Source organism: Cynocephalus volans, chromosome 16 (genome assembly GCF_027409185.1).
Source record: "Cynocephalus volans isolate mCynVol1 chromosome 16, mCynVol1.pri, whole genome shotgun sequence".
Classification (NCBI taxonomy): domain Eukaryota; kingdom Metazoa; phylum Chordata; class Mammalia; order Dermoptera; family Cynocephalidae; genus Cynocephalus; species Cynocephalus volans.
In genome coordinates this window covers 50,468,981-51,045,696 of record NC_084475.1, presented here as the reverse complement: position 1 = coordinate 51,045,696, position 576,716 = coordinate 50,468,981, and the positions used below count along the sequence as shown (strand labels likewise).

The following is a 576,716-nucleotide window of genomic DNA, read 5'->3' as shown; positions in this document are numbered from 1 at the left end:
GCTATGCCAGATGTATGCAGACTCAGAATAGAACCTCACATGCGTAAAAAATATACTTTGCTTGATTTTTGAGGCTTGATATAAATAAATTGATGTTGCAAAATGCTTTATTTTTTTTATGTAGTTTTTTACCTTTGATGTATTTGCGAACATCCACCAGAGGGTTGCCTTTAGCAATATGTTGCACAAGGTTGGATTCTAATAGCAATGACTCCAAAGAAAAGGAATACTCACATTTTATCTTACAAATATTTATGCAATACATGCTATTTTTCTTTTTATTTATTTGCCGATTACTTGCAACCATGTATCTGATGAAGTTATACTACCTGTGCTGTATAATGATCAAATCATGTTCATAAAGTTTTTTTTGTTTGTTTTCTTGTTTGTTTTAAAGAAAATTCTGTAGTATTTATTGTGAAGATGAGAAAAGTGGATTACAAAGATGATGTTACTGAGCTTCTCAAAAAGCTGGCAGGGTGTAAGACCATAGAGACCTTTAAGCATAAGAACAAAACAGACTGTTCAAAATAGATTGTTTAATAGGCAACATCATCATCATTATAATTAACATTTGTGTAGGTTTTCATGCCTTACAAGGCACTTTCATATCTCATTTGAGCTATACAACAATGACTTCAAATAGGGACATAGGTATTACATCTCTATTTTTATCAATTGGGAAACTTTAACCATGATAGCTTGACTAGGGTTCTACAGAAATTCATCAGCCCAAGAGTTAAACACAGATAATTTAACTCCACATTTAATTTTCATTTTATTATTTAAATGATGAATATAATTCATAAGAAATTATACATTTCTGGAATTAATCCATTCTTCTGATTTTTAGTCAAACCTTTTCTTTAATTTTCTATAGCTTTCTTGGGGGTATAATTCACACACCACACAATCCAACCATTATAAGTGTACAGTTCCATGTTTTTTTGTATCTATTACCACCATCAAGTTTTAGAACCTTCCCATCACCCTATAAGTTCTTGTTTTCAGTCAGTTGCCATTCTCACCCTCATCCCAGCCAACCACAGATCTGATTTCTGTGTCTATAGGTTTGCCTTTTTCTGGAAAGTTTATGTACAGTAAATTGAATTATACAATATGCGGTCTGCATCTGGCTTCTTTCACTTCTCAGGTTTCTCAGGTTCGTTCATGTTTTAGGGTGTATCAAGAGTTTGTTCCTCTTTATTGCTGGATAGTATTCCATTCCATGAATATACCACATATCGTTTCCCTTCTCACCAGTTGATGGACATTTGGATTGTCTCCAGTTTGGTCTATTAGAGTAATGCAGCTATGAACATGTGCATACACAGTTTTTTATATGGACATATGTTTTCATTCCTTTTGGGTCAACACCTAGGAGTAGAATTTCTGGATCATCTGGAAAGTCTGTTTAACTTTTTACAGAACTACCAAAATGTTCTCTGAAGTTCCACATTCTCCACATGCTCACCAACACTTGCTATTGTCAGTGATTTTGATTATAGCCATTCTAGTGGGGCTACAGTTGTATCTCATGGTAGTTTTAATTCACACTTATCAAATGACTAATCAAGTGAGCATCTTTTTAAAATTAGTCATTCAAGTATATCCTTTGCTGAAATGTCTATTTAACTCTTTGAGTCATTTTTAGTTGAGTTTTGTTTTTTTTATTATTGAGGTTTATGACTTTTATATATGTTCTGGATATAAATCCTTTATCAGAAATATAATTTGCAAATGTTTTCTCCCAGTCTGGGGCTCATTTTCCATTTTCTTAATGGCAGCTTTTGAAGAGAAAAAGTTTTAAATTTTGATAAAGTTCAGCTTAGTGAGTTTTTATTTTATATATCATGCTTTTAGTACCATATGTAAGAAATCTTCACCTAATCCATGGTCACAAAGATTTTCTCCTATATTTCCTTTTAGGAGTATTATATTTTAGCTCTTACATTTGGGTTTATGATCCATTTTGAGTTAATTTTTGTGTAAGTGTCACAGTGCTCTCTCTCTCTCTCTCTCTCTCTCTCTCTTTCTGCATATAGATACCCAATTCTCCTAATGCATTTACTAAAAGGACCATCTTTTTCCAACTAATTGCCCTGGCACCTTTGTCAAAAATCAAGCAATCATAAATGTGAGGGTATATTTCTGGAGTCTCACTTCTGTTCCAATTGTCTATATATCCCTTCTCAGGATAATACCACATTCTTTATAGTAAATTCTTAAGTCAACAATGAAATCCTTCAACTTTGTTGTTCTCTTTAAAAGATGTTTCAGCTATTATAGGTCCTTTGCATTCACATAAATTTTAATATTTCTACAAAAAAATGTCTGCTGGGATTTAGACTGAGATTGTGTTGAATCTACAGATCAATTTGGGGGAGAATTGTCAACTTAACAATATTGTTTTTCAGTCCACAAATTTGGAATGCCTCTCCATTTATTGACACGTTCTTTAGTACCTTTCAGCAATGTTTTGTAGTTTTCTATGGATAAAGTTTGCACTTCTTTTGTTCAATTTATTCCTAAGTGTTTTATTCTTTTTATGCTATTATGAACAGATTTTTTTTAACTTAATTTCATCTTTGAATTGTTCATTGCTAATGTATAGAAATAAAGTTGATTTTTGTACATTGATTTTGTATCATATGATCTTGCTAAATTCATCTTATAAATTTAGTAGATTTTTTGGTAGATTTTCTTGGGTATTCTACATGCCAGATCATGTGGTGATCTGTAAATAAATGCAGTTTTACTTGTACCTTTCCAATCTTTTTGTCTTTAGTATATCTCTTTCTCCCTTTCTCTGTCTCTCTTTTTCTCCCCCACTACCACCACTGTATTACATTGTCTAGAATCTCCAGAATAATGTTCAATAAGAGCAGACATCTTTGATTCCAATTATAGAGGAAAAGTATTCAGTTTTCATCATTAACTATTTTGCCAGCTGTAGAATTTTTGTAGTTGCTTGGCTTCCAGTTTATGAAATCCTTCTTTGCCTAGTTTGCTGAAAATTTTTATCTGGGTGTCTAATTTGTCAAAATTTTTTATTATATTTGCGGTTTTTAAAATGATCATATGGTATTGTTCCGTTTTCTTTTAATAAGGCCTATTATATTAATTAAACCTGTAAAATTAAACCAACTTTGTATGCCTGGGTTGAATTCCACTTGGTCAAGCTGTATAATCCATTTTTTAAGTGGGTGGATTTAGGTTGCTAATAGCTTGTCAAAAATTTTTCTGTCTTCGTTTGCTAGTGATATTGGCTTATAATTTTATTTTTTTGTGTGTGAGGTCTTTGGTTTTGATATCATGAAAATACCAGTGTCATAGAATAAGTTGGAGATTGTATCCCTTCCTCTATTTTCTACAAGTAAATGTAAGAATAATGAGCTGATAGAAATCACTAGTGAAACAATCTTCTCCTGGGCTTCTCTTTGTTAGAAGGTTTGAATTTTCTTTTTGTAGGTCTATTCAGGTTTTCTCTTTCTTCTTGAGTCACATTTGATAATGTGTATCTTTCTTGAAGTTTGTATTTTTCATCTTTCTTGAAGTTGTGTGATTTGTTTTCAAAATGTTTCTAATTATATATTTTATGTTATGTGTAATTATACATAATTATTATGCATTATATATAAATTACGGTTTCTGTAATTGTCCCATTATAAGACTTTTAACTTTTGTAGGATCAGTCTTACAGCCCTTCCTTCAATCTTGATTTCAGTAATTATCTTCTGATTTGGATTGAATTGCATCCCCCAAGTTTTATGTATTAGAAGTTTGATCCCTACTATGATTGCTAACAGGATAGGAAGTCCTCTTATGGTAATTGAAAGGTGGGGCCTTGAAGAGGTATTTAGATTGTGAGGACCATCTCATAGTGAATGGATTAATAATGGTGGTCATTGTCATGGTTCTGATGGCTTTAAAAGGAGAGCACAGGAGAGTCTCTCCCTCTTTCTGCTCTGCCATTCTGCCATGTGAAAATCCTGTGTCACCGTTACCACCAACAAGGCCTTTTCCAGATGTGTTCCCTGGACTTTGGATTTCTCAGTCTCCCAAACTGTAAGCAATAAATTTTTGTTTTCTTGCAAATTACTCAGTTTCAAGTATTTTGTTATAAGCAATGAAAATGGGTAAATACATCTTCTCTCTTCTCTCTCTCTTTCCTTTTCTTTTCTTTTATTTTTTATTAACATAGTTGGAAGTTTATCAGTTTTCTTTATGTTTCCAAAGAAAGAACTTTGGTTTCATTAATTTTCTTTATTGTTTTTCCATTTTCTCTTTTATTGATTTCCAGTCTGATCTTTATTGTTTCCTTCCTTATGCTTGTTTTTGGTTATAATTTATTCTGCTTTTTCTAGTTTCTTCAGATAGAAGCTTAGATTATTAATTTAAGACCTTTCTCTTTTTCTAATATAGGTGTTTATAGTTATACATCATCCTTCAAATACTATTTTAGCTGCCTCCTATAAGTTTTGGTATGTTGTATTTTTATTCTCATTCAGTTCAAAATATTTTCTAATTTTTAAAAAATTTCTTCTTTGCCCCATGGGTTATTTTAAAATGTGTTGTTTCATTTCTATGTATTTGGGTATCTTCCAAATTTCTTTTTTGTTGTTGTTGATTTCTACTTTAATTCCCTTATGATCAAAAAACATACTTTGAATGATTTTGGTTCTTTTAAATCAAATGCCTTTAATTCTTCCTGTAGATTTTGGCCTTGCCTTGGTGTCATTTCCTTTCAGCTTGTTAGAATTGCTCTAGTGTTTCTTGTAATGCAAGTCTGCTAACAACAATCATCTTAGTCTTTATCTTGGAATGCCTTTATCTTCATTTTTTTAAAGTTAGTTTGGCTGAACATTGAATTCTTGTTAGACAATTTTTTAGCAGTTTGAATGCATCATTCCATTGCCTTCTAGTCCCCATTGTTTCTGATGAGAAGTCAGCCATTAACTATACTGTTGCTTCCCTGTGTATGATGGGTCATTTTTCTCTTCCTGCTTTCAAGATTTTCTCTTTATTTTTGGATTTCAACTTTGTGACTATGTTGTTTCTAGGGGGGGCTCTCTTTTTGTTTGTCCTACCTGTAGCTACTTGAGTTTCTTGGTATCTGTTGATGGTTTTTATTAAAATCAGAAAGTTTTCAATTATTATGTCTTCAAGTTTTTTTCTGCTCCTTTCATTCTCTATTTCCCTTCTGGGACTCATATTATACATACAGGCACACTTGATATTATCTCACAAGTCTCTGAAGCTGTTTATATCTCTCTTGATCTTTTCATTCTCTGTTCTTCAGATCAAAATTTTTCTGCTGTTCAGTCTTTAGTATTGGTATTTAATATTCCTTTTTCATCTCAAATTTTCTATTAAATCTATGAAGGAAATATTATTATCTTTGTTATTGTACCTTTCAACATAAAAAAATCATCTGGTTCTTTTTAATAGTTTCTTTATCTACTATATTTCCCATTTTTTGATTCAACGTTATATTTCCCTTTTATTCTTTAAACATGGTTTTATTTTTTTAACATATTTAAAATTACTGCTTTGAAGCCTTTGACTGCTAAATCCAGTGCCTAGTCCCACTCAGAGAGCATTTCTATTGACAATTTTTTATTTATTTTCTTTTTGTCTTTTTTGTTTGTTTTTTTGTTGTTGTTTTGGGGGGTTTTTTTGTGGTTTTATTGTTGTTGTTTGGCATATCCCAAATTTTTGTTTTACAACTTGTGATTTTAGATAAAATATTGTGGAAAATCTGGATTCTGATTTTTTTCTGAGAGCTATCCTTGTTTTTGTTTGTTTGTTTGATTTGTTTATAAGTAATTTTCCTGGATTTAATTTGCAGAATCTGCCTCTATTGTAGTCTGCAGCTGCTGGCATCTCTGCTCTGTTATTTTATCTTTTTTTGTTTCTTTTGTTTGTTTGTTTGTTTGTTTTTAGTCTAGCTTCCCAAGGGTTGCCACTGTGTCTGTTTAGCTTACAAGTGGCCCAATGACTGGCTTAAGTTTTTGCTCAAACATTTCCAGACAGTAAGGCTTCCACACCTAAATGATGAATACATATGTGGCTTGAAGAGCACATGCAAAGTTCTGGCAGTTTTCAATTCTGTCCTAACTTTTACTTTCCATGAGGCTTTTCTAGGTCTTCCCTACATATACACAACCTTCCAAGTAACCAGGGATGTATGGAGAGTGTGTACCCTCTCAGGTCTCTCCTGTCTCTTTTACTGACAATGCCATTAGACTTCGGTTTTGCTAGTCAAGTGAAGCTGCTGGTTTTAACAGACAACCCCAACATAATAGAATTCATAAGCTGGGGAAGGTAGGAGGGAGGTGGGACACATAAGAGTAACCATAGGTATTAATGCCACAGACTTGCATTATTCTTACCTGAAGTTCAGAATTTTTCATGAATAATTACTTTCAATTGGTTATTTTTTACATTTTTGTCTAGTTTTATAGTTGTTGCTTGCAAAGAGGATTTGTTAACCCCTATAGATTTCTGTGCCTAAGAGTCCTATTTTATTTTAAAGAAGATAGTTTATATTATCTAGCCAGGATAAAGTATTGATTAATTTTTAAATGTTTCTTACAATGTACTATGTTTAATAGGGTAAAAACAATATAATAATGATAAAAATTAATAACAATCCCTAACATTTATTTGTCATTTTTATTCTGTCAGTGTGCCAAAGCATTAGCTTATTTACTTTTTTGTTCACCTTTTGAATTAGACCATTTATTCCCATTTACAGATGAGGAAACTGAGGTATAGCAAGACAGTAATTTTCCCAAAGTTACAGTGCTGGAAAATGGTAGCTCTGGAATCTGTCTGCACTGCATTCTGTTCTTAATTCACTCAAATTAATTGTAAAAGAATTGTGAGATAACTTTGCTCCACTAAGTGCCAAAAAAAAAGAATGCTTAGTTCCTTACTATTCAAACCTTAAATTTCTATAAGCTGTAATTATAAAGAAAAAATATAACATGTTTGTATTAATGGCATTTTAAAAGATGAAAATCATCATCTGTTCAGGAAAATTTCCAAACTCAGGCAGTAGGTCTTTAAAAATATTGAATTCATCATGTTCTTGTTGCATCCATTGCATTCAGGAAATGCTTGCCATGTGTCTGAGCTTTGGATGTTACGATTTATCTACACATATAAAAATGAAATGTAAACCTAAACTATGAACACTTAAGACTGAACTTGGAAAACTTATACTTTGCCATTCCAAATGAAACTGAGCTAGAGTAATATTTATTTTTTCATTTGATAATGTGTGGTATAAGTTAGCAACACAGACTTGATTTGTTTTTTTAGGGTCATTGTGAATAAAGCCATTGGGTTGGGCAATATCCTGTGTCAAGACAAATTATCCCGAGCTAGCCCGGGAAGAAGAGTGGGCTTTCTTTATTCTCTGATGTGTGTTCATAGTCACCCATATTTTTTGCACATTCAAAGGAAATGCAGTGCATCTGGAGGGCCATAATGTACACAGAAAGAATAGTACTTCCAATGGCAACCAAAGAGAGCCCATGGGAGGAAGGCCAAGGCAAAGGCCAAGTTTATACATACCTATGAAAATAGGAACAGAAATGCAAACCGTGGCCAAATTAAAATTACCACAGAATTCTTCCCTTAGGAACTGCTTGATTTGTTTTAATCATAAACATTGTATTGGTTTGCATGTTACATTAAGTTCTTTAACTTCATCTTGACTTTGGGACACCCAATCAGAGAAAATGACTGGTAAGGATGACCTTTAAGGCAGACAGTGTTCAATTTCATTCCTGTATACTCATAATTCTGATCATTTATGTCATTTAAATCTTGAAGAGTTTTTCCTCTACTCTGGCCTTATTTTCTTACAATCTTGCCAAGTTTCAAGTTTGTATCTTCAGCCAATTTTAGTGTGTATGCAAACCAAAAATGTCTAAACATGCTCATTTCAGTGGAAAAATGTGTGCATGTCTGTGTTTATATATCAGAAAAAAATTTAGTTGAATTGATTTTTTACCTCAATTTTATGAAACATGCACCATGAGTGTGCAATCAAATGTGGTAATTTGCCTACAAGTGCATTTATTCCTTTAGAAAAATGTCACAAGATCACAGTAAAACATGAATATATTTTTACAAATATTTAACATGACCAACTAAATGTAATGTGTGACCTTTGATTGAATCCAAGATTGAGTATAAACAGTCATCAAATTCCTTATTTAAAATTCAAATATGGATTATATACTACATAATAGCATCATATCAATGTTAAATTTCCTGAGTTTCATAACATTATTGTGGGTATGCAAAAAAAATGTCCTAATTCTTTGAAAATACATGGTGGATTGTTTAAGGGTAAAGTGATGATGATTGCAACTAACTCACAAATGATTCAGAAAAAAAAGAAAGAGTGATAAAGCACATGTTCCAAAATACTCACAATTGGTGAAGGGAATATGAATGTTCATTGTAGTTTTCTTATAACTTTTCTGTTGGTTTGAAATGCTCAAAACAAAAAAGTTGGAGAAAAAGTAAATAATCGAACCATGATATATTTCACACATAAATAAACAAGCTTAGGCTTGTCGGTTTAAAAATTTACCAATATAAACTGCCTTTAATTAGTTTTTATAAACCAGAGTGTTATAGTCCATCTCTGTTGCTTATAACAGAATACCTGAAACTGAATAATTTATAAAGAAACAATATTTATTGCTTACAGTTTCAGAGGCTGGGAAGTCCAAAGTCCAGGGAACTTATCTGACATGACCCTTGGTGGTGGTGGCTTTACAATGATGCAAGATGTCATATGGTGAATGGCTTGTCAAGAGAGAGACTAACCTTTTCACTCCCTCTCCTTATAAAGCCATCAGAACCATGCCCATGACCACCATTAAACCATCAATGGATTAATCCATTCACTAGGGCATGGTACACACAATCTCATCATCTCTTCAACGCCCACCTTTCAATTACCATAATAGGATTTCCCACCTCTTAACAATGTCATAGTGGGGGTTAAGTTACTAACACAAGAAACTTTGGTGGATATAATTCAATCCATAGCACAGAAGAATATGAATATATAAATAATTGGGACATAAAACAAGATTTATATGAAACATTATTACCATGAACTTTACCCAATTCACTTGTGAAATATTGCTTTACAGAGTAGTCTTTTAAACAGTAATCAAATTACCCAGAATTTTTTTTAAGTTAGAGAATCATAAAAGTTTCAGCTAATTTTACTCATAAGGAAACTAAGTCCAAAAGCAGACAATTATTTACTATAATTTATTGATATGCAGCATTGAATTTTTTGCTTGTTTTATTTTAAAGAGGTTTACAAAATATTCTGCAATGTTTGGGGATACTTAATGTCAGAATTGTTACACTCCAGCACTCATCTTTGCTGTTGTGAGAGTTATTTTTCAAACCTGATTTAAAGCTTTTGAAAAGTAATTAATAGAGTACAAATGTATACTTCCTCCATGAGGATGTATAATTTGCAGAAATAAACATTAGCATGACTGATAATACTTTATAGAAAGGATAATAATGCTAATGGACGACTAAAAGTTGGCTAAATACTTTTTGTAGTAATAATGGACCTTTTCCTTAGACATGTTCCTGATGTTACTCTTCAAGTCAGTTGTCCACTATAATAGAATGTGACTATGTTTAGAAATCAGACTCCTAAACCACTTACTAACTATATGAACTTAGGCAAGTTCTGTAACATCTGAATTCCTAAACATGGTGAGACATTTCATTATTTGATGTTTTACTATTCAAGACAATTAGAACAAAATCAAATTTTTATCCTTATTGTTAATTCACTTTTCTCTTTCTTCCCAAAAAACATGTGAAGACTCACTAAACAACAATAAAATAAATAAATAAAATAAAATATCTACTCCTTCATTACTACTTCCTGAAAAATCTTTATAGAAATGAAATCTTCATAGAAATGTAAAAACATTAATAGAAATTATACTTGCTTTCAAACAGTAATTTTCAAGATTTAAATTTTAAAGACTTCAAGCGGCATTTTGAAGACTAAAATGGATTTCTAAACCACCATATGTTATGGGTTATATAGACAGATTCACCCAGCTAAGCTTTGTTTCTCCTTCTTCCTGGAAGCTTATGATAGATGGAAATATGTCTCAAACTTTAAAGTGCATACAAATCACCAGATATCTTATTAAAAATGCAGATTCTGGTTCAGTAAATCTGGGGTGGATCATGAGATGCTGTATTTCTCATTTCTCACAATTTCCCAGGTCATAGTGATGTTGTTAGTATATCAACTACACTTTGAATAGCAAGGATTTCTAGCATAAAACAGTGTCACTAATACCCACATATCTGAAAACTCAGGTAGAAGGCTACATGAGTTTAATATTAATAAATAATGTATCAGTAATTGTGCCCATGCTCTTGACTACAATTTTAGAGACGATTTTCCAAATCTTTTACATGTGTTTGAAAATCAGCAATGTGACTATTTTCGGTAGAGAGCACAGAAGAACTATTCAGTCAGATGAAGGGGAGCAGGGAGATCTATCTAGCAAGAGAATATGCTGATCTGAAACAATGAATAATATGAAACAATTACAAAGGAGTGTCAACTAATTTACAGTAGTCCCCCCTTATCCACGGTTTTGCTTCCTGCAGTTTCTAGTTATCTGTAATCAACTGTGGTCTGAAAATATTAAATGAAAAATTGTAGAAATAAACAATTCACAATTTTTAAATTGTCCACTGTTCTGAGCAGTATGATGAAATCTCACACCATCCCGCTCTGTCCCGCCTGGGACATGAATCATCTCTTTGACTAACATATGCATGTTGTGTATGCTACATGCCTGTTAGTCACTTACTAGCCATCTTGATTATTAGATGGGCAGTTCACAAGAAAAAGGGTGAGCACCGTACAATAAGATATTCTGAGAGAGAAAGAAAGACAACACTTATATAACTTTTATTACAGTACATTGTCGTAATTATTCTATTTTATTATTAGTTCTTGTTAATCTCTTGCTGTGCCTACTTTACAAATTAAACTTTATCATAGGTATGTATTCATACGTATAGGAAAAACCATAGTATATATAAGGGCACAGTACTACCTGTAGTTTCAGGATCCACTGGGGGTCTTGGGACATACCCTCCACAGATTAGGAGGGATTATTGTATTTTCTCATTTGAGATGTGTTAGTGTGGCTTGTGAATTAGGAGTGGTCACAGAAATAAGAGAAAGAGCTAACTGCTGGGATCAGGAGACCTATGTTCTGGCCTCAACTCCACTACTGTTTTACTGCTGGGAGCTTAGCTTTACTTAAGCTTCATAAAGCATTTTGTACTGGTTTTTCATCTGTAAGCTGGCCATAAGACGTGATGCCCTACTTATTGTATGCACCTGTTGTGAGGCAATAGATGCAAAGGAAATGTGCAAAATTAATAGTGCTCTGCAATTGTATCGTTGTTTTTACTATTATCATTAACATCTATGAAGAGTGTCCTTTTCACTGGTATCATTGAGGAAGAAGGATTTTGCCATCAACTTGTTTCTCTCTCTTCTGGGCTCTAGTTCTTATCTATCAGAGACAATCAGCTGGAGTGGAGAGAACAGAAATGTTGGCTTTGTGTCATGGTAAACACTTCTTCCTCATTGTGGGATACGTGCAGAGCTATTGATTTCCAGTGAAGCCACCAAGCTCTCTGAAAACCTGTGTTTGGCTTTTCCTCTTCCTGTTCCTTGTGTCCTTTGCTCCTTCTCAGTAGCTACTGTAATTCCCTTATTGCATGACTCCTGATGTTCTTTTCTTCCTTTTTTCTTTATTACCCTTTCCAATTTGATAAAGGCTGCTGATATCAACACTATTAATCATCACTTACTTGTACTTATGTCAGCAGGACATTTATTATTTTCGAAAAATAAAAATCAGAATTGGAAGAAAGTCTATAAAGCTGTCAATTTCAGCTTTCATAGCCAAAAATAAAAGTTACAACAATATGGCTACTGAAGAGCATTGCTGAAATCTTATGCTAAACCCAGCATTTGCTTTACAACTGTGGCCCTACTCAATGATGAATTCTTCGGGACTATTTCCCTCCATATTTATTAGCACTCTGTGCTAATTTGAATTATTTTCTACAAACAGGATTGTCTTTTCCTGGTATTTTGAAGACTCTACAGAAAGGCCATATAACACTCATATTATGCTATTGGTACCACAGCACCATTGCCATCTCCAACTTATCTACACATGTCAACATAATCACAACTGAAAATTAGTGAAGCACCACCATTCGGGGTCAAACAAGGACCTGACCTGAGGTCCCTGATTATTCTAAAATTAATAATAGCAGCAAAGGAAATAATCAACAGAGTGAAAAGACAACCTACAGAATGGGAGAAAATATTTGCAAACTATATAACCAACAAGGGATTAATATCCAGAATATACAAGGGACTCAAACAACTTAACAGTAAAAAAAACAAACAAAAAAACCCCAAATAACTCAATTTTTAAAATGGGCAAAGGAGGTAAACAGGCATTTCTCAAAGGAAGACATATAAATGGCCAAGAGGTACCTGAAAAAATGTTCAACATTATTAGGCATCAGGGAAATGCAAATCAAAACCATACTGAGATTATCACCTCACCCCATTTAGATTGAACATTATCAAAAAGAGAAGAACAAATGCTGGTAAGGATGTGAAGAAAGAGGAACCTTTCTACACTGTTGGTGGGACTGTAAATTAGTGCAGCCATTATGGAAAATAGTATGGAGTTTTCTCAGACAACTACAGACAGAACTACTACATGATCCAGCAATCCCACTATTGGGTATATACCCAGAGGAATGGAAATTATCATGTTGAAAGGACACCTGCACTCCCATGTTTATCACAGCTGCATTTGCAATACCAAGTTATGGAACCAACCTAAATGTCCATTGATGGAAACTGGATAAGGAAAATGTGGTATGTATACACAATGGAATACCACTCAGCCATAAAAAAGAATGAAATTTTGCCATTCACAGCAGCATGGACGAGCTTGGAGAAAATAACGTTAAGTGAAACAAGCCAAGCACAGAAAGAGAAATACCACATGTCTTCATTCATAATTGGGAGCTAAGAAAGAAAGGAAGAAACAAACAAACAACCACCATGATAATAGGTTGAACTTTTAGAAGGAGAGAACAGAACTATGGTTACTAAGGATGGGAAAGGGTGAGGGAAAGGTGAGCTAGCAAGAATTGGCTAATGGGCACAAAAAATCATTATTTTGTAATGATGAATTTGCTAATTGTCCTGATTTATCATCATATGTTGCAAACAAGTATTGATAGTTTGCTCTGTATCCCACACATATGTATAATCAATTGTTTCAATAATAAATTAATTAATTAATAAACAAGAATACAACCCTCAGTATAAACATTTTAGACCAGTCTCTTAGTTTATAATGTAAAATTTGGGCTGAGTTTAAGATTGTGCTTTGTATTAATTATACTGTTTTCAGATGGGCAATTAAGAATCTTGAAACTTCTAAGAAAATTCAAAATTTGTTGTTGTTGTTGTTGTCATGTTCTTTAATTGCCAATATCTTTATTCTTGCACACAAATATTTTAATCATAGGGTAAACTGTTTCCACCTTTAAGAATGCATTTTGATGCATTAAAAGAGATATTTCTTTATTACCTTCTTATGATGCTTTTTTTCACTATAATAATACCCTTGAACATAACTTTTTTCTAAGATGACATTCTTGACAAATTACTTCTGTGTTAATAGTAATGTCATCTAAGTCCACTTACTTCATTGAAAACAGCCAACAATTGTTGAATAGAATAGTCCATCACCCTGTTTAGTAATATTGTTTTGATACACATCTACATTCACAAAAGATCTTAGTAAAACTTTACAGAAAGAAATAAAAGGCATTCAAAAAGAAAGATGTGTTCAAGCATGTTCAGAATAATTTGGATTTGTTTTTCACAAACATTCATGTTTCCGAATCTTTTGTTTGTCCGCATTCTCAAAACTTTAACACATACTTGTTGCTCTTTAAATGTCTAGATTTTAACAAGATGAACTTCTCTCATTTTACTCTATAAGGCACCAAGCTGACTGCCAAGCATTCACCCACAGGACACCTAAAACATGCACATACTAGCATCTGGGTGAGATTGAGCAATCTCCATTGCGACACATTGCAAGTGTAAGTGAATGGAGAAATGTTCACTTTTGTGGGTTTCAAGCATCTACTCCAGTCTAAACACAGGCTGTTTCCTTTAAAACCACCCTCAACAACCTTCTCACAACTGCTTCTTGCCATGAAACAGCCATCACTTGCAGGATGAGGGGAGCAAAAATGGAAACAATCTGTGTTGCAGAGACTTTCCAAGCAAAATTCTGCTTTGAGACCTTAATGCCACCATCAAAGTATTACATGCATTTGCCATCTGTCCACACACAGAGGTGGGGGACATGCTAATCTTTATTGGAGCAACAACAACAACAACAACAACAACAAAAATGTGGAACCCAGTCCCATCCATTGACTTGTGCAACTGTTTGAATTAATGTTTAAGAGCACAGTCGATTTTTAAATTACACAAACAGAAAGTCCATTATGTTCAACTTGCTTTCATTGAAGAGGGCATGTTACCCTTACTTTTAAAATGATCTAAGTTAAAGGAGAAACACTGCTCAATGGACTCAGGTTCAAAATGGTAATTACAATGCTCCTGGATTAGACCTCTTTGGAGCATGTACCAGATGACTTTCTAAGCCCCGCTCAGTGCATAAATAATCTTTCCATCTTACCTTGTTTTCCATTAGCTCTGTAGCTCTCTTGAGAGAAAAAAAATGATTTGACACAGAAATTTATGAAGGGAGAGATTTGATAGGTGGACCACTGACACAAATAATCCAAAACAATGAATTTTCATGAAGTTACTTTTATTAAAACCCTCTGTTTATATTACATTATTGCCAATTTGCCTTTCTAGTTATATTTTGCTTTTTGCAGTGAGTTGACTGGAACATGCAAGTAATCTTTTCATATATAAAAACAAACGTGTCTTGTTAAATTGTAAAATTCAGCACTTTATTTCCCCTACTTAAAATGACCTTTCACAGATGACTTGTCTGATATGTATGGTTTTCCATATTCTGTCTCATCATACCAGTGTTAGCAATAATTGAACAATATGTCACCAGTGAGAAAAAAAAAAAAACTAAGCTGTTTTCTGAGGACTGAAAAAAATGCATTGAGATCTTATTCTTGCCCAATTCTTGGAGAGTAGATATTCAATTAGTTTAAAAGATTTGATGTAGAAAATATAAATCTCACGCAACCTCTGTTTTTTGTTTGTTTTTGAATGCCATCTTGTATGTATACAATGTAATGCAACACTTTTATTAACTCTCTCATTATTTATTGTTTTGTATTTATTTAACCCAATTCACATATATAGGAAATCTGGATTGCTATCTTCATTTTATGAATAATTGTCAAGAAAAGAACCAAAGAACAGCCAGGCTACCCAGGTCTGCACTTAGGTTTCCTTTACTGACCTCTCCCTCACATCCTGACTTTCCCACCTCTTTGTTTCCAAGTGCAGGAGAGTTCTAGGGCTCTCAGATGGCCATCTTAATAGTAAAAACAAGCTCATTTTCTCTCAGGAGTTTATAATGCAACTGAGAAACAATACATCCTTATATAAAAGACCACGTGTAAAAAATTGATCATGCAGTATAAATCATGCATAAGAGGAATGAGAACTAACACTGACAGTGGATAAGGAGGAAAACTTCCTGTAAAGAGTGGATCTAGCACAGGGAAGTGAGAGATGGAAGTGGATTGATGGGGAAGAGTGAAAGAAGGCTACTGATGGCCATGGTTCAGCCAATGAATCAGAGACAGCGTGTCACAAATGTTGATTGCAAACCCTTAAGTTAAGTAGCATTTTACAGTTTACAAAGTACTTGTGCCTATATTACCTCATTTGCTTTTCATCAGGGTTCCATGATATAGGCAGAAGGGCTGTTGCCAATCCTCACATTGTAAATAAAGGATTTGAAGGCCAGAGAAGCTTGGGGCCAAGCCCGAACTTCACACAGTAAGAAAGTAATGGAATTAAATATTTGGTCATCCAGCTCAGCACTCTTTCCCGCAGTGTGCACGCCCACCCTCTCAGGTTGCAAGCCTCTCTACCCGATTCCCAGAGGAATCTCTTTCCTTCTGTCCAGGTCCTTTTCATCAGGGCCCCCTAAAGGCATTGTTCAGGTAGATATTGAGTCCTAGTTTCACCTTGAGGAATGTATCACTAAGAAATTCTCTTCTGTGTTGTTTTACTGGTACAGAGGAGCTCATGACCAAGGCCCCCATTGGGGATATCAGAAATATCTAGGGCCAGGTCAAAAATCTTCTGTATGTTCTGTGTGTCTGCTATAGAGCAAACATCATTAGTATATGGAAGCTCCCCCGAGCTTTGCTTCAGAAGTACTTTCTGATCAGCCAGAACATTTGTCTTCCTCTCTAAATCCCAGCTCAGCTTGTCATACCTTCCAGAACATTCTAAGAAAAAAAAATCCCTGTTTTGTAAACTTCTCTAATGCTGATTGTCTTTTCACTCATTTACCTTTTAGTTAATCTGCATGCACCTAAGATGAGTGCCCCATCTTGTGCTTCTTTTATATTTCCCTCAGCAGGGAACCCACTGGCATTTAATAAATATTCCTTGATTGGTGGATTTTGGCCTCTGTTTCTACCTCAACAAAATAAAATAGTATGGTTATACTGTGAAAGTTTTGTAATAAAAATGATCATCAGCAAATATGGTTTATCCTGATGCATTTGACAGGATTTTAGACATATCAAAGGTTCTCCTATTAAAAATGTTCCTTTTAATTTGTTTTTATCTGTGTAGAAAATGGTGTTTAATTCACTTCGGTTAACTACATAAATTGGACCTAACCTACAATTCTGTTTCAACCATAGGTATCTTTTTCTTTTTACCAATTTGTTTGGAATTATTAATTTTGTATCCATTTTTTTCGGATCCAAAAAAAGAACCTGAATCTATAATATCAAATCTAAAGAACTAAAGGAGATGCTTTATGTGCCTGAGGGAAGCTTGAGACTATACAAGTTAATTGCCCCTTCTATAATCTATCTGGGAGTTACATATACGCAGGAAAATCGAATCATGAAATTAAGACTAAGACTATTCAAGTCACACATTCTGTGGGATAATATTATCATAGGATCATCTACACCTCTTCATTAATGGGTATCTCACATCATGGACACGAGGGATGACAATTAGCTTTGTATCTCTTGAATATTCTTTATAAATAAAATAATAACAATAATAAAAATAAAAGAAACAGTTTTATATCTTCTTCCCCAGCAGTTGTTCATGATGATAACTAGTTCCAAAATTTTTACTAAAGTTAGATATTATATTGTGATTCTTTATAATGAAATTTCATTCATCATTGAGCCAGTATTAAATTTCTAGTGTTCCATGTGCTATTTTAAGCTTGGATAAAATTTGTGCAGTCTATATTAGTTTCAGCAAATGAACAAACCATGAGTCTGCACTGTTCTCCTATATTATTTTCAGTGTAATGTTATTAGAAGCTATTGTGCTTGGAGACAATGGCAATCATGTCCCACAACCAATTCTGAAGGCAATCGGAAATTGAGAAAGTAGTTTAATAAACAGATGCTTCCTTTGCCTTTTTTAAAGAAAATCTTATTTATTTGAGCAGGCTTTCTCCATATAATGCAATCTGCATGTTTAAAAGGCAATCATTTCCCCCTGGTTATTCACTTAAATGAAATCATGACCGCTCATAGAAGTGTCCCCTTGCCCCACCCCACATCAACACTCTGACGTGTGGAATTGGACTGAAAAGAGACAGGGAATGAGATTCCACAAGTGCTTAGGATTTAGAAGAGTATTTGAAGTTTTAAATAGCTCTTGATTTTTTAGAATTTTTACAAGAGCAAACTACAGGGGGCAGCAAATATTAACAGGCTCTTAGGATTGTGCTGAGCTTGGAATTAACAAGTGCTGGGCTGCTCAACCTCTCTCTGATAAGACATGCCCAACTTTAATGTGAAACATATAATTTTCTCATTGTTTTAGTTTCAAGACATATAAGAGTTAAATCTAGAAGGCTTTTGCCACCCGTCTTTATACAATAAGCTAAAATCCAGAGGAGTCTCTCACATTTCAGCAGCGTTCATTGTCATCTTCAAATTCTACTATCAAGTGATGTACCAAAGTGACATGCACTAAAAAACCTGGAGTCGCTTGAGCACACAAGTGAGTGTAGCAGCACAGGAACTGCAAACATCTAGGGTAAATAGTGGGCTGCAAAGGGCATTTTATGCTCCTTCTGCTTATTTACTTAGAGTGAGTTGAATACTGTTGGACTTTCTGAATTATCTCCCACACTGTTTGAAGTTTCCATTATCTGAGAGACAGTTTCCAAATACTTGATGTATTTAAAATCAAACTCACTATCACTGAATTCCCAAATAAAACTCACAGTCTGTTTTCCAAAAGGGGAGAGAAAGTGGGAACATATTGCCCATTAATAGTGTTGAACTTGACTTATGTGTTTATTTTGACAACCAAAAAGAAGGAGAATGCCAGACCCTCTTCAAAGGGTTTTGCTCTTATCCTGGTGCATCTTATAAAATAGTATCTCACAGAGGCTTGGTGTGGCCTGTTCTCCCTTTTTTGGGAAAGTCTGAAAAGCAGAAAAGGAAACATTGTCGTTCTTTCACCTACCTCAAATTCTTATGTTTTAAAATATCAAGAGCTGCTAGGAGTGTTGCAAGTTCTCCAATTGGTGACATAGAGTAATGGCACCGCACAAGACTTAGAGGCAGAAGTTGGATGAGTTTCCTAAATAAAAAATGAAAATATAAAGTTGTGACAACATATATGCAAGAAGACGGCACTGAACTGGAGTGAGAAGTGAAGAGACTGGATTCCTATTTCAGTTTGCCACAGCAGATCTCTTGCGCTCTCTGGCCTCAGATTCCTTGTTGTCTCTGTTGATGGGTGCCATCTCCTCTTTATAATTCTTATTAAATTGGTGCCTGTGTGCCTTGTTTTGAATGTCCCCCAAAACTTAATCCCCTCTGTAGCTGTTGATGGTGGGTTTTGGTAATTGAAAGGTGGGGCCTTGAAGAAGTGATTAAGTTGATGGTTTAATGGTGGTCATGGGCGTGGTTCTGAGGACTTTAAAAGGAGAGCACAGGAGGGGCTCTCTCTCCACTTACAATTTTCTGCCACTTGAGACCCCTGCATTGCTATAAAGCCACCACCAAGGAAGGCCTTCACCAGATATGTTCCCTAGACTTTGGACTTCCCAGCCTCAGAAACTATAAATGATAAATTTCATTTTCTGTATAAAATTCTCAGTTCCAGGTGTTTTGTTATAAGCAATAGAAATGAACTACTACAGAAAACTGGTACCAGAGAAATGGTGTGTTGCTTATTACAAATATTTGAAAATGTGGAAGTGGCTTTGCAAGTGAGTAATGAGGAGAGGCTAGAAAAAGCCTAGATGCTGGTGGGAGTTTAGAAGACAAGAAAGCCAGGGAAAGTTTGGAACTTCTTAAAGACCGGTTAAATGGTGGTAACCAGAATGCTTATGGAAATATGGACAGTAAAGTCTGTACTGAGGAAGTCTCAGATAGAAATGAGATTTTTTTTTTTTTTTTTTGGAAAATGAAGTAAAGATCACCCTTGCTATGAACTGGCAAGGAACTTGGCTGCATTCTGTTCATGCCCAAAAGTTTATGGAATGTGGAACTTCAAGGTGCTGACCCAGGGTATTCGGCAGAAAAAATTTCTAAGGAGCAAAACAGGAAGCTGCATGGCTACTTGTATCAGCCTATGATGAGTTATGGCAGCAGAGAGCATGACATAAACCCAGAACATATAATTAAAAGGAAAGCAGATCATAAAGATTTGAAAAACTTGCAGCCTGGCCATGTGGTAGAGAAGCAGAAAGCATTTTCAGGAGAAGAATTCAATGGTTCAGCTCAGTGAACATTTGCTGATGAGGTGAGTACAAAAGAAAGGGATTAGCAAGAAAAGGGAATAAAGAACTTGAAAGCATTTCAGAGATCTTGGAGGCTGTGGCTCCCATTACAGGCCCAGAGGCCTAGAGAGACAGAATGGTCTTAGGGAACAGGCCTGAGGTGCCCTTTACAGGCTTGCTGCCCAGGGCCACTCCAGATGCTGCTCTCCACACCAGCACCCTAGCTGCTCCAGCCATAGCTAAATTGGCCCCAGGTGAGGCTGGACCCGCAGCTTTGGAAAATACAAGCCAGAAGTTTTGGCAGCATCCATGTGTTAGGTCTGCAGGCTTGCAGAATGCCACAGGTGTGCAGGCTTGGGAGCTTCCACCCTGATTTCCATGGATGTATGGAAAAGTGTGGGGATCCAGGAAGATATCTGTCAGAGGCAGAATCACTGCAGACACCTTTTGCTACAGCAATGTCAAGAGGAAACATGGGATCAGAGTTGCAGCAGAGAAACCCCACCAAGTCCATGACTAGTGGAGCCATGGGAGCAGAACTGCCTTGGAGACTCCAGACCTGTGGTGCTACCAGAGTGCAACGCTAGCCTGGGAGAGCTGAAGTGTGGCCTGAGACCAGGAAAGCCCTAGGATCAGAGCTGCTTGAGGACTTCAGGACCCGACTGCCACACCAGCTTGCAAAGAACATTGAACACGGAGTCAAGGTACATCATTCATCAGCTCTGAGATGTAATGACTGACCTGCTGGGTTTCAGACTTGCTTAGGACCTGTTACCTCATTCTTTTGGCTGTTTCTTCCTTTTTGAATGGAATATGTACCCTATGTTTGTCTCACCATTTTATCTTGGAAGTAGACTATTTGTTTTGATTTCACAGATGGGACTTTGGACTTTTGAATTGAAACAAGTTAACTTTGGGATGGAATGAATGAATGTATACTTCTCACAGTATATACCTGTGAGAAGGATATGAACTTTGGGGGCCAGGGGCAGAATGATAAGGATTAATTTGCGTCCCCCAAGTTTTATGTATTAGAAGCTTAATCCCCACTGTAACTGTTGAGGGTGGGAAATCCTATCCCAATAATTGAAAGGTGGGACCTTGAAGAGTGATTGATTTGATGGATTAATGGTGGTTGTGGGCATGGTTCTGAGGGCTTTAAAAGGAGAACGTAGGAGGAGCTCTCTCACTGTAGTTGGCCCCTGCTATTTCACTAAAATGGACATCAGGATTATCAATGACATCTTAGTTTCCATGATTCACTTTATTATCTTCATTTTATCTCATTTCTATGAACCTCATGCCTATATTCCCACCTTTCCATCATTATTGAATACTCTGTGTCCTTTTATTTGTCTGTGTCTTTGCATGTTCACTACCTGGTGAGATGTCCCCTTCTCTCAATCTCTGAACTAGTGGTTATTTTTTCTGAGCTTCCATAGAAACTTGCCATCTCATATATATATTTCAACCTTGTAATCACAATTATCTATGATATCCATAATTAGAGGGATTCGGAAGATTTGCATTTCTGCATCCCCAGTGCTTAATACAGATTCCTAGAAAATACCTGTGGTATGAATACATAAATTGGGCAAGTATTTCTCCTGGGTCCCTTTCAGTTCTAACATACTGATACAGAGTTGGTGACCAGAATCCGGGGGCTCTGCATTGGTCTGAATAAAACTCCTATCGCAAGCTGAGAAACAGCAGCCTAGGTGAAGGAGGTGGTCATGTGACACCTGCCCCAAGCGCTTAGGGCTGGAGCCAGCAGAGCATCAGATGAAGCCCAAAGAGGAATCCCATTCCTTCTTTCCATTCCTCAAATTCCAAACACTGAGAAAAGAAAAGTGAGGAGAGGAAAAAGATCACATGATTGATTAAGAGGAAGAGAGCAAGAGCTTAGAAGGGATCTTAAGAAGGTGAAGGTAATCACAAGGGTTTCTAGTCCACTCAGAAGAACAGGGACGAAATTAAATCTACAAGAGACATAGACTTTGATTTAGATCACCAAAATCTGTCCAACTCCATGACTACTGGGTCCCAAGTTAGTTTTAAACTGTCCCAGAATGACTTGACTTTGCTTCAAGCAGTTCCTAGACCTCTCTGGCCATTACTAACAAATGCTTTCAGGGACTCACTCATGGCAAAAGACACCATCAACACATCACATGGCCCAATCTTACCATGTAAGGTGTATGAGTATATTCTGCCTCCATAACTATGTGTGGGTAGCAGGGGGCAGAATTCAGGCCATCGTGTGTCTCCCCTAGTAAGAAGAAATTGCGGTTTTCTAAAAGCATCTGTTGGTAATTTTGTGTTAAATTGTATGCTGCCAACTCGTGCATATAACAAATGGCTCTTTTATGTATTTGTGTATTTAAAAGATCACTCTTTTCCATGCATACTAAAGAATGCTTACCTTTAAAAAAAAAACATTAAATTGATTCAAAACATAGATGTTCTGAGAGAGGTATACAGCACCCCATCTGTTCAAATAGAAGGGCTAATTAATTTCCCAATGACCTTGATCCTTATTCTTAAAGTAATGCAATTCACTTCAAAAAAACCCCCATGATTTATTTACATTTTAAAACGATAAAGTTCACCTCATCACTAATCCTAAAAGGCTGTTGAACCTGGTCTATAACTGAAAAGGCCGCTTTTGCCCATCTCCTCATTGAGACAGGCAGCCATTGAATGTGACCTGTTCATTTCCTCATTTTAGCCTGCTTTCCCAATGAAATAATAAGTGAAAATGGGCAATTAAAATAGTAACTTGTTTCCTAGAGCCCAGTGCTTCTGGAAAATGGCTGCACTGTATAAACAGTAGATAGAGTATCTACTTGGCTATAGTGGTATGGAAGACAAGACTTGCTTAAAGGAAAGGGAAGTAAAATTTAAGCACAAAATAAGAAGGAAGATTGTTCTAGGAATAGAGGTATTTAAGGACATCCGAGAATAGCTACCTAATACATACATTAAAATAAAGAGTTTCTTATACAAAGGCCCAAGCTACCTCCTGTTTATCATATACATACTTTTTTTTAACCACACTGTCACACTGATTTGGCCCTGATCCAAGAGATAAAGTCTAGCTAGAGAATTTGTGGGTCTTCAGGTGGAGATGACAGGAAGCACTATGAACTTATGAAAGTTAACAAATCACTACCAGAGGTCAGGAACTACTTAGACATGTGTACATCCAAATAGGAAGAGGAAATGGAAAAAAGTAGTGCCTCCTGCTCCCCAGCATATTAAGCCTGGAAAAGGAACAACTTCCTGATCTATCCTCCTGTATTTTTCATTCTCAATCTATTTCATCTGAAATGCTATGCAAGTCTTTTCTTGTAGCACTTGGTAAAGGGTGTAAATACCACCTTAGATATTTACATATTTCTGATAAGAATATTCTCTAAAGCATTTCAATCATACATCCAATTCAAATATGGGCACTGAATTAGGCTGGTTGACCTCGGTGTGTGATTTTCTCATTCGTTCATTTATTTATTAATTCAAGACATACCTATTATATTGCCTGCTATGTGCCAGGGACCTAGTTAGGAGCTGGGGATCCAAGATGAACATGACGAATGCCTTATGCCATGTGATAGCTCTCTCTCCTGTCATTCTCTCTCATTCTCTTTCTCACTCTCTCTCTACCATCTCTCTATTTCTGGTGTTATTGAATATTATCATCATCCAAATGCCCAAGTCAGTATCTGGGAAGACATCCTAAACTAAAGCTTTCTCCTCCTCTTTATTCCACTATAATACATTCCTTGGTCCGCACCCTTTTGGGTTTCCACCTGGAAAACTGCAATAGCAAGAACACAGGTATAATAAGAGATGGGCAACAAATCTACTTATTTAATATCTTAAACATCAACTAAACTAAATGTTTTACATTTAATATTACAGTTCATCATCACAATAACCTCATGAAGAAGGGATATTATTGCCTCCATTATAAAGAGAAGAAAACTATGGTTCTGGGAGGTTACATAAGCTGCCTGGGCCTTTCAAGTTAGTAAATGAAATGGCCTTACTTTGAAGGTAAGGCAGTTTGATGTCAAAACCTGTGTTTTCTCCATTCTGTCACATGCTTTGCATCTGACATAGTGCTCCCTGATTGTGTTTCTTGCTCATGCAGGTTCCCAGTAGAAACCTCTTCACACACACCATTAACTCATCCCTCTGAGGTTATATTTTATGTTTAAGGTGAGGCATCACAGTTAGAAGCAGCCATTAAAAAAAATTTAAAAAATTTTTTTAAAACACCTCAAGGTGAAGCACTTAATATTACAAGAATGGATTGTTAGGTTGTAGTCTGGTACAGTTGGAAACCCTTTAACAAAAGCTCCTTTTATAAATATTGGTTTGATATGGGTGAGAAAACATTTTTCATCTTTTTGTTTTCTTTGTCTAAAATCTCTTCCAAACTAGAACAGTATTATTTTATTTTACCTTTTTAGTTAAGGCAGTGCCCCAAAAGTATATCTACCTTGAATTTAATGGTAAGAAAACAGTTAGATGACTATATGTGAGGTATATTACAACTGTTCACACTATATGACTCAGTTATATAATAAATGTGAAAGCACTTTGTAAACTCTAAATGGCCATGTAAACAAAAGGTATTGTTGTTACAGTCTTTCATGTAGTATTTGATGACACTCCTTTTAAAGAAAGCAAAGACAACCTAACCAATACCACTTGATTATTCTATTACATAATGAGTAATATAATATTTTTCTTTTTAATTTTTACACTGAAAAATGCAACTATTTAATTCAAAATCTCCAACTTTGTGGGTATGTATAATACTTTTCTGAATATCCTCCATGTTAAATGCACCAGATACTAATTTTCCAAGAACTGAGATATCCCTTCCGGTAAGTTCCATTGAGGAAAGATAAGACTTGAGATCAAAGGGCTGAGAGGTTTGCATACACTGTTAAAATTAGAGGTGGGATCATCATGGAAGGTGGATACTTTTGTGTGTTTTGAAGTTTTAAATGGTGGTTGCAAAAGTGAATGTGGTATCAACCACCAAAAAGATTTGAAAAGGTAGTTCTGTGTTCTGCAAGTGTAGATTTTATAACTGCTTCTTTTGAAGTAAAAATCTCATTTCTTTGTTACTAGAATAGGTTTTGAAGAAACAAAGCTTCAAGAGCTTCAGATGGGCAATAAAAAATGTTGTAATCGCCTACAGGAGAAATGTGATTTATAAGGCCATGTATTTTTTATGACACATCGATGTTTGCAACAGACCAGGCCAGTAAGTAAGAAGTTAAGATTTAAAAGGAAAGAGCAACGACATAACTTTCCTTTACAGGTATCATTTGGCTTAAAACAACCTTTGCTCACCTAGTGACTGAATCATTTTGGATATGTGCAAGTGGGGTTTGTGTAACAACTGCGCTCTTCTGTCTGTGTGCAGGAGCCAGCACCTCTCTGCCAAGATAGTTTTTAATGAAACAGGAATAATATGACCTGTGCATGTCTGTGCTTGACAGTTGTCTTAAAGCAGTCTTGAGAGGCTTCAGCAAAGCTTCATCTCTACCATGAGATGCTTTAAGGAGAGGCCACCGAATATCATATTTAACAGCACAGGTTACAGAGATAGACAAACTTGAGTTCAAAAGCCACTTCTGCCAAATGCCAGATTGTTATTTGACCTTAGGTAAAACCCTTACTTAACATTTCTGCATCTCAATTAACTCACGTGTACAATGGGGATAATAGAGCCACTTCAGAGGATTGTTTTGTGGATTTGGATTGCGCAATATTATACACTTTAAATGCTTAGTCCAGGGTCCAGTGCATGGTAAGATATTAATTAAGGCTTGATATTATTTTTGGTCACTTACAAAATATTTATTGAATAACTACTATAAACAAGACAAAATACAAATGTAGATCATGTGTGTATATCTTCAAGTAATTCAGTACACCCCCGTCACTGCCTCTACGTTATATTAAAATGTATAATTAGAGTTTTTAAGCAGTTTCTAACCACTAGCACATTAACAAACAACAAATACTACTGCATGGTGCAGAGTTTGTTTACTTGGCAAAATGCAGATAATGCAGCTGCTTCACACAACAGTCAAACAGGGGAGTGTGCTAATTGCAGAGTAAATTGAGCCGAGGCACTATATTTAGTTAGAATGTGACATTATTTTAAAACTTGAATTATTTCAATCATGCATTTTAAATAAGCCTGTTTTGTTATTTAAGAAAATCTGGGGAATCAATAAATGCCCCCCACTCTTTCTGACTGCATTTAATCAACTAGAATTTAAAATAAAAAGGGTTATAAAATAAATTAGTTCAAAAACCCATAACATCTACATCATGACATGGCTATCTGGGTCAATATATGTGTCCTGGAACCTAATAACCATATGCTATGAAATATAATTGATATAACAGTGTAGGCCAATAAGGTGAGTTTTCATTCTGTCCACAGACATTAGCATTAGGAAAGTGTTCCCTATGGCAATTCCATAGCTAGTGAAATACCCTTATGCATATCTTTCCATGTGCAGTTATGCCTGTGTCTATGACACTGAACATCTGTATGAAAAACAGAAAGTTTAATCAGCTCTCCAGATGTCCCCAAATATCAACATATTTGGCTTATGGACAAAACAGCTGGGCTTAAGTTTTTCATTTCATTTTCTTCCAGATGTTAGTCTCTTGTAGACACAACCTCTTTCTGGGTTCTTTCCTACCAATCACCTTTGGGATCATATCCAAAATACTGAAAAACAGAAAGGCTTACCATACAAATATGTGTCTCCTTTGTTGAAGGATGCTGTTAGTCAGTGATCTGCCAGGTCTTATATGGATGTCAGCTTTTAAGGCAATGGCAATGAAAAATTTAATGGAAGAGAAAGCATGGAAGTTATATAGTTCAAAAATCAAAATCTTCTCCATGTTTGTGGTTATAAAAACTGTATGATCTGATATTGATTAAGTATAAGTTTTTTAAAGATTGAAGCAGTATGGCATAATGGAAAGACATACGTGTTGGCATCAGAAAATCTTAGGCATGAGTTCCAATTCTGTCCTTTACTTGTAACATTGTGATCCTTAGTTTTCTCTAAGGTGACCAACCATCCCAGTTTGCCTGGGACTCTCCCAGTCTTAGCACTAAAAGTGCTGTGCCCTGGTAAACCACTCAGTCCCAAGCAAATAGATCATTGGTCACTCTAATCTTCATTCATAATATGAGGGTAATAATAACTTCCTCACTGAATTGGACTGCAGAATAGTGAATAAATAAAGCATCTAGCACAGCTAAGAATAGGGTCCCCAAATGGGAACTATTATCATCATTATAAATCTCATCCACATTTCCTATTCTGTTTCCTCTCAGAACACAGGCTCGTCTGTTTCCATTTTATTCAATACAATCAACACTTCACTTGCGCTATGATAGTTACTCTAATTGATTCCATCTCATTCTCAAAAGCACTTAAATTTCTACACTGTATTCTCCATTTCTGATTCAATGGTCATGAGCTTTGCATCATTCTCGCTGAAATCCAAGAGATAACTTTTTGTTTCCTACCATGCAGACCTGGTATGCCATTATAGTTCAGATGCGTAGTGCAGAACCTCCAGTGCCCACAGTGAGCCCGACACACATCAGGCCCTCAACAGATACTTGTGAAATAAAAGAATGGTTTATGAACAAAAAATAGAAAAATACAGATGAGCTATGGCAAACCAGTAGAATGAACATGAAGTCATGGCCCTTCGCTTTGTTAAGAACTCATTTTTTTCTATCATGGATTTCACTTTACTTACTGCAGAAACACTGCTTACTATCTTTTGGAGGTCTCAGAGGAAAAATATTCAGTACGCCTAGACTAGTCTGCTTCCTCCACATTGCTCTGTCGCTCTCAAGCCTCTGGTTGCTCTCCTGTAGTGATGAAACATTCACCAACCATGTCCAGCCTCATCACTCGGTCTAGCTCCAAACTTAAAGAACATCCTCTTGAATCATTCAGATTCCTTTCTTCACCTTCTACCCTTTGGCTTACTCATTTTCCTGTGCCTTTCATTTCAACCAAGTCATACCTCTGCTTCCAGCCCTCCCAATGCCTGCAGTCTCAGCCTCCAGATATAAACAGCAACAGGCAGTCAAGCAATATCCTTTCCTTTCTTTGCCTTGCAACTCAGGATCTACCTTCTCCAGGAAATTTTTCCTAATGGGTCCCACCCAGTATCTAACCTACCATGACAGTCTCAGTACAGCCATCTTAGAGTGCTGGCTGCCAGAATCAGGCAGAGGTGGGTTTTGAATAACAACACTGCCATTTCCCATGACATGACATCAAGTGAGTGTTTTCACTTCTCTGAGCCTTGATTACTCATTTGACAAAACGGGGATAAGAATTGTACTTGTAATAAAATGGGGATAAAAATTATGAGAATTAAATGAGGTAACATCTATAAACCTTATTCATGACAATTCACTCACTCCCATTCATTCTATTATTTATTTATTTATTAAGAATATTCATGAGATGCAAAGCTAATTTTCCCCCCTCCTGTACTCCTATCATTTCAAAGATTGCCTACTTGCCTTTCTTAAAATCCTATTCTATTGTGAGAATTCTTGAACATTATCCCCAAGTACTTTGTCCTGACTTTGGTAGTCTCTTAACATCCATTACTGGACTGATTCTAGAAGCTATAAAACTCCACTATGTTAGAAGACCTGGGCTGGATATGGAGTTAGGACAAAAGCATTTAGGTGGTGCAAGTTATTTTAAAAATGAAAATGCGAGACTTATATAAGAGGAAGTTCTCAATGTGGACTTTTAAGAACCACAGGGGAGAAAGAGAAAAGCTTACACTCCTGACCTTTCACCTTAGCATTTTTCTTCCTTCCACTTTCAAGCAGTGAATAATCAACATGTCGAAGATCATCTAGATCTAAATCCAATTAAGTATGACCTTAGGGATAGTTCCTCTTAGCTCCCAGCAGGTGCATGCTTGGAAGAAATCGTCATCTGTGTGCCCTTTGTTCAATTTTTACATTACCCAAGTTTATGGTCCTAACTGATTAAGCTTTAGCAACATTGAATATCTAAAGAGAACAGCTGCTGGTTTAAGCATGTAGGCATTTGTGCTGGAAAAGATTTTAAGAAAGAAATCACCTCTCCCTATTTACTTAGCATGGAACAAGTCTGAGGGTAGAACATTTTCTGTAGCTTTCATCTAAATCCTTAGGCTAGTTTCTGACCCATGGGTAACATTTCTTAACCACTATGGCCCTTGGTATCATCATTTGTGCGTGCTCTGCATGACTGTTGTGAGAATTATAATTAACGTATATAATTCATGTGGCACAAAACCTGACACATAGCAGATGCTCAATTAGTGATATTCATTATTAATGTAATTGGTATTATTAAGGCATCGGCCAGGAATTTCAAACATCAGATCAGGGTTTACTGTGGGAAAAACTGTGTGTGTGTGTGTGTGTGTGTGTGTGTGTGTGTGTAAATGTACATGCAAGTGTTTGGGTATGTGTGTACATGATTGCAATCAGTTCTCACATGCATCTTCCATTAATAGTGCCTGTTATTTTAGGTTAACTTCAGAACTCATGCTGAAAATATCTTAATCACAACACTTTGCAATGGTTCTGTTGGGCAGAGGAGGAGAAAAGTGCTGCAAAGGTTAGCACCTATGAAAATTCTGGTACTCTGCCAGGTGCTTTTCATCTATTTTCTCATCTATTTCTATCAACTTCCCTGCAAATTATTATCATTTCCATTATACAGAGGAAACAGACACAGCCATAACTAAGAGCACAGATTCAAACCAGGTCTTAATAACTCTAAATCATTTTCTACTTTTTGGGGGATCAGAAGACCTGCCTTCTGATCTCAGCTTTTCCTCGAAAAATTTGGGATCTTGAACAAATTAGCTCACCACTCTGACCCACAGTTTTCTAATCTATAAAAGAAGGGGATTGGCTTGGACCATTTTTAAGATCTCTTGCAGAATTATAAGTTTATGATGAGATACTGTAAAATAAATCTAAGTATAAATCTAATGAAAGAGGAATAAAATGAAAGGGCCACCTCTCTATTTTTAGTCAGTGAGTCAACAGAAGTACTTCGAGTGTTCATCCTTCTTGATACTATAAAGGGAAGAAGGAAAAAATAGAAGACCCTGTTGATTCTTGCCCTAACGTACTTTTTTCGGACTGCTTTTCTTTGCACTCTGGTTGACCTCTGAGGCATGCTCCTCAGGGCTGTCCTCTTCCCCCCTTATTTTTCTACCTACCTATTTAATAATAGGCAGCCCAGTCCCATCTAGCAGGATATAACTTGGGTCATGGATGGTGTCTGCCTTCTCCTTCCTTCTTCCTCTGAGTAAGATGACAGGAAGGAGTCCAGTAAGAAACCAGGAGAATGTCCAGAAAGGTAACTGAGGCTTCTCTCCATGAGAGGAGTGACCAAACAACCACAGAGAAAACTATGGCTGGATGAATCTTTAAATCTCTGTGAATTTATTCCTTTTCTCTGCTATTCTTTCCATTCTCTGGTCAATTCTATTTGTCCTGAAAATCCAGGTTCTAGAAGATTTTTTAAACGCTGTCCCCAACAGCTCCACCTCTCACTCTTTCCATTATGCTATGATCCCATGCTTTTAGAAAAGCACACACATTGGATTGTGGTTAGTTGTCTGTATGCCTGTCCATTATATAAATTTACACCACGGTAAATATATCAAAACATAGTGATGTATAGTATCTTTCATTGTCTTGTACTGAAAGAACTGTATATCTACATCATATTCATTTGCAGAAACCTTGCAGAAGAAAAGTATTCTTGTGTTTAAGAGGAAAAATGTGCTTACTTTTAATAAAGCCTGATATATCTGGCCTAACCAAATAGGTATATTTGGAGTCAGTTCTTTATCAATACAAAAGTATTCATGGAGAACTGCTTTTAAGACCAAACTACCCTATTGAATTTTAATATGAATTTATAAGGATTTGATTAATATACAACTTTTCTAAATAATTTTTCTCACTAGCTGCTCAGCTCCATGAGAATAGGAAATATATTAGATTTCTTTTCCATTCCATTCCCAGTGCCTGGCATACAGTAGGTGTTTAATAAGTATGATTAAATGAATGAGTAAATGAGAGAAAGAATGAAGAATTACAACTATTATTAAAATAAGGGAGCACAGTGTGTTGCCAGTCCTGCTGCCTGTCAGAAATGGTCTTAGGCTAATAAAATAAAATGCATTAAAGTATCTTAGTTCTGTTTATTTTGTGCTTGGATAAACGTGCTATTGTAGGCATGGATAATCACTTCCTGTTGGTGCTCTAGGATGAGGAACAGCAGGCATCAGTTGACAGAGAAATAATGTGCAGCATACCTGGACTATGTGTTACTTGCTTGATTGCTCGTCTTTGCAGTAATAACATTACTCCTAATACGCACCCTTAGATTAAACAGTAATAGTTAGCTCTGAGCAGTTAGAATTTGGCTCAATAAAAATAATGTCATTAAAATCAGTGAGGAGGAGTTGATTGTCTGCTGTGCTCCATCACCATCTTCATGAAAGGGCAGAGGCAGAAGCAGGTGGCTGGCGATTTCCTCAGATAACACCAAATGCGCATGAGCCAGACCAAGAATTGAAGCCTCGCTCAGAAAAGCCAACTTGAGAGAGGATCTAAAATCCCTTATCTCTCAGACAGTTGCCATTAATATGCTGTTTATTCAGTGATTATAAATGTGGCTACCATCCCAGCTTATATTGAATATCACTGGGTAAATTACTGGCAGGACATACTGTGGGGTTTCTCAGGGCTGCAACTGAGAAAAATTACTGTCTTAGTTCTCTGACAGTCGGACTGCTTTTCACCCAGGAATCCCCCCTGCCATTATTTGGAAGGCTACATTTCAGACCCCTCAGCAAACACAGGCTGTATTTTCTCTATAAGCAGTGTTACCAGTAGAGGGTTGAAAATGCTGGCATTGAAAACTCTGACATAAGTAGTGAGACCAAAGAGGCTCACTGTCAATAGGTTGTGATTTGTCAGTCCTTTGTGATGTGGAAGTATCACTCTTCTCTCGATACACATTCTACTGTGTCTAGAAACACGAGAAGGGTGTTCAGAGCAGTCTCAGAAAAATTGATGACTGGAAACTTGGCTTCCACATTTGGTCCAACCTCTCTCCGTCTGTATTTTTATGCATAAAGTTGAAGCAAAGTCTAATGATCTTTAATGCTGGAAGGTTTTCATGCCAAATTAAAAGCAGTTAGCAGGAACTCCAAATATTCCTCCCCAATAATAATTTAGAATATTTTAATAAGTTTATAATTCACAATTGGGATAGAGAGGGAGACATTAATCATAAAGGGACATCCAAAACTAAGGAGTAATCAGAGCTGACTGCCGCTGACCAGTAAGCTCCATAATAATGGAACCAGTGAACTGATGGTGTCTGTTTTTGTGCATCATGTCCACAGTGTTTATTAGAGTGCCTAGCACACTCAGTAGACATTTGAGCAAATGCATGAAAGAAGGAATGAATGAAGGAATGAAGGAATGATTGCAGAGCCAAGCCTACTCATCACCACTCCACCTCCCTCTGCCCCAATGCCCGGTACTTTTATTTTCTGTGAATCAGAATAACAGGAACATCCAGGACAGCTTTGAAGGGGATTCCCCATCAGTGCTAATCATCCATCTCATGGCTACCAGATCTTATTTATCTGAACTCATAATGGGTCCAAGAAAGAACAATACATGCCTGCAGACACTTGGGGATCCAAGCCTGTCTCTGGAATACAGAAAAGTGCACTGTTTTAAGGAAATCTCAATGCACATAACTTAGGCCTCCTATTCCATCCTTGCCCAGGGTAAAATAAGGGTTCCACACTTCCAACAGAGTAAAAGTTCACATTACTGATCAGGAGAGCCTGGTGAACACAGAAATACATCCAACAGTAGCCTGGGGGAGGTGTAGCATTGCCATCTACCCAGCGTCATCAAGGGGATAGCTGTGGCTATTCTTTGTTGTGCTATGAACTCTAAAGGAGATCATAAGGTGCACAGAATTAAATTAGTAGAGCTTTTCTTTATCCTCTTAAGCATACACAACCTCTCCTTATTTACCTTTCTTCTCCCATCGTTGTTGTCCACCATCCCCCACCTTGGTTCTAAAACTGGCCCTGTGGCTTTGAATTTGTTTGGATGGTTACAGAGACAGCTGAGAATACCATAGGTACAGCAGTCATTTAATTTTCCTCCAAGTATTCTGTGCCTGGAATGAAGATTGCACAGAAGGACATGGTGTGGACCGGTTCCACTGCTTTCCAGTCTCCAGCAAATGATCCAGCTACTGGGAACACTAAGACACAATGTTTCATAAAGTTCTTTCACATGACTTCCTGAGGAATCAGGAATATCTGGCAATGTAAGCTAACTATTATCTTCAAGTATGATTATTATATGCCACTTCCAATGACTGTAAAGCACTTCATCTTCAAAGTCAATTGTGTGAACCGTACACTGCTGGGTATCATCACAGCTCCCCTTAAGACTATGAGTGTCAACAGCCAAGGAGAAATTCTATCCTCTTTCTTTGCATGCCATTTCAGGCACATAACAAACAGCACTTTCATAAGGTTCTGTCCATAGACAACTTTATTTCCATCCAGCATCCTTCATAGCCTTCATGTTTAAGAAAGGGAGAATTGGATGATCTGAGAAGAGTTGGAGCCACTTGCCTGCAGTGTTTAAATGTGAAAGGTGCAAAGGACAAAACAATGATGACCCCTGGAAACTTTGTCTATTGGCCTGTGTCATTTGTGAATGTAAAATGTCACTGAGGGTTATCACTCTTAGAACATGTTGTTGAAAAATATGTCAAGTTTAACTGCCATCTGAAAGTTCTTTTGCATTTTTTCCTGATAAACTTCTATCATTTTGTGAATAGATGCAAATGTGAATTTTTATAATTTGACCTATTGTCAGGAAAGAAGAACCACCAAATGACCAAAATAAAAAAAATCTGCTCATTAAAATATGTAAATCTATTTAACCTAATAAACCAATTTATTGTTGCTCTGAAATCCTTTACAATTGGAGAAATAAACAACCATAGTAAAAGTTCCCTGGATGTCAGTGTCTCACAAATTCTAAAAACAGCTAAAAATGAGATGTTTACCTATTCAGGTAGATTAAGTGATGCTCTAATGAACTGAATTTGACATAGAAGTTACCCTGAGTTATTTATGTTTGACTTCTTGGAACAAGGCCCAGATTATGTTTCTTCTTCTAATTTGGCTAATACAAATTATTTAAAATGTGAAATAGGTGGGTAAAGGAAAGGGACAAGGACATATTTAAAACACCATCACTTTAGCCCCATATCAGGCCATGATCTTGAACTTCGTAATTCTTAAAGCTGTTTGCAAACATACTGCATTTTTTTATTCAAATATTAAAAATTAGCTCTTGTTTGTAAAAGGTACCAGGTCATTTGTAAAGTTTTACTGCAGTTCTAAAGAACACCAAATGTGCTGAGTTATGTTTGCAAGTAAATTTCCCAGATTTAAATGGTCAGAGTGTATTAACTTAGAATTATAAACCCATGAATTCTTCCTGATTAGGTTTCTGCCAGGAGCAAATAATGAAAGATTTAACCAGGAATTGGCAAAACTCCAAATTCTTCTGAGGATATTGTAGTAAAGTGATTATTCTGTAATGTTATAGTGCATGAGCATTACAAAGGAGGTTTATAGGCACAAGGAGTTTTCAGGACTCATAACATTTTTCCCACAGAAAACCAGATTTCTGGTCTACTTCCAAAGTTTAAAGGCAAAGGTAAACTGGTGTTTGGTAGATTAGGGGCTATCAGCTCATTTAGCTTGATGACTATTCTCCAACATGCACCTCAAGTATAGTATTAATAAAACCAGTCTGAATGAATGTTTTTTCAGCCATGTCTTATGAGTTGTTTAAATAACAACAAAACACACACTCACACAGACTCTCTTGGTTTAGGTTAAATTAACCTGGTAGAGAACATTAGAGCAAGAGTGGTAGAAACTCAAGATCAGACCAGTTCTGTGCTGTATTCTCTTGATTATATGCTCACTTGTTAAAGTATTGAACATAAGAAATGTACCAGTTAGGATACTGTGAGCTCCAAGTGAAAGAAAATGCAACAAAAATGTTGCACAATAAGAAGAGTTACTATCTCAGAAGAAATCCTGGCATAGGCCTTCAGGAGTGGTTAATTTGGTAGCTCAACGTCATAAAGAATCTGTGATTGTTCATCTTTCCACGTGTCTCACACCAACTGTCAGAAGTGGGTCTATTTTTTCTCTTTTTATGAGGAAAGTGGGGCTCAGAGAGGTTAGGGCACATGCACAAAGTCACTCAGGTAAGTGGCTGAGCCAGGGTTTCAGCCCACACTCACTCTGGGCCTAAAGCTTGTTCCCCTATCTAAAATCGTGAAATACATTGTAGATACTAAGCATTATCCAAGGAAATAAGGTAGTGCTTATTTTGAAACATAATAATATACATGAGTACCACATAAGTAGATCTGCTCCTATCATCACTGTCAACTCCCTGTCTCTGCTATATTCTTCTGTGAATACACATTGAGATGCTCACTTTATGCTTGAAATAGGGCTGTCACTGCCAAACAGCTTAGAGATGATACAAACTGAGGCATGAAGAAATCAGATAAAGAGTTCCTAAAGTCATTCTTCCAGTCTTGAGTTAAGTGTATTGTGACTATACTAGAACTTCCACAGAGCTTTCTCATCAACACTAGAAAGAGCCAGACAAATAAGCAATCATGTTCTTTATCGTAGTTAACTTTAATGCATTAGTGATTGGCAGTTTATTGTTTCATTTAATCATCCCCCAAACCTTAAAAGGGGATTATTTTTTTATCTCCATTTCACAAATGAGTGACTATCTTCAATGTGTTCATGTGTGGTTGTATAGGTTGAAGACTGTACAATTGTATGTCATGGCCCTAAATATTCCACTTCTACCCCATACCATCCTTACTCCACTGGAGAGAATCCCTTCACCATCTACTGGAAAAATGTTCTTCATTTTTTCCATTTTAAAAGTTTCATTAGAATTACCAATCTAGGTCAGAACAAATACCTTGACATTGTCTCCTAAACATTTATCAAACATTTCCTAGGAGCCAAGCTCTTCATGGCAGTTCAAGTACATGATTTTATGCAGTCTGGACAATAACCCCGTGAAATAAATATCAGTATCTCTGTTTTACAGATAAAGAAACGAGGACTCTGGGGGTGTTAAGAACTCACCCCATGACACACAGCTATTAATAGAGTTAGGGATTATGTCCTCTCAACTCCAGTGCAATTTCCACTGTGATAAATTGGAGGAGAGATAAGAGTCATTAGGAAAACAAGGTAACCAAAGGCTTGAGTGGCTAGAATTATGGAGAGGATTGGGATCAGGGTGGTGAGTGTGAGATGCTCAAGGAAGGTGTAGAGTGGAGAGCAGGGACAATAGCAGGAAGGCCACTTGCAGACCTTTCCCAGCCATTTGTTTTTTTCAGACTCAGATTCTGCAGCTAAGCCACTTTCCTATTTATCCCAGCTTCATTTGGTGATACTCAAATTGGGAAATTGCAGAAACAAGTCTGATTAATTGTCATCACACCTTATGAACATCTGCAAGGAGCAAAGAATTTCCTGCTCTATCTTGGTTTGAAAAGAAAGAAATAACATCTGAGTTTACAGTTGAAGATTTTGTATTTGGCAGGATCATCATGTAAGTCATGGGCAAGTCACTAAGCCATGGGCCACTGATTTCATCAGACATTAAATGTGGGTGATAAAATGGAAATATTCTTACTGGTTTTTATTGTTATCCATTCACATATAGGGAGAGTGTTGAAATGCCCAAGGGAAACAAGTATTATATTGTCTTATTAAAATTTTACCCTAAGTTTAAAAGTTATGTATTAAGAGTACCCAAAATCTAGATAAGATGTAGCTTTGTCTCTCACAGCCTGGAAGGACATTAAGATTCTGCTCAATATAATAAAGGTCCAGTGTTATGTTTCAATGACTTGGTGCATGCACAGAATCTAGAAGAAGGTGCACAAGTGTGTTTTACTATTCACGTGGGATGCCCTGTCAGTTTATCTGGAGTCTATTTATCATGGATGGTCTCCTGAAGACTATTTTGTGTCTTCCCTCTCTCTCTTATTTCTTGTCATTCAGATTTCAGATTTCTCTGCAGGATTATAGAGCCATGTGCTTGACACCAGCAAGATCTAGTCTCCTGATCCTTCTATTCTTTGGAATCAACCACCTGTATAATAATAATTTTTAAAAACCCACCTCTTTTTCTATTGATTGAAGCTCACAGTATAATATGCAGGCCTCATTAAGATGAAATAGATGAGAATAAAGAGGAAAGAAGAAATTAAAGAGACAGAGAAAGCCATTCATTCACCACTCATTCACCTGTCAACATATATTTATAGTTGACCCGATATGTGCCAGGCACTATCCTAGCGACTAAGGATATACAGGAAATTGAACTTGTTCAATCTCTTCCCTCAGAGCTTATATTCTGATGGGGGGGGGAAATATAATAAACAAATAATAAAAACAACCATGTATAACATGACAGCTGGCAATAACCACTCAGAAGCAAAACTAAGCAGAGCGATAGGATGGAGAGGATGATGGAGGTGGTGACATTTTATACCAGGGGGTCACGGAGAGTGGCTATGTATTATAAAGACTTCTTCCAATATCTGTTGCCTGCCTTTGAAGAGCTGGGTACTGCGCAAGATATAAAAGAAATAAAACATGGTCCTTGCCCTCCAGGATCCAACAGCTCGGTGGAGAATCTCACCACCTGCTCCATTAGGCAGACAGATTAGAAGTCTCAGGGCATATTGCTGCAGTAACATTGTACACAGTGACCAATTTGAACAGATTGTAAGTATCCCAAAACTCACAGTGGTTTCCATAAAATAATTCTCACTTCAAGTAAACATTTTCAGTTGGTGAGTAACTCTATTTTCCATTGACAGCACTCATATTTGAGGGCTTCCTTAATGCAACGATGACTTGTTTTTCTAATTGGTTGCCAAGGATTGTTTGGGTCCTTATTGAAATGTACTTGCTTAACTCCTCCAAAGCGACTTGGCTGGTTTCATTGTTGTTGTACTGGCAAATGCTGCCTCCTGTACTGAAAAATTTGTTCCTTCTGAAAAATTTGGACAGTCCCTGGATGGTTTTCATTGTAATTAAAGATAAAAAAGAAAAAATTATAGACTTTTTAAAAAAGTAAGTGATAACAGAACTTTGTATCAACAAGACTTACATAAATGTAGGTCACATCCTGAATGGTGTGCCACTTTATCCTTTCTATCATGCTTTGTGCAGATACCTGGCTCAAAATGTCCTTATTCATTGAGAAGACAGAGAAAAGTATAATTATGGTCAAACTAGTAGCTTGTATAAACAAGCTGTTTTCTTTATTGTGTTTTTAATACAAGCTCCATATCCTCAGCTTTCCAAAGGTTGTAATAATATAACATTGTTAACAAGAAAACTCAATCATGTGAGAGAACAACACTGAGCAGAGAAGTCTTTGTCTTCCTGAAGACAGAGCCTTTTTGATAGGGGATGGGAGATCATATCACACACAGTTGTTCCAGCGTAAAAGAGACAGACTTGCTCTGCTAGCACAGACGAAGATAATCCGCTCACTCTACAGGATCCACGTTGGAACCTTCTTCCTCGTCACCATCAAATTCCTCACCCTTGGCCATAGTTAGGAACGCGAAGCACAGACTGGCTACAGACAAATATCCTCATTTCCTTACTGCTCCGAACAGTGGATTTGGGCAGTTCTTTCTATCCTGTGTTGGAGAAATTTCACACCACATTTCAAATTATGTTTAGCTATTTGTTTTTTAACTGTATCAAAATCAATTTGTAATAAATTCTGTCTTTTCCCTACACGTTGGAGCTCTTCCCATTGGTAAAGTTTTCATGGGTATCATGGCTTTTTATATAGCAGCTCCCACTGCTATGATCGTGTCAGCTTTAGGGATAAATGACAGGCAGGAATTTTGTTATCAAAGTTCCTTCCAAAGGCCATGAAAAGTCAATCACTGGATAAGATCAAAAAGTTGGTTCTAAATATAAACTCTTTCTCAGCACTTGCAAATAATAAATTCTGCCAAAGTCTATCTCTACCCTAAAATTCCCCTAGCAACTCCACTCCTTCCTAAATATTCTGTCTTCTAAGGGTGTCACTCAAGGTGAAATTTACTCCATTGAATGTTAAGTAGCTGACTCTGTGGCTTATGTGTGTGCCCACATTTCTTTGGTGACAAGAGGCTAACATAAAAACTTCCGTTTTTCAGCTCTGTGAACATTGATTCAGAGAATATACTGCAAGTAAGTAGCTTTTCAGGGTGGCCTTCCCAAATAAGAAGGATGTTCCTGTTGTCGGTGGGTTTGGCTTAGCTTATGCAGTTTATTTGTTTGGGTTGTATGTTTTGAACATATGCCCAGGGGTTTTAAAAAGAGTGATGGGAACATTTGTATAAATGAAACTGAAAGCAAGGGAACAGACATTGCCAACACTTTAATTATGAAGCTAGCAACATGTATACTTATTTGAGAGTTTAAATGGTATAAAACAAAACAGAGGGAAAGAAGGGGGAACCTGGTGGTCTCAAACAGGATGACTGCCTTTTTTTCTTAGCAGGCAGGAAGTGAAAGACATGAAGCCCTTGTGTGCTTTTGGATGCCCAAAGATATGGCCAATTGCGTTGCGTCCTTTTCCCAATATCCTTTTGACTTTGAGGCACTATCAGCACAGCAGGTAAAGTGCTGAGGCACCCAGAGGGGTCATTTATGTCATGCTATCTGTGTGTTTCCACTCTTCCTCCTCCTGCCATGTTTCCTTCGAAGCCAAAAGGGCCAGCACATCGCGCGTGCGTGCGTGCGTGCGTGCGTGCGTGTGTGCGTGCGTGCGCGCGCGTCTGTGTCTTATAACCCTTACTGCTTTCTATTGGCGGAGGGGAAAAACAGCAAACTCTTTGGAACCTCTTTTCTTTTGAAAGACAAATTTCCCAGAAACTGTAACCAGAGTAGCTGGAGGGTTGTTACACATGGGGCCATTAGTAAGGTTGGGGTGGTGAACCAAAAGAATTTGGAAAGTTTAAGAACTGGGAAGATTGGGGTGGTTGACACACACTTTCTTTTCCTTTAATTTTTGAGGGTTTTTTTTGTTTCCTCTTGAATCTTCAATTCCAGTCAAGTGTCCTTCATTGCAGACAAGATCAAAATCCTTTTCTCTCCAGTCTCTGCCTAGATTAGGAGTAATTATAAGGTGAAAACAACATTGTCTCATTTCTTGAAATGTGTATTTTCATTCTAAAGAAGGTTTTTTTTAGAAGGGTTTATTGGACTTTGTGTGTTTGTGAGTTCTTCATGTTATATATGAGATAATATTTCCAAGGTAGCTATTATGCTGTTTTAATATAATTTAAGGAGTGGGGGGGGGGTAGCTAGTTAAGAGCATAACTTTTACTTTTAAGGCTTTTTTTTAAGCGGATGGAAAAAGACCCACACCAACACAAATAGCTCATGGCCAATTCTCTCCCTAAGTGTAACAGCTAGAACTAGTGGGTTCCCACATAGAATGCGGAAGCCCACTGAAATGTCCCAGCAGGTTGCTGGGTTTGCACTACAATGTCCGGTAAATTTCATGTAATTACAGCTGCTTGCTGAAGGAAGCCTGTGGTCTCTGCAGGCTGTTAGGACCTTAGTTATGACCAGAAGGGTAGTGGGTAGGATTCAAACCTCCCACCAGTGCCAGCGGCTAAGAGGTTGCTTCAGAGCAGGGACAACTGCTGGAACAAGTCAGCTCTGCAGAGCAGGATTTTAAAAAACTTCTACATTTAGGTAGAATAGTGTCACCTGTGATTTTTTTTTTTTTCATTTTAAAAAGCAGGTAAGAAAGAAAAAGGCAAATCCTAGAAAAAGGCAGCAAGCCTCTGAGGAAATGCCAGAATCTGCTCAGTTATACTGGGTTATTTTTCTAGGAATGATAAAACAAATCAATGAATTATCACGAGGGTTTTTAGAATTACTTTAAGAGCTTACCAAAAGCTCAGACTCCCAAGAACTAGTTCAGAGTCTGGGTCATGTGTAAAATGAATGTTTTACCATGAACAAAGTTTTCAGGAGCATTAGAAGAAACAGGTCTCTTAAAGTTCTCTGTGAACTATAAAGTTCACATAAATGTTAATATTTAACTAATGTAGTGTTCACAGCATTCCTCTTATTTGTTAGGCACTGTGCTGGGAACTCTTGGAGAAATGTCTGTTCTGGTTGCCTATTGATAGTTTTCTATTATTAGCATTCACCAAGAATACTTCCTTCTCATGAAAATAAATTCCTTAAGTCAAAAATTGTTAGCAAAATCTTTCCCTCTCAGAAGGAGTAGTTTTGTTGTTTCTGATTTCACTCTGAAAATAAAGCACAGGGACAAAGACAAATTGCAATTTTCTTCCAAGAAGGGGGTTTCAGTCTTTTCAATTTTTTTTTCTTTCTTTCTTGTTTTGATCATAGATTTATTTGGGGATGGGGTGGCTGGAATTTAGGCTAGTCTGATGGCATGGTTTTCTCTTTTAATTGGACTGCAGAGAATGAAAATTGTTAGGGGATGTTTGTATTGTATTTGATAAAAGGGTTTTCCTTAATATGTGTGCCTTGCTCACAGTCCACATTCTTAAAATGTCTTGATAGTACATAGTTCACATACCTCACACACAGTGGAGGTCTGAATGAATGAGCACTGGGATGAATGGGCATACGTGAAAACTCAGTAATAACAAATACTAAAAACACCAAAGAAGTATATGAAATCTTGGCAGCATTTCATTTGTAGTTACTACTTCAAATGGAATTCAGTAAAATAATTATTTCTTTTTCACTTATAAAACAGGAGTATTTCCAAAAAGAATCCTAGAGCTGGGAAAAAAATAATAATAAAAAAGACTTTAGAGATTATCTAGTCTAGTAATTTTCAATTTGCATTTCCAAGAGCTATAAAGCAAGGTTGCTCCAACTTTGGCTAAACAGTTCAATCCTTTGGGAAGCTTTAAAAAAAAATAGATGCTAGAGCCCCAGAATCCAATTCAGCTAGTATGAGTGGGCACTGGGCATATATTTTAAAAGTTTGTACAGATTCTAACGTGCAGTCAGGGGTGTGAACCACCATTCTAGGTGTTCAACAGTCCGAACATTTGGACTTGTGATCTGATAAATATAAGTATGCTCCCTAGAGACAATATGATAGAATATACTAAACTGGGAAAATTGGAATGTGCTTGTGCTCTTTAGAGTTTCCATTAATTTCAACAAAAACACTAGACTCCAAAAAAATTCAGTTATACAGGGTTCTATTATGTTTTCTTAGGACAGAACATTCTGCAGGTATACAGGGATACACAGAAGATTGAGACCCAGTCTTTCCCATAAAGATTTTACAGTCTTGCAATCTGGAAACATATTGAGCAGAGGGGTTGGCCTGTGGCAGAGGCACAGGGAGGGAGAGAGAAAAATAATTATAATCATAACTTTTTAATAAAAGGCAAGTGTGTTTTGAATGGCACAGGTAGGATTGAATCACAGACCAAATATTATAGCTTTCAGCATTTGCTCTAGTTTCTCATCTCTTTTCCACCCAGCAAAGAACTGACAAAATTGAGCACAGCCAATTTTTTTGTGGGCCGTAGGGATAAGAAGAAAAAATAAGACAGAAGTCTTGTTCCTTCTTATCTCCACTTGATACAAGGTAGGATACTTAGAGCCTGGGATTCACCAGGTAGGAAGTCTCTCTGATGGAGGATAGAAAGTAAAAAGCATGGGTGCCAAGTGTCCTTTTCAAAACTGCTTCTAGATGTCTGTCCCCTGGTGTCTTTGCCAAGGGGGAAGGCAGAGAAGAACATCTGCCTGACTTGATTTACTATTGTGCTTCTCAAGGTCAAAGACTGCTAATAATCCCTGGTTGGTTTATTCCCTTGCATGGATAATGAACAAAGTTGAGTTAAAAGAAAGAAAGGAAGAAAGAAAGAAATGTCACGTTTCCATGTCTGTTACTCTTCATATTGGTCTTAACTCAGAATCTTTGGAATTTCTTTGTTGTCTTTCCAAACACAGTCACCTGGAGCAAGAACTTTCAAGGTGTGATTAAACAAAAAGGCCTTTTCAGGATGGGATTAGACATAAGTATGCATAAATTCCCACTATCTCTATCCGGTGCATGCTTATAACATTTTACCATTCCTATTAATGTGTTCATACCAATAAATCTAGCCATGGTCTTGTGGTGGTGGTGGATCCTTTCTGTGATCTTTTACCCAATTTTGGTAGAATGTTTATTTAGCACAAGAGAGATTAAAAGCTAGCTGATAAGATGATCGTGAAGGGATGGGTGGGTATTCAATGTGTAGGTGATCACAGCAGAACTTTCTGGCTGAGTGAGAAAATTGTAGTTTTATTCAGACAGTGCTGAAGTTTAGAATATTGGTAGTAAAGAGGTAGGAATGAAAAATGGGCTCAGGCAGCATTCCATTTGTGGTGAGTCTTGAGTGCTGGTAGAACATTTGCACTTAGTTATGAAATATGTACTTAATCATGAATCACTGAGTTTTTCTGAGCATGGGAATTACATAATCAAACTTGTGTTTTATTAAAGTTAATTGGGCAGCACAGTGGGGAATGGATTGGGGCCAATCAGGAAAAGATTGGGAGCAGAAGAATACACAAAAGATTATTATTGTAAATCCTGAGAGCAGTAGAGACATTCGCATTGAAAGGATGGGCATTTGGTGGTAAGTAAAAGAGACCAGACGTGATTTTAAAGAACTGAACACAAATAAATAATCAAGAAAGATGCTTCTACATTTATAAAATAAGTGCTGACTTGAATAGACTATTTAAGTAATCATACATATCGGAACGAATAGTTTTTGGTTTGCCTTTTAAAATTTTTCCTGGACTTGCTTAGTGTTACTAGTAATTTTGGAGATGTGGCCAATGAGTTGAAAATCAGGATGGTGTGCATTGATACGTGATCATATAAGAAATAATGTTTAAAGACAAATGAATGCTCTGTCCACCTACTAGAGTATGCCTAGTTAAAATAAAAACTGTACCAGTGAGAAGTATAAAGGATTTTTTTTTATTCACACAGAACTGATCAATTATTTTGACATCTTGTAAGAAAACACAAACCTTTGTAAATGCTGTCATCAAGAATTCCGTGGAATTACGAATCCATCCACTCCTGTTCAGCTTCTATTATTATTCTTTGTGACATTTTAGTGTGTGTTGTGACTGGTGAGGCTTAATTCTGACCAAACTCTAGCTCACTGTATCTTTCAGTGCAGGCCCTGTAAGAAGTAATTTTAAGGTGACATCCACCCAGCCATCGTGGTAGCTAAGCCCGTTATCATACATTGATTCATTCAGCAGACATTTTTTGAAATCTGCCTATAGTTCAGATTTTGTGCTTGTTGATGGTGATAGAAAGAATGTGTGGAGCTTAGAGTTTAATAGGTTGCAAATATGCACAATAAAAATACAGAGAGAGAGAAAACAAGAAGAAAAAGCATGAGAGCCCAGAGGCAGGGCAAATTCATTCTGTTTGGTGGACTGCAGGAAGCTTCATACAGAAAGTGACATTTCATATAAAATGGGTAATTGACAACCAATTAATTTCCTGTCTCCGTTCTTCTCTTCCTTTATTCCTCAAATATTTTTAAGTACCTATATAGTGCTTAAATCATTATACTAGGAGCATTTGGTTTCAATCAGACATGAATCCTGCTCTCAAACAGTTGAAAGAACATTACACTCAGTGTGTACACCAGGTAGAAATTAAGTGGCATAACTGAAGTATGGGACAATAATAGACGTATAATGAAAAGGTAGAGAAAGGATTTGAAAAGTGGCTGAAACACAGTCGTCTTGATGTCTTTGCTGTATTCACTGTTTGAAAACTGCTCCTGAATGCATTAGGAAACAACCACAGCTACACATGGGGACCTGCTGCATATGGGAAGTGAGGTGAGACCCGAGAACGCTGAGATCCGGTCCAGGATGCAAGGACCAGTTTGTCACTGGCCATTTATAATTCCCAGACTGCATAGAGATACACACTCCATTACATGGAAATCAACTTGTGGTATTTTGCTTCTGAGTGAGTTTCTGAAAATCATTTTCTGAAACCCTGTGAGAAAGACCCTTTAGAAATAATTTCACGGCCCTGTACCAGTGCTTTCTTGCTAAAAACATGAAACCTGAACTTGATTGGTGGACAAGGAAGTCTTATTAGCTTTGAAAAACTGCTGTGCTTCAGGTTTTACTCTCATTTTTTTTCTCTCTCTTTCTAACCATTGAATCTTGAAGCACATTCTTTCATTAAGGAGATTCAGCACCCTCTACAGTAGTTGATTGCAAGTCATTAACAGCCCGCAGCATGTCCTAGTCTTGAAAGATAAGAGCCAGGCTTTTGCAAATGAAATTTTAAACAAATGCTGCTTTCCTTTTCTATCATTCTCTTAAGCAGTACAAACTTTAGTTGGCCATGGAACCAATAATAAAATTGGAGTTTAAAATTTAACTTATTTTCAGGTTACATCCCAAGACTTTGTCATTCTACAGATACTAAAACAAAGATTTTCCTTCTTTCAAAGAATCTTGTTACCTGTCCCAAGAACTATCTGTGATTCATTTCCATTGTGTGCCCTATTCCTGTAATACTCACCAACACGGACCCTGCTCCAACAGTTTTTGGTCTGTGTAGATTTTTTTTTTCTCTTATCAGTGATTAAGTACTAGCTTTCTGGTGACTTCTTAATATTTTCCCTGTATTTTTAAATATTCCTTCATTTCAAAGTTCACTATGGTAAGATACAAACACGAAATGGAACATTAGCACTGTACCCGCAGTTATTTTCCTATCCATTCAGCTTTGTTTTTACTACTAAAAACATCATTGAAAAATGTATTAAAAATCATAAAAGTTTAAAACTTAAAAATAAACACTAGGGAATTGTTTTCCTCAGTTAAAACATTAGTATTTATAAGTAAAGGTGACAAAAATGTGGTTATACCTTACATAACGAGCAATGTACCCATTTATGATAGCGATGGTTGTATTTTAAAAACATGCTGCAAATACATAAAGATAGGTGGCTTCTGAATATTTAACAATTTTATTGTTAGGAAACACTGAAATTCACTGCTTAATACATGCATTAATGGGGCTTTGTGACAAATCACCTGTTAAATTTTAGCTGACAGCTTGTCATATATTAATTATAAATAATTGTAATATATGGCTATCATAATGCATGCAACAACAAAAAAAAATAGGAAAGGTAATTAGAGTGTATTCTTGTTTTCCCCCTTCACTTCTTGCTCACACACACAAAAATGACCCAATGTTTCACTTGGGTTGGGATAGTGCCAGTGGTTAATGGAATGCACCACTCTACTAAAGAATTTAATGGGAATATCCATTTGTCATAGTCGCATGCTGTAATCTACAGTAGCAGAGCCAATGGAAAATAGCATCGTACCATAACGTCCTCTACACACTGCAGGTGAGGGTGAAATGCAGCAGCCGAACTGAGCAGTCAGGGGAGAGGGTCTGGCTTTTCTAGACCTTTCTTTAGAGATAGATATGAATTTCTTTTCTTAAAGAGGACAGTGCTGCCTGACAGCAACAAGAGATGCTGCCCTGGAGAAAAAGAAAGTGGATTTCTTTCAGAGGAAGAAAAGCCTGAATGTTTGCAGAGCATGTCTCAAAATCTCTAACCACCTCCTTGTTTACTGGAAGCCCACCTGTTTGTAAAAAGACTTTGGGTAGTAGAATCAGAAAGACCAGGGCTAGACACTTAATTCAATCATCTCCTAGTTCTGTGTCTGAGGTTTTAAATTTGAAGAATAAGAGTAACACCACCTAAACGTGCAATGTTACTGGTAGAATCCATAGGACTCGATGGATCAAAAAATTTAGCATGGCACCTGAGTTACTGTCTTCCTTTCTTCACAGTTTAGATAGAATTACAGTGTGGTCTGATTACTTTATATGTGTGTATCTTACAGTCCTAAATGAATTAAAATATTTTTTAGTTTAGGGACCGTCATATTTCTTTTCTGTTTCTCATATGCTAGTTCTGTGTTTGAGAAAAGCAAGCTACTGAGAGATGCTGTGTGATTTAAATTTGAAAAACACGCAAATATTTTAACACTTGTAGAAGTGAATTTTTGTTATTTGAGAATTAAAACCATTCATTAGTATTTCATTTCTGCATTTGGCAGCAAATGAAGTACGTTAGACACAACCTAGCACCTGTAGGAAAAAGTCTCAGATATTATTTCAGTTCCATATGAAACTGTCTTCAGAACACGTCACTTGAATCTATGCTGTGTTTCTCCATTCTAGCTGGATTTAAAAACTGCTGTACTCTTCACAAAGAACATATGATTAGCAACAATTTATTCCATATCTCAGATAATAATTTATCACCAGTTTAGAAGTAAAAACAGAATTTGAAGTTAAGTGGATCCAAGTTCAAAATTCTAGCTTGGCTACAAGTTAGCTATGTCAGCTTGGCCAAATTACTTATCCTCTCTGATCCTGCTTCCTCACTTATACCATGTGGCTAATAATACTTAACCAGCAAGGCCGCTGTTTAAGATAGGAGATGAGGCAGTGACTTTCAAACTTTTTCTTTTAATCACTAGCCACATGATTAAAACATAAGTTTTACAAAACAATACTTAGTACATATAATGTACTCTGCCTTCTTTTCTTTTATTTAAAAAATTGTGTATGACCCACTAGATGCATGACCCATGAAAGGTCATGATGTGCCTTTTGAAAATCAGTGGGGTATGATAACAAGCTTTTATGATGCTTAGTACATAATCCAAGTGTAACTATTGATTACTATTATTGAAATCATGATTATTTTTAGTCTTCTTTTAGGATGTTTTATGATCAATGAGAATAAAATCTTTCAAGTACTTCTAGGAAATAACTCCCTTGGATGGGGTCCAAAACAGACTCATCCTCATTGTATACTGAATTATGCACTAGAGGGGGTTGTGCTATAGCAAAGCTCCTGTGTGTAATTCATCACAGAATGTTAGAGCTGGAAGGGATCTAAAAAAATGTCTAGTATTATTGCTTCATTTTTCTTCATGTATTCATACTTTTAAAATATTCTATATTTACTGCTCATTGATAAGTTTGAAAACTGGCTTCGTTGATCCAGAACTTAAAGGCAGTGAAGAATAGTTGGTGGAATGGAAGACACTGGGTTCTTATCCTGCTTCTGCCACAAATAGCTGGGTGGCCTTAGACTCTCAGGGACTCAGCTTCCTTACCTGTTAAAATGAAGTGATTTCATCAGATGATTAGCTCACCTATGATGTTCTTTGACTTAAACCGCTAAATGGTAAACCAGCCCAGAGGCTGTGTTAGATGCCCCAGTATTAGGGTGCAGTTCTGCTATAAATCTGCTCTGAATGTCTTACCGCACATGTGGCATGCAGTTCTGCTCCTACTACCACTCTGATGTGCACAGCAAGTTTGGCTCTATTTGCTCTGTCTCTTCTTCCTCAGCAGCATCACCCTGATCACCCTGAATAATTCTTAGTCTCTTGACATAATAATAGCTCAGACTCTCCAGTTGCCTCATCTCATCCCTGCTTGTTTCTCTATGATGTTTGGCTGCAGTAGGGACAGGGGCATCTAAGACCTCATGGTGTCTGAAAAGTTGGGCTTATGTCACTTATAATGTCCTCTCTCTCCTCTGATTTCTGGGTCCCTTTTCTACCAGCTCATTGCTCACCTTGGTAACAGTCATCACTGAGTTCTCTAGTTAGTCCTAACTTGCTACTGGTAAGGTAGGATATTTCCTCGACTATGCTCCCAGATAGCAGTAAGATTTCCCAGCTGGGTTATTCTTAAATGATGTCAGTTCGGCAGAGAGAGGAATGTGTGTCTCTTCACCAAAGATAACAACAGAGGAATATTAGCATTTTGAAAACTTTTGTTTACTCCTCCAACATCCAAATTTGGATGAGGAAAGTGGAATGACCAGTTTATGAGGGAGGATGTGGAAGTGAAAAAGCCAAGTTGGAGTGTATATCTTGGGCGAAAATCGCGTATGGGGTGGCTCAGATTTTTGGATCCATCCTTAGGGCACAGGGTGCAAGTGTCCATCATACCTGCTCCACCTTTTAGCTCCCTGTGTCATCAGAAATATTGAAGGGTGAACCTGGCTTCAGGGCTTGCACAGAATTAATTTCTTTCTGATTTTCACTATGAGGCTAACCATAAAAAAAAAAAAAAAAAAAAAAAGAAAAGAAAAGAAGAAGAAAGAAAAAGAAAAAATAAAAGAAAAGAACAAGAGAGGATCATGATGCCAGGAGGTGCCTCCCCTATCCTCAAATTGCTGGAAAGCTTAACTTCATTTAGGAAAATTTCTTTCAAAAATATGTAACTTCTTTCTGGAGCACACATGGGGCAGAGGATTACTGACCAATCTTTGAGAGCCTTTCAGAAGCACAGCATGCTGGTGGTGGAAACGAAAGGGCGGCTTGAGACCACAGTCAGGATGCTGATCATTAGGTTGAATCTAAGGGGGTCCGCTTACCTTTGTTCCTTTGAAAACAGCCTGGAGTTTGTAGGAGTAAGTATTGTGTGTGTGAGTGTGTGTGTGTGTGTGTGTGCGTGTGCGTGTGCGTGTGCGTGTGTGTGTGTGTGTGCTGGTCTGTTCACAGCCTGAGCAATGGAGGTGGCTGGAGGCCCTGGCTTTACTTTAGTTAACCTATCTGACCAAGTTTCTAATAAATTCTGATAAGCCAATTGCCAGTGGTGGCTTCCAGCTGCTGACTTTATCCACATGCTGGAGATCCTGAGTAGTGAAGAAGGCTATAACTCATCTCTTAGCTAACAGTCCACACACAGCGCAACTTATCCACCGTTGGGTTTTGTTGATGAAGAATGCTTAGCCCAGCAACTGGGTGCCTGTCTAGGGAAAGGGTTTTATGGTGTCCTTCAGAGAAGCGGGGGAGCACTGCCTTCCAACCTCAAAAAAGCAAGTAGCACGAAAGCAAAACAAGAGTTCTTACATCAGGATTTTGATTCAGTACTTCCCTTCCTTCCTCTCTGCTTCCAAAGTGGATCCTACAAGCACCCCCGAATGAAGCTGCCAAGGTGAACTGGAGCAGACACAAACTGTGTCTCATCAACGCGCGCTCCTTATATTATCATCAGTGCTTTGAAGAGGGCGCGACCAGCATTTTTCCCCCAGTGCGCCAGGAGCAGAGCAGGAAGCGCTCGGGTGTGCATCTCTTAGGAGACGAGTGAATCTGTTCGAGAGGGTCTTTTCTGGCCTGGTGGATGGATGCTGGGGAGTGACGTCACCCCGCCCCCTCCCCTGTGAGAGTGTGTGTGTGTGTGCGCGCGCGTGCGTGTGCGTGTATGTGTGTGTGTGTGGCGCCTCCTTCGCCCGGCTCTCCTGCCTGCCCCTCCTTCGTCCTGCCCTCTCTGGCCCTCTCAGTGGGTCAGTGGTCCACATGCCGGGATTGGCCAGCGGGCACAGCGGACCTGGCTCTGCCCGGGCGCACCTACTCCCACTCACGCGCAGGCACCGCGCGCGCACAATCCCCCAGCGCCGGGGCACAGCGATTCCGTGGGATCCCCAGCGCGTTACGAGGATTTTAGAAATCACCCAGACAGGGGAACAAAGAGAGAAGCCCTTCCAGTTACTTTCTCAGCTTTCTCATTTCCCCACCGAGCCACCCCGCCTGCAACCCGAACCGCACGGTTCACGCCAGGTCCAAGGACCGGGCTGGCTGGACGGCCCATCCCGCCTCCTGGCCCCTGACTGCGCTCGGGCCCTTTCCCCGGCGTCGCCGCGCCCCCTCCCCTCCGCCGCCTCCCCTCATCCCCCGCTGGCCTCAGTTTCTGGTTACCTCGCGTGCGCTTCACTTTTGGGGGGCAGAAGAGAGGAAGGGGAGGGAGGCGCTCAGGGGGGCAGCCGAGTTGCTATTTGTGGCCAAAGAATCCGCTTTAAAAGCAGCAGCAGCAGCAGCAGGAAGGAGGAAACAGAGAGGCGGAGGGAGGAGAGGAGAAGCGGCCCCGGACCCCCCAGTCGCGAGCGGCGGAGCGTCGAGGAGCGGGAGGAGGAGGAGGGAGAGGAGCCACCCGGCGGCGGCGGCGGCAGCGACCGGAGAAGCGGGAGCGGGGCGAGCGGGAGGAGCGGGAGGAGGAGAAACCGACGCGGAAGCCGCGGGCTCAGAAGGGCCGGGAGGACGGCCCGGGAAGAGAAGGAGGAGGCGGAGGCGGAGGAGCAGGGGGTAGGGGTGGAGGGAGGGCGGGGGGACGCGCTCCCTCGGATGCTGGATCTCGGGGTTTGGGACTCACTCGCTGACTCTCCTCCACTTCCTCGCTCTGGACTGGGCTGGCCGCACGAGAGCCGGGCGGCGGCGGCGACCAGGGGGGCTCCCGCGGCGGTGGCCGCTGCTCCGCGGGATTAGATTGGCCGCCCGGAGGTGGCGGCGCGGGCAGGCGCAGGCTGCGCGGCCGTGGCGGGGCGCGAAGGCGCTGGAGCAAAGTGCTGGTGGCGGCGCGGGAGGCGGTGGCGGCGGCTGCCCGGAGCCAACATGACCAGGTAAGTCCCCCGAACTGAGCCGGTCCGCCCCCCTGTGTCCTTCCTCATCGCTGCCCAGGGATCGCCTGGCGCCCGGCTCAGACTGCCGGTGCTGCTCCGGCCGGAGCGACAGGCTCCCGCGTCCCGGAGCCCAGCGCCCGGGCACCAGAGCGCGCACAGTTTGCTTTTCTCCTGAACCTCCGCGGGCAGGGGTCCTCCCCTGCATGGTTCACTTCTCGCCTGAAACCTCAGACCCGGGAGAGAGGCGATTCTAGAGAATGGGGGTGTCCGGGGATGTGTGTGCGACCCCGCTCTCTCCTCCTAGGGTGGGCATGGTATTGGGGCAAATGGTGGAGCGATGGGGCCATCCGACCTTTCCTAGGGACTCTGCCACTGTGTATATATATTTAATATTTTAAAGGTGGGGATTACTGGTTTAGGGAGGGCTGGTTATGGTGAGGGGAGGATTCCTTTTTCTTCCTTTCCCCTGAACTAGTGGGGAGAAGGAGAAATAGCAGGAATCAAAGTCTACGCGGCTGCCATAGAGGAGGGGGATTGTTTTGGAGACCTTTCCGAGGCAGAACCAAAGCTCGTAGTTCTGCTGCAGGAATCTGGTGTACTCACACACACACTCACTCCGTAGGGAAGGGGACGCGTAATTTAGAATGAAGAGTCAAAGTGGTCGGAAACAATTTGAAAAGAAAGCCATGAACAAACCAAAGATTCTTTGCTTTCTCATAGATTTATTGCAGCTTTTATATAGGCGTGTAGAAAACTTGCATTGCTTCTCTGCGACGTTGATTTTCGTTTAAAAGCACCAAGTGAAGTCAGCTTTCCTACACTTGAAAAAAGAATATTAAACACCAAGTGTGAACTTGGCTTGCATTAACTGAGTGTTGCAGGATTCCGAATAGTAGTTCCATTCTCCAAAACCGGGACTATCTCATTCCACTTGTATTGTTTCCAGATTGCCTCCCGGTACATACTACTTGCCAGAGTCCTCTGTTTTCTAAAATTTAGAGTGATCACCCAGCCTAATCTATAGTTTGGACCGTAAGTACCTAGCGAGATTCCTGGGGGATCGCTTTCCCTGTATTTCCCCTTAAAGTTTTTTCCCCCCTTTTTACTTACCCAGAGACACAGTGCCAGTGACTTAGAGCAAAGCTTACACATTTTGAGCCTCTCAGAGTATAGTAACTGCTTGTGACTTGAGAGAGATTTCCTGTTGCACTTACAGAGCTACAAATGTGGACTTTACCCTTTGGTGTATTCTTTCTAGCCATCCTGTAGCACACCTCTGGGGAGTTAGTTCAACCGTAGATACTTTTAACCATTTTGACTATTCTTTCTCTGTTTCAAAGTACACACACCACTCAAATTGAGTAAAACCAGGGTGATGTGCTAAGACTTGAAACATTCTAATTTAAAGGGATCTTTAGATGATACCAATTTAAAGATTACTCTGCGTAGGTAATATAATGATATCCAGGAAAATGCTTAGTAGATATTATACCTATTTTGAAAACATATTCTGTTATATGCCGCAAATAGATATCATAGCAAAAAGAGAGCACATTTTCAATGCTTCATGTCTGAATTCTTGAAACAGACATCCTAAGTAGACAATACAATTTTTCCCTGCTTCCCACCTCCCATAATTATGTACTTTACTTTGCTTTTCAATGGAACTAGCAATTCCGTGACAGATTTCTTAAATTCACCCTCATGCTATCAGCTATTATTGTACTTTCTAAGTGTGAAATTGACAAGCTGGTCAGTTTCATGAATTCAGCTGTCAGATTGTGTCCAGTTAAAAATTGCTAAAAGCTGTAAATGTGCCTGCCTGGAATTTTCTTTTGTGAAAGAAAGACAGCAAGGGGATGGGGGATTAAGGTGTATTGTTAATTGTAGGTCTTTTAAAATAGGTGCACTCCAATGTGAATTTTATCACTGGATGTTGTTGGGAAATACATTTAGATTTCTACCACTGTAAAGTGGCGTTCAGTTTTTATCTATATCTTATTTTAAATAGTGAGCATTTTACACAGAAATAATCTATTCTTTAAACCCTCAGTAATAATGGTATAAGAAGAATGCGATTCAAAAAGAAGTGTCTCCCTCAAATATAGTCTAATATAGTTGAGTAATATATTACTTTTGTAATGACATATGAAGAAGTGGATGAATAAAACATTTTATTGTGGAGGTTATATAATACAAATTCTTCTTGGGCCAGTGCAGTTGTACAGCTATTAAAGTAATGAAATGCAGCAATCTATTTTAATGTATATGCGTTATAGTAGATAACCATAGATGTAAAACTGCTTAAAGTATTAAATACAATGATTTGATTTGCCCTTTAAGATCGACACTCATTTAAAACCAGAATATCTCAAAGTCGAGTACTAAGAATTGGAATCCCCTCATCTGCTGCTATTTGCTAAGCCACTAGGGGCCTGTATAACTGTTCTTATATCCAGGAGATACCCTGGTATGGCGTATGCAAACCCTTCCTAGAGAGATATTGAAAAAAAATTCAAGTAGGCAGTCCCCAAGTTTTTTTTTTTTTTTCTTTTTTAATACATTAATTCTTGCTCTCATGTTAGTCACAATGATTGAAGGATATTTCAAAAACATTTTTTAGGGCTTCTATAACACTGTGGTCTTATAAGAACAAATTTTCATATAGAGTGTTAAACAAAAAAAAGAGGAGATATTTGTGCAAATTTGTATGTGATCCCAATTTCTGTGTATGGCAAGGATAAACAAGAAGGAATATTAGTAACTTTTCTTTATTGGACTGATAAGGAGGTTATTTGCATAATGTAGGGTTAAAAGATAAATGAAGCAGAATTACTTGAAGGGAAGTGTAGTCATAGATTGATGGTGTGATTAATCTAGCTTTATAAGTGCTGCCCAAGTTTGTATGGAAGGAGAATCTGAGGCTGCAAGTACAGTTTAGTCAGCACTTGAGGGACCTGTACTGAAGATGCACTATACATTTTTAAGTGTCAGTTTCACAAATTTAAAATCGACCAGCCATGGCAATCTTGATAGACATTAGGCAATAAGGTCAAGTATGCTAACACTGTTCTTTTGTTGATTTTCAGTTTTTCAAACGGACAAGGGTGACTATTTGTAGAAGAGCATACCATAAGTATTTGCATATTGAATTTCTTTCAGACTGAACTTGATTTATCAAGCCATCGAATGATTCTATTTTTAAAAGGATTCTATGGTTAAACAAGAATTCATTAGCACAATTACATAGGGAAAGTGCCATTTCAGAAAAGATGGATTTCTCAAGGTGATTTTGTTTTAAAACTACCCTTCTCTAGTTTCAGTGAGTATTTGTGGATAGTCTGACAGTTGAAGTATATGCTCTAATTTATGATCCTGAGATACTTTTATGCACATGTCTTTTAACTCTATACATATAACCTTTGATTATTTTTAATTCCCAAAAGTTTCTGGGAATCTCAAAAATGAACTTTACCTCTGATGTAGTGTACTCAACTTAGTGGCCACAAAATATGCTTTTATGATTTGTATGACAAGCCTAGATATATGAAGTGCTAAGTATAAAGATATGATTATCCAGCTATCCTGAGTAGTCAAAAAATGCTTTATCTTTTTCTTATTTTCTTAAAAGGACATTAATTTTTGGTTGAAAAGGTTAGTGTCAGTAAATGAGTTATATTTGAAGTTAGGCTTACTTTGAATCTCTTATTGCCAGTTATTTACCTTTTCTTTGTTTAATCTTTGTGTCGCTTAGTTTCTTTGAAAAAAATCTTTTAGGAAATCTACTTACTTGTGATGGCACAAAGGCAACATGCAGCCTCAAGCGTACTAAGTGTTTAAAAACATTACATTTTATATCGTCAGTGATTTGCCAAGAAAGAGCAGAGAGAAGAGTAGTTCTTTCTGTGAACTACAAGACTGAGAATTCCTGTATAACACATCAGCTGAAGAAATCTGATAATGTAGAAGAAGATTGCTTAGAAGGGATTTGTCAGTAAATTTCATTCCAACAAAACATCCTTGTTTAAGCTTCTGTAATTTCATATCACAGTGACATTTCTATCAAATGATAGGTTCGTTTGAGGATATATTTTCTATATGGATAATCTCATTTGCCTCTAATCAGTAGTTGGTAACACTTGTGAAAATGTCATGCTTGGCTTGCGTTTGTTTCGACAATTCTCTCCCTTTTCTTAAAAAATAAAAATGCATTTCAGCTCTCCACAATTAAGTCCTTAAGAAAGATGGCTAAAAGAATATATGACTTGTGCTTACTGATTGTTCATTGCATGAAATTATAGCCTCACATGTAAAAGTTCAGCATTTTCTTTGCGTCATAAGTCTCAGGAAGGTCAAAGAGCAAATGCTTATACGTTACAGCAGTCTTTGACTTAATGTAACCTAAATAATAATGTCATGACATGGTGCTAGAGTGTAGCTTCATGAAGCACAATTCTTACAAGACGTATTTCACAAAATTACACGTAAGGCCTGTGTCCCTTGTTTCTCCTTTAATGAATTACCTATTTGCTTTTGATGTAACCAACAGTCGGTTTGAATTTTCTTCTCTTCACATTTTATATATAAATTATTTCTAAGACTTGGACATTAAGATAATTTAAGTATTATGTCCATGTCACACTCTTCAAAGCAGCTCATAGGAGGAATAAATGGACTAAAACAATCCCTGCAGTGTCCCATCCCCCCTAAATAATTAATTCAGTATCTTTCTGTTTATCATTTTCTGTTTGAGGCTGCTGTATTTGATAGGACCATATCAATACTAGTCAGTTGATCTATAGCTTTTTTGAAAATTACGAAAAAAATAAAGAGCAAAATTGAGCTTTTTCATGGTTTCTTAACCTCTGCTGTTCCCCTAATCAAATCCCTATATATCACAGATCAGTAAATTAAATGAAGAGGATGACAATTTGGAAAGCTAATACAGCTTATTCTGTCTGTAAGCTAGCAGGTCATGTGTACCAGTAAACAAATGGTATGAAGACAACTTAGATGTTTTTTGCTCCCAACCTGCAGCAGGCAAGTCTTCCTTTCCTTTGCAAATGGCTGCTTTTAGGCAGCAGCCCCCTTTTTGGCTCCTTAAGCATTTACAACAGAATATAAGAGCCAAAGCAGCCATCCAAGCTGCCTAGGCTTTCTCTCGGTTCTTTGAATTCACTGACCAGAAACTCTACTTAACTTTGGCTTTTCTTTGACATTCAGATAACAATGTCAGGAACCTTGTGACCTTTACCACATCGCTATTTACAGGATTTAACTGTTGTAACTCTGTCAGTTTCATGAGATTGATTAAATTTATAAATTCTTAATTGTCTTTTTTCTTTAAACAGCCCTTGAGCTATGTCCTTTAACGTAGCAGTAGCTATCTAAATTGAGATTTGTGAATTGCATTTAGAAAACAGCATTTCTCAGTACCGCTTTGGGATTTAGAAAAATTGTACTTTCGAGTATATAAAATGATCATTTGTAATCACTGGGTCAGGAATAACAAGAAACTTCCTTTTTTAAGCTTCAGTAGATGGATTTGGTTTATTAACTAAAAGATTAGTACTGATTGTATAAATGAGTGAAAATCAGTTATTGTTTAATCTTATTTAAACGTGTAGGTATATAATGTATGTAAAGAAAATGCTAAAGATTTGCAAGATCTCAACCAACTTTCTTTTTATGCTACAGTGAATAGAACATACATTTTCTGTAAGAAGAACTGATTTTCTGCTTCAGTCCTATTAGTGGGATTTTGGAGGAACTGATTTAACATTTCAGAGTCTCAGTTTCACCATCTGTAAAATGGAGAGAATAGCCATACATATGATGAAGATACAATTAGGTAATAAGAAATTTGTCTTATTTTGTATTTTAAGTAAAATTTCTCTAGTGTAAGAATCATGTAATAATCATAGTATATTTAACAGTAATAGTTTCTATGATAGAGTTCTGCTATCTTCATCTATCTGTTATAAGTTATTGTCACCTGACTTAAAACTTAAGATATGCTGGATATGAGTATTTTGTGTACATTTACTTTATTGGCCCTCTGTTGTGTACATGCTATAATTACTACAGATGCTAGAACTATCTTTTCTTGCCCAGCAAATATATTGAAGTCTGCACATATCAGCATACCATTGTACACTATCTTGGAAAGCTTTTAGAGCAAAAGTTAGAAATGATTTTACCTAAAATGTACAAGGAGCATTTCCCTTAAAAGTAAAAAAATGTAATCATAGATTTTTGAGTATATTTGATCTGTAGCTGAAGTTTGGGGAGAGAGATGTATAGAAAAGCAGTTAATTAAAATATTGAACAAAAAGAAGTGCCTTTTTTATTTTCTTCTTTAATGGCAGTACATCGTAGAAAGCTGTTTAGTCCTTTGCCTAGTGCAGCTGTCTTTCCGTGAAAGATCAGGTTTCAAAAGCAATGATGGATGGTGGGTGCCTGTAGCCAGTTGTGGGGTTTGCTACGAGGTCAAATGTATTGATGGAGGATAGGAATTTACTGCCTTCTGTCTCTCCCTAAGATCCACCAGTACAATTTCATAGGAAGAAATTTGAATAGACACATCAAATGCTAATCCAGTGCCCCATTATAGGTCAAAAAGACATTTGTTTTCAGTATTCAAAATGAATTTTTTCTCCATCCCCTTCCTAATGTCCCACACCAACTAAAGGGACATATTGATTGTGCATTAGTGGTTTCTTACTGCACAAATAGACCCTGGCCTCTCTACAAAAACGTATTTCAGCCACTGGTAGTAGTAACTTAATTGAAGTATTATTAAAGGATTTTAAGAGAAAAACAAATTGTAGCTGCTAATTCAGACTTCTGTGGTTGAAATAGCTCAGTGTGATTCTTTAGTTGCATAGTTTTATATATGGATCTATCAGGATTATTTGGCTAGCTGGGAATTGTAGTAATCTGTTGGAATTATGTTAAATATTTTGACTTCACTCATTGGCCATGTAATTATTATTACTTCTTTACTTGGGAGAAAAAAAAAGAGAAAATTGTAATATTACCCTAGAGGAATAAAATATTGGAAGCATCTTTCATTAGAAACATCCCATGAATGGAAGTTTTTCTTTCTAAGTTCCTTCTTCGACCCCTACTTTCTTCATCAACACTGAATTTCTTCTTCATTTGATGTTTTGGCCTCTGCCTCCATCTCCATTCTAAACTCTTCCTCATTTTATCTATAGCCCTTACCAGAACTCCTGTAATATTCCTGTCTGCTTCTCAAAGAAACAATAATTTCTGCGTAGATGATACTCAGAGTAAATTTTCTAGCTGTCTCTGTGGAGTTTCAGACCTGAATTTCTACCTGCTTGTTAGATAATTGAGAAAGAGAAGGCTGTCCTGTGTCTCCAACTTTGTATTTTGTAAACCCAAAATATTGTTTTCCATTCATATTTGTATCTGTTGTCCTTTTCTACATACCTCATCATCTGATTTATCCATTGACTATAACCTTGGTATTGTGTCTTTCTCCTTTATGCCTTTCATTCCTGTCTCCATCCAATTTTGAGATTCTAGTCCTGTAATCTCTTTCAATCATACTGTTTCATTAACATTTCTACCTTTACCATGTGTTTAGATGCTCGGGACTCTATACATAACTTCCTATGTGGTCTTTGTGTTTTTCCATTGCTCCTCTTAAATTCTTTCTAAAAACTTTTGCTTTTTGATGCAAACGATCTCAAGTCTACATAATCAAGTGCTAAATACTCAGCACACAGAGCCCTCTGCAGTATAACCCTAACTTGCCTGTCCAGCCTCCTCTGTCATGTTAGCCCCCAGATGCTCTGCACCCCTGCAATATCAGGTTCCCTACCATCATGGAGGAGTCTTTGCTTTTGGGCACCTCTTTGGTTCTACCTATAAAGTTCCTGAAATCCCCTTTTTCTTGTCACCAGTGTCCTAACGTGTATCCATTGAAATCCTCCTAGCTATTCTCTCACTTTCCAATGCTCAGCTCAACTGTTATGTCCTTTTCTTCATATCAATTTGAACTGAAGAGATTTGGGTTGAATTTAATTGAAATCATGAGAGTGAACAATAATATTATTCATTAGAAACCTATAATGATGCTCAGGACCCTGAGAGAGGTAAAAATCAAATTCCTTATGGGGAAAAATTCCATCCGTTTTCTTGAAATTACAGGTACAGTAGTAGTGGTCAATGTGTAATCGTCATAACAGTGATAGTTGCTAAAATTACTGGGCACTTGCTATGTGCTCAGCATGTTACTTTCAGTGTTATGTTTAATCTCTAAAATAACACTCTTTGTAAAGTCATGTGCTTTTATTATCACCATTTTACAGAGAAGGAAGCTGATCCATAGAGAGGTGAAGTAATTTGCCCAAGTTTGCATAGATATAGTAGAGGTGGGACAGCAGTACTGGCATCAAACTTTTATCCACTCCACTCATAACCCCCTCATTCTTGTGTATGACATGATTAAAACACACACACACACACACACACACACACACACACACACAACAATTATCTCCATATACTGGGCAAGTACACTCAATGGCATAGTGCTTTCTGGACCCAAATTTTGGAGAAATCTTAAGCATAATGTAAGTTGTCCCTCTACCATTTCTGGAGAATTTCTGCTGTTCCTTTCTCTTCTTGGGACTGGAAGAATTGAAAAAACAAAGCAGTTTGGACTAGGTGACCTTTTTTTTGCAGTTGCCTTCCACTTCTAAAATTTTATGCTTTTATGCCAGTGACACAACTGCCTGAGCTCTGGGGTCAGTCCTGAAGTAGAAGTGGTTAAATGAAATATCTCCACCAAAAATAGTTTTTAAAATCACAAAGGCTGGCATTTTCATAGCTGCACAATAGGTAAGGAATCAAAAGCATTTTTATAAAAAGAAATATAAATCCAGCAGGGATATCTGAAGAGCAGCCGCCCATCAAAGAAATGGAATTATGCCAAGTGACTGATATATACACATTCTATTTATTGGCAGACTGCCCTACACAATTTTATCTGGGTAACTTTTGTCAATTATAATATCTTCTAAAATACTCTGTTTTCACTGCCCACCTGTTAATTTCATTATCAATAACAGATGGATGATTTGATTGATTTTCCCCATTTAACCTATTTTATAAAAGTTTAGCTCTTTTTCTTTTTTTGTAAGGCCTCAGAGGACTATTTCTGATTAATTATGGTTTTATAAATAATAAAATACAGGATGTTACATTTGTTTGATGATTTGGAAAATTATTTTTTCCCTGACAACAAGGCACTCTGAAGTTTTAAATCAGACATGGTACATAAAATAAAGTTACATGGAAAATGCTTTGGTCTTTTATGGCTTTTATAATATCTTAGCAATTAAGTCTTCTTTGTCTAGGTTTCCAGAATGCTTCTCACATGCATACACTGGCCTATTTAGCCATATGTTTTTCTACCAGTTAATCTACAAAACAACCTTCTAGAATCATGGAGCAGGATGGACTACCTTCTTTAGATAATATGTAGTGAGGGTTCTTCCATAATTAAGTTATTAATAATTGCTTTTTGAGGATATTGCTTATAAATTAAAAATGACAAATTCAGTAAATGCTGTTGTGCATATTCAGTTACTGCTTTTAGAATGATTGCCTAACAAGTTTATTATAATCTGATTGTTAGTATTTTCTATATTTTCCAGATTCAACCTGAATTTGATTTATTTTTACCTCCCCAAAAGATTTTAGGAAATACATAACTTAAATTTTGATTTTTAAATTTATCATTTGAAATTTGTTTTCTCTTAAATAATCTCTTGTTATTCCAAGAATAGCAAAATAAATATTAACTTCCTTTCAACCAAATTATTCGCTACCCTTTCCTATGTTAGCTATCATCTGTTGGCAAGGCCACCATCATCTTTTGCCTGGATTGCAATGTCTCCGTGTTTAGTTTTGACCTCACTCTAGTTGCTTCGCTGCTCTGCAGCCAACATGTTCTTTGAGATACATGTTTAAGAAAGTGTGGCAGTTTGCAAATCTGATGGAGTCATTCCCCCTCTCAAATATACCAGTGGCTCGCCGTTCTCCTTGGTATAAAGCTTGAAATATTCCTTAGCAAAATGCACCTGTCCCTTGATGTCCTTCTCCTGCCTTGACTCCTGCCACCTTGCCATTCTCATACTCATTTTCTCCTTCTCGCCTCCAAGCACTCCCAATAGACAAACATTTGCACCATACTGAAGTATTTGCCATTATGCAGATGTACCACTTTGACTCTTCCTACTGTAGTTTTAAGCATGCTATCTCCTTTCATGTGGAATATCCACCTCTGCTCCCCACCTCCTACCATTTTTGCCTGGCTTTTCTCTTTCTTTAGGTCTTCATTTAGCTGATAATTCTTCCAGAAAACCTCCTTTTCCTCCCAATTCTGAATATCCTTTCTCTGTGTACTAAGAGAGCACTGAATAAATTCTATATATAGCATTTATCACAATGCACTGCAATTGCTTATTTATGGTCTGTTTCATTACGAGTGCCTCGAAGACAAGGTCCCTCTGTCTTGTTCCCAGTTGTATCTCTGGCAACTAGCATATGGCTGGCTCAGCGCGGTAGTGAAATTGGGATATGTTGTTGAGTATTCCATGAACAAATCAGCATGCCCAGAAAAATCAGAGGTGAGTAAGTTCATGGCTCAAGTTTTATAACCCGTATGTGTAGCCTCTACAATTTATGGTGATATTGTCAGTTGCTCTTCAGTAACTAATTTTATGTATTTCTTTGAGCTAAGTTCCATGTACCTAGTTCCTTACCAAACCAAGACAAAGCCAAATCTGAGTAGACTGTGTATATCTATTCATATGCCACTAGACAAGACAAATCTGCCTTTACATCTGGCTGTGGTAGGAATTCCCAGATGCACTTAATTCTGACACATGGTCATTATTGAACCAAAAGCCATTGCCTGGCATGATTATAGCTCTTATTTGTTTTCATTTTAAGGGGCCTCATCCAGGCTGCCAAATGTACAACAGGTGCCTTAGTTTTATACTTGCCAATCTGTTGTTATTCAAATGACCGCCCTAACAGAGACTAATGGTATCTAATAAAATTGATCTCAGTTTTGGCAAGACAGGCTCACAAGAGCAAGCGCGGTAGGAACTGCAGTGTGGAAATATGCTGTTGGTAAATGTGCCTGGTGAAGCATACATTTTTTTGGATGGTGACATATGTCTCACACATAGGCCCCTTGTGTTGAGCCGTGGACATTTGCTGAAGCCCGGTGTTACTTGAACACTAAGATTTGTAGCATCTAATGTAATTTTTGATGGACTTGCTGGGTGGCATGGGGACAGGAATAGCTATGCCAACTTATCAATGAATGGCTGTGCCATGCCTGTAAGGCACAGCCAGGCAGTCTGTTCATGCCAAACAGCTGGCATGTAAGATGGCTTGTATTTCCTGTTGTTAGAAATTAGCCTCCCTGATTTCAGAAGGCTGTGTAAAGACTTCAATATTACCAGAGATAGCCAGGAGAGGAGTGTGGCAGTTTGCAAATAGGAGTTAATGTTTCGTTATTATAGTCCAATGGTGTGTACATATAGGAAACTGGGCTAAGGAAAGCTTTGCCACCAAAGAAAATAACCTCTTGACAACTGGCCATGCAAACTTTTCAAAAGTATAAGGGATGGCAAATGTTAGAAGCAAGTCTCACAGGGACACAGAAATGCATTTTTTTTTTCCTGCAAGGATTTTAGAGACCTCATTTTATTCACTCACCTGCTCTCCCATTTATGCATTTTTTTAAGCACTATATATTAAACTCTGTTAAATGCAAGATACTGTAGGAATGTAAGGATGAGCAATGCACTGCCAAGTACAATTTGCACTGACAAATTTCAGTGATCTAGATTTTTAAGATTTTGGAAAATTTGTGCTGGCACAATGTCTGTTGCCAATTGGAGCACTTTGTATTGTCATGAGGAAAAAAGCTGCTCAAATTCCACCACGATAGTAAAGCTTGCAGGTTTCCCTAAATAATAGTACTCTCTCTAGAAAAAGAGAGGGTAGTTAGATCCTTAGCTGCTTAGCCATACCTCACTTTGCACCACAGTTAATTGAGCTCATGTAATTTCCTGTGACCTATCATGTAAAATAGTTCTTAGGTTAGGATTTGGCTATTATTAGACCATCTTTTTGTATTATTTATACCCATCCTATTTGAAAAAGGATTTGCCACAGCTATTAAATCATATGCTTCATTATCCTTAATAAATCACCTTGGTAGAGCAGACAATGGATTATTGTACAGATGGTTAGTTTCGATGAGAAATTTTAAAAAATATGCATCATTGTGGTCTCATTTTGTGTGATATTTTATTTTAAGGCATTTTTTAAATGATAAAACCCTTGAAGGAATATATCAAACTACTCAGTGACTATTGTTTATATTTTTAAAAAGTATGCTAGGTAGAAATAATATGTGTGATTAACCATTTTTAACAAATGTATTAAAAGGCGTCTTACCTTTTATGATTGTGTTAATCTTTCAAAATAGTCTTTTCATTATACGGAAGAAAAGACACACAATGATGTAGGAGGACTTTGCCACTAGCATTGAGAAAATACTGAAGTCAGCAAATAGATAAAAGCTTTCATCCACAAGCCTATATGAACATGGTATTACTTATAGTATAGGTTAAGGGGAACTAAATGATCTTTTAGATATTTTAAGCATAAAACTTTTCTTTCCTTTTGGAATATTTAGGTACCAGAGTGACTAATACCATGTTTCTATACCTCTAAATGAGAACTAAATACATTTCTGACTGTAAAATGGGTCACGTGGGCCTCTTTGTCCCACATGAAATGGTGATGACCATCTCTGAGGTAGTGAATGGGAAATTTTCCAAAGGTGCTGGAAAGGACAATTGATTAAACCTCACGTTATTTTGCTGAAGAAACTAAGGCCCCAGGACTTGTAGAGGCTTCACAGCCCCAGCTGACCCCTCAACCTTGGTCTTTGGAATCCAAGACCAGTCCTTTCCGTAACTTCAGAAGTGGGGTCCTGGCCAATGCATTGCTGGTTCTGAGAGGTGGGGGACGTTTCTATAGCAGACAGTAGCTGCCTTGATGTGGAATATAGTGCCTTTTCTCATCAAGACTCAAGGGAAAGGGCCGAGCCCGTGGCGCACTTGGTAGAGTGCTGCGCTGGCAGCGCGGTGACGCTCCCGCCGCGGGTTCGGATCCTATATAGGACTGACCAGTGCACTCACTGGCTGAGTGCCGGTCACGAAAAAACGACCAAAAAAAAAAAAAAAAAAAAAAAAGACTCAAGGGAAAGAACAGGAAATAAATCATCTTTCCTCTAATTTTCCAACTTAAGAGACCAAGTCTCCTTATTACTTAATAGAATGAAATATAATTAAAAACTCAGCTGTGCTAGCTACATATCAAGTGTTCAATAACCACAGTAGCTGGTAGCCATCATGTAGAACAGTGCTGAAATAGAGCATTTCCATCATGGCATGACGTTGTATTGGACAGCAGTGGTTACCTGATGGTTCTGAAACATCATTTGATCTTTTCAAGGTTACAGATGTAATAAAATAAAGGTGCACCATTTACATGCTTAGCAGACCCATTGATCTTAGTAGGAAAGAATGTACCTGTCAGATGTAAGTGGAAGATACAGTGTTTCAGAACTACAGTCTCAAGGAAAGAACAAACTGATCACTGTCTGGTCCACCACATCTCTTCTCTCAGATTTCCTAGGGAATCTTCTCCGTTGCTCTCCAAGTGATCTTTTTCTGTCTTCAGCCATTTTCACTGCATAGCTATATGGGAGGATAAAAGCATGGTCATATAGTTGGAAGAGAGGGCTCAGTAGAGTGACTGTATAATTTAACATCCAAACAGGATGCTGTGAGTGTTAATGGGGACACTTTTAATGAGACAACAGGTGTAGACTGTGTAGACCAGGTAGGTCTGATATCTTAAAGCTCCCTATGCAGAGCAGAGCAAAAGTGACTTTGCTAGGGTGGCTGGACTGGGCAGGAGGATGTGAGATGTGAAAGATATCCTGGGGGTGCAGAAGCACCAAGCCTGTCTTTGGCCTCTTTCCTACTGCCCTTATGCTTTATTATTGTGCTCTTGAATTTAGTCAGAGATCAAGCCAATCTGATGTCATATGTAATTAATGCTGACAAGCGCATATCAGAACAACCTGTTAGAAGTCATTGAAAGAAATCTGGGGGCAGATGAGTGACTTCCAGACTCCACCCCTGACAATCTGTGGGAATGAGACGCAAAGTAATAGAGACAGTACTGAGCCCGATACTGTAACCCCCCCCACCTCTCCACAACCTCCCTGCTGCTCCCCCTGACAAGAGTTAAAGGCTCAGTTTAAGGTTTCTATAGAGCTGTAATAGATCAGCGAGGGAAAGAAGGAGGGATATGAGGCAACTGACTTAATTACAACTCCTGGAACCGTAGCCTCCTGTTCTCCTACTCGGTTTCTCTTTTGGTTCATCTCTCTTTTTGTCACAGAACCTGAGAGAATTGTTCCCAAATGCCTTTCTCTATCCCCTCCCACAGGGAGCACCACAGGTTCTAGTATTTTTAGTTGCAGGATTTGCATTTTGCAGGTAGATTTTTTTTTACATTGTGACTATTGTTATATCAAGAAGTTATTTTATTTTAAATATGTTTTAGAAAGTATGAAACAATAGTTGGGTGTAGGTTTTTATTTTTAATCAGCTTTGACACTCTCTTTGTAGGTATGTAACTCCAATTTTTTAATCAAAATTAGTAAAAACAGGTTTCTGAGCGGTAAGGGTTTTTAAAGGTTGTTGTCTAGGAACACAATTTGTGTATTAAGCAATGCTTGTAGCTCTAAAAAAGGACACAAAGGTCTCTGTCGGGGTAGGGATTGTATTTACCCAATGCTGAGGGCATTTTCATGCATAATAATCTCATGTTTGCTCAGAGCCATGGACTGTGTCCCCCTGCCTTACCATTTCTTAGTTAAAAAGAAAAAAAAAAGCTTGTTTCTATTTCCGTTATAACAGATTTATTTATTGCCTTACCAAAGAGGATTCATAGCAAAGATGGGAGTGCTTATGCTTGGTGACATTTTCAGCACCTGTAACAAAGTGGAAAAGTGGAAGGTCTACTTTGAACCAATTAATCCACTGGGGCCTGGGGACCCTCACCTCTTGCAAACTCTCATATTTTGTCTTGGCTTTTTACTGTGATTATAAATAATGTCTCTATCAGTAATCGAGGTGAAAATCGGGTTCCTTCTTGTAATTACAGATCTAAATCTTGATGGTCAGAGAAATGTTGTGATAGGGCAGGAGCTGTATCAAACAGCCTCACATTTTTACCCCAGAATGATTTAATAGTCTATCTCCTCATCCCCTCCACCCTGAAGCCATGGCTTATGGTGCTCTGTGTCATAATGCAGAACTTGAAATTGTCATCATAGGAAGAATGCTGGGAACTCTCAGTCATGGAGACACGTGATTCATATGTGACACTGAGCTGTGTTGATGGAAGTGTCTGGTGCTCGTTGTTGCATGCACTATAGAAGATGCAATATCAGATCCATTACAGTACTGCAGCTAATTGATGGAATCTTTTCCAAAGGATGGCTAAGTCCATTAAGAAGACAATCAATTATTTCAGTTAATTGTCTGAAAAAAAATTAAGACTGTGCATGATTTTTTTAAAAATAAAATGTGTTTTATATGTTAGTATTTTAACCTTATGTAACTACAGGCCCATTGAATTAAACACTGAGTCCCAGTGGTAGTTCACATTCTGAGTAATGGCCAGAAAGACACAGAAATATGGAACATCTCATATGGTTGTGTCCAACAAGAGGCAGAGGAGAACAAGATTTCTTGGGTTGCAGTGGGTTGATTTGAAAGAAAACGTGAAGCAAAAGTAGTTTTTCTAATGTACTGCTTGAATACAGTGGTAATGCTGTAACTCTTTTCACTTTTCTATACCCTTTTATTCATCTATTTTAAAGTCACAAAAGTAGTATAACCTTGTTATAGAAAATTTAGAAACAACAACAAAAAAAATGTTTTTCGTAATCCTTTCATATGAAAACAACCCACTGTTCTGACTTGAGTAAATTTTCTGGTCTGTTATGCTATATGGTAAATTAGCCATCTAGTACTTTGTCAGTTAACATTTTAGCAGAAATGTATTTTTCCTACCTTGTCTCATCATGACTGTCATCTTTAATGGTGGCCCAATATTTCATTGACTAGATGCATCTATTTCAGTATTGTCAGATGTTGTCCGACCCCCTCACCCCCATTTCTTCCACTATTACAAATAAGAAACTTTGAGGAATATTTTAAGGAGATAGCTTTTTCTATATTTTGAGTGATTTCTCTTAGGATTGATATATGGAAGTAGCATCACTCCAGTTTCTTTTCCTCTTGGTCAGTTTGAAAATCACCTTCTAAGTTTTGTTGATTTAATAGGCAAAATGCTGCCTCATTATTGTTTTAATATACATTTCTCTAATTACTAGAGTGATAATTTCTCCCTTGTGTTTGTTTGTAGGTAAATTATTCCTGTTATATAAATTGTCTCTATATTTCCTTTGCTTAAGGGTTTTTACTCATTAGTTCATGTTCTTTATACATTAGGCATATTAACTCTTTGTCATATGTGTAGCAAATGTATCGCAAATCTGTTTATTGATCTTACTTTAGAAATTTTTATTTAAAATTTTATATGGTCCAAACTGTTGACTATCTTTTTCAATATCATTATTCCTTTTACAGTTAGAATTAGAAGGTCTTTTCCTTTCCTAAGATTTTCATCTTTATTTTCTGGTGTTTTGTTCCTCTCATTACTATTTTATACCTATTCTTCATTCAAGAGGTTCTCAAATTTGTTTAGGTGGTGTAGTTCTTGAAAGTGTTAAATAAACTTGAAATATCATCATACTTAATTCCATGATACAAAACAAATACTGTTTTGCCAGAAGAAAGTCTTACTAAAGCATATTATCAATTCGCAACCAAGAGTTATATGCACATAGATTTAAAAAAAAAAAGCTCTCAAACTAAATAACCTCTTATTTAATCAATAAGTTTGTTTTTTTCTGTTTATTAGAAAATGGTTTCTTTTTATAAATTAGAAAATAGTGTGAAGTTGAGTAAAATTCATACTTTAAGTTAATTTTGAGTTGAATTTGAAAAGGATGTTATTAGTTGATTTTAGAATTAAAATACTTCCAAGCAACTGAATGTTTTAGAGGAGAGAAATGTAGTTTGAAAATCTCACCTTCAAAACCTTCACATTATTTGTAAGCGATCTGTGTAGCATAAGGCAAGGTTCTGAATAGATTGTTTTTTTTTCAAAATTGCCAATTACTTATCCCCAAACAATGCACTGAACAGTCATCTCTACCCCAAATTATTTTCAATGCTCCTTAAAAAGAAATCTTATTTGAAATAATTCCAATGTTGTTTGAAGGAATGGACTTTGATTATATATTTGATACATAATCAGTTGTTCAGTAGATGTCCTAACATTAAAAACCCTTTTATGTTTAGCCAGGAAAAAACAATCCAAGAGGAGTATTGTTTTTAATGATTAACCAATAACTCTGGTCTTTTAGAGATGTGTCAAGGGCTGTCTTTCTTTGTGAAATAGAGCATATCATGTAGTTTGCTTTGTCAGTGTTCTATTAAACTATCAAAACATTCAAGTTTTACATTTTGAGCAGTATTTATGCTTGAATTAATTCACAAGTTTCAAGGTCACTAACTTTGGTTATATTATATTCTTATTTACCAATTTAGACATCTATTAATTTATATAAGAGAGCATGTAGCAACACATAAAACTCAAAAATCTAAGAAGTGAAAAATGGCATTTGGATAATGTTGCTTTGAAATTTATTCATACAGTAATTAAATATTTAGTAAGTTCCTGCTGTGTGGCAGACATGGATCTATGCACTGGAGTTGCAGCAGGCAACAAAAAAGAGAAAGGTATTTTCTTAGGGAGTTTACATTCTAGTGGGGCAATAGTCAATAAGCAGATGTATAATAATATGTAAAGTAAATCAATAGTGATAAATACCATGAAATGGGTGGGGTGGAATTGCTGTTACTTTAAGTAGTATGGCCAAGGTCGTACTCTGAGAATGTGACTCTGAGGAAAGAGAGGTCTGCAGAGACCAGTGAATGCAATGTCCAGAGGCAGGAGTGTGCTGGAAGTGCATTCTTCAACTCTTTTGAAAAGCAAATTTTCTTCTTAACTTTATTCCTGGAGGATACCATTGTAGGCAAATCCCCTTCTCTGTGCCCACATGCCTCAAAGACAGGGCCAGATTCATCTCTGTCCTCTGATCTCATCTTGGCTACAGCTGGTGTCCACAAGCCCAGCTGATGTCTAACCTGGCAGAAGGGCCAGGTTCATAGATTTCCTCTCCCCATCCTGCGCCCTGGCTCTGCTCTGCTGACTCTCTGATTCTGATGCTATGGGGCCACTTGAATATATGCCAGATCACTCAACCCCGGGTCCTTGCATGATGTGGGTGTGGGGGTGTCTGCTCCATTCTTTCCACGTGGTTGGATTCCTCATGCCTAACTCTTTAGGAGAAAGTGTTGACCCTCCTGTGTGTTATTTTTTCTGAATAACCCTATGTAAATTCAAAAGTTACTCACTAAGCTGCCTACATAAAGCTCTTCTGTATTCACTTTCTTTTCTGCCCTAATTTTATTTAGAAAAAAAAATCTGAGAAATGGGGAGTTTCTATGTCTCGCCCAAAAGCCATAGAGGGAAAACCCAATGTGATATTTGTTAGAAATCCTTGACCTTGCATGACCTAGCTAACTGCCTTAGGTCTTTGGATGGAGCAAGATTTAAATTTCTATTGTGTAAACTCTTTGATCCTCAGTTTCTTTATCTGTAAAATAGGAGTAATAGGAGCACCCACCTACCTCATAGCATTACTGTGAACAGTAGATGAGATAATGCATTTAAAGAGTAGTGTGCCTTGATGAGTTTATTTTGCTAACATAATCATGATTTTTATTTTTTTTTATTTTTTATTTTTTTAAATTTTATTTTGTCGATATACATTGTGGCTGATTATTGCTCCCTATCACCAAAATCTCCCTCCCTTCTCCCTCCCCCCCTCCCCCCCAACAATGTCCTTTCTGTTTGCTTGTCGTATCAACTTCAAGAAGTTGTGGTTGTTATATCTTCTTCCCCCCCCCCCTGGTTTGTGTGTGTGTGTGTGAATTTATATATTAATTTTTAGCTCCCACCAATAAGTGAGAACATGTGGTATTTCTCTTTCTGTGCCTGACTTGTTTCACTTAATATAATTCTCTCAAGGTCCATCCATGTTGTTGCAAATGGCAGTATTTCATTCGTTTTTATAGCTGAGTAGTATTCCATTGTGTAGATGTACCCCATTTTCCGTATCCACTCATCCGATGATGGGCATTTGGGCTGGTTCCAGCTCTTGGCTATTGTAAAGAGTGCTGCGATAAACATTGGGAAACAGGTATACCTTCGACTTGATGATTTCCATTCCTCTGGGTATATTCCCAACAGTGGGATAGCTGGGTCGTATGGTAGATCTATCTGCAATTGTTTGAGGAACCTCCATACCATTTTCCATAGAGGCTGCACCATTTTGCAGTCCCACCAACAATGTATGAGAGTTCCTTTTTCTCCGCAGCCTTGCCAGCATTTATCGTTCATAGTCTTTTGGATTTTAGCCATCCTAACTGGGGTTAGATGGTATCTCAATGTGGTTTTGAATTGCATTTCCCGGATGCTGAGTGATGTTGAGCATTTTTTCATATGTCTGTTGGCCATTTGTATATCTTCCTTAGAGAAATGCCTATTTAGCTCTTTTGCCCATTTTTTAATTGGGTTGCTTGTTTTCTTCTTGTAAAGTTGTTTGAGTTCCTTATATATTCTGGATATTAATCTTTTGTCAGATATATATTTTGCAAATATTTTCTCCCACTCTGTTGGTTGTCTTTTAACTCTTTTAATTGTTTCTTTTGCTGTGCAGAAGCTTTTTAGTTTGATATAATCCCATTTGTTTATTTTTCCTTTGGTTGCCCGTGCTTTTGGGGTCGCATTCATGAAGTCTGTGCCCAGTCCTATTTCCTGAAGTGTTTCTCCTATGTTTTCTTTAAGAAGTTTTATTGTTTCAGGGTGTATATTTAAATCCTTAATCCATTTGGAGTTGATTTTAGTATACGGTGAGAGGTATGGATCTAGTTTCATTCTCCTGCATATGGATATCCAGTTATCCCAGCACCATTTGCTGAAGAGGCAGTCCCTTGGCCACTGAATAGGCTTGGTGCCTTTGTCAAAGATCAGCTGACAGTAAGTGTGTGGGTTGATTTCTGGATTCTCTATTCTATTCCATTGGTCAGTGTGTCTGTTTTTATGCCAGTACCATACTGTTTTGGTTATTATAGCTTTGTAGTATAGCTTAAAGTCAGGTAGTGTTATGCCTCCAGCTTTATTTTTTTTGCTCAGCATTGCTTTGGCTATGCGTGGTCTTTTATTGTTCCATATAAATGTCTGGATAGTTTTTTCCATTTCTGAGAAAAATGTCTTTGGAATTTTGATGGGGATTGCATTGAATTTGTATATCACTTTGGGTAGTATGGACATTTTCACTATGTTGATTCTTCCAATCAAAGAGCATGGGATATCTTTCCATCTTCTTGTATCCTCTCTAATTTCTCTCAGCAGTGGTTTGTAGTTCTCATTATAGAGATTTTTCACATCCTTGGTTAACTCAATTCCTAAGTATTTTATATTTTTGGTGGCTATTGTAAATGGGCAGCCTTTCTTGATTTCTCGTTCTGCATGTTCACTATTGGAGAAAAGAAATGCTACTGATTTTTGTGTGTTGATTTTGTATCCTGCTACTATGCTGAAATCATTTATCAATTCCAGCAGTCTTTTTGTAGAGGTTTTAGGCTGTTCGATATATAGGATCATGTCATCTGCAAACAGGGACAGTTTGACTTCATCTTTTCCAATCTGAATGCCCTTTATTTCCTTCTCTTCTCTGATTGCTCTGGCTAGTACTTCCAACACTATGTTGAATAGGAGTGGTGAGAGTGGGCATCCTTGTCTAGTTCCTGTTCTTAAAGGAAAAGCTTTCAGCTTTTCCCCATTCAGGATGATATTGGCTGTGGGTTTGGCATATAGGGCTTTAATTATGTTGAGATACTTTCCCTCTATACCTAACTTATAGAGGGTCTTTGTCATGAATGAGTGCTGAACTTTATCAAATGCTTTTTCAGCATCTATAGAGATGATCATATGGTCCTTGTGTTTGAGTTTATTAATATGGTGTATCACATTTATTGATTTGCGTATGTTGAACCAACCTTGCATCCCTGGGATGAATCCCACTTGATCGTGATGAATAATTTTACGTATGTGTTGCTGTATTCTGTTTGCTAGTATTTTAGTGAGGATTTTTGCATCTATATTCATCAAGGATGTTGGCCTGTAGTTACTACTATAATCATGATTTTTAAAAAACTGTGTTCATAAATGAGATTGTTCTATAGTTTTATTTTTTGTGCAGCTTTGTGATTAGTTACTGTAGACATAAAGTGAGTTGAGTAGCTTCTCAGTTTTCTCTGAAATAGTTTGTGTAAAGTAGGAATTATCTGTTTATTAAAGGTCTTATAAAACTTGCCTCCAAAAAAATGAAATAAAATAAAGAGTAGTGTGCCTGACACATGAGACAGTCAATGTGTAAAGTAATTCTTATTGGTATTGCTATTGTTGCTATTACCTTTTTCATAATTCCTCCCCTTTATATGAGTTTTAGAAATTAAATGTATGAACAGAGTAGCTATTAGTAACATTCTTTGTGCTGCAAATAAAAAAAGGCAACTTACAAAGGAGGGTTGATGTTTGACAAAAACGTCTTGTATAAGTACTAAATTTTTAATACAATTTTATCTATAAAAACAAACCCTATCACTTGAATCACTAAATTTTCACATTTTCCGTGATATATGTAAATGTTCAATATATAACCATTTAGTTTCTAATACTTTTAAAGAAATTTATTTAAAAAAAATTACCTAAGAAAGTTTTCTTGTTTGTTGTATTTTTTTTTATTATTGTGGAAAAAGACGCATAGGCATGCTTTTCACCTAGAGCTATTAGCTGTCAATTCAACTTTTGTGCATGATTCTACTGTAATAAAGTTATTAATGTCAATGTAAATAAAAATAGGTGAATATCAAGTAAAAAGATTTATTATAAATCTACCAGGATTCTTTTTGGGAGTGAGAGCGAAAAAGACCAGACATTGTTGTGCTTTCTGAATAGTTTGTGTAATTATATGAGAAATTATAAAAATCTAGAATTCTACAAAATGTTAGCCTGTTAGATGAATTTTTTAAAATCTAAGGTAAATCCTTAAAATGTCTTTAGTCTTTAGTATACTTATCTATAAATTGGTTAATGTTTATAAATGGTACAGAACATAGTGACATTTTTCTTTAAGAAAAGATAGAAAGCAAGCAAGCAGCCCTGGGGTAGAGTTGTTTTACAAAGCGTGAATTCTAACACACTTGTTAAATCATGTGTGTGTGTGTGTATTGATATTGAATTAGTTTTATTCAACTTTATATTATGAATGGTGCCTGTTACTAACATGGCATAATCCATTGAATACAGCTTCATTTTTCTCAATATGAAAAGTGGGGAAATTATGTTACATCCTGAGTATTTGTTATGAAATCCAGAGGATAATGAGAATGTTTATGTAACGCATACTAAAGTGATAAATGTATAAAAATAAATCATTAAATGTTACCTTTTACGATACATATCGTCATTTACTGAACTCAGTTCTTTCTCCATCCTTTTGCCTGTCACTTTTTGTATAGACCATCAAAAATACACATGCTTAGACAGCCTGAAGAATTTTCGAAGGTTGCATGCTCAAATCAATGCTAATAACCTCTTGGGAACTAAAGGGTAGTGGTATACTATCCAATAAGCTCAGTTCTTTAGCAAAGTCTTCCTGTAAGTCAGAAGAGAAAAGCTGTAAACTTCCCGTCTTAACCTCTAAACCCCATTTTTTTCTTTTTTTTTTTTTTTTTTTTTTTTTTTATTAAATTTTATTTTGTCGATATACATTGTAGCTGATTAATGCTCCCCATCACCAAAACCTCCCTCCCTTCTCCCTCCCGCCCTCCCCCCCAACCATGTCCTTTCTGTTTGTTTGTTGTATCAACTTCAAATAATTGTGGTTGTTATATCTTCTTCCCCCCCCCCCCGGTTTGTGTGTGTATGTGTGTATGTGTGTGTGTGAATTTATATATTAATTTTTAGCTCCCACCAATAAGTGAGAACATGTGGTATTTCTCTTTCTGTGCCTGACTTGTTTCACTTAATATAATTCTCTCGAGGTCCATCCATGTTGTTGCAAATGGCAGTATTTCATTCGTTTTTATAGCTGAGTAGTATTCCATTGTGTAGATGTACCACATTTTCCGTATCCACTCATCTGATGATGGGCATTTGGGCTGGTTCCAACTCTTGGCTATTGTAAAGAGTGCTGCGATGAACATTGGGGAACAGGTATACCTTCGACTTGATGATTTCCATTCCTCTGGGTATATTCCCAACAGTGGGATGGCTGGGTCGTATGGTAGATCTATTTGCAATTGTTTAAGGAACCTCCATACCATTTTCCATAGAGGCTGCACCATTTTGCAGTCCCACCAACAATGTATGAGAGTTCCTTTTTCTCCGCAGCCTCGCCAGCATTTATCGTTCATAGTCTTTTGGATTTTAGCCATCCTAACTGGGGTTAGATGGTATCTCAATGTGGTTTTGATTTGCATTTCCCGGATGCTGAGTGATGTTGAGCATTTTTTCATATGTCTGTTGGCCATTTGGATATCTTCCTTAGAGAAATGCCTACTTAGCTCTTTTGCCCATTTTTTAATTGGGTTGCTTGTTTTCTTCTTGTAAAGTTGTTTGAGTTCCTTATATATTCTGGATATTAATCCTTTGTCAGATGTATATTTTGCAAATATTTTCTCCCACTCTGTTGGTTGTCTTTTAACTCTTTTAATTGTTTCTTGAGCAATCAGAGAAGAGAAGGAAATAAAGGGCATCCAGATTGGAAAAGATAAACCCCATTTTTTTCTTTCTCACTGTAAGCCGTGTTGCTGTAGCCTCTAAATAAACTGGATGTTTGTTACTCAGATTTGTGGGGCCCATAGAGAAGATATCAAGTCAATTGTATTACTGATTTTTTTTTTTTCAAATGAAAAACAAGAATGGGAAAGAAAACGTCTTTTACATTATGCAACACCCCAGATAATGAATAGTGGATATTAAATTTATGAGAGTACTAACATTAAGTGAGAGGTTGTATTTCTTTTCATTTAAGGTATTATTTTCTGTTCTTTGGGGGTATGCACAGTTACCCAGATGCAATCTGAAGAAAACAAAGAGACAGTGAGAGAGCGAGCTCCAATTTAGAGAAATATTGAATATCCAGCCTCCTTCAGAAATGATTAATTTTACAGTTGAAAGATTTCATATTTAAAGTAACCCTCCTTGTGAAGTCTTGTGATCCTGCAGTGTGACCATAAACTTAGTCAAAATCACTTTGTTAACAAAACACACGTAGTGGGTGCAAACACTGGTTGATTTTCCCTTTCTCATAACTTGAGGTATATTGTGGCCTTGTTCAGTCAGGCATTTCTGAAATGTTGTGTGGCTGTTTTGGTAATCACCATAATTGATTTGTCTCTTCCTTGTAATTCTTTGGCTATTTTCCCCATAATTTTCACATTGTGGAGTGTTATTTGACAAAAAACACGATGGCCTTAGCTGCCATTGGCCTTATGTCATATGGCATCTTTTTGTTGTTCTGCTTTAATGACTACAAAAATACACTGTTACCCACTGTCAGATTTCACTTATATTATTTTTCTGAAAACAATTGTCTATTAAGGTAAATTAAAGGCAGACTAGGAACTTTAGTGATTACTGGATCAATGCACACCATTTTACATAATATTTTCATGGCAGGATCCTTAAATATATTTAGGTAGTGCCTTAGCAGTCATCAGACATATGTATAGATTTTATATATATATATATTTTTTCTTTAAATCACCAGCTACTGTTTGCATTCAGTGTACATTACAGCTCTCTAAAGATTGCAAACACTTTTCGTTATTATCTTTTATCTGTCATGCTGTTTGAATGATTTTACTGGACACTACTAAAGTAAGAAATGGATACAAGTAAATTACAACATGTATTCATTTCCACTGTCAAAAAAGCACTAAAGGAAAAATAGAACATGGCCTTTGTAAAACATTGTGATTTGGAAAGCAATTTTTGCCAAATTAGTATATGTAAATGGTCTTTGCTGTGTGAAACTTTCACTGAGGTTTTGCAGTGTTTACAACACAGTTGACTCATAAAAGTAATACAGTGCTGAAATGAATAGCAAGACATTTTCAAAATGATAAAATTCATTCTAACTGGCTGAAAGAGACCTATGTTGTTTGAGTTCTTTTTTAATATTTGGAGATGATGTGTCTGATTCAGAAAGACTTTACATTTTAAAGGATTAGTGCATTTGTAGGAAAGTCTAGCAAGCTTTAATTTTGCTTACCTTGTCATTTCTCTTCTTACCTAAAATGACCAGCTTTTCTGAATTAGATTGGGGTTTTCTTTTTAATTGTACATGTACTGTATGAGTATAATCTCTGGTACTGTCTCTAAGTGTACTTACATAACATAGTCCTAATGCAATTTCATGATGGTGTAATGGAAGCAAGCCAAGTGCACTTTGCTACAGAGTAAGTGAAATTGTTTTAATTTTTTAAACAACTCAGCATTCAACATTTTCTGATATTCTCCTAAGATTCAATAGGTAGACCCAACCAAGATAGTGATCAGAAATAAGAATGTCTGAAATGAGTGCGGGAAGCAATTCATATCAATTTTGGAGGGGAGTTACTTACAGAAACCATTCCCCACCCCTGCTTTTCACTCTCAGCCATCAGAAAAATGAAACCAAAACCACTTTTTTTTTTTTTTTTTTTGAGTGATTAGTGGCCTCAGACCTCTGAGCTTACCTGGGTTGTGACATGTTCACTGAGTTTTCAGGCAGGTTCTGGGGACTTCTTTTCCTTCCTTTCTTCTCTCTACCCCTCTCTCTTTCCCTCTTTCTTTCTTTCTCCTGTTCCCTGCCTTCTTTCTTTCTTACCTTTTGGAAAATAATCTGGTGTTCTATGGATCCCTGTGATATGATTCCTGCAAGAGCTATGGTAAGAGAATGAAGTTTGGCAGGGAAAGAAGCCAGTGGATTTAGTCAGACCAACCACATGCATCCACCAGCCTGGTCCAGTTGTGCATTCAGGTGTCTCCCAAAAATGCTGCTTCCCTCAGGGGAGATCGTGTAGGTTGAGCCTCTGTACTTTGGTTTTAAGATGTCCTTCTCCTTGTGCTTTGCTGGGAACATGCTGGGTGAACATGAAGGGCTGGTTAATACAATTGGGAATGCTATCGACTTTGTAATGGAACCGTTTTCTTCTTTGTGTAGCGGGCAGTGCAGTACACAACACACACACATTTCTGAAATGGCAAATGGATGTGAACTATGTACACAAAACAGGCCAAATGTGTGTAAGAGTATATTTCTTTCCAAGACCTAATTTAAAAGAGTAAGAAAAATTGTTTTGGAATAGTTCTTGCCTTGTTTGCAGGAGGTGAGTAGAGGATATGCTTAAGTGCTATCTATAAATTGATATTGATTGGAGCGGTCTTTCAAGATGTAAGAAAGTCCACTTTTCCCCACCCACCGAACCCATAGTCGACTTATATGTGGGCTAATGAGTATTCATTTCCTTAGTTAGACAGAATCTCTAGTAAAATGATTATCAATGTGAAAAGGAATCATCAGGTCATTGAAATACAGTGACAATGTTTTATTCACAATTTAATGTTATTTTGTCTTCCTATGCAACTATCACATTTTCTGTGGAATTGCAAAATTGAACCTCAGATAGCACAGGTTTTATGTAGAAGACTTGGATAATTATCAAGTTAAAGTCAGTTTAATCCAATCTAAACATGTCTTATCTATGCCCTAGGTTTGTTGTAAGGATTAATTAAAATAACACATCCAAAGTGCTTAGTCTATGCTTAGCACATAGTAATGTGTTCAATATACGTTACTTTTATTATTATTATTATTTGCAGACATAGCTTCTAAGACTGATTTTGATCAAGCCCCAGGAACCTTGGAAAAACAATTATACTCCCTGAGCCTCAGTTTTTTTGTATCTGCAAAGTGTGGGAATTGGATCCTATGATAGCAAATGTCCCTCACTTCTTTATTTGGCCACAGAGTTCTTAACTGTACTTGAGACACCCTGTCATATGTCAGGCATGTGACCACTTTAGTCCACTTTCTACTTTTCTTTCTTGTTTAATCCTTGTTTCATAATATCAAGATTTTCTTTTTTTGTGTGGATTTCCTTGAAAGGAGGCTCTTCCATAATCTCTATAAAATTCTCCTTTTATCATTTCATCCTTTGATGTTTTCTCCTTGGGTACTATAGTTCAAAATAATCTCTATAAATTTACACTAAACAAAATTATTGAAAGGGAATAAAACATAGTTTGAGCTCTGGAACCAAAGTACCTGTCTTAGATCATTTGTGCTGCTATAACAAAATCCCTGAAACTGGGTAATTTACAACAAACAGAAATTTATTGGCTCATGGTTCTGGAGGCTGAGAAATCCAAGATCAAGACAGCGGCGTCTGGTAAAGGCCTTCTTGCTGCATCATCACAAGGCAGAAGGTGGCAGGGTGAGAGCATAAGAAAGAGAATCAACTCTTGAGAGCCCTTTTAATAGTGACATCAACCTATCAATGAGGTCAGAGCCCTCAGAACTTGAACACCTCCTAGCAGGTCCCACCTCCCAACACTTGCATTGGAGATTATTTCCAACTCATGAATTCCGGGGACACATTCAAACCATAGCAGTACATAAGTCCACACCTCAGCTGTCCCCTTGTAAGCTGTGAAACCTTGGGCAGTTATTAAATCTGTTTTTGCCTCATTTTCTCATCTATAAAAAGAGGATGATAATAGTACCTATTCCATAGAAATGTTTAGAAAATTAAGAGTTAGTTTATGTAAGGTAATTAGAACAATGCCTGATTCAAACACAGTAAGGACTCAAATTCAAACTCTTGTATTTAATTTTTAAATTTTGTTACTAGTATTACCCATTAAATATTTTCTGAAAGGTCAATGTTCTCATCTACATTATAATAACTTTTTACAGAATTACACAGTTTATGAGGAGATTTCATACAAGTAACATCATTGAACCTTTCTAGTAATTTTCTGAAGCATTATAGTTATTTCCATTTTACAGATTATAAAGGTGAAAGTCAGGAGACCTGGTGAAGGTGATGACTAGTTAGTGGCAGACTGAGATTTTTGTCCCTGATCAGGTGACACTATGGTTGTTTCATTTCTCAATACTGTCAAAATATGTTAAAAATTAATATATTTCTAGAGGAAGATGTATTAAGAGTAGTGCTCACTATTTTCCTAGTAATTGAGCTCCCATGACGTAGCTGATGCTCTGTCAAATTCTGGGCACCTGCCCATAAGCAAGTCAGCCCCATTCTTAGTGCTAACAATGGGGAAAGTACAGTTCACCAAGAAAATACAAACCAGTGTGATGCGTGCTATGATAAAGGTTCCTACAGAATTATAATAACCTTCAAAAAATGTCCTTCTGGCCATTTTTTTTAACCAAAAATGGAAAGCTACTCAGCAATAAAAAAGGAATGAGTTACTGATACATGCGCAAAATGATTGAATCTCAAAAACTATATTGTATGAAAGAAGACAGACACAAAAGTGTGCATATGGTATGATTCCCTTTATGAGAAGTTTAAAACAAGTATAGCTATTCTATTGTGACAAAAATCATGACAGTGGTTACCTTGGCATAGGATGCAAGGGTGCAGGAGGTGAGTAGAGGAGAGGGTGACTGGGGAAGGAAATGTTGTGTATCTTGAGAATGATGTGGATTACACAGGCAAATACATTTGTGAAAATTCATCCAACTACAATTAAGTTATACTTCAAATTAAAAAATATGAAAAAATAATTTACATAAACAATTAAGAAAACTTTAGTGGTAGTTATTCAATTTGGTAAGCTCTCAACAGTAAATGTAAAGTGGATGCACATGATATATGGTATTGCTGATAGAGTATGGTAGGTATTTACAAGAATATCTGTTTCCTTTGCAAGTACTATATTTTATGGAACACCCTTGCCCACATATGCTGGGAAGATGAAAACACCCTTGAGTTATTTGAAAATTATAACAAACCTGCCATGGCTCAAGTTGTCTGAGTTTACTTAGTGGGTAATACTCCACAAATTTTATGTGGCATATTTAATTCTATTCTGTTGCAAGGGTTAAAGCTTTACAATAAATCCAGACCAAACATGGCCTTCATGGTTTTGTTGTTGTTGTTGTTGTTGTTGTTTTTAAAGATGTATAGACAATAAAAATCTCAATTACCTTCTCACTTTTGATAACTAGTTCTGCAACTGCCCAAAACCTGATATCGATTCTGCAGCAACTCTGTTTATTCCACAGCAATTTGGGTATCTGACTATTTTAGAATACTACTAACAAACATACTGTCTTAATCTACTCGGGCTGCTGTAACAAAATGCCATAGACTGGGTGATTTAAACAACAAACATTATTTTTCACAGTTCTGGAGGCTGGAAGTTCAAGATTAAGGTGCTGGCCAATTTGGTTGCTGGTGAGGACTTTCTTCCTGGTTTGCAGACAGACACCTTCTTGCTGTGTCCTCACATGGCAGAGAGAGAGATAATATCTCTCTTAAGTCTCTTCTTATATGGGCACTAATCCCATTCATGAGGGCTCCAACCTCATGGCCTAATTACCTCCCAATAGCCCATTTCTAAATGCCATCACACTGGGGAAATGAGCTTTAACATATGAATTTAAGTGGTCACAAACATTCAGTCCATAGCAAATACTCATTTTTAAACATGGGTCTTTAATTATCATCAGTTTCAAAGCAATAAACCTTTTAAAGACAGAAATGATTCTTTTTCCATCAGGCCTGTGTGCTTCATAATTATTGCACCAAACTCTTTGTCTGTGCATTGTGTAACCAATAGACCTTCATGGGATTTACTTCCCATTTTAAAAATGGACATACTGTCAAAATAGATCAAACGGTGCCCAACACATTATTGAATATATTATTATCTTATTATTTTGGGGATGATGATAAGTGCTAATTAAAAGTGCTTCAGGATATTGTATTAATAATTATGAAAGTATAGATATTTCAAGGAAGATGTTCTTCCACATAATTTCAGGCTTATTATTTTAAATGGATCCTATTCAAGTTCATTTAGCTATGGCTTAATTGGATTTAGATCCATGTTTTGTTTAATTCAGAAGTTTTAATAACCTCTAGTGAACAAGAATAAATCTTTGAGAGATGAGATATGATAAATATCCTATAGGTTAAAGGCATGCTCCGCTTTGAAATGTAAATGATGAGCTGATTTACATTATAGAGTCTGGGGGAAACTAGGAATTTGATTACTTTTTGTGGCAGAAAACTAAATTCCTTGAATTCCAAATAGATGGATGGGTTGAGTCACTTATTCACCGTAGATTTCTGGGTTTTGGGGACTGAACTTTTAATTGGAAATTGTCCTTACCCTAAGTGAACTTAGTCAATTTGAAGAGAAAGATAGGAGAACAGATTTTTATAGCAATTTTATTTTAGTTTGATAATTTTTTAATAGAAGCACAGTCAACCTACAGAAGAGGAAGTAATTGACTCTACCCTGAATGTGTTTGTGGTGGGGGGGGGGGGGAGCAGAGAGTAGAAGATACCAGAGTTTGATCCAAAGGATGAACAGAAATCTGCCAGTTTAAATAGGGGAAGAAAGGGTATTCCAAGCAGAAAGAGCAGTGTATGACAAGGTTGCATACCCATTAAAAAGTATGGTAAGAACAAGAGTATGGGTTTGGAGAGTTGGAAGAGGTAGTCAGGGACCAGATCATGTAAGGGTTTGAATTCTAGTATTTGCAGAATGTCTTCTATATGCCAGACACCCTGGTGTTCACTGGACTTTTACTGGTGACCCAAAGAGACAGCACACTTGCTGTTGGGGAGCAGACCAAGAGATTCAAACAATAGATGAATATATGGTTACAAATTCGTTGAGGGCTATGATGGAAAACAAAAAAGGTATCATCTGCCTTCCTAGAATCCTGGTTTTGTAAATCTTTCTGCAGAAGCAACATGTGAGTTGAGACCCGAAGGATGACGAGTAATCAGCTGGATATAGGTAGTGGGTATGAGCACGCACGAAGGACAAGAGGGAGGACATAGCTGTTTGATGAACTGAAAGGAGGCCAGCAGGGCTGATGTGAACTAGGAGAGTCAAAAGTGATTAAGACTGGAGAGAGCTGGCCAAGAGGTCTTGATTAGGAGACTGTGGGAGGTGCTGTAGACAGAGGAGTGATACATTGGATTTTGTTTTTTAAACATTTCTCTGGCTGCTGTATAATCTCTTCTGATTGGGAAGTAACCTGAGTAGAAATAGGAAGGCTGTTTAGGAAGCTATTGTAGGTAGTTTGGATGAGAGATGGTGGTGGCAGTGGAGACAGGATTTCTGATCTATTGGATTGGGGGCCGGTGGAGGAGGTGGATGAGGATCAGGAAGAAAATGAGGGTAGATATAGGCTTTTGTCTTGAAATGGTGTCATTTACTGAGATGGGGAAGGCTAGCAAATGAGCATGCTGGGGATTGGGGACATCAGCCAGGTCCCTATGAAACTTTCAAGGAGAGCTTGATTCTGCTGCTCAAAGGCATGTTGAGATAAAAGTTTGAGAATCTTTGGAACATAGATGGCAATTAAAGCTACGTGGGAAAGGGTGAAATCACTCGGGGATATTGAGAAGGAGGAGTCAGTGGGACACTGAGCATTTAGAGGTCAGGCGAAGGAGATGAAACTGCTAAGGAGCCTGAAAAAGAGCAATCCAAGTGGAAGGAAGAAAAACAGATAGTACGGAAGGGTAGAACACCAAGAGAGGGCGACTTTAAGAGGAGGCTGGAGGTGTGGGTTAAGTTGAGTGAGATGGAAACACAGCATTAACTGTGAAACATCTCACTAGTGTGTCTGTGCCTTCTTCAGCTGTAGATGGAAAAGCACTGAAGGCTTCATGCAGAGGACTGACCCGACCAGAAGTGTAGTTTAGAAAGATACCAATGTGGGCTGTGTGAACACTGGGTTTAGTTTGGGGGAGTGAAAATCTGTTAATCCTTTCTGCTTTCTAGCCTGTTAAGTTGCCTTAGCTTAAAGTAAGTGACTGCAGCACATGGAGTGGTTTGGGGGATGAGAGGTTTTGGAGTTTTGTGGAATTGGATTTGAGATCTGTTACATTGTCAGCTGCAGGACGTTGGGCAAATTGCATTACCTGTATCAGCTTTAGTTTCCTTATGTGTAATTTGGGGATTAAAAAAATAATAGCCTTCACAGAGGTGTGTGAGGGTTAATGCACAGTACAAATAGGTCCTCAATACTATTACTGCTTATTATGGATACTGTATTTGTAAGCGTGTGTGTGGCTTTCATAATGACTTTATCTCAGTAAGTCATGGTGCTTGCCCCTTCCCCTGTGTTAGTATTTTAACATTAGCCATCAACATCCATGCCCCTAACCTTCCAACCAAGGGATAAATGCAACAATTCTACTCTCTCTGGAAGAACTTCTAGACTGTAGTAAGTACCTGGCTGTGCACAATGTAAAGTGTACTTTCTCTGTCACAATGCATATATATATCAGTTTGCACTTTAACATTTTGTGCCCAGTTCTTATAGCCTTTTATTTCTTGATCTATGTTTATTTTTATAGCAGTTAGGGTACTAGAGCCCTTGCTAAGGCTGCATGACCAGGGCACAGATAAATGTTTCGGGGGTAAAAGTTAAAGAGAACAGATGTCCTCAATCACTGGGGGGAACCATCCATGACTCAACTTGGTACAGAATAAGAAACAGGAGAGGGGTGTAGCCCCTTGTGCATTTACAGAATAACGGAAGCTGGAAAATGCTTACTAAGCAAAACAAGAACAAAACACAAACAACGAAAAATGTGTTTTCTACTTTTACAGTAACTATAGTGGTAACAAATCTTGTAGCTGCCTTTGATCACAGTATATTTAAGACTTTTGCCTTGTTTTAGAGTTAGCTTTCTTAGGATATTAAAGGAAATATAACATATGTTTGAGGATAATACACATTAATACAATAATTTATCACTTATTAATGATTTGTCAATAATAGTGAGCCATTATCTTGCAAAAGGAATCTATTTTATTCTAGGCCTAATAAGTATTAATTAATCCATTCCATTCTAGGCCTAATTAGTATTCTCTAATACTCTTTAGATATATCCCAAAGTACTGATTATTGAATATCTGGCACATCCATAAGGATGGCAAGAGCTATTCTGTGAGTGACTTTCCCACCACCCTGCCCAAGCCAATTGAGAAAGAAACTTTCAAGGGAGCACCTGTACAGATTCACATGTTTCCTTAAGTTTAAGGAAACTACCAGATTGATGTCCTTTTGCCTAGTTAGAAAGTCTAAAAGGGTTAAGAGCCAGGCCAGTTAGCCGTTCAACACAAAGTGAGGGAAAGAAGAGGTAACAATTGTGACTGGACTCCAATCCCAGGGTTTGCTGGGACAAGGGATTTGTAAATGTTTCTTGGGGACAAGATATGGGCCGCCTGTGTGAGGAAGCTGAGGCCCTCCTGGGCCCTGTCCAAAGAGCTACCAAGAGAAAGGGATAAACCTCACCAGAAGTGACCTCCAATTCCTAGGGGCTGTGGAGGAGTAAGTGATGGGTGTGGGAGATTACAGCACCCGCGTGCAGTACAGCAGGTGACATGGGCCCAGGAATGAGTGCCCTCTGAAGGAACTGTGAACTTACCACCTGAGAGGGAGCGACTGTGTGTGTTATCTGCAAACATGGGCCAGATTCAGAGAGCATGTGATCATCTACCAACTGCAGCACGTAAATATTTTCTTACTCCCCTTCTTTCCTCCTTCTCAGCACTTCAGTCTGGTGGTTCAGAAAACATAGCTATCAGTTGGAGGATTGGAGGAGGTACAAAAGGAAGAGAAGGGGTGGACACATGCTTTTACACTTGTTGGGTACTGGTCTGTAGCCAACCTAGGCTGGGACAGAGAAGCAGCTATAACCTGAAAATTTTAAGAGTGACTAATATATTGAACTGGCACTCTAATTTTTGAGTTGGGTCTGTGTTTAGTGACTTAAAGTACCCAGAAGACATCATATTATCCAAGAGTTAGAAAAGTAGTTGGACTGCTTGAGTTTCATGTAGGGAGTAGAAAAAAAGCTTTCTCCATTAAAACATTTTAATAGGACAGTGGAAGGTAACAGAAGTATTCTGTGACTTTACTCCTTGAGTCTTGCCTGGACCCAGAGGCATATGAGGGTACTATAAAAAAATTGTGGAAAAATAGAATTAAATGATAACATAAATCTTTCCATGAACTTTTTGAAGTACCCTCATATATACATACACAAACACACGTGTGTGTGGTGGGTAGTGTGTATATATATTTTAACTTCAAGGAAGCACTCACTGAGAAATCGATTTCTTTATTTTAATCCTAACATTTTTTTCCCCTGACATTTTATAATTTGCTAATTTATATGATCATATTCTGTTGCAGTTATAAGTGTATTCTGTTTAGCACCTCTCTCTTTAAATAAAAAGCTGGATTGAGGGCAGGGAGTCTGTCTAACTCATCTTAGATGCTGAGGTTTAAAAGATAGGTTATGGAGCTAGACTGCCTAAAACAGAGTCTGAGCTCTACTTACTAGCTGAGTGATCTTTGGTTAAATTACTTGCTTGATTTGTGACTCAGTTTTCACATCTGTGCAGTGGGCATAATAATTGCACCTGCATTATAGGTGATTGTTAAATATGCATGTATATAAAAATAGATAAAATGTATATAGAAAGCATTAGCAAATATTAAGTTTTATGTTCTCATTAAATATTTTTGATTTATGTCTTTTTCTCTGTTCTTACACAGAGAAAAAGAGAATGAAATTTCACAATGTCTGAAATGTTACCTCAAAAGCAATGTTTTCTGCTGTGAATTGACCACTTTAAGAATCTCAAAGCAAGGGCACTCCACTCAATTGGCACAGGAAGTCATACTTTTATGATAAGCTGCCTTCCAGAGCATATCATTGTGTGGGCAAGGAGAACAAGACACAGAAGAGCCCAAGTGTGATATTTCATCTCATTTTGTGCTCTATGATTGTATGTCAGTTGAAAGAATTATCTGTTAATTCCAGCTATCAAGAGCTTCACAATGCTGTGTCACAAAGGAATTTGGCTTTAGCTAAGAATCTATCAGATAATTTTACTGAAATTGCTTAAAATGTAATGTGGCAGGCAAATATGTGTCCCAGGTTTCCCTGAGAGCTTTTATATTAGAGAAGTATATTAATATAAAATGAACAAATTAATAAAACCAAAATTTATAAGATATGTTGTATTGGAAGAGCTATTCTATATTTTGTGTATTCCATTTATTCAAAGACAAATGAGTGATAAACTTTGATAAATAGTAACTGTTTCCATTTAGCAATGGAATGCTCAGAATTAGGAAAGAAAGTGCTTGGGGTTTTATTTATCATTAAAGCTAGTGATTTCCTTTAATCCTAACAAGGTAAAGGATATGCTCCTGTGTCTTCACTTTGAAAGTTCAATTCTTGCTAAACTATCACTTCCTAGTAATTTGTGCCTTATTCTAGTAAGGTGATATTTTGTATTTAACTCAACAGTCAAACATTGCAACTAGTAGGCTATGTTTTTTCTGGTTAGTTATAGGAAACTCTATTATGATATCAGAGGAACCCTTCAGGAGTAATTGTTTAAATCTGTTGTGAGAGCAAACAGTTATGTATTTAGAATGGCAGTGTCTATATTGCTATAAATAAAAGGCCAAATGTATCCCTGACAGGCAATATTGTAATTACGAAAGCCAAATTAACAATTTGTCTGAAATTTTATAAATGTCATAAATTTTATATTAGCAACAATTGAATATCATATGTGTAGGACTTCGTGATCTTATAGGAAGCACACTTAAGTATTTGGTCTGTTCTTAGGGCTAATGAATATAATGCCAATTCAGCGGATTTGATTTTGAATCCCAGCAACTTGGCTTATTGACTGTGAAGCTTTTGGAAGATACTTAACCTCTCTGAGCCTCAGTTTTTTAATCTGTAAAATGAGAACATTCACATCTTGGAATTATTGTGAGAGTTGAAGACATTTATATATATAATAATAATATGTTAACAATGAAGAAAAATGCTCTTAGGACAATACCTGGCCTATACCTTTACTAAATAGTTGATCATATAATTATTATTATAAAAGGCAGCATTATAAATAAATGAGTTATTAAAACTAAGCTTCATTTTCCCCCTTATTATTTCTCTATCTACTCAAATTGTAGAGAGAATCAAATAAGATAAGATAGAGAATATACATTGCAAATTTTCCAGAGACCACACAAATATAAAGTGCTTTCATTATTTAGTATCAAATGTGTAATTTTATGTTTAAAATAAAGACAATTAAAGTGACATTTTCCAAAGTTTTAGGATTGACTTTTACTTTATTGATATCAAAGACCTAGAAATTAAAATGGATAATCTTGATTTATACAGTCTTTCAGATTTTCTTGTTATTCGGTGTTACAATATAACTAAAGCTAAAATACCCTGAGAATATTCCTACTAAACTGTGAGAAATAACTAAGCTCAGATAGCAACTAATTTTACTTTTATTTGGTTCAAACTTATCTTGGTTATTATTTCTAAACTGGTCATAGTTGTCAAGTGTTTTGGAGCAAAATCTGGTTATCAGAAATCTTGAAATTCTATCCCTGAGTACAGGAAGAAGACAACACCTATGTAAAATATAAGATGGATATTAGGGCAGAGGCTAGACCCTCTAACTGTACACTCTCATAATCAGTTTGCTTGTTAGGTATCTTAAAAATTCCATCATTCTATGAAAATAATACAGGGTGCATTTTCTATAAATCTAAAATGTACAATTTTTAGGCCTGAGGATGTAGAACTTCTTTTAGCATTTCTGAATAAAATTCAAGGTAGAAATACGAAAGATTTAATCAACCAAATGGAGTATCGTTTTCTTATAAAATCCACTGGCTCTGGAGCTGAGTGTCAAATTATTGCAGTTGATTAAGGCTCTTGCATATAGTTTTTGTTATGCTTTCAAGATGTGAATTTAACTAATATGAAGAATGTTCTATAGAAATGGAGTTACCCTTGTGTGAAACCATGTCACTGACATAAAATGGCCTTCAGATTTAAGGCTGTACTTGATATTACAGCTTCATCAAGCCATTCTGAAGAAAAATACCCTTTAATAAAATGAATCTATATTACTTCCCTACCTATTCGCTTACATTAAAAATGCTGGGTGGTAAATTCTAGGATTTTTTTTTTTTTTCATGTAAGTTACACTTATAAAACAAAAGTATCTGAAGCAGAGGTTTGCAAAGAAGTGATAATAAAAGATTCTGCAAGATGCAAGATTTCGCTTGTGTTCCTGAGAAGGTGGGAAAAGAATCCATTTTGGAAAGGGTATTTTACTGCTAGGTAAATTGCTTTTCTTTTTCTCTTATTCCTGAAGAAGAGCCTTCAAGAGGCTTTTGTTTATGTAAAAAGACTGAACATGACTAATTTAAGATGTTGACATGGAAAGAGTACATGTTTCTCTAATTTTTAAAAGGATCTGTGCCTTTCTCCTATCTCTAATAGAGTAACAAATGTAGTGTTAATTTAGTTGAGTTGTACTTTCTATATGAGTTTGCTAACAGAACTTGACATAAAAGCCTTTGTGAAGAAGCTTGATTGGTTTGGTTACCATAGCAACATGGTCAAATGGAAGAATGATTTCCTTTAGGAACGTTTCCTAAACACTGTTTTGTACCCTATAACGATATTGCTAGCTTGCCATCTCTTGTGAGGAGGTGAAAAGAGATCACTTTCAGGGTCAACTTTGTGTCTTCTGTTTATAGATTATCCTCAGCAATCAAAAGACTGCTTGGCTTGTCTTATCCTTTCCAGTTGAACCAGTTCTGTTCCTCAGTATCCTGTGATAATAGGAGCCTCACGCAGACCTTTATATCTTGAAATACACAAAGAAAAAACTGGATCTAGACCAATGATCATGTTCTGTTAAGTGCATTTCTGAAAGCTAATGTCTGTTATGGATTTTTAATTCCCTGCTTATCTTTGTTTGAAATTCTGCAATTTATCAATAATTTGTCCTGTGAGTGATGTTACTGTTTTGAGGAGACAACAGGGTTTAACCAGCAAATAGATCAGCAGGGACTTCATTTAAAATCCTCAGTGGTGGTTTGGTATTCTGGAATTACTGTAAACCCTAAGGCTTACATTTGAGATTTCCTTTGTTATGGGGTAAATGTCTGCTCCATTAGCACAGCAATTGTGTACAAAAATGTATCGAATCAGTCAAGTACCACCATAGGGTGTTTTCCAGTGGTTAAAAGAGGCTAATGGTTATTTCACTTGTACATTCAACAGTAACAGCAGTAAGGCCTATTATAACTGTTTTTCTAATCAGCCACGTGTTTGCAATTTTTCATTTTCACCCCTTGATCTGGGTCCTTGGAATCAGATACTCCAAAATAGACTTAATGTTTCTAACTAAGGAATTGTATCTGCACTGTTGGTGTCAGTAATACAGTGACTTAATATTTGCCTAGGAATAATTTTGCACAGGGGGTGAGGTAAAAAAGCATAACCTTATATTGATGGGAATATTTTAAAGCTTGTGACATATAATTCTAACTCTTTGATCACATGATTGGTAACTAAATTCATATACAATAATATAACACAATTATAATAGAGTTATTGTTTTATTTTGATGAGTAAATGTTAGAGTTCCAATTTTTGTAAATACTTTGGGATGCTCATTTTTAATTTCTAAACCAATCACAGTTATCTGAAATGACCCTGCCAGTTAAACAAGCTATTGGGAAAGATTGGATCACATCTTGGGTCACAGTCACCTCAAATATATATTATTGTGTGTTTTGGATTTTGTGGAGTATCTTGGAAAATATGCGTTCCAGTAGCACGTCATTCTCCGTGATAAAGGTAAGCCAGTTTAAGTTTATGACAGGAGAAGCAGCAGAGGCACCATTTGAAGACAGAGAAACAGATTAAATCAGATATGGGGTTTTCAAATGAGTGGTCCCCCTCTATCTCTTCTTTCCACATTGCTTTCTCACTGCCTCTTCCCTCAATAAAAAACAAATCAAAAATTGAAAGAAAAGCCAAATTCTATAAAGTAATGTCACCTTTAAATGTGAAAAATGACAATTCTTGCCGACTGCCAGAATTGGAGCCACATGGAAGCTGAGACCGATTTGGCCATAGTGGAATTTGTTGAATAAGAAGAGGCAGTTTCAGACAGAATTTAGACATTTTGTCCTAAGTTACTGTCTACTGAAATGAACACTCCCCAGAAAGCTACACAGAAGCACATATAAACAGAATTTTAGATTCAGTCATGGAAGTACCCTTCTCTTATTAAGGTTAAGAACTTCTTTTCTACCTAGTTTTTATTGTTTTTGTAGACTTTGCTTATCTCTTACTAGCTGTATAATATATGCTATGGACAGACGGATGGATGGATGGATGGATGGATGGACACCACTCCTCCAGTGAGGAGTTTCTCTTCTTAATCATCTGTCATTCACATTTACTTAGACCACTGCATGATCTGCGTCACAGTTAGTTTTGTGCCCTCTGAACCTGTGCCCTCATCTTATCTCTGCCCTTGGGTGACTGTCTTCTGTTTTCACTGACAGAGTCAATACACTTGAATTGCTTTGTGTCATCTAGGGTTTTCTCCCCAGGTCTTTCTTCTTTTTTAATTTCTTTGCTGCCTTTGGCACTGCTGACCTCACTCTTTGCGGGACGTTTCTATTGGCCTCAGCTTCAGGTCCTCAGCCTCCCCTGGTTCCCTGAACTTTCCTTCTTTGGATTCTCCCCTCTCTTTCCACCCTCCCCTCATTGCTGCATTTCCAGCAGTTCTTCTTGCAGACATTCTTGCTGAGTCTTGGCCCTCTGGCCTCACTCATTCTGTAGAGTGGTTCTCTACCTACCTGCGTATGAAATTACCACATATGCAGAAGATGCCCTGCTCTACATTTTTAACCTTGACTTTCTGGCTATGTGGAGGGTATTAACTACTGAGTTTCAGGACCATCCCCCTAGGCTTTTTTTTTTATATTCGCATAAAGCCTACTTTGCACAAGTGTAATTTGTTTTCAGTTCTAAATCAATAAACATTTATGGAGCATCCATTATGTGTCAGGTGCTGTGCTCTGGGGATACCAAGGTGCATAATCCTTCCCATGCCCTTTCAGAGATGAACAATTTAGAAGGGAGACAAATAATTAAATCTGATTACATTCCAGTGTTCTGTGACAGAGGAAGGCCGAGAGAAATATGGAAGCACCTAAGAGAAGTAACTAACTCAGACTAGGAGAGGGGGGAAAAAGGGGACCAAGGCTTCCCAGAAAACATTGTCATTTCCTTTTAAATTCCTTCTTCAGTGAGCTAATTATTTATGTGGTGTTAGAAACCAGAACTGTATTGTTTGACAAAGTATCTCTGGAACTCAGCATAGCATCTTTTGTATATGTACCAAATGAATAAATGCAGCCCTTTAAGTGAGAAGAGCAGGCCTCTCAGGCCAAGGAAGAAGAGACAGGGAAAATTCTGGGAGAAGGAAGAGCATTCATTGTTCTTGCGCCCCAAAATGCATTCTGTGTGTGGCTTCTTTTTCAAACGTTCCAGGTCATTTTGATTTCTAATACTCTAGTCCTTCACGGCTGGTGACTCCCTCTGGCCTCTCCCCCTCCCTTCCCTCAAACCATCCTCCTAGTCTGGTCTCGTATGCAGACTTAATGATGGTGATAATTATTCTACTCTCCAGGCCATTAATGAAAAATGTCCATGAGCCCTCTGGCCAGAACTGACCATGTTGGAGCCCCATTTGTAATGCTTCCTCTAAGCTGACACTTTTCCATCGACAGCTCCTCACCAGGCTTGACCTTTCTGCCTTTTCATAGCTATGCAGTGTGGATCCTATTTCCTCAGTTTATTGATGATTATGTCATGAGGAACAGAATCAAAAACTTTGCGAAAATCCTAATATAAATTGTCTCCTGCTTCTTCCCCTTGATCTACTGGGCTCGTCACCCCATCAGAGGAGATTAGATTATTTTGACAGGACTGGGTCTGCACCAAGCTGTTAGTTGTTACTCCAGACTGTTTTCTTCAAGATGGAGGCAACTACATTTTTTAAAACAATGTTTCTGACGTAATTTTAAGATTACTTTCTTTAGAATATGTTCGTAAATTGTGTTAGCCTTTAAGCCTGCCACGAGTCTGTGATGATTGTCACCTTGCGGTGGCATTGGCTAGTTCCTTTAGTAAGATGGTTTAAAAGGCAGCATGGACGAAAGATTGGAAGATTTGAATGAAGTCACTTTATTAAACTTTTATCCACTGTTCTCTACCCTCTGCCTCTCTAGGTTGATTATTCTTAAGTAGTTGCACATGTATCTTTCTGAATCTATTAGGTAGTTCATCATCAACAGAAATTATTTCCTCCTACAAGAGTAAAAAAAAGGGGGGGGGACTGACAGATATAGGTTTACCAAAGTGGGGGGCAAACCCTGATTTTTCAAAGCCATTACATGGAAATTTTACCCAACTATTCTTAGTTCCATAAATGATATTTTTACCTAAGAACGACTGACTTTGTTTACTGTAAGAACCCTTTCATACAGATTCTTTTGCATTAAAAAAAATGTATATAAATATGTGTGTAGATACATATGAATCAATATCTGTAACTATCTGTCATCTATCTATCTGTCTGTCATTGCCAGAAATAAGGCAGCAGCTCTGGAACACAGGACACCTTTCTTCACTTTTTTATAGAATGGAAGTCTGTTGGGGGCGTTGTCATTCTGCATTTGACTTTCTCTAACGAGTAGCTTAGTTTTTCTGTTTTGTTTGCAATGTATGTAAAATAAGAACATGCATCCTGCTCTGCTATTTATGCTGAGGTACCCACCCAAATGGTGTAGGGAGAGCCTTCGTTTTTATGGGATGTTCTAAAATTCCTGTGCCTCTGTTGATCTCCCTGTAACTTTCCTGTACAGATCCGTCACTCATGCTTCAGGTCCCAGCCAGAGCAGATGTCTTTCAAATGGGAAATGCTCTGAGAGACTTAGAGAAAGGGACAAATAGTAAGATAGAATTTTTATGGGAAAGAAGATGAAATTCTAGGTCACATGTAAAGAAAATTTATTTTCAGTTGTAGCAGATGACGAAATTGAATTACAACTATTTTGTTTTTCTGGGGGCAAAGATAATTTTCCAAACTTTTTGATTAATATGAAAATGTACATATGTTGAGAACATAATTTTATTTTATTTTTTTATTTTTTTTATTTTTTGAACATAATTTTAATAGTTCAAGCAATATAGCCTTTTCAAAAAACAAAATTCATCTTTATCAGTGATTAACATCTTTGAGTCATAAGGCTCTTTGGGGCAGGAATTGAGAAATCATTGTTTTGTTCCTTAGTGACCTTAGGACTGTTTCCCCTGGTTGGGTTTGGATTATAATTGTAGCTAACTGAACTCTGTTAAAAATTATATTATATTCACTTATTCAGTTCCACAAACACTTATGGGTCAGTAGATTGTCATTGAACACCTACCTTAAACCAGGTACTGGTGGTAATAAACAGGTTACAGAGTCTCTCCTCATGGTTCTCACAGCACAGGGGCTTGATAGCCATGACTGTAAGTGCTGTAGTTCATTGATGTAAATGCTGACATCCAGGTGGTGGGGTGTTGAGTTTCACTGTCAGTGACTGGCTCCGGGAGGCTTCCTGACAGGAAGGCTTTCCTCAAGATGAAAAGCAAGTACAGTTCCTGAGCCAGATCAGGACTGTGCTCATTCATTGTTTGACTTGTGCTCTGTTTACAATTTTATTAGCTGCTGTAAGGGTTGCTTTTTGTGCCCTAAATCACAGGCTGTCAGTCATCTTTGATTTCAAAGTTGTGATTCCTTGGATGCTGGCTGTATCCCACTTCAGGACAATTGTCACCTTTCCTTTCAGGGCTCTCTCCCAAATTGCGGAGGCCCACTCAGCACTTAGGCAGGTTCAGTTTGGAAGTGTAGGGGAATTACTGCCCCTAGAAATTACCCATGGCCAATAAGGGATGGAGCTGGGGGACAAATATCCCTGCTTTCCTTCATCCACAGAGAATATTCTGGGAGGCTCTAGGATCTCGCTAACAGCCCTTGGTTGGTTTTTATTCCATCCTTGCCTTGCTTTTCTTTATCTAGCTTCTTGGAATCACTTCTGAAATAAACTACCTGTAAGTCCTTGTTTCAAACTCTGCTTTCAAGGAACCAAAATTAAAACAGTTGCCAATATTTAAAAGTTAGAGGATGACAAACAAAAATTCAGATCTCTCACTCTTCTCGAAATGCCAGAGACGTGGAAATCCTGAAAGCGTGTTCCCTTACAGGAACAGTCAACTGATGATGAAGAGTAGCTGCTGCTTAAAATGAGATAATCTGAGTTTTTCAGGACACCCTAATCCCCATCCAGTCTGAATCCCTCTTTAAAATACCTGCCTAGGTTCTGGAAGCTGGGAGCTTGAGATCCAGGATAATACTTGAATTAAGTCTTTTGGAGGTAAGGAAGACTTTGTCAAGCAGGAGGGAGAAGGCCCTACATAACATCATGTCAGAGCTAAGGAGATGGGTATGTTATTTACGTCTTGGCAGGATTTTGTGTGCATGCAATAGTCTACCTTTTTCTTTTCAAAGTCCATCATACTATGGCAAAAGATGTAGTCATTCGATAGAGTTATGCAATTCTGGCCTTCCATCAATTACAAAAAACATGACTATCAACAATGATTAATTGGATCATTATACAAATAACCCTACAGTAATAAACACCCATTGTGTGACAGTGAGGCATATGTTCGTCATATCCATTAGGGGAGCACTTGGGGCCTAGAGGACTGATGAATTGGCACACATTGTCTTACTACACAGCTGTCATAGCAGCTCTGATAGCAGGTGATAGTTCTGGAAGAGCATGTCAAATTGGTGCTTATCTCTTATGACATCTGTTGATGGAAGCTCCCTTTTAGGTTTGATCCAGACAATGACCTTGATATTCCTAGTGAAGAGTAAAAGCTCCCAATTATTGTTTTAAGAAGGAGAGAGTTGTAGCTTGTGCCTCACACCCGTCATATCAAATTATCAGGCTGAAACTGATAATACAGCGAACATTGGCTCTTGACAGCAGTGTTATATCTGTTGGATTTGTGTTCACAATAAACCTTCCACCAGCTATCTTATAGAAATCCATTGAGATAATGTGTAATTACCACCCCAGAGTTTCAGGTAGATGCACAGAGCTCTGGTTGCAGAGGGTAACGTCTGTTTCAGAATGAGATCCTTGAGGACTAAATCTTAAAATCTAAGAAGTAAAAAAAAAAGGCAGTGGTTGAGCTGAGTTTTACAAATTTTAGGGAGGTATAAATGGAAGGAAGACTGAGCTTTCAGAGAGAAGGTTGTTGTCAGATTACTAGCTCCATTTTTTAGGGCTATAAGACTGTGAAGAAGTCATTAAACCTTTGGAAACTCCAGTTTTTCTACCTGTAGAATGGAGATGCTAATATCTACCTTGGCTAACTTACACTCTTATGTCAGGGAATTATAAGGAACTTGGAAGCATTTTTTGGTTGGTAAAGAACTGTATAAACATACAATGGTGGGGGTTTTTTTAGTAATTTGAATATACAGATAGTTTGAAAAATTTAATGTGTGAAGTTTAAACTACCAGTATTTAAAAATTTTATTTTATACAGACAGATGGAGTATAGGATGCTGGAATGGGCACTAACTAGAGTCAGGAGATCTGGTTTTAAGTCCAAATGATGTTAACAGCTCCCTTGGTGACCTTGGACATAACAGTTTTGGTGCTCATTAGTCTCATTAGACTTGGTCTTTTTCCTTCCATTCTTTTGTTCTGTGGCTAGTGGCTACCTTTACTCTGCTTGGGCACTTCTGTTCCATCTCACAGTGTTACTTCATCTCTTTGTGATCAGGAAGTGCAAACATTCTGTTAATGCTAAAGTCAGTGAAAGCATCTGGGCAATTCTTTGAAAATGCATATTCCAAGGCTTTGCATCCAGAGAATATGAATCAGTACACTCAGTCTGTATCCCAGGAATCTGAATTTTAATCAGCCTCCCAGGAGGAGGTCTTTTGAAAAACATTGGTCTAGAACATACATACATTTCATGTTTTATTAATATTCAGTAATAATTTACAAAGTCAAAAAGACATTTTTTGATTGTTTGCTATTTTGTATTAACTCTACTTGTTTACTTCCATCACTGAGTTGGCTTTACATAAATACGGTGGGCCGGCTGGTTACTGAAGATTATTGTCTCTGGAGTTCACTGTGGTGTACTGTGGGTTTCTACACTTAGTTATATTCTTTATGGTTTTCTCCATGAGAGCAAAATAAAAAACAAAAGCAACATATGATTTTAAAATTCTACTGACATATAAATTTTATATTTGGTGTTTCATTACAGTCATTTTAGAGTCAGCAAATGTGGAATTGGCTTAGTGCTTTTCCAAAAGTGCTGGGAGAAAAGAGACTTGGTGATGCATAGTCTGCACAGAGTAGGATTACAGCGAGGGAAGCGAGTGGGTGCAGGATGGTGGTTGCTTTTGGTTAGCTTGAACACTATTCCCCTTTAATTAAAGAAACCCCTTTTTCAATTGTATGGTGGCATCCTTTACTTGACCCTTTTGCACTTCCAAATCCTAAATCAGTTAGAGATGCAGATGGAGTGTTGGTGAGGAAAAAAACTCAAAACCAGATGATACTGTTGGGCTTAAAATGGTATCCGGGTTGAAGAGCAGGGAAAAATCAACTGGGGACTTTCACCACCTCATGCAGAATGCATATGATTTCCATTTTGTAGAGCAAACGTGTTCCCAAGCAGTGTTTGAAATTTAGGTTTCTAATTTATGCGGGACTTTATATACAAGAGTGAATACACCAGAGTGAACTAATGTATTCCGTAGAACACACATTCTATTTAGATCCATGTTGCCTCATCTCCCCACAGCATTCCTGCCCACTTCCATCGTATATTTTATTCAGGGAGGCACACTTCTAAGGTGAAATAGAAGGACTGTGGTTACAAAATGAAATTCAGCAAAGGAGTAGACCATGCTTGTTGGAATTGTTAGTAGGATCCAGTTCTGAAGGACCCTGAAAGACATTTTGTGCTTTATTTCATAAGCTTATTTAAAAGGGGGGTGATTAAGACATGAGGTGAGCTCTGACCAAATCCACATTTAAAAAAGCAAAATTAAAAAAGAAGAAAAGCTATTCTGAGTTCATTAACCATTCGCAAATAAAATTACCCATACAGAAACCTAGTGAAACTTTCTAAATAATAGTTCAATTCTCTCCTAATGTGTAGTTGCTTTGTTTGTTTGATTATAGTGATTATAGTGTTCATTAGCACTGACTGGGTAGGTACAGTGGTTCATATCTTCAAATAAGCTAAGTCTGCGAAAGCTCACAGCTTCTATTTTCATCTTTTTAAAACCTTCCTTCCTCCTACTTCTTTCAGTGTCAGCAGCTATTCTTCTAACATAAATATTTTTGTCACTGTAATTGTGATGGAACAAAGGGAATTCATGGGTGCTCCTGCATTTTAGTTGTCCTAGTTATTCTTGTGACAGAATTAGGTTTTTATTTCTATCGACTAAGTTATATCAGTTAAAATATATTTCTGGTACCATTATAGTAGCTCTCAGTATAGCAGCCAAAAGGAGGGAGTATGTTTGAGTTCTTAATTTGGGCAAAGTGTTTTTTATGTTTTTAATGGTAATCCAAATATCTCTTCTACCAAAACCCTTTTAATCAGATGGAATGCATGTAAAAATCTGAATAGAATCTCAGTTTGTTAGTTACAGTAGAGTGATCATGTCATCTCTTAAGCCAGCCAAGATGTCAAATTAAAATATTGGATTGCCTTAAACATGTACAATTTTATTTCAGGAAGACTTTGCCAATACTTGCTTGATATTTGCAGGTGATCTCAGAGCATGCATTCTTTAAGCTACATGACTCATAGAAGTTAATGTAAAAGGGGATACGTGGTTTTGAGTGGTGCAGGTATTATTTAAATCTCTAAAAGTGCTCTGATAAGAGGTAGGTTTGAATCTGTTCATTACACATGAATATAGATTCTGTGTTTTTTAAAAAATATCACATGATTGTAGTTTGAATTTTGAAAGCAATTTACTGGTGATGTCAGCATTTTATACATCTTTGAAAATGAAAGTGTGATATTTATGTGCACATTAAGATGGGCCAGTTAGCTCCTACAATGTCAGAAAAAGTATGTGCTGTAAATTATAGCATTGACATCTAAAAAAATTTTCTAATCTGTCTCTGTCTATTCATTTTTCAATTTTTTTATACCACAATTGAGGTTTATAGGCATTTTCCAAAATCCACAAGCCATAGGCTTTCTTACCGTGGTTATTGTATAAAGATGACTAGCATAAGATTTTCATTTCTGATATTGGGATTGAATTACTGGATGTTCATGTTGCCTTCAAGGATTTGTAGTTTTTGGAGAGAGATCACCTGGCCTGAACTTTCAAGTGGGGAAAACATAAATTCTCCCTGCAGCTCTAACTTGCTTTGTGAACTAGCTTTAACTATTCTTTCTGAACTTTAGTTTCCCTACTATAATTTGGATCATACCAACCTCATAGAATTGTTATGGAATAATGGGGCTAGGTCCTGAAGGAAGATGACCTTGGTTAGTTTCTCTTTCATTCTTATTTTTCCAGATAGTATCTGTGAGTTACAGGTTCTGATCCCATGATTTTCATCAGATCAACCCAGGCCTCATGAAATGAAAAGAAGTTCAGTGGAAATTCTACCAACAGGGTGATATAGTGCCTTCTGAGCATCCCCTTCTTTTCCCTCTCTTGCAGCAGAATCAGAAAACAAATTTCTTATTGAGTATAGTCATCAGGATTCCCTTTCAAATTCAGAAGGCCCAGGATGTTACAAGATCTGGGAGGTATTAAAACATTTTATTAGCCAATGCAACCTGTTGTATGGGCTTACCTATCTATCTGTCTTCTCTACCAGATGCTGAGCTTCTGTGGCCAAGGATCATGTCTTATTTCTCCAGTGCACTGAAAGGTGGCCATTCGTGGAGGTGTATGAAATTAGAAAGAAGTAGGGGTTATAGAGGATTCTGATTTAGAGAAAATTCATGCCATACTGTGTTTCTCCAGTCAGCATAGTTGGTTTTAAAGTGCCTGTAGTTTTGTATTAAGAGAAATGATAGATTTTAAACTAAGGGGAAAAATCTAATAAACATTTAAAGAACAAACAGTTTTGGTATATGTTTTTGAATATTTTTTATCAATAAATAGTTTTTTTGATGGGGCTTCTTGGCGGTAGGCTTTTTCTCCCCTTTCTGCCCCCAAAATTGTTGTTATGAATAGGACTACCAAAAATGATTTCATAATTTTTATCATATAAATACAAATGTAAAGAACTCAAAGGTTAAAGATGATGCTGTAGGAAATAATTGCTAACAGGATCTGAAAAAAAGTAGATTAGTGAGGAGAATGTCAAAGAGCTTCTGACTGAATTTGGTTTTCTTATTGGCAAAACTAATTCCATTTGATTGTAAAAATCATTATAAGCTGTTTATTCCGTCAGGTAATTAAATTATAGGATAAGCCTGATAACTGTGGTATATATTATTGTTCATGTTATCTAAGGTTTGCATTTGTTCAGATCAGAGACAAAAAGGGAAATTTTTTCATACTTCACTTTGGAAGTGTATGTACCCTTTCATAAATAAAAATAATAAAAATAATAGCTAACATTGGCTGGAAGTCAACTATATGTCAGTTGCTTTACATGCATTTTCTTGTTTAATCCTTTCAACTACCCTAGGAGGTAAGTATAATTATTAACTCCATTTTAAGGATGAGGAAACTAAGGCTCATAGAAGTTAAATAATTTCCCCAAGGCCATATAACTGCTAAATGTCAGCTCTGAGTTGCCAGGGTCTTTTTTTTTGGCTGGATTATCTGAGGAATTGAACCCTTGAGCTTGCTGTTATAAGGCCAGTGCTCTAACCAACAGAGCTAACCATCCAGCCCCTGTCTTTTATGAATAAAAGCAAATGGCCTTAGGATCCATGAACTCACCTGGAAGGAAGGAACTAGAATTTGCAACTGGAAATAATCACCACTTTTGAGAATATCCAGTTTTCAGGCAAATCCAGATTTCCCTTGGACACCCAAACCCTTTGCACTTGCTCAATTTATCTTAGCATCTTCTTTCACTTTCTTTTGTGTTTCCTTTTTTTTTTTTTTGCCTTTGGGGCAGGGAGTGTCTGTCATTAAGGAGGAGGTTTTGAATGTTCTTCTATTTGAGGGTTTTGGGGCTCCTGTAGATAGTTCATGAAGTTAATCATTCATCGAATAAGAATTAGGGAAACCACCTCAGGACCCTGTGTCTGAAGTAGACATTTCCATACTTTCTGCTATACTCAGACTTGGACCTACAAGCCCTTCACCAGTTCACCTCAATGGGCTTGTCTCTAACAGGGTGCATGGGAATGTTGGCTCAAATAATTTCTGCATTTCTTTCTACAGTAAGGCTCCATGAATTTGTGAGTATGGGTGGTTGGCAGGACCAGGGATAAGAGAAGGAATAAGTAATAAGGAAGCAATTTAACTGTTGATGTAATCTGGCTCCAGTTAGGGGATGGACTAAAAGTTTCAAATTGGTGGTAATAAATAATATCTTGGGATTTTCATAACCTTTTCCCTTATCTCATTTGAGAGGTAAAGTAAGGGGGAATTATCTCAGTTCAGATTTCCTCCCCATCTCCTCCTTTCTCCTTCCCTCCTGATTCCTACCCTTTCTTTCTTTTTGAATGTTTTTCAATGTCTATAGTGTGCAAAGAGCTGTGGTGATAGGACTCAGGAGAGGTCAAGCAGCATGAGACAGAGTGGAAGAGGGAGGCAAGGCTAGGAGCCAGGCGTAGTTGGTGACCCTGCCTTGACATCATCAAAATGAATACAACATGCTTAGAATGCCTTGAATTTTCCTTAGACGTCAGTGAAATAAATATCCAAGTGCCATTTTTACTTCTCACAAGAGGATGCCAAAATGATCAGTATAAACAAAGGGATGTTTATTAAGTATAGCAAGATTTGAGAACTAGTAATTACATGTGAGTCAATAATACCTTCCAGTGCATATTTATTCCCGGATTTATCCTTATATTTGTGACCCTTTAGAAAGTTAGTACCTAAAACTACAATCATCATGATCTTGTGACCCCACCAAGAGAGAAATTGGTAAGGGAGCAAATATGTTTTGGAAAGCTAGGTATTATGCTTTACACATATGTTTCTTCCTTGCAAAAATAAGCCTATTTATAATTACTTCTACTTTACAGATGAGGAAACTAAGGCTCAGATAAATAAGTATTTGTGTCATGATCCCACAGCATGATATTCAAATCCAGGATTGCTTAACCTAGAATTCCCAGCTCATACATTTATAATATCTTTCCTACAGGTTTTACTATTATCATTTTCTAACAAATATCTTTTGACCATTTCAGAGAAAGAATTGAATGACTTATATGGTATACTCATGTAACAAGAATCAATTTAAAAACATATATACATATCTTTTTTTAAAAAGTGAGCCAAAAAATATTTAAAGTCATTAAAATTTGGACATTGAGCAGTCTTTAGAAATTCATAATTCATATGTACTTACGTACATATATGTGGAAAGAGGGAAAGGATGAAGTGATGATTACTATTCCATTACAAATATAATGGAAGCACCATCTTGTGCTTGTATGCTTTGTTTTTGTAAACCCATCGAAATGAATGTTTATTTACCATTCTCATTAAAAAATTATGGTGAAGGGCTGGCCCCGTGGCGCACTCGGGTGAGTGCGGCACTTGGGAGTGCAGCGGCGCTCCCGCCGCGGGTTCGGATCCTACATAGGAATGGCCGGTGCACTCACTGGCTGAGCGCAGTGCGGACGACACCAAGCCAAGGGTTGCAATCCCCTTACCGGTCACAAAGGGACAAAAAAAAAAAAAAAAAATGGTGAAGTACTATATTTTAAATTTTCAACAGATTCCTATTGGTATTTGCTTGAGAAAAGTAGGGCTTCTTTGCTAGTTTGAAAACAAAATTTTTTTGCGGGGGGGGGGTGTCTGGGAAAATCTGCCCTGAATCTACTGGGGTCACATACCAAGTTGGAAAAAAAAAAAAGTGTGTATATGTGTATGTGTACGGGGGAATACACGGAGAGAAGCGAGAACAAACATTAAAAGTGTAATTAAGGAAGGAGATTTCTGTGTGGAGGTCTGGTAGAGTAAATAAGAGTGATGGATATTCATTATAAAGTGCGTCTAAACATAAAAGAATAAAGGTTAAATGTTAATTGAAGCTGGCTGCATCTGCTATACCATCTTTATTGCGGAGGCCAGAAGCTGGGAGGGCAGCTGGAGTTTTCAGTTGGTTGCTAAGTCTTTGAGCTTGATAAACTGTTGAATTTCATTTCTGGGAAGAGATATATGCAAGTTTCATCTTTGCTAACATTAAAGATATTAAGAGTTTGCAAGATAACACTTCCTTCCTCTGCCCAACTGTCTCACTGCCAAATGCCTTCCTTTTCTTTTCCTTTTTATAGGACCGACATATTTAGTGCTATGTCTTTCAAACTGGACAGTTCCTGGTCTCTCCCAGGAGGGAAACTTTAAAGCACTTCAAGGGTCACCCTGAGGCAGTTCTCTTTAATGAATTCTGAGATGGCACCTAGGATTCTTTCTCATACCAAACACAACAAAACTGAAACACACTCTAACATGACCTATACTATGGTTCCTTGAGGAAGACTTTAAGGGTGATGACCCCATGAAGTGATTGCTCCCAGACTACTGGCTATAATAATAGGTGCAAATATATAAATGCATTCATTTTAAAACAAAAAAAAATTTGAGAGTCACGTTTCTTACAGATAACTATATGTATTCTGACATGTAGATTATAAGAATATTTTACTGTAATACCATAGGACTGTAATTAGTATTACATAAAGCAATGCATGTAAAATTAGTATAATATTGGTATATGTTGAATGATTATATGACATATGTATCAATGAGATTTATGTTTAATGCATTATTATTTCATTGGATCTTTTTATTAATCCTCATAATAACCCTGTAATGAAAACAGGATTGGGTTTATTCACCCGAGTTTAAAATTGATACTGAGGCCCTGAGTCTTTATGTGATTTCTCCAACGCACTTAAATTGCAGAAATGAGACTAAAATCTAGGTGCTCTGACCCATGGCTCATTGTAAATTTATATCAATGAGAAGTTGGTGACTAAAATAACTATATTTATTTATGTTACTGAAGCACTAGTAGGAGCCAGTATTGCAAATTAAATATACTTAACTACCTGTAAACTTGAAGAAGGCACAGCTTTCTTGTATTAACTGCTGAATTGCAGCCCCCGTGAGCGACACTTAACATAGAGTACTTGCTTAATAAACATTTGTAAGATGAATGGATGAGTAAAAAAGTCAAAGCTTTTAGATGATTTGCTAGCCAGCTTTAGAATGCAACAGGAAGCTATTCTTTATTAAAGATGATTCAGAATGATTTTGGTAGATTTAAACATCTTCCATTTATAACCTGTTTCCTGTTAGTAAATATCAGAACTTCTCTGCTGATTTATTATGCTTAGACTAGCAAACCCAGAATTGTTTGGTTTTTAAATTCTCTAAACAATTCCCTTTTGAAAGTGGTGTTACCTGCATTCTTGGCACAGGAATGGTAGGATGGCACTTTGGTATGATTTAAACTTATAAACTTTTTGAAAGTGATTATTTTGATATTTCTTAAAGAATTTTTGCTGAATTGGATTTAATGATCTTAGGATTCACCCTATATCATCAGATGTTCAGTTATTTTATTTAAAGGTTTAGTGTGCTAATACTTTATTGGGAAAAGAAATACTAAAGAAGAAAAAGGGAAATTTGACAGATTGATAAATACTTAGATACTTAAAATGCTCTAATTATTATATAATGCAGTCAAAAAGGAGAGAATTTAATTCTGTAAAGTATAAAGAGTGGAATTCCATGGATGTCCAGCATAAGATACTGTATTTTATATAACTTTGGTTTGAGAGTTCTGGGCCAAGTTGCCATTCCTTCTTGAAAGAAAGATTCTCTTAAATTTATTTTCTGAGTCTGCACTGTTTTAGACCCTAAAGTGAATGAATGCAAATATGGGAAGACATATTCTCCACTCTCAAGGACCTTACAGTCTAACTGCTCAAGAGCCAGAGACAAATACGATATCTTTAATGCAAAGCACAGTGGGACAAATGGCTCAGCTTTTGCTCCCTGTGAGATCAGCAAGAGGGAAATTACGTTTACAAGTAGTTGACGGATAAGATCGAACTTCCCAAATCTGATGGTGTTTGAGATAGTTCCACTGAGTCTCTGCTGGATAGTGGGAGATTTGACAAGCAACATAGAATCCCACGGAGAGGGTTCCCAAGGGCAAGGTGCCCTTCATGATGTGTGATGGTGCGGAAAGGACTTTGCCAAATGCATCGCATTAGCTTAGGGACCCTTTTTGCACATCATCAAGATTCCTTTTTGGCTTATGAGACCTGTGTTGGCACAGAATAAACACATCAAAATTAAGCAATCTGTTTATTTGATAGCTTTGGAAAATGACTTGATGATGAAAGAGTTTGAAATTCATGACTGAAGGAGGTTTCAGAATTATTATACATTACAGCTAAAGTTGGCAGAGCTAGGAGTAAATCTCTTGGCCATAACACAATCATATTAGGATTTACCTTTATTTGTAGCTTAAATTTATTTCATAACATGATCAAATCTTGTGTGCTCTAAGTCCCTTCAATATGGATTAATATTGGGCCGAGCCCATGGTGCACTCAGGAGAGTGTGGTGCTGGGAGCGCAGCGACGCTCCCGCCGCGGGTTCGGATCCTATATAGCAATGGCTGGTGTGCTCACTGGCTGAGTGCCGGTCACGAAAAAGACAAAAAAAAAAAAAAATATATATATATATATATATATATATATATATATATATATATATATACATATATGGATTAATATTAAGGAATAACATGTTGTGGCAATTTTACAGTAGCTAGGAGATAACAGAAATATTTTACTTGGGTTATTCAATTTCATTGCCTAGAATAAAGCAAAATTTTTAACATGTAAACAGTTTGGAACATAATGTGAACTGAATTTCATATTTAATTATTCAGAAAGCTGTTTTCGTGATGTTCTAGTTTACCAGTAGAAATATCTGCTATTCTTAATTTTCTAGGAAATAAATTATGGCCATTTGTTATTTTTGGCTATTTCAGTTCTGGATTAATGAAATTTGAGTTTCTCAATTATAACCTCAGAGCTTCTGTTTTTAATCTTCTACATAAATCTAGAACATGAGTAAAGTAGGAATTGCACTTTTTAAAAAAGCCTTGAGTTATCAGGCACATGATGATTTGATGTGATGTTATGGTTTTTACATTAAATTAATTCAATCCAAATCAAGAAGCCATAGATATATCTACAGAGCTTTTGAAAAATTAAATAGTGGGAGGAGGGAGACAGTTAAAATTCCATATTTCTGTTTCATAGTTGCAAGTACTCTCATGACTAATAAACATTTCAGGTTGTGCAATATTCACTTATTCTAAGCTATTGATAAATGACGATTATCGTAATTTACTGGGACCATTTTCATATTTGAGTGTCAACTTGCTAAGGAACATTTTATGTTAATATTAAAGGTTAAATGTTCCATTGGTCTCCACTAGTCCCTATTATAGAGTACCGTTTAGTTTTATATACTTCAATTCCCCCCTTTCAGGAAATTAAAAATATTACATTCCAATATTATTCAAATTTACTTATTTCTTGGCATTAAGAATTAATGCAGTTTATCCCTATTTAGCCCCTCACTGTTATGTTCAGAAACCATCTATTGACCTATAACATTTTCTACTATGGCTACTAACACTGTGCACAGATTATTTTAAAAGGCTTACTTTGATTTGTTTTTATCACAAACCTCAAGCTGATTTGCTTGTTATCATATTTCGTTACAGGGCACTTAATTTCTTCAGTATGTTTTTTTATCAAGCTTAAAGGACCTTTGTTTCCTCACGTAACTATATGTGATAAAAAGTGCCTTTTGATTTTTTTTTTTAACATGCAACTTTCTGGATTCTTTCCGTACATTTTGTCTGTGCATATTTTCAAAATAAGAGTGCATTAAGAAGATATAACCCTATCCTTTAGATCTTACACGTAATGTAGTGAACAGTAGCAAAGATTGCTGTACATAACTTTGAATTTGGGATTTCATTTATTTTCCCTTCAGGAATGGGTTCTGGAACAATTGTCTAACCCTAAAATTTTGGACTGCCCTAAAATGACCATAGAATTTATTTTTGTGTGAATTCTGCTTTAAATACTACTGGGATAATAATAAACAATATATTGATTGATACTATTCAATTTCCACAACCTGAACGTTCCTGTTTATCAGTCCATTGACTGATTTTATCAGTCCAGTGAAAAAGTACTGGTGGTGTTATGTAGTGTGTGAAGTTAATTCTTCATCATACTTCATCTGTTGTAATTCCTAAGTAGGCTATTTTATTTTATCATAAGAATAAATGCAGTTGTTGGTAATTGTAATGTTTTCCTATTTTGGCTATGCCCAAGAAATTCTAATGAACTCTTTAAATGAAGACTTTTGAAAATGTTAAAGCTTCCATCCTTCAGGCTAAGTGATGTTATGAATTCAACAGACTTAAGTATGTGCTAAGAAGATAAGCAACTTTGTTTTAAGGTTGGTCCAGAAAAATTGGCTTATTTATATATACAACAATGAAATGGCTCAGGATTTTGGGGAAGTGACATATGAACTTATGATTATGCTCCCCCCCACACACAAAAAGAAATCATCAAATAGTCCAAATGCCTTGAATAAATGGCCAATGATCGACAGTATACATATATACACACATATATACATACATACATATATACATATATACATACATACATATATACATATATACATGTACATATATATACATACATACATACATACATACATATATATGTGTATTGGCCATTTATTCAAGGCATTTGGACTATTTGATGATGTCTTTTTGTGTGTGGGGGGGAGCATAATCATAAGTTCATATGTCACTTCCCCAAAATCCTGAGCCATTTCATTGTTGTTGCCTATTGTCTAAAATAATTTATTACTTCATTTGCTCTTTCTTGTTAAGTCTCTATGAGGCAAGTCAGTGAAGTTAAAATATCTTTAACCAGAAAGCAACTCTATAACTTATTTCTCATTTTAGGGGGAAGTTATATTGCTGGCCCAAACTTTGGCTTCTGTCAAGTAATCTATAATATGTAAATGTTACTAGAGAGGTTACTGTAATTATTTGGAATTCTTTCCGAGTGGTTTGATACAGATGACTGGTGATTTTCTACACATCTTACCTAACAGAGTGTATGGAACCTAGTGGGCAGTAGTATGTGAAATGGGCTTAAGTATTATTTTATTTCCATACTCTCTGGTTCCTCAATTACATCCCCTTTCCCCCTTAAGTTAAACATATTGCATTTCCATCTGCTATATACTATAGATGATTCACATTTATTTTTGCAGGGATATTTTTCAAATGAGTTTAGGGAACAGATGTTTTTGCATTCATACTTGCCTTCCTTTTCCTGATGCCTTTCCACAAATAAAGGGGGAAAAAATGCATAGCTGCTGTCCTTGGCGAATTTTGCATATCTCTTTGATTCAGGCTGTTGCACTGTAATGCATGATAATGTGACAACTGCAGTCAAGAAAGACATTGCCTTAGTTTCCTAGAACTCGATATCAATATCGCAGCTGTGCTGCAGGGATTTGAAGTACTTCTTCAGCTCTTGGTAATTCCCCCTAGTATCCTTGGGCAAAAAGCAAATCCAGCCAGACCTGTCTTTCTGATAGTCCTCTGTTTCAAGACTGAGTTTAAACAAGTTATAGGTTTACAAATGAACTCAAAAATGCAAACCTAGACATACACATAGCGTATTTATAGCACACTTTTAGTATAAATTTTTTATGTCCTAAGATCCTAATAAAACACCTGCATTACTTTAAATTACATGCACAAATGTCATCAATCTTAACATATCTGTCTTCATAAAATATGATGCCTAACAGGATATTATTAATATTTGGCAAACCTCTGCGAACAAAATTGTGTTCTGAATGCAGGTATATCTTGGTAAATTAGAAAGAGTACTGGACTCAGAGTGAAAGTAGATATTGTCCTGGTTATCTATTGCTGTATAACAAATTACCCCAAACCTAATAGCTTAAAACAGTACATACATATTATCTCACTGTTACTGAGGGTCTGGAATCTGGGAGCAGCTTAGCTGGGTGGTGCTGGCTCAAGGTCTCTAACGAAGCTGCAGTCCAGATGTTAGGTGGGGCTGTAGTCATCTGAAGGTTAGAATGGGGCTGGAAGATCTGCTTCCATGATGGCTACCTCACATTTGTATTGTCAATAGTTCTTAGTTTCTTGTTGGCTCCAGTAACCCCTAATTCCTCTTCACTTGGGCTTTTTACCTGGTAGCTGGTTTCTTCCAAAGTAAGTGATCAGAGAAAAATAGAGAGAGACAGTGCCCAAGATGGAAGTTGCGGGATCTTTCATAACCTAATCGTGAAACTTACATAGTATCATTGAACTGCATGTGATTGGAGCAACCCTGTTACAATAAGGAGGAGACTACACAAAATACTGGAGGTCTTTAAAAAGTTCATGGAAGAATTAATGTTATCTTTTAATTCCATTTTCCGTGAACTTTTTGAAGTACCCTTGCATGTGCATACCAGACGGCGGGGATAACCTATTTGCCACTAAATTACTACGTGATCCTACATAAATCACCAGCTTCTTGAGCTTGAATTTTCTCATTGGTGGTAGTAACATTGCACCACTTCTCCTACTGATCACCCAAAATGTGAAGATCTTATGAGATGATGGATGTGCAAGCATTTTGTTTTAATACGATATTAAATAGCATCTACATGTGATGGTTGGTTAAGGAACTAGATTTCTTTTTAGGTATAATGAAGGGAAAGAAAAAAAGAGGGGGGGAGAGGAATAGAGAGAAATGGAGAGAAAGGAGGAAAAAGAGGGTTGAGAAAGGAAAGCATTGTAGGAATATAAGGATGCTATAATAAACACGATCTGCTTCTGTACGATGCTTGCTGTTAGCTTGGTGTAACCAGTGCCATTTTAGGATGCCCCGCCATTTTAAGCAGACTTGGAAAGTCCCCACAGGGTTCACTCAGAGTTCACCCTGTTCCAGGAAGGGAGTATGCTTACCCGATTCCAGGAACAGCATGACCAGTTCCTTATCTGTAACTACCCAGGGTGGGGGGAGGGGAGGAGTAGACCATTGGTCAATACCTCAGTCCTTCCTTTGCCCGCCAAAAGCTAAAAGCCCAGTGGTTTTAAAAATTGCTTAAAGTGGCCAATAAATGGTGTACAACCCATCCTGTTACCAAAGTCTGCCTACCAAACTGTATAAAAGATGCTTGAGTTAAGAGGTCGGGGCCGTTTCTGTCCTGAAGATGGAGCGACCCCAGCATGCTGGAAATAAAAAACCTCTTGCTTGATTGCAGCGATCTCTGTCTCCTGTCTTTGCGAGATGAGCCTTCCCAACAAGTAAGATTCGTGCTTTCGGGCCAGTCTTACAGGATCTCCTCTATTAGCAGGGGCCAGAGGGCCTTACCTTGCTTTTGCTCCTCCTTTTTATCAATATTTAACTCTAATTACTCACAAAATGGGTGCTTATGTCCTGAAAATAAATAATCTTTTCTTTTCCTTCTTTTTTTTTTTAAATTAAGCAAAAGCTATTATGAGCGCCCCTTCTTAGCTATGGCAGATTTGATTAGAATCAAATGGATTTTAATCAGTAGTCAAAAGCCTAGATTTAAATCATCAGCACCAATACTTTCTCATTGCCTTCCTCAAAAATTGAGCTGAGTGCTAAACTCCATTGTCAATGCTTCTGTCATCCGTGAGGAAAGGACAACTAAGACAGCCATTAGTATTTTCAGTATAAATTAGAATCTAGAAAGGGATTGCATTTATTGTCAGTTTTAATGCATATGTTCTGGAACTCATTTCCCTATGGATACCTTTCAGTTTCATTTTGTGGCATCCAATTTGTGGAGATGTCTTCTTACTTTTAGCATCAAGGTAACAGTTTCTGTTTTCTCAGTATGGTAGGTGACCGGAGATCATTTCCCAAATGGAGTTATAAGTCCTTCAGATTCATGTGTCCTGAGCCAAATGTGTTATCCCCTTAGCCCACCCCTTACGTATAGGTGCTGGATTGACACAGTTATCTGAAGAGGTCATTTTGATGTTCCCTAAAAACAGACTATTTCAGCCTCTCTTTTTTTCCCCTCAAGGAAAGACTGCAACAGATAATTTCATACATTCCCTCACGATTCTCGCACGTTTCTTGCTTCGTTAACACCTCAATCCCTGACCTTCACCTGCTCTCATATCTGAGATACAAGGAAGGGATGAAGATCTGGCCATCCATTGCAGGCATTCCCTCGCCTTAGAACACTTTTCTTGCATTTTGATTTGACCATTTTGAAATGTCCCCCAAGTCAAGACACCTGGACAAAAGAGCCATTAGCTTGCCTAGTTTCCATCCATTAAAAATGGCTTCTCCTCCTCAGTCACCTAGTTCCCAGTCAGCATCCTTGGCCACCTCACGTTTCCTCCGCTGCCCTTGACTCTTGAGTCAGGCCCACAAATGTGGGGATGCTGCCTCCGCGGTTCCTTTGGACCTGCCCTTCTTGCACACCCGACTGCCTTGTCCTCTCTCACCTGTTTGCCATCTTAATTTCCTCCCAGTTGACCTCCCTGAGGCTTCCACCCTCTTCCTTCAGTTCACTCTCTCCATAGCTGCCAGTTGTCTTAAGAACACTGATGTTTAAAATATGGTGATAGCTCTTCATTGTGTACAGTAGCTGTGCCCACTAGAATTTTCTTCGATGTGGAAATGTTTTGTATCTGTGCTGTCTGGTGTAGTAACTGCTAACCACATGCAGCTATTGAGTACTTGAAATGTGTATAGTGAGACTGAGAAACTGAATTTTACTTTTAATTTTAAATTAATTTAAATGGCTGCCTGTGGCCAGTAGCTACCCTATTGGACAGTATAGGTCTGTAGGACAAAGCACAATCTTCCTATTTTTGTCACCACCCCGTTTTTCTTACCCTTTTGCTACTAACCATATATCCACATTGTATGTTCTAATGTAATAGTTGGCAATCTTTTTACCTCAATCACACTATGAAGTATGTCTTCTGTTATGTCTAAGACATACTTAGATTATCATACATACTCACCAAATATTTATTGAGCACCTACTATGTATAAAGCATTGTAGATGTATCTACGAATAAAACAGATAGGATTCCCTACCCTCATGGGGCTAGCGCTCTACTGGGTGAGAAACACAATGTACAATAAATAATAAACACAATGAAATAAGCTGTTTAGTGTCTTATTAGAAGATGATGGAGAAGGAAGAGCAGGACAGGGAGAATCAAGACTGGTGGTGAGTGTGAGGGGCAGGATGCACTATTAAAGAGGGTGGTCAGGATAGGTCTCATTGAGGAGGAGCAAAGATTTGAAGGAAGTAGTGCTGGCTAGCAGATGTGTAGAAGGGATGCACTCATTCAACACAGAGGGAAAGGCCAGAGAAAAGACTCTAAGCAGGAATGTACCTGGCCCGTACAGGGAATAGCAGGGAGAGAAGTGTGGCTAGATGGTGGTGGCAGGGTGGGAGTGGAGAGGTGGAAAGGGTTGGTGCAGGTGGGGGTAGAAGTAAGAAAGGTCACAGGAGACTGGTATATGGGCTTTGCAGACAATTGTAAAATTTGAATTTTGTTTTGGGTAAAAAGAGAAGCCATAGCAGGGCTTCAAGTAGAATGGGGACATGAACTGCCTGACTTAAGTTTGAGAAAGATCACTCTACAACACAGCGGTGTTGATAACAGGCAGGGAAAGGATGGGAAGCAAGTGAGAAATCAGGGAAAACTATTAGGAAGCTGTTTGCCTAATAGGCAATTGATGATGGTGTCTTGGACCAGAGTGGTAGCAGTAGAAATAGAGTCTATTTTTATAATGCTTGAACACTAATGTACCTACCATTATAGGCACTCCAGAAATTCCCTGGGTCAATTTTATTTATCATAATCCTCTCTCTTCCCCCAGAAGTAACCACTATCCTGTTAGCATAGTAATCTCATTCTAGCTCTTCTTTATAGTTCTTTTGCCTATAGATGCATCCCTAAACAATATAATTTTCCTGATTTTGAACTTTATATAAACGGAATGATATTGTATGAATTTTTCTGTGAATTTTTTGCTCAACATTATGTTTGTAAGATTTATTTGTTTTTGCATGTATCTACAGTTCGTGCATGCTCACCAATATATATTATTCCATTGTGTGAATATCCCACAGTTCATCCATTCTGCTACTGATAATCACTTGTGTTCAGTTCTGCACATTTGCATATAGCTCTGCTCTGAGCATTCTTATATATGTACTCTGATGCACATAAACACACACATCTCTATGATATGCACCCAGGAGCTAAATTCTGAATCACAAAATATTCATATACTCAACCTCATCAGATAATGCCACACTGGTTTCCAAAAACGTGTTACAAGTTTACATTTGAGACTTTCTGTTGCTCTGCATCCTTGACAATGCTTTATATTGTCACACTTTTAAATTTTTCAGTTTGACCAATGTGTAGTAGTTTCTCCCTTAGGTTTTATTTTGCATTTCTCTCACTGGTAATGGAGTGGAGTACCTTTTCATATGTTTATTGGCCACTAATTTTCTTCCTTTGTGAACTGCATGTTTAAGTCTTTTGTGCATTTTCTGTTTGTCACCATTTTCTCACTGATTTTTAGTTCCTTATATTTTCTGGGTACTCTTCTTTGTCAGTTCTATTTATTGCACATATAATCTCACTATGTTTAGCCTGTTATTTCACTCTTTTAATAGTGTCTGTGGGAAAAGGATAGTTTAAATTTTAATGTAAGAAAATTTATCAGTCTTTTCCATTAGTTCTTTTTGTGTCTTGTTTAACAAATCTTTTTCTGCCCTCCAGCTCCAAAGATATTCTATAGTCTCTTCTAAAAGCTGCATAGTGTTACTTTTGACATTTAGGTCTTTAGTCCACTTGGAATTGATCTTTGTGTATGGTGTGAGATAGGGGTTGGATTCTACCCTCGTCCCCTAGTGCGGAGTGCCTATTCTGTGCTATTCTATTTCTTTAAAAATGTTTCTGATTGTAATCCATTAAATTGATTTTTTGCTCTACTAATAATAAACCACTTGCAGTTTAAAAAACTGCTCTAGTGTTGCTAAACTACCTCCTAAATGCCCAGTGGATTCACTTACAAATAACAGAATCTGAACTTGAGCCATGTAAAAACAAACAACAAAGAAGACAGGAGTGCTTATATAGCTCACAGAACCGTACAGCAGGGATACAGCCTTAAGAATAGATTGGAATTCTGCTGTCTGCACATTGATTCTCATATTTGTCTCTACAGAGCAGGTTAATGGGAATTATGGTTACTAATAGTTCCTGAGCTTTACATTATCACATATCCAACTACTGTAGAGAGTCGATTTCCCATTATGTCCCCAATTTTCATTGATGCTTTTTGAGTCAAGTGACCACCTCTGTACCAATCAGCTATGGTAGCTTCTGCTGCAAAATATGGCTAATGAGGAGAATAAAGCAGATTTTGGACCAAATGCTGGAAAAACAATTCATCAGTAGAAGCATCACATATATATATCCATGCCTCTATGTGCCTTTAGCCAGGTAGCCTCTGACTGGGGTTCCACCCCTAACATGGCATCTTTGGTGAAGTCTTCACAGTGATTCTTCAGGCAGTCAATTGGCTTCCTCTACTGCAGAAGCCTGTTAGTAGCCTCTTATAATACTGCTGCTTATGGTAATCAAAAGGACTCAGTTCTGTGTCTGTTTCAGTTGTGAACCGTGATGTGTAAGTAGCTAAATAGAATTATTCTTATGAAAAGTAATATGACATTGATAAGGCCCAGTAAACATTAAATCAGTGATATAAGAATATTATGTGAGCCCTCTCACCTGCACTGGATTAGAATTCCCATAAATTTCCAGAATTGTACTGCACATTGCATGAACTCCTGAATAAGTAAATACATTCTGTTCTTCAGGGGTGAGTTTGAAGCAATAGGATTGATTTGGGAGATTTTTCCTGATATTTTTAATTTGATTTTGCATTTGAAAACGATTATAGCTACTTTGAATGATAAGCAGCGTCATCAGTGTAGGTGTTTGTTCTGACTTTCCTCCATAATAACTTTTCCTTTGTTGATTCTAAGTAAATATTTTTAGGCTAAATTCAAGAATATCATCTTACATGAGTCAAAAGATATTTGATTATTTCTTTTTCTATCTTAACCATGGCTACTCATAATCCTTTTTTTGCTTTGACAATTTAATTGTCCTAAACGAATTTTGAATGCAGAATAACAGATGTGATCAAGCACAGAATGTTTTCGATACGTCCTGTTATTAAGGAAAAAAAAATTCTGCCTTATTTTGACATAATGAAACATTTTCATGACAGATAGTAACTGAACTGGATTCATTTACTTCTCAAAGTTAGCAAAAACCAACTTTTAAATGGAAATAGCATTTGTAGGCAGGGTTAAAAACAGTAAAAAAGAAAAAGGCTATAGGTCAGGTACAAAATGTTTCTTTTCTAGAGGAGAGGATGAGTTTACAAGCAAGATTATCAGCCATTCGGCTGGGCGATGACTGGAGTTGGGGCAGCATGTTGTAGGTTGCTTCTGCGGTCATATCAGAAAGGTCAGAATCAGTAAAAATTGCACAGACTGAGGGGAAAACACACTTCTTTCCTTATGTGGACCTAGTAGGTACCCCTCTCCTCTCCTGCCATCTTGTCCCTTTGTCCTGTTTCCCCTTCTTTCCCCTCCTCTCGTTATCTCTGCACATCTCCCTTCTTTTCTCCACACCCCTTCACTGCAGTTCTCTGTTTTCCTCTCCTCTTCACTACCCTCCTCAACTTTGCATACCTTTCTGCAAGGACTGAGGGATTTCCAGATGGATCTAGACTTTATTCAAGATTACTGTGTACACCTTTGTTTTAGACATTAATAAACTAGAAAAAGGCAGAAATTACACAAATCTTAACATGTCACCTGGGAGAAGATGAGAAGGTGAAGCTTTTAAAGACAAGCAGGGAGCATGTTATCAGGCCGACTTTAACAGGTAAGGAAATGCAGGATGGTTTGTGGTTTAGAAACAATGTTGATCCAAGCAGCTCTCACTCTCTACGGCTATTGCTCAAGTAGAGAAACTGGGAGCTGAATAAAGCTAGAAGTTGAGTGGAACAATTCTGACTAAGCAGCATGGGTATCTAGCTTTCCAAGTAACTATGGTAAAAGGCACGATCGCTATAGGAATGTGTACGTTCTGGGCTGTTTAAAATGGTTTTCCCACCATGCTTAATATTCCCTCAGCAGAAGCCTTGGTATTACAGTTGAAATGAACATTTTGTTAGGTGGATGTACTTAAGATAGATAATGAAATCAGACACTGGGAATCACTTTCTAGTTGTTCATGAAAATATATTCACTTTCTGGGGATTCAGGTACAGAACTCCATACTTTTCCCTTCTTATCTGTCTGGGGCAAATCTCAAAAGTAGATAATGCCTAACACCTGCAAAAATAAAAATGTCCACAGTATTAAACAAAGTTTGTTACTTGTTATTGGTGAATTTCTAGACTTTAAAAAAAAAAAAATTTAAATTTGGAATATTTAACAAAACTAAATTCATACTTAAATCAGGATTGTCCCTGAGTCCTTAATTTAGGAATGATGCAGTGGTCACCTGCCATAGTAATGCTAAAATCCTCCCCCTCGCCCTTACCATATTCTGGATTTTTATCTGAGTTGCCACTAGTGATAAACAGTGTGTAATATGAGGCATGCACACACACACACACACACACATACACACTGCAATTTAAGAGACTTCTCAGACTCTGCCTGTCTGGCGTTTGTTATCCATTTGTAGCAATTAGAAATGACTCTGTTTTACAATCTAAAGTGCACATGTTATTCAGGAAAAAGATATAATAGCTTTTGTTTCCTTACTAGTAGCCATAGAAACTGTCTTTTTAATTTTTTTGTTATTTTATGTTACAAGAGAGTTTGTGTGTTCCTTAATGCTGTTGCTAGTTTCTGTTTGTATATTTTTATACATTTGCATACTGCTAGTTTTTGTTTCTATACTGACTATAACCTCAGCTAATGTAGTTTGAAGCTTTACCTTAACTTACTGAACCTGAAGGACTTACAGATAATATTAGTCAATGCCCAGCATAGCCACCTCTTGTTTATCCTCCAGAGCTTCATATCACCTCATGGTGGTTTTATCTTATGCACTTTGTTCATTAATTCAATTGACTTCTGTGGCATGAGCTTCTGTGGCATGGCTTTGACGGGGGCGGGGGGCAGGGGGTCCTTGGTGCTAGTAGCCAGAGGCCAGCTGATGAAGGTCTTTAATATGGAGGCAGAAGAGTCGGCAGGAAGCGATGGTAAAGGCAATTCAGATTAGTTCCTTTTTTAGTATACGGTGAGAGGTATGGATCTAGTTTCATTCTCCTGCATATCGATATCCAGTTATCCCAGCACCACTTGCTGAAGAGGCAGTCCCTTCCCCAGTGAATAGGTTTGGTGCCTTTGTCAAAGATCAGATGGCAGTAAGTGTGTGGGTTGATTTCTGGATTCTCTATTCTATTCCATTGGTCAGTGTGTCTGTTTTTATGCCAGTACCATACTGTTTTGGTTATTATAGCTTTGTAGTATAGCTTAAAGTCAGGTAGTGTTATGCCTCCAGCTTTATTTTTTTTGCTGAGCATTGCTTTGGCTATTCGTGGTCTTTTATTGTTCCATATAAATGTCTGAATAGTTTTTTCCATTTCTGAGAAAAATGTCTTTGGAATTTTGATGGGGATTGCATTGAATTTGTATATCACTTTGGGTAAACTCAAAATGGATTAAGGATTTAAATATACACCCTGAGACAATAAAACTTCTTAAAGAAAACATAGGGGAAACACTTCAGGAAATAGGACTGGGCACAGACTTCATGAATACGACCCCAAAAGCACGGGCAACCAAAGGAAAAATAAACAAATGGGATTATATCAAACTAAAAAGCTTCTGCACAGCAAAAGAAACAATTAAAAGAGTTAAAAGACAACCAACAGAGTGGGAGAAAATATTTGCAAAATATACATCTGACAAAGGATTAATATCCAGAATATATAAGGAACTCAAACAACTTTACAAGAAGAAAACAAGCAACCCAATTAAAAAATGGGCAAAAGAGCTAAGTAGGCATTTCTCTAAGGAAGATATCCAAATGGCCAACAGACATATGAAAAAATGCTCAACATCACTCAGCATCCGGGAAATGCAAATCAAAACCACATTGAGATACCATCTAACCCCAGTTAGGATGGCTAAAATCCAAAAGACTATGAACGATAAATGCTGGCGAGGCTGCGGAGAAAAAGGAACTCTCATACATTGTTGGTGGGACTGCAAAATGGTGCAGCCTCTATGGAAAATGGTATGGAGGTTCCTTAAACAATTGCAAATAGATCTACCATACGACCCAGCCATCCCACTGTTGGGAATATACCCAGAGGAATGGAAATCATCAAGTCGAAGGTATACCTGTTCCCCAATGTTCATCGCAGCACTCTTTACAATAGCCAAGAGTTGGAACCAGCCCAAATGCCCATCATCAGATGAGTGGATACGGAAAATGTGGTACATCTACACAATGGAATACTACTCAGCTATAAAAACGAATGAAATACTGCCATTTGCAACAACATGGATGGACCTTGAGAGAATTATATTAAGTGAAACAAGTCAGGCACAGAAAGAGAAATACCACATGTTCTCACTTATTGGAGGGAGCTAAAAATTAATATATAAATTCACACACACACATACACACATACACACACAAACCGGGGGGCGGGGAGGAAGAAGATATAACAACCACAATTATTTGAAGTTGATACAACAAACAAACAGAAAGGACATTGTTGGGGGGGAGGGGGAGAGGGGGGAGGGAGGGAGGTTTTGGTGATGGGGAGCATTAATCAGCTACAATGTATATCGACAAAATAAAATTTAAAAAAAAAAAAAAAAAAAAAAAAAAAAAGATTAGTTCCTTTTGCTGCAAGTGTGAATACAAACTACAGGTCATCAGAAGTGTGTTCAGGATTCTTACTGTGGTTTGGACAGAACCATGGCTACGTGAATTTGCTGAAAAGGTTTTTGTTCTCTTCTGTTTGCAGCTAATAGCGCATAATATGTCAGCGACTCCAGCCAGATTAAAACCCGTGCATGATTCCTTTTGCACTAATCAAACTTAGAATATACTCAGCCTTGAAACTCTTATATCTTTGACAGTTATGCCAGATTTGAAGGTGACGGGGTTTCTCTTTCATGGATCAGCTGCTTCTCCCTGTTATTCATCGCCATCTCCTTGCTTCCATCTTTTAAATATGTACTCTGTCTTGCCAAATTTCTTTTCCTTTGCGTTTCTGTGTTTGTACACCAAACTCTGATTTTTGGTGGGCTGTGGGAGGCCTCATTGTTTCTACTGAACAGCTTCATAAGGAGCCCAGCTGTTAGCTGTCAAGGGTTTTCTCTTTTATTAGTCTCAGAAGACACGACTGGCAGGGTGCAGCATGTTGGTACAAGATCCCAGCTGTTGCAGTGGTGCACTTGGAGTCCCTGATCATTTGAAACTTGAAGAAAAATTTGACCTTATCATAGCAGTTGTTTCTGTTTGTTCGTTTGTTTTTGAGGGGCTGGCAGTGCAAGATAAACAGATGTGGATGATAATGATAAAATGTAGAGACAGTATGGAGAAAGATTTAAGTTGTTTTTGCTTTTCAAACTTTTTAGTAGTAAACATTTTTGATATGGAGAGTTTAAGATATTGGGGGAGAGGGGATGTTAACTAATGTGAATGTAGATAAATTTGTCTTGGCATACCTTTATTTGGTAAACAGGTTAAGCAATCTTGGCCAAATGTATTCATGCTTTAAAAATAGTGAGATAAGAAAGCTATTTCTCAGAGGTACACTCTGAAAAGTTTGCAGAACTGAAAGGTTTTGATGCTGTTTAATTAAAAGAAAAAAAATGCAATAAAACCAGATTCTGCTTAAAACGGACTTTGCTTCTTTATAGTCTTGTCTTTCAAGTTCTCTGGGTGACTTTCCTATGCCAACATCCTTGGGGATAGTTTGATAAGCTGACCAAATTATTGAATAATAGAATCAAACACCTTAAGCAATGAAAATATCTACTTTTACTTTGCTGCGAAAGATTGACAGGCAAGAACACACATAATAACATACATTTATATTTAAGAAATGTAACTTACTTAAAACAGGGAACCTTGAGAGAAATGCTTGGTTGGGACTGAGTCATTACCCAGTTAAAAATAACCTTTCCAGGTCATGTCGTTTTGTTTGCCGCAGTGAAATAAGTTTATTTCAGCAGAATGAAGCCATTATTAGCTTGGCAGAGTCCACTTGTCAGAATTTTATGGAGCAGAACACCATTTGGCTGGGAAATTCAATAAATACTGTAATGTGAGAGGAGTTAAACTCCAAGGGCTGAAGGGGCAAAGAGTGGGGATTTGTTGTTAATTCATTGTTTTACAGCTCTAATAAGAAAGCATTAGGATATATGACGAATTATCATTAGAGGTCAAGCGCACAAACCTTTTGTGAATTACTCAGGCAGCAGGATGTGCGAATAAAATAAAAACTTTATGGTTTATTACGATGTATAGCACTGATGGGGTAACATAAATATTGAAGGGTCTTGATTTTCAAGTTTTTTATTTTTCCTTTTTGGAGAGTAATATGTCTTCTTTACCTGCTCTCCTGAACTATTCAGGAGTTTCTAGAGGAGTAAAATACAGTTGAAAATCCTGTGGCAATATAATTCAGTCATCAGAGCAATACTGCAATATTAAAATGGAACTGAGCCATTTGTCACCTTAACAGTATAAGAAACGAAACCAATGGCCACTCTCAAGAGAAAATGAATGGGCTTCACCTTGAGGTAGCGTGTTGGAATGGTTCTGGTGTGGTGAGAAGAACTTCCTACCTCTGCCACCGTGTCACCTTAGGCAAGTTAATGACTTCAGGAAGCCTCAGTTTCCTTATCTGTAAAATGTGGTTAAGTTGTAGTAGTTACCCCATGCAGTCACTTGGAGATAAAATGAGAGTGCATATAAAGTTTTTGCACAGTGCCTCGCACATAGCAAAGTAAACAGTAAAAACTTAATACTTCTCAGCTGAATCTTAGTAGAAATCACCAGTGACCTTAAGATATCCACACAATTATCTACACTAGGAAAAGTCTTTAACTTTGTGGGAAATAAATAACTCAGTAAACGTTATGCTCTGGTTATTTCATTATACATTCACTTTTGAATCTCAATGTACAAATGTACTTTGCTTTTTTACATAATTACAGTCATTGTGCGAGTAATTATTTATGTTGTGAATTTAATATTGATTCCTTTTTGAACATTACCATTTATTGTTATGATTCAAATATGTCATTTTAATTAGCTGTTAAATATCCTGGTCATGTTGTTAGGCTGTAATTTGCTTGATCTTTTTATGGTGGGTTGGTAAGTTTAAGACTGAAAGAACTAAGTCTTTAGGGACGAGTAAGATTTAGTTGGATGGAAAAAATGTGCAAGGGCTAGAGAAGAAACTTACCTTGAGGTAAAATGTCACTGCTTACCTATTTGGAGATCATTTTCTGACTACTTAGACTATTGAATTTTGTATGAAGAAGTATAAAGCATTTGTTTTCATAGGTCCTCTTCTCAGCACTGAGATAAGTTGAGGGTTCCTTTCATATTTATCCTTTAAAATGGTGTATTGGGTACTTTGTAGACATATTATAAAAAGAAATTAAGTATACAAAATTTCAGCTAGAAAGGAGCAATCAGTTCAGGAGATCTATTCTACAACATGGTGACTATAGTTAACAATGTATTGTATACTTGAAAATTGCTGAAAGAGTAGATTTTAAATATTCTCATCACACAAAAATGGTTAAGTATATGAGACAATAGATAGTTAGCTTGATTTAGCCATTCTACAATATATACAATTTTTATTTGTCAGTTTAAAAAAAGAAATTGAGGATGTTTGCAGCGAACACTATACTTTGAAACTGACTTACTGGAGTGTCTCATGGACTGACCATTGATCTGACCCACTTGCTGGGCCTGTCAGGCATACTGAGTAAAGAGGAAGGACCTTTTACCTTTCCTGAAATTATTAGGACATTAAAGATAGGGCACACATTAAACCTGTTTTGGAAAAGGGTGCTCAGTGTAATGTGTATAGTTTGCATCATTTGCTCAACAGCCTGACCTTCCCACATCCCTTGCACAGAATGATTAAGATTCAGAGAGCTTTGGAATTCATTTAATTAAAGCACTGCCCTGAAGTATGTTATTGCAAAATATTAGCATAGTGTTCCATGTGACCTTTCAAGTTTAGAAAATGGTAGCAAAATATAAAGTTTGACTATTCATTTGTATATTTTAGTGCTTTGTATAACACTTTTTTTTTTTTTTTTTTTCTGTTTTCCTATACTGATTAGTTGTGCTCTCACTTTAAAATCCTGCCTTTCATTTATGGTAAATATTTTGACATATCTTTTCCTCAGCTAGGATGCAGGTCGCCTGACCGTGTCTGCCTTCTTCCTACTTACTGCCTTTATCTCCTAAGGGTATTTTCCTTGGAACTGATAATTTCAACTCGTATGGATTAAAACAGGCACCACACCGCAGGCTTCAGAGACAGCTTCTAAGCCTTCTGGAGGAATCGCCAAAGTCAATTAAAAAGCAGCCCCTTGACCCCTAAGATCCTTTAGCTAAACAATGCTACCTCTTGACAGCTGATTGCTAGCCGCTGACAATAAATTGTATTTCCCGTGCCATTCATTCAATCTGAAGGTGTGCCAAGGCAAAACACGTTGCTGGTCATAAACTACAGAATCTTTTCATCAGGACTGCGAGAAGTGATTGGGGAAATCAGAGCTAACCACCCCCCATCCTCCCATTGAATTCTACTTGTAATTACAGATAAACCTAAGAAGAAGATTTTCGTCAGAGTGTAATGGCTCCCCTGGGCATTTTTCACTGGAGCAGGTTAATTTATACTTACAATATCTGACCACAGCTGATCAATACAAGTCCGTGATGTGCAAAAGCAAGTACTGGAGACACTGTAAGCAAACATACCTCAGCAATTGACACAGATCCAGCCACTTCCAGGCTTATTTTTGGCATGATCTCTTTTCCTTTATGGCATCTATAAACTGAGGTTTAAGGATACTTTACTTGTTTCTATTTACTTATTTCAGGCTTCTTGGTAATGTAGTATTCATATAATATTTTCTGGCCTTAAAGTTCACACATTATAATTCATGTTCATTTAAGGGAGATCATCAAGCTTGTCCACAATTCTAGTATTTCATTCTAGGGACTGACACAAACTGAGAGCCTGAGGTACCCACCTGACTTTGGGGTTGCTTCAGGTACCTTACATAGAGAATAAAAACACCTTGGCTTGGCAAGAACTGCCATGGACATTTTTTCTTGAGAATCTTCTAGAAATGTTGCAAAAATTAATCCTGTCAGTGTCTGAGGAAGACATTACCTAGTCTCAACCCTCATCAGGAGACTCTTGACTAGATTATCAACCCAAGTCTAGCAACAGTGTTTCAGTTCTTTGTTGTCCTTTCTACTGTGCTTAGCACAGGGTTGAGCTCAGAATTGATACTTAAGGAATATTTTTACATGTTTACACCCTCTTTCAAGGGAAAAGGGATGAATTTGCAACAGTTCCTAAAGTTATCAAATAACATCTGCCAGAATAAATAGTCTAATCCTGTGTGGTGGAATAATTATCTAGAATTTTTACTGAATACCAAGTATTATACTTTATAATTTTATGTTGGCAATTATGACCTATCTGGTGAATTTGGAATAGTTTTATTTCCATTTATTTGGAAGATGCTATTCTTAGTTTTTCCCCAGACGGGAGATATTTTACACATATTCCCCAAACTGGAACACTGGAGGCTTATGACTTGGAATATTTGGCACTTCCACTTTCCCCCATTAGGCTTTTATGTTACATTGTGAGTAATATCTAATGAGTGTTACAGTTAATAATAGTAATTATTCAGTTCACCTGGTTACCACAGCTAATCAAAATCCAATGAAATTAGAGTCTGTGTGAGATAAATGCTTCTCTTGTTGATGATACCCAATGTCCAAGAAGTATCCTTAGGACAAAAAAAAAAAAATCAGCATAATGTGTGAGCAAATATGCCTTCTTGGGCCCTGCTGACTGCAGCATTCACAAAACCCCATGATTTGGCTGAGTTTGTGGAACGCCAGCCTGAGGCAGAGAAGCTTGTTTACTGTGCTGATTAAAAGGAAAGCTTGAAATGACTGAGGAGATAGTGGTGTCTCTGGGTGGGTGTGTGTGGGGGTGGGGGTGGGGGGAGGGTGGGCCTTGGTAATGGTATTTGTAGCTATAATAATATATTTGATACTCTTTGGTGGTAAATGGTAGCTTTAAATTTTCCCTAATAATTTGTAAGGATAAAATGGAGGAGGAGACTCTACCCTGGGAATTTATCCTTGGAATACACATCATTATTATTATTAATATTATTATTATTATTTGTCCCCTATTTTTTCCCCTTCGTCAGCATGCTAACTTGCCCTGAAGACATGTGAGTCTGGAAAGGGTAATAGGAGATGAGTTAGCTCATTAAGGAAGGGTCAAGGAAGGCCCATGGTTGCCTTGGTTAATGGTGGAAGAGGTTCAAAAAAAAAAAAGAACTAAGAAAATGCATATATAGAAAAGGGAGAATGGATTGCTTCACTTTGTATTTTGGTTAACAGATCCTTAAGTAGTTTTCCACAATTTACATCAGTATCTGTCTATCATCTCTCTATCTAGTCTATTTTCTATTGTGGAATGTGGGTATATTGCTTTTCCTGGGTAGAAAGGGAGGAGTTCTCCTCTTATCTAATATCTTTATCCCAGCCTTGCCACTGACCACCCCTTGCCCCATCCCCTCATCCATATGCTTTTACAGAATTTAGAGTGAAGGTGTAATAAAGAGTCACACTGTTGCTTTTGGCCCTGCTTTTGAAAAGTAATTTTCTTGTTGTGGGTGGTGGGAACACGATAGCACTGACCATGTGCCAAGCAGCGTGGTGAGTTCTGCATGTGTGTTAACCTCTCTGCATGTGTGTTAACCTCATTGAATCTGCTGAGCAGCCTATGAGCTCTGTACTGTAAAGACCAAGGCTCAGAGGATGAGTGTTGTACCCAAGGTCTCAGGGTGGGTGAGAAAAACCCAAGCTGGCTGAGTCTGTGCAGCCACTGTCCTCCATGGCCCCCCAGTTTCAATATTACTGATCTTTCTAAGCACAGATTTTCCAATAGAAAGGGCTAAAGTATAAACTCTAGTAAGCAATGGAAGAAACATATTCTAAGCATTAGATGGTGCTTTTATTCACAAGGCAATTTGCCTGATGGGACTGGGAAGTCATGGCCCAGGATCCAGGGCAAAGCTGAGAGCCAAAGGAGACCAGTGCTCTAGCAGCACAGGGGTTGCTCCAGCACCGGGCAGATGTGGCCGACACTGTCAGCCTGTGATCCAAAGGTGAGGAGAACTCACACATCAGAAGAAGCTGAACTATCAAGAACATAACAGATAATTGGCCAAGTTAACAATGGGACTTGAGGCCCAAGATAAATCAAAGAAGAAAGAAACTTTGGTGTCTGTAAAATACAACAGAAAGGCAAGTTATGTCAAGCTTTAAGCAGGAAATAATTTTTAGGGCCCCAGGCTCTGTGTTGGGGGGACAGCACCCAACTACTTAATTGCTAGTAGCCTACTAATAGCGTTCTGTTAGGTAGGCCACTTTAACTGTTTGGTTAGATATGTCATGCATTCATGACATACCTAACCAAAAATTTTCCAATATATTTATTGGAAAAAGCCTGCATATCAGTGGATCCACGCAGTTCAAACCCATGTTGTTCAAGTGTACTAATTTTGATTTGTTGTAGCCTAGATGTTATAAATTACACATCAGCTCGAGTGGTCCAGCCTCTGGCTATCAAGCTGGCCTAAAATTAGAAATGCTATATGTATGTTTTGTGAATAGACACAAAAACCCCTACACTCTAAAAAGTAGCATGAACCTTTCGGAGAGAAATGAAGTAATAAACAGTGGTTTCAAATTTGAAAGCCCATATCGGCATTATTTCTGAGAAAACAAGTAATCAAATCTGAGACATTATCTTTTATTTTGAAAGTATTGCTCTGAAAGACCCTCTGTGGACTGGATGGGTCCAAAGATTTCTTTCTTCTGTTGCATTGAGGATGTTTTTCATAGTGGGTTGCTGGAAGGATTTTATGTGAAGTGACAAATGGATTAAAAAATAAGAGTACCACACTATGCTTGAATCCAGTCGTTAAATTAGGTCTCCCATAGGACTGTATCTTCAATAAAATGGATAGAAGACTGTATAAATCAGGAAGTGAAGTAAATAGGATTTCAATAAAATTTAATATATGACCATCTCTCTTTTACCACTGACCTTCATACCGCTGATGTTGACAGATGCATCATTTATTTAAGATTGCTAAGTGCTAGATTGACTTACACAAATTAATGTACAACTGGCTAAAAATGGGAAATGACTTCTCAGGATGGCTTTAGCTATATTACAAAATAAAAACTCTAGCTTAAAAATCTCTACTGAGTTATGAAATTTCTTTTGACAGAAAAAGAAAAAAAAAACAATCAATAAAGCTGTCTTTCTTTACACATTTGGGGAAGGAGGCATGTTGACTATTTTCAAGGCTATGTAAAAATGTTTTGCTGTTAATTACTACTAGTTTGCACTGAAGTCATTTTCCTTTTAATGCTTATTTTTTTCCCACAGTGAAATATGAAGGACAGATGCATCAATTTGTTAACCAGTAGAATACCTCTGTTTAAATTTCATTTAAGCATATTAATTTAACAAGAAAGTTTCAATGATAATTTAAAGAATAGGACTGACTTTTAAAAAACAAAATCTTATTCTAACAATTTAAATATATTTCTCCCTAAATGGAATCCCTGGCTCTCATCTCTCCTGTTTGTGGATACTACATATGCTGCTGCTGGAGTAATGTCACAGAGCACCTAGGACCATCACCATCATTACTACTGTTTTGTTAAAATGGTTATTTTCTGGAGTGCCTCATTTAATTTTGGCAACATCCCATTTCACCCATAGCAAACTGAGACTCAGTACAGTTTCATGGCTTATACAAAGAATTTCACTATTTCAAAATCAGGGTTCAGTCCTTCCAGTCTTCCTTGCTGGGTCCTGTAATTCTTTCCAGTTATTGAACCAAGGGATTTCTATGATGGTCTCCGAACATTTGTTATTATCTACTTTTAAAAATCCAACAAAAGAAAACAAAAATATCGTAACACCAAATCTTCATTTCTTTTTATTTTACTCATGATCTTCAACACATTCAGTGTTTTCTAATTTAGTCTCCATGAACTTTATCTACTGCCAGGATTTAAGAATTGCCCAACCTAAATGAAACACCCTACTATTTGTGCAAACAGTCGTTCATGCCACTGATATAATCCTTCGTTCCTATAGGTTACTGGATCTTAGAAACTAGTGGTTTACAATTGAGATAGCAGAAAGAGCATGTAGCTGAGGCCTTTCCAATTTTTCACTACTAATCCAAAGCATTCATGTATTCCACACCTGCTATGTATGACATCTCACCTAATTGGCCTTTCCAGGGATATGACTTTCCTCTACATATTGTGTAGGGAGTTCAAAGTTATCCATCCTTGTTCGTGTCATAGTCCACAGCAAGAAGACTATCTCAGTGTCCCCAGTTTTATTGCCTCAGGAAGCATGAAAGCTTAGGAAGCATTTTAATTAAATGTTGCCCAAGGTCTTTATTCTTGCTGAGAAAGTAAACAAAGCTTAAACAGATCCTATCAGAAAAAAGGCTCTTCCCCTAAATGTTGTTTTCAAAAATTATGTTTTAACCTCCGTTATTTGCTATGAAGTAATAGAGACTTTTATACTTTAAATACCAGTATAATCAATTGATCAGAAGTTCCCTCTAAAGGACATTAGAGTGTTTCATTTAAGGCATCACTAGACATAGCAACTATTGGAGATTTGCAAATTATTATTTGGCTGTGACTCATTATCAAAGATTGCTTCTGCCTAATGCAGGGTGGGTGGGGAAACTTTAATTTTCTCATGAGGTTCACTATATTTCCAACTGAAAATATACCATATAATGAAATATCTCTGTAATCAATATCTAAATTATTGCTCACCTCTAACATATTTTCTTCCTTTAGAATTATTTTTCACATGCATTTTGATGATTCTTGTGTAATCCTGTTGTATTTATGTTAAATTATAATATTCCTTACGTGGTCTCTAAGGCTCCTTATTATTTCTTCACCTTCATCTCATCAGCTACCCACTGTGGTCTCTAATCTTCTGCCATCCCAAAGGCATCAAGGTCTTTTCATGTTTCTCTGCAGTGTTTTTATTATGTTTTTCAGATTCGCATTTGGACCCAATTGCTTTTAAGTTATATCATTAGAAAAAGTTATTTGGAATTTGAGGAAAAATAAATTGAGCAAATTAGTTGAAACTGTAACTAACATACTAGTTAAGATAAATTTATCCTTTGTGCCCCTCCTTTTCAACACACTGTATTATTCCAATTTTACTTATGAGGAAATTTAAATATGTGAGGAGCTTGTCCAAGATAGGAAAATAGATGTCAAATAAATAGTTGTGGTACAAAGAAACAGACACTACTCCTCTTTGGGTAGGAGTGAAGGAGAGAGGGAGAAGGTGGCTGGAAGTGTGTCAGGGAAGGACAGCTTCACAGAGATGTTACATTTGTATTGATGACTCGTGGATGAATAAAACTTTCTCAGCAGGCAAGACAGGGAAGAGACTTCTAGGCAGAGGGAACAGCATTTGCAAATGTACTGAAAGAACATTTTGTATGTGTAAAACTGCAATTTTATTTTGAAGTATGGTTACTGTAAGGGAATAACAGAAGACTGGACAAAATTATGATGATGTCAATTTGAATTATGATGTCAATTTCTAAATTAATGTAAGGAGCTTGGAATTTATTTTAATGATGGAAATCCACGAAGTGTTTTAAGCAGGGGATTTATATGATCAGATTTGAGTTGTGAAAAGATAATTCTGATTTCAGATTTGGGCATGTGGAATGAGAGACCAAATTATTCTTCTGCCTGAAACAGGCCGTAAAACAGACAACATGTATAAAACAGTGATCCTCAAGACAGTGGATGTCAGGTAATGAAAGACAGTGCTCTCTGAGGGATGAAAAATGGATGGTTGAGTCCCACGATTGTCCAGCTTATTGCCTTGAGAGAATTTCTAGGGTGCAGCATAGAGAGAGGGAACCTACTCAAAACCTGACACTCCCTGGGTTGGGGAGATGGGGCTGAGAGTCTTGGAAGACTAAGGCAGTTAGAGTTTGTAGGACCTAGTACTAGAGATGATGTTGCTGTACAGAGAACTCTGGATGTCTGCAGAGGCTCCCTGTCGAGTATTCAGTAGTGTGCTGGCCAGCAAATGCATGCCAAGAGGCTACCGGAGCCTGGGGAAAGAACCATTTGAAAGGATTAAAAGAAACCATCTTTGTAGCTTGCACAAGGCTGGGAATAGTGCCTGCTGCCACCCACCAGAGAGGAAAGCTCCATAATTCGTAAGACATCCAGTAGCGTTCTCAGAAATGTTCTGCTTCAGTTGTGGGGAAAAATTTGAGCTGGTCCCAACTAATAAATCGTAAAAGCAGGACCCAAAGGGATCAAAATGTTTTTAAGAATCTTAATTGTATCCCAGAACAAAACAAAGAATATTTATAGGAATACAAAAATATTCAACACTCCCAAAATAAAATTAATAATGTCTGGCATCCAGTAAAAAATTATCAGGCATAAAAAGAAGCAGAAAAATAATACCCATAATGATGAGAATAAAATCAAACCAATTGAAAATAACTCAGAATTGACACAGATGTTACACTTGGCAAAGAAGAACATTAAAGCAACTTTTAAACTGTATTCCTTTATGTTCAAAAAAGTAAGTGGTGACATACAAATATATAAAAAGACTCAGATTGGCCTTCTTGAGATGAAAACTACAATGTCTGAGATGACAAATAGACTGGATGAGATGAACCAGCTGACAAGACATTATAGAAGAAAAGACTAGTGAACTTGAAGCCAAAACAGTGTAAACTCCCCCCATCCGGTGAAACTAGTAAGAAAAAGAATAAAAAAATTCTGGCATCAAATGTGTGTGTGTGCAAATTGTGTGTGTGTGTGTGTGTGTGTGTGTGTGTGTGAGTGAGTTTCCAGGAAGGATTAAGTAGTATTTTTCTAGTGGTTAGTAATTTTTATAGTCTGTCATTTCCTAATATTGATTAGTTGATAAAGCACTGTTGAGAACGGTCCATTTATTTGGTTTATGATCCAGTTTGCTTGTTTTGGAAACCTGAGATTCTGGTGCTCTGAATGAGGCACTCAGTTGGGCTGGTTTATGAAGTGGTGTTAGGAAATGACTGGTGTCTGAATTGTCATTTTTCAGCCATACACAGCTCACAACTGTGGCTGCTAGTTTTATCATTTAAAACAAAAAGTCGAATGCCTTTCATTGAATATAGGCATGTGTACCTGCAATTTGAGGACAGTGTTTTTATTTGTTTGTTTTTAATTATACTCTGCGTATTCTTTTTTTTCCTTTTGGACCTTGGAACTTCTTTCACGCTTAAAACAAATATGCAATCTGTATCCCCACCCTGCAGGTCTCCAAGTGACAAATCAGGGACAAGATTTACATCAGAAATTCATAAGGACTTTAGGTTTTATTGAATGTTTATTTTAAGTCTATGTCTCATTTTATCACACTGACTTAAACTTGTCACCTGTCACTGGTGAGAAAAAGATAAATTTCATATTTTACTGTGACAGGTAAATCACTGTTGGTTGATACATTAAAGAAAAAAAATTTCCTTGATTCTGAATTCTAAAAGTTTCAAAAGGTACTGTGATGGTCTTTAGTATTGTATGTACACACACACACACGTATATATTTCTGGCTTTCCTCTATGATGGGAAAAAACTTGCAAATAATTAGGAAAATATTGATAAAAAAGAAATTTTACAAATCAGTGTATGTAGTTGAAATGGAAGCAGTTTTAAATAAAGACTATTATCAAAGGAAGTGTGCAATGAAATTGTTTATCCAGTTCAGTGAATGCTGATTAAATCTTAAAGTTCAGGTTTCTACTCTTTTGCCTTTTAACTGAGGTTGTATATTTTAAGTTTTTGTCCATTAACATGAACATTTTTAGGAAGATACTATATCAAAATAATTATTGGAACATACATTATTTAAAAGGTACAACATATATTTCCATGAAAGTATTTAATTAAAACAATATTAACCAAATATCAAATAGATCTCTTTTTGGATTTATAAGTTTGGTCTAAAGTGTACGATTTTTCATCTAGTGAAAACTTACCAGTCAATATCCTAGAGTGAGGGATTGACTGCACCAATGTCTAATAATCATTAAGTCTTCCATATTATATGGTTTAGTGAGATCATACTTTATGATAGAAAAATGAATCGCCTTTGAATATGAAATAGACAAAGCATATAGCACATATTTCTTCATTCTTTAAAGAAGTTCTCTCGTTATTTTTAAAAATTATTTTGTTAGGTTAGAATCTTGATCTTTTGCTTATTATACTACCATACCAATTTGAGAAGGTACTTGGAAGCAAACTGTTTTATTCATAAATATTTTAGCACATTAATATTTTGTAGACCATTTGTTCATTTTCTATTGAGCTGATTATCCATTTTTTTAACCCTTTGGATATCCACTAGTTTGCCATTACTGGCATCCTTAGATTGGGGATGGGAGAGTGGGGTCAGATTTCTAAGTATTTTTTCAAAATTAAAAAATTATGAATTTGAATTATTGACAAGACAAACTGTATTTCTTTCATTTATTTGTTTATTTTCAAAAAAGGAAACAGACGTTTCTAAGAGGTAGAAAACTGTTGAAAAAAATGGTTCCTTTCCTTCTGACATCAGTGTTCTCACAATACAGCCGTTTCATTTTCACACTGAAAGCTAATTTTTAGAAGGAAACCTGTTTCATCCCAGTTGTTATTCAAATGAGTGGTGAGGGACACATATTTTTAACCTGTCACATTACATTTTTGGCACTTTCTGATCACTTTCGAGAAAAAGGGAAATCCACACAACTACAGATGCCTTTATTGTCGACTGCCTAGGCCAAATCATGTACCCTGCAGGTGTTCGATAAATATTGATTGATGACGGTATTCATCCAAAACACTCTCAGGTTAAAATTCATATTGAGTGCTTACCATTCTTATCCAGCTGTAATTACTCTTTTGCGATTTCCATTTAGTTCTCAGTACTACTGTTTACAAAACTGTAGCCTTGTGAGGAAGCTAAACAAAGGTATATAAATAGTAGATGAGTAAATAAATAAATTCTGAATGAACTCAGACAAGTATTAGACACAGAAATGTTTCCTAATACAGTGCCTAGTAAACATTACTATAAACCATTTGTCATCTGTATTAATTTCCCTTGATGTTGGGCATTTAAATATATAAAAATATTTCAGCTATTGCATAATATATTTTCCTTGGGTGATTCATAAATCATTGATAAAAGTTGACATTATGTTAACACAAAGAATTAGATGGGTTTCTTTTGCACAAACACCTCCCCTGTGCCTCCTTTCCATGTATGAAAAAACACCCTTGAAACAAGGGAAATACATCATTATTACACAGCACTGTTATATAGCAAGAACAGGATTAGACTGTTATTAGTAAGTCAATGTATTAGTCCCTTTCAAACTATTTAATAACTCTTTTGTGTGGCAGTTCCCTTATATCTAAAAAGAAGAGCTAGATTACTTCATCTGTAATATTCATTCCAGATTCTATTTTTTTTTTTTTTTCGTGACCGGCGCTCAGCCAGGGAGTGCACCGGTCATTCTTATATAGGATCCGAACCCGCGGCGGGAGCGTCGCCGCGCTGCTAGCGCGGCACGCTACCGAGTGCGCCACGGGCTCAGCCCTCATTCCAGATTCTAAATTCTATCCATGTTTTATTTCTTTTTCTTCCAGTGAAGGGTTTTGGATTATATCTTCATGTCATCATTATTAAGGGAAAAGTAATTTATTAAGGAAAAAAAAAATCAGTGACAACAGTAGTCTCCATAGTGTTGACTGAATAATTGTTTAGCTAAATTTTTTACTTTTTAAATTTTTTATCTAAATTTTTTTTTTACTGAGTGTTTGTTATTTTGTAGCTAAGCTTTTAATAACTTTTAAAGATACAAACTGAGGCCAAATAGTAATAATTATCTTTGTTCCTCCAGACCCCATAGCTATTTGAGAAATTTGTGAAATATATTTTTTTTCCTACTGAACTTTTAACTTATAGTAGCAATAGGTATTAATTGTACAACTTTTTAAGGGGTAAAATTTCTTCTTCACCCTAATGCTCACTATCTTTAGTTATATGTGTTTCCTTTTGGATCTTTTTCCTGTACATGGGCAAATATACACACAACAGTGGGTATTTTTTTTTTCTCTTTTTCAGTAATTCAAATAAGACTATACGATGAGTGATTCTCAGTTTGGGTTATATGTCAGAATCACCTGATGAGCTTTGAAAATATACTAATGCTTGGGTCTCACCTTCAGTGATTCTGACTTAATTAGCCTGAAGTGTGGCCTGAGCATCAGAATTAAAAAACATTTTTTTTAAAACTCCCCAGTGATTCTAATATGTAGCCAAGTTGGAGATCCCTAACAAAGGAAAACGATTTGTACTTTTCATCTAAGATAGATCATGACCACCTTCCCATGACTAAACATTCAGTAAACCGTCAGAGATGATCATTCCAACATTTTCTGATTTTTGCCATTGCAAAAAACTGCTGCAGTACATGTAGGAGAGTACTTCAAAAAGTTTGTAAAAAAATAGAATTACAAGATAATACAACTCTTTCCATGAATTTTTTGAGGTACCCTTATATATGTATCTTTGGATCTTATGGAAATTATCTCTCAGTAGAGTTCTACAAGAGAAAATATTGGTTTAAAAAGTATGGGGAAATACATTACCTAAATCCCTAACATATGTAGTTGTTTGTTTTGGTTTAGTTTGATCTGGGGCATTATATCTGCCCTTTTTTCTTAAACTTAGAGTCAGAAATATAGCATACAAGAATTAAAAAAAAAAAAAAAATATGTTTTCTGCCTACATTTCCCACCCAGTGTAAGAAAACTCTTAATATGGTCAGCACCAATGTCTATCCAGCCTCTTCTCCACTGAGCAGGCCTAAAGGTAGACTCCAAGGCTGGGCAGTTCCAATGATCATTTTTCTTACATCAAGGTTGGAGCTGCCTCTTTATAGCTTCACTATACTGTCTTTTTATGGCCAGAGGAGTACTGGAAATCATTTTAGTTAAAACTTTGTTGTGCAAATGAAGAAATGAGGCTCAGAGGAGCTGTGTGACTGTGTCTAATATTATATAACTAAAATGTCATAATCCTAGATCTAGAAACCAGGACTCATTCTCTGTCCCTTCCCTTGCCACACCCTAGCTTATTCTTATTAATTTGTAGTAGTTAGCTACTGCTGTGTAACAAATTATCCTGAGTTTAACAACTTAAAACAGCACGTATTATTTTACAGTTTCTGTGGGTAGTTCTGGCTTAGGATCTGTCATGAGGTTGCAGTCAAGATCTTGGCCAGAGCTGCAGTCATCTCAAGGCTTGACTGGAGGAATACCACCAGCTTCTAGGCTCACTCACATGGCCCCTTGCAGAACTGATCATATCCACTTCTAAACTCATGCGGTGGCTGGCAGGCATTGGTTCCTCGTTATGTTGGGCTCTCTGTAGGCTGCCTAGATGCCCAAAAAACATGAAAACTGGCTTCTCCCAGAGAGTAGAGATAGACAGAGATGGAGAGAGAGGAGGAGGGAGAGAGAGTGAGAGAGAGAACGTGAGTGAGCATACACCCAAGTTGGAACTCACTGTCTTTATATAACTTTAGTATCATTGCATCATCTCTGGCATGATCTGTTAGAAGCAGTCACTAAGTTCAGTTCATATTCATGGGGAGTGGAATTATGCTACACCTTCTGAGGGAAGGAGTATGAGATGATTTGTGGATGTATCTTTAAACCACCATACATGTGTTTAAACCATATTTAGCATGTAGTGATGGCAAAATTCATAATTTTAACTCAAAGGACATTTTATTTCACTTCCTAACCCTAAAAGGAAGCTAAATAATCATTTTATCATAGCCACGTAACTAAAATAACCTTTTAAACTTAATATGATAGCATAGCAATATCTTAGTGAGTGCCTAGTTTATAAAAAGGAGATCATACCAGCACCCAGAATTTTAATGTATGTATCCTCATGCCCAATCATGAGATGTGTTTAATCATTAAATGATTACATACTAATTTATTCATCACATGATCCTCATCTCCACCAAATAGCCCATTATTCTGAGTATTCCATAATGGTCTGCATTTTTAGTGTCAGACCCATGATCCCTAAAATCTTAATTCCTACATTCCAGATGTCTTTAATCTCTAAACTGTCAGGGTGTTACTAGGAACATAAGGTAAATGCCTTGAAGCAAAACAATAATGTGTTTTTAATGAAGAGGTCCCTGTATTGCTGAAATCTGAATCAAGAGTTTTCCTCTCTTGCAATAGCCTTTTCATACTAGCCTTTGTAATGAAACATATGGCCCACATGACAGTAAAATATGTAGAGTAGGAAGAAGAAAAAACATTTTACATATGTGTCATGTCTAATGTAATGCCATATGTACAGTAACCATAGAGGACTAAGACTTAACTTCAATCCTGAAATAATTAAAGTAAGAGTGCCCTTAATTTGTTTTAAATACCGCAAATGGTTTCACATTTTCAAGTAATTAACACTCTCTTCACTTTTAATATTTGCATTTCATTATTAAGAAACAATCTCCCAATAATTTTTAATGAACTTTTGAAACCGTGATATTTAGAAAGCATTAGCTTTCTGAAAATAAATTATCAAGAGAGAATAGTTTGGCCTTGAATTTACCTTATTTAGTAAGCTAACAAGAAGGAACTGAAAGAAGAGAATGTATTTTGTAGCTTTTTATGAATTGTGTATGGTTACCTGTTTTTGTGCTTATGGTCTCATGTTTAGGTGGGACATTTTTCTTTGATGTAAGAAAATGGTGACTTATAATCTTATCCCTCTAGGAAAAAAAAAAAAAAAAGTCTGCCCACCGAAATAGCAGAATTCCATAAATGTTTGTAATCATTTTTATTTTTTTGGAATATCTCTTTCTCTCAGGTGTGCTGTCCCTTTCCCTTTTTTCATAACAAAAATATTTACAGCAATGCATTTTAGCATTTTATATTATGTCACGTATATTATCTATTATATTCCCTATAATGTATAATATATATTACATTATTGCATATTTATTGCCATTATTACTTATGACCAGAATTCTATAATTTGCTTGTGTATAGTCTGCACTATTGTCTTGAAGGTAACAAGTGAGAACAGAGAGTGAGTCTTTTCTCCTGTAGATCTAGTATGAAACCATCTCTCTGGCAGCATAATCAGGAAGCCTGATTGCTTGGTGGCTAGTGCTGGAATCTGGGTTTCTATCTGGGCCAGGATTCTGAGCACACCTGTACCCTCAGGTTGGTTATTAACCATGCAGGCCAATGGATAGCCTGCAGTACTGTCTGGGCAATTTCAGTGTCACATGGGAAGGTTCCACCATCTCATGCTTACAAATGAGTGAGTGAGGCAAAGTCCAGACCCTTTGTCCCATGGCTTTCTGTGCTTTTTCTCACCATTGAGAGGCAAGCTTTTTGGGAGAAGCTCTGAATTGGGTCACTTATCTATATAGCTGTATCTCTGGGTATCATAAAAATTTCTCCCTGCCATAAGGAGAGACATTTTTCCTACGGGTTAACTGGAACAGAGGCGGTGGAGAAAGTGCCTTTAATTTCAAGGGTCAGAAGTTAGGAGAAAAACCATAAATATTTCCTTGACTGAGCACTCATCGTGCTACAGCAGGCCATTAGTTTTGAAAGGGGTTTCTACTGAAGGACCCCATTCATCTGATGACATGATAGGTTAGTCTGTGCTGCTTTCTCTCCTCCAAGCCAGAGAGATGCTGTTGAGGATCCAATTATTTATTTAATTGTATGTTTAAGGAAAATGCTATGGATTGCATTAAATTAGAAAAATTATAAAGAATTTATGCTAAGAAGAAGTTACTATATTACTATTAGTATTTGTGTTGTAAAGCTGTGTCCTATCAACTTAGCTGATTTCTTCGTGGTTGAAGCATTTCCATAAAGGTGACATGTGCAATTTTACTAATACCGTCCTAACAATAATGATGCTTATTTTGTACTCTTGGCAGGAAAAATAATTCCCAAAAGCCGATTTCATTTCAGTCTTCAAACTTGAATCTCTCTTGCTTCCATGACGATTACATATGATTCAGTTTTATTGAATGCAAAAGAAAGATTCTTGAGAATTATATTGATACATTTAATTCAGTGGGAAAAGCTTTCCTATAAAGATTACATATGTATATGATATATATAGCCACATATATATACGCATATACATGTATAATCTTAAATATGTATGGCACACACACAGCACACGTATAAACTTCTATAGTCTGGACATTAAAACAGCTAGATTTAGGCTTCAGTCTTATTCTCCCTACTCATTTTCTCCCCCAATATGTATTTTTAATGTATCTAAATTGGGCATCTGGGTTTATTTGGCCCTCTGTGATTCATGTGTTAATGGTGCCTCAGGGACCTTGGTTTATAGCTCATCAGAGAAGTGAGGGCTGACAGACTTTAGGCTCTTAGGCCACTTTGCAAATACATTTAAAACTAAAATTTTGTAATCTCATTTTTCTTTTTCCACAACAGTGGAAGAATTTAGTGACCTTTTAAAACAATTTTCTCCTTTGGATTCATTCCCTTTCCATTTTCTTTCTTTCTTTTTTCTTTTAATAGACCCTTCATGTTTTCATTTATCTTTCTTGCACCATGATTATTATCAACAGTATTATTAAATGTCTGTAAAATTCTCTGAGTAAATGAACTTTATGGTTGATGATTGGCTATATGTTCTTAGGATTGTAATTTTATAGATGTATTTGATGTGTTTTAGCTCTTTTAGCTAACCCTTGCACCTTCTGCTTTCTGTGCTGCAGCTTTGGATTTTAAAATCTCATGGAAGAGCATCTCTTTTACAATTCTTATTTAGTTTGATTGCCTTATGCATCCATAGTCATTACAAATGTAACAATATTGTATGGCCCATAGCTGTGTAAAAAGAGCCATACGAAGACATGTTATAATTGATTGTGAAAAAGACAGAAGTCTTTCGATGTTAAGATCATCAATTACAATATACTGTACTAGATTATTCTTTATTTAACTGGCAGGGGTTTTTTTGTTTGTTTGTTTTTGTTTTTTGTTTGTGTTTTTTCTCTTCTAGAATGTCCTGGTCTTTTTTTATAGCTACAATGTTAAAAGTTGTTATTTTCTGTCCACACATTACTTGAAAATTGCCTATTTGCCTTATCAGGATGCAAGGACAACCATATTTACCTCCATTTGTAAAGAGTTTTTAGCTCAGCCTTTTAGATCACTTGCTTTTTAGGCAAAGAAATGAAATCAACTTTTCTCTTTTCTTTTTCTACCTGCAGCTTCATCCCACAATCAGCAGCTGACACAAGAGATGTAAACAGCTTGATGTCTTTGTCTCCCCAAATTATAAATTTTTAGTAAAAAAAGGGCTAAAGAGTAAATGATTTATTCATAAAGCAAAACATAAAAAAAATTGTATGTCTACTACGTGGTAGGCACTAGAAGTAGAAGTGGACCTAGTCACATCTTCAAAATTCATAATCCCAAAATTCTGTTAGCAAGAAAGCATAGTACAACTTCCTGCCTTGATTCACTTTCTATTTGTACAAAATAAAACAATTTTTTTTCAAGTGGGAAGTTAGATCACCAAGAATAAACGCCTGAAGGGCCATTGCATTCTTCAAAACCAGGCTAACATCAAAGGGAGATACACATTACCATTAAGAATCAAAGTGATAGCTCCCCTAGCCAGAGTAGGCACCTCCATAAAACTTATACATGCGCATACAGAGAGAGAGAACGAGAGAGAGCATGGTGCACGCTGAGGTCTTCTCAGCTTCAATGTTTTGGAGTACTAACATTAAAAAACATTTTCGAAAGTAGAAAATATTGAAGCAGGTGGCAATACTAGTAGATTAGGAATGAAATAGCATACTTATTATTTTTAACTAGACATGTCTATTTATAACAGAATTGAGTTATTTAAAACAGAGATCAGTAGCAAAAATAGTATGTAAATAAAAATAAAATAAGGAAGCAAACAAAGCATCAAACACAAATAAGATTAATCTCACTTATTTTTATCTGTTATTTGGATATATATATATATATATATATATATATAAAATAAAGTTAAGGAGAGAAAAGCTAATATGATTTAAATAAAATTATATATACACACACATATATATACCTATACATACACATATGTACATCCATATATGTACATAGACATAAAAATTTTAACCAAGCTTCTCCCTTTGAAAAGGTGTTAGGCTCACAGACCTTGACATGATCTCTAACATTTTACCATAAAAATATCCTGTGGACCTAGAAAAATAGAAACTGTAACATTGGACACTAAACTGACAGCTATAATTAAATTCAAAGAGAGTTTCTGTCAACACAATGTCAATGGAATAGGATGGAGTACAAAACAAACAAGAAAAAAACAGTGCTTTTTCTAATGATGGAGAGCAGCTCCCTAGAAAGACAGAAAGCCATTTGAATGTACTTTGACAGAGAGATCCTGAGTGTGTACCATTCAGAAAAGTAGTTGATGAACTTTCTACTGCACTATTTTTTGAACTATCAGTATATTTAGCCCTTCCGTTTTTTTTTATGATAGTAGTATACGTTGGCTACTCTAGATTTACGTACATTCCTTCGCTTCCTCTTTTAAGACAGCCAGACATGGAGATTATAGAAAATTCTTGGCCCAGCAAGGCCACCGTAGATCAATCACAGCTCAAAGCACTCTTGAGACCCAGATCTGAGGACACTGCACGAGCATCCTCATCTGCAGTGTAGAGAAGGGACACAGATAAACTTCGCCAAAGAATCTTTTAACAGTGTCTGGATAGGTCTGTCGTTCGGAGGATGGTAAATTAAAAAGAATTAAACAAACATGAGTCCAAGAAATAATGCTTCAGCATAAGGGAAAAGGAAGTTTGTCCTGAGACCTCAGAAGAAAAAGGACCACTTTTCTGATAGGATTTAGTATAATTCGTTCAAACCATAAAACGTTTGCACGAACGTTTTAAATTCCTTGGCAGAAAGTAAGATGTGGTTTTCATGAAAGAACAGAAAATCACAAGCAGCAGGATGAGATGAAAAGAATATATAGTGAAATGAATGAAAAGGGAATTTGATGAGGAAAAAAAGAACAAACAATGAGAACAGCAGATTAAAACACTCATTGGGGGCTGGCCCCGTGGCTCACTCGGGAGAGTGTGGCGCTGGTAGCGCTGAGGCCGCGGGTTCGAATCTTATATAGGGGTGGCCGGTGCGCTCAGTGGCTGAGCGAGGTGCAGACCACACCGTGCTGAGGGTTGTGATCCCCTTACCGGTAAAAAAAAAAAAAAATACTCATTGGATTCCAAATAGAGTAAGACTGACTGCAACAAATTTGAAAACCTTTTATGATGTTAAAGTCAATTTATTGTCTGGTCTTCTAGGATGTAGACGATCAGATAATACATTGAAAAAGATGAGGGAGGGCAGAGGATGGAGATATACCTTTAAAATTTTAGTTGATTCCTGCAAAGAAATAATAGAGATCAAAGTGAAAATTTAAAAAAGAACTAATTGAAGAACACCATTGTGAGATTAAAAATTACCTGATTATACAGATTGAAAGGGCTATCACCTCCTCAACAAAATTAATTTAAAAAGAAACCCATACCTAGGACAAATATCTATATTAATATCTATATTTATTACAAGCATTTAAATATAATTCTAAATTAGAATATAATTAAAATAGTACAATCCACTGAATATGTATTATTCCAGAATCTTATATTTAATAGTGCTTTAACATGAACTAGTTTAACAAATTAGCAGAATAATAATAACAATGACAATAGCATTAGCTAACATTTATTGGTCATTTTTCCATGTGGTTCTCTCATTAACCATCATGGAAAGACCATCTCAAAGAACATAAAGTGAAATAGATCTTTTCATTATCATTTTATCATCAATTTCCAAAGTAGCAGCAAACCTATATAGTGCTCTTGCTAATTAAAAGGCACTATGATTAGGACTTGGGATATGGTGAAGTTGGAAGATGATATCTTTTGGTATCTTTGTGCAAAGAGTGTACAGTTATTTTGGAAAAAAAAAGAATGTTCTATTTTGTTAGCTATTAAAGTTACAAACAATTAATAATATAGGTTCTTGGTTCATTACCTAGAAGTATCTTTGTGGAATTAAATAGATTAATTCATATTACTTGTATGTAGTTACACATATGATTTGTAATTATGATAATTTTTGAAGAATCATAATATGACTGTAAAACCTGTGGATCAACATTCACCATAGAGTGCATACTTCAAAACATTTAACTGTACAATAGAGTAGATTCTTTTTTTTTTTTTACTAAAATGGTAATGAAATTTTAATTTATTGTGTTATACAAGGTGTTCTTAAAGTATTAGTGCAGTTTTAAGCTTTAATAACCTTAGAACCATAAATGTCGCAAACTTAAAGAAAAAGTTATCCTGCACTTATCTAGTTTGTGAATTGTGAATGAAAAATTTTTTATTGTAATTTGGTTTCAGTCAGCATTTGCCATTGTATTAGTTTGCTGGAGCTGCTACAATAAAGTACCACACACTAGGTGGCTTAAATAACAGAAATTAATTGTCTCACAGTTCTGGAGGCAAGTTCAAGGTATCTGTAGGTGGCTTCTGAGGGCTTGAGGGAAAGATCTGTTCCAGTCGTCTCTCCTTGACTTGTAGATGGCTATCTTCCTGTGTCTTCTGATTGACTTCTCTCTGTATGTATCTGTCTGTGTATCCTCTTCTTATAAGGATACCAGTCACATTACATTAGGGCCCACCCTAATGACTCATTTTAACTTGATCATCTCTGTGAAAACCCCATCTCTAAATAAGGTCATATTCTGAGATAGTGGGGATTAGGACTTTGACATATGAACTTTGGGGTGGGGGTGGGGACACAATTCAACCGATGACAGCCATCTTGGTCTACTTTGCTTTTTTTTCCCACCATGGTTTGGGCATTCCATCAAATTCGTAGTCAGAGGAACCATGTCTGAAACTTGCCAGCACTAAACGTATGGGCCAGACTTAAGTTACTCCTCTGAACCTCAGTTTTTTTCATCTGTACATGGAGATAAATCCTCCTTTAAGGAGCTTTTGTGAGATTAGATAGCTACAAGGGGGCAGCCTTCTAGTATAATTAAACTGACTTGAAATTCATACCAGCTTTGGAGATGAGGAGCATTATTTTTCCTGGATCTCTTTCTCGTCTCTAAAACTGGAAATACATATTTGCCTTGTAGAAGCACATTGTGTAGAATTTTAAATGATATCATAAATATTAGCTATTAAGTAAAAAATTCTTTGCAAAAAACATTTTGTAAACTATAATATATGACAATTTTTCATTCTTTTCTTCCTGCTTAGTTACTTCTATGTGACATCCCCAAATGTATGGGCCATTCATTCTAGCATTACTCCGAGCTATTTTATTTTTCTTCTAGCATTTGGTGAGGCTTTGGATCTACAGGTTCATAAACACAAAGCTTTTTTTCTTGAACAAAATGACATCAGATACCAAATTCTAATTTGTATATAACGTATACTGTCAGCTCTTCTCATACTGAACTCAGAAGAAAGTTCACCCTAATGCCCTAAGGCTTCTGTCATAGGTTATGCATTAACTTCTGTCCTGTGCATCTAGGAAGATACTAGTTACCATCCTTAGGAGAATTGAGAAGAGTCAATCAAATTGTATTCCATAGGGCATCATAATCCTGTGGAACGCCAATTCAGAAAGGCTGACTAAATTTTGCTTTGTCTTTAATGATAATGAACAGAAGCTCGTTTCCTCAAAATCCTTCCTGTGTCCCTGACTTTAGTGTTGCATACTGATTTTGTTGCATACTGATTTTGATGAGGTAGGCAGGAAGCAGCCATTATTTCATTTCACACAAATGGAAGTCAAAGCACTAAGATGTCAGGAATTGCCTCCAGAGCCTTCTTGAAATAAGGCAACAACAAGGTGGGGGGATGGACCACCCTGTTCTGCACAGGCACCAGTCTGCTTCTGTGGGATCGAGATTCTAGATTGTAAAACGGATGTCATGTGTTTTACATAGATATTGATCCCAAGGAAATCAGAAATGTCTAATGCCATATAAGACAAAATTGGGGTTATGGTATCATGGCAGTGGTGTAATTTGAGTAAGTTTTCTTGGAATGCGGTATTATGATTTATTAGTATCTGGTTCACTAATATTCAGACAACAGCCCATTGCTATCAGTATATTTCTAACCTTTTTTCATTAAGACATTCAAGGTTTATATGCAGAATTTGGGGGATACTAACGCTAAAACTCTATTCCTTCTTTTTCTGCTGATGGTTTGAGATTTACTGCCCTGCAGGATAATCTCAGCCTGTGTTAAGTCCTACCACAGACTGGTTTTAAAACCACATCTTAATTCCTTCTCATAGCAAAACTATGGTGTATACCCAATGGCCAATTTACTGATTCTTGAAAACGTTTTGAATAGACCAACATCTAAATCTTATGATTATTATTGAAATGCCTTTTACTCCTCTCAAATCAAGATTCTACATATTCTTCAAGATATTTGTCGAGTAGAACCAATTTCACAAGAACTTTCCTGACCACTGAGATCATAGTTTCTTCCTCTCTGCACATACTGATGTTTATTATTCACACCATTAATTTGGTTTATAACGCATGTTATCATGTTTTCCTAATATTTCACATTCCTGTTTTTCCAAACAAGTATATTCTATAGAGGCGTTGCCCTTGTCTAATCTTATTTGTGCCTGGCATGTATTAGCATGATGTGGGATATAGAGAGTTGGCATTCAATTAGTGTTCATTTGTAGATTCTTTGGAACCATATTTTAACTCTTTGGCCTTATCATTAAACTACTTTCTTCCTAACAATATGTAAAGAAAAGAAAGAAAACATGTTCTTCTCAAATCAACTTATTATCTTAAGGATTTTTACTTCCTTTTACCTGTTTATGTACATACTTTAGAAGTTCCTAGACTTGGAGTAAGCTTAGGGATTGGGCAGTGATTTCTTATTAAGGATAGAACTCTACGGCTTTACAAAACCTACCCTCAAGTAGCCCAGTGTGGTGCCTTACAAAGAGTAAACAGTGTAGCTAACAGTACTTTTAACTCTGCCAGCACTATCTCCATGAACCTACGGGTTGCAAGAAATTGCAGATGGGTTTGCTGCATTGTTTTTTGATATATCTTGCAAAATAAGATTATCCCATAAATAATTCATATATGTTCTTTAACATAAATCATGAATCTTTAACTATATTGAAAAAAAAAATTCCCTATCCTTGTGAAACCACATTCTACTAGGTATGAAGACAATCACAATAAATATAACAAATAAATTGTGCCATATGTTGAAGGTAATAAGTGCTATAAAATAGAGAATCTGGAGAAACTTAGGCAGAGAAGAGGAGTAATTTGGCCAAGGTGAATGAATAAGGAAAAAACCCAGTGATTTGTCCAAAGTGAATGAATAAGGAAAAAAGTCAGTCCTAAAGCTGTTCTAGAACACTGGATGCTTGACTGTCTCTGCCCCTTTCTTTGGACTGCACTGCTTTTCTTAGGTCCAGGGTCCATTCCTCTTTTTCCACGTGGGTTTCTTCGTCAAGTTTCAGTATCTCTTCCTTCTGCTTAGAACCAAAAGTCTATATCTGATCCCAGTTACTAAATGTGTTTAAATTCTCAGTGCTTTGGCTGGTCATTTACTATTCTGCCTTCTGTATGTATTTCCAGGACAGTTTGAGCTCAACTCTAATTTGTGTATAACTTTGACTTAAGTTATTCTTAGTCAAATTCTATTCAATTTCTTTTATTTTCTTTATAATGATTAGGTGGTAACTCAGATAATGTATGCATTGATATGCAGTTTTTAGAAAAATTATATTAAGTTTTCTGAGCATAAGCTTTTAATTTTGATTGCTATAAACAAGTATTTGGTTTTATGAATATGCCACAATTTATTTATTCACTCTAGTACTGATGATATTTAGGTTATTTCTGGTTTGTATCTCTGGTTTGTAACATCTTTGTTAATGATGAGTACATTACTAGCAATGAAACTGCTGGATGATATAGTAGGTGTATATTTAGCTTTATTAACTACTGAAAACAGATTTTCAAACCTATTTTACCAATTTGCACTCCCACCAGCAGTATATGATTATTCATTTGTTCTACAATTTTGCCAACATGTGGTGGTGTCCAATTTCTGATTTTAATTATTCTTGTGAGTGTGTAATGGTTTCTTATTGTGATATTAATTTGCATTTCTCCAGTAACTAACATTGTTGAGCACCTTTTCATATGTTCAGTGGCCATTTGGATAACTTCTTTTGTGAATTGCCTATTTTAGGCTTTTATCTCCACCTGTCTCCCACAAAGAAAGATAGACAATACAATAAAAACGAATAGTGGCAGGCCTGTGGTGGACATATGTTTTGCAAAATATCATCTTCCACTGTCTGGATTGCCCTTTCTTCATAGTGTCTTTGGATGAACATTTTAAATTTTAATTATTTCTAATTTATCAATCTTTATTGTTGTTACTTTGCCTTATTTCAGAAATCTTTGCCTATCCCTAGGTTACAGAAATATTCTTCTCTGTTATTTTTTATAAAATTTATTGTTTATCTTCCATATTTAGGTTCTAACTCATTGATCTTGTATATGGTATGAGGTAAGGGGTCAACATAAATTTTTATTCATGTACATATCCATTTGACCCAGCACTGCTGACTTGTTGAGATCTCAAATATATACATCACTTCAATGATATCACTAGGAAGGAGCATCATGCTATGTGGTTTTAGCCAATGGCTAAAGACATTTTCGAAAAATTTTGCTCTCTCTGAGCTGTGTAGCAGAAAATATTTACAATTGGAAGAAGGGCCAAAGACACAGACTTCCAACTTACTGATTTTCCTGAATCACAGAACAATGTACACAACTTTAAAGATATGAAAGCTAATGGCAGTGCTTTTATTAGTTCATTGCAATCAAAAGATCACCAAATTAATTTAGATGTGACCATAGGAAGCCAAGTTGCCTACTGGAGTATTTAAAGTAGTAAACCTACTGAAGAAAACGTATACTTATTTATCTTTGTTTTATAGTGGATGAGATTAATATTAAATACTGTACTGTTATTAGCTTTTGCTGTATATAAAACTATTCCAAAACTTAGTAGCTTAACCCAACCTCCATTTATTTATCTCACAATTCTCTGGATTGGCAGTTTGAGCTGGGCTCAGCTAGGTGATTCTTCGGTTGTTGGTCAAGCTCAGCTGATCTTGGCTGGGTTTGATCTTGAGTCTGTGGGCATCTGGGGACAGATTGGTCTAAGATGGCTCAGCTGTAAGTAGCTCAGCTCTACTCCACATGGTCTCTTATCCTCCACCAGCCTAACTCGTGCTTGTTTGCATGGTGGTGGTAACACGGGACCCCCGATCAGCAAGTGGAAGGGACCATGAAAAGCTTCTTTCTGAGGTTTCTTGGGCTTCTTGAGGCTCAAGTTTAGAAGACACACAACATTGATTCTGTCCCATTCTTTTGGCCAAGGCACATGGCAAAACCAACCCAGAAGGGGAATAGACTCCTTCACTTGATATGCCAAATAAGGTGGCATTTTTTTGGTCATCTTTTGTACTCTCCATAAAACAAACTATAGTGTTCTATAATGTATGTTTAAGACAGAAGGTTAAATACTGGTAGTCTCAAGTGTATTTAGGTAACTAATAAGAAAAACTAAGGAATTAAATGACTTCATGTTGGGGTACTAAAAGCCTTGCTTCAATAATGGAGATAATCCTGGAGTGAAGACTAAGGGATGAAATATAAAAGATAACTGAGACGGAAAAGCTAATTTGGGAAGCTAGCCAGCAATTGACTCACAGCAGGACTAGCTTCTAAATCCTGAAAGAAAGGATTTTTGAATTATTAGAAAGGCCCTGTTTTCTAATAGCCTGAATTCCAGTGTGCTGTTGGGGGTTAGTATCACTGCTAACATTTCAAGGCTTAAAAGGGTCAAAAATAAAAAGACTTTGATCTACTAAACTTCAGAAACATTAGAAAAAAAAAAAAAATTAAGTGAGTGTAGAAAGCCTTTCCAGAATCACAGATTTAAAAGTGTGACCACAGAGATCCGGTATGCCAGCCGTGTCTTTGTACATGAAAGCAGATTTCTTTTCATTTGCGTTTTTCAGGAACGCAAATGAGAACATCAGGTACTTTTCCAGTAAAAATTCTTAAGTGTGTTATTACTTCTCTATGGAGGAAAAAAAATTCATGCAGTTTTCTAGGGCACGTTGCTGTGTAGGAACAGAGAACAGCAGCTCAAAACATTAAAAAGCAACCCATTATTTCTGATTGTTTTAAACAGAATTGGGAAGAAGAGACCACCGAAGGATCACTGAAAAGTGAAACTGGGGAGACTTTCATAAAGGGTCAAAAGTCTTCACAGTACAGCTTAATAACTATGTCCAAATAAATGAATTGAAAGGTTCTACAGAAACTTGGGGGCAGGACGGGCAGTGGGGAGAAATCACATTTTTAAAACCATTGGCACACAGCCATCAGAGAAAGCATCTAAATATATATCGTAACACGTCCTTCCATGGCATAAAGTCCTCCAGTGTCTTCTCATTGCGGTTCAAGTGAAATCCACTCTCTCCACTGTTACCACAGGCCCTGTGCAATCTAGGCCCACACTCTCTTTCCAGCTTACCTCTGCTGGGCTCTGTGGGCTCCATCCTCAACAAACTCATCCCTACTTCTGAGCCTTTGCCCTGAGCAGTATGTCCCTTAGCTTGCAAAGCTCTTGTCCATTTATCTGGTCATTCAGGTTCAGGCTCACATACCCCCTCTTTGGGGCCCTTTGCAGTCACCCCTGTAAAGCCTCCCCTCTTCCCTCCCACAGACCAGTTACGTTGCTTAATTTTCTTTATAACACTTACCAGGTAATTTTTTTTTAAATTACTTGTATTTTTCTGTCTCTTCACACCAGGAAGTGTCAGTATCAGGGACGTTGTTGTCTTGTACATTGCTATATGTCTCTAGTACCTATCACTGTGCCTAGTATTCAGAAATGTTCATAGAACAAACAAAAAAGGGAATTGGGGGCTGCTTGGTTAGCTCAGCTGGTTTGAGCATGGTGCTGATAACGCCAAAGTCGAGGGTTAGGATCCCTGTGCTGGCCAGCTGCCACACACACATACACACACAAAGAATGAGGGAATTCATTTTTAAGACACAAACAAGTTCATGTATAAATAGTTCATTGTAGTTTAGTGTAAGAGGTTTACAATATAAAATGAGGACATTGTATGCAAATCTCAAACAACAATGTCTTTTCTCCTCTGTGTGTTACGTCAGGTTGATATTAGCTGTCACATAGAGCCTTCAAAATTTGGTTATTATAGCAAGTGTTTGAATACACAAGGGGATTTGTGGACAGATCAGTAAAAGCTTTCATTTTTATCTACAGTTATCTAAAATGTATGTTAAAGAGAAATCCAAACTATGGAATATCATTGGGCCTTTGATGATATGTGTGTGTGGCCTTGGAAAAAAAATGTAGAACTTCTAATTCTGTTTTCTATTACATTTAAAAAATTTTTAATTTTTTGTGTTTGTGTTTGACAATGTATTTATGTCATTAATAGTATATAGTAAGTGTAGGTATATAATATATATTATTATATTATAGTAAATATAGTATAGTAAGTGTATGTGATATATAATATATAAATACGTATTTTCACATGTATTTTTAAACATGCGCCCTATTTGTGTATGGCTGTATGTACCTTATTTACGTATAGGTTGTGTGCACCAATCCCAAGTGACAAGTATGAAAATGGTAAAGATTTATGCAATGAATAGTTTTGACCCTAGTGACAATTGCTATAGAAAGGAATGAGTGCATTTTCTAAAGTCTGGCTTTAAAAAATATTTTTTATAAGTTAATATGATAACTCATCATGGCTAAACCTATCATTAAAAATATTAAAGGAAGCATAATAAAAGGAAAGGTCAGTCTATTCAGTTTGTGATGCAAACCTCACTGTGTAGACCACAAAAAGTAGAGAAATTCTTTAAAAGATGGCATTTTAATTTGGGGGCTTGATCTTCCACTAAATAATAGTTAGGTGCCACCCCAACCCCCGCCCATTTTTCTTGACTAGCTTCCTGGGCATGCTTCTACTCATGTCAATACCTAGCTACTCTTCCACTTTGAAATATAAAAATCTGGTTTCAAAAGGCCTATATGAGGCCTATATCCAACCGAGAAGTTTGATTGATACTTTTATTTGGCATTTCCTTTTCTTTTAGTCATGTGGGCCATTCATTTAAGATTACAGTTAGTATCCAGAAAGTTTGGTACTGAGAAAGTTACTACATCTAATTTGCTAGTAGGCTTTTAATGACTTTAAACTCCTTTTTTGATATCTGTACTGTGTATTTTGTTTGAATGTTTTATAGAAGTGTAATAAAAATGACTGTATTTCACAAAGACTCTTTCCAGAGGTCTTAAATATGTTTTCTAAAAGAATGACTATGGGAAAAATATTTTTTTTCATAGCTAGGCTGACACATCTTGGTGTGGGAAATGCATAGTGCTTTTATTGCTGCAGGAAATTTTGTACTTTATTATCAAATCACTCTATAATGCCAACTGCTTTTGAAAAAATAACCATTGTGTGTCTTCATTTCTTCTTTCAATATGGCCGTGTTGCCCTCAGCAACTTTATTATAAAGTGCACTGGGGTTGGAGTCTTTCTACCTAGATAACTAGCCCGTGTAACTCTGTGAATTCACTATCTAACACAGTCCTACCTCCTCTCAGTTAGTCAAAATGTATCCTTGCTAAAATTTAAAGAAAAAAGAAGAAAAAAAATCCATAAAAAAGAACTTGATGGCAGTATACAAAATAAATATGCCATAAGGTAGTATATACATGTGTCTGCATGCTATTCATTTAATTACATGTGAGAATTTCAAAAATCTATTTTCAGTTAATCGTTTCTCCTTCTAAGCACATCTATAAACTCTTTGACTCTAAGATACTCTAGTGCATGATAATGGGTAACCAAGTTAAAGATTGACCCTTTGGAGAATTTTTGACTCATGGCATAAATTTTCATTTGTGAATTATTTATCGGTCTAGGACAATGACAAGATCCTCTCACCCTTCCTTCCTATGGCTGTCTTTCTTCTTCATTTGTGCTAATCATTATATTGTTTCTCTCCCATTAAGAGGACAGACCTTTTCTGTATGTTGCTTATTTTAGAATTAATCATGACCTCACCTGAGCCAGCTATCTCTATGTTAGGATGCTAGAGTTGATAAAAGCAGATATGTTGCCGTGTAGGAGAGAAAATTGGTTCTAAACTCTCCTCTGAGACTAACCAGATGTGTATCTCGAGGTTATTAATTCCATTATATCCTTTCACTTCATTCATTGTCTGTTAATTAAGGGTTTGCCCAAGATGATCTTTTTTTTTCTGATTTTTATCAATCTATAGTTTCATTGAAGAAGAGGGGTAGATGTGAGGAAGGCACTGATAAAAAAGACAAGTGCAATATAATGAAATAAAATAAATATGCAGGGTGAGAGAGAAGGAGAGTATATTTTGAATACCAATGATTAAAGTTTGTGTGCTCTACTTTTCTTTAAGTGATGTTTCTGTTTGGATAAATAGCCATTTATTTGGTTTCTCTACACCAAACCTAATTCCTTTACTATGTCTGGTGTTAATAGAATTTCCGAGGGATGCAGAATTAGTCACGAGGGCAGCACTAGGAAAATGAAGAGAATCTTCTTTTATTTCACCTTCGCAGCCAGTCATAATGATTTGTAAGAACATTCCTTGAAACTGGATATTTCCAGAACGTTCCTGAAACTGTTCCCTCAGAGAAGAGCTAAGCTACCATGTAGTGATGGGAACCACAGCTATTCACTGACAGACATCAGTGTGACGTCTGCTCCATTGAACAGATTCATTCTTTTGATTGTTGACAATATTTATGCCATCTAAACCTGTGAACTCATCTTTCCATAAGGCAAACCAACTTTGGTTCTAGCTTAGGACAAAAAGGGAAATTTGTGTGTCGTCCATATATTCATGCCCAGAAATTTAAATCTGTTTTGAGCGCATGTATTAAAACTATGCTAGAAACACCCAAAATTGGTGGGTTTAGAAAACAGTGTATGAGAAATAGGTCTTAAAAGTTCCCATGTTTGTGTTTTGAATTTTTCTTCCACATTAATGAACGGTTCTAGGACAGTGTTTCCCAAGTTTAGCACTGTTGACATTCTGGGCTGGATAATTCTGCAGGATATTTAACAGCAGTCCTGGCCTCTATCCCTCAGATGCCATGAGCACTTTCCTTATGTTGTGACAACAAAGTGTCTCCAGACATTGCCCCTGAGGAGGGGGCAAAATCACCCTAAGTTGAGAGCCACTGGTCACTCTGAGAATGGGGCTATACCGCCTGTGAGTAGGCTAAATTGGTTTCCTTTAAGATCTAGTGATAAAGTATTTAAAAATGATTGAGAGACCCTTCATGTTGTTTTAAAAATACTCTTAAGAGAAAAAAAAATTGTTGCTAGATTACTCCCTCTAGGGAGTGGTAAATTCTTCACAAAGTGAATTTTAAAAATTGCTTTTTAATAGTAAAGAAGTAAGGTATGTATTACCAGACTTCTTTTTCACTATGTATAGATGGGACTAAACAAATAAAATACATATAATAGTAAGTAATACCTTATTACACATTATATATTTTAAAAGATAAACGTATTTTAAACAAAAATATTTTACATGCATTAAAAAGGAAATCCCCTTTTGATATTTAAGATAATGAAAAAGAAAATCAATTATAGTGAGTTAGAAGTGATGGTTTCACATTTGAAATGAAAAATGCTAAAGGAGTGGGTGTAAAGTATTCTCACCACAAAATAACTATGTTAGGTAATGCATGTATTAATTAGCTAGATTTAGTCATTCCACAATGTATATATATTTCAAAGTGTCATGTTGTACATGATAAAAACATACAACTTTAGCTGTTAATTTAAAAAAATCAACAAAAATGATATATAATTGTTAGGATATGATGCTATTGATAAGATGTACTCACCACTTAAATGAAATCTGATATACAGGAAATTTAAAGGCTGGATAGACTCATAAATTAGTTTATAAATCATAAGTAATATCTTTATAGCTTGATATAAATAGGCTATTAAAAAGTCAAATGAGGTAGTATGAAACTTTGGAATAAACATGCATAATTGCCTTATGGTGAACCGGGCATGTGATGGTACACCTAGTCCAAAACATTTTGTCTAAGTCCCTTCATTAAGGCTTATCAATTACTTCTTATAACAAGTTGGATATCTTATAACAAGATATTGTAATAAATTGCTTCACGTAAAATAAGGAAATGCCCAAAGATTAAAATAATAGAATCTGTGTTCTGTTGTCTGGATAGGAAGGAGCTGGGTTGCATATCTGTGTATACTTTGTGAGAATGATCAGTTTCTAATTTTTACAATGTCTTTTTTGGAAGAATGGAACAAACAGCAGCGTCCCAATAGTATATTGAATAGACTTGTATTTTAACTTATCCATTGCCAGTTTCCACCAGCATCACATAAAGCTAGATAGAAGTTATGACATGCAATAATTACTTAAAGAAATTAGATGCTTTTTCTAAAGTTATTCTTTTCAAATCAGGACTATAGTTCTTTTTGTAGTGAAAAAAAAATAAAGTAAGTGTGTCTTCAGTGTAACATTATTTGAAAGCTCACAGATACAGAGATGCATTGGTACTGATTTGGAAAGTGATTCATACTATATAAAGCACAGACTAATAGCTCCTGGCTTTTCTTTCTATGTATTAGAATTGAACATACAAAGAACCTTTTATAGTGAAGTGTGAAACTCCATCTTTAACAAACACTTTCCCTTTTCAATAATAGTATTTACTTTTGGACATTTTCCAGTTGTGTACTTGACCTCTTATTGATTCTCCCTTTACATTTTATGAAGCATTAATAGGTATTATTTTACTCTTCAGGTATGTTTATAATTCAGTTGGTTTCTCCAAAGAATCATTGTGTTCTTAGTCAGTCACCTGGTATCTTTCTATTAAATTATAGCCTAAGCCAAAAATGAGATGTTTGAATTATTACTTTGTATTTATATGTTATCGCTCATAAACTCCCTCTTTTTAAAATTTATTGTCATGAAAATATGTTTAGGAAAAAATAGAGAAAAATTTAGAGTTTCTGATTTGATGTTGCTACTATATGAAAGAATATAACTTTAAGGCATTTCAAGTTTCTCTCCTAAAAATGATTTTTAATAGTCTCTAAGTTTGAGTGTTTTCTTCAGAGATATATGGTGTGTAGTTATTATTCATTGTTTTATTTAATTTAATAATTTTCTTTTATTGCCCTTCTTAGGAATGTTTTTTCCTAATTGTCGTTGAGGCTTTTGGCACTGCATTACCTAAGAATATATTTTCCATATCCCTCATTGATATTAATTGATGCGACCATTTCATAAAGCTACACAGGTATACAAACTATTTCACGTGGATGTATAGAGTAAGCTTGTCTTTCATGTCTATGGAACATGGCATGGCATGTCTTTGCTGCCAGAAGTTCCCATTCCAATTACATCCCAAACAGGAGTTTTCAGTAGTGAGTAGAAATATAGTGAAGTGTGAAACTCCATCTTTAACCCAGTTTTCCTTTTCAGTAACAGTATCTCTTTTTGGACATTTTCCAGTTATATACTTGACCACTTATTGATCCTCCCTTTACAATTTATGAACCACTTAAAAAAATGAAACAATTATTTTTTGGCAGGAGAAGTGACAGGGGTGGGGAAGATAGTGGTCCAAAGGCTATATAGGTTTCCTCACATAACACAGTCAGTCTTTAGGGCCTGGTTATTAGGAAGCTAAGGACTACAAAAACTTTCAATTTCTATCTCTTTGTTTCAGCCTACAACCTAGAAAATTCAGACCTTGATATTAGCTGTGCTGTTCGATTCTGTTGAAACATGTAGCTGGAGTCTTCAATGTGCAATAGGGTAGCCACTAGACACTGTGGCTGTTTAAGTTTAAATTAAACTTACTTAAAATAAAAAGTTTACTTCCTCAGTTGCACTAGCTATGTTTGATGTGGTCAGTTATTAGTGCAGATTAAGAACATTTCTATCCTGCAGATAGTCATATTGGACAGCACGGGAAGATTCTTGTCCCACACCATGATAAAATATTTAGGGGGGCTGTCTTTGCTTGGAAAATTGACATGAATAAGTGAAATGTTGAAAGTTTATTTTTGTTTTCTCTTTTTTTGTGTGTGTATCCTTGTGTTATAACTACACGCTGAGGATATAGGGAGTTCATAGGGTGCCCTCAGAAGCCTGTGTCAGGGTTGCTGCAGGGTCCAGGCGCCTCCTCTCCTTCTAGCTTCCACCAGACCAGCCCTGTTTTTGTCTCTTTTACGAATTGGAGCTTCCTGGTAGCACATCTTTTGTACAGATGGTTCCTTCTCTTAAGTAATTGGATACCAATTCCGGTCAATTTACAGAGGCCTGGTTTGGGAGGTTGATAGAAAGAAGTCACAGCACTTGGGGACCTCCTCCTCCCTGTTCCATCCCCCCAACTTAACAGATATCTGTGTGGATGTATGTTCAGGTTAAATATCATTATGATATTATTGCTTCTGAGGTATCTAGACTTGAGAAGTTGTTATAAGACAGAAGGATGCAAAATTTTTAGAGATTAAACAATTATACCTATCTAGTGACAATACTTTTTTTTTTTTTTAACATTCTTATGGAGAGTTTTTTTTTTTTAATGATTAAGTCTTTTTCTGTTTTCAGAATAATAATTTGGCTCTCCAACTTTTAGAGTGAGCAATGATATTGTTTAAAATGGTTTTTAAAATGATGAATTCCTGAGTTGTAATATAATGTGCTTCAGTTCATTGCAGTTATTATTCTTTTTGTTGCTCAGATTTTTGTACATATAGATGATGGGCACGTCATCATATTGGATCTGTGTTTTGGGATATAGCCTAGTTTTTCCTGAAAACTTCCTTGCTTCCTGGTAGAACAAGATGTTCCAGACTCATTTCCTATGCAAAACCTACAATCAGCCATGTCTCTAAGGAACTCAGGATATTTTTAAAAGAAGAAAAGCCTCATTTTGTCTTTTCTTTTTCTTTTATGTTCCACAGTCTACAGGAATACATATCAACAGTACAGAAAGCTAAAAAAAAAATACAAATTCTTCAGCATTCATATTAGTTTGAATAAGAATATGTTTACTACAGAAAAATGTTACATTGTTAAATTGAAGGAAAAGGGTTGGATAGATGTCAGCTTATGTGATCACTTGAAACAGTGATTTGTTAAGGCTTTTAGGCAAGTGTACTCTGTGTTGTTCCATTTCAAATTACATTACATGCGCTATATGGCCCTTTGAACTGTTAGTTTCCCCAACCACACATGTACATAAACACAAAAATAAATATTCAGCTAATTAGAAATCAACAAAATTATTGTTTCAAAAGATCTTGTGGTATGAGAAATAAGAAACTAGAAAGTTTTACGTATTTTAAATTTTATTTTATATTTTTCTTTTTATATTTATTTATTTTTTAATTTATCAATATACAGTGTAGTTGATTTTTGTGGTCCTTTACCAATTCCTCCCTTTCCCCTCTCCCCCTCCCACCCCCATCAACATTATAAATTTTATTTTAAGATCATATAGATGAGTCAGTTTTATCTGCATGTCTCTGTCGATGAAAGATACAAAGGGCAAAGCATGTGAAAATCAAAGAATTGGCTTCTGCTGAAGGCTGTTAGACAAATGCAGAATAATTTGTGATGTAAGCTAAAATGTAGTACTTTTAGTATATCTGAACCCCTTTTTCTTGCTGTTTTCTTTGCAAAGTGCTTAGCAACCCATACTATAAGCTAATGGAAACTACTTGTAATATTCATTCCTTATTATTTTGGCTGTAAATATTTCCTTAGAAATCCATTTCCCATTTTGGTTCTAAAACTAAAATTCCATCTTACTGATATTCAGCCAGCATTTCCCTTTTGGCAGTGTTTCTGTGTAATAAACAAGATAAGGAGTGGAGATTGGCTGGAATGAACATCTAGAAAAGGTTTTATTTTCACACCTCTGATCTCTTTTTGTCATATCTTGGCCAAGGCCATAGCTCATTGAAGTATATGTATGTTTTTATCTGTGTTCATTTCTAAAGTGATAGATCCTATCACTGTTCTAAGTCCAGAGGTAACATTTGAAGGTTCGTTTGGAAAAGTTTGGTCTTCTCATGCTCTTCAGCTGAGTAGGAGGAAAAGCCAAATCTTGTCTTCCCTGAGCGAGCATTCATAGGTCTCCATCTCTGTGATCGCACAGAGTCATTATGTAGCAGTTGGCTCTGATACGCTTGCACAGACACAAATTGTGTCCGACAGGACTGATGTCTCCTGGACTTTGCTGTCATTTGAAATACTGGCATGAGGATGGGACTGGTGAAAGGGGGAGGGTAGGAGTGGGGAAAGAGCTGGTTCCTTTAGCACTCTTCCTGTGAAGTTTTGAGATCTTTAATATTTGATAGCTGTGAACTGCTTGATAAGTAGTTTTCCAGATGAGATTGATAACAATAACTGATTTGCAACAGCTGGCTAGCTTTTGGATTTGAGGAAATATATTTCAGTGTACAACTTGCTTCTTCATGCCGTCCATAAATCTGTTTTAAAAAAATAAAAAGAGGTTATCTAGTGGAATGGTAATTAGAATGATTCCTCCCCTTCCTGTTAGTTTTATCTTTCCTGCATTCAAACCGCTCATGCATAATAATGAAAAAGATAATATCTTTTAAAAAAGTTTTGTTCTCATGCTCGAGCTCAGTTTCAGAGAAGACATACTATAGTATGTGCATTACAATTCTTTTTAAAGTTCAGGTTATTTTAGCAGAACAGGTTATTTCTGGATATCTCTAGTATATCCTGTCAAGTATTTCATATGTGTTTCAAATATTCCAATATACAAAAATTAAAGGTACATGGTTTCAGTTTGCAAATGAATTCTGATAGCCATTCTCCAGTTCTTCTCGCAAGGATAGAGAGGACAATAGCATTTGATATACTCTCCCTAATGTTTTTATTAAGAGTCTCCTCTGTCTAAGAGGCTGTGTTAGATTTATTGAAGGTTCTATAGGTAGTTATTTATCACCCGAAGAGTCATACTTCAAATTATTGCTTACAGCCAGTCATTGCTTCCCTTTTTTCCATTGTCACCAGGACCACCGTCACCCTCCAGTCCTCTACTCTCACCTGGGACACTTGCTATGGTCTAATTGCATCCTCTAAATCATCCCTGATTCAGCTGTCAAGTTATCTGCCCAAGAGCCTGGTTCCATGTTGTTCCTCTGCTCTAAAATATTAAATACCTCTTTTTGTGCTTTGCTCAATAAATGCTGTTTGAGATTTGCATTCAAGGCCCTCTGTGACCTATTTTATTGTTTTAGAGACCTAAATTGTTTTCTTTTGCCTTATCTTCTGGTTTCCTAATAGATAAATCACACCAACTGAATGATTTTCAAAGTGTGGTGCCTGGACCAGCAGCATAGGCATCAACCAGGAACTTGCTAGAAATGCAAGTTCTTGGACCCCATCGCATACCTACTGAACCACACACTCTGGGGGTGGTGCCCAGCTGTCCCTTTAACAAGCCTTCCAGGTAGTCTGATGCATGCTGAAGACCTGCTCCAACCAAACCAGGCAACTCACTCACCTTTTCCACTGCCCTGTTCCTTTTCCACTGCCCTGCCTTTGCATAAAGTTCCTGGAATGCCTTTCCCTCACGTTGTTAAAATCCTGCTTGTACTCCAAGTCCCCTTTTGAGACACAGCTTTTCCCATGATGCCATCCCCAATCCTATCTTCTATGGCATTATTTGGTTTTTCTTCCTGCCACTAATCACTTATGGACTCATACTGGTCATCTGGTGTGTCTGTCTTATTTTCTGTACTAATCTGGAAACTCAGAGAGGATAGAATATGACTTTATCTTTATACCTCAAGACACTTTGTGCTAAGTGGCACTCTGATGTCTCGCATACAGTAGCTCTCTAAAAATAGTTGTGACTTATTGATTTTAAAGGGAAGATTGAGAAAGTTAAGCCCTTGCCCAGGAGGCATAAACAAATGCTATTAAATCAGAGAGGCTCATGCTAACTATTGTTTTGATTTATTGAAGCCAAACTGGACTTGAATGTTGTTGTGTCTTCAGGGAAGAGGCCAAATGTGCTAGTGTAAAAATTCAAATCTCTGCTATTTAGCTGGAGAAGTTGAATTAGCCCTGTCATTTCACCTGGGTGCCAAGAAAGCAGCTTCCATTATTCTGTCAATAACAGACTTATTCTGCACAAAGGAACTTCTCTTAAATCTTTGTTATAGCACTGGTGTGCTTTCTTCGGCTGATGTAGTCATGTAATGTTTCATAAGAAGTGACATTTCCTACTCAGAGTGTGTTGCCCAAAAGGTGGCATAAGCAGAGAGTGAAATCCAAGGTAGTTGGCTTTAAGATGCCTGAAAACAGGAATGCCAGGCCTCCCACATCTTACACACCAAGTTATTTTCTTTTCATACAAAGGTGTGGCCGTAACAATTTATTGTGTGTTTACAATGGATTTTGTCACTCGTGGTGGTTGTGATGGAATACGAAGGAAAAAGTGAGAAATCTAAGCGTCTTTGTGTTTTCTTCCCCTTCTTTCCTCTTCCTCTCCCTTTCCAGGCTCTGAAAGTGTTCTAGCTGAAATTTCAGACCGGACAGACGTGCTGCGGCTTCGGAGGCAGTGATCGCAAGCTGCCAGCGCACGCTGCTGCCAAGCTGCAGGATGGTGCACGTCGCCAGGCCGCTGCTGCTGCTGCTCGCTTTCTTCCTCCGTGCGGATGCTGAGAGTAAGCCATTCTCCCTTTCTCTAGGGGGCTGTGACCATAATGAGTGGTTTTGTTTGCAGTTGGCACCGGCCTCAGGGCCGCTGAATACACTTCCTTTGGAAGTAAATCCTGAGACACTGTGGGATCCTCCTTGGCTACCAGCCAGCCTTTGAAAGCGATTATTGACGTGACTTCCTTACCATTTCCTCTCCCTCTTAGTGCCCTTTTATTGTGCATCGAAGTGCTCCTACTGTTTATTTTTATTTTTACTTTTTTATACCTCTTACCAGCCTGGTGGCAAAGATATTGTGAGACCAACGATATAACTCAGACTGAAGTTAACCTGTTGGTGCCAGTAAATAAACATGGTTCAGATCCATCAGAAATTCCTTTAGTTTTTGTGGATATTTCTATGTTTAGAAAAATGCACAATGTCACATTGAGTCCAATTAAACTTGCAAGCCCCTTGTAGCTGTCATAGCAGCTGTTCTAATGTACTGTTTCCGACAGCTGTCGTTGAGTACAGTATTCAAACAAATCAAGCAGAACTGACAACTTTGTGGCTGAGTGAAGGGTCTGGAAGCGCGACGAGAATTCTGTGAATACAGACACCAAAGTTTGGATTTCTGGACTCAATTTATGAAACTGCGATTATTGTCAGTTAGCTTGCCAGTTAATGAGAAGATCGTATTTCCTTTGTAATTAGGAAATCATTAGTCTACCTTGTTTACATGTGTTTCTTTTCCCATCTGTCCTGTGGCTTTTTGGAAGAGGTAGTCATGAAAAAAGACATGTCTCTGGCTTGTCCTCACTGACATGTCTGGTTCCTCGGCAGTGGCTTAGTTCATATGTGAGTTGGCCATTCTCTTTGGGTGTCCCCTGGTAAGATTAAAATGTGTAACATGTGCCGTCATTAACTTTTCCCTCCGCTGTGTCAGTGGACTGTGTCACTATGTCAGTGCGATTGCATTTGATTCCTCATGTTAAGGATGTTTTGAAGACAAAGATCCTGTGTCATCTTGGCCCCTTTCTATTAATTGCATTTTGACAAGAATTCCCTCAATAGCAGCCAAGTGCTTCGTTTAAATAGGGGCTCTGTTTTCTAAAGAGGTCTTTGGAGGAGTAAAGGAATAATGTTAATAATAGGATACATATGGAACATGCATGTTTTAAGCACAACATTCCTTGGTTAATAATGTATATAGTCTCCTAATTAGCACTTGGGAGTGTTGGTTTAAGGTGAAGCCAAGGAAGTTCTAGTACAACGCCAGCAAATAATTAACTGGGAAAAGACCCAAATGTAAGATGCTCTTGTTATTTTAAAGCCATTTATGTCAAAACTTATTTTAAAGTTAAAAATCTAAATTTAGTTTATTAAAGAGAAATTGGGCACATGGCTTTTTTTTTTTGGCTGGAGTGCAAAAGTAAGTTGTTTCACCATTGTTAAATTTAGGCAAACGCATATTAAGACCCTGAGAACCCACTTTAATGTCAGATTGCAACAAGAGATTTTCTTCAAGTTACTAGATATAATTATTGTATATCTATGAAGTTAAGTAAAATAAGATAAGTAAAAATGTTCTGCTGTTGAGTAGCTGTGCTTTTGCTTAATTCTCTGGTCGAAACGGGCAGACGATGTCAAGAGTTTAGGAACAAGTACTTTTTAAATTTTTTTTTTTAAAATGTGTACTACAGATGGCTGGCACCTACTCTTCCTGGGCCTTCCCTTCTCCCTCTCCTACTTCATCATACTTCTTCTACAGTATAGTCCTACAAAAGAGATCACAAAGGCCCTTGGGAGAAATTTTAGTTAAGATATTTACCATGCTATATATTTATGTGATATCAGCTTTCAACCTCAAGATTTCACTTGAAAAGGACTCCATTCCTTCTCACTCTTCCCACTGCAGCTAAAAAGAGGGGACAGGCTTCTGCTTTGCGAAATCAATTTTGATTAGTTTTGCCCTTGTCTACTCAGCCTTGATTTTTAGTATATTTTTCCCTTTAACAGATTCATTTGGCACGTGTATCCTGAAAGTTCCTGACTAAAGAGGAAAATTTAGCCATATCTGTTTAGGTACATTTTGAAAGAAGAAGAAAAATCCATTAGTAATCTACTGGAGGGTATTTGTGGCACACATGAAAGTACGTGGTAGAGTCAGAGATATAATTTTGTCACGAAAAATGTTTAAAGAACGATTGGTAAAGTAGGATTTAGATTATAACCCATTAAATTTTGTCATTACCTTTTCTTGAAACACTGAAAAAAACCAAAGATATACGTAGACTACAGAAAAATTTGATTTCATCATCATATAAAGATAATAATTTTTAGGCTTCCATTAGCCTGAAAATATTCCTGATAATATTTTTCAGGTCACTGGTTTGTTTTCTTATGCCTTCTTTAGGAAATCTATCCATATTTTCCCCTTTTACCTTACTGATCTAAGGGATCCAGACTTATATTTCAAAACTTAGTAGTCGCTTGTCAGAGCCATTTGAGAACTATGAAATAATTTTTAAAGTGTTTTTTCCTTTGAAAAAGAGGGCTTTATAGGGATAGGAAAAGGAAAGAAGCCACTCTAGTTTACCATGTTAATCTAATGTGTCCAACTCACTCCGTGTTGAAATGATTAATTTCAAAGAGCCTCGGTGTCAGGATTATAATCTGCTGTGTAGAATGTCATAGCAAAGTGTTAGGTGTGATGTTGCATTAAGTAGGGGAGCTCTTATGAGCCTTGATTCAAACCTAGGTTGAAATATTGTGATAATAACCCTGTAGCAAGAAATCATAGTCTTTGCCATTGCCAATTCAAAATGCCCTGTAGATCCCCATTATTATTTTAAAAGGCTGATATGTGTGTGGATCTTATTTCGTATCTATGTCTTGAATGCTCCAGTTGATTTTGCTTCCTGTTTCTCGAATGCACGTATTGATGGTAGAGCTGTGGTCTCAGGGAAGAGGTCAAGTGTGACTTCTGTCTGAGCACCATGACTTTCCTCATGCTGGGCCAACCAGTGCTCTGATTTAGGTAGTGGTCTGACCGAGGTCAATTCAGCAGTAACACACATGCAAATTAAACAGGAATTTAGATTTTATTAGTGTAGTCCTGGGGCAGATCTTCTTTTTGGCTGAGTTTCATAACAGCTTCCGGCAGTTTCATTTCATACATAGCTTTAGTTTGCTATTTACCAGTCATTTAAAAAAAAAAAAAAAAAAAGATGTAAGCCAAGAACCTGCCATTAGCATCACCTTTGTCAGACCAGTTTCACTCTAATGAAATAACTTACAATTTTCTGTTACAGTCTAGACCAGACTTAACACTTGGGCCACTATCATTGTTCCTGAGTGTTTACTGGATCTCTGTTAGAGACACTTTTTAATTTTTTTTATTTTTTGGATGCAACTCTTGATAGTTTAATCCCTCACAAGGTTTAGCTTATTCTTTTTCTTCATTGCTTTTTGTCATTTTTCCATCTCAGGTGGTGACTACTTCCTCACTTTCCTTTCTTATTGTTGAAGAACCTTCCTGTAGTCCCTGTCTGGTCACACTATTTCTGTCCTGTATGAAAGCAGATTTTTCCTGCCTTTGGTGTTATAGCACTATATCCCATGGAACTTCCTTCTTTCTTTGATCTTAGAGAACAGTCTGGCATCCGTCCTGTAAGATAGTCACTTTTACCTTAAGTATTTCCCGGTAGGCAACATAGGATAATGGGTAAAAATGTGAGCTCTGAAACCAAAGTCTAGTTTTGAATTCTTGCTGTCATTTGGTGATTCTTGCTTGCTTCCTCAGTTTCCCATATCTTTGTCATTTTTACAAATCATGCTTTTTTGCCTCCCTTTTCCTATCTTTAAATGTGGATGATGGTGATTATGATGATGATGATGGTATAGTATGATTCCTACTCTTAGGTTTTGTGAGGATTAAATGAGTTAAAACACATAGGTCAATGGATGAGATAAGCTTGCTTCTCTGTGAAGTCCTATATATAGGACATTCTTATTAACCCTTGTCCCTAGGAATTAAACTGAAAATCAAGAGGGGAAATATAAAGCATATCTGCTTTAGTCAAGCTTAAAAGAAAAAATAAAGAGCTTCTCTCTTAAAATTACCAGTTTAAAATTAATTTGGCTTCAGTAGGATGGATAATGGAAGGTGTTTCATCTGTCTGTTCTATTGCTTCTTGTGATGCATTTTCTTGAGCTGCTCAGAGGAAGGAGCTATAGATTTTCCTGTAAACAAATACAGTAGCACACAGCCATTGGTCCAGAAAGCTGAAGACAGAGGTGAGCATGGTGAAGAAGAGAGGGAGTGGCCATTGATATGGCTAGGAATTATTTTGCAAGAAACAAAACACATTTTTTTTTTTTTTTAAAGGAAGAGGAAAATGATGGGGTTGAAGGGTAGGGCAAATGCTTCCTTTTGCATTTGGCGGAAATTAGTGAGATCTTTCAAAATGAATTTAGGAATGGAAAAGCTATCTTTCTTATGTCATTAAAATGCATATCTTCAAACAGGTCAGTTCACCCCATGAACAATCATATCTCATTAAAATATATTTGTTTTTATTTTAGATTGTGAGTGCACCTCCCTTAAAAAAATTTTAACTATCCTTTAAAATGTAAATGGCTTGGAATGATGAAAATGTTTTAAAATTAGATTGGGGTGATGCTATTAATAGTATGTAAACATACTAAATTCTGTTGAATTGTACACTCTAAATGGGTGAAGTGTATGGTATGTGGATTATATCTCAATAGAGCTAGTAAAGAAAAGGTAAAATCGCTGTTTACCCCATTCCTTGGTTAGAGACCCTTTAATATGTCCAATCTGAAGGTAATGTGTTTCCTCAAGTGAGTTAGAATAAGATGTGTTCATTTAGGAGAGCAGAGAGAAAGCCAGCTCATTTACCATGTTTATCAATGCCTGCCTTGTTTTCCTTTTCTCTGAATTGACAGAGGTGTGACAAAGTAAAAATGCTATTTCTCCCTCCTCCTTCCTTTCCTCCCTTTTAAGTAGCTAAATTAGCAACATCCAGCTGTCTGCAGCAAGGAAAATATTCCAGCTATTTTACTGATCCTTTAGCCCATTGTGAAGTTTCTGTGGCTTTCCGAATTAATTGCTCCCAGCAGAGCTGTAGCTACGCTGGTAAGGTTAAGAATATGTCATAAAATCAGCACATGTGTACACTTCAAAGCGTTTTATTGAGTGTAGTGGGACTTTTTTTTTTAATCCAAAGTATGACATATTTGTTATCTCTAATCACTATTTGTGATAGGGCACCAAGCTTGAAGAATGGTGCCCTATCACATATCTGAAGTCTTTGTGAGCTAGTTCCTATTATTTGTCATAGCCTGGTGGTATTTGATTCTGCTCTATGATTTCCTCATTTCTTTCCCTTCATATTCTTAGTTTCCTTAATTTTCCTCACTCAGCTACTACTTACCTGACCCATTTCACAGAAACTTGATTTGTTTGGGAGCTCCCTCTCCACCGGCCCGTGGCTCTAAGCCAATATCCATCTTGAAATGAAGGATCAAAAGAAAAGTATTTGTGATTGGGTGGAAAAGCCACTTTAAAACCAATCTTCTGACCTATAATTTTACATTTTTTCTTTTCCTCAGTTTGCTTTAGCTTCATTTATTCCTTCACCCATCTTGTGTGTGTGTGTACACATGCATGCACGCGTGCACACGTTTGTGCTTGTTGTGGAGAAAGTTTTGTGCAAAATGGTGGGGATGTAAAAATTTTTAAAGTTAAAAAATTGAAAATTTTAGTTTAAAAAATTACCAACCTGTAATCAATTTTCAGAATTTATAGCTCAAATTTTAGGATGCTCTCAAGCAGTATTCTCAAACTTTATCTATAGGCAGGAAGTGGTATGTAAGAATATGAACTCTGGAGGAGAGAGCTTGTGTTCTGATCCTGCCTCTGCTGTATAGTTTAATTTGAACATAGCAAGTAACAAATCACTATGTATCTTTCATCTGTAAAATGAAGATAAAAATAGCACACACTTGTTATGGTTATCATAAGGATTAAATAAAGAACTGCTTGTAAAGCATTTCGAATAATAGGATTAAATGTTTACTAAATGTTAGTTGCTGTTACGCTTTTTTTCTCATTAGCTTGCAAACATTTCTAAATTAGGAACATCTATGTTTATATCTCTGTTTGCATTTATTATCCCATTAACTTTGTAAATTGAGCAGAATCTTTGAAAAATATAAATATGTATCTTTACATACATTTATGATTCCAAAGGACATTGACTGATGGGCTCATTCATTCATTTCATAGACCATTTAAATGTTTATTGGTCACATTTCCTGTGCCAAGCATTGAGTTAACTACTGGGGATAAAATGGTGAGAAAAAGAGATAGGATCTCTGCCCCTAAAAAGCTTAAGCTGTAGTGGGACAGACAAGTATTTAACGTTAATCTTAACATTTTACATTTTCTGTGGCAGTGTTATAAGGGAAGAAAATAGGCAGCTAAGTGTCTCATGTGTTCTGAAGAGTAATAAAAAGCTTTCCTGATGGAGTAATTTATTTTTTTATTTTGAAATAATTTTAGACTTAAAAAAAGTTATTAAAATTGTACAGGAATTTCCCATGTACTCTTCACCCAGTTTTTCCCAATAATAATATATTACATAATGACAGTACATTATTGAAACCAGGAAGTCAACATTGTTGGCCCAGTATTATTAAATAAACTACAGTTGTCATTTGGATTTTACCAATTTTTACATGCACTCATTTTTTAAAGGTGTATAGTTCATTAAATTTGACAACATGCATAGCTATAAGGGAATCATTTTGAAAGTATTATCTGAGGGATGAATGGAGGTTAACTGAACTATACCTGATAGAGAAGAACTCCTGTAGTTGAAGGAAGAGCGCTCTCATACACCCCCAAACAGGGAGAATCTGGTGTATTCTGGACACTAAAACAAGGGATATGGCTGGATCCCAAACAGTGAGAAGTAGAAAGGATTCAGTGGAAGCTAGACAGGTAGGTGGAGACTGGTTAATGCAAGGCTTCACAGACCTTCAATATCTTGGTTTTTATTCTATGTAAATCACTGAATTATTTTTAAACTGTGACAGATATTTGCATTTTAAAAAGATTAATGAAAATACAGGGTAGAGACATGCTTTGGAGGAAGACCAGCCAGAGTGGCCTTGAGATCCAGGAGGCTGGTTGGAAGTTATGGAGAAAATGTGGCACAAGGGACGAGGTTGATAGAGGTTAGGGAGGCTGGACGGCTTTGACAGTTAACATTAATCTTAATTGACTTCAGTGAAGATGCGTTCTCCTAAAGCTTGAACCACGAACAGATTGTTATAATCTGGAGTGAAAGAGAAAACCAAGCCAAGAAGGGACCTAATGCATACTTAACATCTTACAAGTAATCTTTTGTTTTTGACATGGCCCTATTCTGCCTGCCCCACCCAAAATCTCTATCCATTCTTGTAACTTTACTTTTTGATTGTAGAGTTCAAGTAATTTTATTTCGACTTATCTTTATGTTAATATGTGCTAAAAATGTTGAATCCAGAATCAATTTAAAAATGTAAAAGAAATTTAATACCTTACTAAAAGATATTTCAGTTCAGTTTTGCTGTCTGACAAAAGTTTTAAATCCACTCTACAATTTGCAATGGGTTTTGCAAAACTCACCACATAGTATTGTGATGATCATTTATAATAACTACAGTTATTAAATCTGACATTAAAATATACTAACTACTTATATATTCAGTTTAAAAAACAGCACACAATACATTACTTTTGAGCTCAAAGTACAGAAAGTATAACAAACTTACTAAGCCAAATGTGTTCCAATAGTGTTTCTTTTCTTTTTTAGTTTTTTTGTTAAATAAATGTTTGAGATGCTTATAAACAACTGAGAGAAAAATAGTATGATATTGTTTATCACTAAAAAGGTCATTCAGACCTTTATGCTATAGTGATTTCAAGTCAATACAAAGAAAACCCCTCTAATACCTATATTTATCTTTTAGGAGTAAATTTAAATCACAACGTTTAATTTAAAAGTGATAATATTTCATTCAGTAAAAGACTACTGTGTGCCCCCAGCAAGCCAGATCCAGGTTCCTGTTATCCCAGAATTGGCGTTCTGGTTGGGGCATGGTGGAGGAGGAGAGGTGCAGCAGGACTTGGTTATTGGCAGAAAGTAAATGTGCAGTGTGACTACCAACAGTGAAAAATGTCACAAAGGTCATAAAACAGGGTGATGTGATATGAGAATCAGGGAGGGTCTGAGGGGGAACCAATCCGACCCCTTCATTTTGTGTTAAGGAAGGTGTTGCTACATGAGATCCAACACTTGCTCTGAATGACAGGAAGGGGGCAGTCATGAAAAAGTGGAGTTGAGAGGCTCCAGGCAGATGGAGCAGTGAGTGCAAAGGCACTGAGGCAACAGGAGCCTAGTGCATTCAAAGGACCAAATATTTGGCAAGTATTTAGGGAAACAGCTATATTCTTGGGATATTTGTAAAACTTGAGTGCTATTATCTTCTACTGGGAGATACACACACACACACACACACACACACAAATAGTGCATTGGTGGGGTTTGGTATAACCTCTTGATCAAGTTATAAACTCATTGTCTAAACAACTTAACTGAAGTTTCCTTTGTACCAACCAATAGAGACTTGGAACACTAAAGCTTTTGGTTAACAAAAGCACAAATGTCTGCTTTTAGCTCTTATTCTTGGACCAGTTTTATGTTTCTTTTAAAGCAGGTGATAGTTTTACACTGGAAACAAGTAGTTAAGTCTGCACTTCCTCTCATCAATATCTGTAGCTGGAGAGGAGTAAAGGGGGGGGACATTTGTAAAGCAAGGCTGTAACTGGAGGCCGATGGCCAAGACGGAATTGCAGGCAAGAAAGGGACTTTTATAGGTCTTTTCTCTAGATGCTTCCATTTAGTCAAAATTATAGCAATAGGATTCCTAAGTGATTCTTAGGTAGTAATCCCCATATAGATGAAAGCTTTTTACTAAAATCTTCCCTGGTAAACCTCTTCCATTTGGGGGAAATACAACTTTATTGTTTTCTCTGATTTAACATATATGGATTTAGTTTTAAGCCCAATGGGAATGTAAGGTAATGAAAATGATTATTAAACCATAACATAAATGTTTTCTCTAAAATAGTACATACATGGATGGTATTCACAACCAGATTTGGTTTAAATTCTGCCTCCTCTGCTTACCTGGAGCGATTTTCTCAACTCTTGTGACCCTTGGAGGATGCTCAGAGCTCTTGCAGCTTCCTGTGAAGCTTAAATGAGATCCTGAATGTGGAGTCTGAAAAGGTCTGATGCATAGGTATTCAGTAAATGTTTGTTTTCATCCTATTCTATGTGCATAAGGTAGTGTGCGACATGCAGGAATCAGCCATCTAGCAATTTCACTCTTAAGATGATTTTCAGATCAAGGAATTAGCAATATATACCTTACAGCAGCAACAAACAAAACTAACCAAACAAAAAAGGCAGCTGTATTATGGATTTGTATTATACTGTTGAACGCCTAGCGAAATCTCTCCATGCGATGTTTATGCCATTAGGGTAGCCCAGGGTTTCTCACTCTTGCTGCTATTGACATTTTAGTCTGGATAATCCTTTGTTCTGTGGGGGCTGTCCTGAGTATTTCCATGTGTAGCAGCACCCCTACCTTCTACCCAATACTTGTGACAGTGATTTCCATACCTTGCTAAATTGTTCCCTGGGAAGAGGGAGCAAAATCACCCCTGATTGAGAACCACTGATACGGCTTGTGAAATCTTTGGAACAGAATGTTGGGGCAGAGGTTAGGAGAGGTAGATACTGCCCATCTAACTTCTCTTGGGTTCAGAAGGGGTAAATTTTGTCAGAACATGATAGACCTTTCACAAGTTCTTGAAATCAGCTATGCAAATTGGGAAAGGTAAATCATAATTCTGTTTAATATCTGTATAACCAGAGACAGATTTCATACTCTCTTCATGTCTCAGTTTTGTTATCTGGAGCATTGGAGGGTAATTATAGGGTAGCAATGAAGATTAAATGAGCTAACCAATGTAAGGGGCTTAGGACTATGTCTGGCACATAGTAAGTGCTAATTAAATGTTAGCCATTGTTCTTATGATATTATGTATTTCATAGTATATTATTTTAATTTTGTTAATATTTTATTTTATTTTAGAAATAAGATCAATTTTTCCCACAACAATGATCATGATAGTATATTTACCTTGAATAGTTATTTAAACACTTTATATCTTTAATCTCATTTGTTCCTGAATATTCTTAGAGAAGGCAACATACCTTTTATCATCCCCACTTCTCAGAGAAAAGAAATCAAGGGTCAGAGCAGATAACCTGCCTAGAGAGCAAAAAGGTGAGCAGTTGATGGGGAAGGACCTAGAACTCAGCTTTCTTGACTCCTTGTCCAGGGAAGAGGCAGAACAGCTAAAAAGAACAGGCCCAAGAGCTCAAAATACACAGCAGCTAGACCCATGCACAGAGGGCCCAAGTGATACCACCCAGATATCAGGCCCCAGAGTCACCAGACCATTGGAGTTATCCAGAATCTTCACTGTTAGTCATAATGAGGACTTGGAGTCACGGAGGCAAGACTGCTTCATACTCACAACTTATCCACTGTTTAAGAATCAGAGAAGCATCGGATGACTTTTAGAATGGCTTCTGTCCAATTTCAATTAAACAAAGGGGAGAAAACCTTATCAATTTGGAAAATTTTGAGTTCAGAGTGACTAGTGCTTTATTTTAAAATGATTTTTATTTTTCATTATGCTTCTTTGTTGCTCTTTTATGTCCATCTGATTCTAAATTGTCAGCAGTAAAGTCTGCTTTCAAGATTTAATCATCATAATCATGATATCACCATTGCCATTGTCATGGTGCCACAGAAAGGAAATCATGGCCAAAATATTTTACAGTTACTTTCATCAAAGTGGAGTCAGTTTCCCCTTCCCTTGACTTGCTTTGACCCATAATAGCATGGTGCAGAAGTGATGCTACACCAGCTCTGGGCCGAGGCTTTAGAAGTCTTGGGAGCTTCCACTTTCATACTCTGGTACCTTGAGTCATCACAGCAAATGCCAGGTACCCTGTTGAAAGGACCCCTGGAGAGAGAGAACTGCTCAGCCAGCTCACACCTGTTGCAGCCATCCCAGGTGAAGAACCAGGTATGTGAGAGAAGCCATCTCGGCATTCCAGCCAGAGTCCAGCCTCTTCCTGATGGTGGCAAGCCACATGAGTGACCTCAGATGAGATGAAGATTAGAAACTTCCAACTGAAGCCTGGATGGCAGAATCACGTCCAAAGAAATCTTTGCTTTAAGCAACTTTTGAGAGGGTTTGTAACAAGCGACAGATAACTAGAACGTGTGGTCATTATTGCCACCAGAATGAAGCACCTACCAGGCTGGGGAGCAATCTTAGATCTGAAGTTGTTTTAACCTTCCTTCTTCTCTGGAACTGTAACACAGAGGATGTTCTAGATAACACACATTTAAGCACAGTCCTTCTTTGGTAAGTGAACACATTGATATATAGCAGTTAAAGCCCTGAGTAGTGCTAATGTTCTGAAAACTTTACACATTTTGCATGCCTTTTGACCAGAGGTTGGCAAATGTTTTCTGAAAAGAGCTATATGGTAAATATTTTTGGCTTTGTGGACCATATGATTTCTTTCACAACTATTCAACTCTGCCCTTGGCAAAGAAAGCAGCCACACAATATATAAATAAATGTATGTAGCTGTGTTCCAATAAAACTTTATTTAAAAACATATGCAGTGGACAAGATTTGGTCATAGTTTGACAACTCCTCTTTTTGACCTTACTTACTCACCTACAACTTCTCACCAGATAGGGGGAGTTGGAAAGAGATGAGTTTGATTAGCCTCTTTTAGTACTTTGCTTTACTAGTAATGTTTATTGGGAGCAGACTAATTAGAAGAAATAAGTTCAAGGAGCACATCTCTTGATAAACAAAGATATTTATTTAGAATTGTGTGGAAAAAGCTTTGCATGTTACTGCGCTTTATGTCTTTTGGGGGCGCTTTGGGTATTTGGCTGTTAGAGCCACTTCAAATTGCAAACTCCTGAAAAATGAATAATTTGTTAGCTGTGAGATAGTTTTCATTGCACTGTGTGCCTGCCATTTGGAAATATGAGCATCTTATATATAGAGAGAGAAAAAAAGTGCTGGAAAGTGTTACATTTGCTAGGAATATTGTATGGGGTCTGTAAAGAAACAGTTTGTAATCAAGGGTATCGAAGCCTGATATTGGCTTCATAAGGGCAAGCAAAAGCAGAAATATCACGGTGAATTTGATCACTTCACGGGTACTCTGTACATTTTCAGTGCTTATAAATCAAAAGCAAAATAAAACTCTAATGAGAAAGTGCCATTGATCCAGCAGCAAGTGCTCAGAAATAACACTTATGCTCCATCATGACAGTGAATTGAAAACCTTTTGTGTGGGGTGAGGAGGGGATGGTATCCAATTTTTTTTGCAATTGGAATCGCTGACTCACATGGGAAAATTTAAAGAACCAACTATTGTCAGTTTGTCCTGGCAGCTGGCGGAAGACGCATGTTTCTGCAAATGTCTGAGAGCATAAGCATATTCTCATAAGGGCTGAGATGGCTTAGAATTATATGAGGAAGGAGTACTAATTAGATGAAACAAAAATCTTGGCTAATATGAAGGAAAATGACTAATGGTTAAGTCTATTCAACTATGGAGTGAAACCTCAAGGGAAAGAGTGAGAGCCCCACGGCATGAATCATTTGAAATAAGTAGCGAAAACCACTGTGGAAAACGACTGTTTCTGAAATAATCAAGTTACATCAGCAAAGGGATATAAAAAGATCATTTAGCAATTGAAAGATACATCATTCTTTTTTTCATTTTAATTGTTCTGATTTAAAGAGATGGAAACAGAAGGGGTATTGTGATAATTATAACAAAACAATTACTTGTATTCTGGGATCTATTTTCTCTAGAGAGTTTGCAGTTTTACAAATGAATCTGACACCACCATTGGGCAGGACTTCACTGGCTCACTTGCTTTTAGTGTATTTACTCAGTCCCCTAGATTCCTCATTGTAGCCTAAAACAAGCTTTCACAAATGATTCATGATCACCAGAATTTTGTTTGCTTGAGAAGTCTGGTTTTCTAGCTTTGTTGTGTTCTCCCCCACTCCCTTTCTCACTTCACAGCTTTGCTTTTCCAACTCTTACCTACTCTTCAGGTGTCTTTTTCTGCTGTCTTCATCTACTCTTATTTAGTGCCCGCTCTGTCCCAGGCGTTTGGAGTATAAGGAAGACGGGGCTAAGTCACTGCTTTCGGAATAGCGTGGAGACACTAATGAGATGATTACAATTCTGGGAATCTAGGGCAGTGGCATAGATTCGGGCAACACTCTGGCATATGTGCAGAGTGTTGCCCGGAGCGGATCCCTGTTGGAATTTAGAGGGAATGTGAGTAGGTGTGGTGGAGACAGAGAAATTTTGTGCAGTATTAAGGCAAAGCTAAGGAGCTTGGAGCTTGCCTGGTAAATGAGTGGTTCTCAACATGATAGTACATTGGAATCACTTGGTGATAAAATATAGACTTTTAGGTCCCACACCCACCAGTTAAATCAAAGTATATGAAGGTGGCTGGCCAGTTAGCTCAGATGGCCAGATGTCACCAAGATGACAAGGTGACACCTATAACAGCCAAACTGCCCTGCCCCCTCTGCCCCGATATATGTGAAGGTAAAGACCAAGCACAGGTAATTTTTAAAATGCCCCCCGGTTCACTCTGAATTGCAGCTCACCATTACCAACTAGTAGGGGAAGCCAATGAAAACTTTTAAACTGAGAGTTGATGTGGTCCAACTTGCATTTTCAAGAGGCCGTTGGCAGCTGTATGGAGTTTGCAATTGCATGTGGGAGACCAGTTAGGAGAGGATTAGAGTCTGAACTGTGATTGTGGTCATGAGATAAAGAGGGGCAGATAGTAAACTTAGGAGGTGGAATCTGCAGGATTTTTATGATGGGTTGAACATGGTAAGTACTGAATGAGTCATAGAAGGGACAGCGAGAGAGGAGAAGAAGCTAGGGAAGTACACACTTCTTTGTATATTTCTCTTCCACGCCTGCCCCTCCATCAATACACCCAACGCACATTACTATGGTTTTTGTGTCTCTCTTAGCAGTTATCATAGTTGTCTGTGTCACTTTTAGAGGTGGTTGTTTAAAAGTCTCATTTCTCATGCTCAGGGCAAGTGTGTTTACCCATCTCAGATTTTGCCTCCTTTTCCCTTTCCCAATATTGGGCCTTGAATACAGCCAAGGGTAGCAAGTTCAGATGCCCGCAGCAATCAGGCAAGTAAAATTTATTACTGAAGCAGGCCAATGTAACTCTTCTGAAAGTTTGTGTTGGATCTCACAAGAGAAGCAACCGCCCAACCTGTTCTTGTCACTTGGGAATGCATGCTCAGTATCTGCTGATTTACCTAGAGAAGATTGAAATCCAGATTTATATGTGAACCATCCCTCACTTTTACATGTTGGTTTGAATTAAAAATCATTAAGTACCAATATTACTGAGGCCAAAGGAAGTACATCTTTGGGATAGATCTCAGCTGGGACCACAAGTTTTCAGTCTCTGTGTAGGGCCTCGATAGAAATTTGTAGAATAGAAGTGAATACAATTTCCCACTCCCAGCAGTTTCCAGCCCTTTCTGTGGCTAACAGTAGCAGAAAATGTAACATACCAGCAGCAGACATTTGGGCTGCTTCTGTTTGTGAATTAGAGAATGGATTCCATTACCTGGTATCTCACACTAAAATATAAAGCAGACGGACACATTTGAAGTACTTTAACTGCAATTATATAAACAGTCCTGGTGAATGTGAATTTGGGATGATGCTTTCTTTGTTTAAATTCTTTAGTTTCCCTTTTAGGTTCTGATAATACCATGTTTAAAGACCTCAGGTGACCTCTGATGGCCCAAGCCTGGGGAGAGAGGCTTCCTCTCCCACCCCCTGGTTTCATCCATCCCCTCGAGTCAAGTTAGCTTGGTTGGTGGCACTACACTCCTTTTCCTCTCAGGGACTGCTCTGGCTACCCAATGTGTAGTCTCAGAACATTTAAGGCTAAAGAGCAGTCGAACAGTTGCTCAGCCAGTAAGTTAGCATTTCCAAGGCCAGTTCTCAGAAGGGCACTCTTACAGTGATGTCTGGGTGATACGATATTTCTGTGAAAATGACTTTTGAATTGTCTGAAGACTAAAGATTTGGTGCTAAAACTTTTAGCTTTGGCCCAACTGCTGCATTTTAGGTAGACAAGATGGGGACTCAGTTCAATAACAAACCAGATACCAGAGTTCAAATCAAATGTTTGTTTATGTCCAGAATTCTGGCACTGGACATTTAGTTACGCGGGAGTTGTGGTTTTATTGTTTTAAGTCTTTACTTTTTAATCCTCTCAGATTGTTTTATAAATAAATAAAAAGCATACATGTGCCTAGGTTTCTAAGAATGCATTTAAGATTTTTGACATACTAAAGAATTAATATTGTTTTTGTTATGTTCAAATTTTATTAACATGAAAAGACCAAATACAGTAGAATAAGATGCACATTATCTAGAAGATCAACTGTGTGATTAAGTAAGTTGAATGTTCCCTGCTGGGACTACCTCTGAAACTGCTGCGTTTTCAATTCACCTCGGCTTTGGCTTTGTACATGGCCGTTGTTCTGGATCCATGAGGCAATTTCTGTCCACTTTCACACTGTAAGGGAGACTTTATATTCCCATACTGCCCAGCTTCCTCTAAAAAAGAAAAAAGAAAAGAAAAAAAAAAAATAAGGCAAACATTTAAAGTAACACCAGTAAAAGATTTTTACAAAACCTTTCAAAATTTAAGACTATCTCATGTTTTTCATTATTAAGTACAGTCACACAATTGATAAAAAGCAAAATGAGGATCTTGTTAAAGAAATGACAGAAATATAAATCTTTTTTTTTTGATAATGACTTTTTAAAAATTCAGAATGAGAAAGTACTGTTACTATAGGCTATCTTTAGTCTTATAATATCCAGCCCAACACTGTTTACCAAATGAAAGGTTCAGAAAGAATTGGTACCAAGGCGAGATATCAGGCTAGAAGAAGTTTATTGGCATGGGCAGCGTGGTGGAAGCATAGGGAGAGAACCTAGCGTCACCTTGCCCCGGGGGTTGCGTTTATATTTTTTCTTGTGGTGAGTTGTGCTATTTTGATTGGCTGTAGCTTATGCTAATGAGGAGTTAAGTGAAATAGCCCATGGGAGTTGTTAAGGCCTTATGTTAATTAGGTGATTTTTAGGTTTGCGATTATTGGTTCCCATAGTATGTAAAGTAGGGTTTCAGAGGGGACCAATGGCATGGGGCTCTGTTGCAGTTATGAGTTCCTTTGTCTTTTTACTTTATGGCGAAGTCCCATAGGGAAGGAACTGCCATTTTGAGTATCTTTGGGTGGTGCCATCTTAAGTAGTCCTGCTCGAACCTAATACCAAAATTACTTTGGACAGCTCTTTCCCCATCTCCTTCAGTAAAGTTATGTGATACATTTGTAAGGCAGTTAGATTCATTTGTCACAGTCTGCATTCCATCTCTCATCTTTTTCTTGGTTGATTTTAAAAAATTTATATGCAGTAAAATCTGTTCTTTTTGGTGTGTAGTTCTATGTGTTTTAACGTATAGAGTTATGTATCCACTACTACAGTTAGATATAGCAGTTCGTTCCTTCACCCCTGAAATTCCTTCATAATGCCCCAATATATAGCTCTTTGGGTACAGCTTCTTTCACTTCACAAAAGGCATTTGAGATTCACTCATGTCGTTGCATGAATCAGTAGAGTGTTGCTTGAGTGATATTGCATTGTGTGTGTCTGTGTGTATCACAGTTTATTTATTTGGGTTGTTTCAAATATTTGGCAATTATGAATAAAGCTGCAGGAAACATTTTATGGACTGGGAAAATGTATGTTTTGTGAGTTTGTGGTGTAGTGATTTTGGGGACTTTCAAAAAAACAAAAAATCAGACATACAGGCTCTACTCCTAACCAATTGAATCAGAATCTCAGTAGTTGGGATCTGGGCTAATCGTTTTATGAAAGCTCATCAGGTGGGCCTGTAGTGCAGTCAGGTTTAGAATTATTGCTTGGAGACGTATGATCTATTTTTGGTAAATCAGCTCTTTAGGTTTTTTTTTTTTTAATAGTTATTATTTTTAGTTGGCAAGGCTTAGTAATTATATTTAGGTAATATAAGATTATGCTTCAAATTAGTGTTCTTTTAAGGATTCAGTTTCATTTCAAGGAGATAGTTACTGTATGCTAATTAACCCAATGCCTTTTTAAAGGTGCATTTATTGAGGTTTAAGTAGTTATGATAGAAATATATTTATAATATGACAATTATATCTCTCAAGAATATTTTAATAATTATATATTTGATTAAAAGAAGTACTTGTTAGTTATATAGTGTAATTATATGTTTGAATAAAGTATCATTAGAACCAAATGAGCTTCCTTAACTACCAAGACAATTATTTTATATTGCTGATGAAATATATTATTATCTTATGTATTGGTAGTGAGTTCTTACAATGTTTTATAATAATATTTAACAATTTAATCAGTTATGTTGACTTACAGTATGAAGTGACATTAATGCCATTATGAATTGGGCATTTTAGATATGTGACATTAAAATAAAGTAAGATATTTTCACAAAAAACATTAATTACAGAAGCATGCATGGAATTTTAAAAATTTTCTTGAACTAACTACAAATGTTATTTGAAAGCTATATGCTTTGATGATCAAAATACTAAACAAAATGGATTATTATTTCTGTCTTAACTTTAAGCCTAGTTTTATTTGTGGATAGAGATCCTGAGAATAATTCTGCGATCACCAAGTGTTTGAAGGCTCTTCACAAGTAAAGTTCCAAGAAATAAAGTCTTTTTAATAATACTTGTCCATAATATTTAGATTTTATTTACATGAGTGGTGGTTAATTCTGATTTGAAAACACATTTATAATGACAAAAGGAACATTTTGTTGCTATCCCCTTGATTTACTTCTTACATTTTAATTGCCAATGAACATGAATATATTAGTCTATTTCTTTTGCTTATAACAAAGTACGTGAAACTGGGTAATGTATAAAAAAAATAAAATGTATTTCTTGCAGTTTCAGGGGCTGGGAAGTCCAGGGTCTAGGGAATACCTCTGGTGAAGGCCTTGTTGGTGGGTGGTGGATCTACAGTGACTCAGGGTATCACATGGTGAACAGGCTGAGCAAGAGAGAGAGAGCTAAGCTACTTATTTTCTCTCCTTATGAAGCCGTGAGAACCGTGCCCATTACTCCAGGAATGGATCAATCCATTTGCAAGGGTATAGTCCTCACAGTCCGATCACCTCTTAAATGCCCTACCATTCAATTACCATAATAGGATTTCCTAACCTTTACCACTGTCACAGTGGAGATTAAGTTTCTAATCCATGGAACTTTGGGAGACACATTGAACCCACATCAATGAGCTGTTTAAGTATTTGCCCCAGGATATTTGGGAGAATCAAGACTTTCAGAGATTTTTTTTTTTTTCTGACAAAGGGGTATAATTCATTACCAGAGGCACATATTGCCCACTGTTGCCAGGAAAAAGGCCTTTCTGGTATTACTAATAGAAAGAGCTAATGCTTACTGAGCACTTAGAATTTGCATGTGCTGTGCTTCATGAAGATTCTCTCATTCATTCAACAACAATCCTGTATTTTAGAAACCCTTATTATGCTAGACTATAAGGTAGGATAAATTGTAGTTTACAGGAGTTAAGCAACTCATCCTTAGTTATTTGTTGTTTGTTCATAATAAGTGATGAAACTGTGATTCACACTCTTACAGTCTGACTTCAGAGAACTCATGCTTAATTCCTGTGCTACACTGTGTTAACATCATTTGCTCCTGTCTTATTGAGTTTAAAGGTCCCCTATTCTGTGCTCCCTTAGCGTGTTGAACTTACTTTATAACTCTAGTCTTTTTTTGTTTGATTTCTATATTTGATTATATAGACACACCCTTCCATTAGGCCTAGATGAGTTTTTTTTTCCTTTTCTTTTTTTATTTTTTACATTGATACATAAATTTATATGTATTTACTGTATATGGCATGATATTTTGAAGTACATATACATTGTGGAATCTGGATAACTAACATACGCATTATCCAGTTATTATTTTTGCATGAGAGCACTTTACATCCACTCTCAGCATTTTCAACAATAAAATATGTTGTTAACTGTAGTCACCATACTGTACAATAGATCTCTTGAACTTATTCCTTCTGTCTAACTGAAATTTTGTATTCTTTGATCAGCATCTCCCCAATACCGGCCCCGCCGCAACTCTATCAACTACCCCAGTCCCTGGTAACAACCACCATTCCATTCTCTACTGCTATGAGATCAACTTTTTTAGATTCCACATGTGAGTGAGATCATACAGTATTTGTCTTTCTGCGCCTGGCTTATTTCACTTAACCTAATGTCCTCTAGGTTCATTCATGTAGATGGAAATAATGGGTTTCATTCTTTCTTATGGCTGTGTAGTTCCATTGTGTATGTACACATCGCATTTTCTTTAGCCATTCATCCATCCATTGATGGAATTAGGTTGATTCCATTTCTTTGCTATTATGAGAAATGCTGTAATAAACATGGGAGTACAGATCTCTCTTCAACATATTGGTTTCATTTCCTTTGGATATATACTCAGTAGTTGGATTGCTGGATCATATGGTAGTTCTATTTTTAATTTTTTGAGGAACCTCCGTACTATTTTCCATAATGGCTGTACTCAATTACATTCCCACCAACAGTGTACAAGGGTTCCCTTTTCTCCACATCCTTGGCAACACTTATTATATATTTTTTTGATAATAGCCACCCTAACAGGTGTGAGGTGATACTGGCTGACCTCTTCTGTGTTCATTTGCATTTGCATATTGCCTGACACACAGTAGGCTCTTGGTAACTGATTGGCTGATTAAAGAATAGATGTAAATGTCATACAAGGCACCCAGTGTGTTGGACTGAGCTCTCCACTTCATTTCAGAGGTGCCTCTGAGGGCTTTTGGAAACTGAATCAGTTCTCTTGCTTGGTACAGACCCAGCTTACAAAAGAACCCTTAGAGCCTTTCATCCATGGTTAAGTTCGAACTCTGCCTATAAGCATAATGCAGTACTGCTATACAAGGAAACCTGCGCTACCGTGCTGAGAAAACACAAAACCAGTGTAGGTGAACCTAGAGATGTGGTAAGTGTGAGGTGACAGATTCTAACACTGTGGTGTGCATCACATGGTTTTCGGCTTGGGGAAATAGTTATTAAAATTATTTATTGTAGACAAAGATAGATTGTGCTATTATAAGGGCCATGATTAAACACAATAGGCTGAGGTCCTTTCTCTCTGTGAGGCATACCCAATATAATTAGGGAATCAGACCATAAAACCTTAAATTCCAAAGTAGATGTAGAAGGTGAGGAAGAAGACTCTCTAAAACTTACCAACGCTAACCAATTTATGGAACACTTTGCCCCAAGAACTATGTAATCAAGAAACACTGCTCTTTTCTGATGGATTTTGAAAGAAGCTTTATATTCTTACATACTTATTTTGAAGTAACTCAAATCACAGAAACGGGCGACCAAAGAAAAGCATTTTTGTCTTTGGTTCATTGCTTGCTTTAGAGAGACATAATTCTGTTTAAAATCTGCAATTCTGATGAAATGTGAAATATCCGCTGCCTATCCAGGTAACCTCTTTTCACAACTGTCTGTCATGAAGGAATCATTCAAGTATTTTTGCATGAGGTAGGGTGAGATAATATGCCATGTAAATTTTTCTGTAATATACCCACAAATTTTATTGCAGCAACTACAAAAAAGTGTAGTCCTTATGGCCCTATCCTCAAAATAGAAAGTTTGGATAAAGCTAATTGATTGTAGGCTTGCTGTTGTTCATTATCTTAATTAGCCTAGGTAATTAAATCATTAATTGATTGGAGCTGATCCCTTGCTAACAAACAGTAAAACTTAGTGTTTTTCTGCTTGATCCCATAAGAACTGCCAATTCAGTTCTTCATGCACCTTTTCATATGTGGCGTTTTATGCTGTCAAAGAGGCATGGGCTTTACTCTGCCCTTCCGGCAGGGACAGTGGCACAGGAGGATAATGCTAAACTGTAGACACAGCTGCTGCGTCTGAGGTGTGCTTCAGTGAAATCAGGAAGCAGTCTCAACCTGGCTGCAATTAATTAACACTGGACACTAAATCGTGCAGATGCAATCCATTATGAAGACAATCCTGCTCTGGCAATTAGCTTTCATTGTTTGTTGTGGTTTGCTTGGGTACATTTCTGAGACTGGATTTCCATCAAAGGACCCTAACACCCATTGCTGCCTGGAGTAAGCCCACTTGTCTTTAGTCCTGAGGCTAGCACTTTCAATTCTTAGTCAAGTTCAGAGCCCTGGGATAATCACCCTGTTTTCTAAATATATGAAGTTCTTTTAAAACTTTAAAACCACCTCGGAGTCAGGGAAAAGGAGGGAAGATGCAGACTTAGAGAGCTTCTAGTGAATTGGCAAAATCATGTGCACTTATCTTCAAATGCTGAAATATGAGATGTTTTCACAAAGCTATTTCAAGTCTGAAAAGTTGCTTTAAAATGAATCACTAATCCAATAATTAAACCAATACTTGAATCAGACTAAACAAAGAAAAGGTAAGTCAGTAAGAAGTTGTTTTACCTTGGAATAAATATCAAACCTTCCTGAAAATCCTATCCTATCTAATTTCAGAAGAACTTCCATAGTAAGTTTGGTTTGATCAAGATCCCTTGGATACAATGAGGTTTTCTTTTTTTAATTTGATGTTCTTTCTTATTATGTTTCTCTTGAGAATTGTGGAAGTAACGAAATTCACAATTGACTTCTTTTCTCCTTTGCTTGGACTGAGTCTGGCAGTTCCTTGGAATAATTTGAGTCCTGTGCTTTCCTGGTTGACGAGATAGCAGTAGCAAGACTGCAGAATTAGGTTGGAATGAATGCTTGGCTTGGAATTTATACATATGAATATAATGCTGCCTGAATGCTCCTAATCACAGTTAGCCATTTTTATTATTATTGACATAGCCTTCAGACAACTCAGCTCATGGAAAAATACAGTGAACAAATATAAATCTTAGGTGCTATTACTGAAAGAAACTCCTAGGGAATACTGGTTCCTATATCATTGGTAGTTTCTATGGTTACTATTTTATTCAATAAACAATAAACATGCAAAATATAATTATAAAGACATTTTCTATCTAGACATGCATATGCTTCCTTTAAACTATTTAACATGAATATGATAAATTATTATTTTACATTCTCAGTGTAATGTGTTTAATTGCTGTCAAACCTAGGAAGCAGATACACCTTGTATAGCCTCTTTGCCGTGGCTTCTTATTTGATGTAATAAGGAAACAAGGAAATGCTGGTACAGAAACAGAAAATGTTGTTCCCAAAGTAGTCAAAAATAATTTAAAATTCAAAACTAGTATTACTTGATACCTTAACGTTTGGAAACTTGTTTCTTATAAGTATTCTTCTGTATTTGATTAAAAATTATAAAATAGTTTTGTTTTCAAAATAAATTTAGGAAAGTGATTATGCCTAATAAAAGAATGAATATATTTTACTTGCAGGAAGAATACAATTTGATAATCTTGGGATGGAGGCAGGTTTGGGTCTGAGCGCTTTTTAAACTTCTCTTTGAAAATCAGAGCAGTGTAATGAGAGACATTGGTGGGAGTGTCCTGTAGCCTGTTATACATGAATATGGTAACTTTTACATGAATAGAAACAAAGGGGAAAAAAGATTGAGAGCCACTGCATGTACATTTCTTTACATTATCTAAATGATATTATCCGAATTGCATTATCTGTATGATAGGCTTGTGTGGTATTTTACATGTCTTAAACTCCCATATTCTGTTTGTTTAATGCTTCACAGTGCACAGACGACTTTCATACATATTACCTCACTTAACGTTGACACATCCCCTGTGAGGGAAACGTTATGCCCATTTTAGAGTTCATAAGACTGAGTAATGAGCTAGGTTTCAAACTCAAATTTTCTGATTTCAAAGGCAGATTTTCTTTCTAATTACCTGAAGCCTGTTGCATCTCTCTCTCCCTTTCTTCCTCCTTCTTATTCTCTTTTACGCCTTCCTTATAATCCCTCCCTTCTTTCCTTTAGTCTTTTATTCAGAAATACCTACTGATACTCTGTTACTGAGAGAAGAGCACATTGACCGGGGTTTAGGGGCAGGAAGGAGCAGGGCAGCCAACCCTGCAGGGCGTTGTTGGCCTTGGTGTGGAGTATTAGCTTTGGCTGCTCTGGGAACCCCCTGTTCATCCAGGAGACTGCAGTTGATCAGGTGAGAGGGGATGACGGCTTCTACTCTGGTGGTGGCTGTGGAATTGGTGAGAAGTGGACGGGTTCCACTAGGGAAAAGGTGAGATTGTGTGGGTTGAGTGGAGAATCATGAGCTTGGTTTAGGATATATTGAATTTGACCTGCCTGTTACACAATCCACTGGAAATGTCGAACAAACAACTGGATATGTGCATCCAGACCTCAGAAGAGAAGCATGGTTTGGAGATAATCTCTCAGGAACCACTGGCATATAAATGGTAAGAGAGCCATTGGAACAGACAAAACCACATAAGGAGGGAATAAACAAAGACCCAGGGTTGAAGACTTAAACTTCGGGGATCCCCACTTTATACAGGATGAATATAGGAGAAGAAGTCAAGGGGGGAAAGAGAAAGAAAAACTATGGGGTAGGAGGAAAACCCAGGGAGGGTTATGTCCTAGGGACCAAATGCATAGATGTTTGGAGGAAAGATGCTCTCAAATGCTATTGCAGAGTCCGCAGTGTCCACTGTATTTGGTAATATAAGAGATCGATGACCTTAAAGAGACTGGGAAGGTGCAGTGGTGGAAGTGAAGGAGTGGGTGTAATAACTGCGTAAGGGAATAGAACACAGAAAATTCTGAATCTGTAAGTATTTATTGTGTTCATCCTCAACTCACACAACTCAAAGCAAAATCTTTTTATTGTGGTATCATAAGTACTCATTTAACTAAAAAGAAAACTTTAAGCTTCTAGACTTCTGGACTTTACCATTTTTCTTCCTCTTCTGCTGATCTCTTCAAAGAATAACCTGTGTATTGCCACCCTGAATATCTGGTGTGAGAAAGAGGTCTAAATCATTTCTCAGATTCACAATTGCCATAACCTTCAAGCACATCGTCTGGTCTCTAGCCAGCTCACCTGCTGGTTTGATTAAACCCTTTTATCCTAAACTACTTAAAGTTCTAGAAGTAATTGGAGATTATATATATAAATAATAAAAAGTTCTCCAATCAATTGAGTTGATTCAATAGTGCTGACTGCCTGAAGTCCTCTTCTTATTTTTAGGCTGAACTAAACTACATCTCTTTTATTATGCCAACCCTTAAAGACCCAGGCAGAACCTCTTGTGTGCCTGTATGGTACAGATTTCTATAATAAACTTCCAAGTATTCTTATTTGTTTTTATGTTTATCTCCCCTAAACTGGAACTTCCTGAAGACAGGAATGCTGTTTATCTATTTATGTGGCCTAATGTAGTAGGTAATCAGTAAATGTTTGTTAAATGAATACATGAACCTCAACTAGGCTAATCCAACTGAGAAACAAGAAGTAGAAAAAAAGACTGCTGAAAAGTCAACAATTCTATTTTAATTAATTATTTTTGTGTGTGTGTAATGAACAAATGCAGTACTTTACTCAAAGTAAAGGCCCATAAGCCTCACTCAGAGCTTGTTTTCTTTGACTTTACACACAGCTCTGTAATGTTTATTTATCTGGCAACCACGCTATCCTATATAATAGGCAAACTCCTGACCCACTGATAAATCCCAGGAAAAAAACAAATGACTGACTGACAGTCAAGGGCACTTCAAAAAGTTAATGGAAAAATAGGATGAAAAGATACTATGAATCTGTCCGTGAACTTTTTGAAATACCCTCCTATGAGAACAAAATCTATGAAAAGTTGCAGATTGAGTTAAAGCTAGCAAACTGAGAGAACACATATAAAAAAAAGTAAGTAAATAAAAAGTGGTCTGCCAAGGCCTTCTATCAGATGTAAACCCAAATGCTTAAAAATGAATTTACTAAAACAGGGTGTAAATAAACCCTGACTTATCAGGAAATGACTTGACCATGTTTTATTCTTTTCAGAAAGGCAGATAGGCATTTAATACAGTGAGAAAAAATTATCAAGATTAAAATGTGGAAATAGATATAGTTTATTAGAAAAAAATTCACTTGTATATGGAATTTTCCTAATGATGGCAGTAATTGAGACTGTCTTGTGACAAACCCATTGAGTACTTAGGTGGATTAAAATAATTTGGAGCTTATCCAGTTATCCAATGATGGACATTTAGGTTGGTTCCATATTTTGGCTATTGTAAATGGAGCTGCGATGAACATGGGAGTGCACGTGTCCCTTCAACAGGATGATTTCCATTCCTTTGAATATATACCCAGTAGTGGAATTGCTGGTTCATACGGTAGTCTAGTCTGTCTGTAGTTGTTTGAGAAACCTCCATACTGTTGTCCATAATGGTTGCACCAATTTACAGTCCCAACAACAGTGTAGAAGAGTTCCCTTTTCCCTGCATCTTCATCAGCATTTGTTACTCTTGGTCTTTTTAATAATGGCCAGTCTAACTTGGGTGAGATGATAATCTCAGTGTGGTTTTGATTTGCATTTCTCTGAGGATTAATGATGTTGAGCATTTTTTCATGTACCTGTTGGCCATTTGTATGTCTTCCTTTGAATAATATCTATTCATCTCCTTTGTGCATTTTTTAAATTGGTTCATTATTTTTTTTTATTGTGCAGATTTTTGTTTCTTATATATTCTGGATATTAATCCCTTGTTGGATGAGGAAAATGTCATATGGGTACACAATGGAATACTACTCTGCCATAGAAAAAGAATAAAATTCTGGCATTCACAGCAACATGGAAGAACTTGGAGAAAATTGTGTTAAGTGAAATAAGCCAGACACAGAAAGAGAAATACCACATGCCCTCACTTATAACTAGGTGGAAAGAAAGGAAGGTAGGAAGGAAGGAAGAAAGGACAGACCACAATAATAAATCGAACTTTCAAAAGGAGAGAACAAAGCTAAGGGTAATAAAGATGGGGGTGGGGGTGGGGAGGGATTGGTCAGGTAAGGGGCATAGAGAATAATTACAATTTGTAATAATGATTATGCTAATAAAGATAAATACAAAATGAATATGTAAAATAGCTTGGGCCCGAGACTGCATACTGTAAGAATTAGGAACTCAAAGGCAGGAAAGGAAGAGCAGTATGTAGCACACAGTAAGAAATCTTTAGGAAATCATTATGCACTAACATAGATGAATTTATTTTCTGTCATTATAATAATTGAAATATTAAATGTGTTGTTATACTTTTCCAGGGTTGGATGTTTTGTTTCTCAGCAGGGCAATTGAGAGGATTCTTTCTTTCTTTCTTTCTTTTTCTTTCTTTCTTTCTTTCTTTCTTTCTTTCTTTCTTTCTCTTTCTTTCTTTCTTTCTTTCTTTCTTTCTTTCTTTCTTTCTTTCTTTCTCTCTCTCTCTCTCTCTCTCTCTCTCTCTCTCTCTCTCTCTCTTTCTTTCTCTCTTTCTCTCTCTCTTTCTCTCTCTCCCCCCCCCAAATTATGGCACTAAGATTAAATATTTTGCTTTCATTAAAAATTTCCAAACTTTTATGACTTCTCTTTTTAATTTCAATTAAATTGCTAGTGGACAAAAAGGAAAGTTAGTACGTACAGGACAGAGATACCTCAAATAAATGTAGTTAGTGATGTAGCAACTTAAAGAGCAGCTAAAGGTTATTTGAAAGTGATATGTCAGAGTTAGTGTAACTTCAGATTTTGTGTGTGTGTGTTTATTCACAGTTCAGTGATGTTAGAATCAGGGCTTTCTCTAATTACTTCCTGTGAAAGGATTTTTTTTTAAATCTTTTGTGTACTTCTAGATTCAATCGCCTATCTGTTTTTACAAATGAATGAAAACATTGACTATGACTGAAGTTCTGTAATACAATGTATTATTTTTCTTACTTCTTAGAAATAATAAAAGCACATCATAATGCATCTTTGCTATTAACAGCTGACCTCCAGTGTGCTGTGGAACCATGTAATTGAATAACACTTTTTGTAGAGGGAGATATTCAATAGTAGAAATGAATTTAAGTACCACATCATGACAATAAAGCAGTTGTTTGACAATTGTGAAAGTTCTGAAATGAAAAAGCTGCCTTTGATTCCTCTTGCCTGACTACTTTTCTTTTCTAAGTGAAATTTGAGGGTTTACTACAATACAGTAAACAATAATTTAGATGCATTTTTACTGATGGCAGCATAGTTTCTTAAATGAAAGTAATACTGTAGTAAGAAGATAAAATTATATAGTTTCTGTTAAGATATACAAAGCAGAATGTCACATGCAATGATAAAAAAAAGTGAGTGAAATCTGGAAAATATAAGCTATTTGAAATGACACATGGGATAATAAGGGGATTTTGAAAACCATCAGTTACTGGAAATTGTAGTGCTGTTTAGCAATTGCTGATCTATGACTGCATGCCCCACATTTTAGGAATGCAGTCATCATAAATGTTGGTGTTGGGTTCCTAACATCTCTGACATTGGAAAAAGGTGCCCTGTCCAAAACATGAAGAACACAGAGAACCTCGCTGATAGACTTTTTTAAATGGTTAATCAATCAGGGTCTACTAAATGACCACTTTTAGTTTTTGCCCTTATCACAACAGGGACCTCTTGCTGAGCTTTCTGTACAGTTTAATGTAAAATATGCTACCTAATTGGGCAAAATATTACCACAGAGTATGAATGTTTTGTTCCCATTGCACTGGCCTTTCTTTTCAATATATCATTGTACTGAAGGGATGTGATGGATAACATTTCAGGAAAGAGTTAAATTCTTACATCTGGATTATCTAGTACATTAAACATTCACATCAGTATATGAAATTGTATTCATGAAACTCACTGGCTCAACCACGTAGAATCACAAATCAGGAACACTTGGTTTTAATTTTGGTAAGTTTTCATAAGATTATTTTAAAATTTGTCCAACGGAATCATTGTACTTTTCCTTTGTTAAATAAATGTACTCTAAATGACCCATTCTAGTGGGATTTAATTCTGATTGCTAAGGGACATGGGGGGAAAATGTACTGAAATGCTTATAGTAAAAATACTGGTTAATTCAGAAGAACACTGACCATCTATTTTGATTATTTCAGGAATTAATCTTTTTTTTTTTTTTTTTTACTTTTAATTATGTGCAGTGTACTGATAGAATTTCTTTGTCTGTCTCAGCTTTTTGTTGGGAATACATCGAAAGGCCCTGCAAAAAACCAGAAACTTGATTTAATAACTTGCAGTGCAACTGTTTAGCATCTTTCCTCAAGGCAAAGAGTTGAACTGATAGGTTTCATAAAGAAAATGAGGAATCATTATACAGTTCATCTGAATTTCATTACTTGTAGAAATTCACTCAAAGGATCATAAATTCTGTATTTTTTTTATTATTCAAGACTTATGAAAAAAGGGTGTGTATTTTGTGATAACAAAACTCTGATAGGGTGTTACAAATTCATCCTTTAATCAAAGAAAAAAAAAGATTCACAACTTTAAATGAATGTTGTTTCCTTATGACTGAAGTGTGCTCCTAATATCACGGGTGCTGATGCTAGTTTTGAGATCATGCTTATCAGTCCTACAGGACCTCCCATATAAAGGCCACTTGTGAATTAAAGAAGGCTTTCCAACTAAGCATAAATTCTCCTCGCATCAGTGCCAATTTTTGCTAAAGTTAGTCTTTTTTGGACTCTTAAACTATGATTAAATAACTTTCACTGTGTCAGATAAAGAAGAAACCAATAATGTAGTGAAGTCCTATAGAACAACTATTGAGATGGATTAGTGGCCCACAAATTAAATACTAGCCCCAGTAGTTTTGAGAACAGTTCTTATTTGGCACATGCCATTCTTATGGTAACTAGTGAAGCAAGAGAAAGGGCTGAACCACTTAGTCACTTTAAAACCTCTGCTTAGACCTAGTGTATGTCATATCTGCTAAATTCCATTGGCCAAAGCAAGTCACATGGCCAAGTTTAGAGTAGGCAGGTGCGTTCTGGCTGCAAGAAGGCAGCTTGAGTCACATGGCCATGAGCCATGGGGTATACTCCTCTTATAGGGAAGACAGCAAAACTTTGGAAGAGATTTCCCACAGATGGATACTAGATTTGATGACAACCCTTGTAAGTCTGCATTTAGTCATTGTGAATTGCTGTTTCTCTTTTTCCATTGTGGGGCCTCATTCAGTTTCTTTCTGGGATTTTGTAATTTGCTACCTTTTGTGACTATGCAAAATGTTGTGGTTATTGAGCACGGAGAAGGTATTTATTGGGCACATTTGGAACAGTGAAAATCAGTGAAAACAAAGGGTAAGATTGCTATAAACTATCACAAACCAAGCAGATCTTGCCAAAAGGCTGGTTCATTTTTTTTCTCCTGAATATTTCTGCATGCTCTCCCTGCGGACAGTTTTCAGGCAGTTTCAACATGAGGTCACAGGTGTAGAGTCTCCTCAGGATACAATTGAACCTAAGCTCATGTAGCATTCCTATGCTCAAAGATAAAAGAATTCTTTTGTGGTTTTCTAGGAAACCAAATAGAGCTCAATAAAGAATAAGCATAGATAAAACTTTCAACAGGAAATGACTGAGGGATATTGAGATCCAGCTATTTGTTGTTCCGTGTACATCACCTCTACATTAGTACCACGAATCATGTGAGATGTATTTATTCCATTTAAGCATTACAGTGATTTTTCTCAAGAACTTAAGCTGTGCTTACAGCTACAATTTCTTTCTCTTCCCCCACCTGTCATCCTCCCTCCCCTTGGTGCTTGACTTTTACCTACATTTCCAAAAACTGACACATTCTTAGAAGGCACAGCAGTTACTGAGAGATAATGTGAGTAAAGCACCAATAACACACCTGGCACACAGTAGGTGTTCCATATATAGGGGCTGTGAAATATGCTATTACTATAACTTTTATAATATCTGAATGATTAGCTTTTATCCTCACTTCTTCTGTGTGAGTTCTATTTAAAACTGCTTGCCTTATATGAAAAACTGTAAAGCCCTATGTTTGTATACAATTTTGGATAATAAAATTTCACAGATTTATACTGCATGTGTACTGTGGGTGTGGTGTTAATTTGTTCACAGCAGAGACTACAGGCAAACATGAGCAATGCTGTTTCTGACCTCAAAAGTTCACAGCCACCATGATCACTTCTATGTCAGTAGTTCTTGTACTTTATGGTAATGGATGGAAAATTAAGGAATGTATTATTTAAATGATAACCCATATTTACCAGTAAGCTCTGGTAAAAAGTCTTGATAAGTGGTTCTAGTTATTTATTCATCCCACCAATAATGTTGTTCCGTAAAATTATGTGTGTCCCCCATATCCAAAAGCAACAACGATTTACCATCTGAAAACCCCACCCAGTAAAGAATGCTTTAAACTATATTTAAAGAGCCTCATGATCCATCTCATTGGGCTGCCAGATTTCTCAGGCCAAGGATGGTAAGTAAAGGGAATTTAAGATCCATTTCTTCCTTTTCTAAGTACAGTCAGTCCTCAGACATGAGACTTGTTCTTTCATTTTCAACCAACTCCTTTATTTAATTTTGACCCTAATTCCATGGTTATGATTTTCTTGGGTACTAACACTAAGTTTTGTCACAAAGCCAAACAAATACTAGAAGACAGACCTATGTTTATTGAGTGGGAGCGATATATAATTCTTCTTGGCCAGAAACTGTTATTGTTCTCATGCTTCCAAGAGCATTTTGTAATCCATCTGATTTTTAAAAGAAAGAGAAAATAAACTAAATGAAGAAGCAGTTATTGGAAAGCCCGAGGGAGCATTTCTTTCTTCCGCACACCTCTGGTTGCAGCAGACATATTCGGTGACAATTTTGGCAGAGATACTTAACAAGGGAACCCTTTTTACAATTCTTAGAACCTTCTGCAGCACAAGCAACTTGTCTGGATTCTTAGAATCATTCGAGACTATGCATTTAACTTGGAATAAATTAAAAACTCCTTACCTTGGCTTACGAGGACCTTGGTGACCTAGCCCCTGTGTTTCTCTCTGCCTCTACCTTTTCTTACATCCTCATCTGCTCTCCACATCTTACTTGTCTCAATACCTGGGTTCATGGCCTTCCCTGTGCTTGGAATTCTCTGTTTAACCCAAGTCATTCTTTCTCACCTGCCTGCCCTTCCGTGAGGCCTTGCTTGACCATTCGAGATAGCCTCGCTATGTTCTACCTCATCACCAGGTTTATCTCATTCGTAGCAGTTCGTCTTCTTATTACTTAACTATGGCTTGTCTCCCCCCACTCCGGGATCGTAGGGACTTTGTCTCTTTCTCCACACACCTAGAATTTAATGTAGTGCTTGGCACAAGTAGGTGCTCAATAAATATTTAATTAAGTGAATGAATCAATTAATTAATGGGAAGGAGCTGAATTTCCTTTAAGATATTTTACCTCCTCATTCTGTAAGAGGAGAAAAAAGGGCCTTGCCAGGGAAAATTTTTTGCACAGCAAGGATGGGGGAGGCCAGATATTTGGTTTCCCATCTAATGTCCTCTTCTCTCTACTGTGTTATGATGCTACCTTGAAAACTTAATGTGGGGATGGGTTTGGTTCACAGCCCAGCTGAGGTCTGCTCCCCCTGAAAATGTCTCCGCTGATCTGCTTCCTGCCGTGCCTCTTGGGTTGTGCTTTTACTTTCTTACATCAGATGTTGTAGTGGAGTTTTTAAGGGAGCAAATAGAAAACCAGTAACATTTGTCTTGATCTAGACTTTGGTTTGGAGCAGGTGGTTGAGTTAACAGTTCAGCGAGATAATGTGGGAATAGAGAGATAGTAAATAAAAGTGTGTGCACCCCTCCCACATTTACATAGTCATTGCCAACTTAAGAAAACTGGGTATTCAAAACCAAAAAACTTCAGTTGAAGATTCTCTTAAGTAGTGCACATTCCTAGTAAATTTAAAATATAATTTGATTTATCAAAGTTGGGTTTATTAACTATCAAGTCTCTTCTATCTTAGAATTTTGTTATTCTATAAGACTCAGCTATAGCAGCTTTGATTTATGGATGGGACATAGAATAAAATGTATATCACTTAGCAGAAGTTACGTGCAGTCATTTACGGGACTGACCTACCAATGAGAATGCTCTTTGGAATACCCATAGATATTTGATAGTGCCTGTGCATGTAAACAGACTATTTAAAAGACATTGTTAGTTGCCTAACTGGTAGACACTTCTTTCTGGCTTGGTAATAACATTACTCTTATTTTATTCACCCTCCTTCTAACCAGCTATGTGTGCCAGGGAAGGCCAGGTCCTAAGTGATGAATCTTCCTGGTGCAAAAAAATGTAATGGTCTCACTTTTCCTGCTAGGTGATGCATTTAAACATAGGCATGCGATTCCATTCTGGTGAATAAAAATTGAGAGAAAATCTGCTGGGGAGTTTTTGAGAAGGGTTTATTCACTCACAAGAGGGGGACTGAGACATGGATGTTCCCTTTTCCATTCCTGAATGTTTCCTGACATGTTTCCTGACAATGTTTGGAATTGCTGCAGGGTTCCGAGCACCATGACCAGTCTGAGAGGACCATGAGAAAGGCAGAGTGGACAGACAGATGGGAGGACACTGAGCACTTGGTGCTGTCGTGGAGTCACTAAATTAACCACCCCACCTCAGGTTTTATGTGAGAGAATGATATCCTCCTTACTCAAACCACTTTTAGAAGAAGGTTCTGCTACCAACAGCCCAGAACATTTTAACACATATGTGTGTTGGGTCAACTAAAGAAGATACAGCAGAGTTTGCAATCCCAAATCCCCAGGCTCCACAGTGGGAAAAAGAACAGCAGATAAGCTACATATTTTAAGACTTAAGCAGCTAGGAAGGCTAAACATAGAAAAAATTAACTAGTATACAGTTAATTTGTCAACGTCAACAAATTATAGTTATTTATTATACACAGCTTAAAAAGAAATTAAGATTTAAATGTGTGAACTTTGCTTCCTTTTCTGATTTTTGTATTAAAAATGTCTAAGCAAAAGCAAATAGTTTTCCTTGGCACATGCAGAAAACAAATGTTTTTAATCCTGAAGAAAATGTATTGTTCTTTGTCATTTTTATCTTTTGCCAGTGGGCATGTTTGGATCCTACCTAAAGATATTTTTCCTGTAAATTCACCTTTTCTAGGAAAAACACCAAATCCCTGAACATTTATATTTCAGTGGGATTGACTACAAATCTGATTTTTCTATCAGACTTTTACTCTAGAAGCTGCTGTTAGTATGAATGTTATCGGTATGAATTTGTTATGGGGTTAGAGGCTTCTCTAAATTAGGTACCTATATGGATTTTGCTTCCTTTTGCAAAGGAAAAAAAAAAAATCACAACTTTTCCATTTCTCTCCCATAGTTATTTTCTACTCAGGTTTTCCATTTCTTCTTGAGTCAAACAGGTAATTTATATCTTTTTCAGAAAATTATTTATTTCATTCAGACTTAAAAAAATATTAGCTCTGTGCTGTAAATATATTATCTTTTAAAAAATACATTCCCTCACTATCTATTGTTAGATTATCTTTTCATGTCTAGGTAAGTTCGCTAGAGTCTTACCTATTTATTTAAAATAAGATTTAAAAGTGCAAGCATATTAATAACACAGATTTTTCTTTAGAACAGTGTACTGAAAATTGTGCCTAGGAAGATGTGATCCCAAATGCTTTTGTAAAGTAAAAATTATTGGGGGAATGAAATAACATAGTGAATGCTAATAATTTAAGTACCTCAATGCCTATTTTTGGCCATGTGCTACGAGGATACAGGTTCTTTCTGTGTTCTCTCTGACATCCCAGTCTGTTTTCACTGAGGAAGTTCAACATGGAGAAAAAGGATGCTTTGTCATGAGAGGAAAGTGAATGACCCTGTGTGGAGAGTTTCTTTCAGATCCACCAAAGACAGAAGAAGGTAGAGGTGTTAAACTATTCATTTGAGTAAGGTTTCAGGAAATAGGATTTGCAAAGTTGCTTGAAAAAGTGTGGGTGGCAGTTGTGGAGGTGGACTGACTGGAAAAAAATCATGAAACTTATGTTCAATCTTCAGATGCAAAGACCAGGAGCAAGTTTCTCAAAAACTCCAAGAACCCTACACCACGTAGTCCTAACAAGCATACAGTTGCTATTTTCAGTTTTGACTTTTTTAAAGCTACCTGAGGGTTTCACAACATGCAAGATGTATTTTGCTAATCTTTGAGCCTGGATTTGAATTACTTGAGCATTGAACCTGCTGTTAGTGCACGTGTCCCATAGATGAGTAGTGAACCTTGTTTACTCTCAAACATTTGCATCTTGATTTAGCTTTATTCTTCTGTCAATTTGATTAAATTTACTGTAAACTCTTGAGACATGGTGATGGTCAGCTTTGTACACCATGAATATGCATAATCCATAAAAAAACCCAACTGTGTTTCTTTTTGGAAAACAACTATCAACAAAAGGGAAACCTTTAAATTGAAGAAGCAAGTTCATTTGCAGTATAAAACTATAAATAGGAAAGAATTAATTTTTGACGGAAAAATGGTTTAACAGAAAGCCTGAAAACCTAAGAATATTTTTATATTCATGAATTTGGAAATTCTCAAATGTCTGAAAAATAATCTTTTGCGGATGTCTAGAGGCTAATGTCTCATATATTTACATAGCACTTTATAATTTAAAAAGTATTTCACACTCATTTTCTTGATCCTCACAACTGGTTTTTGAGACAGACAGGGCAAATATCAATATGCTGTATTCTTGGAAATCAAAGTTTATTGCTAAAAGTAGCCTCCTCTAGTAGAGATTGGCTAGTAGTTACTAGTATGTTCTCTTTTTTCTGAGCACAAAATTAAACCAAATTCCCCGCTCCCCTATGAGTTAGATGGGGCCATGGTTAATGGAATATGACTGGAAATGATGTGGAAGTGAGTTATGCCACCTCTAGCCCAGGGTGTTTTAAGAATGCGGTGCCTTCCACATGCTATCTCTGTCCCCTCATCTATTGGCTGAAGGCAGAGAATCCAGTGGAAGTTTCTGGGGAGTAGAAGATTACAGAACCACTAGGTGGAAGAAACTAAGTCTCCTAAATGTCTACATGAACAAAGCCTCCCTACAACTCATATGAGACTGTGACATGAAAGAAACATAAATTTTATCATGTCCAGCCACTGAGATTTTGGGTCATTTACTACAGCAGTCAGCATTCTCTAATCCACCTCTGACTCTTTAGTCTAATGTGTTTTCATCACTTCATATTACCCATCTACATGAGAGAAAATCATTCATATTGTTTATAAATTAGCGCAAAGCTGTTTGAGAGTCTGAAGAAGTGTGATATGATCAAAAAGATCAAAGAGAGTTCTTAGATAACATGAGGGTAGAGTCTGAGTTTCCAAAGGAGGACCGATAAAATAATCCACAAAGTAGACGCCCTAAATTCTGAGCCCAGGGCGCATTCAATATAGAATGAAAGAAGTAGATAGAAAGGAAGAGACACCATGATTGTGAGTTGAATGCCACTCTTTCAAGGCTTTCATTTTTGAAACATAAGCTGGTATATTCTTGGCATGAGATAGGACTAAGAAGAAGGAAAAAAAATTGTTTTTGGTATAAAGTTAGTATGAGATTACAGGAGTATTTGATCACACCACAATGAAAATGTGAAAGGAAATTATAACCAAGTTATTTTGAGTCAGCCGGCAAGTACTGAAGCAAAAATTGTCTGGCCTCTTAGAGTCTGATTACATTTTATAACCTCAAAGAATAAGTTAGAATGTTGTTTGTACCAAAAGTGTATTCAGGCAAAGCACCTTCAAGTTTAGTAGAATTCTTATATAATGGAAGTATCAAAAGACTTGTGAAATTCCAAGACTTACAGAGATTCTGACCAGACAGGAGCGGTTTATTCATTTCTTTCTTCTTTGCATGTTGCTGCTACTCTCTGTATCCCTTGTTCAAGACAAACGTTACTAATCGGTAACAGCACTCTCCTACTCTTTTCTAGGGGAAACAGGCCTCGGAGTCCTTTGGAACATGGTTCTCTGGACACTTCCCTCAGGAATTGTTTCCCCTGGAGGTAGCAGAGTAGGGTGTTTAGGGGGAAACCAGTACGGATACCATGTAGTTGGATAAAGTACATCTTTAATCCAAATAATAACTGTTTTCCTTCTTTTCTACCTTGGATCCCGTCAAATCAAATGAGATGGTGCATATTTTAGAGTGGTGGCCATGGACAATATTTGGGACTGTGGCTACCATAATTATGTCAAAATTCATTTCATTAATCTCTTAAAATCTTTTCTTCCACTCATAGTTTCTAAATTGTCTTGCACTCTGGACTCTTGAGAGAAAAATAGTAATTTTCCTCCTTTGTTCTCAAAGATTTACCTTCTCAAGATTCATTAATGCCTCCCTTGATGTGAGAAAAGGAAGGAAGAAACATCCCAATCAAGTCCATTTTTCCACTCAATTATTAGTCTGCTAAATATTTGAGGAGAAAATTAGAATCGTCAAATAAAAAGGAAGCCTATGTACTTGTACATTCAAACTGCTTAGACATATTTTGAATATTGAAATTAAATAATGCACTATATATTTCAGAATTGCTGAAGAATAGACTTTAAGTGTTTTCACCACAAAAAAATAAGGATGTGAGGTGATGGGTTTTGTTAATTAGCTTGATTTAATCATTCCATAATCTAAACGTATATCAAAACATTGCATTGCACCCATAAACGTATGCAATTATTATTTGCCAATTAAAATAAAATTAAATTAGAAAAAGAAATAAATAATAGATCCTCCGTCTTCGAACTTGAGTGAAAAGAAACTTTACTCCAATCAAAATTTTACCAGCCAATTGCTTGTGCTTTTCCAAAACTTTCCCATATCCCAGACATTTTCTCAGCACTCTTGTGAAATTAATAGTTTTTTTTTCCTTCTCCCTTCATCTTTTGCTTCTTCCCTCTTCTCTTCATCACTTTCTTACTATTTTCTGTTTAATTTCAACTTTACTTTTGAGCATTTTGTCCCATTTTATGAGAAATATGCTATGTTCCATTGAATAAATTAGCACCTGTTGATAAATTGCTGAATTTATCTTTAGACCTAAATATTTTAAAGGAGAAATTTATGCCTACATGTATGTGAGAAAACCTGATGTTATTATTTTGTGGCAGGGAGCTTTAGTATTGCTAGGGGAGGAATTTTAAAATTCTACCCAAATAAGTATTCCCTCTTCATTCAATATGTAGAGAAAGAGTAATATTCTGAAGTAGAGGGCACCAAATGGGACATTACCTCCTGTGCTACCACAGCTTACTCCAGTAAGGCCAGTAGCAACGAATGAACTAATCAGAACAGAGGGAAAAAATTCCCTTCTTTGTAGTGACAGAGTCATAATCAGGTGTAGTTTTCATCTTCCTATCCACCCATTGTGGTGTTGTTGTTGTTTTAATATTTTGTTATAATATGGCTACCAATTAGAACTAGAATCTTAATGCTGTACTTTAACAACATATTTTTTTTTTGTAAGTATGATTCTCAGAGTCACTTTAGGGGTTACCCAACCTGACATCCCGTTGTTCAGGAGGAGTGAAATTAAAAAATATTAATGTATATATCATGTTTCAAATCTATAGTTTTGAGGAGCCTAATTTGTGCTCACGTTTCAGTTTCTCATGCTCTGACTTAACGAAATTTGGAAGATCCTTCAAATGCATTCAGATGTATGTTGATGGTACTATGGCAGAGTATGGGCATAGATGTTTAGAGTGATAAAATCATAAAATCTGCAAGGGAACTTAGGATTATTTGGACAGACTCATTCACTTAATGCATTAACAGTTTGAGACTGAATGTAGTTTAATGTGTATTTTTTTGTACATCGCTCATAACCTCATTTAACCTCATTGGCACATATTCTGTAGGAAAATTGTATCAATTTCAAACGTCATCATGGCCCATGTGATGTGAATAAGAAACCTGAGGAAATATGTGTTGAGTCTTAGGAATAGTGACAGCACCATCACCAACAATGACAACAAGCATATATTTATCGATGACCTCATATATGTGTGATACTGTTCTCAAAGTTCTCAGCACACACCTAACTGAAATCCTAAAATGAATCTATGATATATGGTTTAATATCAGTTGAGGCTCACTCTGGGCGAGAAAATAAAACTATGACTTAGAGATAAATGGCAGAGCTCATGGGATTCAGAGGCCATGCTCTTTATCCCTGTGTTGTGACTGGATTCTCCTAATGACCACAGAAGTAGATTGTCCAGAGGAAGGACAAGAGACAGACCTGAGTCCAGGGCACTTTCAGCTCCATCTGCATGTCTGCGTGCTCTGATCGGTCGATACTTCACTTTTGGGGCCTTTTCAAAGGAGCACTTTTTTGTTCATTTAACAAGAAAAAGAAACCTTTCAGGTCATATCTCTTTTAGTAAATATTTTCCTTTTTAAATGATTAACTGTCTTCTTCATAATGTATTGCTTTCCAGATACTATCTTATAATTTTTTTAAAAAATCACATATCTAAATAACCCAGGGTATATATCATTTGATCTTACCCACTTACTGAGAGAACAAAGTATTGGGAAAGAGAAGACTGAGAAGGAAATAAAGGAAAGATAAAAATGCATGTATCTCTTGCTTATGAAAACTTGATACGTTATGCAAAATTATAAATTTACTGTCAAGGCCAAGTTAAGTGAATTAGGATGATTATTTATGCAAATGATTTTTTTTAAGCTAAAGCTTTCTCATGTTTTCATTATATAGTAAACATTTTATTGTAATAAGGAATAATTTTGTAGGCAAGCAGAATTTCAGAAAACTATAAAGGTGATATAGCCCAATTGCCTGTTTTTGTGATCTTTTGAGAGGCTATACATATAGGTAATCAAAGAGCAAAGATTTTAACCCAGTTCTCTCAATTCTTAATCAAATAACCTCATCATCCACCAAATGTAGAAACTGATGTACAGAAAGTTCTCAAAGGATACGTCTAGTATATAAAATGTGAAATTTACAATGAATAAAGGGGAAAAAATTGGACTCTCCTATTTTACTTAAGGACCTGTGGTTTTGTTTACTTCAGAATTTAATATTTGCCTTTTCCCCATCCCATATATTTGCTTTGGATAGCAGTATTGTACCCAAAAATGTCAATTTTCTTGCTTGACATTAAAAAATTAGACTGAGGCTCACAGAGCTCAGACTTCCATCCGACCTTGGCTGTAAGTACAGTCACAGTAAACATTGTTGTTTGTTGATGTTGGCACCTCAGAAGGGGCATGCCAAGTGCATGAAGCCTCATGGACCATGTGGTTCACATCACATACCTGGAACATGTGGTTTGTGTTGTCCTTGCCGAACTCCTTGAAAGGGCATTCATCTCGATTTTCTTTTGAAAATACTATCGTTTTATTTCTGCATCTATTAAAAGATTTTTTTTTTAACCGTTATAAATTTCTGGCAGAGGTTTGATACAGGCCGTGACAAATTTTAATGTAAGAAATTGGGAAAACATGAAAGAAAGTACTTTAAAATCGAATGTTGGATAAGAATGTTTTTTTCTGTTTTCTGCCAGGTGTTTCAGATACTCCCTTAAACCTGTAAAATCTAAGAACTGAATTTTATTTAACAAACTATATATGTGAGACATTTTTGAGTAGAGTCTAGTACTTACATTCAGAATGTGTCCAGCATCTTTCTTGTTCTTTGGAATGGTATCAAAATTCTCCCCAGAGAACTTTAATTGACTTTTCTTTCAGTCAAGAGAGTTTAAAAACAATCTTATGCAGGCTCTTCTCTCCCAGAGGAAATACCGTATCTTATACATTAGCTACATAGAGAAATTAAAGAGTTTCAAAAGTTTAGTCTGAGTGCCAGCTCATGGCTCACTGGGGAAAGTGTGGTGCTGATAACACCAAGGCCAAGGGTTCGGATCCCATATAGGGATGGCCAGTTGCTCACTTTGGAGAGCGTGGTGCTGACAGCACCGAGTCAAGGGTTAAGATCCCCTTACCGGTCATCTTTAAAAAAAAAAAAAAGTTTTGTCTGGTTGATCTACTTTTGTTTGGTTCTCTGCCTTAATAGAATGTATAATTAAACTGACAGCTTTCAACATTTAACCTGTGCCTTGGATGGTTATTTTTAAATGCATCAAAACTTATTTGGTTTTCTTTTTATTATATGGCTTCAATAAGTCACAAGTAATATTTTTTCTTTTCCTCATTTTGCTACAAATTGCTACTTCTAGCAGGATGCCCAGTTGGTAGACCTGAGTTCCTGGGCCTTTTAGTCAAAATAACTCTAGCTTTGCTGGTTACAATTATATGAACATGGGCATAATTTTGTCCTGTTTGAATGTCTTTTTACTTATTTCTAAAATGGGGCTATTATCTACTTTATGAAATTGTTATAAAGATCCAAGGGGATAATGTAAATATGATGTATGTTATGTCAGAAATAGAGTTGGTGTTTAATAACCTGTTTACTTCCCTTTTAGTGAGAATTACTACGTGTGGTAATTCTTCATGAGTAGATTCAGTGTTGGGGACCTAAACTTGGAGAATTTTCACCCTGCACCCGCACACACAAATTCAACATGTGGGTTTGTACATACATGTTGTACACAAACTCAGATCCCAGGTTAGCTTGTGTTCAATCATGAATACTCTGCATAACCTTACAGTTGGCCAGTGTTGCCTCAAAACTAATTGGTCACTGAATACTTAAGTTCTTAGTATGAAAATGACATGATATCTTAAAGGTGTTAGAGAAGCAGATGAGTTTTTTTTTTTTTTTTTTTTTTTTGGATTAAGGATGAAATTGGGTCATACTGTGCAATGTGTACTGAACTTGATTAAGAAGTTCAAGGATTGTAGATGTTTTGATAGTTTTTGCTTGCTTTCAAAGGGCTGTTGTCTCCCTTAGGAGATTCCCTTAACATTCAAATGAGGACACTTGTTTTTGAACATCTCCCCAAGAGCCACGCTGGACAGATGTTCCTCAAAATGAGCTGCTGAAAACAACTGAAACTAGAATTTGAAAGAAAACAGACTAATCTGGCTTGAGTCTTTTATTTTTAAAGGCATAATACATGGGATCATGGTCCTCCTTTAGCGCTTTTTTTTTTTTTTTTTTTTAAACAAAAAGCACTGTATGTTAAGGTATTGTTTTGGGAAAGATTTCAGTCTGAAAATGAAGGTGTGATTAGATTTGGTTAATTTATATTGGCTTATTCCTCGTGTGTGGTCATATTATTGCTTGACGTTTTTGAGTACCTCTGATTCTAAATACTTCTCTATGTTATTAGCTTTGAATTCTATTTATAGAAGTCCACCATTCAGTCAGTGTAAAAATAGGCCATTTGTGTTAAAAATCAGCCCAAGCAGTTGATTGACATATGAAACCAAAATACTGGCTGGTTTCCAGTTGTTCCTGATGTGTTTGTTGCGTTGATATAAACACATCACACCCAGGCTGTTATACATGCAGAGTTTACCCACAGCAGTTCTGGAACCCCAACAAATTAGAAACATTGTGGCTATGTGTATGTTAAGCCCCTGGCTGTCAGTTTTGTTCACAGAACCTTCAAAAGTAATTTTTCTCCCAAATTTTAGCAATATTAGTAAAGGAAAACTATTGGTCCTTTGGGCCTTCCTTAATTTCTGTTCTCACTCTAAATATAATGCATCTTCTTTTTCTGCTTTCCACATTTATGCACTTCTTTGTAGGGCCCTTTTTGTTTCCTTTAAAGACAGTTTCTTTCATCTTTTGCCTTTGTTTTCATTCACTGCCAGAGAAAGGCTTTCTCTTGAAGACTCCAGAGTATAAGAATGGCTTTTTATAAGCTCAGTCCATAGGAATAGCAATGTAATGCTTTTGCCCTTGAAAATATCAGGACAGAAGGGCATCTTGACATCCAGCTCCTGATGTAAATACAGACCATCCCCCGAAAGCAGCTATACAGGTGCAGAAATTTACTCAAAACAACCTCAGCCTGGGGAAAGCTGATCACTTTTTCTCTCTCTGGGGTTGGGAAGTTTGTGAATATTATCTGAGCACATGCATATTAATCATATGCTCACAAAGACCAGTAAAATTCTTTGAATGAAAACATTCATTGTGAAATAAATGAATGTAATTATAATTCATAAGAGCACTTTTGTCAAAATGCAATTTGTAACCCTTAGAATCAAAACACAGCAGGCACCCTTAGTATGGTTCCAAATAAGTGTCTTCTTCCTAAATGGTTTCCTGTTAACCAACTTTAACATAACTCCCTTATTCTTATATTATTTTGATTCAACATATCTAGAAATAACTATAATTTAGTATTAGTCTGTAAGTGACATCATTCAGTGTCTTTGATTGAGTTTAGTTGAAAATAGAGAAGTGACTGAGGACAGTTTACTGAGTCCGGTGCTGTAGCTGGGACCTTAGTTTCATGATTTCCCCTGCAGTGTGGACTTGCAGGGCAGGAAGTGAAGGAAAGAATATCTTGGGCGTTGCAGTCAGAAGGACCTAGGTTCCAATCTTGGTTCACCTCTTGGCTATGTGACATTGAACACCTTATTAGCTTCTCTGAGCTCCATTGTTCTCATCTGTAAAATAGGGATGGCTTGCAAAATGGTTGTGAGAGGTGCTACACAAAACACAGTTCTTGGCACATCATATTTTGTTTTGCAAAGAATTGGGTTTTCTGGAATCATGTAGTGAGTGTTCCAGTTACTCTAGGTGTGTAACACATTACACAAAAATTTGGTGGCTTATGAAAAGATACCTGTTATGTTCACAGATTCTCTGGTCAGGAATTCAGATAGAGCACAGTAGAAGTGACTTTTCTCTGCTCCACAGTATCTTGGGCTGCAGTAGGAAGACTCTAAAATAGCCGGAGTCATCTGAGGCCTCACGTAATCACACAGCTGCTGGTTGATGCTGGAAAGTCTCGAACATCTGGGGGCTGGCACAGTTTTTCTCCTCAGTCATCTCTCTCTCCATCTATATGTGGTTTCTCCATGAGTTCTCTACAGCATAGCAGCCTCAGTGTATTGGAACTCTTACATCCCAGCTCAGGACTCCTGAAGCACATGTCCTGCTAGGGGCAGAGTAGGGAAGAAGGGAGGGGGAGACGGCTAGAAGGTCTCCCCTTTCCCCTTCCCTTCTTCATGATATGTGGAGATAGGTTCTGATAGGCATACTGGAGTTAGATCTGGAGGCTCGTTAATGCCAGGCTGAAGAAAGTGAGCCATTTGACAGACAATAGAGGCCTCTGGAATTTTCTTTTTTCTTTGTGTGTGTGTGCGCACGCGTGCATGCGTACATACACTTATATATGCCTTTTTTATTTTTTGAGAAAGAAGTAACTCCATGAAAGAGATTTTGTTCATTTTATGAATTACCGTTTCTCAAAGAAGCTTGCCTTACAAGGTCTCAGATTCTGCCTTGTGTTTCTGTAAGTTTGGCTTTCAAACCTGACAGCCAAATCATGAATGCATAGTCATATTTAAATAGAAACGAAGAGAATTCCATTAGAGAGACATCACAGCACATGCAGAAAATACAGCTTCCTGTGTGGCACCCGAAACTGCTGTGCCTGCTTGCACCAGACCCACCTGTTCCTCCAGGCTTGCTGCTCTTTATATTCCTCTTGTAAAAGTCAAGATGTGGAAAATCAGGTGGACTTATTAAAGCAATGATTTGAAATGCTGCTGTTGGAATTATGGTGAAAACTCATCTCATCTCGCAACAACAACTCTCTTACAAAGCAAAAACAAAAACAAAAACAATAGGCCTAAGTGAGAAGAACTAAAGAGTGTCTGTTCTGTTCACTTACAGAGTGGAAAGAAAATACCTAATTAGAATTACTAAACCTCTGACATTTAATGAGAACATTCTTGGGCAGACCTATCCTATTTTAGCCTCTCTAATCTTCAAACGTGATGTTCTGTCCAACGTTTTAAAAGGGAAACACTTTATACCTCAACTGTTAGGAATAGGATAGCATCTTGTCTTAACTATTGACAAAGAAATCTCCATAGGTGTAAGTTAAGGGGAGAAAATGTGTTAATTATTTAAAGCCCAAGTTCAGGCTTCCTCTGTGGGCGCCCCTGTTGTTAGGTTTTGTTTGTCATGCTAAGAGCGTATATCCCCAGCAGGAATCAGAGTTTTATTGAAGGGGCTTAATAAATAAATTTACATTCTTACTTAGACTTCACTCCTGTTAAAACAGTATTTGTTGTTTGCCTAATGCATTATGCATTTTTATAGTGTTTTGATGAGCCTCATACATGTTGCACATTGTTGTGGCCAGCTTGTACTAAATGACAAATGTATCCTTACTACTGTTTTCCTGTCCCATTGGATATGATACCTACATGCTATGCTCATAAATGTGGACTATGAAATGGTGGTATTTTTGTTTGTTTGTTTGTTTTTAATAACCTTGCATGTTTTGTGGGAAATATTCTCAGAGCTTTTTCAAGATCATTGAGCATTGTCTTGTCCTAGAGTGGCCAGTTAGTTGCCCAGCACCCTTTAGAGCCCAGACATTGTACTGGATCATTCCATGCATGTAATTATAACACTAGATAGTATGCATTTTAAGGGGGGAAGGGTAATCACTGAACCAATATTGCCGTTATTGCTTTTTCTATTCAACATTTTGCTGGAAACAATAATGACAATGGAGAAATGAATTTATAGGCAAGGATGGAGATTTTAAGATTATCTTTAAAAGAATGTTTACAATAAAATATCTCTATAAAAACCAACTTGTCTATGGCCCACACACGTCCTTAGGGGCTGAGAGCCTTGTACCACTGCTCCCTTCTACTGCTAACTTGGTCTTAGTTGGAGGAGAAGGTTCCCTTAAGCAGTCTATAAGAGTGTATATGGTGGGGGTGAGGGGGAGGTGTGGACTGAGGAATAAAGCTATTAACGATGCAGTGCTTCTCTCAGTGGGAAGATAGAGCTGGAAATAACAGAATCATCTCATGTTAACAGTTTCTTGGTCAGGTTATTGGTCAAAACTAGCGTGTTCTGAAATATGTATAACCCACTGCATCTATTTCTTCTCTCTCTCTCTCTCTTTTTTTGTTCACTAGCTATAGTTTGTTCAACTTTTTTATTTTCATTAGCAAGTATGTTCTTCAGGAAAAAAATATTTGAATGTGTGATATGTTTATAGGGGTTTTATCATTAACTAAAAATTAATTCCTAGCATGTATATATGAGTTCACCTACAATCTAGTTTCTTCTTTCTTTTTTGGCAGCTGGTCAGTACAGGGATCTGAACCCTTGACCTTGGTGTTACAAGGCTGTGCTCTAACCAACTGAGCTAACTGGCCAGCCCACAAGAGTTCACCTGCATGAGTGTTTGGGTCTATGGATGGTGGATCAGGGAAACTGAGAAAATGTTGGCATGAGGAATGATTGGAGGGAACTTGGTAGAGGTCTTCAGGCTGAACATGGAGGGCACTTGAGGGCACTGACTAAGTCAGGAGATGGGTGGAGAAAGGGAGAGCAGAAATGCCAAGAAGTGACTGTTTCATAGTTTTGAGCCTAGGAAAAGGAGGAGGACTTTCTCCTCCTCCCTTTCCTGTACTCCGTGGTGCTCCTCCTGCTGTCACAACATGCCTTCTCTTTCAGGTCCCTGACACTCATGTCCATCTTGTGACACTAATAACTCAACTACATGAAGGGTTTATATGACTTTGATGGGCTAGCTAGGGAACATATGACATGGTTTCCATGAAAAATTACTTCTGAGTGTCAAACAATGTATTTACAAACAGATGCATATCATCATTTGTTGTGGGAATGGAAAGATATGGATAAAGAAGTACTAGAGTACTTCAAAAAGTTCATGGAAGGATTTGTATCATCTTTCCATTCTATTTTTTCCACAGTTTTTGAAGTACCCTTGTATACGCATGCCTGTGTGTATTTATGTGTGTGTATATGCATGTATACCTCTCTATATGTAAGTAGATAGTATAAATATGGACCTATATGTGTAAATATATAGTATCACTATATATAGTATATAAATATATATACATGTTATACATAGAAATATATAGTCAATATAGAGATACATATGTAGGTATAAACGTAAAATTCCTATTGAATTGAACAGATTCTGAAATTATGTAAGCTTTGAATCTCATGATTGCACATCTGTAGAAAGCTGGGCAGTTACTCATTATGTCAGGAAGAAGCAACAGGGGAGAAGACACAGCAGTAGCTGAGTGAGAAAGTGTGTCTTGGGAGTTGTTCTTCTTTGAGGAATAAAGGCAGAGAAGAGATGTAATTAAAGTTGTAGACGATTATGTTTCCTAAGGTGTATTTTAATTAGCTTTCGAGGAGGAACAGGTGTTATAATTGAAAACTGTGGATTCTTTTTAACATTGATTTTCCAATGTTAGCTCTTTATGCTTTTTATAGCTTTTAGAGTAGTTTTCTCTTCAACTTCATTCTTTCCTCTATTTCTCCTTTGATTGATTAAGTTCATTTTATAACATATTGTATAATTTATTTTTCTAAATGGTGTATTTCCAATTATGCTGTGTAAATAGAGCCATATTATTTAATGTATAAAATAAGATTTATAAGAAATGTTTTAATATTACATTTAATCTTTTTGCTGCTTTACTGGATTACATTAAATATTTGGAAGAGATTAATTTACCTCCTGATAAATTGATTACCTTTTGTCTAATAGATATGCAGTATGAAATATGATATTGGCAATTAGAATTAGTACATTCATAAATTTGAGAACCTTTTATTAAATTGAAAGCTTTAAAATGCACATAGGATGCTGTATATATTCAGTAATCTTGGCCTCTCCAAGACAGGAGCTATAATGACTCTAATGGAAGAAGAGCCCAGCAGGAAGGAACACAGGGTAAACGGAGAGCAGAGCCTTCTCTGGCAATGATCTCAGTCATGGCCAACGTCTTATGGGAGAGATCATAAGACCACTATTTGTTCATTCACCTCTGAATCTCAGTATTGGTCATAAATATTTATTTCCAAAACCACATGTGTTTTTCCAGCAATATAATTGGTGAGTCTTTTAAAAGAGAATTTAGCAGTTTTAAAGCATCACTGGCTCAGCAGTTGAAGGCATTCTTTGCTATATGATAGTGTTTTCTATGTGAGCTTCATATATACCCCATAATGGTGACAGGAAGCCTTAACTGAAATCATTCTCTTAGAGAGTAAAATGATCATAATGAAAGAGAAACGGCATCATGGTTCATATGAAATAGGAATTTGGAGAACAATTTTAAACATATCAGTTTCCTGATCAGATATCAAGTCAAGAGAATGTGATTTTCTTAAATTGCATGATAACAAACATACCGCTTTGAAGTTGTGAGATGATGCTAGGAGTAGGATGAGAATTCACTGGTTTGGGATTCTCAGAAATTCGGTAGGAAATAACTGTGGTTCGTGCCTATAAAGACAGAACCATTTTCACAGACTGTTGAGGCTAAAAGTTGCTATTCCTGTGTCTTCCACTTCTTCACGTACTATTTGCCTTCCCAACCCTATATGTGCCTCCAACAAGATCATCAGTTTAAATCTGAAGTCCCTGAGGTTGTTTATCTGATGTGTATTTTGACATGAATTGCTCTGTACATTATTAGGACAGCGTTGTTAATGCATATTTGTATACAACAGTTTGTTCTTTCCAAAAGCATTTTATTTTAGGTTGTTTAAATTATCTTTGCTACTATTAGACCTCACTTTAACCCATACTTTAGAGAATAGAGTCCAAACCATGCCATCAATTTTATCCTATTAGAGTGGGTATAAATGGGCTGTGTGTTTTTCATGTATCTGTGGTCATATACATATAGTTTTACAGAGAGAGGAATCTGTTGTGACAAACCAGTAGAAAAGATTTAGTGCCTTTCAGAACCATTTGTACTGGAAAGGGCTTTGGGATTGGAGTTGATAATTACACTCCTCCTCACTTCTGGAATTGTATCCAATAGAAAGCAAACATGGATCAAAATACTGTATTGGCTTTATGATTGAAAATAATTGACTGGAGACCTCAGCAGCGCTTTCTTTCACCCTCCTTGAACTTGGACTCTGGAACCCTCCTGAGAGAGAGACAGAAGAAGACATCCACTCTAGGGAAGAAGACATGGACTGAGTCATGAAGAAATAAGAGTATAGCTTCTCCCCCATCTCTTCACATTATGCTCAGAAAGAAGTTGTTTTCTATAAACTTCTGTTGAAAGAGCACACCACGTAACAAAAGAAACATGAATTCAGTGGGATGGATGTTAACTCCTTGGGATGCTGTGGTTTTGAAAAGGTCAGATGGTCGACACTAACTCGAATCAGAACAGTTAATCGAGGACTCCCAGGTGGTAGATGGTCAGGGTAGTGCAGAGGTACAGAGTATGGGTGTGAAATGGTGAATGAATTTAAAGTGTCCTTGTTTACTGCTCTTTCTCTGTCTATGAGCTCTACCAAAGAAGCAGTTTCTGAATGTTTAATGCATTCAAAACTATCAAAACTCCAACTCCAATTTTAAATTCCCACTTAAAATTTTTGCCTGTGTTTTATTTTCGCACTTCACTGCTGGGATTCCAAGCTGTCGCACAGAGAAGCTGTCAGTAGAGACAGGAAGAGGGAGACACAGTGGCCGGCAGGCCTGTCCTCACAAAGAGTGTGGAGACTGGAGGAGGTTCAGACACAAAAGGCACCGAAACCCCCAGCTGAACAAAATAACGGCCTTCTCTTTCCCCTCCCTCTGAACCATCAACCTTAGAACTGAATAAGTGTGTGGTTCACTTCCTGAATGCTGTCCTCACTGCTTCTGGTGCCAGGGTCTGTTAATAATTTAGGGAGTATTACAGAGTGTCATGGGGAAGCCAGACATTTTGGAATAAAAGTTGTAATTGACATCCCACTTTTTGCCTCGCTGGTTTCTGAGAACAATCTGGCTACCACATTTTCATTGTTGGGGTTCCAATTTAGAGATTATGAGATGGAATCTGAATATCAGTGTTGTATTGTTAATCTTTAATTTTATATTAAAAGGTAATATTCTTTATTGCTATATTAGGTATGCAAGCCATTGTGTCTTTGTCCATTATGGTCCCTCAAAACTTCATAGAACTTGTTAATTTCCCCAATATTCACTTTATTCATTTGTTTCATTCATTCAAACATTCTTTTATTAAAACGTATTTTGGCTGCCTACTGTGTGCCCAAGCACTCCATCATTTTTTTGAGCAAAAGAATAGATAAAACCTATGCTAGGGTTTGGCAATAAACTTTAGTGGGGATGACAAGATAAGAAAGCCAACAACTATAAAGCAGTGATGAGTTCCTTAAGGTAGGCTCATGGAGTTTTGGGAAGGGGATTCAGAGGAGGGAGCATCTCTCAGCTCTAGAGGAGTTCTGAAACTGCTAGAGAGGAAGTGATGCTTAGAGGAGATCCTGCATTTGAGCTAGAGAGACAGATGCATGGAGATTGACATGCCAGGCAACAGTCCTCATACATGGAAAAGTATTAGAAAGAATGTACTTGTTTCAGGGACCTGAAGATAGTTTGCTATGCTTGGTGTATGGGTTGTGTTGGAAGCACTATGGGGAAAAATGGGATAGACAGGGCTCAGATCATGAATAACTGTGCCTGTTAGGTTCTGACGGTTAGAGTTTATTCTGAAGGTCAGGGGCCAAGAACACATTGGGAAGTAATGATGGGATATGTGTCTTAGAAAACATACCCTCACCTCACGGTGAAAGATGGATCAGATAGGGGTGCTGTTATAAATAGATAAGTTAGAAAGTTTCTAATATTTTCCAGACCATAGAAGACAAGAGGCTGAACCAGGATGGGCACAGGAGGAACAGAGGAAAGGATAATGGATATAAAATCTGCCTAAGATGCTGAAGGCGACATGAGGTGATGGATATAAAAGCATAGTACCTGGCGTGTTAGTGATGACATGGATGGAGCTACAGGGCTTCATTATTTCTTGAATAGGAATTGGAGGTAGTAAGTACAGTAGAGGGACTAGGATTACCAGATTTTCGGTCATGTAACCGAGTAGGGAGATGACAAAGAAATACAAGAAGCCAGATTTGGGGGGGGATGAGTAGAGTTTTCACGTGAGGGAGTACTGACTTTGAATCCCATCCATTGATTAATGAATCTGTAATATTGGTTAATATTTATTAAACATTCACTATATGCAGGGTATGTGCTAAAACCTTTATAGTTCAACTTCATAATAATTCCATAAAGTAGATACGAAAATCATCACCCTTCACACATGAGGAGATGAAGGCTTAGAGAAAATAATATGCTCAAGGTCACACAGGTAGTAAGGAGTTGGAGCCAGAATTCGAACCTAGGTTGAATGAACTGAGCCCAAGCACATAAGCGCTATCTCATGAGGCCTCTGATTAGACCCAAGTGTGTAGGATATTCATTTAGTGCTATCCGTATTAGTGCTTAAAATAAAGCTGATGTCGATGCATATTTACTGACCATAGAAGAGAACCCCTGAAGAAAAAGAAAAAGTAAAAAGGTTGTACCTTGATTGTTTTGGTTGTAATTTACAAGGGTTTTCAAGTACATGGGAGATTAAATGGTACTTGATGGTATCCAGATTTATAGGAAAGCTCAGAAGTAGAAGGACCTTGGCTAGTTTAATGAAGGAAGCAAAGAAATCTTGGAAAATAGTGTAGTATAGCTCATTTTGAAATGGACTGTGACCTTGTGAAATGAGAAGCATTTTTTCATCTCCGAATGTACCTTAATCATAATGTAGCCCAGGGGAGCCAAACATTTTATATATTTTAACAAGCTAAGTGATTTTATAAAAGTGCTGTTAGAAGGATTTATTTTAATTGGACGTTAAGACATACGGATCTTAAATCATACCTAGTGCTTTACTTAGAGCTCTATTCCAGGTTAGCTTTCATAAATAAAGTAGCAGAACTAATGGTTTTTGTCATCCAATAATTCTCAGTATTAGAGTTTCACTTATTTTTGCTTGTATTTTCAGTCTTCTTAAATGCTTGAACCACACATCCAAAATATTTTTAAGATGTGTGTGTGTGTGATTTAATGTTATTCTTATTTCATATGTATCACATTTTTACTCTGTATTAGCTCCAGCAATGCACTGAAAGGAATAGTTTTACCATACTGTGGTGGGTCTCCAGCTGGTGAGGAAGTTGTTTCCCAGAGGATATTTGGAAATATTTTTGGTTGTTCCAAAAGGGGAAGGGATATGCTACTGGAATCTAGTGTGTAGGGTCCAGGAGATGCTGCTAAACATCCTACAATGCACAGGACAGCCCCCCACTATAAAAACTATGCAGCTCCAACTTTCAGTAGTGCCAAGGTTGAGAAACCCTACTTTAGTGCAAGCGAACATACACAAACTGAAAGACCCCTGGAGCAGGCGGTCAATTGGTTTGGAGACCCTCCCAAGGAACAGCGAGACCACGAGGACGGATGCAAACAGCAAGAGGTTTATTGATCACACGGGTACCCGGGCGACTCAGTCTTTTGGAAGACTGGCGCGCCGAGTAGAGCTCCTGGGTCCTTTTTATAGCAAAAAGCGCGGGTACAGAAGCGAGAAGCAAGGTAATTGGTTAGTTTAAATCAAGCCAGGGGTGAACTTCGGTCAAGTGGGAGTCCTTGAAACAGCTGAGGGGCACCCTGGAAACTGGTGGGAGTCCTTGAAACTGCTGAGGGGCACCCTGGAAACTGGTGGGAGTCCTTGAAACAGCTGAGGGGCACTCTGGAAACTGGTGGGAGTCCTTGAAACAGCTGAGGGGCACTCTTGAAACTTTAACTGACTTGTCTATTTCTGGGAACTATCCGCCCTTTGCCTCGGGCCGGGGCCCAGGTGCATAACCACAGATATCCTGTTTGGCTCTGTTCCCCTTGTTTCTTAACTTGACTTTTTGGCTGTACTTTCCCTATACTCTTGTAAAATGGCGTTACTGCGGCTAGCTTGAAAAGAAAAAAACACTTCCTTCATTCCCCCATTTCTTTTGTGGATAGCTCTAATCTTAGAGCGGAGTTAAAAGTTATTTTCATTATCTATAGTCTGATATTTTTGTCTAAGAACCAGGACTTTAATTGTACTTATTCTATCATTGATGAATTGGACTAACCTGTTGATGACACAGGGCCCCAGAATGAGCAACAGAAGAAGGAGTACTAGGGGCCCGGCGATGGTTGATAGTAGGGTAGTGAACCAAGGGGAGCTATTGAACCAACCTTCAAACCAGTTTTGATCCTTTTGGCGCTCTAACTGTCTTTTATCTAGTCTTTGTTTGAGTTTGGCCATGGTGTCTCGTATCACACCTGAATGGTCTACATAAAAACAGCACTCCTCTCTGAGGGCCGCGCAGAGGCCTCCCTCTCTTAAAAACAGTAAGTCAAGGCCTCGCCTATTTTGGAGTACTACCTCAGATAGAGAAGTCACTGAGTCCTCTAACTTGCTGACTGAATCCTGGAGGGCCCGGAGGTCAGTGTCCATGGCAGTCTGGAGCTCGGTTAGGCCCCGCTGGAGGTCTATAGGTCCTTTAATCAGAGCAGCCGAGCCGGTACCTATACCTGCCACAATTCCCAGTAGGACAGCTAGGGTAAGTGTGAGAGGTTCTCTCTTAAACCTGGGATGAGGGTTGTCATAGGCCTGCAACAAAGTTTCTTCAGGATGGTAATAGATGCGAGGAATCAGCTGAACCTGGACACAGAAATCCTTAGACTGATTAAAAACTGAGAGGGAAACGCAAGGGGTGAGACCGGTGCTGCAAGCCCACCAGCTATGGTTGGAGGGGAGAAGGTACTGATGGTCCCCGGAGGAATTGATGGATAGGGTCTGGTTGCAAAGATGTTGATGGGTAGAAGGTATTGTTCCTATACATAACCCTTGTCCTGTGACCTCTGTGAGAGTAAGCTTTCCCTGGGTCCCCCAACGGCAACTCTCGGCGCTGGTATAATTGGCCTCTCCCAAAAAGGCTATTCCTTCATAGTAGGGGGGGCTTATGGCCAGACAGAGCCAGCAATGCTCTGTGGCGTTCGGGTTGGTGGCATTTAGAGCTAGGAAGGCCCCCTGTACAAGACCAAAGAGCCTGTCACCCGTGGTGGGGGGTAGAGTGCCTGGTGATAGGAGGCTCTGTGTAGCAGTGCTCCTTTGTGCCGCGGGGGGTTGCCTGCTAGTCATTGGGAACAGCTTGTTGCTAGGAGGTCCCTGTTCTGCAAGGACGGGGTCGGGGCCCACTGCCACAGTTGGCATATTGGTGATATCTAGGCGAATGGTGAACAGTACACCTGGATCGTTTCCCGTCAAATAGAACCTTAGTCCCCAGGTTCTTCCTTGTGCCCAATCTCTGGAATTTTTTCCTTTCTCTGTGAATTTTATTTTAAGGGGGTTACACCAGCCGGAGTTGTCACAGCTTTTACTGCTACCGTTACGTTCTACAGTTATGAGGTCCCATGAGGAACTAGGTCCCCAGTAGACTGTCCCCGTGGTTTCACAACCCCATTCTTTGCAATATAGGGATTCCAGCCCTCCGCACCTTCTAGCTTCTGAAAGGGTCCGGCCATCCCGGGGGCACACGTAGAAGGGGGAAGCGGCAAGCCTGTTTCTAGCTCGGGGATAGCTGCACCCTGGGACCCCCCAGGTGATCTGATTATAAGCTTTTGTATAGTCTGAATCAGGGGGTCTGATCTGGGCCGAGCCCGATGCTATGTATCCCGGGATATCCCAGGTCTCAATACCCGCCGCCAGGGCACATACATCAGGTTTAAGATCGGGCCACCAAGTCCAAGGCGGCTGGGTAGCCTGTTTGGTCCAGACAACTTCTCCAGTTTGGGACAGTACCTTCCAGGTGAGGATCACAGGCCGGTGGGGGTTCTTACCCGGTGGACTCATTTTTCCGCCGCCGAATACGCAGCTTAAGAGGATGATCAGTCCTTTCCAGCTCCCAGGTCTCGTTTGGTGCCGGGGGTGGTGCAGGCTTGAGATGGGAAGCATGGACCCAGGCAGCGATGCCATCAACTTTTACTGCGGTCGGGGTGGTCAGCAATACCAGATACGGGCCTTTCCACCGAGGCTCAAGGTTGCTGGGTCGATGGCGTCTGACCAGCACTCGGTCTCCGACCTGGAACGGGTGGGGGACAGCTATGGTACCGGGCTGATATGCCTCTTTGATCTGGTCCCAAATCTGGGTCTTCACAACTTCTAGAGCCTTTAAATGGGTAAATAAGACAGGGAGAAAATTATCATCGGGACCCAGTGTTTCTCCCAACTCAAGTATGGGGGGGGGTCCCCCGTAGAGGATTTCATAGGGAGTTAGACCGTACTGGCCAGGGGTATTCCTGGCTCTGAACAGCGCTAAGGGAAGGAGGGCCACCCAGTCTTTTCCACCGGTCTCTAAGGCCAATTTAGTTAAGGTCTCTTTGATGGTTCTATTCATTCTCTCTACTTGACCTGAGCTCTGGGGCCTATACGCACAATGTAACTTCCAATTTATCCCCAGTTGTGTGGCCAGTCCCTGGCTTACCTGAGCAACAAAGGCTGGGCCATTATCTGACCCGATCACCTTAGGGATCCCGAAACGGGGCAGGATTTCTTCTAGTATCTTTTTACATACAGTCAGGGCCGTTTCCGTTTTGGTAGGAAAAGCTTCTACCCATCCAGAGAAAGTATCTACAAATACTAGCAGATACCTGTTCCCATACCGGCCAGGCTTTACCTCTGTAAAGTCTACTTCCCAGTATACGCCGGGTCGATCTCCCCGTTGTCTCCTCCCGGTCTCTCGGTAGGTTGCGACCGCATTAGTCATGGCACAAGCCTGACACTGACTGGCGACTTCGCGAACTGCAGACGAGAGGTTTGGGATGAGGAGGCTGGTGCGGTTTATCAATTGGAGAAGTTTTGCTGGTCCCAAGTGTGTCAGCCGGTGTAGCCGTTGAATGAATTCTTTTCCCTGGTCAGGGGTGAGTTCTCCTAGCTTGGCCTTTGTCTGGGCGGGTTCGATTGGCTCCTCAGTCCAGGTAAAAGGAATGTTTTCCCTTGTCAGGGGGTACAAGGGTGCAGCCAGGGAAGCAAACCCAGGAATCCAGAGCCTGCAGAATCCGGCAGTACCCAGAAATTCGCGGACCTGCCTGGGGGTTGTGGGAGTAGGGATCTTCATAACTGTAGCTTTCCGGGCCGGGGTCAGCCATCTTTTTCCCCCTTTTGTTAATTTCTCTCAAGTCTTGGACTGGCCGATAGTCATTGGTCCCTGGCTTTTTTACTGGTAGCAGAGGGGTGTTCCAGGGCGATTGGCAGGGCACTAAGACCCCTAGGTCTAAGAACCTTTGGATGTGGGGTCTGATGCCTTCCCGGGCTTCTTTAGTCATTGGATACTGTCGGACGGCCACCGGTGAGGCACCTGATTTCAGCTCTACTACTACTGGTGGGACGTTATTGGCCAGTCCCATACCTGTCTTTTCTGCCCATACGGTGGGAAAAAGTTGGAGCCAGGATGGGTCGATGGAGGGAGAGGCCGGCTTTTCATACAGCCGGTATTCTTCTTCTAGGTTTAGGACCAGGCACATGGTAGAGTGATCTCCCCATGTTACTTGTGGGCCCTCTGTGGAAAACTGGATTTGAGCCTTTAGTTTGGTCAGGATGTCCCGGCCCAACAGAGGAGCAGGGCACTCAGGTATGACCAAAAAGGAATGGGTCACTTGCCTATGTCCGACCCTTAAAAGTCTCTGAGTGGTCCAGGGGTAGACTTTGCTGCCGGTCGCTCCTACTACGACTGTCCGCCTGGACCCTACCTTCCCCATGGGTTGGGTCAGTACCGAATGTTCAGCCCCGGTATCGACCAGAAACTCGATGGGGGTCCCCTCCACTGTCAGTGTTACCCTAGGTTCGGGGAGGGGGTCCGAACCCCGACTCCCCTAGTCATCTAGGGATAGAACCTTGGCTTCTCTGATGTTCTTTTTCCGGGGACATTCTCTTGCCCAGTGACCCTTCTCTTTACAGTACGCGCATTGGTCTTTGTCTAGAGGGGGTCTTCCATCCCTAGGTGTTTTCTTTGCCCGGTTGCTCAGGTTCCCTGTCTGCCTATCTCTAGACCCTCTTTCACCTACCACTGCGGCCAAAATCCTAGTCAAGTTTTTTTCTTGGCGCCTATCGCGCCGTCTTTCTCTCTCTTCTGTCTCTCTCTTGTGGTACACCTTTTCTGCCTCTCTCACTAAATCTTGTAAGGAATAATCTTGGAGCCCCTCTAGCCTCTGCAACTTTTTCTTGATATCTGGGGCTGCCTGTCCGATGAAGGCCATTGCAACCGCAGCCTGCTGCCCCTCAGAAGAGGGTTCAAACGGAGTGTACCTTCTATAGGCCTCCATTAGGCGTTCTAAGAAAACCGAAGGGGGTTCTGCCGGTCCCTGCAAGACCTCTCTTACCTTGGCCAAATTGGTGGGGCGCCGGGCTGCCCCTTTGAGACCTGCCACTAGAGTCCGGCGGTAGACCAGGAGACGCTCCCTACCTGCAGCTGTGTTGTAATCCCACTGAGGTCGATTGAGGGGGAAAGCCTCATTAATGAGGTTCTCGAGTTGTGTAGGGGCCCCGTTGTCCCCGAGAACGTCCCAGCGGTGCCTCCAGAAGAATCCTTTCTCGCTCTTCAGTGGTGAAGAGGATCTGGAGTAGCTGTTGGCAATCGTCCCAAGTGGGCTGGTGAGAGAACATAAGGGACTCAAGAAGTCCCGTGAGTCCTGCTGGTTTTTCAGAAAAAGAAGGATGGTTAGACTTCCAATTGTAAAGATCTGCTGAGGAAAAAGGCCAATACTGCAAAGGGACCAAGCCACTTGGCTCGGCTGGGGGCCCTATGGCTCGGAGGGGCAAAGCTACGGTGGAGTCAGGACCCGAGTCGCCTTTCGGACTGCGAGGTTGGCGGCTCCTAGTCCCTGCAGCCGGTCCTTCAGGGTTGGGGTCACTGGGTGCTCGTCCTGGTGCCGATCTGTTTGGTTGAGGGGCCAGAGGGGGCAGCGGAGCCGCCGGGTAAGGTGGGGGTTCAGAGAGGGAAAATAGGTCATCTGGTGTCGGGAGGACGGGGGGTTGGGGAGGGGCAGAAGGCTTCCTTGTAGGTGGCCCTTGAGTATTTTCTGGTCCCGAAACGACAGCGACTTTGCTGGAGGGTGGCACCCAGGGAGGGGGATTCTGGGCGAGGTCTTGCCATACCACGACATATGCAACCTGGTCCGGGTGTCCTCCGATCTCCTGGAAAACAATCTTTTTAACTGCAAAAATGACAGAAAGGTCAAAGGTTCCCTCTGGCGGCCAACCTACGCCGAATGTGGGCCACTCAGACGAACAGAAAGTCTGCCATTTTCCTTTTTTGATCTCCATGGACAGATTGTGAGCCCTGGCTTTGACATCTTTCCAATGATCTAGAGTAAGGGAGAGAGGCGTAAGGGCACCTTGCCCCATCTCGAAAATTTCCAATAGGGGAACGACGACGCAAAGACCTATCACAACTAAGACAAAAAGAAACCAGAAACGGCGACGAGACCGAGTGCCGTAGAAATAGAAGAAAGAGTCCGATGGCAGAGCGCGCCTCCCGAGACGCGGTGAGACCAAAACACAATAATCCTCTGCCAAGGGGTCCACCAGGCGTCCCTGGTCCTCCCCTGATCCTGGGACGTCTCCCAGGATTGCCGGGTGGCGAGCCCCCGAACACGTCTGTTCGCTACCCGCACTTCGCTCCCAGAGCGACTAACCCGGAACAAACTGAAACCAAAATGTGCGCACCCTGAGGGACAGTCGAAATCACTGAGTCAGACACAGAGACGAGACACAGAAACGAGACACAGAACGAGACACAGAAACGAGACACAGAACGACTGCTGGCCAGCTTACCTCCCGTTGGTGGGTCGGTGGTCCCTGGGTGGGGGTCTCCCATCCCGGACGAGCCCCCAAATGAAAGACCCCTGGAGCAGGCGGTCAATTGGTTTGGAGACCCTCCCAAGGAACAGCGAGACCACGAGGACGGATGCAAACAGCAAGAGGTTTATTGATCACACGGGTACCCGGGCGACTCAGTCTTTTGGAAGACTGGCGCGCCGAGTAGAGCTCCTGGGTCCTTTTTATAGCAAAAAGCGCGGGTACAGAAGCGAGAAGCAAGGTAATTGGTTAGTTTAAATCAAGCCAGGGGTGAACTTCGGTCAAGTGGGAGTCCTTGAAACAGCTGAGGGGCACCCTGGAAACTGGTGGGAGTCCTTGAAACTGCTGAGGGGCACCCTGGAAACTGGTGGGAGTCCTTGAAACAGCTGAGGGGCACTCTGGAAACTGGTGGGAGTCCTTGAAACAGCTGAGGGGCACTCTTGAAACTTTAACTGACTTGTCTATTTCTGGGAACTATCCGCCCTTTGCCTCGGGCCGGGGCCCAGGTGCATAACCACAGATATCCTGTTTGGCTCTGTTCCCCTTGTTTCTTAACTTGACTTTTTGGCTGTACTTTCCCTATACTCTTGTAAAATGGCGTTACTGCGGCTAGCTTGAAAAGAAAAAAACACTTCCTTCAAAACAGAGATCTATTTTCCTTAGCAGCTAAATAAAAAATCCTGATGCTGCTTGGCATCCAGGATGAGATAATAGATGTACAAGGTAAAGAGAAAAAATATATAGAGAAACATAAAAATATAGGAAGGGAAAAGATAAATAAGATACATGAAGGGGAATTAAAATTAGAATAGAAGAAAGAGGCTGTGATCGTTACAACTATTACTCCAGGTGTCCATCATCTATAAGACTTAAGGGAGTGTGAATAAGTGACAGTTGTGAGGTCCATATTTTCTTTTATATTAAGAAAAGTGTATGTTATTACTACTGTTATTATTATTAATTTATAGAGCGTAAAAAATGTGTTAAGTACAGTGCAGAATATAGACTCAGTCACCACCCAGAGGGCTTTGAGCTTATAATTAGGCAGATGGAGCAGACTTCAGCTTAGGATGGGGAAAATACGTGACAATATGAGAAAGAGGTCACAACTGCTCCAAACCTTATTTCATGTAATTCTTACATTTCAGTTAACCTGCAATTGTGTCTATGTGTGTATGGTTTTTTAAGTGGAGGCAGCTACTGTGTACCATAGAGAAAAAGGCTTTGAGAAATGATTTGATACTAGGAAGAAGAAAAACTCAAAGATATCAGCTGTTACAAATTATCTTGAAATGTTCATTGTAAGATATATAAGGAAATCTTAATAGGAAATAAATATCGAGTGTTTTTTAAAATACTAAGTTTTCTGTGTTTGATACAGTAATTTTAATATAGAAAATAGATGGAAGATTTTCATATGAATTTTCCAGTTACATTTATTTGCTCTGTCTATTGCTTTTAATTGGCAGAATTAGAACAGAAAAATTAAGAGGATTTAGGTTTGCAGAAATACCCCCCCGCCCCCCCCCCACAGCGACACAGAGTACCAAAATTAAAATGTTGGGGAAAAAAGGCATATTACACTTTCCTTGCTAACTATGGTATTATATTTAGGTCATTAACTAGAAATTTCATAATCAATTGGCATTTTAATGTGTTCATTTGAAAGGGATACTGTTTCAGGGACAGGGTCTGACTTCCTCTAGTTGTGAAACAGTGCTTTCCTAAGAGTATTTTGTAATTGAAGTCTTGTTTATTAGAGTGTAATTATTCAACTTCTAATACTTTTATTAGTAATACTTTCTTTTTAATTTTTTAAAAAGCTAAATAGCAAATTAATGAGTAATTGAAAGAAAGCCAAATTAAATTTATCTTACAAGGCACCCCAGCATATCACTATCAATATATGTAAGATCCTATTGAACCCTAATAAAGCATGAAAGGCCACAATTACACAAAGGTGAAGAACTGAAATGAAAATTTTAGTCAATATGTTTTGTAAATATGTATAGTGTCAAATTCTTTGAGGAAAAATTAATGTCCAACTTAAGTAACTTTTTGTGTTTGGTATCTATCCTATGATAACCCATTTTTATAAACTACTTGAATCTCATTCTGTTTAATTAGAGAGCTTCTGCACTAATGAAATTATTGTCAAGTCTCAGTGAAGGAGTGGATGTGAGATCTAGCAGTAACTTAAACCAAAAAGATTAGGTCAAACCAAAGGTTAGGTTTAAATTGTCATGATCATGAACATTAAATAGATGAAAAGATGGCACAATATAAATAGATTATTTAACACAAGTATGGGGAGATAATAGCTTTAAGTGGTCCTTTAATTTGGATAAATATTTGTGACATATTGTCTCTATGAACATTTATGGATTTGTGAGATGTTCGCGTTCCCTGATGACTGAGTATTGATTTGAATACTGTGTGTTTGTCAGTGTTCAGTTACTCCATTATATTTGAAATTGTCCAAGAAAGTTTTCAAAGGATTCAGGACAAATAGTGCTAGGTATAAAATTTAGTACTTTGTAGATACAATTTTTTTCATGTGGAACCACAAAAACAACATTTGGCCTGTCTTATAAAAGTTGTAAGCTGCCAGCTTTTGAAAGCAGCAGTCTCTTCAAGCAATAGGTTTACAGAAAAGTAATTTCCAGAGATTGCTTTTTAGGTGTATGCCCCTTTAAATTAAATACATCATTTTAGGTTACTGGAAATGATACAGCGATATTTCCATATTTGACACCAACTTTTCTCTACCTCCAATAGACAAAATGTTTGGCTAGGTACTGTTTTAAAAAGTGGACTTTAGAACTTATTGTTAGAATTTTCCTGCTTCCTTTTTCAAAATTGTTTTGCTGTTTAATACATTTTATATCTTTGACAAATTATCGTTTCCTTTTCTGCTTTTAATTTACATGACCCATGTTTGCTACCACTGCCGTCCTTCACCATTGCAGACACACCTTTCCTGGATTTGCTCATTTATATGCCTGCTACTCTCTTTTTACTTTAGATGCATTTTTAGTTCATTTAGTGAATATTATTTTAGGCATGTTACCCTTCATGTGTATTTTAAAAATTAAATTAGAAGTCCTATATCATTTTTCTCCAAAATTAAGTAGTTCAGATTTGGGGTTATTCATTTAGAATACATTTAATTTCCGTTTTGTCCTTATTTTATTTAATTGTTTTCTTTGCTTCCCCCCCACCCCCAATCTGATGCTCTGCAACCACTTCTGTAGGTAGAATTGGAATATATAAAAATGTCTGCATTGCTACAGTATTAAATAAAGGAGCTCTCCCAACACATCCACATACAGAGGCTATGTTTGTCCTCACACTTCCAAGAATTTTTTGCCTCGGTTCCTTGCCACCCACTTCCCTTCAATCTGTCTTCCTCCTGAGAAACTCTGCTGAAGTTACACTCAAATTCCCCAGTGATCGCCTTTAACTCCTAAAATAATGGCCTTTTCTTAGGCCTCATTCTCTGCTGGCTCTCTGCAGCATTTTACACACATCTACTTTAATCATAGATCTTCAGTATCTCGGCAGATGACCTGTTGCCTTCCTACCATCACGGCACTGAATCTTTTATGCCTTCTCTTCTGCCCGAATCCAGGGGTTAGAGAAGAATATTATGCGTTCAAAGAGTGACCCATCCCTTTTTTGGCTAGCTGTGTGATTTTAGATAATTTATTCATAGCTATTAATTGATACATGGAAAAAAATCAGAAAACAACTTACCCTTATGATCCCTCTATTTAGCAATCTGAACTTAATTGACACAGGTAAGAAAGGGAGGAGGGAGAGAGAGAGAAAGAAATCATTTCACAGGGACTTGCAAAGCTCTTATTTCATGTTTGACTGCCTTCTCTCTCCTGCCCCCGACGATACTTCTCTCTCCATGGCTTTAAGCCTTCAGGAGCTATACATTTCCTCATGGCCTTTCTTACTTCTTTACCCTGGCGTCCTACATGACCCCCACTTGGACTCCACCCCCCCTTTCCTGGCTTATCACTCCCTTGCTTGCTCTACCCATACTCTTCTCATTTACTGTATCCTAAAAGATCCTTGTCTCTCTGTGAACCTTCCAGATCTCCATGCTCCCTGAGTTGGGTTTCCCACTCCTTGTCCTTGAGGTGACTTGGGCAGCCCAACAGCCCATGCCATTCCACCAATCTTTATGTCTTGTCATAAGGGAGAATGACAATTCCAGGGGCTTCTTTCACACCCTGTGAGCTCTGGGGTGGGATTTCCCACATCCATCTCCCAGATTCACTTCCCACAGTCTGTTTGTGTTGCTGGTATGGACTAGCCCAGAAGGTCTTGCACTCTCAGGAAATCGCTACAGCAGATGTGAGCATCAGTCTTCATGCTCAGGACTGCCCAACCTTTAGGGGATACATGCTAAGAAACTTCTCTTCTTGGTAGTTGAGGGGGCAATAAAGTGGTCAGGGTGCCATATTCCTGGGCTCTCTGAAGACTCTCCCTGACATTCTCCTATTCTCTGGTGGCAGCACCAGGGTGGGGCTGTGTGCATCCAACCAAGGAACAAGGGGTCAGCCTCTCTGCCTGCAAGCACTCCTAAACTATTGAGTTCTAATTTTGAAATTTCATCACTTTGTGGGAGGGAAGCACCTCCCGCCTCTTTCCACAGAGAAGAAAAAGAATGAATTCTCATTGTCAACACTGAACTCCCCACAAATTTCATCAACGCTCCTCTTTGAGCCTCTTCTTGTGGCAGCTGGGGAGGGAGTTGGCAGGATGAGGCGGGTACTAGTAGCAGGACCTGCTCTGGCATATTTTGGTCTGAGCTGCAGGTGTGTGGTTGTCCCCACATGGTGCTGACTTGCTTGCAAGCTGTCTCCAACATCTGGGATACTTTGCACATTGTGTTCTCAGTTTCATATCGTAGACATACTTTTGAAACTAGGATATCTCACTTGGAATTCTAATGTGGTAAAGTTTCGAGTTTTAATGGAAAGATAGTTGATATGAATTATTTAACGTAATGCATGCACATTGCAAGTTACAAAGTATTTTTTTCTATTGTTATTATATTATTATTTTCTATCTGCATTTTCTGCTTTAGTAAAAATTTCACTATCTCTTTACATAACCGACTTTTTAAACAAGTAAAACTCAGAGTCCATGTTTTGATGCAGTCTCTTAGTTATTGTTTTAGTTAAGATTGAAACCAGTAATTGTTTTATTGTATGAAAAATGATACTTTCTATGCAAAATTATGCTTTCTAGAATGCTTTACAAAAGTTTGGCTTAATTCTGCAGTTCCCTAAAAATGGAGGTACATAAGAAATCATGGTGAACATTTAGGTCTCCATATATTTATCTGCATGTAATTAGAATGAAACCTGTCTAGTTTGGCCAGGTTTGCAAACTGGGTACTCATTTAATTTGATCTGTTTCTGAGAATTTGGTAGAGCCTCTTTTAAATTAGATGAATTAGGTGTGGTCATAAAGAATAGAGTTCAATACAAAGAATAAACTAACACTTGGCTTTTATCAGACCTAGTTCTTCTTTAGTTAGGATGACGCTCCTCTTGGTGGTGTTAACATTGAATGAAACAGTGCTGAAAGTCCCAATTGGCATTGACATTTTTTCCAAAATGGTGGATTATGTTTTGATATTAGCAACACAGTAGCCAATGGTCATTTGCAAGAAAAAAATAAAAGTGACCAAGTTCACTTCAAGATTTATAGGTCTTTTTCTAACTAGTAATCTATACATTTTCTTAATTTGCATCTTGAATCGCAAAGAATTTGTATCTTTGCATCTTAATTGCCTATAGAATCACTGTTATCATGATACATGAGGGTGTGGTGTAACAAGTTGGACTTAAACAACATGGAAAAAAATTGAATTTTTCAGTTTTGTTTAACACCAGCTTTCCAAATTCCCTTTACTTTTGTGTATAGTGATATTAAGTAACATTGTTATAGATAATGTGTATGCACAGACACAAAGTTTGTGGTTTGAGTGACCAGCAAAAATCAGAGCTTTTCATAGCATAGCAGTTGGAGAAGGTAGAGGTCATGTATGGCAGAAGAATATGCTTTGTTGAATCCAGTAGTGTAGCATTCATTAGAGAGAGGGCTGTATGTGCTGCTCGATGTCTGCAGAAAACAATACCCAGGATATTCATTATAATGGAAACCACTGGGATTTAGAAGTAATAGAACTTAGTGTGTTGCGAAACTTTTTCTTCTTTTTTCATAAATGAGTTACCTAGAAATTTGTAGATCTACTGGCTAAAGGGGTCGGTGTATTTTCCCTTCCACCTGTCATAGAACACAAATTTATAGGTATTGTGAAGCAAGCAGTTTCTGCAAAAGGAGAATATTTGGCTTCAATTTTATTGCTAGATTTTTATGAGACAGTGACAACTGTAAGAGTTTTGTGATAGGAAGCCACATTAACTCTGTTAAGATTACAGCCTTCATTTTTAAAATGTCTTTTTTTTCCCCCTCTCACACAAGATTTGTATAGTTTATCCCAGAAAAACAACAGAAATAGAAAGAGTAATAAGAAAATCTCTTGCTATTCCTTCTGAACAAGCCATTTAATTTCATCTTGCACTGAATGTTGACCTAACACTTAAAATATTTGAAGTGAATCATAATCAGTATTTGAGTTGTAGGTTTGCGTTCTCAAATGTTTAACGATTTCCTCAAATGTTGATACTTTTCTACAGCAAGGGGAAAAAAGCCTTCAATTTAAAACACTGGATTTTCACCTAAGGCCTTCAATATAAAAATATGGACAAAATTGCATATTCTAACAGTAAAAAGCTGTAAATGCTAATAGTTTCTAGTACAAAGTGGAATTCATTCAGGTAAAAAAAAAAAGAGGAGGAGGTTATAAAATGCCCAAATGATTGTGCAGTAATAATTAGGGGGAAATAATTGTTCAGTTCTTGAGTTAACACACTTTATTTTTAATGGAACACTTTGAATTAATAAACATACCAATACATTTTTGTGTGTGTGACAGTAATAACCACAGTGTATCTTATCAGATAATTAACTTTCACAAACATAATAACAAGTCTAAGAAGTAACAATGATACCATTACAATAAAGTATTTCTTTGGATGTTGAAGTCTTAAAAGAACAACCGCTTATATTCAAGCCGCTTCCTTCTTGCAGAGAGGCTGTCACTTCTGTTACTATGTGTAATGTGGACAGACATTTCTGTGCAGAGAAATAAAAAGAGGGAGGAACAGTACAGAATTAGACAATAGGAAAAGTATGTGAACAGATTTAGAATTAAGCATGGACAGCTATTATGAAAGGTAATATCACAACTCTACGTTAGATATCTAGAATGAATGCCTAATAATATCTGTATTGATCTTTAATTAGGATAAGGTTCTTAACTGAACAGCTTTTCTTTCTAATTCAGGTAAGCTATCCAAGCTATCCTTCTCTAGTTCACAGGATAAGCTCATCAACAAAAGAAGCTGCTTTTTATTTCTTTTCTGTTTTGAAGTAATTTTATTAAAAGTGAGCTCCAGATTATATAGTTTCATGTGGACATCATATAACCAACCCACCAAGGAAATGCAACCAATTCCATAGAGGGGAAGGTAGCATACAGCAGTTATCCAAACATTGGGAGCATTAAAACCTGTTGCATTTTGGTGGGGACACAATGCCTAGCTTAACATTTGCTTCTGTTCTTGATAATAATGTGACACATTTCAAACAAATAAACAAAAATCTTACCTTCAATTAAAAACTGCTTGGGAAATAATTGGCCTTTGCCAAAAAAGAAAAAAAATCCAACTCATTTTTTTTTTTTTGAGTTTTTGAGGATAGACAAACAATTTTTTTTGCTGCTTTGATTTTACTGCTATAGTTTGACAAAATTAAAGTGCATTCCTTGATAGGTTGTAGTGTTCTGCTAAGAAAGCATAAAATTCTTTATATTCTATCTAATATTCAATTGCGTACAGTTGGCAAAAAAGTCCCCACATTTTTTTCCTGAAAACATTATATCTTCAATGTTTCATTATTATTAGAAGTTGTATAGGTAATTTCCCCCTCATTAAACTGAAATACACCTCTTTGTGATGTAACCATGGGGCATGAGAGGTTTAATTTAAAATTTGGTGAAAAATGTAAATATTTATTCCTATAAATGAATATGACTGGGGAAATATTCCAAAGCAGCTTCTGGCTGTGTACTGGAGTACTGTCGTGTGGGATGTATACAATGTGAGTCATGACTATGTCTCAGCAAGCATGCATTTAAGAGGATTATATACTATAAACACCAGCATGATCCTGAAGTATATGACCTGGTGGTCTCTGCCCACCAGGAACATACAGATTGATTGACAGGTGCAGCTTTCATTCCGCTCTGCTGATCCTGCACATTTGAGGGGCAAGCATTATACAGAGCTTTGTTTTCTCATGCTTCTTGGTGAGCGATTTGACATAAAGGATGGTGCCTATCATGTATTTGCACCCATAGTGCTTAACACAATCATTTGCCTTCATTGAAGAAAAGATTGATAGCAATGACACAACTGTATTCTGTATATGAAAATGCCCACATTAACCAAGAACATTTTGAACTTGGATAATCATTTGTAATGAAATTTAGAAGAGCTGATAGATGCACACTATGGTCACTAGAAATGGGAAGGAATGTGATGCTTGGTTATTTTTTAAAAAGGATTATTAAGAGAAGCTTCAGATGTGGATATAAGTCTTGGAGGGATTTATTTGATGATGGGTTGCAAACATTTGCACCTTTCCAAGTTTCTACAAAAAGTTTGGAGTTGCTGAAAAGCAGACTGGTTTTGTACAGTGTTTTAGTGTTCAGTCTCCAGATGTCGGTTAAAATAAAAATTAAGATCCTGGCAATATAATAGAAACAATGAGATGGTGAGAAAATATCACTTTTCCATGTCATCTGGAAAGATTTTAAGTGGTGTGAAATATCAGAATTCAAGTGTCTCTGATTGATGTGCAGGAAGCTATAAGAAGCTTGGGAAGAAGCAGTGATTTGAAAAATCTTTTCCCCCTAAGTATTAAAGTTTTTTTCTACACTTTGAAGACTTAATTGGGAATATCCACTGTGTTTAATCATCTTTATGATTTCATTTAAGCAAATATACTACCATAATGTTTCAAATATACTAAATAAAATTCCCATCACAGATATGCTTTTATGATTACAAGTTGAACAGATTTTTCTGCCACTAACAGTCATTTACAGTGTTATTTTTCTGGTTTGTAAAAAAAAAAGTTAACCAGCTTTCTAATTTTCTTAATTTTAACTTTTGCACTGTGAGTCTTTCTTTTAACTTTTGGAACCTAGAACCAACAAAAAAATTAGCCAATAATCTTGGTATTAATTTTGTTTTGGAAAGAAAAACACAATTTTCAGATGCTTCACTGCTTGAAAATGTTTGAAAAATACTCTCCTCACAGCAAAAACTGGATCATTTAAAAAGTTCTCTTTCTGTTAGAAGATGGGTCTGAAGGTCTGAGGAATCAAACAATTTCAAAAGCTCAATTCTGATAAGATTTGACTTTTTGCCATAGGTTTTCTCATTGTAACAGGCTAATTCTTCTGAGAATTCTAGAGTCATACAACAGTATATGAGAACAAAACCTTTTTACTTTTCATATATTCCAAACACCAGGAATTCCTTCCTCAGTATGTCTCTACTGACTGAATAATGTGCTTAACATGAAATAGACACACATATGTAGAGAAATATTACCTTAAAGATAATTATCAGCAAAAGGTAAATAAGTATGCCACAGAACCAACATTGAAAATATTTGCTTTCAAAAATAAATTTGCAAAATGGGAAACAAATATCCATTTCAATAGTTGGTGTAGAATGTATCTTTAGAGCTAAGAATCACCAACTCAAATGCTTATAGGATCCAGGAGAAAGCAAGAGAATATTGCTGGTTTGAGGAAAGGCAAAGGGGAGAGCTTGGGGCCATGGTGAATTGGAGAATGCATGCTGCTGGGGTGAAAGAGCAGCAGGTGGAATCCTAGTGGCGGGTGGGGTGGGGTCGGAAGGAAGCCAGAGATGGAAAAATTTCTATTTCTCCCAAGCTGTATCAGAACCCTGAAGCATTGTCTACAATGAGACAACACTTGTAGACTACAGCAAGACTATAGATCATGCCGTGAACATGCAATACTAACTGCAGACAAGCTGAAAAGCCCAGCGCCTAGGTGCATTTAGGAAGAGTGATGCCATCTCTAGTACTGCTGGGGCTGGTCCCAGCCCTGAGGTGCTATAGAATCACTTGGAGCCTGCAATGAGGTTACACACCTATTAGTTCCACACAGTTTATTTCCTTCTATTCTCCAGCTACACTTGGTCACCTTTGCAGTTCAGTGCCAAGTCTTTCGATCCCAAGATTGGTGTCCTTCCTCCAGACTTTTCTAGTCTCCCCGTTCTTAGGAGTCTGAATTTTTTAAAAGAGTCAATAGTGACTCTTTTCCCCTGATAACAAATATAAGGCCTGATTTTGATTTTTCTTTTGTTTTGAGGGTTTTCAACATCTTCGGTGCTGTTGATATATATTTCCTTAATTAAAGTTTCAGTCATGACTGGTTGTTTCTTACCTACATAAAATACATAAAATCCTTATAAATTATTTCTCTACTTTAGGTTTCTAAATGGGTCCATGCTGTAGATGAAGTATGTAATCAAATGTCACTTTCAATATTCAGTTGAACACATGAAATGCTATGAAATTTTAGCATTAACCAGATTTTTCATTTTTACTTTACTATAACTTCGTGGGTCACAAGCACCCATTAAGTGGTAGCGGTTGGAAAAACAAAACGTGAACCCTGGGATAACTGTGAGAGTATGCATCAACATTCCCAGCTTGCTTTTCTCAACATATGGCAGATTAATAAGAGAATGTTATTACCGATGGTATTGCAATTATTTGCCTTCTTAGTGTCTCATTTTTGTGATATTATACCTAAAATACTTAAAAGTTAGTTAAAAAGAGCAAGTGGGATAAAACTACAGCTATTTTCACATTTGTTAAACTTTTTAAGTGAACTTTTTATTTCTTTGTAAGCATTTTATATTCTAACACCTTTATTGTTCATAAACATTAAAATTTCCCTCAAAGTAGGAAGTCACTTTCTAACAATTCAGGTGGTAAGGAATAATACCGCCTTTATGCTAGATGTGGAAATGCCTATATGACAAATAAAACCTTCTGCTGCAATGTGCAATGAGAAATAAGAGACTGATTTTGAGTATTTGACAATGTAATTTAGAACAGTGGATCAGGTTCCTGGACTGAACTGTGTGTGGATTGACCATGATGAAAAATGGATTCTTCCTTCAGAATTTTCTCTAAGGATTATAACAATGTGTGATTCTCCTTAGTGTTCTAAAATGCTTTATGGCTAGGTAGGTCTTTATGTCCAGAGCATTTTTGTCTCCTCAAAAGAGCTATAGAGGTCTGGTTTAGTATACCCTAAAGGACAAGGTATTTGTGGACAGAATATCTGAACTTGAGACTATTCTATATCTATACAATTGTGTGACTTTGAGAACAATGAGCTTCTGATTTACCATCTGCAAAAGGGAAATAATATACCATCTTTCATAGCCAGAGTGATTGCATGTGTCTGTGTGTGTGTGTACCAGTTAAGTGATAAATACAATGTGATTCTTTGATTCAGAGATGCTACATGAAGATTCATTTTTAGGGATTCATATTGCTCACTGCTGCCGCTGTCTGGGACAACTCTTGGGGTTAGGGAAGTTCCTTGAAGATGATGCCAAGAGTTAGATTTAAGACTGTAAAGAGTAAGTTTGAAAGTCAAGAGTCCTTTTATATAAAACCTCACTTCTTTGTGTAGGTTTGTTTTTTAACTGGTTTTCCTGACACAACAGAGGGCTTAGCAGGACCAAATCCAGGGTGTGTGAGATCATTGCTGAAGAAAGAACAAGTCTGGTTAAGTTTGTGGTCTCAGAGGTAGAAGCGTGGCAGTCTGTTGGGGCCAAAACCAGAAGTTCCCTGAGAGGCTGGGAACCAGCTGGGGGAGGATGCTGGAGACATGGCCGAAAATGAGAGCCAAGGATCAGTAACCAAGAAAGCTGACTTGGTCACAGGAGACAGGCATGTGGGGAACAGTTTTTTTTTTAATAGAGTCCAACGAATTTGGATGGATATTTTATTTAATGCATCTGACCCAAGCATATGCCACCAGTGGGCTTAACCCTCTTCAAACACTGCTATGAATTGAGCCACAAAAAATCAAAAGCAGAAAAGTAAACAATACATACAAATTCTATAACCTTTAAATATTTGCAATAGTAAAAATAAATAAATAGTAAAAATAAATTTAGTTGTGTGATTTTCATCACTTAGGTAATTGATTCTTATTCATTATCATGCATTTCTTTGTTTGCCCGGCTCTCTGTCCAATACATTTTAGAAACCATAAAGTGGAAGTTAGAAGCAGAAGGGGATACTGTCCTGCAAACGCAAGAGAAGTGAAAGGTTGTCATTAAAGATGTGACAAAAAACTGAAAGTAGAAATAGACCTCTATATTGTAGTTTATATAGTGAAAGTTCAAAATAATGTTCTTAAATTGTAAAGATATGTTAAGTTCATTTTGGTATCCCCTGTCTAAGACAAGAGCATGTATATGATACATTTTAGAAAGATTTCAATCAAAATTTTGGTAAACTAACATGGGTATGTTTGCTTTGGGGGAAAATCATTTCTGAAAAACACATCTTCAATTCATTAGATATTTGCATATCTGAGGAGCAGACTGCCTTCACCAATTTAGATGAAATTATTTTGAACATTATTTTCTTTAGTAGGTAGAGTATTCTTATATTATCCTTCTAACTGGTCTCTTTCTACATTCATTCTCTGGTGAATACTTCCTTGACACTGCCTCAGAATACTCTTTCTAAAATATAATCATAGAAGAGGAATCATTTGAATAATCATAGAGAAGATGGACATTAATTATAGTGACATCTAATAACTTAAGTATAAAATTTTCAGATTTGAAGTATTACTTTGTTCTTAGATTTTTCTAAAATGAAATGGCTGTGAATCACCCCATGTTTACTTTAAAGATTTTCCTTCCTTCACTGCTTGTCCCAACCAGTTACTTCTGTGTATTCTTCTTGGTCCAAGACCCCACAGATGGAAATCTACTGATGTTTGAAATTTAGGTGGCTTGCTTTTATAGAATATAGAAAGATTAATGAGAAATGATAGAAACCTTGGAACGTGTATCCCTGGATGGAGAGAGTTAGAAACCTTTCCTCTCGACTGGTTTTTATTTAGTATTATTGTTTTTAAATGCTGATTGTCATGGTGATGGCAAAAGGGTGGAATTTGGAGGACTCTTGATGGGATATTGTAATATTTTGGCTCATAAAATATATGTGAATATTTTTCTGTCTTAAATCAGTTTTGAATTGGAACATCTGATGACTTCTCTGGCATGGTAGCCACCATCTGGCCAACATAATCTCTCCTAAGATTCTTACAGCCAAAATGTCTCAGCGTTCTCTTGAAGAAATTCATTTTTCGAATTTTTCCAAAACCTCAAAGGGCCATGGCTACCAAAAATGGGGAGATGGGTCTGAGAGTCATTATTATCCTGTCCCTCCTGTTTAGAATTATTCTGCTTCAAAAGGATGTGCAAATTCCTTCACTTCTGCTATTTTGCCCCTCCTTTATCTTCTCTCCTTTGAGAAATTTTCTGCATTCAGCAGCCCTGAATCTGCATGGCTGGCCTGTGGCTGACTTTCTTCGTAACTTATAAAGTGTTGGGGGAGAATGTCCGATTGATTACTTTGAATAAGGGGTCTATTTGGGGGACCAAACAGCCATTACTTGGAAATGACTGGATCATGTAGTACCTTATATCCCTTGCAGACCTTGTGGACAGGTGAACAGTGGGAGCACAGCTCCTACCCTTTCTTCTTAGTGCATCTTGCATTACTCCTGCAAAGCTGAGTTCCCATCTCCTGCTCCAACCATTCAGGTCTACTTACCATGTTCCTTAAAAATCATGCACTTTGGTTCTTCATTGCCATTTCTCTAATTGAAGTTGCTTTCCTATTTTCCTTCTTTTTAATCCTATTTAAATTTATTTTAATTTAAAAATTACACTTTATATGAAAATTTGGACTTCGACACATAAGAGATGGATAGAAAATATATAAAGCAGAGGGAATGGCATGAAGGCTTCAAATTGCATACTTTTTTTTTTAACTTTAGCAGATGTCATTAATGCTTGTTTCTAGAAGAGTTCGTATATTTTCTTACTTGTCATAATGAATGAATGCTGAAAATGTAGAGACTGCAATAGGATGATTTTTACTCATGGAGATCTAGTTTCAATACATGCCATTTTGGGCCGGCCCCATGGCTCACTTGGGAGAGTGCGGCGCTGGTAGCGCCGAGGCTGCGGGTTCGGATCCTATATAGGGATGGCCAGTGCGCTCACTGGCTGAGCGTGGTGCAGACAACACCTTGCTGAGGGTTGTGATCCCCTTACTGGTCCAAAAAAAAAACCATGCCATTTTAATTCAAGAAAAATCTTTATTTTTTTTAAGTTGTCAATTATTCTTTCAGAAAAACAGGCCACTGATAATTCTGATTATGGCAACATTTCTCAAGTAGAAATGTATCTGACAGTAGATGTTAGTAAAAGTAATATTCAGTCGATTTGTTTTCATGTACTAGCCGTTATGGAGCCAAGTAAAGTTGGAGCTTACTCTCTACAGGGCACCTACTTGTGTCTTTTTTGTGACCGGCACTCAGCCAGTGAGTACACCGGCCATTCCTATATAGGATCTGAACCCGCGGTGGGAGCGTCGCTGCGCTCCCAGCGCTGCACTCTCACGAGTGCGCCACGGGCTCGGCCCAGGGCACCTACTTGTGAAGGTGACAATGGGTTCTCAGTTGTCAGTGCCAGTGGAAATGTCCCACGGTTTCATGTAGTTTTGTTCTTACTGAACTGCCAGACATGGTGTTGGTATTTAGTTAAGAGCCTTTATTTCTCAGAAGGTAATTGAGAAACTCCAACCTGGGTCATTGTTCTGCGCTTTTAAAATCCACTGAATTTAAATGGGTTAAAAAAGCATAACTCTTTGTATTAATGATTAAGAAAAGAAAAGATGCTGAGCAGAGTCAACATCTTATTTTACAGAATACACTCCTTTGCCAGAAACATCCAGGATTTCAGGTTTAGTTTACTTCATCATTAGGCCAGCAAAGTCATGGTATCAGAGATCTCCTTCCTGAGAATGAGAAGAATTTGACTGACTTTCTACATAATGTCGATCAAATCTGTTGAACAGTGCTACTGTAAACCATTCGTTTTGGGGTGAAACTACTTGCAATGATGAATACTGGTTGTGTCACAGAATAAACTAGAAATGAATCTGATGGACAATGTGTTTATAGTTTCAGCTTCCTCAGACCTCGTAGGAAGGACTGTGGTGAAGGTCTAATGTGCTAAAGTTCATGAAGTCCTGTACAGCAGCAGCTTAGTAAATGGTTATTCTTTGTTTCATTTCTCTGCATCTTCCTTTTATTCTTTTGTGGTGCATTATTAAAAGGTTCATGTACATTTTTTATAGTAATTTTGAGAAATCTTAGGTGGAGGACTTTTACATGACAACCTCAAGACATCCTTAAAATATCTTTGAAACTGAATACGAATTACATGAAACTGATTATGATGAAAACCATGAAACTCAAAAGCACAAAAATAATCTGGAAGATGGAAAGCCATAGCTCTCTCAAATAATTTAAATTACTAAAACAATGAGACTTAAGATTTAAGAGGTAAGTAGACAGAAAAATGTGCATAATCTGTTATATGCCTAGGGCAAAAGATAATATTTAAAAAAACGCAAAAATCTCTAGGACCAAGTAAATAAAAAAAAAAAAGAAAAAAAAGACTACAAGTAAGCTTAAAAAAAAAAAGTAAAAACCAGCATTATATGCCTATTTAAATAAAAATGAAAGCTGAATTAAAATCTGCCAAGAGTTAAACAAAGCCTGGAGATTTGTCAGATAGTTTCTGAAGATTCACAGTTCCTGGTTCTGAGAACATCTGGCCAAATCAGTGCCCCTTCCTATGAACTTCATTAACATTGGGGTTCATTGTGCAACAAGTTTAAGGTTAGATGAGGTTACTGATACTTAGTGAGAGGCTGATTGCTGAGCAGAGGACCATTAGGGCCCAGGGGTTGAGGCCCCTAGTGTCTGAGCAGCCACTAAACCCTGGTAGGTAGAGTTCAGCTCTAAGACCTCTCCTGGTCTAACAGCCATAAATAAAATCCCCTGATGTTTCCCCAAGAGGCATGTTAGTTGTATGATTGACTATCTCCCTGAATCAAGATTTTGTAAAAGATGACTAATAAAAGATAGAATTATTGCATCTTGATTTTTGTCACCTTTCTCTTTTTTCAGTGGCCTCTTTTGAAATTGCTGAAGGAAGAGACTAAGTGCAAGCCTTCCTTTGGATGAAGGAAGCAAAAGGCTGTGGCAAAAATAATCAGTTCAGGAATAATTAGACCAGTCACTATGTAGAAATTGGTGATTAAGCTGGATTTTGGAGCATAATTAGCATTTTAGTTAATTGTCTGGAGATCTTTTGCAATTTTGTTTATTTCTGTTGGTCATTTTGGATATCAGGAATTCAGAATCAAGGAAGTGCTTAGACATTTAAACCTCCTTGAAGGAAGTATTCTTGAGTGGTAGCAAGAGACATCACCTCCTCCTCTTTTGTAACCAGGGCAGTGTTTGCATTTAGACACCAGAAAGGTGAATTTCTGACTTGTCATCACGTCTCTTCTGCAAGTGTGTTTTTATCCAGATGCTAAAGAAAACTGCAAGAGTAATTGTGGGGCCAAATGCACATCATTTTATGGAGCTCTGAAGAGACATGTGAGAGAATCTAGTCCACTCAGAGAAAATACTGAAACCATTTTTTAAAAATAGACTCATTTTGGTTACTGATACTAATTTTAAAATGTCTCTCTTGTTAGTTAACTTATTAAGAACTACTCACTGAAGTTCTTCATATGTTTTTTCTGGGAAAAAAAAGTGCCTTAATTGGGGAAGGTCAGAACAATTTAATGGGACACAGTATGAATTCTGTGTAGGAGACTCCCACTGGTTCTCAGATAGCACGTATGGATTTACCACGTAATGGACATTTATTGCAGCTAATAATAAGGATTAAATAATTTAGATTCTTATTTGTATATAAACCTATGTTATAACAGGCATAAGAAAAATATCAGTCCTTTATAGAGATTTAATTCCTATAATCTCTATTACTACACATATTACATATGGGTGTTCACCAATATGGTAATTAGGCAACATGGTAGGGTCAAAACTAAGCTGAAAAAAAATCAGTTCAATTTCTATGTTTTATGTATTTTTCTCTTAATTCAGATATTTCAGGGAGAGGTAGAAGAACAGAACATATGCTCTATATAATTAATTAAAAGACAAACTATTTTGCTGCTGAGATTTTTAGTAGAGGGGAAATAAAACTGTTAAATTTAGAAAAAGACTGTGAGGATTTATTACAAAGTATCAGAAGAGGGTATCATATATTCTTATAAGAAATAATTTGAAATGGAATTTGTGAATTGATATGATCATGGAAATAAGTCATTTCACTCCAATAAAATTTAATGAGAGGCTATGGTGTGCCTTTTTTTTTTAATCCCATGTGCTAATTTCTATAGGGGTTATAAAGATTAGTAAGAAGTGTGCCCTCCCCGCCGCAGTATATAATTTTGAAGGAGAGATGAGATAAGAGCACATAACTTGATATTATATAGATTATTTTAAGGACCAACACCACGGGTGGATCAAGAGTTCAGAGGCCCTGAGCTTATACAGGTTTTTGAGCTCTCTTTCAAAAATTAATTTAAAAATATGAATACATAATTAGGTACAACAATGAATAATCATTTAGAATAAGAAGATAAATAATAAATTATACATTTTAGAAAGCTGACAAATACCATAAAAATCTACAAAAATTAGTAATACTCTTATTAACTCTCTGCCACACCTCTAAAATGATTTTTTTTTTAAAAATGCCAACTGTAATCTTTCAATACTTCTTCACATGGCAGTTTTATAATATCATTTTCTAGATGGAGAATTGAAAAATAGTTAGGTCTTCCCTATAGCAACATTGGTGGAAGTTCGTATTTTTTTTTTTTAATTGATAGTTTAGAAACTTTTAGTAAGCTTCATGACTTATTATTGGTAATGTGATAATTTGTGATTTCAGGACATTCCAGTTTTCTTGTGCAGTGACAGGTCTTAATACTCTTTGAATTTATGACACACATCAGAAATTTGTCACTGGTGTCCTCATCTAAGGAACTAGGTGAGTTGGAAAAGTGACCAGTAGGAGTAGTCCTAGAAACTGTTTCTATGCAAGAAGGCCAGTAATAATTTAATTGTAAACCACATTAATATATGAAATACATTAATATACTTCAAAAAGTTCATGGGAAAATAAAATTGAAAAATAATATGAATCTTTGCAGGAACTTTTTGAAGTACCATAGTATTCTACTAAATCAGGAATAATTGTATGCTAATTCAACTTCTCTAGCTGGATCCTACAAAATTGCCTGTAGCCTCTAGTACCACTGCACGTGAAGGGAAGTATGAGTGGCGTTAAAGCAATTGGGAGTGAAATATTCTACTACTGCAAATTTCACAAAGCATTTGACTATGGCATTGTGATATGTGGGGACTGATGCAAGGAAAGGGCCCTAAAGCTGAAGCTTTCTCAGGTCAAGGTAAATCTTGTCATGAGAGAGGTCAAACAGTGAGAAAGGAATTCAGAGTCTTTAGAAACCATACTTAATTAGGGGCCAGAAAAGACTTTTCCCAATAGGAGGCATTTGAGATTGCCTTAAAGGAGAAGTAGTCTTTCAAGAAGTAGGTGTTTCAGTGAAAATATTTTGGAGGAATGGAATAGCCTTAACGAATACATGAAAAGGTTCCAAAATTTTGGTGTGCTCAAAGATCATCTGGGGGAGACGTTAGTGACACAGATTCCCAAGCCTTACTCTGACATTCTGATTTAGGATCTGAATTATGACACAGAATATGCATCTTTACTAAGTAACAAAAGGTGATTTTGTTGCGGGTGGCTGTGGGCTATATTTTGAAATAAAAATGTTATGACATGATAATGTTTTCAGAAAAGGCTATGAGTCTGACTTGTTTTTGATTAGTGAGAGTTGAGGTCATGTCAGGTAAATCAGGGATCTAATGTACAAGGTCTTATCTGCTGTGTTTAATTAATGCTTTCAACAGAGCTTCTTGCCCTGTACCAAGTAAGTAATAGTAGGGAGCCACTGAAGGTTCCTGAGCAGGGTCAAGGCCTGATTGAAACTGTACTTTTATTGAACAGCACTGTTTAAATGGATTGGGAAGACTAGAAGTAAGGAGTCTATAATCAAAAGACAAGCAAGTCCTGCTAAAGATATGATAACACAAAGGAAATGGGTGAAGGAGATATTTTAAAAAAGAAAAAAGTTTCAAGGAGGTGGGATTGGTCAAGAATGTCATGCTCCTGGAAGTATAAGAAATGCAAAGATTGTGAAAAGTGTTTATGTGTGTGTGGCATTTCCAGGGCCATTGTTGGTGATTGAGATATGTTTCATCACTGACATTTTCAAAGTTTTTTAACCTCCTTTATGTTTCTATGTGCACACCTTCATATTCATATTATTGTTGCTCAAAATTTAGAGTTCAGAAGTTCAGTATCTAAAGTTAGTATAACAAGGCACATTATTTCTGGAAAATGCTTTTCATAATTCAGGGGTGAAGGGGCACTGCAAACTTAAAAGCAGATCATGTTGTTGCAGCTTTGCTATTGTAACCACCTACATTACAATAAATTCTGGCCAAAAATGGCACATCAGCCTTTCTGCCATTAAGTATGTATTATACTCATAGTTATAAAATAAATTTTTCCAAAAAGGTACAGAGTGGTGGGGGGCAGTAGGAGAAACAAAGCCTACATTTGTGGACTATTTAGGTGCTTCAGAGAAATATCACATGTGAAATCTCCTTACACAGAAAACCTTCCGCCTATTTTTTGATAAAGAGCTGAATACTTTAACAACTGGGCTGGATTGCCACTTTGTGAAAAATATCCTCTCATCTTTCTTTTCTTTTTTTATAAGTTATTTAATTTTATTATTGTCATTTGCTTATTACTAATCTAATTCCAATTACATTTCCAAGTTATGTTTAAGGATCTTGAATGCTTTCATATTGTCCCATGCGTAAATATGGGAAATTGTTTTGCTTTTTTAAAAAAAACAAACTCATTAGGAAGATTGATTAAGATATTGGAGGAAATCTAACAAAAATAGAAAAAGAAAGAACTAATAATATCACATATGAGGAACAACTTGAGATGCTAGTACATTCTTGGCAAGTTAGTGATCTTGAATAGTATTACCTTCCTAATGGCTAAAATCCAAGGTTGAGTTTAAGTTCACAGGAAGGGAAAGCAATCACCACAGTCATGTGTTAAGTTTATTTATCTATTTATTTTTACCAAAGATGATTATTGGTTTATCGGTTGTTTCAGTAAGGTACTTATTCTTCATTATAACCATTAGTGCTCATGAAGAATTGAAAACATATTTAAACTTCTAGCAATGCTTGAATTCAATAGGCAGCATATAATCTTTGTATATGTTTTTTTACATTGGTTTATAGTCGTAGAGTATAATTAATTATTAAATAACCATCTCAATAAAAGTATAAATATGGGCCTAATTCATCAATATTTCTTTATCCTGTGTTTGGCCTTAATCAAAATATGTTCATATGTAAAGGGTATATGCTTGACTCATGAAATCACTGCTATTCAATTAACTTTAGTTGTAGCATAATCCTTGCTTAGGATTATAATATTGGAGGGTACCTACTACATATTGTGCCTTTTACTGGCTCACAATCTAGAAGAAGAGAGAGAAGATGAACAAGCAATTATAAGCAAGGTGAAATGTGCAGCAATGGAAATATTTAAAAGGAACAGAGTAGTGTAGAGCAGGAAGTAATTGACTCCGTTGAGGGGAAGTGGTGTCTGAGCAGTGGTTATCAATAGTCCCAGGATTTTGGTATATAATCAGTACTTCTAGCGCTAAAACTTAGAATATTCTCCCAGAGGACATTTGGCAATGTTTGGTTGTACAACTGATGGGGAGAGTGTTACTGGCATCCACTGGGTAAAAGCCAGGGATGCTGCTAAGCCTCCCACAGTGCAGAGGACAGCCTCTACAAAAAACAACAGTCTGATTCAAAATGTCAGTAGTGAGAGGCCCTGTTCTAAGGAGAGTTGCTATTGGAGAGGGACAGAATGAATATGTCAATTGTGTACAGAGTTGGGACAACTGAGGCAGCAAGATTCCCAGGGGATGGTGAGGAGGTGGATCAAGAAAACAAGCGAAGCAATTGGTCTTGAACAGGGCAAACTAAAAGGAAGAATGGTTTCTAGGTTATAAATTCTTATACAGTGAATAGGACATGGCTGCCATCAAGTTCGTGCTGGATGGCATTATTTTCTCTGTTGAAGTACTAGGCAAGAGCATCAGTCTCTTGGAGGTGAGAGGTTGGTGCAGGACAGACTGCTGGAGAGTGGTGAAGGGTGGGAGGTTGATTGACAGGTGCCACAGCGGTCCAGTTGAGGCTGTATATCATGCATTTGCAATGGCACTAGCCCTTGCAGCGCTAGTTTTCTCAGGAAAGGCTCAACCATTAAACATAGGAAGGGAGGAAGGCAGACTGCCGAACTGATTGGGGATCCTGCAGGCAAATGGACTGTATAGGAATATATGAGAGTTCAGGGCACTGGCGGGAGCAGTATCACTATTGGGACCCCTGGGCTGGGTACTGTAGGTTGGCAGTCTTTATATTGACCCTTAAAAAAATAATGACTATATTCCCAAATGCTTTTCATCTAGTCCAGTCTCTTAAGTATAGGTATTGTAACCACTTTGCAGATTGTAAACACTAGTTTTGTCTTTCTCTATAGGTTATTTTGACTTAAAAAGATGCTCTGACCACCCCAGCAGTCATTTATTTAGTGAACTGGAGTAACTGATAGATATTTAATTATTAATTGCAGCCCATCCTTTTAGATTCCTCTTTTGTCTTTTTTTCTATGAAACAGCCCTGAAAGGAGATATGCTTTCATGACATTTTTAGATCCACCTCAAAAAGCAGCTTTTACTCTCTCTAGGTTACCAAAAACTTCAGACAGTAAAATTTGACAAAGGTGCTACAGAGAACTTTAAAGCAGCATTTTCTTTGCTTAAATTAGTGACTATGACTAGGTTATATAAAGATTTAGGGAAAGAAGTAACATACATTATTGGACTTTTGAGGTCCCAGAGGCTACCTCTTTTCTAATTCTGGAAGATGAAGTTCATTTGCAATCTCCTGTATGTGACCTGGCATATATTTACAAACACTCCTGTTACTCAAATACAAGAAAGCATTTTCTTCTTTTTGTAATGATTTGTGGACACTAACAAAAATTCTTTGGGTCCTGTGTATAAAACTCAAAATGCTCAGGATTACCATTGAATGTTAGAGTGGTGCAAAAAGATCAGGGTTATTGTACAATTGGAATCCTTAATATTTAAAACAGTATTTTTAGCATCTAAAGCTACATTCAGCCTGGCAGGAGGTCCTAAAACAGTGTCAGTTCATTGTATCTAACATAACATGGTCAGTGCAGCCCTATTGGAAGAAAAGGGTAGCTACAGCATGCCTCAGTCTGGCAAGAGGCCTTGGCTGCAAATGTGTTCTAAGGATAGCAGGGGGCTGGGCCATCAGCTGTCAGCCACAGCTTCTGTTTATGCTGTGAACAATAGCCATGTGCCAGGGCAGTAATTATTGGTTGATTTTCCTTCTAAAATAAGTGTCCTAATAATTTGTCACAAAACTAACTTAAATTGCCATGATGTTGCCTGCAACAGTTAAATTAGGAAAAAAAAAAAAAAAAAAAGAAAGAAAGAAAGAAAAGCCACAGCAAGAAATGTTTCAGTTTATTTCGGCATGCATTCTATATTGGTAAATAGTGTAATTAAAATCTCGTTTGCAGGTTTTTCAAAAAAGGTTATTTCTGTGTGGGAAAATCCTTTGTTTTCTTACTTAGTACCCTGAGCTATAAATTAGAGAATAGGGGAGAAAAGTTAGTTGGCAAATAAAGGTCCTCACTGTCTGTGCTTCTTTGGAATGCCTCCCGTAGTCCTGGGGCTCAGATAATGTGTTTCTCTAAAAAAGCATGCATAATCTGTACTGAAATGAGTTGGTACCAGGGTCTGCACTGCTTGAGGATACAAATTAGGGATTTGATATTTGAAAATTAATCCAACTGAAAAGTGTTTCCAGAATATTTGAAAAGTGTTATTTTGTGTCTGTAAGTTCGAGTGTTACCCAAATTCTTTTACTAGCAGAGGTAAGAAGCGTACTTGTGTACATAAATCTGATACCATTCAGAAAATGGGAACAAAGCATGACAGAGTTCAATGAGAAAAGGATAAAAAGGCCCTTTCCTTTTCTCTTTTTGGGTTTCTAAATGTGTAGTGTGTATGTGTTTCAGTTCACAGATGGCAAGAATGAAACATTTTCCTCCTCAGACTTAACATGGTGTCATAGAAATGCTGATAGGGTTATTTTACTGAGACACAGCTTAAAAGAAAGTCCAAGAATTACATTATTATTACATTATTGCGTTATACTCTGTTCCATTTAGTGCTCATTTTATTAAAGTTCTTTAAAAGTTTATTTTCATCTGCAAACCAAGGAATTGTACCCTAGCCTCTATCTTTGTGCCAGACTCCAATTAATGTCAACTTGAGTTTTCTGTATAGACAGCACTAGTCATGGCCCTGAGTGATCATCTATTATTATCATTGCTTTCTTGCACATGACTTCACGGCCCTAGCATAGAACCAGTTGTCATGCTTTCCGTCTTTTTCCAAATAGCTCACAGAATAGAGTTTGTGAATGGGCGGGGCCACTGCTTGAGAATGCAGAGAAAAATCATGGTTAGCAAGATTAAATTCAAGCAGACATCTATGGAACACTTTTCTCATATCCAACTACATTTATGAGTATAGATTCTGTCTCTTGATCATAAAAATGAATTTAGATTCTATTTTAGAAAAGATGGATTTAATATGTAAAATAAATACCATTTGGTTGCTTGCTATATATGTGCTCAGTTAGAAGGATACCAAAAATAATAATTTTTAGTAGCCTACAAATGTTATTGGTTTTAATGGTTCTAGTACTGAATGAGAATATTTGGAAGCCTACAAATCATTGCCAAATACTTTTTGGCTGAGAGCTTTGGGTCTGTAGAGCAATGAATTAAAAAACAAACAAACAAAAAAACTAAATTTAGTGGAAAATATCTGGAAGGGATGTAGACCCAATTCTAAAATATTCATGTAACCAGAATAATTGTACTTGCTTTAAAAAGTATTGAATGCCTATAATATGCTGGGTATTGCACAGAACAAACTATGACACAAGCCTTATAAATAAACTTAAAGTGTTATGATTCCTAGCAGGGTACTGATCTAAAGATGAACAATGCTGGGTGTTTCTCATATGTATTTTTTTAAATCACTATTTCAGTCTAAAACAACACTATGTATAGGCAAGTGTGTATATATATATACATACATACATGTATATATATAAATACACATATATACACACATATATATGTACACACACATATATACACACACATATATTTTAGTTTGCATTTTGTTTATTGTTTAATTTGTTTACTGTTTATGCATTAAGTATCCATGGACTTATTAATAAATGGTAATCTCACTTAAAATAAAACATTAAGTACCAAGGATGCACTTTTAAATAATCAAATTTATAAGTGCCTAATCATTGGAAATATTTAAAAGTCACAGTATTATTTATTTAGAAGATAATGTTAATTGTAGACTTTCTTTATTGTAAAAGTATATTCTATAATTAGTATAGTCTTTGTAATCAAAACTTGGGAAGCTCATTTTCCATGATATTCTATTCTACACAAAACATTTTTGTAATGTATCAAAACATTGTATCTATAAAGATGTTATTTTGTATAAATACAGATTACTTATAATAATGCTTCTAAATTTCTTCAGCAACTACATTTAAACATAATGTTTAATCTGTTTTATGACTCATTGAAAATGTGCACACACATAAACATACACTTACACACAGCCTTCTCTATTCCAGATGTTATAGCTACTTGGGAATATTTTAGCTGTTTTCATCTCTCCAAGTACCTTGCCAACTTAACCAGTGTGAAATTGATAGATGAAAAATTGTGGTCAATTTATTCCTGGAAGATGGATCTATCTTTAAAAAGATGGTGTGGGCTTTTGCCAGTTGTGGTAACACCTCACTTTGGTTGGAAGGCAAGAGTTATAACAATTCATATTGGCTCAAAGCCTTTCAGCTCATACAGTGACATCAGTAGATCTTTGCTTTGTGGAATTGGTTGGCTACTGGTGTCTCAATAAAATGAAGTCTTAAAACATGTCACTCTAGTTCCTCTTAAAAAATAATAAAACAAAATTCACGTTGTTTATATATTGGAAATTTCTTGCAGGAGAAGTGAGCGGATCGATGTTCTGGAGTTTGGCAACGTAAAATTGGGAGATATGGCATTGTTTCGTCTCTATTTTTTCTTTCTTTGCCACTTCAATTATATCTGCTCTCATGTTCCTTTTTAAATAAGCCAATTACCTTTCCTGTGTGATCCAATTTGCAGGTACATGATAAGCAGCAGGTTAGAATGAAGAATAAATGATTACTTTTAATGATGATCAGCACATCTGATATGATAAATTATGATTAATGAGTAAATTAGCAGTGAATGATGTAAATGAATCTGCTTTGAAAATGAACTCTACGAAAATATGCTAAAGGGTCGGTGCAGATGCTTTTTTTTTGTCAAGTACAGTGTCTGTGTTGAATAGCCTGGTGAGTGTATTATTATTCAGAGAAAATGTGAAAAAATCCAATAAATATTGTGTCACTTGCTTAAATCTCTACTGAATGAGCCTGGGAGAGTGCATGTAATGCATGACTTTTCATCTGTTTCAGTGTAAAGCCCTTTTTCACTCTACTGAACGGAAACGGATGCACGGTCTGTGTATTTTGAATGTATAAATAGGTAGTAAGCAAACCCGGAGGCTTCAAGTGGAAAATGTTGAGTGAATGTCTAAAGGTGCTGCTGATAACATGTTTTCATTAAGAGTGTGTAGCTCTGGCATGAGGAATGGGAAGAGTGGCTTCACAGATTGTGTCTAAGAGTCATTCAAGACCACTTGCATGCCGTCCTGAAATTTATGTCACTGAACCAGTGGTTACTGTGAGTGTCTTCTACCAAAACAGATGGCCAGTCTTACTAAGCATGTCAATAGTTTAGTGAAGTTGTATTGTACAGGCACACGAAATATATGGGGATGTTTTGTTCATAATATCCCATGGCTGTATATTAAATATGAAGTTTATGATGGTGAGACCGTACAATTTTCACGGCTGTAAAACAAGTGTCTATGACCCAGGTATTGTTAATATACTTTGAAATAGGAAATATTGCCACAAAACACTGGAACATATCATTGTTCCTGTGCTGCTCTGACCCATGCTATTGTCTCCATGCGTGTGAATAGTCCTATTGTAATATGCATGCCTGGGCTGTGAATAGCAGAATCTGAGATTGCATGCTGTTCTGGAATGTGCAGTAATCCAAGTGAAATCAGAGATGTTGAAGGCAACTGGCAGGGTAGTTCTGGGGATAGCAGTTGGGATGCAGAGTTGGGGATGGTGCTGATGAAATGTTAACGTTTACTGGTTGCTTAGTGTACACCAGACACTGTGCTAAATATTTGACATCCATTATCTCATTTACCTTTTACAACAATCCCCTAAGACAGGTATTGTTATTAGCTTAATTTTATACATGGGAAGATTGAGGCTTAGAAAAACTACATATTTTGTTCATTGTTATGCCTGTAAATAGCAGATGAGGACTCCCATATTCTTAACTCATTCTAGATCATTATATACAGTATTGTATTTTCCTTCAAATGTGTATATGTTTAATAACTATTCCTATTTCTAATAATGCTGGACAAATTACCTAGTTCTTAAAGTTTTTTTCAGTGGAAGGTCTATCTACTCTCTTATAAAGTAAGTCTTTTTAAAGAGGGGAGGATCCAGATATAAATCAACTGTGTAATTCCCATGCCAACCGGAGCTTCCAGTAAGTGTTAACTGAACTGATCTGAATTTCTGTTGAATGTTCTCACGACATTGTTTAATTAAAAAAAGAAAAGAAGCTCAACTGCAAATATTAAGAATAAAATGAACTTTACAAATTTTTAGTATTTAGTATTCTTTATATTTATATGATGCTTCCATTATCCAAATTAATTATAAATAAATGATAATTTTTATTCAGATGTAAAAGATTTAATGGTTTGTTGATGGAACAAAATATATCACGTATGGCCAGGGAAAGCCATTACAATTAGGAGATAATCCTGATATTAAAATTAGAAATTTATTTGACCACTGTAAACTGACTAATTTATATCTATAAATACTCATCTCTATAAGATTTTTTAAAAACAACTTGAAAGACTAAAATAAACTTAAATGCCTTGATCTTTTCAAATTGAAAGTATTTTCTATAATATGTAAGTGCTATTTTCAGTAGTTTCACTTTGCAAAACTTTTTTCTCCACCACTTTTCTCTTTTTTTTCATTGGTCTTTAAGCATCACTACTAAGTATTGCCTTCTTTTGTCCTGAGGGGAAATGGAAAAGACAGGATTTGAGGAGGAGACTTTTTTTGAGTGGTGGATTGTCCAGTTCCTTTCTCAAAACGGATCACCCACTGACTTTCACCTTCCATCTCTCATGTTTAGCTAAAGCAGATAAAAATATGGCCCATGATAAAGTGATAATTTTTCAGCTTTAGCAATGGTTCAGGTAATTGAGTACTCTGAAATATTGCTTCTGTGGATATATGCATTATTTTTTAAACGATCATTTGTTAAAATGTATCAAAATCCTTAAAAATGTTTTTTTTACTCCAGTAATTTTACGTATAGGAATTAGTCAGACCTACTGAAATTTTATATGTAGAAATGAACCACATGTAAGGTTTACATACATGTGCAACGATACAATTATAAGAATGATCACTGAAGCCTTTTTTATAACACTGAAAAATCATACTAAATGTTTAATAGTAAATTAAAATATATCTGTACTCTTTAAAATATAAAAATGTCAAATTTATATATTTATTGACATAAAAGATATTCTTGATATATTTTAAGTAAAGTATTTGTTATAAAATAATAGTACAGTATAACTTTTTTGTAAAAAATATGTTAAATGGACAGAAAATTCTTAAACATTATTCAAGATGATAACGATTAGAATGTTTAAAGTCTGATTTTAATTTTTTTATATTTTCTAAGTTACATATAATAAGTATGTAGAATCAGAAGAATAAAGTTATTTTATTTAAAAATTAAACAGAAAAAGCGGGAGAGAGGAGGAGATCTCTGTGATGACAACGAGGTAGAATGATATCCATGATGAGATGTATTGTATAATATGATGCTGCATCAGAACTCAACTCTTGTCATGGGATGCATGAATTCATGATTTGGCTATGCTGCATTTTGCCAGTTTATGGCCTGCTATGGATCTATTCGTCTCCTACTAGTCAAATTAGTGTTTTGCAACGTCAACGTCTATTACATAGAATTTGTATTCTACAGTTAATTTATCAAGCTGCAAGTAAATGCAGTTCAAATAGAAGCAGCAATCCCGTTCACAATATTATTGTTTACCCTAAAAATAACTCAAAAGTGTATAGCCGAGCATTAGAGGATAGCACCTTGGGGATCCTTTTATGAAGCCCGTGTATACATTGAACATGTATGTGCTGAGTATGATTAGGAGTTATGAGAATACAGAGATGACCAACTCACAAATACTTTTCTGAAGTTCTTATAATGTGGAGGAGGAGAAAATACATGTACATAAAATAACTATAATGAAACATTGACTGTTGTGACACTGAGAGATACCGAGTGTGACATGGGAGTTAGGAGGACGGTGGCTTCATCTACATGGGTGGATCAAAGAAGGAGTCAAGGGTTTAGTTTGATAATAAAAAATGGGTAAGTTCTGTAAATTCAAATGTGTGGGAAAAGGCATTTTATTCAAAGGAACAGCACGTACCAAGGCATCAAGGTGGGGAATTTTAGGTTCTCAATGGGCAATAATGGAAACACATTGCGAAAATAGGTTGGCAGTGGCTCTGGAAGATCTTAAATGGCAAACAGAATTTCTGATTTTATTTTGCAGCAGTGGTCTCTAAAAGCTTGTGTATTTATTTTTTGAGTGGAAAAGTGCTGTAATCATAAATGCATTAAAAAAAAAGAAAAGAAAAAGAAGGATCCACAGTAATGTGTAATATTGATTGGGGAGAGGGAGGGAGAAAAAGGAGGAATTTGTAAAGGGACATAAAAATCAACTATGTTGTATATTGATAAATTAAAAACAAACTAAAACAAACAAACAAACAAAACCTGGAGTGAGGGAACTGTATGGAAGGCTGAAGATATTATTATGTCATTTAGTAATTCTCAATCCTAACTTTACATTGGAATCTTCTAGAAATTAATTATCCATTCCCACTTAATAATTTTATTTATTTTAATTGATCTGGGGTGGCGTTCAAGCACCTATATGGTTTTGTTTTTAAGGCTCCCAGGTGATTCTAATATCCAGCTTAAAAAAGGAATCAGGCCATTGTTATTGGGTGTGAAAAAAAGAGAGTCGAGAAATGTCAGAGGTAGATCAATAGGACTTAATAATTGATCAATAGTGGGGGCAAAGGAGAAGTCAGAACAGGAGGCTGAGGCTTCAAGGCTGGTGTTTGGGAGAATGAGAAGGCCACGAGTGGAAATGGACACTTAGATGTGGAAGGCAGATGACGTGTTGTGTTTTTTAACATAACAATTTTGAGATGCTGGAAGGCAGAGTTCAAGCAGTTAGAAATTAGGACCTGACATTGAGAAAAAGTTCAAGGGAGAGACATCTTCTCGTGAAATCAAATCTTTTTATCCTGTCTTCCTTTCTTCCTTCCCTTTCTCCTTCTCTCCTTTTTTCTCTTCCTATGTGTCTGTGTTCATATCAATCTTTTCTCAACTTCAATACTGATAGTTATACAGCAGCATAGACATTTATCTACGCAATGAGAGGATGTGTTAGTAGACATTCTCGAAGAATTGAGGGTTGAGGCCTAAATAAAATTCATGGTAGAGATACGCATAGAAATATGTCCTTGACGTATCTTGAGAGGGGAGAAGGTAAACCAATGTTAAAGACTTTAATGGGGTATTTGTCTTTTTCCATCATGAGCAAATTGATGTATAAGTAGAACAATACATAAGTAGTCCACCATGCTAAACTTGGAATTTCGATGATTTGTTCATGTATTTGGTGGCATTGATTTTGTGTGTTGGCCAGACATCATAATCAATTAATTTATTCCTGTTTTCAGTTGGCTGCTGGCATGATGTTACTCCTTAGGAGAAAAACTTCCATAGGCAGCATATTCTGGGTGAACTTTCTCACTTAACTAGTGAAAATTAATTGCTGTAATACAGCACAGGGTACTTACCAAACCCTTGAGAAAACAGTTGGCATATGTTTTACAGTTAAATAAAACAGATTTCAAAATATATAATAAATTGAGATATACTATATTGCCTGTGCAGTCTCTTTGTAACTTTCCATCTTCTAATTTGGCACAGTAGAAAATACCAGGGCTTCACAATTAGATCAAAAGTCCATGACTCAATCTTAACCCCAGTGAGCCTTCTTTTCTTTTCACCTTCTCTTTCCTCCCTCCTTCCTTCCAAATATCTATATTACTATAAAGCTTTCCATACATCTATAAAATAGGACTAATGATAACATCGTGCAGGACTATTGGAAAACATTGGATATAAGATATATAAAACTTTTAGTCTAGTACATGAAACTCACTGAATAGTAGTTACTTCTTTATTCCATTTCAAAGTATAAAGCTGCTTAAATCAAAATTTAAAGCTAAAAGGTTGTTTTGGAATTTATATTAAAAGATGATACCGTAAATGATTCAGAAACATGTTTGACTTTGAAGATCTATCCTGGCCATGGACGTCAAGGGGCGACCCTGCTCAGATCCCATGTGATAGGCTAGAGGCCACTGCAAGCCCCAGTTTATTTAGAATATCTACTATGGAAACCACCCCAGATAGTATTTGTGCCATGATTCTGACCTTCCTTAACAGTTGCACATCAGCTCTGGGTCCACCCTCTTCTGTCATGTGTTCACACAGTTGTGCTGCTGTCTTAATCACATAGTCCTCTGTAAACCCCTACGCAGTGGAAATCACGCTAATTATAATAAAAAACCCGTCATCCACACAAACGCTGGCCATCCTCTTTGTTTGGGGCAGTGGGAACAGGACCTGTTGTGGCCAGAAGGGAATGTAAAGCCCTGTGACAGCTCCTTCCCCTAAACCTTCAGACCAGGACATTACCCTTAGCACCCCCAACTCATCTCCTATACTCTGCATTTCCCACCAGATCCCAGAGGCCTTGTTCCTGAGCTCCTTCATCCTGATGCAGAGAAAGAAAGATCAGAAATGAGTGCCCTGACAGTCTCATAAATTCTACAGAAAACTTTTAGGGAGGAATCAGATTCCTAAAGACAGGACTACCTGCCTATTCTTATTGAACATGACCTCGTCCTCTGCCTTAATTCATTCAATAGTATTATCATCCTTCCCCTTTCAAGATTTTAAGTACATTGTTATGACAAATATTCCTTTAAAAACAAAGCTCGCTATTTAAGGAAGTGTTAATCAGCTAAAAGAAACAAAGCCAATTAGTCACATGCTGTTAGTTTTGTTCCCCATAGGACATATTTTCTTGATGTCCACAGAAGCAGCTTATTAATTAGAATTAAATTCGACAAATGGCACTCCCATTTCTTCTCTTTCCTTTTGTAGTTTGTGACCCTTACTATGAATCTGTTTCAGGTGCTTCTCAGTTGGCCAGTCAAGTTACCTCAAACCTGAGAGTTGTCTTCTTAACCTTTTAGAATTTCTCATAAATTTCCATTCTTCCATGGATGTCACTAGTAGACTTCAATGGTTCTCACCCATTAATGTCTGGCTCTACTTAATGTAGTGTACTGAAGTGAGGATTTTTGTCCTCAACAGAGCAGTTTATTAAGGATGGTCAAAGGCAGTTTGCTGGTCTTGGTTGGTTCTCTTCTGTAAATTTAATAGCCATAAGTGCACATGGAGCTCATCATTTTGTCTTCAGAGAGCCTAGCAACTTGAAACATGATGTGGCATCAAAATATTACAGCCGTTACATGCAAAGGTACTGTGCATTGATTGCATGCGTACTGTAAGAAACGGTGTAGCTTCTTAAAAGCAAAAATCAATCCTACAGCCGGTAGCTCCTCTTGAGCTGTGTAGAAAATAATAATCTGCTAAATTCCTGGAGCTACTGTCTGCTCTGTGAACACATCCCGAGAATGCATAGTCTTTGAAAACAGCAAGTGAGCATGGACGACACATTCTAGAATATCAGCCATGCCTCTGTTCTGACTCATATGCGTGTTTAGCTTCTCTACTCTCCATTTAGAAAATAGACTTTCTGGGTCCAACAGTAATTTGACCCTGCAGTGTCTGGCATTAGTTTAATAAAAGATCACACTTCTCACTTGTCAAAACCAACTTGAGCAGAAATGCATTTTGCAAAGTGCACTAGTGGCAGCTTCAGGTGGGTGGCAATGGTGGTTAGCCACAACAGTAATACAAGGGTTCCAGCATTACAAAAACCGTGACTGGAAAGTTCTGACACCTTTCTCCCCATCTTTACACTCTTGATATTTCCTTTTGTTTTTAGACCAAGTATAACATTGAAGGTTGTACCTCATGGAATAAAAATGGGGATTTTTATTATTCAGATCTGAGACTGTCCTATTTTGTGTCTTTTTAGTAGACATTTGTGTTTTATGCTCTACATGGATTCTCTTCTCTTTCTTCACATCTTCAAAGCATGACTTAAATTTGGGCAGTGTCCATGACAAAAGACAGTGGAGGATTCATCTTGTTCCTTTTATTAAGCTGAGCGAGACAGAAGGAGAAGTGGGTGCTGTGTATTATTATGTCCCTCTGAGAATAAAGATTTTTGCTTGCCTCCAGCATTTGTTGGAGTTATTAAGTTTAGTCTTTTCTCTATCTCATATCTTTCTTTCCTTTAGCTGGCTGCCTAGCATTGACAGCATCAGGCTGAAAGTTTGACCAGCGAAGAAGATTGTTTATGCAACACACATGCTTACTGAAAGGATTTTACTATATTATCCAAAATCTTACTTTGTATCATAGAATGATGACATTTATCCCTTCTGCAGTTTGGATTTTGGGGACAAATATAGAAAAATTGACATCAGATCCCATAAGAAAGTCATGATTTTTGTCTATGAAGGCCAATGTCTTCCATTAAAAATAAAAAAACCCTGTGTGTATAAGCACCTGAAACAGCTTTATAAAAAAAATGTAGTGTGATTAATTTCATTTTCTTGTTTGTTTTCAAATAGTAAGTCCTTATCAGGGTGCTTTATTGAAGAATGCCCAGTCACTACCGTGACTACGCTGTCAGTAGGATTGAGAAAAATAGTTTGAGATCCTGAAAGAGATCCTAGTTGGTTATCTTAATAAATTTTCCACAGTTCAATAGGTTAATTCCATTCATTGACTTGGTCTTTAGCAATAAAATCCTCACAGTAGCCTCCAGTGGTCATGTCTTTGGAAGACTGTTATACTTGCCAATATTAGCAAAGAACTTGTGTATTCCAGAAAATGAAAATAAATGAAAAACACACCTGGAAAACATTGGAATGGTGGAATTCAGACCTCCTCTCCAAGTAAATGGGAATTTGCCTTCTCTGCTCTCCACTTAGAAATAAAATTTCTAAGTTTAATACTAATTTGACATCTTTCGCGTCCTCCTTCACTGGTTATTTCTGGATGAGCTTTCTAACCTAGACCTCTACACAGCAGCGGAACATAGGAAAACATTTGCCCCAGTAGCAATTATCTATTTTCTCATTGTCAAAAATCTCCAACTTCCATTCATTCTCTGGGATGAGAGATGGAATGCTATCCCTTAAAAAAAAAATCTCAGTGCAGGGAAAATGGCATCCTGTCTCCAGTTTTGTTTCATTTTTTATTTGTACACAGTCGTTTTTTGCAATTGCCCTTCATTCCCTTCACACATTTTTGCAAGAAATTTTTAAACAGAACATAAACAGGAAGCTGGGTTGTTATAATGGATTTCCATTCAGGGCTGATAGTTTTTAGACTGTGGACAAGAGAAGGAAGGAACCTAAAAATGACAGTACTGTGGCATTTAATATAGCAATACAATACATTTTGCTTTTCCTGGGAAATTCCCTGGGAATTTTTTTTGCATAATCATAATTTCTATGTTAGATGCTGACAAACAAGTGGTTATTATCAATTTGCATTGTTCGCAACAGCAGAAAGAGAAAAATAAAAACTTGTAGTACCTTTATCGTTTGTTTCCAGAAAAGTGACATCAGTGTACAGTGTTTTTTATTCTTCTCACTGTTAGTCAATTTCAAATCATTTTAAGTACTTCCTGCAGCTTCTAGTAGTCATCTAGTTTGCAGTGCTACCCAGAGATGCTGCAGGATGTTATATCTACCAGCTTTGTTAGAGCCCATTTTCTTTCCTAATATTTCTGAACATAAACATGCCCCTGTGTCCCCACCAGTTCCACTGTCACCAACAAACTGAATTTGATGAAGTGGGGACTCATTCCCCAAGACCAGCATTGCAAAGATGCCTCTTTGCCTCTGTCTTCTCTTAAACTTCCCTCTTTGTGGAAATAGCATATTAAGCTGGAAAACCTTAAAACTGGCAGAGATTTCTGCAAAACAATTTATTTCATATTATATTTTACAATTAAGAAACAGTAAAGTTAGATGATTTTCGTCACTAGAAGATCATCCCTAATGGTGAAGCTGAGATGGGAATCTGGCTTCTCCGACTCCAGGAAAACCAAACGGAGTGTCGGAACATACCATAAAGCCAGCAGGAGCATCACATGGGAAACATGAAAACAATGCAGATAAAATAATGCTGATGAGCAAACAAGGATAACTTTGTTATTGTTTTCTATTTACTTAAAATCTAAAAATTGCTTTCAAAATAAATGTTAGCTATAGTTACTTAAACCATGTTCAATGATGTCTAACTCAAAAATGGGAGAGAAGAGAAAGTCTATAATGGGGATCAGAAAATGGAAAATAAAATGGAAAAATACAATGTTTTTGAATTTTTAATAATTTCTAGTGATAACATAATTGTAAAAACTCAAGGATGTCAAAAAGATGTAAAGAAGTAGGAAAAATAATTAGAATACCACCTTCCAAACAACCCTAACTAGTGTTTTAGTATACTTTGTCCAATCTTTTCTGTGGGTGTATGTATTTTTCCTTATAATCGTGTATCTCTTAGATTTAATTTTGTATTATGCTTTTGTGGCTTATCATTGAATCATAAGTATTTCTCACATCATATGATAAAAACTTTATAAATTTAATATTTACTACTTGTATGATGTTCCATCATTATACCATAGTTTATTCACCATCGATTGCTATATTATTTAATATTTAGAATATTTGTAATCTTTTGCTAAACAAATGACATGATGAATATCTGTGCATAAATATTCATCTACATTTTATGTCATTCTTGTATGGTAGATTTCTAGATCTAAAAATACAACATGAAAAAAATAAGTTTTTAAGAGGGGAGTGAATTTTAGGAACATTTAAAGGAGATGCAGGATATTTAAAAAGCTTCCAACTTCTGACCTTTCAAGATTTAGTAATCTTTATATGTACATCTTTTTTTTTTTTTTTTTAAAGAAATCCTTTTCTTTGCTATAACTTTGGAGGCTTCCTGACTCATCTTCTTTTGCAAAAATTATGGAGTTAAGTTTCAAGTAAGGCAGCCTACAATATCTGGGTTACAGTCTCACTTTACCGTTTCCCCCTATTTCTAATTTTTGCTAAACCTTCTAATTCAGGGCTGTATTTCTTGTCTCTTTAAAATTTTCTAGCATTTCTTTTAAATGTCACTAATTTTAATAGCTTAGCAGTGGCAATGCTGCTTTCTGGCAGTGTCCTGATAGTGGCATCAAAGCAAAGAGCTAAAATTTTACTCACTTTGATTGATGAGCTCATTTTGTTACAGAGGACAAATTGGATTTTTTTTATACTGGTAATAAAAATTAATGTGTGATGTTGCTTTTCGGATGTTATTGGATTTCTGCCTTAATACAGATTTCAGCAATAAAAGCACTAATAGATAACTTGAACAGAAAGTTACCTTCTTTCTTTTTAAACTACCCTCAAAAGTAAACGGTGCTTTCCTAATTTTGTAATCCTAGTACACTTATGTGTATATGTATGCATGCATGTATTGGTGGAAATGGGGTTGAGGGCTGTGGGGAGAGCAGTGGCCAGTGGGGTGATAGTCTGTATTTCAATATTCCATTCAATTGTGGTGTTTGTTTCTTTTTATTTCAGCACCTCCAAGGTTTACACGAACTCCCGTTGATCAGACAGGGGTCTCTGGTGGAGTTGCCTCTTTCATTTGCCAAGCGACAGGAGACCCAAGACCTAAAATTGTCTGGAATAAAAAAGGAAAGAAAGTCAGCAATCAGAGATTTGAGGTATTAGGTCCATTGTTCTGTTTCTCTGGGGGAAGAATGTATCTGTTATGTCTTTGGTTTATATGTATCTTACTTGCTTTCCTCTGATATAAGGTGTTATAATCACTGACACATGGCATTCCTTATATTGCATGTGTTAGAAAAGTGTAAATGGCTTTCAGAGAAAGAGAATTTGAAGGTTCAAATGGCTGACTTTTGTTTCTATTTGTGCCTGGACTCAATGTTCTTGGGATCCAATTGTCCGCTTCATCTTCAGGCTGCTTCCCCTTAAGGTTGCAGCGTGGAGGCTCATGTCCTTACATGATCAAATGTAGAGGATGTGTGAAAGCTTGTCTTTTCCAGAAGCTTCTTATCTATCCCATTGGCTCTTATTGAGTTACATGTTCATCCCTGATTCAATTATTGTGGGAAGGTGGATGGTATAGTCTAATTAACTGAAACCAATCAGAAAATACTTCTGTTGCTGGACATGGGGTCAGTTCTACCCAATCCATGGCTTAGAATGAGGAAGCGGTGTTTTCCTAAAGGGAGTTCAAGTTCCTCTTACCAAGAAGGGAAATGGATTCTGAGCAGCGAATGAAGTCATACCTGTGTTTTACAAGTGTGGACTAGAATGAGGAATTTGGTCCAAAGTACCACTCTGAAAGAAACATACATGAAGAGGTTGTTATTACAATTAAACCTATTGAAGAAATTGATTTTCTTTATTCAGGAAAGCTCAGGAGGATGAAGAAATATAACTCAGAAGTTTGTTTTTGAGTGTTTGTGAGGAGCCTTATGGTTTGGGAATTTGCTCATTCTGGAGAAGAAAAACAGGCTGTAAGCTACATAGACAAAATGGCAAAGAAGCACACAATATCACACCTGTAATTTAATACATGAAGAGGATAGCTTGATTTTTAGGGGATACCAACACTCCCAAACTGTCCAAAATTGTAAAACTCACTTCCTCTAAACCTAAATTTCTTGTCTGCATCATGACCTAATTCACAATTGGTTAGATCAAAACCAATTCCTAGTTAAAAGAAGTAAACTACAACAAAATTTGGAATAATTTGATTTTACTCATTTTCACAAGATCTCCCAGGGTGAGTTGTGGTTCACATACATAAAGAACCTCATTTATGGCAATGGTAAATTTCAAATCTGGACTATAATTTACATACGATAATTTTAAAATTAAGTTTGTTTGAAAAGCAAATAAAGTGATTAAACATAAGAATATCTTAAATAGTCTTCAGGAAATATTTCCTACGTCATGTAGAAAATGATATGTGTGTGCATGTTTAGTGCACTTACTTTACTTTTTTTAGTTTAAATGAAGTTAATTTTTTTGTCAGAGAGGAGTTTTGCATCACACTTGCTTCTGATGATGGTTTCTTGACAAAATCTTGTTACAAAGATTAAATTATCATACTAAGCATTTCAAAGCATAAGCTCTGCTCAGTACATATTTCCCAATGAGAGTCATATAAGCACATCCAGGGAAGATTAATTATTTTTACACAAAGCACCTACATCAAGCAGTATCAAGTCTTGGGCTGAAAATCTTTAGTATCTGTAACAGTATATATATATATATATATATATATATATAGTATATAGTATATATGTATAGTTTTTGCTAGTCTGTCAGGCCCATGAGAATATTAGATGAGGCTATTTTTGCTCCCTTATATCGCTAGTGCCAAATATGATGTCTAGTCCATGGTGGGCACACAGTACTGGGTATTTAGTAGGTTTTCATATTGGAAATTACAACACTAGCTTATAATATGTGGTATGTTTTTTGTTTGTTGTAAGAGGGAAGGTCTAAATCTAGGAATTATATCAGAAACGTGAACATAAAGTGACATTTAACAATAAATTAATCGAAACTTCAGTTGGCATTAAAGAAGTTTAAACTTTCCTCTACATTAAACCATAGGATGCTCTTTTTTTAAAATTATGGAATAGTTAGCAAAGATTCTAAAAACTATGAAACTTTTCTCTCCTAATATTCATAGTAGATTCATTTTAAAATGTGTGCTTAACAGAGTTGAAAATAAATTATGGCACATTAAGAAATAAGACATTGTGGATATCTTTGTGAATTTAGAATGCAAATGGAATGTGCAAGAGACTTGAGGTGGATATATTTTAGAAATATTTTGTCTCCTTGCTCTGTATGTTAACATACACACACTCATACATACATGAAATCTGGGATTAAGCATCCTAAATGTATTTATGAGTTATTCTCAATTTATTCACAATTTGCATACATGGAAGTATTATTCACAGGGAAATGCAAAAAAAAAAAAAAAAAAAAAAAAAGTGAGCAGCTGCAAGGTTGAGGACTCCACAATATTGTAGATATATTTCTCAGCATCTTTCTCCTCCTCCTCCTCGTCATCATCATCTTTGCTTTTTAAATTACTACTTGAATTAGCTGACAAATGCGTAGAATTACCAGTGATGCTAAACTGTTTCAGAGTAGAGTTCATAATGATGGTGAATTCAGGCTTAGTGTTTAGGACATTAATTTTCTGCCTGGTGAAGCAAGTCTCTACTTTACAGCAAGAATGCCTTGAAAATGTAGAAAATGCTAAGCTAAAACAAATACTGGAATGATTTATGGCAAAACTAATGCATGCCATCAAGCTTTTGGGTTGTGAAAGCTGTCTTCGTTGGCTGCCTAAGTACTGGATTTATGCAGTTTCTCCTCATGGTTTGCTCATCTATACTGTTCAGGATGAGACACTTTAAACCAGCAGAACTATCTGTGGTGGCATGCATTATTTCTTCACCTTACAGTCCAGTTACTGAGTGGATCTACATGTGCATATGTGCTGTCAGGGACAGAATAATTTGAGTTTATCCATCATAGCTGCAAGTCTCTTGCAAAATTAATAGGATCAAATTGCCCTAGATACACATATTGGCATATTTTCGTGAGTAAATCCTGGGTGGCTTTCAGTAGAGACTAGAAATCTACATTTTTGCATATGTAGGCATATGTAGTTCCATGTCTTTCTCTTTATTTAGTAGGAGATTTATTAAATTAGACCAAATATTCTGTTTCACCACTGAATCAAAATTCAGTCTCAGAATGAAACTGAGTTTATTCTGAGCCTAATGGCTGGTTCACACTGCATTAAGAGGTTTAGCTGAGAGGTAGACAATTGTAACAACACCTGTGACAGCTATTGTTTCCTCTAATAGGTAATAGAGTTTGATGATGGATCTGGATCAGTACTCAGAATACAACCCTTGCGGACTCCACGGGATGAGGCCATTTATGAATGTGTGGCCTCGAATAATGTGGGAGAAATAAGTGTATCCACCAGACTCACAGTTTTACGTGGTAAGTACTCAATTGCAAACAATTGTGCCATTGTTACAATTCCATGTCTCTGGTGTTCTTATGTAGGACCATTAAAAGGACTAGCATTGTCATAATGCTTAAGTGGGAAAGGAATTTAAATAAAATGTTTATAACGGTCAAACTTTGGGCACCTTCTCTCGTTATGGGTCTTGAGGAAATGCTAATCACAGAGAGAAAAGAAAAGCCAAAAGAAGTGTTGATTTCAGATGCCAGATACCATTTTGAATTTTGGTAGAGAATCAAGAAAGGAAACAGTGTATGCTACTCTTTTGTATGCTAGCAATACTTGTACACGGATTTTTCACACCTTGTTCAGCAGCTATGTTTTGCAAACTACCAAAGCTGACATTGATATTTACAAAATTAAAGGAACAACTTCTATGTGAAGATGAGCTTCTCTTAAGCAGTTAGTCAGAGCCAAGAAAAAGAAAGGCAACGTTCTTTTTTTAGTCAAAAAATATGTTTTTACTTCAGTCTTTATCTTTCTTGAATCAACATCTATTGATGCAAGTGAGCTGATATGGGGATTCCCCTTCTGTGTCTGACTATATTGCTTATAAACTTTGACAGAGTGTGGGATGACTGGCCAGATCTCTAGTACAGGGTGTGCCGCTTTCTCAACTTCCTTTACAATGATGGTGCTAGGGAATAAAGGCTAGGTACTGATACTCTGTTGAATATGTCTAACTGTCTTTTATGTAGAGATAAGAATGTTGCCTGATTTGGCACCTAGTAGTTGACATTTCCAGATTAACACTTTTGTTCTTTTATCTCTTTCTCTCTCTTTAACACTTCTGTTTGTTTGTTTTGTTTTGCTTTGAGCTTCATTTTACTCAGTTCCTGGATTTAGAAGAATAGTCTTTCTTAAGATGAAGGGACTTGGAAAGAAGGCAGCACCATTTAATAATCGTAGAGGAACTTAACATGGATTAGGAACGTTTCGCTTCCATTCCATTTTTTTCCTATTGAGGAATGTATTTACCTTTCATCTTTTATAAAATTAAAACATTTTCCTTCCAGATCTGTTTGGTACCACATCTTGATCCCTCCCAAGAAGGTACACTCTGTTGATATTGTAAGAACTTACTTATTTGGAGGTGGACACTTATTAGTAATGTAGGCTGAGTTTGCCTGGTGAATTTGAGATTAAAAAAATTGACAACAAAAGATCTAAAAAGCAAAATTAATTAGTTAATCCAAGAAGCTGAGAAGATGAGATTACTTATTTATACTTCATAAAATATGTTTTAAATAATATATAAACATCTTACTAAGTTGTAGGGAAAATATTGACAACTGGATATACATCTTTTAAATGTGTATAACATAATGCTGCTTAAAAACATACAAGTCAGTTTTTAGTTACATTTCTGGCTGTAATGACCAGCTAGGTTAATGTAGGAAGTTCCACATTCCCTGGTAAACACATAAAGATGTTGATAAAATATCTGAAGATAAAATTAAAGGCCCAGTTTAGGCTTACAAACAAAAATAAATTTCCAGTTTCTAAAAACAAGGGTGAAATCCCCAGAGAAAAGACAATTGTAATCTTATAGTCCAAGATGGCAATCAAATGGGCTATATGCTTTAGGGCTGGAGTTATAACTCTCCAGCAGAATACAGACATATGGAAAATAAGATGGGAATAAGAGGAGCTAGATCAGTTTTCTGCATAAAGGTGAGACTTCTAGCACTATTCCTAAAATGCAATATTCAGAACCCAGAAACTGGTCAGAAACAGTGAATCCCATAGAATGTGGAACAGGCAGCCATGAAAAGCACTCACCCAACAGAGACATCTCCGCAGTCCAGGGCATACAACTCCGGGAAGATCATGCCTATCCAGATGGGCTCATAGGCACCAATGATAAAGCATGCAAGCCAGTTTCAACCCACGAGGGACAGTACACCCTTCATTTCTGCAATGAAGGCAGAAATGCCTTATACTCATATAGTTCATACTTTATGAACTATAGATAATTGAACCATACGAACAGGTTTTAAAATCAATGTGTTTAAAATATTTGAAAATGTAAAGAGAAGACAGGAGTTAGAAGTCAGATTTTAGAATTGGAAAAAATCTTAGAGACTGTTTTACATGCTACAATATGTACTAGGGAAAGTATCCATATATGAGAATATACATATATATGTTCATATAAACTTAAAAGTCTGAAAATTGTAATTCAGTTGTTTATATCTGAAACAATGTCAGAATCATTTGTTGATTTTCTTTCAAAATTTTAATCTCTAGTTTTTTCACCTAGTTTAGAACCAATGCTATAATGTAGAAAGTATATTATAAAGGTATAATAAAATAAAATTTATCAAAATTTTTTTTTGACTTCTAAATCCCTTGAACTCCTTACAAGGAATTAATGACAATCATTTGCTTGACTTACTCTTCATTCATTTGATGAAGACATTAACAAAAAATTGGAAGAAAATATCACTTCGAAATTCACATGGATTTATTTTTTCCTCCCTCTCAGCTGGCTAGAGTTCCCCCATCTCATCTACTTTTATACACCTAGTCCCCACATAAAACTAATGCATCTGAAAATTTTAATATGATCTTGACTTTCTCTGTGTCTGTCAAATGTAAGTACATTTGTATGAAAATTTATGATTTGAGGAGTTAACTCTTATTCTTTTCAAAAGACTATATTTAGCAATTTGGAAAATGTTTCATGAGAAAACTCAAAGGTATTTAGGAGAATGGAAAACTAGTCTAAACATAACCTTAAAAGAGAATACTTTCATACTTCCCTGTAGGATGAAATAAATAAAGATAGAAATTATCTTTGTTTCCTAGAGTCACCTCTTTGTTTAAAATTTCTATATATTAATAACTCTGCTGATAATAGTCTTTTCAAAATTTTTCCATTGGTAAACTGACATTTATAAAGTTTGGACATCATGAACAGTTAAATAAATGAATGTGAAGAGGTTCATATCACAGTTGATGAGCTCTGTGTTCATTTTAAGATCACTTTCTCTTGCGAATCATGTTGGCAGACACTCAAACCTTCTGTTCTGCAGTAGATGGAGACCACTTTACACTTTTTATCTAGTGGCCCTCATCGGATGCCCATTTTGTCCACATGGGTCATTTACTTTTTCCCCATTTTGCTGACAAATGCCAAAAATGTGCCAAGTGTCACGATGTTTTGTCTAACTGGACTGGATGGAGATTACTCATTTATTTCACACAGTCTGCTGGAAAACCTAGTTAATTGGAGACTCAAACATCTGACCTGTGTGGCTAATTCAGAAGACGTTGAAATAATGCTTTGCCCACCCATGTGCATTGAAGGGAGCATTTCAGAAAAAAAAACTTTCTCTCAGTTGCTTGTTTCAAATTACCCTGGCTCTCACAAACTGTTTTCATAAGGAAGGATAACTACACGACCACGCTGAGCGTGTCCTAGAATAAGATATTTGGGCAATTAAGCATTTATACTATAGTGCTGTTCATGGAGGAAGAAGTGGGAATTGAATGTGCTATTTATGTCCTCTAGGTTGTTTTTATTTTGTTAGTTGTCCTGGCTGTAGAAACACAAGCTCATAGTGGCTGCCCAGCTACATAGCCCTTTAGGAGGCTGACTGTATCTGTTATATACGTTTTCCCTAAATAGAACCTTAAGTGAAGGCCTCAAGACTTTTTGAGAGGTGGTTAAGGGCTGAGCCTTAACTAATTGTGGAATACTGCTAAGGACAACGGATTAGATATTAGGCTTTCAGTGAGGGGCAAGCTTAGGACCAGAGAAGTGGTTTTGAGAAGAAGTATTAGCATCCATAAGAAACTGTTCCTATCAGAATCTTTAGTTTTACTGGCTACAGTTTCTTCCTGACAAACTTATCACGAAGAGAACATGCAATACAAATTCATGTAATAATAACTGGGGATGACAATGTTCTCTCTGATATATGTTATCAGCCACTGGTCAGGAAAAATGAGCCATCTGTAGACTTTTCTTAGATTCTAGGAGCCTCTGCCTCTTTTGGACACGAGAAAGGGCATCCTTTTTTCGCTGATATTAGAGAGACAGAAGGTGTAACAGTGGTTAGCAGAGACTGGGGAAGGGAGAGAGGGAGGGAAAACAGGGAGAGGTTGGCCAATGGGTACAAAATTACAAGTAGATGGAAGGAATAAATTCAGGTGTTCTGTTGCACAGTAGGGTGACTATGGTTAACAGTCAAGTTTTGTGTATTGCTTGATAGTTAGAGAGGCTTCTGAATGTTTTTGCCACAAAGAAATGATACATGCATGAAGTGATGGTTGCATTTTATATTAGTTAACCTGACCCAATCATTATACAACATATGTATGTATCATAACATCAGATTGTACCTCATAGTCATGTACAATTACAATGTGTCAATTAAAATTAATTAATTAATTAAAAAAAGAAAAAAAGACTCCTTTATTCTTACATAATTCTGCATCTCTAAGAGAAAGTTCTAGAAAAATTTAATCAACTTTATATTTAAGCATTTGGCTAAATGTCTTGTTTCTTGAACTTAGTTTTTACAGAGGGAGTAATCAGTAAATACACATTTTGTTGTCATCCAAAACAGCATGTAATAAGTCATTTTGAAAAAGCTTAGTGAATAATTTGCAGAGACTTGCCTATTCCCAAATAGGACTTCTCCCAAATCACTACCAGTAATACCACAACATAACAGGGTATAACATGCAACATTGCTAATCTTATCTACTTACAGGAGACTAGTTTGTTCATATAACACACACAAAGTACAATTATTGTCTAAAAAGTTAGCTGGCCAACTATGAGGTATTTTAGTTACATAGTTTAGCAAATATATTTCATTAAATGATACTTAGGTGTGAGTATCTATTCTACATATAAATATATAATTTGTGAATCGTCATCATTAGGACATAAGACAGTACACAAAGTGTACTAGGTCTAGAGTAATTTGAATTCAAACTGTCTCTGTCACGAGATAGCTGTGGCTTGTTGAGCAAATCTGTTAACTTCCCTGTTCTTTTAAGGTTTTTTTAACTTTTTTTTTTTTTTTTTTTTTTTTGCCTGCGATGGATGCACAGGGAATGTCTTGGATTGATGATCAGATCAGTCAGATCACTTCAATCTAGCTTTCTATGATTCGGTGACATGCCTATTTCAGCAAGTCAGTTCTTGCAAGATGGAAAAAAATATGCTCCCTGAAGGTGACTGTTACTGAGATAGTAAAACACACAGTGAGCAGTTGGGTGAGACAGAGAAGGCACTGCAATGGGAAACAGAGAGAAATGTTTGCATAATATGTCTGTTTCAAAAATGTAAGTCATTATAGCAGTTGTTAAAAAAAAACAACAACACAACTTTTACAATCTTTCAGGGAGAAGGCAGTCAGCTATCTCTGCCATTGTGCGATACCCTGTGATCAGAATTAGCATGTTCATTACAGTCTCATTTTATTAATGCCTCTTTTTGAAGATGAACACAGTTGTCCCTGCTGTGAAAATGGTACTTTGCTGTTTATGTTATAAAGTGGTCTCGGCTGGGGATCCAGGCTAGGAGCATTAAAGAACAGAGCACAGCTGCTTGACTGTCACACAAAAGGATTTTTATGAAAGACTGAAACAAAAGGACTGGTGGCCAAAACAGAACAAACTTGCTGACAATTATGGTACTGAGTGAAGATGACTTGAAAAGGCTTATAAAATGGTTGAGTACTTGGAATAAATTTATACCAACATGATAAAGCCTTCTCATGTACTGCATTTCCATGCTGGAAAAAGAGGTGTTGGTGGACAGAGCCACTTTAAATAAACAAAAACTTCTGACTTTTGGTAGTGGAATCTTTAGATCTTAAAAATAACTATTCTTCACATATCAGTGTTCACAAAGGCAGGAGCCCAGAGAGCAGTCCATGGGAGACCCTAGTACGGGGAGACATTAAAATTGATAATATGTGGGAGAAAATGTATGGGTGAGCCAAGGCTACTCATGTTTCCCTGTAATCTGTCTTCTGAAGGCCATTATGTTGGTAAAGCATGCTTCCTTGGAAACATCACGTGTTTCTCCACACTGAGATTATGTCTTAAAAGTGTTCAGAGAAAATGAATGCACTTGTAAATCATTGCATTTAAGTAAGAACAATTTTCTTTTGACATCATTTTGAAATATTATTTTTTAATAATTTTGAAATGAATATAAAGTTATGTGAATGTTTACTGCTGATTGACTTGTTAATGGAACCAGAAAATGTCAAACTGGAAGGGAATTTGGTGTTTATCTAGCATAATCCTTTATTTTTGATGTAAGAAACCAAGGTTCAGAGAGTTTGAAATGATTTGTTCATGGTCATATAGCTAAGATTTTCTTTGGGTTTTACCAACTTAGAAATAATCCCTTTCTGCTGTTTTATGTGTGACAGTGTATTTTAGACATTTAGATATTTACTTTTGATTATAAAATATTATCCTAGAAGAACCATGTTATTCCAACTGACAAGTGCACAGACAAGTATGATGTAAAAGCAAATAGTGCTAAAGTCGTGTTGGTGTGCAAAGTGTGGAAAAATACCACCTGGATGATGCATTATGGGGGGAGGGGGAGACCGCCGAGTTGAGGCTTGAGGACTATGTAGGATTCTATCAGACAGAGCTAGTGTGAGAGAGTCCAAATATTAGAGATAGAGAAGCTTTGTGATAGGAGTTGCATAGGTAAGAAATTGTTAAATAGTGATAGTGAGTATGGGTGGTGCATTAGTCAGGGTTCTCTGGAGGATGCATACATATATACAAAGAAATTTATTATAAGAAATTGGCTGACATGATTAAAGAGTCTGACAGGTCCCAAGATCTGCCTGGTGAGTTGGCAAGTTGGAGACCCAGGAGAGCGATTGGTATAGTTATATCCCAAAGGCCAATAGGCTTAAGACCCAGGAAGAGTTGATGTTTCAGACTGAGTCCTAAGGCAGGAAAAAAAAAACCAATGTCCCAGTTTGAAGGCAGTCAGGCAGGAGGAATTCTCCCTTTCTCGGGGGAGGTTCAGCATTTTTGTTCTATTCAGTCCTTCAACTGATTGGATGAGGGCTGTGTATATGAGAAAGGGCAATCTGCTTTACTCAGCACTGAATTAAGTTAATCTTATCTAAAAACACCCTCACGGTAACATCCAAAATAATGTTTGATCTAATATCTGGGCCCCCTGTTGCCCAGTTAAGTTAACACATAATTAACCATCACAGGTGGGTACAAACAATGGTAGTTCAGATGGACTAGAAATAAAAGAGTAGTAGTAGAACAAAATGAATTTGGGACATACCTCATTGGCTAAAGAGATTAAACTATGTAAGTAGGAAATTATGTGATTAGGTTAACATAGATAACCTGTATCTGAGTTGAAATTTACAAAAATTTACTAAAATACTTTACTTAAAGCAATATATCAAACAATTCACAGTCCTTTATACATAACTGATGTTTATTCTTTAAAACTGGAGATTTGGTTGTCTTTCATTGATAAAATTTGAATAATTTTTATAAATTTAATATCCTGGCTTTCGAATTTAGTTTTATTTTTGGCTACTAATTAAGATGTAGTTTTAAAGTTGTGCATGCATAATTTATTGGGATTTGAGGTGCAGGTAGACCAAATGCCTCATCTAAGGTTTAATTATCAAAGTCTTAATTAAAATATCTCCTTAGAAGAACAAGTAACTTAATTTATCGTATTAAAAAAAAAAAAAACAATGACTTGTGCTTAATGCCACATTAAGCACAACTATGATGACATATTCTAGGATTCATATTACATAAAAGATAGCAAGAAAATTTTAAGACTGTCTGATCTGTGATCTTTTATCTGTGAGCTTGTGTTTTACTTTACATCTCAGAAATTTCCTTGCCTGTATTAGTCCATTTTCTGTTGCTCATAACAGAATAAAACTAGATAACTTATAAGAAAATGACATGTATTTCTTACAGTTTTGGAGGCTTGGAAGTCAAAGGTCTGGGGAGCGCATCTGGTGTGGGCCTTATTCTTGGTGGGGCTCTTGGCAGAATCCCAAGGCGATGCAGGTTATTACATGGCAAGAATGGCAAGAACACTCTAACATCCTCACTTGTTCTCCTTATAAAGCTCCCATTCTACTTCCTGATCACCCATTAAACCATTAACCTATTAATGGATTAATCCATTCATGAGAGAAGGGCCCTCATGATCCAATCACCTCCTAAAGGTCCCGCCTTACAACACTGCCTCAGTGGGGAATCAATCTTCCACATGAGATTTGGAGGACACAAATTTTCAACCCATATTAATGCTCGCCTTTCTTGTATATTTGAACTTTACCCTTGATTTTTAAACTTTACCATTGCATTAAATATATATTATTTTCACCCTTTAACACAGTGGATTTTTTTTTTTCCCTAACAGATTTTGGTCATAGAGTAACACTATTAAAATTTTTCTCACATGCCTGATGATTACTGCGGTCAGGTTTTAAATTTGATTATAGTTTGGACTTTTCTAGAAGGGGTCCTACATTTTTTAGAGTATAATACTAAAAGAACTGATTAAAAGAATGAAACTGTGTATCATAAATGGGACCAGAAAATCAATATTAACAGCTTTCAGATATTTTCTACCCTTCTAAATATTGACATGCACAGTTCTTTTTGTGTTTGTTTGTGTATTTGTTTAATTGCATGGTTAACCACAGATCTGTCATTTACTAGATAACTAGAAAATTAAATATGGTAGAAAAATATGAACACATAAAAACTTGACGGCTTTTAATAAAGTTGGTTATTAATTGCCAATATTTGTACATTGTATGATTAAACCAAAAACTTTGTTGGGGAGTTATATTTGTAATATGTATGTTTTATACATGTAGTGTACATTATATTATATATATATATGTATTTACATATGTATAGTGTGTGTGTGTGTGTGTGTGTGTGACTTGTTTAATTTGCGTTTTAGCACTTTCCCAAGGGGGAGTATGTAGAATAAAATAAATAAAGAGAATGTGAAATTATACTTTTTATTTCTTGAGACATTTATTCTACATACTCCTCCACCCTTTATGTCTAAGCTCCATTATATTTTTCTATGGCTTAGAAATGTTCATAGCATTTATTGGGCACCCAACAAATATCTGTGAAGTCGGTGTACACATATGGAGAGGGATGTATCGATCAGTGTATGTAGACACCTGTGATGCAGTAAGAGACCGTTTGAGCAGGCATCAGTTTCACTTTATGTATAATGGACAAAGTGATCATTATTTCAGTGGTCACTGTAGGATGGAGAATGTGATTGAGAATCATAACATCAAAGCACATGAAAAGAGGGAGTGAAAACGAGAGAACTACAAGGGAAAGAGATGCTCTTTGTCGCTAGGTGACATGAGTTCCTGTCAACAATCCACTGCTTCCCACCTGTGTGGGTTTAGACCCAGTCCTCAAGGCTAAATGTTGAATTCCTCATCTGCAGAGTAGGAGACAATCCTAGCTACCTTTTAGGATTGTTTTGAGAAGTTAATGCCAGGGTACTTCAGAAAGTTCATGGAAAGATTACATTATCTTTTAATTATATTTTTCCACAGACTTTTTGAAATTCCTTTATCTGTGAAATATGTGGCACAGTGACTGGAATATAAAACGTGCCAAGAAATGTCAAGTTTTTCCTTGTCCCTTCATCATCCCCTTGCAGCTGAGCTGTTTGGTTCAGTGCTCTCATCCACAACTAAGTCCCCAGCACCTAGAACAGTGCTGGATATATAGGAATTCAATAAATGTTCCTTATGTGACCACATGGCTATGGTGATGGGAGGGGAGAGCCAAGACCTCCAGAAAAAGTTTTTTGTGTTTTATAAAATAGTGCCTAGTCCAAAAGACTGAAAGTCAGCTTTTCACATGGAAATAAGGTGATATGAGAGTCTGAAAATGTACGTGTATTGCCAAGTTATCTGGAAAGACTGAAGATAATTTATTGGTGAAGTGCTCTCTAATATACCATCCCAATAATTTTAGCTTCCTTTTTCCCTCTTACATTTGTGCCTAATGTTGCGTTAACATACATTTCCATATTCTCTAGAACACTTACACATTAGAATGAGGTATTCAATTGCTTGGACTTCCTAGATCAAACTAGGGTCATACTTAAAATATGATTTCTGTTCTTTTACAACTGGACTATCCTAGGTCATAGAATAGAAAAAACCTGTAATTGTTTTTTAATGCCTGTGAAGACATCTTATTAGTTATATATTTTAGAAGAAGCAGGAAAATCTCAGTCATCATTTTGACTTTTAAAGAAGTAATAGAAAAGGGTTTTTGTTTATTTGTTTGTTTTTTAGATTATTTCTGTTACCAGCCTTGGTGTAGAAAGTGATAGAAGGTGTAGTTATGAGTTCTGGTTCTGAGTTCGAATCCTAACTTCACTATTCACTCTGTGGCCATGTGCATGTTTCTGAACCTCTCTAAGTTTCAGCTTCTTTATCTGTCAAGTGAAGATAAGAAGATAAGTTTAGACCTACTGCCTAAACTTGAGAGGATAATGACAGGTTCTTAGCAAAGTGGCAGCCACTTGAGAAATGTGAGTTGATGATATGGTTATCAGTGTCATCATCAATATTATTACTACCAGTGCTGCTATTATGATTTTCAAGTTAATTTTAAGTCATTTTGATTAAAGAACACTGCCCCATTTGTGAAGCAGAATTTTCTGGCACAGGCAGAGTCATCTTTCTAAGGCTAAGAAAACACATAATTTTATAATCCTTAAGTCAGGCTACCTTGTCCACTAAGTAATCGTGTGGTCCAGATGCGTGATCCAACATTTGGCTACCGTGGGATCCACAACATGTTTGGAATTTAAACATCATCCTGTCATAAGTGATTGAGGAATGTACTTAAGAGAAAATGAAATGAAAATTTCTTTTTATCCTAAAAGAGTTACCTCCATGCTTAGACTAGAAGATCCATGAAGACAGGGCTTCTGTTTTGCTCAAAACTGTGTACATGGCTGCAAGCAAGGTGAGACATGTTATAAGTTCTCAGTAAATATTTTTTGATTGGGTGAATGACTGATGAGTTTAATAAAGAACTTTCTAAATATTTTTTTTATTTCAGAACTACTATATAGAAAAGTTTTATTTAAAAAAATCAGAAATATTAGAATACGTTGCTTGAACATCTACTATATGCATGCAGTATATGAGAAGCAATTTGTATTAATTCAGGAATTTATTCGTTCAACAATATGGCTCTCTCTGTGCCCAGTATTGTGCTAAGTATAAGGAATGAAATGATGGAAAAGACACTATCCCTGCCTGCCTTCAAGGAAGCTATAATCTCTGTTTGACAGGAAACCATAATTTTGATTAAAGCAGCAAGGCAGTTTTGTGTGTGTGTGTGTGCGTGTGTGCGTGTGCGTGTGTGCGCATGTGTGTGTGTATATATATATATATATCCACTGTGGTTGGGGGTAACTCAGCCTATTTTTAGAAGAAAAGTGATCTCACAATAACTCAGCTTACACCTTTTCAAGCTAGTACTTGCAGTATGAACTAATGTGTTCTTAAGTATTCCATCAATATGACAGTAAGGTTTATTGAAATGTAAAATGTGTTTGACATATGAAGACTCAACTTTTTCTTTGATGATGAAAAATGTTCTGAGAGAAAATTATTTTTCATTCGTACGAAGATCTGGGATAAACTTTACTCGGGTTTTGAGAAAATATGATGCAATTAAAAGAACTTAAGTAATTACCTTCAAAGTAATATTCCCATTTGCCCTTCTCCCAACTAATAGTAAAAGGAGTTTTTATTACTGCACTTACCATTTTTATGACTCCTTTTTGCTCTAGGTGGAGATGACAAAGCGTACCTAAATGTGAAATGATTTTAAAGTGTGCCATTAGTGTATACTTCAAAATAGGGACATTCTTAGATATGTACTTTTTAAGGCCTAACAATTTGGGTTAGAGCCCTGTACACTTTTATTTATACTCAGGTTTTTATGCATGTCATTATATCTTATGATGATAGATCTGAATTTTCAGGTATTGCCAAACTTGTTATAAATGGACATCAGGTGTTACAGCTGACTTCCTGTGGGTCCCATTAATGTTTGTTGCAAAGATGTGTTAATTAAGTAAACATTCACTGGCTCAGTAGCAAATGGATTCCCTCATCTCTACTTACAAACATAAATCAACATCTGCAAGAAAGAGGTCACTGTGTCTTACACTGCTATTCTCAACGATTTGTTATACAGCCTCTACAAAGAGCCAAGGAGGATATTAAATGCTGCCTAGTAAGATTGGGGTTTTGCCCAGTAGGACTAGGGTTTGGGCCAATCTCTTCTTAATTGCTTACCAACATGTTTAAAATATGGTTCTGGTAACTTAAAAATAAACAAACAAATATTTTTTAAATTAAAAATACTTTACAACATAATAATGAAAATGCTGATGTGATGTGTTTTAAACAAGCTTGGCTAATTGCATGCTAACAGCATTGGTTAAGATCAGGGGCCACTCTTCTTGTGTCCTCTGGTAATGAATACTTGGTCAAAGACTTCCCACCAAACCACTGCTGTACTCTGGTGCCAGTAAATCTATATGATGATGTGGTGTGGGGTTGAGATAGAGACAGACTTACTCTACAGCTAGGGAAGCTTTGGAGTTAGGGCCATCGTTTGCATGGTGCCTTCCAAAGACCTAGGAGGGCCCAGCAGCACGTCCAATTGATTATGTGTTTTCCTCACAACTCCAAAAGTAAGATTTTTGCTTTTGTTTTCAAAAAGTAGGTCTCTAAAATTTCATAAGCTTTAAAATTTATAAAATCTTGCTCTGCTGCTAGGATAGGACCAAGGGACATAAGATCTGCATTGTATTTTATATATGATTGGCAAAAAAAATTAGTTGTCCACATCAACACATGGATGTGAGTTTCACATAGACACTCACGTGTCTTTTCTGACTCATTATTTGTGGATTAGCACAGGCTTAAAAGGATTTGGGGCTGGCTAGTTAGTTCACTCAATAGAGCACGGTACTGATAACACCAAGGCCAAGGGTTCGGGTCCCTGTACTGGCCATCCGCCCAAACAATAAACAAATAAAAGGATTTTGTCCAATGTTTATAATTCAAAGTTCCTGAATTTATGGAGAATATCTTAGCCCTGTTTTCTTTCTCCTCTGTTTAACATACAATACTACACAAGCAGTAAACGTGAACTGCTGTCTCCTATAACAGAATGGTTGCACACATTATGCAAGGATTACCCCCTTCCCACTAATTGGACTTTACTCTTTTAATTTCTCCATTCTAAAAGGCCAAGTTTTCTATCTTCTTTCCTTCCATCTGAACATCATCATTACCACCATCACTTATGCAAAATAATCTTTTCTGCAAGGCACTATGGATTCATTAGCTCCAAAGTTTGGTATCATTATTTACTAAAATGTTACAAAATGAACTTATGATCTTGTTCTTTGTGAGTCATATGTTGTGTTGTGTATCAAAGGGGAAGAGACAAGGAGAGGGCTAGGAGTGGTTGGGGCTAATTCCTTAATGGGTTAGTCTGTAAAATGAATATTTTATTTATTTATTTATTTGTTTGTTTGTTTGTTATTTTACTTCTCAAAATACATTGTAGTTGATTTTCATGCCCCTTTACCCATTCCTCTCCACCCCTCCCCTCCCGTACCCACATCATATCTGTTCACTTGACTAAAATAGTTCAAGGAATTTTTGTGGTTATTCCATCTCCCGCCCCCAACACCCTTGATATGTTTGTGTGTTTATTTATTTATTTATTTTTGGCTCCCACAAATAAGTGAGAACATGTGATATTTCTCTTTCTGTGCCTGACTTGTTTCACTTAATATAATTTTCTCTAAGTCCATCCATGTTGTTGTGAATGGTAATATTTTGTTCTTTTTTACAGCAGAGTAGTATTCCATTGTGTAGATGTATCACAGTTTCCTTATCCACTCATCAGATGATGGACATTTGGGCTGGTTCCAGCTCTTGGCTATTGTAAATAGAGCTGCAGTAAACATTGGAGTATAAGTATCCCTTTGGCATGATGATTTCCATTCCTCTGGGTATATTCCCAGCAGTGGAATCACTGAATTGTATGGTAGACCTATCTGTAATTGTTTGAGGAACCTCCATATCATTTTCTGTAAAGACTGCACCATTTTGCAGCTCCACCAACAGTGGGTGAGAGTTCCTTTTTCTCCACAACCTCTACAGCACTTAATCATTCTCAGTCTTTTGGATGTTAGCCATCCTAACTGGAGTGAGATGGTATCTCAAAGTGGTCTTGATTTGCATTTCCCAGATGATGAGTGAAGTTGAGCATTTTTTCATGTGTCTGTTGGCATTTGTATATCCTCCTTTGAGAAATGCCTATTCAGCTCTTTTGCCCATTTTTTATATGAGTTTCTGGTTTTTTGCTGTAAGGTTGTTTGAGTTTCTTGTATACTCTGGATATTAATCCTTTGTGAGATGTATATTTTGCAAATTTTTTCTCCCACTCTGTTGGTTGTTCCTTTTGCTGTGCAGAAGCTTTTCAGTTTGATATAATTCCATTTGTTTATTTTACCTTTAGTTGCCTGTGCTTTTTCGGTCCCATTCATGAATTCCGTACCCACTCCTACTTCCTGGAGTGTTTCCCCTATATTTTATTTAAGGAGTTTTATTTTTTCAGGATGTATATTTAATTCTTTAATCCATTTTGAGTTGATTTTGGTATATGGTGAAAGGTACGGGTCTAGTTTCATTCTTCTACGTAAGAGTATCAAGTTTTCCCAGCACCACTTGTTGAAAAGGCAGTCTCTTCCCCAGTATGTAGATTTACTACCTTTGTCAAAGATCAGATGACTGTAGGCATATGGATTGATTTCTGGGTTCTTTATTCTATTCCATTGATCTATGTGTCTATTTTTATGCCAATACCATGCTGCTTTGGTTACTATAGCTTTGTAATATAGTTTAAAGTCATGTAGTGTTATGCCTCCAGCTTTATTTTTTTCTCAGGATTGCTTTGGCTATGTGTGGTCTTTTTTTATTCCATATAAATGTCTGGATAGCTTTTTCCATCTCTGAGAAAAATGTCATTGGAATTTTGATGGGGATTGCATTGAATCTGTAGATCACTTTGGGTAATATGGACATTTTCACAATGTTAATTCTTCTAATCCAAGAACATGGGATATCTTTCCATCTTATGTCCTCTTTAATTTCTCTCAAGAGCGGTTTGTAATTATCTTGGTAGAGATTTTTTCACATCCTTGGTCAGCTTTATTCCTAAGTATTTTATTTTTTTGGTGGCTATTGTAAATGGACTAGCTTTCTTGATTTCTTTTTCTGCATGTTCACTTTTGGAGTATAGAAATGCTGCTGATTTTTGTGTGTTGATTTTGTAACCTGCAACTTTGCTGAAATCATTTATCAACTCTAGGAGTTTTTTATAGAGGCTTTAGGTTGTTCAGTATATAGGATCATATCATCTGCAAAAAGGGACAGCTTGACTTCATCCTTTCCAATCCAGATGCCTTTTATTTCCTTCTCTTCTCTGATTGCTCTGGCTAGTACTTTCAACACTATGTTGAATAGGAGTGGTGAGAGTGGACATCCACTTTTTAAGGGAAAAGCTTTCAGCTTTCAGCTTTTCCCTGTTCAGGATGATATTGGCAGTGGGCTTATCATATATGACTTTAATTATTTTGAGATGCTTTCAGTCTGTGCCTAACTTGTAGAGAGTCTTTATCATGAAAGGATGTTGAATTTTGTCAAGTGCTTTTTCAGCATCTATAGAAATGATCATGTGGTTTTTGTCTTTGCTTTTATTAACGTGGTGTATCACATTTATTGATTTGTGTATGTTGAAAAATCCTTGCATCCCTAGGATGAATCCCATTTGATCATGGTGTTTAATTTTCTGTATGTGTTGCTGTATTCTAATAGCTAGTATTTTATTGAGGATTCTTGCATCTATACTCATCAAGGATATTGGCCTGAAGTTTTCAGTTTTTGATGCATCTTTGTCTGGTTTTGGTGTCAGGGTGATGTTTGCCTCATAGAATGAGTTTGGGAGAATGGCCTGTTTCAATCTTTTGGAACAGTTTGTAGAATTAGTATCAGTTCCTCTTTGAAGGTTTGGTAGAACTCTGCAGTGAACCCATCTGGTCCTGGGCTTTCCTTTGTTGGGAGCCTTCTGATAACAGCTTCCATCTCTTTTATTGTTATTGGTCTGTTCAGATTTTCTTTATCTTCTTGGTTCAGTTTAGGTGGTTTGTATGCATCCAGAAATTTATCCATTTCCTCCAGATTTTCAAATTTGCTGGCATATAGTTGTTTATAGTAGTCTCTAATGATTCCTTGTATTTCTGAGGTGTCAGTTGTAATATAACCTTTTTCTTTTTAAATTTTTGTTATTTGCATCTTCTCTCTTCTTTTCTTAGTTAATCTTGCTAATGGTTTGTCGATTTTATTTATCTTTTCAAAAAACCAATTTTTTGTTTCATTGATCTTTTGTGTTTCTATTTCATTTAGTTCTGCTCTGATCTTAATTATTTCTTTCTGTTTACTAACTTTAGGTTGGACTGTTCTTGTTTTTCTAGATCTTTAAAGTGGAGCGTTGGGATATTTATTTGCCATCTTTCCATTCTTCTGAAGTAAGCATTTTATGTGATAAATTTCCGCCTTAATACTGCTTTTGCAGTATCCCACAGGTTTTGGTATGATTTGTCATTATTTTCATTAGTTTCAAGAAATTTTTTGATTTCCTGTTTAATTTCTTCTTGGACCCATGTGTCATTAAGTAGAATGTTGTTTGATTCCCATGTGTTTGTATAGTTTCCAGAGTTTCACTTATTATTGATTTCTAATTTTAATTCACTGTGATCGGAAAAAATACATGAAATAATTCCAGTTTTTTTGAATTTGTTGAGACTTGATTTGTGACCTAACATGTGGTCTATTCTGGAGAACGTTCCATGTGCTGATGAGAAGAATGAATATTCTGAGGTTGTTGGATGGAATGTTGTGTAGATATCTGCCAAATCCAATTGGTCTAAAGTATTGTTTAGATCTTGTGTTTCTCTGCTGATTTTTTGCCTAGATGATCTGTCCAATGATGAGAGTGGGATGTTCAGGTCCCCTGCTATTATGGTGTTAGTGTCTATCTCTTTCTTTAGATCTAATCATGTTTGCTGTGTAAATATGGCTGCTCCGACATTGGATGTGCATATATTTATGACTGTTATGTCTTCTTGATGGATAGATCCTTTTATCATTATATACTTGCTTTCTTTATCTCTTTTTATGGTTTTTGGTTTAAAGTCTATTTTATCTGATGTAAGAATAGCTACTCCAGCTCGGTTTTCGTTTCTATTTGCATGATACATCTTTTTCCATCCTTTCACTCTTAGTCTATGTGTGTCTTTACAGGTCAAGTGAGTCTCTTGAAGACAGTATATTGTTGGGTCCATCTTTTTAATCCAGTCAGTCAGTCTGTGTCTTTTTAATGGGGAATTTAGTCCCTTTACATTCAGAGTTATTATTGAAAGGTGTTGATTTACTCCAAGCATTTCACTGATGTTTGTTTAGATGTCTTAAATATCTTTTGTTCCTTTCTAATTTTCTGTTTGTCTTCTGTATTTGTTGGTTTCTTGGGGTGATAAACTATTTTTTTTTCTCTTTTGTTAGCATTTTTGTTTTGCTGGTAGGTATTGTTCTTTCTTGTGTATTCATGGCAGTGATGGTTGTTTTTGTGATATCAAACCCAGTACTTCCTTGAGAATTTCTTGTTAAGCTGGTCGTGTAGTAGTGAACTCCTGAAGTTTTTGTTTGTCTAAGAAATGCACTATTTTTCCTTCAATTTGGAAGGATAGCCTTGGTGGATAAAGTATTCTTGACTGGCAATTTTTGTCCTTTAGTGTTTTGAATATATCATCACATTCTTTTGTGGCTTTTAGGGTTTCTAATGAAAAGTCTGATGTTATTCTGATTGGGGCTCCCTTATAGATGACTTGCCGCTTCTCTCTTGCAGCTTTTAAGATTCTCTTTTTGTCTTTGAGTTTTGTCAGTTTGATTATCACATGTCTTGGAGAGGACCTTTTTGGGTTGAATGTGTTTGGTGATTTTGGGGCTTCCTGAATGTGGAGATCTGTGATTTTCCCTATCCCTGGGAGGTTTTCTGCTACTATTCCATTGAATATGTTTTCAATGCCATTTTATTTTTCCTCCCCTTCTGGAATACCCATGATTTGGATATTTGAGCACTTAAAGGTTGTCAGTTGTCTCTCTTAGATTTTCTTCGATTTTTTTTATTCTTTTTTCTTTTTTCTGGTCTGCCTGTGTTAATTCAAATAGCCTATCTTCAAGGTCAGAAATTCTCTCTTCTGCTTGTTCAAGTCTGCTAGTTAAACTCTCTAGTATTTTTTATTTCATTGAATGAATCCTTCAGCTCCACAAGCTCAGCTACATTCTTTTTCAAGGCATTGATTTCTTTGTACATTTCTTCTTTCAGATCCTGTATATTTTTTCTCCTTTCATTGTGTTGTCTAACTGAGTTTTCTTCTATCTCATTTAGTTTCCTTAGAATAGTTACTCTAAATCCTTGTCTGTCATTTCAAAGAGTTCCTATTCTATAGAATCTAGCACTTGAGAGTTATTATTTTCTTTTGGTGGCAATGTACTTTTTTGATTTTTCATATTTCTGCTATCTTTTCTTTGGTGTTTTTCATTGTGGCCTGGGGTATCACAGTCCACTCGTTTCACCCTGATGTCTGGTTTGGATCCTGAAGGGACTGCTACTTCTGGGCAGCAGGAACTAGCCTGGGCCAGAAGTCCCACTCCACCTGCCTTTTCCAGCGTGGCTGGCTCAGGGTGTTGGGTCCCTGAGCCTCTTAGGACTCTTCTGGAGGCGGGGACCAGCCTGGGCTGGAAGACCCACCCCGCCTGTCTTCTCCAGCTTAAAATGAATATTTCAAAGATCTTCAGATCTCTTTTCTCAGTGAGCAAACATTACAGAACCTACTTACTTGTGCAGGTTTTATAGATTATTGGAAAAGTAAAAAATAAAAACAAAGAAAAATTCCTAGAGAATTAAGAATCACCAAGTGTGAAATGATGTTCCTTCTATGAGACTAGGAGAGATCCTTAACCCTGAAAGAGAGGACTGCTAAGTACTAACTACAAGAGGGGGTTCATGTGCATTGTGCAGGAGCTGTCAGTTCGAGGGGCCAAAGTTCACAGGTGGCTTGACCAAACTTGCCATTAGATGTGGTGATTACAAGATGTTCTCACTGTAAATCCTGTTCTCTATTCACTACTGCATATTGACATTTTATGCTGTGTTGCAAAGGGTACAATCAAGTATAATGTGGCATAGACAAGAATAGGGATTGATTTTTTGGGGGGGATCCCTAATAAAAGGATGGAGATGTGTGAACATACCTTAACCACAGCAAGAGGGGACACTGAATTGGATGTGTAGGGCAGATTTTGTCATTATCCTTGAATTTCTTCTTAACCAGGGTGGAAAGAACACTGTGAGAACATGAAAACATGGGATGGAGTGGGATGTAAGAGTTGGATGATTATGAAAAAAGAATGCATGAAGAAGTGTCCCCTTTGAAGAAAATGTAATGATCACCAAAAGGTTGATTAAAAGGGCACTTCTTTTTTTACAGTGCATTTGGTTGTTACGGCTCTTTATTATCCTTTTAAAAATTATTATTATGTTAAGTGAAGTAAGCCAGTCACAGAAAAACAAATATCACATAATGTCATCGTATGTGGAATGTAAAAAGTCGATGTCATAGAAGTGGAGAGTGGATTGGTGGTACCAGAGGCAGGTGGGATGGGGGGTTGGGGAGATGTTGGTCAAAAGATATAAAATTTTAGATAGACGGGAAGAGGAAGTTCAAGATATCCATTGTACAAATGGCGTCTATAGTTAATATATGGTATTCTTGAAAAATACTGAGCATGGATGTAAAGTGTTTTCATCATAAAAATGATCATTATATGAGGAAATGCATATGTTAATTAGCCACATTTAGTCATTCTACCATGTCGATATACTTCAAAACATCATGTTGTACGTGGTAAATACATATAATTTTATTTGTCAATTTAAAAAAGTAAGTTAAAAAAAAAGGATACTCCTTAAATGTTTCTGTGAGGCAGACATAGGAAGTTAAAAGGTCAATGCTGGTCATTGCAGATGCCTTAGAACTGAGTCCTGTTTGTATTTTATGACCCTATGACTTTTCTCTTTGAACCCTTTGGTTCTGTAGATTACCGAGATCCCCACCATCAGTATGATAATCTGACAACAAACTAGTCCTCCTTCATTAAGAAAATTGTTAGGGCCGAGCCCGTGGCCCACTCGGGAGAGTGCGGCGCTGGGAGTGCAGCGACGCTCCCGCAGCAGGTTCGGATCCTATATAGGAATGGCCGGTGCGCTCACTGGCTGAGTACCGGTCACGAAAAAGACAAAACAAACAAACAAACAAAAAAGAAAATTGTTCAAAGAATCTTTGATCATCATTTATGGCTTTATACACGATATATCTTGATGGAAGTGGACAGTCCAGAGTCAATGTTGTTTGGTCTTTTTAAATACAATCAGTTGCTGGACTTGGTGAGGTAGTGAAAGGTACCAAGCCCTCCATGGATGTGGTCTTTATTTAATCTTTATCAGAGAATCAGAGGCATGGTGATCTCTTTTTCAGAGCCCAAATATCCTTTTATTATAGGAAAAAACTTTTTTGCTATGTCTCGAGAGGGCCGTTTTGTGAAGCAATTTGTTTCTGTGTCTGTCTTGAATCGTCGTTGGTGGGTGCTTTACACGTCTTATTGTTGAGGAGGTGACTTTAAATTCTTATTTTAGGCAAAAGCATCTGCAAATGAAGACTGTAGAAGCAGCAGTGAGAAAATCCTCACAGTTCTACTTAGTTGGACAATTCTTCATTACATTGACAATTTAATTGGGTGTAAAAAGAAATGGCAATTTAAAATCAAGGGATTTAAATGGGACAACCTACCAGTTTCAAACTTAGTATTAAAAAAAAAATCAGCAAGACTCAAAGAAGGTACTTCTTTAGTTCTCTAGTTAGTTATTTCCTATTGAATATATTGTGTGCTGAAAGTGGCCTATCAGATGTGCCTTTGAATGACAACTTTTGGAAAAGAGTCTGAAGATGAAGAAAAGAAATTGAATTCACCCTATTATGCATATTTATAGATAGACAGACAGATAGACAGAGACAGACAGATAGATAGATAGATAGATGTAGATACACATATAGAAATGCCTATTTTAATGAACATTTACCTACTTGGAGTTTTATTATTTCAATGATTCAAGGACTGTATTGTTTCAATTCAAGCCATTTGGATTTTCATAAGTAAGAGGATAAGACTTAAAAACCAAGTAGTTTTGTTGATTCTTTTAAGTAGGAATTAAATCAGTATTTCTTATCCCACAAGGAAAGGGGCTGTGTTTGACTAGTCCACGCTTAAATCCCCAGCACCTAGACAGAGGGTACTACAGGGCAGGCATTCAAATATTTGTTGATATAATACATGTCAGTAAATTGTACAAGTTGGGATTACCTAAGGGACATACCTGAGGTTGACTGTAGCCTAGTAATCAGGAATATATCAGGTTTTGCACATCCGATTCATGTGCAAAATGAAATGTCATCAGACATTTCTCCAGAATATTGTGGCAGTTTTTTTCTGCTGAGAAGTATAAAAATCTCAGCTGCCTCCCAGGTCATAACACGGTGCTCTCCAGACCAGTCCTTCTCAGAGGCGATGGATAGACATCTGCACTCTCCACTTTTTCTATCTCTTCTTTCATCTGTCTCTTTCTTCTTTCCACAAACATTTTAAATAATTGCCATTACTTTTGTCAATTCACTGTACATCTCATGACCCACCTAAGGTTCTATACCAAATGGAAATATGTTTCTATCTTTTATAAGAAGGGGCCAGGTTAAAAAAAAAAAAAGACTTTGTAAAGAAATATTTTGGACAAAAGTTATGAAAAGTGGTGTATGGTTGTGTTCATGTGGGTATTTAAATAAATGTCATTTTATTTTATTTTATCTTTACAGTTTCCCCCCTTTTTTATTTGGTATAATTGACATACAGTTTTATGCACGTATAATTCCCAGTTAGATCAGATAAACTCCTAAATGAGGAAATAGCTGTTTTCTGTGCCAGCTGAAGTTCTGGGTGAGTTTCAGATTAGCTGGTGAAACTAGTCTCAGCAACACAGAGGACATAATCGCTCCAGCAAGATTAATAGCGCAGTTAAATTGTTTGAATTTTTAGCCAGAAGTATTCAAAGCCAAAACACCAAAGAATAAAACTGCCTAGACCCTCTGTAATAACATCAAAGGTTATCTCTCACTCGAAAGGTGGTTTTATATATGACACGTGTTGTGAAAATAGGATATCCATTTGAGTAGCTTTCAACCTTATGAGTAAGATTGTGGATATGACAGAATGAATCCACAATCTTTATTGATAGGAAATGGTGGATTTCTTCTTGCATTTGTCATCATTAACAATTCTGTTAACTCCAGACCACAGTTTATTATTCTCATCTATGGTTATCATTCTTTATTCAGTCCACTGTAAAATCTGAAGTAAGGCATCACTGTGTTCAATTTGAGACACTCTATTCTTTAAGACATTGGTTTTCAAACTCCATGAAGATATGGCAGTTATCAAACTTTGTAAGGCAAGATGTTAAATATTACATGCAAAATGGTGTTATGAAGATCATGTAGCAGATGAAATTTTAAAAGTGGAATTTTTGTCTAGCTCATCTGACACGTTAAAATTCGAAAGTCTCCTGACATTTGAGTATTCCCATAAGCTTGGTGGAGGCACTATTGTCTTTCTGACAAATTCACTGGCCCGTTGCAGTTTGATTGATTTCTACTTATGGCTTGGTGCCTAAGATAACCTTCATTTCTCATGGAATTAAAAAGTTAGGATTTGACGTTTGATGGTAAAGAGAATTATATGTGTCCATATTAGACCAATAATTTACTTGGATGCCTTTGAAGTTGCTTGATTAACTAACTCTTCTTTATAGAACATAAGGTTATCATTCATAGCTTTCTCTTTACAGTTTTGGGAAAGTGTGTGTACCATAGAAAATGAATTGTTTAAATGGTATTAAATCAATCAGATCATTTTCTCCAGGCAGGCATGGTCAAGACTGTGGATGTAGCACAAGCTAGCTAATATATATTGATATTTCATTGAAACTGCAATATGTATTGACTACTTGTTGAAAACTATGGACAGGTCTGTTTAGAATGAGGTAAAGGGATGAAAATTACTTCCTCATAAGGACAAATTTATGATTGAGGCAAGCATTTTTCTCTCAAATTTATTTTTTTTTAATGCCAAATCAGATTTTTTTCTAACTTTAATTTAGAAAAATGCTATTAAATAGAAGGCAGGAAAAGCGGCTGAGTAAATGTAAATGTCACGTTGGCTTTTGTGTGCAGGAAGTTCACTTGGAGTGGTTTTGGTCATATTAGACATTTTTTTTACCCCTGAGGCTAGTCTTTTAAGCAATAGGGACTAATGCTTATGAAAACATGTACATAGTTTTTAAAAGAGAAGAGGGAATTTTCTCAAAACACCGTGAAAGACCACTGTCTACATCTAAGAGGATGAATGAAATTAAAATAGGCCTAATTTAGGCAGCTCTTTCTTCATGTGTAAATAGTGGTGATAGCTTACTTTTTCCCAAAGTGAACACACTTGATTTTGCATGAGTACTTCGTGTACTTACTTTGCCCTCCTTGAAAAATTTGGGCCATAAGGTTTAATTGCATGCTCATCAAGCAAGCAGACTTGGAGGTATACTCTCTGAGCTGTGGGCTCCCTAAGCTCCCATTAATGCTAATGGGAGTTACACATGTGTACTGAGGAGAGAATAATATAGCCTTTGAAGTTAGAGTTGCTAATTGAGTGCTTTCTTCAGTTGTGCTTAGCTTCAGTGGCTAAGCTGAGTTAGAATGGTCTAAAATGTCATTCTCAGTAAAGCCCCCAGAACATTATCAAAGCAGGTTGGCAGTGAAACGGGCAAAAAAAAAAAAAAAGTCTTTCTTTCCCTAAATGGAGAAAGAAATAGCAGGCCAAACAAAAGAAGGAGCAAAGAAGTCTTAGGAATGGACACTCTTTTCCTCTAAAATGGGTTGAGCTGGTTTAGTTTGGAAAGTGGGAAAATAAGAGGCCTTTTCCCCTGGGTGAGTGCTTTGCCCTGTGTGGATTTTTTTGTGAAGTAAGAGGCATACTCAGGGCTGAATATTGTGAAACTCTGTCTTGGACTTCGGCCAACAGACAGGTAGAGGAAATATTTGTCCTTGTAAGTGACATCCTAAATGTCCATGGTCCCAACTTTCCAGGTCCCTTATATGCCCTCTTTTTTCCTGCACAAACTCCTTTGTAGTAGTAGTCATTGCAAGGATATTGTAGAATTCCACATTGTAGGGTTCTACACAAAAAGGAAATGAAACTGACTCCCCAAAAATACCTAAGTGATTATCTTTTCTATTGCACCCAACCCTCATTCTTCATGGGTTCCACATTTGTAAACTCATCTACTTGCTAAAATTTATTCATAACCCTCAAATCAATATTCACAGTGCAGTCACAGTCACTTCATAGAGCAGTGAAGAATTTAAATTGCCCAACACACATTTTCCCAGCTGAGGTCAAACATTTGTTGTAAATGAGACTGAGTTCAGAGATTTGATCATCTTATGACCAGTATAGTTTTGTTCATAGTAAGAGACTCCCCTGCCCGTATTCAGTCTGATAAGACACCACATAGATTAATGGATCCTGGAAGGAAGGCCAGGAAAAATTTGTGGGTACCTCAATGTAATGTCATTGCTGCTTCTGGAAACATAACTTAAATCACATTTAGTAATAATAGATTAATCATGTCATATTTGTATATGAAGGACAGTATACAGTATTAAATCACAGAACAAAATAATAGAAACTCATATTCTAACTAATTGCCTTCCAGATTTACCAAACTATGAAGGGCTTCAATTTTACTATGTTCTAGAGAAAAATATCAGTGCAGGAATAAACTATATTCTTCTTTAAGTAGGAACTGTTTCTAAGAATACAGACTATTTATTCATTTAAGAAAGTCCTTACAGAAAAAAGCAGTTGGGCTGAGAAATGTAATTCTTCTGGTCCTTCAGGGCCTGAGAAAAATAACTAAACCAGTTATGAAACTAGTGGTTGCCTCTGTGTACTGTCATGCAGAAGAGGGATTAGACTCATTTTGTGTTCATTCAGACAGATAAATGAGGATCTGAGAGTGGCAGATTTTTGGATTGGTTCCAGGAAGAACTCTGGAATAATCTCAGTTTCTTCAAAATTACTAGGGCAATTTTAGGAGGTAGAGGTGAGTGATCATTTTCTGGGAGTGCCGGAGAGGCAGGAGATTCAAACTTTGGATAGAAAACATGGCATGATGATGTCAGAGATTTTGTGATGCTGTGATATTTTAATCTGCCCTTTATTCTCACTTGGATTTATTTTTAGTTAAAGAAAAAATGTCAGTAGAGTAGTCGACCAGCTATTTCTAGGTACGGTTGAAGTGCTCTGCTTCCCAGGAGGAAGGAATATTAATATATTGTAATGTTTACACCCTCAGCATTAGTGTCAGGGATAGTGCCTCTCCGCCTCTTTCTGCTCTCCTTTCTTCTTCCAGAAATGGAATAGGCCATTGAGATGACAGAATGCAACTTACCCTTTAAAACATTTGCAGGGTAATGTTGCTTTAATACATACATAATTTTTACATTTGTCATTCAAAAACCACATTTTTTTGAATATCTATTATGTGTTGGGTGCAATAAAAAGTTAAGTCCCCCCCCAAGACATAAGTAAAACAAGTCCTTTATTAACTGAATATGTTTTAGAGTTGTATTATGCACTGATAGAATGTTGTTTATAAACATATAAAAGCATTAACTATTGATGTGATTTTAATAATCCTTTTTGATTTTTAAAATTTTAATATCTAATCATTTTGAATGCACTGAGGTAGCTCATAGCAATGCCATAGCCGATCACAGACATGTTCTAACTCAAAATCGTTTATTGTAATTTTAAATAATCACACTTGAGACAATTGTTAGACGATGCCAATAGTCTTTCATAGAAAATGTGAAATTTCTTCAGTTTTATTTAAAATATATTCTTTTAAAATTTTGAAACATATACAAATGATACATAAATGCCTTCTCTTTGAAAATACTCAAACCTTATAGAAGTAAAACAATGAAAGCAACTTTTTATCACATCCCCAGAGGTAACCCGTGGTGGAAGTTTGCTGTACTTCTTTGCAGATCTTTTTTAGTATGTGTGGAATGCATACATACAAGTTTAGAGTTTAAAGATTTTTTTCACTTTTAACTAATGTGTTTGTATCATTTAGATTGTTCTGCAGTTTGATTTTATTTTTACATAACAATATCTTTCCTATGATTTCATATCAGAACATATAGATCCACCACCATAAAGCTACATAGTAAACTGTTGTATAGGATGCTGTTAATTTGTTCTATTGTTAATGGCTATTTCATAAAATGCTAATACTGAGAATGCTGCAAACACCCTTAAAAGATGCTTTTTGAATGGACATAGTAATATTGTTGTAGGATAGTCACCTACAAGTAGATTTAGTTTCATTTTAAATAGTACCGGTATGGGGCTATAGGTAAATTACACATATAGGTTTTTCTGTGAAGACTGCTGTTCTAGGATAAAGGTAACTAAAGTAATCTGAAGTATTATTCCGCAAATACTATTTATAGGACACATTGCATATTAATAAATTAATAAAATAAACATTTTTTCACATTTACTTAAGATTTACTTTAGATTTTTTGCCTAATATAACTTTTAACCAAACTTTATTTTTCTTGATGTTTGGAGTCTTTTAGAAGTAACTCTCAGGAGATTTATTTTTATAGACATTGTGTAAACACTAGTCCGAAGCCTCAACACATCTAGTTAGAGAGGGAAAAGACACACACACAACTAAAATTGACTTCTGTGATCAGTCCTAATGCAGCAGAGACATTGTGGATGAAGAAAACATTTAGAGTCATTATTATGTACTATGTTTAAGCACCGATACCCACTTGTAGAAAGCTATTTACCCTTATATCAACCACTCCTACAAAAAAACACTGTGTAATAGACACAGAAACTTACACAGATACTTAAGAAACTAGGAGGTAATAAAACAGCAAATGCTAAACCTTTAAAAACTAATAAATGACTTGGTACAGAGTTGTAATGCCATGGTTTGTACACAGGAAGTTAAACAAACAAACAGTGTCAAAGCTGCAATGTTTGGTTCAAATAATGTAACAGGAAAGACAGGCAAGTACACCCTTGATTTGGAAATAAGGCTTACTGTCACTTGTCAAGTGGACTTGAATGTATGGGGCTGTTTGTTTCATCTGGTAGTACCTCAGATACTAACCCAGTGAAATGACTCTTTCAGAAAATTATGCCAATTGACTTTCAGCATAAATGCACCAGACTTAGGTTCCTTAACAGAAACACAATACTTATACAGACTAATTTGAGACTCAGCCATGGTCTTTCAGATAGACATGCAGTTGATACAGGCTGGTTCTATATCTCTGAGTAATTTTCCTATTATCTTAGGTCGGAATCAGTTGGAAGAACTATAGCAAAAGCACATGCTTTTGGTGTGTTTGCCAAATAGAAGTTACTATAACAGTAATTCTTATAGACTTCCATTTTTCTCTGCTGGGGCAGGCTTGCCTGGGTTTGCCATTGTCAGCAGTAACCTGCCCAAAGCTGGTTAGAGGATTGTATTGCATACACAGAACACATCCTGTTGTTTTCATTCAAACGTGAAACTCCCAGCTTACTGGCCTAGGAGTGTGGAGCTGCACTTTATTGTCATGGTGAGACAGAGAGAGCCACACCTGCCTTTTCATATGTCTTCTTATGATCTGCAGCATGCCGGGAAGTGCACCTTGCTTTCTACTGGGGAGAGGTCGAGGAAAGTATCACTTGTATTTGGATGGTCCCACCAGCCTTGATGTGCCCCCAGAAGTTTTCATTCTTATCTCACCCCAGTGGGCTTCCCTCCCAGACACTGCATAATTATTTCAGTCAACAGCACTGACATGCCCCCACCTGTTGTCTAGGTTTGAAATCTCTGGATTTCCATTGACTTACTCCTCTGCTTGCATCTTCTGACCAATGCATTCCCACTGCCACAGTGACCCAGCTCTTTTTTCTTGTCTTTCTGTTTTGCTACCAACACCTTAATTGAGCAGTTTCCTTTCTCTGTTGTATAGCTCTCAAGTGATCTATCCACAGTCTCTCTTGCTCCCCTCCACTTCATCCAGGTACAGCTGCCAGATGTATCCTTTGCTCGTAGACTCGAATTTATATCCTCAATGTTGGCCTTTAAAAGAAATGCATATTTTTTAGTGTTCTTTAAGTTGACATGGAAAAACATACAAAACTAAAACAATAGCACATGAAATATATTTATTGGATAAATTATATAAAGAAAGTATGCTTCATAGGATATTTAGATACTAAAAGGAGTAGTTAACATTGTTAAAACATCATCTTTCTCTCCACTAAAAAATTACTAGAACCAGTAAATGAATTCAGTATAGTGGCTGGATACAAAATCAACACACAAAAATTTATAGCCTTCCTATATGCCAATAAGGAAATAATTTAAGAAGAAATCAAGAAAGTAATCACATTCACAATAGCTGCCAAAAATATGAAATGCCAAGGAGTAAATTTAACCAAAGAGATGAAAGACCTTTATAATAAAAGCTATAAAACATTGATTAAAAAAAATGGAGAGGACATAAATAAATGGAAAGATATCCCATATTCCTGGGTTAGAAGAACTAACATCATCAAAATGTCCATATCACCCAAAGCAATCTACACATTCAACACAATCTCTATCTCTATGAAAATACCAATGACATTCTTCACAGAAATAGAATAAGTGATCTTAAAATTTGTATGGAATCACAAAAGATCCAATATGGCTAACACAGTCTTGAACAAAAAGAACAAAGCTGGAAGTATCATACTTCCTGACTTCAAAGTATATTATAAAGCTATAGTAGCCCAAACAGCATGGTACTGGCATGAAAATAGACAAATAGACCAATGGAACAGAACAGTGAGCCCACAAATAAGCCCACACACTTACAACCAATTGATTTTCGACAAAGATTCCAAGAATATATGGAGGGGAAAGCACCTCCTGTTCAATAAATGGTGCTGGGGAAACTGGATTTCCACATGCAGAAGATTGAAACTAGACCCCTATGTCTCACCATACACAAAAACCAACTCCAAATGGAGTAAAGACGTAAATTTAAGACCCAAAACTATGAAGCTACTAGAAGAAAACACAGGGGAAACACTACACGAAACAGGAATGGGCAGCACTTTTTTGAGTGAGAGTATGAAGGCACCGGAAACTAAAGCAAAAATACACAAATGAGCCTACATCAAACTAAAAAGTTTCTGCACAGCAAGGGACACAATCAACAAAGTGAAGACACAACCTACAGAATGAGACAAAGTGTTTGCAAACTACACATCAGATAAAGAGCTAATATCCAGAATATACAAGGAATTCAAATAGTTCAACAGCAAAAAAACCCCAAATAACCCAGTTAAAAAATGGACAAAGTACCTGAACAGACATTGCTTAAAAGAGGACAATGTAAATGGCCAACAAGCACATGAGAAAATGCTCAAAATCACCATCATCAGGGAAATTCAAATTAAAGCCACAATGAGATATCATCTCACTCCATTTAGAATGGCTATTATCAGTAAGACAGAAACTAACAAATGTTGGTGAGGAGAAAAGAGAACCCTCCTACATTAATGGTGGGAATGTAAATTGGTACAGCCATATGGAAAACAGTATGGAGGTTCCTCAGAGAACGAAAAATAGATCTATCTACCTTATGACCCAGCTATCCTACTACTGGGTATATACCCAAAGGAAGTGAAGTCAGTGTATCAAAGACAACTGCACTCTCATGTTCATTGCAATGCTATTCACAATAGCCAAGAGATGGAATCAACCTAAATGCCCATCAGTGGATGAATGGATAAAAAAATCTGTGATATAGATACACAATGGAATACTATAAAAAAATGATATCCTATCATATGCATCAACATGGTTGCAACTGGAAACCATCATGCTAAGTGAAGGAAGTCAGGCACAGAAAGACAAATACTGCATGGTTTCACTTATATGTGGAATCAAAACTTTTTTAAAAAAGTGTTTCTCATAGAAGTAGAGAATGGAATAATGATTACCAGAGGCCAGGAAGGGAAGAAGGTCCAGGAGAAGTGGTGGGCTAATTGGTATAAAACTGTGCTGTCTACCCTAAGTGATTCATTGTGCAGTGTATGCATGTATTGAAAGAACACACTGTACCCCACAAATATGTACAAGTAAATGTTAAAATAAAAAACAAACAAAAAGCCACATCATCTTTCTGAAAATTATAGCATAATGCTATTTTTATTCTCTTTCTTTCTTCCTATACTTCACATTTTTTTAAGTTCTGGTCACCTTCATTACCTTCACCTTTTAGTGATGTCTTTGTAAAATGGCATGCACAAGTTGCAAGCCCCATCAATACTCATATTTGTGGTAATTTTTTTTAAAAAGTATTCTCAATGATTTGGACAGTCAGTCTAATTTACATTTTGAGCTTCTTGTATCTCAACTGGCTTTTATTTTTTTTCTCACTCTATGGTGATTGTATTATCAAAGAAAAAGGTTTTCAGTTGTCAAAATGTTAAGAAATTAGATCTATTTTATTTATATATGAAATATAATCTTTCAGGAATACTATTAGTTTCATCAGGCATTTGAGTGTACCAGTATTTAAAAATCATAAGCGTCAATTTAGTTTGAAAGACTCATAATATTTCACTTTTAAAATGTAAAACTATGGTGCTTGTTGATGTGGAAAATGTTAACGTAATTACCTAGGCTTGGAAAAATTTACTTTCAGAATGTTAATAGTTGGCTAATAGATTTAGTTTTCTGGGGCTTGTTTTTATTTTTTGTCCTTTCATTTAAACCACATCCCTTCCTGTTGGATAGTTTAATGGAATGGTTATATGCAAATAGAAAAGTGTCAGGAAACTAAAGCTTTTCTAAAAACTAAATAGACTAAGACAGTAGAACTAGACTGAATGAAATAATGTCTCTATGGCTTAAAATAGTGAATGAGGCTACAGTGGTGTGCCAAGTGGTGACTTGGCACATGGCTATTAAGCTGAATATTTATGAGTAATTACTTTAAATGTCATTCTGTGATATTTAGAATATCTACCTCTTGACTTGCACAGCTTTCTACTGTACATATAGAATGGTTTAAGTTTTCATTTGCTTAACAAGGGAGGAAAAAGAAAACCATCAGCCATTGTTTATAGCTTGGATTTATATGTCCATAGGAGGCCATGTGGTGTGGACAGGACACTGGGCTGGGCATCAAGAAACCTAAAATCTTATCCTAGAATTAAGGCTAAATGGCAAAATGATGTTGGCCAAAAATCCTATACCTTCCATGCCTCAGGTTTTTTTCCTGCGAAGACTGAAATTGATAATAGCCAACATTTATTGAGTTCTTACTATGGTGCCAAACATTGTATGAAGTGCTTTACAAAAATATCTCTTGGACTTTTCACAGCTGTCCTGTGAAGTATTATCTGCACTTAATAGTTTTGGACACTGATGTTCAGAAAGTTCAGTGTCCACACAACTAATCATCACCATCATCATCACAAAATCTGTGCTTTGATGCCAAAATGCTTAAAATGCATATAATACTTATAAGCCACATTGGTCTACATATTAGCCCATTTAATCTCAATACCCGTCTTGAGGGATAGGTGAGGAATTATTTCTCCCATTTTACGAATGGGAAGCCTGAGGTACAGTGATCCTTAGTAGCTCATCTAGTAATCAGACCTTAATATAAATCTAAGCTTATCTAATTCAAAATTTATGTAGTAATTTTAGGTATGGGACATATCCTGAAATTTTCCCTCTCTGTATTGTTTGTATAAGGAAAGAATAGGTATGGTTAAAAAGAAGAAAAAGGTCAAATGATTAAGAAAAAAACTTAAAACATTCAAGGGTCCCTTCCATTTCTATGAATTATTAACAAATAATTTATTGTAGGTTAGGTTAGTATCCACAACCTTAAAAGTCTGTTAGTAAAATAAAATAGAGTTAAACAGTGATGTTCAAAATTGGGTTTCATGTTGACAATGTTTTTATTTAATTTTAGTGTTCAAGTGCTCCATTTCATGAGGGAGGCTGAATTGCTCATGTTCTGTAGTTTCTGTGTCCAGATGATGAGAGACCTTCACATAATAACAGGAGCTTCCATGGAATGAGCATCCGCTGTGCATCAGGCATTGTGTTAAGTCCTTGTCACATATTAACTCATTTTAGTTGCGTGGTAATCCTACCAGGTGGGCGATGTTCTCTATAATTCACAGATGCAGAAATTAAGGTAAGATCAAATGACCAAAACCACAGAGTATGGAGCAGAGCCTGACCTTGAAGGAACCCAGACTTCAAAACCCGTATCCTTTTCCTGCACTGTGCTGCTGACCTTTCTGAAATGACCTCTGAACCATCCAGTCCAGTGCTGCTATGTTAACATGCTCAGGTCCTGGGACTTAGCCAAGCATATGTGGTTACAAACTTAATATGGCTTATCTTCCTGGAAAATAACCTTTCCACAGAAATGTAGGGAAATAAAGCATTATTATAATATTAGAATAAACTTAGATTTATTAAGGAGGTGAACATAAAATTCTCATTCACTTTCAAGATGAGACAAGATGTAGAAGTTCTGATGCTGTTGATGGTTACCTTGAGCTTTCCCTGCAAACGATGACCTGGGTCCTCTGACTTTAGGGGTAAAGCATGGGAAACACAGAGAAGCCTGTCTTTCGTCTGCTTCCTCCATTGTGAAGTCATGTTAGGAGTCTCACCAGTGTGTAAAATGCCTCAGCCATATTGACGTGTGCTAATTGTCTCTCTTTGGACCCCTTATCCTTTCCCACTTGTAGAGATAAAGAACTTATAAACTGTCTCATGAAGATCCCTGAAGAAAATTTCCATAAAACCCCCAGAATTAAAAAAAAAAAAAAATCAAGGGAGTGTTTCTCTTCTTTCCTTTTTTATTCTTTAGGCACATTTTCAAAATTCTGTTTACATTGTCCATTTGCCATCACTGTCTAGTGGGTATTACTAGTCATTCACTAAACCCAGTTGAGATTTTCCAGTGTTCTGGCTAATTTGATAAATGTGGACAGCTAATTCAGGTTCCCAGATGCCATGCATCAGGAGAGGGGGCCAAGCCAGAAGAAGATGTGGGAGAGACTCAGAGTCTGACTGATTCCTAGAGACTCTCTGAGAAAATGCCAATTATTATAATGTGTGTGCTCTTGGGTGACCAGACAGCCCTAAAAGTGCACTATGTTGATGCTTTGCTAAGTGGCTTTCTAGGGTTTGGAAATATATCATGCTCCTCCTACCCAATTTCTTTTTAGAGAATGCCGTATGCTATTCCTCTTCTAGTATAAGCAAAATGTTTTGCTAAAACTTTGTATTATGTAACTTTCCACTTCTGTTTAATGACGGCTGAACTGGATCATTCAATTAGTCAAATTTCACTTTGGGAATTGAATTATTTAGGTTAACTATGTGAATTGTCCAGGTTAATAGAGTAATCGTAAGATTATTACTTTCCTTTGTAATGATGTAGACACATCCTATACAAAAGTCTAGAAGTCCCTGATGAACTGATAGTCAGCTGGGGAAAAGCAAGTGGGTTTGGAAACCTGAGAAGTCATCTATAGCCATTGCACTAATGGAAAAAGTGCATGGACTTTCTTTCTTCTACATAGACAATCCTCCAGTGTGTGCACAATTCTCCCAGTGATCTGCTGACTGCACTTGTACTTCCTCTTTGCTAACTCAGGCATATTTTATCATTATATTGGAAATAAAGGCCATTATGTTAAAAAAAAAAAAAAAAGTCTAAATGTTCCGAAAAACCTTTCAGAAATTCCATGTCCTTTCTGAGCCATATGTTGAATTAAATAACGGGAAAGCATCGTCCTGGGACATATGGTTATAATGCAATACATGCTAAAGGGTGGCACCCTAGAATCACAGATGTTTGTAGCCCAAGTGTGACAGGAAATCTCCACATTAACTTTAATCAGTCTGTACTTGACACATGAACATGTAGCACAGAAATAAAAATTGTTTATCATAAAGCCTACCACAACATGAAAACATCCCTTAAAGTTACTGTTAGTGCTGCGTCACAATTATAAATCCTAGATTTGCATCTCACTGTATTGAAGTGAATATTTGTTCTTTTTTTATATTATGTATATGGTCATTCTGCTCAGTTCCATAAGTTTTGGCAACATAAATATATTCTCCTAGGGGCAAATGGCATCATAAGCAGTGCCACTCCTCTTCCCACTTATTTTATCATTGTTGTTATGAGTCATTCCACTTCAGCCCAGATTGGTTCTGTTGAAATTAAGGACTGAAATAAGGGTTTTCTTACTTGGAGCTACCATCTTTCCTCTACAGTGAGAGGTGCCCAAATCAAGTCAATGTGGAAACTATGACTGATGGATGAAGGAGCTTAGCTGTAACCCAGGAGTTTCATTAACATGGATTCAATCATAATCTAAGCAACATGCTTTGTGAATATTTTGAATAAAGTTTCTGAAACTTAAATTGTGGCAACTAAAGAGGTAAGATAGAGAAGGTGTTTGTATAGACATAAAACAATGTCTTTTCTAGAACATAAAAATAAAATATATATAAAAAGAAAAATAAAATAAATTAAAAATTAAATAATATTTAGTATTGTCTTCTGGAGCAAGAGGGTGGGAGTTGTCTAGGAGGAAGGGGAGAAAGGTAGGATGGATTTCAGAATATCAAGCACCATGTAGCAGAGTAATGCTTCATGCACCGAATGGTATCTGGGCTCAGGTTTCCCTCCTCCTAGAGTTACTTATTTACTCCATGGAAATAAATTGAAAACTCATTTTATCTCTCTTATACATCATATGTTCTGGATCCTAGAAGCCTGCACATAAGGAACATATGTCTTTGCATATGCTTCTCATCTCTTTGCTTGTTAGGTTGAGAAACCCACGTAAGATGCTATTTGCAGGTAAACGATTTCCTTCTCTTGACCTTTGGTCCTCCCTTTTCTATAAAATGAGAGGACTAGACTGATGGGATCTCTCTCAGGTTCCTACTGGGATTAGTATGTTCTAATTACGGAATTGTGCTGATTGGGTTGTGTGTGTGTGTGTGTTTTTTTTTTTGTGTGTGTGTGTGTGTATGTGTGTGTGTGTGTTCAAGTATGCTTGTGCAAACTCCTATTTGGATACTTCTCTGCTCCCTTCTTTTCCTCCTCTTAAGAATCCCTTCCTCTTCCTTCTCCACTACATCCCACACAGGAATTTCTGGAGACATCCCTTAATAGAGATTTTTGTCGACATATATGATCCATTCATTGTTCTTGAACTTATACAGGCATAACATAGAAGTGGAAAGAGGATCTTAAGGATAATATAGTATACTATGTACACCTAACCCCAAGCAAGGACTCACCATGCTATGGCTCTCCTACACTCTTAATTATGTGCTACCAACTATATCAGAGAGGTGACTGTAACAGCAGATAGGGTGATCAGCTCCTAGTAAGTAGAATTTTCTTATGTTATCAGTGATTCTGGAGGTGAGTAGAAAGTTCTCAAGGTGGTGTAGATCTGTTGATGTAGAAAGAAATGGCACAAGAGCAAAAGGGAACCAACAGCATGTGCAAGGGCACTCTGCCAGGTTTTCGCCCTCACAGTAATCTTGAATGGTTGACATCATTCCTATTTTTTGAGGAAACCGAGGCTTCCAGATGTTTAATAACTTGCCCAAAGTCTCACAAAGTCCCACAGTAACTAGCAGATCTGGAATCACAGTCCAGGTTATCTGACTCCAAACCACTGATCTTCACTGAAGCTCTTCCTTATTGTCAAATGAAAGAAACCACATTCTTTGACCCAATGGTTGCAGGTCAACTCAATAATTGTTTTGGTGAGGTAGAAGTTGGCTCTCAAATGTTTTCCCTAGTGCAGTTGAATGAGCTCACAGAGCAGGCAAAACTATAATAATGACGATAAATTCACAACCCATTAAACCTAAGCCAGTAGTTAAGTCCAATTATGCTCAGCACTTGAAACTTACATAAATATTAAATCGTCAGGTTTGATAAACTTCAAAATTTGCTCACCCCACATTCTTCCAACTTCATTATTTCAAGGTCTGCTGAGGCATATCATATCGGTAGAATGCTATCTTGCTGTAGAGGTTGATAGAAGTAGAGCTATTTCTGGCACTTGAGTTGGGAACATGGCAGTTGCAGAGACTGACGGGCCCTGGATCACCTACAGTGATTGAAGTAATAGACTAAAAGATGGCAGTTTTGTTTTGTTTTTTAAACAAGTGGGGAATCCAGAATCAACTTACCAGTGTTCCTAAATGAGTTGCTTAGCTCACCATGCCTCTTTCTCCTCCTACTTCCTTAAATATTGAGCTCTTGGGGTCCATGCTATTTTCCCTATGTCATGTTCAATGTCACTTGCTCCCATGAAGTGTCTTGACTCTTTTTCTTTTTCCCTATGCTGTGAGCAATATTTGCAATAGCACCCTGGATGTTTGCACCTAAATATAGTGTAGTTATCTTGAACTAAACATGCTAAGAAGTGATCTCATTTTCTCCCACCGTTTCTTATATTTTCCATCTCTGTTAACGTCACTACCCTACTCCCCGTTACATAAGACTGAAAACTCATAGACTTAGTTGATTCCTCTTTCCCACCTTATTTCATAGAATTAAGTAGGATACTTAATTGTATCTTAAACTCGATCTCCTCTTTTCATCCTACATTCAACTAACTTAGCTTAGGCCCCTGCTATTTCCTTTGGGACCTTTGCAGATCTTATCTGGCTTCTGTGCCATTAGGCTCTTGGCACCTGTCCATCTATTGCCCACCGTGGTATCATTCACCAGTGCCTGTAGGATAAAATCCAAACTGTCCAGGGTTCCTCACTGTCCTCATCTGGGCTACACGACCTCATGTAATGTACTTCCTGCTCTTAGAATAAACTTTGCATTCTCAAAAAATATCATGCTGCTCTTCCTTAGTTCTCTGCCTTAGCAATGTGCTGTTCCTTTCTCACCCTACCTATGATTCATTCAGTGAATGTTTACTGGGAAATCCGCTATTCCTCTGGAAAAGTCCAGCTGTTATATTGCTTCCCTGGCTATTTGTGAGATCTAATGGCCACCTCTTATGTACCATTGTGGCACTTTGCTCTTTCCTTGATTATACCTTAAAGCGTTGTATTTTACTTCTTTATACATGTGCTTCCCCCAGTCTCCTGGGGGGATCTTGGGGTTACAGACTACCTTACTTGTTTTTGACTGCCTTCCCTTACCACAATAGTACTTGGCACATAATATATTGTGAATGAATTTTATGAATAAATATATATGCTGGTAGCTGGATGTGAAAGAGAACACAAACTCAGCAAAAGGTTTAATTTTGGATGTACCTAGTGGTAAGAAATGCTATATTGTGCTTCCAGAACAGTTAATAGAAACTTTGATGCATGGTTGATGGAATATAACTTCTAGTGTTTGATACTTTTTAATTCAAATCACGTGTTATTATTATAATCCCTTCTAATATGTTGGGCTTGTCCATGAAGGGATTTTAATATGTGATATCAGTACAAGTAAATTGTGAAATATTTGCATTTGGAAACAGTATATAGTATTTTGTTTTCTCCAAAGTTCCCAGAATATTTCTAATTAATATTTATTTACTGAGAAATTGATTATATTAATGGATAAAAGAGTTAGGACATGTACTTTATGTCATTTTCCTTTATAAGTAAAAGCTATAGTTGGATTTATACTGTAAGTGAATTAATCACCTAATTGCCTACTGAACTTTGGTGAATATAATTGAGAGCATCTTCTCAAATAAATGAAGTATTTAATTTAGGAAATGGAGTTTGGGGTGCTAAGGTTCTTCTTTCTGTTTATGCAGGTCATGTAAAGATGTTCTCAGATAAGTGAGGAAGCAAACATATTAAGGGAAGGCAGTCCCAGTGTTACAGCATAATAGTGTTGGAACTAGTGACTGGAGAAAGCTGTCTGTAGGCACAGAACCAGCCTTTCTGCTCACACCAAGAGTTTAAGCTATGCTCTAAGTAAAGTATAATATTAAAGAAGAGGGTTTTTTTAATTTCATTTTTTTCTATTGCAATTACAATAAAAGCAACCTTTAAATCCAGTTTAATCTAATAATTGTCTGTGTAGTTCCCCTCTGATGTTTGTAAGGAGTAATGAATGATTTTACTAAGACTAAATTAAGTAACTTATAAATGGTGAAACCTCCAAAGTCAATGCAATTTTATAAAAATCATTATTAGTTTCTGCAAAGATTATAAGACACTTTCCATGAATACAAATCAGCTTGCAGGTAGAATACTGTTTATGATTAAAAGCCTCTCTTCGAAAATTAAAAATTGATGAAGGCTGGTTCAGTTGCTATATTTTGTTGTCATGTTGTTGGAATCTCTTCATCTTTAAATGGCAGTCATCTAAGGAAAACTAAGTAATTAAGTTATGGGTTTGACCAAAGGGAAGTATGTTGAATGCGTATATACAGATTAACAGAAATAGAGATGGAATTAAAGCTATGATATAGATACAGAAAGGTATGCACACATCCATTTTAGATATATACAAATACATATACAAGGGGTCTTTAAAAGTTCATGGAAAGATTTGTATTATCTTTTACTTCTATTTTTCCATGAACTTTTTGAGTACCCTTGAATATGCACATGTACCCATACTTATTTACTTATGTAATTACCTATTTTTCTTAGTATCGATGTGGTGCTGACTGGAAAAATATTAATGCAAGTGAGTTCATTCAGGTGATGGTCTCTTCTATGTAGAGCGGTCTGTAGTGCACAAACACATGGGAACATCACAAGACAGTCCTTTTTGTTATATGTCAGATAAAACATGCTGATTCATATCGTATGTTTAGGGAAAAACTTTGAAAATTTAAACATTTGTTTGTGTGTTATCACCTCACTCAAGTTGACGGATTCATTTCATGGAATATTGATCTCTGGTATTCTCATTTCTGGTAAGCTTCATAGTAAGGTTATATCATATGGCAAGAGTCATAAACAAAGAATAATAGGCAGAAAGAGCTGAAAGTCACCTATATCATATTTAGTTCAATTAACAATTTCTAATATGTTACATCCTCATCAGATGTTCTGAATTTAAGAATTGCCTCACTGCCTCTCCCACTTCCTGATTCATCTGCTATTACAGTCCTATTCATAACTGAAAAGAAGAGGCACCACTACAGGTTGTACAGACAAGATTGTGTTAAGTCTCAGAAGTCCTGGGCAATGAGGAAGGTGCATGTCAGTGATGTCTGCCTTTACAAACTGGTGTAATTCAAAACGCCTTAAATGCAGAAATGTGTTAACAGTTTCGTATTTAGAACTACTGGCTTAGTTGAAAGAGCAGAATGCTAAGGTCATTTACAGATGTCATTTAGCTTCGTGAATTTCCTTTCACCAGTTTATTGGATATTGTGCCTCTAAATAGCACAGAGGGAGTTCCCATCATGTTCCATTTCTCCCTGCTCTGTGTCTACTGTTTTGAGGTACATTGCAGAATGTCAGATGGAGATCTAATTCCTTCTACCCTTCTCTATCCTTGCATGCACTGCAGTGAATCATCATAGTTGATACCTAAAACTCTTTTCCTCTCTAGACTGAGACCCATTAATGGCTGGTTGTATGTCTTTTGTCTATAGATTTCCAAGCCTAGCACAATGCCTGGTACAGAATAGGTGCTTGATACATGTTTCTTAACTGACTGACAAAATTAGTAAATGAATGATTTTCCAAGTTTTATTTTTAATCATTATAATACATGCTTTTGATCATGTGAAATCTGTGCTATTAGATTAAGAATTTACTCTGTAACAACGCCATCAATCAATAGAGATAATAACACTACCAACGATAGGGTAAAGGTAGTCCAATTCATAATGTTCTCCATGGGTGGGTAAACAGTGCAACTCATGTTGAAGTTTGCATGGAGTTAGGATAAAATTTTCATGGACTTAGAAGGAATAATTGAATATGAATGTTTGGGAAAATGTAAATAAGGCAGTACTATTTCTTTTTTACATATCTCAGGTCCCTTTTTAATTTAGCAGTATTAAAATATATTATGCATATTGTAATTTGTTCCCAAATGACCACATTTGCTATGCTAAGTTTAAGAACATAATAGTTTATTCCAGTACTAATTACAAACTCACTGATTGAATTAAGTTTAAATGTTATAGCTTTTGTTATATAGTTCCAAAGCTGAGTAGATATAAGTAATTCAATATCTTTTGTGTTCTGTGAATTTTATGTTTTGTGAATTTATGAATTTGAAATTGAGGGAAAAAAATAATATAAAGGAAAATATTCAGTTTTCCAGTTTTGCTACTTGCATCAGTTTGCAAATGTAGTGTTTGTTTCAGAGGTAACTCATGTTCAATGGTCTTTAGTCTTCTCAGCACCCTCAGGATCTTTGGGTTTCACTTCTCCATTAAAGTCCAACCTTTATCTCTTTTTACACCAAAGGAGCAGTCACCTATACCCAACTATGTTTTGTTATCTTTGCCTCCAGTTCTTGAAATGTCTAGACCTGGGATTAATGATTCCAAAATTGCTCATAGATTGACAACCCAAGCATTTTAACTCCTCAGAAAGCAGCATGTCTCTGAGAAGGTCAGACAGCTTGGTTTCCTTTACAATGACTCTTGCAATGAAAGGTCCTCTTTCTTTCACTGTGAAGAGTACTTTATGGTACTCTGAAGAATAAGCTGGACTGTATACTTGTCTGGTTTTAGAAAAGAATTGCTCAGGTTAAAATACATTATCTGATAGGACTGTTTTTCTAGCCAGTTCCCTAATGGTCAAATAAAACAAACTATTCTTTCATATTGGCTGATCACATGCACTGTTCTGGTATTTTTTCAGTTCTTTGACAGTTCTCAGATAATGGTTATTATTATTTTTTTTTTAATGATAACCTCACTGTAGAAAATTTGGGGATTGTAGGAAAGACCAAATAATAAAATTCAAATAATCATGATCCTGGGATAAAACTGAGTAAACTTGTTGGTAGATGTTCTTCCAGGCTTTTATCTATGCATGTTTGTATGTTTTAACCCTTCTCTAACTATTAAGGGCATAAAAACACCCCTTTCTTTCTTAGTCTCAAAATGAGAGATGACATAAAAAGTCATTAATGCATTTGCAATTTTGTTCATGATGATGAGTCCTTTGTGTCTTTAAACAAGTTGGCCCAAGGAAAATGGATACATTTTTCTTTTAAATAATAATAAATATCTGGGATAATGGATTATACTTGTTATAAGAGTTTAATGAAGATTGAAAAGAACTATGTCAGTGTTGTTACCAATTCAGACAGATTCTGAAGCTATGCCAAGCCATTGGAATATGCAAAGTCTTTGGAAATACAGGTTATAGCTAGAGTTTGTGGTGTCCAGGGCCACATTGGATAAAGAAACAGAGCTGCTTGGGAACATCAGTGAGCATGAAATTGATATTGATTTAATACACTACAAAATGTGTTCATAAATCTGAAGTACAATTCTAAATGGAAACTTGAATGCATTCTGTTTGTTTTGTTTTTTAATTTGATCTTTTCTCCCTTTTTCTTATTTTTTTCTTTTTGTTCTGTTTTCTTCACCCAGGTTTTTTTTTTTTTTTTTCTTTTGATTTCAGGGGTTTTTTTTTTTTTTTTGCTTCTGTGTTTGTATAAATGGAAGAAATGCTAAATTCTTTCTGGAACAAGACAGGTGTACTAACAAATATATAAATAAATAAGCACAATGTAAAGTATTGCAGGGTGGTGGTATAGTACGTTACCTTGAGAACTGTAGGTAATCGGTGAAAAGAGAAAACTTTACAAAAAGAGGAATAGGCAAATGTATATATATTTGTATCTTATCCCTGTCTTGTCATGTCATAATTTTTGCCTCCTTTTCAGTTTTTGAGGCTAAACTGGGATCTCTGTAAGCCACATCGAGTATTAAACACTTTTCTTCCAAGGTTAAATCTGGAAAACATAAAGATTCCCACTTAACCCTTCACTTTGGGAATAAGTGAAAAGAAAGAATTGAGAATGACAGTCATTTGAAATGTGTGATTGCAATTAAAAAATACACTTGCTTTTCCCTGTTACTATGGGTTTCTTTGAGCAAATCTATCATATTTTTTAGTGTAATTAATAGAAGCCATAAATCTTTGCAAGCTGTTTCTGTTAACAGCACAGTAATACAGGAACATGACATTTTAGGATGACATCCCGTTAGATATTTAACTAAAAATTGCTTGCACCATTTAAAAAATGTGTCAGATGGAGTCCAACCACAGAACATTAAAAACTAAAGCTATTACAAGTTTACTTGGTTTTCCAACACCTTATGGAGTGAGGGTGTTTTTCCATAATATTTATTATTGTTTTATTTGCATTGGTTAGCATAAATAGGCTTTAAGATACTACAAACTTATTCAGTCTTTTAGTCTGTATTTTACCAAGTGTAGTTTAGGTGTATAAGTATCCTGGTTGATATTATATATATTGTAAGTACTTACTTTTAATTGACTATAATGTCTTAAGCCCCAGTTCCTTTCTCAAGATGGCCAACTGATACGTCTGAACCAACCTCATTCTTGAAAATAACTAAATTTTTATGTTTCTCACTTTCTACATTGTTTCTGCCCTTCTAAAGGCCTTTGTCATATATTTTCTCTTTCTGTGCTAGTGATGCTTATTCTAAGTTAACTAGAACCATGAACCCTACTATAATATATATTTGGTTGAATAATGTAGTATATGCTGGCTCTTTTTTCTTTTTTCAGATCTTTCCCAGAGTGACTTGATGCTTAGGTGTGTTTTTCAGTATGGAACAGAGAATAAAACATGAAAAGTAATTGAGTGTTAGGGAATGGGGGTTGTAGAATGAAGATTAGACTTAACTCTGTATGATTCTGCATGTTAAATCAATCCAGAAAAAAAATACTAGATCTAGTAGAAATCACTGGGTATCTTATTTTATGTCAATATAGTATCTTCCCTAGTATTGAATAAGGTAATGCTATCTAGTGGGGCCCACATCACTGGGATGTGAATACGCACTATCTGTGTATATATGAGATATTTGAAAATGTACATGCGTATCCTGCTGAGAGACCTCACTAGGTTCCCAGGCCAGCTCCATGAGAATCAATGCTTCAATGAAATGGTCCGAAAGAAAAGATGGAGGTTCTCTCTAATCATGTTGTATCTGTTTCACTATCTATGATATTTCTCTGGAGACCTATTCCCAGAGGTACTGTGGCCATCGTGAGCACTCAAAGCACATGCTGTTTCTAGAAACTGTATTTCTTAAAGTACTCTGTCTCTTTCATTGAAAATCTGCCACTCCTCTTCTTAAGGATATAACCTGTTAAGATAGAATGTTTCACAGCAGTAAGAATCAAAGTATAATAAGGCATTTCTACCATTGAAATAAAACTACCTACAAGACATTTGTAAGGTATCTCTCCTGCAATACTTTGAGGAATTTGGAGTTTATAAGGAGGAGTTAATGTCATTTTGAGAAGACATAGTAGTTGTATCTACTCACTTGAAGTCTTTAACTTAACAGCAAAAAGAGCAACAACAAAGACAAGCTTACAACAAGCAGACAGTGAGCTTCTTGGCTCTGTGTACCTGGTGTTCCACACTGGTCCCCTTGGCATTAAAGCTGAATTGTCCAGGGAGACCAGAGACATATTGTGAATGCATAGACAAGCATCTTCCATATCAAATAATAAAGTTTACCATGTTATTGTTCTTGCAAAACTTGAACTCACAGAAGATAATCACCACTCAGGCAAGGTCCTTTTTGAGTTTAGAATTTCATTTCTTGTACAATTTTCCAAAACTTCTAGGGTGTGATTTCCCAAAGAAGTCCTCAGCAGTGAGAGTAAATAAGCTCTTCCTAGTTTGGCCTTTGCCTTCCTTTTTAGCCTTGTCTTCTGCTATTTCCCCATTTCTTCGTTTCACAACAGCCACGTAAAATCATCCTCAGCTTCCCCAATGTACTTATTTGTGACTAAAGAAAGTTGCATTTACAATTGTCTATTTTTTCCTTTATTCTCTCTGCCAAACCTACCCATCCTTTAAGATTCAACTCAAGTGTCACCACCTGTCTTTGACTTCCTTCATTAGAGTTGGTTGTCTCCTTCTCCTTGAGTCCATACTACTATGGAATAGCTCCATTAACACGTACCATGTTGTATCATAATTATTTGTTATCATTTAGGCACTCACTAAGCCAAGATCTTCAACCACAGCAATCTTTATGTGCTTCACAACACCAATCATCTCAGTATCTGCAGCTCAATAATCAGGAAATTCAATCTTTGTCAAGTGAATAAAGGAAAGATTTCAAAAAACCTGCTCATTATATAGCTGAGTGTATTGCTAGGGCTAAAGTTAGGGCCCACAGACCCTTCAAACCCATTGTACAGACTGGAGCACAGACTCCTCACATGCTATGCTGGGTCACCAGGCCCCTCATACTCAGGTCCATGAGCTAGGTAATTGGGAAAGATCTCGGGAGCCATTGACAGGTTCATTGCCATGTGAGCTCAGTCCTCAGCTTCCTCAGCAGCAGCAGCAGCAGCTTACAGAAGATCCAGCTGCAGCAGTGGTGGTGGCCTCCCAGAGCATCCCAGGGCCCTGGCAGCAACAGCTGGCAGCAACAGCCTCCAGCAGCAGTAGCAGCCTCCCAGTGACCCCTCCCTGCAGCATCCCAGGGACAGAGGGCACTGTGGATCTGGGCTACTAGTCCTTTATTCTTAAGTCTGATAACCCAGGACACCTGGGTACAAGTCAGACAACCCAGGAACACCTGGGTGCCCATGTGCAATTACATTAGACAATAACCAAGGAACAACTGGGTGTGTGTGCATATTTACATAAATGCTCGGTAAGACTCCGAACATCCGAGGGAGCCCTGACCACTTTCCTATATTTTCCCTACACTGAAACACATTAAAGAACTATGAAATCAGAATAGTCAATATTTCAAGTGTGAGGGTTATTGGTATGAACTAATCAAAATGAAGGATATGCAGTCCTTGGTATATCTACTCTGCAAATAAAGTGTGGTGCACCTTTCCAGAGCTACTCAAGTCCTTGCATGTGAATGACAAGCAGTTATTCACCTACGAGTCAATTCTACTTCTCTACCAGCAATAAGTACCATTATTTATGGCCACTGTCACAGAATGTGCTTAGATTGATTTTATAGTTTAGTTAGGTAAAGAAAGAAGGATAGCATATATGGCCAAGTCAGGTTTTGTGTTAGTGGGTTGGATTTGGGGAATACATTGAGTTTGGGGAGTTACGCTTTAACAAAAGCCTAGAAGGAGGGCATCAAATTTAGCTGGAAGAGTTTAGTATCAATACAAATTTGTCTGGTTGAAGGTCTGTATGGTCAATACCTCTTATTTTTAATCATTCCAAAGAGTTCTTTTAAAATTTGTATTTCCATGTTAAAGTCACTGTATTTTGATTCTTTTTGACCCCATGTATTTTATTTCAAAGTTGTTTTTATGAACATATGATACTATGAGGCTGGATTTAATTCTGTAAAACCAACAACTAGCTGGCCAAAATTTATTTCTCTTCTGCCTGGAAATTTGTGCTACTTGAGCCAAATATCAATTTGAAGGAAGAAAATGTAACTTATTAATGGCCAACTAACTCTTTAGATTGAAGACTATACAGTTAGAATGTTTACATATGAATCTCTATAGAGTTCAAATTAAAAGCTTGATTTAGACTTGTATCCAATGCTTAAACTGAAATTCTGTTATATATAACATAAGTAAGGTTGTTATTACTCATTTGGTTTACTCTCAAGGATCACGGAATGGCAATGTTTTCATTACTGTCAGACTTGGTGCTTTAGCTAACTGGACCTATCCTCATGAATTTGATCTTAGAAATTCTTAAAATAATCAGTTAAATGACTTGGGAAAATTCTACCCCCTCCCACATTCTTTTTCCTCTTGCTTCGATTTTCCATAAATTATTCTGTTTGATTTTGATTGCAATCAAGCAGTTATCTTTTGAAAATTAAATCTGACCTGCCAATAAAGAACCACCTTAGGTCATGTACAGAAGGCACTGAAGTCAAAATGAGGCTGAATGAACTCTGCCAACTGAAGAGTGGCAGGTGAGTATTCCTTGGAGGAAGTTTTGACTATCCACAGAGTGGTGGTAAAATATGATTTTTATTAAATTTTATTGTGCTAGACAGAATAATGCCTCTAACCCCCATGCCCACCTGCATGCCTAGGCCCTAATCTTTGGAACCTGTGAATATGTTACCTTGCAAGGCAAAGAGAAATTAAGGTTGCAGATAGAATTAATGTTACTAATCATCTGACCTTACCATAGGAAGATTTGGGGTTATCCAGGTGAGCCCAGTGTAATCACAAGGGTCCTTAAATAGGAGGCAGAAGAGTCAGTATTAGAATTATACAAAATGAGAAAGACTTAACTGGTTTTTCCTGGCTTTGAAGATAAAAAGGGGGATACAAGCCAAGAAATCCAGTCAGCCTCTAGAAGCTAGAAAATGCAAGAAAACAGATTCTTTCCGTAGAGCCTCTGGAAAGGACTGCAACCCTGACAACACCTTGATTTAACCCGGTGGGACTGGGTTAAATATGGGACTTCTAACTTCCAGAATTGCAAGATAAGTTTTTTGTTTGTTTGTTTGTTTGTTTTTTTTGTATTAAGCCATAGATTTTGTAGCAACTAATTATAGCAGTAATAGAAAACTATCTACCTTAATTTTATTTTTATTGAGAATTATCTTACTATTTAGTCTACAGCTTATTAAGTTCTGATGCAAATCTCTAGGAGTAATGCCCTATTGCCATCTATATGCCTTTGTAACCCCTCTTCTTCCATTGAAGAAGAATTTTGGGTTCTTTTGAATCATTTCTTTATTCGAAAACATTCTTTGCATTTACTCCTAGTGCCTGTCAGTGAACATAGGGTCTTCACTGTGTTTGAGTTATGGGCTGGAAGAGCAGCTCTAAGCTTCAAATGTAAAAATAAAATCTCTAGGAAGAGAAGGATAGGAGACTTTGTAAACCTATCATCTATAAATGGAAATGGCTAACACACGTAGAACTTGATTGGCTGCAACTGACCGCCCACACTCTATCATAAGTCTACTGCACATGTGTATTGTAGGATATAGCATACAGCCATGGAAGTGTTCTCCAGGTAAAATGCCTATGGCATAATCAACCTAGTCCAGAGCAAGTCGTCATTATTCTTAGAAGCCTGTGTTTATATCATGACCCTACTGATCTCTTATGTTTCATTAAGAACTTTATTCTTTTTTGTGTGTGTGTGAGCTCTTCTGCAGCGTAGCTTAAGGATGGCTGTATCTGTTTCAGACAATTAGGCCATTTGGTTTCTATTATCAACCTTAATAAAATCAACTCCATCTCACTATGACTGTGCGATATCGCTATACCCTTAAGTATGGCCATATTGTTTCCAAACATCAGTGATCATAACCCCAGTGATTGTATCACCAATGACCAGTCATTATTAGTTGACAATGTGAAAGCAAGCACTTCCTGTTGTTTCCAACATTATTTCCTTCCAGGAAACTTCTGAGTTTACATTTCCCAGATTTGCAAATGTACATTTGAAATTGCACTTAACCATCATGAGACTTCAACCTTCATTGCGATCTACAAAATGTTGTAACAGGTTGTGTGGGCACAGTTCAGGAATCAGAGAAATGTGTCAAGTTTCTCACTCAAACGGAAGCATGTCTGTTGATTTCAGAGGTGGCAGACATGCCAAGGCATCCAAGTTCCAGGATGCTATCCAAGGCAGGTTTCTGGAGAGGAACAACCCCTGCTGGGAATTCACTGAAATCTACAGAAATTAGATTTTGTTCTGAACTCCATGTTCTAGTTCTTAAGTCACAAATAGCTTATGGTGACAGTAAATCCCTACTCCAACCTACCATCTTATATTCAACATTCATAATTCAGATAATTAGAATCAGGGTTGAGGGTTTTCATATTTTTTCCATGTTTCTTCTTGTGTTTCTTGAATACATTCACAATCAGGAGACAAGTGAGCAGGGAACTACAATTATGTTTAGTTGTTCATTATTTAATTCCAGGATTCAAGAGAACCACATCTAGCATATTTTACTGCTTTAAATGTTGTATGAGATGTGACTTTCTGTGTTTATCAGTTAAAAGTTGTACTTGTCCCAAAGGCAAAAGAGTACTGTGTATATGTTTAGCTTCTTGAAAGTGCTTGTTTGGTTGGTGGGTTGGTTGAGTTGTTTAACACAGCTGTTCCCCACAACTTAAAGGTTAACAAAAATAAATTCCCATAAAAATACTTTTCTCTCAAAATGTTACATTGAGTTGGAAATTCTGAATAATGTTAGTATCATACACTTATAGAGCTTCAAAATTTTCTTTAAAGCTTCCATATTCTTCATATTTTATAGTAACCCAGTGAGAATCTATAGACCTTTTGGATAATTTATTTTAGTTTATAGACATGCACTAAGAAAAAGTTGTATTAAAAATACAAATTCCTAGGCTTTTCGATGGAAATTCTGTTTCAGTAGGTCTTAAATATGGCTCAAGAATCTTTATTAACAATTTTGACATTTTCCCAGGTGATTCTTCTCTACAGTTAAATTACCTAAAGATTCCTTTTAAAAGGAATGAAGATTATTGGTATTTCTATTGGTAGATGAAGAAACAGAGGCAAAACTTTCCCCTAGGTGTTTTCTGATACCTGGTTCTTTCAAACGTAATGTGTGTGGAATTTTATTATAGCACTAGTTGTTACAGGTTGATATGTGAATATATTTTGCCAAAGGATCATTATTTCTGTGATAAAGCAGAATATATGTTATGAAAAATTTGTTGTTTAAAAACCAAATAGTTCATTTTCTTTTCCACTGGTGTAACTTTTATATGTCTTGTAGTGTTGGAGACTAGGACTTCCAAAACACATTTTGGTTATTGCAGTTGTCATGAGCTTAATGTGACTGTGACACAAAGAAATGTCAGCTGGTAAGATTTTCTTCAAAATATAAAGAGTACAGCTGGCTTCTTATTTTTGTCTATTCTAAAGATACTGTGGCTAGTCTAATTTGTATAGGCCCACTGGATCATGCCTAATTAAGTTAATGAAGCTCTTCTGTAACAAGAACCCTCCAAAGGAAAATAAAAACACAGAATGAAATTTCAGAATGCAAATTAGCCTAGCTTTGTTGCCTTTCCCTCTCATGAGTAGAAGTCACAGAGCAAAAGAAAATCCTTAAATTAAAGCCAATTACACCACATAGTCAAAGATCAGGTTTACCTAAAATTGTCACGGGGGAGTTACATGTGTTCTGGGGAGAATAGCCTAGAGGCTGGTAGATTGTTCAAGGCTCTTGACCCTGCCTGGGATGCAAAGAGCTATTATTTTCCACTTAATTCTAGTGACTTGATTATTTTAAGTATCTGTTGACATCTCTGAGGATTTATGGTTTTCATCTAATCAATGGAAAAATATTGAAAAAATGATTTGCCACAGTGTGGATGATTTGCATTTATGGATCTTTAGTTTTGTCCCTTCCCACTAAAAGGGCTGTTCCTCTCTTGTAACATGTGTTTCAAATTACTTGGTTACTTGACTGTGAAGACCACATAACAGCTTTCCAGGGCTACTGAGGTCAAGGTATGTCAAACCTAAGAATATCTTTATTTTCCTTTTGGGGTATTGAGAGAACTTTTAATCATTTAAACTTAATTTGATTTTCTTCCCCTCATTCAATTTTTTTCTTTCAATTTTCTACTGAATTTTATATGATTAGAAAAAATTTTTAATGTTATAATAGAATGGCTGTATTTTACTAATTTTACTGAAATTGTTTAATTGCATATTTTCCAATTTCAGATGTACTAGTATGTTTTATTACAACAGTGGCAAAAGTCAACATAAATTTATTCTCTTCTTGAAGCATTGGGAAGAAATCCTTGGAATTAGAAAAACCTTTGTATTACTATAAAGTCTGCTGATTTTTGTGATGTTTAGAGGTAAATACAATTACTAGAAACCTAAGTAACCAAAGCTAAAATCTAGATAAATCAAAGCTACAATCTAAATAATGATCAGAAAAGGTGTGATAACATGTAGCTGTTGCCTGTGCAGACTTTTATTATTTGTAAGTAGTTGAATAATCTGAAAGAAAAATAAAAGACAGTGTAACCCTGGTTTCAATTTCTCTGAGCTTCAGTTTCTCTATTGGTTAAGTGAGGAGGTTGGATGGGATGGAGTCTTTGACTTCAGTGTCTATGACTTTATATTTTAAAGTCTTACATTCACATAACATGTTGATGTACATATTGGGTCCAGCAATACCTTGGGTAGGGAGCAGGCAGCTAGTTGTAGTGAACAGAAGGTGGAGGTATGAATCCTCATCCTGACTTACCTAACCAACCATTTGAAAAGTCACGTTAAGTCTTGGGTCATACTTTTGTTGAGTACTTAAAATGATATGAGTTAACCAAGTCAGCCTGTTAAGTTCTTTTGTTTTGATAATTGTCTTTGTTACTAATTTAGAAAAAGTGTGTAAAGCAAGGACAGCACAAAACAACATAAGACTCCAGTACGAAATGGGTAGTACAGACTAACGGTGCTGTGGTCTATAAACGAAGTGAGTAAACACGTGCTGGAGGAGACTTAATGAAGAAGAATCGGTACTGTTTATGTAATCTATTTCTTTATAACTCATGGGACATGATAAATTGTTTTTAAGAATTAATCCCTATTAATTTTATACCCACAATTTGTTTAAAAGTTAATTGATTATAATAAAATTTTAATCTCTGTTTGACTGGAGAAATTACAGCCCAGAGAGGACAAGTGGATTTTTGAGATGACTGAATCTGTAACAATCTTCTGATCTGTAATATGAGGATATGGTCTACCACGTAGGGCTATAAAATGGTGTAATGAAATAATGCAGGCAAAGAACTCAGAAGTGCGTGACATATTGGAAGCATTTTATTAGTGCAATTACAATTTTCACTCATTAAAATAACTTCTAAAATTGGCAAAAATTCATGTGGTTTTACCAGAGTGTACAATATACTTCATTTGAGCAAGTAAATTATGAAAATTGACCTATGTTCATACATAGTAAGACCTATTTTTTGTTTTATGAGGATTGGTATGGTATAGGTTAATCACACACACATGGCTGTTAATATAACTCAAGTGAAATTAAATCCCACTAGTTTCTAAACATCCTATGGAATCTAACCTATCTTCATGTGTAGGCAGTCAGATCCCAGACTTTCCAATCCATGGAGAAAATCTCCTTTAAATGGCTTAAAAGAAGACCAAAATAATGACTGATAGTGTGGTTCAGTGGTTAAACTATTCTCGAGCCATGGCAGAAAGAAACTGACTCAGGAGGGTGAAGCTCATTTACCATGGAGCCACAGAATATAAAGTTAAATGTAAAGTAAATTTATTTTCCATCTATCTTCAATCACCTATTTACCCTCTTTACTTTTCCCTCCTTCTGTAACTTTGCATTTAAAGTTTTAAAAAATTCAGTACTCAAGAGTTAACTCAATTTCACATTTTAAGATCAATGTTGAAATTTTGACATAAGTATTAACATTCATTTGAGCCCCCAAATACCGAATTATTTCTCATTATTTTAAAAAAGGAAAATGTGATGTTTATTATATTTGCACACAACTTACTAGCAAGTGCTGGGGAAAGATTCCTTAAACAGTCTCTAGAATGTTGGAAAATAGTGCAAAATCAGTTAAATATATGAAAAAGCATGAATACATGAATGATAGAAACATCTTTCCTCTTAGCAATAATAAAAGGCAATACTTTTGCTGAAAACCAAAATGCCACATTTTGGAGGAATAGCATGATAAGTAAAAACATAATTGAGGAAAACTTTTTTTTCTTTTCTTCACAGGAGCTAAACAAAAGTTTCAAGCAGTACCAATACCAATAGATATTGTAGACACATACTGGCAATCAAAGGGAGTCCAGAATAGTTGACGTTTTTCCATGCAACTTAGTGGTTCAGGGCTTGGTTCTGTAACCAGAAGATAAATTTTATTTATAGACATGGATTTCTTTTCTCATCGATATGAATGCAGAATTGTTGTGATTCTTAATGGTTGGGTATCGAAGATATATTTTCCATGGAGGTACTTTACTTTCTTAATTTCATATTTAAAAAAGCACAGAAAACAGCATAATGGACAAACATCTATTGAATCCTAATATACTGTCGTACATACTTCAGATCTAATAAACAAGTATTACTGAATTCCATTCTGTCCTCCTACTCATTTCCTTTCTATCTGCCTCACCAAAAGACAAAATCATCCTGATTTTGCTACATATTATCTCCATGAAAGTTTTGCACCTGAACTGTACGTACATATCTTAAATAGTATAGCATAGATTTGCATGTTTTCAAATTTACGTAAATTGTTATTGTAATCTACATAAATGGTATCATTTTTCAACATTTTTTTTTGCTCAATGTTGTTTTTCTAAAAAAAAAAATCCATGTTGAAACATTAACTTAGAATATTGATTTTTTTTATTGTCATGAATATTCCACTGAATTAATAAGCCATAATTTATTCATTCATTTTTAAGTGAGTGAGCTTCTGGGTGGTTTCTAATTGTTCCCATTTGCAGGCAGTGCTCCAACTGATTTGCTGATACATGCCTCTTGACTTAAGATAGAAATTCTCCAGGGATTTGCCTTAAATTCAAATTGCTGAATTGAATAACAAAAACCAAAAAGTAAAAAACCCTTCAACCTTACTAGAAATTGCCACCATTTTCTCCAGTGGTTTTCCCAATTTATATTTTCCCCAGCAATAAATATGAATCATCTTTTCTACATATCCTTCCCAAATCTGGTATCTTCAGGGACTTAAATTTTGCCAGTCCGAAGGGTGTGAAATGCTTTCTCTCTCTTTTGTTTTCCCCTGGTTCCTAAGGAGGCTAAACACCTTTCGTGTGCTTATTCACGTGTGTTTCATCTGTCTTCTTTTTCCTGTTTTGTCATTGTTCTCATTAATGTACGAGTGTTGACTAATTCTGTGTCAATTAGATTTCTATGGTGTCCGCAGCATTTATTTGCAGGTCTCTTTAACTTGACTGTATTCAGCTTCCAGGTAGCACCCATCCTAGACTTGATTCTTAGGACCATTCCTAGTACTAACGAATTAATTGAGCTAAATAACATTCTTTTTCCAGAGCATGTGCCGTGATAAATATGAATATATACAAGTTCTAATTTTCGCATTAGTGAAAATTAGGATATTAACAGTTATCAACCACAGATATTTTCATTTTTCACCAAACCTATTGGTAAACAGGATGTCAGTGAATATACGATCTACCGTATTGACTTTCTACTTCCACAGGATCACTGCAAAAACATTCGTTTCTTCAGTTGCTGAAAAATATTTCATAGACTTACTACTCATAAAAGCTGTATATTTATATACATACAAATGGGTGTATATAACTGTTTTTATCCACCTGACTGTAATACCCTTTTTTTTTTGTATTTACAAGTAGTTTCATGATCAGTTTGCTATTTTCTATAATCAGACAATTTTCTAAATCATAGGTCACTACTTAGAATAGGGCTGAGAATGGAGTCATAATGGACACCTCAAGTTTAAGACTTTTTTTGTCTGTGGAAGACATCCCTAATTATTAGGTTCAAACCATCATGTGCCTCATTATTACATCCAGGTGCTGTTTTAATTTGCAAGAATATGTCCACCAGGGACTTCAAACTGCAGCATATATAGCATGTATTTAAAAACCAAAGAAAGAAAAAAATCTAGGGTCAATACTGCACAAGTGAAATATAATTGCTATAACCACTTCACTTTTTAGGTCTATTACTTGAAGTGATTGTGCTGTTGTGTTATACACTATTTTCTTAATACTGCTTCAGTGTTTTAAAGTCATGTACCGTTTTGAATCTGTCTTGGTTTGTATGTTATCTCAACTTCAATACTTGCTTTCTTTCCATATTATCTTGTTCCTTTATTTTTCCAAAGGCGAGCTGGTGTCATTTCTCATGCCTGCTGCTACTGATAACTCTTTTACCATAAACATTTATTTCATATATTCTGTCTTAATACTTGACATTATCGGAACACATTGGTTAACAATATAAATGTATTTCCCTTTTATAATAACTTTTTCGCTGTAAATTTGTGGAACGGCTCAGGAGACCTCTTGTAATCCCCACAAACACTGAGTAGATGTTCGTGGCTGCCACAAAGGAGTGAAATCTGATCATGTCACTGCTCTGGTTCACACCTCCCATCCACCTTTGCCAGTGGGAAAAAAGAGCAAATGAGTTAGCCTGGCCTCCGGGCTCCCACCCACCTCACCAACGTTTCTTCCATCATGAACACCATTTTTCCATTCCCATTAAATATCCTACATTTCTCCCATGTGTACGTCCACATGGTGTTCTTCATTTCCTGGTCTCCCTTTTGATCATCTGATAAATCTTTCTCATCTACCACAATCTAACTCTTTAAAGCCTTTCCCAATTTTTTTTACCAAATGTAGTCAATACCTTGCTTTGATCTGATGATTCTTTTACATAAATGCCTCATATTTCATTAAAGTACTTTGGTTTGCAACTATATATGTATCTTTCATTCCTCTAAAATGTGAGGTTTTTTTTTATGAGAGGGACTGTGGATTTCTTGTCCCTTTATTGCCCAGGACTTATTGAGATGCTTGACCTGAGGAGACGATTCATAAATGTCAGTGTGAATGAATGAATGTGGAATAAGTGAATAATAAACACTTTTTGTTGGGCATATTTTGACACAGGGCATCTATAACTAATAAGGCAAATATATTTAGCAAAATTTCAGCTTGAAATTTTATGCATGTTACTTTTGTTATCTTTTAAAAATTATCTAATCTCTATTGTATACCAAGCATAGTGTGAGTAAGCATTAGATCTGAGATGAAAAGTTTGTGTATTATAAAGAATAAGCTGTGGAAAAGATAAATGGGTCAAAAGCTTTAGTTAAGCAATGCTTTCACATTTTAAAAAAATTGTGTCATCTCTATGAAGTGATTTTACAAGGTACTAAGCAGGAGCAATATCCCTTTATTCTCCTTTTTTGCTAGGGCTTATTATTTAAGATGTTAACATTTGGAAATTAGTTCTCTCCCAGATTTGGAACATGTAAACTGTAGACTCTACATATCCAAAGTGAAATCTCTAGGATGAGAACTGGGTTTCCTAGAGCCCTTCTTCTAATACCCCATGTTATACCAGCACATAACATACGATTATATCATAGATTCTAGTTCATTTTCTTTGTTGAATACTTAATACCCTATTGCAACACAGGCTGTCTCAGTAGAGCACACTAGCTTCTCTACGTCTTGAGTGATCAAAGGATAAGTTGAAAATCATTATGTTTTGCAAAGATTTGACTATGTATATTAGGACTTATTTTTATTTTCTCCAGTGTAAATAACCTAAGTGTACAATTTCTCCTTAAAATTTATAAAAGTATAAAAGAAACCTCAGCTCCACAATTATATTTAAAATTTAAAATAGCGTGGCCACTTTCAAAAGCTCTTGAGAGTTAAACAGCTCATTTTTAAAATGAATTAACTCTTAATGCCACTCAGTTCTATTTTTATGAGTTAAAGCACCTTAACTGGATTCTTTTGAGCAAAAAAATAAAAAGGAAAATAACTTGAAACTGCCCTAAAATATTTCCCCTTAGTTTAATACATCTCAAAGAATGATCTTCATATCCTCTAAACAATCTCAGCAAGAGTCAGTAAAGTAGTTAATTCCAATTCAGTGGAAATTCTTACTGCCTTTCTTCTTTCCTTCCAAAAGCATTTATAGAGATGAAAAAGAAATCATCCCTGTCCTAAAGCATCTCTGAAATATTTATAAATCCAGTTTAATAAATTCATAAGTTGAGATCAACAGAAGTACTGCACAGAAGATAATGCCTGAGATGAACTGATATTTATAGGATTTAAGTTACTAACTCCATGTAGTTTGAAAGTTTGACTCCTGCACTTTTATTCAAAATGTTTAGCAGAGGAGAATTACATGGAACCTTCTTCAGATCAATATTTCATTGAACAATTACGACACTCAAAGACACCATTAGTGGTACATGAGGAAGGGGAGTGAAGAGGAATGTGTAGCACCTAATCCTGACTTAGAGCCCTTTGCCCCTTGGAAATACATGTCCAAGTATTTTAGCCAGTGTGGGCAGATCCTGTTGTGCTCGGGCACAATATTGCTGCCTTTCCACTTACCAACCTGTAGCTGAACAATAGCTGGCTAATAACCAAGGAGTCTGCAATCTCTTAACCAATAGTTAGAGATTTTGTTGTGTTGACAGCCTAGAGAAATTTTCTGAGTTTTTGTTTGGTGTGTTTGCAACCATTTGGGTTAAATTATTAATCAAACAATTAAATATTATAGCTTTTCTTACTGGATATATAAAAATGTTCTAAGAAGCACAGATATTAAACTATGTCTAATAAACACACTATGTATAAGGGTTGGAGGTGAGGACTCCCTTTGGTCAACAGCATCCCCAGTGGATTATTTAAAGAAATAACTTGTAAATGCTTATAGGAGCATCTTATGGATTTTCCTGTTGGAAAATCCTGTATGGATTACATGAGAAGAGCTTTGTGTGATCTTACTTTTCATGATGAGCATGTGTCATGGGAAAACTACTGGCAGTGCATCGCATTTACCATTGTTTTAACAAGATCATCTTCAGATTTCAAGTAAACATCCTATGTACAGCCCTTTGTGTTAAGAATCTGTATAAAGTGCCACTAAATTAACTATAAAATTCCAAATTTAATTATCAATTTGTTAGTTCACACTTTCAACAATTGTGTATTGCATATTCAGAGGAAAAAAGATCGAAACCATCAAGGTGATCTCAATTACAAGTAGAGACTGATATGGAAACACTTGATTTCAATATACTGTGGGCTCTCAAACATCACTGTGCATCAGAATCACTTGGAAGACTTGTTGAAACACAGATTGCTGGGTCCCACCCCTAGAGATTCTGGTTCAGTAGGTCTCGGATGAAGCCCAAGAATTTGCATTTTTAATAAGTCCCCAGGTGATGCTTAAGCTTCTGCGCTGGGACCATCCTTTACAACCAGCACAGTTGAATATGTAAGTTTAATAACAAAGATGTATTAAAGGTGCTTCCAGAATAGAGACAGGAAGTCCTCAACTTGTTTGAGAAGTTACAGGAGGCTTTTAAAAGGAGTAACACTTGAGCTAAGACTTGAAGGGTCCTCTGGATTTCTCCAAGCAGACGAGAGTTAAATGTATTCCAGGCAGAAAGTATGGCATATGCTCAAGTGATGCGGTATATTCACCGAACTCTAAAGTAGCTCACATTCTGGAGTCCAACTCATGTTGGGGAAAGTAGAAGAAGAAGAAGGAAAAAAAAAAAACTGGAGAGTTTGTGTAGCCTTTGTAGCAAAAAGATTTGAATCAGGAAAACCTTAGTAAAAGATTTGTCATTTTGAAAGGTGACTGGCTACCATATGGAAGGAGAATGGATTGGAGTGTTTCAGTACTGAAGTTAAAATAGACAATAAATGATATTGATCCAGATTGCTCTAGTGGCAGTAGGAATGACAAGAAGAGAGATACAGGGTGACTCAAAAGGTAGCATCAGTAGCAATTGGATGTTTCCAGTAAGGAACAAAAAGCCACGAAGGATGCTTTCTGGGTTGGCCTACTAGTTTGGTGGAGATGGCATGCACTGAGATTGGACCTGCAGAGAATAAAATATGTTTATGGAGGCTTGTTAGCAGGGGATAATTTACTTTGGCTGTATTGAATTTTGCTGTATCTGTGAAACATGCAATTAGAGATGCTCCGGAAAGAGGCGTAATATGCAAATATAGATTATTTTTTTGCATTAACATTGCCATATATCTAATACAAAAATAAATGTCAATATACAAGGGACTTCAAAAAGTTTGTGGAAAAATAGAACTGAAAGATAATACAAATCTTTCCAGGATCATTTTGAAGTACTTTCGTACTTTTATGTAGTACATACACACATACATGCCTACAAAAAACAGAACTACAGGTAACCCTAATTTATTTACAATGATCTCTAACTACAGAAATTTTGTTTACTTTGACTTTATAATACAACCAAAGCCTAAAATTTTAGAAAACATTAAAGAATACAAAGCATAATAGATAATGTATAAAAATGCAAATTCTGACCATAAAGCAACCGTCACTTTCTCCTACAAATATCAGTAAGAGTCTTTGATTCTCTCTTGGAAGTCTGCCTCAATGCAGAATTACTCCAGTAAGTTGGAAATGGCAATATAACAAAACTTAATATCGTGTTTATAGTTATTATAGGTATTGACATTATTTTTATAAACAGATAGAATCAGATATTGCTTCAGGTATTACATGCCAACAATTGGTTGAAAAGTGTGCACATTAATATTTAAGAGGAAAGAAAAAAGCCTTTAATAATCTTCCAACACTTCAGGCTTTGGTGTTATAAGGATGGATAAACAGTTTGTGCAAACATTATTCTCTTCCAAGCTGCATGCATACTAAATACCATCCATTACAACATGTGGGGATTTACAGGCTGTTAGAGATATCTCATTTGTAAATGCAAACTGACCCAAGTCATTTCTCTGTTGAAATTGATGCTGTACCTCTCCTGTTTAGCAGGGCCGAGTCTGAATTTCAGCCCTGCAAGGAACCATCCGTAGGTGTTCTTTGCATCCTCAGTACTCGGCACAGTGTTTAGCACGTGGTAGGTATTTAATCAGTTTTAGTTGATGCACTTAAACTTAGAGTCATTACATTTGTTACAACCACATCCCATTTGTTTTTTATAACTTAAACTTATTTTGAAAAACTGAGCAGTTGCTTTTTCCCTTTCTGAATTATTCTTGAGCAAAATGTGAGCTTACGTGTTTTTCTGATATTTTGATGGAAGATTTGTGCACTTAAGGACTTCGTCGTTGCTTGCAAAATAAACATACGTCTCTTCTGCAGCCAGATTTTTACAGACTTCCGTCCATATGGATATTATTATCAGGTAAGGGCCAATAGGGTCGGGGAGAAGGACAGAGTAGCAAAGGATGTTCACTAGCATTTAATTGATTTTGAAAAATTGAGAGAGAGCAGCAGACAAAAAGAGTTCACTAGTACATGTGAATGTGCTCATTAGCAACTCTGTGTGGAGATATTTAATGAATTTGCTATATTATTGGAATTAAGTCACTGCGTTTGCTATGAAACCTTGAGGTAAGAGTTGGGGAGTGAGGAAAAAGTGCAGGAGTATTTCAAAACTTGAGTGTGATTCTGAGAACTGAATTCCATCACGTGCTATTTGAAATATACAAATATATAATCATGAGACATATAATATAAGCAGCAACTTTATAAACTTCATCCTCTTAAGTTCAAGGTCAAAAGTCTTCTACCTGTTTGCAATCTGAACTACTGAACAGGTATTCTCAGAGTACAGTTCTATAGTCCTCTGATGAGGTGTGATCTATTTGCATCACTCGAATGAAATAAACGGCAAAATTATCCCTTTGATTTTATTGCCAAGGGTAGATTAATTTGCTTTTACTTTATTTATATAATATTGCTTTTCTAATTAATGAAAACACTTTCTTGGCCACGCACATTCTTTTTGTACATATAATTAATGTTAAAATTTGAGACTACTTAGGAATCTCAGCATATCACTTCATTTTATAAGTTTGTTTGGAGTTCAGCAGTGAGTCATTTAAACGAGATTGGCAATTAATTGAGCAATTAATTGAGTTTTAATAGCTGTGGGGAAGGAATGAAAGTCTGGCTAAAGATGGATATTACTTCACTGAATGGAGAAAAATGGGAAGAACTCACAGGGAACTGTGCCTTGAACTGTAAAAGTAATAACAGAATATATGGAAAGTTCAAGAAAAATATTTATTCTCATGGATATCAGCCTTGATCTTGCCATGTAAAACACCTATTAAATGGAATATTCCCTAGGTGTTTTCAAACTGATGATATTATAATGTTTTAATAGACTTCTTATTCAAGGCCTTTTGGTATTTAATTCATTAAGAATGTTGGGACTATTTTAGGTCCTCCTAAATATTGTCATCATCAATTAAAATGTTCAGATAATTCTATTGGAGGGCAGTATTGTAATTCTATTGGAGGGCAGTATTGTAACAGTTATAATAGTAGATGATGTTCAAGTTTCGAATGCTTTAAAGTGACACTTCTTGGGATGTAATGGTCTTTTCGATTGACAATGCCATAGATTATTCATTATAGCTTATTATGAATTATTAATAGTTTGATTTGGGTAATTTTAAGAAGCAACTGCCATTTTCTTTCAATCTTCTTTTGAGATGAATTGAGACAGGTTCCAATCAAAAAGACTAAAAGTTAGATGGTATTGCATGTCCTCTGTAGTATCTATAGATATTAATAGGTTTGCACAGGGGTTGAGATGGAATCTGAAGCACTAATAGTATATGACGTGAATGGTTTTCTATTGAGGAGGAATAGAGAAGGTCCCCGGACCTGCCATTTCTGCCAAGTGTCTGAAAAGATAAGGATAAGCAATTAGTGTTACCATATGCAGCCATAAAGAAAAGTTAAAGTATTCATTAGAAAAATTCTGCCAAGTTCATGTACATATAAATTCCAAAACTGTTCTACTAGAACTGAAATATAAACAAAATGTAATTACCCTTATTCATATTTTAATCATAATATTGAATAGTAGTTACAAAACGGTCTGTGTAGGTAAAAGATGCAGAATTAATAGCAGTGTTCCATAAATACACCTACTAATGCTTCTTACTTCTGCAGTGCAAATTATGCAACATGATTAGGGGGTAGAGAAGAATTTTTATCATTTCCATGCTATAGATAGAGGAAATGAAACCAAGACAGGTGCATGGAGGTTAGAGATATGGCTAATAAGAACGATGGCTCATCTATTTTGAATTGAGAAAAAATGACTTCATTCTGGCTTTAAGCCAGTTTTGATATTAATAAGATTCATCTGGTTGATTGCCATTGACCCAGAGTAAACTGACTTGTGAAGAGTGCCCGCAACTCTGTATGAGATGATGCCAGTTCTCAATTTCCTAACACTCCGGAAATTCAACTCTCTTCACTCCGTTGAAATATTCTAGTGTTTCTAGATTATTTCTAAACTGTTTGCCTATAATTTCATTTCCAAAATAAGTAGATTAAATATATAATAGAAATACATATGCATATTTCAGTAGCACTTTTCTTAATTTATTGAAATACATTTCTTAAGTTATTTAAGAGAATGACAAAATTTTATTTATGACTTGCTAGAATTTTTGGAACATATTTTAACCTAATATTAAAAATCCATAAGGGTATTATCAGCAATAACAACAACAAAAATAATTAATATTTTAAGCTAATATTAAAAATCCATAAGGGTATTATCAGCAATAACAACAACAAAAATAACCTAGCTGCCTAATTTTGAGGCACATTTCAAAATGAAAATGTGGTGCCCCTTATTCAGAAATTCTTAATTTAAAAATTGAAATAGCAAAGCATTAAACCAAGTATGGGGCCCTAAAATACTTATTCTTTGGCTTGTATTTCTAGTCCTATGCGTTCAAATTAAGGACATAATTCAATAGAAACCAAAAATTTAATGAGCAAAATTATAGGAATTACTATAATTGCCATAAATTCTAATCTAAATGTATTCAACTGGAATAAGTTATGACATATCAACAACTTTGAATATTAACCAACTTTTAAAATGTTAAGCTCATAATTGTATGTTGAAAGTTTTGAAATGTTTATGATACATGTGAAGATAGAATCCTAGAAACTGATCTGGGCAGAATACTATGTTTAATAACTATGTACTATAAAATACACGGAAAAATGAAGAAAATAATATGCAAACAATGAAAATTTAGCTAGTGGATATGTTGCTGCATTGTTCTTTAACTATTTTTTCAAGCTAGAGACTGACGTATGTAATTTAAAAAAGGTTTTTCTCTGGACTTTCTACTAGGTTTTAGTCTAATCTTTTTCTGAATGCCTCTAATGAGAATGACTCACGTACCTTTCTGAACAGCTCTTCTAGTGCCTAATTCCCCTTGCAGAATTTTTTGTGATATCTAGTCTTAATTTCTTTCTTTTTTAGTTTTAGACCATTACTCTTTATTTCAGCCTTCTATTGCCATTTTAAAAATATTTTTATAGTCATTACAAATTCCTCATAATTGCTTTGTTCCCTAAATGAAGAGTTTCCCTGAAGTCATTTTATGTGCATAACTGCTGGATGGACTCAGGGCAGAAAGTCTTGTCTCTGCAGTGCTATTAAAATGCAGAGACCTCTATCCTCAGATCATAAAGCTGAGACTTTTTATTTTAAGAGAATAGCATAGAAGATTTTAGGGACAATTTGGTTTTGCTTTTTTGTTAGATGGAAGAGCCCTTCGAGACTCTTCTGACTCTTAATTTTACAAATAAAGATGCTAAGGCAGAAAAAATAAATTTTTGGTTAAAACCACACATAATTTGTGGCAAACTCAACAGTTTAGTTCAGTTTTACTGACACCCAGAACCTGTCTATTATATTTAATAAATGAACTCATTGAATACTCCCTGTCTCTGTTCATGTTATGTTAAAAAAGCATTTTGCATTGCAATGTTAAACTTAAAAATGCCAGATTTGGCTTTTAATCTCTCTACCACCATTGTACACTTTATTTTTGCTTCAACCAACTTTAGTTCTTTCATAGTTTTATTCCTTCCTCTGCCATGTAATCAGCCTGAAAGAGACCATGACCAAAACTATCACTAGAAACGTTCTCCTCTTGATACTCTGGATGAGTTTTGGCTTCGTGTTGATAGGCTTTTATCAGTGTGTGCTCTCAGAGATAATGGGCAATTTCCGCAGCTTCCAGAAGCAGTTTATTTATACAGTTTCACAGGGTTGAAGGCTCTACTTTAGGGATAAATCACAACTGTTACTATAAGTTCCCCTTAAAACAAAACAAACAGAAACCTTTCACTGTCTATTCGTGAAATACTGTTTATCTGAACCTAAAACAGGTTTTTAGGCTAAATTCCAATATAACTTAGTTGTTGTTTACGCACCAAAAGAGTAATACTTCTCTTCTCAGCATGGTTTGTAAAGAAAACCATTGGTTATGAATTGCTTAACTCTGCAAAATGCTTCGTTCCATATGTTTATGCATAGATATGATAAGCTAGTCCTCATGGATGATTTTGATGGTGTCCTGACTGCTAGATTTTAGAATTCTCAGTTGCTGGTTTGGATTTTTTTGGGGGGGGGGCAGGGGGGACTTTTTAAAACTTTGTTATTTTGCTGCCATTTAGATGCCTGAGATTGAATGTTATAGAAAGTAAAGTGTAATTATTAGCTCTAAAGCTTTATTTTTGTTGGAATCAGCTAACCCTGACTCTGGGACTGAGATCTTAAATTCATAAGTATTCACCAAGCAGAGTTAGAGAGTGAACAGAAGAAATAATATGAATGGAAAAGTCTTAGAGAAGTTTACTAATGACAAGAAAGCATAACTTGTTCTACTCTAGTGATAAATACCAAATGGGCTTATTGCTCAAGGTGAAAATTGATAAATGGCATATGCCATGCCTCCTGTGAGCAGAAGCACTCCGCCCAGACCTGTGGGCACTCTGTAGCTGCCATGCGAGAGTTTGGTGCTTTTATGTGTTCGCCTGTGGAAATGATTGCACTTCTGAAATGCTTCAAGAGTGTTTAAGTATAATGGACTTTGTACTGCCTGCCTGGTCTGTACCCTGTAGAGCACACTCAGCCCATTCAGCCTGAACTCTATTTTATCTAGCTCTTTATCCATTAATTTTCTCCTGACCTTGGGCATAAAATATATGCGCTTTTTATGCCATGGTGCTTTGTGCAGACAAAGAGGAATAGCATTACCAATCCATCACCGTTATGAATGATACAGCTTAAAACAAACACAGGTCAGAGACAGATATTTTAAGAGCAGATTTGTATTGATTCCATCACAACATTGAGCTAAAAGGAAAAGAACTCAGAGACTATAAATGATGAAGCGAGTTTTGACAAATAGCCACAGCCATGCAAGTCAACTTAAGAATGTGTCTCATGGGCAGTCATTGGTAAGAAAACAGAATTTGTTGTTACTAAAATCCACCTGCCTTAATGTATTTATTACCATACTTTACACAGCAAATTTTAGCACGACAATGTTTTCTCTTTCTCAGTGTCTTGGATTGATTCCTGAAAGCTTTTTTGTTGAAAGAAAAAGGAAAGCTTACTAAATTCCTTCATCTTTATTAAGGTGTTGCTTTTGAAATATTTAAACTACTCTTTAACAGTAGGAGGTGGCTTATTTGTTTTGCCATGTGATTTGGGCACGTATGTTTAAGATTTTGAGTGCTTATCTTATGGCCAATAGCATGTTATTGAAGCATAATAAATTATGATTTGTGTGTTGTCACTTATATTAATAATCTCAATTCACGTATAAATAGTACCCCTATTTAGTATAATAGGGTCACATAAACTATCAGGTTATGTGGTCTTAACCCATTTTGCAATCTTTGAGAATCAAATGGACTAAAACTCTGCTACAGGAACAGTCATCCTGGCTCTCACAAGAGGCTGCACGAGACTGAGAATAACATCTACTCATGCTGTTGGGGGACTGTACTTCCACTGTGACTGTGCAGTGTTTTTTTTTTCTTTCTGACAATTTAGTATATTATATACCCAAATGTTGCTGTTATACCTGAAATTACAATAGATAGCTGCACAGCAGATGCTAAAATATCAGGCATCATGCATATTGTGAAAATTATGAAAGGACAAAGAAAGCTATTTTTCTGAGAGATAAAAAGGCCCAAAATGTAAAATTTATTTTCCTGACACTGAAATATTGCCTTATGGCATATTTTGTAATTATACCAAATGGACTGTTGTTAAATTGACAATATATTTGAGAAATTTTCACCTATTATTCCTACCTATTCTTTCTAAGATTGTGGTGGGAAGAATGTACACACCAGTCTTTGTTTTCTTTGCATGTACAATGTGACTTACAGTATGTGGTTACATCTTCATCCAGACATTTCTCAGTGCAATACTGAATATGACTCTCTTTATTAGTAATTAACTATCCTCTGGACTTGATGGTTATGTTTTCATGATCTCACTATCTCTCCTATGTTCAATATGATATTGTTATAAAGGTTCTAATCAATATCTTGCCTTGTAGAGTTTTTTGGGTTTCATTTGACATATTTACAAGTAAGATCTGTGGTGAAAACTAGAAGAACACTGGAGTGCAACATAGAGGATTTCGCTTCTGGTACTAGATCTGTAATTAGCCACAGACAGGTCATTTTCTCTGCTTTCAGTTTTCCACAGATAAAATTTAGGGTTGAACCAAATTGCTTCTTTCTCATTCATAACAATTACTCAGTACATTGTAGCCACTATTTCTTCTTCCTACTTTCTCTCCTCCCCTCCTGTTTTTGTTGGTAGATTTAAATTTTGGCTCAGTGTTGACAAAAACAGCACTTTTACTTGTTCTTGCTTTAATCACATTCATTTTAAAATTAAGTTACCTTCCAAAGCCTTACTTAAATAAATCTTCAAGGTTGTCAATATTATTTCTTACTTATAAGCAGAAAGTTTCTTCTGTGGTGTTACTACTAACATTTATCTTTTGAACCTTATCAAGGAAAGACACAAATTAAAAATCAATCCAAATATATTTTAAATCCTTCTCATAATTTCTTTTTTGTAATTTTTTTGTTAAAAATGATTAAAAACAAATTGTTTTGAAAAATTTTTAAAGAAAAATATATGCTAGTAACAAATGTGAGGGTACTTCAAAAAATTTGTGGGGAAAAATTAAAAGATAATAGAAATCATTCCACGAACTTTTTGGAGTACCCTTGTAAAATTTATGTATACAGCAGGCTTGATTTTAATGTGAGATGACAAGTTTCTAAGCTCAAGCTACGTGATACCACAGACATGAGATGTCTGTAACTATTGTTTAAATATGAATATTGTCTAAAGCAGCACCATGGTCAAAGCTCCAAGATCGATTAAGTACTTCAGATACCAAGAGGCCAGGAAATGAGTTATTTTTCCCTGAGGAAGGTTTAAAATTCTTCATTCATGGCACATAGGAAGGGGTTCTAAATCTTTAGGTAGAGAGACATGGGCCTTCTGTTCTGTTCCTTTTCTTTTCCTAGTGTGAACACTTCACACTAGGGTAGGAGCTCCCCCACTCCCATAGGGCTGCTTTAACCTCACAGCAGTGCTTTTCTGATCCAGGGGAATTCCTTTCAGAAATAACTGCAGATACAGGGATGATATTTTATTATAAAGGTACATAGATAGGCTACATTATTCAAGCCATGGTTTTATCATTTATTAGGAGTATGAGAAAAACAAAAAGCAAAATAGCAAGGTGAGGAAAAAATGAAAGAAAAGTTAGTCTCTTTGTTATCTCAAATTGTGTGTGTGTGTGTGTGTGTGCGTGCGCTGAAAACCGTCTAAGCCTCTGCATGATATATTGTTGTACATGTGCACTGTGGTCAAGTGTCCAAAGTTTGGCCATATGAGGTTTCTAAAAAAAAGTTATAAAATCAGTAAACTTTTAGACATCATTTTGGCTGATGCATTTCTACTACATTTTATATATTCCTTAATTATGTGAAATAATCATCCTAGTAAAGACATTGATTCATTTTTGCAGTAGTTCTGGCATTTTCCATCTTCTTAATTTTATGAACAATATCGAATGTTATGTTTTTTCAATGTTTTTGCCTATTTTTATAAAATAAGAGGAAAATGTAATAAAAGATTCAAATAATTGCATAGAATGTTGTGCAAACAAAGAGTGGGCCTGCAGGCAGTGTGACAGTTCCTGTTTATGTCGAATGTAAAGAAGCCCTTATGAACAGTGCGGGAAAGTTGTGCATTGTATTAAAACTGATTTTCTAAAGTGGAAAGTTTCCTGTAGTACAAATGGAAGCCCAGTATGTGTAATAAGTGAAAGTAAGGATGTGGTGATTGAAGAGGACATGGCGTGAAGGCTGAGAGTCCTTCCACTGACACACCATACCTCACAGTGGCAGCTCCCAGGGGCCTGTGAATCCTCCAGGCTCCACAGAGCCACTTGCTGAAAACCTTTGCTTTGTCTGTGCTGTTGATCTTGTTCTAAGGTAGATCATAGAGGATCTGTGCTGGATGAAGCTTCGAGAGATCCTTAAGCACATGTACAACACCATGATAACTAATTGCGGGGGATACGTACTTGTTTCCTGAGCCCTGATCACAAACAAATTTACTCTTTTATTCTTGGATTGATTTTTTTGAAAAGGCTTCTACTTATTTAAAGCAGCATCTTTAGGAGAAAATACTATTATTATCAGGGGTGAATTTTTAAAAATGACAACTTTAAAAAATGACGATACCTGGCTAATTTACTTGGTAGAGCATGAGACTTTTTAAATTGAGACTATTTTAATCATATGAGCACATTTACTGACCTGTACAAATTAATGTGAAAGGCATGGTGTGGAGGTGAGAAAATGAGGTAATGTGTCTTGGGCATTAAGAGCAAGGATCTTTCATTTTGTCCTGTTTTTATTTACTAGGTTTTCTTTCTTCAGGAGGAGCAACAGAGTGTAGCATTAATCATCAAAGCTCATTTGCTTGGAATAGCCCTCCTTGGTTCTTGAAACTGATCCATCTCAAGATATAAGCAGGAAGAAAATTAGCAATTTGGGAAGGGAAGATAAAATAAGGAAAGAGCAAAGTGTAAATTGCTTAGTGTTTTTTTCTTTGATAGCTTATTGGATGAAATCTTTAAAAAAAAAACATTATGATAAAATTAGAAATATCTGTTCTATATCTGGAAGCTTCCCAAATCTGGAACTCTCACTGTATGTAAGAAAATATTTAAGTATTCTGTCTGGAACTCTCACCGTATGTAAGAAAATTTCTAAATATTCTGTTTTTTTAAATTTTCATCTTTAATTTACAATTTAAGTGGGAATTTTGTTTCCAATTAGTAGCTTATGGGGCAAATTAATATCTTAATAAAAATAATAAGCAGTCTTTCTGTTATAGAGGAAATTCAGGAGATGTTTCTTTTCAGGGAATTTTTTAAGCATTGGGATTTTCAAGTTTCTTTTCTAGGGATATTATATGACTGCTCAATTTAGATAAATGAAAAAGAATGTACAAGCCAAATTGCGAGGTGTGATTCTTTCTAATTTTCATCCTTTGAAAATAAATCACCACCAGATGAAGGGGACCGTAGACACATCAGTTGTTGAGGGGTAAGGAGATGTGTGATAATTGGAGGGCTCTATTTTCTCTCCAGTTTTTTTTTTTTTTTTTTACAGGATATGTTATCAGAGATGTTCTTCCTTAAAGAGAAAGAGAACTTTTCTAAAGGAGCAGTTAAAGAGCATCCTCTCTCTTCCTGTCTGTAGCAGAGGATTACAGGCATTCTCATTTTACTGTTAATTTCCACAGGTCCATAATTTCAAGTAGGTTAGAGGGTAGTTGTCCCCCGGATATAATTTGGAAAACATTGGATAGGGTGGGCTTTCTTTAAAGTATTGGTCTTGCTGCCTATATTTGCCCTCTCATGGCCTTTTCTTCTGGAAGTTTTAAGGCTTGAAGAGATAGCAACCCTTGGGGTGGAAGAAGATGTCAGATATCAAGTCCTTGTTAGAGGATACCTGGAGAGAATTTGACCTACATGGGTCAAAATGAACTCCCTAGGTTGAAGAGAGGTGCTTTGGTCTGGGAGAAGACAAGGCCTCTGGAAGTAAGAAGAAAGGTCTCTGATAGAGAAGAGTCAGTACGTTTTTGAATTTAAACTTGGGAAGCATATTTATGTACAGTAGAAATGATGTCAGTGTTTATACTGCTGCATCTGAAGTATTAGATTTGTGCTAATGACACACACAAACTCAGAGAGGCAAGTGAGTGTTACCATATTTACTTAGGCAGTACCTCGAATTTAGAAGACTACCATTTACAGAAGTTTCCTAAGATATTAGCATTTCTGAATTTTATAGAAAATAGAGCCCCTTAATGCCTCTAAAAGAAAATACTTGAGGAAAACTCAAGTTTATACAGGAGGTTTTTGTTTAGCTTTTGATTCAAGTCATTAGAGTTAGTGATTGTGATCAGGTTAAAAATAATCTAGGATGTCTAATAGAGGTATAGAAAATCGAATCTCCTGGAGACATATATCCCTGACCTTTTCTCCTTCTACTCAAGCTGAGAATCAGTCTGGTGTGTTCTGTTATTTGTGTTTTACCAAAGGTTAATAATCAGCCTTTCAAAACCACTTGGTTCAAAATCCGTTTAGCCCAGATGTCTCTAGGAGCCTAATTACCAACTTCTTCATAGGTGATTTAGGAGTAATAGGAATGAAAGGTTCCAGTGAGATGAAGGCTAAGGCTTTGCTATTATTGACAGGTAATGTGTAAGTTGCTGTCACATTGCCTTGAAGTCACTGTTAGCAGAGAGAGAGGAAGGGAAGAATTCTGCACAGTATTCGTGAAATTCCTGGTCCTAGTATTAAACTCAATGATATTAAATCATTGAGATTTGCAGACCCAAATACTAATTCCCCAAGGTGGTGGTAAATGGTATCAGCTGTAACTTAGCATCTCCACATGTACAGGACCCTTGTATGTAAAAGATTTTGCTGACTAAACAAAAACCTATTGAATTTTAAAATTGCTATTAATGACTAAGTGGCAGTATTTTACATATAACATGTTCCTGTTTCTATTTTAATGGATTACCTGTAACTATCAGCACCTGGTGCATACTAGGAGAATCCATAAAAGAAAAAAATGGTTGGCATCAAGTTTTGTTAAATTTCCATGGGAAAAGGTCTCATTTCTAAATATCTACTCATAGTGATGACTATTTAATGTCTTAGTCTTCAGACAGGATTAATTCATTCAATCATTCTTTCAAAAAGGTCACAGTATAGTAGAATGAACTCTGTGACTGGAATTTGAAGACCCATGCCTGAATCCAGATTCCATGAATAAATGTAGAGAACTGAAAGTTATGATTCATCCTTTCTTTGATCAGGCATTTAAAAATACCTACTATGTTACAAAACATACTGAATTAAGATTTTCTGGGTCTCAGAGCGTACAGTTCAGTATAGGAGATTACATGTAATACAAATAAATCCATTCATTTATAAAATGTTGAATTCATAAAACCACTGTTGCACTGATGTCTAGCAAAGTGCTGGAAATCCTGTGAGGAGTAAGGGGCCATCCCATTCCTCAAAGAACTCAGTCCAGAGGGAGACAGTGTTTTCCCATATCACTGAAATGCAGTGTCCTTCATGACGAAGAAGATGTGCTCATGGAAATATGGAAGCACGTGCACAGGGTGTCTAACTCAGCTGGAACTGGGATGAGGAGGGAGTCAGGGAAGACTTTTTTGAAGAGAGTGGCTAAGATCTGTGCCTTAAAGAATATTTGTGCGAAAGTAGGGGACAGGATCATAGACTATTGATGATGTTAGAGGCTGAAAGAATAGAGTGAATGAAAAGTAAGAGTGGCCTTGAAGCCTGGACAAAGGCAGGTACCACCAAATTCATCATAAACCCATCTGCATTGTTTCATGTTTTTTTTTCTGGCAATTTTTTATTGTATAATTGTGAAACATTCTTTATAGACTGTTGATAAAATATTGTGTCACTTAGAAAAGAGAGACATTGCATACAGGTAGAATAAACAGGGACGACTCATTTGGTAGCATTTGAAAGGGGTGGTTATATGGAGTTTGTGTCCTTGAGAAAGGAAACTCCAGGCAATAGGAAGACACCAAGACAGGAATGAAATTTTTATGGAAGCAGCAATCAGAACTGAGATGACTAGAACCATCTACCCAAGGATGTGTTGAGACTGGAGACTTTTTGAGAATGACAGCATTAACCTTTGGCCATTGGCATGCCTTCTTTGGAATTTTCAACAGGAAGCGGCTGGAACTATGTTTCAGAATCAACTTCCTTCATAAAATTTATAGTTTCTGGGCAGTTCAGAATGGGTATGGATGTTTTATGTTTTTGTTTTTGACTCCCCTTTCATTTGGCAAACAGTCCTGAGATCTTACCATGTTTCAGGCTCTGTGCTAGGCACTGAGGAGCTGCAGATGAATTGGACAGCCCCTGCCCTTGAGAAGTTTCAGTAAGTGAGAGTTATTGGTGGTCTACTCAGATCTGTTCTTTCAAATCCTGTCTTACTCAGGGAGGCATGGCTATCATGAGTTCACTATTAGGGCCAACTCTGTCCCCACTAAGCTATTTGCAGTAGAGATATTATCAAAATAGTAGGGTTTGATTATGAGCGTTTGATATGCTGGTAGTCTTATAGTTCACAGAGCAAAATAAGGAATGTGACTTCTGAACATGCCAGTCTCTCTGTTACTTAGGAATGTGAGTGAAAACATGAGAGGTTCAGCTATTCCTACAGATTCCTGAAAAGTAATTCTTTGGCTGGCTTCCTTTATGAAGCAGAAATACACCAGAACTCTAGAGCAAGCAGTTCTCCCACATATACCCCTCTTCATATGTTTGTAACAGTTGCTTAAAAAACTGCCCCTGCCAAAGAGAATGCTTTGGTCTATAAATGAAACCTGTTATATACATTTGATATCCAGTGTATTTCTTTTCAGAGGAAGTATTCAATTCCTGTTCCACTGGTGATTTTATTCTCTACCAGTTTACCTGGGAGCCCTGGTTTATAACTTCCACATATTTGATCTGTAATCTGTCAAAGCTAGTCTTAAGGTACTCAAAGCCTCATAAAGTTTGTCTTCTTGTTTACTCTCTGTATACAAACAGCACTCGAACTGAGGCTTTCTATTTCTATAATATATCATGGTTTCAAGAGGTATAATTTTGCTGTTAATACTATTAGTGATAAAACTTTTAGTAACCTGCCTCAGTCCTTTATGATATGTACCTCATAAATCATGTAGAACAGTTAGCCAAAAGGGCAAAATATTTTAGGATATGTTTAGCAGTTTAAATTATAATTAATTGGAGAAACTAAATTTTCTGGGTGTGTGTGTGTGTGTGTGTGTGTGTGTGTGTGTGTGTGTGTGTGTGTGTGTGTGTGTGTGTGTGTGTGTGTGTGTGTGTTTTCTTTTCCCCAGTTTAGTGCACTCCTTCATAGAATTTTTATGTCAAGCATGGTATTCCCATTGTTAGGAAACCAAACAAACTTATTTGTATTTTCTATATCATGGCAATATAGATTTAAAATATAAAGTGTCAAGGGGAGAAAAATATGGGAGGAAAAGTGTTTCCTGGAATACTACCCATGCTTAGAAATTACATTTCAAATTCAAGTCTGATGCAATGTGCTGCACTTAATATTTTATAAGAAAATGAACCTTAGCCTTTCTGTGGGTAGTGAATTAATAGCTTATTACTTAAGCAACCAAATGTGGTTCTCACATGAAAACAGTGGTATAGGAAATTACTATTCTAGGAAGGAGTCACATTTAAAATGGCAGTTTATGACCACAGAAAGCCCTCAGGATAAATATTTATCATGCAAAAGTTGTCATTGCCGCCCGATGCAGACTCTCAAGTCCCCAACCCCCAACCTTCGCTGACTTTGTCCTTGTTCATGTCACCATGATTTCTTCTGCTCAAAGCCACTGTAGTAGCTGGAAACTCCACTAGTGTGGAGCAGATTTCACTGCCACATTCTGATCTTTTCCCCTTATCAAATTTTTATTTTTAATTTTGTAGGTAATTTTATAATTACTTTCACTCGAGGGCATTTTCACTGAAGACACTAGTGAAAAGACAGAAAGTTTGCCAAGGAATTTTGTTCAACCATTCGCTCAGTTCTGCTAATTTATGATTTCACTCAACTTTAACACTTAGTGTGTGGCTAGAATAGGAGGCAAATAAATGTGCATTTAATTGGATACTAGATATTTATAATGCATAGATTATTAAGGCCTCTTAAAAAAACTTCCTCAGGACCTTCCTCCAATAAGCAAGTGTGCACCAGCCGAACATGCCTACATATTCATTTGAATAAGCAATATTTTCCAGATATTTTTTGCCTATTTAACAACAATGCAGCATGACTTGATTGTGAATGTTAACTTTTAATTAAATAAAATTCTGTTTTTTAAAAAAACATTTAAATATATAAATGTGTGTATATATCTTTATCAAGGTATAATTGATATGATAAACTGTGCATATTTCAAACCTACAATTTGTTAGATTTGACCTGATAGACCTGTGAAACTCTCACTACACCTGTAATGCTTCCATCTCGGCCATCTCGATCACAGGTTGGCTCTCAATACACTTCCCAGGCAAATATTGCTTATCTTTCTGTCACTGTAGATTAATTATAATTTTTTTAGAATTTTATACAAATGGAATCATACAATGTGTACGCTTTGCCTAGCTTACACTTGGAATAATTATTTCTGTCTTCATGCATGTTGTTCTGTATATCAACAGTTCATTCATTTTTATTGCTGAATAATATTCCATTGCATGCATATATCAAAATGGTGCTAGAAGAAGTGGGTATCCATATGCAAAAAAAACCCATGAATTTTAATTCCTTGCACCAGATACAAAAATGAACTCATAAATCTAAATACAAATCATAAAACTTCTAAAAGAAAGAAAAGGAGAAAATATTGGAATTTGGATTAGGAAATATTTAATAGCTACATCACCAAAGCCATGATTCCTAAAATAAAACATTTATAATTTGAGTATCATCAAAACTAAAATCTTTTCTTCAAAAAGCATTATTAAGAGAATGAATATCAAGCCACAGACTGTGGAGAAGCTTTCAAAAAAAATTTTAATTTTTAAAAGTTATAGCAAAAAGTACAATAACATAAGTAATACCATTACACAAACTTTTTTAGAGTGTGGATTTAGCTTGAAGTTTTGTTTAAATTTAAGTAACCTGAGGAATAATAATAGCTCAGATAATGAGTCCTCAGTACTTATCACTATAGAACTGCTTGTATTTTATTAAACTCATTATTGATTGATACTCATAGGAAATTATTAGCTAATCAAAGTGGGAAAATCAAGATCTCTCTGCCACTGTCACTGATTTACCTAAATACACCTCCATCTTGAATCTCCTCTTGCTTCAAATGTATAAATTGCCTTTGCTTCCACTTAGCATTTCCGATTAGTATATGTGATTCATGATTTTGTGGTGAAATTATAGTCCTTCAGGAAACTGTGTTAAATTTTTAAACTCTAGTAGATGTATCAGTAGCATTCTGGTGACATGCACTTTTTCAAAACAGACAGCCTTTAAAGCTGTAGTAGTTTTGCTAAGCATCTAACTTGGGTAGCAGAAGCATTTAGATCATTACAAATATATGTATTTAGGCATCTCAACTATTACCCTTACCATTTACAGCAGTGTCAACACGGCTTCAGGACTGAAAAAGATCAAGGATTTCTTCCTAAAGACTTCATTTAAGTAATAAATTTTTGAAATTTAAACCTTAGTATCCCATGACTATCAAATGTAAAAGGAAGGAATGCTTTTGCATTCTTATTTGCACTTGGGCTAAAAGAATTCTGAAGAATTTCTTTATCATCTGAATCCAACCTATTAACAGTAAACTGAAAAGACAGATCCATTTACCCACAGAGACTTCCTTCTAATCACTGGATAACCATGTTTTGAAGAACATTTTATGTTCATTGTACAAGCACAGCATAAATGTATCACTGTCAGAAACAACTACTTATCTTAAAGTCTTTGAAGGATATGTTTGATGGTTGGGGGAGGGAAACCTACAGAAGTATATTCGTCCTTTTCACTGCTGTATCACCTGACTACAATTGATTGACTTTATTCAGCTATTTTACAAGGTTATGTAGACACTCATCTATACATATGTGTATTTTGTTCAATTTAGTTATATGTTGATTACTCTTAATATGAAAGAGCGTCTATGGCAGTGAAACAGAGTATAGTTGTCCTTTCGTATCCATGGGGAATTGGTTCCAGGGCCTCCCATGTATAACAAAAATCTGTGATGCTTAAGTCCTTGATATAAAATGGCATAGTATTTACATACAGCCTTCTCACATTTTCCCATATACTTTAAATTAGGTTTAGATCTAGATTACTTATAATACTTAATAAAATATAAATGCTATGTAAGTAGTTGTGATACTGTATTGTTTAAGGAATAATGACAAAAAAGTCTGTACATGTTCAGTACAGATGCAATTTTTTTCTTTTACTGTACATGTTTGTGGGATATAGTTGTTTCAATACATGCATATATTGTACAGTGTTCTAATCAGAATCGTTAGCATATTTGTTACCTACATATTTATCCTTTCTTTGCAGTTATAAATTCAAGATCTCCTTTTCTGGCTATCTTGAAATATATATTATGATGTTATTAGCTATTGTCACCTTAGAGTACTAGAACTGATTCCTTCTATCTAATTGTAAATTTGTAAGTTGGTACTGATCTACTAACTTTTTCCTTCCCCCCATTTTTTGGAAAATTTCCCTTCTCCAGATGTGGAACCCATGGATACAGAGGGTTGACTGTATGTGTATGTGTGTGTGTATATATATATTTACTTTAAAATATTTGTATTGGCCATCCATTTGACTTACTCCTGTCTAAATTACCTAAATTGTGTTCTCCCATAGTCAGATTTGCATCTGGCTTGGTCATCAATGCAGTTTTAAACTTTGTTATATACAAATAGATAATTGTATCTCTCAATAATTTGCATGGATATTTAAAATTCATCTCATCTTTCTAACTTGGTTTATCTACATGTATAGATTATAATTTGTTGAAGTGAGAGATTACAAAATTTGTTTAAGTTATAACAAATCCACAAAAAAAGCAGAATGGGACTCTTTATTTTTAGGTTATACAAATTGAGGCATGCTTGAAACATAACCCTCTCTCACTCAGAAAGGGAGTAGAACCAGTTTCAGATTTATATCTCCCTTGACATTCTACTCTCCTGCTTGCTTTCTGCACATAGACTTTCCCTAAGAAATTCCTGTTAATGACACAGTTGAAGATAGTAGGAATGAAATCAATACACTATTACCTTGGAGATACAGAAAGGTTTTCAATAAAGACTATTCTGCAAATTAATGTTAATTGTTCTAGGTAGACAGAAACCCCTTTTGAAGCTATACATTTACATTGGAAGTGTATTTTGAGAATCGAAATGGTATTCTTTAAAGCTGACTTCTCATGGGGCTTAGAAATTAAAGCTGTGAGTTAAACTTTGCTGGGCTCAAGCAGTCAGCACAGGTGTCAGTTTGAAATGTGGTAGAGGGATTTCTTTGCAGAAATCCCTTCACAGCACATTCCTTAAAGTCGCTACTGAAGCTTAGGCATTAGAGTTCTCGCCAGCATGGCTTTCTGTGTAGACAGGGAGGAGTGAAACTGCGGACCTCTCATCCTTGAGAATTTGAGCTTGAGAATTACCTTGACCTCATCATGGGAACATCCATGAAGGATGGTATTTAAGGATGATAACTTCTGTTTTCTCTATTTAAAGAAAATAAGTATAAACTTAGCCCCTAAGCATGTTTCAAAGGTGTAAAGCATTGCTTTAAATAAAATTTGATTGCATGTAATATAATATGAACATTTGAATTACTGGATGTTTCTCTTCATTTCTAAGTTTTCTCTCTTTTATTGAAAGCAATCAGGTATTATGTTACCTCAATAAGAATAAAAACAATTTGGCTTAAAACTAATAGAAAAAAGAAAAACTTAACTATGAGGTTAGATGTAACCCCGGGCCTGTTATTCTGATTTTGAAAACAATTATACTTCTTATGAATATTATTATTAAACCATTAAAAACAGTATCTTGAGTCTTTCATCTTTAATCAACTCATTGATGATAAGGTCTGATAAGTATATATTGTCTCTGAAGGGATATCGAAGTAAATTTTAGGTTTTTTAAAACCCCAAGCATTATTTTGTGCCAATTACCATTTTCTCTCAGTTCATCATTGCATGTAAACAAAGTAATGATTTCATGTAAAATAAGAAAGTGTTAGAAAAGAAGTTCACCCTGTTTTAGTAAGAAAATTATTTTGAACTCTCACGTAAAGTAAATGGGCAATGATGACAGGAAAAATAAAATGATACACACTTTTGATTAGACAAAAGGTTTTGAAATAGCTGAAACCAGCTGATTTGCTAGATCCAAGGCGTCATCTGGACTGTCATGAAAACCGTTTAACTGTACCCTTCAGACATGAAAATCTGACACAACTTAAAAGGCTACTTCTGGGTTCTCCAGCAGAGCTGGCCTAAAAGAGGTAAGGCTTCTCCAGCTCTCTGCAAGGTGCTAGGTGGGGAACCTGTGGTCAGAATGTGGCTGGCTCCGTGAGACTCTCATGTGCGGGCACCACACCCTGGGGACAGGAAAGGAGGAAGAGGATATGTCTTTCTCCTTGGCAATAAATCTTTTTTAGGGAAATGATAGAGGTGATTCAGCTCATGTTTATTCTCTGTGGCAAGGCTGAATAAAAAACAAAAAGAGAAGATACAGGGAAAAAAATTAGCAATCTTTAGTTGTCTTCATTTGCATAAGGAAATAGCATTTTTCCCAGGATCAGTAACTAGCTGCATATTCAACATTTAAAGTTCAGTAATAGACTTCAGTGGGGATGAGAGTCCTGCTTTCTTTGTCATCTCTCAGTTTTTGTTTCTCTGTCCCTCTAATTTTTAGCATTGTCTTTAGCATGTTATCATTATTTCTAAATTGAGAAAAGAGACAAAGCCTTAGTTTTTTATTGTAGCAGAAATAATAGATTCATTATTTTTTTTTTCAGGATGCACACTTAAGCTATAAGTTTTCTAAATTTACAATGATAGCATAAAAGAACTAAAAAAGTTATAGTAAACATAAGGGGATAGCAATCTTTACTTTTTTTATTTTAACCTTTATTGCCTTGTTTATATGTGTATACACAAATATATTTATGAACGTATACTTGCATATAATTACAAATTTTAAATTACAAAGTTTAATTTCATAGCTGAAGGAAAAATAGATTGGCTTCTGAAATAAATTGTAAATATAAGAATATAATAGGTAGCATTCTGCTTCTAATAACAAGTCATGACATTTCTTTAGTTCTTGCTACCTGCAGGCCCTGTGCTAGACTTGGGCTCACTGTTGACTGCAGCAGTGTTGCAGGAAGTCCTCTCATTAGTAAAGACCCTTCCTTCCCAAAGCCACTGAGAAGTCTTCAGTGTAACCTTGGTACCTGAATGCTTTGTTGTCTTTATGGAGTAAGTTCTGTTGTACTTCAGTTAAGTCAACCAAACTGTTACTCTGTACACATCCCTTCCACTGTGGCCCTGATCTCTGTGTCGGATGCCCCTTCTTTTCTCTGGACTTTCTTTTCTGGACCACAACTACTTCCTAATCATCTCCTGCTAGTATGAAACAATCATTCTTTGCTGGGAGAACTTAAAGGTGTGTAACCATATAAAGACAATAAAGGCCAACTCGGGACCTTTTCTTCACCTGTCTTCCTAATTGACTAGCTGCTCAACTTGTAGCATCAGTGACAGACATGGGCCCAGCTCTGTCACATGTACTGTCTGTTAGCTTCCTTACCAATTCAGATGTTTTAGCTTCAGATTTCTCCCATTTAGACTCATAGCTTACCTATCAAAATGATAAATTTATACATCATAAGCCGAAACATGCCCGTGTAACGAAGTGCATAGTGAAAGTGATCCTTAATATAGCAAACTCTCTACATAAGAAAGTAGGATTCCTTGGACAGGAAGGAAATGTATGATTATATTAGTAATGAATTGCATGTTTATCCCAGTAGATATGAAATATAAAATACATGAATGTGTATATAGTCAGACATAATTAGCCATCGCTAATTATATGCTTTTAACATAGTTTATTTTGGTGGCCTTGAAATATCCTTTGTATAGTTGAACTCATTTCGAAGGATTAGAAAGCCCTTGACTGTCCGCAGATTTTTGTTGTTGTTTAGCAGTATGTATCACACATTTAGCCACAGACTGTTAGAAAAACACTTATGGTTAAGTTTATTCTGGGTGTTTTGCAACAGACTTTCAACTTTGGTCCATAGTGAGTAACCAAACGTGGCTGAAATCAGTTGTGACGTGTGTTCTTGACAAGTAAAACTGAATGCAGCCTAAAAACCTGGATATAGATGCACAAAATGCCTTTAAGAGACTTTGGAATACATTTTTAGCTTCCTTACTGACACAGAAGTGTAAGAATGACAGAAGTCTTAAGCAGGGTGAGAGAGCTTGAAATTCTTGCTTTTCTATGATACAAAACAATGTCACAGCCCAGATGTTTTCCCAAAGGGTAGCATGCTCTTTTCAGATCAGCCAAGACACATTTTTTTTTTATATCTATCTGTACTTGTTCCACTTCAGAGAAATGAAGATGTCTTCACAGATCTGCATTTATCCTGGCCCATTTCTGTATTTCCGTGCTTCCCTGACGGTGACAATAGAAAATCTAGGATGGACCTTGGCCTGTGGTCAAGTGGAACATTCTTCAGTGTTCTTGTTTGTTACCCTCTTTTAGTCTATCTGCACTCTGTGCTCAAGTGCTTCCCCTGCGTGTATAGACTGTCTCTCTCTAGGACGTGGACAGGGCATCCTTCCCTCTTCGGATTTCATTGACCCCCCTCACTGTCCTTGCCTGAGCATAGCTAACCTCATTCTAAGTTGTGTCTTGTCTAGGACAGAAACAAAATCTTGTTTTGGGGAGATGTCCAAAGCAAGATGATGTAAAACCAGATGGCAGCAAGGCCTTTGATTCTCCTGCCATTCAAAGCCAGGGCTTCCTCTGAGACACTTGGATTTACAATTTAACATCAGATTCTCCAAGGGAAAATACATAGATTAAAATAAAAATCTTCCTGAAGATAAACATACTAACATCTTTTATGTTAACCCTCAACTTGCCAGAGCTGAAATATGGGAAACACCGTGTAAGAGTTCTGTTTGCTTTTCTCTCTTTGAGTCTTACATTTGAGGGGACATCTGTCTTTATTCTGAGAATCTGGTATATCCTAATAGGACAAAAGACTATTATTTTGATATAGTAAGATTTAACAAATTGAAAGCAAGTATCTTGGACAATTTTATATACATACACATATACACACACACATGGATTTTCAATAAGTAAGTCATAGGAATGAATGAATTTCTATCCCAGGATTAGCTAAATTTTTCAGCAGAGCCTTTAGAAAATGTATCTCAGTAAGTATCTGGTCATCTAAATCCACTTAATATTGGTTAGCCTGGCACTCAAGATCCATATCTTAGCCTATTAAAGAAGAGGTGTTGCCATTGCTCTCTGGGTGGCTTCTTTGTTGGTCATAATAAACTACTTTTTGCTCTTTTTCTAGATTGGTCACATACCTCTCTGAGTACCCTACACCCACTATACTCCCGGCTTAAGTACCCTGACTCTAAGTGTCCGTGGCTGTATTCAGAAGATGAACAAGAACTTTTCCTCTAGTTCCTACTTTCCAGTATTTGAAATTTCTCTATATTAAAATATAGGAAAACACATGAGAATTTTTTTCACTTCCAACAATCAGATTTCTTTCTGTTCTTCAGTACATAACTCAAAATCCTTCGTGTTAATAAAGCTTGTAATTATTTTTTTTTTACACATTTCCCTCCCCAGCTATGCTCTGACCTCTTTTCCCTATGAATTTCTTTGGAGCCCTGCCTCCTCCTTTCTGGTATTGTAGTGTACATTCTCTATCTCCTTAAGTGAGGATAGAATTCACAGGAATACAAAGTCATACCTGATTAAAATAGAGTCATATAGCTTCTCAGAGCATATTAATACGTCCATAAGAATGTGGGTTTTTATAGGGTTTTGTGGGTATAAAAAAATCATACATTTTGCAATGCCCAGCTCTATACCTGTCATAAAGGTGCCCTTCATTCTCCCTCTCATTTCTTTTCCAAATCTATCTTATTTATCATCATTATCTCCTTGTAGATGCTGCAGTTGATTGCATAGAGTAGGTGTCTACCCAACGATTGATAAATGAAGGATTGAACTAATTAATTTAGAATAGAATTGATGCATTCCACTTCCTCAACTCACCAGAAGATAAGAGAAAGCAAAGCAAATTACTGCTTGTTTCCTTGCAACACCCGGTGACCCAGGACCGCTTGTTTCAGATGGTCCACCTGCTCTCAAGGTCAGAGCAACTCTACATAGGCTATTTGCTGCTTCTCTAGAGGACTTTCTTGTGTTTGTGGAGTTCTTGTTTTTGTTTTCCACTAACATTTCTGTAAAACAGTTTAACAAAAACTGTCATAGCATTTTTAAGTTGATTCAGGATCCAATTTTAGTGGATATCTGTGAATGATAGTATCTACGTTTAAAGCAGGTCACTAGTGTTTTGCTCATCTGTTGATTATAAGATTAACATGAAAGCCATTCTGATTTTCCTTCAAATTCTGTGGTTCAGCTGGGCCGGCTCAGCTGATCTGCACTAGCTCTCCCCTGCATCTGCAGTCAGGTGACAGGGTAGCTGGTGGCTACATGATGTAGAATGTGCTCAGACATGTCTGGGGTTTGGCAAAAGAGGCAATTAGCCATAGGTCTCTGGATTTCTTGTTCACACGGTGGCTGTCATAGGGTTCACAAGAGTAGCCCTGATGCCCAATGACATACCAAATATCTACTTCTGGCACATTTACTAGTGTCTCATTGCTTAAAGCAAGTCATATGGCCAACTCAGAATTAAGGGTTTATGGCCATTTTCAGTCTACCACAGAAGGCAAAGGGAGGAGTAAATATTCTTGTGGTTATAGTTGGCCTTCTCTTGCCTGCAACATTGCTTATGACCTGCCAGTGTGCCTATTGCCTGACCCCTTTTCTGGTTGGGTTTCCTGCTGTGTGGCCTGCCTTCTGTTTATCATCATGAAATTTCTCATGAAGCTGCAAGAAATTATCTAGGCCTCTTCTTCTTCTGAGGAGTGCAGTGCAATAGGTTGGTGGGAATTGCTTTCTGTGCACTTCATTGAGCCTTGTCTTTGCAGTACTCTGGGAGAAAAGTGGATACCAAATACAAGAACACATGTCATGTTCTCTCAAACTCTCACCCTGCTCAACTCTGCCATAACAAGAAGAGAAATCTACTACCATTTTTTGAAAGGCACCCCTCAAACCTTACCATGATTTTCCCAGAGAGAGAGAGAGAAACCTGTCCTTTCCAAAGGTCTACTGACTTTTCTTCTTCTCTATCTATTGTATAGATATGGATTGGATTTGGGTGTTCCTGGGGTTCTGGTTATTGGTAATAGGTCTGTTCTGTCATCTGTTAGAAGCCGTGAAGGGACTTCTTGCAGGTGTCTGTTGCTATCACCAGGCCATCCGGGTCATCAATAGCTTCCCTTAAAACAAGTCGGGGGAGAGGAGCAGAGTACTGCTACTATTTGTTTTCAACTTGGGTCTTAACTATAATTGAAATACAACTGGAAAAGTTCTACTCAAATCCTAACCTACATTATTTTATCTACACTTATTTTTAGTTTAACACATGGCCTTCTCTTTAATCGGAATAGGATGGCTGAATCCTATCTCTGATTTGATCTATTCCAGGGCTTGATTCTGCTGATTATATATCAATAAAATCAGTGTGTGTTTATCCCAGACAAAGAGATGTTGTTCTGAGTGGCATTCAAGTCAACTTTTTGTGGATCTTCTTCATTAAGTTTTAAAAATAGAAATATTGTTCCATTATAATTTTCTAGAAATGAAATGTTGTTAGCAATTTTTAGGGAAAGCCAGTTAATGATTTTTCCTTCAGGGTGAAATGATTGAAAATGATCTTATCTCCTACATAAGTTGGGATCTGAAGGCACTTGTAATGACTAGGTCTTCAGGCTGCTGAATAATTGTGTCAGTTTTGCATCTTTGTTAATCTTTTAAAGTTTAGAACTGTTAGTCTTTTTTCTCCCCTTTTCTTTCCTGAGCAAAGCCCTGCCATATACTCTTTTACCTATAATAGGTTTTATTTATTGAAAACAACAGAAGGATGAACTATGGGGCATATAGAGAAGAAACTAAATGGGTTTAGATTTTAAAAACTTTAATATTGAATGTCATTGATGGAGAACAATCATCTAAAAAAGAAAATTTCTTACATGGCTTCTGGAATTTAAAAACAGTTTGAGTTGCAAAATATGTATTATGAGTCAAGGCCCAAGTTCTATAGAAGTTAAGATAATTTAAGGAAGCGATTGCCAGTTATTGGAAATAAACCTTTTGGAATAATTTACTTAATTGTGAGAGAGAAAATGCTCAAGGAGAATAAGATATCTGTTGAGCAAAAACTACCCCCAAGTTTTAGTCTTATCATTTGTTTTTATTCAGCCATCCTCTTAAAGCAGAATTGGTATTTGCCGTTGGCAGTGGTGATAATTGCTTTGACAAGTGTAGGAAGGATAAGCTCACTATTGAAGGCAGCCCCGGGGAGCGAATATTCTTTTCATACCCTGCTGTGGTGCTGTTGTTTCCTAATTTCTCTGACCTAAAGCTCCGACCCAGATATGTGTTAGCAGAACAGTTTAACACTGGATCTGTTTTGAGTGTTCTTGTCAGGAATTTCAAAGTGAGCTCTGTAGACCACAGTAGCTACTGAATCCTTCAGGAAACCTTAAGGCTGTTTTTTTATACTATGGATTGTAAAATATCTTATTTCTTGTTTACTCTTTGATATGGATATAGGTTTAGTTAAGCAATTAAAAAGACATGGTCTTTTCTTAAATGTGCTACTATTCTTTTTACAAATTATATTGGAGAATATGTGCATGTGCACATCCTTGTGTGTATAGTGGACACATTGTTCAGTAAGTCATTTAACAACTGAAATGTTTTGCGCTTACAATGTTTGAGATCAACTAGTTAAAGAATGAAGAACATATTCTTGATTTTATTCTTCACCTACAATATAGTAGTAGTGGTAATAATAATAGTGAAAGTATTAAGTATTTATTTATGATTTAATGCATGTATGCCCAATCCACTTTTGAGTGCCATGCATGTATTAAATCACTTATTACTCATAACACTTCAAATGTGGGAGGTATCATATGCATATAAAATATCTATACTAATCTTAGAGACTTTAAAATGTGTATATTGGAATATAGGCCTATTATTTTAAATGCTGGAGCAGTGTCTAAGCCCATAGAACAAGAAGACCACATCCTTGCGTATAGAGAACTTTTTTTTTTTTTTTTAAATAGGATAGATTGGGCCTTCAATTTTTCAAATTCTTGGAATTACAATAAAAAGTATACAGGCCTTCTGTTTGTTCTTTTCATTCTGAATGATTCTCTACATTATGGTTTTTGCTTTGAGTTTTGTTCAGGTCAAGTTAATCAGTGATGTTTGTATTAGTATTGTTCTTCTGCATTAACTTCTGTCTTCTTCCAGATGCTTCACACCAGGTTAGTATGTGAATGGAGATCTGAATATAGATACCCTGAAAGTGATTGAAATGACACTTTCTTTGCATGATTATATGGCTTTGAAGCAAGGATAAAGAATGGCATCTTTCTTTTGAAATGATTTATAAAAAATGGTTGAATATCCTAAGTTAACATTAGAGTTATTGTTTGTTTTTTTTCCTGGATAATAATCTGAATATTTTTATACTTCTGTCAGCCCGTTATCTGTTGCTTATAACAGAATACCTGAAGCTAGGTAATTTGTAAAGAAACAAAATTTATTTCCTACAGTTTTGAATGCTGGGAGGTCCAAGGTCAAGGATGCACATCTGGTGAGGGCTGTCTTCCTGGTGAGGACTCTGCAGAGTCCCAAGGCAGCACAGGGCATCACATGGGTAGACGGCAAGAACGTGTTCATGTACTAGCTCAGATCTCTCTTCTTATAAAGTCTACTCCCACCATAACTCATGAATCTATTAACCCATTAATCCAAGAATGGATTAACCCATTCACCTCTTAAAGGCATACATTTCAAACACCATAGTCAGATTTCTCACAGTCTTAATACTGTTACAATGAGAATTAAGTTCCAACAGGAGATTTGGAGGGGACATTCAAACTATGGTAACAGACTATTTAAATAATTTCCCTTTGGGTTTATTTTTATTTATTTTTTTCGTGACCGGCACTCAGCCAGTGAGTGCACCAGTCATTCCTATATAGGATCCGAACCCGCGGCGGGAGCGTTGCCGCGCTCCTAGCGCAGCACGCTACCGAGTGCGCCACGCGCTCGGCCCATGGGTTTATTTTTCATATTTACTTTATTTTCCTTCATTTTGCCTCTTGAAGTGGTATTGTTTTCTCATATGCCTCTCTTGTATCTGCAGGGTCCACATCTGAGGATTCAACCAACTGTAGATCAAAAATAATATTAAAAGTAACAATACAACAATAAAAATACAAATAAAAAAAACCAATATGGTATAACAACTATTTACATAGCATTTATATTGTATTAGGTATTATATGTAATCTAGAGATGGCTTTAAAGTACACAAGAGAATGTGCATAGATTATAGGTAGTTATTATTTTATATCAGGGACTTAAGCATCCTTGGATTTTGGTATTTGCAGGGGTCCTGGAACCAATCTCCTACAGATACCGAGGGACATCTGTACTAAAAGAAATTATTTTATCATTCAAAACCCTTTTATATATGGTTATTTCCCAAATTCTTCTCACTATACATTTTTTCTGGGTCATCTCGTCCATCTGCATGATTCTGACTATCATTTTTATGTGAGTGACACTCAAAACTACTTTTCACATCATGAACTTTCCCTATCTCTTCCTGTATCTATTGTATTAGGTAACATCTCCGTGCCTGCCTACCATTGTTCATGAAGGAACTAAGAGAATAGAAACTTAGGACTTTTACCCCAGTTTCCATTTAAGTAAAATGAATAATCCCTAAAGACTGTGGAATGTTTCTCCAATGTGTGTTTAATTCCTGTCTTGCATTGTTTTCCCAAGACTTATATCCAAACACAGGCTTCATTATCTTGCATTAAAAGGTTTATTTCCTCATCTCCCACCTTGACAGAGATTAAGTTTTAGACCTTGAAGATTTTTCTCTTTCTTGGTTCAAAAATATATGGCTCCATACTGTCTACCAAATGACCCCACCATACCTTCCAGGTCTCATGGTGGGATCCAGCCACCATCTCTGCATTATGCTTACATCACACCTTTCCCTATGCCTTGAAGGCCCTTGACTACATTCCTATCTATCCAAATTCCTATTCATGCTTCTAGGTGTACCTTCCCTGGTCTCCAGCAAAATTCATTACTCACCTCTCTCTGCTTCCTTATCAATTGATTAGTTCACGCATTTCCTGCTGTTTACATGTTTCCACCATTATATTGTAAGACTTGGAGGTCTGTTCTTGGAGCTATCAATAAATGTTGGGTACATTGAACAAGTACTACTGCTACTTAATGTTTATTACATGTGAATGTAATGTTCCATAAGTAATATAAAAATGTGCTTTATATAAACACATATCCACATATAATGTGTGTGTGTATGTGTATGTATATTATATATCTATCCTTAGGAGATTCGTCATTCAGTCTTATCATGAGCTGATATTTTAATTACAGTGATTTTTCCTGAAATAGAAATAAAACACTTTTTTAGTCATTCTGTCCTTTCACTCCTCTCTTTATCTCTTTCTTCCCTTATTCCTTCCTTGAAATTAGCAACTTAGTTCACCAAATCAAGTCTTTTACATCCTGCTCTCCCAAAAGCTCACTGCTATGTGTTGAATGTGTCCCCCAAAGGTTCATGTGTTGTAAACTTGACCTCCATTGTAACGGTGATAAGAGGGTAGGAAATCCAATTATGGTAATTGAAAGATGGGACTTTTAAGAGGCAGTCGGATTGTAAGGCCTATGTCCTCATGAACAGATTAATCCATTCATGGAGTAATGGGTTAATGGTTTAATTGGGTAATCATGGACATAGACTGATAACTTTATAAAGAGAGCACATGAAAGCGCTCTTGCTGCTCTCACCATGTGACTCCCTGCATCATTGTAGAGAGTCACCACAGAAGACCCACCAGATGTGTTTGCTGAACCTTGGACTTCCCAGCCTCTTAACACTGTAAGAAATAAACATATTTTCATTATACATTACCCAGTTTCAGGTATTCTGTTATAAGCAACAGAAAACAGACTAATACACTCACTTTAATGAGTTTATTGGTTTTGGTTTATCACAACTGCAGGAGACTTTAACATTTCTTATAGACTGCTTTAGGAAATGTAGATTGGTTCATTTGGATGTCTACTGGCCTATTGTAGATCATCTGTTTTGTTGATTATATATTTCAAAAGATTGGATTTATAATACTTCTATGTTTGTGTCTATCATTACTTTGTATCAAAGACATATGAGATAACAAGATAATTCACAGAGGAATGTTCAGTATGACAAGATAAAATGGTACAATGGTTCAGCGGGAAAATATGGTAGCAAGACAACTTAATCTTAGGACTAAAGTTGGAACACAAAGCCCATGCCATGGACTTCTGTGCTTTTGCTAGACAGACCAGTTTTAGCTCTAAGTCTCTTTGGAAATGAGAAAGAGGACACCTGGGACACAGATGCATCATGTTCATAAAATAAAAGCAAATCAGTTTTTCAGAAAAACCATAACTATTCCTGAGACTGAAACCAGGGGGAAAAAGATTTTTCCCATAGTTTTACAGGATGAGGACATTGTCATATAGGTAAAGGATATTTTTGCATTATATGAATGTTTAACTCTGCTATATCACAGGGCAGTTGCTTGCTAAAGTCCCTCAGGTTAACCTATGGAATTATACCAAAACACAATTAAGTTAAACCTATTCAGCAGACAAGAGAACACAGTCCTGGTATCTACCTCTCTCATTCTCCAGCTAACTAAAAGATTGTTTTTGTATACTGCAGAGGAATGGGTGAATTGCACTATTTCAGCTAATTCTCTATGATTATTGCTTTGGTTAAATTGTTTTGATCGTCAGTTTGAGGTTGAGATCCATGATAAGTACAGATCAAAGAAAGACTATGTGGTTGGTTGAGTGAAGAATTTCAGATTTTATCATTGATCTGTGTTAAAGCCAACGATCTACATCTTCTGATAATAACTAAAGAGGTTAGTAATATTATGTGCTTTGGTAGACCAGATACCCTTTGCACTGAGGTAGACAGTGCAAGCACCCATAGTTTTAGCTAGTGTTGCATGAAGTATGTTGGCTTTCTTCTTAAACAGGATTAATGGGAAATTAAGGAACTATTAGTCTATACCATAAAGTATGGATATAATAATTTGAACCTAAAAAAACTACTAAGAAATTATAAGCAAGTGTCTATCTCATTCATTCAACTTAAAACAAAAGGCCTCTGTAAAATACCATTTGAATATTTCACTGTGATCAATCAGTTGCAATATGTGCACATTAGTAACAGAATGAGATAATGTCTATGTAGACTCAGCCACTGAAAATAAACCCTTCAGTATATCTACCAAAAAGCATGACTTTGACTTTAGAACAGTTGATCTGTGTGGTCATTTCCTTTTGAAAATTACTGTGATCAAATCTATGATAGTTGACTCTGTTCTAGAATTCAGTATCATATTGTATCAGAATGACATAGGTTTGTTCAGAACCATCTCATGTCCACAGTTCATAAATAATTTTAGTGAAAAAATTTCCATTTTATATCTGCATTCGGAGGAGGGAAACAGCTCTTCTCATGAACTCAGTAGGAATCTTGGAGTCCTGGTACCCCTGATTAACTGTGCCATGGGTTCAATAGAGTAGCTGAAAGTTAAATAATCTAAATATGTCATTATGTCTGAACAAACAATAGTCTCCTTGACAGGGATGGAATATAAGTATTAAGACAAATTATATCTATCCTGCCAGGAAATAGATTCAAAAATGAAGGAAGAAATTATTTCTGGGGGGTGAAAGAGTGATAAAAATGGACCAGCATAGTCTTCTGTCTATCACTCACTGCTTTTTTCTCCCTCACACCTGAAGAGATAAACATTTAAAAACTTTGATTGTGTGTGCTGGCATGTTTTTAAGTCTCCATCTTATTAAAACATATTAGAAAATCCAACATTCCAGGAACTTTTTTCCTAGAATCCTATTCTTGTTTTAGGAAAGTAAATTAGACATTGAAGGAGGGGATATACTTAAGCACCTCCTGAAAATTAAAAACAAACAAAAAAAAAAACGCTGGCTTTATTGTATGAAATGGATGCTCTTGCCAAAGGAGTAGATCTGTCAGGATTCAAACAGCTAAGTTCATATGATGTGCCCAGTAGGTTCTCAGTAAATGGAAGTATATGAGCTTTCAAGCCCAAGTCACCAGCTCTAGGGTGGGCTATGATATCCATTAGGAAAAAGTAAGTTGAAAATCTTTTTTTCACTGGGTAAACATTCTTGATTATATTTTATGTTCTTCTGAGTTAATTCCTGAAAAACTATAAAATGTGCCCATTTGACTATAATTTGCTCATGAAACCTGTCATGTATAACTTACAAGGCTGTATTGCATATTATTTATCTTTATAACAATAAACACTTAGCATTGGTTATTTTAGGGATCAGTGGCTGAAATACAAGCTCTTCCTGCCTTTAGTGAGTGCACCCGCGTTATTTACCCAGAAGCCGCGCAGCCATCATCACTGAGAAACTTGAAGGAGCATTAATCTTGCAGTGAACATAAAAAACCATCCACTTGTGCTGTGGGGAGAGCAGTGGAATATGTTGGCTTTCTATGTCACTGAATTCGAGGCTGAGATAACTTTCGCTTGTCAAGTTGCTGTCACTTTGTTAAGAATTAGAGATTGTATGTTTCCTAAATTTATAACAATATGTCAGTCTATTACAACTAAATGAAAATGAGCAACTCTGGGTTGTTTTCAATATGTAAGAAAAAGGTTTATTGCATCGCTTCTGTGTATCTTATCATTGGAAACTGGTATCTGTTTAATTGGTGTGTCATTTATTAAAATGTGACAGCCATGAGTTATCTATACAGAGATTTCTAATGCTGTGTCTTGATAGGAGTACAACTCAAATTATTCATCCTTCTATTCAAGAGACCATTGCCTGTCATACTGTAATATTTTGTGAGTTTCTTCCTGGGCTCGAGAGAAAGCATACCCTGATATGCTCTGCTGTCTTCAGACTGCAGGAATTGAACTACTGGGAGAGGAAATTGTTGCAAATCCATGGGCATTTCCAACCCATCCTAGGCTGGTGCCCAGGGAACTCCAGCACTTCGGTAGTGAGGGTGCCGAGCTCGCTCAGAAACAGACCTTTCTTGGCTTCACCCTGAGACAAGCACATAAGGGGGCAAATGGCTTAAAATACCAGCCCCTTCTTCCAATTCCTGGAGGTAAAGGTGGGTCAGTGTTCACTCAGCAGATATTTGCTTGTGCTTGCAGCAGTGCTCCGCCCTCAAGCAGCCACACTGGTGAGAATCCAGCCTTCGTGGGGGCGTAGTCTGTTTCATAAGTGCCTCAAATGTCTGACATTGTTCTCCAAGGGAGGACATGACTGAAAATATATTATGCAAATGCCATCATGTAATTTTAGAAAGCCATCCCTGATAATTCTCCATTCCTCATCTTCAAAATATCACCAAGCCCTGTAAAATTGACCTTCAAATTATTCTCAACTTTTTCCACATCTCCCCACCTCCTCCACTGCTTCCCTGGCATAAATTTATCTTGTCACTGGGCTGCCTCGGTTGCCTCCTAAATGGCCTCCCTATATCTTTTTTTTTCCCCCTCCCCAATGTATTTTTCACATTGCAGTTAAAATGGTGTTTTTCAAAATGCAAGTTTGATGACCAGCATCATAGCCTCCCAACACACACACCTGTAAGCACTTAAGTGGAAACGTGCTCACACCTCCCTTTCAGCTTTTCTTTTGCTTCTAGTCGCTTTTAGGAAAAAGAACACAATCCTTCTTGTAGCCCCTCATATTTTGCCTGAAACTTTTTTTCTAATTTACTAGGTTTAATCTATGATTGAAAAAGAAAGTCAAGCTTTATGAATTTATGTGGAGGCTTGAAATCTCTTCTGTCTAGTCGCAAAGGGTATAGGATTTCATTCATGTGACTTTGGTGGTTTTAGCCATTTTTTGGTAAAGTTTATAGGATTATTTTTCAGAAGTCTGACCTCTTGTTGAATAGCTTTTTAATTTTTTTTTTTTTTTTTACCTATCTACAATGTGGTTGATTTTCATGTCCCTTTACCAATTCCTCCCTCTCCCCCCTCCCACCCATCACCACCATATCTGTTCACTTGTCTTAACAAGTTCAAGGAATTGTGACTGTTGTGTCTTCTCCCCGCCCATTTGTTGTTATTTATTTTTAGCTCCCACAAACAAGTGAGAGCATGTGGCATTACTCCTTCTGTGCCTGGCTTGTTTCACTTAATATAATTTTTTCTAAGTCTATCCATGTTGCTGCAAATGGCAGTATTTCATTCTTTTTTTATAGCAGAGTAGAATTCCATTGTGTAGATACACCAGTTTCCATATCCACCCATCTGATGATGGACATTTGATAATTCAAAACTTAGTGAGTTTTTAACCCTGTGGCTGCTTTTAAACATAGTATTATTGTATTTGATACATTTATATACAGAGCAGGGAAAGTTCAAAAATTCTAAAAAGAAATAAATCAGTTATAGACTTCTTTGGGCAGTTTCACAAATTGGCTATGATTCCAAAGATTATGAAGAAAAAATATAAACTGGCAAGTAAATATAAACTAGTTCCATTTACTAGTTCCTTGGTGTTAAATTCAGGCTGAATTTTGCCATATAAATAGAAAATTATTTGCATTTATAGGAAATTTTCCTGCACACACATATATAAATACATTCTTGAAACAAATAACTTTTCTGTAAATGTTTATGTACTCTTGTAATTTTCATTCTGTAAAGTGAAACATATTGATGTTTAATATTTTGATTTGATTTTTTTGTTTTCTAAAATATCCCCAAAAGAAAAGTGTCATTCCCTTTGTTTTCAAAATGTATCTTCTCCCTTTAAATAAAATAAATACCTACTACAGTTTGCCTTTCAAACTATAAAAACTGCTACTGAATGCAGTAAAATAGTGAAGTGTTCTCTTCAGAAAAATTATTTAGACATATCTGAGTCACTTTATTTGGGGGCTTATTCCTCTTGCCTTTACTCCCATAAATTATTAAAAACCATTGAATCACAAGCATTTTTCTTTAATGAGTTCTTGTTCTAGGTTCTAGGAGAATGGTGAAAAGCTGGAAGGGGAGGTAGATTTTTCCTGAAAATTTTTGAAAGCTTGGCTTAAGAAATAACATTTGGATTTCCGAAGCTATTCTAGGTTTTAAGTCAAGTTGATGTTTTCATTGGAAGGAAGATCATCAAAAATTCATCTTTTATCTTAAACTTTCTCAAACACTTGGACAGAAAATTAATAAAGGGTCTACCTACTTCTCTTCATTTATCTAAATAAAAACCATAAACATGTAATTATTTTATTAGAATATTGATTTCTCTACTTTTTTTGTGGGTTTGAGACTTGCTCTTGAATTATCATTCAATTTTGTTCATTGTTCTGTTTTGGTAATTAAATATTTGTAAGTCTTAGGTGTAGAAATATGTAAATTTATGTAAAATTAACATTTTTTTTGATATTGTCATCATTGGTGTAAAATTGATAATTATAGTTGAAATGTCACTTAAATAATCATGATGTTCAAGAGGGCCTCTGATGAAGTGTGTTTGGGGGAATATTTTTCAAAGCTGGGACAAAAATGCCTGAGTACATCCAGCTACCCAGAAGCTTTGGGAATAAATCATATACAGCTGAGATTTTAATAAAATAATGTAAAGAATTTTATAAAATATTTATTGATGGTGATATGCATTCATTATAACAATTTATTTATATGATTTAAAATTTCGAAACAATCGCAGTCTTATAGAAATATAGAAACTACAATACATGGAACTTGTTATTCCTGAACTGTTTGAGAGTTAATTGCTGACATGATGCCTGGCATCCCCAAATACTTGTGTTTATACAAAGAAGGACATTCTCCTAACCTAAGTCAAAATCAGGAAGTAAACACCGACTCATCATAACCGTCTCATCCTTAGACCCCATGTACCTCGGACCATCTTCTGTCCATTGCCCCTATTTGGATTTCACCAGTTGTCCCACTGAGAGTTTCTCTAACTGTCCTCAAAGGCTCCAGTTCAGAATTCCACTTTGTACTTAGTTGTCAACCTGGAATAGTTTCGTAGTCTCTCATTGACATTTCAGATTTTGATAGTTTTGCAAATAACAAGACTGTGATTTCATAAAATGTTTTGATTGTGGGTTTTGCTGGCATAGTATTTGCATATAACCTATACGTATCCTCTCGTATACTTTAAATCATCTCTAGATTACTTACGTATAAAACCTAATACCATGTAAGTGCTGTGTAAATAGTTGCATTGTTTTTATTTGTATTTTTTATTTTTTTATTTTTTATTTTTTCTGAATATTTTCAATCTGCAATTGATTGAATCCAAGAATTCAGAACGCACAGATACATAGGGGTGACTAAATATTTAAAACCATGTATACGCCAATTCACCACCACACAGTTCATTCTGACTTTCTTTTTCATAAAGCATTTCATGGCTTAGATAATTTATTTATGTTTATTTACTTTCACCACAGTACAGTGAAGCAGCCATTGTGAAAGTTTTTTGGAGACTTATTTGATTTGAGCTCATTAGAGTTCTTAACTTTCGCAAAACTAAATGGAGGCAGGAGCCAAACCCAGTTCTCTTTCCATGTTTCCTATTTATGTCTCTTTCTTAAAAAAGAAATAAAAAATGAACTTTTGAACTTTAGCTCCGTTTTTTCCTAAAACTAATAAAACTCATAGTTTGATTCAAATATAAATTTCTTTAAAGTGGTTAATTATTTTAATATTCAAAATATGGCAAGCATTTGGATGGATTTGCCGAGTATCATGACACCTGCTTGTTAGTAAATATAAATTAATGAAAAGCAATGAGATTTGTGAAAGTGTATGGTTATTGGATTTTGTTATCTTAATGAGATCTGCATCCCCAAGAAAAATGTGTTTTACTCTGATTCCTAAACCTTTACTTAAATATACAGGTATTAATAGTGTTGCTATTAATAGTGTTGCTAGGAAGAGAGGATACTTCCTTTTTTTCTCAATAAATTTATCTAATTATGAATCATGGGGGAGTGATCACTTACTAAGGCCAAACTCGAATAACAGTATGGGTTAACTGACTTAATGCCATGTGAAACTGTAGCTACCACATTCAGACAAATGATAATTTAATCTAACTGGAGTTTGTGTTCTGCTATGTAGACATTACTTTGTAATTTGTACGATAATTGCATACATTGCTTCTAAACAAGTTTGTTTTATTCTGTGCCAAGAGTGCCTTACAAACTCCTCAACATGTGAAGACTATTTCATAAAATGCAGCTTTGCTCTGGAATAGTCTGTGGGTAGCTGGTTTGTATGTTGAATATTTAGCAGCTGCTAATGAGGCTCATATCAGCTTATCAGTGTCCAGTTTTCTATTATTCCATGACATTACTCTATGAGAAATTTTTGGAGACTCTTGTACCTAGTAACTGTCCTTAGGAGATATCTAAATCCACTCTGAAGTAAAAACTCTGATTGATTTATACCATATTAAGACATGCATGCCATCCGTACGTAATAACTTTTTAAGAGGAACTTGGAATAAAAATCCGTTGTATTTTGTTCATAATTAGTTTTGGGGGGGCCAGATCTTATATTTATCAAATATTTTATTTGGAATGTCATTTATTAACTGGTGGTTTTCTCCTGCTTTAGATAATTTCTGTTACTTAGACTTTGACTTATAATTAGAAACTACTTATATGACTTTTTTTCAATTTAATTCATATGCATATCATTTTGGTCATGGCCCAACTTTGATAGAAAATTTTGATTTAGCTTTTATTTCTTTGCCTTTTATTTTTCTGTTTTTATTCCCATTCCCTTATTTCAATTCACTTGCGGGAAGATTGATTTTGAATAATATGGTCATGATGTCAAAACAGTACAAATTATACCCTGCTACCATCTGGAATGGTGAAAAGAAAAGCTTTACTTATACTGTTTTCTTTAAGAAAATAATAAATGTTCTTTCCTCTTCTTTAGGAAATGTATTCTGGAAAGAAAATGGTTCTTGTTTGTAGCCTGATACTGTGGTTCATTTTGGAAGATAATGACTTGAAAACTCATTGCTGTTTAACAAAGTAGCAAATACTCCAAGTTACTCACTGTCTAACAGCCTCTGCAACACTTATCTGTGTCCTCAGCCAGACAAAACTCTGGTGTAGTTATTATTAGCCTTATATTATAGAACAGAGACCTGTGTGGCCTAAGGTCCTGGAGTGGATATGTTAAGTCTCCTTATGTCTGGTTTTCTGGTATGCGTACTGTCTTTTAGTGTTTGCTCATGGAAGAAATCCTGCCACTTATAGCCCTTGCTAGATAATTAAATAGAAATTACAGAAAATTAAAGATATGTAGGCCCAGTGCTAAACTGAGCTCCCTGGGGAAATTACATGATATTTATTATTGTTTTGAGACTCTTCCGTTTCTTATCCTATCTACCTTTTATTTGCTAACAAACAGGGCTGAATCCTATTCTCTTTCTAGAAACAATGCTACATGAACGAGAAGCCAATTGATATATATCAAAAGATGGACTTTTAAAATGTACAACTGTTTTAAAATTATTATATCCCATAGAACTTTAATGTCTAGTCCTTTCTGCTTGAAAAGTAAAAGATGACCTAGTATTTGGAATTTTTTCATTGTTTCTTCCATCATGAGTTGATGCCAATTAAGAGTTCCATTACTATTTATGATAATTTATTTGAGGAACAGCAATTGATATAGAGGAAATGTGGTAAAATAAAAATATGCCAAATCTACAGCTAAAAGACTTTAATTTTTGCTATCTGTGTGACCTGGAAAAAGTAACTTAATTTTGCTAAGTATTTATTTTAGGTCTACAGAAAATGATAGTGACAGCACCCTTGCCTACCTCAAGGAACCCCTAATAAGGTTCAAATATTTATATTTTAGACAGACTGGGCATTACAGCATTTTGTGGTGTGTAAGATGTTGCATTAGTTTAATATGTTCTTATTAAATTCCATTCTGTCATGGACATGAATCCGTTGAGAGATTTCACTCTCTCTAGAGCCAAACAATTAATAGGACTATTATAACTAGCCTGCAGGTACTTCGAGTAGAGATGTTTCTTGATTTATATCCTTTCGCGCAAAGATTTGTTTGAGTATGAAGACACTTTGGGGGAAAAAAAAGTCTCTGACTTCTCAGCTTTTAAGTTTTATAAAAATTTTTTTATTTGAGAAAGCCATATAGGCTTCTTAACGTGACCTATTCTCCAAGATGGAGAATACTTAATTCCATGGAGAAACACCTGTCATATAAGGAAAACCAGTTCTCCCAGTATTTTCAGTCATTCCCAACAAAGCTTTGTCATCCAAAGTATTTAGAGCCAATTTTTAAAATTCTTTTTTGAGAACAAATTACTTGACAATATGGATTCTTTTTATATGTACTGCTGATTAATCAAAGGGCCTAAAATCTTGTTCAAAGGGAGAAATGTGGGTGTTTATGAGCTTTGAAGATGTTACTGAACATGGATATTGCCCTTTAAGTTCATTTGCATGCCTAGATAATTCCTGTTTTTTTATGATTTGCATGAGATATTTTCTCATCTGCAGTTTATTTTTGTAGCTCTTATTGTATCAAGCCTTAGATTCACATGCCTCTGTTCGATTTAGACCTACTGCTAGAGCTTGGGATAGAGTAAGTGCACATATGCTAATATTTTACCAGGTGCCACACACTATAATGCCAGGCAGTGCTAAGCACATCTAATGTATTATCTCAGTCAATCCTCCTGTCTATGAACTTGGTGCTATTATTACTCCCAAAGCATCTATTTATCCTCCAGATAAAATTAAATCACAACGATATAGAGATTCTATGGATTACTTCATACCCAGGCACTGTGCAGCCCAGCACAAAGGAGGCCTTCAATAAATATTTGTGGAATAAATGATGCCATCTATAGACTATCCAGTAGATTTTTAGAACTAAGAGTGCAAGTGCTCTTTTTCTTTTAATACATAATGCAACTTCCATAATGATCTTATTACATAAAGATCTTATCTGGTCACCTATGTGACTACCTTAGGACGAACATATTTAAATTATCCAAGAGAATTTGTACTTTTTCTTAGGTATAAAATTCCAATGACTTTATGCTTCATAGGATAGTACTGTTTCTCTAATAGGTAAGAAAGCCTTTCAATATATATATATATAGGGTCTAGGAATTTACTAAGAAAATACTCTGCATATTATCAGTCTAATATTTTCCTTGTTTTTTTATGTTAATGAAAGTTTCCTTACTCAGTCCTTTCACCCTTCAAAAAAAAATCACTTTTGATCTCTGTAAGATTATATTATGAATGCCTAAAACCTTAAGATATACAGTCACTTAGAAATCTTTGCTCCTGTTAGTAAAAAAAGACCCACAGTGTTTGCATCAACATACAAGTAAGTGATTAACTTTTTTTGTTTTACTAGTCTGAACACCAAGAATTTCATTATGCTGTACATGGGACAACATTAGAATATAGATACATATTCTATTCTGTTCTTTTCAGTTCCATTGTGTTCACACATGAATTTTTGGCCTGTGGTTGTGGTTTTGACTGGTAGGAACTTACAGCCAGTACATGAGGCCAGGCCCCCCATAAAATGAAGAAAGCTGGCCCTACATTGTGCATTTCTCATGCTGCAACTACAATAAATTAAAGAAGGAACCTGGCACAGATTGCACATCTCAACCAATGGAGGTCATTTGCTGACTAAGTAAAGCTAAAGATTGTAAAAGTAAGCAGTCATTAACAACCCTTTTTGTAAGTCTGTAAGTCTAATACTATTTAAGACAGTATAAAAAATAAATAGATAGGGGTTATAAGATTGTTGTTTCCTCTTGATAGACTGATATTCAGATTAAGGAGACCAAATGTACAGCCAACAGAACAATTAGAGAATGGTTAACTGTTTGAGTGGCACTGAATAAGGCCAGCAGAAATTTCGAGATGCCTTATGAGTGAGTGCTGAGATGGTTGTCACGGCACCCTAAACATGTCTGATTGTATTTGTTGAACACTGGGAAGGTTACAAGGGAAATAGCTCCTGCCCTCCATGAGCTTGTAAGAGTCCACACATATATTCACTGTAGTAAGGGGTTTATTGGTAACACCAGTTGGGGGCTTTTTAATGAGGGGCCACTACAGATTGCTTGGCACTCAGAAAAATGATTCCAGAGGAAGAATTCTTTAAGAGAAAAGCTGCTTGTCTCTTCTCCCAGGTTTAGATTTTGCTTTATTAGACTACCATTATCAAAACCCTGTATCATCAATGATATCAAAATGTTCAGCTGTACTTGACAAATCTTTTAACAGTGAATTTGGAGAAGCATACCATTGATGTAATTCACATGATTTTTCTTCATAAATGTATTTGTGGTAAATCTGGAAAATTGGGATTTTTTTCCAAGGACTATTGCAAACAGTCCATGAAATAATTTAAATCAATTGAGACCAGAGTCAAAGGACTATCTGGTCAAATTCACTCAGCAAGAGCCCTAGCAAGATTAGGCAAGAACTGTTTGGGACAACCTTGGAAGGGGGCTGTGACCTTAGCAGGCAATTTAGTTTTATGGTTTCCTTTCCAATAAGCGAGGTTCAGTGTTTGTGGAATTGGAGCGAAAGTAAAAGCATCATTAAAATTGTTTATGGATGAACAATGAAAGCAGTTTAACTGAGCAAATTATGCAAAAGCGATTACTTGATCACTCACAGATATGTAAGGCATGACTCTCTACAATACAGTGTCAGACTCTCTTACTCATAGATTTCTTTCAAGTCCTGGGTAGGTTAGGGGTTGTTAATAAGTTCGATGGCAATGGGAAGTTAACTCTGGAAAATACTGACATTTATTTTTCTCTTTCCTTAATGAAACTGAGTGTTTCATATCAGCATATTTCATTAAGACACCAAACAGATTCAAATAATGTGCTGTATTTCCAGATCTATTATAGCTGCCATTCCAAACAAAATATGTATGACTCTATGATTCACTAAGCACAAATACGTAGTAATCTGCCCTTTAATGGCCTCTCAAAATGACAGACCAAAATGGCTTTGTGAAGGTCAAGTCTGATTTAAATTGTTGATGAATTAGTAGCTAATTCTGCATGATTGAATATTAATATGGAACAGTGATAAGTAAGGCACTTTAAAGCTTAATGAGCACATTAATGAATAGGACAAAATGTTTTTCTTTTCACCTTATGTAAAATTTTAAAGCTACTAACATATTGACAATATGTTAATTTCTGATAGCTGCTTTTTCCTGTGGAAGTTTATGTGGTTAAGGTATAAAGGGTATTGATTTGATTCCCAAGTTCCTGGTACCCACACATTTGATGAGCTGTCAAAATTGCTATTATTAAATGGCTAAGGCAGTTTTATATAAATCACTAATAAATGTAGAAGGTAAAAAAAAAAAAGTAGTTAATGTCTTCTAAACTACACCCACTGAGATAAGCATTCCAATTAGAAATTTCATTATTTTTACAGTTCGTTTTATGTTGAATACTGAGTTTTATTGCCAAATACCTGACAGTCAAATTGGAACAAGCCACAGCTGTCAACCTGTAACAGCTCTGGCTATTTGTTACATTGTGATGTTTCTCATGAAAATTTAATGAAGAAAGTGCATTCAAAGAGATTCTGTGCAAAGAGGGGATGGAGAGAATTTAATTACCCTTATTAAAAATAAGAAAGGAACGCTCTTTACATTCTCTGTCCGATTAGTATGCAAGAAACATTATCTTTGTTGTGCATTTGTATATATGAAAAGGGGGCTCTGGAGTGTACTTTATGAGCCAAGAAATAAAAGAAAGGTCATGCAAACGTATTAGACTGCTTTGGGAGGGCACAAGTCAATTTCGTCAGCTATCCCCAAGGTGAGGACTTCATTTCTTATAAATGGTTATTAAATCTAGATTTCTTTGGTAAGAGCCGTTAGTAAGTGGCTCAACAATGTTAAGCCTTTGACACTTGCCACGGATCAGTACTGAATGTCGGATGTTATTCAAAGAGATGAACTTGTAGAAGAAAAGTAATGACTAGCACAACAATATTTATGCATTCCAATGTAACTAGTAGTTAACAAAACACCATGGGAGAGATACAGTGATCTGGGAAATACAAAAACCACTCAGGAATCTCAAGGTGATTTTTATTAACCTTAGTTGGTTGCTTTAAAAATGAAAACATCAAAATCTAAGGCTTTCTCAGAAACTTATTTCTGGATGATAAAGGCAGTGTGTTCACTTTAAAGTGCTTGAGGTAAATTATTTTTATCCTTTGAAGCATTTTGTGCCAATATCTGCCAAGTGAGATGTTTAATAATATAATGTGTGCAGTACAGCAGCTATTGATCTTGCAGCTCTTTTTATTCTAACATTAGAACTATGCTGCAGACGTAAATATATTGGCAAAACCTTTAAAGACACAAAGAACAGTCTGATGAAATCCAAGTGGAATAGATTGTTAAAATTGGCGTAGCTAATTTTCAAGGTGTTCCTCATCCTATTTTTAATTTTTAACATTGCCTCAGATCCTTAAAATCATTCTGAAATTCCATTCTTCCCCACTGTTTCTGTCACTTGTCCACTGTAGACCTCTGCTTGGCTAAGGTGTGTAAGCATTCATGCAAACAGAATGTATTACTGTTTCCTCAAAAGAGCCACATCTTTCCACTTAGGTAAATTGTAGCTCACTGATATTTACTTTATGATTTTTTTTTTTTTTCAGTCCCTGGCCCTAACTCCCTGGTCTGACAGGAAAATATTCTCTGGTGAATTCAGATGTTGAAATTCAATTTGCCACAACTTACTTTGTTCTTTCACAGACCCTCTGTCCTGCCCAGTGGGACAGCCAGAGTCTACTTTTCCTTATGAGCCCATCAATTTTCTTTCGTAATAATCTGGACCTGTTGTACACTGAACTTTTCCTTTATTGGGAGCTTTATTCTTTGGTGGTATCTTGACTTTTTTTCACCATTCATATCCAAAATTGAGATCTCTAGTCCTTAACTATTCTTCTGATGACCTCTCTACCTGAAGGTCTGTGTAGTAGGAAAAATTTTCTATAATCACTGGGATATATTCATACTTAGGCTTGGGAATCACAGGAGTTGTTCTTAAAATCTGGAAATTTAAGCTAGTGCGATGGCAAGGGATTTGAATATGAATGAGACATGAAGGAATTCATGCTATCGAGGGATAAACTGATAACTAATAAGTACAAGATACTGGATGTAGATACTCACTGCTATGGTAGCTCCGAGGAGGAAAAGATTAAATGTGTTTGAGAGAGCTTGGAAATGCTTTACGAAGAAGGTGATTTTTGCTGGGTGGCTTTCTGGAGGCACAAAGTACTTAACAGACCTAATTTGTCTGGGGAAAGGTGAGAATTTCATATGGGCAGAAGAAGAGTTTCCCATGGGGGAGGTGATCCACGAGAGGCTGAGAAAAATGGGACCTGATTTAAAAGGAGTTTGCTAGCCAGGTTTAGGAGATTAGGTTTACCCCATAGGCTGTGGAGGGGAGACAGTATAGAACACAGTGTTGACTTATAGCACAATGGAGCCATTAAAATGGAGCCTCTTCACTAGAAATGATAAGATTCACAGGATTGACTGTGGATTCATCAGTCATACCAGGGCTTGGAGAAGCTAGATGCCACATATGATGACTTCCAATGGTTTTTTTTTACTGGTGTTAATACTTTTGACTCATTTTAGAATTGGTGGCTCATGAAAATTCGCCAGTGGTCATGAGGGAGTGTTGATTAAATTAATATCAAGCCTAACTGGAAGACAAAATGTTTCATAATAGTCTTCAAACAAATTGCTAAATTCTCATTTGGAGTATTATCACCCATCTAACTAATTTAGATTTCCATTTTCTTCAATGCTTGGACAGAATACACCTTTCTAATCCTGGCTAGAAGAGCTGGCAATGTAGGTTATCAATGTGGGGTGTGATTGGGAGATCTAAGTGGGCTTTCATTTATGAAGATCTGAGACCTGGAACAATTTTGATGTGGGTAGGGAGAAGCGAACTTTGAATGAGTCAGAGATTCAACATTTAAGAATTTCAACTTTTTAATTGTTGACAATGGTGCAGGCCTTTGGAAAAAAGAATTCTCTTATTCTAAGGAACGTAGTATGATTTTGTGTCAGTAAAAGGGAGTTGCTTTTACTCTTCTTTCGGAAAGCATTCTCAGATGATTTTCTGATTAATTGAAACTCCCTGCAAAGTATTTCACTTGGGTTGAACCTTACGCTTGTGTGAAAAAATTTATACAGTTTTACTAAAAAGTTGTAAGAAAAACATATCAGTTTCGAATACAGAGAGCTTACCCTGGCTCCTGGCTAAGCTGCTGCTTCCTCCCTGTTCCTTCTCCACTGTAGCACACTTTTCCCTCGGTGGAAACTTTCTTGCCTCAATGCCTATGCTTGTGACAGTCCCATCATTCTAAAATCCCCTTCTTTTTGCGACTTGGCCCACTTGACTCTTTCCTAAAGGACTATTTCAAACCAGAGCGTCCTCTGGATGCTCACTGACTTCCTCAGGCACATACTGGAATGACTTCTCTCCCTGTGCTCTTCGAGAACTTCCTGCGTCCCCTCATCGAAGTCTGTGTCTCACTTCTCTGAGCTTTGTGTTAGTCTGTTGTCCCCTATGTAGACTGTTTACTCTTCTAGTCAGGGACAACATTGTGATGGTGTCATAATCTAAATAGTGCAGTGGTGCCTGGTTTGTGTTTTGTTCTCAACAAATGCTGACTAAGGTAAAGGGAAGAGATTATGGGTAATATCCCTTGAATTTTGAGCATCTGGCTTGTTAGCATAATGTCTGTATCACCTTTTGTCTTGCAGAGGATCAAATTCCCAGGGGCTTTCCTACCATTGACATGGGCCCACAGTTGAAGGTGGTTGAGCGTACACGCACTGCCACCATGCTCTGTGCGGCCAGTGGAAATCCGGATCCAGAAATCACCTGGTTTAAAGATTTCTTACCTGTCGACACAAGCAACAACAATGGTCGTATTAAACAGTTACGATCAGGTAGGGTCTTGTTACTGTTTCCACTGACTCCTAGATAATTTTTTAAATCTTTCTCTCTCTTTTTTATTTTTGTTTTATTTATTTTTAATTTTTAGGTATTGATTTTTCTCCTCTTTCTCTGTTACTTAATATGTTGTCCATGTCTGTGATGTCATAGCCAGTTTCTCCTCTCTGTGTTTTGCAGCTTCTGTTTAATCCACATTGCTCACTGCTGTGACTGTATTTTTGATAATTTTTTAGTTTACTGCATTTTCGCAGTATTTGACGGATTCATTTTCTCCTCTTTCTTCTTTCTCTGTTTTCTTTTGAAGCAAACTTATTTCAGTACTACATTGGACTCCATTCAGAACCTGCAAGGAGTTCCAATGATTATATCCATTAAAAAAACAAAATGTTCATATTAAACACTAAAATGATTCAGTTTTACTAAAGTGTGTTTTCTGCTGTCTTTTCTATATTTAAACTCACCAAAGTACCAAAGTTTAGAAAGTTTGGGCACGTCTGCTTTCTTTTCACTAATACATAAACACAGAAATGCTATCTCATGAATAACCAGATGTATTTTTTTAAAAGTCATTTACAAAGTAACAAAGGAGAGAATTTTTATCAATAACTATTATTATATCATTGTGAATGAGCATTTTCTGCACATTAGCCACAGTAGTGTGTGTCCACGCTAAAGGTTTTGAGCCCTCCAGTGACTGGATCTACAGAAGTCTGCTTTTGGTGTAGACTCCAGCTTTTGCTCTTTTCTCTCTCTTTACCCTTTTTCCCCTCTCCCATTCCCACCCCAAAGTTTATTCCTTTGCTCTCTTTAGATTAAAAGTAGAGATAATTCTAAACTTCTTAATTTTAAGAGCCTGTCCCTAGGTAATTTCGCAGGGGCATATACGAATAAGTTATTTACTTTGACGTTGGTAGTAATATAGAATTCTAAGTTGTTTAACTGCCTGTCTTCCCAGAGTTCTCAGCTTTTGACCTGTCCTGTGATGTTAAAGCGTCTTGTTAACTGCCTCTTTTGCTTGTTGTCAGCAGAATTGTGTAGATTAGCATTCTGTTATTGTAAATAATTAATTATTCACATGTAACAGTTGATTTAGTATATAAAGCTTTAACTCTGAAAAATTTGTACCAAATTATAAGGAATATAATAATATTTTTATGCTGTCTTTCTTCTCTCCGTATTTAAATCTCCAGAATCCATTGGTAAGTGCTTAGTTCTGCAGCGCACTTCACCCCCACTAATTTCCATATTCAAAATATTATTATTATTATTATTAATAATAAAATGCATGGCATGCATTTTACTAACTGTCAGTGTAGGCACCAGATTTCGGTAGTGGCGCGCACACGCACACCTCCACAAAACTGTTATTGCAAGAACACTGTATAGAAGAATAAAATAGCACACAAGTTATATCACACAAACGTAGTCTAGTAAGTAGCATAAGATACCCCGCCAACATTGTTTGTTTCTAGTTAGTCTTTAGTATTTCCTATAATAGTATATATATAGATATATGCATATCTATATATATACTTAAATAGATTAGCCAATATTTTTCTAGACTATGTCTTTAAAAGATTGTATAGTTTGGTTTTTTAAATTTTTTTATAGAGGATTTGAGGCATATAAGATATCATTCTAACCCTAGATGACCCCAGACCTAAGAACTCAGTTGCTTCTCTGAGAAAGGCAAAGCTGCCGATTGTGGTCTTTACCCTCTGTGATATAACGCAACTTTTATGATCTAATACTATCTAATATATTCCTGTTTTACCAGTATAGTAATTCAAGTCTCTTTTAAGACCTTATTTAATTCTGTAAATCTAATTTAATTCTTCTCCCCAGCCCTAGCCTCCTCCTTCTCGTACTAATGCTTCTTCTTTCTAATCTTATTTGCATTCATATTATCCACCCAGGTGGTACACCAATAAGAGGTAAGAGTGCTGAACTAACGTTCACAGAATGATCTTGCTCATTCTTTCTGTCCTTTCATCCCTCTCATCCTTGTCCTGTTTTCAAAATCATTCCAGGAGTGTCCATCAACTTTATTTTTTCCCTTTGTACTGTTTGGTTATGATCAGTGACTCTCACATTGTGAACTTTTCTTTCCTTTTTCTTTTTCCTCTTTGTTTTGTTCATTTCTTTCTTTATGAAAATGATTATTTAAGTTGTGATATGCTTCAAAGAAAGCATATCCAGGTCTTTAGACCACAGACCAGTCACAGCGTACCATCTGTCCCTCTTTTTTTTTTTTTTTTCCTTTTCTTCTTTCTTTTTCCTTTTTCTTTTTCTCTTTTTTTTTCTTCTTTTTCCCCCTCTTTTTTTTTTTCTTTTTTCTTTTTTGTCCAATCGGAGAAAAAAAGATCATTTTTTTCTTCCTTAGCTGTTCTTGTTCTGGACCAAAGCCAAGGTGGTCTGGAGAACAGTGGCAGACATGCAGAAGACAGCCTGGAACATCTGCTTTTTGTCTTTATCTTTCAAAAGGTTTTTGCTTTTGTTCTTCAATTCTTTTTTCTCTTAATGTCTTAAAAGTCAAAGAATGACTCCCCTTTCCGCCTGATCCCACTCGCCTACAAGCTGACAGCAGTGCTTTTTTCCCCACTTCTTTTTTTCTTGGATTACTCATCTCTGGATTTTTGGATCTTCTGTCCTTCAGGCTATGGAAACCAAAGGTGCTCAGTATTCTTGGGGGTATGTGGTATTGCTGGTTTTTCATACTTCGACTCAGTGTTCATTTCTTTTGTAATTCTTGTTTTATATTTTTCTTGGGGTTTTGTGACACCACACTGCTAATCCCACTGGTGGATTTTGATGGGTGTCTTAGGGGATCTGTCTCGAGGTCCTCAAGCAGTGGTTGGTTGGCTCTTCCTTGCTGGCATAGGCCGTGCTTTTTAACTTTTTAAAAACCTTCTAATTCAACTGCTCTTTGTTTTTCAGCACATGTAATAAGTGATTGTAAGTCGTGGCGAACTGTCTTTCTTTTCTTCAAAGTCTGCATGTCTTAAGGGAGTTTTGTTTCTTTAAGTGATATTTTGATAACTTATAATGACTAATTTTAATTTTTCACTCTGTGCAGCCTTTTTGTGCTCGCTGCGTATTTTTGGCTTTCTTCAGCAGAAGACTTTCTTGAAAACCCAGCCTGGTTTTTTTTGAGCACACCTACCTTTTGCGCCACTTTTGATACCAAAATGAAACAAAACAAAACCAAAAATTAATCCTTCGTTTTATTTAAAAGCCATACTTCCTTGAAGCAGTCTCACCCATCTTCATTTTATTAGTCTAGGAAATAAGAGTGTTAATTATGACTAGAAGTCTTGCTTGGGAAAAGAACTATTGTTTTCTTATGCTAGCATTGATGATGTAAAAAATAATAATAATAATCTGTATATGTTTTTCTCATCGCATCATTTTTTGTCTGTGCACCTTAGCGAAAGATTGAATCGACGTTGAGCGGACCTTCGCTTTGCAGGGCTTTGCATATTGTTAAGAGGTTTAGCGTTCTGAACTGAGAAAGCTTTCTCTGATCATCTCTTTGGCAATATATTTTATATCCATACAGGAGCCCTTCAGATCGAACAGAGTGAAGAATCTGACCAAGGAAAATATGAGTGTGTTGCCACCAACAGCGCGGGCACTCGCTATTCTGCCCCCGCCAATTTATATGTCAGAGGTAGGAATGACATAACCCCAGCTCCCCTCCTCTACTCGGGCTCAGGAAGAGTTAAGATACCCACAGGGTCTGTGTTGCTATGTCAGTATTTAACAGGCTGATCTGGTAATAGTTACAGTAACTGAAGCCTTTTAGTAAATACAGAATTAAAATTTTTAAGTATTTTGTTTAAAAAAAGACAACTCTTGAGTATAATCTGTCCTGAGGCTTGAAGTTTGTAAGTATATTTGCATTTTTACATCTTGGTTTCTATTTTTACTGCATTGATTGAACTGTGCCTTGCATTTGTTTGAGGTTTTCCTCTTTTTTTTGGTTGTTTCTCTTGTGTTTCCTGATCAAACCCTGACATAATTGCTTGGTGTGCTACTAATCAGTTCTCTCTGCAACTCCAAGCATAAATGTGTTTATATCTTCACAACCTCTGCTGCCGAGGTGTAAGGATAAAGCTGCTAACTTTATAAAACAAGTGCTACATGCAAATAACACAATTGTGTTTTCCTACTTCTTTTTATGCTTTCTTAATTATAAGCATATAGTATTATTTATGTGCATATATATATACACATATATATGCACATATATACACTCCTATTTATTTAAATTGTTAAGACCTACTGAAAAGTTTAATCTTTTGATTGCCATGAAACAGGTAGTATTTTTAAAAATAATTTGGTTGTCCTTGGAACAAGATGAATTATGAGGATATATTCCTATTTTCTCATAAAGTAATAGAAATGATTGAATTTTGACCTCATGAATGGCTGTGCCTTTCATTTCAACTAGAAAGAAGTACTTCCTCTTCCCTGGAGTTCTCAAAGCAGGTTCCTGTAGTTTTTTTGTCTAGTGGAAACGCTCTTATATTCCTCGTCTACATATCTGTGAATAACCACAAAAGGCATGGGTGGGAATGGGAACAGAAAAAAGACTGTGAGGGCTTTAGGCTACAATAGGATGGGTTCCCGTAAGAAAATATCTAGCTTGATTTTGAAATTTTTGTTATAGGTAATTTTGTTTCCCTGGGGATGTTTTTCTCTCCTTTCTTTCTGTGGAGTCTGGGGTGGGGGAATCTGAAAAAAAACCATTTCTTCTCTAAATTCTTTGCAAACCCCTTGATCTTTTTATTCACAATGGTTACATCCTTTGCATGAGGCATGTGTACCTTTTTCCATGAAAAATTTCAAAATGATGCTAGCTATTGTTTCTAATACTGTGTTAGTCCATGAGGTATTGCTAACTTTTCCAGCTGAGATAGGAAGGATGAACTAGAGCAAATAAAGATGTTCAAGTAGCAGTTGAAAGCCTTGATATGGCCTTTTTACTCTCTCTGTGTTTCCCTTGTTTTTCTCCTTTCCTCATTTCATTGTGTTCTGCATCAAACCCCCTACATCCCTCAGAGCTGCGAGAAGGTTGGTGTGTTTTTTACTTTTTACCCACCTTACAAAACTATTAATTAAACCAATAACAAAGAATACAAATGAAATGAATGTAGCTGCATTGTGGTCTTCTTTTGGTTAATGGTATGTTTCAGCAGAGAATGCCCTGGCCATGGCTTCTGGTGCTTGCTGGTGGTGTCTAACTGTGGTGCATGGTGGGAGAGAATGTCCCCGGGTGCATGGGAACTGGTAACACTTAACTCTCTAAGGTCCAGTGAACTTGGTCAGTGTTCCTGCTTTCCTTCCTGCTCCACTTTTCCTGTCTCCCACCCTCCCTTTAATTTCTGTCTTATAAGGATGCCTGCTGCCCATAGAATGACTTTTTATAGCTGTTCCCCTAATCCCAAGCATGAAGACTAAACTCTCCCCCATTTTTCTTGATATGTTCTTTGACACCTCAGAGTCTACACTGGCTCCTGCTTGCTTTGTGTAACCTCTGTGAATTGGCTGCAGGAGGCATGCTTAGCTCTCTCTTCTTCTCCCATGACTGTCATTCACCCACGAGGCCATCGCAGTGAGCCCTCTCGAACCAATGAAGGTTTATCTCAACCTTAAGTGCAGCCAACAAGTTTTCAGACAGAATTACTTACTTATCTTCTTCTTGGGGTTATGAGGTTGTTTGTTTACCAGTCTATAAGTTTCAAAATCACTTTATTTTCTGTATTAAGGTCTGCTCCTAAAGATGATCTTCTCGATCTAAAATTCTAATGGTGTAATGTTTTGCCAATAAAAGCCCAAGACGAAACCTATTTATCTCTCACCCTGTCCTTGTACCATGTCCAAAACACGTGTACTTAAACACACATAAACATGCAGATTATCCAAAGCAGGAACACTGAACTGTAATTGCTTGGTAATTTTTTCTGTGTTATGTTGCTTTAATATGATCTCTCTTTAATATGTCATGTCCTACTGTTTTAGATCCAATGTCCCTCAATTTGAATGTATACATAAAAAAGCATCTTAGTAGATGTTGGTGTCATTTATGTTGTCTTACCTTAGATATGAACTGAATGGAATCCTAAGTGTGCAATACCTACCTCCCTTCCTGAATTTTCAATCTTTACCTTTAACAACCCAAGTTTAATCTAATATTTTCCAACTTTCAACCCTATCATCCCTTAAATCCCCAACTCAGTCCTGTACTTTACCTCCTCCCTTTGTATTGAGTTTATTTCCCCATCGTTCCCTCTGCTGTCATTGTTGTCTTGGACTCCAGCCACCCTCCCATTGTTCTCAGCACGGGCCTTGAGATTCCCTCTTGTGCATGCCTTGCATGATCCAATCCAGTATCTCTACTGGTGTTGGCCTGTTTCTTCTGTGACTGTAAATCGATATTTAAGTATATATCTCTGTGTTTGTCCCAGTGTTAGCGTGAGGTCTTGAGGTTGCATCCCATCTGAATCTGAAAGCAAATCAATTGCACTTTCAGTGTACTCTAGGTGATGTTTTCCAGGGCTGGGATGTGACAATGTGGTCCCACACACACATTCAAATCAACTGGAAGTGCACAGCACTGAAGTTGGCTTTGATACTCAACTTAAACATGCTGGTGACCTTCCAGCCCCCATTTCTTCATATACGTGCATGCATAAAATCATTATGTTATATGCATGCATGTATATGTTTTTGTGTTTATCTTATGCATGATGTTTGTGTATTGTTAGTTTGTAGATAGTTTTTTGTGGGGCCCTTGTAGATCTGAATCAACTTTTGTATGAGTGTGTCTAAGATACCAATGACTAAAGTAAATAAATTCTTCTGTGTATACACACACCATACTTGTATGGTCTGTATTATCCACAGTATTTTTTTTTTATGTTTTGTTTTCGGACAAACCAAACTACGTTTTGATTGTTTAATTGTGTCTGTACAGTGCATGTCATGTGTTTAACAAGTCAATTTTTTCTTGCCATGTATATGTTATCATCTTCCCTTGTGTTTTGTTCCAGTTCGCCGTGTTCCACCAAGATTCTCTATTCCACCCACCAATCATGAAATCATGCCAGGTGGAAGCGTTAATATCACCTGTGTGGCTGTGGGGTCACCAATGCCTTATGTGAAGTGGATGTTGGGGGCAGAAGATCTGACACCTGAAGATGATATGCCAATAGGAAGAAATGTCCTAGAACTGAATGATGTAAGACAGTCAGCAAATTACACTTGTGTTGCTATGTCGACACTGGGTGTCATTGAAGCAATAGCACAGATCACTGTCAAAGGTATGCTCAGGGGACCATGCTTTGAGGATCTGGGTAAACTCAAGCCACCTGACTTAATGCCTCTAGAACGTCTATCCTCAGAATTCTAAAATGAATCAGTTCATTGTTTAGTGTTTCAAATGTGCATGACTTTATCAAATCTATGGTATAAGATATCCATATTTAGGTAGGCAGATCCTGTCTTAAATGTATTGGCAGCCTAAGTAGGGATAATCATCAAAATAATTAGCAATAGGCAGGGCCCAGGCACTAACCAGACAGAATCAGGAATGCTAGCCCTGTCAATCATAGCAGGACTGATGCATACAGGTTTCATGTCTTGATAAGTATCACAGGAAAAATCCAAATAAGTGTTAAGAAATGTCTAAAATCCTGGAGACAAAGGAAATAGAGTTGAAATCAACATGGCTTAAAAATAGATACTTTAAATTTTTGATGGGCTCTACCATTAAATATCAAAATGCAAGTAGCATTATATTCTGTTTTACTTTTATCTTTAACCTTGCAGAGATGAGTGCTCAGGAAATATTCTATTCTTGAGTTAAATGTATTAAATATAACCAGAATATTCCATGAATATTTTTGAATCAAAGAAAAAAAGAACATGTGTGGGGGTACTGGTTGTTTTTACCCATTGTTTATTCACTTCTAGAAAACTTTTGCAAATTGGGTCAGACTGAGGTTTACATAAGTTTTCTGCAAAAGTCTAGAACTATTGCAAGATAAACACAATTATCTTTCTTTTCTAGGAAGTATGATCTTAGGATATGAAGCACACATATTATAATTGATGTCATATCTCCAACCAAGCATGTATCAAATATATGCCACATAAAACCAAAAAAGTACACACTGTCAGCATTTAAAATCACTTAATGTTGTATTGTATGTCCTTAAAATATTAAGCATACTTATCCATACATTATAGACACAGAACCTATACTGTACAGTAAGTATGACCTAGTGAAACTGATAATATCACCTACATATCAGTAAGCTCACCTTTAATTTGCAATATTTACTTGACTTAAAAAGTTCAGAAAGACTCTTGTAAGGGAAAATCTGAATCATCCACTTCTTTGAAAAATGCCAGGCCAGGGTATTTGAACAGATATCTTTTTATTATTTTCAGTAAATTATTTTGGCCAAATATTATTCTATAGTTCTAAGAGTAATATGCAAATATTGAATCACCCTCTTTGGTAATCACCATTTCAGCTGTAAATATTTGAAGGTTTGCTGAAGACAAAGAATTCAGAAGCAGGAATCACATCAAAAAAGTGTCTTGTTCACCTTTTTATCTTTGTTTTCCTGACTCTTTCACTGCCCTCCCCTTTCCATCTCAAAAATAAGAACATTAAACGTCCTAAGGGTGAATCTTAACAGCAAAAAAGCAAAACCAAAAAGAACAGCTTGAAGAGGGCGAGAAGAACTGACTTATTGCTCCAGTTAATCATTTAACAATTCTCATTAAAAAAACTACTCAGTGCTAGGCAGAGTTCTGAGTCTTAGGGATACAACAGTAAGTATGAAGTTCAAGTTTGCTGTTCTTGGAAAGCTGCCATTCTAGGGGGTTTTGTACTTTTTGCCTTTGTGTTGACAAAAAAACAGTGATACCAATGGGCTTGAGTACGTGAGTGTCATCTTCTGGGTCTTCTCTCGCAGTCTGCTAGTAGAATTCCCCTTTCTACCCTAATGTACCACTTCCTTTTAGAATCATTGTCCAGAGTAAGGCACTTAAATATGAGGCCACCAATGTACGTGGTTTGTATTCTCAACTAAGAGCATTTTGAGTAATGTTCATATGCTAAAAGGAAAGAGTTGGATCTCTAAAAAGATGGAGTTAATTGCAAATGTTTGTCATGTAGCTGTTATCTGATATTTCTGATGTAGAATATAGAATACATATTTTTATGACAATAAAACACTTTTAAAAGTGATTTGTGAATATCAATTTAGTTCTTTCAGTATTCTTTAAATATTCAGGGGGAAAAACATTAATTTGAATTTACTGTTGTTTCTACCTTAAAATTCTTGGTTGGATTATTTATAAGGAAAGTTTAATAATGTTACCTATGTTTTACAACTGGAAAATAATCTGGTTACTATTCTTTCATAGCAATTTGATTCCATTTCAATATATTCCAAATTTTGTTCTTTTCCATATTTATTGGCTTTAGTTGTACCATTTATGTCTTGAAGCAAGGGCTAATTGGCCAAGCTTTTGGTATAATAATAGTAATAATTGCAACTCATGTTTTTTGAGGGTGCCAGATACATTCTAAGAGCATTACGGGATTAGCTCATTAATCTTCACAGCAAACCCGTGAAATACAGTTATTCAACTGTACAGTACAACTCCAATAATACAGTTTTTCCCAATTCTCACATGAGGAAACTAAAGCAAAGAGATGTTAAGGAATGCATCCAGGATCACTTAGCTAATGAGTGGTTGATTTGGATATAAGCCCCAAAATATGCTATCAAGCCCTTCCAGTAAAATAGGATTTGTGTCACTTATGTGTTTTACTGTACTTCTTGACCATTTAGAAAACTACCCTTTGCTATAATTTCATCTAATTAAGTCCTCAGTAGATACATAATACTGTTATTCCAATAGTCGACTTTATCAATCCTTGTATCATCATAGAGATGATGGGTATTCATTATCTTTTTCTTCTTCCAAGCCTTACCCAAACCTCCAGGAACTCCTGTAGTGACTGAGAGCACAGCTACAAGCATTACACTGACTTGGGACTCTGGGAACCCTGAGCCTGTCTCTTACTACATCATTCAGCATAAACCTAAAAATTCTGAGGAACCTTATAAAGAAATTGATGGGGTGGCGACCACACGCTACAGTGTCGCTGGACTAAGTCCCTACTCAGATTATGAATTCAGGGTTGTTGCTGTCAATAACATTGGGCGGGGGCCTCCCAGTGAGCCTGTGCTAACGCAGACCTCAGAGCAAGCGCCATCCAGTGCCCCGAGGGATGTCCAGGCACGGATGTTGAGTTCGACCACCATTTTGGTACAGTGGAAGGAACCTGAGGAGCCAAATGGACAGATCCAAGGATACAGAGTTTATTATACAATGGATCCCACTCAGCATGTCAACAACTGGATGAAACACAATGTAGCTGATAGCCAAATCACCACTATTGGCAACTTAGTGCCCCAGAAAACATATTCTGTCAAAGTCTTGGCTTTTACCTCAATTGGAGATGGTCCTCTTTCAAGTGACATACAAGTCATCACTCAGACAGGAGGTAAGTCTGGCTCAGGATGGGATATAGGGCAGGAGGATGGTGTTGGTGTTGAGAGGTGGGAAGGGGAGAAACAAAGAAGCAAAGAACAAAGACAGTATAAATCTTAATTTTTGAGATTTAGGGCTTCAAAGTGAGATATTATAAGACATCTAGAAAGGAATAGGCATAGACATCTGAGAGACTAACCATTTTAAGCGAGGGATGCAATTAGCACCCTTTCTTTTTAATTTGTATGAAAATGACTGGAAGACTTTTCTGCAGGAGGTGGATATTTCAGGAATAGAAAAACTGTGCTTCTTCATACTAGCAACTGTGGTAGAGTGGTCTCCAAAATTATTTAATGTGTGTAAGATTGGATGGTTCAAAATAAAGTTAAAAATAAAACTGTCAGGTGACCTCAGATATTTAAATGGCTTATGTTTGCCAGAAAGTTACTTGCTTAAAAGTAAACATATTCTCCAAATGGCTTTGATTTCATTTTTCTTTGCATGGTCTCAGTGGATAAAGTTACCAAGATCTCAGATAGAACTTTGAGGCCTGACTCACCCATTTTACTAGATTCTACAGCAGAAGCCAAACTATTTTACGAAGAAAAACTTGGCCCTACCAGTGGTTTTATTTTCATAAGAGGATATGAAACTACTTTAGTCTTTGACTCGAAGTGGTCAGTTTTGCCTTAGACTGGGAATGTAAAATAGCATCTTTTAAAGTTTATTCTTAGCATCCGAGAGCTACTCATTTGATTCCTTATTGTGCTGGCACCTTGTAAACTTGCATTAATCTATGAGTATTTGGGCAGCATGCCATTGGCTTGCTCTGAGAATCTACATATGAACCATATTATTGGAGACAGTGTCTATAATCTATAGGCATAATTCATTGCTGATTCTTGTAATGAATTAATGAACTTTCTCAGGTTTCACTGATATCTGTGTTTCATTGAACCACTGACTTGTTTTTATATCGTGGGCTTTATGAATCTTATGACTCAGTATGTTTACATATGTGTTCTTGCTATTAGGAATCTCACAATATATTTACAGCCTGGATGGCTTTATTTTTTTACACTGTTATTTGGTTATCACTGGCTTGTTCATGGATTTACTATGTTTTCTACTATATTGTATGAAAGCGAACTATAAAAATACGTTTCACCACAATTGCACTAAAAACCATCCACATATCTTCCCTGCTTGGTATTTGCAGTTCTTTGTATTTATTTGCTATGATATTATGCCAAGAAATGCAAAAGACTAATTTTACCATAAAATCGTCTCACTGGAAAACATAGAAATTTATGAATCTTGTTCTACTTTTTTTGTGACTAAAAGTGGTTATTATGAGTTTTTTTAAATTATATTTTAGCAGCTCCATAACCATTAAATGATTATAAGAATGTATATTGGAACTTACGTTCCACTTTGAGTTTTTCTAATTTTTCAGCTGTGATATTTGTAAATCCCTGGTCTTAGAGTAACATAATCAGGGTTTTAATCCCAAGCTACCATTTATTAGCTGTGTGACCTTGGACAAGTTTCTTCATCCCTCTGAACTTCAATTTTCTAATCTATAATAATAACCACCTTATAGAGTTTGGTGGTTGTATTTGTTTTCTAGGGCTGCTGTAGCAAAGTACCACATAGTGGTTTAAACAACAGGACTTTGTTGTCTTTCAGTTCTGGAGTCTAGAAGTTCGAGATCAAGGTATTGGCAGGGTTGCTTCCTTCTGAGGACTGTGAGGAAAATATGTTCCATGTCTCTCCCTAGCTTTTGGTGGTTGGCTGGCAATCTCTGTTGTTCCTTGGCTTGTAGAAGCATCATACAATCTCTATGTTTTCTTCCTGTTATGGCATCTGTGTCCAAATTTCCCCTTTTTATAAGGACACCAATCATAATGGATTAGGACCCACTCTAATGACCTCATCTTAACTAATTATATCTGCAAAGACCCTACATCTAAATAAGGTCACACTGTGAGGTGCTGGGGTTAGGACTTCCAAACAAGAGTTTTTGTAAGATGCAATTCAACTCATAACAAGGGTATACATCAAATAATGTATAGAAACATTTAATAACTTAGTAAGTAAAATATAATCATAATAATACCAGCTAACATATACGAGGTACTATGCTATGATCTTTGCATATATTAATTCTCACAACCCAATTAGATAGATGTGGAATTACCCCATTTGCTAGTGAGTAAATTGAGGTTCAGAGAGAATAAAAAATGATTCTTAAACTCACCTTGGGTCATAAGGTTACTAAGTGGAAAGCAGATTTTTAATTCAGAGACCCTGGATACTTTTAACCACCGCTATCTTTCATGCTAATAATTTGCTAATGTGATAGTTTTAGTGTTATTTTTTTGTGGGGGGGGGCTGCTATGTGTTGAATAAATGAATAGAGGCAAGAGAAAAACACGGTGTGCTGTTTATTCACGTCTTTAAGAATTACATATAATTTACTTTGGCTGTTAGATTATCCCAGTACAAAAGCATACTAAAATGTTTGGATATGAGAAAAAAAAAAAAAGTTTATCTGAAAGAAGTGGAAGAAATAGCTTTTTTTCATGAAAGTTTATTATACTTGGTCACTAAATTTGACTTTAAGTTTTATAACCACCAGTTTGAACATAGAAATCTACAGTGTTTCAAACCTTTTATTTTCTGATGACAGGAACATCTAGTTTTTGTAGCTAAGAAGCAAAATATTTTCTGAAACCAAATTCAGCCAAAACATGCAAATCCTTGGGATCATGAGAATCCTTGTTGAGAGCAATGAATGATAGACACTAATGCCTTCAGTCATAATTTATTGAAAAATATAAAAATGATGTTTAAATAGACCATATATGTATATATACATATATATATATTTTTTTTTTTTTTTTACATTACTAGTGGACATAACGTAACACTGAGTCATAACTCAGTGAAAGTAGTATTGAGAGAGGGGCAACTGAGTTAATGTGATCCAGCGACTCTGCTTTTGGAAGGTATTATTTAATTTAATGACAGAACTTAGAAAATCTAGATGAATGGGTTATGGATATATTAGAATAGTTGTTCCCAATCTCTGTTCAGCTAACTATTTTTAATCTTAAGATATTTCCAAGAACCTTTCATAATAGTAGTGCTTTTAATACTCATTGATTAAAAAGATATGTAATGACATAATGACTTGTGCCTGCCAAAATCAATAGGCTAAGAAAACCCTCTAAAATAGCACAATGATTTGATCTGTTCTATAGGCTTAATTAACAAAGGCCATTTGATGTTAGTGGATACCTGCCAAATACAATGATGTTAGTTCTGATATAATTAATGCCGAGCTGCTCCATTTTCTTGTTGCTGACTAGATGAGTCTTAGGATCATTGCTAGGCCAAGCCATGAAACTACTATGAAATATTCTTTTAGAGAGGTTATAGGAAATTTAAGGATATGATTATTTTCACTGCAATTTTATCTCTTCTAAACCGACAAAAATGTTTTGATCAATAATACGTATAAATTTAAGTATGTTTTAATTACATATATACAGAAATATATATTTGATTTATTCTGTGTCAGAAAGGTGCTCATTTCATTTTATTATCTTCAGTTCCCTGACGCATCGTATTTTTGTCTAAAAACTGATTTTGAGAAGACAGTATTTAGGAACAAATTGCGCTTAAGAAGGAAGTCGTCACTTTTGATCTTACCTAAGATGAGTCACACAGATTGATATAAATCAAGGATTGATGTAAATGTGTATATGTCTGGTAATAAAGGAAATCAAAATATGAGCTATTTTATAGTCAGTCAAGAGTATTTCTCCTTGACTTCAAATATTAGTACAGTTGACTGTATTATATTCTTCAAGTGGTTTTAAATATTAAAAGACTTTGGTTGAGGGGATTATTTTCTAGAAATTTGGGTCAATCTTCCATGTTTTCCATAGCTCTAGCTTCTGGCATTACAATGACTTGAAACTAGTTTACCTTAAAAATGTGGGGAATGCATGGCCATTAACAAGGGACTTACTTATTTTGTGCTTAAAAAAAAATAGTCCTCATTATTAGAAAACACATTCAGGAAGGAAAGGGGACATTCTACAGTTTTTTTGTGTGTAGATGATTATAAGAAGAACATATGGTAGCTGTATTTTACCAAAGAAATAAAAACTCTGATAAAGAATTATAACAAATTACATATTCAGCTTAATGCATTAAAATAAATATTGCTTGACATTCATGCTAATTGCAGGCATTCTAAGTCTTAAATCCGTATGTCTTCTTTTTTTTTTTTTAACTTTAGAAAGCATATCTGACCTATAATTCTTCTATGCATTTCATAGATTTGTGGGAAAAGTCTACTGATTTATATGGGTACACCTTAACAGTATAGGCCTTCAAAAGAAAAGAATTATATACCGTATATTTACCAAATAATTTCTAATGAGTAGAAAGTACTTCAAGAAGTTTATAGAAAATATGAATCTTTCCATGAATTTTTTGAAGTTCCCTTGTATCAACTTTAAACATTTTGAAACAGTCAATTCTGCTATAAATTCTGGGCATTTCAAAAGTGTTGAAATATAAACTATGACATTTAAAGACATTGTGCTTTAGATTTCCAGAACTTTATAAATCATTTCATTAATATATGTCAACAGGCGTATATAAGCACACTAGAAAAAGACTGCTTTCCAATAGCCAAAATTATGAGTCCAATTTAAATGCTTTCTCTAAATAGTTTCAGCAATGAATAAAGGAGCACTGGGTGTAAATACAACTGTAATAAAATTTAAGTTTTTATTATTTGTGTTTAATCACACTTGAGAGTAAGATTTGTGCAGATACTTATGTATTAAGTACTTATTGTGTTGATGATATATTGGCGGCACTTACAGACCATACTCCTTGTTTTGAATTTTATTTTGTTTTACTATCACTGTAATTCTGTTTGTTGCTTTTATTCTTATTATTGTCATTTATCAGTGTGCTAGATACACACATTTTAAATATGTACCTTGTTAAAGTATTAGATATTATAGCAATAATTGGTTTTCTAGTATATTTGTTAACATTTCATATTTATAGTATGGCAAGCTGAAGTTGTTACTTAGCAGTATAATACATGCCAACTTTTATCTCTTTAGAGATAATCACTTTATTTTACTCAAAATTGATCTCTTCTAATATATCAGCATTTCAAATGGCATGAAGGCCTTTTCTTCATTTCTTAGCCTTTCTTCATCTTCTACTTTAAATTGCCTTCAGATATTTATATAGAGCACAATCATAGTAATACTCAAGTACATGAAATTTATTAAAGGGATTATAATCTTATTTCAGGAACTTGATAGTTCATATCTTTATTTCCTTGTGGACATTACATAAATAATCAGGAAGAAAGACTTTACAGGATATAAACATTTCTTAAATATGATTTTAAAGAAAATTTTGCACTTCCACTTTCATTTTTGCTTTTAATGTCTGATTCTAAACTTGGTTTATGATTGATATTATCTCCCCTTTTGATGTAGGGTGATTATGCTTAAGGTTCTGGATGCATGCTTTTTATTTGCCCATGAGTTTCCTAGAGTTTCAAATTTTCTCAGAAAATTTATGGTCAGTTAATTGATGAGGGAAATGTTACCACATAAAATTTTATTTTTATTCCTCAAATAAAAATAAAAATATTACACATAGGCGAAGAACTAGTAAGTGAAGGTAAAAGAATACCCATAAGAAAGTGATGTGTAAAGGCTGTGAGAGTATATATATATATATATATATAATTTGCATATATAAATATAAATAAATATATATAAACACATATGAAGAAAACATTAATATAAACGTAAAATAGACTCTTTGTAGCCACAGTATTTGGTATAAACATTTAATTGGCACACAGTGAAAGTACTCTGTGTATCTCCAAGTGATACAGAAAAAAACAAATACAGCAGTCTGGAGTCCTCTTAAGTCTTTCCATACATACATACATTATGATCATTAGGACTGATATGTTTGGGAGTTTTAAGATACATCCATTCATTTCACAGCCTTTTTTGTTTTTTCCTTTGAATCCTCTGCTTCATGATGATGGTTTCAAATATGACAAAATGACCCTAAGTGATATCTTTTGGTAGACCCTCAATTCCCAGGAAAGTCTGAGTAGTGGCACCGGCAAACAGTTTATGAGCCCAGAACCTGATTTAATAAAAAGATAATTTAAGGCACTGGTTCATATGCTGGATTTAGCCTCTAGACACATTTTTCTCCATACATTATTTTTCTTAGATTCAATTAATTTTTAATGATTAAAAATTAAAAGATTTTACCTAGAAGATTCATTATCAACTTCTGTTGAATAAATCAGAAGCTGGAACAAGATTGGGCCCACATTCCACAAGGCAGCAATCTGCGGGGACTGAACCTGACCTGTCATCCTTCAGGTGGGGCTGGCACTCTCCTGTTGTCCTCAGACCACATATACTCAGTCTACTCACTCATCTACATTATCTGCCTGTCACCTCTAAGTATTTGTGTTTAAAATATAGTAAATGGAGTTATTCTCCAAATCACTTCAAAAGAAGGAGACTGTGAAAGAATAAGAGGAGAGAACCCCCTGCATATTAGATGGGGAGACTTACCATGAAAGTCATCAAGCCAACACTTACTATGTCCAAGAATAAAAAGGACAGTGCACACTGTGAAACTTTGCCATGTCTATTTAATTTATTATTTAGAAGGAAGGGGCTCTTAATAGAACCAAACAGAATTAGAAGATCAGACCACGACTGTGCCACTAAACAAGAATGAAACATTGAGACCAACCGGGAATTTGCTCAAGATAAATTAAAAGAAAAAAGTAAACAGTTTAAGTAAGAAAAAGTTAATTAGGTTCCCAATATGTTTTCAATCAATGTCAATTTATTATTAGCACTAGGCAGGGAGAAAAAACATAACAAACGATTATTCTGAGAGCAGCCCTTCAATGTTGTCCATGTTTTGAATTCTTGAAAATACTGTATTAGGGTAGTATTGACATTTGGGGCCACATAATTCTTTATTAGGGAGGGGGACTGTTTTGTGCACTTTAGGATGTTTAGCAGCATCCCAATTCTCTCCTCGCAGCCTGGTACCACCACCAACACCCATCTCCACCCCTACCAGTGTGACAACCGAAAATGTCTATAAAAAAAAAAAAAACATTTTGGTTTGGTTTGAGTCAGGAGTTAACACAGGCTAACTTTTTCAGACTTGTGGAAATGGGGCAGGGGTAGGGGGGTGGTGGGAGAGAGCAGAGAATGAAACTGAAGGAAAATAAGTGACTGTACACATGCAGATGTGTGATTTTAGGTTGAGAAAAAACCCTTTCATCATCTGAGCATTAGAATCCAATCATCGTTTCCCCATCTGTCTGGTTCCCCATCTTGGCTTGCACTGTTGATCCTGCCAGTATTTTTGTTGTTTTCCTTTTAGAAATAATCCATTTTCCATTTGCTTTGCGATTTGTCTATTTGTTTTTATTCCCCTCTGTTCTTTTGTCTTTTGTTTTTATTTTTTATTGTTATTATTATTATTATTATTTTGCTCCTTGATCTTTTATCTTTTTTCTCTGCCTCTCAATCTGAATGATTATGTTAGGTCACCCACTGGGCAGGTACTGGAAAAAAAAATTGATACCCTGTTAAGGAAGTAAGTTCCTAGAGGCGTCAAATTAATGAGAATTTAAAGGCCTGTGATTTAAAAAAAAAAAAAGAAAAGGTGATGAAGGCAACTAGAAATATGAAGCACTGATTATTTGTGGCCTTAAACGTCAGTCCAAACATGAGTGCCCATGCGTGAGCACGCACGTGCGTGCGCGCGCACACAGGTTGACAAGCCAAGTGGAGGAATAAAATTATCGTTACGGACTCTAGAAATTATTCTTGTAGAAGTCTTTAGACATTTAATCTCTCTTTAAACAAAGGACATTTTTAAAAGTCATACTGCAGAGAGATGACTATAACAAAAAGAAAACAATACATTTATATCTCCAAGGCCTCTTTTCCTGTAAAAATGATACGTTCAAGCATTATTTTAAAAAAATTATGTCATATATCAGCTATAAATTATACAATTTTATATGTATTTTACAATGTTTGTGTTCAAATTGCCAGAAACAAGCTTTAGATGTTCTTTCCCCCTCTGGTGTAAAGTATTATTTACCCCTTTTTATTAAATATGTACAGAATTTGAACTTGTGAGAATATGGACATATGTTCAGCCATGGCATATTGAAACATGGCATAATATCAAGGGTGATCAAAATATTTAACAAGTGGCAAGGCATGGGCACCAATCAGTCAGAGCAGACATTGGCTAAGAACAATATCAGATCAGAGTTCCAGTGACACCCTGACAAATGTCAGCCTTGTGTATAATGGATATAGGACAACTAATGGGGTTGGGTGTTGAATAGGAAGTTTGGATTAAGAAAACTTATTCTAGTACAACATTTGAGCATGGTGTTTTAAACTGTATAGAGTTCATATTCTTTATTACATCTGATTGATAGGTTTTCCAAATTGTCTGCTACATAGATTTCGTGACTAACTTAAAGTTTATAGATGACCTCTGATGAGTTATCGTATTTCCAATAATAAGTATTCTGTAAACTTTATAATTTGTGTAGTAATTTAGCTCTGTGTCAGTAGGGACGGTATTATGTTTGCGTTAGGTCTAGTGCAATAACTAATTTAGGGATTAGAAGTAATTATTCGTAAGTGATATGTTTAGTTTTTTCCCTTTTTTTAACCTCTTTTTCAAAATGTACATTGGTAAGAAAAAATGCTATGTGATTCTGGTTGCCTGTAGGTTTTGTTAATGGAGTAAACATGGAATTTCATAAACCTAATTGGAAGTAATTTTGAATGTTACATGTAGTGCTAGAGAATAAGTTCCCATTCAGTTGTAAATAACAGTAGCTTTAATGTATTTAGCATTTGTTACGTTTTATATAATATTACAAGTGCACTATGTAAACCATCTTATTTCTTACTAACAGTATTATGAAGTAAATAATTACATCTTCCTTAAAATTGAATTCAGAGACTGATATATTCTGTACTTGTTAATTCCACTGTATCTCATATAAATATTAAATACTCAAGGACAGTATTTATAGCATCGTTCTTGCCCCTTGGAGGAGGAAAAATGGGCTATATACAAAGAGGTTAATTTGGACACTGTAAGGAACCTAGTTCTCCATTAAGCTGATACACGTGGACACATTTTGAAAGGTTTAAATAGATGCACTAATGGAAGAACTTGTGAATACTCATGCTGATGGTGAATTCAATCCTTTGCCTCCTTGTTCTTAGTACCAGGGCAGCCACTGAATTTCAAAGCAGAACCTGAGTCTGAAACAAGTATTTTGCTCTCTTGGACACCTCCACGTTCAGACACCATCGCCAACTATGAACTGGTCTACAAAGATGGAGAGCATGGAGAGGAGGTAAGACATTGGCCACTACTTTACTCCTGTGCATTACCCAAGTTCTTGGTCATATATCTATAGAGGACATTGGTGGAAGAGACTTATTGATCAAAAGAGGAACTTGACCTAAAAAACAGAGTAGTTATTCGGAGCCTTTGGGGAAAAACAAACCGAAACAATTACTGCTCCTATTGAAAGTTCAGGTTTCCAAGTTTCCTATTATAGAAGTATGAGGTTGTAGAACAGATACAACATGAGACTTGAGGGCTTTATTTCTCTAATGCATTAAAGTACTTAAGTCACTGTGAAGACACACATGACAAAATGAGCTCTTTACATACTAATAAAAGTCCTTGGCTAGATGAATTTGTCCAGACCGGTTTCAGAGAAAGATGCCCCATAACAAATGTTTATTCGTATGCTAAAAATTACTTGATAATGATTGTAAGTATATATAAAGTTTGAGTATGCTGTACATATGAAATAGCAGTAGATCGTAGAAAGCGTGGAAATTGAGTTACTGAAAAGAGAAACATGGTAATATAATGAATACATATACTAACAGGACTTATTACAGTCTTTACCACCACCAAGCTAAAATAAATATATAAATAAACACAAAGTGTAAAGGAGAATGGCAGTCCTTTGAGAATACTATGGATTCTTGTATCATCGGCACAACTACTGTGCTTTACCATTGTTTGTTTAGGGAATCTATTTCTTTCTTATTTGATGAATCTACAATTTCTGAAAGCTTTTGTATTTGCAAGCCAGAACACCCTATAGATGTTTTCTTTAATTTTATATTTAAATTCCTCTTTACTGATTTGTTAGTGTGAATAGCAAACACTGTTTGATAAAAAGCCTTAAGATTATTTATGCCATTACTAGTGTATGTATGTGCTTGTATTTTAAGGTCTACTACAGGCTAATGTTCTGCCTGAGATTAATTGTCCATAGACAGCTACATTTGTGCAAAAATGCAAAAGCATATTTCAAGCATGGAAACTAAGAGTTATAGCATTCTATTAAAAAAGGCATATTTCAGAAGTCCTTTATAATGTTCAAAGTTACAGAAAAGTTCATAAATTTCTTTTTCCAGCTGTGGATTTTATATTCAAAAAGAAAGGAAGTTTTTAAGTTATTTTACATCAACCTAGAGTAATAATATGATTTCATAGGAATTATCGACCTTTCTTTAGTGCCTGGCATCTGATTTTCATCCTATCAGGTCTTGGCAATTTCAGATCTCTTTTATAGCAACCTCTTGTAAACTGTATACTAGTTACTGTTGCTACTTCTGGTATATTTTCTTTGCCACCTATTTAGATTATAGATGGTCACAGGAAGTGAGCTAGACATCTTTCAATTGAAATTGCCCATAGTGGGCATATTATACTGTTGGGGGATGGTGTTAGTTTCTACTGTGGTCTGTACCACGACAGTGTACGCATCTATAGGGTAGAACATACCCATGAGTGTCGGCCCCTCAGTCTCCCTCTTCTCTGATGCATTTGGATAACTGTGTCAACACAGATCTCTGGCTTTCCTTATTCCAGTTACCTTATGTTTTGTGGAAACTTTGCCTTAAACACTGATATTTTCATTATATAATTCCCCTAGTATATCCTTTGATATTCACTGTTAATTTTCTTGTGTGTGTGATATTTTGATGACATTATAATCCTGATGACAGAAATATGATGTTCCAGGCTGTGGTGAAAAATATTTGCATGAATCTTGATGAAAATGACCAAATTCTCTTGTTACAGCAACGGATTACCATTGAGCCAGGGACATCATATAGGCTGCAAGGGCTGAAACCAAACAGCTTGTACTATTTCCGTCTGGCTGCACGTTCTCCTCAAGGCCTGGGTGCTTCTACAGCTGAAATATCAGCTAGAACCATGCAGTCAAGTAGGTGTCTCTCTTTGCTTACTTTCTGCCCTTTATTCACTAGTAGTTATTGCTGGCTTTTACCACTACCAACAGACAAGCCTGCTAATATGCTTAATAGTCAGTAGGCTGTATGCTAGTGAGCATCTACCTTCGAGGATTAGAGTACAACCGTGAACAGTGTTGGTTGCAAACTTGGTCCGAATAACAGAACAGACTCCTTTTTTCCACTTCTTAAATTGAAATAATTTTGAAGAAGTTAGCCCTGTGATGAAAAGTGGGTGAAAGAAGTTAGATTGGGCTTCATGTGATGAATATAAGGCTGTAAAGCAAAATTCGGGATGAGAACACTGCAAAATAATCAGAGAGATGAGCAAACTCAAGAGGCAGCAAAAGACAAAACTTTTATCTTTTTTAAGCACACAGGTTTTAACTTTGCTAGCAAGTCTTTATTTCACATTTGTTCCTTCTCCGAGCATAGCTCAGTTCTTATGACTAGTTTCTTAATAATTCTGCAAGTAGTACATGTGGAAGTATGGAGCATTTACAGAAAATTTGTAATTGGACAAATTTAGTAATAAATTCACGAACACATTTGGAATCCTAAATTGTATTATGTTTCCCAGGTTCAATTTCTTGTTTGGAACTGTTGCCTTTAAGCATAGTTGTGTTTATCATAGTGGGGGCTCATTGTGCCATGAGCACATTTTTTTGCATAAAGTATTACATAGTAGGTTGTATTTGGAAAGATTGGTGGCTTGTAATACCCTTGTTTGCTCTTTATTAATAAGTATCTACAATTAGTCTACAAACAACTATTTACCTTGCATTGAAGAGTTTATGGAGTTTTCTTAGATTTTTTTGGTGATATTTTATCTGTGCTTTTTGACATGGTGACATATGCAATAGACCTATACATATAATATAAATACACTGAATTTTGTCAAGAGGATGCTCTGTGGACCTCATATTTAGGCCTATCAGCAAACATAAAACATATTTTTTAAAAGGTTAATTTCCTTTCACAGAAGCAAGTCTTCCATCATTTTATTTTCAATAGGGACTTAAAATCTTTCAGGTATTTTTAATGATAAAAGTTATATTCTTCCTCCTAATTAAAACATCATCATTCACATGGAAAGTATTAGAATTGTATTGCTTAACCTATTAGTAACAAGAGTTTACTCCCTTAAAATTTCCTCCCATTTAAAAACTGAAGCTTATAAATTAATGTAGTTTCTGTATGTCTGCTTTGAATTCCAGGCAAGCTAATAATGTTGTAGAAGATAATTTCTTAAAATCAGACATTTAATTGAAATAAATGCTACATGCTTCAATATTCTATTTTGCATGGTTGACAAACTTCACTTTTTTAGATATATACATACATTAGTATCAAATGGACTTTTTATAACCACATCAAAAGGTTTATTCTTTATCAAAGTGAAAGTTTCAATTGGTGTTGAAGATATTCTCACAGAATAGGAAGTTTGAAGGTAGCAATCTAGTGAAAACCAAATCAGTTTTTTAAAAGAATTACAAATGAGTCCTTGCTGTTACATGAACAACTCAATTTGTTGTGAAAAATGATAATGCGTATAAAATAGTTTTATAATTTCAGATATAAGAACCTCTTGCCAGAATCACTAAAAATGATATTCTAGTGATTTTGCAAATCGTATTCCAAATTTATAAGGCTGTCTTATGAGGATTTCTTTCTCCTCAGTATGGAAAGCTTTTCATTTTGATTGACTATAGCAGTGAACACAAGGCATGTAAATTAAGAAAGAAGGATAATCCTCTAAGCAATTAGATCCACCTGGTACTCCATAATACGAAGAGTCACAAAGTCTAAGTAAATCCCCAAACTACATATTCAAATACAAAAATTAAGATCGCTTCATTCACTCTACCATATATAGCCTTAAAAATATATATATGTGCATATTTATTTGTATGTCTCTCTTGTTTGTTCTTCTTTAGGAACATATGAGTACATTATTAAATTTTAAAAATTATAATAGTTGTGTTCTTCCTTGTGTTATTTATGATATCTTTGGTTAATTTGATGGAAAATAGTTGTTCGGAAGGTGACCAGTTTATCTTAGAATGGGCAGTAAGAAAATATATCTTTTAACTTTTATGTAAACTCTAGTTTGTATGAATAATTATGTACAAAATGAAAGAAATTTTGCACATAGGTCATATATTTTCAGGTAGTTCTTGAATTTTTTTTTAAATGGTTCTTTTTAATGGCTATGTTATTGGCATTTTGTAAGGGATAGATGATTATTATGATTTTACCAAAATTTGCTGGTGGGATCTAATTCTTTACTAGCAATGGTGTCTCAAGAAGAGTTATAATAAAAAAGCTGAAAGCTGACGTAGGGTAAGTACAAGTTACAGTCAAAATCAACAAGCCTGACATTACCCTCGGGTAGGTAAATCTTGAACTGTGCATTTTCATTCTTTATTGATTCTGCATGCTCGCTGTATATGGGCGACGATCAATGTTAGCTTCACACTTTTTATTAAAACAGCTCAGGCAGACTCAGTTTTTCAGATAGAGTGAACCCTTTTATGTTTGTTGGGCTTTTATTTCTTTCCTTTTTTAAAAATTGGAGTTGGTAGAAGGGCATCTAGCAGTTACTGTAACTTTTCATGCTTAAGAATCCTTTTACAAATGAATATTTTATATGAATCGTCCTCATTCTAGACTATAGAAATGAAAACTTGGAACATCTGCGAAGCATCATCACATTCTCACGTAAAAAATCTAATGTTATTTGCAGGTTTTTGAAGCTAGATAATATAGTGGGGGTGGAGGATACTGGGGGATTGGTTTAGAAGAAAAATTTAAATCGCAGGTAGGTAATTTTATTTGAGGCTCTGTTATCTCAAGATTTCATTTTCACATATTCCCCCCACCCATTATTTATCACTTATTTTTGGTCACTTATTCTTTTTTTTTTTCTTTTCTTTTTTTTTTTTGTTTCTTCATATTACTAAGCCAAGGTACATAAATTTGTCTTTAAAAATTTCAGTTTCGAAGCCTTATTTTCGTTTTGTTGCCCTGATTGTTCGTGTATTTATTTTTGCCTTTTCTTTTGTTTTATCATTTTTTTTTCCCCAACCACTCCTGTCCTTTCACTCAAATCCTCCTTTAACTCACTACCAAAATAAGAGCCGTCAGCTCCTCCTCAAGACATTAGTTGCACCAGCCCAAGTTCCACTAGTATCTTGGTAAGTTGGCAACCTCCACCAGTGGAAAAGCAGAATGGCATTATCACTGAGTACTCCATCAAGTACACTGCAGTGGATGGCGAAGATGACAAGCCTCATGAGATTTTGGGAATTCCTTCGGACACTACCAAGTACCTTTTGGAACAGCTGGAAAAATGGACTGAATACCGGATCACTGTGACGGCCCACACCGATGTCGGCCCTGGTCCCGAGAGCTTGTCCGTGTTGATTCGAACCGATGAAGATGGTATGTTGCCTCTGCTACGTCAGTTTGCACCCTTGTGATGCAATCTCAGTCTGCTGTCTTTTGATAAGCTAACAGTTATACGTTTTTCTCTGCTCATCTTTTTACCCAGCATTGCTGTAACTTCAGTATTTTTGCCAAAGACCTGTCTTTGCTACAGCCTGGGCATTTTTTTTTTTTTTTTTTTTTCCAATCTTAATGCAGTACTTTGCTTTCCTTTTAAAGAACACTTTGCTCTTCTGGTCTTGCAGTCCAGCCCTTCTCTGTACCTCCATCTAAAGTCTTCTGTGTTTTTCTTGGCTTTTTGTAGTCACCTCTTTCACATTTTGAAGTTAACTTTTCAAAACTGTCTTCTTATCTTCTTGTTGCCTTTTTGTTTTGCATGTTTCAGAGACACTGATGCTCGCCATTCAATTTTTGGCATCTGTTCTATGGAATACCTTTGATATGAGGAAAAAAAGAGAAGATAATCCATATAATCAAGAATCTTTTTATTCTGCTATTGAAAAAGAAACCTTTAAAAAACACACAACAATCAACAACCAGTTTTTGTTATTATTTCAATGCTGTACCTCTTTGTGCTTTAATGCTTTGAACCTCAAAGCATCTTCCTTGGCTTTTGCATATTTTTTACATGTTTTTCTATTTCTCTGATACTCTTTTTTTCTTCCATTTTTTTTCTTTTTGCATTGGTCATGTTTTTTGATCTTTTCTTAAAAGGTAGAGCAGATTGGTTGAGCATTTTCATTGGTTGAAAATGTTTGTATTCTTCAAAGGAAACATAGTGGGTCTACCCATTATTTTTTTTAAAAAAACCTAAGTAAAGAAAATGCTCTGACTGGGTGGGACACGTGCCTATAATTTTCTTTTATCCAATGATGTTGTTCCAGTTCCTAGTGGTCCTCCTCGCAAAGTCGAGGTGGAGGCTGTCAACTCAACATCTGTTAAAGTCTCATGGCGCTCACCTGTGCCCAATAAACAGCATGGCCAGATAAGAGGATACCAGGTGCATTACGTGAGGATGGAAAACGGTGAGCCCAAGGGCCAGCCCATGCTGAAGGATGTCATGCTGGCTGATGCACAGGTAAGCCTCTGTAATTAGCTACCTGTTTTGAAATACGTTTATCTTAGTCTCTATCTTGAAATGGGCCCTGTTTTTAGATTTTTGACATTTCAAAAACCCTGTACAAAAATCTAGTTTTTAAAACACATTGATGTGTATTTACCCCTTGAATCAGAATCGACAATAAGTGAGGAAGTGAATTGGAATGAAATGACACTCAAATCTGATTAAAAACATGTTACTATTCTCTTAAAATACAGATATTCAACTCTCTACAACTATATCTGAGTTTGCCTTTCGACATCAAAAAAATTGAATGATTTAATCAAAGCAAGGGGAAGAATTCTAAGCTGCAGTTTGGCTGATAGGATCTACTTTCTGCTGTGTTAAAACTGCTTGGAACTAAGCTGATTTAATTTCTAAATGTACGACTCCATTGAAGAATAGCCATTTTTATTCAGGGAAAGGTACCCAGATAGTATTTCATTTAGTGCTTCTTCATCAAGTCACATATTTGATGGAAGTAACTATTTTGCATCCCAGAAAGTGAAGATAATGATAATAAAAATTAGAGTTTCCCAGAGAATAAATAGGGTCAACTGGGTTGAGCCAAGTTTAAAAAAAAAAAAAGTACTAATAGTGAGTAGCTGAGTATGTGAGAAATTCTACTGATCTCTTAGGGCAGTGGTTCACAGCCATGACAACCATGATGTCACAGCTTGGTTTTATCAGTTCTTTAAAACAGAGCATTGAAAATTTTCAAATTTTTTCATGAATTAGAGGTATTACAAAGATAGTCCCATAATAAATCTACATATATTCCATGTGTTTTCCTGAAAAAAAAAAAGAGGAACATTTCAATTTATAACTGGCATGTTGGGAATTCCACATAATCCATGGACTAGTTTCCCTTTACTATGTCAAATGGTGATGGGATATTATGGTGTTGGGGATATTATGGTGTGGGGATATTATGAGTATGGAGTGCTTTGCTTATCTAGTAAATTGATGGCTGGGCAGGGCAAAGGGTGGAGTTTGTGAAAATTTGAAATTTTTCCAAATGAAAATGCCTAGCTTTGTGTGCAAGTGGGAAGGATTATGAACCAAATTGAAAACTGCTATACCACGTTGCCCAGTTTTACGTTCTTATCTGTGAAAATAGGAGGACAATAAATAGCTCTATGGCTCTAAGGAAAATTTCCCCCAAAGTCTTCATTAAATCAACTTACAAAAGTTCCTATGTTTGCTTCAGAACATAACTTTCTCACTAGGTATCTAGACTCGTGACTCACTACCCCAAATCCAATTGTATAGTTTTGGTTTGAAAGCCACTTCTATAAATATAGGTGGAGATCGATAGTACCACTTTGATGCTGAAAAAGGACCATTGACTTGATTTTCATAAATGCTTATTTTGCACTGCCTATAAAATAGAAAGTTCTCATAGTATGAAATTAAAGCCATTTTGCTATGTTTTATTTTGTAAGTGTGCAATTATGAAAAAGAAAGCAATATAACTATCATGCTTTGATATCCTCCTTTGGATTTTAGATATTTACATTACAGATCTGTAATTCTGTCTCTAGTTTCATTGTGAAATATGGTAGTTAATGAAGTTATGTAATACCAAATGCATTAAATGTCACCTCTATCTTTTTTTCATCTCTTCTACTTTGGCTTTTCTTTATTAATTGCTGATTTTCAGTATTTTTTTTTTCTTTCCCATCTCATTTATTTTCCTTAGCTATTCATTGAAACTTTATTAAATCTCACAGGACTTCACTGAGGCTATAAGATTTCAGTATAATAAAAGATGTTAACCTAAATAGTGACTTGAATTAATTGTGTAACCCAAGAAAGAAGTCAAAATAAATGTCACAAAGTAGGGTATAATTAGAAATATTAGCTTTTTCCTATGTCTCATTGATTTATTTCAGTAAACCATACATTAAAAAAAACTATTAGCTGGTTTTAGTGGTAACAATAACAGAGAATATTTAATTTGACCTGCCAATTAAGGGTGGGGGTAACAGCATAACACATGAACTTCTTGAAATTTTATTATACACACTGCCTCAATTGCTTATTTTTTCTCTCTTTTAAGCTATGGAGGGCAGCACTGCCTTTATAAGTCTGCAAATTTCTCTTCATTTTTCCTTATTTTGTTTCCTCCCCAACCTTCTTAATCTCTATCAGTGGGAATTTGATGATACTACTGAACATGTGAGTAATTTTTGACTGCACTGTCAAAAATCAGACACTATATGCTTGTTTTTTCTGATATCCTCCTTTTACTTATTTGTGATGCATGAACTAACACATTATTTTTAAAGTTATCTTCACCATGTTGTTATACTTTTTGTTTTGTTTTTGTTTTGTGAAATCAGCATGATGCTAGGATTGCATAAGAAAAATGGACTTGTGGTATTTGTTTTGATGGCTGCTACTAACTGCCTTGTGATGCAGTCAGAGGGGGCATGTTTTAAATGTAGGCATCACAGACTGGAGATGTTGAGTTGTTTGTTGCAGGCTGCTCATAAATCCTATTCTTAGGTTACATCTTCAGTGGATAACAAGATATAACTTTGGCACTGATTAACTCTATCCCGAAGTGGCTATTCTCTGTTGTACCCATACAGGGTTGAGTGAAATTGAATGGATCATGCCAAAAAGCAGAAAGTATCTCACTGAGATAGGAATGTTTTTAAAATATCTGAATAAGTCACTTACGTTAGTTACTGTGAACTTATATATAAGGTACTGCAGGGGATACATGATGTGACACATGATGTGACACCTGCCTTCCACGTGTTTATAGTCTGTCTAGGTGGCTAGGGAAGATATAAAATTCTAGAATATTCTGTAAAATAAAGCCTACAGCAGTGTGTAATGAGTTAGTAAATGAGTGACAATGACAGCAGGCCAGGATGGTAGAAGAAATGCTAAAAAGCTCAGTTGAGAATTTAAGGGATAACGAGGGGTTGAATAGGTGAAAAGTGTGCATGTGTGTATACGTGTGTGCTGGGGAGTTGGAGGTGGGGACATGTTTTTGTTTGTTTTTTGTCTTAAGTTGAGCATCAAGAAGTGGTCATTGAGGGTGGTACAAATGTGGCATAGTCAGGTGACAGTGAGTTTGTTAATTTGACACAAATGAAGTCTTCATGTAAGTTAGTCAGTGGCAAATACAGCTAAAAAGCAAATTATAATGCAGTGTTGGGAAAACTTGAGGGGTCTAGCTAAAGAGCTGATCAGTCTTTAACTTCAGTGCTGGAGAGAGAGAGAAAAATACTAAAAAGGCAAATAAGATGAAGGCTGGCGGGAAGGTATTCTTTCACTCAGTGAGTAAATATTTATTGCCAAAGCATAGGGCTCTCATTGGGACTCTTGGTAAATATGTACAGGATATCAGTTCTCATGGAATTGACAGTGTAGCAGTGTTTTATAAACTTCTTTATCCAGGACCCATAGGAAGTAATAGATTATATGTCATAACCCGGTCAATGCATATGTATTTGTATGTTTAACTAACATAAAAGGTTTACATAACCATACTTTACCTTTAAATATATGATAAAATCTAACATTTTTTATTTGCATCTATTTTTTTTTGTTTGTTTATAAACCAGTGACTTAGTGGATAGACTAGAGAGTAAAAAAAACAGCAAATAGGAAAGCAAGTAAAAAGAATTCTGTTATTAATTTAGTCATGAAGTGATATCAAGTCAACAGGGTTGAGGCAGAAATGAAAATGGAACAGCTATGATCAACATTTTAAAGAAAGAATTGAGAAAAACTTGCTGACTAAGCACTTGAGTAGGAGAGAGAGGTCAGACAGCTCACAAGTTCAAAGATGTGTTACCATTCATTAACATAAGGAAGTAAGGAGGCGGGAGTCTGCTTCTGGGAATGATTTTTAAGTTTTAGCTAAGTTGAACTGGAGGTAACACTGGATAATCACAGAGAAACGTCCAGCAGATATTTACAATGTTTATGGCACTGGAGCTTAGGAGGGAAGTCAGGGTTGGAGATACATTTGGGATATAGGCACAAATAATTACTCAATGTTTAGAAATGAATTCAGTTTTTCCAGGACTAGAGAAAAATTCAGTAGATCAGTGACTGACTGTAAGTGAACCTCAGGAATACCAATTTTTAACAGGCAGGGGCAGGATGTAATTAAGGTATAGTTGTGACAGGAGGAGACAGTGAAAGCAAAGGACTATGGCCATGGTATCAGTCACACTGCCTCACAGAGGATACCGAAATGAGAAGGAAGTACACTCACAGCTTAAAGAAAGAAAATGTAATTCAGAAGATGATATGACCATGGCAGACACGGGTGTATCCAGCTGAGGTTATATACCACTGCTGAGGACTTGACCGATTTCAAATTGTGTGCCTTATGTTATCCTATAACAACCTGGGCAAAAGGAAGGATATATGTGTCTAACCCCAGTTATATGAATGAGAAAGTTATATAAGGATCAGAGTGCATACATTTCTTGCCATACAATTTGGGGACTTGCTTCTTTTTCCTGCTAGCCTTGCCTGCTTTTCAGCAGTAATCCAGTGGCATGTGAAGGGGACCTTGGAAGTGATAATACTAGCATTTACCCATCATATTTTTTTGGAATAGCCGGTGTAATAATTTTAAATACTGCTCTTGGTTGGTTTACTTGGTTTTTTTTGTATCCTCTATAATGTTAGTGAAACCAATCCAGGGTCTTGAAAATAAAATATCTCTCCCAAATAGTTCATTTATCTGGAAGAATCAAATTTCCAATGGCTCTTCAGGAGAGTATCTGAAATTCTTGAATTTCCACAATGATGATATTCCTACTCTTTTGAGAAAGCACACTGTCAAAAGCTGTTATATTTACGATCAGCTTCAACAATTGAATTCTATGGTACCCATTATAGCCTTGCTCAGAAAAATCCTTCTGTATTCCACACAATCCAATCCATTTACTTAACAACTCACTCACATTGAGTTTAGGTTTGGATGACAACGTCATTGTGTATTTTCTTAAATTTATCCATATTCAATTTGAAAACATAGCTGTGCTAAAAGTCTGAAAGGGTTTGTACACTGCTCTGGATGTGTGTGTTATGTGCAGCTCTAAAGAAAATATTAGAACAAGTTAATAGCCAACACTCTATCTGAAGACCCATGTAACCTCCAATTTGGAGGAACGGTTCAAAGATCATCTGGTTTTATAACCATCACAGCTTTAGGTCCTTACTAGACTTTTGGTAAATAAATGTTGGGATCCTATTATTATTTCAACTTTCACATGGGAAATGAAGGCACAGTGAGGTAAACTCACTTGCCCTGGATTACCAACCTAGTAAGTAATGACAGGCAGGTTTAAATTCAACAATGCAAGAGGTCCCGCTCCACATTTTGTGCTTTTAACTACTACCCCTAAGAAGTGCCTTGTAGGATGCCTGATGACCCCACATCAGTGTCAGCATGAAAACAGATCTCCATAGCATGAGCCCAAGGCATGAAATTTCTAGTGCTTGGCATGGCTGCAAGGGATGTTCAAGCATGCACAGAGTGAAGATGGATGGTCTTGTTTTTCCCCCCAGGGCATTAACAGCATGTTTTGAATCAGTGTTATGCTATTATGTCATTTCAGGACATGATCATATCTGGGCTACAGCCTGAAACGTCCTACTCCCTCACAGTCACAGCCTACACCACCAAAGGAGATGGTGCTCGCAGCAAGCCCAAATTGGTGTCCACCACTGGGGCAGGTAATCACGTCTGTGCATGTATGTGCTTTGGGCAATAATACTAAATTTCCAGATGGTATGTGTGGTTTCTGTCCTGCTTTTATTATGATAAAATCAGAAGAAATAAATGGATGGTTGTGTAAAACGCACCAAAACTTTGTGTGTTTTAGTTCAAGAGAAAAAAGAGTTCAGGAGGAAAAAAACAATCCAAGTCCATACTTTGTCCAAATTATTCAGTCAGTCATTTGACAAATGTTTTTGAGCACCTGCTCTGTGTCAGACATTGTTCCCAGTACTGGGAATGCAGCAATGAACAAAACAGAAAAAGACACTGCCCTCCCAAAATTTATTTTCTGACCATGATTGTATAATTAGCAAGTGAACAAATGAATGTATAATAAAATATCAGGAAGTGATAAGATGAAAAGTAAAGGTGTTTATGTATTAAGGATCAAGAGCCCCATAGGGGCTAAGAAGATCTCTTAGAGGAAGGATGTTTAAGCTGAGACTTGGCTGATGTTGAGGAGTGAGTCTTATGAAGGTCTGGAGTGAAGGCATCTGGGCAGGGAGGTCCCACAACACCTTCAACCCCTTCCGACAATAAACCCCTTTAGAAGAGCTGCCATCTTGAACTGGGTTTATGACTTACAGTTTGATTTTTGGTCATTTTCTCCTCCTCACCCCCTGTTGTGCGGATTCTAAAGAAGCAAAACTCCATAAAAGATAGGAAAAAGAAAAAAGAATGAAGAAAACCAGGAAAGCTAAATAATATAAAATTGCTCCTATCTGAAGAACAAAGCTGCTTCCGTGCTCTTTGGAGCTACTTTGGTCAGCCATGTTAGGAAAAGCCAGCATGAAGGAAGACCTGGCATTGTAAAACCAATAAATTAAGGGATAATTACCAAAGGATTCTCCTCCAATCCCTTTATATAGCAATCTCCCATGGAACATTTAAACTATGATTTGATTTACTCCTCCCGAATCACTTCTCACACAACTTTTTAGGAACACACCTCTATGTAAAGACATAAAGCACAGAACAGCTGTGATGCTGAGTACCCTCCTGGGTGCCATGCTCACTGCCAAATTTGTTTAAATGTCATAAGATTTGCCTCGCTCACATCCTGCCACCTGGAACTGCCTCAAGCAGCAGGATTACAGATGGCAAAACTCCTTCAAGGCAGAGTCTTCTGGGGTTGCTTTTTATTTTTTTTTTAGTTTATAGACTACCATTGTATCAAGCTAAATTGGTGTGCTGCATAGGAGCGACATATTCAGGGAGGGCCGTGATTACCACCTGGCTACAGAACCAGCCACTGTTGAAGCATAGACAACCAGGGTTAAGCCCCTGAAATTGGATCCCAAACTGAAGACAATACATTTCCTTCATCCCCGTTTATAACTGTTTAATAAGCCTGAAATGTTTTATATGAAGCATGAAACTCCTATTGCCCATAAGGTGGGGGTCATATAATGAGGAGACAGTGGAGGATCTGAATCCAAGAGAAAGAAATAATTCTGTCTATTTTAATGTCAGTAAGACCAGTTTATCATTTTTTAGTCACCATACAGATGATTATTTGGAATGGTGGCTCTTATTCATATATAGAATTATTTTGGAATTTCTGTTCACAATTTCAAATCTCTCTTAATCCACAGAGACTTGCACATTGAGATAGCAAATGCTTATGATTTAGATGCCTGCACATTTACTTTCTTAAGACCTCCCCACTGACCCTGGGATGGAGGTGGGAAGATCCATATTTATAATTCCTTTAAGAGAAAAGCTCCAGTTTTCCTTTGCATAAGCATTCCCTAGTCATGGCTTATCCTATGAAATTAGTGAACATATTGATTTATTTTGTATACTGTTACAAAAAACTCATATTTATGTGACTGTAAAGAATTACGAAGTTTATGTCACAGATGTGAGCTCCTAATAACCACAATTATAAGGGTATTTAGTTGCAGCTTTCATGGAGAATTCAGGAATTCTCATGAAATTTTATTTTAACAGTAAAATTCCTGATTGTGGGATATGTCTGTTTATTATACATAGTTTCTAGAATCTGTAAACATCTTTGAAACAAGAGTACTGGTCATAATTTACGTAACCCATGTAAGATTGATGTAACCTGAGGGATGCTTTTGAGTAAAATGTTAGCTTTTATGTTTCAATGATTACAACATAGTTATAGTTTCTTTGTTAATACTCCCGTTCTTCTGTATCATAATAATTGGTCTACTGCCTGAGGCCTCGAGATTTAAGGCAACCAGAAAATTCATTGGTTTGTCATTTCTGTATATTTTTACATGAATTTCAGTACTATAGCGATCTGCTGTGTTTAAGGATGATCAAAAGATGACTATGACATAGAGAATTAGGAAATAATACCAAATTAGTTTCAGCCTATTAGAGTTTTTTTCTGCTTTGGTGCTAGGTTAAACTGAGGCTAAATTTAGAACAATTCAGACTGAGTGCTTTGGTTGATCTCCAATGATTGCTATTGCTAAGAGGAGGTAAAAGGCAACCACATATATGTACCATTTCTGAAGTCCTAAAAGATTAAAAGGAGAGACTATAACAAGGGAATAAGAAGAATTGAAAATGGAAAAAAGACAAGAGTTTACATGTCATGATATAAATTAGAGTTAGCTTATTTACTTTGCACCTAGATTGTCTTTGCTTCCTTCAATATGTTCACTAAGACACTCCTAAAAATGACATCCAAACTCCCCTGAGTGATTATTTAAGACTCTTTCATCTTGCCAATCCTCAAGCTCGTTTTTCTGGAATAAGAATTGTTAGCCTCTGAAATAAGAACTGCTCTTATGGCCTGTAAAAGTGGTCCATGCAATAACCCTAAGGCACTGAAGCCCTGATCCCAACTCCCCATACAGCACCATCTACTCCACCTTTTCATTTTCCCAGCCACAGTATGCATGTGTTAGAGGACAGGCACCCTGCTGTATCTATCTTTGTTTCCATTCAGATGTCCATGTGCTAGTGTACAAGTGTTTGCAATAGAGTGAATAGTTGGTAAAGGTTTCCTCCATGTAGTTTCTGGAAGCCAGAAATGGAATAGGTTCCATTGCCAATATTTGGAGTTTTGGAGAATTCTTTTTAACCATATATGCAATGATGCACAACTCTCCCCAATCCTTTTCCCTTTTTTATCCTGTTGTTCCTTGGATGAAATATCACAACTGTCCAGAACCCTTACTTGAATCGATTTACACTGCATCTAGTTTTTCTATTACTCATGCACCTATGGAGATTTTAGGCATCCCTTCATGTGGCCAGTCTCCTGAGGTGAAACTGGGAGTTCTTCCTCTAGCTGCCTCAGCATTCGTTTCTTTACTGAACCTTTGCTTGTGCTCATTAGTACTTCCAGGCTGCTTGTCTCATAGTTTTCAGGCTTAGTTAAACTTCTGCCAGAGAAGGAATGACCATTGTGGGCCTGGCAGTGGAGAGCAGATTGAGATGCTCCTGGCACAGTGTGGGAGGTCCGAGCTGATGCTCTTACTTCTAGAACAACACTTTAATCTCACGATTCCAAGCCCATGAGCCTTTATATCCCAGAGCAGGAAAGAACATGCCAGCATCAAAAACCAAAAGACATTACTCCAACCTAAGCTTTGATTCTCACAGATTAATAGATGTACATTTTCATAAAATCAGTGGGGCTTTTTCTTAGAATTTACCAGTCCATTACATTTCTCCAAATTTGTACCCTAGCAATATTATAAAGTGAAACACCATAATGTTCTATTCACGTATACCTGACAAATATTATTAGAATGCAATCTGTATTTGTGGTTTATAAGAAATTAAAGAGTAATTTTATTGTCCTACCTTTCCATGCATCTTATAGAAACAACACGCACAGTGCACATACTATTATGCGGTTCTTTGGAACCAGAATTTTGGAAAGTTTTAATAAAAATATTTAATAAAATCTATTGCTCCCTGGAGAATGTTGAGACTTAATAGTTGTGTTTTCACTAAACAGTTTCAACTAGGTTTAATTTAATGAAGGATATATGCTCTGCTGAAAGCCCTATTTCACCATGATTTTTCTCAGCAGAGACTCAAGTGTTTAATCTTGGCACATCACTGTCATTGTAATGAACAAATCATATAAATGCTGTATAAAAGGGAAATTAAAGATGTCTGCCAGTATCTACTTTAAAGTGCTATTTTAAATTAAAATAATTGTAAATATATTTAAAATAAAAGTAAGTGGAATAACTGAAGCAGTTTCTAACTTATGAATGGGTTGTGTTCTGAGAGTTTGTTAGTTGGTTGCTAAAATCCTGGGTGCATTTTTCCCGAAGAAACAATGGTTTGGTTCCTGAGCCAGCCTTCAACACAAATGTGTATAATTGCCATTACAAACTTCAGGAACTATTCTTCCCATACTTTGTAGGTTAGCTCAATCTACAGGAACTATTCTTCCCATATTTTGTATGTTACTATGAATCTACTCAGCATGTGAAATAAAACTACTGCTCCACTGCCTAAAGATAGAAATATCATAATGAATGTGTTTTTGGTCAGAGCACATTCCCACTTGGGTGTCAAGTTTCTGAATAAAATGAAGATGTTAACCAGATCATCTCTGAGATTCGTATTCTATACATCATCTCATCATGTTTCTCATGTTTTTCTTTTTGCCTTTATCTACATCCCCATGATACTGTTTTTCATCACCTGTCTTCCATCACTGTAAGCTTTTTTCGCTTCCTACTTTCTTCCTCTTTCTATTAAGTTGGTTTAGTTTGGATTCTGGTGAGACTTTCTTTTCCATATACCATCTTTAGACCATCCCCAAAGAAATCCCTGGCTCTGTTTTGTTTATCAGTGCCCTTCTTTGTGTATTCCCATAATAATTGCTCTCCATTAAAAAAAATTACAAATGTAATAATGCATTGGATGAGTGGATTAGAACTCTTCACATATCTAGCTTATTTAACTTAAAAATAAATTCTCTACTTATGGGAAACTAGCCCCTAACCACATAAAGCTTAACATTCTGATTATTGATAATTATGATTAATACTAATATAAAATCTTATGCTAAGACTTTTACATGAAATTCTTCATTTAATATTCACAAAAACAATATGAGGTAGGACTTGATATAATTCTCATTTTACAGATGAAGAACTTGATGATGATGACTGACGAGCATGTTAAATTTAGACAAAAAGTACAAATTAGATTCACAGTAAGTTAAAGCAACATAATTTTGTACTTTTTAAAACACTTTTAAGCAACATAACAGCATAGAATTCAATGTTTGGGCTGTGGATTCACACAGAGCTGGGTTTGTCTTAGAGCTTTCTCACTTGTACACCTGACCTTGGGCAGTTTTCTACCTCTCTGGGCTTCATTTTCTAATTACAAAAAATGGAGATAATAACAACTCGGAGCATAGAATGAGTGCAGAATGTGTAAATTAGATGAGATTCTACCTGCAATAATCTTAGCAAAGCACCTGCTACGTTGCACATCCTTCATAAGTAATCGTCATAATTATTATCCTTATGAGCTATATCTAATTGGCTAATTTTTACCCGGATTCATTTTTCTGTGGCATGAATTTTTGTGTGTGAATGTTGAAAACATGACAATGTTAAAACATTGTTTTAAATTGTTGTTTCAATGATAAATTCCATTTTGTATTCATTATCAAATTCTAGTATTTCAGCCGAACTTAATAAATAAGAGGAACATATTTCTACAAAGGTATGTGGCATTTTAAAAAAAATAACAAAGTGGGGATACCAGTAGAGCGGTCCTCCCATTTGACAATGACTGAAATGTGAACGTGCCATGTCTTGGTCTTACCGCTGTCTCCCATATGCTTCAGTTCCAGGAAAACCACGGCTCGTGATTAACCACACTCAGATGAACACCGCTCTCGTTCAGTGGCACCCACCTGTGGACACATTTGGACCCCTTCAGGGCTACCGTCTAAAATATGGCCGCAAGGATATGGAGCCTCTTTCTACTCTTGAGTTCTCTGAAAAAGAAGATCACTTTACAGCTACAGACATCCACAAAGGAGCATCGTATGTCTTCAGGCTCTCAGCCAGAAACAAAGTGGGCTTTGGGGAGGAGATAGTGAAGGAGATTTCTGTTCCAGAAGAAGTACCAACTGGATTCCCTCAAAACCTCCACTCAGAAGGCATCACTTCAACCTCCGTGCAGTTATCTTGGCAGCCACCTGTCCTGGCAGAGAGAAATGGCATTATCACCAAGTATACCCTTCTGTATAGGGATATCAACATCCCCCTTCTGCCAATGGAGCAGCTTATTGTTCCCGCTGACACCATTATGACACTCACTGGCTTAAAACCAGATACCACATATGATGTAAAAGTACGTGCTCACACGAGCAAAGGGCCCGGGCCATATAGTCCCAGTGTCCAGTTCAGGACACTGCCTGTGGATCAAGGTAGGATTTGTCTGCTTATGGCCTTCCTCCTTTAAAGGAATTTCAGTCTTTGGAAATCAGTATTTTGAAGCTATACATAACTGATCGGCCCATTCATATTAATAGGTTCAGCAAAAACAAAAAGGTAAAGTATGTAAAACTTATCACATTTTGGATGCCTTAGATTTCAGTTATAGAATGTCGAGCAAGTCTGGCTGACAGCACCCCAATGTTCTCAGGTAAGGAAAACATAATATAGTTGACTGAATTGGAAAGAAAGGAGAGATCTTTATGAGAATGGGGTATTAAGATTAATGCTCTACGCAGGTAGGCAAATCACACTTTTCTCTGTGATCAGAGTAGACAGTACGTAGCACAGGCACTATGGTCCGTGGTGGAAAAGGACAGGTCATATGTTTTTAGGAATAGTTTAAATACACTGTTTTTCCTTTTCCAGCAGTGTTTGCAAAAAATTTTCATGTCAAAGCAGTAATGAAGACTTCAGTCTTGCTGTCTTGGGAGATTCCAGAGAATTATAATTCCGCTATGCCTTTCAAAGTAAGTTTTCTAATTTGTAAGATATCAGGGGTAAAGTGGAGGGGACAGTTCATCTGGTAAAGTTATCTGCAGAGCATAGGGACCACTTTGATTCAGCCACAGGTACTTGCTATTCTCATTTGTGACTTTCACACAAGAGATTGAGTTTTGTGCTTTGGCAGTGTGACCGTTCCACTCTAAAGAGGGGCAAGAGTTCAAACCTAGGACTGGCATTACTTGTAGGTTACCCACTACTTTGAACTTGAAGTTTTTACATCTAAGCTAGTGCTTTTGTTTTTCCACCAGAGAATGAACTTTATATGGTTTCTACCTATGTATAATGCAATATCCTTGAAGTTTTTCATTTTGCTTATTGGTCTGAGTTCTTGGCACATTTTAAACCCTGGTTTGCCATCAAGACATACTGAGAGATGTTAGCAAGAAGTACAGGCTTATGAAATAAGGAGTAGAGAAACAGTGTTGAAAGTAAAAATATATTTAGGAAGAGGAATTAAAATCTTTAGAAAAAAGTATTGGGGGTAATATATTAAAAACTTAGAGCACTTCTGTACACATTTCATTAACATCACGTACAAGAGACAGGTCAAATATTGAAAAGTTCTGTATACTTCTTTGCGTATTTGTAATAGACTTAGAAACATTGTCATCACACAGTAAAAACCAGCAGTTTCTAGAATTATGAACACATATCAGCTTAGGAATCTCCCCTAATTAGAATTGACTTGATATATATTTTCCATAAGCAGGTGCACATTGATTTAGAAAATACATTTTGCTTCTCTGATTGCCAAATTTGTTTGATTGGTTGTATCTCTTTAGATTCTTTATGATGATGGGAAAATGGTAGAAGAAGTGGATGGCCGAGCCACACAGAAGTTAATTGTCAACTTGAAACCTGAGAAGTCATACTCATTTGTACTGACAAATCGTGGAAACAGTGCTGGTGGGCTGCAGCACAGAGTGACAGCAAAGACCGCACCAGATGTACTACGTACCAAGCCTGCCTTCATTGGGAAGACCAATTTAGATGGCATGATTACTGTGCAACTGCCCGAAGTACCTGCAAATGAGAATATAAAGTAAGTTGATTGAAGGGTTAGGGGTGAAGGAAAGAATTGCCGGTAAACTGGCATTTACATATCAGTATAGTGGTTATAAAAGTATATTGCTAAATGCAGAGTAAAAGATTCTTCTGCATAGGCTTACAGTTTTGCTATCCAAGTTCTGTTGTGCTGTGTTCTGGTGTCCATTGTAACACAGATTCTCATTAATTTAACATTGAGTTTTTTTGATGCTCCAGGAACAGTATTATTTAAAGGAGATAAAGACAAAAAGAGCATAGTGCTTACTATAAAGCAGTTTATGACGTAGCATATGGAATTAGGGGAATAGCTGACTAATCCTAATATTTGGCAAAATATTATAATTGTGAGGAAGTCTTAGAAAATGCTATAAGGTTGAAAGAAACTTTGGGAAATTAGATAAAAACGGTACATGACACTGCTGAAAAATAGAAATAATTTCAACAGGTTAAGTTCTAAATGACATTGGAAAAAAACATTAGCATTAGAAAATACAAGTTTTTTGTTTGGGTGGAGCATAGTATGAGGCCGGTGGACTTGCAGTAGAGAATTGGATCCAGTCAATTAATGTGTCCATAGACATATTGCTGGTTGGTTGCATAAGCAATAGAAGACAACTGCACGTTCACCAAAATGTATCAAGTACAAGTACTGTGGTGGACCTGAGGGAATATAAAAAGATATGATTCCTGTCTTCAAAGAGCTTCTTTTAGATAAAGTGGTGGATATAGTGAAATAGATGTGATAAGTGTTAATGATAGAGTTATACTTTATCTGAAAAGTAGCTAACATAGAATGAGATGCGTCAAGGAAGTTTCTGAATTTAATCTTAAAGGACAAAAAGGTGGCATACCAAAAATAAGAGGGAAAAGATATGAAAAAGGCAGCAACATGTGTAAAGGCAGCAAGTGGTACTGTAAGGCTGGAACCCAGAGCGCTTGGGCAAAAGTGGTTAAAGAGGGAAGAGGGAGGCATCCAAGAGCCAAGCTGTGTTCAGAAGCTGGACCTAGATTGTGTAGATGATGGAAATCTATGGAAGGTCTTTGTGCAGGACAGTGGAATGATACCATTTGTATAATACCCAGGTTGTTGCTTTTGTGTTTTTTTTTTTTTTTTTTTTTCCATTTTTGGAAATGTTTATTGAACGTCTACTGCATGTTAGACATGAACTACCTACTTGGGATAAGGCTAGACCCTTTCTCTTTTCTTCTATCCCACGTCATCAAGTTTAGGTGAAACTTGCTCTAAAAGGTTTGAAGGTCAAGCAGAGAGGCATTTATAAGTAGTCCATGGACTGTTAGAATGTTGGATGGATTGGAGCACCACAGAGATAGTGGTAGAGAAAATTGTTGGGAAGCCATCACATAGCTAATTGACTCTTGGCAAATAACAAGATCCTAAAGTAAGATAATGATGGTAGAAGTAGGATGCAGAGGCAAAGGTGAGATATACTGGAGTAGGAGTACAGCAAGAATTGGCTGCTTCGATGACAAGATGTGAGCTTGGACAAGGAAATTAATGGAGCTGCCATTTCTTCTAAAGAATGAAAAATCAAGAAGAAGTTAATGAATTTAATTTTATGTGTATTTTATATGATGTGCATATTTACTGTGTACAACTCTTAAGAGTTTGGGAATAAGTATTCACCCTTGAAACCATCATCAAGGCCATAGACATAGAAGATATTTTTTAGCCACTCGTTATAGTGCCAGGCATGTTTCAGGGATTCAGAGGAGACAATTGCAGTCTTTTTCATTACTCTTATACAACATAGTTAATTGCAGAATTTGGACAAGTGAAGAGTCGGTTGAAGGAGAGTCTTATGACAGAGATTAGCTTGATAAGGAAGGCTACAAGTGAGGCTTCTAAACCCTGTTTAGTAGTTGGGGTTAGGGATCCTGGAGGAAGTGACGACTAAGCTGAGGTTTATAGAATGACAGGAAGTTGGCTGGGCAGTGAGAGTGTGGAGACAGCTGTTCAGGCTGAGGACATAGTGTATGCTATGGTATAGAGGCACGAGAATGCCTAGTTCTTTTTGTTTGTCTGCATTTTACCCATCTGTTAAGACTTTTCAGCTGGCATCCAATAAATACTTACTCTATATACACTGTATTGCCATTGCTATGTCTGGGAAAAGAAAGATGACTAAAATAAAGCCCTACTTTATAGTAAGAGAATGATACAGAAAATATATAATGTGCATATAATAGTGTTGTCAGGTACTGTGGAAACATAAATATTGAATTTTAGCTGAACTTGAATGTCAAGAGAGGCATTCTGATAAAGCTAATATCTAATCTGAGTTTTGACGATGAGAAAGATCTAGGAAAGGTGAAAAAGTTGTACACAATGAAAGAACAGGGAAAAGATATGGACTATAACCTCAATTCATTAAAAAAATGTAAGGGACTACTCAGAGGAAGAGCAGTTGACAGATGAAAATATAGTATATTATCAAGTATGTACTATTTAGCTTGCAAGAAATAAAAAGCAAGTCTGTTAGTGAAAAGCCTTAGATAATTTATAGTTACTGAGATTGTTCAAGGAACAACTGCAAAAAGTTACTCATCTTGTCTTCTAGGTTGATTCATGTGGTATGACATGGTCAAGTGTTACATGAAACTCTGTGCCATGCTGTGCCATCTGCGATAGTTGGCAAGTTTAGAAATTAGAAAAGATTGTAGCTTTTTGTTAAGTATTCTATGGCAAAAGTGAGAGGATAAAACGGAATCAATTCCAGAACCGTGTGGCGTGTTGCTAACTTTTCTTTAGATAAAAGCTATCTGGAAAAATGCTTTTAATTTGTTTTCTTGAAAAATGCAATTTTAGTGATTGAAGGCTGTTTTGTTTACCAGCAAAACCATGCTTTTCTCATTTCTGGCCAATTTAATTGGGAGGTCTTGATTCCTACCCCTCAACTCCTCATCACCTAAAAACAAAATTATTTCTTATAAATTTGATGCCCACATAGCTCCTTGTTTCCACATTCTTTCACGTTTGGTTTTTGTGGTTTTTGTGTGAAGAAGAGGGGGCTTTCCCAGGGAAAAACTAAACTTCTCCTGAAACGGCCCTAAGGGTACTATAGGTTCTGGTACCAAGAATTCTGTGGTTCTTCAACCTTCTATTTGGATAGATTTGGGTGCGGAATGCCAATCAAAAGATCTAGAAATGCCGCTGTTCTCCAGAACTTCTGTGTCTTTATAAAGCAGAATTTTACTCTGGATGGTTAAAAAGAAAAAAAACATACCACACAGATTATACTAAAGAAAAAGCTACCAGAAGGTACCCAATGTAAATTAATTTCATAACAACCATTGTATGTTTATATAAAAAAAATAGAAACAAGGATAAGTATTTCATGAAATTTTAAATGTCTTTGCTCTTACTGATTTGGCCTTCAGGTTCTTTACTTTTTCTTCTTTTAAAAATAATTTTTGTGGAATTTTGTGTACCCTTATTAGCAGTTTGATGAGTAATTTATAACGTTTATCAAATGAAGTAGTAAAGGCATAAATTTGTTTGGTGCTTCACCATTTAATGAAGATACTGGTATTAGAATGTTCCAGTCAAGCCTCACAATAACCCTGTGAGGTAGGTATTCTGCTTTCCATTTCCAGGTGAATAGAGTGAGGTCCAGAGATACTAAGTGGCCTGGCCAAGATGACACAGTTGATACTACTAATAGTCAATACCAACAGAGGGTTTAGCAGGTGCTGTTTAAAGAACATTACGTACATTAACTGATGTGATCCTAACAGAAAGGTGCCCCTCATTTTACAGCAGAGGAAGTTATGAGGTAGACTGACTTGCCCTGGCACACTGTGAGAACCAGAGAGGAAAAGACTTAAATCTAGGCAGTCTGGCTCCAGAGCCCACTTTCTGAACCACAACCCTGCTTCTGTGACCATAGAATTTATTCGCCAAATCAGGACACTTTTTTTCTAGGACAATTGCTAACCAGTTAAAAACTGCAGAAACAGGACTGTCCCAGACAAACCTCAAAACCAAGAGTGACCAGACACATGTGCTAGGGCACAGATCATGGCAGTGTGTAAGTGTCATGAAGCAGTAAAGTCAATAGGTTGCTGTAGGGAAAGTGAAAGAAAATGGTCAGAGCCCCTCAGATGTTCAGAATCTTGCCGAGCATTTGATGTAAATATGCATGTGCGCCCAGGTGTTCCTTGGTGATTGTCTAATGTAATTGCACATGTGCACCCAGGTTATGGACTCAAGTATGAAGTAGGAGGGCTGTAACCCATAGCTCCTCCCCCCGCCCCTGGGGTGCCCTCGTGGGGCCCACAGGGAGGCCACTACTGCTGCTGGAGGCTGATGCTGCCAGTGCCCCCAGGATACACCAAGGGGCCACCACCTCTGCTCTTTCTGCTCTTACTGCTGAGGACTGAGCTCATGTTGTCTGCCAATGGCTCCTGGGATCTTTCCCAATTACCTAGCATGGATCTGTGTGTGAGGGGTCTGGTGACCCAGTCTACAATGGGTTTGTATGGTCTGTGGGCCCTAACCCCTAGCCCTGACATTACAAATGGGAACTTAGTATAACTAAAATAATGAAACGTTTTGACTTTAGTTATGATTTGCCTAGCCATACGATTAGTGTAGCTATTGCCTCAACTCGACAACTGGCGTAGTTGCGTAGCTTTACAGTTGCCATGAGAATTCAGAGGAGAGGTAAAGCGGGGGAGGCTTCCCACAGGCAAGCATTATCACTGGCCATTTCCTAAGCAAGGAAAATGAGACTCAAGACAATAAGTAACTTGCCTGACAACATAGAGCTAAAAAGATTCAAAGCCTTAATTTAGCCATAGAAATTGGAAAGATCACTCAACCTGCCCATGATTTTTCTATGGTAAATTAATTTTACTTAAATACTATATACTCAGATGGCCATAAGGGCAAAAAATTTTTTTTTTTAATTATGCAAGGAATGACATTTATCATTAAACTCTGAGACAGATTTTGACCTCCCAGTTAAATAACGAAAGCTAATACAGTCTGCTAAAACAAAAAGCCTGACTGAATTTGAAGTGGGACTGCCACAGAGACCAGGGCTCGCCTTCCCATATAATTATATGGAGCGGGGCCCCTTGATGATAACATATTAAATGAAATTAGTAAAACTTTACTTAATATAATTAAAATTCTGAAGGTTAGATTTAACTTATCTAATTAAATCTAATACACTGGGAAAACACAGCTTACTTTATGAGTAGTCAAGGGCTTTCCAGATATATTGATTCTAAAGTTGTTTATTTTTCTATTAGTTTAATAGTTAAAGTCTGTATGAAAAATGTATTTTGAGCCTAAACTCCAGGCTTGAGTCAGACAGATAAAGCAGAGGGTAAAGTTTAATTTTATACACACACATATATAAAGCTATTCTAGCTCCAAAAGCAGTTTAATTTTTTTTGTTGTTCCAAGCAAATTCTTTCAGTTCATATGATTTGCTTGATATGAATTTGTAGGGCACATGTTATCTCCCCATCTCACTCCTCCTATCTGAATCATCTTCCTTAATGTCCTGTGAGATTAGAACAAGGGTCACCAGTAGGCTGGTAAAGATAAGAACTTTTATAGCAAGGAATTATATGTTCTGTAAACTCTCTTCAGGTGTGTCATTGCTGGTTTGAAGAAGAAAAAGCTTGATGGGATTGACAGTTGGAAGTTCTGGAGGAGATGAAAAGTCCCCAAATGTATTTGACTGCCTGATTTAGGGGACATAGAAGTCCCTGAGAGCCACCTACTTCACCCACTTCCCCTTTTTAGTGAAAACATAACTCAGTGTTGAAATGGCAAATTTTAAGCAAATTTTAGGGAGATTATATAGATACCTGCTTTAGTAATGTTTTCTATAAATACCAATATATCTTAAACAGTATAAGAAAATTACAGACTAAAAATGGCTCATCGAGACCATATAATAGGGGTAATTGATTTAATCAGAGAAGTGGGGGAAGGTTTCACCTAGTAAGGAATACATGAATGGATATCTGAGGGGCTACTCAGGAGTTACTCAGAGAGGAGTTACTCCTGGTGGGAGTGACAGAAAGTTCTAGGCAAGTGGAATGGAATGAGCCAAGTGCAATGACAGAATGGACCAAGGTAAACTCAAGACACTGAAAGCCTGTGAAGCTATAGCTCAGAGGGTGTGGGAAGATGGCTTCAGGCACGATCCTGCTGGGCCTTATAATACCTTTTGGCTTTTATCCTAAGAGAAATGAGGATCCATTGAAATGTTTTAAAAATTAGGAATGGTACAATCAATTTTTTTTATTGTGCAATGAAAATTTCAGAGAGTGGACTAGGGGGGCTAAAGTCAATGGAGCAAGAAAGTTAGGAGACCAAGGTAGTAATCCAGGCATGACAATGGAATTAGGCCAGAGGGATGGTAGAAGAGGTGGAGAGAAGAGTCCACACTAGAGATAGAGGTTGTAAGTAATAGGACTTGGTGATAGACTGTGTGTGAGGGACAGAAGAGTGACAGCAGATTGTGAATGATGACACTTAGGTCTGGCATGTGTACTAAAACGGATGTGGTGCAGTACTGGAGGAGGATTTATTTTGAAAGGCATATTATTTGTTTCATTTTAACCACAGTGAGTTTGAGGTATTTTGTGACATAGAAACAGAGACATAAAGTTGGAATAGGGTAAACCTGTGGAATTCAGAGGCGAGTTCTGAGCTGAAGATAGGAATCTGTACCTTATTTGCATATAGCTAATAACCTATGCCCTGAGCCAGGAATGAGATCTCCTAGGATGAAAATAGGGTGTGAAAAAAAGTCCTTGGCTAGAGCTTTGAAGAATTCCACCATTTAATAGCTGGGGAGCAGATAATAAATCCTACTGAGGAAATAAGGTTAGTGTGGTAAGAGATGCAAGTAGAAAAAACAGGAGAGTTGTATCACAGAGAAGGGGCTGAGAATGTTTCTCGGAGGATCTTATCAATGTAGTGAGGTTCTGCTAAGAGGTCAAGTAAGAAAGAAGAAGATCAAGAGCTCTCCTTTGGGTGTCATAGCATTGAGGTCACTGAGCACCTGGCAGTGGCTGTGAGGTGGGGAGATGAGGCGGGAGCCAGCAGTCAGCTGGGAAGTGAGTGGAAGGGAAGAGGTGGAAACCAGCAGGAGCACAGCGCTTTGCAGAATGTTGGGAGTCAGGGGCAGGAGAGAGAGTGATGACTGGTATTTTGGTTTTGTTTTTTAAATGGCAGTTATGTATGCGTGATTGTCAGCTAGTGGATAGGATCCAATGGAGAGGGAGAAGTTGAGATATGTGAGAAAGGAGAGTATGGTGAGTGGTAAACTTCCTAAGAAAGTGAGAGGGTGGGAATTAATTCAAGAAATAGTTGCAGGCCTTTCTGAAACATAGGAACAGTCCTTCTGCTGTACCCAAAGGAAAGACTGTGTTTGTGTACAGATATACGTAGGCATGTAGTTCGGTGGACAGGTGATGAGGGAATTCTCGTCTGAATATTTGTATTTCCTCTGTATGTAAGAGATACGGCCGTCTTCTAGTGGGCAGGTATGGATGTCCAGGGTTTCAGGGTAGAAAAAATTGTTTGAAGAAGTTTTTGTGGAAAATGGAAGGACTTGGTAACTGGAGTTGTGGTAAGATTGTCAGGCGGTGCTGAAGGCCTAGTTGGGTTTGCTGATTATGAATTTATGGTGTTACTCTGCCATGTGTTTTATTTCTCAAGCAGTGCTCTGCTCCCTGGGTTGGGGCACAGAGAAGAGCAACCATATAGTTCAGCTAAGGTAGAGTGGAGGAGATGGGCTTTGGAAAGGAAGAGGTGAAGAATCAGAACCTTGGTGGTACACGCGCCAGCCTTATGAAGGTCGAAATTACCCAGGGTGGGGGCAGAGTTCAGGAAGAAAGGAAGACCTTGAACCCTGCAGAAAAATCTTCTATAAGAGAAGGGAGAAGCTGAGCAAATTGATAGATGGCAAATTCAGCCAGAAAGATCTAATATAGCTGAATTGGATGAATTTCAAAAAAGGAGGGTTTTGTTTTTAGCAAGATGGTGGAGGAAAAATGCCCTCAAGAAGCAATAGGGAGCCGGGAAAAAAACCCTGACTCTGAGGTTCACGGGCAGGGGAGGAGGGATGAATAAACAGCCACCACCTGAGAAGGCTTCGAGGGAAGCAGTATCCTCAGGGGAAGCTAGTTTGCGGGTGAAGCAAGGGCAAGGGTGTTTGCAAAGCCTAGGTGCAGAGAACACTGTTTAGAATGTGTGGTTTTAGCCCTAGGCAAGTCTTTCTGTAATATGGAATTCCAAATTGCCAATGCCCCATTTCTTCCAATGTGCAAGAACTGCTTTGAAGCAAGTTCTACTTTGACTGCCCAAGATAAATGCTTTAGAGATCATTGGAGAAAAAAGATTATGGGTATCTGGCCACACTGTTAATTAATTGCTCTGGGGGGAGGCTGTTCAATTCTTATCCCAGCCACAAGTAAAATGAATAGCTAGGGAGTGCTGCAGAAGAATGAATGGATTCTTTTTTTTTTTTTTCCTGTACAAGAATGGCAACTCAAAGTATGAAAGCAAAAGAAAAATTAATAGAATTAATCAGCTTAACCTTGATTTACAAGATTCTGAAGGAGGACAGTGGGAGCTCTCTGGTAAGGGGTAGTATCATTCCTGCAGGCAACGAGAAGATCTCCTGACTGTGCAGTTGGTAGTGAAAAGCAAGAGCTTCCTTGACAAGTGTGTTTATCGAGTACATCTGCGGTGTTATTTTGTATGCTCAGTTGCAGCCTCTGTCATTCTTCTCATGCTCATTTAACATGATGGGCTTGTTTGGTGAATCCTTCAGGTGATGGGAGGACAGGAAGAGGAGGAAGCTTACTCTGGATCATAAAATAAAAGATATTGGCCTCTGTCATCCACTCCAGCTCTTCTTTTTCCTCATCCTTCCTGATCATCTGGTATTTGCAGTAAAGAAAATGAATGGCTAGATGATATAATCTTGTGTCTGATTACTTGCTCCGAGTACCATGGGAAAAAAAAATTGTGGTACAACTGTCTGGTTTGACTTGAATTCTCCATTAGGGAAAAAAAAAAAAAGTTTTATAAGTTCTTTAACCTGCATCTCACAAATTTCATCTTGTCCTACTGAATAAGATAGTTCAGAGGCATCTTTCCCATCCAGCCTGGTATTGTTTATTCTCATTTTTCAGAACATACAACTGAGATTCAGAAATGTTAAATGAGCAGCCCAAGATCACACAGCAAATTAGTAGCAGAGCCCAAATTCTGGGCTAGATATATCTCCAGGTGCCACATTCTTTACCAGAATCTTCTAGAGCAGCACTGTCCAACAAATACAGTGAGAGCCACACGGGAAATTTTTAATTTTCTAGTACCTACAGTAAAAAAAAAAAAAAGAAAGAAATTAATTTTAATAACTTATTTAACCCAGTATATCCAGAATACTCTCATTTCCACATATGAGCACTATTAAAAAAATTATTAATGAGATATTTTCCTTTTTTTTTTTTTTTTTTTTAATGTATACTAAACCTCCAGAATCCAGTGTGTCTTTTACACTTAACAGCACATCTCAGTTTAGGCCAGCCACAGGCTACTACTCTGGGACAGCTCAGCTGTAGATTGCATTTATGGAAATGGCTCTTCATCACAGAGGGTTTTTTGAGTTTACTACAGGTTTTACTTTGAGATGAGTGAAAAGAGGCCTTCCTATTGGTGCCTCTGCTGGTCTCTGCCATACAGTGTTCTGCAGGGTTGATAATGACCTTCTCTTTATCCCATTGTCTCTTGTGGCCACTTTCTCTTTTAAAGGTCTGTGGGTATGTTCGGGTGCACATGCACACATGTGTGCTTTTATTTTTACAATGAATCTCTACAAAATTTGTGGAGTCCTGAAAAAAAACTTTATGATACACAGAGTAAATGAAAAAAGAGAGACCACTTTTCAAGGTAAAGATACATGTAGATTCAAATCCCCTTACTGTCTGTTTTAACTTGGACACGTATTTAATCTCTTCAGATCTGTCCTTCTGTCTGTGACCTGTCCTTGTAGTCTCATAGCCTACACCTAGGCTGTCAACGGTTGTTCTATAGGAGGGCAAAGTGAGATTATTCAATATAATACCTGAGAAGTAGAAAATGACTAATGTGTTAGTTGTTATACACTATAATCAAAGTCCTCGTATGGTTACTACCAAATATTGGTATGAGCCGAGTTTCTAAATATGAATACAAGAGCAGGGTATATACTATACTAAAGTTAGAAAACAACTTTAGAAATAACCGTATCTATTTGTGGACAGGTGCCTTTATACATTACTTAAGTCTTGGTTGACTGTTCTTAATGTAAAGACTCAGTTACTTTTGTCTCTTCTTATTGCTATCATTATATTGGGATCTATTTTAAAAGCTCTTAGGCAGTGATCCTCTCCAAATTTCTGCAGTACTTACTTTAAGGTATACAATTGGATGGGTAGAAAGAGGGGACCTTTTACATCTTTCTCTATATGATTCTTGTGAGATCATGAGTAATTTTTTGTGCTTTTGTTATCCAAATAAAATTACTTTAGGTTTGTATAAGTGAAATAATAATTGATATTAACATGAGCTAAGAATAATTTTTTATTAAACATCCACCTTTTCAAAAGATCTTATAAATTAATGTCAGAAAATATTTGGTTCAGCAGCTTGTGCTGATAGATTTCAATATACCAGCCTTGTGTGTGTCCAGCACCGAGGCCCTAACGAACTGTATCTGTTCTGTTTATGATACCTAATAAAGAGCAGTCAACCATGGTGATATTACCATACGCGATAACTGAACTGACACATAAATGTCTACCCATGTTGTTTTTAAAATTGAACAAACAGGTGGTTATTTGTCATTGAGGAAAGAAATGGACAAGTCACTGCATATCCATAATTTGCCTTTAATCTCAGTTACTGGTCTGTGGAAGATTTAAGGGTATACCTATTTTCTTTCCCCTCTTAATTAGCCTTATTTTTGTCCATCCATCCCTATGCAGAGGTTACTACATAATAATTGTGCCTTTGAAGAAATCTCGTGGGAAATTTATCAAGCCATGGGAGAGTCCTGATGAAATGGAATTAGATGAGGTAACTACGTCTTTGTTGGCTGTGTCTTTCATGAGTTGTTTAATTTATTAAATATCTTTCTCCTCCCTATGGAGGACTTTCAGCATATAATCCAGACGTTGGCTTCTCCATGGCTGGCTGGTTGGATGGTTCAGTGCTATGGGCATGCTAACCTCTAGGGATACCAACTGAGATCCTTTTGCTTTAATTAAAAGACATTAAGCTGTAATAAAGTGTACATCCTTTCTAATCTTTGTTGGCTTTAATATTTTGCCCCTTGCCCCTTATAAAACATGATGCAGAGGTTTAGAAGGTGAAGTGAATTGTCAGCAAAGTCTTAATCACCACTGCTATCAATTCCAAGGGTGTGTGCTTCATTAGTGCAACAATTGCTAAGACTGTTAGAAACACTACCTTGCAAATTTCAGCACAGTTCATTTTGACCTACTATATGGTCTTGACTAGTTTCTGACAAAATTCTGCTAATTAGCAAATGTTTGCATTATTCTATATAGTATAGGTTTTCAGAACCAAAGGTATACTTAACTATAGAGAAAGAAAACAAATCACAAAATGTTGAACATAGCAAGAAATACAGATCAAAAACCGGCAAATACTGAATAAATAGTGTGATTATCATTTCCAAAATCTTACAACAGTAGGCACATTTTAATTGGGACTCTTTTATAAAAAGAGCATTTGTGTTTTTTTAAGATAATCTATAATGTGAAGAATGAGATCTAATTGTCAAAAACTTCTATTTAGATAGAAAACTATGATCAAAAATGTTAAAATACAGGAGAAACTTGGCTATTTTACTATGCTGCTGTTTTGAATCATTTCATAAGGCAAATAACTAGGCCCCCATTTGGGGAAATAAGAGATTTTAACTTACCGGATTTATTTACAACATAGGCACATCTCTAACATGACCTGTTATTTCTAGGTATTCCCTCCACCTTAAATTAGTATGAACAGAACAAAGAAAAGAATAAATTCCCTATGCATTACAGAGAAGTGAATTTATTTTATACATGTCTGCATAAAGGAGACTGATTTGGCAAAAAAAAAGAAAAGCTGTTAGCTTCCTTTGGCAGACATATGTTATCTCTCGAAGTAGGATTCATTGTCACCCACTTCATTTATCTGAGTTGAATTTGATCAAATTCAGAAGAAATGAGTTCAAGATTAGGCCCATGCTTTTGTGTCACTGTTTAGTGGTTAGATGATCACTGGAGGGGTGTAAAATGAGACATCATTTCAATAATGTTGTCAAGTAATTTAGATATGTTATCAATTTAATTTTTTTCTGTTGATAATAAAGGAACAAAATCATTATTCTATGATATTGGAAGAATAGTAATCCTTCAGCTGAGGATGCAAAATGATCAGCTGGTTTTGAAAGCATTTTGAAACAAGACATGATTTTACTTGCAGCTAACTAATCAGCTAATACTGAAATATTCATTAGTATTTTAATCACTTTTCAGTTGAATTACAGAATTGCCACCATCCTATTTTAGTTGGAATTGGACTTAAAATGCAAAGAGAACTTGTAGAATCTATTAATCTTTCCACCTATTAAAAAAAAAGTGTTTAAGGCATTGAGATCCAAGCCAAAATGACATCAAATACTTTTTTCCTTAGAAGTAAAACCATTCGATAATAAGTAATAGGAAGTGATTATCTTTTACAGCCGGGTTTTAACCTCCAAAATGCACAGCAGTGCTAATGGATTAAAGTATAGGGCTATATGATATTGAACTTTCTTACAATTAAATTCTACAGGTCTGTGCTGCTGATTCTCATAACAGAGGGTCATTTTAATCATCCCACAAGTAGTGGTGCATTAGTCTGTATAATAGTTTGATAAAGAACGTTTTACTAATTCAAAATTTTGGGGTCAGGATGGGTTGTTTCCCACTTTTCCCACTGATATAATTGAAACCACATTCTAGAATTAATGGTGGAAGAAATAAGATATGCATTGACTGGAAAATGAAAATTATTTCTGATAGAGAACTAAAGCCCTTGATATATCTTCTGGAATTACCTCCAATACATCTTTTAAGTATTGTGGAGGGGAACAAATGAAAGTAGGCTGTGGTCTCTCTTTATGCTTTCTCATCCAGTTTCTGATCCCTACAGACAGACTTTTTTCTTCTTCTTCTTTTTTTCCCCTAACATGGAAAATAAAAGCATTGTAGTAATTTTATCTATAGCTTAGTACTGGCAGATTTGACAAAGCAGTGTTCCTCTCTTAAATGTATTTGACCAAGTAATTTTTCAGAAAGGCCTATAATTCAAATTGTTGGAACCATATCATCAAATAGAATGGTAGCCTAAGGGGATTTCCACATGTGTGCCTTATATATAGGCCCATAAAAAATTGAAAGAAGCTTTCTAAACAGAGTTACTCTCAAAATTATCTTCTGAACTCATTTATTCTTTGTCTGGGGATGCTCTTCACATGATAAATTCATAGACTGGTACTCCTGTTGTCAAGGTCAGACTGGGCAGAGCAAATGTTGATAGTCAAAACGAATTTTGGGCAGAATGACTCCCAAAATGTTAGTTATATTTAATTCAGGGCAGGTTGTGTAATATATCATAAGCTTTTCAATGCATTGTACTTCAAAGGCTTGCCGTAAAATAATGTGGTCATTTGTGGTTGTAACTTTGACATACTGGCCAGCTGTGGTGTCATCTGAGCTCACTTGAACCATTTAAAGTATAACGCAGGAAGCATCCTACAGAGATTAGAGCTACCTAAAGAGGCAGGGAGATGTTCTAGGTTTGACCTTAATGAATGACCACATTGGATCTAAGGAGCACCAAAAAACTCAAATAACTTATTCTGAAGTACTTCCTCTAGGTCTTCCAAAGAAACCCCAGCAAAAAGTAGTTGTGGGAATGACAGTGATATAGATGAGTTATGACTGCTGCCTCCATCTGAAATATGAATAAAATCAAGGTAGGGTTTGATCAGTGAAGCAGAAGAGGGGACACAGTCACATAAACAACTGATGGTAAATGTTTTTGATTAACCAACTTCAAAAAGCTGTTCAGCTCATCTGCAGTGCATTTCTCTCTCTCTCAAAGTAATGGGCTACCATCATTTATTGCATATTAACAGAAACCTTTGTAATGACTTTTCAAATGTAATATTTGGCATCAGAATGTTTATAAATTAGTACGCTAGAAGAATCCAGGAAAAGGAAATAACATATTCATCTGTGTTAATGAAAGCAGATGCACAAAGTTAATATGTCTAAGTACAAACTGAGTTAAACAGTTTAGATTATCAGAGCTTAAATATTGCATTTATATTTCCTTGATATTGTACAACCATTAAGTAAATAAAAATATGGTTGAAAAAATCTCTTACATGTAATTTCATTTTATTTCAGTAATGGAGTTTAATCATACATTGCAACTTTCTATTATGCCTCAGTTTCCCCGTTTATAAAATGGGGATAATAGTAACCTCCCTGATGGGGTTATTATGAGTAATGAACAAACTAATGCATGTTTAGGTTCCCTAGAACAATGTCTGGCACCTAGTAAGTGCTTAATAAATGGTAACTATTATTATTATTATCACCATTTTCATCATCATTATTATAAATAAAGCTAAATTGGACAACAGGACTGAAAAATAGTTATAAGTTTTTGGCCTTTCTCTTCTACTGGCCAATTGATGCATAATTGATTAGCCTACCAGAATTTAACATCAGATAGTCCAAATTTGCTAAACAGGGATACCCAATCTATAGTTTTTTATGAAATGGCTTACATATTATATAATTTTAATTGCATCAGTAAATTCAATTTCACAGGAAATTTTAGAATATTATAAATTAAATATTATTCAAAAATAATATGGGCACAAATTATCTATATAACCAAAAGACTGAATTTTATATTTTTAGGGTACAAGTTTGAACCCACTGAGCACATTTACAACTCTCTATGTAGATGGGACTGTAATATACCATCAGATTCCTAACAGAAGGATTCAGTATTTATCATATATACAATCTGTAGCCGTTACTATCGCAAAAGTCTGGTCTTAATTATGCTAGGGTCTGATTATACTAAGTAGATCATTTCCATTTACAAAAACAAGGCTAGTAGTTTTGCCTCAGTGTTTCTATAAGTACCTTAATTTTGCTTATCAAGATGAAAACAGGATTCATTCCTTTTACCAGTTTGTCCTCAAAAATATGTCGTCTTTTCTACACAATTATTAAAACAAGTAAAATCAAGATTCTTTCCAAGAAACCAGTAAAAAATTGCTACTTAAAATCACAAGGCATCCCAGACTGATACAGTCCTTTTCCCTGTTAAATCCTATGAAGTATCATCATTTAATGGGAGAAAGCAAAGTTAACTTAAACATCATTTTGAAAGCAATGGTCATGATATACGTATCATTAGTGTAACTTTCTCTAATAAAATAATCAATACAAAACAGTAGATTATCTAAAAATCTATTTTAGAAATACATGAAAGATCTGTATATATGGAGGGGTCTTCAAAAAGTTCATGGAAAGATTCACATCTTTCAATTCTATTTTTCCATAAACTTTTTGAAGTACCCTTGTACATGTATATGTTTGTTTTCTTCAGAGTAATATTAAAGTTAATTTTTACCTACCCTGCCTATATCACTTGGCAAGATATTCAGACTCCCCAAAGAGCTAGATTCTGGAAGAAGTTAACTTCATGGTAAAATGTGAAGAATTGCACCCCGATGAGTTAATGAAGGAGCCAAGTCAAGCAAGAAGTTATTAAATGAGCAACAATGTCTATTTAATACATGTAACTTAAAATTTGATTATTACATTCTACTTCTGCTGATTGAGGGAATTGACATCACATGAAGTATCTCGTTACTTAAAACAATCTAAAATGGTACTAACCTCTCCTAAAATTTGGTCAGAGGTGAAGGTTTAGATGGTTTTAACTGAGGTTAGTAATTACTTAATAAATCTCCTGCAAGGCAATGCTTCTATGAATCAAGCTTTTATCCTTAGACAAGTTATGATGTATGGTTGCCCTATGAGAGAATTTCATTAGTGGAGGAAACGATATGAGTTATCAATAAAGGATCTAATTGCCCTGTGTTTATAGCCTGGGCTTTGCTGTAGCAGTCCAGTGTCTTACCTTAAACAGGAAGATAAGCATTTGAAAGATCTAGTGAATGGGGGTTTAATGATACTGATGTGCTATGTGAAATGTGGACAAATTGAATTTGGGTTATTCCCAGTCCTGAAGTAATCTCTCTCATTAAACTGTCAGTAAGTTGGGTTATTGTTGTTTACAGTTCTTCTAATGTGTCCCACCTTTTTTTAAGCTGCTTAAGGAGATATCTAGGAAACGCAGAAGCATCCGTTATGGGAGAGAAGTTGAATTAAAGCCATATATTGCTGCTCATTTTGATGTTCTTCCCACTGAATTCACCCTGGGGGATGACAAGCATTATGGTGGATTTACAAACAAGCAGCTCCAAAGTGGTCAAGAATATGTCTTCTTTGTGTTAGCTGTGATGGAACATGCAGAGTCTGTAAGTTATTTATGATAGCATGTGTTTCCTATGGTCTGCTTATACATTTTACTGGAATATGGTTATTTGGGGATATGTAGATATATATCCATTCTAATTATTTCTCATGAGTTGTCCTTAACTAAGTGTAATATCAGGTTGCCTACTCTTTGAACATTGCTGAGTATACTGCTTGACATTGCATTAGAAACAAGACCGTGCTTCTCATGACGGAGAATTTAGGTGGACTTATAGTATATGAAGTGCCAGATTGATAAGACATAGTTCTTGAGATCTTTCAACGTAACACACATAACATGATATTACAGCCATCACTGTTTATAGTCTCCTTTCCTCATCCTTTTAAAAATGACTGTTTGCAAAAAAAAAAAAAAAAAAAAAAAAAAAAAAAAAAAAAAAATCACATCTTGCCTAATACCTGATAGACATTAGCAAAGACATTAGCCTATGTGATTACAGTGGGAACTAACAAGCTCTACAGGGTAAAGGGCATTAAGAAAAATCACAATTTGTAATAATAATATGCTTATAATAAATAATATTAAAAAGAATCCTGAAAAAAAAATAAAGTGAATATTTTTTAATTTAATAAACTCTACATTATCACCTTAAAAAAATACTATGTTTCCAGGTATTCAAAAATATTGACTTTGGAGGTGATTGTATTTATTCTCCTGTAACTGCCAGGTAGACCACAGTGCCTCTACCCAGATTCACGGAGAAGGTCTGTCTAGGAGGAGGCAAGCACAGCCGGCTTCTTTAATTATAGCAATTTACGAGTGACTTTATCAGTGAAAAGCCAAGAAAGTTAGGAAATAATTCAATAAAACAGAGAATTCCTAAGGTACTCTAAATAATGAGTTGTCTTTTATGTAATTCATCTTGCTCTTATGTCGTTTTATGCTTCAGTTGCTTTGAATGTTTAAAAAAAGAGAGAACTAAAGAAATTGTAGATGAAAAGGCGGGTTGGATTTTGTAGTGGCAGTTCACATTAACATTTAATGTACGTTTTCTAAACTGTATCTTTCTGATCAGGGCCTAAATCTGACAGGCGTGGCAACTCTGAGCCAGTGACTTCCCGTATGTAAGAAGCCCACTATTTATCAAAGGTTTCTCCACATTCAGGTGTTAGCATGTACAGCGGGGACTCTTTTCAAATGACTGGAGGAATTCCCCTGTGGAAAATCAAAACACAAAGGCAGCCTCTCTGCCTGGTTTACCTTTGTGCACAGAATGTCATTTGAAAACAAAGTGGTGGCCTTCCTGGAATTTTAATGTATGGATATGCTTTCTCTTTCTAGTGGAAGGTTTTAAGGTGGAACATCAAAGGAATGAAATGATGGAAATCATCTTTTTCTTCTTTTAAAAGAATAATTTTCAGATATTTGAGAGGAATTTTCTTTAAATAGCTCTAGGAATGTTTCAAAAAGCACATTCAGAGCATTGAGGTAGATCAGAGAATCTAGCAAAAAAGAGAAATCTCATCTGATCAGGCAGGTTGTATCACTCTCAGAGACACTGCTATCTAAAGTCTCCCAAATATTTCCACTAGTGTTTAAATGGGTCACCACTGACGAAGAATCTACCCCTTCCCTTAGTATGTCATCTCACTTTTTTATTAATTATAAAATTAGAATTTTGTTCCAAATATGTTATCTTTTTCAACATTGCTCTCAAAGTGAGCAGCATTTCTCTTATGTTTCATATATATTTTCAGGCCAGCATTTACTTTATAGAAGAGACTTGTATCCAACTAGTATAGTTTTTGTAATGATATAGTTCTTTTGTAAGTCTCAAATTTTTGTGACATTGTTAATAATGTTTGTAACCACTCCAAGAGTGGACTAGTAATTTGCGAGAGAAAATATTCCCAATCCCTTCTCCCACAGAGACATGAGCTTTCCCCCAAACCATTGTCTCAAGTTAAGAATATCAGAGAACTGGTTTAGAATGATCTAATGTTTCACCTCTTCTATTACTCCCTCACACTGAACAAATTCTGCTTTTCATGAGGCTGTTATCATTTTTATGGCTTTGTTTTCTTTTCATTTGCACACATCTCTGTTTCCTGGTTTGGGTTGGAAATCTATGTGCTTTGGGAAAATCTTTGCTTAGATTTCCATTTTGATTGACCAAGATTATTATCTCAAAGGCTCTTGGTTTTAAAAAAAAAAATCTTAGTTTTGCTAACTTCTGTCCATAAAACAATTGGAATGTGACCTACAAAATAAAGGGGAGAAATTATAAACCAAACAATTATATAAAGAATCATGTCTCTTGGATACATACTCTTTTTGCCAAGTCCTTTATGTAAATCCTTACACCATGCATATCTTTTTTTTCTTTCTTTCTTTCTCTTTTTTGGTAGTTGTTTCTGAGAAGATTGGAAATATATTCAGTTTTCATCTACTTTTTTTTTTTTTTCCACTGGCTGGCTAGTGTGGGGATCCAAACCCTTACCCTTGGTGTTACAACACTGTGCTCTAACCAACCGAGCTAACTAGCCAGCCCTCATCTACTTTTGATGCATTAGAAAATCTGAAAGTCTACTCAGTCTCTTTCCTGGGCACAGTGAAGGAAATAAGGAAGGATAGTATACAAGCATTCAGTGGAGCACATGTTGTTGCCCTGCTTGACAGCTGAGCTTGTTGTACTTTAATTCAGATTATATTAACTAAGTTTTTATAAGATGAAAGTTAAAAAAAATAATTGTATTTACCTATCATGAAAAGTGAGCCTATTCATTCATGTCTCAATAATCACAATCATTTGGAAAAAATAACCATTTTATTTTATTCAGCAGAAAGTTTCTGAGAACCCACTAAGTGCAAAGTTCTCTGCTAGCTACTTTAAGCATAAAAACACAAGTAGTATAGAAATTCCTACCTTCCAGGAATTTATAGTTTCATTAAAGGAAATGAAGCATGTACACAAATAAAAAATCAAAATAGCATTTGGTGAGTGCCATTAAAAAATGAATGGAGGACTAAATACATTTTTTAAATTTATTATTTTTACCTATTTTTTTTTTAAGAATGACCAGTTACTTCCAGTTAAGAAGAAGTGGCTTCAGTGGAGGCAGTATTTTAATGGGGCCTTGGAGAGTAGTTGAATTTTAGGAGCTAAATGTTGTGGAACTGGAGAGGGGGTTAAAGAGTGAGCATAGAGCATTTGGGGAGTATTCACAAGAAGCTCACTGTGATGGAATGTGTTATATGCAGTCAGGAAATTTAAAACAAAATTGTGGAGGCTCTTGTGAACCATACTAAGATGTCTAGATTTTATTCGAGAATCACTCGAGAGCCTCTTAGAAGGTGTTGCAGTTGAAGTTTAAGACAATAAGTCTGGCAGCAGTAGAGACTATTAGAGGAAGGAAGACAATATTGATATGGGTAGGAGAATATGAATGACGTCCTGAAGAAAGGTGATATCCATGAGACCGAAGAGAGAGCAGAAGGACCTGGGTGTCCCTGATAAAATAAAATCAGTCGTTTCCATTCCTAGGTACTAAGAGGGTGAGAGAAATTGGGAGGTCAAGGAGGAGTGTGCGTCTGGGAAGAAGGGAAATAATGTGGATAATTCCTAATTTGAGCATGCATGTAGGAATCTCTAGAAACAACTGGAAAGGAAGGTCTGGGATTTAAGTGGAGTTTCTGAGTTTAGGAGCACTAGTGAGGAAGTAACGTGCACAGAGGCTAGTAGATAAACCTGGAGATGACCTTGCCAGATATGGAAGAAAAAGAGAAGCTAGTAGGGAACAGAACTTAAGAATGGTGGCCCAGAGGACAGAGTCAGAGACAGCTCACAGGGCATGAGCAGTTGGAAAGAGTAGGAAGAGACAAGTACCAAATTAGGAGAGCCAGAGAGAGGGGGGTTTTAAAGAAGGCTTGATTAAGTGCGGCAAACCTGGAAAAGATGTTTCGAAAGGTAAGGAGAACATAAAGACAATTAGATTTGGCAAAGGAAAGAATAGAGCTAGGGTGGTGGTGGAGTGAGAAGAGAGAGTGAGCGGTGGGAGAAGCCTGGCAGTGAGTGGGGATGGGCTGGACTCCTCGGAAGTCGGGAAGTAAGGGGAGAAGACAGGACCTCAAGGCAGGGGCAGAGTCAACAGAATACTTTTCTAAGATGGGCTCAAATAGGACAGAACAAAAGAGGATATTATAGGAACAAAATTCATAGACACTCTGTCCATTCCTTCACCAGGTAACTATTTTTGAAAAGTGTATTTATTATCAATTATTTGTGGGGAAGAAGCATACCAACCACTGTGCAGTAACTGTAGTAAAAGTCAGTAGGACTGCTAAAATCCCTTCAAGTTCTGAAAATTCTGTTTGACATCCATGTTATCAATGTCCATACATCTTGCATCTGTAATTTGAACATCAGGATTCTCTTTTGAAATTGTAGACTTTATTTGTCCATTGCTTGGCCTCCATTGCTAACTAACCTACAGTACAAAGGACTACTGACTTAATTTAGCATTTAGTTCAATACTGACTTATTTTGTTTTTATAAATATTTACTTTTTTACTTTGATCTCCTTAACAGGGTGTTAATGCCTTGAGGGCTGGAACTCTCTGGTTTCCCTTGATTTTCACATAGCACCTGACATTGGCACAATGTAAATGTTCATTGAACATTTTGTGACTGGCTAGTTATGGGTACTTTACACTTCATAAGATTATTTAATATGCCATATATAGATACCAGTGAAAAAGTATCAGTGAGGTGATTTATGTTATCAAAATGATTTTATTATAAAACACTTTTAGGAAACATATTGCAAAACCTCTTTCTCTTCTTTTTTCCCCCCTCCTTTCCCCTGTTTTCTTAACATTGCTTCATACACTTATCATCAAATCCATTATGTCCTGGATTTTTGCTGCTTCTCATGCTAAAGATACACTCTAGAAAGCTGTTATTTTATGATTAAAATAGACTCTGCTTTTCCTCAGAAGATGTATGCAACCAGCCCCTACTCTGACCCTGTTGTGTCCATGGATCTGGACCCACAGCCGATCACAGATGAAGAAGAAGGCTTGATCTGGGTTGTAGGTCCTGTCCTTGCCGTGGTCTTCATCATCTGCATTGTCATTGCTATTCTTCTCTATAAAAGGTAGGTTTGCCCAATATTTCTGTGGCAGTTTTGCGAGGTGCCTTATTTTTGATTTGATCATTGTTCTGTGGTCAACTATATGGTTGGTTTTAGGAGAAATACTTCAGTGCAGCCCCAATAATTGTTGGAAAAGCGTTTCCATTAGAGTTAGAACAAAATGTGAAGACTGTGCTATTTAGAATCTTATTCAATATGTGGTATAGGCTTTTGTTGTGTGACATGCATGTATCATAGCCTCCCTATTCTGAGCTGCTTTACACAGATGAGCATTTTTCATGACACTTGAGACATTACTATGTTCACAAGCAAGTAATTCCATACCTGCTTGCATTTGATTGTTTTAGATGATTAATTGCTCAATTTCAACATGTTTTTGGAAACACTATTACAGTTTAGCACATTTGTATCTATTTCATACATCTAATTTACACAGGTGCTAAGGTATTTCTCTGTAGCTATTTCTCAAAATTTAGCAAAAGTAGCTAAATATTAAAGATTAAATGAGAGAGAGAGAAAGAGAGATGGAAACCGAATTCCCTCCCACTTTTCTTATAACTCTTATTCCACATCGTCACTACTGAATTCTTGTTTGTGTCCAAGGATTGCAAAGGTACCATTTTCCTTTTTTAAGCCACATCACCTCAGACTTTATACTCCCAAGAATCAATCTGATTAGTGTCTTTGAGTACAATTAGGATGCAAATAGATCATATCTATCCAATCTTTTTGGATCTTTCACTCTTTTTCAATCCATTTTCTACTTCCATTACATATAAGCAAGGTTTTTCCGCCTAGGTCACTGCCCAGTCAGTTGAATAGAGGACATTAGTAATTGTTCCCTTAAATCATTTCTGACTTAGAAATACAATGGTAATATTAAATTCAATAAAATTATATAAATTAACATATAATACACTCTCTCAAACATTTAGATTGACTAAATTCAGATTATCAACCTTTATATCAATTTTTTTCTCCAAATTCAAATTTTATTTTCATAAGACTTTAATCTGTGTTTCCATTTTTCTTTGTAGTTTGTCATGTTTTGGAATGCCACTATCAAGATGAACTTTTCCCTCTACTACAACATAGGTTCTCTCTCCTTCTGCCTCCCTATAACCTTGACCTTCAAAATCAAAAAAGAATGTCTTCATTTTGATTTTTGCTTACATGCTTAACCTGATGATCTTATTTCCTTTAATTTTTTCTTTTACTCAATAGCTTTCTTTCCAGGATTTATTTTAATTATTTGTACTCACATCCCCTTATTCTTGTTATGTTCCTAGGATAGCCTTTTTTTGTTTGTTTTTTCATAACTTCTTATCCTAACTCAAAAAAAATTCTTTGGAACATTTCTCCTTTGAAAAACTTTTTCTTAGAAGGTTCTATTCCAGTTTATTCTAGCATGAAAAGGGGGTTGAGAAAATAAAGACAACTGAAAGCTGTTCATAACCATAACCCATTAAATTGCTTATCCTATTTTAGAGTTAGAAAGAATGAAAGAAATATCCATCATTATTTTTTCTTGATTGCTGCTATTATTCAATTATTCATGCCATGAAATAGCTGAAAAAGCAAGTGACTGAAGGCCACAGTCTCCTCTTAGTTGATGTTTTGAAACTTCTCATCACAATTGGTATCTTCGTGTATAACTTTCTCCATTGTATTTTATCACCTTTCTCTTGGGTAAGAGGAAGGGGCAGGAAGCACTAGGTACCTTCATGCCCCAGAATAATCATAGATCCTGTCTGAGTCCAAGCAGGAGCTGGTGCTCTTTGCTATTCATGTGCTGCATTTATTGCCAGAAGAGAATGCAATAATGAAAAGGCAAAAGTAGAATTGTAATTATCTTCTGATAAGTATTCATTCAGGTGGTCACATCCTATTGTGGAAGTCAGGTCAGAAAACAAGTGCTTGTTGACAGGTGCAATTTCAGACCACATCACATGACATTTTTTTATTATTCAAAATGGACAAAATGCATGCCTTATTTCGTAAGTTGTGTTTCATTCAAATATATCTGGCTATCATTAAGTCATATCACTTAACAGAGATATGTATGGTATTTGTGAATCAGTTATGTAAATATGAAGAAATAGGATTATAGCCCTGATAATTTTTGAAAGATTTATAATTGTTTTCCTTTCTTTATCTACGTGTACTTGAGGAAAACAATTATCATTTTTCCTAATCCTGAAAAAATGGCATCATATTTAAAGATTTTGTGACTGTTAAAATAGAGATGCATTTTAGTGTGTGCATATGTAAGCATCGTCTAATGCAATTGTTGGGAAATGCACACATCCTCGAATGCTAAGTATATTTAGCTATCCATCCGAAGGCCCGTGAAGCATTTCTGAAATAGAAATGCTTGCTTCAGCAGTAGAGAACATTCCTGACTTGAAATTCAAGTAGACACAACAATGTCCTTCTTGATTACCATGAGGCAGTTCAAGAGGAAATCTTCTGTACCCAATGAATAGTGTCTTTTATAGCTTGATTCTGAGCAAAGTTAATAATATAATAAATACTTCATTTCCTTATTTTAGGTGTCCTTCATTTTACGCACAGATCATTGATAATGACTCAGAATTGAAAGAATCATCATCATTATTATTATCATTGTTAAAGTATTTTTTTACTATATGCAAATGATGCTTTAAGACGGGAATGAGTATAAAATATTGACTTACATTGTTTTTATAATCCCCTTTATCATATACACTTGCTCACAAGACACCTGCATTAGAAGTAGGTCTGTAGCTATGGATGGTTTGTCCATATAAGGAAGTGTATTTTACCCAGCTGTCTGAGGAGACTTGGAGACTTATTTCATTTAATTATATTAATGAGGAAGGAAGTAACACTCTTTTATCGGGCATTCTGTTCTTTTGACTTTGTTTTAAATCTAGTAATTTGTAGACCTGTAATACATTGATAATCATTAATAAAAAATATAACTGAGGTTTTATAAGGTCCCTAAAATACCTTCTAATCCATCAAAAAATTAAGATATATTTAGTAGGTCTTTAGTGCCATACTTTTTGGTACTTTTTTTTTTTGAAATTTTACTCCATATATGAAAAGTGCAAATTACATTAAATTAAAAATTAAAATGCAAATTACAGAGATGAGATGGTATAGCAAGGTTTAGAAAAACACAGAATTAGGAGTCAGAAAACCTGAATTCTTGTCCCAGCTCTGTGACTAGTTGATTCCACAGGGTAGAAAGTTATGCCTATATTCTGGGCCCAGATTTCCTCATTTATAAAGTAAATAGGTGGACTAGGTAATTAAACCTTTAAAATAATAATGTTCCATAACCTGAGAACATGAAAAACAAGGTCGTAGAACTAGTACTGTGTTATTTCTGCCTCAGATGTGTATGTTTCAAATATGGTTCCAGGCTCTTCCTCATTCATTCACCCCCTATTATTAGATATTCATCTACTCTGTACATGTTTTGCATGTGTAAGGCTTTTTAATCATTAATGCTGGAACTATCCAAGAATTACTTATATAGAAAATAATATTTAAAAACAAATGTTAACCTGACTCTATGGAAAAACATTTCAAGTTGGATGAGAAGGGTTTATTATGTACCATGGAAAAAAAGTGTGGATTAAGAGGTCGGAGAAGTTTAAGGCACGCTTTAGGCAAAACTTACAGCCTTGAATGGTAATAGTCTAACCTGAACAGACACTAGAGAGAGAGTAAATAATTTCCATCCCCATTCCAAGATGTTCACGTGTGAAGGTGTGAGGTCGATGTGACTGAAATATAGACTTCAGCTTTTCCCAGCTCCAACATTGGCTCACTGCAGGCTTTGCTTCTTTAAGTCTTCTCGTTTTGGGTCAGCCCTACATATATTTCCAAGCTCTCATCAAAGAAAGTAATGCAGTCCAGAGTATTCAGAGATGCAGTGAAGAAATATGCGGCTGCACTCTGCCACACTGGAGAATGCTGATTGGCGTGCATTCTGGCCTTTGAGTAGGTACCCTACATCTGGGATGCCTTTCCTCTTGCTCTCCTGCTACTCCCTGTGGCCTAGCTGTCCCTAGCTCATCCTTTAGCAGTAAGCAAAGATGCTACCTACTCAATTCAAGCCGTTCTCCGTCCCTCCTTCTTCCCCTCTCCTCTCTACCAGTTCACTCTGCCTTGGGACCCCCTTTTCTAAGCTTGTAAAGTACTTTCCACTTATCTTTTACAGAAGCTACTGCATTTGACCATTTTCTTAACTCTCTGCCCCACTAAGGACTCTGTCTTACTCCTGATAGTATCTGTTGTGCCTAGTAGAGTACCTGGCACAGAGCAATATTGAGTAATTGAATTTATACCAGTCAAGTAGCATTAAACAAACTCAGTTCCCTCTCCTTGTTTACTCTGTCAATCAGTATCACTTTCATCTTGGCTGGCAAGAGCTAGAATAAAACCCTTGGCCTATAATTTAAATGTACCAGTTGTGAAGGCCTTCAAACTTAGATATCTGCACCCAGTATGTACTCATGTGTTTAGTGAGGCTGACATTTTTATAGAAGAGGATCACACAATAAGTATGCGTTTGCTCATCTGAATACTCAAGCAACCTTTTCTTATTAATTTTTGGCAGCTGGCCAGTACAGGGATCAGCCCTGGACCTTGGTGTTATCAGCACCACTAACCAACTGAGCTAACTGGCCAGCCTCAAGCAGCCTTTTAATACATAAAGCTGATAATTCACCGAATGGTTCTCTTTCATTCCAAAGAATAGGTCTTCCTACAACTGATTCTCTGATAAAGTCATTAATAAAAATAAGCAAGTTAGAAACATATGAACGTACTTCAGAAAGTCTGTGGAAAAACTGAATTAAAAGATATTACAAATCCTTCCGTGAAAGTTTTGAAGACCTCTCATATATGTAGGATTTTTAAAAATCTGGTACACTAGGTAAAACCCATTAAAATTAAGAATAAAAGGAATTAACTACTGTGTTTGATCATTTTAATCATTCACTTTGTATGTGTGTGTTTGTATAATTTAAATGTGGATTTTTTATTCTTGAATAGAGATGGACTGGATTATCTCATAGTGCCAGATTCTCCAGCAACATGGGTATATATTTCATTGACATTAAGAAAGTCTTAGTACCTTTATTTTTGTAATTGGAAAGTCACTGAATACTTTGCAACTTGCCTCAAAGTGAAGATTATTTAGATAAATTCTTTTCGGGAAAAGTTTATACACTCTGCAAACATGATATGGTCATTTAAACAATCAACATATTATCATACATGGAATTATCTGGGGATGAGCTAGATGTGTTTACAGACAGCAGCACCTCTTTGACTAGGAAAATATCTGTCATGTCAATGGCTGGTAATAAAATGCTTTTCTGGATTAGCCTAGCTATATAGATGGGGTCATGCTCTGTAGATTTAAAATGATGAGTATTATATTTTCCAAAACTGGAAATGTATTTAATCCTTTATTGGAAAAAAGATTTATGATCACCTTACTTGTCAAGAGGTGTTCTAAGAAATCATTTCTGCCACTTTATTACCTTGTGGTGTATTATTCAATTGTGCAAATTTTTGTGCAGTTCAGTGCAATCTGCAGATATTTTGTACTGTTAAAGAAATAATGCACCTCTTAACTAAAGACATTTTTTATTTTAAATGAATGAATTTCTTTTATGGAATAATGTATTCTCATTGAGTACAGTAGTAGTTTTCTCATGGCATGTTTTGTAAAAATCGTATCTCTACCATCAAACACCTCCTGGGATGTGATTAAATGTAGCAATATTTTGTAGTTGATGAATAAAAGTGAATGTGACATTAACACAATCACACACACACACACACGTTCTTTATGCAGTGATGTAACCTTATGTCCTCCAATTACTTCGTGATTAGAGGCCTTTAAAGATTTTGATATACTGTCATTTTTAATGTGTGTCAGTTATGTGTCCTTGCTTGTGAACACTATTTCTTAAACCTTGGTTATCATGGTTACTCTTGTTACCATTGGCCAACTAACATTTAGCCTTTCTTTTTCCTTTTTTGCTGCATTAAAATGGAGCAGTAAACCTGACAGGTGAGGAATAGAGAACAACCCCTTTAATGCTCAGTAAGAAAAAAATAAGATACTGGTAGACTTTGGAGGTGTTGCAGAGGTGAGGGTGGGGGCTGAATACAAAAGATTATACCTTGCAAGTGAAAGATGGACAAAGCCTACATGTATATAATAACTTAGATAGTAAAATGATTCTTGAGAAAATAAATATTAGTCTGTGTAAGAGAAAAAAGCAGATTATTTCTATTTAAAGCCAAATTTAAAAGGTAGTAAAAACAGTCTCTGAGTTTTGTCTGTGGACAAGGTTAGATGAGCATTTGTTTGTATGTGTTAATGTGTCTATAGGGCAGGAATGTTAGGTGTCCCATAAGCCTTTTTGTTTTGTTTGTTTTTTACTGAATATCAGCTTTCAAGTTTGATCAGAGATGACCTCGTGATACAGGAATGCTCACATTTTCACACCCTGCAAATTTATGGCAGTGCCTCAGTGAAAACTCTTACCTAATTCAAAATTATCATCTATGTCTTCCAGCCTTGAATAATAGTAGCAGTAATAATAATAATAGCTAAAAGAGACTGTGCAATTACTGAATGATTGCTCCAAACTAATCTTCTAACATTCTAACTATTCATATACATAAATATAAATTCCTGATTAAAATTAAACTAAGACTAGGCTCTCAAAGATCATCTGCCTTCCTCCCCATGTCACATTCTAGTAGTTCTCAACAAGTGGTTCCTGGACTAACAGCAGCAGCATCCGCATCACCTGGGAACTTGATAGAAAGACAAATTCTTGGGCTACACCCCAGAAGTACTGACTCAGAACTTCTAGGTGCTGATCCAGCAGCCTGTTTTTTAACAAGCCCTCCTAGGTGAACAAGCTAAAGTTTGGGAACCACGGCTGTGTTTTTTTTCTCCAAAATCACTTTACATTGGTCAGAAAGCCATACGTTCAGTGATAGGAATTGTAAAACCTTTTTGTGAACATCCCTACTTGGCATTAATCCATCAGAAAAATACATGCAAAAATTTTTTTTTCAGCCAACGATGAAACACTTTGAACCCACTTATTATACTCAAGAGATCTACCTTCCATTATAACACTGTCCACATTTTACAACTTAATCACTGCCTTCTTGTTCTAAGATGAGAGAGTTGGACCCAAAGGGCCAAAACTTAGACATCATCTTCTAATCCTCCTCTAATTTATAAGCGAAGATATTGAGAAGAAGGTTTATTGTTGACACACAGCACCAGAGTTGGGGTTACATTCTTAATGGCATCAGAATCGTGAAGTGTTTGAACTGATTTCTTTGAATGTTAATAGTAGAGATTTCAAATAAATACTTCATTCTTTCAAAAGCCCGTGCCCCTATGTCTGAATATCTTTGTTGCAAGACCATAAATATGATCTTCCACGCAACCTCTTTTTGTTCTTGCTTCTCTCCTAGATGAGAGCCAGGTAAAAGTGCAAATAAAACACCGCTTAGACCACAGAGTAGCATTTTGGTTGACATAACCCACATCCCAGACAAACGCGTTTTTATACTATTAGCAGTTGCTGCCAGATCTGAGATGTCATGTGATCTTCCATTTCCTTTTCACCCACATATCTTCTGAGCATCGTATGTTCTTCTTACCAGGAGAAATAAACCTGCACTTGGGTTTTATGATCTTAACAGAGAAAACAAATAGCAAGGCAAAAATTCAGAATCTGTTTCTAATCACAATTCTTTGTATTGTTCTAATTGAAAACGAGAATGATGAGATCTCTGAAAAGTTAAGAAAAATGTTACTTCTTATGTTTATTTTGGCCTGATTTAGACCATTATATGTATTTTAATGTATTACGATAGTAAATTCAGTTTTTCAAAGCTCTTTACCATTACTACAAAGATGACCAAACTTTTCATCCTCCAAATCTTTCTTAGAAATCCTTTCTGTGTTAGAAAACAACCATTCTAGCACATAAGTGTTTAAAAATAACATGATAAGAATGTAGGCAGCCAGAGTTATCCACGTTGCGATCATCAAAACAAAACTAAGCAAAACAAATTCAAACAACCGGTTTTCTATCTGGCCAGGAATTTGGGAGTCCACAGTCTTCTGGGTCATTTAGTTAGAACAGATACTGAAGGAGAAGTTGGTTATTAAATGTCAGGATGGCTCCTCCCCGTTCGATCGCAATTATGAATAGTAATTTTAATCTCATTCTCTGGGTTTTCTGAGCCTCATTTCTTGGCAAAAAGATGTGATTTCTGACTTTCCTAATATTACAGCAATTGGCAACATTTCTTTAGAGAATATTCTTTTTTATCCCTCCTACTAAGTGTCACTCAGCCTGACTTTAGGGAAAAAGAAGATAAGGAAGTTGTTCCACAATACCTGCAAGCATGAAGTCGTTTTCTTGCCCAGATCCTTCTAATTCTGGTTTCCATAATCTTGCAAGAATGAAAGTAGAGCTACTCTAGGGAGAATAATCTAGGTTTTAGACATCAGTCTGGCACATCAGTAAAGAAATGCATCTGTGCCAACTTATGTGAAAAGAACAAAACCTGAGAAGGGCCACTGGTATTATTTGAAATGACAGTACCAACCAGATGTCTCACAGATTGATTGGCTAGCTGCACTCAGTGACATTTCATTAACCCATCCTGATTTTGTATCTTCAGTGCTAAAGTGAATCTCTCAGCGTTGTGAGGCAAATCCCCATAGCATAAATACAGTGACATTGTCTACTCTGAAACTGGCCATCATGTTCTTCTTTCAGATGGTCTTCTGAACCCTGCTTTCTCTTTCCTTCTCATTTGCCACTCCATATGACTGGGGCTGCCAGTACCTTTGACACATCTCAAAATCAATGCTCACCTCTGATGGGTAGTATGGCTTGGTAGTGCGTTCTGTCCTAAGGCTGTACCTGACACCTTTAGGTAGAAAAAGGAAATCGTGAGACAGGTCAGTCCAAGGTACTGAGAACACAGGATGTGACTCATCCCAGAATATTTATTCCATTGCAGACGTTTTGCTGAAGGCATCGCACTTGAGTAAATCGAGTGCACCTCCCCTTTGCATCAATCTTCCCTTCATCCCCTGGTTAGTTTTATTTTATACAGATGAGCAGAAATGGAAGGAAAGAATATTTAACAGGAGTCCTCTGGCTAACCATAGAATGACTTGGGTGGCATCGAATGAGAGCCCATTTCCACAGCAACAGCAATGAGCTGTGCCCCTGTCACATGGAAAAGAGAAGGGGGAGGGGTTCCTCAACACATTGCAGCACTCTTTTCCCTAATAAGAATGTCTTTGCTTTGAGTGAAGGTGACATGCTTGGATTATGCCTCTAGCATGGATTTTCCTGGAATCAGTATCTGTATATAAAAGGTCTGAACAAGACTTTGATTAGTGGGTTTTTTAACTAACTCAAGCTGGAAGAAGATAGTTACCAATCTGTGATTATTTGTGTTTGGAGAAAAAATTGATAAAGAAATCTTACCAACAAATCTGACATTTCGAGCTTAGAAATTTGTTAAGGTTACATTGTGAAAGCTTAAAGAAGGGTATTTAATAAAGCTAGTGGATAGCTTTTAAAGTAAAGATAAAATTAATTGTGTGAAGAATCACATTTCTAACAAGGCACTGTTAGTGGTATCTTGAATGATCGTCAGGAGAGTTGGCCTATCCACTAGGTGAAATTACTTTTCTCTGATCTTTTGGTGATTGACTTGACTTTCATTAACAAAATATTAATCACAGATAGCTTAACACTGGGAACAGTCAACACTTTTTTTTTTTATTTGAAAGAGGGGATATTGATCTTATATGGTCCTAATTCTTCTACATGTAAGGATAACTTGGCATCTTAGAAATATGCTTGCTGTAATTACCTAACTTATGGGAAAAGCTAATTCATCTCCACTTTGTAGCTACCAGTTATATGTACTTAGAATGGGGAAAAGGTTTGCTGATTTGGCTGCCAATTTGGCTGTTCGGCTTGAGGCCAGGTAGTTTCTCTGTGGTAACCACAATCTCAGTATTGGCATCTAGAGCTATTCTGTCTTGTTCCTTACAGACAGAACTGGTAGATAAAAGAGCATTGCTGGACAAGGGTCCAAGCATATCTCACCAACACCCCTTTAAAGCCTAAAGCCAGAGTTGCTGAATTATTTAATTCTAGAGCTAAAGGAGAACTTTAAGATCATTCCTGTAAACAAAAATTTTAGACCTGAGGAAACACTGTAGGCCAAGAGAAGAAACCTGAACAAGATCTCAAAGCTAGCCAGTTAATGAGTTGTAAAACTGAAAACTTGGGATGGGGCTGGGGGGAGTGGGGGTACAACTCCCTGATTTTTTTATGTTTCAATTGTTTTTGTTGTTTTATTCTTAAATCTTTATTTTCTTTCTATAGGAAGAGGGCAGAATCCGACTCTAGAAAGAGCAGCATACCGAACAGTAAGGAGGTCCCTTCACACCACCCAACAGACCCAGTAGAACTGAGGCGCCTTAATTTTCAAACTCCGGGTAAGCGACACAGCACATCTCAGCCATAGTACACTCTTCTCAGAAAGTGTCATAGCCCAGTGGATATTATCTTGAGAGTTGGATATATCACCTTGTTTTGAACCGTTTTATTCATCCTGCTTTTCTATTTTAATATTGTTGAGACCCACCCAAGCTAAGTCTGAAAGGAAATTGAGTTCTTTGTGCAAATCTGAAGTGGGGTGAGGAAGAGAAATGTAATTCTTCTTCATATTTTGGAGGAACTATAGTCTTCATAAGAATATCTACCCCTTTTATGGGCTTAACACAGTTTATTATTTTTAGTGACGCCAGTCAGGAAAGAATTCAGATTCTCATTTTATAAAGTGAATGCATGAATGAACAGATAAACATATACATCTTTCATCCCATTGGGAAAGCATAGATTTATTCTGTATTTTCCTATTTATTTCAGTTTATGGTGCTCAGAAAGAAAGAGGAAGAGAGGGTGCAAGGAAAGAAGGGAGGAAGAGAGGGAAGGAAGGAAAAATGAGGCAAAATTTTATATCTTTTAGAATACTTCCTACACTAAATCTCACTGATCATTCAGGTTTCTTACTAGGGAGACACGTAAAGTGACTTAAGGATATAAAATATATGCTTGTTTTTTATAAATAAAGAACATTACGTGCTTCAACAGAGGAAAAATTCTACTCTTGCTGAGGGCCGTTTTGTACAATGTTGTTAATTCATGCCTAGATCTATTTTTCTTTCTATTAACTAAAGCTTGTTTATACCAAATGAACGGGAAATAATAAATGGAAGAGGGGCTAAAAATATAAAACTAGTGGCACTGTCTTAATACCTTATCTGAATAAACAAAGAGCTAATCTAAGAAGACTTTGGGATTAATATTTGGTTGTAGTATTGTGCCCCAAATTGTTGGCAGGTTTCTTTTGTGTCAAATGGATGTTCTCACAGTATGATACACCACAGATTTATTAAACTGTGCATTCACAGTGAATTGCTTTAAATTAGAAATACATGGTTGATTATGCTTAGCATATTTTCTATTTTACATGTAGATGTATCATGGTAACTAGTAACTTTTCATTTGAAAGAAATTTTTAGCCTTTTCAAAGTGGCTGTACCATCATTATAAATGTGTTTTTTAAAAAATCTAACCCAGATGAGGTTATACTTTTTAAAAATATGTTTTCTTAAAAAGCAAAGGTATATTTTCATCAGCATAAAAGATGGGAGGAAATGTTCACGTAGCCAGAAATCTCATGTGTGCATTAACAAACAGTGGGCAGGTAAATGTAGGCTGGGAACATGTGCATGATGATTGAACAAATTTGTGTCGTCCTCCAGGATCACTGTAGTCCCAGGAGTCACCCTGTTGGTGCTTCAGTAAAGCAACTTGATATGAATGAAGTTACTGTAGTAAATCATCTTAGTTCAGCACTTTTTGAAGTGGGTTTATACTGACTACTTCAGGGTATAGGCAACTTCTTAATAATGGACCCAGGAATTCCGGTAGTTTTCAATTCAGCTAACCCAGTGTATGTATAGAGGACCCAAAAAGCAAAGAAATGATCTCCTACGTCATTCCTTGCATGTCTTGGCTCATCATACTTTACAAGAACAACACATTGTAGAAATAGAGAAAACGATCAGGTTTCTCAGTTCCCCACTGCTCTGCACTGTCTCTGCTTCTCTGTAAAGAACGATGTGCGCTGGAACCAGCTTGGTCTTCAGCACAGAGAGAAGCCCAGTATAAGGATGAGTGGAAAGGCAAAGGCAGCCCCCAAAGAAGAGAGCCAATGGCAGTGCCACCCCTTACGTCCTCCAGCACCAACACAGAGTGTTTCCAGGCGTAAATGCAGAGCATCAGTGGGAGCTGTGTAGAGAAGATTGTTAGCTGGGTGCTGGTGGCTACAAGCAAGGGAATAGGAATGCCTACAACCAAGAGACCCATCTTCACGTGCTTCTCACTTTTGTGGGTAATTTTGCAGATATATCCAAACCCAAGAATTCTAGTAAGAATGTAATAATGTTTGTGGGAATATTAGATGCATTTATAGAGAGAATCTGTTAGATTCATATAAGACACTGGAAAGGACAATTAAAGTGACATCACTTGTATCACCAGTGACTTTACACGATTAAAATGGGGACCAGAGTGTATAAGAAGGTATCATTTAACTAAAGTTAGACTTATCATTTCAAATGGATAATGGAATAAAGAGGGCAAAATGAGTAAAGAAGGAGAGAGGAGATGTAGTAGAAGAGAGAATAGGAAAAGAACAATTGGCTTAAGATCCTGGCACATCCCCCTGCCCCCCCAGGAAGATTGTGTTGTGCCCTTTAGCTCGGGTAAGCAATCCACCTAAGCTTTATTTGTCAAAAGTCTGTTTGCCTCCCAAGCTCTAGTCTGTGGCCTGCTCTCCTGGAAATTTGACTAGTTTACAAGGGAGATAGACTCAGATGTTAATGTGAAATTCATAGAGAACCATTTGCTTCAGCCAGTGTGGATTGCAACCAGTGGCTGTGAATTGCCTGAATTACTTGCCAATAGGATGAGAGCAGAGGTGGGATTGTTAACCAAGTAACCTTTTTGTGTTTTTCTTCTCCTCTAATTTACAAAGAATCGAGGGTTTTTCTGGGTAATAAAATAAAATGATCCTTTATTGGGTGTCACAAGGCAGGAGCTATGACTCTACTTAATTTTTGAGTTTTAAGTTCTTTATATTTCACTACCTGAAATATGCTTTTATATACATCATACCTATGAATGTATATTTACTTATCTCCAAACATTATAACATTTGAGAATATTTATTAATGACACACATAAGTAGGCAATTAATAATCCATATCTTCATTTCAAAAAAACAATGACTTGCAATGAAATAAGAAACCCGTGATGTATATAACCAGTGCTCAGCACAGAACTTCTTCATAGAAGTAAATAGATTTCCACTTCTTATGGGTCTATTGAGAATGATAACATACCAAACAAACATTATCATTTGAAATTCAGTAGGCCTTTCATAAGGTAGAGAAAGCACATTACTTACCTAGTTCACTGATTCTATAAATTCTAGTTTCCTTAAAAAAAATTGTCTTGTGAATGAAAGATTAATTTACATTTAAGGTTTTTTATATTCTTGTTGGAGAATCTTGATTTACAGAGTCAGAGTTTTGTTAATTCTGCCTGACATTCCAAATTTCATATAAATACAGTGTTCTGACAGTTTAAGCACATCAAAGAATTATACCCTTCAGTACAGTATCATACACCTTGGTCAGGAAAAAATCAGAATTCCATTCACTTTTGCTCAGCTAAGGCACAAAGAAAAGACAGGGAAACCTGTTGTTTTCAGTATAACCATTTTTGTGAGGTTGATCGGTTAGGAAAGGAATACTGCTTTATTACATTTTCACACTTTTGGACAAGAACCAAGTCACTCTGCTAGTGAAATCAGATACTCAAGCATCTGATCAGGTCAGGGAGGCTGCCACTTTTACAATCAAAAGCAGGAATCTCTGCTTGTAGGTATTTTTTTGTAAAGGTATACATGTCTTATTAAAGTTCAAATGACAGCATACAGTCAAGTTGTATTTGAGGGAACTGAGCTACCTAATTTCTTAAGAAAATAATGGTTTACAACTATAAGTCATCGCTTATTGGTGTAGGGGGTTAATGAGAACTATTGTGGAACAGGCAATTGAAGTGGCATTGCAGGTATCACCAATAACTTCATAAAATTAAAATGGAGGCCTCAGTATGTAAGAGGGTCTCATTTAGCTAAGGTTAGACTTATCACCTCAAATAGATAAGAGAATAAAATGGACATAATGAGTAAAGGCGAGGGGAGATGTAGTAGAGGAATTCTCTAGAATTATTAACTGCTGATCAAGTTTTACAAATCTTTCAGATCTGTGGAGGAAGGGAAGAAAATATTTACTTATAAAAAATACTTTTAAAAGAAACCTCTATTAAGCCTCACATGTCTTTGCAGACAGCCACAATCAGGCATGTGTTAGGATAGATTGGTAGATGTGTTACACAGCAAACAAAGGTGAACTGCGTCTGTTAACCTGGGTTGAAAGAAAAGTTTTTCCTTTGTTTTCTTTTTTAAAAAATTTCCGACTTATTTTAGCCACCACCTCCTACCCCCAATCTCAATGTGTTTTGTTCTTAATTATAAAAACGACACCTGTTTATTGGGAAAATTTTGGATACTAGAAAATCAGTTGTTAATTGTTGTACATAGGTTGTGGCTATATAGGTGTTCAAATTTTTGAACTATATATTTTTGAAGTATAGGGTTGACTATATATTCTTAAATTTTTCATATGCTTAAAGATCTTCATAATTATAAGTTGGGAAAAGGGCATTAAAAAGCACATTCAGAAAAGAAAAATTGCTCTTTATCACATCACTTCTTAATCTTTTATCTGACATGTTTAAAATAAAAACTAAAAAATTTCCTACCACTTTTGCACTGTTTACCTTCAGAAATACAGTTTCATGCATATCCTTCCAGACTTTTTTATTTGTATGTATTGTTCTTTAAATAATAAAATATACAGCAGGTAGATACATAGATGCATATACATACAATTTGCTGTTTTAACATCTAACTTTAGAAAAATAGACCTTTTTCCAAGTGTATTGGGTTTTGTCTTCTTTTTAACAGTTTGCAGTATTGATGTTGTTCTGGTCAAAATGTATTAATACATTCCCTGTTTTTATCTTTTGATTCAATTTTTTGTTATTTGCATATTTGAGACCAGTATGTTGCTTTTTATGTATTTTTCAGATATTTTTTTCTTAGTGGACTCATTCCCTACTAATGGAAGCTAAGTTATTTCCCATGTTTTGCCATTGCAGATAATACTGTAATGAGTAGTATCGAGCCCAGATCTTTTCATGCCATCGCTGCTATATCTGCATGTTAGACACCTGAAAATGTGATAGCAGGGTCCTAGAGTAGGCATATTTACCATTTTGATAAAGACTGTCAATAACAGATTTTTTGAAACATTGTAAAAATCCTTTACTGACAGTTTGACCCCTCTGGCCCATGGCCTCCAGAATTGGACAAAATAACTAAGATAAATACAATATTGTCAACGGAGGGGGATATATAAGAAAATAAAAATAACTGGTATGTTTTCATATTTCTTTTTCCCAACAAAGCAAATTTAGAAGTTCAGCATCTTAGAGAAATACGTCTTCTTTCCAATACAAAGAAAGGTATAAGAGAAGATGACCAGTCACTGCCTTTCTCTGTGCCTGCATATTCAGTCTTATACGATATGCTTCTCTTGTTCACAACACCCTCCTGCCAAAAAAGGTTTTTTTGACCTTCAAACAAACACAGAACTACAGTGTTGTGCTTGTACCTTTTAGGAAAAGAGATTTAAAAATTGGTGATCAGATGTTATAACGTAAAGGCCTCATTTTCATTTCATGGATGATCTTAATATGTTTTTCCCTAAAGCATACATGGATGGTAGGTGATTGATGGGCTGTGAAAAACAAAAACAAACTGGTAAAAAGTTAACGTATCAGAAATAGTGGTAGCAGCAGCAGAAATGTGTGCACAGCAATTGAATGGGCTTTGAAAGCTCTTGAGGCATCTCTTCTGATACACTAGTACAATTAATCGGATTGGAGCTGATCCATTTTTATAGATATTTTTTCTTATCTTTATTTTATACTTTAAGAAATTTAGGCATATGACCTAGGTTAAGAATACCAGATGTGTTCTTTATATTTTGAAATCCCTGATTCATTGAATCTAAGTGGTAAATTTCTGATACAAAGGAACATGGTTTGTACAAATTCTGTATTTTGAGAAATCCTACATAAAAAGATGAATTTTAATTTTGCTATTCAGTGCTTACCTGAGAAAACGTTCTTGGAGAACCTTTCACTTAATGGTGATCCTAGTTTTAGATTGAGTCAAATTGTCATTACTGTTTTACCAAGAATGGACATCTTACAAATCAACGTTCTCTTTTATCTTTAGTTTATTATTAGTTTGTGAGACAAGTTGTAAACAACAGAATATGTATGTCATTCAGGGTATTCTAAACAGTTCATAAATTATATTAAAATGTGACAGATATTTAATAAACTAAGTTTCTGTTCCTGACTGTTAATTCAATTAAGTACACTTTGGACAAGGCTAAAGGTCATTGATTTGATGAACAAACGAGCTTCTCCCCCTGTTCTTGGACCATAAACTGTTCTCCAGCCTTTATAACAATTTGTTGGAAAGGAAAACCATGAAGAGAGTACTATTGAGTCATTACAAACACAGACAGTGACGAAAAAAAAATCATCTGAAAGATGTGTCACCATTATTAGTGATCTCAAAAGCTCTACTTAGTGAAATAGTTATAATTATAAAGTGCCTATTGGCATTTAATGCAAGGTTTAAAAATGTATGAAAATAAAGCAGGTATTTGATAAACGTTTCTCTGTGGATAATAAAGACATTTGAAGTATACTCTTACTGACAGTAAAATATAGCAGAACATTTGAAAAACAAAAACACTGTAAATTAGATTTTTTTAATCTGCCAAATAGCACTACAGTTTTTAACTCTTTGAATTTATACCTTTAGTTCATGTTGTTGTGGAAACTTATAATGTTGTGGCAAGAATGAATGCCCTTCATTTCTTCCCCCACCATCGATACAGACACACTCTAAATGAAGTTATTACATTAACACATTTGGTCAAACTGAGGATAGTTTATGGACCTGTGTTGCTGCATCGATAGCCCAGTCTTACAGGCCCAGCTTCAGGTACATGTCACCACTCTTCAAGGGCTTTAAATGATTTGAGAGACAGCATGGCACAATGAGAAAGGGCCCTGACTGAGAAGTGACAAAGTCCGGGATCAAATCTTCTGTGTAGACATAGTTTTGCTGATAAGGGTGACCTTGACCAAATTCTTTAACACCTCTAAGCTTTGTTTCGTAATTGGTAAAATTAATGGGGGTTGGGTTAGGGGGAAGGAAAATTAGATGAACCCATGAAGGAGAAACCACATAAGAAATATACATCTTTACATCCCAGCACAAAGCTCGCTGTCTAGCCTGTTGCCTTGTGGACATAAGCATGCAGTCTGTCACTCTCAGCATTCTTTGATTTTAATTCACACACATACAAAAGGAGGATTTTGTTCTCTTAAAACAGAGGTCGTCATCTAATTGGCCAAAAATGACCTGCAAAGGTCTTACGTTTGCCCACTGGGTCTCAACAAAATTTGGGGTCAGCATTGAAAGGGAAACCTCATAGAATAATCTCGAATTTTAGTTGCCATTGAAAACCTGAAAAATCGGGCCTTATTGGCCCTGCATTTCTACTTGGCAGAGCAAGTGCTGGTGCTGAATAGTTTCTCCCCCCTCAAAAATTCCCCACGTCTACCTCAGCACTAAAGATGACTCTGACATTGAGACTAAGTGTTAGATGCTATTTATTTCATGCTTATTGTTATTTTTCATATAATTGGCAAATATTTCTCTTTCCTGAGCCTCGATGGAAAGTAGAGAAACAAAAGACAGCCCTAGAAGTCTGCTTATTTTGAGGAAATGGGGATGAGAGCATTTCTTTGTAAAAGTGTCTGCTATGTAATACCTAGTCATCTCACCATTCACCTTACCTGCCTGGCCCCTTCAGCCACTGGAGACTTTGCCCCTGCTTCAGAAGACCATAACTGCCATTCTAGAAATAGTACGGTAGAAAGATACCCAAATGGCATGTTAAGATTCTTTTATTTACTATCTGAGCTAACATATACAAGTCATTTAGCTTTTCTGTGCTTTAGCCCTCTTACATAAAATAAAAATTCTGGACTAACTGATCCCTAAGGTTCCTCTCAGGCTCAAATATCATGATTTTAAAGTTTTACTTTTTATAAGAAAGCCATCATGACATGACTATCACAAATATATATCCTTTTGAAAGTAGCCATCGTGTTTTCTCTACAACCTAAGGCAGATTTCAGTGACTGCATCTGTCATTCTTCATGTTGGTAATGTATATTGTGAAGATCATAGTTTCAAAATGAAAACTCTGCCCAGATTCAATGTGTGCCTTTAAAATGCATTTATTTACATTGTACATTTGTAGCTTTGAACTCATGAAGTTATGACACTGGCAAGTTCTCATCAGTTGTTATCTGTGCTTCAAATATTTTGCTGCTAATAATAACTAAAGAACTAAAGCTAACTAATGGGGAGTCAGAAGGATTCAAGGCTATCACCAGAAGAAAACTCATCTCATTCTCATAAATTCTGATATGGTTTTTGAGTGGGGCAAAAAAAAGTAATAAATGGGGTTACAGGCCCCCATCATGAATTCCCATAGGAGCAAGAGCCATTGCTGGGGAACTTTAAAAATATTAGTCTGGCTCTCACACCCAGAAATTCTGAATTAATTGGTCTGGCATACAGCTTGCAAAAAAAAAAAAAAAAAAGAAATCTTAAAGCATTTCAAATGATTCAAATGTGAAAACAATGATCTAATTAAAAACCTTGGTTTTTAGGCTGTGAGCAATGCCCAGGTTGCCAGACAAAAGATCGAAAAGATACCACAGTAAGGTCAACTTCATAGTTTTGTTAGTGTCTACTCTTTCATTCAGAATCTAACATACTTGGTTATATTATAGAAAAAATTTTCAACTTCGGGCACTGGAGACCTTTCTGGGGAATTTTAAAACAGGATTTTGAAGTAGATTCTTTGTGATTATCTCCTGATAGGAGCTAAAGAGTTTCAGGTTAGAGGAGTTTTATCCCAGGTTTAGTCAACATAATTTTTATGTTGACAGTCTTTTCACATACATGATATAACATAATTTATTATATCTACCTTTTAACTAGCTAAACAAAAAAGCGTGAAACATATAATTCAAAAACTAGACAATTCAATTGCATAATAGTTTTCAATCTTGTAAAAATGTAATACTCTCTATCCCTCAAAGGTGCAGTAACTTTTAGAACCCTTGCATATGAGCTATATTCAAGAGTCCCTCCTGTGCCCAGAAATACTATCTATATGTGGTAGAAATGAGAGTTATGAAAAAGTGACTCCAGAATTTATCTAATTGTGCACTGTTATTGCACAGATAAAGAAACGGAAGTGCTTGATAACAAGTAATTTGTCCCTATTGTAGATGTCAGAACCCGAAGGAGAACTTATGTCTAGTATTCTAGGCCAGGATCCCTTCCTCTATGCTATTAGATTCCTATGAGTTCTCCCTTTTCTGTATGACATCTATGCTGCCATTTTTACTTGTCCTACAAATTTTGGTGCAATATGGTACATACTGACAGGTCTTAAGTAATGATTCTTTACTGCTATGATATCTTTGCATGTTATATTTGTATACATACATACATTGTTTTTCTGATTTAGAGTGTAATGAGTCAGTGCAGGCTTGCTTGGGTTTCTCTGTAATCAGCTTTCAGAGTAATACTTCCAGACCATGTGCCAGTGCATGCCAAAAGTGAATATGTTGATCTCATCTGAGGTTGATTATTATGGTCTTTTACTGCTGTTATACTAATACTTCTCCCCATCTCCAACTGGCTTTACTTTTTGCAGCTTTGAGCAGTAATTCAGTCCCCTACGCCTCTCTGATTGGCTCTGTGTCCTCCCTCTCTAGCCAAACCACCACTCAGTCCATATATGATAATAACTCTCTCCCACGATTCGCTCGAAAAGGTCTAAACATCTTTGTCTCTATTATTTTCTCTGTTAAAGCACTGTAATGATGTCCATATCAGTCCATTTCCATTTCTAAATAATCCTAGAGTCTCTTGTGCCTTTGCATTTCCATTCTTTCCATTGGGGGTGCCTCATCTGGAGAAGGCTTAATTATCAGATCACTGACACCACCCACCCACTCCCTCCATAGAATGTAAATTAGTTCAGTTTTACCATCTATTCAGAAAAGTTTCAGAAAGGGCTCCAAAATGTTGGTCCAAATGTGTAATTACATCACCAACAAAGAGTTTCTATTTCCAAGCAACTCATTTCTATTGGATCTTCACTAAAATTTTAGCTGACTGGAAACAGACCTTCATAGCCATGAAAATTAAACCACCACAATTCCCAGCCCTGTGCTAACGTATAGGCTTGTAGAAGCAAAGTAATTTTTCACTTAACTTACCAGAACCATTGATAAATTGGCATTTGAGATAAAGGTACTTTTCGAGTGACTTTGAATAATGGCACAGTTTCTAAAATGTCCATAAAGTAATCACATGTCATGTTGACTTGATGGTCATCATTCTACAGCTTAACACCCTCCAGAGTCACAGTGATGGCAGGATGTCAACATGGCTTCCAGTTTGAGCTCCTCCTCCTCCTCCTCTTTCTGCTTCAGAGACTTTCCTGGGGGCAGGTTAGTTCAGGTTTTTCTAGCCAGCTGGAATTTGTGTGTGAAAGATGAGTCAGCAATGCTCTCTCATGATACTCTTGCAATATTAATCAGAAAAAGATAAAATGCAAATCATATGAAAAGGGAAAAATCAGAAAGAAATCAGGAAAGGAATCACCAAAATTAAATGATTATTTTTAATGGAATCTATAAAATTAATGTATCTTCAGCTGGCAGACTGAACTAAGATGTGTCAGCCCCCTGTCTCTGCTTGTTTTCTTTTTGTACCTTGTTTCCCTCCTTTTCACCATTTTCTCACTTTTCCTGAATTCATTTCCCATTAGTGGACAAAGATGTTTACACCTGAAGTAGATTGTAGGTTTTCTGGGGGTTGAATAATGGGGATCTAGAGCAAAGTACCACAAAGTTTTCAGTGTGGCCATTTATAAATGTCTAGGAGAAGGTTGCAACCCCAGTCTCTACAATCTGCTACTAGTGGAAACATTTTTGAAGCTCAGTTTGGTGTCTGATTGTGCTGTCAGTGATTATTGTCAATGAGCTGTGGTGCATGTCCTTCTTTGTGTCCATGTTTGCATGTGAGCGTCAGTCACCTATAGGTTTGTGAATTACTAAAGCGATTTTAATCTAGTCACATTGTGTAGTAAATCCTGAAAAATCTTGCAGCATTTTATTAATCCCTTTAAAAAGTCTATCAGGCTATCCATTTCATTTTTTTTAACAAAATTTGTTCAATTTTATTTTATTTACACCACCATTTCCTTTGCAGGTTCAGATGCTTCCGGTTACCCTGGTAACCTTCATTCTTCAAGTTAGTTTTCCTTGATTATGCATAAGTCACTTTACGTTTTCTATCAAGCTGCTATTCTTTCTTTTTCAGGCTTTTCTCAATGTCTGTTTTCTTAGTTCACTTTACACCATTTAATCCCACACAATTTCCATTTCACACAGTGCAGGAGAAGGAGTTTGAAATGACATAACAGTCATTACTCAAAGCAGAAGTTGACATCAAGCCTGACTCAGTTTTCTCCGCTAGCTAACCTCATTGATTCATAGCACAATAACGCTTTCTTTTACACTAGGAGTGTTAGTTTGGGGATTATGCTTGGTGACTTTTCATTTGGCTACAAAATCCATAATTTCAGAGCATGTCCTGCTTTGAGTAACCAAACTATTTGCCTGCTTCCTCACCTAAAACATCCTTACTGCTCACATATTTTCAGGCCATTTCTAACTATAGTATTCTCTGTACTCTGGAATAGTAAGCATCATTTTCATTTGTTTTCAGATGTGTTTCTTCTTTCCTTTTTCAATAGGTATGGCTAGCCATCCTCCAATACCCATCTTGGAACTTGCAGATCACATTGAAAGATTGAAAGCAAATGACAACTTGAAGTTTTCCCAGGAATATGAGGTAATTCACTGTGTTTATACTTGACAGTAATTATTCAAGAGTTGCTAGCCTCTTCTTTTTGACCATATTCTTGAAAATTAACTTCATTGCTGCTTTCTCCTTTAAATAGGACTCAGAATCTGATATAAACATTTACAATGAATATCCGACCTGAAAGTGTCTGTTCGATCAGTATAGTAATTGCACTTTTAAAAGGTGTTGATTTCACATTTACTCGGTGTTACATAATGTTGATAAGTCTTTTCTGGTTTTTTTATTTTTTTTAATTGACCAGTAATCATTGTATATATTTATATATTATGAATTATTATTAACGATAGTCATCATTCTGTGCAATAGATCACTTAAGATTATTCCTACTGTCTAGCTGATACTTTGTGCCTTTTGGCCGACACCTCCCCTTTCCCCATCCATCCTCTTCCTCATCCTCTGGTAATCACCATTCTGTTTTCTATTACTATGTGTTTGACTTTTTTAGGTTCCATATATACAAGTAAGTGGATCACACAGTATTTGTCTTTCCTGGTTTTTCATTTTATAGAATATACTGAATTGGTAAGATTTTCCATATGGCACATTAGTGCCAAATACATTGATTCATGGTGAGAATCCACACTGGAAAAGAGATTACATTCATTAAATAGATTTCTCAGTGCTCTTAGTTTTACATGATCTAAAAGCTCTATAATTATTGAGTACATATATGTGATTTTGCTCTTCAATCTAAATTAATACTAGAGCTAATATTAAGATAGCATGTATTCTCAGAAAGTTACCTGTTTTTGAAGGAATGGTGAAGTGAATGCGATCTTAAAATTCCAGAATCCTTAAAGAGTCTGTGTGAATTCTTGATGAACGTGAATGAAAAGCCTGTGTGTGTGTGTGTGTGTGTGTGTGTGTGTGTGTGTGTGTGTGTGTGTGTGTGTGTGTGTGTGTGTGTGTGTGTGTGTGTGTGTGTGTGTGTGTGTGGTGTGGAATCTTAAAACACATCTTGTTAGCTTTCTTAGTATCTTTTGTATCAGCCTTAACTGGTGCAGTTGAGATGGTCTGTCAGTCCCTCCCAGCTTCATTCTGCCCTATCACATTTGGTAAGAACGTCTAAGAAGAATCTCAATCTCAAGTGGTAAGAAGGGTAACAATTACATCAAGAAGCTATCTGGAGCAGTGGGGCCTGTGGCAATCTGAATATATGCAAGACCTTTCTAAAATATGCAAATAGTCAAATTTTAATTATTTTAAGTTACTATGCTGGATAAGCAGATCATTTCTGTAGTCCCATCCACCTCCACTATCAGGAGCCAGACACTCTTCTATTCAATTTGCATAATCCAACATCTTTGTCAAATATTTGATGAAACATAAAGGAGATTTTTCTCCGTTTTCTTCCTTATTGGTGAAGTTGTATTTTCCTTTACTGCGTTCCAAGCATTCAGGAGAGCATTTTCAATTTTGGAAAATTCACACTGGATTGCATGTTGTCTTATTTTCTCAAATGGTTTGCTTCTTATTTCTTCCCCATTCTTCCTCTTGATCATAATGGCTCTTTTTAAAATCATGCAGTATCTTTTAAAACAGTTTCTGTAGTTTCTTGTTTAGGGCTGGAGGCGGCAAATTGTCTTTTAGAAAAGAAAACAAGGCAAATAATGAATACCAACAGGGACAATGTAAAAAACTCTTACTTGAGTGTCAGTTTTCACTGACCAGAAATGTTTGACCACTCCAACCTGCTCTTTATTGTTATGATGATTCTTCTTACTGTTTTGCTGTGTGATATTTTCTTCATGACCCTGCTTTTATTCTTTATTTATGATGTAATGTGTCACAATAAGATAAAAATGTGATAGCTCAATCCGTTAATAAGCCATGAATTTACTCTCTACCAATATAACTTTAAACCATTGACAATAATATTTGCATCAAGCTAGCTCAGTTGTATCCATTGAATACAATAATTGGCCTCCTTTAAATATAGAATTTTTGGAGAGCTGCTGCATGCAAAGATATTCTGATGATCCTCATTTAGCCATTAGATCAGAAATGCATGCTTGAAAGTATTTATAAACTGCATGCTGGCAATGCTCCCACAAACAACTCATCAGTAGCCTTAGCCATAGACATGATACCCCACACAGACTCTACCCTTGATCATAACCATGATCTGTTATTAAAGCTCCCTAGGCATGAATTGACTGTACTGTGCCTTAACAGCCATGAAGGAGATGTTTAAGTGTTGTATTTATCTGTGATAATAGAATTAATCTACATAATATTTTAGGCCACAGAGCAACACTTTGGGAAATTTTTGGCTTATTACCTTTCATATAAATTTTAATATACTTTTACTGATTTTTAGTGAAGAAAATGGAAGAAAGAAAATTCACACCACTTTCAAACACCTAATTATTTGGGTATAGTCACTATGAATTAACGATTACTCTGACCTCGTAAGATGCATGAAGCTAATTATGTCACTCTGATTCTAAGATTAAAACAGAGGTTAAAGGCATGAAACATGGTTAGAATAGGAGGAAGTAGGTTAAATTGTAGCATAGTATTATTAGATCAGATGAGAGACCTCCTGTACAATAAAAGCAATTGGACTCTGACATTGGATTCAATGACAGCTACAAGAGGCTTGAAAAATTAGTGTAACCCTGTCTCTAAAGTTCTTTATAAATACTTTAGGTTTTTATTTTTTGGTATGAGACTGAAAAGTTCTACTAGAATTTAAGTGGTTACAATTTGACTAGACATCTAGAATGCAGGGAACAAAGTCCCCACTTAATGTTAGTATGGCTGTCAAAGTCAATACGTTAGGCAGTGAATCATTACACTAAATCAGAATAATACGTGCAGGTCTAGCCAAACAAAATCTTAGGCTAATGGCTAAGAATCATCTGGAAGCCTATTTAAAGTTTAGATTCCATGTCCCAATCCCAGAAATGCTGGGTCAGCCATGGTATCCGAGAATATTCATGTAAAATGAGCACTTCAGGTGGCTTTGATGCAGGTGCTCTGAAGACTTCAACTTGGAAAGTGTCATTGATTTAGAGTAATGTATTACAGAGCATGATCTCCCAGTCTTCATTTCACCATTTCCTGAGATGGTAAATAGACAGGTATGTTTAAGACTCAGTCAACAAGCATTATCACAGTCATCATTAGCAATATTTATACACAAATCTTGTTTAGATTAGATTGATTATAATTTGCTTAAGAGAAAATGGAAGAGCATTTGATTTATTACAGAGCCAACAGCTAACAGTCCAGGCATGTACTTGAACAACTATCATCTGGAACTAGAAGGCTGTGGCAATTTCCTTACATCTTCTCTGGAACCCTCATCTTTGTGCTTTTTCTGGGCTTACTTCATTCTTTTCCCTATACAGCCCAGCATCTTCTGTTTTTCCCACCCACACACACACAGAGGATACATAGTTTTTGATCTTATTTTCAAAGAGGTAATTGTACTCACTTATCTAAAAAATATTCAGCATGTATAGCAAGTTAATAAAATATTTATTAAGTTCTTACCATGCCTACCCTCAAGTAATTTACTCTTTCGTCTAACAGACATGTTAATGAAAAATTATGATAAGGTATAATCAACCTTATAATAGAAGTTTTTTCAGGGAATTATGAGAATACAGAACATACTCACAAGGTAGTTTCTTGGGAAATTAATCTATCATCAATGTATATAATTAAAAGAAATACCGAGGACCCAGGGACAGGAAGAACCCAGGGACAGCAGATTATAAAGAAGTTCTCTAGTTTAGGAACACATATCTTCAAATTACTTAAACATATAAATAGCACTGTTAGAAGTACAGATGCTCTGACTTCTGTATCATGGTGCAGTTGGCTTTTGTGTGCGAAGAGTGAAAGATATGGAAGCAACCTCCTCTCTTAGTTATATAGGCAAGTCCCATCTTTTCTAGAAAGAGATTCGATACACTGTTGTCTAGATGGATCTGCCCCATCTCCATTGGTCAAGACCCCCAACACATGGGCATCCCAGTGATCACTATCAAGAAAAGCTACAAAATTAGAGAAAATGTGATACCACCTCCCAACTGGTTCTCAAGATGCAGTTTCCCATAGAAACAATGTCCTGAATCATACTCTCTGTATTCAGCTATATTCTAGATTTTATACATGTTGTGGTCTGGGTTGAGATGATAACCACTTTTGAAACATAGTTACAACAAAATTTCTTCCAGGTTCCTAACAGCTCACTTACAAGTTACCTTTTGGACCACAGTCCTTCCTGCCATGGTAGTTACGCAGACATGAACAATTATTAAATACCTAGTTTCAAATTTGTCAGCGCTAGCTCTTTTAGTATTATTATCTTAAAACTACATATAATTACTGCTGTAAGAAATCATTTTGTTGCAAGTAGAGAGAAACAAGAAACTCTGTGGTTCGCAGAAGTGCTACCTGAAAAACACCTTTGACCCCTTTTGTTCCCATCACAAATCTCAGTCCCAGCATCTTTGCTGCTGTCCGTGGAGGTGGAATATGTTTGATCTCAGTGCTCGGGTGACTTCCACCATTTAGCATCCATATGTGCTACGAGCTTCTTCCTGTACTCATGGCAACACTCTCACATCTCCTGTTTGTGCCAATGATAATAAGCCTCTCCTATGAAACATTCCAGATATTAGAGCCCTGTCCTTCTGTTTCATAACAGCATGTGTATCGCAACTTTGTTGAATATGCTGAAATCTTCACAACACTCTAGTGAGACAAGTGAAGGAAAAAGATATCTTATTTCTTTGATGAATAATGAAATACATTGAGATATGTAGAGACACAGTGTACTGCTGAGACGTGTAGACATTACAAAACATTGCTTAGATCATATGTTTAAATGTTTAAGGCTGGATGAACCTTAGAGATCAAGTGGTTAAACCCTCTCATTTTAGAGGTGAGGAATGTGAGATTGAGAAAGGAATGACTTGCCCAGGGTCACAGACCTTCTCCGTGGTACAACCAGGTAACAAATTAATTTCGTGTTGTCGTTCTCCACTGCAACTAACTTACCTGATCTAGAGAATTAAACTTTGTACTGTTTGGGTCTTCCTACGCCCTGATTATAGAGTCCAGAAACCTTAGTCTCCAACTAGACCAAAATATTTATACTGAAAATGTCTGTGAAAACGTTATAGTTACTAATTTGCATTGCATGACTGTCCCTGGGAAAACCCAGCGGTTTTGCTATGACCTGGTAAGGATGTGTTTCTTTTCACCATAGACAGTTTGTCAACTCCCAGTGGTAAACATTGTGCTTCTCTGTGGATGGGACAAAAATTGTCTGTCATCAAAGCAACCACCACAAAAGAAAATGTTCCTATTTTCCCTTGGAAAAAGCTCATGGTATATTAGACCATGTGTGCCAGAGTACATTTGCAGGCACAAAGCCATCATTAGGAACATTTTGTAAACCTCCAAGTATTCATCATAAAAAGCACTGTGATCATATCTGCTCTCCGTTGATAATTCATGTGTAAACCTGTGAAGGTAGACATGCCACAGAGCATTAGAGATACCACCAAGAAATGAACACACGTGAGGTTTTCTTTTCCCCCCAGCTTCCAATGCACTGAATTTTTTTGAAGGTAGTTTCCCCGTTTTCCTGAAAGAAAAAAGATGTAGATAGATGACAGAGATCTGTCTTCATCATTTATGCAAAACTGAAGAGTGGAACAGACCAGGGAAAGGCTTCAGTTTTTGAGTATTTTTGATATAAGAACCATAGGAGAGAGAAGTCTTTTTGTTATTGTGGTGGTTGTTGTTGTTTTAATTTTGAATAAATTATGATGGTTTCTATAAGGGAATGAAAAAATAAGTGATTTCATGAAATAGAAAACAGTAGCAACTTTTTTGTAGGTGGCCTGGACGAACCAAGTTTAAGGAAATGAATGACTAAATGTGTCATCCCAAATGGAATCTCCTGATGCTCTAGGTTTGGTGGGGTGGGGGTGGGGGGAATGGTGTTATTACCTACGACTTTAAGAACAGCGGTTTTCCCTGCTTCTCAGATTGAGTCCAGACACCTCTGCCTGTCACTCAAGGCCTTCTATTCTCTGAGCCAACAGTGGAATAGTATGGCTGAGTGACCTTAAGCAAATAACTGAACCTCTCTGTATTTTAGTTTCTTTGTCTCTGTAAAGGAAGTAATCATATTCCTTATTTCATAAGACCTTTAAAAATAAATTAATATACATGAAATGCTTATCAGGGTCCCTAACACAAGTGCTCAGTAGTTTTAGTAGAGTTACTTATTTCATCAAATCTAGATGCCATCAATTTTAAGATGCCTTATTATTATATGCACCCCCAAAAAAGAAAAGCATTGCTAATATAATTATAAGACTCCATCAATTTCAAGATACATGTCAATTTCAGGGATGTTAGAACATTTAAAAAAAAAAAAAATGTGTGTTTTAGAATCATTGAAACCCTGCCCTCTTCCGATCCTTATCACTGGTCAAACCTCTAAAACTTTGTTGAAGTCAGTAAAAGGAAAAAAAGTAAACTTGCTAGTTTAAACCATGCAATTAGCGCTTACTATGTTGACCTTTCCTTCCATTCTAGTCATTTGCTGTGTGCAGGCTTCTGCTGACCAGGGGTTATGGCTTCTCTGTACACTGTTGGCCACGTGGCAACAAGCTCACCACTGGGCACAAAGCAGATGATTAACGAAAGTGTGTGTCTGGATCAATTTTTATCTAAATTTACAGTTCCCAGAAACTCTTTGTTGTGATCAAAATTGCTACTACAACCACAGGTGCGAACAGAACGAGTGTCTTTCTGTTTAAAAAAAAAAAAAAAAAGCTGCTTGTCCTGGTCGATGTTCCCACCTGATCTATCAGCAGTAAAGCCTTATTTTCAGGCCCTTTTCTCCCAGTAAATAGACTGTTTTTATCTTTAGACAGTACAGAAGTGATTACATTTTAATGCAGAGCCCTCGGATTTAACTCAAAAGAACTTACTGATTAAACTCCCAATGCAGCTTTTATAGTAAAGATGAGCCTGCCAGTTGGCAATCTGAGAAGATGCTTTCTTTGATCTGTAGTTAAGGACCAGCCTCACCAAGTAAGATATAAAGGTACAGAGTCGCTTCCCAGATGACTGCTGTTCTGCATCTCATAAACAAATCTAGTAGAACACAAAGACACAGCAGCTCACCTAAGAAGAAATGTTGCATCCACCATCAGTGCGTGCATCTATGTGTTTATAGCCTTTTATAGTTTTGAACTTATGTGGTTGTTAGAACTCAAAATACAACTGATTGTTCAAGTTACAAAGCTTAATTCCATTTGGACAATTTTTATGTTTGTTACTTTTTTTTTTTAAACCTCAGACATTTTCTTTACTGACCCTAAACTCTATATCTTTCACACTTGAGCCTTTTATTCTTTTTTCTTGTGGGAGTTCTACTCATCTTGGGGGGAACTAACATAACTCTAGTTTTCTGTTTCTCAACCTTTTTCTCATACAAGTTCACCATAACTAATTGGTCTTTGACCATCAGTGGACATTGTCCAAAATGTCTTTCTTCAAGGCTCTCAGGAAACAATTCATCCTGAAATGTATCTAGTTCCAAAGCAAGGTTTCAACTTCAAAGGAACCATAGCAATAACTAAAAAAGACATTGCTTTGGGGCTTTTATTTTTATTTAAAAATAAAGTGGGATTTTAGGGCCAGAGTGATAAGTGTGCACTTAGAGGGACATGGTAGCAGATGCTGGGGAGGGCCTTGGAAAACAAGGTTCATATCTTGACTCTGCCAATTAGTAGCTGTGCTGCTTGACCCTAAGTCAGATACTTCACCTGTCATAGCCTTGATTCTCCCTTATTTAAGGTGAGAATATTAGCATCTACTCATGAGGTAACTATGAAAATGAATATATAGTAGGCACTTGCCCTCTGTGTTCAGTAAACAGAAGTGGCCCTTGTTACTGTGAACTTTAGTACTCGTGATCTACCTGTTAGTCACTTAATAACACTGAATTTTTTCACAAGTTACTTTATGTACTATAGCATTCTTTTCTCATTCTTCCAAAAAAGAACTCTATATAGGAGAGGTAAAGGGTAATGAGGGTGGAGGGTGACAATAATGTCTGCTGAGTTCTTTTCCACATTTAAAACTCCAGATAAAAAATTCCTTTTACTGGTGAGCAGAAACTGTCCTGGTATCTCCACTATGAATTTTAATGCTCCTAGACACATCGGTTAATTCCCCTGATCTCAGTTTCTTTGTTTATAAGAGGAACTGTTTGAATGTCTTCATCTGCTTGGCAAACATTTACTAGAGAACAAAAAATGATCAAGAAATAAGCTCTGTCCTGGATGAGTACAAAGTCTCCTAGGAAAACCAGAAAAATGAACCTCTAATTATGAGTGCGTGTTGAGGGTTAGGCAGTAGTGAGGAGAGTCTTCCCAGGGAGCATCTGACCTGCAGTCACTGAAGTTTTCTAGACAAATAAGACAGAGGGAGATGTGTGTACAGAGGCATGGAGATGACAGGAAGCATGGCTTGCTCAGGGATCCCAGTGTGTTCTGTGGCAATCGTCGGGGCCATGCTGCTGAGAGGTGAGGTGGGAAAGGTGCTTACACCTTTGAGAGGTCATGACAACATGGAAAGGACTCTGCACTAGGTGATCTCAGCATATTCACAGGGCATGGAAATCACTTCCTGCCTCTACTCTGAAAGCTGCAAGTACCTGAGGGACCAAATGATTGCATCTGTTTTTATTGCTTCTGAGGACAGCTTTTGGGGAGAATTTGAACAATGCTACAACAAGGAATTGAAAGAAGGCTGCGGAGAGCCTGTTGCTACCCAGCATCATAGGGATGTCTTTACTTATTTATGTAGTGGCAGTATTATTTGTCATGGTTTTTCTACTGTGGCTAAACAGTTTGTCATTCTTTTTGAAAAATAATTGTTGGGCACACCACTATATTTGGGAAATACAGAGAGGATAAAAGAGAAGGATATAAGCATTAAGACATTACATGAATTTGTGGATTTGGCTATGCTTTGGGAAACACTAGTCTTTTTGTCATCACAGATGCAGCAATTGGAGTATTTGGCTTTAATTAAAAAGTTCATGCATGCAGCATAATCAGAACTTCATTATTTCTCACTTGCTGAGTAAGTTTCCTTAATAGCAAGCATTTATCACTCCTCCAAACTCCAGCCAGAGGCTTGTGGAGAACCCTGAATTAATTCATTCTTTCCCTTGCTCGCTGCCTCCTTCCTCCTCCGCTCCCTCCTCCCTCCTCCTCTCCTCCCTCCTCCTCTCCTCCCTCCTCCTCTCCCTCCTCCTCCTCTCCCTCCTCCTCTCCCTCCTCCTCCTCTCCCTCCTCCTCTCCCTCCTCCTCCTCTCCCTCCTCCTCTCCCCTGCTCTCCACCTTCCCTTTATTTCTTTTCTTGCCAGTTTTACAGAATATTTTTTCATATATTCTTATTTGGTATTAAACTGGATAACATTCTAAAATCATGGTAATAATTTTACCATGGTAACCTAACCTTTCTTTCTAGATAGTGCTTTGCAAGGATAATAATGACAGCAAATGTTTGTATAACACTTATCATGTTCCAGGGACTCTTAGAAACACATTACATGTATTAACTCATTCAGTCCTTCCAGGTAGGTAGTATTAGTATCCTCATGTTACCGAGAGGGTACTGAACCACAGGAAAGTTTAAGCTAGCAAATGGCAGATCTGGGATATGAACCCACATGGTTTGGTGTACAGGTCGTGTTCTGACCACTGTAAATCGTTGCCTCCGATGGTTGATTTGCTTCCACCACAGTGTTCACTATGGACAAATTTTATGTCATTAGCTTCATCGGTTAAGGTGGTCACATAGTACTCATGTGATCCCAAATGAGGAATATTGGCTCAAATTTTTGATTGGCTTAATTATATTTAACTTTTGTTTTTTAATGTCAGAGACATTCTTTGAACAACAACAAAAGGATAAGTTTTGCTTCAAGCAAGACCCTTTATACCCAGCCTTTCATTTCATGTTAGTTTTTTTTTTTAATCAGCTGCTGTGAAGATGAAGAAAGGGTACAATTTACACCTGAACACAAATAGCTAGCACTCCATCCTAGCCATGTCAAACAAAAAAATAGATTAGTTGGGCTAGAAATAATCAGTTCACTAACTTGACTCTATAACTGCTTGTCTAATAGTGACTGCCTTTGACTTCTGATCTTGACCATTCACTAGGAAAATAAAGTGGAGAGAGGAAGGAAAAGCAGATGTCTGAGGGATTGGAAGGTGTAAAGACCTAGTCTTAACTCTCAGAGAGGGTAGTTGGTATGAACTTTCTTGTCTTGAAATCTTAAACTGTAGATGGGAGTCTACCTACTTGTTTAATCCTGAAGATTAAAAAAGTGAATACATACTGGCAAGATGCCTTCCTCTCCACATATCACAAGTCAGATTCCACCTTCCTTGAGATAAGACCCATAATCGAAGGGAAACTTACTTACTACAATAAATTAAGTTTCATAAATCTATTAAAATGATATAAAGTTACATTTACCCTTAAGATTTTAAAAACATTCTTTTATACATGCAAAATCATCTTTCATGTTTCTGCAACTAAATTTCATATAAAAGATGCTAACTGATTTGAAAAGATAGGAGCTGTTACTTCACAATCGAAAGATATTTGCTGTATTTCAAGATGGCGGGAGCATACAAACTCATTGCCTGCTTACATTTATTTCCATTAGCTCAAGGGTTTATTGTTATGTTTTGTTTGCTTTAGCTCCAGCTTTTATTTCTGTTAAAGTGAACAGTATATTAAGTGGTATATAATTTAATAATGAGCTGGATTGACAAGGCAGAAGCTCAAGCATCAGATAGGCAAGTAGACTAGGGGACCTTTTTAGATTCTCTCTCTCTCACCCAGAAATTCTGTTTCTCAGATTATTATAAAACACAATTTAAAGTAGGTGTTATAAAGATCAGATTCTGATACCAGGTTTCTCTTTTTGTTCTCTCAGTGTGGTAACTCACCTTCCCCCATCCCTGCAGGCTGAGGTCCAGTCTCCTCTATGGGTTTTCTATGACTTGGGAGTGCAAATGTGGCTGCAGTGATTGAGAAACTATAATTACTATAGTTAATGAACAGTGAAATGCTGCCTCCCTTTGTATTTAGAGCAGTTAGGGTGCTGCTTTAGGGAAGGTAGAGGAATTTAGTCCCTATTCCCCCCCAGCCCAGTAATTAATTGACCTCCTTGTGATCAGTTGAGATATGAAGAGAATAACAATGTCCAGCCTAAGTTTTGGACTTGGTAGGTGTTGCTGTGCAACGAGGCATCGATTTCCTTTTCTGTCCTTTTCTATTCCTTCTGCATTGATTCTCATTGTCACGGTTCAAGAAATTCTATTATCTTTAAAAAAAAAAATCCTTCATAAAATTCCAGAGGTTTGAGTTCAGTGTCACAAAGTTCCCACTGTGGAGTTATGTATGAGGATTCTTAGAATCTGCAAGTCTGGTTCACCTCTGTCATTTTACTGTAGAGAAGATATTTCAGGGCAGTTGAGAGGTGTGGCTGAAGTCACTCAGCAAGTTTCACATCTAACATTGCGCAACAGATGACATTTTTTTACCTAGACTTCCTAGATAAATGCAAAATAGTGAATAAAGGCATATGTTTTCTGAAAAAAAATAGTATTACATGTTATAAAGATGTTCTGCTTTCTTTGTGAGAAACCAAATTATAAGCAGTATTAGAAATTTAGGTAGCTATTAAGGACTGTGATAAAATAGGGAATTTTAATTTAGGGAAAGAAACAAAGAAGTTTTGGGCAAAAAACAAATTTGTGTGATATATTTTATGTATTTTTGTTATCTTATTATTGAAATATAATTCACATATAAAATTCACCTTTTAAACCAAAAGATTCAGTGTATATACTTTAAATCAATGAGACAACTAGGCCTTTTTCCCCCTACCTTTGGCGAATATTTATGTTGCTTTTGTTTGTATTGCTTTTAAACACCTGATGGAAGGAACTAAAGGCTTTGAACAGTTGTTTGAAAATGCCAATGTCACAGTCTGGGGCAAACTCCAGTTTGAGGCTTGATTACAAGGTCAAGACTAGGGTAATAACAAGTGCCTGTCACTGTATATATGGCAGATATGATTTGCTCTTTTCTGTGTTGCATCTGTGATATTGCAAGGAATTGAAAAGTCTTCATTGTTTTTCTTGTGTGTCTTCCACTAGAATCAAAGCTTCTTCAGGGCAGGGAATGTACTTATTTATTGGGGTACCCCTGTGACTAGCATGGTAAATGTTTCTAGAAAGAACGAGTGCGTGAGCTTTTTTAAAAAAAAGCACTAGGAGCCTTGTTCGTGCTTTTCAATATCCCTCTTCTCAAGTATGGTCACATGATATTAAGACAGAGATCATCTGTCAAATCATGAATACATATGCTTTGTTAGGTTAGGTTATAAATATAACCACTACTGTGCTGCAGCGAGGTGCCGTGGAGACAGAGGAACTGCACCTTCATGGGAAGTGGTCCTCTCTCTAGGCGTAGAATCCACCTTTGCTTTTCCTTCATGGACTTCCCTTGGGCAATGTATTCTGGGGACAGTGCAGGACATCAGGCTCTCTGAAGGTGATTACGTACACAGATGGGGAAGCCATTCCTCTGCCTGAGATAAAGCAACAGAAGAATGCTGATTACAGAACTCACTTTTCCTACTCTCAGTGTATGTAAAGAAAAATGATCTGGAATATTCGTGTCCCAAGGCCAACTAAGGTTGGGGGCAGGGCATCAGGAAGGGGAATGTCCTCCTTCCCCAAAGCTAAAAATCTGCCAGTGAGTTTCACAAAGACTAGCAGCTTCAGTATTTATCTCTCTGCAGTTTTATGGTAAAAATATTTGCATGAAAAGAACATCTTTGTTTCCTTAAGACTTCATCTGCTCTTGGTACTCATTTGCTCTTGAAAAGGGATATAATCTTTTTGTTTTTGATCTATAATCATTCCCACAGCAAGCAATTGTGATGCTACAGACCAACTATTATAATTTTTGTTAGAGAATAAACAAATAAACTCTGTGAAACAAAACTGCGCATTTCTTCCAGATGTCCCTGAGAACAAGGAAGATCAATTCTAAAAATATTAGCTACCTCTAAGATAGTTTTTAAGAATATCAGTGCCTGCTTCTTTAGAGGTCTGTGTTCTTTTCCAGCTCTATATTCAGTTCATCTCATACCACAGACATTTACTGAGTTCTTACTATGTGCCAGGTGCTTTGCTAGACTCTGGGGGCATAATGATGAATATTACATAATATTTGCTCTTGAATTTTTAGTCTAAAGGTTCCTTCAGTAGTTTAGCCAAGCTTTAGTCCAAACCACATAACTAGATTTTGTCAGAATTCCAGTATCATACAGCTGTGGGTTTTACTCCAATGTAATAGGACTTGGATTTTTGCCTATATGTGTTATATCTACCATGTGAGAGGTGATGAAAATTTTTAATTTTTCTGACATTCAATAAATTGGAGGATTTGTAAATCCAGTAGGCCAGTGCAGGTAGAGTGCTAGCAACTATCTAAAACCTGTCTTCAAAGTCTATATTTGCTAATTTTCTGGACAGAAAAAAAAATCCCTCAAATTCTTGGGTTTTAGGGTCTATTTTAGAAAAAACTCATATTTCTCTTTCTCATATTCTGTTACTTGAATGTATGTAAAATAAGATTAAGGAATAGCATTTGTTCTTTATTATGCTTCCCTGGCAGAACTTCTTAATGTTTCTCTAAGCTATGGGAGCAGTTAACAACATAGTGTTTTGTGTTATAATTTCAATCAAAATTTCCCTAGCTGGTTGAAATATATACTTCCAGAAAAAAAATATGGGATGCTAAAGTATTTCATAGATCTTTTTCTGTCCTTTCCTTATTATAAATCATTTGTTAACATAATCTATTTATATTTTAATATTTTTATTAGTAAAAGAGGATCTATCTGTTAGAGTATGCCTTTTATTTTTGTTACTTTACCCATATTGCTGTTTATGAGATTGTTTGGACTCTTTGTATTTTGTTAGCTATTTTGTTACATTATCAAAGCATATCCTCAGATTGGAGTGAATAAGACTTATTTTGTGTAATAAAGAGCAGAATCTATCATCTAATAACTTTTATTGAGAAATGATAGGCATTTTAAATGAACTCAAATATAATTGTCTTTTCCAGAATCAAATTGTTTACTTTTATTAGATAGCTTTATTGATAATACTTTTGATTTTTGAATAGGGGAGTTATTTTTACAGTAATATTACAGATAAGTAGACCATACGTAAATCTCTAGGAAGGATATGTCTATTCACATTTTTTCAACATTGGATCTGAGAAGGGGTATTTTTATTCTTCTAGTGTACTGTAGGCCTGTTGAATCTGTACAACTTTAATGAACTATGGTTTAAACTATGGGTTATTTTTATTAATTTTGATAATCAATATATATTTTTGTAAAGTCAATGAATTTATAGCTATCAGCATTGATGGGTTAGATAACATGGAGAGTGCATCAGTTCATTACCCTCAGGTTCTTAATCTTTGTTTACATTTTAAGGCTCAGGGTCTGAAAGTGCAATTACAAAAGAAATGAGTTTCCCAAATTTAAAAGATTTTCATGAGAATTGAGACAAACATCTGGAACTGTGAAAATTATATACATATATTTCACATGTACCTACACTGGGCTAGCCATTTTATAGACTACAAAGATGAATGGTAGACTCTATTTCCATTTGAGAACTTATAATAGAGTTGGGGAAATGAGGAATTGTCAAATGAAAAGATAAGTTATAATAATGAATTTAAACAACATTAAAAGAAGAAATGCTACAAGGTTAAACATAGCTAATTGCCAAATGGAAGATCCACACTGTAACTTATGGTAGAGGGCACATGTGAAAATGTGTAGGAGAGATCTCTAGACAGGAGTGGGTTGGGAGAGTGGGATTTGAGTTGAACCTATAAAGAAAGGTAGGATTTACAAAAACAGAAAGGATAAGAAAGTGTTTTCCAGGTAAGAAATATTTCAGTGTGAAGAAGTCAGAATTGAGACCCTCTCACATGGACAGAGAAAAACAGAGCCCAGGGCTGGAATTTAGGATTATTCACTAGGGCTGATTATAACCAAGTCAACATTTATACTGAGGTAGTATGCACCCTAAGGAACACAGCATGGCAATCCTAATTTTAAAGAACTTTAAGTCGGTGGGAAACAAGACAATATAAAATAAGTATGAGACAATTGTAGAAACACAGTACTACAGGCATTCAAAAACAAATCAACCAAAAGAATTCAATAAGCTATTTCAAAGAGAACTCCAGCTAGTCTTTGAAGTTTCGATCTTCACATACCTATGTGTTTAGATTACAGTCACTGTTTCTACTTTTGTCTTTGCACACATAAGATGACAGTTGTGGGCTTTCTGTTGTATTTTGTTTGATATCTACTGTGTCCCCTTAGTATAAATATGCCTCTTTCACTAGCAACCTACATTTTGATCGTATATCTGTCTCTCTTAGAATAGTTAACAGCTTATTTGAGACGAGGATGGTAATACAGGATGACAACTGCCATAATTTTTTTTGTGCTCAGATTCAGTAAAGTATGGTTATGTGGTGAAGCAATCCAGGTCTTTGTTAATGACAGATTTATTGAAGACAAGCTTTCAAAGGAGTTCTACTAGAAATCCTATTAAAGTGCTATCCATTAAACCATTAGAATAGTCATTAAAACTGTTAGTGCAGACTGTTATTCATGAGTTATTGGCCTCTCACCATTCTTAGTAGTTTCTGCCAATACTATTCCGCCCTTTGTTCCACTATGGCCATTCAGTTAGAAGGAACAAAAGCACATCTCCTTTCTTCCTGCAGAATTTGTGGCGTGTGTCGGAGAAGGAGAAGAGGGTACCTCTGGGTGGGTAGAAACAAGTGAGACAGTGAGATCACGTGTCTTTTTGTACCTAATTACATAGGGTAAAGATTAAACTCAAGATTCCATTCTTTTGGATTTGATAAGACTCATGATAAAATCTAACTAAATAGAAAGTATGTCTTTCTCTATCAAAAAGTTGTGGAAAAGAAAGCTGCTGTGGAATGAATGCATCGTTACACCAAAGCTGGCAGAGACATCTGACGCTTTATCTATTTTCCTACTGCCCAGAGATTTGGAATAAGGAATTAAACTTTATTATAGTAAATTTAGAATTTATGTATATATTAAAGCATAGTGCTTAAGAGCTTAGACTTCAAAGTCCCAAATCCCTAGATTCACATTCTGCCTCTCCTATTTTATAGACTACCAAGGGTGACTCATGGAAAGTATTTTAACTCCTCTAAGCCTCAATTTCTTTATCTGTATTATGGAGATAATATCTACTTATAAATTTTTTTAAAGAATTATTTGAGATTCCGTGTGTAATGTTGATATGCTCAAGATTATGATTTTTCATAATCTTCAAAATCAGAAGTAATTGAACCTGATTACTTCTTACGATCATTCTTTGTTGAGTTCAGAGAGAGGCAGTCTCATATTCTGTTGGCTTGTCAGTATTCATTCTTGCTCATAAATCTACACTGAGCATTACCTCCATGCATCATAAAAGCCAGTTGAGAAACTTGCTTGGTTTTCACAAAATACCCTTCACAGTGTTGAGTCCTATAATCTGTGCCCTCTGCCTCTAACATGACAAGAGAAAGTCACACATACAAGTGTGCACAGTATCCTGCAACTCTCATTTCTCTCATTTTGGAAGGTAGTACAATGTTCACCAATCAAAAATGAAAGAACACAAATAGCAAACATAAGGAAAAAAATCAAAATCATTATGAATTCTCACAGCACAGAGATAAGTGGTGACATTAATATAGAGCATATTAGGCTAGGTTTTTACATATGTGTGTGTATCCATATATGTGTGCAGTGTGTGTGTGTATATGTATATATTTTAACAAACGTACTGTTTTCTAATCTTTTTTTAACAGTAAAAGTATATATCTTCCCATATCAGTAGATGCATAGCAATTCAAATAGCTTCATAGTTTTTCATATAAGTCATTTAATCATTCTCCTATTAAAGCTGTTTCCAAACTTTTTTTCACTATTGTAAATAATTCTATAACAGCTGTCCTATATATTTGACTAGGGAAAAGACTGGTTTTTCACTTTCAAGGCTTTTAGGCAGAGTTTAGCGTCTGAGACTCTATCTTAAATCTAACCCCAGGAAATGGATGAATCAATGACTAGCTTAGTTTTTGAAGAGGGTGCACAGTGGGATAAATGTGAGGCAGATGGGGAAACTGATCCCAAGCCAGGCCTCCAGACCACAAAAGTACCTTGATATGGTCACCTTCCTCCAGAACCTAATCCTTAGTTTTATAAACTAGAGAGAGAATCGGATCCTGGGGACCTCACTCCATTAGTTGTGTGATCTTAATGGCAGTGTTATTAAAAGGTGATGACTGGATGCTGCCATCTTTCTGAGAGGACCAGACACTCACAGTTGTCCTCCTCGCTGGCCCTCCATTTTCTGTGTATCTAGGATTTACTTTCTCTCCTACTGACTGACATAGCATTTCTCTAGATATGTTAATGCTGGCAAATTTTTTAAAAGATATGTTAATATATTTGAAGACATATATAATGATTGAATTGTGTAATACTCAAGCAGTAGAATGAGTCTATGGTTCCATTTCCGGAGCATTAAAAAATCAGTTATAGAATAACTACACCCGATCTTTTAATCAGTCTTAAACATTACAAAATTTTATATTAGATACAAAAGATTAAAGATTATATCTACAGAATGAATTATCAGTGTATAAAATCAGTGCATTAACTTTATTCTTTGCTCCACGATTGAACAAATATATAACCAGCTTATGCATCACATTTCTCCCATCCTCCAACCTGCCCCAGAAGAAAAGGAAAAAAGTGGTTACATGAATAGGCTAAACGGCAGGTTTACTAGAGAGCAGGGGAATGGATGCTAAGAAGCACATGCTGTGCTCTCTTCATTCTTCTCTGTTCTTCGCAGCTCCATAGAGAAGTCAAATAAGGGGGCATCATTGAGTCAGACGGCCACCTGTTCTCATTGTGGCTTTAATATCCCCTAGGTACATCAGCGTGTCAGATAAGCGAAGGCAGGTGTTGTAGTGCAGAAATTACTCTTTACTTTTCCCCACCCACCTGTCCATGTGATAGCGTTTGTAAGTGGACTTAGTGTTTGGCAGAGCCTGCCATCTCTCTGTCTGTCTCTTTCTCTTTCTTGCTCTCTTTCCACATGCACACCTGACTGTGATGGTTATGACACTGTCATGAAGCTTGCCTAGATACCAAGATATAGACGTGAATCTGAGGAAGTTAGAGCTGGCTCTACCCTGGGGTGGCCATATAATTTATCACCTAAACTGGGACACTTGAGAGTGAGAGTCTCCTATTAATAATTACACTGTGACAGCAGGTGTAAACTGGGATATAGGGTCCCCCTAACTCAAACCCAGCCCAACTCGGAGCTCTGTTTTGGAGTACTTATCCTTCCATCTCATCAGAACCCTTCTACTTTTTCCCACCACTCCCAACATAGTAGCCTTCAGACCTTTGGGGAACATAATTGTTAAAACAAACAAGCTAAAAAATGGGGAAAAAAAAAAGTTTGTATTAAAATGGTCAGTTACCTGTATAAACATACTGCTTTGCAGAAAAGTTGGTGATATGGTCTATACAGAAGTGTTACCTGGCAAGTAGCCACTATGTGATACCTGCAAATAATGAGTAGATATGCAAAAGTTGGAAATGCTGGTATGAAAGGCTATTACAGGTATTAGCTTAGAATGAATTTCAAATGTGCTGAAGTCAAGGGTGGCTCATGTGAATCAGGTTGCAGCCAAGTGTGAGCTTGTAGCCATTCTATTTGTTCAAAATGATTTTACATATATCTGGTTTATTTCAGTTATGTTTGCTTTATCATCACACCTCCAGAGATGAAACTTATTTAACTATTTCTAAGGTTCTAGAGTAAAAGTTATTGTTGCTCTGTATCCTACTTGTAGTATATTTCAGACATGTATTCTACAAATGCATTTTAAAATTCACTATAAGCTAAACACTGAGTATACAATATCAGATAAATCACAACCCCTCCAGCGATATTCTCGAGTGATTTCATTTTTTCCAAAGGGCTAATGTATAAAATCACCAATATACTAATATTTTTCTAATATAAAATAGTCCCTAATTTTATAATGTAAAACAAATATACTTTTAAATAAAACTAATTTTTGAAAATAATACTTTATTTTAGAAAAAAATTTAACTCTAAAATTCTAGATTGTGTTAATTTGTTCTAGCCTTTTTAGTTTGCTTATCATATGTAAGAGAGAAGTATAAATGACACTTTGGATTGTAAATACTTTGAGATACCTGAGCACCACAGGTGAAAGTAGTAATGATCAACCTGTGTGTCTTCTTTAATTAGAAACCTATATTTAGTACAATGCATTGTTACTTACCTGCAAGGAGAAATGATATTAACAGCAAGGGGTTCTTGTTTTATATATATACTGTGCCCAAGAGGCACATGTGGAAACTCATGTGTTTCAACAGGATAGTTGCACTAAATACATTTGGAAATGAAATGGGGTAGGGGACTTTTCAAAGTGATTTTGGGGGGATTTTCTGTATGCTGTCAAGACTTGGAGCAAGCATCACTTCTCATTTTGTTTTGGATATAGAATTTTTTTTTTCTGAACCAGAAAATAAGATTTGAAAGGCATTGACAGAACATCAACAAAAGTTTATTCATATTTCAATTTGGAAATTCATCTGTTTTGTCCCTCTCACGTCTGAAGCTAATAATGAGGCAGAAAACAAAGATTTAACAAAGAAGCATTTTATGGAATGGCAGGCAAGGCGATGCAGAAAGCCTAAAATACATCTGTCTATAAAATGCAAAGTAAAATAAGAACAATAGTGTGTTTAAAATTAGGTTAGAAATTTCTATTTCTGATGAAGAAAAATTAATGTAATCCCTTAAAAAACTCAACTAATCTGACTCAAAAGTGAAGATGATTTAATCTTCACTATTTTCCTTATAGTGTTTTTTAAATGCTGTTTTAATATGAGTCACAATAATTATGAAGCCAAGCTATTTATTCATCAAGTGGTTTTTCTCTTGAATCTTCTTATGCACTGGATTTTCTGAATGATCAGGTCTCTGTTATTAAATGTAACATGTGAGAGATACATGTGGCTGTGCTCTTTTTTGTTGTCTCTGCCAGAAAAGTAGATCAGGTTCCAGATTATACTGATGGACATATGAGAATCCTTCAAAAAGTTTATGGAAAGATTTCTATTATCTTTCATTTCTATTTTTCCACGAACTTTTGAAGTACCTTCATATTGTATATAGTAAGCAGGAGGGCAGAAATGGATTTCCTTGCCTAAATTAATTGGGCAGTTGCCTCAGTTGTATGCTTTGGCTTCAAAGGAGATACTATGAGAATCAGGGAGAAAGCAGATATTCCTTGGATGATAAGATTGTCTTAGATCAGGGATTTTGCAAGTCTGTAGGTAGAGGCAGCACAAGGTAGACTATCTAGCATTTCTTCAGTGATAACTTTTCATCAGGTGCTTTACCCTTAATAGTTTGGGATCTATCCAGATGTGTCAATATTTACAGTGAGCAATGAGGAATTAATGCATTCATCTTGTTAATTCGGTGCCAAAAACTGGTGCCCTGTTATTCATGGAAAAGAAAGGCAGCTGTGCATTATTTAGTTTGATGCTGCACATTGATTTAATTGATAATTTTATTTGTCGTTTACCTGTACAAATTGCCGTACTCTTAATGTTCCCAGGTGTGCACAACCTATTTTAGTTTTTACATATCATGCTCTCTAAATGATTTGCTGATCAAGTGACTTCTTATAAATCATCATAACTACTTTTTACCAATTCAGTCAACTTTATCTGTTTAATCAGAGTACTTTAATAAATTTCTAATAACATATTCTTGCCTCAAACTGTCTGGAAAATATTCAATTCTTTTTGCTTTCCCAGAAAACATCAGAAATTCTAATCTGTGAATTATGAAGCTACTTCGAAAAGTTAGTGGTAAAATAGAATTAAAAGATAACATGAATCTTTCCATGAACTTTTTGAAGTACTCTCATATTTGTAAGGTGACTTTCTGTGACACTCTAGTCTAAGAACAACTATAAATCTGTCCATCCATTTCTTATTATTTATTTTGTTTGATGTAGGGGATAAATAGCTAAAAACTACAACAGGATTAAATGTATCACTGCACTCACTCCTCTAAAACATTGCCTTTGGGAACAAGGAATGTCCTTTTTCCACCTTTAGTAGTGCTCAGGAAAATGTTGAGCATATTAAAAAGGAGGATATAATAAAAACTCTGGACTTGTACATCTCCAGATCTTAAAGTTGTGTGTTCTTTTTTGCACTTTTATTTGAAAGGATCTCTCAAAAATATCTTTTTCACAGTCATACACATAAAGTAGTAAAAACTTATCTGAATTCTAGTGTTGCCCTACTGAGTTGAAAAAGGATCCAGTGTTTTTGTTTTGGTTGACACTGTTTTTCATCATTTTGAATTCATGGTAAGTTAGGATAATATCAATGAATTTCTAGGAGTAAATGGTATCCCTGGTGAAATAAACAAAGTCACCCTTAATGCCATGATACACTGTAGAAGAAAACGTTTATCAAAAGGTTGCTTTGAATATTTACTCACCTCATTTGGCTGAATGATTTACTAAGTTTCTCCTTTTTATTTCCCTACATATCAATTCTAACAATATAGATAATTATTAAGACTATTACTTTAATTTTCTGTGTTTGTTTCATAATACATTATAATCAGAATTTTAAATCAAACCATTAGACAGCATATAAAGTTGATGCAATTTTATCACTTATCTGAATACAAAATTTGAACTGTATGTAGAAATATCTGATTGGAACACTTTTCGATGCCTTTGGTGAGTGGTACATGTATAAATTTTGTATGTCTTTTCTATTATTAAAGATGGAGTACTCCCACATCCATTCTTTAGTTAACACTGAGGGCCTTAAAAAATCCCTGTTTCGATCCTTCATTCTCTACTGGTCTCCTATATTAGAGGTGCTCTTATAGGGAGAGACTCAGTAAGACTGGATAACTAGCTGGAGAAAGGGAGCTAAGAGAAAAGGAAGGCTCACAAACCTGACACTGGGATGACATTAATAGAAAAAGGGAACACAGAGCAAACAGACCCAAGTGACGTGACCTGCCAAAGCTAATCAGGGGCAAAGAGAAAGCCAACACCTTGATCTCTGACTTCCAGATTTTTCTCATCACCAGACTTTCCACCCCTTCTCACATTTCCAGTTTCTGCAGCATAGTTGGATTCAACTGAACTCATGTTCTTCTCTTAGAGGAAAGTACTCATTATGCCAATTGCAGGCCTTTGCTAATTGTGCAAAATACAGCCCTTCCCAACTATGCAAACATGGGTCTTTACCAAACAGATGTATATTCATCTACCATTTTCAGAGAGAGGAAAGAGAGAATATGAATAAATGAGAGTGAAAAAAGGCTTCATGGCAGAAATACACAGTCAAAAGCAAATTGTTCTTCTAAACCTCAGAAAGGACTTGAGACCCTCTCAGGGCAAACCACACTAAGTAAGAACCAAATGAGCCTACTGATGGGGAACTTTGTGGAAAGATAGTATTTCTCTGGATGTTAAGGTCATTGAAAGTTCAGTTCCCTGTAAAAAGGATGGTTAGTCTGAACCATAGTTTGGCTAGTGAAGTAGCTGGCCTGTTCCTTCTATATAATTAAATTTTTGTTAGTTGTTTTAAAAAACACAAAAACAGGATGAGTCTATCTTTTTTGTGGTTTCTCTTTGATGAGTTTCTAAAGGAATAATTTGAGGTTTTTCTCTTACTAGTGTGATGGAAAGTAGAACACAGAGCAATTAGTGTATTGTTTTGCATATGTGGATTATATATTTTTTCTGGGTGAAAAAGTAGAATTTTGCAGAAACATGAAAGGAGTTGGCTGTAAGATGATGACTTCAGCATTATTGGAAAAGGTCACTCTCATATCAGGATGTAATTGTACTCAGTAAGTGTAATCTGATGTGCAAATGTATTAGTCTCTCATTTTGAGTTTGGAATTATCAATACAGATCTGCAGCACTATACAGATTTTTGTTCCCAGTCATCCTTGCGTTTTGTTTAAAGAGAACAGTTGAAAAGCAAGTGTGAAGCAATCCAGGCATCTTCTCCAGCTCAGCTAGAGAGGAAGCTTAGCACAGTGGCTGCCTGGACCCCAGGCCTGGCTTCTCTACCTACCAGCTGTTTGACCCTGAGAAAGTTGTTTAACTTCTCTGTACCTCTGTTTCCCCATCTAGAAATTGTGATAATAAGGGGTAACTACTGCTAGGGTCTGTGAAGATAAAATGAGTTAATATATGTAAAGTACAAAGAAAACATAGTAAATGTTATCTAAGTTTTATTGTAACTATTGGATGTAAATATTTATAATGTAATTCTGGCTTTTTATCAAGAATACAGTGCAAAATTATAAATCCATCTGTTATATGTGGCTTATTTTTTCAGTTACCCATTTTAAGACGAAGTTCTAGATGATTTTTAAAAAAAGGAATCAGAGCTTTTTTTAACTATTAAACTACATAAAAGAAAAGTATTTGCTATCAGCAAGTGTCTGCTTGAGAGTTTTCCTTTCTTCTGTAAATCACACAAAAGGATGATTTTTCTTCTATTTGATCACTTTTTTCCCAGTAAGGCAAAGCCAATGAATTGAATATCTGTTGTTAGCATTATAATGATTCAGTCAAAAGCTATAGTGGGGAGGGGGAGCCAAGAGCTAAGTGCACAGGCAGGGAAGCAATGTAGGACGGTTTTGCATCTTGGAAAAGTTTTAGATGCTACATGGGATCCATTCAGGATCTGTCTTTCAAGGGGTTTTTTGACTGGCTGGAGAAACAAAAGTAAATATGATAAGTAAGTAACATTCTTGTTTATAAATTCCGTGATAATGTATAAATTTTATATAGCTTATAAATATATAACCTGTTATTAATCAACTTTTAGTTGCATAAATCTAGCTTCCTTTATTTCTGAGTTTCAAAATTCCCTCAAGGGAGACTGAAGAACACCTGGCCAGGGTCCCAGCTCAGGCAGGTAGAACTTCAGCTTGATTACTGGAAAGGTCGTGCGGTGGACAGAGCCAGAAGGATGGGTAGAGTAAAGGTAGCGAGAGTCAAGCTCAGGAAAACCAAATGCTAACAGCAGGCCAAAGGAAGAAATGAAGTTCATTAGGAACAAGGATGCTTATTTCAAATTGTTTTGAATAATATTGGGGTGACCTCCACTTAACTTTAGGAAGACATGTGGTCAAGGTGGACTGGCCAAAATTATGAGATTGAAGTGGAAATCAACCTCTGCAGCACTCAAGGTCTCTGTTTCTCTTTCTCCATAATAGCCGTTCATTCTTCCATAAGAGGATAGCAGCAAGAGAAGCCAGCGAACAAAGAGACAGAGCAACTTGTCATCACAGCACTAAGAAAAGCCTAAAAAGTGGGTTTTGAGAATTAGGGTCTTGTTCCTTCATGATATTGTTGCATTATTAACACGGAAAATTGAAATTTGATTTTCCTTAACCAGTTTTTTTTCCCCAAAATATAAAAGATCTTGCTATAACCTCACCTACTCTCAGTAGTTCCTCTTCTTTACTGAGTTTACTCTCTCAGCATTCTAGACAAGTTCCAAAAATAATGACCTCTCCTGTATATTGTTAAACGTTCAGTCCAACAGATAGATACAGATGGATGAGGGCTGTGTTGCACAAAGACAAGTCAGCATTATTTAATCAATGTTTGTCTGATCCGTGTAAAACGAGTATAAATGTAAGCTGCATCCCATCTGTTTTATCATCCGTGTGAAGCCAACCTCATTTTTAAAACTTGATTTCTTATGTAATTGTCCCAGAATGACACAGGGATGATAAGTTGGGAAGAAATATCACTCAGACTAGTGGGATAAAGGGTCCTCATGACTAGGTGTGTTTCCTATGTTGGGTTCTTCATCTTGCAGGGGCATTCTGCATAGTTAAACAGCATCACAGCTTAGTCATTACCAGCTGGTAATTATCAGCTGAGCTTCAGAATCCCACAGACCTGGGTTTGAGGGTAACTGAATGAGTCTAGCTTTGTGGGTTTCACTAAATTAGTTAACCACCAAATAAGCACGGTGTATGTCACGGAGAAGGCACTCAGTAAGATTTATTGAATTAATCTTTCTTTACTTCAATTTCCTTGTCTGCTAAATGGATAAAAACAACAGTACCTACTTCATAACAATTGTGACAAGTAAACAGGCTAGTATCTATAAAGCATAATGACCTGGCAGCTTTTATTATAAATATCGTGCTACTTGTGGGTCTTCTCATGGACCCTACTTTAAGCTTAAGCATATTGACATATATGGCACACACCTCATATTCCCATGAGGTTCCATTACTTGTTTTTAAACTCTTCAGGGTTGGTATCAAATAAATATTCTCAGCCCTCTGTGTGATTTAGCAAGAATGGAAATGGACATGAGTTAACAATGTCTTTGAACTGATGGATGCAATTTCATTACTGTAATTAAGTGCATGCCATTTATACATCTGTGGGTGATCTTAGTCTGAGTAAAAACAAGGGCAACTAATATCTTCCACCAAAAGCACTGTACGTCAGTGAGCATAGTAGATTCTTGGGATGTTTGAGAGAATGATGTGTAATAAGCTTATGTACCCAATAATGTTCATCAGAAGAAAGTGGAATATTGTAATTATAGTTGTAAGTTCAGGATCACATACTTAATTAGTATGCCATATGATAATGAGTGTTAAGTATAAAAATTTTGGTGCACTGTACACTTAAGTTTCTCCCTTGGTTCTCTCTCATGTTATATAGGAAAATTACTCCATGATTTCTCTTTATGAACTTTTCTCAGAGACATTTATTCATCAATTCTATTTATTTTAAAACATTTGTTTAACCATTTGTGTACTGAGCCAGTTGCAGTGTAGATACAAAGATGGCTAAAGCTGTATTAGATAGAACTGTGGCTAAGGAATTTAGAATTTGAATTTAGAATTTTAGATTGAGGTCACACAGAGCCAGTGGAAGTTCTTAAAACAGGGACCTAACCTGTCCAGGGCTGTGCTTTAAAAAGACTACCCTGGTAACAGTATGAAAAATGGATTGGGGTAAGAGATTCGAGGAGGGATTTCAATCAGACAGCATATACTGAAGGTCTGGGTTTGGGGAGTGACAGTGGGATTGTAGATTTGGGACAAATCTGAGAAATTTTAAAGGCAGGACTTGGTCACTGAGTGGAGCTTCTCTGTGTGACTTGAAAGCTTCCACCTGGGCATTTCTATGTTTCAGTTCCTATATCTCATGGAATACTTGGAGGATTATATTTTGCAAAGGAGATGATACATTTTCCAGGAAGAACAAACCAGGAACTTCCTTTATTACATTATTCTTTTGACTTCAAGACATGGATAATTATTTTACTAAATACTATTCAATCATTGACTATTTAATATATAGATTAACACAGGCTAAGAAAGGGAAAAGGTTTTATAATTCTTAGTAAACTAGAGGCTGCACTCTTTACTGCTGATAATTTGTTTGGAGGTTGTTCTAGACTATTTATAGGCTTAATGCTTTACAATTGTGAGTTGTGCTATCCTGCTGAACTCTGTGTCTTTTAACAGAAAGTGTACGTATCTTCATATTATAATAGCTTTAGGATATGTTTTACTTTCAAATTCTACTTATACATATAAAGGAATGTAAAATACCCAGCATCAAAAGTAACTGACAAAAATTCTATTAACATAAACTAGTATCTTCACATTTTTGAAAAATTTCACCTGGTTATAAACCTATTTTATTATTACTTTTGAAAACTTAATCTTTTAACATCATGTTTATGTAATTACTGAATTCGTGTTTCCATATACCATGAAATTAAAAGACTTAAAAATATGTCATTATCCTATGATGAAAGAAAAGGTGTTTTGATTCCTGTAACATTGCAGGAAATTAAAGAGTCCCCTAGAGTATTTTAATCAAACCTGAATTCAATCTCAAAATAATAATGTTCTACTTATCAAAAAATTATATATTTTATATATGTGCAATTTTTATTTTATATTGAATAATTTTTGTTGAACTAAAGCATCAATAAAAAGGCACTAAAAATCAGGAAAAAAAACCCAAAATTAAAATAATAAAAAGAAGCAAACTATAAACATAATGATAACACATACTGGTAAATGAAAAGATAAGATAAATAGAAAAATCATTGGACTCTTCATTGCATTATAAATTAACATTCGGACTAAGGTGATTTATTAGAATTAACTGACCTCCCTTCTTCACTGTTATTCTTAACTGTCTGAATTATACAAACTGCCGTGTAATATCAGTGTTTGGAGAAACAGACAAAACCTTAAAGTGCCATTAAGATGTGAGCATGGAAGTGAAGAGCAAATAGTAAAGCCTGAGCCCAGTCAAGCCCGTGAAAGACCAGTCAACTCAGAGACCAAGCTGAGGTCCAGATAGGAAATAATAGGGAAGAATAATCAAGATAAAATATTGTTCAAAGAGCTGGAAGAAATATTGAACCAAGATAACTTGTAAACTACAGCAGCAGAGAGGGAAATGGAAAAGTAAAAAAAAGAACTTACCTTTTCAATATAAACAGAACATCTATATTGATTTTTTTTTGTTTGAATCAATGTTGGTGACTATCACTGTTTCTTACTATGATTAATCACTTCATGGTGTGCTGGTTATATTAGTGCTCAGCTTCACAGTTAGGATCATCATGATGAAGTATGGCTTCAGAGTTTTCTTTTTAAATCATGTTTCTTACTTGCGATAAACGCCTATAATTCGATGTTGTTTAGTATTGATTATGCGTATGTGTTGTTTTTCTTTTAAAGTCGATTGACCCTGGCCAGCAGTTCACATGGGAACATTCAAACTTGGAAGTAAACAAACCAAAGAATAGATATGCAAACGTCATCGCGTATGATCATTCCCGGGTTCTCCTATCAGCCATAGAAGGTAAGGACATGCAGATGTTATTCAGACCTTTATTTTCATGGGCAAAGTATGTGCATGAGAATATAGTTTTAGCTAGGTTATTAGCCATCTACTAAAATTGCTACTTAAGATTCGGGTATAGCTGGTTCTTGCTTTTTCTTTCTCACACAAATACAGCCAGTCCTCCATATCTGTGGATTCTGCGTCCATGGATTCAACCAACAACCGTGGATGGAAAATATATGAGAAAAAATTGTCTGTACTGAACATGCACATACTTTTTTTTCTTGGTTTTATCCCCTAAACAAGATAGTATAGCAACTATTTACATAGCATTTATATTGTATTACGTATAAGTAATCTAGAGATGATTTAAAGTATACGGGAGGATGTACATAGATTATGTGGAATATTACACCATCTTATATCAAGAACTAGAGCATTGTGGACTTTGGTAGCCATGGGAGGTCCTGGAAGCAATGCCTCCTGGATACCGAGGGTTGACTGTGCATCTTACACAGGCACACAGTATCCTTGGCACCATATGGCACAGGAACATCCCTCGTTACCTTCTTGCCTCTACCCTAGATGAGAGACTTGGCAATGTAGTTGATGGTTTTATATGAGAAGCAAATTGAAGTTGCCCATTTTCTTTATGGTTGTTGATGGTTATGAATGGATGGATGATTGTCAGATGAGGCCCATTAACTGGTTATTTTTTAAAGGGGAGGGGGAGGGGATTGTTTGTTTGCAAATAAACCTGGATATTTACTGGAGACAATCTAAAGGTTAGGAGTTGGAAATGTGGTGATTAATATAACATAAATTAAGCACCTTGGAAATGTCTGGTATATCGAATTTGGGGACTGCTTTGTAATCTGTCTCTCACAATCGCAGTAAGGAGTGTATTCCAGAGACAATGATTGCTCCTTAAAAGATGAGAGTTACTCCTTAAAAATGCCTACCTTCCCTTAAGGATCCATAAGGAGGGTATTTTCCATTTACCTCTTACAAATGATAAATCCCTTTCACATGGTATATTAAAACAACTAGGAGTCCATGCTCCACACTCGACCTCTTGTTGGTCCTTTTGTCTGTAGTAACAGATTGGATTGAAAAATCCTTAGAAAGTAGCTTACACTGCCACTTGAATCATTCCCTGTGTTAACAGTGAACCTGGACATATCACCACCTGTCACATACCACATTCATCCTTATGGGTGCCCAGAAGAGCTCTGTGACCTCTTCACACTTGAAAGTTCACTGTTTACCCTCTTGCAGATGTTTTATAGAACATTGAATAATACCAGCTTCAGACCTAATCCTTTTTTAAAACGTCATATTTCAAACGTGTTCATCTCTAGTTATTCAAGTATCTTTCCATTTTTTCTGCTTCCAAGACCTGTGATGACCACCATTTTATTTCATAATTCCAACCAAGTCCTACTGCCTCCTTAGTGTCCAGAATTAAAAGTGAGACTCTGCTTAAAAGCTTTCCCAGTAAGCACTAAAGGGAACCAATACGTTTATTTCTGTTTTGGGGGGGAACAAGACCTTTTCTTATTTGAACAAACCCATATCTGTAGCCCCCCCTTGCCTCAAAATGGTGTTGTGTGCACAGATTATCTTGTAAAATTCTAATAATCAATTTAATTTTGACTGCAGAAAACAGTATCGTCCTTTTTGGGGGGGCATCCAAAGATATACTAGGTCTTCAATAGTTAATCAGTTTTTTTCAGAATGGAAAAAGGTTAAGTTCATCAAAATCTCACCAATGCTAGTTCAGGCAGGATAGTGTCAAATACATAACTGCTTCTGTTCAAATCCTGTTTAGATACTGTAATCAGTACATGTGGATAATTAGCAGATAAGGTTTACATATCATCTTTGTGTTTCCAATTCTAAAATGTAAAATGTCTTGTCTCAGGTCCCTTAAATCATGTCTATAGTAAATAAGAAAATCCAAGTCACAGAGAGAGGAATCTTTTCTTCTATTAGCAAAGCAAGGTAAATTATAGAAATAAAATAAGTGAATGTAAGTTGAGAATCTATTTGGCATAGTCTTGCCTGGAAAGCTTGTCTGCCTGCCTTTGCTGTACTATAGCATTGTTTCCAACGAGAATTAGGTCATTCAATACTACCACTTCCCTGTACTTGACTCGCTTTGTCATTATTTTCCTTAACCTGTTATTTTCCACATCTTAACAGGAAAGTGTGTCAAGGGACAAAAAACTACATCCTTGTACCTTTATTATGATAGCTGTAAACTATGTGCATTTCATTCCTATGCTATTTTTACAGTATAAAAGCAAAAGCACTTAAATCAGACTAAAACCTGCCTTTTTATAGCTCTGTGCCCACAAATATTCCCTCAATCTAGAGCTGACCTAAAAACCAAAAATCTTTCAATGTTAAGTATTATGCAAAAGGTTAGAAGCATTTAATTGAAGTTTATGGACTATACAGAGAGCTTTAATCTAGATTACAACCATGAACAGCATTTTATCTTAGACTAAGCCCTAACGAGCAGGTATTTATGGGGGCAGTCAATCATCCTATCGCTTACGCACAGAAGAGAAAATGCTGGTAGCTGGAACCACAGAACCACTAACTGAGGCTTCTCCTATAAAGGCAGCTTTTACACAAGGCCAGATTTTTCAAGTATATTGCAGTGTTAAGTTACTTCGTGCACAATTTAGAAAACTTAATGTGCTTGTTTTGGGTTCCACCTGTGTCAGTAACTTAAATGTCTTTGGTTGAGGATTTTAATTTGGGTGTTTTTGTTATTCTTCTCTCAGTGGTGCTCGCCACTCTCTTCATACTACCTTGCAGAGTGATCGGACAGACTTTAAAGAAAAACTTGGAAGTGGCCACAGTAATACATGTTGTCTTTATCTTTGTTTAATAGAGCAAACTTATACCCTACTTCTACTAAAAAGAAGACAGGGGAAACAAAAATAAAAGAATCAGGAATTGTGTATGGGCACCAACATGATTATTGAACTTCTTGAAAATAATAACACTACATAATATGTTTTCAAATCACAGTCATCTCACTTATGCTGGGAAAAATGCAGAATAAATTCAAGAGAGCCCTAATTACAAGATGCATTCAGTTGTTGAATTGTAGGGTAAGCAGTGTGGAAACAATTCAGTTTTTAATAAATCCAGTTACCATTGGGGTCTGCTCCATGTTTAAGCAGTTCTTAAGAGAAAATTGTAATTACTGAAAAAGAACAGGAATAGTGGCAGGATTTATTTTAATGACTTAGGTAGTAAATATTTTCAAATAAAGACCAAATGGAAGCTTGTACTTGTTTGTGAATACACAAAATATATAAGATGCTTAATCTTGTAAAATCCACAGTTCTTCAGAAAGTATACTTTTATTGAATTAGGAAAAGAGAAATGAACAAATCAAAATGTGATGAACAAGGAAATCTGAGTTTGAGTCTTTGCTCTGTCACTAATTAGTTAGGTAACCTTGACTTCTCTGAGTATCAGTTTTATCAGCTGCAATGTCTTTCTCACTGTTAAGAGTTATCTCTGTGTAGTTTCCTATCAGTTATTTTATTTATTCTACGTAACAGTCTACTGAAAGGAGTGGTAGAAATATTTTACAAGATATATAGTTATCCATATTTAGAGATGAGAAAACTGAAGCTCAGACACAGAATTGGCCCAGAGTCGCACAGTGTATAAATAATATAGCTCACATTAGAACTCAGCTCTTCTGATTCCTCGACCCAAGTTTCCACTGGTCCACATTACTAAGAGTACTTTCCTACTGATACAGTATGTGACTGTGCCTAAGTTACTTAGCATGGATCTAAAAGCCCAGCCTTACCTTTTTGCCTAAAAATCCATTTTATCACTTGGCATTAGCCTGATGGATAACACATCACGTTTTAGAATGTTATTTCCTATTTTATGGCATAACTAGCCTGAAGCAATGACAAAATATGGGGAATCATCAGTGGCCAAATGCATCAGAGTCATAACATTGCAGAAATAAGGTCAAGTGCATCTGTAACTGACTCCACAGCTGATCAATCTACTTACCTCTAATATCTTTTTATGTATCTTCAGTTTCTTATAAACCCAGGAATATCAATTAGTAACAGGTTATTTATTATAATGCCTTGTAACTTGCAAAAATTAGTGAATTAAAGTCCTGGATTAAAAAAGAAGTTTTGTTCTAAAATATAATTAATCTTCACTGCTGCCAGTACTGTATTTCCATTAGTAGGATTATAATTAATATTTCACATTAAAAGCCATATTATGCACATGGGTTTTTATAAAATTTTCAGCCAAGTCTAAATATAAAGCAAAATTAAAATGCTGCATTTCAATTCAACAAAGACAAGCAGTTATAACAGATATGATTATCTGGGTATCTATTTTATGTTGGGTATCATGTCATGAATTTTCTTTATGGTGTTCAGAACAACCCCAACAGATAGTTTTTATCATCTGAATTTACAGATGAGGAAACTGAAACATTAAAACCGTCAAGTAACTTATTTAAGATGAATAGCTGGGAAGTGGCAGAGATAAAATGTTAATATATGTTAGTGGGACTCAAGGCCATTGTTTCCCCAATAAGACCACTTGGGCCTCCAGCCACTTTTGAAGTCATAACAGCTGTGCCTACACACATCATACCTAATTCAAACAGTGCCTTTCTGTCTGGGAAGATTCTAGGCATTTTGAAATACATATGATAGAGCTAGAGGTCTTCAGTTGTATGGTTGGACTCCAGTCAAAGTGAATTTTTCCAAGGAATAAATAGCACAAATGATTTTCAGGTGAGGTTTTTATTTGTTTAATATTAGTTTTTAAAGTATATTGGGAAGGTCACTGAATAAGTAGACAGGAGACTAGAAACTAAATCCCAGTTTAAGCAGCTATGTGACCTTGGGCATGTCACTTAATGCAGTTAAGAGTAATTCTTTGGGGGAGCTGGATCCTCTTGGCAATTTGATGAACACTTTAAATACCACTTGAAAACAAAAGGCACCTACACACTTTATTTACACACTAATTTCAGACAGTTCATGGACACAAGCCCTTTACAAGCCCATTCTCCAATTTAGGAACCCCTGACAGTGTCTTTTTTTCTGTTTCCTTATGAAATGAGGATGTGTAAGACCCTTCCTGCCATCACTAAAATTCTCAGTGTTGATAGGATCTGAATCCTATTTCAGAATCTAAATAGGATCATTGACTGGTGTATGATTGTCTCACCAAAACAGGTATAAATGATTTTAACTATGAGAGAGTAAGAGATAACAAAGACTAAGCCACAGTGTGTTATATGCAGTCTTTAACACTAGTTCTTATTAATCTGATTTAAGAAGCTTAGTAAAATATGGGTGTGTGTATTAGTCTGTTTGTGCTGCTATGACAAAATACCACAGACTGGGAAATTTATAAATAACATAAATTTATTTCTCACAGCTCTGGAGGGTTTGGTGTCTGGTGAGGGCCCAGTCTCTCTCTTCCAAGACGGTGCCCTGTTGCATCCTCTGGAGGGGAGGAACAGAAAAGGGGCAAAGCAAGTCCCTCAAGCTCTTATAAGAACCCTAATCCCATCCGTTAAAGCTCTGCCCTCATGATTTAATCACCATCTAAAGGCCCCACCTGTCAATACTATCTCATTAAGTTTTACCATATGAATTTGGGGAGACACATTCAGACCATAGGACTCTCTTATTTTATTTTTTCTTATGCTACATATTTAAAGTTTTGAAACATAAATACTTTTGTCATTTCTTTAACAAGTACTTTTTAGAAGGGCCCATTTGCTTCTCAAGAACTTCCTTCCTGATGAACCATCCTAGGTTCTTCTGGCTTCTGAAGAGCTTGCTTAGACAAGTTACTGTGCCTCAGTTTCTTCATCTGTATAATGGGATTATTAATAGTAACTACCTCCTAGATACTAGGTGAATTAAAGGGATTAATGCATGTAAACCCGTAGAAGAGTGCCTGGCACAGAGAAAAGGCCTAATAAATACTAGGAACTACTAAGATTATAATTAGTGTTACAGATTTTATTATGACTATAGATAGGTCCTTTTATCCACAGATGGAATTTCTTTTGTATATGATCTATGGAAAAATTAATAGTATCCAAATGAGAAAACTGCATATATTTGGAGTACTCTGTGAAGAAAAAAATATTTATATTGGTGCTTGATAAATGGAAACCAGGCCCATAATAGCATTACAAATTTCAACAAGGGGAAGAATGTGTTCTTTTAAATGGAAATTCAAAATATATCATCTGCTGTTTGATTTGCATAATAGGAGCAATTCAAAAAAATCCAAGTGTAAATAATATAGATGATGTTACAACAACTTGATTATTTGTGAGATGGGCAATTTAACACCTTTAAAATGAGAATGGCTCACAGGGAATTACCACTCCTAAGATAAATCTAATTAAAAATAATAATAAAGACAAGAAACTACTGCTATTCCTCTCTAATGTTAAGTCACCATTTGCCACCACACCAGTGCTCTACATATAAGTCTTGTCTTGGCCTCTGTTCTGCAGAGGGTTCAGTGGATATATCTGTACCAATTCATTTAAAACAGCTGTCAGCATGTGTTAACATATTCTCCAATTTCACATCGTACCCATGCTGTGAAATATCTTTTTTATTTTTTTCAGGCCATATCAAGTAACCTGATGTGTTTCCAATAAGTAAAAACAAATCCCCCCCAAAAAACAAACCTAGGGAAATAAGTTAATGTAATCTATCCAACATTTTCCAATAGAATGTTAATTATAGTGAATAGCAGTGTTTCATATGAAGCTCTAACATTAAAGAATTAAAATTATTTTAATTATTTCTCATTTTAAAGGTGCTGAATTGCCCGTCTCACAAATCAAGTTGTTGTAACATCATCTATATTATTTACACTTGGATTCCCCAGTGAAGAATTCCTTTGATAGTTGCCATGTGCTCTTTCCCATGTCATGTCAATAAATATGATCCTTTTCTTCCCTCTGTTTCTTTCTCTGTCCATCCCTCCCTCCCTCCCTCCCTCCTAGTCACTAGTGAATACTTTTGTGGCCATTACAAATTTCAACAAGGGGAAGCATGTGTTCTTTTAAATGCAAATTAGAAATATATCATATCATCTGCTGTTTAAAAATATATCATCATCTGAAATTTTTGTTTTAGTTTGTGCTTGAAAGTTTATTTAAACTACTGAAGGAAGTTTATGAGAATATATACCCTATTTTTTAAAAAACAGTTTTTTATAAATCCTTTCCAATTATTGATTAATTTCATTTTTTCTCACATTATTCACAATATCAATCCTTGATTTAGGCAGATAGTATAGTTTCTTTACCATTTCAGTCTTTCACTGTTCAAATTAATTGTGAGTATGATGAAATTTAATCCTTTTATTTCAGGGTGCTTTTTCTTAAATACATAAAGTGTGTGTTATTGAGGCACAATGAACAGATAAATTTTTATAGCTTAATTTGTCTTAAGTAGCAAGGTAGATGGGACTTAGCATTGGAAAGTTGGAGCAATTTCCCAGGGTGCTTAAGTCTTCATGAAAACTATCTAATTTGAGCTGGGGTTTTTTTTTGTTTTTGTTTTATTTATTTTTTATTTATTTGCTTCATTTATTTTTTAAATTTTATTTTATTTTGTCAATATACGATGTGGTTGATTATCGTGGCCCATTACCAAAACCTCCCTCTCCTCCTCCCTCCCAACAAGTTGTTCGCTTGTCATATCAACTTCAAGGAATTGTAATTGTTGTGTCTTCTTCCCCCCCCCCCAGTTTACTTGTGTATGTATTTATTTATTTTTAGTTCCCACAAATAAGTGAGAACATGTGATATTTCCCTTTCTGTGCCTGACTTGTTTCACTTAATATAATTCTTTCTAGGTCCATCCATGTTGTTGCAAATGGCAGTATTTCACTGTTTTATATAGCAGAGTAGTATTCCATTGTGTACATATACCACCGTTTACATATCCACTCATCTGATGATGGACATTTGGGCTGTTTACAATGCTTAGCTATTGTAAATAGTGCTGCGATGAACATTGGGGAACAGGTGTACCTTCGACTTGATGATATCCATTCCTCTGGGTATATTCCCAGCAGTGGGATAGCTGGGTCGTATGGTACATCTATCTGCAGTTGTTTGAGGAACTTCCATACCATTTTCCATAGAGGCTGCACTATCTTGCAGTCCCGCCAACAGTGTAGGAGAGAGTTCCTTTTTCTCTGCAACCTCACCAGCATTTATCATTCACAGTCTTATAGATATTAGTCATCCTAACTGGGGTGAGATGGTATCTCAGTGTGATTTTGATTTGCATTTCCCAAATGCTGAGTGATGTTGAGCATTTTTTCATGTGTCTGTTGGCCATTCGTATATCTTCCTTTGAGAAATGCCTATTTAGCTCCTTTGCCCATTTTTTAATTGGGTTACTTGTTTTTTTGTTATAAAGTTGTTTCAGTTCCTTGTATATTCTGGATATTAATCCTATACTACAAAGCTATAATAACCAAAACAGCATGTTACTGGCATAAAAACAGACACAATGATCAATGGAATAGAATAGAGAATCCAAAAATCAACGCACACACCTACAGCCATCTGGTCTTCGACAAAGGCACCAAGCCTATACACTGGGGAAGAGACTGCCTCTTCAGCAAATGGTGCTGGATATGCATATGCAGGAGAATGAAACTAGACCCGTACCTCTCACTATATACTAAAATCAACTCAAAATGGATTAAAGAATTAAATATACACCCTGAAACAATAACACTTCTTTTTTTTTTTTTTTTTTTTTAATTTTATTTTGTCAATATACATTGTGGCTGATTATTGCTCCCCATCACCAAAACCTCCCTCCCTCCCCCCCTCCCCCCCAACAATGTCCTTTCTGTTTGCTTGTCGTATCAACTTCAAATAATTGTGGTTGTTATATCTTCTTCCCCCCCCCCGTTTGTGTGTGTGTGTGTGTGTGTGTGTGTGAATTTATATATTAATTTTTAGCTCCCACCAATAAGTGAGAACATGTGGTATTTCTCTTTCTGTGCCTGACTTGTTTCACTTAATATAATTCTCTCAAGGTCCATCCATGTTGTTGCAAATGGCAGTATTTCATTCGTTTTTGTAGCTGAGTAGTATTCCATTGTGTAGATGTACCACATTTTCCGTATCCACTCATCCGATGATGGGCATTTGGGCTGGTTCCAACTCTTGGCTAACAATAACACTTCTTAATGAAAACATAGGAGAAACACTTCAGGAAGTAGGACTGGGCACAGACTTCATGAATACGATCCCAAAAGCATGGGCAACCAAAGGAAAAATAAACAAATGGGATTATATCAAACTAAAAAGCTTCTGCACAGCAAAAGAAACAATTAACAGAGTTAAAAGACCACCAACAGAATGGGAGAAAATATTTGCAAAATATACATCTAATTGGGGCTGTTTAAATGGCATCTTTCTCTTGCATGTAGTGGGGAAAGCGGTGTAGGGATTCGCGATTCCCAGCTCCTACCTTAGCCTATGCCTGCTAATGTTTCTTACCTGCAAAAGAGAAAAAGCATTTTTAAGGGATGGGTGTTTGTATTGTTTTTTCTTTACTCCTGTTCTCAGAAAGCCAATCGAAAAGAAAGTCAGAAAGCTCTGGGAGTGAGTTTATTTTTATCTCTATTGTTGTTAGTTCAGTTATTGGGATTTTTTTTTCATTTTTATTGTACATCTGTGCAGATTACTCTAATGAATCTATGCTTCATTACTCTGAGGCTATATAGAAACCTATGTCATCTGAAGTATGCCTCTGTTGTTAAAATATGGGCACAGGTTGTAGATTGCTGAGAAGCTGTAAAATAATTATTTTTGTCTTCTCTGATAATTTTTTTTTTAAATATAGATGCTAGAAGGGGCCCTTCCAGATTTGGAATTACTTATTATTAGTACAGTATTTAGGAATGAGTGGACATATTTCACTTCTGTTTATTACATTGATTATAATAGTAACTAATATCTATGTGGCATTTTAGAAATTTCAAATACATTGACTCATTTGATTCTCACAAGGTTGTTCCATAAGGTCTTTACAATGGTGGTGTTCATATATTAGTGATGAGTAGATAGCGGATCTGAGAGTTTCCCACAGACAGAACTCCTGTAGTCATATTCTGTGCTTGATTCCAACTTCCTCATTACTAAAGAAAGTGCTCCCTACCTAGAAATGAGCCCCCTCTATCACAGGAATTGATAATTCCCCAACATGTGTAGCTAATCTTTTGTTGTATTCCTGTGCCCATTTCTCAAAGCCCAGCCTCAGCTGACTGGAGGTATGGAAAATCAAGGAGAGCAGGATATAAAATGATGAGAGGGTACAGATTGGGTTTCACATGTTAGAATGTTATCCATTCCTCTCTTAGCTCACTGTGGTGATGAGCTACCAAGCCCTCAGAACTAGGTACGCTTTTTAAAAATTGCCCTCTACTCTGTGGAAACATGAAGGATAATTTTCCAAACTGCAGCTACATGAGATTGTACCATGGCAAATAGTGTACTATGTCTCTACAAGTAACAAGTTTTCTCTGGTTTGTGGCAAGGAAAATCTTTCTTTTTGCCAGTTCTTGGCACAGCCATGGGTGGCTACCACGATACAAGTGAAGGGGAAAGAAGTGTCCTTTGGGATTAAGTAAACTTACTCGGAAATTATTATTGAACTTTGTTTTTCTATTTTCTCTTTTCAGATTTTACTAGTGTCGACAATGTAAACATTTTCCTGCATTGTGGGTTATAAAAATGGCATTCGTTGTGTGTGTGTGTGTGTGTGTGTGTGTGTGTGTGTGTGTGTGTGTGTTGGAGTGGAGGAAGGGACATTATTTACTAAATAAAAGGAAGCTTTTGTGGTCTATTGGGTCTTGAGTATTTCTCTCTTACAACAGGGACTAAATAGGTTAACCAAACAATTTCTTTTTGACACAAACCTCATTTCATTAAAGATTTGTAGAATGTCAAGGCAATCAAAGCACCTGGGTGTTGAAGCCGCCCTGTGAGTTGGAGCAGAGTGAGCACCCAGCTGAATGTCCTTCTTTACTCTGTAGTGCAGCAGCTGTGTGTCCATTGGGGCCATGGATGGGATTCTGTCCCTCTGCCTCTCCCTCACTATCACCTCCTTAACTCCACAGAAAGCTTCTTTCCATGAATAGACTGCCTGCTAGCTGCGGACCACCACTTCCCCTTGTTTTTTATTTTGTTTATTTTTTTACCCCACCGGGCTCCAATCAAGATCTGAAGTATATCAGTCTCACTAAAAAATCTCATCTCAGCACATCAGAGGTAGAAGTGATAGGAATCAGCTTGAAAGAGCATCAGAGCATGTTCCTATCTAATGAGAGACACAAAGCCTCTAATTGTCTTAAAATAACTTCAGAGATTTCCAAATCCAAGAAGGTTAAGAATACCACTCAGACACATCTTATTTTAGAACTCAAAAGGACTTAAGGGAATCAGTTTGTCCAACAGGCCTTGTTTAGCAGATAAGCAATCATAGGTCTGGACAAGTTGAATAACCGGCCAAATGTGAAAGAGCAAACTACCAGCAGCCCTAGACAAGAGTCCAGGTCTTCTGGCCAGTTTCTCTAAATTCTTAGGAAGTGCTTAGTATTGTCCCAAGACTTTAGAATGCCCACATGACTTTCCATACAGTGTGATGTGAGGCAAAAGTGGAAAATTCCCTTTATGATTACTTAATTTCACATTGAAAAAATAATTGATATACTATTTGGGTCCTACTTAACATAAGTTAAGCTTTATGTTAAGTACAAGGGCATAAGGCTTTATTTATAAACCTTTTATAATTGTAAACACCCCTTCAACAAGAGAAAATCTTTTCAAATCAAATTATCGTCTGACCCAAAAAATCTAATCCACAAGTCAGGTGTTTTATTGTTATTTCTAAGAAAGCCATATGGCCTAATTAGTCCTCCTCACATCAACAGGAAAAAAACCTTATTTTAACCCTGCCATGACAAAACTCAGATAGTATATTTTTTGACATTACAACATGCTTTCATGGTTTTAAAGCATTCCTCAGCAATTAATTATTCATCATGAATATTCTTTCTAGCAGAGTAGCTTCGTCTTTCCATGGAAGGATTCTTCTCCTTCTGTTACTATTCAAACACATGCAGAAACAGTGTCATGAAGCCCTGTCCTCCCAATCCTATGCTTAGATGAAGGAAAGAGGGCTTTGTCCTTGCATCTTGAGCTCACAATAGTTTCCAAAGTGTTGCAGACAATTAAGAGAATGGTTGAGTCCAAAGCCCCTGCTCAGGCTTATTTTTCCACTGAACACTGTAACTAGCAATTATCAGCAAATAAAATGAGAGCCTAAGACTTGCCTCATTCTGTTCAAATTACTGTTTGCTGTGGCTTGTTGTGCATGAGGCACACAGAAGCATAGCTCTACCAAGTCGTTCACCTCATCACAGGTTTTAGTTTTAAAGGCTTGAGTTTACAGCTCCAGGTTTAGTTAGCACGAAACACAAAAACTCACTATAAAGCCTGTATTATTTTTAAGTGCCATAAGAAAAAACAGTCCATTAACGGATGAAATTCACTATAATGCAGAAGTGAGGTGTATTGGTATAATATGAAATCAGAAGATCTAGCCTCAGGTTTCTCATGTATAACATTAGAAAGATAAACAGTTATTTATGGTGTTGGACTGTTTACATGATTATTAATCAGAGAGTACACATGAAACAATACATGAGAAATTATGAAAACCTACCCACATTTTTAAATGCAGTAAAGCCTTGGCCTCCTAGGAAAGAGCAGGTCTTAAAGCCAAGCTACTTTTCTTGAGCAATGGCTTTAAGACCCACTGACCTCAGAAGACAGTTCCTATAGCAGGTCCAATCTGTCCTAAGATTTTGCCTATGGTGAGCAGAAGGCCGACATCTTTGTCATGCTCTTGTTTTTAATAATTCCTCGTTCTACCAAAAACAAACCAACAAAGAAAAAAAACCCAAGCACCCTTATGGTATTAGAAGATCTCCTTGACTCCAAAAAATAGAAGCGATCAGCTAATTTATAGTAATTCTGTGTTCTTTCATTACTGCATTCTAAGTTAGATTTCCATCCATCATAGCCCCAGAGGAATTCAATTAATTCTCACACACTTCTCTTGGATTAGTAGTGTACTCTGATTAGTGTTGCATTAGCAGATGCAAATCATTTTCTGGGTAGGGCAGGGAATTGAAAGTTAAATAAACAAATATGCATTACTTGGAGAAGGTACCCCCAAAAAGTGAAAGAATTTTATAAATCCAGCCTCTCAGCAGAAACATCCTAACCAAGAGCTACTGAAGAAGCATTTTGTGGCACCAAAACATTTGGAGAACGTGCGTGTTTTGTATTTTCACAGGGTTGGTGGAAAAATCTTTCTAAATATGTCACATTGAAAACTGGGGTCTCATCTACTTGAAACAGACTGTTGCTTCACTTTAGCTTTCAGAGTGGGGTTTGTATTTTAGGACAAGCACCACCTTTTCTATAATCTTTTCTCATTCACCTTGCTGCATAGCCTCTCTGTTAGGCTGTATGAATATAGGACTCCTTAGATCTTAGAGCTTCTGGAGAATATAGTCATCTCTCATTTCTTCACTTGTGAAGAAGATGTGAGAGAACTTACCTAAAATGTCTTTTTGCCAGAGTGGGTAAAGGGATTGCTAGAAGCAGGCTTTCATTCCAGGTACTGCCTATTTACAGACAAGTGTCAAAATAGAAGAGCCTCAGCATTATTTTCAGGATGTAAAACATTAGCCTCATAAACGCTTTACTAGGCATTAATATTTTGTTTTTAATTTTGTCTTTTCAGAATATGAAGTCCCACATCCTTAAAACATTTGTATTGATTTCAGGTGCCTCATAGTGTTCAGGCAGAATTTTTGTATTCTTGTCCCTGCGAGGTACAAGAATTATTCAGTAACAACCCATCACCATTCAAAAAAAAAAAAAAAATTATTATTCAAACCTATGCAGTATGTCCAGAACACCAGTTCATTACATAATAATTGATTTAAATTTAAGCAAAGAGAGTTGGATGGATCTGATTCCTTTCCTTCGGGGGTGATTCTCACGTGAATCTCCTGTATGTCTTCAAATGCATTGTTCAGACACACGTGTTATTCTTGATAAGGGGAAAAATGGCACAGTGCCCAGTGATGCATTTTCTGAGTCATTTAACCTAGATTTCTCCATTCTGAATATTCTTGGAAAAAAAAAAAGTTTTTTGTATATTGGCAGCTAAGTAAGGACCTTAGCCAGAATCCTTTTTTATCAATTCTTTAATGTTAACTGATAAATTAAAATTACAAAAGTGGACTTTTTCTGTATTATAAAATGGGTTTATTCTTGGCTCAGAATCAAATCCTATGGTCGTATAAGATGTGCATGCTTCCCAGTGGCTGTAACCTGAGGATTTTATTTAAACTGTCCTTTGAATCTACAGTAATTTGGTGTGGGCAGGAATAGGATCTTTATCAACAAAGCGCTGCCAGAACCCCAACTGCTTCTTGAGTAGCTGTAATAGATGAATAATGTTCCAACCCACCGTGCATTTCAGTTTTTGCTCAAAGGCTTTTCAGCTAACGCTGGTGGTATTCCATATCCGTGTGTTCATCTCAGAGCGCAGTAGTTTCCATCTGACTTTCATTACTTTTCTTGAGAGGATCAGTTTTACAACTGGAATCAGAAAAGCAGTCAAAGTAATTGCAAGTGGCAATCAGTGAAATATAACAATTTTAGCTTGGGAACATATGTTCCATTATTAAAAAAAAACATTTTTTCCCATAATTCCAGAACTCATATTATCCGAGGGCTAGGAGGGTCCACACACAGGTTCTAGTACGACCTCTTATATCACACTGATATCCCTGTAAAGTGCTTGTTCCCCTCCAGGAGTAGGCAACTCACTACCTCTCAAGGAAACCTATTCCCTTTTTGATTCTATTTGAAAATGCTTTTTCATATTGGAGATGAAACTCATCTGTCTGTAGTTACATCCTTCAGAATTGAAAAGTTGGGTCTTAACGTAGTAAATCTAAATCTCTCTTCAGATACTTAGAGGCCACTCTCATCCCCAACTCCTACCTTTTTCCTCTGCTAGGCTATAATATGTATTCCTTTCTCATATGGAATAGCTTTGATTTTTTTAATCACTCTGAACACTCTCCTTGGAAGAAGCTCAAATTTGCCTGTATCCTTCTTAAAGGCATGGTGCTGAAGGAAGATAGACTTTATTTCAGAATATTTACATTAAATTACAGCTCCGCTACTGACTAAATGTTGGAACTGGGGCAACTTTGTCACTAAGGGTAGTAAGTAAAAAGAGACAGAGTCTAGTGGTCAAAACAGGCAGTAAACAAGTTAACAAACAAATTTGTAATCACAGCCTGGAATAAGTAGCGCAAAGAGTTTTCAAGGGAGTTCCGAGGCCCCAGGATACTCAAAAACCAGCCTGCTGAGATAGAAGCTGAGCGATTTGTGATGGGAAAGAGACAGAATGTGAGCTAGGACATGATGGCGCTGAGGTGGGAAACGTGTTTTCTAACAACTGAAGCAGGCAAGGGGCTAGAGCTTAGAAGGAGCAGAGGGGAGCAGAGTGGGTGGGGTGTGGGAAGTGCAGAGCTCTGGAAGCAATGTTGAGAGTTTGGATTTTATTTGAAGTAGAAGGGAAAGCCATTGTTGTATTTGAAGAAGAGTTATAGTGTCTGAAATGTACTTTTAAAAATTGTTCTCATGCTAGATGGAGAGCAGACTGGAGAAGACTAAAGTAGACATGGGACAGTGAGTTAGGAGGCAGTTGTCCCAATCCAAGGAGGGAGGGTCATGTGCTACTTACGGCAACCAACCCCTGTGAGGTTTAAATGAGGGGCAGTCTCTATGGAGGTTAAGACACAGACATGGCAGACAGACCGCCTGTGATTAAACTCAACTTCAGCAACTTGGTCAAATTTTTTTAACCTCTGTGCACCTCAGGTTCCTCCTTTATGAAAGGATGATCATGATAGGACTCCCATCATCAAGTTATTATAAAGAATAAACGAGTTTATATGTGAGTTTCCTGTCAGCTAAACCTGCAAAGAATTTTTCACTAGTGTGACATGTTCCATCCTATATTGCATTTTCAGACTCAGGCACACTTTTATTTTTTATCTAGGAATGGGGAAGAACGTAAGTGAGGAACGTGACCAGATTGCTTCTCACTTTTTGCAAACTATTTTTTGTTGGTTCAACAGAGAAAACAGACAAACTAGGAGAGAAAAGACATCCTAATGACTATATGTTGTATTTTTCTTTTTTGGTCATATTATATAAAGAACTGACACTTTGAATGTTGCATTTTTTAACATGATGATTCTAATAGGACCTGTTTTGAATCTTGCTTAAAATCCAAACTCCTCTAGCACAGTGTGCATAATAACATAGCATCGCCATTAAGTTGTGTCCCAGGCTGTTTCCTCTTGTGATAAGTTCACCCAGTTGAGTAACACTCCTTGTCTTACAGGCATCCCAGGAAGTGATTATGTGAATGCCAACTACATAGATGGCTATAGGAAACAAAACGCCTACATTGCAACACAGGGATCTCTCCCCGAAACATTTGGGGACTTTTGGAGAATGATATGGGAGCAACGGAGTGCCACAGTTGTCATGATGACAAAGCTAGAAGAAAGATCCAGGGTAAGAAGAAATGTCCACCTCTTCCCTCCTAAATATCTTCCTTCAGAGAGTCCCTATGTTGCATATGTTACTCTGTTCAGAATCTAACCTTTCCCTAAGATTTAACTTTCTAACAGACCCTGATTACAAATGGGCATCCACAACTCTGATTAAACCATTCTTTGAAACTCTTCTGGGTCTCTTCAGAAAAGAAATTATCCCATGTTATGATGTGTATGATTGCTAAAATGAAAAAAGTAATATTCAAGGAATTAGACAACATGGTTAGAGAAAATAAATATTAGCTTGAATGTTTTTCTAAAACTCAACGTTAAACAAGAACCCACAGGCTTTGGGAAAAATCCTAACAATACGTACTTCTCAGTATTTTCAACTTTTTCATTCTCACAACCGGTATTATAAGAGCTAAAATTCCGTGAAAGAGGCTCTTAAATTATTCAAATTAGCATAAGTTAAGTCAGGGCAGACAGAAAAATGATGTGGCTTAAAACACGGCTGAGAAAATAACGTGTAGAGGGTATTTTGCTAGTTTAGACTTCTCCAAAATGAATAATTTTAATAACGAAGTCAATGCTTGTTAAGGTCCAAGAAAGGAATTTTATTCATCATCTGGGTCCAATATTATGTTGCACGGCACATTAGTTAAGTGCTGTTGATTTGGAAAACTAAAGCATAATGGGTAAGTATTGTGCCATATTCCCAGTGCATGTGCTAATACTGTAGCCCTCTAATGAAAATCAATCTTTAACCTTGAGAACTTAATGAAGAGGTCTCTGAAACAAACAAACAAACAAAAATCACTGAAGATAGCACATACTCTCACTGAAGGGGTGGGGACGTTCAAGGCAGGGTTTGCATCTTTTTTCTTTTTGGCGGCTGGTTGGTAGGGGGATCCAGACCCATGACCTTGGAGTTACAAGGCTGTGCTCTAACAACCTGAGCTGAACAGCCAGCCCTTAGGGCAGGGTTTGAAACCACAGGTGAGATGTCTCTTTCACTGTAGTCACTCAACAAGGGTATTTAAAGGGTATTTAAAGGGAAGCCAAATCTCAGTTTTCCATTTATCGTGTGACAGTTGAGTTTCTTTAAATGTTCTTCTAAGCTCAAAACCTGGCAGTTTCTCTTAGCCCAGGTGTGTGTATGAGGGAAGAATTAAAGGCTGCCCAGGAGTTTTATAAGGGAAAAGCTGAGACATAGGAACATATTAAAAAGCCAGAACTGTTACCTTAAGGGTGGGAAATCAAAGGTTTAGCAAATCTAAAAAGCAGTCAGATCTTTTCAAAGCACCTGAACTCTATAAAAATGTTGAAATATTGCCTGAAATGAATTTTGATTAAAACAGCTCTGACTCTGAGGACAAATATCTATGCAAACCCCATTCGAAAGATGTAAATGGATCCATGTACTCAGGACAACCCCTACACAGAAAGCACTTTCTTTAAAAACAAGCCCCCCTCCCAAATGATCCTTAAATATAAAAGTTAATAACAATGTCTAACATATTAGGTGCATTGATATTTCACAACTACCCTGTGATATAAACACTACTATGATCTCCAGTTTACATATGAGTAAACCAAGGCCTAGAAAATTGCAGTCACCCAAGGTCGTTCAGCTACTAAAGCCAGGAATATGAATTAAAGGCAGACATTTTGTCCCCACAACACACATGCTTCACCATCAGGCCATACTGCCTGTTAGCACGTTTGTGAAGCTGAGACAGCTGAACTATTATATTAACGGCACACATGTAAATCCAAGCTACGTGGTCTGCTCAGCCTGGAGATACCGGCTGGTAACAAGCAGTCATTTGCAAAAGCTGTTTTCAGTAAAACACACATTTTATCTTGACACTGCAGGCCTTCATTAAACTGTGCACAGAAACTTGTTTTGAAATAACCAAATGAAATTCTGCCCCCTTTCTCCCTAATTGCTTCTAATAATAAAGTTAGTTCTAACTGGCCCCTCTGCCACTGCAACATCTGATGGTAATGAGCAGTGCTTGGCAGAAGGCATTGTGACTTAAATACCTACATTTTATCTTTCTGTTGCAGGCTACCTTTTCCACCCCTCCTCAGACAGAGGAACTTATTTGGAAGTTACTAAATGAACCTCTGTTTGTTCCCTTCATTAATTACTCTTTGCTCTTGCAAGTTAGCTTTCTCCTTTGTTAAATGGCCTAAGGAGGCCAATTAAAATGCTGTCTTGTGATTTTCATGCTGCGGTGGTTCAACCTGTACCCACAGTAGCAATGACCTGCATAAGCCAGTAGGCAGTTGGGGAGTCTCTGTCATCATCAATCTGACAATACAAATGTGCCTTGACCTCCAAGACCCCAAAGCCTTTTGTTCCCCAGTCTAGAACACTTGGGAATGAATGACCAAATGTCATGGAGAGATTTAACGCAGCACCAGTGCCCTCAATGATCTCATCTGCTCTTTCATCTTCCTCCCTCACATCATTCCCACCTCACCCCTTCCCTGTCCAGTTGCTCTTTCACCTAAGGTAGCAGGAAAAAGGGGGGAGGCATTCCTGGAGTCTCAGACAAGAACTTGAATTTCACTATAAAAACAATGTTATACATAGTGGTTAGTTGTTACTGAAATATACAGCTCCATACTTGAGGAACACTGTGGGTTCTGTGGGCTGACCTGGGGACTCAGTGAATTCTCAATTCCCAGCAGCCAACTTCAAAGCAGACATTTGAACTAGCCTGGCTCTACTTAGGAAGTGCCTGTAATCTCCTTCATAAAGGGAGGTGGTCCAGGTAGTTTAAACAAGGGTTGGAGCCTGAAATTTTATTACTTAGGTTAAGGCTCAGGTTCTTGATATAACACTCATCCCCATGGTATATGAAAAATGTGTGTGTGTGTGTGTGTACGTGTGTGTGTGTAAACACTTCTATGAATTAGAAGTATGTGGGAATGCCTGTTGACTGTAGATTTGGGGTAGCAGAGAGAGGAGAGGAAAGGAGAGAGCATGATATTCCCCAAGGCTGACTGGGGACACCACCATCAGAGAGAGCAGCAGCTACATGACATAGTTCCAGGGAGGGACGCTTTACAGTCAAACATCTGGGTTCGGATTCCAGCTCTAGTCCTTAACATCTATATGACAGTGAGCAAGTGTACTTGACACCTCTAAGTCTCATTTCTACTTTTTGGATTACATGGCATAGTCATTGTGGGTATTGGCTGACATAAGGAGTATGGCATTGTGACTCAGTGAATCTCAGCTATTACTGTTTGGAAAAGAGGTTGGAGGCTTTACCATTACAACTTCAGTTTCCTCTGAGCTGGCCTCCAAATAATTTAATTTTTGTTCCCAAATGAAACGAGTTTGTTTCTTGGTGGTGAACAGTGAATCCTGACCAGCCTCACAGAATCACGCGCACAGTTAATTCTGCCCACTGTTCCCAGCATAGCACACCCATGCATTTTGGTCAAAAGGAGAGTGGAGCTCAGACCATGGGATTCTTTTGCACTTTCTCTCCCCCCAGACAGGCCCAGGGAGCTTGTTAATCTGTCTGCAAATAGACCAAATAGAACATCTGGCTGCTACTTTCACTGCAACCATATTTTGAAGAAATAGAATACCATATTGTGAATAATATACATTTGGGTCACATGTAGCAATAATTGTCACTGAAGATAATATGTTCTTGACACCACAGTTCCTTTTTGTCCAATTTTTCATTCCCCCTCCCCTTTCTTATTTATTTGATGATGTTGGGGACCTCTCTCCTTAGAGCCAGTCTCTGTTTTCAAGCTTTCTGTTTGCCTAGGCCTGGTTCACTCCAGCCTTGTCACTCAGGCCTGAGGCTTCTTAGCAGGGCTGGTGACGTTTGCTGAGTTAGAACAGCTCTCTGAGGCAAAAGGCTCCTGGGTTCATTAACATGTGGTAGAAGTTTCACTGGCCTCTTTGTAGAGAACTGGCCATTCTTAGCATTTGCCTGGCTAAAAAAGCCTTTACAAGTGTGAAGTGTGACTTCAGACTTAAATTGATCATTTGAAAACTTAAGTTATTTGATTTTCAAATACTATCGGTTCCCTTCAAATGTGGCCTTGAAAGAATTCCAAACTTGACTGAAAAAATTATTTGCATGGTATATACATTCAGTTATCAACGCTAAAGAAAAAAGTATAAGTTGGATATTTCATATGAGTTTCATTAGGATATATATAAAAATAAATAAATAAAATAAAAAATAAGACTAAAAGCTGGGGATTTTGAAGGTAAAATATAATTGCTGCCTGAAACACACAGATCAATTTAAAGTTGTCATAGAATGGACTGTGTGATATGAGATACTGTTAGTGGGTTTTATTCCACAGTTTCCATCTTTATTGCCAACTCCTCTCAAGTTCTGCGTAGTTCATTGATACTGTAGTGAGTCATTCCCTGCCCTAGAATGTGGTCTCTAATTGTTTCCATGTTTCATAACATGCCAATAAGCACATGAATTGGTCTGGGCAACCACAAGGAGAAAAAAAAAAAAAGTTTGGAAAAAATGAAGCACTGGTAGGAGAGTAAAATGTATACAGCTGGGATTTCCACTCCAAAGATGTTATTTGTGGGCGACTGGGGTACATGGTTGGCAGCCTTGCTTGAAGAATTAGAGTCTCCAAGAAAGGACTTGCCAAGGTGATTCCTGGCCCAGAAAGCTCTATTATTTAGTCGGTGATGGTCCAGTTTTTTGTTTTTTTTTTTTTCTTCATCTCTCTCCTTTTGGCTGTATCTCTTCTACTTTGTCTCTCATCTTGAGAACACAAGATGGATGGAATGTGTAGGCCTCATGCTTGGCGAATTCTTGACCTGCCTTGATTAACGTTAGATGCTGAAACGGCTTAAGTGAGGTTAGGGGATGTCTGGCTTCCACTTATATTCACCAGCCTGCCTGCATTCACTGCTGGGAGTTGAGACTCAATGTTGCTTATATTGTCTTAGCAAGGTTTATAGTGGGAGTTGATTCACTTAAAGAGCTATTATTGTGGGTCTACCTATTGCTATACATGTCAGGGATGGAGAGTGAAATTTTGAAATCCAACAAATGGGACATGATTTGAATTGTCACCCAGTGTGGGTCATGTCAGTTAGTAGTGAAAATGTAGGACTAGAAGTGAAGAGTCCTATACTTGGCTTCCAAACTAGCTAAATCCCATTTTCTGTTCCCAAACAGAGACTCATGCCAGCCAGTCGATGGTATTAATTACTAGAGCCAGAGAATGGGAAAATCCCTTCTCCACTAAATTTTGTTGTTTGTGCTAATGAATGTAGGTTAGATGCTGTCAAGGCCAAAGGGACTAGACTGGCGTTAACTATTAACAGTTTAGGGGATTAGAATACAGAGACTTGACATTTAGCCAGGGGAACACTGCTGACCTCATGACCACTTACTTCTCCTACATCCTCTCCAGTCCTTGAATGTCATCTTAGTAAATTTTCTCCAACAGAGAGTCAAGGTGAGGTGGGGACACGTTCACGTTTTGTTCTGTGGCTAAAAGGGCAGTTCTGAGCAAGAAGCAACAAAAGAGGAGATTCTGGTCAAACATTTTCTTTTTATCCTGCAAAACAAATCTTGAGATTCTTCTCAGATTGTGAGGTCCTTTGGGGTTAAAAATTGACAGTATCCCATTGAAGATTGTAAAAAGCAGTGTTATTGTTTTTATTGTTGTAATCGGTTTTGGAAAGCCCAGCCTTGGCCAGTGGCAGACTAATTCTTGGCCCCTCTGGTTTGTCAAGGTTCGGTAAGTTTAATGGAGAGCAAATGCTTTCCAAATGCCAGGTCTGTGTCCTTTTCCAAATAGAACTGAAAGCACCATAGGCCTTGAACATTTAATTTCTCAAACTGCAGCCTAAAGCGCTGCATACCTAGGACAAAAGAAACCGCTTTTTCCTTAAGCAACTTTAGGAACAGCAGCACGAACATTGCCTTTGGAGTTGCATGATGTATGGGATTGTTTTTGAAAGCAGTGGATACTTAATGTAAATAGGACACTGGCAACAAAAAGAATGATGCTCATATTGGCAATCTAAAGGGTGTTTGGGTTCTTATCTTGCAAGTTCCACACTCTTGGTTTTCTCTTGTCAGCAGACACAGTGTCAGATGAAAGAGAAAGAATCCCACCAATTTCTTGCTGTTTGTTAGCTTCCTGGATTTTCTACCATCTTTCCCACCCTCCGCTCTCTACTTAGAATGGCAGCCTGCAGATTCTGGCTCAAAGCATTCCTATTAAAGCCAATTAGAGGCATCATGGTCTAAGTAAAGAGCTGGATTGGTAGGAGGAGATGCAATTGTGCTCCCGATGACTTTCTGCAAAGGCCCTCTCATCCTCTACATTCATGTCTATAGTGTCCCAGGCTGGATTAGGTCTTTCTAAGGTTTTTTGTTCATTAATCTCATGCCTTCTGGTGTTTACGGTCCAGTGTTTGGTTTTCTTTGTCCTATCCGGAGAATATTAGGCAAGGCTGATGTTCAGCTGTTATACACCCAGAATAGTTGTACTGGTTGTTAAAATATTGACATGCATCAATACTGGTTGGTAGGTAGAAATTATCTTTTCATAGAAACACTAAGTCACCTACTAATACTGCTTGGTGGTGGTGACACTGGAGTGTTGCTGGGTCAAAGGCAGCCACTGGGCAAACCAAGGCAGAAGCAGAGGTGGCTACAGGTCTCTGTGGGCATAAAGCTGCTCCTCAGGAGTGATTAGGTCTGAAGTGGATAAAAGGGCCCAACCCATGTGGGAAGAGCAGCTATCCAAGTGCTACCTGGCCATGACAAAGGGACAACTCACACAGTTATCCTCTTATTTCAACAAAGTGCCAGAAACCTCAGACATAATGAGTATCCATTTAATGGGAGATGTCACTGGAGAAGTTTAGGGCAGCTCCCTATGTCAACTTCTGGTACACACATCAAACCAAGAGGAATAACTTGTTTTTTAATTAATAGATGTTTGGAAAGTGGAGAATGGTTCAATAAAGTGGTAAGCAGTTTTATGACATACAATTTGGTTTATTTAGAGAAAAATGTTATTCAACTTTATGATTGTATTTATGGAAAGCTATAACTGCACTGGTGGTCAAATGCTTTAATATCACTCTCATTTCAAACATTCCATTGCCCTTTGATCCTCCATTCAATGATAGTCAGTGAAGATAAAATGGAAATACACAAACCAATCTGTTTTGTCATGTGAGAATAGATATGGCCAAATATTAGTTGAGAGCAGAGAGTGACATTGCTAAAAGAGAATAGAACCACTGAGATGATCTCTGTCCTTACTGTGGAAAATTGAGTATTAAATCTGGTCTCATAAACTGTCAGAAGAGATATTATAACCTGCATAAATAAACAGTTTAGCATGTAATTTTTCTGTTCACTAAAATATGCCCCAGTATTTATCTAAGACTTTCTTTCATTGCAGTGCCCCTTGTTAGACAGGTATTAATAAATGGGTATCAACATTTACTTACTCCCATCAATAGCTTTGGTTTGTGTTACCTAATGTCAGCAGTCTTGTCCACTGCTTACAGAGGAGTCCTGACTCTTGAACAACTGCTCTGCCCAAACTTACTAAACATGGATTTGCAAGTCACTTTTCATAACAGTTACGGTGTCCTATGTATCATATATCACCTCTTCTAAGGCCTTTGGCTAAATAAGCTGGCCGTAGGCAGGCTTTCCTAAGTACCATGTGGCAAATGCATTTTGTGTCAGCGATGCTAGAGCCCTTCAGAGGTCCTCACTTGTTACACTGGGAATTCTGATGCTTTTCCATGCTGCCATGCTCAGTAAATTTTTATTAAATTGAAATGAGGAGGTTTTGTTTTCAGAAAATTTTAGGCAATTTCAAAATAGGCCAACCTAGACAGCAGTATAATTGATTATAAAGTTGGCCACTATTTCTTGAGTGCCTATCTTATGCCAGGCTCTTCCATGATAAGTCATATGGGAATAAAAGTGGCCTAGAACAAGAGCATTTCCTCAAAGCATAGTTGGCAGACCTACTGGATCAATGCCTACCAGATATTTCCAAAGACAAGATTGTCTTTTCAATACATTGAAATGTTTTATCATTCCATCAACTTACTTTTGATAGTTTCTCATGAAAAAATTAAAATGAATTCCATAGCATAAATTTATTGATAGTCAGCCTATTCTTTCCATAATTATAGAAAAATGAATGTTCCACATAAGGGTGCTCACTTTGTGATAATAAAAAGAGATGTCTCCCCCAAATTTAGCCAAAAGCCCAAACTATTTCCTTCAGTAGGTATCAAGTGAAGTTAATGGGCAATGTTTCTAAACCACAGCCTGGGTAACTGGTTCTGTTGTGCTCCTGTTCCACCTCAGAGTCTGTCTAACACATCGTCTTCTCACAACAGACCAGAGTGGGGCCCAGATAGATTAAGAGAGTGCTGGGAACCTCACAACTACTAGATAAAGCACCAGAAAGTCTAAACACACCTCCATTCTTAGTCAATAAGGCTGATGGATTGGGGGCAGGGACTGTGTCTCATTTCACCTGGGTGTCCCCACAGCTGCTAACATCTTGCCTTGTACCTAGAATATCCTAAATTAATATCTGTTGAGATTAACAGCATGTTCTCTTTTGTCACATTTAGAACAGTTTAGGGAGTTTATTATAACAACCACAAAAAACCCAGAACATAATCTAACTGATAATCACCAGTAGCTAGTGCTTGTTGAATTCATGTTTGCACCAGCCATCGGTTTGAACTTTAGGTGCATCGTCATTTCCAATCCTTACAATAGCTTTGTGGTGCCAAAGATAGTGTTCCCATTTTACACACGAGGCAGCTAGGCTATGGTCCTGGAAAAAAGAAGTAGCTTTCTGGGCAACCAGTGAGACTCGGCCTGACCTTCCATGAATCAGTCTCGAAGGCCACTTGTAGTCACTGCAAAATCAAAAAGAGAAAGGCAAGAATCGGTATTTGTCTTCAGTAGCTCCTACATTCTGGTTCTTACATAGTCAAAAGGAGCTGCCTTCGTTTCTCATCTCCCACACTCATTTCTCGTCTCCCACAAATGCACTTTAATTTGTGCGCGAAGCCTAACAGCACCTCCCTCTAGAAATACCTTATGTGATTTTTCTTTCAGGAAGAAAAGGTGGGGAAAGGACAGTTGTCATAAAACATTTCAAGAGAGTAAATAGAGCTAGTTCATTTGCATTAGCTAATTAGAAAAAAAGATTATTTTGATTGTTCTCTTGTGTCTTTTTTTCTCTCCCTATACTTCCTACTCGCTCTCTAATGTGGAAATCAGAAATTATTTGTTTAGTGTATGCCTAAAAATGAAAGACTAAAATAATATTTGCCAGTAAATCTAAGCCCTTAAATTTAGTCCTCTGAAATGAGATGAAACCTGTGCAGGCTACTGATGGAATGAAATACAGAAGGGGAATTCAGAGTTGCATACTAGCAAAGGAAAGAATGTATCGCTGGAGCTGTTAAGATAAGCTCAGGGAATGCTTCTAATCCCACTGCTGACACCATACCTGTGCATGTCCACATATGTTAGAATATTTATTTTTCATAAACTCCCTTTGAGAAATATTTCCTGAGAGAAAATAGAAATGTTTGAATATATTTGCTAAAAATAATCCCAATTTTTGCAGTTGAGTTTGAAATATTTTAAAACTTTTCTTTTTTGTAAAGAATAAGATTTAAGTGCATTATTTAAACTGAATACAAAGGCAATTTTTCTTCTTTTATTTAGAAATTTTCACAGCATTTACTCCATATAGGAATGCTTTGTGGTATGTTTTTGTGTAGGGGTCAGAGTCTAAGCCAATAATAGTTGCAGTTTTAAACTTATTACTAGAAGTGTGAGAACACTTAGTATAATTTTCGTTTTTCCTGCATCTTAGGGATGGAGCAGATTTGTAGATGGAGAATCATTAAATAATGGAGTGATTTTTCCAAAAGGTACACAAAGGCTGGCATCTAGTTCTTTTCTTCATCTCCTTTGTCTTAACTTACCTCACTAAAAACTCTTAGTATAACCAATTCCCAGCTTTGAGATATATTTATATTGAATTTGGTACAGTGCATTGAACTGACTGTGTAGACCATTTTGTTGCATTAATGTGCTGTTTTTCTGCACAGTGTGATGATATTGGTCCTTGTAGGATTTGATCAGCTGGTTTCCATTTGGAAGGGTTGTGTCCAGCTGAAATTAAATAATGAGTTTGCATTTCTCTCTTGATTCTTTAACTCAACACATTGCTGGCCTCCTCTCAAATATTGCAATAAGAGGCCTCAAAAGTTTGTCCTCTGCAGCAAGACATCAACTTGATATCTATTTCATGGTTCAAAACAAAGTCTTTGGCCTAATTTTTGTGATTTTTTTTTTTTTTTTTTTTTTTTTTTTTGGATCCAGATCATGGCTACTTAAGTACTGTTGGTTTTATTCAGGTGGTAGTCTTTGCTAAATATGTCAGATACGACCTGGTTTTTAACAGAGAACATACAGAGGTGCTCAACCCTGGTCATCCTATATCACTATTCTCCTTAAAGAGTTCTTTTCCTTGCTTGAGTTGTTTTCTGTTTGAGTTAGAGCGTATGGTAGAGATGTAAAACATAGAAGAACATTCTGTGCATCTAGGAAAGATGCAGTGTATTTTTTTTATACTATTAGGGCACAAATTTCCCATCTTACTGTGAACCATTTTTGTTTTTCATCAAAGAGGTGATGTTCGTATGGTTTTGCAGTTAAAAGCACAGGAATCAAATCTTGTGAATTCAATTCCTGGCTTACTGTATAACTATACAGTAATTGTGTATAACTACAGTCAAGTGCTTTTCTCCTTTTTCTTATCTGGGAAATTGTGTACAGGATAAAACCTCTCCCTTTTTAGAAGGACCAGTATCTATGTGGAAAGATCCTGAGTCCTGAGGAGCAGATATTATCACTATGAAACAGAAAATTACAAAATTATTCACAGAATGCCCTAATATTTATATTAAACATAAAAGCAAATAATTATCTAATAATTCTATTCAACAGACCAAAAAAAAATCTAGTGTCTATGATAATAATGCCTTACTGCCTTCATTTAAATCCAAAGATCATGACTTTCAATACTTTCTTTTTCAAGCAGTGCTTCCTAATATAAAATAGTGCTAGGAGCTTTCTTTACCTAGAGTAATACATTTCATCTGGTTTCAGTAAAGAATTACTACCATTTTTCTTTTAATCTGTGATAGAAAGGGTAAATATATTCTGATCTATGGCCTTACTAAAAAAAAGAAAAAATGCTGTGTTTGTCATTTTCATTATGCTTTTTAACACCCAGTGGACACATTCAGTAAATTTGAGGCTTGCTGCAGACTTGGAATTAATTTTTGTTGCATGTTAAACTAATTGGGTTGAATATTTTCTATGTGCTTTTGTTCCACTCCACATAGAAATTGTAGATTATTCATTTCAAATGAATTAATTTTAAATTATTTAAACTTTGCACTGCTAGCGTATGACCCTCTGAGACTATTTTTAAAGAACAGACAGCTCTTTTCCTCCTAGATGTTACAAATTTAATTTGTTTTGGATGCAAATGCCATTTATCTTGTATTTAATATATATATATATATATATATGTTTATGTTGTTCATTATACTTTAACAGGTTTTCAAATTATTTCTACTTTTCTTTAAACAAGCATATTTGGAAATTGTGATGGCTCAAGAAGATATAGCTTGTGCCTTTTATATCTTGATGGATGAACACTAAATATCTCACCACGTAGTTTAAATGACTAAGTGTAATCTTCCTGGTGCAACTCATGAACGTCTATCCTAGAACAAATTTGTGTTTTCTTTTCAAGTACTCTAAAGTTTCAAATACCTTTTTTTTTTTTTTTTATTTTACTCAGCAACAATCTGCAACTTATTTTTTTCCAGGAAAACTGAATCTGTTACTGCTTAGTATTCCTACCAGTTTGAAAAATGTGGTTTATATTGGCATCAGAGCAGTCATTTACATATATTGGGCTAACAAGAATGCATGCCAGAAAAAGATCAACATAAAATGAAATGCAGAAAAGCTGTTTTCCTTCAACAGCAACTGAGAGTAAAGTTAATAGAGAAATTGATGAGCATCTTCCCTGAATGTGTCACTTGTTTCTTGTAGGTGAAGTGTGACCAGTACTGGCCCAGCAGAGGCACAGAAACCCATGGACTGGTCCAAGTGACGCTGCTGGATACCGTGGAGCTGGCCACATATTGTGTTCGAACATTTGCACTTTACAAGGTTTGCTTCTTATTTATTTTTTGCCCTTCTTTCCCCCTCTCTGTTATTTAAAGAAAGCTTCCTTTGAGAAATCAAATCTCTTAAGGCTTTACTTAAATCTCGATCCCACTGGCAACAGTGAAGAATGAAATAATTCTTCCATTATCACTCAGCAATTTTTCTCCTTGTCTGGCGATTTATCAGTAAATATGAAACTCTTGCTCTGAACCAAAGTTGCAGTGAATGAAGAATAGATGAAGAAGAACTAGTTCTTTGTGTGAAATATAACAGGAGCGTTCCTGATAGTTAAACCTGAAAAATTCAATGCTTCTCACCAAAGAATTTTATCTTCCTGAGCAAATATTTGTCATTTAGGAACAGCTTGGGGTTTATGTCTCCCAAGAGTGCGTCTTCCCAAAGGATTATAGGGTGGGATAAAGAAATTAAGATAACACATTTTAGGGTTACCTCTTTTCTGTTATTCATCATTATCCTCTGAGGCTGAGAAAATGGAGTTTCAGCCAATGGTCCTATTTTACAGAATGGTTCGAGTGAGAAGAGAGAAGTGAGACAATTCCAGTTCACCGCCTGGCCAGATCATGGTGTTCCAGAACACCCTACACCTTTTCTAGCTTTCCTACGAAGAGTCAAAACCTGTAACCCTCCTGATGCAGGTCCGATGGTTGTGCACTGCAGGTAAGGACCACTGAGAGCATTTGTTTTACTTATAGTCAGAAGGTTTTTGGGGAGACAGCTAGATTGTTCCTCATTGGCTGTTCTCTTTGCAACTTGTTGATACTCTGGCATAGTAAATACCTCCATATACAAACAGATCTCTTTAAGTCAAATGAGGCCTATATTAACATTAATAGGAAGGATTTGATATAGATGCATATTCTACCTAGAAACAGTAGGCCCCTATGTTCCATTGCTATTTTTTCTTTGGAGTGAAAATAAATAGATAAACACAAAATGAAGTGTGCACAGGTCATAAATATATAAAACAGAAAATAATAAAGAATTAACTTTGTGATTAGGGTCAACTTTCACCTCCTAGGTAGAGGGAATATTCTTAAAAACATATTTATATGAATCATTTGACAGGTTCTTGTGGGTGGACTGAGAATACAACCTTTTCATTATTTATATGGAAAAAATTGCTGAAAAAAATAATGTTGTATCATACAAGCTTTCAGGGAGAATTATTATTGCTTAAAGTTATCTTTCACATATTGGTAGTATCAAGTCGTATATAACAAATACACTAATTTGATTTTTAAAAATTTATTTAGTAAAATATATACAAAGACCTATAATTTGGAAGAATTTATTTTGTGTACTTGGAGATAATGAGCCTGCATTTCTCCTGAAATGTTTAATTTATATTTTTTTTACTTAATTCTGAGTAACATCCCCCACAACACCACTTGGAATCTACAATATATGTATTCATACATTGTTTAATATTAAACTGATTTTTTCCATTTGCCTGTGTTCTTCGCAAGTATCATTACTAATAGACTACGCAAGATATCTAGTCGAATTCTATTTATTACTATTTATTACTATAGAAATGTATAGTTCATATAAATTCATAATAGTTCTTTATAACCTGAGTAATTCACATATGAAAAAATATGGGCTTCTTGCACAGTTAAGTAAAACTGAAGTGTATAAATATATAAAGATGAAATCATCTATCATAAACCACTTCTTGTCCCGCGCTACCGTCTCGCCAGCAAGAACGACGCGGCACACAAAGGATCCTTCTGCAGATCAGCTTTAATGCATCTTGAGAGGGAGAGCATAAGCTTGCCAAAAAGGGAGACCCCGAGTGAGGGAACCCGCGCCCTTTATATAGAGACTGCTCCTCGCCTAGGACGTGCTCCTACCTTATTGGTGGCTGCCTAATCGGCCCAGGCGTGTTACCGAGCAGCCCTGCCCTCCACCGGAAATCAGCGCCATCTTGTAATGGCGATTTCGGGCAGCTCCTCACAACTTCTATCATGACTTAAAGCATAACTCTCTTTCACATCCCATATTGTACTACAGGGTTTGGTTCGAGAACTGATAGCTAAGAAGGTGGTAGTAAAGTCAGCCTCATGCTTTGGTATCTACTTCTTATTCCCTGATACCCAGGACTGGCCACTTGGTCACAGTTTTCTGCATGATTGTGAAATACTAGAAATTATTAATTTGAGCAAACTCTTTTGCATCATGAGAGCAGACTTCTGGTTCTCCCTCCTGTTGGTTTCAGATCAGGAACTAGTCTGCTCAGTCTGTATGTTCTGGTATACATACACACTTCTTTGCAGGCCTGAAAGAGCTAGTGCACCCTGTTATATGTTGCTCCCTGCTTGGTGAGAGCTGAACATGATATGAAGATTACACATGAAACAGGAAATGTTTTCAGATGGAGTTTGGCCAAAGGATAAATAAAACAGGAAATTTGGCCTCACAGAAGAAATGTTGCCCTCAAATGCCTAATGGTAAAAATGCAGTTTACACACGCACACACACACACGTAATTGTATATTTAAAATAATAGATACAAAAATTAGGAAAACCAACTTGGAAGTTTTCATTGAAAAACAGCATGTGGTGCAGTATTGTTATCGCATTTTGAAATACAGCATCTTCCCTTTCTCTAAATGTGCTTCCCATTTCTGTAAAAAAGTGGAGGCTCTGGAAAACTAAAATAGACCGACAGACAGATCATTTTTAAAATGCAGTTTGCCCCCTGTCGATCATGTTAAAGTGTAGGCTTTATGCAAGGCCCTATGAAGGATCCAAAAAAGTTTGCAAGCAAGTCAGAGAGAGAAGATAGATAGCTGTAATGCCTTATTTTGAGAAAATACCTAAAACACACCCACCCATGTTATGTTAAGTCACCTGGACTCATCTCAGCAATTCGGGCTACACAGGAGAAATAAGGAAATGCAGATGAATGTGCAGAGCTAATAGCTGCTGACATTTGGAAATTCTGTGCCTGAGGCTCTTGAGATGCTGTGTATTGAAACAAACGACAGAAGAAATTTGTTAGCAACTTCAGAACAATGAAGGAAAGATACAGTGTAAATGAAGTTCTGTGAAATAATCCATGTTCACCCATAGGTAATTTCACTATCTGGTAAGAGACCATGGCCTCTTGTTTAGGAGAGGCCATGTCAACATTATCAATATCCAACCCATTGTGAATCCTTCCTAGACCTAACTACAATTATGTTAAAACTTGAGAGCATAATTTTTTGTGACAGAACAGCAAATTAAAGTCATTCTAGATAAGCTACTCATGTGGTATCCCAGAAATGCTAGCTTAAAAACCATATCTAAGCAGGAAGGGAACTATGCAAAAAGCCACAAGAGCCAAGTCACAAAGGGATACTGATCACAGTTAACCATGATCATGTTACAAACAATCACAAAAAGAATCTGGAATGCAAGTACTATATTTTATGTTGTGATTTCTCTTATGATATACTTGGATTTTTTTTCCCCTGTAATAAAGAAGAAGTGACAAACTCAAAGTAAACCCAAACCTTCTTGCCAAACAGATCCTGTGAGAATAGAGGAGGTTTTAAGAGAAGTCAGGAAGGAGCCAAGATAGAAGAGGGGAGCAGGGCAGAAAAAGAAAATTCATGCTCCTCCAGTGGTTCTGTCCAGTAATAAATGTGCTAGGACTAAAAAGAGGCATTAAATAAAAGAAATTCTAACAATGAATAATAAGAAAGAGTTATAGGGTTATATGCACTGGCACAGGCAAGACTTGGAAGGTCAAGGAGAGAAGGATAGAGTCTACCACGTTCCTGAAAGAGAGAATGTCTGATTCAACAGGTGAAAAAGGAAAGACCAGCTCTAGCCATCAGTCAATCCATACAGAGCATAACATTTCAACATTGGGAGTGCCCACTCCAGAGAGTGCCTGTGCAAAACGTTGGCTCAGTTACTAGCTGTGTGTCTTTGGGAAAATTATTTAATCTCTGTAAAATTATTCACCTGTAAAATGGGGTAACACTATTCATAACAAAAAGAATTTTATGAAAATTAAATGATATGAAGTGATACACGTGAAATACTTAGGACAGTGCACAGTATGTAGAAGTATGCAGTCATATTAAATTTTTTAGCAATTGTTCATTATTGAGTGACTTTTAAGAGATATATGTATATTTAAAACTCTAAGAAGAAAATTCATCATGAACTTGAATATCATCACCATGACCTAAGCCATCCACTCTTATTAAAGAACCAGATGTTTATAAATATCCAAATAGTTAATTGAATTGGTTTGTTTTTTTTTTTTAATTTAAGTATTTTCCATCATGGTAATTTCATCATACTTTTCCCTGTGACAGAGCATTTTAATGCTGTGAGTTAGGGAGAAACTTTTGTAATAATGTCTGTTTGGATAAAGACCATTGAACTCTTAAACTCTGCTATTAAGGACTCAAGAGACTTAATGCTGTGGTTCTTGATGCCTTTGAGATAAAGTCTGACCTTGTCCTTGTGGTGGGGGGGGGGGCCTTTATAATTTACTCTTATCTCGCCTTTCCTGCCTCTTGTTCACTCTTTGGGCCATCTCCTGCTAGCTACACATTCCAAGTGTCTTCATCTCTGGCTCTTATCAAACGATGCTTATCTGGTCTAGAATTTCAACTATTCCCCTTTTCTACCTGATGATGTTCAACCCTGTTTCAACATCCAACTTGAATAGTACTTTCTATGTGTACTGCAAAGGTTGTGAACTGGCTTCAGAAGGTTTTGTTGATAAATGTGGTAATTTTCTAAAAAATTTGACCAAGAATTCCTTTAAGCTGGAATACATTATCCGGTTTTCCAAACCTTCCCCATTCCCCATTGTTTTGTACACACCTCAACTCATCCATTTGTGGAATTGCTTCATCTTGTAGACATTTGAGTTGTAACCTCAGAGAAAACTTTTAAGCTCATTCCCCATTCTTCTTCCTACAGGAAGAATTAAACACTCTGTTCTCTGAACTCTCATAAAATAGGTTCACACTTAGCATATTTAGCTCTATGCATGCAGATCATATGAGCCTTGAGATCTTAGAGAGTATGTGCTATGGCTTATTATGCATTAGCACCTCAGTTTTTACATCAGAGTAGTTGCTCAATAATTGCTTGTTTAAGTTAGTTGAATTTCTCATGGTGTTTTAGTAATTTTTGCAGAAATAATATAGTTTCAAGACTGGACTATTTATTTTTGTTTTTCAACATAACCTATACTTTTATCTCTTAGTAATAGGAGATTTCTGTATGAGAGCTTAATTATTTAAAATTACCTTTGTCTTACTTATACCTATTTCTGAGTTGCTTTTTTTCCCTACTTTACCTTTTATGTTCTTTCCCACATGCAGTTTATCCCATGATGAGTAAGTAGTTCCCTGTTTTTTAGTCATGGTAATAGTTAAGGATAGTTCATCCCTTATTCAACATCAAATAATCTTTCTTGTCAACTGGAGAGGCCCTTTTCTAAGTGCTTTGCATGTGTTACTGCTTTTTCTTCCTAATGTCTTTTCAAGTAGGAACCTCATTTTCTAATGTCACAAAAGAAAAAACAGAGGCTAACAAAAGTCAATTTTCTTGCCTGAACTCATGCCACTAATGGTGCCAAGCCATTACGTGCCCTACATTGCCTGGCCCTATAAACCAAGCAAATGATCTCAAGTCCTTCAATCTCTTGGTTGTTCTCAGGTCCCCCTTCTGCTGCCACTTGGAGGGTTTTGTACTGTCAAGCTCTGCCTGACAGCTCAGTCAGGATGAACTACTTTTTCCTTCTGATTCCACATCATATTGCCATTCTGGCCTTTCGTTCACTCTTTCTATATTGAAGGCAATGGCTAGCATATGAGTCTATTCTACTCCTTAATCATTTTAAACTGAAATAATCATAATATCTACCAATTACTGAGCCACTGATATTTTTCCAAGTATTACTAAGCCCAAAAGATATACTCATTTAACCCACAAAACAATATATTTTACTTATGAAGAGCATTCAGCACAGGGAGGTGATAGGTGATTCATTCAAAGTCATACATCTCAAGTTTAGGCCTGATTTCTAAGTCCATGGCCTAATGATCCATCATGTGTCTAGTTCTTATTCTTGTTGCTGGGACCATCTAGTTCCTCACACTTATCTCCTCACTACATATTTGTTGAGTAAATACATGTTTACCAGATAGATATTTGCCATTAACTCTTCACAGCTATCTATGTGGTATCTGAATAGAAATGTGCAATATTTTAAACTTATTTATAGAATTTGATTTTGAAAGAGACTAAAGACCTTTTAAGCTATTTATTTAGCTTAGATTTTCTTAAGTTCATGCATTACATTTTCCCATATTATTCCAGTCTTCCTCTTAGAAAATAAAGTTTTGTTCTCTTTTCTACCTTTTCAGCTCTATTCTTTATATCATTTTATAGAAGAATTTGTGGCTTATATTCTAAACTGCATATTCTATAAATTCTACATTCTACTGCCAAAGGGCTATGACAACTGATTTGCTCTAAGTATTTGCTTCTTATTAGGAATGAATAAACTGGGATGAAACTATAATTTCATTGCATCAGTTATAAAACCATGACCCATGATACTAACTCACTCACTCTTGAGTCATATTGACCCCTTTTAAGACCAACAGAATACTTTTTCTTCATAGGAGAAATTTACTCATTTATGAATATATATGAAGGGGACCCCTAAATCTGCCTTTTAAATGAAACAATCCCAAGAAGATTAAAATAGACCTCCTGAGTATCACTTCTGTCTTTTACATCATAGAATCAAAACAGTTTTCAAACTAGAGGCAACAGATACTATATGCCAAATATTGATCAAAAATGTCCTGGAAGCATCGATGGGACACTAAGGGTGATCCAATAAAAATCAGATGACAATTTGTTGTTGGAAAAATTCCTAAGATTCAATCTTCATAATACGTTTTGACTTTGCACAACCAAGAAACTACTTAGGTCATATTCATAGCATAATCCTGTCCGTAAGATCAGCCCAATATTGAGGAAAATAGCTTTTTCAAGGTCAAAATATTTTGGAAAGCATTGCATATGAGCATAAAAATAAAAGACCTTGTGATCCAAAGAAGTTAGAGTGCTATGGAAAATTGTTAAATGCATTTTTAACCATTCATTCTAAATTTCATTATTTATTCCACCCAGTGTTCCATTCAAATGTCTCTTCAGATCAAAGATCACAAGTATTGCCAAAGCATGTGATAGTTTTGAGATGCTGACAAGTGTGAACCAGAGACCCATATTTTCCTTAAACCTGGGATTCACTTCCAAGTTTATATTAAGGGATAAGAGATGCTAGCCTTCTGTAGATGAAAAACTGGACTGTTAAAAATACCAACATCTCTGAATAAGAGATGGGTGGAATATACAAAATATGCCTTTATTTATGGAAACATTTTAAGATAAGGTGAAGTGGACCATGTGGAACCTATTATACTAGATTCTGTTCTCATATACCCGTAATTCTGCATAAAAAACAAATGCTTATTTTATTAAACAATATGGTGATACCAGACAGGAGGCTGAAATAGTTTTAAAGTATTGAACCAAAAAAAAAAAAAAAAGCATTGAAAGGATTTGCACAGTAGGTGTAAAGTGTCAATCGCAGCATGGAGAAGTGCTGGGTGCTGGGAGGAGCACTCTGGCTGCCTGATGAAGTGGAAGTTTTTTGTTTTTGTTTGTTTGGGGTTCTTTTGTTTTTTAAGAAGCTTTGTAGATACAAAGACCATAAAGGAGAGGTGAGTCAAATATTATAAGGAACTGTCTAATTTTAAAGTCATATATCAGGGCTATATCGTGAAAGTCCCTTCAAGGGCAACTGAGAAACTAGCACCATCCTGTTTCCATTCTTTGGCAAAAAATAGCAACCAACTCACTTTTGTGTAGGAATGTGACCATTTACAGAGCATCTCTCCATCACTTATTTGATTTATTATTTTCAAGAATGGTAGATATGTGTTATTACTATCCCTACTCTACAGATAAGGAAATTGTGACTCTGAGAAGTTAAGTGATTTGCTGAAGACCACAAACCTGACTAGTAAGAGTCCGGGTAAGAACCATGTTCAGATTCAATGTCCTCTCCTCTTTGTATGTACCATATTACCATTTTCTCTTTTGCTCAATTTATATCATACAAATGAGAGCAGAACTGTCCCCAGCCCACAAGAGAGACAACCTCCAGCAGATAGAACTGCTCTTTGGGGGCAGCAGCGCGTGGTAGTGAGGACTGTGCACTTGAAATCATCCTGCTAGAGTTCAGATCAGCTGTACCATTTACTACATCTGTGAGCTTGAGCAAGCTATTTAATCTTTCTAAGCCTCGATTCCCTAATCAGTAAAGTGGGGATTGTAGTATTCTTTTCCTTCATGGTATTGTTTATAAAGATTAAATAAAATGGATGTGAAGTGATTAATTAACCAGGTACCTGTCACATAGAAAGAAGTCAGTAAATGTTTACAGTTACTGATGTTTTTATTATTATTATTTTACCTCACATAAAATAAATAGTTATTTAAATTTGCCTTATTAATATATAAAAAAAGAATACTGTCACATTTTCTGAAATGTGATCTTGAGTTCTATATGATTTGTGAATTAGAATAGAACATGTGTGTGTGTGTATTTATGTATGTATATATATATATAAATATATATATATATATATATATATACATATTAACCTAGACAATGGGTAGCAACTAGAATATTTAACATCTTAAAAATGCATAAGTACTATAATAATTCATTGCAATAAAATGCTTTACTTATTAGAATGAATTGTTTCTATAAGGCAAGATTTCTCAGCTTCAGCACTGTTGATATTTTAGGTCATGTAACTTTTGTTGTGAGAGTTGTCCTGAACATTGTAGGATGTTTAGCAGCATCCCTGGCCTTTGCCCTCCAGATGCCAGTAGTGCCACTCCTACCCCACCCCCAGTTGTGGCAATCAAAAATGTCTTTAGACATTGCCAAATGTCCCCTTGGGGGTAAAATCATGCCTAGCTAAGAACCACTGCTATATAGTAATGAAAGTAATTTTTAATTTTGGTAGAATTATTGCATCCAAATGATAGCCCACATCAAAGCTTTCTCCTTAAGAAAACTTCTTTGAATGGCATCCTTATTTTGAACATTTGGGGAACTTCTCTGTGAGACTTCCCTTAATGATGACCTTTTAAAATATACAGAGAACTAGGCTCACTACTTGCAAAATCACCCAGTGGTATGACCTGCCTTGATCATCAACCAACAAGCCAAGTACTTGACTCTAGATGTCTCTTGGCACTAAACCAAAAAAAAAAAAAAAAAGAAAGAAAAATTCACTTTTAAGGACAAATACGTGTTACCATTGGTGAATTCAGAACAGATCAAAGGCTCTTTACTGCCAAAAAGAAGTTCCAGAAATATTTTTGCATCATGGCAGGATTGCTGCATTAAATCTTCAGTCTCCCAAGGTGGCTACTTTTAAGGGCCATGCTGTTTGGTGTTGGTAAATGCTAGTCTTTTTTGCTACGGTATCAGTCACATTGCTCTGTAGTCACACTTGGCATGACGTCCAGCATTTTGGCAGTTCAAAACAATAAACCCCAGGAGTGCCCTTAAGTGGCATATGACTTAGTGACTGTCCCTTTTTCATTGTTTAGCTGAGGCCAAAGATAAAAGATTCAATGAATGGAAGGAAAGTGAGTCATAATGTCAGACCCCCTGCCCAAGCTTGCATGTTCCTGAAATCCCTTGCCCTTTGATTTTTGGAGGTATATATTTCTGGGACAGCACACTCTATTTCTAAATCACAGAATTTTACTGAAGGTAAGTTTCTCATGAAATACTATAAACACTCTTCACTTGTTTTTCTATACCTTCTTCAAAGGGGCTTGAGCAGTCTCTCTTTTTCCCTCTTTCCATCCCACCTCCCACTGCACCTCTCATACATCCTAAACGAATCCTTCTCTACATTTCAGTTCATCAAGGAAGAGTCAGCAAAGTGTCTCATCAGTGCACAGTGGTACTTATAGACTCTATGGCTTATAATACATCTAAGCAGATTAAAAAAAGAAGATGAACTAGATAAAATGGGCAGGATTAACTGTGGCTCTTCCATTCCGATGATCAAGGCTAAACAGCCACTTGCTCAAATTCCTGTTAACATCTGAAAAAAGAGGATTATGAGAATTATTTTGAGAAACTATGACGTTTCTCTTTATTTCTGTTCATTTGTTTTGGTTTGGATTGATTTTGAACATTGAATCATGTTTTTAAAAAACTGTAACCATACTTCTGTTTCTGGTACATCTGTGTACCTAGAGAACTGGCAACTTTTCTGAAAGGGAGGGTGTATCTGTTAGCCATTGCTGCCTACAAATAGCAGCCCAAAACTTAGTGGTTTAGAACCACAACAATCTGCTGTTTCCACTGTTCTGTGGGTTGATTTGGGCAGGGCATGGGTCTTCTACGTGTCTCTCCTGAGCTCATTCTTGGCAGTCAGCTAGAAAATCTAGGAAGGCTGGTGGGGCCTCCCTCCTGGAGGCCTTGCACCCGGGTCTGGTGGTCTCAGGGTCCTGAGGGCATCAGAGAGGAAGCTACAAGGCCTTTTGAGGCCAAAGACTCCACTGCATTCTTTCATTCAAAGCAAGTCAGGGGCCAGCCCAGATTCAAAAGGTGGGGAGAATGACTCCACCTCTTAATGAGAGAAGCAGCAAATAATTTGTGACCTCACTTATTCTACCTCTGAGTGCTACATTGTTGGACCTTATTTACGAGACAGATAAGAGCTCTATGCTCTTCTCTCCACTCTCATCAGCCTGGCTAAGTGCAATGTGAGTCTCCCTCACGAGGCTGGATGAGAGGAGCAAAGACCCCCAAGCTCACCCCAAAATGCAGGGTTCATTGGTTAATATATGAACTAGGTAAGAAAGTAGAGGAGAAGTCAATTTAATTTGTTTCATAACTGCTACCTAATTCTTTTCACTGAAATAGCAGCTTGTGGGTGGGAGAAACTTGTACTTTTAACTCCCCTTTTGTCCTGTCTCAGAATATTTCCTTTATGTCTTTCTGTAATTCCAGATGTATTGGGGTTAGTGGGATTTCTTTTAAACTCAAAAAGTCCAAGAGTATAATTCATTCACAGGGAATCACAGACCTGGAAGGTGTTGTCAGGCCTCTCAGACCACCTCTTCCTATCCCATTTTTCTCTGTCTCTGTCGTTTTCGTGTGTGTGTGTGTGCGCGTGTGCGTGTGTGTGCGCATAATTTCAGAGATGAAATAACAGAATGAGGCCCAAAGAGGTTGACAGCTTTCCCGTAGACTTTTGCTGGACTCAAGTCTTCAGACTGCTGGTCCAGTATGTTTCCCCTTGCATCATGGCATTATGGTCCTTTAAGTTCTGTTCAAATAAATTTTATTAAAGAGTCTCTTAACATTTTCTAGATGCATTAGGAAAATAACCAGAACGCATTTGTATAAAGAGAAGAGGCATTATGTTTGGCACCATGATGGTCAGAGTTGGAAATTTTGATGCATTAGATCCAATTAAGTATCATAGATCTTCAACACAGGACTAATGGAAAGAAGGGCTGATGGGTAGCCAGGGAGCCACCTGAGTATACTAGGCCCCTAGGTGGCCAGTAAGGCTGGGGCAGCAGAAAATGGTACAGAGATGCCAGAGAAAGATGGAGAGAAAGTCAGAGATGAACTCTTCCTGTGCTGCAGCAGTGACTGGAGCCATGATGGGGAAACCACTTCAAGCCACTAAAAATGACTTGACATGGTGTCTTGGCAGCCCTGCTCTGGCTCACCGTGGCTGCTTTGTGTATCTGCTGCTCCCATTGGAGTGCTAGCCAGGTTGTGCCATGGCAGCAGCATGAGCTGTTCAGCGTCCATTTGTCTGGGAGGCTCGTCATCCACAATTTCCTCATCCCAGGCTCCAGCCAAGTGCAGCAGATGCTATTGTTACCTCTTCTGTGGAATAAAGTAGGAAGCAAAGAGAGAAAGAAATGTGTCGATATTGTTTTTCTGCTGGAACCGAAATAAAAACCGTGTGTGGTATATTGTCTAATGGTAACCCATGTGCCAAAAACCCGTTTTGTGTTAACACACTTACATGTGATAAGACCCTGCCCCTGTGTTTCCTAACATAATGTAAATGACTGTCTCCATTGGACCATAGATGTGTTAACAGTTACAGCCATCCAGAATTCTCAATTTGGATTTGTGCTTATTTCTTACACTTGCAAACTCTTTGCTTCTGACCGTGCCATCTGCTGGAATCATTTATATTTCTTTCACACACTCATAGTGTTTGTTATATGCCTAAAGCTAGATGTGCAAAACTCTGAAATCTCTCATATAAATAAACAAATGTTTAGCAAGTACTTTTAAACTCTTTGCCTTGATAAGTAGTATTAATAAGGTATATTTGTGTTTCTAATGTAAGTACAGCTGCTGAGAGAATTTCTTGTTGCAGGAATGTATGAAAAAAGAGAATCCCTTTTGGAATAAAAGCCTGCGTACATAAGCAGTCTCTGTGCTGAAGATAAACTAAACGATGATAAATTAAGCAAACACACAGTCTCTTTTAGGACACAGACCATACCTGAGTCACTGGACCTCCCAAGTTATCCTATCAAATCTCTGTTTGAGCCCCAAAATGACATTGATGAGCCTGTAAAGTCCCATTGATCTCTCTATGTCTCACCGCTCTGCTCTCATCAGCCTGGTTAAGTACAATGCAAATTTCCTTCACAGGCTGGATGAGAAGAGCAAAGCTCCCAGTACAAACAGAAGGCAGGTTCTGTTGTCAGTCTGTGACATAGGTATGAAAGTGGAGGAAAAGCCTTTTGATTTCTTTCAGAACTGTTATCTAATTTTTTGCCATTGTTATCTGATTTGTTTGTTTTGTCCTCTTGGATCTGAAACTACCCCCAGAGTCATGAATTAGAGCATCTTTTTCTATCTGTAATTTTTCACCTCACTGCAGTGGTGTCTGGCCATAAAAAGCAGGATTAGGTGGGCAGATTCCTTTCTTGTCACTGAGCTAGAGTTTATACTAAGATTTGACTTGTTTGGTGCTGGGTTGTTTTTTTTTTTAATCACAGTATTCTTCAAGACTGAGCTCAGATTGAATACCATAAATGAATATAGAAAATAGATATACATCAGGTACAACTTGAATTGGGCACAATGGTAAGCTCCCAAATTTTGTCACAAGCCAGGGTTGTTGGATTTTAATATGAACAAAGCAGGACCATGGATGATGGTATCCAGATATGAGCTGTGGTTCTCGTGCATCCTAGAACCCTAGTAAAAATCAAACTCTTTCTAAAGCAGTTCATGTGCAATAGGGAATTCTAAACTGTAAACTGGTAAATGAAGCTCCTGGATTTTAAAAGCGTGTGCTAATAGAACAACTCTGAATTCCGTGACTTTCACTACATATTTGGCTTTCACGATAAAAAATGGGAATTGCACATGTAGAAAAATGAGAGACATTTGACTGCTTAAAACTATGTGATCTTGTGCAAACCACCTACTAGACTGAGTTTCTATTTCTCTAGGGAGGTAGAGAACAATTTGGTATCTTCTTTACATGGGAAAACTTGATAAAATTTGGTAGATGAAATGCTTGTTTACTGTGATGATTATGATGGTGATGATTAGGAATTTTGGTTTTATGTAAGCATTAATATGAAATTTTCTGTATCTCTGAAGAAACAACTTCAGTCCAAAACTTGGGTTCACAGGTGGTCAATTATTCTGTACATCTTAAACTCACTTAGTCATCCTTGACCCAACTCCAGTTCTAATCAATTGTGCAGAGAGATTTTCTCAGTCCAGTCTCATGCTCAATCCTTACCTTTGAGGAACCATAACCAATCATGTTACAAACTGCAGAAATCCTTTATAACCTGTGGTTAACATTTCATCCTCTTTTGTGTGCCTGAAAATGAATGACCTGGTTTCAGACTATTTTCTCTGATGTACTACAGCCTGAAATTTGCTTGTTATCTTGATTCAATTAAACTCAAACTTATTGGTTTGTAGGGTACAATAGTAAAGCCACAAGCTTAGCAAAACCTTTTCCAGAATTTAGTAAGAATGCAGTCCAGCTACAAGAGATAGGTATGTATGCCTTTGTTGTTGTGTTTATATTTCCTAAAGGCTTAGGAATAATCACATTTTTTAAATGAGATGATAATTCTGCATGGAGGTAATTTTTAGAGTGAATCTTTGTGGCATACATAATGTATAAAGGTACAATTCCTGAGGTGGCCATCATACCCCTGTTGAATTCTCTGCCTGCATTTCCACATGGCCATCTTATCAAGTAGCACTTCTGTAATTATCACTTGGAGCCACAGTTTCCTGTTAAAACTCTATCACATCACAGTGGATATGATCCACGAAACTTAGGTCCAGTCCTACCAGTTGGAAGGAGATTAATGAGCCTAAACAAGATCTTTGTTGTATCTTCCCTGCTGGGGACCCTATATTTAGAAAGAACTTTATCTAAGGGGGAAGAAAGAGGCTGTTTCTTCCAAACTTTTTTAGTTTGGACATTTTTAAATATACCCCGAAGTAGGGAGAATGTAAAATGAACCCCCAAGCTCTCATCACCCAGCTTCAATTATCAACATTGCACGCAGTGTTTGTTAAATGGCGATTCATTTTCTACTTTTTAAAGGATCTCATTACATAACTGTCATTCAACATTTGAGATTTTAAAGCCTGAACAGCCTTACCTCAGGTAAATATTCCATTTCCATGGACATATTTAATGTAAAGGGCACTCATTACTACTTTCTCAGCTCCAAGTTGAGTGCTCCTGGACCTTATCTTTTATGCCACTGTGATCTGATATTTACACTGCTTTTCTAAGTCTAAAGTCTCACTATATCAAGTCTTAAAATGATTTCAGAGTATTGAAACCACCTCCCTCTTTGGAGAGCTTGTACCCAAAACTGTCCTTGGGAACATTTGGCTTACAGGATTTTTTTTTTTTTTAATTCAGCACTTTTATTTTTAAATTAAATGTTAATTTTTTAGGCTCCATTTATCATGGGTTCCACCACTCCCTGTTATTTAACATCCTGTGCTTCACATTCCCCTGCTAAAACTTTCTTCTTTTAACTGTGAAAGTAGAGGTGGGTTCAAAATGTTCTGCTACCTTATTTAGATGAAAGAAGAAAAGAGAAAAAAAAAATAGATTTACGAATCTAAGTTTTAGAGATCCAAATGTTGACCATTTCCCAACCAATTATTGGCACACAATCTGATAATTTTTATACCCATTCTGGGTTCAACAACAAGCATGAGAAAGTCTGTGGCAACAAAAAACGTTTGAATGTAAGAAGACAAGTCACTCAGAAAATTTGAGATACCTCATCAATGTATGTGCATATTGAGTTATGGATTGTTAATAGATATTATGGAGGAGGGGGATTTCTATAGTCAAATAAGTATGGATTAAAAATAAATTGTTTTGTTTACAACATGGTTTCTCAACCCTATAAAATGCTAATTTCCATTGTGAACCTCCATGAAGGAACTTCTGAAACTTATTTAAACATGGAACTCTTTTTTCCCCCTTGGAATTTCTCTAAGGACTCCAGGAAGTGCTATTATAAGAGAATGTTCCATACCCTGGATAATTTGGCTCACAATAATAAAACTTAACCATGAACTACTAAGTATAATTGCCTGATCAATCAGCAACTCTCAATAACTGTATATATAAATACTTGTATAATCAATAAATATTTATTAAAAATAAACTGTGCAGAACCCCGGGCTATACAATATGGAAATGAAACATCCCTCTGCCTTTGAGCTATGCCATGCATGAAACAGACATTCAATACACATTTGATAGATAAGTGAACATTAGAGTCGAAGTGCCCCAATCCAGAACAATACCAGGAGCCAAGCCATGTAAGAATTCTAAAGGGCATAATCTGTGTGTGTAGGTTAAAAAAAAAAACTAAGGGTAGTTAGAAGCATTATTCTTAAAAGCCAAATAAAATGGTTTACATTGTTACATGGGGGGTGGAACAGGGGCTGGGAGTAGGCTATTGACCAGATTTTGTGGGTACCAAGCCCTGTAGGATACTTCACATTCATTGTGTCAGGCTTTGTAAATGTTGAGTCTGGGGCTTGCCTTCTAATTAGCATTATGTCTGGTATTAATGGAAATGTATGCTGCATCCCTGAGAATTATCAGGGTAATAAGCATCTCATTCCCAATATCTTTCTCTCTATATGAGGTAGATTAAGTCTGCAAAGAGAAGCATTCAGTGCCCCCTAAAGGGAAGCACCATATAGTGTCCCTGGTGTTAAGGAAAAGTTCATTTTCCCTAAATGGATTCTTTACTAAGGAGCAGTTTGTTCATCTCTGATCACCAAATTCTCTCCATTTCCCAAACAGACAGAGAGCAAATAAAAGGAACTATTCCTCTTCTCAAATGCAGTATATTTACTGCTTATATGGTCTCCAATGTATCTAGCCCTCGGTTTACCCCTCTTCAAGGGGTTCCAGTCCACTAAGGAAGGCAGCTTGGGGTTCCCAAATTGTCCAAGACTCCATGAGTGAGGCTGCTGAGGCATTTGATAGAAGGAACATTGCCAAGCTGTTCCCGTGTCTCTGGGGGAGCTGCTAAAATGAGGCATTGCCTTTGAAGAGAATCTTCCAGAGGAAATTGCTTTGACTTCAAAGAATTTGTATTCCTTTTCTGGTAAACTTAGGGAAAGCAGTAACTGGAGAGTGAGGAAAAGAGTTGGTTTGTCCCCAGAAACTCTGCATTCCAGAGAAGGATTATCTGCAGAGCAAAATGATCCCATAGCATGCTAGGTTCTTTCTGACTGGTGTCAGTTATGGAGGGCATCTCAGGTTCTACATAGTGTATATGTCAAGTAAATATCCTTGAGTTAATCTGTCAGCAGATTAAATGTCCTGCCAATTACTCAAATATAGTAATTTGTAAGTTTCTTTAATAAAAGGGTAAATGTTCAGAGGGCTGCCACTCATCATCTATATATTTTAGTGCTTGGGAGTATTTCCATATAATTATATTTAATACCGTAAAGTATAAGTGCTGTAATTTCCTTTGACCTATGTTGCAGTTAGATACATTATTTGATCGAAGCTCTCAATGAATCAGTTTATGCACATGCATTTTGTTAATTGGTTATTTTTTCCCTGCGTGTGTTTGTATGTAATATAGTCCGTACGGGAAAGGAAATCAGCCTGTGTGCAGCTGAGTCTGGTAAAAGAGCAAATAGTTGTCAATAATGAGTTCTGAATTAAAATTACTAGCAAAGAAAGGAATCTAGACATCTGCAGGAAATATGAAAATATTTTTATAACCTGATAGCTGAGATCTGGACAGGGTATCACTGAGTTTTCCCAGCTGTACCTGAAATGTATTTTTGAAGTATTCCCAGACTAAAGGAACACTGGAACTCATTGCATAAATTACACTGCATTAAAAAAAAAAAAAGTTGGCTGCCTTTAAACAGTGTGTATTTTGATTTTATGTAATCAGCATGAAAACTTTCTATTTCAAACTATTTTGCTAAGCCCCCTGGTCATAGAGTGAAGCTTAAAAATAGTTCTGTTATCTTTGTTTTTTGTCTTTCTAATCAGAGTTCTATTGCTTAGATATTTTTCTTTCTGTCTTTGGAAAAATACTTTTAGGTCTTATTATACAGTATCTGATTTTCTCACATCTGGGGTTGTTTCTTGCAGAGAAAATTTGCAAGGTGTACTTCTGGCATCTGAGTTTTATTAGAAGATAATTCCACATATTTGTAGCTATCTGGAGATAGTAAAATATTTAGTGTTTTAAAAAAGGGCAAACATTACATTCTTGAAAACAGCCTTTGCAGTCTACCTTTCCATTGAAGTTATGTATTGCTAAAGACAAAAAATCTGTATGAAAGAGAGATGAAGATTTTTAAAATTTATACATATGTACATATAAACATTCACATGTATATATTATGAGTATATGGATTCATATTATATTGACGGATATAAATGAGTATATCGACACATCTTTTTGTCCTCATTTACTTAACGAAAACATTCGGAGTGTGTTTATATTCTTTTTACTCAAAGTGTGTCTCATGGACCAGCAATATCAGCATCACTTTGGAGCTTGATGGAAATTCACAATCTTTGATCCCACCCCAAACTTAATGAATCAGAACCTCTGGGGCAGAGCCCGTGAATCTGTGTTTTCTCACTGCCTAGGAGTGTGTACAGACCACGTGGACATATGGTGCATAAATGCCTGGTAGTACATTATATTGTGATTGATACACAGAAGAGGAATCTTTAATTTTATATTTATTGAATTGAATTACTGGATATTACCTCTCATCTCTGGTGACACAGTCTCATGATTGTGTTTTCCATCTTCTGGTATTACTGCGCATGAGGGGCAAACACGATCCCCTCTACTCTGTCTGCAAGCATGACTAGTATGTCATTCTAGATATACTTAATACTCATTGCCATTAACTAGTCATCATGCATGCTTACCACACCTACTGAAAGTCATCCATAGACCAAATCATTCTGAAAGATAGCTGACATAAATATAACTAGTTAATAATCAGGTATGTGAAGGTCTGTGTTGACAGTCCTTCAAAAACCACTTGATTCATTTCTCTGTGAGTAGTTGAATAGAGTGGAGGACCTGGTTTCATAAATAAAGGACAACTACAGGAACAGCATATCTTTTTTTTTGGCCAACGTTCTTACAGCCTAAATTGATTAAAAAATGGAACTTAGGGGGCCGACCCCGTGGCTCACTCGGGAGAGTGCAGCGCTCTCCCGCCGTGGGTTCAGATCCTATATAGGACTGGCCGGTGCGCTCACTAGCTGAGTGCGTTGCGGGTGACACCACGCCAAGGGTTGTGATCCCCTTACCGGTCACACACACACAAAAAAAATGGAACTTAGGTACCTTGGGGAAGCTCTAAGGAAAACTGTCATCTGTTCTCAGTAAAACTCCCATTGGTGGGAGGGTGACTCTGAAAAAGGGAAGACACGAACCTAGTCTTAGCTCCCTAGCAACAGCCACATGATCCTGGTCAAGTTCTTAAATGTGCATTCGTCTCGGTTCAAAAAATGAGTCTAAGTAGGCAAAAGGGTTGGAAGAGGCAGTAAGCAGTCCTGATTCATAAATTCAGAAACCTCTGTTTAAGAAGCTAGATTAACTTCCTGGCAACCAGTACAAAGGCCTGTTGGAGGTTGGCTGTGTCATGCCAACAAGTGCAGCAGGCCCTGTTTGTGGCAATAGGTAAGTTGATTGTATTGAGATTAAGACCTTCACTGCCTTATAAAAGCTTGTGCAAGTCAAACAAAAGGACCAAATAAAACAAGGAGCTACTGATATGTAACCCTTATTTAGAGCCGTCAAAATCATTGGACTATTTGTGTTTAAATAACTATAGGAACATATATAAAAAGTTAAGACAGAAAATTAACCCCCCAAAATCTTGCCCTTGTGGGAAAACATTGTTATGCTTTGCAATATAAAATGAAGTTGCTAAAGTTTGAATGTCTTCCGTATCTTCCAGTAGCTCTTCTGTTTGACTCTGCTCTACCTGTGTCAGAAGTAATAGCATTTTGGTTGCTAATGGCGAGCCTGCTGTGTGGACTGAGCAGGTGGTACACATTGTAGCCTATGTGATTCTTACTTCCTCTGGGTTGAGCAGTACATAACCTATGCAGCTTTATTCAGCAGGCATGGTAAATGGTTGTCTCCTATCTCAAAAAGTGAACAATTTTGTATCATTCTGAACAAAACTTAGAATATGGACTGAACTGATATGGCCATGTACAAAGAAAATCTCCCAGTAAATGATACAGTTCTTTATATGGTTGGCCCTGTGTATCCACAGGTTCTGGCCTCTGCGGAGTCAACCAACTGTGGATTGAAAATATTTTAAAAAATAAAAAATAACAATACAACGATAAAAAAAAAATACAAATAAAGAAGCCAGTACCATACAACAGCTATTTACTATTTATATAGCATTTATATCGTATTAGGTATTATGAATAATCTAGAGATGATTTAAAGTATCAGGAGGGGTCGGCTGATTAGCTCAGTTGGTTAAAGTACGATTTTATAACACCAGATTCAAGGGTTTGGGAGCCCCACACCAGCCAGCTGCAAAAATAAAAAATAAAAAGTAAAGCATACAGGAGGTCGTGCGTAGGTTGTATGTGAATACTATACCTTTTATATCAGGGACTTGAGCATCTGCAGATTATGGAGAGAAGAGTCCTGGAACCAGTCCCTCGCCAATACTGAAGGACTGTACTTCCATAACATCGTTCAATTGCCTTTTATTCAGATTCGTGTCAACTACCAACTATCAGAGCCAGCTGAATCTGTTTCTATCCATGCCTGATGGCTGCCGCTATCCATCTGCAAAATGAGACCTACTCTGGCATATTCAGGTGTTCTTTATATAAACATATTAGCCTTCTCATTTATCTTGAACATCACATTTTAAGAATAATAGAGAATGTGTTTGGCAGATAATGTTGGGACGGAGCCAAGATCACGCAAAAGTCTTTGGAGGATTTTTGTTTGGGTCTACATATTTGAAAAAGTCCGATCAAGGCCCATGTGGATTTTGGTTTTTCGTAGGCTTCTTTCTTTTAAGAAATTTCCTTTCACCCATTATGGGAAAATAAAATGCCCTGAGGGAATGTAATCTGGGTAGGTCGCCCTTGACCTCTCAGTATTGTACACTAGGAATCTTATCAGGCTGGTTAGGAGCTCCGTGCTTGGTCTCTGCTTCTTCTCTGTCGATGAAGTGTGAACTTCTTTTGATCATCAGAGGATGCCAGCTGAGCATGCGCTCTACCATTCTGGAGCGATCTCAACCTAACTTTAGCTTGTTTTAACTCTTTGCCAAGCATTCTCCTCTCTATGGTGACTCCTATATCTCCCCTCTTTCTGAAACCCACTTCTTAAAAGCCATACTGGATTGTACAACTAAGTCAGTGCTCAAGGAGCTACCAACACCACCAGACTTCTCCTGAGAATCCCTCTCTGGGTAAGGCAATATTCCCGAGCTAGAGTGAATGGGGTTGCATCTTGTCTGCCTCTTTGGGGCTTCAATGGTCTATCGATCTTTAATTATGACTTTTATTATAGTGACTTTGTGCCCATTGTTTTACATTTGCTTTTGATTTCATTATTACATGATTATGTTGTCCTTGTTAAAAAAAAAAAATACTTCAGCTAAAGTGAAAGTCCACTCATACCGCCGCCATCACCAGTTCCTCCTCTCAGAGGTAGCTATTTTTTATAATTTGTGTATCTTTCCAGATCATGTTCTATGCATTAACATTGTACATATTGAAATATATAGTCTTGTGTTGAAAGATATGAGTATTGTGTATATTGCTCTGTGACATATTTAGGTGGACTTAGCAATGTTTTAGAAATTTTCAGAGGGAATGATAAATGCATGTATTCATCTCGTTCTTTTTTTTTTTTTTTTTTTGTCTTTTTGTGACCGGCCGCACCACGCTCAGCTAGTGAGCGCACCGCGGCCATCTTTATATAGGATCCGAACCTGCTGCGGGAGCACTGCCGTGCTCGCAGCGCTGCACTCTCCCGAGTGCGCCGCGGGGTTGGCCCCATCTCGTTCTTTTTAACTGCTACATAGTATTTTCATGGTATTGATATATCATAGTTTAACCAGTTCTGTACTCGTAATTGTTTTAACCACTTAATTTGCTATTTCAAATGATGCTGCAATAAGTCTTTTTAAGTCTCTCTGTGCGTATGTGTATGTACATAGACCTCCTTGACAGATCTCTAGAAATGTGGGTGCTGTGTCAAGGAATATGTGCATTTAACGTTTTAATGGACACTGCAAAATTGCCCTCCAAAACAACCACATTATATAGGCTTATAGTCTACATTTAATAGTATAGATATTTTGACTGCATTTCAATGACAATTTTTAAAAAAATATTTTTATTTCATAATATATAAAAGTGAATTGGGCAGATGAATACTTGTATCAAAGAAAACCCCATAATTTCTCTGGTTATTCTAGGTAAAATAGATTCTAGAAAATAATGAAATATCTAAAGGTCACTTTTCATAGAGAGCCCCAAGTATTCTAAAGATGCCCAATATAGCTTCTTAAGTTAAATGTTGATTTTTTTTTTTTCTTTTTTTTTTTGACCGGTAAGGGGATCACAGCCCTCAGCACAGTGTGGTCCGCACCACGCTCAGCCAATGAGCGCACAGGCCATCCCCATATAGGATCCGAACCCATGGCCTCGGCGCTACCAGCACCGCACTCTCCCGAGTGAGCCACGGGCCGACCCAAATGTTGATTTTTAACAAAGAATGAAAGAAGAGTTTCAAAACAGCAGACTCGTTAGAATCACATCACAGTTTTATCGGGATGGTCACCTGATTCATCTTATATGCCCGAGTCATAGAAGTCAATCCATTCTCACAGATGCCCTTGTTTATATATTTGGAGTTCATAAACACCATTTTTATAGCTGAATTATAATATTCAATCAAATTATGAACTGATATGTGTACAAAATGCTCACAGTGATTTTTGGTTTATATTTTACAGTCTTTGCACCCCAATAAATGATCTGTGAAATCTCCTAATTCTTTGTCTTTCTTTGCCAGATCATTGAATTATCAGTAAAGGGTCAGCATTAAACTCCACCAAATTAATCAGAAAAGCCAACTTTTAAACACGTCTCCAAAATGATTTTAGCAAAAAATAGTTCCCTTATGCCTCTTAATTTTTTCTTTTCACACATTACTACTGTATTGCATCATGGGACATTAAGCATATTTCAACTCGTGGGACTAACTCAATCATGTTTTTTGAAATTGAAAACAAATGTTATAACTGGATGAATGATAATATTGAAGTAATAACAATTTCCTAGTCGGCGTATTTGTTTAATGGATTGAATAGTCTTTCAGCTTGTAAACCCTGGAATGTCTATCACTCAATGAATTTTTTTCTTTTTTTAAGGCTACAATTTAGCAATAATTTGGTTTGCTGCAGAAGTAAAAACAAGTATAGTCTATTTGTGTTCTGATTCTCATTAGTGAAATCATTACCGTCACTGGAAGATAACTTAGAAAGTTGATTTTGCTTCAGGGATAGTGGGGTCCAACATAATGCTAGACTTGATTTAAAATTGCTGTCTTCTTCCCTTTTTCCTGGAATTTTCTGTAATATAATAAACGTACTGAATTGTGCTGGCCTCAGCCTGGAGCACATGGTTATACACTCGTTTTTTTAAAGATATTGAGAAAAATCTGTCTCAGTGCTTGGCAACTACTCTGACAGAAAACAGATAAAAATAAGGGTGGTTTATCAGTTTTGCTGTTCTTATCATGTTTCAGGTTGAAGGCCGTTGAAATGATGAAAAACAAACAGCACTAAATAGGGTTCCGTCATTATCACTGCAAGGAGGAGCTGAGTTTTTCAGGATCAAAGAAAAATGCATTTGCTTTTAGAACTACAATCCTTTACTTAGAGAGATGCACTGCACTCAGATACTGATGGTTGGAAAACAGTAAATTAGAGAAGGAAGTAAAATAAATACATGCTGCTATGGGAACTTGGAAATTCAAACAAAAGTAGACTGGCATACTTTTAAAAGCTCTGAATTTTCAACATTTAGTTTCTTGAAAAAAAAAAAAAAAAAAAGAATGCCTGAGGTTTGTTATTTCTGAGCAACTGGAGTTAAAGCACAGGCACTGGTTGTTTCCATCTCATCCAATGACAAAAATTACCTTTATCTTTGTAAACGTGTATCAAAGGAATATTCTCATGTTGGGGGCTTTGGGGAATGTTCCTGTATGCATTATTGATCCAGTGGAGGACTTAATATTTTTAAATTTTTTTTTTTAATTTCTCAACTCGAGCTGAGCATTTTCAATTTCCTTGGCAAGGAAGTTGCTATGGGAAATTGTCAAATGCAGTGCAGTCAAAATAGCTATTGTCCTTTCCCTAGAGGAGATTATCCAATGGCATGAGGATAATAACCAAAAAACAAAAATAAAGTAAGGAAGTTACTGGGAAAAGTATAAATTTTCACAGGAGTCCAAACAGGAATAAATCAAGGGGAAAATCCTGATCAATGATGCAGCACTTGAGGTGACTCTTGAAGGAAGGTAAATGTCAACAGACAGAGATGTTGAGGAGGTGGAAGGACCTGCATATGCAAAGGCTCAGAGGTGGGAAAGATTATGACATGTTTAATTTGACTTGTATTGAGAGAAAGTCATCTTATAATAAAAATATTGCCTGAGAGCCATGCAGTTTTAACGTTAAGACCAAAATTCAGACTGGTCTATGGCTTTTACAAAATACAGAGGAAGACCATGGATCAATATATTTAGAGTTTGAGGAGATAATATTGGAGTCCAGTAATCCTGCACACAACAAAGCTGTTGGTCATATGTAAAGGCACACACACAAAAAAAACCCCACATTTTTCAGATATACAGGGCATCAGAAATAATTCCATGTATGCATATTTTATATGAAACATTATCCAAAGACATATTTTAGCCAACCAATACATGTATCAAAGTAAAAAACTCAAGGATATGTGAGCCAAGTCAGAAAGATAAACTATGAAACATGTGAAACAGCATTATTCTAAATAATGAATGTTAATATGAGTTTACTAAAAATGTTATAAACAACCATTAAAATGGAAAATATGTATGCAGAACATGAGCTTTTTTTCTCACTGCCTTCCAGCCACCGGCTTTCTCTTATTTGTTCATACATGCTATTTTCTATTCCAGTGCCTTTTCTTTGATATTCTTTCTCTTCAAAAGCTGTTTCACCTTTCTTCACTTAGCAAGCATTTACTTGTCCTTTAGGTACTAGTCTGCTAGGGCTGCCATAACAAAATACCACAGACTGGGTGGCTTAAATTATAGCAATTTATTTTCTCACAGTTCTGGTGACTGAAGTTCAAAATCAAGGTGCTGTCAGAGTTGGTTTCTTTCAAGGCCCCCCTTCCCAGTTTTTAAATGACCACTTTCTTGCTGTGTCCTCACGTGGCCTTTTCTCCCTGCGTGTGCAGAGACAAAGATCCTGGTGTCTCTTTCTCTTCCTAGAAGGACACCAATCCTATCTGATTAGTGCTTCCACCTTATAACCTCATTTAAGCTTAATTACCTCCCAGAGGCCCTATCTCTAATACAGTGATACTGGGAGTTAGGGTTCCAACACATGAGTTTTGAGGGGAGGGACACAGTTCAGTCCATAACAGGTATCAAATGACACTTCCTCAAAGGTGTGTTGCCAGCATCCTGCACCTTTGCCTCACAGCCGTTGTTGAGTTTTGTAACTAGACACTTACTCATGTGATGACTTAATGTGTAATTCCCCCTCTCACCTGTCATCTTCAAGAGGAGAGGATCACGTTTGTTTTCCTGACTGCTTCTTCGATGTCTTAGCACATGGTAGGCACTCAGTAAATATTTGTGGAATAATAGTCTACGGAGTCTTTTGAAAGAGGAGACAGCAAATGTGGATGGCAGAACAAAGTAATGAGCACATTGCTGTCCGTCCCAGGGTAGTGGGAATGGTCAATTTAGTATATATGGTATGTGCTGGTCAAAAACAAAAACAAAAAAACTCTCTGGTTGTTACTTTTTTCTGCGGGGGGGGGGAGTAGTATTTGCAATTTCTTTGGTGTGAATATCCCCACCATGGATGATTTTAAGCTACAAACGTGGGGTCACTGGGGACAGATGAGCAGTAGCACATCATTATATAATATTTTCACCTCAACTGCATAAAATAAGAAATGAGTTTTGAGTATAACCTATTTCTAATATATTTATTTCAACAAAATTCCTGAAATTTAATTGCCTTTTGCCAGCTCCAGCACACCACTGATAGAGAGCTGACTAAAACTGTAGAGGTCAAGTGCACAAAAAGTTATAATTTATTATTGTGCAGGGCAAGGGGCTAGAACAGTCCAAGGTGATTCTTCAATTTTAGACCTTTGTGTCAAGGAGAGAGAGAGTGAGAGTGCGAGGGGCAGAAGTGAGAGGAGAAGATTCTGATTAAGCTTGAAATCTGTTTTTGAGAAACGTGAAGGCAGTTTGAAATAGAGGTCTCCACTTGTGCTCAAAGTAAGGGCCATCACTAGGAATCATTTGTTTGGAGATTATTACTGAACTTTGAAGGGGAATGAGAGAAAGAAGGATGGAACTTTGGAGGCAGTATCCACAATTGGGGAGCTGGCAGAGGCATCTAAATCAGAGAAAGAGATACAGATGGAACAATCCAGAGAGGCATAGGAATAATCAGCACAGGAATCCAGTGGAAAATTTTTTGAAAAAATACAAAATGTTACTGAGACATGTAGTCTGAATGGCTGCCAGTAGATTTCTGAACATGACATTTAGAGTTCATCTTTGATTTTGCCTTCCAACTTCATATGAATCTTCTCTATCACAAAATCAATGGAACTACGACACAATTCTTTCTGGCAAATTTCATGTACTAAATGTTTTGAGTTATTTTGTGTTTGGGATAATTACAAAATCTCCTTCCTTTCTACCATCAACCTCAGTCAGGCCTCTGATGTTTCCCACACTCCCACAACTAGTGTTGTAGAAACCAAGGAAAAAAATCTTTTCAATAGAGACAGTCAAGCACTGCTAAAGGAATGTTACAGAGGGGTGGGCTACAGGAAAGTCACCATTTTTGGCAATTGTTGCTGACCCAAATGGTAGAAAGCAGTGTGAGGCAATAGGGTGCCATGAAAAGCAGTGCTAAATCTTCGCATCTCAGATCCTGCATTGGGGTCCCTGCTCTGCCACCTCCCATGAGCTGTATGACTTGAGCGCAGTTCCCAAATATTATGAATCAGAGAAGGGGAAAGGAAGCTAGTATTTACTGAATGCCTCCAAGTCACCATCACTATGGTGAAAGATCCTTGACCGCCATCTCATTTGGAATGACAGTGTATGTGAAAGCAGAAAGTTCCTTGAATGTAAGGTGTCATTTATTGGAAATAGGTGGAGAAAATGGAGATCAGTTTGAGGGGGGTAGATTAAAGCCAACATTTAAAAAGTCAAATCTCCAGTGATCCTGCAGTGATTCTATCATAATTTTCCCAGCATTATAATGCGTGGTCCTTGTTGTCAGTTTGAAAGGGAAAATTTAGAAATGGAGATTGTACCTGCAGACTAACTTCTTATGTTTGCAGAACACTTGGTATGTTTGATTCAGCCTTAGGACTTACTAGGTAATTAAACTCACTAGAAAATTAACTAGAGTTAATCATTGCTACCATAACTTAAGAAAAATGGGAGAACAGAGAAGAGGTTAAGTGACTTTCTCAAGTATCTGAAAAAAGTACCTTGAACCTCATGGTCTTGCTTCAAGCTAAGACACATGCCTAGTATTTAAAGTCCCCAAGAACTCTTCACCATAGAGAAAAGGTGATGCATAAGTTCCAAGGGTCAGCTCCTTTCCTGTCTTCCATATGAACAGCAAGATTAGGCAGTTAATATTTTGTGTTCTGGTGTCGGGGCACAGGTTTTGTTCAAATCATAACCCTCTCTTGTTTCTTTTCTTCCCATAATTCACGATTTAGACTCAGGCACATGTGTTTTTTTTTCTTCAATTTTTTTGAAAAACTGAACCATCACCATCTCAAAGAGGTCTATACTGTTTCAAGTTGGAGTTATTCATACCAATTTTGTAAGATTCTGTGGTATCTTTCTGTCAGAATATAGAACCATGCATCAACCAGACATTTGAATGGTCCCTGATGCATATTTTGTGAAAATATTCCTGCCATTGCCTGGAATTGACTAGATATATGGGGTTCAGTCTTAAGGCTTGGAGTGTGGTTTTCGAAGAACTTCATGAAGTTGTATCCAATTAGAAGTCCGATGGCACATCAGGAAACCCAGACATGGAGACAGACAACTTAAAGCACTTTTTCCTCTTCCCTTATTCCCTATCAAACACTGTGTAGAGCGGTCTTCAGATATTCCCTGCATAGTTTCAAACCTTTGTCAAATGTAGGATTCCTTTCACTCACCGGTCCTGCTTCCCAAGTAGCCATTTTTTTTTAACCTGGATAGGCTGCTCATTACATAAGTCTTCTCATGCCACTCACTCATTCATTCATTTATTGAACAAACATTATTCAACACTTACTGCATACTCGGTGTGAGACACACAGAGATAACAAAAAACGCAGTTTCTGCTTTCAAGATGCGCCCTGTGTTTATGGATGTCCATTCTACCAGACTAACAATACAGTTTAACTTAGATTGGAGTTTAGGGGTATTTGAGGCACCAAAAGATCTGGGACAGAGATGATTTATCCCACCTGGGGGGGTGGGGAGTGGAGACAGGGAATGACAGAGAGAACTTGCCATCTAACAGGTTTATTTAGTAGAACAAACTAAATATAAAATGGGACTTTGTGGGTCTGAGTGCCTTGAAACCACCAGACTAACAGAACTCTATATTAATGTTTGCATCACATCAGGTTTCTAATTGGTTCTGTGCAAGGTATATACTATCATTTCTCAGACTCTACGTCCCAGAAGGCTTTTTTGCATGATATCTCAATGTCATGTCAGTTAGTGGGTTTAAACCTTGAATGGAGTCTTAGAATCAGTATCCAGGGGCCCTCTGGCATTGGACATAAAAAAGTAAGCAATTTTAAGATAGTGGTTATATCAAATTCCCATTTAGCCTAGTCTATAAACCACAAGAATCCTGTATGGAAGCTGTATTTTGTGCACACTGATCAGTAATTAAATAAAGGTATCATTTTGTTTAAAAAATGCTCTTAACCACCTTGCAGTCACTTGACAACAGAAATTACCATTTCAGTTGAGACAGGCACCCTGCTCCCCATTAAATTCATTCATTTTGGAACTCTGGTATATTTCTCGCACAGGCGCCTTGCCAGACCTACTGAACGTGTCACGTGTAGCTCCTGGAGCCAACAGTATGATGACAAAAGCCATTCTCTCTCTTTTGCTGTTCCAGCATTCCACATCCCCTGTTCCCCATTTTTCCTGTCTTTCAAGTTCCATTTCAAATGCTACATCTTCCCCAAACCAACACATCCCTTTTCTTTCTTGAATTATAAATACTTATCTAAGGTATTACGTTCTTTGATAGACTCCGAGCTCTTTGCAAGTAGGATCCAAGTCATCTTTACTGTTGAATCCTCTGTTTCACTTAGCGTAGTACTTCATTGTTCATTGAAGGAAGAGGTGGATAAATCAATGGGTGGAGGGACAAATAAACACATAGATACACAGGTGACAGCAAACAGGAGCATGTAGCAAATGAAGTAGACTGTCGCTTGGTGTCTAAGGTGGTGATATATACCTATTCCTGTTGATTACATGTTTACCAGCCAGGTAAACACGCATGATCAGGCGGAGAAAAACATTTTGAACTGAACCATACTTGACACATAAATATACTCAGCCTGAAGGGTCTGATAAATAGGAACCACACAAGGCTTTACTTTGAGATTGTAAGAACAATCTTTATTTATTGTAAATTGAACTAATATAGACTAAGAGGGTCTGCAAAAAATATATAGCCTGGTTAGATCTTGACCAATTTTTTAAAATATCTCCTAAATATAAACAGCCTAAAAGTTTTTCATAATGGTTTAATAACATTCACTTTGTGATGATCAAGGAGCATAGTAATTATAGATTTAATATTTTTATGTCTTGTAACTAGTTTTACTCAGTATTTTGTTCCCTACATTCTGGTATGGTGCTTTAGTGTTCCAAAATCATCATAATAGCTATTTGAGTAGAATCAATGCATATAAAACCTAGTTAATAATAAAAATATTTTATCACGTGTTGGTTTTTCTGATGGGCTTGTTTGGGTATTTCTCTCTGTTTTCCTCACAGCGCGGGAGTTGGCCGGACTGGTTGTTTCATCGTAATAGATGCCATGTTAGAAAGAATAAAGCATGAAAAAACTGTAGATATTTATGGCCATGTAACTTTAATGAGAGCCCAGAGGAATTACATGGTTCAAACAGAAGACCAGTACGTCTTTATCCATGATGCACTGTTAGAAGCAGTGACTTGTGGAAATACCGAAGTGCCAGCTAGAAACTTGTATGCCTACATTCAGAAGCTGACACAAATAGAAACAGGAGAGAATGTCACAGGAATGGAGCTTGAATTTAAGGTATGGTATTGGATGTGATGTGGTTATTCAGGAGCAAGTCACTCTGGGATTGTCTTTGAGTAATGCGTTTCCTTTCTTAACCTTTCAAATGTATGAAACACAAGATTCATTTGACCTCCTCAGGTGTCTGATTATGAAACACTTTCCTCTTCTATTCTTTGCTTCCTAACAATACCTCGAGCCCTTTTGTATCCTCACTTTTGTATCCTCATTTAAATGGAGAGATCGGACTCTCAGAACATCATATTTAAAAATTCAATAGGCTATATGAACTAACTAGGGAGAAGTGAAAAGCAGTGTAGTCTGAATAGTCGTTTACTTTAAAGTAAACAAAAGATTATATCTAAAAAGGACATATTGGGTACATGGCATTCAAACCATAAACTAAAATTATCTTTGTTGGACTTTTCTTTTTTCTACTCAACAGCGTCTAGCCAGCTCAAAAGCTCACACCTCAAGATTCATCAGTGCCAATCTTCCATGTAATAAATTCAAAAATCGCCTTGTTAATATCATGCCCTATGAATCCACAAGGGTATGCCTGCAGCCTATCCGGGGAGTGGAAGGGTCTGATTACATCAACGCCAGTTTTATTGATGGATATAGGTATATACTTTTCCTATCCTGACAATTTAAAGCCTTGATATTTACATGTGCCCTAGTTTCATAACCAGAGAGAATTTCATCTCACTTCAAAGCCGTTTTCTTTCTGTATAGGTCAACATTCAGTCCCTTGGGGTTTTGGGGTTTTTTTTTTTTTTTTTTTTTTGGATAGGAATAAAAAGCAGTAGTTATGGGGTTTTTAATCTGGCTTCCTGTACTCTTCGAGAAGCCATTTGTATTTGGAAGGAGTTAAAAAAGAAGCTGTTTTGTACCATATATCATAAATTGAATAGATTGTGTGAGTTATTTCTAGAAAATGAAGCTGCACAACTAAGTATTTCCTGAGTGATTTGTATGACACATGAAATTGAGCTATTAGCATTGCGCTAAAATTTAAATCATCATGATAAAGACATACGTCATAATATTAACAAAGCAATTTCTTTTGTGGAGTCCTCAAAATGTATTAAATGATTTTATTTGCTTATGCAATCTTAACAGGAATTTACTGCGATTACATTAATAATATGTTTTTATTTTCTGTTACCAGATTTGATGTTTACATATCAAATATGAGCTTGCATGTTCTCTACATACTTTAACAGGCTCTTTTCATTCTCTGTAATTCAGACAACAGAAAGCTTACATTGCTACACAGGGGCCCTTGGCAGAGACCACAGAAGACTTCTGGCGGATGCTGTGGGAACACAATTCCACAATCGTTGTGATGCTCACCAAGCTGCGTGAAATGGGCAGAGTAAGTGTGACACTCTGTGTGTCTCCTCATAAGATGTTCACTCTGTGCAGGAATGGGGATTTCATTTTTATAACTCAAGTGCCAAGCATCATTTCTTTGAAATGCACAGTTCTCTCAACACAATCTGGACAATTCCTTCCTTGTTGTTTTCCAATATTTGTGTGTTTTGAAGAAAGAACTAGTGCTTTATTTCCAATGAAGCATAGTCATAGAAACAAGGAAGCAGGTGCCCCTGTTTGACTTATGTCTGACTCTCAGCATATTCTTATTTCCTTTTGCTGTGGACAGGCTAGATTTGCATTTGGCTCCATCATTTCCCTGTGTGAAGGAACTGGACTTTCATTCCTGAGGCAAAATCGTCCTTGCTTACCTTCCACCCCCATTGAATAAAGTGTTGGAAAGTGACAGTTTTTCTAAGGATATAATCTGGTAATCCCAGGTCCACTTTTAAAAAATGATTATTCTGAAATACACATAAAATAATATTAGACATACCTAAGGACCTACCACTTAGATTCAATAGATGCAAGCATATTTGCTCGAGATACTTCCTCTCTCTTCTTTGTGTAAATTAAGTGGTCAAGGTGCAGCTAAAACCCATCTTTTAGAGCCCACAGAGAGAGCAAAAGAAATATCAAACTAGGAAAGTAACTCATTTATTCTGATTTGGCCAGTGACTCTGTGTAGTTTAGCCAAATCATTAAAATTGCCTGAGCCCAGTTTTCTCAACTGACAAGTGAGATTCGATGAGATCACTTCAGAGGTTTCTTTCTGCATTCACATTGATGGTGCTCCTTATTCCAAACCACAGTGGTGCAACTCTGCTGTGGTGTGCAATGCATGATTGATGTGGCCAGCACTGTCCAAGAACTGATAAAATTATTTGGGTAACTTTCAGGTATGAAGATGCATACCCTATTGAAATATTCAATTTGAGTGATGTGTATTAATCAGCTATTATATGCTAAGTATATATGTGCTGGATCCCGTGGGCAATTATTGAACCAGATGGTTTCCACAAGAAAATGAATCACATGCAATTGGAATTGCCTTGGATTTTGAAATTTTATTAACAAGAGAAAGAAATTAAACAGATATATAGACAGATTAATGATAGACAAAACCTTCTTTACACTTTGTGTAGTTTAATATTAATCCTCTCTCCCATTAGGAGAAATGTCATCAATACTGGCCAGCAGAACGGTCCGCAAGATACCAGTACTTTGTTGTAGATCCCATGGCTGAGTATAACATGCCACAGTATATCCTGAGGGAATTCAAGGTCACAGATGCCAGGGTGAGTTGGCATAATCTTCAGTTCTTAATGATTAGTTGAAAAGTAGCCTAAAATATACCTCTCTCAGGAAACATTTGCCAAGTGACCATAATCCCAAGGAGAAAAGAAATCACATCCTGAGGGACTGTTCTTTCTTAATGTAAGAGTGACTTTTCCTCTGTCTGGCAAGCATTCTCACAAACCCAGGTTTGGCTTCCATTCAGACATAACATCTGGCAGCCCAACTTTGGAGATGCACTTGGTGTGTGTTTGTGCTGGGAAGCATTTACTGATTGGTTGGCCGTGCTGACATTCACCTTCTCAGCTTATTCTCTTTGGAGCTTCTTTGACTTCTTCATTACTTGAGGCTGTAAATATGTTGTTGTTTGGCAAAGCCCTTTAGGTCATTTGGGCTTGGAGGTTAATTTGGTGTGATTTTAAAACTGCAGAGCAAATGGCATTCTTTAGAAGAATCTGACAAGCTTTGCACATTCTAATTTGATTTTTGGCATGGTTTATTCCTCGGTGTGCTAATGTGTCTGTCCACGAGAGCTGTGCACCCACGACCCTTGCTGGCTAATTCTCATTCTGCATTTTTTTATCTAGATTGCTGAGTCCAGAGTTCAGCCCTGATGTAAGATGTTCTATGCATAAACATTAATATCTTTGCCTTTGGCCACTTTCAAACCATGATTACAAACACATCTTAGGGGAGACCGGGTCAGTTCAAAGCCCTGTTTTGTTTTTGGAACTGTCACAGTGGGTGGGTTGAATAATACTACAGGGTAGAGCTATTCACTTGATCCACTGTTTTTTCTGGAAAGCAGCTTTCTCCAAACTCATGTTTGGAGATTGTCTGGTAATCCCCGAAGCCTGGCTGTTGACCTGAAGTGAAAGAGAAATTGGTTAGCAGGAAGGTTGGCCCAAGTGACAGACCTGTTAATCCTAGACAGTCTGAAGGTTTAACTACTCTGAAGGTGACTGTACTCAAGGCAGCAATTAAGTCCCTAGACCTAGTTTTTGAGTTGCCCAAGAAAGTATGCTTTAGTGACCCAGCCCATTGTTTAAAAAAAAGTCAGGCCCTTTCAGAATTTGAAGCTAGGTATGTGAATGAAAATGTTAAGTGTGTTCCAAGTATACTCACCACCTATTTCTGATGGTAAAGACTGGGAGTCAGGCTCCAGCAATGGCAAAGACGTCTTTCCTACTCTCCACATGCCAGGTTCAATCCAATCACAGTAAGCAAAAGAAAGACTGACACAGACTTTGTTCACATGTTTTAAAAAAGTCTCCCTGTGGTTGTATACTTTTCTTAGCTACCACAGCACTTGCTGTTTGTACTCCTGGAGTGTTTCTAATCTCAACTTCCCAATTTAGAAAGAAAGTTGGCACTTGAGAATACATTATTGTTAAACAGATAACCTTCAAATGGAGTCAAATGATTTCTCCTGTCGATGGTAAGAGTTTGTGCTATGACCTCTTCTTGCTGTTAGGAGCAACTGTGGCCAGAAATGCAATCGCCAGGACATTCAGAGGAGAACAAATCTGCATTGCCTAGCCTCTGGCTTTTTTTCTTGTGCTTTTCCAGAATGAGAGAGAAGTAAATCATGTTTCCATGGCAACCATCCTCAAGTTAGTTATGGGGCTAAGTAGTTATTTCTGTATTCCTCAAAGTTGATGTGATCTGCCTGTTTTGCCACCGTCCCAAAATGACATCAGTCAGGAATCTACCCTGTGCCTGTGGGCACAACCAGGCTAGCTGGTGTGTGCTTGTCTAGAGTTGAGCTACTGCCTCTTCTCAATATGACTGAAGACAAGGATTGAGTCTCTCTACTTACCTGGAAAATTTTGGATGCGCCTGTATCCAGAAGACCTTTAAAGAAGCATTAACAAAAGTGGAGAGGAAGAATGAGTTGAAGTCTCTTCAAATGGAAGAGGCACATGGGATCAGTCCTTCTAAGTTTGGAGTTTGGATTCTCTCTCTCTTCTGATGATTCAGGAGAGAAAGCTGATAGGCGTAATTGTTATTCCTGCTTCTGTAAACAGAAGGTCCCTTCTGCTCTTGTGCTTCCGAAAACACTGTAACATTCCAGAAGGAATGAGGAATGCCTTAGTATCTTCTTTTCAAACCATTTATATTTCATGAGTCAGAGCAATTATGCCTAATCAATCACTAGAAAAGAAAGACTCTTCTTGCATCTGGCTTGATTTCTTTCTGCCTTTTGGTGTGCCTGTGTTAAAGCCCCCCACAGCATTCTTAATTTCTGTGGTCAGCCCAGAAGAGTTCATTTTTCAGAAAAGGGCATTTATTTGCTAATAATCTCTTTGGCCTCTTTGAGGGATGCTTCACTTCCTGCTTAACAGCACAGTCACATGGCACCTGCTGTGTCCCCTGCCATGGGTAGAAATTATATGCCTCTGAGACATGTGGGACATTCAGGTTAACAACAACTACCCGGTTTGTGTCAGATCTATTAAATGTCACCATTTGTCATTTGACAATGCTAGAAATAAGCAAGCACAGCAGAGAAGTTATCGTGGCAACAGCAAAATGTCTGGCCTGGATGCCATGCCTGGATACTCCTTTCAATATAGAGAAGTTATTGGACTCTGAAAGTGAGAATATATGTTTCACTTTGGAAAGAATGTGGACATGGTCAATGATTTTGAACCAAAACTTGGGGTCTCAGGAGCATCTGCTGATAGGGGAACTATATGGCTATTTACTATCTGAGAACCTAAGTTTTTAACTGGGCATTGTGGGAGTAAATAAATTTGTGATTTAAATGTACATGAATGTAGAGAGTGTTAGTAGCAGATATGACACAAACATAACTAAATTTCTAGTTAAAAATGTTCCTAACATTTTCCACCCTTTTTATTTTTGGAAAAAATATTACGATTGCTCTTGTGGTCTGTGCACTTGCTGAATCCTCCTGGCGGCGTCCTCTGTGGCTGGGTATGTGGCTTTCTCTCTAAAGGACGGCCAGTCCCGAACAGTGAGGCAGTTCCAGTTCACTGACTGGCCAGAACAGGGAGTACCAAAGTCTGGAGAAGGATTTATTGACTTCATTGGCCAAGTCCATAAAACAAAAGAGCAGTTTGGCCAAGATGGGCCCATTTCAGTCCATTGCAGGTGAGTTAAGAAGCAAGAATAATGAGTTTCAATTTGTGATTAATGCAATGACAACCTTGAAAATAAGTGTTATCGTTTTGTCATTGTCTATACAAGCTTATTGGAGTGAATCTGCATAATTGAAATTTTATTCTCCGAAATGTATGGTGAAACTTAAAGACTCATTTTTCTGTTTTTCCGTAAAATGAAAATAATCAGAGGGAAATTTTTATCCCCAAAATTTATCTCTTGTAAGAAGAAAACCAAACTCTGGTTTTCCTTGTCTATTTTACCATAGTAGGAATTATTGGTACATTCCATAGTAATTTATTTTGTTAATCATTTATTATTTGCTTTGCTTTCATAGCATTGCACTGATAACTGTGTTTGTCTTCTTGGGAAAGCCATAAATAGCTATTAAGCATTAATGACAATACTAATTCTTGCCAGTCAATATGCGATTAGAAGGATACCTTAGTTAAAAATGCAATTTGCTTGAAAATTGTTGCTCTATCAGAAAATGAAGCACCTTCAATTTAATTATTTTCAATAGTTTCTAGATCATTTTATAATCCAAGTCATTGAAGTTAATAAAATAGCAAGTAAATAGTTCACACATTAACCATAACTTCATTGCTTTTGGAAGATGCTATGCAGAAACCTTCTAGCTAAAGGAATTCACCTAATTTTATTTAAACTTATATATTTTAGGATTCTAGCAACTTGAAGTCTCAGTTTCTAACATAGTCCAAATCTTGAAAGGGCTTATTAGAAATTTATTTTGCTTTAGCACTTCAAAAAAATTAGAGTTCTTCATGACATAAGAGGCAGGGTCTCAAAACAGGACAAACATTAGACTTGGGCTTCAAGATATCTGTGTTGTAGTCCCAGTTCTACAATTATGTAGCACCATAACAATAGGGAAATGTCTCTGGACCTCAGTTTTCTCAGCTGATCTCCAAGATCCTTTCTAGCACCCTTTGTTTCTCAGGCATGGTATATTATATGACAAACATCTTATTTATACACAGTAGTGTTGAGTTATCAGAAATCCTTTGTCTAATATCCAAAAAGCATGTAGGAAATGGCCCATGAACTCAAATATTCAAAGTATATGTTGGGCTTGAATTATCTAGATTTTTTAAAAAATTTTCCATATAATTTGCCCAAATGCTAACTTAAACAATGAGGAAAAGAATATCTTTAATATACATTCTTAGCTTTAGCCATTCACACGAGTATATGTGTGTTCTCATTTCTTTTGCCATCACAAAATGATTTAGACAATCCTTTAGTACAAATGCTATGACATATTAATCACATATATCTTGTGTATATTGAAGACTTCAAGATATTTTATCTGGAATTTCCTGAATACACCATTTTTCTTTTTTATAACCTATTAAACATATTGATAAAGTCAATAAATTCAGAAGTTATAATGGCAATGTATGTTCTTTTCTTGAAAATACTTAGTGGAAAGCCAGAAACAATATTTTTATTACATTTGAACAACCAAATCAAAGTAAGATAGACTCCAGAGTACCTGGACCAGTCAACAAAAAGATCATAAATCACAGTCTCTCAGAAGCAAGAGACATTTCCAAGGTTGAAAGGGACCTTCAAAGTCATCTACTCCACCTTACCAGAAGCCTTGACTGCTGCTGGACATCCTCACTTGCTTTTTAAAGACTGTCCATGGATTTTAAAACCTTCCTTGACATTTCTGTTTAGACTTTAGAAATCCCAGTTTATAAAGAAACATACTAATAATATATAACTGTCAGTTACATCCCCAAGTAAAGTAACCCATCTATTTTCTGTAGCCTGTGCCCAAGTGTTACACTCACCATTTAATTAGGATCCAAAAATATTGGGATTTTCAGATTATTCACTGTTTTCCTCATTACCTAAACCTCCAGATGCTTTCTGCTTCTTACGTGCACAAGAGATATGAATTAATTTTCTTTCTTGCTGCTGTGACGATTCTTGAAGTATCTTAAAAGAGTAAAGACAACAGAAACTCAAAACCTTGCTAAATGTGGCCAAAGGAATGCTAAGGTTTTAGCTGCTAATCATTTAAAAATACTAGATAAGTGTAGAGATCAATGGCTCAAATCCATTATTTTTAGATTACAGACCACTTTGAGAATCTGTTGAAAGTTATCAGGAAATAGGAAAAAAAAAAAAACATTTTCACAATCCATACATATACTTACAGGATATTCATAAACCCTCCTGAAGACTAAGTGAAAAATCCCATATTAAAACCCTGTTTGTTATAAAAATCTTTTCACATATTAAAAACAATGTCAATATTTGAATAGTTTATATGCCTTGTTATAGACTTATATCTAGATGATAGGACATCCTCGACAGACTTTAAGTGACTATAAGAAGTTAATTATGTACCAGAAAAGTACCAGTTTTAGTTCACCTATTCTGAATTACTTAATACTTTAAAAATAAAGCAGGCAAGGCGTATAATTTCAGGATCTGCATGAATAATATAAACCTACATTTTATTTACCCTTCCTTTTGTCCATTTATTTTACAATATTTATTTTCTTGGTCTTTCTAAAATGGTGTACAACTCCAGTTGAAAAGTTATCTTTCAAGACATAATCCTAATTACTTCACATTCATTCTTACATGTTATCATGATGCAATATTCCAAGAGTAATCATTTTGTGAGCTTGAGACCCCGTTCTCCAGAACATTGCTGTGGAGAAACATGGGGTGTGGAAGCTGGTAGAAGTATGTCCACCTCCAAACAAATGTCTCATCCAGTAACGTGCCTTTGTTATTGTGGCAGCGCGGGTGTTGGAAGAACTGGAGTCTTCATAACACTAAGCATTGTTTTGGAAAGAATGAGATATGAAGGAGTTGTAGATATCTTCCAGACTGTCAAAATGTTAAGAACGCAACGACCAGCCATGGTACAGACGGAGGTAAGGAAAATCTTCAGGTGTTTGTCACAGCTGAAGAGCCTACACTTTACTAGCCAAGACCTGAGTCCAGAGACTCTCCACACCAGGTGCAAAAAAAAGGCAAAACACAGTGGGAAAAGCATTGGATTTAATATTTTGGAAACTCATTTCCCACTTTACATGGGGAGACAGTAGCAATGTTAGTGTTGTTGCCGAAATTATGAAAGATATGTTAGGTTGAACCATGTTAAATTGTCACTATTTGACCATTTTTTGATCTATAAAATGGCAATTTCATATAATTCATTATATACATATTAATATATATTTTAAACATTTGTATATATTTATAAAAAGCATAATGTTTGGCACATAATATACCCTCAGCCTATTTTACTTCTCCTTTCTGTGTGCCTACAGATACATCAACTGATCTGTTTCCTTTAACGGTGGTCATTTTAAATATTTGGATCCTGGATAGGCCTAGAGAAATTAGCCCCCCGTTTTCTATTCCAATAATTAATATGGAAATTTGGATATTTCTCAGAATAATATGTGTTCATAATGTAGCCAGTCTGGCCTATTGATAGCGGTAACGTTTGTTTCTCGGAAGGCCACCAAATTATACAACTTATATGTGTCCCAAAATTCATCATCAACAATATCTTCCAGACTTTGATTTCAAAATAGTGGAAGCAATTGGCTTACAATACTCAAAACATTATGTCAGCCTGACAAACTTAATCGGCGTTGGGGGTGACAGAGGGAAATTGGACATTTAAAAAGCCTTTGCACTTAGCCAAGCAACTTACTGTGACAAGATAGGAAAGGAAACTCCATTTATTTTGCATTACCATTTTTATTATAGAAAAACGCACATTTAAGCAAAATAGAAACTATCTACTTTCAGCCCCATTGACTACTGAAAATAAGTTTCTTTTATGGGGAAAATCCTACTTTTTCTCATTCCTATAGTCATCTGTAAATTGTAATTTTTCCTTCTCTCCAACAATGCTCTGATTTTTTCCATTAGGACAGCATTCTTCCTTTTCTGAAAAAGGGCATGCTTCAGACCTTTATTTTAGTGTGGACCCTTCTAGAACAGACAACTAGCGTTCACACTGAATTAGGCTCAATGGCACAGGTATTTTTTGACATGGCAGCCAATCTTGTGATGCCATTTTCAGAGATGAAAGTCCATAGCCCTGCATAAATGGCTTTGTGTGCCTGGTGTTCCTCCCCAGCTACCTTTTGTCTATGTCTCTCTCTTATATATGAACATCAGAAATGTTTGTAAGTAATTTTGATTGCAGGTAGCAAGGGTCTACAGTCTAATCAGAATTATTCTTCTAAAAATTCAAATCCTGTTGGCAGTAGCCCAGAAGATAAATAAATCCAGGTTTCTCTCAAAGCATTTTATATGGCTGTGGCATATAAGGAGTTCGTATGTTCAGTTGGTGGTAATTGTTGGATGATATTTGAAAAATAGTTCACACTGGTCTGGAAGATAATGTTCACTTGAACTGTCACTACTTGGAATTAAGAGACTATTTTAGTCAAATTGATTGGTGATAAACACCCCATGTGGCTAATTGTTCTTTGTTCACTATAGCTAGTTGGTCATTGAATTGATTGACAAAAGTAGTGATTTTGCTCCTGTATAGATGTAACTTTGTTTTCCAGTATTGATTTTCGTTTGCCTATTAAAACATACACGTGGTCCCTTCTCTTTCTGCTCATGCCTTGTCTCCTGCAGGATCAGTATCAGTTTTGCTATCGAGCCGCACTGGAATACCTGGGCAGCTTTGATCACTATGCAACGTAGAAACCCCTGACCCATTCCGGATTTTTACTGCAGGCCCTTCAATATCCATGGAGTCTCTTCTGAGCCATACAGGGCACTTGAGAAGTCCTTCTTAACTTCTAGCTAACAACTACTTAGTGGGACTATTACACACAAAAATTAAAAACAAACTATTCCAGGGGGACCAAGAATTCAGTTTAATAATCTAACCTGAAAAATAATAAAAAGAATCCTGACTGATGGGGCATCTGAAGGATTTTATTTACAGATACCTCAAGGATTCAAAATAAAGGGAAGAAGAAATCACAGCAAAGAACCACCATCTTGTTCAGGATTGCTTAATAGGTGCAAGGAGACATGACCAGTGTGCTGCAGTTCAGTGCAAGACATTTGCTGGTGTGGCTTCTCACAGTAAAATGGACTCTGTTTCACCATTGCCCCTTCCCACCATACTGCTCATAATAACATTTAGGGGGAAAAGGGGAGGGAACGTTTAAAAAGAAAGTCCTTGATTTAGTTTTTTAGTATTGTAAAGATACTGCTGACCTGTGCTTCATTTCTAACTGTGTAAACTTTTTTTTTAACAAAATGTATCATTCGATAAAGTGAATTTTAAAGAAGTTACATAAATTCATTTTTTATTTCCAAATTGTAAGGTTTTTTAAGCTGTAGAACTGTTATCTGTAATATCTTGCTGTAGAAATATCAAATAATTTGAAAATTTGCACATTTTTGTGCAATACTCAATCTACAGTATCGGTCTCATCAGATAATACTTTTACACTTCTGTTCAGTTTGATTGGTGAGAAAGTACCCATTCTCTTCAAATAATGAAAGAGAATTTTGTTTTGTTTTTGGAATCAACAGGGAGGCGCAAAGTATAAAGTTGCTGCTAACATATATACATATATATCCATATCTTCTAAGGGTGTCTATGTATATATAGACAGTGTGTCCATACAAAATATAGCTGTCATTCAGTTCTTCCAGGATTTACTTTTTTTTTTTTTTTTAAGGTAAAAGAGCTGTTGTAAACATCTTTTTTGATTTTTTTCTTAATTTTATGACATATTGGTATTAATGTCACAAAACTTTCATTTTTTTTTAAAGGGAAATGAGGAATGCACATCAGTGATTGTCAAACCTCACCCCCCAGATTTCCTACCCCATCTCCCTCCACCCACCCAATCGTATTAATACCATTTTGTTAGCCAGGCTTCCAAAAAAGTTCAATATTTCTATCACTCTAGTGCAATAAGAAATTATTAAATATCTAAGAGGTGTGCATGTGGGAAAGGTCAGTGCATATCCCTTTAGGAGGGGAGAATGTTGTAAAATATATCAGCTATCAAGTTGTTTTTTAAAAAAGTGTATTCAATCGTATATTGTCTCTAGTATGTGCTATGAAATTTGCATTTATGATATGTAACAGGGGCAAAGCCAGACTCATGTTACTCTGTTCAGTCGGAAACATTTTATGGCATACAGCCTTCCTGGGAAGTGCTGGACTTTGTTTTGTTTTGGTTTTAGTTTCGCATTTAGAGTGCCTTATAATTGATGCCTATTTTAATAGCATTTCTTTTTAGCTTTTGGTTCGTATTTCCATTAGTTGTTCATATCTGTTACTCTTCCAATTAAAGCATTATTATGTTTACCACATGTACAATAACTCTTTAATAATATGCATTCCTAGTTTTCAGCCAAGTCGGGGATGTTAGTGATTGTACCAGCCCAAAGCACTTGGATAATCAGGGCCCTTCTTTTCATAATCATCAACATCAGGAAAAGCTACTGGTTTTATTTATAATCCCTTCAAAATCTGCTCTGGAACATGCAGTAACTGTACCAAGTTTATTTTAGTAACAAACATCATTGGCAACTTTGGAACATATTTGATATTCCATTAGGATTTTTCTAAAAGGGGAAATAATATATGTATCCCCCTAATCTTCCAACATACTTTCTATAGGAAGCCACGGATTTCTATAGGAAGCCTGAGTTTGCCACATCTTAAATAATTTTAAGGAACCCTCAAAATATCCAAGGAACTTTTAAAGAGTTTTGGAATAGGTATAATACTTTCATTTAATTTTAGCTTCATGGATGTTCTGCATGGAAGGATTTTTGTTTTCCACATTTTCCCATCGCTAGCAGAATGAAATCCAAGAGACCAAACACTTATAAGCATCGCATTTGAGCATTTTTATAAAAAAAAAAATTAAAAAGGAAAAAAAAGAAAATATATATAATACTAAAAAAAAAAAAAAAAAATGTATCTAGAAGGCTACCTCAGAATGAGACTCTCTAACCTACATCAGAACCAGAGAAGAATGTGCACTATGTGGGTCTGTTGTTTTCTTTTAATTTGTACCTTTTGGAGATTTATCCAAGTGCCAGATTACTCAGCGCTGTAATTTTCATTTAGTGAAAAACAAAGGGGTCAGACAGACATTGCATCATCAGACATGCCATGTTGAACACGTAGAATCCGATGGAGCACTGCACACCAGAATGATTGGCCAGTGAGCAGTTTCTCTCCCTGAAACAAAAACTGCCCGTCTGGCGAAGGGCAAGATGACAATAATCACGAGAAGAAAATGAACGGGATGATACCACAAATGAACGAGGCGGAGACTATTTCAGAAATCTTACTATTCAGGAGCTGTTCCTAGAACTAACTCCCTTCCTGTCATTGATGTGCATTCCACTCTGCGCTTTTCTGTAAATCCATTCGAGTTTTAATTTCCCAGGTACACATCTTTATCGGCCATTACCATAAACTTTCAAGTTTCCAATTATTTTCATCATCATAACCAGTACGGTGCTATTATTTACCTATGTACGTGTAGTTATGTATAATTTTGTAATTAGTTACAATGGTAAAAAAAAATCAAAATATATAAAAAGTAATTTGTACAGAACTTTATTTTAGCTCTTTTTTAAAAATGATTTGCATGGTTAGACAATGGCAAGGACAGCCAGGGGAGGGAAGGGCCTCTAGGGAACTTTGCACTTTCTATACCTTTGTACTATGCACTGCCCTATTGATTCTACACCCAATAATGTTATTACTTGAACCCATCTGTAAGAGACTGCTTCAGAAATTCATTCGTGTGTATGTAAATAACACAGCCTAGAAACAGGAAGGAAAAAAATTGCTGCAGTAATGCACATTTTTTTCTTTTCTGTTTATTTTTGGTTTTGCGTTTAGTCCCTCCTTTTATTTTTCATTCCCTTTTCGTTTTCCTTTTTGAGTTTTGGTTTCCTTTGGGTTTACGAGTGCCCTGATGCTCCAGCAGAGATCAGAAGGCTAAAGATCCATCCTATCCATCCGTTATGTGGCTTTGCCATCCGAGCTTGGAGTGTCTTTACAAAGATAACAGTTGTGTTCTTTGCTCTCGTTTTGGATGCATAGACTGAAAAATTAAAAAAAAAAAATAATAACTTGTAAAATGGCTTGTTAAAAGAATACAATTACCTCTAATTAGTAGTACGCGTAAATGTTTTACAGAATGAAAGGCGTGCTTTTTATTTTCTTACTTCGTTACATTGGTGGCGAAAGAAGTCTGTATGAAAATCAGTTCTTTGCTGACACAAGTTCCATTTGTTACAAATGAATTCTAATAAAAATGTCAGTGTTATGCAGCCCTGGCCTTTGCTTTTGTCCACTCAAGCACTTTGGTTTTGAACTGACTGTATGTCTCCTCTTCTCTCCTGGTTATCTAGTTAGTTTCTTTGTATTAAATAGTAATTCTATTTACTGAGAGTCCACTATTTACAAGTGGCTACCTTGAGGTAAGCACTTTTCACCAGCGAGCAAACTAAGGCTCCGGGAAATAGTTTGCCCAAGTTCATATGGCAAAGAAAAAGGCATTGGTTGCATTTATATTAGAGATGATAGGCAATCTTTAAATCTGTGGAAAATGACTACTATACAAATTTAAGTGCATTATAATGTACTTAGGTATTATTTTCTTGAAAAAAACTTATGATTGTCATACACATAAAAATAGCTCCATACCTCTGTAATTTCTTAAACCTTTGGGAACATGGCTAAGGAAATACTTGGCTTGAATTATTTATTCACTCCATTATTATGGAGCACCAGGAGTGGGTCCAAACTGTTGTAGGTCCTGAAGATGCAGTTGAGCAAATGAGATACTGCTGCCATTTGCATGGAGACTACAGTCTAGCGAGAGAGGCTAGCGTTGAAGTAATGATGAATTTCACTCGGACAAATGCTGTGAAGGAAATAGGACCCATGAAGTTAAGACTTTCAAATGGAAATGACAGAAAGTCTGATTCAAATGACCTACAGGAAGAGAAAGGTGTTTATTAGCTCACCTACTAGAAGATTAGGAATAGGCTCATGATAAAGGAGAAATACACAATCTTCAGGCATGACTCGATTCAGGGCTCAGGTGGTATCTTTAGGACTTCATGTCTCTCCCCATTTTCCAACCTGGTTTCCATTTTTTTGGTGTCAGTTTTAACCCCCCATTTTTGGTCCCTGGAAGCTTTAGGATAGTAATGCCACAATGCAGACAAGTGGAAGAGTTTAGACAACAACACAATCAAAAGTCCTAGAATGGAATGGATTCTTGTTGGCCTTAATTGACCAGACTTGGAATAAGTGATCCTCTCAGGAACACAAGTATGGATAGGAGGAGAGAATGTGCTCATTGAGTGATCAAATCAAGAAGGATTTAAGGTGGTTGTCACTGTGACAAATGGCAGTGAATGTTATGGAACCAACAAGTGTCTGCAAATCAACCTAATTAGTTAAGATAAGGCAAATCACAAGTATGTTTGGTAATGTTACACCTACTCGTTGCAATGGAAATAATAACAATGAAACAATCCTATTATCCAAACATTATTTTGGAAATTCTGATACTGAATAGACAATTAGACTCTTTTCTCCCTCTCGTTTTCTCTCTAATTTGTTATTACTTTTGCAGATTTGATCACCCTGTTGATTGTGTAAACATGGAACAAAAAGTTCAAGGTGCATCATATTTGATATTTTGGTCATTGTGATTTATCATTTTGAACAGATGATATCTGGTTAGAATTCCAAAGATGACAAAATATAATCTATTTTTTACACATATACACATGTAAAAGTCAGTTAAGAAATAATTAGGGCTCTTTTGCTTAATTATGCTTAATTATATCTGTAATTAAACTTTAAAACTTAATGGAATTTCAATAAATTAATATGTAAAATTATAAATCTCAGAAATATTAACTTTGACAATTAAAAGGGTTTCTGCAAATTCTGAGGAAATGTAGTAGGCAAAGATCTATGAAATCTGATATATTACAGATTGTAGCATTATGTATATAATAGCAAAATAAAAGTAGAAACACCTTTAATGTCCAACAGGAAAATTTTTTAAAATATGAGATGTATATATATGTAAAGTTATATATATTAACATATACAAATTATTTTATATATATGTAGTTTTACATACATACACACCGTAATGCTGTGTATAATGAATGCACTTCCATTTAGCTATTAAACAGCTTTTCAGAAAAAGACAATGACATGAAGAATATTTTTTTAAAAGAATTATATTTATGTACACACAAAAACAAAGGACTGAAAAGAAATGCACAACTAACTAATACTGTGTGATAAAATTACCTTGCACTTTCTATGAGGATACATTAGAAAATTTAAGGAAAGATACATATATTTTAATTCTGTTTTTCCATGAACTTTTTAAAATACCCTTGTACATTTTTTAAAAATAATTGTAAAAGGCAAGAATGGAAAGAGAAGAGAACCTAGGACAGGTGGGACAAATAGAAAGCAAGTGATATAGATTTAAACAAAAAAAAATATTTACCTTAAATGTAAATTCAGTCTATACACCTTAAAGATGCAGATTGCAGTCTAGATATATTATGCTTATGAGTATGAGAATGCTAAAAGTAAAAGAATACAAGAAATATGTCATGTAAACATGGCCAAAAGAAAGCTGAGCTCAGTTATATTAATATCAGACACAGTATTACCAAATAATAAAAGAGCCATGTTCCTAAGAAAAAAGCTTCAATGTAACAGGAAGATATTTATGTTTGTATGCACCTCATAACATGGCCTCAAAGTACAGGCAACAAAAATGAACAAAACTAAACGGAGTTACATACATAGCCACAATCGTCATGGGAGATTTTAAAATACATCTCTTAGTAATTAATAAAACCAAAAAAAATGTAGTAAGGATATAGAAGATATGAACAAGCTGATTAACAAAACTGATCTAAGTGACCTATGTAGACCACTAAGTTCAACAACTTAAGAATATACATTATTTTCAAGAGCACATGAAACATTGACCAAAATTGACTAGGGATTGGATCATAAAGTAAGTCTCAACAAATTTCAGAGTGCTTTAATTACACAGAGTGTTTTCTTGGCCAAATTACAATTCAGCTAGAAGTAAATAACAAAGGTAGGAAATCCTCATATGTAGTAATTAAGAAATTCCCTTCTAAATAACCAACAGGTCAAAAAAAAAAATCACAACAGAAGAAATTATAACTACAAAGTTATAAATACAGTATATCAAAATTTGTAGGATAAAGCTAAAACTGTGCTTAAGAGTGAAATTTATAGCTTTAAATGCATGTGTTAGAAAAGGAGAAAGGCTAAAAGCCAATTATCTTGGTTTTTAGAAATTAGAAAAATAAAAAATTCCACTCTGGATGCCATTTCTTTCTCTTCACTGATTCCTCTGGGAGTACTTCCAAAACTATATTGAATTGGAGTGGCAAGAGTGGGCATCCTTTTCTTGTACCTGTTCTTAAGGGAAAAGTTTTCAGCTTTTCTCCATGCATGATGGTATTGGCAGCAGGTTTGTTACATAAGGCTTGTGCTGAGATGCATTCCTTTTATACCTAATTTGTTGAGAGTCTTTATCATGAAGGGATGTTGAATTTTGTCAAATGCTTTTTCACCATCTATTGAGATAATCATATGGCTTTTCCTTTGAGTTTGCTGATGTGATATATTGCACTTATTGACTTGCATAGGTTGAACCATCCTTGCATCCCTGGGATGAATCTCACTTGATCATGGTGTATAATTTTATGGATGTGTTGCTGTATTCTATTTGCTAATATTTTATTGAGGATTTTTGCATCTATGTTAAAGGTATTGGCCTGTAGTTTTCTTATACCACATGCTCTCACTTATGTGGGTGCTAATAAAAATAAATGCATAAACAAATAAATGGAAGGAAAAAAAGAGACACAACCACCACAATAATTCCTTGAACTTGTTAAGAGAAGTGAACAGAACTGAGATTGCTGGGGGTGGGAAAGAGGGAGACGGTGGATAGAAAGGGAGGAATTGGTAAAGGGCCATGAAAATCAATTACATTGTATAATGATAAATAAAATGAAAAATTAAAAAATAATTCACTCCCAAGAAAAAAGGAAATAGTAAAGATAAGAGAAAAAAAATAATGACATTTAAAGGAAGTATAGAATCAAAAGTATCAATAAAGATTAAAGTTAAAAGTTGGTTCTTTGAAAGGCAAAGTTGATTCTTTGATAAACCCTAGCAAAACAATTTAAAAGTGATGTATAAATCATTAATATCTGAAATTTGAAGAGGAGCATGACACTTCAGGTCTTACCAACATTAACTAGTATAACTAAGGTTCCGTGCTCAATAGGGAAGAGGCAGATAACCCAATATAAATTAGGCATTAGGCTTGAATAGTTACCTCACAAAAAAAAGATAGCTAAATTGCTCAAAAACTTATTAAAAGTACTCAATTTCATAAATAATCAGGAAATGCAAAATAAAGCCACAGTGTGATACCAATATACACTCCCCAGAACAGCTAATATTAAAAAGACTAACAATATCAAGTGTTGGTAAAGATGTAGAGTAATAGATCTGTCACACTACACTTATTAGAGTGCAATTTTACAAACACCTGGAACACAGTTAAACATTATATAGTAGAGTGGAATATATATATACATACCCTAGCCAGTAGTTACACTGGTTGTAGTTATATAACAAAACAGAAATACATGCATGTGTGAGCAAGAAACATAAATAAGACTCCATTGCAACATAAACCACAGAGCCAAAACTCTAAACCACAAATGTCTATTAACAATAGAATGGATAAGTTATGGTATAATAACATAATGAAACACTATATAGCAGTGAATTTGCTTGACCAATACAACACTGAGCAAAAATGCTGTACAAAAAAATACACACTATATGATTTCCAGTGATTCTTGGGAAGAGAAAAGTAGGCAGTGATTAGGAGAGCAAAAGGCAAACTTCTTAGATTCTCATAATTTCTTGACTTAGATGTGGTTCCACCAGTGTTTGCTTTTGGATAAACCACTCAGCTGTGCCTTTACTTTTGTGCACTTTTCCATATTTATTATGTCAATAAAGTTTTATTAATGACTCATACACAAATATAAAATAAATTGGTCTTCAAACTGAAAGACTGCCATACTTAGGATAGTGAACATCTGTTCTGCATCATTACTGAGAATAGGAAAAAGCCACAAAACTGCGCTTAAAATTCAACTTAAGCATCTGAAAGTTGAAAAGTGGGAAGATGTCTAGCTGATGATAACTATCATTGCAATTAGTTACTAGTGAAGCTACAGACCCCTCACTCTTGGCAGCTGCCAAGGGCTCAATCATAGAGTTAGAATGAAAATAACTGATGAAAATATAAAAACAAAGCTGTGGCCAGTTGTTCAGCTGTGCTAGCCCACTGTTAGACCACAGGTGGTCCTGGGAGTGGCATACAATCACAAAAAGTGTTTGTGGTAGGGACTACTCGTAAACTGGTGAGCTATTCAATATTGCTGAAATTTGTTGCATAAATTTTTGTTGTTAAATTTTGAAGCAATCAGATTGTTTTGTTCTCTCCAGTTTTATATTATCAACTTCCACGCCCTTTTATCCTACTGGAAACTGGAAATAAAAGTAGTACATGAAACATTGGGACTTTTAGTCTGGGTTAGATCATTTAAGTGAATGTCTTGAGTTTGAACTGCATGTAGGTTAACAAGATTTTAGTGTGTTTACGATTCTAAATTGTGCTGCTAACATATCCAGCAAGTTGAAAACTGTGGATTATTGGCTACTAAGACAGACGAGCATGAGAATGTGGATGAATCAGAGCAGGATTTATATAATTTTGCTAAGATCAACTGAAAGTACAAAGTCTATTGACTATGACAATGTCATGTAGAGAGAAGGAAAAAAAACTCTGGAGGGTATTCTGGGAAGATGACGGTGTAGGAAGCTCCATAATCTGTCTCTCTACTTAGACAAAAATCACACTGACAGTATCTGATGTAACTATTTTGGAACTCTGGAGTCTATTAAAGGCTTATAACTTCCAGGAGAAGGCTCGAACAGTAATGTGGTTAATATCAGTGAATTTCAGCTTTTTGCACACTAGCAGCTACCCTTCCCCCCTCTCAGCCGCACTAGAATGCAGCTGTGTATGTGTTCCTGGAATTGCCACACAGTTTGCAGGGATTGAGTGGGCAGAAAAATACCCTGTCCTCCTGTGTTCTGATGCTAATTGCTGCGTCTCATCACAGAGGTACAGACAAAGAGTCAAGTGGCCATTGTTGGTGCACAATCCCGATTATTGTAAGTCCCTTCCCCTCTTCCCCAGCTGAAGTGAATTCAAGGGAATTTAAAAGACCAGTGCTTTCTCTCCCATTATTTTCCTTTTTTCCCCTTTTGGGAAGCAGAAATTTAAAAACTAAAATATTGAAAGAAAAAAACTGCATATACAGGGAACAGTAGAAAAACTGTGCATACCCAGGGAAAGACACAGAATCAGAAAAGACCCCCCAAAACCATAAGTTTATACTTCAAGTGATTAGCACAGAGACGGCCTACAACAATTTAGAAAAAAATAACAAAAAAGCCAACCCTGGGGAAGGGGGAAAATCTAATTTTCAGAATTATAACATAATTAGATCGTTAGACTCAAATGTCCAGTAAAAAAAAAAAAAAAAGAAAAAAAAGGCACAAGGCATACAAAGAGACAAAGTATGGCTCATGAAAAGGAAAAAAAAAAAAATAGAAACTATCTCAGATCTACAACACAAAGACATTAAAACTGTCTTAAAGATTCTCGAAGCACTAAAGGAACATGTGGAGAAACTCAAGAAAATTATGTATAAATAAAATACAAAGATTGACAACCTAAAGAGAAACCAGAAAGAAATTCTAGACCTGAAATTACAATAATTGAAATGAAAAATTCACTAATGGTGTTCAAAGACAGATTTGAACAAGTAGAAGAAAAAAATCAGCAAACTTGAAGATAGGACAATATAAATTATCAATTCTGAGGAACAACAACAAAAAATTGGAGAGAAATGTAGAGAGGCTGAGGGATCGGTGGTACACCAACAAGCAGACCAACCCATGCATTGTGGAAGTCTCAGAAGGAGAAGAGAGAATATTTGGTATAGTGAAAATGTTTAAAGAAATAATGGCCAAAAACCCTAAATTTGATGAAAGACATGAATATAAACATTTAAGAAACTCCAAGTAAGATAAACACAAAGAAACCCACACCAAAACACATTATAATCAAACTTTCAAAAGACAAGAACAGAGAGAATCTTAAAAGCAGCAAGAAGTAATTACCACAAACAAAGAATCCTCAATAAGATTATCCACAGATTTCTCATCAGAAACTTTGGAGGTCAAAGGCAGTGAGCCAATATATTTGAAGTGCTAAAAGATAAAAACTCTCAAACAAGAATCCAATATCTGGCAAAACTTCAAAAGTGAGGAAGAAATTGAGATATTCTCAGATAAACAAAAGCTAAAGAAGTATGTTACCACTGGGCCTGCCCTACAAGAAACAACCAAGGGGCTACTGCTGGAAATAAAAAGACACTTGACAGTAACTCGAGGCTGTAGAAAGAAATAAAGATTTCAATAGAGATAAATACATGGGCAACTATAAAAGCTAGTATTACTGTGACAATGGTTTGTAACTCTACTTTTTGTTTTCTGCATAAATTTAGAAAATAGATTAAAAATATTATTAGTCTAAAAGCTAGTGTTACTGTAACCAGTTTGTAACACACTATTTTATGTCACACATAATTTAAGAGACTAACGCATTTAAAATAATTATTAGTTTATGTTTTGGGGCACACAATATATAAAGATGTAATTTTATGACATCAGCAACTGAAAGGTGGGGATGGGACTATTAAGAGAGTAGAATTTTTGTATGTTATTGCAGTTAAGATGCTATAGATTCAAATTGGTGTTATAACTTTAGAATGTTAAGTATAATCTCTATGGTAACCACACAGAAAATCACTATGGAATATAGACAAAGGAAATGAGAAAGGAATTTGAACATTTCGCCACATGCACACACACAAAAACTAACTGACCACAAAAGACAATAATACAGAAAATGAAGGACAAAAAATTTATAAGGCATATAGAAAACAAATAGCAAAATAACACATGTAAGTCCCTCCTTATCAGTAATTACTTTAAATGTAAATGAGTTAAACTCTCCAATCAAAAGACAGATTGACAGCATGGATTTAAAAAAATAATAAAAGTGACCCAGGACCGGCCAGTTGGCTCAGTTGTTTAGAGCACAGCCTTATAACACCACAATCATGGGTTTGGATCCCCATGCCAGCCAGCCACAAAAAGCAAACAAACAAACAAATGATCCAATTATATGTAATCTACAGAAGACTCAGTTCAGATCCAAATAAAATGATTAGAAGGGAAAAGATGGAAAAAGACATTCCATGCAGATAGTAAGCAAAAGAGAGGAGGACATGCTAATACCAGACACAATATATGTTAAATAAAAGGTACAAGAGGCAAAAAAAGGATATTATATATTTTAAAAAATTTAATACAGCAAGAAGATATAACAATTAAAAACATAAGTCCCTAATAACAGACTATCAAAATATGAAGCAAAACTTGACAGGATTGAAGGGAGAAATAGATCTGTTATAATACTTGGAGATTTCAATACTTCATCATCAGTAGTGTGTAGCACAACCAGAGGAAAGATAAGTATGGAAATAGAGGACTTAAACAACACAATAAACAAACTAGATCTAACAAACAAAACACTCTACCCAACAACACAGTATGTACATCCATCAAGAGTGCACATGGGACATTTTTCATGATAGACCATATGTTAGGTCATAAGGTCTCTGTAGATTTAGAAAGATAGATATCAAAGTATCTGACCACACAGGATGACGTTAGAAGTAAAATTAAATAAATAAATAAATAAATAAGTAATACTAAAAAATTCCCAAATTTTGGAAATTAACACACTTAAACTACCAATGGATCACGGAAGAAATTACAAAGGGAACTAAAAAATACGTAAGGATGAATGAAAACAAAAATACAACCTACCAAAACTTATGAGACACAGTGAAAGCAATGTTAAAGGGAAATCTATAACTATAAACATATTAAAAAATAAGAAAGATCTCAAATTAACAACCTCACTTTACAACTTAAGGAACTAGAGAAAGAACAAACTAAACCCAAAGCTAATGGAAGGAAGAGATAAAATTGAGAATAGAAAAATAATAGAGCAAAATTAGTGAAACCATTAGTTGGTTATTGGAAAAGACCCATAGAAGTAACAGGCCTTTAGCTATATTGTTACTGGGCACGCACAGGTCCAGCTGCCCGACCCCTTTCAAAAACAAACCACTCAAAAGTCAACTGTTGGTGAAAATGGAAGTCAGTTTTTATTCAGGAATACCGGTGACCTGAGGAGAGATGTTAGGCTAACCCATCTCTCATGCAAACCTGAAGAATGGCCAGGCTAATGTCACCTCAAAGACTCAGATTTACTGAGGGGCTTTTTAAGAGGGGGCAAGGGAAAGGAATGTGGGAAATGAAAAGCAGGAGGGAGGGAAACATGAGCTGCAGGGGGTCTGTGCAAGGAGCCAGATAAAAGGTCTTGCCAAGACTCTGGTTTTTGCTCCTGTCCTTATCTCAGGGTCCTGCTGGATAGTACATACCTCTTCACAAGTCTGAAGCTTCAGGCTGGCTGGAAAATAATTTTACATTTATGTAAATAATGTTACCTTGACTCATAACTAAGGTTCAAAATATCAAATAACCATAGAAAAAGAGTGAACTCAGAGAAATGCAAGCCAAGAAAAAAAATGTTGTCTTTTTAAAATTTGTCTACAGCCCAAGTAGTTTTAGGTCCCAATGTGGCTTCAGTCCTGCTCACTCTGACAATATGAATTAAGAAAAAAGAGAGAAGATTCAAATCACTAAAGTCTGAAATGAAAGAGGGGGGACACAATCAACCAGTTTACAACTATTAAAAAGCAACACTGTCAGCCTGGGACCAATAGAGCCCAAGGGAAGAGGAAGAGAGACATACAGAGTTCACAAAGGCAGAAGAAGCCGTGATGAGAGAAAGAAAGGACCACTCCAACTGTTTTGAGCCCCGACCACTTAAAGCCTGGCCCTGGTGAGCACATGGAGCAAGAAGAGTTGACAAAAGCCACAGCTGTGCCCTTCATATGAAGTTGCTTGGACGTAGCAGGGGAGAAGAGGGCCTTGGAGGCCCCCAGGCCAGCAAGACCACTAACAGGGTTCCCATGGACACACATAGGAGTGAGGGGCCATAGACAACTGAAAAAAGGAGCCACTGAGCGGCCAGTGAGTCATCCCAAGGAACTGGTGTGTGGCCCACCCCATGGGAAATGTTTAGAGTGTGGGGGGTGGGGGAGATGAGCCCACCGGGAGAACACTGGGCACAGCATGGGCAGCTGATCTGCCCTGCAGTCAGCATAGTACCACTCAGTGGAGACTGGTCAGGAATATAGAAGTTCAGGGGGTGCAGTCTGCTGAAAAGACTCAGGCCCAGTCCAGAGTTTCCATACAACCCAGGTGAACTGGACATCACAAGACTCAGAAGTGTTTACTAGGTCACTTAGAACCTGAGCTGCACAAAAAGCCTTCCACAGAGAATCAGTAGTAAAGCAGCAATTTAGCTCAACCACAAGGTTCAAGTGCTGGTTCCTACAGGAAGTTGCCCATTTTAGAAGTAAGCAAAGGACAACAAATTAATTCCAGTCCAGAGTTTAAGTGGTGGGGGTACCTAATAGTCCAACGCAGAACTAAAAGAAAACAAAAAAAAAATCCACAGATCAGAGACAAAGTTCTGACATTAAGAGTTTAAGTGGTGGGGGTACCTAATAATTCAACACAGAACTGAAAGAAAACACACAAATATCCACAGATCAGAGACAAAGTCCTGATATTCTGATTTAGACTAGTAAAGGCCTAACACCAACAAAGAACACCTATAAAATCTAGAAGGACTGGAAGCCCTCCAGGTTCCCAAGCCAGGCTGGTCCAGGGCCAAGGGCCTCAGCCACACTCCCCCAAAGTTCACACCCGTCCCAGTGACAACCACTGAGCCACTGCTGGGACCCTGCTGGGCTCCCCTGCTGGAATGAGGGGGGTGCCAGGGCCTCAACCACACCCTCCTTCCTCCTCCTCTCACCTAATCCTCCTCCTCTTTCACCTCTCCCCCTCACCCCCAACTGCTCCACAGCAACATCTTAGAATGTAAAAAACAAAAATGACAATAATATAAATAAAATACAAAAAAGAAGTGAAAGTTGGGGAATTACTACCAATTCTACAAAAATAAAAAGGATTATAAATGATACTATTAATAATTGTATGTAAACAAATTGGATAGCCTAGATGAAATGGGCAAATTTCTAGAAACATATTATCAAGTCTGCGTCACAATATAAAATCTAAATAGACCTGTAATTAGTAAGGATATTGAACTGGTAATGAAAAATCTCCCCGCAAAGAAAAGCCCTGGATGGCATGGCTTCCCAGATGAATTATACCTAACATTTAAAGACTAACTAACAGCAATTCTTCTCAAACTTTTCCAAAAAATTGAAGAGGGGGGAAAACTTCCTAATGCATTCTATAAAGCCAGTATTACTCTGATGCCAAGGCCAGAGACACTACACGAAAAGAAAACTACAAATCAATACGCCTTATGAATATTTATGTTAGTCAGTTTCTGTTGCTTATAACAAAATACCTGGAACTGCGTAATTTGTAAGAGAATGAAATTGATTGTTTACAGTTTTGAAGGCTGAGAAGTCCAAAGTCCAGGGAACACATCTGGCGAAGGTCTTTTTCCTGGTGGTGACCACAGTGACTCAGAGTATCACATGGTGAATATGGCAAAGCAGAGAGAGATACCCTCCTCATTCATTCCCTTTTTCAATGCCTTCTGAACCATGCCCATGTCCACCATTACTAGGGCATGATCCTTACAATCTAATCACTTCCTCATGGTCCTACCTTTCAATTACCATAATAAGATATCCCACCCTCTACAGTTACAGTGGGGATTAAGCTTCCAACAAATAAACTTTGGGGGCCATAATTCAATCCACAGCAATACTGATGCAAAAATACTCAACAAAATACTAGCACACCAAAATTCAGCAGCATATTAAAAATCATACACAATGACCAAGTGGGATTTTTTCCTCAAATGCAAGGATAGTTCAAAATACAAAAATGTATCAATGTATTACATCGAACTGACAAAATGAAGGAAAAAAATCACATAATCATTTAAATTGATGCATAAAAAACATTTGACAAAATTCAACACTGTTTCATGATAAAAACACTCAAAGAGGAATAAAAGGAAACTACTTCAACATAATAAAAGCCATATATTTTAAAACCTACCACAAATATTATTCTCAATGGTTAAAGACCTAAAGCTTTTCCTCTAAGATCATGAAGAGGGCAAGGATGCGTTTTTGCCACTTCTATTCAACATAGTACTGGAAGTTCTAGCCAGAGCAATCAGGCAAGAAAAATAAAAATGAGGCATTCAAACCAGAAAAAGAAGAAAAACCATCTCCATTTGCCAATGACGTAAGCTTATCTGTAGAAGACCCCAAAGATTCTACACAAACATGCATGTGCTAACACACAAACTGTTAGAATAAATGAATTAAACAAAGTAACAGGATACAAAATCAACACACAAAAATTAATTACATTTCTATACACTAACAATGAACAATCTGAAAGGAAATTATAAATTAATTCATTTTATAATAGAATCAAAAAACCCCAAAATATTTAGGAATTAACATGGTAATAGACTTATACAATGAAAACCACAAAATATTGGTGAAAGAAATTAAAGAAGACATAAACAAATGGAAACACATCGCATGTTCATAGATTGGGACACAATATTGTTTTTTTTTTTTTTTTTGTCGTTTTTTCGTGACCGGCACTCAGCCAGTGAGTACACCGGTCAGTCCTATATAGGATCCGAACCCGCAGCGGGAGGGTTGCCGCGCTCCCAGCGCAGCACTCTACCAAGTGCGCCACGGGCTCGGCCCAGGGACACAATATTGTTAAGATGTCAATGCTTCTAATAGTAATCTACAGATTCAATCCAATCTCTATCCAAATCCCAATGATTTTTTTTCACAGCAATATAAAAGCCCATCTTAAAATATATATGGAATTTCAAGAGACTGTGAATAACCAAAACAATCTGGAAAAAGAAGATAGCTGTAGAACTCATACTTACTGATTTCAAAACTTACTACAAAGCTATAGTAATCAAAACAGTGTGGGGCCAGCCCCATGGCTCACTTGGAGAGTGCAGCACTGGTAGCACGGAGGCCTTGGGTTCAGGTCCTATATAGGGATGGCCAGTGCGCTCACTGGCTGACATGGTGCGGACCACACCATGCCGAGGGTTGCAATCCCCTGACTGGTCAAAAAACAAAAAACAAACAAAAAAAAAACCAGTGTGGTCCTGGCATAAAGACAGACATATAGACCAATGGAATAGAATAAGCAGCCCAGAAATAAACCCTCACATTTATGGTCAAATGATTTTTTACAAAGGTGCCAAGATCATTCACTGGGGAAAAAACAGTATTTTTACCAAATGGTGCTGGGAGAACTGGATATCTATGTACAAAAGAATGAAGTTAGACCCTTACCTAATACCATACACAAAAATTAACTCAAAATTGATCAAAGACCTAAATTTAAGACCTACAACTGTAAAACTCTTATAAGAAAACATAGAACAAAAGCTCCAAGATATTAGATTTGGCAATAATTTCTTGGATATGACATACTGGCAACAAAAGAAAACATACGCAAAGTGGACTTCATGAAAAGTGAAAAAAGCTGGCATATTAAAAGACAATATCAACAGAGTAGAAAAGCAACCCACAGAACAGGAGAAAATATTTGTAAATCATTTATCTTACAAGAGATTAATATGAAGGCTACATAGAAAATTCCTAAAACTACAGAAAAAAAATTCAAAAATATGCAAAGTTAAAGCACCACAAAAAATTATTATATTGTGTAGTGATAAATATAGTAATTATTCTGATTTGAGCATCACATATTGTACGCATGTAATGATATTAAATGCTATACCCCACAGATAGGTACAAACAATTATGTTTCAATAAAATTTTTTAGAAATAAACATGCAAAGGACTTGAATAGACATTTCTCCAAAGAACATATATAAATAGTCAATAAACACATGTAAAGATCCTCAACATCACTAATTATTAGGGAAACATAAATAAAACTAGAAGATACCACCTCAAACCCACTACAATGGCTACTGTCAAATAGAAAATAATACATGTTGGTAAAGATTTGGAGTAATTGGAACCCTTTTGAACTATTGGTGGGAAAGTAAAATGGTACATCTGCTTTAGAAGACACAGTATGGAATTTCCTCAAAACTTTAAAAATAGAATTATCATATGAGTAGAAATTCCACTTCTGGGTATATACCCAAAAGAATTGAAAGAAGGATCTTGAAGAGTGTTTGTATGCCCGCATTCACAGCAGCATTATTCACAATAGCTAAAATGTAGAAGCAACCCAAATGTCCATTGATGGATGAGTTAATGATCAAAATGTGACATATGCATACAATGAAATATTCCTTAGCCTTAAAAAGAAACACAATCCTGACATATGTTACAACATGGATGAATCCTGTGGACATTATGCTAATTGAAATAATCCAGTAACAAAAAGACAAACACTGTATGATTCCACTTATATGAGATATTTATAGTAGTCAAAATCAGTAGAATGGTGGTTTCCAGGAAATGGGGGAGGAAGAGTTGGGAGTTATTGTTTGATGGTACAGAGTTTCAATTTTACAAGATAAAAAGTTCTGAATGTGGATAGTACTGATGGTTGCTCAGCACTGTGAATGCATTTAATACCAATGAACTGTGTACTTAAAAATGGTTAAGATGGCAAATTCTATTTTTTGTGTATTTACCAAATTTAAAAACTGGAAGGGAAAAAAATCCAGGAATCAAATAGACATTGGTTCAAATCCCACCTTCATCATTTATTAGCTGGATTGGTCCTAATAAAGTTACTTAACTTTCTGAGCACTGATTTTTCTCGTCTATAAAATGGGAAGGAAATTACGTACCCTCCAGTTTTATTATACAAATTATAAATAACTTACATAATATGCATAACATTTATTATTCATGGAGGACTTATGCTCATTGTTGATACAACTCAGCCTTTTACTTCCCACTGAAAAGTCACATCTTAAGTAATAAAAAAAAAATATTCAGCTACAAAACATATTGTGATACATTCACATGCATAGTTTAATTCTCTTTTCTGGCTCTTTTCACTTTAAGATACAGAAGAAATAGGCATTTCTGCAAAGTCATATAGGAATTGCTCTACTGATTTCTCCCTTATTGGATACCAAGTTAATTACTGTGAAATAGACTTGGTTGCACGATGTTGATGTTTGTATAGTGCTGTGTGTTGCAGAATGTTTTATAGGTATTAATTATCACCCTTAAATATCTTTGGGAAGTGGACCACTGCCACCTTCTTGGAGCACTAATTAGAACTCTGGCACAGAAAGGTCAAATAATTTGCTGGAGGACATTCACTGAAGAAGGCAGGGAAGATGACAGGGGTAATAGGGGAGATAGTTTACTAAAATGGGAAGAGCTACGAAATGGAAATCTAGGATCTAATCTCAGCTCTGCCACTCACTTTATAATGCGAGCAATTCACAGTTCTCTGGACCTTATTTCCTCATATGAAAAAAATCAGGACTCAAGAGATCATTGAGATCTAGATTCTAGGATTATGATCGCCTAAAGTTTCCTGAATTGGAACATAAATCATCAATTTTATCATTAAAATATATCTTTGTCATTATAAAAGCGAGACAGTAACCACCTGAAACATGTTGCACTCAGTTCACTAAACAGGAACAAAATTCAGAGTGACTGCAGCAAGGCTAGGTAGAACCTTACGGAACTGGGTTTAACCTTCAGAAGGCAGTCGGTCTGGGGGACATGGGATTTAGAGCAGGTCAACCAGAATGAATATCTGGGCTCCTCCACTCAGTAACGCTGTGACTTGGGCAAGTGACAATTTTTTGAGGCCCATCAAAAGAGCAGATAAATGCTCAGATTGTCCTATAAAAAGCACCCTGAGATGTGTCTCAAAAAGTCCAATGAATCTGACAATATCAATTGAGTGGTTCCCATATACAAGACATTTTTGCTTGGCTGAGGATGCAGAAATGAGTCAGATACAATACCTGCCTTAAAGGAACATTGTGTGTAATAGGGGAACTAATATAGGGCTGAATAGGATGAGAACCTTAAGAGAGGTACAACGAGAATATGATATGGTATTGGGGATACATAGGGTGATGTCACATGGGTTTATTTTGGCAAACCCAATAACCAAATCTGAGATTTGAATTTCTCCATTAAAAATGCCTGTCTTGTGCACAAATACCCTCTATTCCAGATTAATTTCAGCCTTGAAAAATGGACAGCATTTTTAATAGCTAAAATCTAGGAAGAGGGAATTCTAGTGGAGGAAGTAAGTGAAGACAAAGGTTTGAAGGCAGGAACGTGTTATCAGTCCTTATAGCCAGAAGTGTCAAGCCCCAACACAGAATACCTCTTCTCCCTGCCACCTCCCATTCCACCCTGACTTCTTCATTGAGGTTCTCAGTCTCTCTTCCACTTCTCCCACAGGTCAGCATATCTCAGGCTTTTTCCAGTGGGTATCCAGATAATACTTTGTTTTTTCCCTCTCCTGGTTTTCAGGAATGGGCTCTGACTCCAGATAAATATTTCTGAAGACTTTTCTCCCAAGCTCGCTCTCTTTCTAACCAGAACACTGGAAAGTGTACAAAATGAGAGGCTCCTGCAAGATGACTTTTCTATAAGCTTTGAGAATAATGTCTCCTTAGAGATAAATAAATTCAAGGAAATAACAAATCATGGATTGTTCTTAAAAACACCTTATTTAGAAGTGCACCTGTGATTGATAAAGTTCTTATGTTAAGGTCAGGGCTGTAATGAAACTAGAGTCTTTCACCTGTGTATACTCCTCTGGGTGGACACACAGCCTACCTGGTCTCTGTGGTTTGATTCAATGTCAGCTCCATTCTTTACGTAATAAAAGGGCTTTTGTTAAAACCCCCAGGATATTTTCCAACCTAGCCTCAGAAGGTAGCCAGGGACCAGACAGCCTCAAGATTTCCCTTTCCTGTCTCAGCCAGGAAGACCCCATGCATACAGCTGTGCCTGCCTTCACAGATGCAGAATGATAACCTGCAAATACAGCCTTGTCATGAATAGAGATCATTTGGCAATGGGGCTATGAACAGGGTCCTTTAGAACCCAAAGTGCATTCAGCCTGCTTTTGTCAGTAGAGTGTAAGAAAGGAGGCTTTATTATTACAGCAGGAGCAAGTAAACAGGCTTTCCTCACAAGTAAAAGCAGCACATTAATATACTAAACATGCCCACTGGAGCTTGAGTATAAATCACATGGACAGTTCTGAACAGCCCAGAAGGGCTTCCCCTTATAATTACGAAAGCTAAAGAGCACACGTTGGCAGATCATCACTGGGAAAAAGAAATCAATCGTTTGGTCTTTTATATGTTCTTTTAATACTGTTAGTCAGAGAACAGGATAGAAGCAAGACATGTTGCTATAGTCTTTGGTTGATATTTCTGGGCAAATGAGAAGGCATAGGTGAGCAGATAAGACACTGGGCTTATTAGTCCATTTTCTGTTGCTTATAACAGAATACCTGAAAAGGGGTAATTTATAATAAAGTTTATTTCTTACAGTTTTGGAGGCTGGGAAGTCCATGGTTCAGGGGGCACATCTTGTGAGGGCCTTCTTGATGGGAACTCTACAGTGTCCTTTGGCAATACAGGGTATCACATGGCAAGAATGGCATGAGCCAGAGTTAATGTGCTTACCTGCTCTTTTTATAAAGCCATTAGAACCACTCTCTGATAACCCATTAATCCATTAACCCATTACTCCATAAATGGATTCATTCATGAGGGCACAGTCCTCACTATCCAGTCACCTCTTACAGGCCCCACCTTGCAAATACTGTAATCGGATTTCCCACCTTCTTACCACCATTACAATGGGGACTGAGCTCCAGTGAATTATGTGGGGACATTCAATGTACATCACTGGGTAAATTAAAGCAGGACTTCTGAGCACAAGGAGATGTATCAGACTGTTCTAGGTGACCCCAATGAGTAGAACTAGGAGCTCAAGATGGAGTAGTAGATAGAAGGATTTCCTATTAGTCAGATATGTCCAAAGAATTAACCTTCACTGGAAATATGCCAGCTGAAGTTGATTGGCCATTTTGTCAAGGATGCTAGATTGGTCAAGGATGTCAGACTGGTCAAGGACACCAGATCAGCCAAGGCAGCTAGCTGGGTAAACTAGATGTTCACATTTGCTACCTCTGCTTTTGGTTAACTCATTTGAATCTCTTCTTAGGTTTGGAGAATCTACCATCATGTGAGTCTTGTGCAGAAAGAAGTAGTGCCTTCCAGTGTCCAGGAGCCAAAAAGCCTAGACACTGACTCTCTCTGAACTTTGGAAGCTTGAATGTAGACAGATAATCTGAACTAAGTCGACAGGAGACAGAATCCATTTTGCATACAGCAGAGGTGACAGTTAATGTCCAGTGCTGCCCAGAGCAGAAATAGAAGTAGTGGCTCTGATGCCCTAACCAAACTTTTCATATGGTATGATTTTGGTTACAGTCCTGGGAACCTGTCTCCCTTGATTTTTCTGCCTCTTTGTAAATTTAGTTCTCCAGGCTTTTCATCTGTGAGCCAGAAGACATCTCCCCACAAACTTGTTTTTTTTTTTTTTTTTTTTTTTTTTTTTGCCTAAGTTACCCAATGCCAATTTTTGTTATTTGCAATGAAGAGTCCTGAATAATTGACTAGTGTACACACACACACACACACACTCTGAGCAGGGTTAATACACTTGCAGAGTAAACATAAGGATAGATGGGAATAAATAGAAGGGAATAAATAACCTAACACTGGCTTTTAATGAATAGTGTAACTTTGGCTTTCAACAAGTTTCTAGTGTGTTGTTTAATAATGGGAGTGGCTACATCTCAGTGAAATATTCTGAAATGGAAGCATGGAAATAGAAAATAAGCCCCTAATTTTGTACTCAGCAATTACAAAAACCATTTGTATCGAAACTATTGACCACAAGTCATGACTACAGCGAAATCTTTAGATGATAAGATGGATGACACAAGTACCTTTGAGAATGCAAAGCACTAGGTGAGTGAATACCCTGATAAAGGTGCATCTAAACACAATCCATATTTTGACAATGTGAGATCGGCTTTATAGGTAGACTATTTGCCAAGAATGACTGGACCACCCCTGTAACATTCTGCTCTTTAAGTAAAATGCTTTATTGTTCTTTCTTACAGAACATAACCCTTAACCTTGAGGCTACAATTACCGCAAAAATGCTTTTATATGTTTATCGGATATTGTATTTACTCTCTGTATGCTGTTATAGAAAATTGTATTTGTTAGAATGTTTGTTGTAGTAAATTGAATTTAGTCATCTAAGTGGTAATGCACACATCAGTTCTGAGATGATTTTCTTGTTATAAATGGTTGCACTAACTTTGTGTTCTATGCACACATAAATGCCTTGAAGTTCTCCCTCGTCAAAAAGCATTATGACACTTGCTTTAGCTTTATTCCTGCATCCCAGTTTAAAAAACTAAGCTTTTAGTTCTAAAAGACTTACAAAGGCACTGAGAAGCTTCTTTCATCCGCAGAAGAAAACAAAAGTCATTACCCCGGAATTATGAATTAAGCTTATCTGTGCATATAGATTTAATTGTGATGGAATTCTCTGAAACTGGATACCAATATTTCTGAGAACTGGCATACTTCTGTTATTCTAGAGACAAGAGCAAAATCCAACTTTGGGGCAGCTGTTTTTTAAATTGGTCCTCTATCAGGAATTCAGGTTATCAAATGTAAAGCCAAGCTGCTATTCTGTAATGGGTGATGAATGGTATTACGTAAAAGGTCTTCTTTGTGAGGAGAGCTGTTCTCTCTAAACTATTGTGTTGCCTGGTAGCAACTGCCTAGTAGAGATAAGATCGACTGGTTTTTCCCTTTGACACTGGTTAGCTGTTCACTGAGCCTATGTCCTCTTCTTCCTGGGCATATACTTAGGCTATATTTCCCAGATTTCCTTACAGGTAGATAGTCATGTAACTGAGTTCAAGCAAATGGAAGATGAAAAAGAGTAATGTTCCAGGCCTGATCCATAAATAGCTCCCACATCTGGTCCTCTGTGCTCCTTCACTATTCTCGGGCTTGATGCAGATGAGCACAGTCTCCTTGAAAATGATATTTTGAAGATGACAGAGTTTCAAGGTAGGAGAGTCTGGGTGCCTGAATTGTAAAAGAAGAGCCACTTGTCAATTATAAAAATCCATTTTGAATTTTATGTGAGTGGGAAATAAAGTTCCATCATGTTTGAGCCATCGTGCATTTCTAGCTCTGCTTGGTAGGGTAGACTGGCCTCTGCAAGGTGGTGTAAGGTAGAGACTGGGAAGAAGCATGGCCTGGGGACTGGAGATGCAATGATGCGTAGAATTCAGTTGAAATTTGGTCTTTCCTGTTTTAAATTCCCTTCTGTACTGCTAATTATCATCACCTGGTCTTAGATGTGTTACTGTGAAATAAGGAAGGGGACCATTTCCACTGTGTCTCACACTTGGAATAAATGGCAAAAGGAAATTTCAGGACAATGGAAGCAGTCAAGGGTAAGATGCTGTCTATGGAAATAAAAAATATTGGTTATGAATGGAAGAATTCCCAGGGAAACATTCATAAATACGTTGGAATGGAAACAATAAAAGCTGTAGTCACATGACTTGGTCCTCCATTATTTGTTAATTAAAAGGAGGGTGGCTCCTGAAGGCTGGAGAAATTAGGATCTCTGAGTTACATAGTTATACACATGGAGCAAAATAATATTTCAAAGTATGCACTGCCATGCTAATTTTGCCTACTGCACCGTGGCTGCAGACCCACTTGGCAGACAAAGGCATCTTTGCAGTACAGAGATGCCCATACAGAAGGCATATACTAAGCTTCTAAGTTCAAAAGTACCAACATGGTATGAGTCAAACGTGATTTGCTCAGGGCTACTAACAGGGAAATATCATTTTCTTTCTGTCCCAGAAGCACTAACAGCAATAGGCCATACAGGAAGGTTCCTTTCTCACTATCCCTTTTCTATACAAATAGAAGAAACTGAGACTAGTAGAGGATACCCAGGACATTTGTGTACTTCTAGAGTACAGAGATTGGTGCCCTGCTTCCCTTATGAAATGTTTGAGTTTTGCTTTTTCTTTTTAAGAGCTGAAGTTGGTGAGTATGCTTCACACCTCTGCCATGGAGATGGACACAGGCACACCTTGGCATCAGACTACCATCTTGTATTTCCCTCCTATTAATTAGAGACACATAGAGGTCCATTATATCCAGAGAAAAGGATTTTGTTGAGAGAGAGCCTGAGGGCCTACTTAGGGTTTTCCTTGGCTGGGCCAAGGAAAACTCCACATCAGAACACATGAGTAGACAACCCAAGCTGGGAACTGAAGGAGGCATGGCTGCAATTTGCTAAAGATTGCTAATGTCAGGGAATTGAGTGAGTACTGAATGAACACCTGCAAGAAGTTCAGTCACTACCTTCTGGAGAAAGCACTGGGTATTAACAGGGGAAAAAAAAAAAAAACATGCTGGAAAAGAACATCATCAATAACAGAGAAGAGACAAGACCAAGAATGCACCAGTGCCTCTCCACCATCATCAGTGGGCTATTGCCTTCATCCTTTAGGAATCTAGATAGGAGTTAAAGGGGACTCTGGGGAGGAAAGGGGTTGGGGAGACTGACTGGAAGTAACATATAAACTGGAAATTACTGATTTATTATTGAATCAGCTTTTAAAAACCCCTAAACTAAATTTAATATTATATATCTACTATTAAAGAAATGATTGGTCAGAAGCTGATTCTTTTGGCACCCTGGAGTTGTGATGCAAGGGCCATATCTCTGGTTTAAAGGCAGAGAGCTGAGTTAGATAACAAAAGGGTGATATATTTATAAAATGAATAGGAAATTCTTTAAAAGCTCGGGCTAAAGCCAGACTATAAGTGAGGGGTGTGTACGTAGGGATCAGAGAATGAAGACATACAGAAGATAAGGGTGAAAAAAAGTGAGACATTTCAGACTAAGGCCATGAAGACTGCCCAACATTGGGACGGAGAAACAAATGAGGAGGTTACATTTTTAACATCTTTCCCCTTCTCTCTTTTCCTCCCCCACCCCTTCTCCCTTTTTGTGTCCCAGTAAGAAAGACAACTCAAGACCTGCATTCTAATAGTTGAGTTAGATGACTTCTCTCTCTTACCTTGTCTAGAGGACCACGAACCTCTCAGATTGCTTGCCATCTTCTTTGCGGTCGTATCCTCAAGAACACTACCAGAAATCTCACTCATTTTCCCATTAATTTGGCAAAGCTGTGTAAAGCTCCACCTGAATGGATTTCCCCTTTTAGGAACTCCATCAGCAGAAAACACACCATTTCTTAACTTAGGTCAAACTCTTATTAAGCAATCCCGAGGTGTTGCTTCTTGGGGACACAACTGGCAGTGCCGATGGAAGCATTTAAAATTCTCAGGCATTAACTACCAGAACTTGGGAATCATTTCAGAGAAGTCTCTGTGTGGAGCTGTGTGGAAGAAATGGGCTCCCTCTTCTCAGGCTTCACCCATAAGAAATGACAAAAAAGAGACAGAAGCCATGTTAGTTCTGAAAAATGTGTAGCCACAGAGCTTGAGAGGCAAGGAGAAGACAGACTACCCAAAGAATCTTTGTTCACAACAACAATCCTTTCTGTCTCCTTATGGTTCATCTTAGATGCCACCTTGAAGTCATCCTGAGCCTGCATTTAAATATTTTCTAATCAGAATTCTTTTCAGCTAGACATCTTAGAACTTTTAGCTATTAATTGGCTACCCTCATTATGCCTAAAAACAGGAGGCAATCTCAGTGAGGGGAGAGGAGGGAATAAATGTGCAGTTTTTTAATCCCACATTCATTTGACCTAAGAATCCATATTTCCCCAGAACTCTGATTAATCTCTTGTGGAACTCTAGTGCTCCAAGACTGACAGCTTGGAATATACTGATATACAACTCAAGGAAAAGAATCAATTCGAAAGTTTGATTGCAGCATTTCTAAAAAAATATCTTTTGGAATTTTATTCATGCATAGAATTCCTCTACAAAATGATTCCATGCTTATATAGGTTTGGATTAAACTGCCCTCATTAGAAGTTTTTTGGCTTTTTGTCCCCCCTAAATTCTTATGAATTAATCTATATCTTTTCATCTTATCTTTGCAATGTGATGACTTGTGTTTCTGCTAGCTGCACCTGATTCTTCCCTGTACCCTCCTCTCTATCACACCTTGAAAACAGTCAATGCTCAAAGAACAAAGGATAACATGAAAACCACAGCTGGCAACAAAATATAGTCCTGGACGCAAGAGAGGCTTGACATGTACATACTCTAATGATAGCTACATAGTAGACAACAGGGTCCTGCTATTGGTGACTGTGCCCAAACACTTTTAAAAGTCATAATATTGTCGCTCACATCCTCTGAGGTGTGCATTCTGTATGTAGCTGGGGGGGAAGAGCAAAACCCTTTGCCTGAGATTAAATGATGTCCAAAGGCTAAAAATTGAACTTCTGGGATGTTGTCCAAGTTTAGCCTAGCATGCAGGGTTTTTGCCTTGAGGACTGGCAACAATATCTCCTCTGTGGAGATAATTGATCCTTAGCTCAGTGAACAGATGTTACCAGAAGGATGAGGTGTGTAGCAAAGGAGTGCCCCAGCCTTTGATAGCTCCCATGGTGGTTTCAACAGGAAGCTAAAGAAGCTGGCACTGGTGGGCAACCATCATCTGCTTGCTGGCATCATGCTTGTGCTGAACAAGCTACCCCACCTAATAAAATGACACTTCTAAAAGTAAAATTCATACCTTGGTATAATTTTGTCATTCTACCGTCCAGACTATAGCTGTGAAAGAAGTAAATAACAGTTAGCCTGGTTTGTGATTCCTTCATCCAGAATTCAGAATTGTTAGGTTAGCAGCACAATTCAGAATTGTTCCAGGAGCCCTGATTCCTGGTATTTCTAATCATCAAGTTGTTGTGAAGAGAAGGCAAGTATTAATCAGTTCATTCATAAGTTCATTCATAAATGCATTCATTTGTCCATTCAGCAACTTCTGTTGAATGTCTACCATGTGGCTAATTCTTGGCAACTTAAGAATTGCTAAGTTGACTTACCCAAAGCTTAGAGACATAAAAAGCTTTGTCAAGCTTTTGCATTTTACCTCTGGAAGTTATATGTTTCTGCCAATCACTTTCTCCGCTATTCCTTCTTCCTTAGCTTTTCAGTTTCTTATCCCCACTTTGGCTCCATAACTCAGCTTCTACTCTCCTTCTAACTAGTTGGTTTGTGTATCAGTCAGGGTTCTCCAGAGAATCAAAACCGTGTGTGTGTGTGTGCGTGTGCGTGTGCGTGTGCGTGCGCGCACGCGGGCCGAGCCCGTGGCGCACTCGGTAGAGTGCGGCGCTGGGAGCTCGGCGACACTCCCGCCGCGGGTTCGGATCCTATATAGGAATGACCGGTGCACTCACTGGCTGAGTGCCGGTCACGGAAAAACAACAACAACAAAAAAAAAAAAAAAAAAAAAAAAGGCTTCATACAAGATAGCAACAGATTGTGAAGGTCTCCTAAATATGGGGTGTGAGAAGTTGTAGGGTGATGGTCTCAGAAAGATGATGTGTCAAAGAGGTAAGCCTTGCCAGAGGCCTCGCCATCAGATTTTCTCAGGCTGAACTTCATCAACACATTATCATAATCAGACATGAGGATCAGCTAACACCTTCTCACAGGCACTGTGTTCTTTACCAGGAGGCGAAAGGCAGCTCACTTAATTTGTAACTTGTCACCTGTTGGGGTTAGTAGATTCACCTGATCTACAGCCTCATTAACATTATGCACAAATACCTTGGGATTTTTATGGCTGGCGTAACCTTTGTGACTGCCCAGGAGATGAGCTTGAGTCTATGAGTTGCCCTGACTCACCCACTCACTATGAAACCTTGAGCTAATCAACTCAGTTTGCAGAAAGGAAGCTGACTTTTTCAATTAAAAAAAACAAAACGAAAAAATCTTTATACTTTACTCACTGTCTGGCCTGAGGCTGATGCAGCTTGGATGGAAACTAATTGTAACTTTCTCAAATATATGTCGCTATATAACTCAAGCAAATATTAAAAACCTTTTTCTGAGATGATGTAATACCTGGAGGATAGAATCTATGCTAATGCCAAGTGAGGTTTTATGTTGCCTACTTAAGGTGTTACCATAGAACATTTCCAATAATGTGAGCTTCAGGAAATCGACCCCGGGGCAAGTACACTTAGAGCAGTGTATTTGGGGAAAGGAAGGGTCACTCTTGTCCAACCCTGTATTCTGGTAATTCAGAATATGGACTGGGCACTTAGTTCACAAACTTCTGAACTTCGGATGGAAGAATCTGAGTGACTGGGATGCTTCAAGACACATCATTTCTCAACTTTCTTCAAAAGACATTGGAGTGGAGGAATTGTCACAACACAGAATTAATCAGTCACTCTTCACGTGTTTTGGGCAGTAATAATAATAATATAAAAACATATAAAGGAGTACTTCCCAATTTACAATACTTCCCAATTTACATCTGTATGATCACCATGATTTTCCTGATGGCTACAGTAGATAATTCAATTGGAGATCCCACATTTGTAAAATGGGTTTCAAGAGAGTGGATTGCAAAAATCAGGACTTATCTCTAAGTCTTCTGACTGCAAAGTCCATAAATTTCCATGCAATTTCCCAACACTTAGAAAGGTTTATTCTTAGGGAAAACTACTCTCATACCTCTTTTTCAATTCCTCAAGCAATGTGACGGGTGCTAAAACTGGTTTAAAAAGATGAAGAGGAAGCAGTGTGAGACCAAGACTGAAATTCGTAGAAAAGGTCCTGAAAAAGAAACACCTGTTCATGTGCTTAATTTCCTACCAAACAATAGCACAGCATTCTTCCCAGCCCTCCCACCTCTCCGCCAGTATTAGAACTCAGCCACACTTCTGCCCACCGTCTTTTTGTGGGGCAGTCTCACAGGTGATTGGCTGAATGCAGAGCTGAACACAGGGCGTAGTTCACATTGAAAAAGCACCATTTCAGTCAGCATTACCAAAGCTTCAGTTTGTCCTTCGTACTTCATTTTGTGCTCAAAGACTAGAGAAGTAAAAACTCGGAAATACCAATCCTACCACCTAAGGGATGATTTCAATAAGCCAATTAGAAACAAAAAGGCTTCTTTTCTAAAGATTACTTCTACTTATAATAGTTTCCGGAGCAATCTTCATTTCTATGTATCTATTTGAGTATAGTTTATCCCTAGAAGGTAGTATGTGAAACTACTTTTCTATAAATTGCAGTTTATGAAAAATGCAGGTAACCATATTTAACTTGTTAGCAGCTATATTACGTCTTAACATTGATGATGGCCAATAAATCACACCTTTGGATATCCACACGCTATGTAATCTCCTCCCACATAGACTCTGGGCTTGGCCACGTGGTTTGCTATAGCTAATTTGACATCAGTACATGTTAGACTCGAGCGCTTGCTCATTAGGGCCTAACCTCTTTGAACACCACTGTTGCCATGTGAAGAAACTGTCTGTCCCCCAAGGATGACAGAGCACATGAAGAGGAAGGCCTGACATTCATTTATTTTCTCATAGAAGCAGGTGCCAAGAGGGGATCAGATGTGCAGGACATTTATTGGGGGAGAAGCCTGAAGGGAGTAAGAGAAGGGAACTAGAAGAGGCAGAGAGAGCTGTCACCCTGTGATTTAGGTCTGACCCCTGTGAAGGAGAGAAAGGGGGAGGGTGTGTAGGATAGGCAGAGACCACTGCATGTTGTTCTAAGAAAGGTTCAGCTGTGCTAATGAGGAGTCCTGGAGCCAAAGTCACCTGTCTCACAGAAATGAGTCTGTCTTCTATGCCCACCATGCTCTGTCATTGGCTGAGAGCAGTATGACCTCCGTGTGAACAGGGCAGTGGACACAGAGCCAGCAGCTGGGGCTGTGCATCAAGTATACTCCCTGTATTAGTCCGTTTCTGTTGCTTATAATACCTGAAAATGGGTGACTTATAAAGAAAAAAAA

At 36.6% G+C, this 576,716-nt stretch overlaps 1 protein-coding gene across 1 annotated transcript; it reads left to right on the top strand.

Annotated features, from left to right (window-relative positions):
- Nucleotides 1-255,631: 255,631 nt before the first annotated feature.
- On the top strand, nucleotides 255,632-545,906 carry PTPRD (protein tyrosine phosphatase receptor type D). The gene is made up of 37 exons (XM_063080420.1): nucleotides 255,632-255,680; nucleotides 255,730-255,875; nucleotides 259,080-259,221; nucleotides 363,152-363,340; nucleotides 364,538-364,546; nucleotides 365,264-365,281; nucleotides 366,907-367,017; nucleotides 368,412-368,423; nucleotides 370,403-370,672; nucleotides 373,360-373,941; nucleotides 383,300-383,433; nucleotides 385,188-385,332; nucleotides 388,496-388,801; nucleotides 389,689-389,882; nucleotides 392,058-392,084; nucleotides 395,504-395,621; nucleotides 401,477-402,064; nucleotides 402,501-402,601; nucleotides 403,421-403,680; nucleotides 414,711-414,801; nucleotides 420,140-420,349; nucleotides 425,305-425,465; nucleotides 431,527-431,541; nucleotides 435,929-436,041; nucleotides 447,198-447,239; nucleotides 447,745-447,842; nucleotides 475,955-476,078; nucleotides 492,656-492,831; nucleotides 504,989-505,108; nucleotides 505,629-505,783; nucleotides 535,115-535,400; nucleotides 535,828-536,006; nucleotides 536,634-536,760; nucleotides 537,932-538,057; nucleotides 541,018-541,172; nucleotides 543,967-544,102; nucleotides 545,838-545,906. The coding sequence occupies exons 1-37, from the start codon at nucleotides 255,632-255,634 to the stop codon at nucleotides 545,904-545,906; spliced, it is 5,784 nt and encodes a 1,927-aa protein (XP_062936490.1).
- The last annotated feature ends 30,810 nt before the right edge of the window (nucleotides 545,907-576,716 follow it).

Excerpts from the sequence above, each read along its gene's own strand:
- PTPRD (XM_063080420.1), top strand. The coding sequence starts at position 255,632 with ATGGGGTTGAGGGCTGTGGGGAGAGCAGTGGCCAGTGGGGTGATAGTC. Across the intron at positions 402,065-402,500 it reads GACACTGCCTGTGGATCAAG|CAGTGTTTGCAAAAAATTTT; the intron begins GTAGGATTTGTC and ends TTCCTTTTCCAG. Across the intron at positions 505,784-535,114 it reads CCGATGGTTGTGCACTGCAG|CGCGGGAGTTGGCCGGACTG; the intron begins GTAAGGACCACT and ends TTTTCCTCACAG.